Source organism: Carettochelys insculpta, chromosome 21 (genome assembly GCF_033958435.1).
Source record: "Carettochelys insculpta isolate YL-2023 chromosome 21, ASM3395843v1, whole genome shotgun sequence".
NCBI lineage: Eukaryota > Metazoa > Chordata > Testudines > Carettochelyidae > Carettochelys > Carettochelys insculpta.
Window position 1 is genome coordinate 23,023,935 of NC_134157.1, and position 472,520 is coordinate 23,496,454.

The 472,520-nt window shown below is 49.8% G+C and overlaps 4 protein-coding genes, 1 long non-coding RNA gene and 1 pseudogene across 9 annotated transcripts; 4 read left to right on the forward strand and 2 right to left on the reverse strand.

Moving 5' to 3' along the window:
- Positions 1-7,252: 7,252 nt before the first annotated feature.
- LOC142024127 (uncharacterized) lies at positions 7,253-25,917 on the forward strand (annotated as a pseudogene).
- Positions 25,918-34,418: 8,501 nt separating this feature from the next.
- ADGRD2 (adhesion G protein-coupled receptor D2) lies at positions 34,419-95,036 on the forward strand. 5 transcript variants are annotated; one of them, XM_075015624.1, is made up of 26 exons: positions 34,419-34,551; positions 38,107-38,201; positions 38,802-38,865; positions 39,672-39,908; positions 40,821-41,477; positions 42,227-42,325; positions 43,543-43,628; positions 44,157-44,435; positions 46,307-46,418; positions 48,823-48,957; positions 50,988-51,102; positions 53,323-53,428; positions 53,759-53,814; positions 55,913-56,039; positions 56,137-56,240; positions 56,943-57,045; positions 58,082-58,235; positions 59,246-59,379; positions 60,371-60,486; positions 63,407-63,527; positions 78,502-78,543; positions 78,768-78,821; positions 79,719-79,863; positions 80,413-80,471; positions 84,447-84,477; positions 90,963-95,036. In XM_075015624.1, exons 2-26 carry the CDS (start codon positions 38,154-38,156, stop codon positions 90,968-90,970), a joined length of 3,192 nt encoding a protein of 1,063 aa, XP_074871725.1. In that variant the 5' UTR covers positions 34,419-34,551; positions 38,107-38,153; the 3' UTR covers positions 90,971-95,036. The 5 variants fall into 5 exon arrangements, with proteins under 5 accessions (XP_074871725.1, XP_074871729.1, XP_074871730.1 ...); XM_075015625.1 differs by having other exon boundaries at positions 34,539-34,551; positions 38,127-38,201; XM_075015626.1 differs by lacking the exon at positions 34,419-34,551 and adding an exon at positions 36,360-36,472 and having other exon boundaries at positions 38,127-38,201.
- Positions 95,037-98,178: 3,142 nt separating this feature from the next.
- On the reverse strand, positions 98,179-153,444 carry NR5A1 (nuclear receptor subfamily 5 group A member 1). The gene is made up of 7 exons (XM_075015338.1): positions 153,371-153,444; positions 147,737-147,851; positions 145,946-146,087; positions 139,362-140,002; positions 115,779-115,898; positions 112,618-112,765; positions 98,179-98,890 (listed from the first exon to the last, which is right to left on the reverse strand). Exons 2-7 carry the CDS (start codon positions 147,836-147,838, stop codon positions 98,643-98,645), a joined length of 1,401 nt encoding a protein of 466 aa, XP_074871439.1. The 5' UTR covers positions 147,839-147,851; positions 153,371-153,444; the 3' UTR covers positions 98,179-98,642.
- A 30,126-nt stretch (positions 153,445-183,570) lies between these two features.
- Positions 183,571-381,158, reverse strand: NR6A1 (nuclear receptor subfamily 6 group A member 1). Its single transcript, XM_075015862.1, has 9 exons — positions 381,080-381,158; positions 216,611-216,841; positions 203,964-204,019; positions 199,730-199,887; positions 198,263-198,487; positions 197,255-197,509; positions 189,437-189,558; positions 185,293-185,445; positions 183,571-184,219 (listed from the first exon to the last, which is right to left on the reverse strand). Exons 1-9 carry the CDS (start codon positions 381,156-381,158, stop codon positions 184,131-184,133), a joined length of 1,368 nt encoding a protein of 455 aa, XP_074871963.1. The 3' UTR covers positions 183,571-184,130.
- On the forward strand, positions 296,412-329,999 carry LOC142023866 (uncharacterized). Its single transcript, XR_012648327.1, has 3 exons — positions 296,412-296,440; positions 329,135-329,191; positions 329,936-329,999. It is a non-coding gene; the product is annotated as an uncharacterized LOC142023866 (long non-coding RNA).
- An 11,508-nt stretch (positions 381,159-392,666) lies between the features above and the next one.
- On the forward strand, positions 392,667-423,521 carry OLFML2A (olfactomedin like 2A). Its single transcript, XM_075015263.1, has 8 exons — positions 392,667-392,855; positions 411,311-411,574; positions 413,024-413,131; positions 414,218-414,403; positions 414,937-415,201; positions 416,368-416,622; positions 417,253-417,438; positions 419,637-423,521. The coding sequence occupies exons 1-8, from the start codon at positions 392,787-392,789 to the stop codon at positions 420,236-420,238; spliced, it is 1,935 nt and encodes a 644-aa protein (XP_074871364.1). The 5' UTR covers positions 392,667-392,786; the 3' UTR covers positions 420,239-423,521.
- The last annotated feature ends 48,999 nt before the right edge of the window (positions 423,522-472,520 follow it).

Here is a 472,520-nt window from a genome sequence, read left to right on the forward strand (position 1 = left end):
CCTCCTGTGCCCAGCGATGTGCACCTGGACGAGGCAGAGCGGCGTGACCCAGGACAGCTTTTCACCAGGAATGGTCCTGTGATTTGTAAACTGGTTGGTTAGTTTTCCTCCTCTTTAATATTTTTCACAAATATCCCAGTAAAGACGTGCAAGAATATACAGGAACAGTCATCTACTGCACAAGTACAAGTTTTGTTTTGTAATAATGTCTATCTCCACCTCCTCTGGATTCTAGGAATTATGTTAATCTACTAAGGAAACAATTGGCTCCTGAGGCTTCCAGTCAAAATGTCTTGGCTATGCCTACACTAGCACAAATCTTCAAAATGGCCATGCATCAGCAGATAGGAATAGGGGGATTTCAAAGATGGGGCTGTCTGGATGAGCCACGTGGCAGTGAAACACGGTAATTTCGAAGAGCTGCTGCTGGCAGCATGCTAATGATGTGCTGAATATGCATTTCAGCACCTCATTAGTGATCATTGAAATGGCCATTTGCATGGCCATTTTGAAGATTTGTGCTAGAGTAGACATGGCCCTTATGTTTTAAGGAGTAAATGGTCTTTATGAAATGTGCTTAGATGAGTCCAGATCGAGACCGACAAGTACATTTGAGAAAATCTCAGTCTGTTCGTGGAATATGGGAGAGGAGGGAGGAAAGGTGAAAATCATCAAATACATATTTCATCCTGAAATTCCCTAGCTCCAAAAACAAAACATCAAAACCCCACCATTACAGTAATAAGACATGATGTCAGCGGAGATATATGCCTGAAGATAGGTGTGGTATGCTATAGACTAGCCTCATTAAAATCAATGGAATTGGTTTAAGAAGTAATTAAGTACCTGCATATGTGTTGGTGGGATAGGGCCCTAACTTGCTGAAATTGCAAACCTTACCACAGAACCTAGCCCTTTTGAATTGGGAGCAGGAGGAGCTGTGAAAGATCATAGGTTATCTCTGAGTAGCCAGTGCATTCTGCTCTAAATAGCTGGAGAGCTGAAGGTTTCAGAATGAGATATATCCCAAAGCAAAGGGTTAGCCATCATCAGGTAAGTGGTGTTAATTGTGAGGAAACCAAAATAAAGAGACAAAAGGAGGATGGTTCTGGAGATACACCAACAAGAAAAGACAAAGTGTTTAGCAATCATGGGTGTGCATCGTTAATCTGGTTTATTTGACTCTACCTTCAAAACTGTTCAGTTTCATGCCTCATCCTGCTATCTCCTGCTTCTCATCTTCCACTGATCCTGTTTTTCATCCACTGTCACTGCCTCTTGCTTTCCTAAAGACTTAGGGTTGCCAGGATTCCCCACTACAAGTCCTGCATTTATGTAAAAATGTCCTGCTAGATATTTTTGCCTAAATGGGAGACATGGAAATTGTCATGAAAATTGCCCCCTGACTGGGGTTCCCACAGCTGAGGCCGCCGACAATGGTTGGTGCACAGCTGCTCCCAGATGCTGGGCTGCACTGCAGGGACCCCTGCCTCCCCAGCCGAGCTCAACACCAAGCTAGCTCCCAGCGACAGGGCTGCGAGGTTCCGCCTGCTTGCCAGCCGGGGATCCCACAGCTGATGCTGCCACCAGGGCTCGGTGCCACAGCTGACTCCCTGCTGTGGGGCTGCAGTTTCCCCCACACCTCCACCCTGTTTTTTGGCAATGTTACGCAGGACAGACAGCCCTGGCTGGATCCCGTGGGTGGAGCTGCCTGTCCCTCATGAGTTTTCCAAAAATGTGGCAACCCTATAAAGACTAAACAGCCGGAGCTCTGGCCTCAGCAGCCACCAGTTGCCATTCCCAGGGTCGGGAGGAAAACAACTGTGTCTGTGCTGTAAAATCTGATAAATTTATGAATGGGAGCAGTACTTTTTTCTAGAAAAAACGGTGCCAGAACTCAAGTCTGATTCCTCGTAGGGGTTAGGGTATTCAGTTTTATTAAAAATAATTCAAAATGATGGTCTTAAAACACTTCTTTGGTGGAAGGTGATCCAGTGGAACCATACATCCCACACTGACATGTAAAAAACACCTAAAATATTCGACTATTTAAAGTTAAAAGGGGAAAAAGGCAATGTCAGGGGGTTGAATCTCTGCCCCAGCACCTCCTGCTGAGCTGTCTGGGAATCAGCTCTAGTGACCGCCTGACTCAGGGATCCCTCTACTGGCAGCATCCCACCACTGTCACTTCTGTTCCTCTCCCTGTCCAGACCCACACTGGTCTCAATCCATGGCCCACCATAGTGGGTTGCGTGGAATAGAGGGGCAGGAGTAGTAGGTTCAAAACTAATAAAAGGAAATTTTTCTTCACGCAGCGCACAGTCAACCTGTGGAACTCCTTGCCCGAGGAGGCTGTGAAGGCCAGGACTCTATTAGGGTTTAAAAAAGAGCTTGATAAATTTTTGCAGGTTAGGTCCATAAATGGCTATTAGCCAGGGATAAAGTATGGTGCCCCAGCCTTCATAACAAGGGCAAGAGATGGATGGCAGGAGATAAATCACTTGATCATTGTCTTCTGTTCTCCTTCTCTGGGGCACCTGGCATTGGCCACCGTCGGCAGATGGGATGCTGGGCTTGATGGACCTTTGGTCTGACCCAGTATGGCCATTCTTATGTTCTTATGTTCTTATAGGAGTAGGGAGCAGATTGTTGTGGGAAAGGCAGGTCTGGGGTACCGGAGGCAGGCGCTGGCCAGGAGACTTACCTGGGCAACGCACAGCCAGCAGCCCAGCAGGTTTCCTAGGCAGGTTCCCTGACTGCCTGGCCATGGGAGGGGCCAAGTGCTCTCTGAATAGCCATAAGCTGGAGTCCTGAGCCATGGATGGAGGTGCCCTGTGGTGCTAAAATAACAATAAAAAGGTGTCCGAATGTCATTCTGCCAGAAAAAAAGCGCTGAATGAGAGTATATGACGGCGTTGCCAGCAATAGCAGAGGACTGGATGACCAAGTAGGTCCCTTCCAGCTCTATGTCCCAGCTCCCTATTTATACAGAAGGGCAGGTGGGATCTGTACAATCATAAAATCCTCTCCCATGTTAAAAAAAATCATGAAAAGGCACAGGTAAAGCCAAGAGAGAAAGCTGAAATTGTAAAGACAAACAAATGGTCAGAGGGGGCTATGGAGGTTTTTCTAGGGACAGTCAGTTTAACCTCTAAAATGAGAGCAAACAGCATAGGTACATGAAAACCACTGAGAAGAGTAAAATTGATTTGTGTTAGACCCTGATCCTCCAAATACTTGCATGCAGACTGGCAATAGTCTAATTGAAGTCAATGTAACTACTCAGTGCATTAATTTAAGCAAGTCTTTGCAAAATAAAGGCTTAAAACGTCTAGCAAATTAACTTGTATCCTCATGATTACTCACCTCATGCTGCTTCAACCAATCACCAGCTGTTGAATTTTTGATACTGTTGTTGGTTTGGGAGAGAGGAACTGGGGTTATTAATCCAGATGGAATATATCAAGCTAAATAGCCTCAAGAGGCCTTTTGAAGAGGAAAGACAGTAGAGCAGTGTGTGTGACTAGAGCAATGTATCTAAAATAATGTCCCTACTTGTTTAGTTTACGTAGTTGCTGTCGCTGTACTTTTTTTTTTCTTTTTCTTTTTCTTTTTTTTACTGAAGGTACTAGGTGTTAGCAGTAAGAGATGGGAAACAATGGAATGTTCAGAATGTTTAGTGGGTGTAGATTGACTGTGGATTTTTCCTGTTACAGTTTTTATTGTCTTGTCCTATAGCCTGCTAACATTTTTTAAAAATTCAATAAAATCAACTAAGTATTTGGGAGAAATACCACCTGGCAATGAGAACTGACTACAAGACTAAGGCCGTGTCTACATTTACCCAGAAGATTGACCCACTCAGGGTTGATCTTTTGGGGTTTGATTTTGCACGTCTAGTAGGGACACACAAAATCAACCTGTCAGGGGTCAGCAGTTGATCCTTGTACAGCTCCCTATTGTGAGAAGTAAGGGAGGTCAATGGGAAAAAACATCCCGTTGACCTTCCTCAGGGAGAATTGCATATCTGCCTCATAAAGGAGGAGGAGCAGCAGGAAATGGTCTGAAAATTGTGTTTGTGATTTACCTAACAGAGTGCTTTTCAGTTTTGTTCAGACATTACTGATGTCTTGAAAGGCTTTAAATGGAAGATATTCCTTATACTGTGTACATTATTTGCGTAATACTCTGAGCCAGAACCTCCTGATTCCAACTTTTCTTTCAATGTTTCCACCTCAGTTTTCCTCATCTGTGAAACAGGAATATTTCGGCTCCAAGATGTGCTGTGAAGATTAATTGGTTGTTATGTGTACAGAACTTTGAAGAAGGGAGAAGTCATAAATGCTAAATGTGTTTAATGTGAAGGCTCTGAAAAATTGACTTCAGTAAGCAAACATAAAAAATCAGACAATGCAAACTAGACCAAACAGCAGAGTAAATAGGCTATAAAGCAAAAAATAGCCTAAGTGCTATTTTGAAATGCATTCTTGTGTGTAGCTGTGTTATTTCAAAATATGCTATTTTGGAATACCTGTGTCAAAATACCTTATTTCAAAATAACTGTAGTGTAGCTGTAGCCTTAGAATCAAGGGTTTATATAGCAGGGAGGGGTCGAAGGAAGGAGGAAGAAAACACAAAGGGGTGGGGTGGCTATCAGTCACTAGTAGGACCAGCAGCACTACCTAATACGTTTGTTAGTCTTTAAGGTGCTACGGGAGTTTGTTAATAGTATAATGTGATTTAGGGGCATTTCTTTTCAATAATGGTCCGGAGCTTGTTTTTCCATCTGGTTATTGCCCTGCTGCATTGGGGCTGCGTAACAGAGCTGTTCTCTGCAGTTACTACACGTTGAACAGCATTCGCTGTTGATGGGCTTGGCATTGGTAGCTGCACTTGTACTTAAGACTAGCTGAAAATGTGTGCTGTAACCTCAACTGTTACTGTAAAACTCTACATTTGCAACAAATGCCCTCTCATACTTCCTATTCTTGCATCAATAGTTGCCAGCTTTTCTCCCTCCCTTCTGTCTTGCCCAAGAGGGTGAATTAAGAGTTTTTTGTTTAGCTTTCAACAACTATTACTCTTCTTTTGACTATACTTGGCATACTTACCAAATAAATGGCTTTTAAGCTAGGAAGTATTTAGAGCTCTGTACTGTTGAATGTTTACATATGAATCTCCATCTGAATGTAGCTGTGCAAGTGAGGCTCTTAACATTTAATGAGGCACTTTATGTTGTCTTACCTATTCAAAGTAGCAGCAGTATAGCTTCTGCAGACCACTGAAGAGAAAATGGTGCATCCTTCACAAATAATGACAGAGAGATAGCTGTGCTAGTCTGTATTCTACTAAAAAAAAACCAAAACCAAAAATTAAAAAGGCAGACATGTAGCACTTTAAAGACTAGCAAAATAGTTTATTAAGTGATAAGCTTTTGTGGGACAGACCCATACCAGAACAGACTCCATATATAAAGCACAGAGGTCCAAAAATTGTTATCAAGGTTGGGAAATCAGAAGAGCAGAGGGATGGCGGCAGGGTTGGGGGGGAAGTTAAGAGTTAATAAAACATCAGTGTAAAAGAGTCCTTATAATGGGTCAGGTAATTGCTGTCCCTGTTCAAACCACATGTTAATGTGTCAAATTTGAAGATAAATGACAGTTCTGAGCATTCATTCTGTAGGCGGTTGTTAAAAGTCCCTTTTTAGTACAACACAGACTTTCAGATCTTTAACAGAATGGCCCACTCCATTACAGTGCTGGCTGACAGCTTTGAGTATTTGGAGTTTTTTGATGTCTGTTCTATGTCCATTCATTCTTTGTTGAAGAGTGTTTGCAGTCTGTCCTAGGTACATGTTGTGTTGGCACACGACGGCATATATGATGTTAGTTGAGGAACAGGAGAATGTGACTGTGATTCTGTAATTAACGTGGTTAGGTCCATTGATAGTATCTCCAAAATAGTTATGTGGACAAAGTTGGCAATGGGGTTTGTTGCAAGGAAAAGTTCCAGTATTAGTATTACTGTGGGATAGCCTGTGGTTGCTAGTGAGAATCCTCATAAGGTTGGGAGGTTGTCTGTAGGAAAGAACAGGCCTGTCACCTAGGGCCTTCTGGAGTGTGGCATCCTGATTGAGGATAGGTTGTAGGTCTTTAATGATGTGTTGCAGTGGTTTGAGCTGGGGGCTGTAGGTAATGACCAGTGGTGTTCTGTTGTTGGCTTTTTTGGCCCTATCTTGGAGTAGTTGGTTTCTGGGTATTCATCTGGCCCTGTTGATTTGTTTTTTACTTCTCTCAGTAGGTAATACTTCACAAATATGGTAGTAGCCTTCTTGACGTCAGAGAGAATTGTCACTTTCTGGTACTCAGGACTTACTCTCCTGCACTCTTCCTGAAGTGGGAAGGTGGTTTGAGACCCACACGTTCCTTTCAAACAGATGAGAGTGGTGGATGAGAGAGAAGGAAAGGAAACGTAAGCTTGATCTGACTTTCCTAGAAAATGAGATCCATTCCACAAGGTTTGGATTGGGTGTGGTTTGAAGCTACTATAATAGATTTGATTAAAGGAAAACACTGTCTCTGTGTTGTTGAGAGAGAGGCTTGTTGAATGTGTGAACAGACACATTGAAGCCTATAATATCTCTAATGACTAGAGAGAAGTCTGGATCAAGAATGATTCACTAGAATTGTTTCATGAAATAAGTTTATTTACAAACCTATAGATGGGAGTGACAATTTCTCTCTTTTTAGTAGGAAATTTAAGTATAAATCTTGACTGTCAGTCCAGGCCATTACTGAAGTTTGCTTACTTGGTGTGTGTCCAGAGGAGGGGTTTCAAACGAATGGCCCTGGGCTTGACTGTGGCATGCAGAGTATAGCCTGTAATTGGATGAGCAGATTTTCACTGAGTGGGTACAAATAACCCAAGTATTTCCTCCAGCGACAGGCTTTGAGCACCTGCTGACTGACCTTCTAGTCCTGTAGGAATTTAACTTCTAATGTGAATCTGGAGTTCAGAACAAATCATTGATTCCCCAAGAAATCTATTAAAGGTGACAGAAGGACCAGCAAAAGGGATTGAAGAGGGAATGCATTAGTCTATGTTATGAAGCTAGAGGCACACTTGAACCCTAGGGGATACAGACCCTGGCATTGTTTTAATCTGAAACTATAGGAAATATCTGCATGACCTAACTAGTTAGGGGCAAGAGGATGTACAAAAGCTTATTCTGCCTCTCCTGCTAGATGAAGAAATGCAGAATCTGGATTCTAGTCAAGGTTCTGCCAGTGTCTGTGTGTTGCCTTACGACGACGGTGGGCAACCACCAATAGTGGGTGGGCTGCATGAGTGGCCCTCCTTTACCTCAGGGGGCCACAGTAGCACGCAGGTCACTTAGATTCCACCTGTGGCCTCATGGACTCTGCATTCCTCCACATGCCTCTCCTGCAGTGGGCAACAAAGTCCTGCACTCACCTGCCTCTCCCCCTCCCTCCCAGCACTTTCAGAGCACATGGATCACCTAATCTGTGGTAACAGAGAGGCAGCCGTGTTAGTCTGTGTCCCAGCAGAACAAAACAGCGGTCCTATAGCACGTGAAAGACTAACACAATGATTTATTAGGTGATGAGCTGTCGTGGGGCAGACCCACTTCTTCCAGTCTGGAGATAGTGCTGTCCTGGAAGTGCTTTGTACTGTCTCCAGATCTGAAGAAGTGGGTCTGCCCCACGAGAGCTCGTCACCTAGTAAATTAGTTAGTTAGTCTTTAAAATGCCACAGGACTGCTGATCTGTGGTGTTCCAACTTGGGGGGGATGGGGAGCAGCAGGGACAGAGTAGGAATCAGGTGGTTTACAAGCCTGAAGGTTCTGGGAAGGAGGAGAAGGAGGCGGAGGCGTGGAGCTCTGGTGTGCCGGAGGTGCTGGGGGTAGGAGTTTGTGGGCTGTGGGTAGAGCTCTAGGGAGGCTACGTACAGCCCACAGGCCTCAAGTTGTCCAGCACTGTCTTAGAATGTGTTGTTCGCCTTCCCTGCCTGAGTTCCTGCGTATTTAAAAAAGAGAGTAATGCAGTTTTATCTCACTTCAGGGTTGTGGGACACAACTGCCCTTGTGAAACACCTTGAGGGCTTTGAATGGTAGTAAAAGTCATACTTCAGTTAGACCAATACAAAAACCCTGTCAATGGCTCAGCATGGTTTTTGCCATAGTGAAAATGCAATCCTACTAATAGAGTAAAAATAATCATTCTCCTCCTCTTTCTCCTCTCCCAAAACCAGGAAAAAGGAGGGGGAAATCCATTTCAGCCATAGATCTTAACCCTTCGTGCATAAATCTCAGCTCTTGATTCACCTTCTCATGTCCCTAAACCCTGAAATTAAGAAAGTACTTTAGCAGAATGGTGAGAACAACAACATACTTCAGTATTTCAGCCCACTATCTCCAGGTCATTTTCATGGAGGAGCAAGATACAGTTGCAAATGATGTGCTTTTGAAAGCTCACTCAGATGAGAGTCAAAATGCTGCTCTTAGACACTTTTTGTCTGACTCTACCATAGTCGTCTTTTTTTAAAAAAAAAAAAAAAAGCCTAAATTCAGTAATGCTTTGTGAGTTTTTGAAAGGTTCATTTTATCTGAAAGGCTCATTCACTGCTTTTTGTGAAGAGTATTACAAAAGATCCCTGGGTTATAAATATTCTCCTAGGAGCTGAGTGTGTTATCTAGACAATGGTCTCCAGGCCATATTCTTGGAGGAGCAAATACACAGTTATAAGTGAAGTCTGCATGCCATGGCAGGGTAAAGGCTGGTCCATAAGGACTATAATGAATTCTCTAGTCTATCTACTCTTCCTACCCACTAGTTGATAAAAGGAATGAAGCTATCTGTGTAGGCTTTGGGAAAGGACTATGTGGAGATCTGGCATGTAAAGATTTTTCAGAACTGCCCAAGCATCTAAATCTCGTTGACACCAACAAGAATTTGAGAGCTCAAATCTCACTGAAGTACTTTCTAATACTTGCACACTGGAGCTTGTCAATAAACCTGTTTGTGAGGGGTGGTTATGGAGGGAGAACTTTTTTAGAGGAAAAAAAATGATTATTCACCTCCTGACGCTGTGCCTGTGATCAGTAGAAAATAGCTGCCATCTCATGGCTCTGAACTGGAAAACAAAAACTGCTCCTTCACCCCTAGTCAGTAGTCTTTGTTAAACTGCACAGCTGCCAGGGTCACAGATAGCTTCCTAGTGTGCTGTGACTCTTCCTCTCGTATGACAGAATTGAGAAAATGAGCAGCTTCTCAACTGAAGTGTAAAAGAGGTCTACTCCAGACTCTTTCCCCAACAGAACGTCATTCTACTCTAGTTCTGTCTCTAGAATGCAATAATGGTCCAGTAATTACAAATGCTGAAATGAGCAGCTTTGGTTCGAATCCTGAAGATATGATGCCTTTTACACCAGAAGTGAGCCAAACTTTTACGGACTCCCCTGAGCAATATTCAAATCACAGACTGCCCAAGAATGAATGCAACATCTCGTGTGTCTGAACGAAGCTGGCATATCTCTTAATCTCTCTCCTGTTTATCATGTTTTTCAAGAGAGAGCATCAGTGTGTTTTTAGATGAAAATGTGCATGCACAAATGGAGTGGGTGCACAAAGCTGTCACACAATTTCTGCTCTGCTCTCCTGACCAAGTAAACAGGAGAAAACTATTTCTATTAAAGTGCCTGTTTCAGAGAGGTGCAGCTTCCAAACCAGTATGTCTGATGAGCCTTCTCTGATGAAACCAGAAACTAGCAAACATATCAGGTGCTCTTCTGGTCAGATGTGCACACGCTGGCAAAGACTAATTTACCCCTCCGCTGGATTCTTGGTTCCTCTCCTGTCAACAGTGATTAAGTAATTGAGACATTAGGCAGCAAAACTGCGACATGTCCCAAATGCTCTGATGTTCCTAGAAAAGAAGTGGCTGACACTGCAAATGTAGAAAGCCCTGCATACTCCCATGGAACTCCTGTTAGGTAACTCCTGTGGATGGCCATGATGAGAACTTGGGGTTAACTGAGCTCTCTGCTGTGCATGCCATGCAGCTGCATTGCACTCACATCAATATGAAGCTTTCTTACTGGCCGTTTCTACGTATGCCACTTGTTCCAGGGGGGGATACCACATGCCCACTGCTGGAGGGGTTCCCCAGCAGGGTGGACCCAGTAAGGAGAGGGGGAGGATGGAGAAAGGGGCAGAGACACCCCTGTGCATGCCCATGAGTGTGCCTTTTCCCATTCCCCTGCAGGTCGTGAAGGCCGTCAACCACGTGCTGGTGCAGCGGCTGGTGCTCATCGAGGACCTGGACGCTCTTGTTGAGAACTTTGTGGAGCTCGGTTTCCCCCACTGCTTCAGGGCGATAGATGGGATACATATCCCCATAAGGGCCCCATACCACAGCAGTACCCAATACGTCAACTGCAAGGGGTACCACTCGATCGTGCTCCAGGTGGTGGTGGATGCCTGCGGGAGGTTCACGGACGTTTATGCTGGCTGGCTGAGCAGGGTGCTTGCTGCATGCACCCTGTGGAACTCCATCCTGTTTTGTGGGATGGAGGTCAGAACATTCGTGCCCCAGCAGGAGTGCATCGTTGGGGAGGTCGCCATGACCCTCTGCCTTGTGGGTGACCCAGTCTACACCCTCCAGCCCTGGTTGATGCGCCATATAGGGACCACCTCACACCCTCCAAGGAGCTGCTCAGTGCCCAGCTCACATGGGCCCAGTACCCGGTCAAGTGCTCATTCGGCCATCTGAAGGCGCGGTTCAGATGTCTCATCACATGCCTTGATGTGGAGGTGGAGGACATCCCTCAGGTCATGGCCACCTGCTGCACACTCCACAGCCTCGTTGAGGCATGTGAGGGGACCCTGCCCCAGGGCTGGATGGCAGAGCCAGCTCCCTGGTACCAGCAGCCTGCCACAGCCCCCGACAGGCGGCTCAACCACTATGGGGTCTGGATCTGCAAGGTGCTCCAGGAGGCATTCGCTCAGGAGGACTACTGACCCCCTCACCTACACACGCTGCCATGTGCTCACCCCATGCACCCTCACCGTCCCACCCTTCCCCACAATAATCAGGGACATGGGGGGGGCTGCAAAGTTTAAATATGTATTTAACTTACATCATGGAACAGTGGAAAACAATGTAAACAGCAACTAGGAAATAATAAAACTAACGTCTATTAACCTAAGACTGACAGACTATATACATGCGGGTAAGGGAGCAAGGGCATTTGAACTGGGACGGGGCCTGGGACAGGGATGTTGGGGGCCCAAGTCAAGGGACGAGGTGGAGGGCCACAAGCCCTGGTGCCCACGAGTGGCACTCCTGTACGCCCCAAGTGTGCGGTCCCCTGCAGGGTGCTGATGGGGCCGGGAGCACTGGCAGGTATGGCTGGTCCACAGCTGACTCGGACTCAGTGGAAGGGTAGAAGGGGATGGGTTGCAGGTCGGGGGACCCTCTGTGGTGTCCACCGTGGCCACCAGCCAAGCCACAAGATCCTTCAGGGCGGCCGTGGACAGGCCTGGGGGCAATAGGCCAGCCAGGGCCTTGGGGTCATAGGCTGGGAGGGCGTGAGCAGCAGGAGGGCATGGGGGCAGCAGGCGGGGCCTCAGAGGGGCTATGGGGGGAGCTGCAGGAGTAGCTGGGGGCTGGTGCACCAGGGCCCAACGCACCATGCAGCGCATCCCCACCACCTCCCTCCATGTGTCCCACCTCCAGTTCAGCTCGGCCTCACTGAGGGCTAGCCGCCTTTCTTCCAGGGCCTTCTGGTGGCAGACGGCTGCAGAATAGGCTGCGGCCTCATCCTCGCAGGCCCAGTACCTGGTCCAATGCACCCATGGCCACCGTGCCGTGGGGGCTGGGGCCAGCCCAGGCCCAGCTAGTGGGCTGCTAGGTCCTCCAGCCTGGATGGGGTTGGCAGGCCCCGGGTTCCTTGTCCAGCTCCCCCAGTCCTCAGATGGTGCCACTGTAAGAGAGAGGGTGGGGGTCAGTGCCACATCCAGACCCTGGGGATGGTGCCAGGGCGGGGGCGCTGTTCGGAGTGGCCCACCCCGGCAATGGGCTTGCAGGCTGGGAGGCTCAGCCTTGGGGTAGTCCCTGACTAGGGAGCCGGTTGGCTGGGCGCAGCTCTGCCGCTTGAGGGGCCTTCAGCACGCTTAAGGGGCTCTTCACGAGGGAGGGAGCCAGATGTCGCCCACAGGCGTGGGTGCGCCCTGGGCCCCGATGGGGCAGGCCATCAGGGATTGGAGCCTGGCACTTGGGCCTGGGTGTGCCCCACCCCCCTGGGGCTTTGCCATGGCACGCATTTGCCCGAGGTAGCCTTGAACAGGTCGGGTGATGCCCGAGTGGAGGGGGCCTAGCTGCTGGTGGCAGAGGGTAGCTCAATGACCAAGGAACCATCTGAGGACTCCCCACTGGACAGGGCGTCCACAGTGGCAGGGCCCTCCTCTCCCTCTAGTGCGGCAGGGGGCTTGGGTGCAGCCATCTCCGTGGTGATGCATTGTCCACTGCCAGGAGGTCCTGCAGCTCCCTGTGGAAGGGGCATTTGGCTTGGGCATGGCCAGATCTGTGGGTGCTCTCCTGGGCCCGCATGTACCCCCGCTGTGGCTCCTGCACCTTGCATCACACTTGCTTGGGGTATGGGAGGGGTGGCCATGGGCAGCCAGGCCCTGTGCAAGGAACGTGAAGGCAGGGGCATTCCTCCAGTGCCCACTGGTGTCGTGGAGGACCTCCTCATCACACCAGAGCCCCAGGAGGTCCTGGAGCTCTGGCTCAGTCCATGAGGGGGCCCTCCGGTTGGGAGCCTGGTTAGGGTCCTGGCTGCCCTCGTGTGTGTTCCCAGGGGTCCCCTGGGTGGTGCGGGGTGCTGGCCTGCTGGCCATCTCTCCAGGTCAGGGCTTGGTAGGCAATGCAGGTCTCAGGGGAATGTGTCTGGCAGCCCTGCACATGCTGTCTGTCTCACACTCCCAGCTTCCTGCCACGGGGTATCTGGGTCCTTGCAGCTTTAAAGTCTCAGGACCGGAAGACCACAGAGCCCCGCTGGGGTCACCTAGAGAGTCTCTGCTCTCTGGTAGGCCACCGCCATGGCAGTCCTCTTCTTCCAGAAGAAGCGGTCCATGAGCATCTACACACGCTTTCTTCCAGAAGAATCTTCCAGAAGCAGGTGCTCTTCCTGGTTCTGCAGCAGTGTATGGAAGGTGGAAGATGAGGCACCTCTTCCAGATTCCTTCTGGGAGAGCTCCTTCTATGTGCAAATGCTCCACAGATCTTCTGCAAGAAGGCGTCGGTCTTCTGCAAGGTCCTGCGTGTGTAGAAGCAGCCACTGAGTCTGCTGTTAAGGTCCTCTTGAAAAGAAACTTTCCAGTTAATTCTAAGTAAAACAGCTAACTGTAAGATAAGAATAATCTTTGATTACAAATAGCAAAACTGAGGCACCTTGGTGGTGTGATTTGACCAAGACCATGCAAGAAGTTGGTGGTACCTTTGAGACTAGAGTTCAAGAGGTCCAGGGCCATGATCTCTGGCTTAATCAGTAAACAATCCTGAAAAGACTTCTTGCAGCACAATTATTGCAGGTCCTGCTGGTGCGGGAGTATGTCGCCCTCAGAAAGCAGAGAAAGCAACCTCCTGTCTGGCCAGCTGTGCAGTGTTCAGCATGACTGTGTCCAGACAGCCTAGGACTGGCTTATTTAAATCAAGATATAACTCCTATACATGCCCTTCAGGAGAAGTGAAGGAAATGGCTTGCTTTAGGGAGTGGAAAACTTTGGGAAATATGCTGATGTTGCAAGGCAGCATGATTCTTATGGGGTGGTGGGGGATGAAAGGAAACCTGAGATTTAAGTTTGGTACAACCTAACCACTGAGTCTGCATCTCATAGCTGTTTTTCCAACCTTGCAGTCCTGGGTACCCAGTGTTTTCGTAGCTAAGGTCTGTTAGTCGGCTGGTAAAATCCAGCAGGCTGCACCTCACTGGGTCCTCCTTTTCTAATACAGGAGCTACTGCGTGTTTCTCATGTCTGGCTGATGCCTACTGGAAGCTGTGCTCTTTACAGGTTATGCCTCTGTATTCCAGATCAGGGCTACCCCGTTGTGGGAGTCTGAGCCTGCACTCTAACACCTGGTGTGTGTTGCTGTGTCATCTCATTCAGCTAATATCCTGGCCCATGCTGGTATGTAGTAGAGAAAGAACATCCTGCTGCCAGATGCTCTCTTTTAGTCTAACACAGTTGTTTTTCTCTTCTCTTGATAAAGTTAAAATAAACAGTCTCTGAGGTGAATTAGAGGCATCAAAATTGGATTGGCATCCAAACTCTGGAGCAGTTGGTGGTTGGGAGTCTGGGGAAAAGGAAACAGCAGACTTTAGCTAGAGGGGACAACAGTTTTATTTCCCTCATGGTCTTTGACAACGAAGCAGATGTCCTACAATTATTATTTTACCTTCTAGTAATATAGTGCCTCTTCCCTATCCTCCCAGGTATGTGGTTGGCTCTTTTGCAGATGTGCAGGTAGGTCTGCTCTAGTTCTAAACTCTGATGTATCACTAGCTCCATCTACTGCTTTCTTCTTCTCTGCGGCTTTACTTCTGCAAGTGGCTCATTGGCATCTAAACCACCAATTTCTACTTCTCTCAAATCACCTTTATAGCTGGAAATAAGTGTGTGGACACTAAATATGACAGGAATGAGCCTGCTGTCCTTAGTCAAACCTCCTTTTCCTTCTCACATTATTGTTCAGTGAACCCCATGCCAGCTGTCTCTCACATGTAAGAAGTGATGCCCATTGGAGATGGAAATCCAAAATACTAAGAGCTAATTCAGGCTGGAGAAATATGTGGGGGGTGGGCATTTGTTGCTTAATGGCAAGTCCTAAGATCAAATCTGTTTAAATGATAATAGAGTAGGTTTCTGCCTTGAAGAGCTTAGAACAGAACTACAACAAAGCAGATCGAGTGACTTGGGGGTGGGTAGGGAGGAACTGAGATATGGGGGGAGCAAACGAAGCACAAGGTGAACTGATTGTCTCAAGGCTATGAACCAGCTGTGTGCCAGACCTAAGCGTAGAACCTACATCTCCAGACCATCTAGTGTTCTGGACCATGCTATATCTGAGTGGAATGGGAACAGTTTTCCTCAGGGTAGTGGGAGAGGAAGTGGCGGATGGGCATATATAGGCAAAACGCGGGGGGGTATATTTCTAAAAAGGAGGTTGTGGTCATGCAGTATTTCTGAAGGTCACCGAACAAGTCTGATAAGACTAGATTAGCTAGGAAGTATTGCCAAATGCTCTTCAAGTGCTGGCTTGGAATGTGAGGCCAAGCACGGTCCATCAGTGTGGTGTGAACAGACATTGATGTACAGCAAAACTCAGCTGCCTTTCCACAATGCTCTCTGCTTTGCAAGGAGGCTGAAGTAGGACCAGTAAAAGGTATTCTCTCCTAGTCTGAATTTTATGGCATACTCAAGGCCTAATGGAATGAGCATGCTTGATCTTGTCTGCGTCTATTTCAGCTCTTGATTTTAAGCTGAATGATCTACACTTGTCTCTCCTCCTAATCCCAGAGATTCTGTTCTAATGTTCACCATGCTGTCTCTTGTGTGCTGGAAATGGACATTTGTTTTGGGCCAAATAGCCGATGCTCTGCAGTTGCCCCTATCTAACAACAGAGCCCTACCAGCTGAGCTCCTGCCTGGCTGAAGCTATAAAATAGACTATCACATGTTCTGTCAAGGCAGCATCAGTGTGCTGCAGTATAAACAATGCCCTAGATTCACCATCCATTTATTCCATCAACTGTGCTGGCAAACAAGACTTAAGACTTCTTTATTGGAAGAAAGAGATTCACTAATGAATTGTATTTCCAGGTCAACTATCTTCAAAGCCTGTAAGAAAAAAATGTCTAAGCCAAGCGTCTTGTTTCCCCTTTCCTTCACTGTTTCCACAGTTCATCTGATTAATACTCTTAACTGACCATGGAAATCAATTAACCTGCTCCACGCTGAGAGTGACATCCCCAAGAAAAGGAACAAAATTACCCCTTTCTCCAGTCCGGCTGCAAATGTGATGGGGGTGCAGGGCAGGGGGGAATTGAGGAGACTATAAAATAGTTAAGCTGATCAAAATTGAGAGAGCAAACTTTGTGAAAAACAAAGTCTGAGCCAAAGAACTGCACATGGCACTGCCAGGCCACCCAGCTCAGATGTGCAGGGCACATTAGGAGCTGTCTGAATGCAGAATTCTAGGGACAAGGGGATATCCTAGTTAAGCAGTGAGAGAGAAGCTTAGGGCCCAGCTATCCTGGAGAGCATTTGCATCAGAACTGACTTGCTGCCAAAGGTATGGAAGACCAGAGTTTGTAATGGGTATTTGAAAAGGCAGAGAAATAAGTGGCTCCCCTTATCTCATGCCTACCAAAGCAATCAGGTGTTATCTTGAACTGCTTACTAGACTAAAAAAGGCTGCAAACCCGCTACCCTGGAAGGGCACTTCAGCACTATTGGTTAATGTGTACAGTTACGAGTTTCTATCAGCAAGTGCAGTCTCTTAGTAATCTGGCACGGCCAGGCAAGGGAAGAGCATCACAGAACAGCAGACATGCAGTCTCGTTCCATGGACCTGCTGTGTGTCTCCCCGCTGTGGTGTCCCAGTGCCTATCCATAGTGCACAGAGCAGCTGACATCTGTCTTGTGGCTCATTCTTTCACTTGTCTTCTCTCTAATGGCACAACTGTGCACAGCATGGTGACATGCTCTAAGGTCTGTCTCTCAATCAGAGAAGGCAGGAAATGTGTGCACGCCATGGTTGAAAACAGAAGGTGTGGCCTGAGAAGATAGTAATCCCCCTTCACTTCTGGGGAAATCATTCCTTGCTACAGGACTGGCTTCTGGAAAAGCTGTCTCCTTCACAGATTAGCTTTACCCTTTCCCATTTGTCTGCAGAGCGTCAGCCATGGCCCTTGTGCAGGGGCTCAGGCCATTGAGCATGGTGGAGAGCAGTCAGGGAGGAGCTGTGAGCAGGACAGCCTGGAAACTAATTGCTGCTTCTTATTTAAACTTGACTGGAACTTGGAAACAAGCAGCAAGCCACAGCAGCCACTGATACGAATGAGAGAAGCCCTCACACTCATTCTGTGTTCAACCTGGTTGTTACTCAGACTAAGGCAAATATTTCTATTCCCTCTGTCTGGTGAGTCAGGCTGGGTCTGGGATTGTTCGGACACTGTCCCTTGAGTTTCCCTCTACTTGGATTTCATGCCTATGTGTTACTATTTGGAGCTATTAAAGTGACTGGTCCAACATAGAGACTGTGTTGCCTAGCCATGCAATGAAGTAGCCCTGTCCACTGTGATCTGAAGACTGGAGGCAGGGAAGATGCTGTATGTTCATACACTGCGTAAATCTAATCTCTTACGCAGCCTTGCCGAAGGAGCACCTGGAGGGAGAAGCACAAGACCACGTGGTGGTGAGTCACATGAATTTGGTAGACCTCTCAGGAAGTGAGTATTGCAATCTGCAGTGGGCTGAGGGTGTAGATTGGGTGATGCTTCTCACTTTGGGTTGGGAAAGGAGGGGCATTGTTTAAATCCAAATGCAAAACCTTCAACTGAGTGGGCCTGGAGTCTGACACTGGCACCGAGCAGTAGCAAGCTTGAAGGAACGATTTGACCTAGAATGGAGATCTGGCTCCGTGCTGGCACAGAGACCACGGGAGGGAGGTGGGGCGGGTGGCCAGGGGAAGCTTCTGTCCAGCTCTTGACTGCTCGTTGCTCCTCCAGAGTCTTCCAAGCAGAACTTGTGCTGCTCGCCCCCACTAGTGCCTCTTGCCTACTCCGCTGAGGCTGCAGGTGAGGCTTTCGTTCATGAGGATCTTTGTAAGTGGGACATTTGTAACTCAGGGGGTGTCTAACAACCTTGTAGCTTGATGGGCCTAATTTTAAAGGGATTGTTTGCACAGTTGTGGTTCAGAGTCTTGATGAACTTCTCTGGTCAAAGTAAGAGGTACAAAAGTTAATCCTAAACTTCTAGGCATTTTAACCTCAAAGGCTATTGCAGGAACTTGTATTCCGTATGGCACCATCCCTTTAATCAAGGGAGGGTTGGAGAGCATTGGAGAATGGGTGTATTTGCAAACTGGATCTGGTTGCCATTTACCTAGTGAATCCTGGTCACTCTGGTAATTTGTCTCGTAAATCTGTTTTGAGGCTTCTGAAGGAGAGCCTTGGTGGTAACGCTGAGACAGTCAGGAGAGCCACCATCAGCCCAAACACTTCACATGTTGAGGAAACCTTGAGCATGCTGTGCTATGCCAGTCAAGGCCACAGCATCATTAATGGGGCACGGCATTGAGGATTCCAGTGCAGTACTGACTAATGGTATGATTTTGAGATGCGTGTCTTGGCAGATTGTGGGTCTCAGATTGACACTGACAATGGAGCAAAATGAAAGGTGGCAAGTTACACCAGCACCTTGAGGTGCCAAGCCCTTAAGTTAGAGAGGAAAACTCCCTGAAGCTGAGAGTAGCTGTCTTGTACCTCTTCTGTAACGAAACTAAGACTAATACTGTGGCTAGCTGCTTTTTCTCTCATATGTAATATTTGCCTGAGGAATTTTCTATACAAGGGTATTTAAACATTGACCTAGTTCACCGGAGTAGATGCGGGGGGGGGGGGGGGGGAGTTTACTAAAGAAGATACAAGGTGATGTGCATTGTCCAAAAACAATGAATTTGCTGTGGTTGTCCCTGAACCTCTCAAGTGTCTGTACTATGAATACTCCAGCGAACACGCTCTCTGGAGGAGCATTCTGTTAGCTAGCCAGTAACTGCTGTAGAATGGTCCACAGTGAGTTTGTATTCGGACTGCAGCCAGGCAAAGAGATCAGCAGAGTAGGAGACTATATGGTGTAATTCTCTTCTATCCAAAACTGCTCTAATTTCAAAACTCTCACATTCCCCACAAACCGCTAATGAGCTGCAGGCAAAAACCTTAATCAGAATAACTCAGATAATTTTGTACATATTGGTTCCATATGTCCACAGATGGATACAGTCAAGAACAAATCAAGGCAAAAAACTAATCAAGTAAAGTCTTAGGGTTAGCCATGTTAGTCTGTACCTGTAAAAAGAACAAAGAGTCCTGTAGCAGGTTTATTAAGGCATACATTTTCATTGGTATAACTCAGTTTATCCGATGGACTGGAGTGGAAATTGAAAGGCAGGTAGATATGTAAGAACATTACTACAAAAGAAAGACATTACTATTAAATGTGGCCATTCAATGTAGCTGATAGGGAGAAGTGTTTTTTTTCTTTTCGAAGTAATTTTCTGATTATCTATCTGCCTTTGTATTTCTACCCCAGTCCCTCTGATGAAGTGAGTTTTACATACAAAAGATTATGTCTTAATACATCTGTCAGTGTCTAAGGTGCTACAGGACTCCTCGTTTTTAATCAAGTAAGTTTTCCTGGTTTTGAGATCTCCCTTTTCAGAGATGTTTCCTGTGTCCTAGCTGCCAAAGCTGTCATTTCAGAAATTTAACTAGTAGAGTTGACTTGAACTTTAAAAAAGTGTTTTCAGTCTCCTTAAGAGCTGGAAGCTGAGAGCTGCCCAGCAGTGCAGGCAAGGTGCTGATGTGCTGAGATATGAAGGTAGTCTCCAAGAAATCCAATACCTGACATAACAGCTTGCTGAACAGTAACAAGAACTGGCAGAATTGCAGAAGTGAGAAATCTCTCTCCCCACATGTAGGGAGCAAGGTTTTGGTGGGCCCAGTGGTTCTGCACCATTAAATCTTCTAGCATGCTAGAAATGCTTCAGAGCTTACTCTTCTGGTCTTCTACAATTGAAGCGCTCTGTTTTCTAATATTGCAATGCTCATATCTTTGGGGTATGATCCACATGTCATTCATCTAGGACTAAGGCCCAGATTTTTGGTTTCCTGTTCATTAATGTTGTCAACCTGTAGCGTACGAAAGTTAGTGATGAAGCTGTTGAATTGATACAATGGTAAGGACGAAGACCTGTCGTGGGTCGTGGCAGGAGAAGCTGGCTTTAGCAGAACAACATGAGATGGAAGAGGCGCAAGCACTGTAGATATGGGGACGGATGCATATATTCCACACAAGCAGAGTGAGGGGAGACTCTCCGAAGCAGCAGAAGCTGATGACCTCTGTATAAATGTGGGGAGAAGACTGATACAGGTGAGGCCAGAGCCAGCTTGCAGCAGCAGGAGAAGATCTTGGTGTGTAACTTGCACTGTGGGAAGCAAAGCAAGTCCTGAGAACTACCAGCAAGAGTGGATGGAGTGGGAATATCAAACTTGCAATACTGAACATGGTGTTCAGCTGGATGGTCTGACTGGGAAGGGTGGGTTTTCGTACCAGCCTATTGCAGAACAATTCCAGCAAGCGTTCTGGCAGCAGAAATGGCACAACATCTGGCAAGGCAACTTGTTGCCATAACATTAGCTTTCAACAGAGGCTGCTATTCCATTGGGTGTGTCTATGGCTAGGAGCACAACACAGTGTACACTTTAAAGACTAACAAAATAATTTATTAGGTGATGAGTTCGTCACCTAATAAATTATTTTGTTAGTCTTTAAAGTGCTCCTGGACTGCTTTTTGTTTTGATAGTATATAGGCTAGCAGGGCTAACTATCTCTCTGTTACTATTCAACACAGTATACAGCCTTCGACATTCAATGCACTTCTTTTGTACTGTGTTGGAGGGGTGGCCGTGTTAGTCTGGATCTGTAACAGCAACAAAGGGTCCTGTGGCACCTTATAGACTAACAGAAAAGTTTTGAGCATGAGCCATGCTCAAAACTTTTCTGTTAGTCTGTAAGGTGCCACAGGACCCTTGGTTGCTGTTTCTTTTGTACTGTATTTGAGAACAATGGTGCCATCTAGTGACCTGTCCAGTTTTTGACATCAGTCTACAGAAACTGTTGCCTGGTAGCAAGGACTGTCTGAAATTTAGGAGGACAGGAATTCCGTTTCTCAGGTCCCTTTTTCTAATTCAGACTGCCCTAACTGAGAGAAGGGAGCACTGAGTTCTTGTTTGTTAGCCATAATCCCCTAGCTGCTCACAACTGAAAAACTGCTGTATCTGCTGCCTCTAAGATAGAAAGCCAGAGTGTGCTTTAGAGTTGACAACCGTCTGCCAAACCTGGTACATCTGAACGAAGATCCACAGCTCTCAGGGATGCTTCTCCACATCCTCAAATGGGTCAACCTGGAGTGGGGAGATCGTCCAGAGGCTGAGCATGACAGCCAGCTGAGAGGCATGCTCTTTCGGAGCCTCATGGGTAAATCTTCATAGAATCTATACCCATTTAAAAATCTCCCAGAGGGGAGATCTCCCTGAGTGCCAAGCAGGGCCTCTAGCCAGAGTCTAAACTGCTAAATTCCCCCCCAAACTCCGGAACGTGGGCTCTCTTCCCAAAGGACGCTAGCATCTCAGTCGCATGCTGGCTGCTGGAGCCATGGCAGTGCTCTGTGCTTGTGGCAGACAAAAGCACTGGACTATAGCTGGGTTCTAGTTTGAAAAGTGAAGCTTTTACACTTGTCCTAACTCAGCAGGTCTTGCTCCTGTGGGTAGTCTGACCTTGCTGCTGATGCCAGGGACTATCGTTATTCACCTGGCAGAGCCATCACAGCTGTGAAAGAGATGGATCCTCTGAACTGGGCATCAGAGCAGCCTGTGGAGCTCCCCTGCCTCAGACCACGATTTGAAGTGGTTTGGGTGGTAGCTGTATAACTGTAATGGCTGAGTGTAGCTCTCAGAGCCCTTACTGAGGAGGAGAGATGCCCATTTGATGCTGTGGTCCCAGGCTGAGTTTCCAGTGACGACTGGTAGGAAAATGTTCCTTATTTGTAAACACTTGATGGAGGGACTGAGTCCATGGTGAGAGAATGCCGTGGTGCCACTTGCAGTAGCATTTCAGAACAGAGCTGCGTTTTTCCTTATGGATATGTCCACTTCCCTTTTCCTCTTGGGGTTGGTTTTGAAACCAGAGACAGACCTCTACCCTTATTGTATCCTCCCAAAGACTAGTGAGGTTTCTTCCAAGCTTACCTGCTGTGTTAATCTGAAGGACTCATGATCTTACTCTGCAAAAAGCTGCACTCTGGGTCATGTAGAACTTGGGCCTCACTCTGCTGCTTTTTCTGTTTTCTTCCTCTCAGTGTCATCAGCAGTGTGCGAGGAGTCCTCTCCCAGATGCCAAGACCTTTGTGAATGGAAAACTGGTTGAAGCAGTCACCCTGCACCAGGTATGGATCATAGCCTACTGTTCAGTGTTGATAAATGCAAAGTAAGGCACATTGGAAAACAATCCCACCTACCATACAAAATGATGTGGTCTAAAGTAGTTGTTTGAGATCTTTGAGTATTGAAGTGATTGTGGATAGTTCCTAAAAACATTGAGAAAATGTGCAGGGGTAGTCAAACAAGCTAATAATGGTAGGAACCATGTGGAAAGGGATAGATAAAACAGAATATATAATTCCTCTATCAATCTGATATACCCCCACCTTTAACATTATGTGCAATTCTGCTTGAGCCCATCTTGAAAAAGATTCTAGAATTCTCAAAGGTGCAGAGAAGAGGAATGAAAATGGTCAGAGGTATGGAACAGTAAGTGCATGAAGAGAGGTTTAAAAAAGGCTGGTCAGCTTAGAAAAGAGACAATTAAAGGGTTGGGGAGACCTTTAAATCATAAATAGGATGGGAAAGGCAAAAATGTAATTGAGTTAAAAAAATTAGATCAGTTCCTGGAGGCTAAGGTCCATCCATGGTTATCCAAGATAGGCAGGCAGGGTGGGTAGACAGCCTTCCCAGGCCTCTGGGGAAGGTGCACCCAGAGGGGATGGGGGCAGTTAGCCATCAGTGCTGCCTGGAGCATGCCACATCCCTTACTCTCCAGCCAGCCCTTAGTACTGCAGAGAACACCCTGTGTGGCACTCTGGCAGTGATTTAAAGGGCCTGGAGCTCTGGCCGCAGCAGCTGCAGCCGGGAGCCCTAGGCCCTTTGGAATCTCCAGGCCCTGGGGCAACTGCCCCCTCTGCGCCCCCCACCCCCCCCAGTTGTGTTGTGGTCAGGATTGCAACCGCATGCTCCTGGTGTCTCTAAACTGCCAGTTGCCAGAAGTGAAGATTGGATGACAGGACGGATCACTTGAAACTGATCTGTTCTTCTTGCTCTCCACGAAGCCTTTGGTACTGGCCACTATCAGAGACAAGACACTGGGCTAGCTGGACAGTGGCTCTGACGCAGTGTGGCCATCCTTGTGTTCCTATGTATAAAAAATAGCTAACATCCCATTCCCCATGATTTTGTGTAAAGTATATGTGAAGTAGACAGGGAGGTAACCTGCAGAATGACTCTTACCCTCTGAAAACCATAGCTGCTGGTGGTGATCTTCACAAGCCTTGAAAAGAGAGAGTGCTCAGACATATCTACATTGTATCTATAGGGTTTGTGTGCTAGGCCAACCCACTTTGACAGTGAATACCTGGCTGTGTGTGAATCTCTATTGTAAAATCATCTCTGTGACCCTGAAGTTCACTCCATCTTTTTTCAAGGACAGCCTTATTAAACAGGAGGAAAAAGCTTCTGAAAAGCAAAAACTGGTTAATTGTGATTTCTGACAAATTGTAATTTAGTCTCTTGTAGGTAGCAGTACTGTTGAAGGAGCAGTTCCCTTAAACAGGCTTGTTCTGGGACTTGGGGTTGGGGCTGGAAATGTCTCCTGTAACTTTAACTTCAAAATGTGAGGATAAAACCTGTTGTGATATTTAAGGCAGAACTTCAGTGTGTGAAGTTAATAACTCCAGTTCCTGGATAAACTGGAATGAGAGTGTGGGGATGGTGCTCCTCTTTGAGATCACTGCTTTGATACCTTGTGACTCTCCTATTTATCCTTGTTAGGGGGACAGAGTGATTCTTGGTGGGAACCACTATTTCAGAGTCAATCATCCAATGGAGGTCAAGAATGGGCGCTGTGTCTCTTTGATGCCAGCAGGGGGAGCTGATGGGCTGAAGGACTTTGAATGTGCTCAAAATGAGCTAGTTGAAGCTCAGAAGCAAAGGTGGATGTGTTCTGTGACCTTCCCTAATATCTGCTTTGAGCAGAAGTGTTTGATCTGCAATCATAGGAGCTCTGGAAACTGCAGCCATAGGCAGTTTGTTCAGTATATTAACTTGCCTGGCAGCCTTGGAAAATGCCCCAGGTGTTCTAGGGTTAAAACATTTTACAAGCAATTTAAACACTTCCAGATCTGTGTTTTAAAAGCTTTATCTGCAGAGGATACTGTGCTTGCTGTATAATTAAGGGGCAATGCTGGGCTTCACAGAACACTGCCCATAAACGTGAATGATCACGTTATCCAATGCGGTCTGCTAATTAGGCTTTGCGTGTTAATCTGTGCACGTCAGGGTAAGGCAATAAGGGAAACATCCCGCAGTTGGCGAGTGAGGAGGAGTGGTGTAAAATAGCTAAATGACTACTATAATCTGGTCGCTTTCACAAGCACAAGATTTGCTTCAAAATACAACTGCCGTTCATTGCGGCAGGTTCTGCCTTGACTGTCGCTCTTAGACTGTGTCAGACACCACTGCTCACTCATCAGTATGGAGGGCTAAATGAATATTTCAACATAGTAGTGTACCATAAGACTTAACTAGAAACTCTGCTTGAACTTCCTCTTCTGCTAGAGCAGGGTTACTGAAAATGCAGCCTGCATAGCCAAGTCAGGCTGAGCAATGGAAACTTGAAGACGTGTGAGACTCAGAAGAGCTTCTGGTCTCAGAGGAGCATAGAAAACTGGGCCATCACGCTATCAAGCGCATTTCTAGAGGTTAGTCCTTGTAGGTTGAGAACCACTGGTTTAGACTGAGCTACTGTTGTGGGCTGTGTCCAGTTCTATCTGGGTTGACCTGAGGATATTGTATGCACCACAGCTCCATGCTGATTGGGCTGCATGGAGAACGATGGATCTAAACTGAACCAGTAGCTATCAGTTCTTGGGACTACACCTGAACTCTCTCCTCCCCTCCCCTTCCTGACAGAGTGAGTGGAGAACTGTGAGGTATTGTGGGGCACATACAGGACATCTCTGGAGGCTATTGATTTTGATTTAAAGACATGGCACTTCCACGCTACCCTTCATTCAGAATTTTATATTCTACCTGAACGCCATACCCATCAGGTTATGACAATATTATATTGATATTATATTGATTTTAGTGCTCCATAAATTGAGCTAATGGAATTTACAGGGAAGACAGGCATTTGGTAAAATCAGAGGGAACCTATGGTCAACGCATGTTGATCCCAAGTGAGGACACACCAAATCCCATTATACACTGGATGTTGCATGTAACTTTTCCCCACCTTATTTTCACTGGATTTGACTAGGTCCTCTGAAGATGGACTTCCATGTCCCTGGTGCCGTGAAGTTAACCTGCTGTTCCCTCTGCAAAACACGTGGCTTTCTAGGTTCCCTTTGTGTGTAACTCTGCTCATGGGCAGAGTTTGGGGTCTTCTGTAATGATGGAAAGTCCCATTCCCTGACCTGAGGAAGCAGTAAGATAGTTACAGGCTGTGAGCACTTCTGCAGTCACTCTTACTCTGCTTCTAGAATTGAAATAGAGGTGGTGGAAACAGACTGCAGGCAAAAAAGAAAGTGATGGAAGTGCTTCAGACGGCCAAGGAGATGGCTCAGCAGGAGCTGTTGACTCAGAAGGATCACATCAAACAACTGGATGGAGAGCTGGTAGGTTGGTTGTTTTTGGGAGCACCTCAACGTTTCAAAACAACAGCAAGAAATCCACACGCACCCCCAGCTGTTCAAACTGCGTCAATGAGCAACAGCCCATGACATCAGGCACATTGTTAATTGTTGTGCCTGAAGCCAGTGTGTCACAGGAGTCACTTTTACTTCAGCCTACATTTATCCAAGGGAAGGAGACTCAGAATTAAATGTCTAATCTGACCTCAGCACCTCTGAAGTCAGACTTCCCTAGAGTTCAGATTTCTGACCCACCTGAAAACACGTAACAAGGGTCCCGCCCCGCCCTGCCCACCACCACCTACCCTCGCTTTTATTGCAGGAAGTTGAAGTTCCATCCTCTTTGCTCTAGGTAGGTTTGGGTAGGAAGCAAGGCATTAAAGAAGCAGCCTTGCAAGGTATACAGTGTACAGCCTAGCCACTTGCATGAACAGCACCATGGGAGCCCACGAGGCGAAGAGGCAATGTGCATTGGTGAGGTGGAGTGCCGTGCTCTATAGTGAGGACCAAACAGAGGATTGGCAGATATTTGGGGGGAGGGGATGGTTTTAGTTCACATGTTTCTCTGCCTCAGGAAGAAGACACAAACAAGAATCTCTAGAGTACAAGGAAGGCTGCTGCAGAAGCACTGTGGCCTGCCCTGTGTCAGGTCACTAAGTAAGAGGTGCTGCTTTCCCTGGTGCAATAGGACATGCCCTGAAGTAGTTCTGTAAGGCAGAGCGTGTCTTTGTCCATATGTCACTGTTCTTGGAGGTGTCCCAGATGCTGCTGCTACTGCAGGGCCAATGGCTTTGCTTAAAAAAAGACTTTAATTTAAAAACTCTGAAACAAAGTTCATCAGTGCTCCTTTTTGTGCACATAACTGTTGGCAGATGTGACTTCACAATGTCAGCAGGTGCTATGGAGTGAAATTACATTGAGGTAAATCTACAAACGTGTCATCCTACATGTCTTCCTACTCCTTTCCGTTGTCCTGCTTCATCCTCTAAATTAGCAGTTATTCCTGTCTAGACACCCCTTCATGTCACCTCTCACAGAGCCCTCTACGTGTCCAGGTTTTCCCTTAGTTTGGAGCACAAAGACCAATTACTAAAGCTTCCCTTCTGTAGCACTGCGAGAAAATAAAATTTTAGAATTAATTGGCTTTCAAAACATTCTCCGTTGATGTAACGCTACTCCTGCTCAGGTGCCAAAGGCCTCCAGACTAAGGCCTGGTCTACACTAGAGGTCAGAGTCAATCCCAGATACACAATTCTAGCCACATCATTTGCGTAGCTAGATCAACGTATCAGGATTGACTTTCTTCTCTGGTGTAGATAAGGGACATCGGCGCTAGCCCGAAGATCCCTAACTCTACATGTCAGTGTGAAGTACCTGGTCAACAGCTGAGCCCACAGAGATTGATTTTGCCGCGTCTTCACACATGCAGCAAAACTGATCCCCAGTGGATTCATCGCAGTGCACCGACCCGCCTGTAAGTATAGACAGACCCTCAGCCAAGAGTTCCCTCTGGTGCAGTGGTCACACACGGGGTAGGGTAGAAATCTCTCCCCCACAAAAAGGTTCCGAAAAATCTCATCTCTTCTTCTCCTCAGTCCTGATAGGTTGATCTAGCTATGCAAATGATGTGGCTAGAATTGCATATCTGGAATTGACTTTGATCCCTAGCGTAGACCAGGCCTCAGTCTGGAGACCTGCTTGCCTTTGGCACCTGCTCAGCCTGCAGCATATCCTGTGGTATATCCTGATAGGCCAGAAGGAATAAGCCGCAGAATCCACGGCTCCAGGGGCAGAAATGAGGACAGCATATGTGGGGCTGGAATCAAGGGCTAATACATAAAGTCTGCTGTAGCTAAACCAGCTTTTAGCATGGCATTGCCAGGGGTGGTCTGAAAACCACCCACTGATGGTAGTTGGTGGATAGGGCGGACCAGGTCTCAGTTACCCAACACCCCTCTGCCAAATACCTTGAGGCTAGTGGATGCTGCTTTCACAGCATCTCTTAAAGGGGCCCAAGCTGCAAAACTGGGGACAGGCTTGAAACCCTGTTAAGGTGCCAAGAGTTCTCAGCTCTGGGCTGTATCAGGGTCTGTCTAGATCTTGCACTGGGAGGCCTAGACTAGAAATGTGCGTGTTGACGTCCAGTTTAAGCAGCCGTTCCTAACTCTGCTAAACTCAACAGCCATCTAGACAGGGCTGTGGGCGACTGGCTAAGCCGGCTAACTCCTTTTAGTAAAAACTGCTGAGGGCACATGGGGGGAGAAGAGACAGGAGTGTGTGAGGGGGATTTGGTCTGCATGGCATGAACATGCCAGGAAGAGGGGCCTCTGCAGATAAAACCAAACGGCCCATCAGAGTGCTGGGCGGTTGGTAGACAGGAGTAGTCAGTAGCTTGAGAGCAATTGAATAAAGAGAATAATGGGCACAGTTCCTATTTTTTTCCACTAAAAGTTCCTAGGTTACTCCGATTTGTTGTATTCTATAGCACTCAATGGAAGCCTTGCCCAAGCTCCCTTGAAAAGCACTGTAATATTAGCAGCTGGTGTCCTACTGCGCAGCTACACAATTGAGTCTGTTCCCACAGACAATATGCCTGTCACTGGAAACCATAAAACTGGCAATTAATGGAAGAGTTTCTGTGTTGAGCTTTCAGTCCAGACAATGCGAAGGGTCTGGAAGAGCGAGATTAAGCCTGGCACGTCTACGGGAGCTTGTTAAACAGTCTCGGCAAGGTTTGTTTTAGGCAGTCCAAAAAAAAAAAAGGACAAAGTTGAGTCTTCAAATGAGCCAAGGATGTGAGATAGCGTTGGAATAGAACCAACAATATGGAGTCTGAACCTGGGCGGGGAAGGAACATCTCCCTCAAGTCAGCAGTACCAGAGCAGCCGGCTAGATGCAGCATGGCCTGTTCAAATATACATCAAGCAGGATTTACATCAAGCGTGCCTGTTGGCTACAGTTCCTCCGACTCCTACCCTCAGCCAGTGTCTTGATACAACCTGCATCAATGCTTAATGTAGAAAATGTTTCTTTCATGCTCCACAAGTATTAAGGGGTGACTGCTCTGCATTTAGAGTCTGTGTGTGTGTGTTTAATTACACAACACAACAGCTTTACACATGTAAATGCCTGGGGAAAAGTCGTGGAACGAGAAACACTCTGCAGATAGCACACGGAATTAGCATTTGCACAAGTTGTTGGTTTAAAATGTGCTGTGTGTGGATGGATGAACCTCAGCGTGGAGCAGCCCTGCTGCATTCCACCCCCTCCCTTCTGCCCAAAAGCACCAAACTTCCCATTGCCGCTTCTGGGCACTCAGTTCACCCCACTCCTAGGAAGAACTTCACAGAGCAAATAGCACTCAGAGTGTGACTTGACAGTTAACAAATGGCCGTTGGAGGGGGAGCACTTCCACTGTCAAGTGTCTCACTAAAGCAGCCTTCCTGACAGCCACACTGGGACATCATTAGCCTTAGTGGCATGTCTGAGGCAATGTCTATACTAGATGCAGAAAGGCAACTGCAGAGATGCAATTTCAGCTACCCCAGTTACATAGCTAAAATTGATCTATCTGTGCTCGGCTCACTTGTGTCTTTACAGGGCAAGGTCGACAGGAGAGCTTCTCCCTTCCACCATCCTTACTCCACATCTTGTGAGGGGCACAGGGGTTGACTGCAGCCCCCGAGAGCTCAATTTTGCACATCCAAACTGGATGTGAGAAATCAGACTCCAGAAGATCAACCCCGAGCTCCACTGCCCCAGGCTGAGGCTGGGTCTACGCTGGCCATGGAAGATGGAACATTTAGGTTTGATCTTCCCGGATGCCATTTCACGCATGTCAGTGTTGACCCCGGAACTCCTTGTGAGCCGCAAGGATCAAGGAATGCCGACAGCAGGAGCGCTATGCAGTGAGGACAGGGACAAACATGGACGGCTGCAAAATTGATGTGTGGTATGCAATTGGCGTACCTAAAATTGCGTAGCAGCTGTCGGTATTCAAGGTAAGTGTAGACCCAGCCTGAGTCAGTCTGAGGTCAGGGTGCTCAATTTAAAAACTGGGGGTGGCGGCCAGCTCTAGTTCCTGTTTCTGGGCTCACCCAGACCAATGGGATTCTGTCACCGCCTGCTTGTTACTGTGCTACCATGGTTCAACGCGCTGTGCTTGGGCCCAACTAGCCACTACCAACACTGCTACATGCAGCAGGTCCCACCCTGACTTCCATTCGCCTGATTGCTACTTACAGGGTGACCTCCAGATTCCTTCTGCTCCTGAAGCTCCCTCCCCACCCAGCTGTCTCCCTGTGCCCCTGGCTGACAGACTCTGGGACTGGGTTGCCATCACACAGGAGTGTCAGCCTGCTGTGGGGCATGCAATGTGTTCAGCAAAGAAACAGCTTAGTTAGTAGAAAAAGGGGAAGTGTGAGGAGAAGCAAACACAGAAACCAGACACTGAAAAATAGCAGGGAGATGAAAACGGGGGATTTCTGTTGGCTAAACTCCATTTCCTGCTCCTCTGAATACCTCTGGCACAGGCCCTCTGCCTGAGGGCAATGCAGTGCTTCAGATGGTGCCTGGCCTAGTGCTCGCCTTCAGTTGCTGCATAGCCATCCCTAAACCCCTTCCCTCTCAGCAGGCCTTGCTGGGGGTTTTGTTTGGTTGGCTTTTTACTCAGGTAATTTATGGTCCACAGGGCAGGAGGGGGGTTCTGAGAGTGGGGGTTTCTTTTCAATTGTTGCAGTATTTTCCCCATTAACTTTAATAAACCATTGTCTCTTCCTGGCTGGACACCACTAGGTGCTTGGAGGGGTTTCATGTAAACCCCTGGTTTGGAACATGCCCAGCTAGGTCCCTACCCAGACTGAGGCGATGCTGCAGTCTGCCTGTAGTTGAGTTACAATTTTCTGCCCATACCTATGTTCCCACGCTCAGCCCCGCAGCCGGTGTCCCTGTCTCCTGCGCAAAGTTCAGGACGCTTCAGGCTTCCATTAGAGCTGCCTTTGCCACACTGAGGCACAACACCATTGCTGGCCATCCGCTGCCTGGGTTGCCTCCTGCGTGTCTGTGGGTGAAGGGAGACCCTGCAGCTCTCCCCTGGGGGCAGTGCCCCTTAGAGGGCTGCCGGGGCTCAGGGCTACTAGCAGTTTGTCTCTAGCACCGCTGTGGGTACCTGTGGCCTGGGTCTCACTTACATCAGCCGCTGGTTGCCCAGGTCCAGGCCCAGCCCCCGGCTTTCCAGCGTACCCTTCCCAGGGCCTGAGGAGCGATGCACCCAGCCCCCGTGCAAAGGGTCAGCTGCGTCGGGCTCAGGGGCGCCGGGCCGGGGGCTCAGCTCTGGCTGCGGCTGGTGGCCGGCCGGAGGGGGAAGTTACGGAGCAGGAGGGACGCGCACCCCGGCAGCCCCCGGTTCGGCTGAGCTGCCCGCCCCGTTTGCGCCCTCCGGCCCCGCCGCCCCTTGCGGCCGAGGCGGGGGAAGCGGGCGAGACTCTAAGGCGGCAGCTGCTCCCGCCGCCCGCGAGAACCGCTCGGAGGAAGCCGGGCGCCCGGGGCGGTGGGATGGTGAGCTCCGGCCGCGGCTGCTCCCCGCGCACGGCGCGTTGCCGTTGTCCCGGGAGCGCCCGCGGTGAGGCCCCGCTGGCGGCGTGGAGCTGGGGCGGGGAACTCGCGGGAGCGGCCAGAAGCGCCGCTGCTGCGGGGTGAAGGGGGGCCGGTTGCGGGCCGCTGAGCTCCCCTGCCGCTCGCTGAGCCGCGTGGCGAGCCGGCGCCCTGCGCCGGGCCGGCCGGTTCTGTTCCGGCCGTGCCCGCGAGCGGCGGGAGCTCTGCGCAGGGCCCGGCGCCTCCCGAGGCTGACCCAGGAGCCGCTCCCCAAAGGGCCCCGTGTGCCCCGCCGAACCGGCCGCTTGGACGCGCCGCAGAGTCACTTGCGCCCGTCTGCGACGCCCCGCAACGGGCCTCGGCGTCCCCAGGCCCCCCGCGGGGGAGAGGAACTGCTCGTCTCCTCCGGCGGGCCCCGCCGCGCGCAGCCGGTTCTTGCGGGAGCTGCGGCCGAGGGCTCCGCTGTTCCGGTGCATCCCCGAAACGAGCACCGCCCAGAGACCCGCTTCCTCCGGTGCGTGCGTGGAGCCTCCGGGGGCAGCTCTGCCTACGCCGGCCCGGGAGCCGGAGCCGGGCAAGAGGAAGGCCAGAGCCGGGGAGGTCAATCCCGCCAGCCAGGATGCGCCCGAGCTGCGCCCCAGGGTCCACCCGCTGCCTGTCCCTCTGCCGCTGACCCAAGGGCTGGGAAGCCTCCCGCCGCAGGCTGGCCTGGCCCACTCAGCAGGAGACCTGCAGGTTTATCAGCCCAGAGGCAGCGCTGTACAGTCAGTGCAGCCGGCAGAGACAGCCAGTCCGATCCATGCTGGGGAGAGAAGGCCCCGAGGGGCGCCCCAGCTGGGGCCTTCCCCCTCCTTTGCCTCGCTCCCAGCCCAGCCCAACTGCTTCCCAACTCCCAGTTCCAGTTCAGACCCCTCAGGCTCCACCTCCCCCTTTGTCTGCAGCCCAGAGGTGTCGCCTGGTCACCTCGGTGACCCTCGGCAGGAGCCCCCCAGGTAGCCCCCACTCCCTCACACACCGGGAGGCTTCCCAGCCCTTGGGTCAGCGGCAGAGGGACAGGCAGGGGGTGGACCCTGGGGCGCAGCTCGGGCGCATCCTGCCTGGCTGGATTGACCTCCCCGGCTCTGGCCTTCCTCTTGCCCGGCTCCGGCTCCCGGGCCGGCGTAGGCAGAGCTGCCCTCGGAGGCTCCACGCACGCACCGGAGGAAGCGGGTCTCTGGGCGGTGCCCGTTTCGGGGATGCACCGGAACAGCGGAGCCCTCGGCCGCAGCTCCCGCAAGAGCCGGCTGCGCGCGGCAGGGGCCCGCCGGGAGGCGGCCGGGCTGGTGTGCCCGAGAGCCGCTGCAGGAGACCAGCAGGCCCCGCGGCCCCTCTCCCAACGGCCTTGGTCCTAACAGCCAACAGCTGCCGCGCAGCGTCCCAGGGACTCTTGTGACAGCGGCACGGAGCAGCAGCTGCCCTGGGACAAGGCTCCCCTTGGACTTAGCGCGACCTGACCGCTGTGTGCCCGGGGGTCCCCGGCTTGCGCCTCTTCCCAGGCCTGCCCGGCCGCGCGGGCGGGGGACGCCTGCTCCCAGCTGGTGCCTGGATCCCCGCGGGGCGGGCGCGCTCACAGGGCAGGGATGGGGCATCTCTGAGGACCCCCAATCGGGGCTGCCTGGAAGCCGAGCCACCCGGGAGCGATTCAAAGGGGCCCTGCTGGTGAGCGGAGCAGCCCGGTGCCCAAGGGCGGCAGCGCCTGTCCCCACTGGCTGGGCAGGAACGTGTATTCCGCGCGTGGGTGGGGGAGTTCTGGCCCCCGGCTCCCGTGGGCGGTGACTGGGCTGCAATAAGGGCGCTCTCCGCACTCCCCAGGCGAGGGGGCAGCCGGTGTGAACTGCCGCAGCCTGGCCCGTAGGGCCCCCCCCGCCCGCTCGCGTCACCCGTGCAATGGGGCCCGGGCCGGCAGCAGCGACGCGCCGGGCGCAGACACAGCAGAGGGCTCCCTACAGCCGCAGAGTCTTTCCAGCCCACCGGGGGCAGAGCAGCGCCGGGCGCCCGCCCTCAGCGCAGCCTGGCTGCCTCCGCCGCTGACAGTGGAGGGAGACGCTTCTGGCACCTGGAGCCCAGCCCCTGCCCGCTCGGCAGCTCCGGGCCCGTCCCTCTTTCAGCCCGTTTGCCCAGCCCCCGAAAGGGCCCCTCGGAGGACGGAGCTCACAGCCCCGGGTGCAGCAGGCCCCGACCCCAAGCACTGAGCGCCCCCCTGCTGCGCCTCCAGCTGCGGCCCCTGACTCAAAGCCGGCCGGGGTCGGAGGGGTTGCCCGCCAGCTCAGCCCCAGCCGGTGCGCTGCTCGGCCTGTCCCCCCCACTCCGTCCCGCGGGGCTTTGCCTCCCCAGCACAGCCCAAGGCCTCCCATCGCCCCCGCCGCCGCGGGGCGGGACGGGAAGCTCCGCAGCGCGCCGGGGAAAAGGGCCGGAGCTCCGCGCTTGCTCCGGGAATAGGCCCATTGCGCGGCTCGGGAAAGGGGAGGCTCGATCACTTGCCTCGGGCGTCCCACTTCCCCGGGCCGCGCTCCTCACCCAGCGCCTCCAGGAGGGGGCCAAGCCCGGCGGCGGGACCGAGCCCCTCGCACGCCCACGGCCGAGTTCCCCGCGCGGCTCCAGCTCGGCCCCGCGCTCTGGGCGCGCCTGCCGGGCCGGGGGTTGCCGGCTGCCCCGCCTCCCGCGGGCGCTGAGCGGCTCCGGGCAGCCCTCACTCGGGCTCGGGCCCCGGCCCCGGCCCGGCCGCTCCGCCTGGGGCAGGGAGCCCAGCGGGGGGCTGGCCGCGGCCCCGCGCTCCGGATGGAGACCGGCGGCCAAGCCCCTGGCCGGTGACTCAGCGGCCGCCCGGCTCCATTCTTTGGCGGGGGATTTATTGCGCGCCCGGAACAAAGGCGCTTGCCGGTGGCCGGGGCTGAGTCAAGCGCTCCCGCGCGGGAGGAGGCGAAGCGGCGCGGCCCATTAATCACGGGAGGGGAGGGGAGGGGACCCAGGCCCGCCGGCCTTAAAACCCGGCCCCTGGGCCGGGCCGCCCTGGGAACGTGGCCGCGGTCCTCGCGAGGGCCCTGCCCGGGAGCCGCCCCGGCGCTGCGCTCCCCGCTCCTCCTCGGCGGGCAGGTGGGTGCCGGCTCCCTCAGCGCGCCTGGCCCGGCGCGTCCGCCCCGCGCTAGTGGAGACGCTGCCCGGCGGCGAAGGGCGCGTGGGGCCCTGGGCGGGCGCCGGGCGGCTCCAGCGGGGTGGGAGGGGCGCGGACCGGCCGGGCTGCCGGGGGCGGCGAGGGCAGGGCCGCAGGGACGCGCGGGCTGCGCCGGGACTCGCCGCTCCGGAGCCTGCCGGGGCGCGGCTACCCTGGGGAGGCCGGAGCCGCTCTGGCCCAGGGGCTGTCGGCAGCGGGCCCCGCGTGGAAGCGCTGCCCGGGCCAGCGGGCTGCAGAGCTTCGTCCACCCCGGGCGGAGCCAGAGGCGCCAGCGCAGCGCAGCGCAGCGCAGCGGGGCCGGGCCGGGCCGGGCCGGGCCGGGGAGCGAGCAGCTCGGGTGAAGTGTCTCGGGGCGGGGGGCAGCGGCGTGGTTCCGCGAGCAGCCGGGCTCGGGCTCCGCACGCCGGCGCCACGGGCCCAGCCGGGCGGCCAAACCCGCCAGCGCCCCCGAGAGGCGGGCCTGCAAACCTCGGCCCCGCTGCGGGTTCAGGCCCGGGGCCGCCCCCCGACGCCGGTGCTGGGCCCCGGGGGAGACGGGCCTGCCGCCGCCGGCCCGGAGGAGCAGCGCGGGCGGGGAAATCAGAGGCCTTTGCCGCTTGTTTTGCGGGGGGGTGCGAAGCCCCTGCCCGCAGTGCGCTCCGGGTGAGTCTGAGGTCAGCCAGTGGCTGGCGGAGGGGTGCAGAGCCCAGCTGGCTTGTCCAACCTCCCGCAGCTCTTCTGCCGGCCTCTGTTCTCAGCCCTGTACCCGCTGCAGCCCCCGGGAGACCTTGCCGGGAGCTCAGTGTCTCAGCACCACCGCAGGGGCTAGGCCTTTGTGCCTTGTTGCGTGGCCGGCTCCTTGTGGGCCAGGTGGTACCTTCTCCCTGGGCCACGCTGTGAGGGGAGAGGTCGCAGGGCGCCAGCAGGCGCTGAGTGTGGCAGGGTGTGCAGGGACATGTTGAGCCCGGAGGGAGAAGGAGCCAGGCTGTGACTCTGGGGCAGGGCAGGCAGGGTAGAGGAGAACCGGTACTGCAGGGTGGAGAGAGAATAATTGGTCTTTCTTACAGCCTGGCGGAGAGAACAGATTCTGTAACCCTCCTGCTCCTCAAAGGGCGCGGGCTGGGAAGCACCAGGTTTCACGCTGCTTTGGGCCTGCAGCAGGAATTCCTCTGGGACCAGCCACGTTTTATCACAGGAGGGCGGTTTGAGAGGAGGCTAGTGCTCAGAGCTGGCAACCCACAGTCTGGGTTTCATTCCTGGCTCTGCCCTGTCTACCTGCCCATGGGGTTGGTTTTCGTTCCACCCATCACCACAGCAGCTGGGTGTCTGCCACAGGCATTTGCTGCACACCGGGAGGTCAGTCGCAGACTTGATGGAGTCTCTGGGGTAGGGAGGAATGTTTTCACTCTTTCCCTTCCAAAGGACAAGGAGCTTCCTCTTGAATCAGGTTTTTAAATGTTCCAATCTGTCTTTGCGGCTGATCCGAGTTCCACTGGAGCTCTGTTATCTGGCACCCAGTTACCAGAAAGCTTGATTCACCGGCATTTGGGATATCCCCCAAGGCAGGTCTGCAGGCTAGTGACTGGGGCAGATCTGCTGCCCAGCAGGTTATGCCCTTGCACATTCTGCTCTATACTTTTCTGCGAAAGCAGCAGAAGACAAGTAAGGGACCTGAAATAAGGGATTTACTCAAACAAGCAGCTTCCAGGCCCTGCCACAGGGTTGTCACAGATTCAGCCCAATCTCCGTCTACATCTGCAATGAGAATTGAGCTAGGTAATGATGCCTTGTGGCCCTGCAAGATCCTGAAGTGCTGTTGGAATCATCAAAGAAACATTAAATTCTGCTCAGTCTAATTTAGAGGTAAGGGTATATTTAGTGATCTGGCCACACACCATGTGCTGCTCATCATGTTATGTAGTGTGATAAAGTAACCTCCGGCATACAGTAGAAGTATCAGAGGGGTCATCCTGTTAGTTTGTACCAGCCAAAACAACGAGATGTCCTGTGGCACTTTATAGTCTAACAGAAGTCTTGGAGCATAAGCTTTCATGGGCAAAGAGTCACTTTATCGCATGCCTCAGATGAAGCAGATCTTTGCCCATGAAAGCTGATGCTCCAAAAATCTGTTAGTCTATAAGGTGCCACAGGGCTTCTTGTTTCTGCTGTATAGAAAATTTTACCTATATACATCTAATGCTTCAGGAGCTCAGCCACTCTGCAGTGCAGTGTTACTGGATCAGTGAGTGTCCACAGGCTACTTCATACTTCTTGTGATTGTACTCTGATTCTTTGAAAGTTGGCATTCGATTGGCAAGGTACCACTCTCTGTTCAGCAGAATATTCAGCTAACCAGCACCTCCACTCCTCCAACATGTGAAATAGCAGAGCTTTTACTGCACTATAAAACTAAAGCAAAGCTTCACTGGTCTAATGCTTAGATACTTAGATTTCCATTGTATCTGTTTGCTCTGCCATAGGAGACACAGGTGATATTTGCAAGCTGCTTGGATATCATGCTCATTATAGATGGTCCCATTGCTACATGGTCATCTCTGTTCCCTCTTCTGTGCAGTCCCATGACTCTCAATGTCTTTGGCCTTTCCCATTTGGGGCATGTTGAATGTGTTCCTTTGTTTGTCTTCCCATCATTTAGCCTTCAGTCAATGCTTTTTTCCTTCTTTTTTGGGGGCAGGAGGGGGCCTCCTCTGGCCAGCTAACACACATCTGTTTCCTTCACACCTGCCCCTGCTCTGTCAGCCCCACATAGTCACCAAAATGGTTTATTTTAAATTCTGACTGCCAAATGGATCAACATGTCCTCTTCGGGCAATCTCCTTCACTCGAGCTCACTGCTGTCGAAAATTCCACATGGTATGGTTTTCATAGGACCCTGAGTGCCAAGGATTGGCCAGGGAGAAATACATTGCACATGCAGGACTATCACACTGGTTAGGGATTAAAAGCAGTGGACAGGAAGGGCTCCTGGCTTCTCTCCTCCAAGCTGTAATGCTGATTTACTGTGTGTCTGTAAGCGAGTCCCTTAAGCTGCATCTCAGTTTATCCACCTGTAAAGTGTAAGGGTTGTATCAGTTTGCAAGGGTTAGTCCCTATGCTAGATCTTACCTGAAAGAGATGCCTTTGTCTAGCTAGCACTCCTAGATGGAAATGCTGTCAAAGAGCTTGTTTGACACTGATCAGAAACATATTTTTATGCATCTGACTTGATTAGGTTAAAAGTGTGTAAGGAGGGTTCACCCCCTGTCCACCTCCCCAACCCCCCGGCTGGTGAGCTAATGATACAACTTCTGCAGAGCTGTTGGCTTGCGGTATCTCATTTGCAACAGGCACAAAGTTACTTTGGCGAGGAGGCTATTTAGGATGGATATTTTCTGTTGCGCCTCTTCCCCACATCCCTTCACTTCTGCACTGCAAGACTTGCTGAAGCCCCGGTCACTCTGAAAGCTGCACAGCTGCAATACATCATTACCCAGCAGTGCTTTGTTCATTCTGGCAGAAAGGGAGCAATTTCCAACCCGGTGACATGGCCTGGCAACACTCAAGACCCAAGTATTGGTTCCTCAGCTTTGTGGTGAGTTTTACAAGGATTGTATTGCTTTGAGCAGCTGGCTAATTTGAATTTTAAAACAGCCAGGAATTGTCCAAGACATTTCCCTAGCAGCCACTGTGTTGGCACAAGAGGTCTGAGTCATAGGTGAGGTCATGCTTATTGACACTGGGATAACTCTCTCCTAAAATAAAAGGAATAAACCCTTGTGCATCTTTTCTGATCATCCAAAGTATTTAGTCATTGACTTGATAACAGCACAATCCAAAGGTGATGGTTGCTACTGGCTCGCTCTTGCAGGTTCCATCTTCTAGTCTTTCACCAAGAGGGAGGGACTTCAATAATAGTGCTTTGCTTCTAGAACCTCAGCAATGGATATTGGGATGTTTCTAGTTTACTGATCATCCCAGGCAGCTGTGCAGAGGGGAGTGTCTTACTATGGAACGTTTATTTTCAGAGGTTGTTTTTTTTTATACGTATGTAACAAGGAAAAGTTGCTAGTATAGTGTGGTGTGAGCAGAGTCACCAAACGCCCTGGGCTTAAGTGGGGAACTAAGCAGTAAACATGCCCTTTTCGTTCAGTACCTAAACCTGGTTCCCACAGTGCGGTGTTATATCTTGCAGATTGGTAGCCTGTCCAGAACACTCTTAGATTTTGCAGCCCTTGCTGAGAATCACACTGCAAAAGGTAAGAGTCCTAATCAGCACCCGAGTCTTTTTGTAAGAGCCGTGTTCAGCGCAGAGATTCTGTGAAGACTTGTTTGGGATTGTAAGAGCCAATGCCATTGCCACCATCATCTTATAGAGCTGTAAACTGCCACCAGCCTTTGCTGGACCCAGATGCAAAGCTGAGTCTTTGTCAGCTAGCTACCAGGATGGCAGGTGAAAGTCAGGTGAGGGCCGTCTGGCAGCTGATTCTCATGTCTGTGGGGCATTTGGCGGGGGGGGGACAATGGGGGAGCAACTTTGTGGGTGCAAATTGCCACTTGTAAATAGGGAAAGTGGGGTGAGCTGAAGAAAGGGGCCCACGCCCTGTCCTTACACTAGAGTGAATAAGTCTTTAAGGTACCGGCTGCAGGTGTGCAGCAGTGTGTTTGGTTTTGCCCCGATGTTGCCACGGTTTAGGGTGTTTCACGTGGCTCAGTACAGCTCTCAGCTGTGTCTTAGGCCCAAGGCAATTGGCTAGCGTCTGTCCGCGGTTGCTGACATCCCTTTACACTGTGCAGGGATGTGAGATTCAACTTCTGACTCTCTGAGGGCTGCATAAACCCTGTGCTTGTACATGAATGCCTGCTCCGCTGCAGGAGGCTGACCCCGGGTGGCACAAGTGGGTCTGTGCATATCGTTAACATGAATGAGGCTGTTTGTAAGATGTGAATGGGCAGGAAGTAAGGAAACCGCCCTGATGCTTTCTGCAAAGGGCAGCATCCTATTGGCTGGTGTGCTGCATGGGGAAGCACCCGATCCGATCCAGTGTGCACGTCTGCCTTTCAGATGTTGGTGCTGCCCCAGCCACCATCACAACCTCGGAAGATGTTTATGAGCTTGTGCCTGGCCCCTTGGACTGGTGGCGTGCGAACAGACACTGTGAGCAACGCTTTGCACAGCTGCCCTTGGAGGCCAGGGCACGTGAACTGGCTTCCACCAGCAGACTGCTGCGCACCCACCATGCGCAAAGCTTGGTCTGGTTAGGCGAGAGGGAGGCATTCCTGCGAAAACCCAAACAGAGACGTGAGTATCAGGCCGGTGTGGGGGCAGCCAGGCTGGCCAGCCAGGGCCAGAGAAACCCCTTAATGCCCAGAGCGGGAGGCGTTTACAAAGTGATGGGCCTGGCTATTGCGAGGGGACAGCTGGGAAAAGTATTTTTGTGATTTGTATCATGGTAGGGCTGAGACACCCTAGCATGGACCAGAACCGCGTTGCCTGAGGTGCTGTGCAGACATGGAGCTTACAATCAAAGGACAAGACAAGACACAACAGATGGGGTACAAGGAAGCAATGAGAGAGTATTGGTCACCCAGCCAGGCAATGGCACTGCCTCTAGAGATGCCTCACCAGTAGCTAGGTTTTTGTTGGTATCCTGGCAATGCAGAGTTTCAATGAGGGGTCTTACACGTGGGGGTGACATGCACTACTTCTCCACGTACCACTCCGGCATCAAGGCAGGATGGGTTTGCTGGATATCACCAGGAGCACATCTGCAGAAACAATCATATAAGTAGCACGACCAGGGCGCAGGTTGTAGCAATCCAGCATTGGGTAGTCACGTGACATGGCTGGGCTGAGCATAGGTTGGGTGTTCAGGGAGGTCTTCTCTAGGCTCTGCTTCGAGAAGACTAGCCATGGGCAGAGAGCAGTTTGTTATTTAACCCTCCTGGCTGCTGGAAATGTCACTATCCAGAAGCGGAAATTGCGGAAAAGCTCCGACACGTAATTCCCCTTCCCTCTCCAGGTATCACTGTTGCAAGACTCGTGCCCATAGAAGTAGCCGAGAACTCTCAAATGAGTATTTATGATATTGTTGTGTACTGGGATCCAGGGTGCCGATGGGTTGTGGGGATGAAATAAAAGAGATGGCTGTATCCCAGAGGGGTCCAGGGTCCGGCTCTGTCTTGGCTAAAGTTTTGAATGTTCCTTTTCCAGGAACCCACACGGCACCAATCCTGGTGTTTGGCAACAAAACAGACACTAAGTACGTGAAGGTGCTGGCTGACTTCCCCATGATGCCTGCTGTCACTGCCTGTGCCCGCGTCCAGTGGGACAACAAGACCCAGGAGATTTCCACCATCTTCTCCTATGCCGTCCCTGCATTCATTAACGAGTTCCAGCTGCGTGGCTTTGCTGGCGAGGAAGGGTTTGTGCGCTTTGCCATCATTGTGCACGGGCACCATTCCCCATACCTGCCAGCGTTCCGCAGCGACGGGCAGTGGCATCACCTCTGTGTCACCTGGCGGCAGCAGAACGGGACATGGGCCGTCTATGCTGACGGGAAGAAGAAGGCCTCGGCTGCTGGACTGTGTGCCACGGGGCCACAGCTTGTCTGCCAGGCTATCTACGATCACGGCACTTTTATTATTGGGCAGGACCAGGATTCCCTTGGAGGTACCTTCAAGGAGAAAGAGTCATTCAGCGGGAACATCACTGACCTGAATGTGTGGCGGAGAGAGCTTAGCTCAGAGCAGATTGAGAGAGTCCGGTCGTGCTATCCGATAGAACACGAGCTTATCTTCAGGTGGGACAGCTTCATCCTGCAGATTGAGCCCACTGTGCAAAAAGTGACAGCTCAGTTCCTCTGCCCAGGTAAGACCCAGTCACGGCACTGAGTCCCAGCTTCCCACTCAGCTTCTGAGCAGGAGGTCAGCAAAAGGCAGCACCTTTCTGCCCAGGCAGGTCTACCCACGTCAACAGGGCTACGGGGGGGTGTCAGCATCACCCCAGGAAGAGAGGCTGAATAGCGGGGAAGTATTTGGAGGGGGGTGTATCTTTGGGAGCGGGGGAGGATTTATTACGGTGAGGGTCACCATCCAGACAAGACTAAAGACGAGGTTCCTGTTCCTTTGTGACCGTTAAGGATTCCATGGCACTTTCTGCCATGAACTAGGGATGTGGGCAAATTCCCACCTCCCTCTCTCGGTTTCTGTCTAGTTTCTGCTGGAGAAGATAGTCTACATGTGCTCCATGGTTAGCAGTTGATTAGTGTTGTTGGACCCCATATATCATGTTCATAGTGCTTCTGGAACGTCCTGATGAAAAGCACTGCTGAGCACCACAATTTACCTCAGCTGGCTTGGCCATTCCTAGGCGAAACAGGAGCTCCAGCCCTGGCACTTTACTCCTTGCCATGTCTCGGGGCTGGGTGTGGAACGGTGCAGGTTATCCGAGAAACTATGCTAGGCAGCAGCACAAAGAGGGCATGCTCTGGGCGGTGCACGTGAGAACAGAGGGAGCAAGAGGTGATTTTCACCAAAGTTTGTGGATCATTTGTGACAATATCTGGTGAACAGCAAAGGTCTCATGGCCTTTTGGGCCTTCTGCTTGTGTCTGCCCAGGGCCTGTTGAGGAATGCAGAGTTCTCGAAGTTGGCAGCGGTGGAGTCGGTTACACTTCATGTTTGCGTTCCTTGCCTTTCGTCTGCCACTACAAAAAGGGTACAGCTAGTGTGGTTTGTTATTTCCACTGTAGTACCTCCCGGGGACCTGGCTGGGACTGGTGATTGGGCCCCACACAGATACCCAGGCAGACATGGTCTCTGCCCTGAAAAGTTTCCAGTCTAATCTGCAACAATCTCCTTAACATCTTCAAGTTTCTAAATTAAATAAATGTCCAAATGTGCTGTAGAGCCCTGCAGATCCCCTGATCTCCACTTTATAGCCGTGGTTATCCCGTTGGGTGGATGTGGGTGCAGATATTCGTGAACATTTTTGTGGATAAGGATGCAGATACAGACTTTGTATCTAGAACACTGCAACTGAAGGGCAGGGATGTGTGTTGAATCAGCTAGGTGAGTGCCTTGGTCTGGCCTAAGCCTTGGCCATATAGCTATGAGCCTGGTTTGACAAGCCCTGCCCACCTGTTAAAAGATAGAGCTCGATACAGGTGGTTTTTATGAGACTCCACGTTGGTAGCTATTAAGAACTGAAATCACAGGGTGGCAGCCAAGGCCCCTTTTTGGGGGGGAGGGGTAGCTCAGTGGTTTGAGCATTGGCCTGCTAAACCTGGGCTTGTGAGTTCAGTTGTTGAGGAGGCCATTTAGGGATGGGGGTAAACAGATGTCTGGGATGGTGCTTGGTCCTGCCAAGAAAGCAGGGGACTCAACTAGATGACCTCCTAAGGTGCCCTCCAGTTCTAGCAGACATGTATCTCCAATCATTACGTTGTTGTCGTCGTCGTCATCATCATCATCATCATCATCATCATCATCATCATCATCATCATAAATTTGTAGCAATCTGCTTTATAATCACAGATCATTTTTGCAGATGGAGATGTGAATGCCTCATTGCAGCCTGGGTGACTGCAAAGCAGAGCAGCTCCTGCCTGCTGCTCTTACAGATTGATTGATTGTTGTTCACACACTCCATTGCATGATTTATGCGTCTTGTCTCCTTACAGTGACAGCACAGTAGGCTGCTGCATCTCTGGCCCTGTTGGGTGGGGAGATGGGCTAAGCTGCTGAAATGTCGGCTCTTGGGGGTCTCCCCGTGGGTATCTTGTTCTAAAGGTAAAAGACACAAATTACCTCCTTGCTTTGTCCTGACTGGCCTCTCAGCACCTCAGTGAATGCCCAGGAGCTGCTGTCCAGGCACTCGAAAATGGAGCTTCACTGGGGACTGCGGCAGCTCTTGTGTCTTGGTCTCATTCGCAGACGTGTATTTGCTGCTGAAGAAAACCCAGTCAGCTTCCAGCTCGCCGCTGATCAGCCGGGTTAATGCCCTGGCCAACGCCACCGTGGTGAGTGAGCGAGAGCCCAGACCCCTAGGCCCTTTCGCTCTCTTTCCTCCCAGCCCAAAACTGTGGGTGCCGGGCCCCTCTACTACTGCGCTCCCACAGTGGCAGGAACCTCACAAATAGCCCCGCCCCCACCTCTCCATCTGTCTTAGAAAATATCTGCAGCAGCTGGCCGAACGCAGCCCATTTCACAGCCCCGGAGGTGGCTGATGTGGTGGCCTTGTTGCTGTGAGCTGGGGAGCCCTGTGCACAGGAGTGAGTCCTGCCCTCGCTTGTGTGCTGGGTTCAGCAAATGTCCAGATACGCCATGTGGGTGCTCAGGGGCAGCTCCCCCTTCCCACTGCACGTGGTGCATTTTGCTCTAGTCACCAATTGCAAGTTAATAGCTTATGAGGGTCTGGCCAGGCAGCCTCCTTGTGTAGTGCAAGGTGTGCCCAGAGCATCCCCCAGAGCCCTGCACAACTCCCCATGTGATCAAAGGTCTTTGGGCAGAGGAAGGGTCTGCTCCAGTGACAGGCTTTTCCTTGGCAGATTCCTGAGAATGTTTTCCTGGGTGACGTTAGAGACATGAGCATCCCTGTGGCTGCCAGTGTTCTCCAGGCTCTGGTGATGGCCCTGCCGGAGGTGGGGACCCCAGTGGAGCCAGCTGACCTGCTGGGCGTGGTCCAGTTTCTAAAGCAAGTTTCAGACATTGAAGTCCAGGATCAGGAGCAGCTGGAGATGCTGGAGCTGCTGAGCCGGTATTACATGGAAGTGACTGAACGGATCCTGGAGGAGCAAGATACTGACAAGTGGTTGGAAATCAGCCAGGTGAAATAGCCTTGTGATGTACAGGTGAACCCATCTGTCAGCAGCACCTTGCCCTGCTCTGTCGCTATGGCAGGGTTGGTTTGAGCCCCGGCTGACTACTGCCGTTCCTTGATTCCCTGGGTCACAGTGATCCAATGGCTAACAGGGGCAGTGTTTGGGCCTGGCTGGCCCGGGAAGAGTGGCTTTCTGTAGAGCTCGTGGGCACGCTTGGGCTCCTGCAAACAGCCTTCCTGGCAATGTCGCGGTGCTCACAGCCCAGGCCCGAGCTGGGGCCTGGGATGGCACAGACAGCGAAGAGGTGAGGCTGGTAGCGGCTGGGATGGAGCAGTCTCAGGGGGAATTAACTTTTGCCAGGACACTGTTTGGCTCCAGACCTACATGAACATTTTGGGGATCCTGTAATTTCCGAATCGTCTCGCTCTGCCCTAGAGTAGCACTAGATCAGGAATTGCTGGGCCTCCAGGAGCAACCGGCCAATCAACACAGTGGGTCTCTGCTCGCTCGAGTAACAACTCCCCCCCCCCGCTTGTCTGCTGCTGTCTGTTGTTAATTCTCCCAGCTGCCTCTCTCCCTGAAATCCCCCCTCAGCTTCTGTCCTGTTCAAGCCAGCTTCCCTGACACCCTGTCAGCCCTGTCAGGGGCCAGTTTCCTATGGAGCTAACCCCCCCCACGCCCCCAGCCCACATTACGCTGTGCCTGGCAGGGATCACGTGCAAGTGTTTAAAAAGTCCACTTGTAATGTTTACCGATGCGATGCCAAGAAAACATCTGTTTCCAGACCCCAGACTGTTCAACACACTGGAGAGGCTTGTGTGAGAATTTTTCTTCATGTCACCCCTAGCGGGGGCCTTCCCTGTAGGATGCTGGGATTGCTTTTATCTTCTCCTCACATGCTGGCCCTTTCTGGGTATTGTAATGACCTGACCCCTCCTGCATGTATGCAGAATAGCTACTGTTGTGGCCAGCCTGCTGCAGAGTGAACCAGCCACCTGCAGAAACGACAGCTTGAGTCTTTCAGCTTGAGCTCTGCGGCTGGGGTACCCGCGGTGACCAGGGTTCATATGTACAGCATTACTGGCTCCTGGCAAATTCTCAGCTGCATCCTAACCCCACAGCTTCTGCCGGCGATTCTGCTTTTGCTTGAGTGGCAGTGACCTCTGGGGGAGCTCTGATTTCAGGAGCACCCCCGGCCTGCAGCGCTGTCGCTCTTGTGATAAACACAGGATGGGCCAAGTGCTCAGCCGCTCTTGGGATCAGGCTGGGAATTTGTAACTCTCCATATAACGGCTCAGTTTCTTGCTGGCAGCTCTTTCCTTTTGGGTAGGTTTCAAGCAACAGGGATGTGTTCTGCAGCATTACCAGCCTCCAAGGTTCAAAAAGCAGGAGTCAAGCCCCCAGAGGTATGAGAGATAACCATCATGTTGCTTGCTTTTTGAGCGAGTAGGCTTCACGTTTTCAAGCTTTTCTCTGCTGCCAGTGGGGCAAGGGCCTGATTTTAGAAAAAGGGGAAAGAACAAAGAAAACTGACTCCTGACCCGGGGCTTTGAAAAAGAGTTGTCAGCACTGGTTTGGACATGCACTGACTGAGATAAGGCGAAGGGAAGACCAGGACTTTAACAGCGTTCAGAAAAGAGCTTGATGCATTCATGGAGGTTAGGTCCATCTGTGGCTCTTAGCCAGGACAGGTAGGAATGGTGTCACTGGCCTGTTTGTCAGAGGTGGGAAATAAGCGACAGGAGAGGGATCAGTCAATGACTGCCTGCTCTGTTCACTCCCTCTGAGGCAGCTGGCACTGGCCACTGTTGGAAGACAGGATGCTGGGCTAGATGGGCCTCTGGTCTGACCCAGTGTGGCTGTTTTTATGCTCTTAGATTATCAGGGGGCCTATGACCCTGGTGGAGAACCTGGACAGAATGGCTTCAAACCTAGACCAGCTTCTGAGTGCAGAGAGGACAAAGATAACAATCCAGCACAGGACCATTGGTGAGTGAGCAAGCGAGGCTCTGGGTGCTGTGAAAGTGGGAGCTCCTTGCACTTGACAGGGGCAAGGGCAGGGTGATATACAGATAATTGGAGATACCCATTTCCTAGAACTGGAAGGGACCTTGAGAGGTCATCTAGTCCAGTCCTCTGTCCCCTTGGCAGGACCAAGCACCATCCCTGGCATCTATTTGCCCCAATCCCTAAATGGCCTCCTCAAGGACTGAGCTCACAACCCTGGGTTTAGTAGGCTAATGCCCAAACCACTGAGCTATCCCTCCCCAAGTCTGCCCTAGGCTGGTGGTTGGGCAGGGCATGTGTGTGACTCCTGCTGGGGGCTGCTAACTAGCAAGTTCCTAGTCCAGCGCTTTGAAGACGAAAATGGTGCAACAGGGCTAGTGTCCTGGTGGGGGGATTGGGTGGTCTCTTCCCACCCACAAGCAGCACCCAAGGAGTGTGGCTGCTCTGGGGCAACGGGAGACGGGCTCAGGAAATAAGTGTGGAAAGAAGCCTTGCAAGCCTCTTTGTCCTGTGTCTGGGAGAAAAGGGAAACATGTATCAGCAGCTCCAGCAGTAGCGGGGAAACTTCCCTGTGTCCCTCTCCAGGTAGAAACTTGGGCCATGGAGGCCCTGCCTGCGCCATTACAGGGAACAGGCCTGCCTCTGCTGACTCCTGTGAGTTCTCAGGCCACTGCTATACGACAATGAATCATCATGGCCAATGATTGCAGCTGCGTCTGCTGATCTGGGGTGTTCTGCTTTGTGGGCACTAGGCAGGGTGGGCCGGCCTGTCAGAGGTGCGGGGAGCTCCTTGGACAGCCTGGCCCCGGCAGCTGACCCTGGGCACTTGGCAGCCTCTTTTGGAAGTTGGTGGTAGAGAGTTAATTTGCTGTTTTAAAGGCTGGGAGGGGGTGGCTGGAGCAAGGCTGTGGCTGTATTTCTTTCCTTCCCAATCCCTCAGTGTCACACTGTGATTTCACTTCAAACTGTGATCCAGGGCGCGACACGAGGAGAACCCTTTCCACGCAGCAGCACTGAGGGATGCTCCAGTCAGAGCAACTCTCCCCTAGGTCTCCACATGGGGGCGATGGGCCCACGTACATGGTGCCTCCCACCTGCAAGCTCAGTTCTCACAATAGCCGAACAAGACTTAGCCCAGGCCCCAGGACATGGGCACTGGCAGGAGAAGGCGAGGGGCGAGGCAGCACCTTTGTCTGGGCAAACAGATGGGTTGGGTGGGGCTTTGTTGGAGGCGGCATATGTGGCTCTGTAAAACACTCAAATGGTTTGGTGGGCTGGGGTGTCAGGGCAGGAGGGGACAGCAGAAGGAAGGGCTCACACAGACACTCCACTGCATCCTAGATGCAGGACACCTGTAGTAGGTCAGTTTGAGCTGTTCCTTCCACCCCCATGCTCAGACCCCCACAAAACAGAAGTGCACCAGCCCCTGCCCCCCAGCTATCTCTTGTCCTGGCCTTGGCTCAGTTTGCAGGTCTCAGCGCTCCTGCCCTTTCCTTTGGCCAGTGGTGTCCCTGAAGGACCTTACCTGGAGGCTGGCTCTGGGGGGAACTTCCCCAACAGGCTTTTATATGGTCCTCTCCTTGGCCCTCCGGGTACTGAGGGGGCAGAGTGCTGTGCTCCGATTGGCTAGAAGGGCCTCGGATGAAACTGAAAACACTCGGCTCTGTTGTGCTCCACACATGGATCTTGTAGGACACTAGTTCACATGGCCCAGTTGTGCTTCTGCTTTGACTTTGTTGGAAAGAAGTGCATGCGTGTGTGTGTGCATGCGTGTAAAACCCCATTGGAAAGAAGTGTGTGCGCATGTGTGCGTGCATGCGTGTAAAACCCCATTGAAAGAAGTGCATGTGTACATGCATGTGCGTAAAACCCCATTGGAAAGAAGTGTGTGTGTGCATGTGTGTAAAAAAAACCCCACTGGAAAGAAGTGTGTGCATGCATGTAAAACGCCATTGGAAAGAAGTGCGTGCATGTGTGCATGCGTGTAAAATGCCATTGGAAAGAAGTGCATGCATGCGTGTAAAACCCCATTGGAAAGAAGCGCATGTGTGCGTGCATGCATGTGTGCATGCGTGTAAAAACCCCATTGGAAAGAAGTGCGTGTGTGCATGCGTGCAAAACCCATTGGGAAAAAAGTGCATGTGTGTGTGCGTGCGTGTAAAACCCCATGCCATAGATATGCCTTTCTCAGCCTATCCCCTTGGCTCATTCTACGGAAGTGAAGGTGGGCAGCAGTGCATCGGATGAGCACTTGGGGGCCACTAAGCCTGCATGGGGCTGGCTGATTTCCGGGGGAATCGGGTGTCTCTCTCGATATTCAGCTCTCTGCATTTTGTGTAGCAGCTGTGGAGGAAACACTGACCTGGATTGTTTCCCACTGGCCCAGGAATTGAAGTCAGGAAGCTGGAGCTGAGCAGGCAGGAGTCCAGCAGCGATGTGTATCTCATCCAAAGCCAGGACGCAGCCGGGCCTGACCTCATAGAAATTCCCCCGGAAGAAGTAGAAAGACTGAAAGCCAAAGGTAGGGTCACGGCCGTGTCCTGCATCCCAGAGGGCCCCTCCCTGACTCTGCTCAGAGCAGGGAGCTTTGTGCAGCAAATAACAGGTGTGGGGGCGATGCTCAGACTGAGAGATTCAGTCCAAATTCTGTGTGGAAAGGGCCGTACAGAGGCTGTTCTTGGTGACTGAGAAATGGGTCTCCATGAACAGAGGCTGCAGCAGGGCCTGCACACACCCCGCCCGAGTTCCTCCACCCAGACCAGGAGAGACCAGCCTTGTCTCCTGGCCGTTTTACTGCTGGGCTTCTCACTGCTGCAATGGACAGCCTGGAGGCTTCCCGTTGCCTGGCATGGCTGTGTGACTGGGAGTACAGCAAACCCTCGCTCTAATGGACCTGTGATACCAGACATCAGTTATAGTGGACATCTGCTAGCGCCCCCCGGCCCTCAAGAAAGTAGAATACCGTACAGTGCTGAGGAAGACTCCCCAGAGCCACCACCAGGTCCTCCAGTGACTCAGACCACCACAGCCACAGGGTCCCTGGTTGGGGCTGGGACCGCCACAGCCTCAGGGTCCCTGGCCTCATTGCCACCTCCTAAGCCAGCCAGTCCCCCGACACATACTCGGCATTGAGTGCCGGAGATGGTGCTTCAGGCGCAGTTGTCTCTCATGCAGCAGTTGCTGATGGGAAATGGAGGCAGTGTTACCCGCTCAGACACTCTAGGGGCACCTCCACAGCTCCTGGGACTGGATCAAGGCAGGCCAGGGGCCAGCCCGTGGGCTGTAGATCCCCATCTCTGCTCTGGCTCTTAACAATTACCAAGCAGAAGAGAGATGCTGAGCGTACAGGGCTGTGCTCACCAGTCCTGGCCAGGCAGGCGAACTTTCCCTGTCGGCCAGGCAAAGGCAGTCTTGTCTGGATTCTGGTTGCGGCATGTTATGGAGGTGCAGGAGATTTTCAGCAGCTCTGATTGTAGGCTGTGTCTCTGAGCAAGTTCTTCTTCCAGGTCTTTCCTTCTTATTCTTTATGTTCATTCACTGCTGCACTCCTTCCCGGACCCCGGTTTATAGAGTGAAACTTGAGTCTTGCAGAGCTGTACCGTCCCCAACTATTTCACTAACATTTTACTAACCCATCTTAACAAAATTCTCCAGCCAATCCTACTCCAGAACTTCAGGTGATCAAACCCTAGCAAAATTCTGTCACACACCCATACAATTGAAAGACCGGACTGAGCACCTGCAAACAAACAGTAGGGAAGTGGGGACCATCCTGATAAAACAGTGAAGAAACAAGGACCCCACAACCACAGCTCTGGATAAGAGGTTTCTGGCCAGACAGAACACTGTCAAGCCAGGCTTACAGGAACCACATAAAGAGCTGTTTCCGTCTCTGCCGATGGTGGGGGCCATTAGGGCAGGGTCTCCTTAATAGTCGGACGTCATAGTGTTTTAATTCAATCTAGATGGCATGTGAGGATGGGATTTCCTACAGCTGAACTAACAGCTGCTGCTTTTTTAATCTGGCTGCCAGCAAAGGCTTTAGGCCTTCCCATATGGCTAGAGGGACAGGAGGACGGACCCTTACAGAAGCAGGGAGCCGTTCTGGGCAAGGGTTTCTCAGTGACATCACAAGGCAAGCTGAGGCATGGCCTGTTGTTGTGGGCACCCATCACAGTGGTGTCTGAGCTGCTCAGTCATTACCAGCTTCCTCCTTGCCTTAGCCCAGTGGGGGTGGGACGTGCTGTGTACAGATGAGGACTCAGTTACTGTTACTGAGCTGTAATTCAGCCAGTGCCTCAAAGTTCTAGGCTTGTTTGAAACTAGCCCTCAAAGAGCATCACCAGGGGGCGAACTAAGGGGGTGCAGCCTTGTTTGTCGGCTGAGGTCCCCCAGGCAATGAGCCAAGTGAGGTTCTGTGAGCTCTGACCCTGTGGGGAGGTCACACCACGCGAGAGTGCTGGTGCTTACAACAGCCAAGTGCCAGTGGTGGGGCCCCAGGGAACCTAGTGGGGGCCTTTTCGCATATCCCACTCCATTGTCTCTGTTCAGGTCTCCGCAGAGTCACTGCGATCAACACGTGGTACAGTTACTCCTCCCTGCCGCGCTCCCTCACAGGGGGCAGCACCGTGTTCCAGGACGTGGCCGCATCTGATGGTGGGCGGAAGTGAGTGCATGTTTGTCTGGGGGCTGCACGATCCCTCTGCTCACCCACAGGCAAAGAGGGATGAGCCTGGCAGACCTGGCCAGGCTCTGGGGCTCTGTGGCAGTGCACAGGGTCTTCTCTGACTGCCGCAGCGCCGTGCAGCCAGTGTCTCTGCACAGAAAATGCCTCCCACATCTAGGGATAGACTCTGGTCCCGGGCTACATGGCCTTGCACTGAAAAGGGGAGAGGGACAGCCCATGCTATGGTGGGTGGCAGCGACAACCCTGACGAGGGACCCTGGGGATGGCCTCTCCTGGGCAGAGCTGCCTGTGCACGAGGCCCACTGCAGGAAGATGTGGACGAGCCTGCAGAGAACTGCTCTCACAGGGTTGGTTTCCGGGCACCCAGGAAGAACTGGCCCAGCCTTCACCTCTGTTCGATGGCGGAGTGTTCAGGAGAGCTCCCCAGCAGTGCAGGTACAAGAGAGGCACCAGGCTGGAAAGCAGCTTAGGCAAAGCACCAGCAGTCTCGGGCTGTAGCCAGTGTGTGACCGGATGTTTTCCTGAGAGGGCTTGGAGCACTAGGTGGGGCCAGCAGCTTGTCACCTCCAACAGGGAAGCTGCTAGTGCTGCCTGCCTGCCTGGCACTGTTTAACCTGCACTGCTCCATCACGCAGGACGACTTAACCTGAAGCTCCATTTACATCAGCCACGGCTGCCTGGTTTTTACTGGCCTGCTAAGCAGGGTTCCTGCTAATTTTTAACACCTGTGGGCAGAATAAATTTTGTTATGTGCACTAAGTCATGTGCCAGCATGCACCACTAACAGAAACACAGGCTGTCCATTGTGGGTGCTCTGTTACCCAGCTTGGCAGCACCTGAATCTCTCCTGAGCCACTGCCCAAGTGCTCAGCTTACCGGGAACAGTGCTGCTAACCCCAGTATGTTCTGTCCTAATGATCCCCGTAGCTTGCATCTGAACAGCTGTGGCAGCAGCCAAGGGCACATGGCTCTGTCCCTCCAGCCCCTGACATGAGCCAGGAGGAGCCACTGCTTGATAGACAGAGACCTTGCCTGAGCTTCCCTTGCGGGCTGCCAGCCCAGCTGTCTCACATCACCTGGGTGTAAGTGACATATGGTACATGCTGGACTTGGTATCTTTGGGGTTAAGAGTTCAGAATGGTCTTATCCTAAGCAAGATGTAGCCTGGAGTTAGGATCCACTATTAATATGAGCAAGAGAAGCATCTCCAAGTACAGTGTCAGCAGCTGGGGCAAGTCATCTTCCCCCGGGACAGCATGTGTTTGGGTCCAGTATGGAGAGGTGATGCCTTCTTGTGAGCTTTGCCTGGGGCACAGTGGTGACAGGACACATGGGCTACATCTACACGTGAACCCTACATCGAAGTAGCCTATTTCGATGTGGCGACATCGAAATAGGCTATTTCAATGAATAACGTCTACACGTCCTCCAGGGCTGGCAACGTCGATGTTCAACATCAATGTTGCGCAGCACATCGAAATAGGCCCTGCGAGGGAACGTCTACACGCCAAAGTAGCACACATTGAAATAAGGGTGCCAGGCACAGCTGCAGACAGGGTCACAGGGCGGACTCAACAGCAAGTCGCTCCCTTAAAGGGCCCCTCCCAGACACACTTTCACTAAACAGCACAAGATACACAGAGCCGACAACTAGTTGCAGACCCTGTGCATGCAGCATGGATCCCCAGCTGCAGCAGCAGCAGCCAGAAGCCCTGGCCTACGGGCTGCTGCACACGGTGACCATAGAGCCCCGAAAGGGCTGGAGAGAGAGCGTCTCTCAACCCCCCAGCTGATGGCCGCCATGGAGGACCCCACTATTTCAATGTTGCGGGACGCGGATCGTCTACACGTTCGTATACACGTTGAACGTCGAAGTAGGGCGCTATTCCCATCCCTTCATGGGGTTAGCGACTTCGACGTCTCGCTGCCTAACGTCGATTTCAACTTTGAAATAGCACCCAACACGTGTAGCCGTGACGGGCGCTATTTTGAAGTTGGCGCCGCTACTTCGAAATAGCGTGCACGTGTAGACGTGGCTATGGCCAGCTAAGCCACTGGCTCCCGAGTTCCAGCAGCGAGGTCCCCTCTTGTTATTGGACTGCAGATACTTGTTTCCTCGTCAGGGTTCTCCACAAAGCTTTTATTCACCAGCTTAAGAAATGACCCTGTCGTACATGACGGTCTGCTGTCTGTCCCCAGGTACCTCAGCACACAGGTGGGCTCCTCCGTTATTTCATCGGCTCTCCGCAGCGACTACCAGGAGATCAGCATTTCCGTACGCTATCGCCTGAAGCACCACACCCAGGTACTCCGCCCAGGGCAGTGCGCCTCCTCTGCCGAGGATGGAGTAAAGGAGGGCAAACGAGCACAGTGCAGAGGCCTTGCCCAGAGACGGGCCTGCCCCGAGGCTGGAGAGACAGTGAAAGGCTGAGCCGAGACGACTGCCTCCCAGGACTCAAATTCCCTTTGAATTTAGTGTCGCAGGTTTGTCTCTGACTCAGCTCAGCTCCAAGTCAGCTTCTGAGACTGAGTACAGTGAGGAGTCCTGCGCAAGGGACAGGCCTGGGTTAGCACAGTGGCCAAGTTAAAGTGCAGCCTCAAGTGTCTGATCACCTCGTCTTATCTCCGCCTGCAGGGCTGGCCTGACAAGCTGGTGGAACCGATCTGCGCCTTCTGGAACTTCAGCATCAGGTGCCTTTGTACTTCAAACTTGCCGTTTCTGAGCATTGCGTTCCCTGCTCCAGATAACCCCGGGCCGCTCTGCGTCTCCCAAGAGAGCTGGATATAAGTGGGCAAAAGCTGTCCTGACTTGCAAAGAAACTATGCCGGCCCGGTGCTAGCACCACTTTTGGACGGCTGCTCTCTCCTCACTGCTTAGATGGGCTGTGAGAGCTCCCCCACATTTAGATGTGTTGGGATTCCCTCTGAACCCTTGGTCTTCACACTTTTCAGGGGTCTAGAACTGGAACTCTCCTGGGTCACATTGTCTGGTTTGGGTGTTTCCTAAACACTCAGCAACAAACCCTCCGAGCTCCTCCCCACTTACTCCTGCTGTCAGGATGTCAGTAACTGCTGTTGTGTCCCGTTTAAAGATGGAGAAGCTGAGGCGCAGCATCTAATTGGTTTGGGCCAAGGGCCATAGCTGGGTCTGGTTGTTCTTGGCTCCCCATCCCACTCATGGGTTAAGGGAGGGCCCAGGCTTCTCGAGTCATTTAGGGAGTGCTGGAATTGGTATCTTTGGGTTTAAGAGTTCAGGGTGGTCTGATCCTAAGCAAGATTCAAGCACACGTCTGGAGTCACCAAAAAATGCGGTCACTGGCTTTTATAACTAACCTCGATTTGAGAACATCCAGGGTTTGGTGCACCCAGCCTCCTCCACGCTCTAAAGCCAGAAGCTGTCTGGCTTGCTCAAGAAACCTCGCTAGCCCGCATGGTGCTTAGTCCTGTGAGCTGAGTGCGCTCCACACATTTCTCATCATCTGGTGCTGTACAGAACATGCTCCCCAGCATCTGGCCTAGCTCAGAAGAGCCCTCCAACCCCCTGCTGCCTTTGCAAGTCAGGGGTGCAGTGAAGATCAAGACATGACTCTGAGAGCAAATGCATGGGTGAAAGAAGCCTTAGCTAACTCCTCTGCCTCATCAGAAATCCCAGGTCCAAACCTGCTGCAGAGGCGCTCTCTCCTGGTATCATTTCCTTGGAAAAGTTATTCACAAGCAAGTGACCTTTCATGAAGCATGAGTGGCTGAAACATAAAACTCTGGTTAATTACAGCTCCTGCTTGTGACGAAGAATGACCAGGAGGAGAGTTATAGCCCAGCAGGAATGCAGAGTGCAGACACTTCATACATACTGTTTGGCAGGGGCACGTGTAATTTTACTGTATGTCACTGGGGTGAGAGCAGTGAGACAATGAAGTTTCATGGATCTGTGATTAGATCAGTTGAGTGCACAACACTGCTCCCCAAGGCACGTTCCCTTCCCAAGCACAACATGTTGCAGCTGATGCACAGAACTGATTCTGTTGATGTTGATGGGAGATTTGCCTTTGCCTTGGGAGCAGGGGCAGACCTTCAAAAATGTGATGCTACCTATGGAGGAGCACAAATCTGACAAGTTGTGGCTACAGCTCTCGAGTCTGTGGCTTCACTAGCCATACAGAGCATACAGGAGAGCTGTGTGGCTCAGGCCCCATCTGAAGCAGGGGCATAGGACTTGTCTAGGAAAATTGTGACTGAGATGGGTTAGTTTCTTAAGCAGAAACATGTCCTGGCTGTAAATGTGTCAGGGGGTTGAGGCTGCCCTCATCTCCTCTCAGTGACGTCCTGCTTAGATGCACACAACGTGCAAACGCTTCTATGTACTGTTTGGCAGGGGGTTGTGTATTTTACAGTGCATCACTGAGGTGGTGGCGGCACAAGGGCAATGAAGTGGTATGATCTGTAAGTAAGTCTCATGAATTCACAACACCACTCCCACACTTTCCCACTGCACATGAGATGCCAAGTCCTGTCTAAGATCAGGTTAGTTAATACATATTCAAACGCAGCCTATTTTTCTCATCTGAACACAGCCTGTCATCATCTCTGATGAATCTCAGCAGTATCCTGGCTGGTAGGGTCTTGTATTGTCAAAAAAACATGTCTTGAGACACCTTCTCAATGCCCCATCACTCCTCAACCCCATTCTTCTTTCTCTGGAAGTGTGAATTTCTCTTGTAAGCTTTGAATTTCCTTTGGGACAACTGATAATTTCCATGTACTTTTTATTCTCTCTCTTGCTCCATGTTAGCCCAGACACGGGGGGAATGTGGTCCACTCTAGGCTGCTCAATCATCATGTCTCACGTGGGATCCACATCCTGTTTCTGCAACCACACCACCAACTTTGCAGTGCTGTTGCAGGTGTATGAAGTGCAGGTAAATAAACAGTCTCACACCACACAGGCATTCATGTCTGAACATGGGGATGGTCCCAGAGCTACCAACAGGACCTATCTGAAATGTTTTGGAACAGAGGAGCTCGGGGGAGGAGCTGACTCTGAAGACCCTGACGTTTATTGGATGTGGAGTTTCTTTCTGTGCCCTGATGGTTACATTCATTTTATTCCTGGCAGTTGGGTAAGAAGAATCTACATATTTGTAGCATTTATTACAACTTGCATCTGTGTTGGGGGGAGGGATGATATTTAATGCCTTTAGTTGAGATGGTGCATCAGATACTGTTAGACAGCTGTAGCCATTTCATTCCAGTGCTTGGCTTGTTTGTTTGTTTGTTTTTTTTCAAATGGGGCTAGTCCGGAAGCACGGAGCCATCCACACAGGAGGGTGGCTCCCAAGAGCTGGGTGCACCTAATGTCTGCTTGTCGTGGTTGTCTCGGGGGGCTGAGGGCTGCGCACACAGGTGGTGTGAAGTGGCTCATGAATGCGAGGCTACTGAAGTCCATTGTTTAACATGTGACTGTAGAAAGATGATGGCTGCAATTGCTGGGAAAGGACAAACCATTTCCCTGGCCTGTCGTGGAGACAGATCGGTGAGATTTATATGAAATAAAACCTTGGTGGCCCTGACTGAGCCCCTCTCACTAACCTGGCCAGTGGGCACTAACGCCCTGAGTGGCAGAGTAGCAGGGGATTGCAAGGGCAGCAAGCATTTGCCTTCTTTTCACTAATGCTTTCCCCGCTCTGTGAGGAGCAGCAGGGGAGCCTAAGGGGACTCCACCTGGTCTCTGACAAGTGGATAGTAAGAAAAGTGTGCGCCACTCCCACCGCTTGCTGCCGTGCTCTGTAACGATCACGGGCTTCCCATTTCCCCTTCCTCAGTGTTCCGAAGAGTGAACGAACCACTGTGCACAAGAATCTGGTCTTTGCCTTAGCTGCAGCTGAAGCTCTGCTCATGTTTAGTGAACTGGCCAAAACCAACCAGGTAAGAGGGCTAGGAAGCAGCCTGTCACCGGGACAGATTCTGCCAGACTTCTTCTTTGCTGGGACATGGTGGCGAGACAAGAGTGCAGTCTAGCTCGTTAATGGTTGTATGTTCAGGAATAAACAGGATCGTGCTGCCCTGGGGAACCTGCTTTGCCCCATGTGTCCGAAGAGTTCCTTTCCCAGTCCTGGTGGTGTAGTTATTTTTAACCCAGAAAATCCTGCAGAAAGGGTCTGCCATGTCAAGTGGCATAAAATACCAGCCTTAGTGATCTCTCTCACACACACACACACACACACACACACACACACACACACACACACACACACACACACACACACACACACACACACACAGATTAGTCTTTAAAGTGCTACTTGACTGCTTTTTTGTTTTGATAGTATATAGACACACACACAGAGTGAACTCCTGGGGATTACAGTGGTATTTGCAGGAGAGATTTCCAAAGAGAATCCAGATGCTGTAAGAAGTGGTGCTGAGTCCCTCCCCGGAATGTGCTGGACCAATATTCTGGCACTGGGGAGTGCTGGGCTCACTCTAAGCTCCCTTGGCATCTTTTTCTTCATCTGGCTTCTTGGATCTAGTCTCCTGGGCAGTTACACCACGAAGAAACTTGGCCTGTCCTTGGTACCTAAATCGCCCCAGTACTGTCAGTGAGCTACAGCATTCTCCTTCCCTTCTGTTACACGGCGTTCCTGTGAGCTGCTCAGGAGCCCACCTTTGACCTAAGAGCTGGTCGCATTTCCATGGTGGGTGGAGTGGCCCTGGGGGGTATGTTTTATAACTCAGCTTGTCAGGCAACATGGGTGCAGGGTGCTCTGTCACTTTCATCTGGGGCAAAGCAAGTGCAAGTCACAGCCTGGGTGTCCTTGTTTTATCATTGTATGAAATCCTCATGGTATCATTGGTGTTTAACAGGCAAATATTCTGCAGCATGTTCAGGAATGTTCCTCACCCTGCACTCTGCAGAGGCTGCCTCTGCTGCACGGGCTGGCTAAACTCTCTCTTCCCTCAGGCGCTGTGCTTTGCTGTCACGGCTTTCCTCCACCTCTTCTTCATGGCAGCCTTTTCCTGGATGTTGGTAGAAGGGCTTCTTCTGTGGAGCAAAGTGGTTGCTGTCAACATGAGTGAAGACAGAAGAATGAAGTTTTACTACGTGACTGGCTGGGGTAAAAGGAAACCCATCTGTGGCTACCTCTCATGAGCACAGTGCAGCAATTTCGCTTTAATTAAAAGTCCTTGTGGAAAACGTTTCTGCATAATTGACAGCAAAGTCACACGTTTGACAAGAGCGTGCATTGACCTGAGAGGGAGCAGATTACTGAGGACATGCCTGAGCCACAGATTCTCTCTGACGTTTACATGTCAGCTCGTGGAAGCTGGAATTTTAGCTGCAAGTGGCTCGTATATTTTGTAACCCTTTGTTTTATTGACACAACATGTTTGCAGAGGAAGACTCTGCTAGCTCATTGCTGTCAGAGTGTGTCACAGTTTTGTGAACAGTGGGGATGGTTCCAGAAACCTGAAAACAGTTCTGGCTGGAAAGACATGCATTTATCTGAATGAATGGCTGGATCAGAGCCATGAGATTAGGGGACTCTCTTGGAGTTCAGGTAAAAGTGCCAAGGGTTCATGTGGCTATGCTGAGACTAAAGCCACGCTACCACTCAGTCAATCTTCCAAGGTTTTGTTTCACGCATGTGCAAAACGGTGCTTTGTGGGATCGCAGTCAGCCCCAGAACACCTCGTGAGCGGTGAGGAATAAGGAAGGTTCACGGGAGAAATGCTCCCATCATCCTTCTTCTACGTAGACAGCTGTTGCAGTTGACCACTGATAAGTCGATTTTAGCTATGCAATGGTGTAGCTAAAATTGCATATCAGTGGTCAACTGCTATGTCTAGTATAGCCATCGCCTGGGAGGCAGACACTGGTAGTGCACTGGATACTGGACAACTCAGTAAAATAGTTGGCTATGTTTGTTCCTGATTGCACTGCTTGTTAGGAGTAAGTTGCTCACGGGTCAAATTCCCAGCTAGTGTACCTGAGTGGAGTGTCACTGAGCATCAGTGTGATTACCCTGATTTAGGCCAGCTGGGGATCTGGCTCGCTATGCTTAAATCAGCTCAGCAACCAGTGGCAGATTTGATGTTTGCTGATGAGGGTTTTTCTGTTTTTCAGGCTTGCCAGTCATTATCGTTGCTGTGACTCTGGCAACTTCGTTTAACAAGTATGTGGCAGACAAGCACTGCTGGCTGAACGTTCAGACCGACATCATCTGGGCGTTTGTTGGGCCAGTTCTCTTTGTTCTGACGGTAAGTGCCAAACCCTTCTGGGTAATTCCAGACAGAAGCAAATTCTACATTTTGGTTTAGGAATGCAGCGTTGAGCGTTGTCAGCCAGAGCCAAAGGGATCAATGATCCTGTACAAAGAGCTTTTCTAATCCAGGAAAATGGTGGCCTGTACAGCATCTGAGATTTATTCCCATTGTGGTGCGAGTATTTCCATGGACATGGTGTGAATTTCTCCCCAGAGCTCTGCAAATGACTAAAGCAATGTTTGCAGTTGTGCGGGAAGTACCGTGCAGTTACATAGGCAGGCGCTCTATTGTATCTGGCGGAAGTCCTACCAGCTAATACCTCAGCAGAAGACACTAGTTACATTACAAAGAGAGCTTGAGAAGTAGAGGCCAGGATGCTGGACTTGATGGGCCAGAGGTTCAATTCAGCATGGCAGAACCTCTGTCCTTTTAACAGGCTGCTGAGGGTGTGGGAGGGAAAGGGGGCGGTTGTTCTAGCCCAGCATTTCAGAGGGACCTGGAGCACTAGTTGTCAGTGCCGCCACTTTGGCAGCAGTCAGAGCTCTGGGCCCCTTTGAAGTGCCAGAGCCCTGCTGTCCTGGCTGCATGCAGCTGGAGGGGGCTGGGCAGCACTGCAGTCTAACTGCCCTTGACCCTACCCTTTCCATGGCACTGTCCCAGGCCCACCTCACCCTGGGGCTCATGGTGGTTCTTGGTGCTGCTGCTTTGTAATGGCACCACGCTCGCAAAACGACAAAGCAACGGTAGCGGAAGATGAAAAGTTTGAAGACATCTGATAACAGACCTGTTGTGCTGGGCTCTGTGCAGAAGCCACTGCAGATATCACACTTGTGCCAATACATCCGAGCTGTTTCCTCAAGAATCTCCCAGGCTGGTTGTTCTGCGAGGAATCCCCAGCAGGGCCCCATGCCCCGACTTACTGCTCATTTACAATTCAGAAGCCTGTTCTGGGGCCCCCAGCCAGCAGCTCTGTTCTCACTCGCAGGTAAATACCTTTGTGCTGGTCCGGGTGGTGATGGTCACAGTGTCCAGTGCACGGCGGAGGTCAAAGATGCTGACCCCGAGCAGCAGCCTGGAGAAGCAGATTGCAATCCAGATCTGGTAAGTCGGGAGCGGCCCATGGCTGCATGGGGCTGTGTGAGGAGATCATTGGGCTTGGATAGAACCCTGTCCCTGAAGGGTCTGGTGCTGGGCCACATGCTGTGAGTAATGGTGACTTCTACAGGCGGGACTGCGAGTCAGGGTTTTCTCCTCCAGAGGGATTATGCCGTATTGACGAGGCAGCGCTCCTGCACTCAGCAATCCCTGCTCTGGTGAATGGGGTACAGGGAAGTCAGACCAAAACAGGTGCCTACACTTGACCTTCTAAAGCCACATTTAGGGTTCTAAATCAGTGACTCAGAGGTGGGGAGCACCTGCTGTTGCCATTGAAACCAAGAGGTAAGAACATAAGAGTGGCCATTTGGGACACAGCAAGAGTCCATCCAGCCCAGTATCCTGCCTACCAGTAGTGGCAGTGCCAGATGCTTCAGAGGGAATGAAAAGCACAGGACAATTATTGAGCTATCCATCCCCTGTTGTCCACTCCCAGCTTCTGGCAATCACAGGGACACCCACAACGTGGGACTGAGTCTGACTGTCTTGGGTAACAGCTGTTGACAGACCTACATATTCATCTAGATGTTTTTTAACTCACTTGTGCTTTTGATCTTCCCAACACCCCTGGGAATGAGCCCCAGAAGCTGGCTGCACAACGTGTGAAGAAGTACTCCCTGACGTTTGTTTTAACCGTGCTGTGTGTTGTGTGGCCCCTAGTCTCGTGTTACGAGAAGGTGTAAATAACACTTCCAAACTCGCTCTCCCCGTGTCCAGCGGGGCCAACAGTCTGGCCAGGCTCCAGGGCCAGGTCAGAGAGAGAGACTCCGCACTCCTGGAAGGGCCGGGGTTGGGGCAGCCAGCTCACCGTGCTACTTGGAGCACACCACGCTGCCCCCTCCAGCCAACCCTCAGAGCTGCCCCAGCGCACCATGCAGGGCTCCTGTGGCTCCTATGGCAATTTAAAGGGATGGGGCAACTGCCCCCGTGTCTCTGGTGTGGCAGGCCTTCCACACCATTCATTTTACTGTGCTTTATGGTTTGCCTGCTAGAATCACAGAGGACTCCTGCGCTGGATCATAAGTGGCTGATTTTAACAGTTCAATTCTAATGAATACCAGTGCTCGTGCTAGCAGAACTGAGCCCAGTGTTCCATAAGCCACTTCTTCTCCCCAGGCTGGCTCAGCTGATGGAACATAAAGCTGTCACCCAACCGTACACCAGGCAGTCGTGATGTCTCTGTCCAGGCTGTCCTGAGGACATCGGACATCCAATTTTATGGGATTCGGGCATCTTACTTGAGTACCTTTGACTGTCTCAGTGTGTCTATTTCTTTGGGGCTTAAAGATTTCTCATCCCTGAGGATTAGCAGCTGAAAATTTTCCCTGCCAGATTCTAGCCCTTTGGTTGGTCCAGTTTGGAGTCTTGAAGTCACGTCTCTCAGGCAGCATTTGAATTCACACCTGTGTAATGGAGTTAGGTTTGGAAAGAGCTGTTATTTTGCTGGCATTTACCCTGAAAACAAAGTCCCTTCCAGCTCTTTGAGACTTCATGGCTTTCAGCCAGATTTCTGTGATGTCTTGTTTAGCTGATGAATGAAACTCAAAAGCGTTAAGGTTCATTTTGGTACCCGAAAATGAGGAAGGAGTGAAACCAGCCTGTCTTTGCCCTTGCAAACTCCTCTGGGTTTTCTCCTGGGTACCCTGTCCTATATGTGTCAGCTCTCAGGAGTACAAAATGTCCCTGGGCACAGTTAGCAGCCACGGTAGTTCTGCTCTGAGGTGTGTGCACTGCACAAACCCTATGGAAGCAGTTTTTGAACAGCAGGGAAAATGGCGCTGCAGTTAGGAGAAAAATGGACTGAGCTTTGGGAGATCTGGGTTCTATTTAGCTCTTCCACAGTCCACCTGAGCAATCTTGGGCAAGATGGCTGTCTTGCTCTCTGCCTCAGCTTCCCCAGATGGTAAGTGGGGATAATACAAGGCATTGTTAAGGTAGAGTTGGAGCTTTTCAAAGGCTGTAGCAAAGGGTAGGCTTTGGTTTGGGTGACATGCCTGGGGAAGGATCTGGAACATGGATTTCAGTGATCAGTTAATCCAAAGAGCTTTTGAAAAGTGCTGTTCAGGCCAGGAGTTTATCGCTCCTTATGAATCATTGTTGTTGTTTGCTGGCGCCAGTCATCACTGAGAGACACACATTGTTCCTCCCATTGCATAAATAAATTTGACTACATTTACAGAAGCCCAGAGATAGGCTGGTGCTGGAGGGCAGGGTGACACACAAGCGAGTACAACAAACTCAGTGGGGGCAGGGGGAGCTTGGCTGCTTTCTCTCATCTCATGCTATCAGAGCTCCCCTACAGCTGACTTGTAACTATAAATAGGGAGCAGGCCTGGCTGAGGGGGTTGGGAGATAAAACATGCAGCATTTTTTCTTCTGGCTTCCTGGGGTGGCTGCATTCTGTTCCCTAAGGTAATGTATTTTGCAACCACCTCCACCTGGCACCTCCCTCAGTGAACTGGGAGAGTCTTGTCTAAACATCAGACCATCAGCCAAATGGCTCCCCACGTGAAGGGTCTATCCAGGGCTGATGTTTCTCGTGTTCCCTGTAACCTCACAAAGACCCAGCAGGACAAGGACAAGCCCCTCTAGCCATGCCCTGAACTGAAGGCAAGGAGAGGGTGAGGCTGGATGGTGCAAAGGGCTTTGCTCCCTTCTGTCTCCACTGGCAGGTTGCTCCTCCTGCCATGGACCTGAGAGCAGAGTGACCCCAGGGTGCAAAGTGGGATGGAGATGGCGGATGACTGCTGCTAACAGGGAGGGCAGGGACAGGACTGGCAGGGCCTCTGCCTCACCCACTCATCTACAGTTCCCCCCGTTAGGTTTGCTATGAGCCCAACTCACCTTCAGTTTCTTTTTCTAACAGGGCCACTGCCAAGCCCATCTTGGTGTTGCTACCAGTGCTAGGCCTGACCTGGGTGTGTGGGGTCCTGGTTCATCTCAGCATCATCTGGGCTCACATCTTCATTGTGCTGAACTCCCTCCAGGTAAGTCCTCATCCTGGTGGTTGGGAAACTTGGAGCACCAGAGTTTTCAGCAACAGCCCCTGTTCCCTTCCGCTGAAGCTGACTAGCATCTGTCAGACTCTAGTGCTAGTGACCAGCATCTGATGAAGTGAGTCTGTGCTCACAAAAGCTCATGCTCAAAACTTTTCTGTTAGCCTATAAGGTGCCACAGGACCCTTTGTTGCTAGTGCTAATGAGGTGCTGAATGAACTGTCTGACCTCCTGGGTCCCATCTGACTGGCACGCTGTGGGAGAGGGGGCGTGAGATAGCACCATGGGAAATGGACTCTCTCCACGCAGAAGAGCCTAAGGAACTTAGTCCCATGATAAGTAAGACTGAAACTCTCAGTAGGAACCCTTGGGCTGACGTCCCAGCGCAGCACACCACAGCACCCAGCTGCGAAGGAATCTCCCTTCCTGCGTGCAGACAGGAACACACCAATGTCCCGAGGTTCCTTGGCTCAGCGGATGGGGATTAAAACTAAAGGTGGTATTTGACATAAATTCCCTCTGCAGCACCTTTGCGCGAGGAATACCTGAATGGGATTCAGAGCTCTGGTGTGTGTGCGCGTCTGCTTCATGCTGCCGCAAATTCCGAACAGCTCTTAGGCTGTTGTCCTGTTCACAGGGGCATGGGGACTAGCAAGTGCAATGAGCAGCATATTTCCTGCAGCTGGCAGCACCACAACCAGCCTCCCAGCTGCCCACTGGCTGATGCAATGCCTTTTGCTTCCTACTAACTCACCTGTCTCACCCAGGTGTGAGAGATGGTCTCAGCCAAATAGGATGAAGTTCGATAAGACCAAATGCAAAGTGCTCCACTTAGGGAGGAACAATCAGTTTCACACATACAAAATGAGAAGGGACTCCCTAGGAAGGAGCACTGCGGAAAGGGGTCTAGGGGTCAGAGTGGACCGCCAGCTAAGTATGAGTCAACACTGTGACACTGTTGCATAAAAAGCAAACACGATTCTGGGATGCCTGAACAGGAGTGTTTAGTTTGGAAAAGAAAAGGCCGAGAGGGGACAGACAGCAGCTTTCAAGTACTTAAAAGGGTGTTACGAGGAAGGGGGAGAAAAATGATTCTCCTTAGCCTATGATAATAGGACAAGGAGCAATGGGCTTAAATTTCAGCAAGGGAGATTTAGGTTGGACATTAGGAAAAACTTCCTAGCGGTTAGGGTGGTCAAACACTGGACTAAATTGCCTGGGGTGGTTGTAGAATCTCTGTCGTTGGCGATATTTACGAACAGGTTGGACAAATAGGGATGATATAGGTGATGCTTGGTCCTGCTGTGAGGGCAGGGGACTGGACTTGATGACCTCTCGAGGTCCCTGCCAGTTCTAGTGTTCTATGATACTGCGGTGGTTGTTCATCAGCTATTTGATAGATCCATAAGCTTAAGACCATGCAAACAGTCCTGCTGAGTCAGGCCAGTGTTTTGTGTAGCCCAGTATCCTACAGCGTGAATTAAATGAAAGTATTTCGGATCCTCTATCCAGGTAATTTTGGGGCTTCCATTGCCATGGAATCAGAGCCTCTCACCCTATGAACTGTGCTGTCGTTCCCACTGGAAGTGTGAGTGACCAAGGCACAGAGAGACTTGTCATGACTGTCAGGCCGGGCGCTGCTAGGCATCTACTCTTCCAGCCAAAGTCTCCCATTGCCAGACTGGTTGGATTGCCATGCTAGAGAGACAGTGCACAGGGAATTCTTCAGCCTGGGGTAGCTAGCTAGTCTCCAGAATGGGCCCAGTGGGCTTTTACCCTGCATCGTTAAGTCGCATCTTGTTTGCAATAAGAAGTCCTGTGGCACCTTATAGACTAAGACTTTTTGGAGCATAAGCTTTCCTGGGCAAAGTCCTGCTTCGTCAGAGGCGTGAGTCACGCATCTGACAACGCGGATCTTTGCCCAGAAAAGCTTATGCTCCAAAAAATCTTAGTCTGTAAGGTGCCACAGGACTACTTCTTGTTTTTGAAGATACAGACTATCTCAGCTACCTCTCTGATACTTGCTTGTAATGTGACACTGTTCTAATGGCTGGAGGCATTTCTCACTCCTATAAAACCAATGGGCTTTTCAAAGCTACATTCAGCATCTGAGGAACCTAAGTAAATAGTAAGGAGGTGTGAAATACAGCCCTGGGCAGTGTGTTTATTTAGCACTCCCTGCAGCCTTCTCCCTGAATCTCTGGGCTGACTGACCAGTGTCATAGCTTTGCCATCTAAATCTTGTTTCTCATAATTAGGTTTCCTGCCATTAAATCATGGCTTTGGAATGATGCTTCTAAATTTATATCCTCATAAAATAGCTCATCTCAGCTTTGTTTTGGTCATTTGCCAGAGAATTTACTACTGGGTAACGTTCCACGTTAATGAAGCTTTGAGGCAGACATTCAAATTGCAGCTCTGCATCCATGAGACAAGGCGCACTCCTCCACACACACACACCAGCAGGGAGCTCTGAGCTCCAACCCTGCCAGCAAGAAAAGAGCTTGTCAGGGATGGTCCACATGCAGCCCTCTAAGATATCTGGCCTTGCACATCCCTGCCTGCTGTCTCGTAAACAGGCATTATGCCTGGGCAGCTCACATTCCGGGTTATGAACAATCAAGCACATTTCTGGACTAAAACTCTTCATCCTCCAAACCTGAATCGTGAAAGGCCCTGCAGGTGATCCTCCAGATTTCCTCACTTTGTCCAAGTGGAGCTGCCTTAGTAACTCCTGAGGAATACAAGGGCTGTGCCTGTTTTGCATAACATGGAGCAGCAGAGAGACATTGTGGTCTAGAGGCTGAGGTACTGTGCCAGGACTCAGGAGAGCTGGGATTCACTGTTTTCTTGCCTCGTGATCTTGTGTAAGTCACGTCTCCTGCATGTGCTGCCGCCTTCCCTCTCGCACACGTCTGTAGGCTCCGCAAGGCAGGGCCCATCTCCCGAGATGGGTTTTTACTCTGCCTCTGAACAATGGGCCTGCAACTTTGCCAGCAGCTCCGAGGTTCCACCCTAACTCAAATAGCCCATCTCAGCAGCCGCCCTCTGTAGTCTGGAAGTGCAGCTTGTGGCCCACAGGGTTTCCAGCTTTCCCAGCTGTATGGACAGCAATGGCAAAGGCCTGGATTCATAGCAATGGCATCCAGTCAATCTGGTTGGGAAAGTTGACAGCCCTACTTGTGGCAATGGCTGCTCTGAGTGAAGTGCTATATTGTGGAACCATAGTGTCTAAGGCATTAGGTGTGGGAGGCCCTGGGTCAAATGTGGTCTGGCGACCACAGGGACTGACTCTGTCCTGTGTTTGTACAGCAGTTAGGGAAATGGTGTCCTGGTACAAGACCAGAGCTTCCAGATGCTACCGCAGTACAGGTAACAAAAAACAATAGTCATTGTTATTTTAATATTATTATTATGCATCTGGGGAAGTGGGTCTTTGCCCACGAAAGTTTATGCTCCAAAATATCAGTTAGTCTAGAAGGTGCCACAGGACTTTTTGTTGTAAATAACAACAGTAATCGTCAACTCCTAGGAAAGCACACAACCACATCATAAGCTGTGTCTGAAAGCAATCTTTAACTTTTGGTTCTTGGGATCACAAGTTTGTTGGCTTCCTTAATGTAAGGCCACTCCTAGCCCCCTTTTGGGAAAGAGCATATACCAAGTCCTGTTAGAAATGTAACAGGCAGCAGCTTTCTGCTATCCTGGATGCCATCCAGCTGGGAAACAGCAATTCACACAAGCCCCGCATCAAAGCGGATCCCTAGATGGTGAGCAGAGTAAAGTCACAGAATACACAGCAAGCTTGCAGTGTGTCTCAAGGTGTCAGTCACAGTGTGCAAAAGCCTAACTCAGTCCGAAGAGAGAGGAGCTGTAGATGGAGCTAGAGAAGCACTGAAACAGCTGATGGAGGTACTGGCTGGGGAGAAGACTGTGTGGAAGGACAAAAGGTGGAATTCTTTATTAAGAGCCTGCAACTGTGAAGTGGTATTCAATGATGAGGCCCCTCCCCAAAGAGAAGACAGGATCTTTAGCCTGGGGAGCTTGCAAATTGAACTCCTAATACAAAACTCTCTAAAGTCACTGGACAATTCCCACTGATTTTAATGGGCTTTCCTCAGGCCCCAAGGCTTCTAGTTCTGGAAGATATTTGAGCAGGTGCCTAATTCTGCTGAGTACACTGGGCTGAAGTGCTGAGCAGAATAGTGATTCTTACTGAAATCTGAGCCAAAATCAAACTGGATGCAGGGGCAGATACAGAGCCCACTAAAATGGGTAAAAAGATTCCCATTGACTTCAGTGCATATTGAACCAGCTCTGTAATGGGTGCAGCAAGGAGGGGAAACAATAGTTACAAATAATTGAACATTTTTAGAATATGTTAGTGAATAAAAAAATCAGTAAAACCCCTCCTTTCAGGTTCCGTGACCTGAAATGAACCATTTGGTTCCAACTGTGAGTGGTTTAATGTTGACTCTTAATAAAAATAAAAGGAAATTTCTAAATGGAAAGTCAACTTGAATGAAAAAAATCACAATGTTGCATTCAGAAAATATCCAAACAAAAAGTTCTGATTTGTTTAAAAGGATTTGTCGAGGGGCAATTTTGCTGAAACAGTTCAGCAAAGTTGACACAAATGGGTGAAATGTTTTGGTTTCGGTTTCACAGAATCTGCCTTTTTCACCAAAACAAGCTTGGATGAAAAATGCCTTTCCCTGCCCCCACCAGCTCTGACAACAACAATGAGCTGGCCCCAGCTGTCAGTTCCCACTCTTCTGTGCTGTGCATTCATGCAGGCCCTTGGCACTCTCCACAAATGCTCTGTGATGACGCCAAAATCACAGCCGAGAGAGCAGCCTGGCTGACTCGGGTACTGGGCAGCCCAAATCTGGCTGACAGGGATTCATAGGCTTTTGGGGCCTGTTTTATTTTGCCTGCTTTGCAGTAGAAAACTATCCCCAGGGGATCTTTGCGCGTGGGGTGGGAGAGCCCCATGGCCCCGGACTCTGGCACGTTTGGCAAGTTTCCCTTTAATAAGGACTTTGCGTGCTCAATGGCTGAAATGAAGCCGTTAGTGCCACGTGCACAAGATGGATAGTTGCTTGAATGAATTTTCTGCCTGTTGTTGGAGCTTGCCCAGCTGTGAGGTGCTGCTGACGCACATCCGTTTGCTGTCAGATGGTGAAGGCCCAAGGCCAGCCAGAGGCCACTTCTCCATGTTTCTGCTATTAAGGATGTCAGAGGGTTGACAGGAGGCCTGCCGGCAGTAATTAAATGTAGTGTCAATGCTTCGTGCCTCCTTGCAGCCTCACTGCTGGAAGGACGTAGCTCAGAGAGGTGCACAGAGAACAGCACCGGTGCTCTTTAGATCCATGTGTTATTTAAGAATAAAACCAACCTATTTCCCAACTGGGACAAAGCCCTTTGGAATGGTGGGAATTAAAGGGCGTGGTCTCTGTGTAAACAAAGGCAGAGAGGCAGAGTCCCATGTCTGGTCCCATGCTGAGCCCCTGCATCGGGCTGTCTTTCCCAGCTGTGCGCACTTACTACTTCCAACGCCCTGCCCTTGGGCGGCACTATGGAAGACCTTGTGGTAATTTTCTGCTCATTCCTGGGTGCTAGCATGGAGAACTGGGGCTTATCGGGGAGTCTCGTGTTACCCAGCCTGCCTCCCCCAGCCTTGTTCTGTGGAGAGCCCTTCCACTCTGCTTTCTCCAGGTTCTCTGTGGCATCTCTGTGGCCCAGGGGGTGAGGGTTCCGTTCTCGGGTGCTCCATTGGCTCACATGGAAGTGGACTGGTCCAAGAGCCCTCAGGACTTCCCTCCTCTTTATCCCCAGGACCTGCAGTACCAGCTCCCTCTTTCTGTGCTGCTGATGTGCCTCAGCCCTGCCTGGAAGAGGTCACTTCTCCCACCGAAAGTGGAGTTTGCTTTCCACAGCCCATTGAACCGTCTTTCTCGGGTGATGCCAGAAAGAAGGCTGCCTCACCATGGCTGGTATGAGAAGGACCCCAAGAGCCAGCCTGCCATCCTCCACCCTCTTACCACACGAGCAGCTGTGCTGTAGTCCCTTCTTACGAGCCACAGTTCGGGCACCATTTTCATGTGGTGGCGGAGAGTTCAGGGATGAAAAGGCCAATCCCCAGCATTTTTAAATGCTGCCTTCACGATGACATGCTTCGTGAGAGTTGATCTATCGAGAATCCCATTAAACTCCACCACCAAGGTGAGATAGGATCTGAGTGCTGTACTGAATGGTGTTTGAAGGGGCAAGATTCCTATTAGTTCAGCACTATCTTTCTCTCTCCAGCCTCCATTCAAGCTGCTGTTTCTTTTTCTTTCTGTCTTTTGTCTTCTTAAAAATAAATCTTTGTAATCATTTTGTCGTAAATCACAGTAGAGGCGCCCTCACTCACAGTGCAGTCAACCAGTGGGGGTGGGGGAGTTTAGACCATGGATATATTGTCTTCATTTGCCTTTCTCCCCTTTGCCAAGTAAGGTCATTCTAATTAGAAGGCTACCCAGGAGGAGGAGTTGGGATCCTGACCAGAAGGCTCCACAGTAAAGGGAAAGCAGAGATAATAGCATCACTTTTTTCCATCTCTCTGCTGCTTGGCCTATTGAAAAAGATTTCTTCAGCAGCTCACCTTTGACTTGCATTTAAAGCAGGCTTGTTTATTCATGCAGCAGCGTGGTAGCAGACAACTTCTTGTTGCTGTTGACTTGTGTTCTGTTTGTCTGCGGAAATTCACATCTGTCTTCAAGGTTAGTCCTCATGTCAACGCCAAATTCAACTAAGCATTGTCCTAACCAGGCAGCAGCAGAAGAAAATGAGCTGCTGAAGAGCAGTAGTACATGCAGCTGCTAATTGCTGCCCCTTAGCTAGTTGCGGAGAAGATCAAAGGACTGTCAGAAAGGGCTTGCGTGCTCACTCTTGGTTTCCAAAATGGTAAGACAGTAGGTGCCTTGCTAGGTGCTGAACATTGGGTGAAAGTGACTCGCTGTCAGATAAGGTGGCATCTTTCCTTTTTATTGAGCCTTGGCGATAGAAAGGGTAGTCTTGTGGTTGGTCCAGGCCTGGGAGTCATGAGATGTGACTTCCATTGACATTACTATCCCAGACTCCCTGTGTGATGCAGAATAGTTTCTTTCCCTTTCTATGCCTCGTTTTTCCCATCTGTAAAGTAGGGTTAATCATAATACTTCCCTAGGGGTGGAGGGAGTGAGATTAACTTCACTGATGTTAACTACTTTTGAGATGCTTGATAATCTCTAAATGTGCTTGTAGTGGACTTCACACAGAGATGTCCCTGAACATAACCATAATTCACCTAGGCTGGAGAGCTCATGCTGCCAACATTAAAACACCCTTGGCATTTCCAAAAAGTAGAGATGACATATTTTGAGTTAGGAAATTGTTGCATCCAACAGTGGAGAATTCCACTCTGGCCCTCATCTTGACAGAAGAAGAGGAACTGATCACAGAACTAGAAATTAATAGTCACTTAGGTGCAAGTGATCCTGACTTGATCACATTTATAATGTTCAAAACGATTAAAGTCCAGACCAGTGACTGATATATTTGTTGCTTTAAAAAGCCAGTTTCACAAAGCTGAAAACAATTATGAGCTTTATTTATTGTTTACTCAGGAACCGAGGGGCTGCCTGGGTTCACACCATTACATACTCAGTAAATTAAAGTGTTTCATTTCACATGCTTGTGAATGAGAAGTGCTGCTTTGCTCCAGGTCTGATTCAGTTCCCAGTTCACCATTGACTTCAATGGGCCCCAGCTCCAGGCCTTATGGAATAAGCCAGAGGCTGCACCCTTGCAAACATATTTTAAATGTTGGTGATGTTCTTTTCAGACAGCGCTGGCAAGACATAGAGCGCAGACCAGACCCATTGTGTGCTCTGTCACAACTCGAGAGACTGAGAATTAACACAGCTCCTGCACCCTGGAGAGATGCAGGAGGCTGACATCTTGACAGGGAAGCCTTCCTGGCTATTTGGACAGAGTCCAATTCCTTTGGGGATATAAGGGACTCAGAGAGAGCTGTCTTCATTGGGAGACAAAGGAACCAATCCACTGAGCTGTGTGTTGAGTCTTAACCGAGGGTCTGGTCTGGGGAGCCAGGCTGGACAAAGAATGATTGGTGACAATCAGCCAGAGCAAAGTCTGTAGCTTGGCAAATTGGGCCCGAGCCCTTAGAAAGCATATTTATTTGTTTATAGCCCATTCTGCCTTTCGTCCCTTCCACTTGGGATCACTTAATCCAGGTCTTTTTGTTAATTAACCAATTTCACTTTTCATCAGAGAAGCCAGTGCTATATTTGAGCTGAAGGGATTGTTGACACCAGTAGAAGTGATAAGCAGTGTCTCTGTCCATCTAAAGTATATAACCCCATTATTTCTCTGCACTTTCCAGGGGAGCGCTGGGTGCTTCAGAGAAGCAGGTTTGGGGTAAATTCAGGCCTCAGCATGTGTGTTGATGTCATCTTGTGACTAGTAACCAAAAGTGGTGGAGACTGGGGTGGGGCTGTTTTGTTGTAGGTGGGCTGCTGGGGCCTGAATTCTGACTCCGGGCTGTGCCGTGTGCACATGCTTAGGGCTTGGCTGCTGGCTGTCAGTGTCCAGGGTGTGTATGTAACTCACCCCGGGTACAGGAGAGGTGGCGACACAGCCTTTCACTGGTCTGGGTTGCACCTCAGACCCTGTATTTCTCAGTGGGTCAATGATAGGATCCAGAGCCGTCTCCCTCTAGGGCTCTGGTTCCAGACTGAACTCGCACACAATGATGGGGACCAGTTACAGAGCCTTTCACCTCTAGCCAGGATCTCTCATGCCTCGGCGGGGGAGAGTGAGCAATAGAGCTTTGCACCCGTGGGTGACTCGCTGGTAGCTGGTGAGAGCAGCTGTCTGTCTGAAGACTGCTGCTGATGCTGGATCTGCTGACAGTAACTGGTGGACCCGGTAGGCCAGCAGCTCAGCCCGGGCGTTCATCTTCTATGCTTAGTGACATGGGATGATGAGAATTCATTCCAGGACAGAGGAGACGTGAGAGTCAATCACACTCTCGTGTTCTACAGGAAGTTCTAACTAGACAGGCAGATAGAGCAGTGGTGAGGGAAGAGGGTTGCTGGCAGCTAGAGGTAGAAACTAGAGCCAGGCAAAAAGTTTTATGCAAATCACTTTTTCACTTCAGACCGACCTGAAATTGTGTTTTTAAGATCTGGAGCAACATCCGTGAACTGTTTGGCCAAATATCCAGAGACAAAGTCTGAAATGCTGGAACGCTTCCTTTGGGTCTTTGCAAAACAAATTTGCATGTTGGAAAGAGGTTGAATTTAAGAATTTTGCTAAGTTTTATTTCTTTCTTTAAATTTAAAAAACCTCAGAAACTAAATGTTTGGCTCAGACTGCAGCTAACTTTTTTTCTTTTACTTTTTCATTCCTCTGGATTTTTTTAATTGGTTTGGGTCAACCTGAGGAAAACTTTTAAAAATGCTCTGGTCCAACTACCAAATAAGTATCAGATAAGTTATAGCTAAAATCTCCTGTAGCAAGCTGACTGCTCCCAATCTACCCTGGTTGTCTACCCAAGGGTCCTTGCTAAACAGTGTGTCTAGGCAAAGATGTGCAGAGTCTCTGGCCTCTCACGAATTACAGGCCACTTTCCGAACAGCCCACATTCTTAGCTCATCTCTTCCCTCTCCCCTTGCCCCACCCCCAATGTTCTGCAGAATTTATCGCTCAAGACTCACTCCTTTGCTCAGTGCCTCATAAGGCCGACCAAATTCAGGTGTGAGCTGGACTTGCTGTGGTCCTGGGAGGCTGTGCTGATGCTGGAGTCCCCTCTCTGTTCTGTGGAGGGAGGAGAGAGTCTCTGAAGCTAGTTCTTTGCTACAAGCCCCTCGTGGGAGGGATAGAGGGCAGTTCTCCTGCTTGTGCATCCTTTGCACTCACTCTCTAGCGGCTGCTTCCCCAGTAACATTAGAAATCCTCCCAGAGTCCCAGGGTGGCCAATCTAGTGGCCAAACTAATCCCATTTGTAAAGAAGCTGGGGGTGATCATCCTGCCCCCAGAAGAGGGAGCCTGGACTGAGGCTTGGCAGCATGTGCTGATGGAATTGGGCTTTCTGGCTGCACTGCTGTCACATCCTGCTTAGCTGGGTTACTGTGGGGACGCTGGTTCTGGGCCAAGACCCGCAGTGTCTAGTTTCTGGCTTTGCCTCTTTGGCCGCCTGGCCGGGCTGTCGAGCCAAGTGCTGTATTGCCTTTCTAGGCCAGAGAGACTGCCCCGTGGGATGCTGTTTTCCTCTTCATGAGTCTTGTGCGGAGACACCTAAATTCCGTGTTTCACCAATTTACTTTCTCTGCGTCCCACATGGTAGGCTGTCTTCTTGTCTAGCTCTGCTTTACACTTTGTGTTTTACAGACCCTGCCTTTTTAAAACAGTACAGTAGAGCTTTGGGATTCTGGTGCTTGATTGCCCGCTGTCTGTGGCTGTAACTTCCTGGCTAGCGCTGGGTGTGTTACCAGGCTTAACAATTACAAACCCGCATCCTGCGGGGGGTGGGGGCGGTGTTTGCTGTCATAATAATCCTCTGATTAGAGTAGCTGACTCTGAGCGACCCTATCCCCTCTCTTCCTGAGAAGGATAATCACACTTAGCACTTATAGGGGGACTTTTCAGAAGTGCTCACCTTGCTCCACCAATGCTCACCTGTGAGTCAATGGGACCATAGTTAGACAGGTGAAGAATGCTCTTGAAAGTCCCATTCATAGTAGGACGTGTGTCGCCTGTGAAGTTCTGGAGTGAAATCCTGGCTCAATCACAGTCTGTGCCATTGGTTTCACTGGGGCCAGGATTTCACCCAAGTGTTCTGCGAAGATGGGCAAGCATCACTATTCCCATTTTACATATGGAGAAACTGAGGCATAGAAAGTGGCGGCCATGGTCACATTCAGGTCAGTGGGCAAACTGGGAATAGAGGTCAGCTCCCCTAACTCTCATTGTCCTAACATGGCTCACTGTGACTCACTCTCCTCTGAAGCTTGAGACTTTAGTGACTGTTTTCTCACTAGTGAGTATTTCTGTTGCAGTTATGCATGGCAGGGGCAGGGGCAGAGCCCCATTATGCTAGGTGCTGCATACACCTATCATGAAAAGGCAGATCTGTTGGGACGTTGCTTTGAGTATCTGGTGTCCTCTTGGGCTGGATTTGTGATTTATTTTGTGCCAGTTTAACTCTGTTTCATTGTTGAGTCACATTCCATCTCTCTGCAGCTGGGCTGCCTTTATCCTGGGTTCGCCTCCCCCCCCCCGGCCGCCCAGTTCTGTACATGAGTGCTTCAAGGAAGACCTGCCTTGGCAGCCACACCAGAAATCTGCTCTGTAGGAGTGACCAGCTTCGCTGTTTGAAGGACAGGTCATGGCACCGTGCCAGGGTACTACTGCTGGGCTTGCCAAGAGTTTTCAGATGAAGAGGCAGACTCACTGAAGACAAGATGAATTACTTTTCTTGCTGCAGCTGATTTATCTAGCTGTGATAAGAAACACCCTGAAGATACAACATAAATCTGGTGGGCCAGATAGGACTGCCTCTAAGGGCAAACTTTTTTACTTAAAGCTGTAATTAGTCTGTGGCGCACAGCCCCGTTTTGACCCCTAGATGGTGCTTTTTCTAGGCCAGTCTTGTCACAGAGCTAGTTGTGCATTTCACAGGTGGCTGGGGATGAAGTTTCCGAAGGGCGCTCGCTCTGTATTTGGCTGGCTGGGCTTGTGACATCCGGCAGCGGGGATTCAGCCATGCACCTCTGACCCTTAATACCTCAGCTGCTAACGCAGCTGCGTTATGCGAAGCTGTGTACTCCTCACTGCCTGGTGAGCTGGGTCATGTCTAGAGGATAGCAGAGGCCACCCCTGAGCAGGCATAGCTTTTGAGGAAGTGGGATCAATGCATCTGATGAAGCGGGTCTTTGCCCACAAAAGTTTATGATCCAAAATATCTGTTAGTCTACAAGGTGCCACAGGACTTCTTGTTGTTTTTGAAGGTACAGACGAACTCAGCTCCCCCTCTGATACTTGCGTCTAAGCTGTGAGTGCTCAGTACCACTCAGCTGCCATGGCCCATCACAAACAGGTGCATCACACTGAAAAGGAAAAAGCCCTGCCACCTCACTGTCCTCTGCCCTTGCAAAGGCTGGGGAAAGGCTGCAGGCGTTGGTGCTAGCCTCATGCCAAATTGGAGGATCGGGCCAAAAGAAATCTGATGAGGTTCAACAAGGAGAAAAGTGCAAAGTCCTGCACTTGGGACGGAGGAATCCCAAGCACCACCATAGGCTGGGGAACAAACGGCTAAGCAGCTCTTCTGCAGCAAAGGACCGGGGGATTACAGTGGATGAGAAGATGGATATGAGTCAGTGCACCTTTGTTGCCAAGAAGGCTAATGACAAATTAGGTTGCATTAGTTGGTGCATTGCCAGCAGATGAAGGGGAGTATCGGAGGGGTAGCCGTGTTAGTCTGGATCTGTAACAGCAACGAAGGGTCCTGTGGCACCTTATAGACTAACAGAAAAGTTTTGAGCATGAGCTTTCGTGAGCACAGACTCACTTCATCAGATGCATCTGATGAAGTGAGTGTGTGCTCACGAAAGCTCATGCTCAAAACTTTTCTGTTAGTCTGTAAGGTGCCACAGGACCCTTCGTTGCTGTTACAGATCAAGGGAAGTGATTCTTCCCTCTCTTTGACACTGGTGAGTCTGGAGTATTGTGTCCAGATTTGGAGTCCCCGCTACAGAAAGGATTTGGATAAATTGGAGAGAGTCTAGCTGAGGCCAATGAAAATTTTTAGGGACCTGGGGCAAATGAGGAACAGCTGAGGAAACTGGGCTTATTTAGTCTGCAGAAGAGAAGAGTGAGGGGGGATTTGACTGCAGACTGCATCTGCCTGAAGGAGGGCTCTAAAGAGGATGGAGACAGGCTGTTTGCAGTGGTGGCAGATGACAAACAAGGAGAAATGGTCCCAAATTGCACTGGGAGAGGTCTAAGTTGGATATGAGGAAAAATTATTTCACTAGGAGGGTGGTTCACCTACCTGGGGAGTATTATGGGCAGAGACAGAGGAACAGACAAGGGTATCAATGCCAGGATAGGGAAAGCAACAGCTGCATCCAAGACTCTTCGGCCCATATGGAGTTCACAAATAATCTCTTCAACCCAAATGTGAAGAATGTGCTCTTGTATTGATGCAAGACCTGGAGTTCTAAGAAGTCTACAAATCACAAGCTACAGACATTTAAACACAGATTCCTGAGGTACATCCTTCACATCAAATGGCAAGACTTCCTCACAAACAAGGAGCTTTGGAACAGAGCAGGACAAGAGCCATTCGACATCCACATCAAGAGAAGAAAATGGGGCTGGTTAGGCCACACCCTCAGAAAATCATCATGCAGCATAGTCTGTCAAGCTCTCCAATTGAACCCAAAAGGAAAATGCAAAAGAGGAGGACCTCAGAGAACATGGAGAAGATCTATTGAGACTGAAGGACAACACCTGGGGTACTCCTGGAGTCAGCTAGAAGTTTTGTCCAGGGACAGAGTGAAGTGGAGGAGACTTGTAGATTACCTATGCTCCACCGGAAGTACAAGGGCTTAAGCCAAGTTCAGTCAAGGAGGGTGGTGAAGCCCTGGAATGAATTGTCTAAGGAGGGGGCTGAATCTCCATCCTTAGAAGGTTTTAAGACCAGGCTTGCCAAAGCCCTGACTGGAATGATTTAGTTGTGGTTGGGCCTGCTTTGGGCAGGGGGTTGGCCCCGATGACCTCCTGAGGTCTCTTCCAGCCCTAGGCTTCTATGATTCTATGGCTACTTGGGTTACCAGGAAGGGATGTGTAATTTCGAGAAGGTTTTTTCCATTCTCCACTGAATGAAGTGGGGGATCCCTGGTGGAGTTAGTGTGTCAAAGGGAGCCATTGCTCTTCAGCTGTATCCCAGAGCCACAGAAGAGCTGGTAGGCGCATAAGGTGCTAGGTGCACATTTGGTGACCTGCTAGAAGTTGTACCTACATCCCTGCAAAACTGAGTTTGGCTGGCTGCTGCAATAGCAGTGAAAAGAAGGGAAGGGGGAATTAAAAGTATTTTTCTCTATTTAAATGCTCGTGACTGAAGCCATCTGAGCTCTGTCTATTATTGCTATGGATCACATTTATTAACATAGTACTTAGGGGCCACCAAGAGCAGGCCCCCTTGTGCTAGGTAATATGCATAAACACAGAAGCAGCCAGTGTCCGTACAGCTTCGTTCCATATCGTGAGTCTGTGTCCATAGTTCTTGTGACATGTTAAAAGAAGTGGATTCCAGGGACACAGGGGGTCTGAAGCCTGAGAGAGGACCCGTGTCAAAACCAGAGCAGTGAATTTGGGCTGGAATCAGTTTGGAGCCCCAGTTGGCTGTGAGCAGAGCTCAGTATTAGCCTGGAGAGGAGCTCTAACAGAAAGTCTGAGCGCTGTGATTTCTCTGTCTCTCTGGTGCTCCTATGTTCCAGGGACATCGCAAGGAACAGTAAGAGGCATTGCACCTGTGCCAGGTGCCGTCCATGCACATGATAGCAGACAGTGTCCACAGGGCATTGCTCCACATTGTGAGTCTGTTTGGTAGCTTTTTTCCCCTTCTTGAGGATGATGCATTAGAAAGGAGATTCCGGAGCAAAGGGCAACGCTGCGCCTTTCTCCTGCAGCGCTGCGGTTGAACTGCAAACACTATTAATGGGGCTGTCTGCTGCGTGCTGCCCCGTGCAACTTGGCAGAGCCAGACAGCTGCAGGAGACCTAGTGGAGGTGCCAAAGCAGTGGCATCGGCATCAGCCAAAGATCAAGACCCTACTTACCTCGTCTCGCAAAATAGTAATGGTTAGGCAGCCTGTTGCAGGCAGATGACGTTTTGTGTTTTCTCTCCTTTTCAGGGCTTGTACATATTCCTGGTCTATGCAATCTATAACAGTGAGGTAAGAGGAAGCTCTCACTGGGTTTGGGTCCCTCTTCAGAACAGTCGTGTGTACTAGAAATGAAACTGGCCACCAAAATCTTAGCAGATACCAAAGTTAATATTCTTTCCCGGTCCTTTGCTTCCAGGACAGCTGTTGCTTTTGCCCCCTTGACTTGGTTGGAGGTTGCTCTTGTTCTGTCCGTGCCTCACGGGCTCTGTCTCATGACCTCGCTCCTCTTTCAGGTGAGGCATGCCATACAGAGGATGAAGGAGAAGAAGAAAGCTCTCTCGTTCACTGTAAGTCTGAAACAGAGATGCTGCTCTGGTTTCATTCAACACAAGTCACTTACAGATGCTGTTTTTCCTTTTGTTTTTTAGTACAATGGATTTCTGGAAAACCCAGTTTGTGCCCCTCCCCCAGACCTGCAGTACATAATCTAGTGAGCTTCTCTCACTATGGACAGTGATTGTCAACCCCTCTCTGCAAGCCTCATGTCCTCCGGGGCACGTTGGTTTCTTCTCAGCTGGCCAAACCTTCTCAGCCCTCCCCAGTCTCTCCAGGCAGTTCAGTCTGAATACCCTCAGACTCTAAAGAAGGGCCCGGGCACTGGTATTTCCAATCATGCTTCAACTGTAGAGTGTGGTTTGCTAAGGTGGGCGTGGAGCAATTTTTGATCCACAAAACAGAGCAGCTTGTGTGACATGACTGACTCTATGGCCAGGCAAGAGGCCTCTCTCCTTGCTCTGATTTATGAGACTTTGAGCTTTAAAACACAGGGTTATCACATCCCCTTGGTCCCCTTTAAACCCAGGTTTGTAGGCAAAATCTCTGTTCTGTGCTACGGACGGGCTCTCGCTGCTCTCCCAGACACACGTAGGAGGACAAAACTTGGCCCTGGGGATGTCCTTTGAATGGACCTGGCATCTTCAGGGACATGGAGTTGGGGGACATCATTTTCCTCCTGAACAGCACCAGGGAGGGTAGAGGAGACAGGCCCCTGGTTCAGCAGTGGGAGCAGTTGCTGTAGACCACTGGCCTGGAGAATCCTCACCGACGGAAGAGTACTCTGACTGGCAAGGAGGTGGTAGTTAAGGGAACAGCTTTGGCTGAAAGGAAGCATGATGTCAAAATCCTTGAAAGGCTGATGTGTTGCAGAGTCCTGAGAGTTCTGTCCAGCTTCTCTGTCATTGCAGAACTGTTCCCATCCAATCAACTATCTGTCCAGTCCAAGAAATACAGCCTCCTGGGAGACTGGGAAGCTGAGTCCCTCGGTGCCTGAGAATGCCATGTCCAGCCCTGGGCAGAAAGATCCCCCACTGAAGAACATCACCAACAAAGGTAAAGATCCCTCTCTGGGACCTTAGCTTCATATTCAAGTTGCCAGTTGACTTCAGTGGAATCAGTCCCTACAGTGTATGTGGCTCACCTGAGCATTCGGGGTGTGCAGCTATGGGGGTTCCTCAGTTCACAAGACATAGCACCTGAGCCATTTTGCCATCCAGGAAAGAAGAGGTCTTCATCCCAGTGCCCGAAGGGGAAAAAGGGTAAGAGTCACAGCAGCAAGTTGTTCCTGCAAGTAGGTGCCCAAAGCTTCTGCCCTGCTTATCTGCCCCTGCAGCTGGCAGAGAAGCATGTTGGTACTTTAAAATTGATTTACATGGTGGGGTTGGGAGGAAAAGAGCAGGAAATTGGTGTTAAAATACAGACAGAAATATTATTATGCTCAGACCAATGGGCAGCTCTGAAAACTAACTTGCAGTTCCTCAGACAGCCTGGCTGGGCCCTGTGCTCCCGTGGGGATTCTTTAGGGGGATAGCACCCTTTCACGGGGCGCACATTTCTCTTCTCCAGGCATATCCATGTTTACTGTCTCACTTCACACTTTAGGAAACTTTGGTGCCAGGATTCCTATGGGGATTTCATCAATGATGTCACCCGAGAGACCGGTATGTAAAGCCTTGAGTTACTGTCCACCTTTCACATGCGGAATAGGTCCACGGATGGGTTATAGCACAGGGCTAGGACTCGGGACTCCTGTGGTCTGTTCCCAGCTCTGTCACAGATGTTCTGTCATATCCTAGGTGAGTCCTTAGTTCTTGGTGGCTCTGCTGCCCCTTGGGTAAGTTGGGGTTCATCCTGGTCACCTCTCTCATGGGCCATCGCAGGGCAGTGCAGCAAGTGTGACAAGCAATAAAGGCCTGAAATTATGACATGACAATGCAGCCTGTTAGACTGAACGGTCTCTTGCCAGGAAGTTCGCCAGGGAAAGGAGAAGCCCCAGGGTTCAGGGCATCTAACCTGGGCTGGACAAAAGGCCCTACCAACAACCAGGATGGGTCAGAGCCACAGCAAACAGCCTGATGTCCTCATGCCAAGGGTTCCCAGCTCAGCCCTAGGAGGGCTCAGCAGGCCAGGGTGACCTGTGAACTCATATGTGGGGAAGGGAGGGGGGTCTCACTTCCTGCTGCAAACCGGCCCATGTAGCCCTTTTACAACTATCGCCCTCCGTCATGGAGAAATGCCAGCTCTACCCCCTTCATGCTGGTTTCTCTTGTGAGCAGTCCATGCCCCTGCTGCCTGTGCGAAGGGTACAGAGCCTCAGTCTGTCCCTGCCCTTGTAAGGTGATGAGTAGAAAAGAGAAGTAATTGTCTGTGTTTGGGGGGCTCTTGGCCAGAAAGGGCTCCTGTGCTGTTAGACCCCTTTGTGCTGACTTCTGTTCTGCAGACGGGAGGAAGGTTGGTTTGACCCACAGAGATGGAGGAGTCTCTCTCTGCTGCCTGTTGATGCCTAGTTTTGTTGGTAACATTTGCGGTCTCTCTTCTCCATGCTGTATCAGATGGGACTCCGCTCCCAGGCCTATTTATAACAAGGAGTCCTGTGGCACCTTAAAAACCAACACATTTATTTGGGCATAAACTTTTGTGAGCCAGAGCCCACTTCATCAGCTGCATCTGATATGTCCAAGCTCATGCCCAAATAAATGCACTAACTTTTAAGGTGCCACAGGACTCCTTGTTTTTGCTGAAACTGAGTAACACGGCCACACCTCTGAAATTTACAGCCAGAGTCTCCAAAAAAGCACAAATGGAACTGAGTGGCGGAAAGCCAGGGCAGACATGAGATCCGGGGTGTACAAGCCTACCAAACATGAAGCAAGTTAGGAAAAGGCTTGTTGTATACCTCAGTGTCACAGTTTGAGTCTCTACACACTGAGTATTGTTCCGCTGGCCCATTTCCTCCCACAAGCAGTGACTAATCTTCTGCAAAGTTCAGCAAGGCATGCTGTAAAGTGAAGGGAATTTAAATGTGACCACACTGACACCATTTCCATTCCTACCACTGACGTGATTGTGCAATGTTCCGGGTGTTTGACATAGAAAAAGTACACTGTATATTCCTTGGGAAGAAAACTAATGCTACTTACATGGGAGGAATTTACCAAAGGATCTTGATATACACCACAAATTCTCCTTCTCTGTCTCCTGTATTGCTTTGGAAGTGCTGCCTCCTTATCTTTCAGATAACATTCTGTTCTATTTCAAGGCAACTTAGTAAAATCAGTATTTATTGTCGCTCATGGTTTATTTTTGTTTAATGTGGCTATTCTTCCTGGTGATAAATACCTGGCAGGTTTTCCAATAGGCGCTTTTCTGACCTAGGCAGGTGCTGGCTCTGTAATTTAGAACCATTGCTAAGCTACTTGGCACAAAAGATGAAACATGGGCTAAAGAGATTAACCAGGAGGCTTGAGTTTTCTAATGCACTGGGCATTAAGCGAGAAGCCTGTAGATCTCCTAAATGCCAAGGCCACAGCACTTCCTAGCTGGTGGACTAGAAGCAAAGATCAAATTAGTTTGATTCCAGACTGAGGTCACCCAGAGCTTCTCCTTTTGTTTGTTACTTAAATATTTTTATTTCCAATGCTTTATCTTCCTTCTCTAAACAATGCAAATTCAAGAGCAATCCAAATGCAAAACTCACGGGGAACCAAGGAGCCATTGCAGGAGAGAACACGGCTGAGCCAGGTTTCTTTTAAAATTCGTTTGTCTTCACAAGTGAATTTTTGCAACTCTTCCATGTTCTCTGTGAACGTTGGAGTCCCACAAGTGAATGCTCAGAAAAAGTGAATTTGGAAGCTTCCTTATTTGTTTCAACTGAGTTCTAAATGTAAGCTTTGTGTGCCATAATATGGGCAGTCTGTGCCCTGCGTGTTACTGCAGCTTGCAAGGTAGCCAGAGCCTCCTGTGGTAGTGAGTTACATAAGTCGCTGGCATTGTTTCAGCTCCCTGCCTGAACCCCTTATGTAAGTCCTGGCCTGAGCAGTGAATTCAGAACTTTGTCATTGAATAGAGCTTCATGCTGGTCAAGAGGCCATTTTTTAACAGAAAACCTGACCGCACTGAAAATGGTGAAGTGCTGTGTTCTGTTGGGGAAAGGCACCAGAGAGCTCTTTGCTGCATGTCCTCGGCAGCTTATTTGTGACTTTTTTTTAAAAAAGTTCAGAGCAGGGGATTTGGCAGCACCCCGTGTGTTGAACCCCTCATGGCACTAGCTCTTTGTGCCCTGTTGCATGGGTTCTGCAAATGCGGCAGTTGAAAGGTGTTCACCACTGTCCACAGTGATGCAGCTGAATGGGGCTGCCTGCAGTGGTCCCCGCTGGAAGGAGAATTGATGGAGTTGTGCTGGGAGAACAGGAGAACCTAGCATGAGGCCAGAACTAAAAAGCAGTCCCAGTAGCTCTTTAAAGACGAACAAAATAATTTATTAGGTGATGAGCTTTCATGGGACAGACCCACTTCACCCCCTAATAAATTATTCTGTTCGTCTTTAAAGCGCTACTGGACTGCTTTTTGGTTTTGATAGTATATAGACTAGCATGGCTTTCTCTCTTACTATTCAAGAGACCAGAACTGTTTTCCTTCAGGTGAGACCTCGCTGGCCTCCTGTGTCAGACAAAAGTAGCAGGACATTAGAATGGAAATTCTTTGCACCCTGGCACCGTGGCTTAGGGGACAGAAACAGCTGTGCCATCCCATCTCCTCCTGGGCCACTTTTCGCATGCCTGGTATGATGTTGGGTCCCAGAAGCTTTCTGTCTCTGGGAACCATGTGTTGCAGGAATCCCAGCTCCCTTGCCATGTAACTGTAGATTAGCTTCACTTTTTGACGAGGATGGGTCATTGGCGTGGCCTTCAGCCCCACTTCCACCACTGGCTTCTGCCTACGTCCAGTCCTCGTCCTCTGACCTGTCCCGTGTGGGAGGCTCTAGGCTCCCAGCAGTAGAGCAGATGCTGGCAGGTCACTGGTGTGCACGGTGCTAGAGAGCAGTACAATATGACTCAGTCTACGACTCAGAGTGCGAGCGGAGCCTCATGGGCCGCCGCGCAGGAGGGTGGGTCGGAGTGTACGGCCAGGCAGCTAGTCTCACAACAGTGGGCTTTTCTCCGAAGGCCCAGCAGAGGGCAGCTCTCCTTACAAGGAGTGATGGGGGCCCCAGGCTCCGTTCAGGGAGGTGAAAGCTGGAACAGCTGTCTTAGGCCAGCCAGGAGCCCGTCGGACTGTTCTGTATACCAGCATGGTGCCCAGTCCAGTACGTTGGCCCAAGCCCCCTTTCAGCAGAGTGCCCTGCCAGGGCAGGACTTGCGCGCCACAGGCCCTCCTTTGGGGCGCTCCCCCTAAGAACGCACGCTGGGCTCTGGGGAGAACACCCAGTGGGTGAGTTCACCAAAGCTCTGTGACCACGAGGGCCAGGGCACACCCCCTAGTGTGGTGCTGCAGGGAGCTATGGAGGCGAGTGCACTTATCACAAAGCACCTCAGGGCTGCACTGGTGGCAGGTGGATGTGGGGGATGTGGCTCCTTTGGGCCTGAAGTTCCCTCCCTGAGCAAACCTCAATTAACAAGCGTTCTTCCCTCTTTCAGGCTGTGGAGCTGACAGCATTCAAATCCTCAGGTAACTTCTCCCTCCCTCATTTCCTCTTCTCTTTCTGTGCTGGGATACACTGGCCTGCTGAGCCTGTTACAAATCCCATTGCATCCCCGGCTTCTGTGCCAGTGCGGGCTGGCTGCAGACGGGGCATCGGGCTCCTAATTCTGGTTGTAATTTCAAAGTCCGACACTTTGTCTGGATGGCGACGTTCAAACAAGCTCAGCGCAGCTGTTTCTGGGGTGGGGAGGGGCAGGGCTTTTTTCTTTCATTTGAAGATCTTGTCCATGTGGTTTAAATTTGAAAAATGTCTGCTAGGGAGAGTCCTGCAGAGGCAGGTTTGGAGCCAGGTGCACCCAAGAACTTGCTCTCCCTCCCTTTCCTCCGTGCTCCCAAGAGCTTCAGGAGCAGTACGCTTTCATTCTGCCGATTTTTAGCCGTCTTCCTTCCTGTGAAGTGTTTCCACCCTCTAGGGGCTCCTGTTCCCTCCTCTGCCACTGACTCTCCTTGGTCTTAGTCACACCCTGCCTTGTTTCCCCTTCCATGTATCAGCCCCACCCTGCCCCACAGACATATTGTGAGGAGAAAGATGGTGGCTGAGGGTATGGAAGGAGCATTGACAGTGAGTGAATGCTTCCCTCTCCAGAGACCTGGCTCTCTAAAGAGAGGCATTGTGCCTGTCAGCAGAGCTCTGCTCCTCTGAGGTGCCTCCCGCTGGCCTGGGCAGCCCATCACTCACTGCAGGTTTGCAGGAGTGCCAGGGTACAGCCGAAGGAATCTGCTCACAGTCGCAGCTCCAAGCAGGCGGTGCGGCGTGTGTTCTGCCTGGTATGGGGCAGCCCTTCGCTGGGCAACTGCTGAAGGCAGAGGCCGTGCTTCGAAGTTCCTGTTGCTGTGCCTGGAAGCTGGCCCCGCAGTTCCCAGGCCGCCCACTCTCTGCGTGGTCAGAAATCAGGCAAGAGACTTGAACCAGTTTCCTGCAGTATCTTCAGGTGTCTGTGTCCCCAGACTGGGCAAGGCAAGGCAAGCCCCGCCTGCCTCCCGACTGCGTGGCTGACCTGGCTGCTGGTGCCAAAGCCCTTTGTCAGCTTGGTGAGAGGAGGGTCCGTCAAGTCACCGGCTGAGAGCAGCAGGAGCCAGATTCCTGCCTCGGGCTGGCAAGAGCCTGCGTGGCTTGAGCTCCCGAAGCCAGAACCAGGACTGTCGAAAGCAAGGAAGGCTGCAAAGCAGTGCAAGTTCTCTGCAGCTCAGCCCGGATGAGTGGGGAAAGCTTGGGGCGCCTCCCGAGCCAAAGGGGGTCTGTTCCCAGGAGGGAAGTGAGGTGCAGTGGGTGAAGAGGCACACGTGGGTCTAGGCTAGACACTGCAGGTGATTGACCCTGTGACCCAAATGTGCCTTATTCTCTCCTCAGCCTCAGGGTCTGCCTGGGGGCAGTGCCAGCTGCAGGCGACAAACAGCCGACATGCACGAGGTCATTGCGGAGGTTCCACCAGCCGCAAGGAAGTAGAGGGCAGACCAGGGAATTTGCTGGGCTGGAGGAGGGGGCTTAGGACCTGGGGGCTTCCTCCCAAGGCCCAGACAACTGGCACCCCGGAATCGCAAAGGCAGAGAGCATTTCCTCATCCGGCCTGTGCCTGCCCAGAAAGGCTGCGCTGCCCATTGAATGGCTGTTCTGCAGCTGAGAGGTGTGCTGCTGGGATCGAATCAGCAACGCACCGAGCACGAGTGCCATGTCGTTCTCGTCACTGGTGACCACACAGGAGGAGCCTGGCCTGATTGGGGGGCCTGGTGCTGCCCTCCAGGAGCAGAAGCCCAAAGCAGTTTGCACACCTGGGGAAGTTGAAGCTGCTGGCACCCCAGGAGGGAAGTCAGGGTTCTTCCCCCGTCCTCCAGCTGGGCTGATAGACTGAGACATTCATAAATTCCAAGGCTGGAGGGGGCCCTTGTGATCACTGTCTGACATAAGCCAGCGAACTGCCCTCAGAGTCTCCCTCCAGCAGACTGTGGAGGCGGATGTCCCATCTGGATTTCAGAGTGGTCTGTGATGGAGAACATACTGCACCCTTGATACACAAGGCCAACGTTATTGGTTAAGTGACTTGCCCAAGGCAATACAAACAGTGTCAGAGCTGTGCTGGGAAGCCAGGCCCTAGCCCCAGGCTGTTGCCTAGATGGTTAGCAATGCTTCCTGAATCAGAGACCATAGCTGCACACATCTGAAGAAGTGAGTTAACTCACGAAAGCTCATGCTCTAAACTTTTCTGTTAGTCTATAAGGTGCCACAGGACCCTTCGTTGCTCTACAGCTAACACTGACATTTCTGTGCGCTGATGGCAGAAACCCAGAACCTGGCAGGTTTTTTTGGCTCTAACAGCTAAGGCAATCAGTGGAGCTGGGCCAGAGTCCAGCCTGTGAATATTGCTTACCTGAGCCTAAGGAGAGCCTCAGCCTTGTTGTGCTGGGATTTCCGTGTGACCAAGACATCCTGTTCTGTTGGGCGTGGGAGAGAACTCCCCGCCCCCCCGCCTGATGCGTTAGCAGGCCCAGCTAACACACACCTCTGGCTGCTCAGCTGCCTGAGGCCGTCTGAAGCCAGCAGTGAGACAGAAGAAGGGCTTTGTGCCGCCACTGCCATGGAGTAAAATAAACATTCCCCTTCTGGTTTAAACAGTCCGTGGACACAAAAGCCACTGCATGTTGTACTTTGTGGCCTAAGATCATTTGTGTCCCTTTCTGTCTCTCAGTCAAACCCCATTTGGTTCACACACTGGCTGGTGACAGGCCCCACTGGGTGATATTGTCTGGTGGGGCCTGTTCAGTGCGGTACTGTTCTTACCCCTCGAAGGAAGCTTGAACAGGGAACCTGACAGATTCTGTTAAGAAACAGCTCAGGGCTTTCTGCCTGGTCCTGCTGAGAACTGCTAAGACTAAATGCTGCAGGACATCAGCGCCTGCTGGCGATAGTAGTAGGTCAGGAGTATATAAATGACTGCATGGATGGATTGTCTTTTTGCCTGGATGGCTGAGGAAGGGGTTCTGGGCTGCAGCTGGGTAGGATTCCCGCTGCCAGCTGTAAAAGCTGGTCTGGGGTGTGACTTATATTAGCAGGAGACGCTGGCAGCTGTTGGGCTCTGGCCAGTGATTTCTCTCCAGGAGGAGAATGTTGTACAGGACATGTTGAATCTCTATTTTTTTAAGCATCATGTAGAAATCTGGCAGGTTTCCTGGACAGAGCAGCAGGCTGAAATCATAATGCGTTCACCTGAAGAAGGTGGTAAAACACAAACCTTAAAGCTTGCCAGAATGCAACAGGCATAGGGCACTTGCTGCCCAAAAGCTTCCCCTTGGCTCCATTGGGGCACCTTTGCTTCGCTTCCTGCCCTAGCTAATCCCAAAGCTTCTCCTCCCTGTGCCACGTTTGCTTGGTGACACTCAGGAAAAAATTCAGCGCATCAGCTGAAGGGGTGACCTCCATGTGCATACGTTAAATCTGGATAAAGCCCCGCTGGATGCTTTAACTCCCATTTCCACCTGGGGAGGGGTGCTGGACCTTAGCTCAGATGGCCCTGCCCAGCTCTGCAATTCTCCAAGGCCTCAATGAGGAGCCTCCCTCCTCCCTCCCAGCCCAAGGAGCTTCTTCCACCCCTCCCCCATCACTACATCCAGCTGGACTGTTAGCAGGGGAGCAGCGCTGTGAAGCACTGGGCACCCAGTCAAGAGCGTCAGCCACCCAAGACGTCCAGTAATGCCCTGGCTCACTGCTGCTTGGTCAAGCCCAGAGCCGCTCACACCGCTCCCAGGTCCGTGGCCTGGTCAGCAAAGGGTAACGTCCTGCTGTGGGTAATGTCTGGGGCTGGCTGACTTAGGCCAAGTGAGGCAAGAGGCTGTACTGAGCAGGGCAGTGCTGGAGCCAGCGGCAGCAGCGGTTGCATTTCAGCCTAGACTCGGCCTGGGGCAGGTCGGTACCCAACGGGAGCATTCCTGCTCAGAGCGGGGTGTGTGTGTGTGTGTGTGTGTGTAGATATATATAGATATATATATAAAAGGAACAGGTTCTCAGCCAGACTGTGAGCTAAGCAAGGAAGCTAATAACACTTTAGACCTCAATTAGCAATGGGCAAAACAACAAAAAGCCAAACAAGCCTGTTCTTAGTGGTGTCGGGTGGCAGAACAAGGAGTAATGGTCAGAAGTTGAAGAGGGAGAGGTGTAGGTTAGATATTAGGAAAAACTTCTTCATCAGGAGGGTGGTGAAGCATTGGAATGTGTTGCCTAGAGAGGTGGTGGATTCTCCATCCCTAGAGGTTTTTAAGTCCCGGCTGGACAAGGTCCTGGCTGGGATGACTTAGTGGGGGTTGATCCTGCTTGAAGCAGGGCGATGGACTAGATGAGCTCCTGAGGTCCCTTCCAGCCCCGTGATTCTGTGACTAGCGCACACGTTTGAGCTCAGTGGCTTCGGTTTGGAATGTTGTATTTGACAGTTTGTGTTCACCTGCCAGGGCTGAAAGCAGAACTATTTTTAAAAAGGTTTTCTGGGTCAGTGTAGTTTTGCTTGCCCAGTTATTAAGAGACCAACTCATTTTTGGTATGTGCTTATTCTTAAGAGGCGAATGCTGCAATGCAAACAGTGCTAAACAGCTTCCGTGCAGACTGTGCTCATGAGGCCTAAGGCTGTTTGTTTGTGTGTTTGAAAATTTCCACCAGCTGTACTGATGATTAGCCACCTGAGGGTAGCACCTCCAAGACTTCCTGGGAGAGCCAGGCCCTGCCCACAGGACTCTCAAACTAATGGGACAAGAGAGGAGAAAGACAGTGCCATTAGCCTGCTTTGCAGAAGGGGACCCAACAACCAAAACAATTACTGCCTTGCCTGAACAGCCACAGGCAATCAGTGCCAGCTCCAGGGACTGGAACCAGCACTTCCAAGCAGTGGATCAGGACTTTCCACACAAAGGAACTTGCCCCTCAACCCCCACCTCTCTATTGCTGCCTTCTCGTTAGTCATGCATGGTATCACCGTCAAAGCCCCATGCGCTTTGGGAGCCACCTAGTTTGCTTCTTTAGATCAGCTGTGTGAAAGTGTTCAAAGCTCCAGCTCAGCATAATAGAATGACCATGGAAATACAATGGCCAACTTTTACAGGAGGTTTGGAAGCTGGATTATTGCAGAACACGAAGAGCTAAACAATCTCTTAATTTCTAGGGGGCCTCAGCTGTCAGCTACAGAATGTCAGTCCCACCAGGCTCTTGACCTGCCGCCTCCCTCCCCCACACCTCTACCTGATATTAAGGCACCTCCTATTCCCCTGCTAAGACAGAGTTCATGCTGAGAGGCCATATTTTCCCAGTAATGAGCGCCTGCCCAGCTGTACCTTCTACTGAATAGGCCATGCAGATTCACTGCAGCCCATTACGTAGGGAGGGGTGAGCTGGGCGGTTCACAGATTTGTGCAAACAATAAGCAGTGTCATTCTTGTCTTGCAAACAAGAGCTCCAAGAGGGCTCTGCATCCTCCATCTCCTCAAGTGATGGCTTCATTGTTTCCGCATGATAATTTCATTATCCCCTTTGAATACATTGTGTTTGTTGCTAAGCCACACATAGCAACAAGTGGCTTCTTGTCTCCGTGACCTAGGCCTTCTGTGATCAATATTAAGCAGCGCTACCCAATCACAATAGCACATGCACTAGCTTTTCTTTACAAAAATCAGCCCCGAGTACTGTGCGGTATCGAAAGCTGACTGGCCGACTGCTGGGCAGGCAACTGGCCAGTGAGAATGAAAACTGACTACTACAGCCGCCAGAACTGCTGCAGGGCTCAGCCAGCCTGGCCTGGCGCTGTGTCTGACACCTGGTGCTGTAGACGGGGGTACAAGAGGGCCCATGCTGGCCTGTGATGCTGTCATTCCTGGGGACTTGGTGGGCACAAGGGTTTGTAGCTGCCATCAGGCAACAACCATCATTGCCAGTGTGAGTGCAGCTCTTTCCAGGCCTGTAAGGGTGTGAGCCTCTTCCCGCAAACCCTGCAAGCGCGGGCGGGCTGTGCTCCCCTGGGCAGCGAGTTTCCCAGGTGATTTGCTGTGGTGGCCTTAGGACCTCACTGTCGTGCCCCTTTGTTACGTGAGCAGGTAAATAACAACAGCCCAACTGGCTTCCTGGAAATGGTAGTTTAGAACCCTCTGTTTTAGCGTCCCTAGAAACACCCAGCCTGGGACTCGAGCTGGTGCGGGGAGAAGGTGGGGTGGGATAGCAGTGGCTGAGCCCGCCGGAGCACGGGCAGCGCAGTGCCATGTGAGCCTAGGTCCCTGGAGCTGACCGCGTTGGGTTTTCAGTGGCACAGTCATTCTAATAAAGGGTAAATGGAGCCAGTGGGGCAGGGGGGGTGGTGGTGGTGGTGCCCCTATATGAGATCAGCCCAAGCCCTGTCTCAGGCAGAGGGCCAAGCACAGCCAGGCTCAGCTGAGAGGCAGAGGCTCTTTGTACACGGGCTGATGCATTCTCCCCTTGCTTGTAGGGCTCTGAGAGGAGCTGCTCCAGCTGCCGCCCGGCCCTGCCGCCCCCAGGGCTCTCCCAACAGAAGACGGGACTGTCGGAACGGGGCGCGAGGCCCAGCTGCGGTGTCCCCTCAGGAGCCACAACGTCCACCCCCAAACTGCTGAACTTGTCTATTTTCACGCCCAGCCCGTGCAGGAGCGCTCCAGCTGGGGCAGTGCTGACCTGCTCTGGGACGCAGGGCAGAATGAGGTGCAGCTGCCTAGAACAGTGTCCTGTGTCCCCCACTGGCAAGACCCAGGCTCTGCTGGTACTGCTTTCCCTGGGGCGCTTATGGCTAGAGACACAGGTACTCCGAATGCTGCACTGCTCATGCAGCTAGTGCCTGAGCGCAGCCTGGGAAAAGGCAGCACACAAAGGAGCCTTTGCCATGCTCCAGCCCCTGCTCATTCTGCCTTCCCTCCAATGAGCGGCCGGCCGTCAGGCTCGCAATAACCAGCTTTCCAGAGGTGCTGCTGTCACCCAGCCGACTTGCCGGGCTTGCTGCAGGAGTTGCTGGGTGAGCGCCTCCGGCCTGTGCTTTGCAAAATGCTCACCCTGGTCCTACCCCGGCCTAGGCAGCTGCAAGGGACCTGTCCACTTAGGGCAGCCCCAGCTCAACACTGGCTCCCCTCTCCATGGCTGTGGCCCTCCTGCAGGAGGGCAGTGGGTGGGATTTAATAGTGCACTTCTGCGTATTACCCAGCTTGGGCTGGTGGGCCAGCCCAGCCCCAGACGGCAGCTGCTGGAATCACAGCGCTCACTGATGTTTGAGCCAAACAGCTGCATTGATGCCTTGGGGGGTGGGTCTTCCGGAGCCAGTCCCTCTTTGCTATAATTGCAGGTGGCTTTTGCACACCCCACTCCCTGTGTGGACAACCCTCTTTTGCCAGCAGCTACGGGCCCAAGCGGATGCCTGCCCCTTACACCACCCCCCAACTGCCCGCCTGCCCAAAACCTGTATTAGCGGAGGAAGGTTAGTGGAAGTGGGTGAATGTGCTCAGCAAGACCCACGCCCCTGGCTGCAGAGGTTTGTAGGCTGTTGGGAACAAGCCAGTTCCTGTCCTGCTCTCCCAGAATAGAAGCCAGGGCTTTGTAGCTGGAAAAACAACCACCCAACCCCGTGCACACTTTGTGGCTGCTCGTACTGCTGGCCTCCATGAACGGCAAGGTGCATGCGCAGCAGGCCTGGCCAAGACATTGGTAATCCCTCTTCGCTGCCTACCACTGCCACCAACAAAGCCGGCTGCTGCAGGCCTGGGCACCTGCAGTGCTGCCTTTGCGCTGTTTGCAGGGGGCGTGAGACGGCAGTGGGGCTGGGGAGCCAGCATGCAGAGCCAGCCAGCACCTGGGATGGGGGGTGGGAGGGGTGGCATTTAAACCAGCTAATGCTAACCCCGCTGTATGCTACTGTACTGCTCCTCCATGAACTCTGCTCATTCCTGCCGCACTGGTGCTTGGCTGCTGCCCAGTGCAGCACGGGTCAGCGGCAGAGCGTGAGCCTGGCAGCAGTGGGGTGCTGCTCTTCCGGCCTAGGTGTAGCGCAATGTGTGGTATCGGGTCTGCTGAGTAGCCTCGCTGCGTAAATGCTGTTTAAAGCCATGGGCCTCGGTGTGGTAGCTTTGTTCAGCCTCGTGTCTACAGGGCCCTTTTCCATGTGTGAAATGGACATGGGTTAATGCCAGGCTAAGCAAAGGTGCTGTAAGCTGTGGCTGGCCCATTTGCAGAGCTAAATGTGACTGTCATTCCCAGCCAGCCCCCGAAGCAGCTGTTGCCCACCTGGTCACTGGCTGGCTTTCCACACTAGCCCCCAGCTGAGAGGCTGCTTGTTAACATTAGTAAAGCACTGTTAGAACTACCACTGCTTTGACCAGCGCTGTAATTAGGCCAGCGAGTCAGGGCAGGCTCAGGCACAGTGGACTAGCCTGGCCCAAAGGCCAGCAGAGCCATAGGCCCAACTTTTCATAGCTTTTTCAAAGGTGCCAAACTGCCCTACTCAGGGCTTCTGCTCAGCTTCACAAGCACTGCATGGAGCCCACACACGGCTGGGGGGGATGCTGCAGGGCTGGCTGGGTAACGGCTGCCTCCTTACCAGCAAACAGTGCTCAGTGGTAGTCTGGCCTCAGCAAGGCGTGGTAAGCATGCGCTTTGGTGCAGGCCCACCTCAGGGCCACAAGCCAATAGAGGAAAGTGTTCGGCTGGGACCTGACCAAGCCCAGTACTGTGTGATGGCCCTGTGGGCACTTCCTGCTAGCCCCTCAGTGGCAGCTGTATTCCCCGGGGCAGCACTACAGCCGTACTAGTAACTACAGTGCTGCTGGCTGCGCATCCTGGCGAGTGCTGAGTGTTCGCCTGAGACAGGCTTCAGCCCAATGCATTGGAGCAGTATCAGCAGGCACCACGTCACCAGTGCTGCTAATGGTGCTACTGCCAGGGCTTGCACATGGCAGCTGCTTGCAAGAGCTGTGTAGCACTGCACCATGCATGGGTGACGTTGGTGAGCGATGGTGCAGTGACTTGGGGAGGCTGTTCTGGGCACACTGCTCCCCTTGTGCAGCCTGTTCCAGGGCCTGGAAATGCTCCTGTTTAATTACACTCCACTGCATGACGACGCAGCCCAGCTTTTGATGGCAGACCCGTGGCAATGCTGCACGCACCCCAGTTGGACAGTGCCAGCACCTGGGTGCGCATGCATGTTGCTCAGCCCCTCCTGCAGGGGTTGAGCGCTACGCCAGGTTTACACTAAGGGCCTGTGAGCGAGCTGGGTTTTGCTGCTCCTCAGCTGCACCTTTGCTCCCCAGGGAGAGTCGGTGTTAAAAAGCCCGTAGCGGTGGATGCCAAAGGCTTTTGCTTGTGTGACGCGCCACGTCAAGTGGTGAAGCCCCACGTTAACTACCGCCCTGAAGCCCTGCTGCTCTCCGAGTCACTTGGAAAAGCCACTCTGAGCCTAAGGCAGGAAGAGCCGCAGAAGTGCCCATGAATAGCGGTGAAGCTAATTCAACCCATGAGACCTATTCCCCACACGTACCAGTGTCACAGGCTGCCTGCTGATGAAGAGGGTTACAGCAAGCAATGCCTAGTGGCACCACGGGCTGGCATGATCTGCAGCAGAGCAACCAGCTTTAATGTGCGGCTCCCTCACAAGTTTCCCACCCCCACCCCCGGTCATCTGGGACCCCTGCAGCTCCTTGGACTCAATTCACCCTTCAGCTCTGATTTTTTCTTTTTGCCCATGGATACCAGCTACACTACAGTGCAGAGGCACCCAGTAAGTATCTTTAGTGCTGTGCAGTGGTTAGCGGCAGCTGCCCTTAGTTGGAAAGGGCTGTGCTCCTCCGAGGAGAGCTGCAGTGAAACAAGGCGTGGGAGCAGCAGCAGCCGCCCAGCAAACAGGAGTTAGACACACTCAAAAGAGCAGACCCTGTATTTTTTCAGTGACTTGCAAAATTTATTACAATGATTTGATCCTGACAAGACTATTGCTAACACACGCCTGTCAGAGCCAGCATGGAAAGGTGGGGGTGGGGGGGGGGGGGTGCAGGCGGGCGAGAGATACGTAAGGACACTTCTCATTTGTCCGAAAATAAAAACCTCTTTTCACGGCCAAACCGTATGCCCCAGCGTCTTGAAGCCACAAAGCACAAAGTGAACCTGACCCACAGAGTGGGAGAGGAAAAGGCATCAACATGGCAAAAATGCAGAAACAAACACTCATTTGCAGCTAATAAGCGTCCAGCAAATGAGTGACTTATCGGCACAAGAGTTGGCCAAGAAGGTATGCAGCAGCCTGCGGAAGTGCCCGGCTCTGGGAGAAGCCACATGGCCCTGGGCATGACAGGCCACTTGCCACAAGACCCAAGCACCTGGGCTGGCAAACCCACCTGTTGCAAAGGGCGGTCCTTGGCCAGTCGGCTGTTCTGCAGTGCCTGGCAACTCCAGACCAGGGAGTGCAGGAATGTCATTTAAGCCAGGCCTGGGGACAGGGCAGGGCTCAGGTAGCAGACAAGGATGGCTGAGGGACAGTAAACCAAGGGGGCAGCAAGACAAATGCAGCTGCTGGTTTTATCTTCAGCTGCTACCTAGCAAAGGGGTTGGGGGGGGGGGGGCAGTGCTCACAGGGGCTCGTTGGCTCATCTCGTCAGCGGCTGGCGTGTCCCTGGGCGGGAGAACACTATTACCTGCCGCTCAGAATGGTGCTGCCATCCACTGCTGCTGCTCACACCCGGGGCAGAGCGCTGCTCATCAACCGCGCAGCAGGCTGGGGTGTTTGCACCTCACCGGGGGGGGGGGGGGGGGGGTGGTGGGGGGGGGTGGTCTCCTGTCCCCTGCCAGCTGGAGGCAGCAGGCCAAAGGAGCATGGTGTAGGAACACTGCTCACGACCCCACAGCAGTTGGCAGGCGCATGGCCTGCCTGCAAGGTACCTGTGGCCCGTTTGCACGCTGGCCTTTCAGGCACCGAGCCCCTGCAGCGGTGCATGAGGTGGTCTCCCTGCCCAGCTGCACGCGCGCGCGCGCGCACACACGCACACACACACACACACCACCACCACCACCACCACCACCCCCCCAGCCTGGGGCTTTGTGCCAGCTGGTCTACTCATCCAGCAGGATGAGGCGCCGCACTCTGATTTCCTGCTCCACCAGCAGGGGGCACTAGCTCAAAACTGGACGGAAAACATGGCGGACGGGACGGGATGGGGGCGGGGGGGGGGCGGCGCTATGCTTTGGCGCAGTTGTACAGTGCAGGGCCCTGACCAGCACAGAACAAACAGCAAAGGTGCCAAAGGAACCGACTGCTCCACCAGGGCTCGGGGTGGCGGGGGGGTGATTGGCACTAGGCTGCCACCCAGGTCTCCCCCGGCACCATCTCTGGCACACCCTGAGGGCAGCCAGGGATCGGGCCTGCTCAGAGCTGCCATTGGATGTGGGGAGAAAAGCCCTGCAGTGGTTGCTGGTGGCGCGGCGCAGCTGGCCCCTGCCCGTGCCTGGCCTCATGCAGCGAGCTCAGGAGCCTGTGCTTCCTGGGCAACTGCAGCCTCAGGGGCTTTGGTCCTGGGATTTCCGGCAGAGCACTAGGTTGCTGTGCCAGTTTGCGCACAACCAGCCACAAATGGCTGTGCCATGTGTACCACCCAGCCGCCAGGAGCTCTGTGAGAGGCACCCGCTGCTAGGGGAGGAGGCCATCCTGCCCTGCAGGGCTCTGGGGTTAAACCCAGCTGCTTTCAGCCAGTCGTCCACCACAGTGCTGCTAGCAGGGGGTGCTGGCCTACGCCAGAGGAGGGCACGGCCCCCGGCTGTGACCGTGCCCGCAGGGTGAAGGGGAAGGGCACCTGCCGCTGGGACCCTTCACAATGGGTGAGCTGGGGCTGGAGGTGGGAGACAAACTTCACCGGGGCACAGGCTCAGCCGAGAGATGGGGCCAGAGCTCGGTAGAGTCCGGCGCTTCCCTGCTGAAATGCCAGGGGCAGCCTCTGTCCCGCTTCAGTGGCATGACCTGAGCCCTGGCCTGGAGCCACCCTGAATGGGCTCTGGTGTGCCTGGCCACAGCCTGTCCATGGGCAGGGGCCGCCCAGAGCCACAAGGCCAGGCACCGAACACACGAAGCACAGCTTTAAACCCTGGGCTGGCGCCCCACTCCCCTCCTGCTGCAGGCAGGCCCTTCCTCAGCACTCATCCATGTAATGGCGGCCCTGCTCTGTACCTACCAAACCGGACTACGCAGTGCTCCAGCCTGTCAGTAATGTGCGCGGCCCTGCCCACACCGCTGGCCTGGGCAGCTCAGCACCAGGGCAGACCCAGCAGCCCTGCTTGGCATGAGGCCTGGGCCGTGCCCCCAGCCCACGTCCACGCCTGTGCTTCGCCCCGCCCGGGGGGCTGGTGCCTCAGGAGGGCCATGCATGGGCCCAGGAACAGCCTCTCGCCTGTCAGCTGGCTTTGCTGTTCCCAATTCCTGCCCAAAGCAATGGGGCAGGTTGGGCACCAACATTCCTGGCTTGGGGCCCAAGTCCAGCAACATTTGGGGCCAGGTCTCGCCTCCAGTTCTGTCCACCCTGGCCCCCAGTGCCTCTCACAGCCCCACTGCGGGGACAGTGGAGGACACGTAGGGGGACCAGGGCTGGGGGGGGGGGCACACAGGGTGAGTGCATGGGGGGGGCAGGTGCAGAGAGCCCCCTGCCCCAGGAGCTGCTGCCATAGGGTGTGCCCCAGGTAACTGCACAGCCCTCCCAAGCCCAGCCAGAGCCAAAAACCCACACACACAGATGCCAGCTTGGCCCCTGCACCCCCTCATGCCCTCCTGCAGCCAAACACCCACCCGGAGCCTGAACCTGCAACCCCTGCCCTAGCCCTGAGCCTGTATCCTGCCCAATCCAGCCCTGAGCCTGCACCCCAGCTCCCTCCCTTCCAGACCTTGCACCCCGCTCAGGCCAGCCCCCGACCTGCACCCCATCTCCCTCCATCCCACACGTTGCACCATGCTTAGTTCAGCCCTGAGCCTGCACCCCAGCTCCCTCCCTCCCAGAGCCTGCACCCAGCTCAATCTAATCCCCTCCCCCCCAACATAAAGCCCGCACCCCTATGCTCAAACGCCTGTCCAGTGCCCTGAGCCAGGCTGGGGAGGGCGTTTCTGGGGTGGGGAGTCTGGGCACCACCAAAATTCCTGCAAACCACCACCCCTGACTGCAGGAGTCCATCAGCCCAGACACCCCATCCCACAGGCAAACTGGCATGGCCTGGCCTGCCCACAGGCAGTGTCCCCCCCAGAGGGCTGGGAACAGGACCCAGGCAGGAAGGGGCTGTGAGTTCTCTCTAACAACCTAGGAGGACAGTGAGCGTTCCCAGACAGTGTGTCACCAAAGCTCTGCTAAGCAACCCCCCGCCGCGGCTGGTAATGATACCTGTCTCCTGACCCAAATTGGGACCTTCTGAGGCTTCCTGGGCTCTGGGGCACAACCCCCCCACACTCCCTGGGACACAGGACAGGAGCAGGAGCTAATGGCTGGAGCCATGCACATAAGGGGTCACATTTCCCCAGTCCACGTCCATGCTCCAGCATCACTGTTTTGCAAACTCTTCCACAAGGCAAGCGCCCTGCCCAGCCCCGCAGCCCCTCCACTTGCCCTCAACAGGCTTCACCTCCAGGAGGTGAGACCAGCCACTGAGCATCAGTGGGAGCAGCCCTGGCCTCTCAGAAGGGCAAACCAGCAGGGTGCCACGACCTTTATCTTCTTCCTTTGCAAATGGGCCCTGAGCTACCTTGGGGGCCAGGGCCAGGTCACAGCAGAGAGCTGCTGGGGAAAACAAGTCCAAAGGACCATAAATAAGTGAAAAGCCATTTCTAAGGTTTAATCCGCCACACCCTTGCATTTATGGCAAGCCAAACTGGGCTATGTAGAAAGGGGAAGCCCAATGCCCCCCACAGGGCGGTCCGCAGAGAACAGCTCGTGTTTGTCTTAGAGCGGTTAAACCATAGGTACTGTCTATTAAAATAGATCATCTGAACCGCCCAACAGTAATGGATAAACAGCATCACCGGGTGAGGCAGCGATGGCCCGGCCGTGCTGCTAGGCCAGCCCTCTCAGCTGCCTTCAGCCTCCTGGCGGCCTCCGGCAGGAACCGTCCCCAAGAAGCGCTGTCGCGAGTCTTTGGGCAGGACGTGCCACGCTCAAGTCCGCTTGGCGTGCAGCATTTCAATGAGCAGGTTGTTGCAGGGCACTTCCCCACTCAGGTGCTTGTGGTAGAGGTACTCCTCGGCCTGCACGCTGAGGGAGTGGATCTCAGCCAGCCGCAGCAGCAGCTGACGGAACTTGTCCGCGCAGTGCGGGTAGTGGCAGACAGTGTACTCCAGCAGTGCGGCGTTGGCTTTCTCCTGAGCGTCCTTCGCCAGGCTGTGGTTTTCCAAACACTTCACATCTGCAACAGGGAAACAGGAAGCAGTGCCTGGTGAACCGGCCCAGGCCATCGGGAGGGAGGCACAATGCTCCCCGCCGTGCGTCACAAAGAACTCCCAGGCCTGGGGGGCAGCACGCCTTCCAAGGGAGCCACTGCGCCTCGTGGTGGAGAGGTACAAGCCATAAGCCATCGGGAGGCACAATGCTCCCCGACAAGTGACAGGAACGAGTCCCATGGCTGGGGGCGTGGCACGCCTTCCAAGGGAGCCACTGCGCCTCGTGGTGGAGAGGTACAAGCCATAAGCCATCGGGAGGCACAATGCTCCCCGACAAGTGACAGGAACGAGTCCCATGGCTGGGGGCGTGGCACGCCCTCCAAGGGAGATGCCTGTGCCTTGTGGGTGCTGCAGGAAGTTGCCCATTAGTGGTGTTTTTCTCACTCTAAAGTAAGGGGAAATGAGGTCACCTGAGCGTGGCTGCTTCTCGCACGGAAAAGCGCAGCATGGCAGGGCCTGAAGACCAGCGATCCTTGCACCCTTCTGCTCTGCCCAGAATCACCACCCTGGCAATGGTGGGATGGTGACTGTGGGACACCACCTCAGCTGATCCCTGCTGGCTGCTCTAACGGAAGCTGGTTGAATCCACTATAGGTTGCACCTCTGAAGTCTGGCACTCTCTGGGCCAGTAATGTCTGTGGTCCAGCAAGGGCACTGGGGCTGGGTAACCATGGCTGGGGCTGGGACGTGACAGCCAGAACCGGGGAGCCCAAGGCCCACAACGGGGAAGCTGGCAGCCTGTGGCTAGTGAGCCAGGAAGCTGGTGGTGAAGACCACAAGCCACGTCCAGGACTGGGGAGCTGTGGGTGGTGGCAGGGAAGTTTTGGGGGCTGATGGGTTGGAGAGGGCCCACAGTTGGGAGGCAAGCCTGGGAGCAGGGCCAGAGGCCAGCGGGGGGCACTGACCTCCTCAGGTCCTGCAAAAGCTCTGGTCCAGAACTGCTCAGGCCCCAAGGTGTGAGGCAGAGCACTTCTGAGGCAGAGACTTCCAAACCCTAACGGCCCTGCAGGTGGGAAATAAAGCCCCACTGCACTGCAAGCTCCCACCAAACCCTGCAGGTGGGAAATAAAGCCCCTCTGCACTGCAAGCTCCCATCAAACCCTGCAGGTGGGAAATAAAGCCCCTCTGCACTGCAAGCTCCCATCAAACCCTGCAGGTGGGAAATAAAGCCCCACTGCACTGCAAGCTCCCACCAAACCCTGCAGGTGGGAAATAAAGCCCCTCTGCACTGCAAGCTCCCATCAAACCCTGCAGGTGGGAAATAAAGCCCCTCTGCACTGCAAGCTCCCATCAAACCCTGCAGGTGGGAAATAAAGCCCCTCTGCACTGCAAGCTCCCATCAAACCCTGCAGGTGGGAAATAAAGCCCCTCTGCACTACAAGCTCCCATCAAACCCTGCAGGTGAGGCTGTAGAGGAGGCATTCCAGGAAGAGCTTTGGTTGCTGTTGGGAAGGTCCAGGTTGAACATTAAGAAAAACTTTTTCCCTAGGAGGGTGGTGGGGCATTGGAATGGTCTATCCAGGGAAGCAGAGGAGTCTCCATCCCTGGAGGTGTTTAAGTCTCGCCTTGACAAAGCCCTGGCTGGGCTGATCTGATGGGTTTAGTCCTGCCTAGGGCAGGGGGCTGGACTTGATGGCTTTTTTAGGTCTCTTCCAGCTCTATTGTTCTATGATTCTTATGGCCCAGCCCACAGGCACTATTGGGGGGGGAGTGGGAGTGCATGCTGGCCACACGCCAGGGAACAGAACAGGATGGCAAATGTTCATCAAAGAGCCCATTCAAAGAGAACCGAAGCGGGACTGGCTCGGCTGCTTTTATGCCTGTTCTTTCCCCTGCTGAAGCACTTTGTGATGGAGGGAAGCGACTCACACTGCCACACAGGACCTGCCCTGGGCCAGGGTTTGCTGTTCACTGACCCAGCAGGCCCTGGCGTGAAAGGAGAGTGTGCAGAGGAGGAGGAGGGGGGCACCGAACCATGAAAACAGGCACGTCCCAGCAGGGCAGGATAGCCTAGTCCAAAGCAGGGAGAATGTGAGCCACTGACGGTGAAACCATTCAGCTTAATGGGCAGACCGGGGTAACTGAGAGAGAGGAGGGGTGTGTGTGTTGGGGGTGGGGGGGGAGTGAGAGAGAGAGAGGAAGTTCTGAGAGCCACAGACTCGGGGACCAGGAGCACGGAGGCTGCAGATCTAGAAAATGAAATTGCTCCTGTTCTAAGGGATGGGAAAAACCCGCCCAGGAACCTGCCCCTTGTTAGCACAAAGGGGAGCAGCCAGGTGACCTTATGGGCCTTTTCCTGCCTCCTTCCTATGAGCAGAGATGTGGCGGACACTGCAGAGCCCCGGGGTACAGCCAGGCTCCAGGCAACAGGGACTCTGCAACGTCCAGCGCTGCTGAATGGGTTAACGTCTGCTGTGCCCACCTCCATCTCACGCCACCACCACCAGCCTTGCAGGCCTTGGACCTGGGCGCGTGGCCACTTCCGAACGGCTATGAAAAGATCGGCTTAATTCCCTGCTAACCCCTGGTGTGCTCGACGTGACAACAGAGCTCAGCAGACATAGTAACCCTGAGCCTTTGTGCCTCGCCAGTGTCTAAACAATTCTCCGGTGACACCGCTGTTGCCTTGAACCAGCCGTACTGGCAGGCAAGGAGAGCACGCTCTGGTGCAGAGCCACCACCTCACGCTGGAGAGACAGCACCTCGCACACTCAGCCGCATGAGCTGCTGCAGACTGGCCCATCAGCTGCAAACCTCTCCGTGGGTTTGACAGCAACCAGCCCAGGCCACTGCCCTGCTAACCACACCTGGTAGACAATATGTCACACACTCATCTCTGCACACGAGGGGAGAAACACAAACACACACTGACTTCATTCAGTCCCTTCACCGTTCCCCGTTCACTCAGGTACGGACCAGCCGCCAGAGACCCCTCTGCTTCACGCTCAGCCGTGCTCTCCTGCACTGGGCCATCCTGCACCAGTCAGGCCCAGCTGTGGGGAGCCTGGTGAGCACGTGCTGAGGCCAGGACCACCATCCGGGGCATGAGGCCAAGCGCCTGCCCACCAACTAGTGGCACGCTGACAAAACCCAAGTGAGCTGCCCACCTGTCATCAGGCAACTGCTACAGTTGGCTCTGCGGGAAGGGGTGGGCTGTCTCGAGCTCAGCGAGGCGTGCAGCTCAACGCCCTGGCCTGCACTCCCATAGCACGGCCGAGGCTACGCTCATCAGCACCGTGCGTGAGCGATGCTGTCAGAGTGCTCACACGGCCATGTTCTGCCGATTGGAGACAGCTGTCCCATCACCCTAATAAAACGGCCTCACTGAACAGTGGGAGCTGGCAAGAGACGCCCTCCCTGCATGCTGTGCCCACTACCACCTACTCCGGCAAAACTTCTGTCCCTCAAGGGGGTGCTTTTTCACACCCCTGAGCAACAAAGGGGCAGCTTAGCCGTGGCCTTAGTCCTTCCAGCCAGCCCAGGGCTGTCCTATAAGGTGTTTTACTAGAACTCTTCCCTGCGGGCAGCAGGCTGCTATCACAGCCCTTGAAAATACAGACTGTTGGAGTTTGCCATTTGTGTTCAGCTAATTTCGTCTTTTCCCTCTTTGCAAATCCATGCAGCATCCGGGCTGCAAAGGCGCTGGTAAAACGGCACTAGACAAACTCCACGTTCTTAGACTACTCAGGAATTACCCAGTGCTCAGACCTTGGACCTGCTTACAGGCGATCAGGTGAGAAATGTGTTTGGCCGATGGACTGAAGAGGATCAGCTGCCCTTGGTGGACTGCAGCCACGCCAGCGGATACGTTAGGTCTGCCATGTGCAAGTAACCAGGAGACGGATGGGCCTCAACAACCGGCCAACCCACACAGGTTCAAGTTCAGATCAGACACTGCAGCTCAAACCTGAATACTGTGAAGCGGCAGAATTGGGTCCCGGTTTGGTACATGGGCTTTGGAGTGTCTGGGCCCAGAGGGCTCCCCCAGCGCAGTACAGACACTATTAGATCTTAGTCTGATACAGACTCAGCCATTCCCTGGCAGGGAGCTAAGTGCCCTCACGAGAGATCACCTCCAACGTCCGTAACACAAAGGACGCCGTAGGGGAAACTGATCAAGGAACGGACTGAACAACACTACGCAGGGCAAAGATTAGGGCATGAATTGCACCTGAGCTCATCCTCCGGATGGCAGCAGGGTTTTACACCAAGGCTGAACTTGGCAGAGAAGCAGAATAAGGGACTGTTCCACCCACAGGGATTAAGGGAGATGAGACGTGGTGATGGGAGACAAAGCCCCTTGGGACGTGGGGAGAGAAGCACAATTCACCAGGGTGTCATTCTGAGGTGAACAAGCTACTGAGCTTCCTCCTGGACTCTGCCTCCAACAAGCAAAATAAAACAAAGTCTGAGTAGACAGTGGCTGATAAGGGGCAGGTCAGGGAGTACTCGGAAAAGTTAAATATATCCAGCTCAGCAGGCCAGCCGGATAAGCACCCCAAGGCTTTTTGAGAATGAGCTCATGGAGTCACTGGATGCTATTACTAGAAGGGATGGAGAGCCAGGCCCAGGGGCTCTTTGTGCGGATGCCTATTTGAGTGAGGGTCCCTGGGACTGGCCCCTCTGCGAGGGACAGGAGCGCAACAGGTACGATGTAGCCACCCAGCGGTTCTCAACCCCCTGGGTCGGACCCACAGTGGTGGGTCTGCATGTGCATCACTAGTAGAAACAACCGCGGGAGGTTCTGTGCTAATTGTCTGGGCGGCATTCGAATCTGTTCCAGGCGGCTGTACAAGCGCACAGCTTACAGGGAATGCTGGCCAGGACTCTGTTTTCATGGGCTCGCCAGGGCTGGCATTAGTAAATGGGGTCCCAGGGCCAACTCCTGAGCTGTCAGTGCTAAGGGGCCAGGGCTCAGTTACAGACCCCCACGTGGAGCTGAAACCCTTGGAGCTTTGGCTGACCAACCTGGGCGGCAGGGCTTGGGCAGGCCCAGGCTCTGGTCCCCGATCCTGGGGCCATGTAGTAATGTTTGTTGTCAGAAGGGGGTAGGGCACAGGGGAACCCCTGAGCTCACACTTGATACAGCGTCTCACCCATGATCACTGCACCCGTGTTCCCAGCTGGGTTTGCTACGAGCCATTACCTGGAGTTAAAATTGGCCGGTGGACCCCCAGCAGAGCAGTGTCCCAGGCTGCTCCACCTTGCAATGGCCACAGCTCCCACAGGCCATTGGGAAGGTTTAAACGTCAGTAAATACCTCTACACCGTCTGGAGACAGGGAACCCAGCCTCAGTAGGTAACTGACATTTGGCCCCAGTTCATCAAAGCAGCCAAGCAGGTGCTTAAGGCTCAAAGGTCAGCAGGTGTTCGCGTGCTTTGCAGAACTGGGGCCCAAACTGAAGAGTGGCAACCTGTTTTTGGTAAGTCTCTGTCATGGAGCCCTAGTAGGCTCTGGAGCAGGCCTGTAAGGGCAGTGGCAGGACAGAAGCCCCACTGCTCAGCGCAGATGAATGAAGCCCACAGGCCTATGCCCTGGGGAACAATCCTGAACTGGCCAAGGGCTGGAAGAGGTGATGATCTAATGAAGGACCTTTTCATCTCCCAGTTCTCGACCTGTTGCTTTGTACTGTGCAGCCCGGTCACCTGCGCTCCTGCACACCTCAGCCTTGATCAGCTCAGAATTCCTTCTTCGCTCCCATGGCACATTTGTTCCGAGCGCGCCTGTCTCTTACATTAGAACATGTGTCTAGGGAACCTCTTTATCTGCATGAGGTTATTGTGAGTGTCATTTTTTTTTTTTAAAAAAGTAGTTATATTGATAAATGTCAAACCTATCCCCTGAGTTGGCTCAACAATAGCTAGTTCTACTTGATGAACTCACCTGGTTCTCAGAAAGACCCTATTCACTGGTTAATTGAATATTTGAATAATCTTTTCATTCCTGCAATGAATAAAGAATGTTGTCCAAATAACATTGACTCACTTCATTTAGAGACACTGCAGCGGTTGCAAAGACTCTGTCCTGTGACAAAGCAGCCCATCACACATACAGATATGCCTGGGATTATTTCTATGCCCTCAAGTGTTCTTCCTATTCACAGCTCCTTTTGTTTGGGAGAAGCTGCTGATAAATTGCAAACGCTTAAGGGAATGTGGGCTATAAAAGCCTCTCTTCCTCCCCTCCCCGCGAGTTGCTGCTTCATGAACGTAAGTCATGAAATCGAATGATAGGTCAATCCATTAAGGCTCTATTAAGCCCTTCTGTACAACAAAGCTAACCTGTGCTGTCCTCATAAATATTGCTATTTTGAGAAGCCCTAATTTTAATTAAACCTCTTTACCTGCTCAGGAGAGAAATCTATTTAGAACTCAAATGGCAGCCTCTTGTGTCTGTGGTGCTGGCTTTGATTGTGCTGTGGCAGAGTGGTAAATGTGGAAATTCTCTTGTTAAAGGCAATTACATCCTTCACATAATATGCAATCCTGGTCTCTACAGCTGAGCCTGCGAAGGGCAAATTATACACACAAAATGATGGGGTCTAAATTAGCTATTACCACTCAAGAAAGAGATCTCAGAGTCATCTTGCAGAGTTCTCCGAAAACATCTGCTCAGCATGCAGCGGCAGTCAAAAACGCTAACAGAATGTTAGGAACAATTAGGAAAGGGATAGGAGAATATACCAGAAAATAGCCTAATGCCACTATATAAATCCATGGTCTGCCCACACCTCAAATAGTGCGTACACTTCTCATCAGCCCCTCTCCAAAGAGATACATTGGCATTGGAACTGGTGCAGAGAGGGGCAACAAGAATGGTTAAGGACAGAGGAGAGCTTCCTTCTGAGGAGCCATTAAAAAGACTAGGACTGTTCAGTTGAGAAAATGGACAACTAAGGTGGTGTGGGGGCAGTATCCACGAGGTCTATAAAATCACTAATGCCATGGAGAAAGTGAATAGGGAAGTGTTGTTTACCCCTTCCCATGACACAAGAATTAGGGGTCGCCCAGTGAAATTCATAGGCAGCAGATTGGAAAAGAAGTATTCCTTCATACACAATGCGCAGACAACCTGTGGAAGATGTTGCCAGGGTACATGGTGAATGCCAAGCCTACAGAAGAGTTAAACAAAAGAATAAGTTGAGTTCCTGGAGGCTAGGCCCACGTCCACCAATGGCTGCTGGCCAAGCAGGTCAGTGTCCCTAGACTGTTGACTGCAAGAAGCTGAGACTGGAAGACGGGTTGGATCACCTGATAATTGGGTGGTTTGATTTAGTCTCTCTGAAGCTCCTGGCACTGGCCTGTGTTGGAAGATGGGAAACTGCCCTGAGAGGTACCAGGGGGGTGGGTCACCGTGTTAGTCTGTGTCCGCAAAAACAACGAGAAGTCCCGTGGCACCTAACAGGTATGTTGGAGCATAAGCTTTCTTGGGCAAAGACCCGTTTCATCAGATGCAACGTACCAGTGCTCTGCCAGGTACTGCTACCCTCCAAGATAAGGTGTGAGGATGCTCCTGTCGGGAATCTGCTATGGGCACAACCCATGTAGTAAGGTGGACCCAGGGCTATACCACCACAACATCTGCTCCCACTGAGGTGGGAGGAAGATTGGGGTCTCCCCCAAAAGCCTATCCCAGCTCCCACTGGCTCTGCTATCCCCAGCCACCAGCCCTTTTATTTTCCAAGCTGGGCTCTGTTTGGGTCACTCCCTTATCACTGTTTAAACAGCAGATTATCATATTTAATGTTCTTGTACTTTAAAACAGCCTTTTCCAAAGGAAACAATGGACAGAGAAGGTTACCAACGGGCTCTTGGGGCCAGGAGCGGCTCCTTCTCATTGGCTTTGGGCTCAGGCCTGCATCACACACAGCCACTCAGAAGCAGGGAAGCTGCCTCATGCCTCCCATCCCTCCCCTGCGGGATCTGGGACTATGTGTCTGACCACGGGCCGTTCACGAGCAGAGCCCAGCCACACCAAGATGGGACACACCGGACCCAGTGTAAATCAGCCGTATGTGCAGGGGTGTGGCCCGCTCAACAGCCCAGTTAAATACGAAACACCCAGATGTTAAAAAAGAATTCTCTAATTTTTATCAGGTTTCACAAATCCCCATGACTCAGGCCAGAACGCAGGAGTGGTACCAATTAGCCCTGCTTGTGTCATGCTCACTGATCTCTAAAGCGGTCTTCCTCTTGCTACAGCTAATCGTACACTTTTCACTATCAGTTACATCCAGGCAACCCTCAGGTGCACCCTCCTGCCCAGCACACACACCAGTGGAGTTGCCCAGGACAAAAGTGAGCCCATTGTCTCTGACTGCAGATGAAACATGGCTTTATGGGGTATTGTGGCTCATCCTCTGTCATGTCTCGCGCTGAGTAAAATTAGTTGATGGGCAAAGCAAACAGACCTTTTAAATACGCACAGCTCAAGTCCCTAACTGGATCAGCCCTCAGGCACTGTGCACCAAAAAGCTGCCCATGATACCTTGCAGACATGGGAATTTGCTCGTGTTAAATGCACAGCTGGAGAACTGTGCATGGCATTAAGTCCTGCAAGCACCAGGGACATGACCCAGTCCTCCAAGGTAACATCACACATGGGCTATAAATGCTAGGGCTGATTTCCAAAGGGCCTCTGAGACAGCTTGGAAATGGCACTGGTGGTGAGGGCCTAACTCCAATAGATTGGGAATGTGTGCAAGGTGTCATGAAAATTAATGGTGCACAGCGCACACCTTCTGCCACAAGGCATTCCAATATTGCCAATCCTGAGCGTGCAAAGATCACGGCCGGGGTCAATGCGCCCTCCATTTTTTTAATACCCGCAGGCAGAATAAATGTTGTTCTGTGCACCAAGGTGTGAGGAAGTGCACCACCAGTACAAACACAGGCTGCCAGCTGTGGGCACGCTGCTGATCAGCTGGGCAGCACCTGAGTCGCTCTTGGGGGGCTGCCCGTGTGCTTAGCTCACAGGTACCTTTGGTGGGGTCCCCACAATTAAGAGATGAGCTTCAAAAATCACAACTGTTTTTTAAAGAACTAGTATATGTGGAAGGTCTTTTTATTTTCTTTCTGGCTGTAGAGGCTTTAAAGTGCAGCCAGGCCCTGGCTTTAAGCTCTTCTCCATAGCGCTGAGCACTAGGAGCTGAGACGTTCCCATAAGCACTCACTTGGCTCCTGGAGCCGGAGCTTTAAGAAACGCCACCTCTTGTGAGGCTTGTGATCAAAACACAAGAGCTGGCAACTACCAGAGGGGTAACTAGTCCAGCCACAACAGACTGGGCATTCGAGAACTCACGGCTCTGCGGCGAGTGGGAGTGTAAGTGCCAGGAGGCACAACAGCCAGGCAGGTGCTCAGCTGCTCCCTCTGCCTGGGGAACCGGCATAGCAAGGCCATTGTCAGACACCTGCAGGGTCACCAGCAGCCCTGCAGCAGGGCTGGCTCCTGTAAGTGCCCGCTGCTCTAGTAACTGCTTGATGGCTGGGCCTCGAAAGAGGGATGGGGAGGCCCACACACCAGCCAAAGGGCAGGCAAGGGCTGTGGCCAGGCCCCCAGAAAATGCTGGGCAAAGCAGAGAGTGACTTCTCCCAGCCCTGCCCCATGCAGCCAGTGGCTGCTGGGGATATTTTGTCTAGGTGAGAAGTAAATATGTGAGTTAGGCTGGGTTACTTCTACTGTAGGCTCCAGGACGGTGGCTGTATCATGAGAAACCAGCACTTCCCTGCCTTGCATTCCTCTGACGCACATCCAGCCAGATAGGGCCAGGCCCTGCGCGAGGCTCTGTCAACACAGCTGTTTTGTACAGGCCCTATCAGCCAGCGTGTTTTGCTGCCCGCCGTAGAGGGCTGGCCACCAAAACAGGCCCGTTTTCTGCGAGGTGGGGAACAAGCCTGCCCCAGCCGCTGCGTGCGGCCCGGCTCTCTCCTCACGCCAGGATGTGATCAGCCGGGGGAGAAACGGACATCCTGGGAAATGCTCTGAGTGAAAGAAAAATATTTTGACTTTAAAAAATTCGCTGCTGAGCTGCAAGCCAAGGGAGGCGGAGGGGCAGCCGACTCAGCTGGTCACCGGGCCTGCTCAGCACCTTCCGGGATGGGGCAAGGAGCCGCCACAGGCATGGCTGTGATAATATCTTCTCGGGCTCCCCCTAGCTCCCCAGGTACTCTCGGAAGGGCGCCCCTTCTGGGCTGCTGTATTCACTAGAGCTGGGGCATGGCCCAGCCTCCTTCACCCAGCAGCTCTGCTGTACAACACGACAACATTTCCACTTGTGACTATTCTTTGCTGCCATGCAGAGCCCCATTGAAATGCATGGTCTTGCTTCCACGCGTAAAGTCACTCACATGCCTAAGCCAGGCAGGGAGAACTGTGAATAACTCTAGTCCGCAAAGCCAGCTCCTTATCCCCATCCAACTGTCTCCCTTTGACCTCACCTCCGCTGCACTGCGGCAGCCGCTTGTCACACAGGCTGTACCCAACAGATTGTTGCCATGTTTTTCACCTCTGTGCTGAGCCCCTCTGCTACCTTTCATTTCATACTGCAGGGACTATCTAGGTAGCAGATGCCTGTATACAGCTCCTAGCGCAATGAGGCCTGAGCCCTGCCTGGGGTGCCTAGTGGAGACTGCAACCCAAATAAATAGCACAGAGGCTCCAGCTGGTGAGAGGGGCACTGGGCAGAGCCGAACCAGTCCCCAGTCCCTAACTAACTCATACCACAATTCCCTGCCCCCATGCTGCTGCGGCTATCTGCCTGGCTGCTGTTCAGCGCAGGCGGTGCATGATCACATGTCCCTTGGGGTGTGCGATGCCCTGAACAGCACTAAGCCCTGCAAAAGACAAAGTGGGGTGAGCCCCTGGGAACCCACGATGCTGCAAATAAGCCCAGGACCGCAGGCAGAGGCACAAAGAGGGGTGCCTTTGATGAGCGTTCCTGCCCGTTGGGGGTCTGGTGATAAGCCACCTGACAAAGGGTTTGGCCCAGTTTGCTTTGGGTGCTTTGGCCGTTGCCAGCTCAGCAGGTTTATTTTCAGCATATTTGTCTCTGGCGCTCCCTGTAGACTCTACATCATAATCACCACTCTCCCCTCCCACAGACTGCAGATAATGGCAGGCTACGTCATTGCTGGGGGCAGCTCAGCCTAGGGCTGGCCAGAGCTGCCCTTCAGCTGCTGCCACCTGGGAGAGGCTTTGAAGGGGGCAGAGTACAGTGGGGATGTGCCCCACACAAGCTGCACCCAGCAGGCTCTTGGGTAGCTAGGCAAAAGGACACTGTGACCCAGGTTCTGTGCTGCTGCTCCAATCTGTAGTGCCCCCATTAGCCCACCCCGTCGCCTGCTGAGCAGCCTGCAGGAGCCAGCGGGAAGCAGCACTGCCCACAGACCCATTTTGTCCCATCCTCCCCCTCAGGAGCCAGTGCTGTGGGCCAGAGAAGCCAGTGGCTCTTTGTGCAGCGAAAGCCAGAGGTGTGAGCAGGAGCCCCCGCGACAGACAGCACCACAGGAAAGGCTCATCCACTGCACACCTCTGGCTGCTACCGCAGACCCTCTCAAACAAGGACGTATCGCTTGGCTCCCAGCATGGCGCCATCCCTCCCCTGTGGCATCCTCTCCTTCACCTCTGTGCCCATCACCATGGCCTCTGGCGGCATCACACCTATCCACCTCTGAGCGCCCTGGGCCCTGTCACACCGGTGCTCAGTCAACATCCATGTTCCCTTGTATGTTTTCCATCCATGTGTGGAGTAGATTTTTTACGTGCACAAAGGCCTGTCAAATGTGCACCCTCAGAAGAAACAAAACACCCGTGATGGGCGCTCTGCTAACCCGCCGGGCAGCACTGGCATCTCTCCTGAGCGTTTGCACAAGCGCACCCCTGAGCGGGAGCCCTGGCCAACACCTCGAGCTGCACTTTAGAGAGTGCCTGGAGGCAGCACAGTGCAGGCTCTGGCAGGCCATAGTCAAGTGCCCGCTAGCACCCGCTGGCCCAGCAGAGACCCTGGCAGATCTCAGCCCTCATGGGGATGATGCCCAGACAGCTGGTCTCCGCCAGCCTCCAGGACTTCACTGCTTCTGACTCTGAACGCTCAGAAGTGAACAGGAGCCAGGGAATTGCTCCAAGCAGCTCACCCCAAAGCAGCTCTTAATCCCAGGGCACATGCCAGGAGGAGCAGAGGGGGCTCATGGCTCTAGAAAACAGGCTTCCACCACCTAGCTCCAGCATACGGCAGGAGCAGCAGGCCCCAGCTGCGCGTCTCTCCTGACCTGGGGCGCCTAAGTGGCATGGAGACCTTCTAGTCCACCAAGTCACCTCCACAGCATGTGGCACAGAGCAGCTCTGTGCAGGGAGACAGACGCGCCAGCTCTGCTGAGCACTAGTGTAGTGGAGGTGGCCCAGGCAGTGGCTTGGGCTGGCCACGGGTTTGACAGGCTTGGGGTCAGCTCCTTCCTACAAGGAGTGCTAGTCCACGTCCGTCTACCTGCCCTGAGATGCACACTCCTGGCGCAGTGCAGATAGCCAGGTGGGGGCTGGGGCGGGCTGTTTCACCAAGCTGAGATCCTCTGCTGGGGAAGATTAGATCCCTCAGAATTACAGAACACTAGGACGGGAAGGAACCTGGAGAGGTCATTGATCCCAGGCCCCTGCCCCCACCGCAGGACCAAGTACCATCCGGACCACCCTTGACAGGTGTTTGTCTAACCAGCTCTCAAACAGCTCCAGGGATGATGATTCCACAACCTCCCCTGGCAATTTATTCCAGTGCTTAACCACTCTGGCAGGCAAGACATTTTTCCTAATGTCCAAACTAAACCTCACTTGCTGCAAGGTAAGCCCGTTGCTTCTTGTCCTATTATCAGAGGCTAAGAAGAATGATTTTCCTCCCTCCTCCTCGTAACACCCTTTTAGGTACTTGAAAGCTGCTGTCTGTCCCCTCTCAGGCTTTTCTTTTCCAAACTAAACAAGCCCAGTTCTTTCGTCTTCCCTCAGAGCTCAGCTTTTCCAGACCTTTCACCATTTTAGTTGCTCTTCTCTGGACCCTCTCCAGTTTCCCCACATCTTTCCTAAAATGTGGTGCCCAGAACTGGACACAGTTCTCCAGCTGAGGCTAAATCAGTGCAGAGCAGAGCAGACAAATGACTTCTCAAGTCTTGCTCACATGTCACACCCCGCTGCCTGCGTTGCTCCTGTGTGTAGCTCCCCCAAATCTCTGCTCCCAAGTACCGGTGCAGAGAACTCTTACTTAGCACCCGTCCCACCACAGCCCAAGATCGCTGGCTCTTTTCAGGGAGGATTGCAACAAGGAGGCATGTGTGTGCCTGTCACGTTAACCCATGTCACTGGAGGGATCACCCGGAGGGTGAAAGGCTTCCAGGGGCCACACTGCACTGGAAAGGCAGCCAGCTGAAAACCGGGTCACATTTGCCCTGCTGTGAAATGGGCAGAACCGTACTCCCCACGCCTCCCTCCTTGGCTCTTCAGGGCAGGGGTCTGTCTTTTACTGACTCTTCCCCGTGGGCCTGGCACAATGGGGCTGGATCGGGCCAGGTCTCTGTGCTTCTGTGCCACAGGTAAGTAACCGCTCAGAGCAGCACTCCCTGCTCACACCAAGGGGAGCCCAGCCGCTGGCTTTGCGCCCAGCCCAGCCCAGCCCAGCCCAGCCAGCAGCACTCAGCCCCAGCGGGCACTTACCCAAACTGAAGAGTATCAGGAACTTCAAACACACAAACTCTTGTCTATCCACCTGGAGCGAATGCAAGTGCAGGACCAGCTCCTGTGCCCTCAGGACCAGGTTGTTCAGGATGGACCCTGCTTGAGCTGTGATCGTCGCCATGTCCACCTGAAAGCACAGGACGGGAGCGGGGCTCAGCGGCCGGGAGCGTCACATGCTGCGAGGGCCTGGGCACAGTGTACACCCCCGGCGGGGGCGGGGGAAGCAGATCCCACAGTGTCCCTCCCCCGCCTCTGGGGACTGCCAGAGCTGCTCGTTGAAATGCCCCCTCTTACTCCTCGCCCTGGGGAAGGCAAATGGATAACTCCCCCGGGGGCTGGAGCCGGACTGGGAAAGGCGCCTTCGGCGAGAGTCCCCCTGCAGTGCAAGGCCTGGGCGTGGCCCAGCGGGTGCAGGCAGGACTGCAGGCATGGCGTGGCCCCACGCTAGCCCTCTGCACCGGGGATGAACACCCTGCAGTGACGTAGGTATCAGTACTTGCAGCCAGGCGGCCTCGCGGTGCTCCCCACCTCCGCCAGGAGCTGCTTGGAGGGACTGAGAACATCCCATCTGTCTGGCTGGATTATCCCGGGGGATGACAGTGGAGGGAGGGGCCCACACGACACCCTGGCTACCCAGCCTACAGCTCCTGGGCAGCGTGCGGCACGCATCAGCCAGAGGGGCTGGAACGGGCAGCAGTGGGGGCGGCCGGCTTGAAGAGGTGTCCAGCACACCGCCCGGCTCTGCAGCATGTAAATGGCTCTCAGTGCCCCCACCCCACCCAGGCGATGGATGTCCCTGACTCCCAGGAGGGCAGAATGCCAGCGCTGGCCTGTGCCTCCAACACGAGGGGACAGTGCAGCAGAACCGCCCGGTCAGGGTGGAAACAGCCCTTGTAGCCCCCAGGGGCTCCATGCTGCACACAGACAGGCCTGGGAGAGACTAACCGGGGGCAGGGCCTGAGACCACCCCGGGAAGAGAGCCCTCTTCTGCCTTGTCCTTTGTCTGCACTGGCAGATACAGAGGCAGCCGCGCAGCACCATGGCCGAGCTGCCCAGGGAGTAGCTGGCAGGGCAGGCTGGGAGACCACTGTTCCCATGGTCCCTGCAACACCTACTTGCTACCAGAGCCGCTCTGTTCTCACACCCGCTCTCTGTAAATACAGACGGGACTGTTGATTTTAATTGTGAGAAACGGCTTGCTCCAAACCTGGGACTTCTGCCCTGGCTGCGGCTGGAAGGCAGGACGCGCCGGCCGCCTGTGCACTGGGGGTGGCTTGGGTCTATCTCCAGATCATTATTGCTCCCCTTGTGCAAAAACAATTCCGGAACCCAGGAAAACAAACAGCAGGCATCTGCTTGGGTCAGCCACAGTTCACACCGGGGGCGGGCCGGGAGGGCCTACGCCAGAGGGAAAGTAAGACAAAAGTCACCCATTTTCCCGCCTTTGGGCTCTACATTGCTGGGACTGCTGAAACGATGGAGCTGGGACTTGGGTCACATGGGCTCCCATCCTGGAATCCCCCCTCCAAACAAGCTCCAGCATTCAAACCAAAGCAGCCCAAGTGGCTCAGGTCTCACACAGCAGCCCTGCAAAGGTGCTGGGCTGCCAGTGGCTGCCCTACAAAACCAGTTGGCCCAAAGGCTGCAGAGCCGCTTTGTGGCCAGGCCACATTGACCCTGTCCATCATTTTGCAACGCTGCTCACTCGTTCGGAGTGTGCGGCTGTGTGGCTGGTGAGCCGGGGGGTCAGAAGGCTGGGGGAGGTTCTGGGGTGAAGAATCGAAGTAACTTCCCATGGGACCTTTGAACTGGTCCAAGGTTCACCCAAAACTGAGCCCTACCCCCCGTGTCTCTAACCACAGAGAACTTGTCAGGGACTCTGGGTGTACAGTAATTTTGGGAGTAGTGACAAGCGATCCTGATGTCTAGCAGGGATTCGCCCTCACAGCCCGGCCCTCACCCCCACGGGCAGGAAGTTCAAAAAGAAATACTCAGCTGCAAAGAAAACGATCCCAGCCAGTTAATGATGACTGGTTCGGGCCCACTGAGCCCCAGAGACACTCCTGCAGCAGCCAGGCCGGCAACTGAGGGGCTTAGCACCAGCTGCTGGCTCCAGGGGACTCATCCCCCCATGCCAGTGGCAGGTTTCGGTGTTGGGAATTATAATTTACATGGTGGGGGAGATGCAGAGAGGGAGGGATGGAGGACTGGGCAAGCAGGGTATCTGCGTCCTCTGGGGGAAGCAAACAACATTCTTCTCTCCTCCGGCAAGTACAGAGTTCTCTTGGGGTTTGACGTACCCGTTAGGCCTGCTAGGAAAGGGTATTGGGAGGCTTGGAGTCAATTCCTGGTTGTTCTCCCTCCTAATGACCCTGAGCAAGTCCCTTTGTCTTGCTGTGCCCAGAGACCCTCTGTAAAATCAGGCTAAAATAGCTCCTCTAGTTGGAAAGGGGGAGATCTTTGGGGCAGGGACTGACTCTTGACTGCGTGACTGTGTGATCCCCAGGGCAGTGGGGCCCAGGACTGGGCTGGTGCCTGGACCACAACACACCCAAGAACAATGTCTGTATTTATCTCTTGCTGCCTCTGATCCTAGAGAGATGCTACCAGACCACAACTAGGACAAGGAAACAGGTGTAATACCAAGAGATCAGCTGGCCGGCACATGGTGCCTGTCACGTGCTTTACTTCTGGACTGCAAATGCTGGTTTTGACTGGGCAAGGAGACATTGGAGTTTCTCCTTTCACTGGGTAGAAACAAAAATGGTGACTGGGACTAAACAATAAGTGGGGGACGTTCTCCTTTGCAGAAATATGGCCTGTTTGCAAAGCCTGACATAAGCAGGAGACCCTGCCTGGCGCAGCAGCACAATTGCAAATCAGGTAGGAAGTGGTCCCCATATCGTCCAGCTCTGGGTAGTACCCCAAACCCCTGAGGCCTATGAGGGGCACGTGCTCCTGGCCTATTTCACTCCTGGGTCCATCACGCCATCCTCAGCAGCAATGCAGCCGGGTCCCTCTTCACTGCAAGTCCCCACCCTTTCATGCTGTTGAACCACAGAGCATCACAAAGGCTAAAGTGGAAAGGTGTTTTCTGCTGAACCACTGAGAGCTTTGTCCACTGAAGACAAGGACGTTACCTCCTGGCCGGTGACAAGCAGCAGGCTGTGCTCCTTCCCATGTTGCACCTGCCTGTAGATGTGGTCAAACACCAGCAGCTCACCCCAGCAGTTCTGCAGCAGTTTCATCTGATCGCCAACCTGAAACACAGGTGCAAACACAGCCTTTAAAGTCTGCTCACTAGCTAGCGCCGGCCACACGCTGCGCAGAGGAAGGTTGGACCTGGATGCAGAGCTGTCAACAGTTGAAGTAGTGGATAGTTTTGGAACGAGGGCACCCCCCCGACACCCCGCACGCAGTGTTTCTGCCGAGAAGCCAGCAGCAGAGTTCCCTCTGCTCTCTGACATACCCTTACCCTCACACCTGCAGCCCTTCCCGTCAGTGCCCATTACTGCATCGCCACAGGAGCGTGACCAAACCCCATCCTGGTTCCTGTCATCAGCGACAGGTGGAATTCACACCATCAGCTGCAAAAGCCCCTGTGGGAATCAACGTCAGGTTTGGTGAGGGCCTTGGGGCGCTTCCCAGCGCTCACCCTGCGGCCGCAATGGTGCCAAAGGAGTGCGCCATTCAGAATCAGGGCCACGCGTGTCCAGTGATCCCCAGCAAAGCAGAGCGGAGCAGTCGGTCAACTTCCCGTAAGTACTGCGCTGATCGCATCGTACACATCGTGTACAATGGTGCTAACAGAGACCACCTCTCCCACCTCCCCCTGCACAGGGTGAAACGGCACTGAGGCAGCCCATGCGCACTTCTATAGCTTCAAACGCACACCTCAGCTGCGTCTGCGCTTACACACCCACCATTACACATACGCCTTTGAGCTTTCCAGCCGTGCTGAGTTATGGTGCACACTGGGGAGATGGGGGCCTATGGGTGTGCTTGTGGGCTGGTGTGGAGGCCCAGGATGGCACACACACTGAAGGACCAGAAAGTCTTTTACATTTGCCAGCTGGAAGAAGGAAATGCAAAGCAAGTCGAGTGGAGAAGTGAACAGCAGCTGTCAGAAGTCAGGCCACAAGTAATCAGCACAGAAAGGCAGGCTGGGCCAGCAGACAGGGGGCTGGACTGTGACGTGGCAGTGCTGGTTCAGTCACCTGAGCTCCTTCTTCCTCGAAGGATGAAGGAATTAAGAGCTGTCCCAGAGTGCAGAGAGCTAAGAGTAAAAGGCAGCAGTTCGGCCCAGCAGAGTTAGGAAAACCAGAGCAGTCTGGTCACTATGATCCCCATGCACTGAAGTGACAATTAACAGCAGAGTGCAAGGCCCTGGCTCAGCACGGCCTCGCTGCAAAGAAAACCAGAGAGCTGCACCACTGAGTCTAACCCGACTTATTCAGCAGAGCGCAACAAGAGGCCATCTGCCAGCAGGCCACGCTGGTCAGTCACGCACAGCTGGGTCAGCTTGGTAAGCGGAAGCACTGTGATGGCACATCCTACTTTGGCTGGGAATAATTCCTCCTAACCCTTTACTTCAACAACCTCACCCGTGACACCACCACATTCTGCTGGGTTAATGCACGTCGGGGGCAAGGTTTGTACCTGGTCATCTGAGAGCGTATGTGGAGAGAAGCAGCATTCAGCTAGTGGCCCATGGCCTTCCTGTCTCTCCAGAACAGCCCATCCATGGAGCACAAGCAGAGCCAAAGAATTAAAAACCCACCTTTGTGTCTCCCCAGAGACTGAGGGTGTCTCCAGAAAGGCAGAAACTTCCCTCTGCCACAGGAGTTCATTGCAGATAGCAAAGCCCCTGATGTGTCACTGGGGGAGGGAGCAGGGTGCTGTCTGATTTGGTGCATGCGGTCTAGCCCAGCATGCCCTGTGGCGTATCACTATGGACGTGCTGGTTGCCAATGCACAGACATGGATTTAGCCTGGGGTCCCCCCATGCACCTGTTTTGTGGTCACTCTCCTGGTGAAAGCTGGCCCTTTGCAGAGGAGGCCTGTGGGATTTTGGGGGCACCCAGGCCTCCTCTGCAAAAGGATCAAGGGCTCAGGCTGCATCATCTATCTGCAGAGAGGGAATTTTACCACCTGGCAAGGGCTGTGTCTACACATGCCCCAAACTTCGAAATGGCCATGCAAATGGCCATTTTGAAGTTTACTAATGAAGCGCTGAAATGCATATTCAGCGCTTCATTAGCATGCGGGCGGCAGCGGCGCTTCGAAATTGACGAGCCTTGCCGCCGCGCGGCGCGTCCAGACGGGGCTCCTTTTCGAAAGGGCCATGAGCTCATGGGAATAAGGGGACTTCGAAGAAGGTGGCATCCTTTCGAAAAGGAGCCCCGTCTGGACGCGCCGCGCGGCGGCAAGGCTCGTCAATTTCGAAGCGCCGCTGCCGCCCGCATGCTAATGAAGCGCTGAATATGCATTTCAGCGCTTCATTAGTAAACTTCGAAATGGCCATTTGCATGGCCATTTCGAAGTTTGGGGCACGTGTAGACGTAGCCAAGGAGTGCTGGTGTAACTGCCCGCAGGGGGGCTCCAACCTAGGACCTTGGTTGCTCTGCAAAGGCACTGCTACAGCTTGAGACAAAGGCCAGCTGGCACTCAGCCTAGGCTGTAGAGGACACTTATTCTTTTCCTGTGACGTGGTCTAGGTACCACTCCATGGGACAGTTACTCATGCAGAGGTGTGTGGGTTACACTGGCAGACCTGGGCAGGGACTGACACTGACACAAAGCCAAAGTAGAGCACATGATCACCCACATTCACCTCTGCCCGTTGCACCCACCCTCAGGGAACAGAAACTCTTGAGCTTTTCACAGCCCTCCTGCTGGCTGGGCACATTCATCAGAACCCTCCAGGGGACCTTGACAATCCGCAGCGCCAGGCTTGGAAGCTGGGACCTGGGTGTGGACAGTCACCTAATAGGAAAAGGCTAACACTGGTAAGCAACACGTCCAGTGAAATGCTCCACTCCAGCCAAGGCTCCTGCGCTCTATTCTCAATGCTGGCAGCATAACTTGACAAGCTACACGGCAGGCGACAAGCCACATAAGCGCTGCTTGCCTCAGTTTCCCCATTTGGGCATTGCAGAGTATCTAGTAATACTGCTTTCCCCATCGCAAGAGGCTGCGAGGCTTAATGACCGTTTATCACAATAGGGATTAGCCACTCCCTATGGGGCAGCGCCGTAAGAGTGCACAGTGACTGCATTCTACCTGCAATCCACAGAGGGGTGTCTCTTTTGTATGCAGCCTGGCTAACATGGCTTGCAGGGCCTGCCTGCTCCCCTGAGCCTGCAGTGCCCCAAGCGCATCGCCAGTGCACCACGAACACTCGGGATACAACCCTGGGAGCTCTTCAGCCAGATGGCGCTGCAAGGTGCCAAGTGGTACGGATGTCACATTGTGCCCAGCAAGCAGAGACCCACCTGGGACTGTGGTGTAACGCAAGCAGCACACTGTGCTCCCCACTTCTCGCCCCCTAGCTTTGGGGCAAGTCAACTTGTTTCATTCGCACTCTTATCAGTGCTGCTTTTCCTCCGTATGGCAAGAATCCCACCCAGCCCGTACTGAATCTTTCACAAAAGCACTCTTGGCTGCAGGGAGCGAGAGAATGCGCCTCTGGCTTCACACAAAGGCCTTGTGTCTCCAGGGATGGTGCTTTGGCTACTTTTTAAATGAAAGAATACAGTGTCCATCCTTCCCTCACCCAGGCATGTGGGTGGAGACGGCCTGGTGTGCGGAGCATCACTCCTGAAGCAGATGTTAACTCCCTGACTCCCGGCCTCGAGCACAGGCTTCGGGCAGGGTTGGGGGGCCCAGCACTCATGCAACCCTCCCTTTCTGTGGGTTTGAACTGCATGTGCGTCCCTCACCAGCCACAGACTCCGCAAGGCAATGGCACCGCTCGGGTGGGCTGAACAGTAGTTTCAATCCCAGCTGTGCTGCAGGATCAAACTGTTCTCCCCATGTCACTCAGCTGTGAACCTCGGTGGCTGGGGCTTCGCTCAGGGACGTCCCCATTATGGATACAGGGGTTAGAGCCACACAGAGAGATCGCTCCATAAAACCTGCGACAAAGCAATGCCCACTAACACCAAAAGGACTCTTCATGGATGGCCATTCATAAAACACACCTGGTCAGGCCTTGCTTGCAGAGATCACAATCCCATACATGTTCTTCTAAAAGTTAAGCAGAGAGTTTTCTTATTTAATGCCAATGCTTTTCACATCAAGCACTTTATCAAGGACCTAACACGCTCTAGCTGGAGAGAACATATTTTCCATTTTAAAAAGCAAGCTGCTAACCTGTTCACACAACACAGTAACAGACATTCCAAGACCTGGCTAGTGCCCCAGCTGCAGCGTCAACAAGAAAAGGCCTTTATGATTAAATAAGGTTTTCTTTTGGCATGATCGGAGCACTCCATAAAAATCCACTGACTGTGATAAATGCTCTTTGGAAGAGGGGGCCAGGAGACGATGCAGAAGCCATTGCAGCTCGCACCACATAACAAATGACCAGAGACTGGGTGTTGCTATTAAAAGGCACAAATTGTTTAAAGGTCTAGGCAACATGGTAACCTAATGCAGTAACTTGTCACTACTTAAGGCTGAGGTTCAAAGCATCTATCGTGAACAATACAAATCCCTGAGAAGTTCTTCATGCTTCCTGAGGACAGCATGAAAGTTAAAAGCCTTGAGCAGTACTCAGCTGTGCAAGGCCACGGCAGGGACTCTAAGTAAGACGTCTAACAATTAATCGTGTTCCTTTAAGCCCATCTACCAACCTCGGGAATTGTTGCTGAAGTGCCCTGCGCAGCACTCTGCACGTTCCTGAGCATTATGCTGCAAGGAAGCTGCATTCTTCTGCAGGATGTGAAGTGAAGATAGAAAATGCATTAGAGACACTGTGGGGCCTCCCAGTGGGGCAGTGGCGCTGGCTTCCTCCTTCAGGGCCATTCAACAATCACTAAAGAGCTCTGGGGGGCTCAGTGACATGGGCTCACACTTTCAGCGAGAGCCGCAGGCGCCCACAGCTCTGGGGACACACAACAGCGATTCCACACCCCAGGAACTGCTCCAGAAAGTCCTGCCCAGCATTTCCATGGGATTCAGCCCCACACAGTGCTGCTATTCTGGGGAGGTGTGCAGCGCCCAAGGGGCAGAGGCTGGTGTGCGGCGCCCAAGGGGCAGACATGCAGCTCTCTCCTCACACCAAAAGAAAAGCTCCACAGCGCTGAGTTGCCTTCCCCACGCTCCACCCTCCCATCCTCCTCCTGTCCAGCCCAGCCTGGCTTTGCTCCTACTTCTGCTGTGGCTCTGACATGCTCCCTCTCCCGAACGTGCCGCCCACCCACCTCCCTTCACACAAGGCAAACGTAACCGAGTGCATGGGGCGGTGTGTGCAGCCCGGGAGCCTATCCTGCTTGATGCAGGGGTGGGTGGGACTAGCTGACCCATGCGCGGCTGTTGACAGACCTCTCTGTGCTCCTCCGGTGCAGGAGGGCTCACCTCAGACGTGCCGCAAGCCAAGAGGACTGAATCCCAGCCTGGCTCCATGCTGGCGCTGCACACAGCCAGGGCAGGCTCAGGAATGCTTCAGTGCACCGAGCCCTGGCAGAAGCCTGGGAAGACGAGGTTTCAATCCCAGCTTTCCTGCAGACTCTGTGTGTTGCTGGGCAGAGCTCCCGGTGCCTCAGTTCCCCCTCTGGATACCAGCCCCCACACCAGGCTGGTAGATACTGAAGCAACGGGGCCATAGACATGCCTGAGGCAGCTCAGAGCTCGGCCATCAGCAGCCTACAAACCAGTGGCTAAATCCTGCCGCCTCACTCAGCCTTTCCTGTGGTGCTTTGGCTCTGGAAGGACCTGAGCCCAAACACGGCAGCAAGGCAGCAGTGAATCTGGAGCAAAAAGCTCTAGCACACCTGGCTGGACACTCCACACCTGTGGTGGGGTGTCACTTTGCTTTTCTCCTTGAAGAAGCAAGAGGCAGAGCTGTAACAAGGGCAGGACAAGCCAGCCCTCACCCCTGGAGCAGCATAATCAGGGCACAGGCTCGGTAAGTTGCAGGGTCCTCCCCTTCCCTCCAGACTGCCTGTGCTGGCTCCCACCCCAGCCCAGGCAGGCAGCCTCTGGGACCTAAGGCATTCTCCCTCTCTCCCATGCTGTGGGGCTCTGCCCCTGCTCCAGGAGGGGATGGGGACCAGACTTCCCGGTCCCACACTGCCTTGTGCATTGGGCCACCCCAGCCCCTCCGTAACTAGGTGTCTGCTCTGACAGGGGACATAAGATTGCTGGAGCCGCTCTAAAGCTCACAACTTTACGATGAAACAGTGAGAAGTCCTGTGGCACCTTCTAGACTAGCAGATTTATTGGAGCAGCTCATGCATCTGATGAAGTGGGTCTTCGCCCACAAAAGCTCCTCCTCCAATAAAGCTGTTAGTCTAGAAGGTGCCACAGGACTTCTCGTTGCTTTTGCAGATACAGACTAACTTCGCTACCCCTCTGCTATGTTATGAGGAGTTTGCTGCACTAAAGGCGTGTAAAGGAACTGTACGGTAACTATTAGAATTATTTTGCCCTTCACTATATGCTCCTTTAGTTCCATTATCATTTGTTAAGAATCACATTTTATTTATTGATTGTTATTGGTTTAATTATCTATGTCAATAATATTAGGAACACATTTTACGATCTCTTTTTGTGATATTACCAGTGCTTTCTTTGTGCGTGCGTGCGTGTGCCGGTGCTTGGGGGCGCTGAGTACTGGCACCTCAACGGCCCCAGCCCTGGCACTGGCTGGGGATGGAGCGGGGTGGAGCTGACTGATGTCTTTTTTTTACAAAAACAGCCCTGCACGTGACTGGCCAGTTCAGCTTTGCTGGGGGTTTTCTCAGAGTATGAATTAGCGAACCAGAGCGGTTTGTGAATTTGGAGGTACGGGGCCCAGAAATAGTATTTTGCTGCAGACCCAGACTCCCTGGTTCGGGCTCTGGCAGCAGATTCCCAGCCCCGGAGGAAGAAATCTGCTCAGGAGCTGTGGGGGCTCCACCCGCGGGCCGGGGAGCCCGAAAGGGCAGAATGCGTTCCCCACCACACGCTCCAGCGGCACAATGGCAGGAAGGGTGCAGGTGTCAGGAGAGGGGCTGGGGCGCAGCTGCTCCACTTGGGATTGTATCAGATGAACCAAGTGACATGCACCAGAGGACAAGGCTGAGTCAAGGGATCGGTCTTCAGCACAACACCCACCCTTTCACAGCTCCTGCCTCACGGGCCTTGGAACCTGCCTGATTTTCCAGGGCCACCTTGGTCCCTTCTCCACCCGGCAGTGGTCACAGCAAAGGGTAGCAGTGACCAGCTAAAGCCCAGCCCAGCCCAGCCCAGCTAGAAACCAGGAGCCAGAAAGGAGGCTGCTATGTACTTGTCCTGCAGGGAACGGCTGCCTGCAGAGGTGTGGACTCCTCTGCAGGGAGTGTGGGCAGGGCTGCCAGCTGGGTGCTGCTGCAGAACACATTCCAACCTTAAACCCACCGCTGGGTCCAGCATTACATTTCAAATCCACAAAATGTCGCCGGCACCAGCATCCCGCTGACCTGTGACGCCTCTTTTCGTTTCTCACCGCAGCTCAAGGTCTCCGTGGGAAGCGCTGCACTGGGCACAAAGCACAGCAGAGACAATGGCACACACAGCTTGTGCTGCGAGCGCTGACCAAGCCGCCCTCCACAGCGTTGCTGTGCTGGGGCTCAGCCAAAGTGCTTGCCAGGGCTCCTGTTAACTTTTATCACCCTTGGGTGGAATAAATTTTGTTACATGCATCAAAGCATGTGCGAACACACACTGACTAGTGTGCGTGACTGTGGGCACCCTGGTAATCAGCTGGGGGGCAGCACCTGAGCCTCCCCTGGGCAGCCGCCCAAGCGCTCAGCATTCAGGGTACCCTGATGCTCGCAGAACCACTCTGGGAAGCCTTCAACAACCCAGCCAAGGGACAAGAGCAGAACTTCTGTCCCAGGGCACCCCTTTGTCCTGCCAGGGCACAGCCAGGTGCCAGGAAGCTCCCCTCTGCGCCAAACTACCAGCTAGTTATCCAAGTCTGGTCGCTGCGTTAATTTTCACTCCTTCCCCAGGGACTCGGACCTTTCATCCAACAAAGGGCCATGGTCAGTTTCATTTCGGTGACAGCCCTGGAGGTCCTGATGGGAAAACTGCTCAGTAATGGAGAATTCTGGCCCCCTGCATGTGGCTGGCTTCTCCGGAAGGTGAAACACAAAGGGCTGACAGCTGTCTCTCACTTAGCAGTGGATGACTTCAAGGCACAATCTAAGGGATTCTAGCCATGTGCTTTATCATCCCACTCTGCTAACCAACATCACCAACTGTACTTGGTGGAAAGCAAGAGTGCCTTTATTCATTTGTATGAGTCGACTTTCCCTGGATGTTAGAAAAGCCACCTGGCTGGCTAGACAAAATAAATAATTGTTCTAACACCGCTTGATACATCCGTCATGCAGCTATAGAGTCCCAGCACTCGCTAGCATGCTGGTTAAGGGTTAAGAGTTCTTATGTCCATTTCACAGCTGGGGACAGTGAGGCACAGAAAGATGAGCGGTTACACAACTAGAGAGGGGCAGAGCCAGGTGTCCTAATTCCAACTCACTAAGCCTATTTGGGTCCTTTATTGCTCTCAGGAGGGGAAGGTGACTCCTGTTCACAGGTGACAGAACTACGCCTGTCCCCTCCTGGAGAACGCCACAAGCACAGGACCCAGCCTTGGGAGCAGCCTCAACTGAGCGGCCAAGGAATGAACAGTGGCTGGAAGATGAACTCCACCCTGCTCCTTGGAAATGGTCCCTGCCCAGGGTCCTGGGCTGCAGCCCCTAACACTCCCTGTTCCTGGCCAGCCCTGCCAAGGATGGGCTCTAACCACTGCTGATCCACCCACCCTTCCTGCCCAGCAGCAGCTGCTGGGAAGCTCTGTCCCTGCCCTGCCCTCACCTGGAGGCTCCGCCCCAGGAATCGTGGCCAATGGGAACTGTGGGGGTGGTGCCTGCAGGCTATCACAGGGCAGCGTGGAGCTGCCAGTGCCATCCTCACACCAAACAGAAGCTGCCCTAAGTAAGCGGCATGCATCCTAACCCGCAACCCAGCCCAGAGCCCCCCACACCCTCTCTGTACACCTAAGTCCTCCTAGAGCTCACATCCAGCCCTGAGCCCCCCAGAGCCTGTGCCCACCTCTCTGACCCAGCCCTCAGCACCCTTCTGTGCTCTAAGGCCCTAACTCCCCCCCAGACCCAGACCCCTCCTGCTCCCTGACTCCTTCCAGACCCTGCTCCCCATGCCGGCTCCCAGTCTCCAAACCCCTTGGCCCCAGCCAGGAGCCCTCCTGCACCCAAAACCCCTCACCCCCGGAGCCCACATCCCTCCTGTGGCCCTCACCCAGTCCTGCACCATCCCCCTCTCTCCATTCCCAGACTCCCCCCGCACCTCGAACCCCTCACCCCCACAGCCCACATCCCCCCATGGGGCTCTCACCCTGGCCAGCACTATCCCCCCTGCCTCCATTCCCAGACTCCTCCCGCACCCTGAACCCCTCACTCCCACAGCCCACAGCCCCGCAGAACGCTCACCCTGTCCTGCACCGTCCCCCACTCTCCATCCCCAGACCCCTCCCACACCCTGAACCCCTCACCCCCAGAGCCCGCATCCCCCCCGGGGCGCTCACCATGGCCAGCACCATCCCCCTCTCTCCATCCCCAGACTCCCCACACACACCAAACCCCTCACCTCCAGAGCCCGTATCCCCCCAGGGCCCTCACCCTGTCCCGCACCATTCCCCCACCTCCATCCCCAGACTCCCCATGCACAACGAACCCCACACCCCCAGAGCCCACATCCCCCCAGGGCCCTCACCCTGGCCAGCATCATCCCCCTCTCTCCGTTCCCAGACTCCTGCTGCACCTCAAACCCCTCAACCCCCGTGTTCCCACACAATCTAAAAGCCCAGAGGCCCCCGAGGGGGAGTCAGGCAGACGAGCCAGGCACACATGCTCTCTGCCCGCACCAGACTGGCTCTGCCATAAGCTGAGTTCAGGCCCCAGAACTGTCAACACCTGTGAGGAGCACCAGAGTCCCCCCAGAGCTCACATTCCCCTTGTGAGCAGTCCCAGGCCCCAGTACCTGTCCTGGACACTAGACAGGACAGAACTTGCCCTGGCCAGCTAGACGGAAATCTCAGGCCCTTGGCAGCCTGAGTCTCTGACGTGCTGATGGGGCACACGGGCTGTGGTTTCCCGGCTGGGTGGGCACGTTTCCACTGCAGACTGAATTGAGATGCACATTTTGGCCCTCCAAGTGGAACAGGGTTATTACTGGCTTCAGAAGTCCCAGCGCATTGCAGTCCCCCTCCCCTTCCAATGACAGGTCAGCCACCAGCTGATGCTTATTCTGCCCCCCTGTGTCCTGGGGTGGGGCGGCTAACAGACAACCCACGCTTCCAAGCCGGGAGCTGCAGTGGCTGGGCAGCGGAGGAGGTTAAGTAAGTGCAGATTAATCAAGATGGCCACAGCGAAGCATAAAGTGACATCACCCTGCAGTGCCCGTGCCCCACAGATTCCACTGTCCCTTACAGCCGCCCAGGGTGTGGGAGCAGGGCCCTGCCCAGCCGCAGCAGGGCGGTATCACTGGAGAAACAACACACGCTGCTTGGCCAGCCTTCGGCTGCTTTGTGCTGGGGAAGCAGATGGAGCTATTGAGGGTGGTGCTATGGGAAGGCAAAGTGGCCTCTTACTGTTAGAATGGGCCAAAAAGGGGTTTGGTGCCAGCTGATTTTTAGGACTCTTTAGGGCAGCGGTTCCTAGCCTTTGCCATAACACAGCACACTCCAATGAGACAGACAAGTCCCCAGCACACCTGCTGTTCCCAGCTGCTCATAAATGTCACATTTACTTACACTTACTAGAGTTACGCGGTGCATGCAACGAGCTGAACAAGGATCAAACGGGATGCTGAGTAATCGAGTAACTGTTCGGCTGCTCGCAGGGTGGGGAGATGGGTCCCGAGAGCAGGCGCCCTTCCTGCCAGCCCCATGGAGGCAGAAAGCAGCATTTACACTGCAGCTCAGCTTCACCAGGCTCCCTGTCCCTTTGCCACAGCTCCCTGGGGGAAGCAGCATTTCAGCTGCCCCCCAGCACACACAGGCTCCTGCAGGGTCGGCGTTTCCCCTTGCAAGGGCTCTGCAAAGAACCACGGCGGGGGAATTTCATGACGCACTTCTGCAGTTCTCATGGCACTGCCACAGCACACCAGCCGATAACCACTCATTTGGGGCGGTGGTGTTGGTGCAAATGTCACGCAGAAATTCGTTTGACGTGTTCGCCCGTTCTCTCTCCCCTGCCCCTTCTCTTCCAGCAGCCACAGGGGGAAGGGACGAAAGGGAGAAACATATGAAAACCAGAAAAAATATCTGGGATATTTTGTTTGTGTTTCATCAAAAAAGGGAAATCATGGAATTTACGCAGCCTTTATGCATTTTTACTTAGGGAAAGGCTGGATTCAATGAAACCGTGGTTTTGAAAGAAAATCCCTCCGGCAGTAATGAGGCAGCTGGTGGCACTCATGGGCCAGACCCAGGATTAACGCACAGACGTTACCTTAATTCTGATGGTGCATTGCGGTGTTAGTGCCCATGAGCAACACGCTGCTCAGGGAGCTGGGGAGAGGCTCTCTTCTGACCAAGGGGCAAGCAAGGGTGGGTGTGCCCAGAATCGCTGCTGGCTCTGGCTCCTCAGACAGAATTTGTTGAACTAGTTGCCGGGAAGGCAGAGATGGCGGTAACCATTACAAGGGGCAATCACTGGGGGCACGGCAGACATGTCACCTTGCCAACTGAGAAGTGAGCAAGTGGGTTCACATGTGAACACCAACTGACAAATCGAGCTCTGCACTAGCAGGAGGCGTTAACGGACTGATAGGGCTCCCTGCCCACTGACCAAACAGGTCAAGTACCACGGGCAACTAGCACCTTCCATGAAACTGGACCTGGAGCAGACCAACTGGACGTAACTGGACCTGGAGCAGACCAACCATGTTGAGTTAGCAAAGGGAACAGGACCAGCCCAGCCACCCCCAGTTCTGGACCAACATCACAGAAAGCACGGCCCACTCACAAGCCTGCTGAGCTCTGCCACACAGTGGTCAAGTCCCCAAAGGTGCACTGGCCACACGCCCTCCCACAGCTCTGAAGGCCCCATACCTCCCTCCAACAGGGGCTCCCCAAAGGAGAACAGCACCCCCACCCCCAAGGTGCTAGTGACCGCCACAGCACAGCTGGGTGAGCCTTCGTCTCCCCAAATGAGCAAAGGCTCGGCCTCTCAGTACTCGTGTTTGCTCCTCCCAGTGAGCTGCTGCGAGCCAGATGGGGTGGGGGAGCCTGGCTCGTGACCGGCCCGCGGAAGAGGAGTGAGCCCCAAGGCGTGTGACGCCAGCCGTTACCACAGCATCCGCGACCAGGTTTCCCAGAAGCCAGAAATGCTTTGGCCGATCGTCAGCAGCTGGGGTCAAGATGACCCGCGCATTAAAGTCGAAGCATCTACAAATAGCTCATGAGAACGAAGGAGGAAACCCATCCCAAAGGCACTTGCTGTGCACAACCCCCAGGCCTCGGCCCCCAGAAAGGAGCTGCTCACCAGCTTTTAACTCCTCCCTGATGGCTAAGGGCTGTGACCTGCCCCGGGAGGAAACAACTGCCCTTTCCTGGGCTGCAAAGTGAGACAGCGCAGGTCCCCTCCGAAGGGGAGTAGGAGGAGGGGGTCAGAATCCTTCCCCCAGCACCCAGCTCCCTCCATGTCCCCAGGGAGTCATGTTTGGGGCTACAGAGTCAATGACCTTAGCTACTCCCTCTCACTGTGCCAATGGGCAGAGCTCTGCCTCCTCCCTCCCTGCAGCATCCCAGGAGCGCTGGAGGAGTTGCATGGGGTGGGTGTGGGACCAGCCCCTCCTCGCAGCGTTTCCCAGGCACAGCAGCGATCTGGCCATTGCCCCCTGCAGTAGCCGACAGGCTGGCGGCACAGCAAGGAAACCCCAAGAGGGCCCTGGCAGTAGCGTGCTGCAGGTCAGTGTCAAAGCCCTGCCATTGTCCTGGGAGTCAGACCTGGGCTAGTACCCGCTCAGGAGCACCCCAGGCCCTGGGCCCAGCCAAACCCAGGGCAGGAGATAATTCAACACCAGCTTTAGCAGAGGGCCCTGAGAGCGCTAGATAGGGAGATCCAGACTTCTGACTACAGAACAGCTGGAGAACCCGTCCATTGCAGCATTGTGTGTCCCTGGTCACCCACCCCAGCCTTCCTAGGCAAAGCTCCCAGAAAGTCCAGCTTCTTTAAGGGTCCCCCAGCATCTCTGCACCCTCTACAAAAGGTAAGCGTAGCTCCCAGCCCGAAGCAAGGGACCTGTGGGGAGCAGAGCCTGGGGACTGTTTCTGTAAGATGCCACATTGTTTTCTCAAACCTCAGCAAGTGGGAAAGCACCTGCCAGAGATGCTCTGTGCCCCTCCTCCTCCAGGGTGTGGCTGCAACTCCCGCTTCTCCCAGCCCCTCTGCTCCTCTGCACCTCTTCCTTTTCCACAAACACAAGGGCTGGGGCCTCCACCCGAGGTCTCCCTTCAGGCAGGCCAGAGCCCAGGGCTCTGCAGTCACTGCTGCTGGGTCTGGGAGGCCCTCCCTGTAACACAGGGAACTCAGGGTTTGCAGAGACTTGGCCCCAGCCACTGCATGGCCTAGAGCTTGGAGAAGGTTCGCTCTGGACCTAGACCCTCGAACTGCACTGTGGGACCTCCCGGAGACTAAGGAACCAGCCAGCTGTGAGCAGAGTCCACACTTTCCTCGGGGCTGCACCAGGGCATCTGCCCCTCTCCTGGCTGCGGCCAGCCTCCCCCAGACGCCACATTTCAGCAAGGCCTTGAGGTGCTCAGCTAAAGCCAGTGCAATGTGTGTGACCTTCCAGGCCCCTCACCTTATGTGAAAGGTCACTTCTCCCCGCTGCCTGGCCATCCATTACCCATACGGGGAGGTATAAAAAATTACATCTGAAAGGACAAAGTTGCCGGAGCCTCAGGACCCAGGAAAATAGATTTCACTGCCCTGCCCATATTTTTCTTCTGACGAGAAGGTGTCGCAAATCTTCGCTTGAATCTTGACACATCTCATCTCGCCTCAGTTAAAGTTTGTATTTATGGGCGGCAGTGCTGACCTCCCCACCCCGGTGCTCTCGCCCTCGCTGCCGGCTCCCCCGGCGGCCCTCTATAAACGACCTGGCCCCCAAATCCCCCTTTGTCGAGCAGCATTATTAGTCTTGCATCCGAAGGCCAGGGGAGTCCGTAATTCTCTGTCTGCTGACATGGGATGAACCTGGCAGCATCACTCTCCCCAGCAGATTGGCAGGCAGCCCTCGTTTGTCAGGGGCAGACTGACAGAATTACTGGCCCTTAAATGAAACGATATATCTGGGACGTTAAATCTGCTTTCAGTCTGACTGCGCCGGGCCTCCAGGTGGACGTGGCGTGTGAACTGATGGCCAGGCTATTAGTCCAGCTCCAATAACACAACTACCGCACCTGGGGAGGGTCCCCCAGCGCCTCCCTCCCCCCAGGGCTGAGCTGGGTTCCAGGGGAGACAAGTAGCCAGACCTGTCAGCCCAGTACAGAAAATAATTGCCCTCCCCCCAGTGCTTTGCAGGCTCAGCATGGTCCAAGGCCCCTCCAGCCCCACATCAGTCTGCCCATGCGAGCCTGGCTCTTGGGCCCCCGCCTGCCAGGGTGTTCCACCAGCTTCAGGCCACAGCCCACAAGCTGCCTTTCTACATGCAGGTGTGGGACAGGCGGCTGAGCCCAGTGCTCCCCAGTCCAGCAGAACAGGGTTCCCTTCAACCTGCCCACACCCCGCCACAGGTGGGGGCTGGAGAAGGAGGGGCCACTTCAGCTTTGGACTCAAGGCAGGTGTGTTTGGGCCTTGGGCTGAGCTTAGGCCTTGAACCTGGAACCCTAAGGCCAAGTAAACTCAGCTTGGGTCAACCAAAGAGGCCTGGCCTGGCTTCGGTCAGACACATTAGCCAGGCCAGGGCCTGCTGGAAGCCCAGGCTGCCCACCAAGCGTGAACATTCACACCAGCTGCCTCACTACAGCCTCCCCCCAGCCCCGGTTCTCACACCCAGCCACTCCCTACGCACCCCGTGCTAGTAACACCAACAGCCGCTTCGACAAGAAGCAACAAGGACTCAGTCTGTATCTTGCCCCACGTGGCAGCCCCATAACTGCCCCACAAAAGGGTCTGCAGTTGGACCAACTGCCCTTCACACAGTGCACAGTCAACCTGTGGAACTCCCTGCTGGAGGACATTGTGAAGTCCACAACTATCCCAGGGTCTGAAGCGGAACTAGGTAAATTCATGGAGGTGGGGCCACCGCTGGTCATTAGCTGGGCTGGGCAGGATAGTGGGCCTGACCCCTGTCTGCCAGAAGCTGGGAGTGGCTCACTTGATGGTTTTCTGTTCCGCCCATCCCTCTGGGACACCTGGCATTGGTCACTGTCGAAGGCAGGATACAGAGCTGGCTGGACCTGTGTCTGACCCAGTCTGCCTGTTCTCATGTTCCCTGCAATGGCAGTCTCAGCCAGGCAGTGTTGCTGCTGAGCAGCCCTTTAGTTCTGCGCATGCTGCTCACCACCCTTCTTTATACACACCCCTGAGCCAGCGCAAGAGAGGCCCAGAGCTCGGTGCTCAGCTCCCTCTGGGCCCAGCAGCTCTACAAAAGGCTCCAGTGATATTCCTGTATTTGTCTTGTCCCAGCCCCAGCCGGTTCCTCTGTGACCTCTGGTTCTTCCTGGCATCCACGCAAAGCATCTCAGGGCTTCCTGAAGTCTGGCAGGGCCACCAGATCAGGGTGCCAATTTGCTTTGGACAAACGGAAGGGGAGCCGGTGTGGAAGGAAGACAGACAGGCAGCCCCGAGAGGGGTCCCCTTTGTGACTAGCAATCACCTGGCTCCTGGCCAGGGCTGGTGTTTAGACAGGAGCAGCTGCACTCAGAGCTCAGCACTGCCCCTCTCTCCCAGGGAGCATAGGGGTTAACAAGTGCTCCCCAGCCACCTTCATCTGGCAACTGCAAACAAGTCTCTGGTCTCTGGAAACAAGCCCGCCCAGTCCCCAGCTAGCAGGGCCAGTAGCTGCTGGGGAAGCAGCCATGTCCCTCTGCTGGCAGCAGGACCACATTCAACGCAGGTGACTTTTACCAGCTGTCCCCAGGGCAGTGAAGAACACAAGAATGGCCACATGGCATCAGCCCAGGGGCCATCTAGACTAGGATCCTGCCTTCCGAGACCTGCACCGGGAGCCTCCAGCAGATAGCTGCCCTGGAAGTGCCTCTCGGCACCCCAGGAGCGGGCCAGAGCTTTGGCTCATGCTGGGAGGACCATGGAGTAGCTTCAGCAGCAGCTGGTCCCGCCCTGAGTGGAGGAGGTGGGTGCCCAAAGTCTCTCAGAAAAGTATTTTCCAACTAAATAGAGCAATGGCCCTGGGAGTTGACCTCAGCTCTGCCCCCCGCAGGGCCCACACACCAGCCCCACTCCCAACCCTGAAAGTCCAGCTCCACGCTGCACCAAGTGACCCCGACTGTCCCGGGCCCAGCGCTGGGCTCCTCTGCTGTCCCTCACAGAGCAGGCGAGGAGCAGCTGGTTCCAAGCCAGAGGCTCCTGGCCGAGGAAGACTCACACAGCCGGGTCGCTGGGACGGGTGTCTGCCGCCCTCTTCTGAGACCTCTGGGCGGGACAGGCAAGGCTGAGGGACCACAGGGGCCCGGCCTTCCTCCCAGCTGGGCAGGGGAGCCCCAGCTGCCGCATGCAGCTCAGGAAGCACAAGGGAGCTCTGGGTGCCCACAGACTGGTGTGATGGCTTCACAGAGCCAGACCCAGAAGGAATAGTGAGTAGAGTGTACGTGCCCCTACCTGGAGCAGCCTCAGCACCTGCTGTCCCCACGGCCCCTCACTGGGAGTCACCGCGGCCCTACCCAGGAGGGCAAAACACAGTCACCGGTTCGATATGCAGCACGTCTTCCTCGGCCCCAGAATCACTCCCTCCTTTGGCTCAGAGCCACAGGCCTGCGGGGCTCGGCCTGCCACGCTGGAGCGGCCAATGCTACACCCCGCTGGCCCAGGCCAGCCCCAGCTGGGGAAGCTCAGTGGACAGGAGCTGAGGGGACCAGGCACCCGAGCGAGCCCTCCTGCAGCAGGCAGGGCTGTCCTCACTGTGCAAGGAGGGGCCTGGAGGGGAAGCATCTCCCATGAGCCTGGCCAAGCATGAGGTGGGCACCTGGGCAGGTTAGCACTAGTGTAGGGCTCAGATTCGCTGACTAGCTACCCCCTCTTCTGAGTTTTCTGACACAGGCTCTTCTGCAAGGGCCTAGAAACAGCCAAGAAAAAGTGCCTTCCCCTGCCCCGGGTGCAATACAGCACCTCCCTCTTCACACCCAAAGCCACACCAGGTCCCAGGACAGGACCCGGCCCCAGACGCAGCCTTGGCATTCCCATAGCCCTGACCCCTGCCCACTGGCTCCCATGCTACCTGAGTCATTCCACTCCCCAGGGTTCGCGGCCCAGGAGAGAGTCAGGGGCTGCCCAGCTGATGAGCAGAGCTGCTCACAGCCCCCCGCAGCATGTTCCACCTGGAGTGCACCTGCCTTGGTGCACACAAAATTTATTCTGCCCAAGGATGGAAGAGGGACCCTGCCACTCCCCCACCACTCTCGGGGGGCCACCAGAGAGAGCTGACTTCCTCCCAACCTCCTCCTGCCTGCCACACCCTGGAGGGAGCCGAGAACAGCAGCTGCCTAGAAGCCTAACAGCATGGGGCCCAAGCCCTCGGAGGCCTTCTCCGCCACAGACTCCCCGTGCAACCCTGAGCAAGTCACTTAGCCTTGCCATGCCTCCGTTCCCCACCTATACAATGGCATCCGGGGGACAGGAAGGGCTTTGAAGATAAAGCCTTTCAGGGGCTGAGAGGCGCTCAGAGGCCATGGACACAGGAGCCCTTTAAGCCTCTCTGCTGGATGTCACCCACCCTTGCTCCCCAGAGCTACTGCACAAAAAAGGAGCAGCAGGGGATGCTTGAAAAGGCTCCACTCTTGGCTTTCCCCACATCTGGGGCAGCCGCCTAGCAGGGCGCTTGGGAGACTAGCAGGGCTGGCACATCCCACAGGGTTATGCCCCTTTCCAGGCCTCCTCTGCAGGTTGGCTTTGAAACCTGCCCAGTGAGAGGTGAGGGGAAGGTCGGCACGCTGCACGCTGCCATGGTGCCACTTCCGGGGCGGGAACCAGCTCCTGAACCCAGTGCTGAGAGGTCGCAGCAGCCGCTGGCAGGAAAGCTCCCACGGGACTACGGACACTGGCTGGGAACAGGGCTGACCAGCCTTAGCCAAGGCAACTCGCCCTCCTCCTGAGTCCCGGAACTCCCCATTACAGGACTTAACTTCCCTTTTAGCCATGCCAGGGGCCCAGAGTCACACCGGGAAGTGAGTGCTTGTGGACGTTCCTCTCCCACCGGCATGATCCATTGGCTCTGTGGGCCATGGGGGGGGTGGAGAAACCAGCCTGGGGACTGCTGGGCCATCTGGCTGCCATGGGAAAAGCAGGCACAGAAAGAGCCACCCCACGCCAGTGTGAGGTGAGAGCGAGGGGCAGGCTGGGCACAGGGGCACAGCACCGCAGCAGCCGGCACAGTGGGCTCTGGCCCAGGGCGGGGTCCCTACCATTGCTGTGACACAAACCAGTAATAACCCCTGCAGCCCGGCCTGTGGGCAGCTCTGCTCTGGGGCACGGCTCCATGCTGGGGAGCAGGGTCCAGGCACCCCGCCCCAGGGGAGGAGGCAGCTTTAGGTGACCTGGTTTGCTGCAAAAGCCAATCCAGCACCCAGCACACGCAACAGCCACCTCCCTGGTTTGGTCTAGGGGCTGTGGTGCCCCCAGGGTCCATGACCAACTCACAGCTGCGGGCAAACCTCACTCCCAGCAACCGCTGTGCATGGAGCTGTGGTGTGGGTGGGGAGGGGAGACAGAATTATGTAGACACACAGCTCCTGCTCCAGGGGAATAGAAATCTGACCCCCTGTTCCCACCAACTCACCTTCATCTGGAGTGCAACACACAGGGGCAGGGCCAGAAATAGCCCCACTTCCTTCTACTTCAAGAGGAAGCAACATTCTTCCCTCCCTACCTAAAGCACTGTGTGGTCAGGCTGTTCATTGCCACAGGGCTGCCAGATTCCACTCCAGAGGTTGCTGCATTTCCTTCCCACGCACCTCAGTCTCTCTATATGGCTTCCTCCTTGTTGGCCTTCTGTTCACTAGCAGTCACAAGCATCGGCTGGAAGTGAACTCAGGAAAGCCGCTGACTAAAACACTTCACCAATGGGTCTTTCCTGAGCCACACAAACCCAATACTGCCGGGAAACCAGCCCAAGCCACAGAGGGCCAAGAGGTCTCTGGCCCCCAGCTGCCAGCCTCCTGATGGCTGAAAGCTCGGCCACAGCAAACACAAAACCAGCAAATCAGGGTCCAGGTGGTGCTGTCCTTGCAGGGGTTTCACTGGGATGTGCTGGGGTGACAGCCACTTCTGTAGCCGGTGCCCCAGGTGCAGCCTCTTGCAGTGCAAGGCACTAACTCAGCCAAAGGGCCTGGGCTCGCCCCCCTCCTCTCACCCGTCTGGAAGGGTGGAAACTCTGCTGCCAGCCTGTTGTACGCTGACCTTTGGGAGTGGGCAGTGCCAGTGATCTCCAGGGAGCTACACCCACCACAGGCCTGACTCACTAACCGAGGGCCCTGCTAGTGGCAGCCGTGTCCTGGGAGCGATCAGGTGGGGTTTAAATCACTGCCCTCCCCTGGCGTTACTGGCACGGGCGCTCGGGAGCGAGGGGCCAGGTGAGTGACCCACGGCTGCCTCCAGGGAGTGCTGTCCCTTGCTGCCCTGGTGCGGAGCGGGACCTTTGCTTACCAGGCAGCATGATACCCGCAGCCCTGACAAGGTGAAGCCCCAGCACTGCCCTTGTGCAGCAGGTATCGCTCTGGGGGAAGGGGTGGCTGGATTTGTGTTCCCATGGAACAAAGCCACATCTGACAATAGCACTACAAGGCTACCCAGCAAGGCGTCCGCTAGCTGAAGCCTCTGTTTACAATCTCTCCTGCCAAACAATCGCCCCTTCCCAGAACACTGATACGATTGAAAGGAACAAAACCCGTGGCCACAATGCAGCTTCCTGGCACTGGGCTGGGCTGGGCAGGGCGGGGTTATTTGAGGCCGGGACGCACGCTGCCATGCTCTGGAGGCCAGGAGGGGCCGGTGTGCGAGAGACACCTTCTGAGCAGGCAGGGAGAGGCGCAGAGCCGCAGGCAGGCTGCAGCCACTCTGGAGATGGCTGCCCCCAGTGAAGCCGCTCTGTAAGCTCCTGGGGACACCGTGCAGGGAGCCGCTCTGGAGCTGGCTGCCTTTCCCTTCCAGGGCAGCTCAGGCCCAGGGCCCAGCCTCCAAGCTGTGCCACGATGGGGGCCCGGGCTGCCTGGGAGCTAAGTCCAGCTCTCCGGTTCCCCTGCCCACTCCAGCAGTTCACTTTCCCAATGGCTTGTGACGCGCCCTGCCCGGCCCGCCCCCGCCACCAACCCTCATTTGGTCATCCATGCTCTCCTGGTGCAAGAATCTGCGTCCCCCAACTCAGGCCTTGGACGGCTTCTCGGAGGAGCTGGGCAAAGAGGGTCAGAGCGAAAGAGACTCTCCCTGAACACATGTGCAAGGACTTTGAGCTGGGCCTGAAGAAATCAGCTCCATCAGGGATGTGCCTTAGGCCTGCTGCCTTGGGAGAGCTACAGAAAACAGCCCGTCCAAGGCTTGCTGCTGTCAACGTTAAGGAGCCCCCCTGCTCCTCAATTCCTGGCAGACAGGCAGGTCAGAGCAGCGCCCGCAACAGAGCCAGCTCTTCAAAGGCCAAACTGACTCCTACAGGAGCCTCACCCACCTTGGCAGCTTCACACCAGGCATAAATCTGACCCAATCCCAGCACAGCCCTCTGGGGCTGACACCCCCCACCACACCCCTACTTCAAACACAGCATGGTGGTGAGGGGGGAGAGACCATCCTGCACAGAATAAATAATGCGATACTTCCTGTAGGTCCTACAGAAACAAATGCATGGCCACATGCAGTCAGGCCAAAGGACACACATACGCTGCTTGGCTTATGCTTATGCTTAACAACAGAGAACGGCCACAATGGATCAGAGCAAAGGTCCATCCTGCCCAGTGTCCTGTCTTCTGCCAGTGGCCAATGCCAGGTGCCCAGAGGAGTGAGCACAACAGACACTCAAATGCTCCGCCCCCTGCCGCTCATTGCCAGCTTCTGACAAACTGAGGCTAGGGCCACCTTCCCTGCCCATCCAGCTAATAGCTACTGACGGACCTGCCTTCCATCAACCCCTCTAGCTCCTTCTGGAACCCCTGTACAGCCCTGGCGAGCTCCGCCCAGGCTGACTGCACGCTGCATGCAGAAACACGTCCTTCCATTCGTTTCAAACAACGCCTCCTTATCCGCACTCCCCAGGCCAGCCACGATTTTACAGTCCTCTGGCGCAGCCCCCCGAGCCGCTGTTCTTCCACGCCGAAAGCGCCAGCCACTAACCGCTCCTCACAGGGCTGCCGCGGAAGGGACAGGAGAGGACTTGAAAGGAAAACACAGTAACCTGCCCGAGGACCAGACCCCTCCCCACTGCCATGCGTGAAGGAGGTTCCGGAGGGCAGGGCTGGAAGGCAGAACAGGGTGGGAGAGTTCTGGGGGTCTACAAGGACGCTGTCTGCTTCCCCCTTCAGAGAACTGCAGCTGGAGCAGCCTGGCCCAAGTGATCTGGGTGCAGCTCCAGCTGGGGCTTGTTCAGGGACTGTCCATGGCTGACTTGGCTCCTGAACCTCTGAGCTACATCCTGCACATGCCACACTGGGCTCCACAGCAGCTGGGAGCCCTGCAGGGAGGCACCCACCCCCAGTGGGCGTTGTGGGGCAGCAAACTGCCCTGTATCACCCTGGTCTCCATGAGCCCAGCAGGAGCTGCCATTCCAAGGGCAGGAGACATGCCCTGCCCACCTGTGGTGAAGTGGCGGGGCGGTGGGGGGAGGAATTTTACCCCCCAACTTACGTTGCATCTGTTTCCTACTGTCCTGCAGAGACCCAAGGTGTGTGCCTCAGTTTCCCCAGGAGCAGCATCAGTGCAGAGCAGTGATGGGAATCTGTGTGGTGCCTTCTCACACATAGGCAATGGGGCTCCATGGCCATTTGTAACCTAGGCAACCAGGTGACACCCTTCTTCCCTGGGAAGCCAGTCAAAGGCAGGAGGAGGGGCCTGGCCGGTTGAAGTGGAAGTGGGCTGTGGAGTGAGGCAAGGCAGACCGGTCTGGCTGGAGAGGGAGGAAGGAGGCCAGGGCCTGGCTCGGGGACTCCCTCTGGGCCCCTCCCCACGCTGGATGGTACTGACGGCTGCTGGTCCCTGTGCTGACAAGTCTGTTCTAGGCCGCTTCCCTGTCGCCTGAGAACCCGTCTGCTCTCCTGCCGAGCAAGAGTCACGTCTGCCTGTGGGTGCGGGGCAGGGCCTGGGGACCCCACACACCAGAACAGCGCAGTGGGCCACTCAGCCAGGGCCCACTTGTGCGGGAAGGCACTCAGCAGGGCCTGGCGTCCTGGCCTGACCCCCCAGGCTGTTGAGAGTCCAGGCAGATGCCGCTGGTGCAGAGGAGTCCCCAGGCCGGTGACCCTGCCCTGCAGGCTGAGGGGAGACGTGTCTCAACGACAATCCCCATCACACTCGCGGCATCCCCAGGCACCTGCTCTGCTCGTCACCAGGCAGCAGGAGCCCAGCCCTCTGTCCAAGGAGACAGGCTGAGTGGTTGCCTCTTCTCCCTGTGCACCAGCCCTGCTCCTGCTGGCACCTGCGCAGCAGCACCAAGCGCATGGAGGGCAGGAACCCAGAGAACTGGGCAGCAGTGCCCCCCCAGTCTGCTGGTGCACACTCCAGGTAGGGTCCCTGGGGCACAGGCAGCTCTCTGGCAGGGCCTGGGCTGAGGCCCATTAAACTCATTTCAGACAGGTCAGCATGCAGCCAGCAGGAGGGGTCAGACCTGGGGAGCCGGGGGTTCCCATTTCGCAGTGCCCATGCTTGGAGTCCTGTCCCCTACCCAGCGAGAGGCTGCCTGGGTGACCTAGTGCTGAGCCCATGGGCTCCTGGCCATGCCACACAGCAGCTGGACTGGGGCGGCTTTGTCGTTCTCACACTGCTGTCTCCCCTCTCCAGCCCTCCCCAGGCCCAGCTTGGGGCCTGGGCATCTGTGTGTTCCCAGGAGTGCGTGGGCGGCTGCTGGCCAGCGGCTGAGGAGGCAGCTCCTTGTGGAAGTCAGCTACAGGGTGGATTCCTCCCAGGCCAGGGACACATCAGGCGCACTGCTCACTTACACCCTTTATTGCAGTCCCCTCTGTGCCAGGCACGTGTCAGCCACTCTGTCTGTCCCATCCCCTCAGGTCCCCTCTTGGAAGGCACCTCCGGGCCCCTCCCTCCAGCGACCGGGGAGCCAGCCAGCCAGCCACCTACCTCCAGCTCCTTGAAGTAGATGCAGCTCCGTGCCCACTCCACGATGGAGAAGAGGGTCTGGTCGGCCATCTTGCACATGAGGCCAAAGGTGCTGAGTTTCTCGTGCCGTCCTTTGCCCTGCTCCTGTTGCAGACAAGCCAGGATCCGTGCCTTGACCTGGGGCTCGTCGGGCTCCAGCTGCAGCAGCTTGAGAATGAGCTCGGGGATGTCAGGCGGGGAGCTGCTGGGATAGGCATCTGGATACACGTAGCTGGCCACAGGCTCGTGGGGACTTGTGTAGTGGTCGGGGTACTCGGACTTGATGGCGCGGTTGGGAAAGGAGGGGTAGTGGTAGCCAGACAGTGCCCCGTGGCTCGGCATGGCCATGCCCAAGGACGGCGTCCCGTAGGGGCTTCTGTCATAGTCAACTGGAGTCATGGCGGCCGGGTTGGGCGGCAGGCTCTTGGACATGGAGTGGATGCCGTGGATGGAGGAGGACAGGTTGTAGTCACTTTGCACTGGGGACACAATCTGAGGCACCGTCTCCAGCTTAAAGCCATTGGCACGTATCAGAGCTTTCTTCTGCTGCTTCAAAGCGCGGTCTCGCTTGTACATGGGGCCGAATTTATTTCTGCCACCTCGCATCCGGTCCGCTCGCACGGCTGTGGACAGAGAGAAAGCACGCCTTTGGCATTCAGCTGAGCCCGAGGACTCCCTCTCTTCCTGAAAGGCCATGGAAAATACCCTGGGCTCTCTACAGAGGGCAAGGGGGACAGGAGACGGGAGAGAAGCAGGGAAAGGCTGGACCAAGCCCAGATACCCTCTTTGTGAAACAAGGACTCTTGGCCAGCAACAGCTCCAACATGGGAAGTATCAGAGGGGTAGCATGTTAGTCTGTCTGCAAAAACAACAAGAAGTCCTGTGGCACCTTATAGACGAACAGATACTTTGGAGCATAAGCTTTCGTAGGCAAAGACCCACTTCACCAAATATGCATCTGACAAAGCGGGTCTTTGCCCATGAAAGCTTATGCTCCAAAGTATCTGTTCGTCTATAAGGTGCCAAAGGACTTCTTGTTGTTTTTGTCCATCGCAGGAGTAACGGATGGCTGCCTCGGGACACAGGGCGTGGTGCAGAGTGTCTCTTGGGGACTGTTATGCACCTCTCAGCAGCCAGTAGGGGGTGCTGTCCTAGTGCCCTGGAACATCAGGTCAAGGACGTACCCCCTTCCTGAGTGTCCTTGTCCTCCGTGACTGTGCTGCTCCTCACTGGGGTCTACATAAGTGGAACAGACCTGCCCTCCGAAAGGCACAGCCCCAGCTGCAAGGCCACCTTCAGCTACTTCTCACACTGGTCCTCGCGAGCCATCAAACCCAAGAGCTTCACATGCAGAAAACCCTATCTCAGCAGCACTGCCTAGTCTCCCTGCTGCACCACCAGCCTTGCAAGACAGGTGCCTCCCTTAGCGCCCCAGCCCTGCAGTCAGCTGAGTGTGTGCAACTGGCATCTTTCATTTTAAGAGAAGGCAAAGCAAACTACGTTTCCAGTGCTCAGACTAGCAGGGAAAAGCTTGTCAGGGTGAAGGCAGGAGACAAACAACACCCGAGTGCCTGTTTTTTTAAAGTCTTGGGATTTTGAAGTGTAACCTCCTGATTTTCTGGTGCACAGCTTGTGATTGTTAACGGACAGGGAATCTATTGGGGGATGTCGTTGATTTGGACCCCATTGTCTCTCCTTCCGCTCAGTCCCTTCCACCATGACCATGGCATGCAGGACATGTGGTCAGGGGAGCGCCCCAAAACACATCTGCACTTGGTGCAAACCAGACTTGCCCCATTGACTTCAGTGGGACTCGAGTGAGTTACACCACCTGTGGGTCTCGCCCGCCCTCTGTATTCATAAAAGTGGTTAAAAGAAAGACTCTGCCCAACAGGCTTCTCCCACTGAGCTGCCAAGTAGAACCTCTCTCCTTTCACAGAGACGGATGTTCTCTCTGTACCCTACCAGGAACACCAGAATGTGTCACCGCTCTAGGAAACAGGTGCTTCTTTGCAACACAAGACCATTCACCTCTCTCTGAGGTGGTTCTCAAGAGCATTTGTGCTTTAAAAAAAAAAAACAAAAAAAACACACACTTGGAAGAGCCTCAACTAGCTGAAAGCTCCGTGCTGGAGATGTGCGCAGCTGGACGTGCAAAAGGAGAGGCGGCTGGTGAACCCACTGCTTGAGAAGCCAGGGGAAGATGTGCACAAAAGGGGAAAGCAACAAGCTTTGCCACCCCACGCTGAGTGGGGAGCTCAAGTGTTGTGGTTCAGCTGTTATTTCTGAGAAAGGCTTCTCACTAACCTTCCCTTTCCTTGCAGCCTCAGAAACCCGCTGCAGCAACCTTTGATGTGCAGCAGAACACAGCGCTGGCCCAGGGTCTCAGCCACAGGCTGGAGACATGGGAGGGACTCAAAGCCAGCTGTGAGGCAGGGGATGTTTGCCAAGACTTTCCTTGAAGGGGCACTCCATGGCGAATCCCACTGTCTCCTCCCTCATTCCTTCCTGCCGACATGGAAACAGCCTGCAGTGGACGGGGGGGACCTGGCTAAGGGGATACAGGACACTTCCCTTTCTGCCACTGTTTGAGAGCCCCTCCCAACGGCTGGGCACTAGATTACATGGCTGCCTCGGGCCAGTCCCTCACAGAGAGCCCATAAAAGCCACCTCCACGGTCAGCTCCCTTGGTGGGCAGCCTCCACAGAAAAGCCACACACTGAACGAGCCAGACACCAGACTCCACTTCCCCCCTTTGCCTTTGGCCACACTACAATGGTTTGTACCTACATCCAGAGCTTACAAGGGCATCAGAGCCCCAGTGCAAAGGGAGAGGCCAAGGCAGGTTTCCATGCCCACTGGAGTCCCCTCGTCATGTGCACCTGTACCACTGCTAGAGAACAGCTTGTGAAGACACATCCATAGAAACGCTCCTGCACCACAGGCTGTGGGGTACGCGAGGGAGATCTCCACAGCGCCTCATGGGCTGGAGCTGTTCTGTAGAATAAATGGAGGCACTAGGGCCGCAGGGGGCATCTTTCATGAGCAGGAGAGGAGCACACCCTTCCCTTCTTTACAAGCAGAACCCGAAGAGAGAAGAGCGCTTACGTTCGCGTGTGCTCCCCTGGCCGCTCACCTGCGCTCACAGGCACCTTGGTGTTGGCTGCATCCCAGCTGGGTTATTGTGCGGCCACAAACACAAGGTTCCGATCACAGGTGGGAACCTGGGAGCTGGGGCAGGGGGAGAGGTTAGAAAAGCAAAGATCCCGTGTTCGTTCGCCTGCCTTCAGTAACAAGATGAAACAGGAGGCACGGGTTTCTCCAAAGACGGAGAGCCAAATGGAGGGAGCCTGCAATTCCCAACTTGTGGGCGTCCCACACCCAGTCCGAGCTGACATCTTTGGGGCTGTGGGGGAACGAACACACATGCCAACCCCATTTACACACCCTCGCTCACTCGCTCGCATGTGCACATGGCAACCGAAAAAGATCAGCCCTCGCTTAAGTGCGCTCTGCTGTGAGCGAAGACTCAGTGATGCTGCAAGGAACGGCGCTGTGGGCACTCCTGTATTTCATTCTAATCCCACCCCCGACTTTCCCCAGGGTATCTACGAAGTGGGGCAGCAGCATGCACACCTCCCAAGCAAGGACATCTGAGTATGGGCAGAATTAGACACCGTGCGTTCATTCAGCTCCATTCTAGACAGAAGCACCTTCCCTGCCGCTCCGCTCCAGGGGAGTACAGGAGCCAGCTCGGCCAGGCTACTAACACTGGACTCCGGGCGGAGCACGCCTGACAGAGCAAGGTTACCGGCCAGGTTCCTGCCTGCAGCTCCTCCCCCACATGCCCACTGTGCTCTTAAGATCTGCCTCGAATCACCCTTTGTGTTGTTAAAATTCCCCCTGGATTTGCATAGCCCATACAACAGGCCCTCTCTGTCCCATCTCCCACTCCCAGCCCAGCACTGGCCTATCCTCCAGCCCTGCACATAATCACACTGAGACCTTCTCCCCGGTCTCTGCATCCCACTTGCCCCTGGCCTGCACCATGCAGCATCTCTGCCCCTCGGCTGCACGTCCAGTTCTGCAGCGCATTGGGGTTTCTGTGCCCAGTGCTCCCCAGGAGGAGCCTGCCTACCGTTGTGTTGGGCTGTCTCTCTAGAGCAGGAAGCTGTGCCGTGATGAGCACAAAACAGCTGCACTCTGTGAATGCCAAGCAGCGCCAGAATCAGCCCCCAGCTCTCTCGGGGCCACACTGCCAGGCTCCCAGGGGAGCTGTCTGGTTCTTCTGAGATACGCTGATGAAATGGTGCTGTTCGCATAGCCCAGACCTCGCAGTGGCCTCGCCTCGTGAGTCTCACTAGAGGCCTCTGTCTGCACCCCGCCTGCCTCCTAAATCAGAGATTTCAGGCTTGCATTTGTCCCACCGAGCGGAAGGGTCTCTTCCGACGCATCACCCCCATGCTCTGCCCAGGAAACACGAATCACTAAGAAAGCCGGGAGCTCCAGTTTCACTGCCCAAGGCAGACAGTCGAGTTGGGAGGTCATTTAACTCTGGTGATCCCTGGTGGATAAGCAGCTGCAGAGTTCCACCCCGCCGCGCAGAAGGAGGGGAAAGGCAGCATTGAAGGGACAGGCAGCAAATACTCTGGCTTTGCCTCCCAGCCACGCACACACCCCCAGGCCCCCACGTTCAGCCCTGCTGCAAGCCAGAGGAGCAGGCACAGTCAGAGGAGCGCAGCTCCACTGCCAGCTGGGAACTGGGCTCTGATTTCAGTATCTCTCTCACCCATTCACAGGAACAGAGCGCGAGTTGCCATCCCCAGGGCCAGCAGCCACGCTCTGCCTGCAGCCTGCTCCAGTGCCCGGCTGCTCTCAGTGACAGGCCGGAATGCTGGTACGCTATGCCTCACCCGGGGCCCCTGGGTGGTACTTCCTTTGTAACGATAGTGGTGCCGGAGCTCAGGCCATTTCTCACTGGCGCAGCAAGCCCTGAGGTGCTGGAGCTACAAACTGCCAAGCCCAGAGACGCCAGAGCTCAGCCCCTGCAAGCCCTGGCCCAAATTGAGCCCTGCCTCAGGGAATCCAGACCATTGGCTCAGGCACTGTTTGCAAACCATCGTCCGGCAACGATGCTCTTTTAAAAACGCCACTCAGCGCCACGCCCTAACGCGGGCTGCCCAGGGCGGGAGAGCGCCTGGGCCGCTCGGCGCCGCGCCCTAAGGCGGGCTCCCCGGGGCAGGAGAGCGCCTGGGCTGCCTTGGCAATTAAATGTTCTGTCCTGCTCTTAACTCTTCCGCCCCAAAAGCCTTCTGCCTCCTTCCTGATTGGGAACGGGACGAGCTTCTATTCTGGGACAAGCAGTACTTTGTGGTCAACCCCCACTTTGCCCCTAGCCCCACGCGAATGGAGCCCCAAGTTCCCCCGCCCTGCCAAGGCAAGAGAGAGCCACTGGCCCCAGCCCCACCTGCCCAGGGCTTTTGATTTGCTCTAAGATGTAACTTTTCTTTTTTTCCATTTTTTCTTGCCTGCTGTTTATAATTGTTTTTTCCTGCTCCTGAGTCCAGCGCGCGCAGTGAGGCTGTGCAACATCCGCGCTCAGTGCCGTGTAAAACAGTCACACAGGACACCCAGCCAGCCGATTCTGCCATCAACCACACCAGCAGAAATCAAGCCTGACATCAGTCAAACAACCCCCTGCAAAACTGGCGCGAAAGCCCCTGTGCTGCTCGGGGAGAACGAGGAATTCCCACTACAGCGAATGGGGCAAAAGAAAAGTCATATTCTCACTGTTGCCTCTGGCCATTTTCTCCTGATTCTCACCCTGCATGGTGTTTCCCCAATGCCTCACCTCCGGGAGCGGTGCAGAGAGCAGGGCACGGGGGTTGCATTGGAAAACACACACACACAAACAAACAAGCCCTCCAGAACATTCTCAAGCCGTTCCACCCGCGAAGCAAGTCCTGGAGGCGTGACTCCCTCGTGCTGATAACCCAGGAGGCAAATCAGAAGAGCCCCCCGCCTGCCGCCTTTTACAACAATCCCTGTTTTGGGAGGGGCCCCAGTTCAGGGTTTTGAACGCTGCGGGGTTGGCTCTGCTTTGCATCCGGGAGACTGAGGAAAGAAAACAGGCAGCCCTGAACAGAGAGGTTACTTGGACCGCCACTGCTACAATGAGAGCCAAGGCCTGCTGCTAGTCACCATTTAATGCCCAGCCCAGCGGTGCCAGGCCATCTCGTACCCTAACAAAACGGTACCCCGGAAGCTACAGAGCCACTGACCAAACCCAAATCGCATTTCATTAAAAAGAAATTAACTGAAATTTGAGCACAAGGAAGGAATCGTTCCTTCTGCCCTAAGCAGCTGCCCTAGCCGGCCTGGGGCCCGATCCTGTGCACCCTCAAGTCCCAGTGAGCCCAATGGGGGATGCAGACACATCCCAGGACCAGGTCCAGCCTAGGCACCTCTTCCCCCAGCACGCACACCCAGACACCCGCCCGCTGACCGCGCTGCGCCTCCCCGGAGCACACAGCACTCAGTGGCCGGCGGCAGACAGGGCCTCTTACCTTCGAGTCTCATCCCCACGGTCAGGCACTTCTGGAAGCGGCAGTAGGGGCACCTCTTCCGCTGGGTTTTGTCGATTTTGCAGTTCTGGCTTTCGGTGCAGGTGTAGTGCTTGTTGTTTTGCACCGTCCTCTTGAAAAAGCCCTGGCGGCAATAAGAGGAGGCGGGAATGCCGGGTATGAACAGGCCGGCGCGGTGTGCCCTGCAGCCGGGGGAGGCAAGGCCCTGCGCGGGGCTGCTGCGAGCACAGCTGAGCGTTGCTGGCCTGGAAAATTTCCTTCCAGACCCGCCAGCCTCGGCACAGAGGAGCCCGGGGCCTCGGCCGAGCAGCAAGAAAAACGGCTCGCAGGCGACCTGCTCCATGTTGGAGTTGGCGACTTATATCGCCTGGCCCCGTGCTCCGGGTGGGGGGTCACCTAAGGAACCGCGCAAGCGATTCCCGGCCCTGGGCTGGAGCGCGCTCAGCCGAAAAGCCAACAGCCCCTGGCAGAGCCGCAGCCGCTCCGCACCCCCACCCCGGGCTGCCAGGACGCGCCGCCAGCTGGGCCGCTCCGCCTTCCCCTGGCGGCTCCGGTGCCCCGGACCGAGCGCCCCCGCCCGCAGCCGGGTCACGGCGGCCTTGGGGGCTGGACCCCGCGCCCGCCAGGAAAGCCTTTGGTGTCTCGTGTGCTGTGCGCGGGGGCCCGATGCGCGCCGCGCCCTAGGCCAGGGGTCCCCAGCGGCCGGGACTCCCCGGCTCCCACGGGCCTGCGGCCGCGCCGCCGCTGCACCCCGGCAGATGTGGTTCTTACCCAGCGTGGGGAGCGCAGCTGGCTCCCGCTGACGGGCGCTATGTCCGCACCGCGCCTCGCCGCGCCCGGCAGGGCCGGAGCAGGAGCCCAGGGGGCCAGGCCCCTGGCGGCCTCCGCCTCAGCCACCGCTCCGAGGCCAGGCGGGGACTCCGGCGCTGGGAGGGGAGCGTCCCGCCAGGCCGGCGAGTGCCCGCGGCCGGGGCCCCGCGTCCCGCAGCGCTGCGCCTCTGCGCCGGGCCCGGAGCGGGCAGCGCAAACCGCAGCGCGTCCTCCGCAGGCGGCGCCCGGCCCGACGCCCCGGCCGGTTCGTTGCAGGGGCCCGATCCCCGAGGGGCGGCAGCGAGCCCGGGCCCCGGACCGCTCCGGGCGCCTGATCTCGTTTGCTACGAGCGCGGCGGGAGGCCCGCGAGCCCCTCTCCGAAGCGCCCTTGGCACGGGGACCGCCCGGCCTGGGGAGCCCACAGCCGCCCGCGGGCCGAAGGAGGAGCCGACCGCAGCCGAGCGACCTGAGCGCCGACAAAGCCCGACTGCGGGCCGGGCCGGGCCCGTCGGGGCGGGGCTGAGGTCACAGGCCGGCCGGGAGCGCAGCGGGGTCGGTTCCCGGAGGGCGCGGGGTCCAGCCCCCAAGGCCGCCGTGACCGGCTGCGGGCGGGGGCGCTCGGTCCGGGGCACCGGAGCCGCCAGGGGAAGGCGGAGCGGCCCAGCTGCAGGTCGCGGCCGAGCGCACGGCCGGGGCCGTCTCCAGCCTCGAGGGCAGCCTGGGCTTTCCAGCGCCCGGCCCAGCGGAGGGGCAGCCGCGCCCCCGGCCCGTAACTCCGGCGCGGCCGCAGCTCGCAGGCAGGCGCAGCTCAGAGCGCACAGCCCCGGGCAGCGGCAGCGGCAGCGGCGCCCAACGAGTTCCCGGCCTGGCGGCCCCGCCCGGCCTCCCGCCAACGAAACCCGCGGGCCCGGCCCGGGCGCTCCGCTGCTGGCCTGGAAGGGGCGCCCGGGCGCAGCTCCTACCTTGCAGCTCTCGCAGGTGAGCAGCCCGTAGTGGTACCCGGAGACCTTGTCCCCGCAGACCGGACACAGCTCGTCCAGGTCCTCATCGTAGCTATAGTCCATCGTCCGGCGGCCGCTGCGGAGCGAGAGCGGGTCAGAGCCGGGAGCCCTGCAGCCCGGCCCGCCCGGCGGGGAGCGGAGCGCAGCGCAGCGAGCGGAGCGGAGCGCGGCAGGTAGGCGGTGGGCGCTGCGGGCGGAGCCCTTTATAGCGCCCGCGGCTGCACCTCCAGCTCGGTGCGGGGAGTGACCAGCCCCCACGGGCGGCGGGGGCGCAGCCGGGAGCGAGGGCGAGGGCGAGGGCGGGGGCGGGGAGCGGGCCGGCACTCGGGTGCCACCCTCGGCTCTGGCGCTCAGGGCCGGGCCCTCCTCGCCTGCCCGGGTGCTGGGCGCTGCCGGGCCCGGGGCCCGAGGGGTCCGGCTGCGCCCATCCGGCTCAGGGAGGCGCGGGACGGCCCAGGCCGGTCCCGGCTTCGTCCCTCCAGGCAGCTGCTTCCAGGGGCCAGGCTACTGGGCACGTCGGGGCTGAGCCAGTCCGTGGAGGCCGCGCAGGGTTGAGCTCCGACGGCACCGCGGGCGGCGGGATCCCTCGGCCACCCCCGGCACTCGGGGCCGCAGCTGCCCGAGGCGCCGGCCGGAGGGAAGGGGCTCGGACAGCGCCGCGGCGGGCGGGCAGAGAGCTCGGGCTGGGCCCAGGGCGCAGTGGCGGTGCCGAGCGGTGGCTGCCCGGGGGCCTCCCCCCGTTGCCCCGGCCCTACCGCATGGACCGGCACCGCCGCACCCGGCTCCAGGGACCTGCGCGGGGGCCGGGCGCTGCTGCTGCTGCCCCCGGCCCGGGGCTGAGCCCCGCGGATCCTGCTGTGCGGGCAGCAGCGCTCGACCTAGCCCGGGCTCGCCGGCTGCGGCGGCTTTGCACCGCGGGGCCCCCGGTTTCCCGGGCCGCAGGCAGCTGCTCCTGCTCCGGCTCCAGCCGCCGCTGCACCGCGAGCCCCAGCAGCGGCCGGGCGGGCCCCCCGGCGGAGGGGTCAGCGCTGCCCCGAGCCCCGCTGCTTTATTGGGGGCGGGGGAGCGAGACCAGTCCTGCTGCGGGCTCCTAATGGACCGGCCCCGCAGCTGCCCCCCCGGCTCAGCTACGGCTCCTCACTGGCTCCGGCGGCAGGGACCGGGGAGTAGCTTTTTCCAGCCGGCCCCGGCCGCTTTCCCGCCGGGAGCCCCCAGCCCCGACGGCAGGCGGGCTCCGAGCAGGCGGCGGGCAGGGGTCGAGCCGGGCTTTGCTAAACTCCACCCGGCCACAACCGTCCCCTGCGCCTTGGACAGCTGCGGCCCCCCGGCTGTGGGAGCGCGGGGCAGAGTTAAGGTGACGGGGTCAGAGTCGGCTTCCCGGCCGGGCGCTCCCAGGTTCAGCCCCCGCCGCCCCCGGGGCAGGTTTAACCCAGCGCCCCAGCCCCCACGTCCCTGCCGGGCGCACTGACCCGGGCGGGCAGGGGGAGCACCGTGCGCCCGGCCGGGGGGCGCTGGAGCTCCGCCCGAGCCGCTCTCCGAGGGGCTGTACGGGAGCGGGGGGCGCCCTCCGGGGAGCAGCGCAGCGCCCGGCCCGGCCCGGCCCGCCAGACGGCAGGAACCCAAAGCGGCGGCGCCGCAGACGTGCGCAGCCCGAGCGCAGGCCGGGCCGTCGGGCGCTGAGCACCGGCCACTGCCCCGGCGGAATCCGGCCCTGGCTCCCGCGCTCGGGAAGCCGCCAGCGGGCGGGCCGGGCCCGGGAGAGCGGCGGGAGGGACACGGCCCGTGCGCCGCTCCGGCTCCAGACCAGCGGCCGCTGCCCCGGGCCCGGCGTGACCCCGAGGCGCCGCCCCGCCCCGGGGAGCTGCCCGAGCGCAGGCTGCAGGCCCGGGCCCTGGCGCTGCCGCGGAGCCCAGCGGAGCGTCCCCCGCCCCGCCCGGGGCCGTGCTTCGGGGGAGGGGCGCTCCGGGCCGGGGCCAGCGCAGCCTGCGGGGGAAACGGCCCCGACTGGGAGCAGCGCCCCCGGCTGGCTCCCGCGCGCAGTGCGCCTGGCGGGGCGGAGCGCTGGGCCCAGCGCCTGGCGGCCGAGGCCGGAGCGAAGGGGGCCCGAGGCCGCTCCGCGCTGCTCAGGCCTCAGCGCCAACGGGGGAACCAGCGGGTGCTCTTGGGTGCCCTGGGTGCCAATCCAATGGGCAGAGGGGGAGCCGCTCCCCCCTGCAACGCCGGGCACAGGCACAGCTGGGGGCTGAGCTGGGGAATGGGGGAGCCGCTCCCCCTGCAACCCCGGGCACAGGCACAGCTGGGGGCTGAGCTGGGGAATGGGGGAGCCGCTCCCCCTGCAACCCCGGGCACAGGCACAGCTGGGGGCTGAGCTGGGGAATGGGGGAGCCGCTCCCCCTGCAACCCCGGGCACAGGCACAGCTGGGGGCTGAGCTGGGCAGTGGGGGAGCCGCTCCCCCCTGCAACCCCGGGCACAGGCACAGCTGGGGGCTGAGCTGGGTAATGGGGGAGCCGCTCCCCCTGCAATCCCGGGCACAGGCACAGCTGGGGGCTGAGCTGGGTAATGGGGGAGCCGCTCCCCCTGCAACCCCGGGCACAGGCACAGCTGGGGGCTGAGCTGGGTAATGGGGGAGCCGCTCCCCCTGCAACCCCGGGCACAGGCACAGCTGGGGGCTGAGCTGGGCAGCGGGGGAGCCGCTCCCCCCTGCAACCCCGGGCACAGGCACAGCTGGGGGCTGAGCTGGGTAATGGGGGAGCCGCTCCCCCTGCAACCCCGGGCACAGGCACAGCTGGGGGCTGAGCTGGGTAATGGGGGAGCCGCTCCCCCTGCAACCCCGGGCACAGGCACAGCTGGGGGCTGAGCTGGGCAGCGGGGGAGCCGCTCCCCCCTGCAACGCCGGGCACAGGCACAGCTGGGGGCTGAGCTGGGTAATGGGGGAGCCGCTCCCCCTGCAACCCCGGGCACAGGCACAGCTGGGGGCTGAGCTGGGGAATGGGGGAGCCGCTCCCCCTGCAACCCCGGGCACAGGCACAGCTGGGGGCTGAGCTGGGCAGTGGGGGAGCCGCTCCCCCCTGCAACCCCGGGCACAGGCACAGCTGGGGGCTGAGCTGGGCAGTGGGGGAGCCGCTCCCCCCTGCAACCCCGGGCACAGGCACAGCTGGGGGCTGAGCTGGGTAATGGGGGAGCCGCTCCCCCTGCAACCCCGGGCACAGGCACAGCTGGGGGCTGAGCTGGGTAATGGGGGAGCCGCTCCCCCTGCAACCCCGGGCACAGGCACAGCTGGGGGCTGAGCTGGGCAGCGGGGGAGCCGCTCCCCCCTGCAACGCCGGGCACAGGCACAGCTGGGGGCTGAGCTGGGTAATGGGGGAGCCGCTCCCCCTGCAACCCCGGGCACAGGCACAGCTGGGGGCTGAGCTGGGGAATGGGGGAGCCGCTCCCCCTGCAACCCCGGGCACAGGCACAGCTGGGGGCTGAGCTGGGCAGTGGGGGAGCCGCTCCCCCCTGCAACCCCGGGCACAGGCACAGCTGGGGGCTGAGCTGGGTAATGGGGGAGCCGCTCCCCCCTGTAACCCCGGGCACAGGCACAGCTGGGGGCTGAGCTGGGTAATGGGGGAGCCGCTCCCCCCTGCAACCCCGGGCACAGGCACAGCTGGGGGCTGAGCTGGACAGTGGGGGAGCCGCTCCCCCCTGTAACCCTGGGCACAGACACAGCTGGGGGCTGAGCTGGGTCATGGGGGAGCCGCTCCCCTGCCTGTAACCGCAGAGCATGGACACAGCTGGGGGCTGAGCTGTAACCCCTGGGCACAGGCAAGCAGAGGTAGGAGCAGGGCCATGGGGACTGTGACTTTATGGGCTGAGCTTCCCAGACACAGATCCTGGGCAGGGGGGCCGAGCTACTCCTGCTGGGCCCAGCCCCAACACACAGCAGCTGTGTGTTACAGCTCTGTGGAGTGTGCCTGCAGCCCCTGCCTGGTGAGTGGGCCCTGCCATTGCTCAGCTGGCCTTGTCCTGTTGGGCGCCTGGGCCCAGTGGGTGCAGGCCTGAGGGCAGGTGAAGGGCTAACTCTAACCTCTCCTCCCCTTCTCCTGCCTCGGAGGCGATTTGTACTGCCCTCCCGACCTCCCCCAGGGGTGACAGCGCTGAGGCAGCAGCAGGACTCTGCCCCACCCCAGCAATCACACCCACACAGTGCCAGGTCTGAAACCAATTCAGTTCTTTGCCCCTAGCTCCCAGAGGGGCTGTCCCAGAACCTCACTCCTCAGAGTCAGAAACGGCGCTGACCATCCTGTAAACCTGGGGCACCAAGGAAACCGAGGCAGCCGGGCTGCCCAGCACCTCCAGGCCCCGTACACCTGTTCACCTCCAGCCCAAACTCAGGGCCAGATGAGCTGCATTGGGTCTTGTGCCAATCCGGCCATTCAGCATCAAGAGTTCCTCATCACCCTGCGGGGTGTTTACAGAGCGCAGTCAGCTCTGCTCTCAGCTGTCCGTCTGCTGCCCTCTTCTCATCTCCTCCTCCCCATCACCCCCCTCAGCAGCCAGGCAGCTCTTCTCTGCCCCTGCCCTTCTGCCTGCTGGCCACACAGCCAGCAGCCTTTCCCCTCACCCATTAACTCCTCTGCTGGCCTCCCCCCAATGGCTGCATAGCCCCCTCTGAGCCTGCAGGCACAGCCCTGGGGGCGCCTTCTCTGGGGCGGAAGTGCCATGGTTATTAAGGGGAGGCTGTAGCCTGCCTGGTGAATTTCCATGCTGGTGTGTGTGGGGAGGAGCCAAACCTCATCCTCGCCCATTCTCGGGGGTTCAGCTAGGGAAGTGCTAATAATGAGGCCAGTCATCCTGGGGTCCCCCAGAGGTGATTGCTGCATGTTTACAGCCTTTCTGGCAGGGGCTTGCCCTCGTCAGGTGGGAGGGAGGCCAGCCGGAGGTGTGGAGAGCCTGCGGGCAGAGCTGCCCAGGTGGGTAGCCTGGCCACAATCCCCCGCCCCACACACGTGGTGTTCTGGGTCCCCCGAAAGTTTGGGAAGCAAGTAGAGGTCAGACCCCAGTGCTGGCTGGAGCTGGCGTGGTCCCCACACCCGGCCTGCACGCAGAGCCCAGCAGCTGTCCTGGGCCCACTACTCCAAGGGCCCTGGGGCTGAGGCAGCACCAGTTCTTAACCAAGAGGGGATGACTAGAGGGGACACATGAGAAGTGTCTGCACTAAGGGGAAGTAGCAAAGTGGGTGCTGCACAAGGCCCAAGCCATCCCAGCTCCACCCTGTGAGCCCTGGGCCATGCGCGGGTGGGAAGGCACAACAGCAGCTTTTATTCCAAATGGAAACAAAGAGGGAGACCTACAACTGGGGCCTCCCTTCCCCAGCACCACTGGAGCCTACGACTCAGCCCAGGCAGCAGCCGCCCATCCCTGGCCAGGAGCAATGCCCAAGCAGAGGGCAGCCTGGGAGCCGTGTTGCACTCAGAGTTCTGCAGTCTGGGCCAGCACCAAGAGGAAGCAGCTCAGCCTGTTTCAGCCCCAGACCAGAGCCAAGACCGTGCTGGGCGATTTTAAACATACAAGAATTGCAATGACCTTGATTATCCCGGCTGCGAAATACTCACTCGGAAGGCAGCTCAGCTGGGTGGGCAGGCGGATGAGCTGGCGCTCTCGTTAGCACCTCCAAAGTGAAACTCCAAACCGGGGAGCCTTGGCTTTAATAGTTCCGATGGACTGTCCTACGCGGCAGGGCGGGGGCTGAGTTACAGGCCCGCTAGCTGTTGCGTGGGTATTTAAACATGCACACGCACATAGGATGCCCAGCCAATCTCCTCCCCGCTGGGGGCTAGGCTCGGGGAAGACAGGGCCAAACGAGTTGGCTCATTGGCTTCCGTGGCCACGTGACCGCGCTAAAAAATAATGAAGACACAACCCCCTGCTCATAAACTAGCCATAGAAAGTGACAGGGTGGAGATAAGTGGGACCTTTGCCATAGATAAAGCAAGAGGGAGCACAGACGTACAAAGGGAGGGCCGGGATGGACCAACTAGCCAGGGAGGAGAAGGAGCTCATTAAAGCCCAAGGGAGGAGGCAGATTTACAGCCCGCCTCGAGCAGGGGGTTGGGCTTTTCGGCCCCTCTCCTGTCCCAATACCCACCCCCACCCTCTTTCCATGCAGGCCAGGCACAACTCTGGGACCACTGGGAAGAGACTCCTGGCTTCCCATCAGCCAGTGCCTGTTAGTGGAGTAGAAACCTGTGACTGGGGTGGGGCAGGTTTGCCACTAGGCACCCTGAGGCCAAGCCAGTCTGCAGGGTGGGATTCAGTGGCTTCACAGTTCATCATCTGAGGTCATAAGAGTGGCCAAACTGAGCCACGTAACCCAGCATCACATCTCCCAACAGTGGCTGGTGCCACGTGCCCCAGAGGGAATGAAAAGAACAGGACAATTATGGAGTGATCCATCTCCTGTTATCTACTCCCAGCTTCTCCACATTGTAAGACTAGCCTGAGCTTGGGACTGTGACTTGACCATCCTGGCTAAGAGCCATCAGTGGACCTCTCCTCCATGAACTGAGCTTATTCTTTTTTTGAGCCAGTTATATTCTTGGCCTTCACAATTTCCTGTGGCAAGGTGTTCCACAGGTTGACTGGGCCTTGTATGCAGCATTATTTCCTTCTGTTTGTTTTCAACCTGCTGCCTATTAAGTTCATTGGGTGACATTCCTCTTCCCCAGTTCTTGTGTTGGGTGAAGAGGTAAATAACATTTCCCTATTCACTTTTTTCTCATCATTAGTGATTTTATAGACCTCTAGCAGATTCCCCAAGTAATCATCTGGTTTCTCAGACAAGCAGGCAGCCTTTCTCATTCTGTGCGCCTGGGAGTTGGTCCATAACCTAAATTCTCTATTTTTTCCGGTTCTAATTTTTTTTAGATGGGGGCAACCAGCCCTACATGCAGTGTTCAAGGCACAGGCATGCCCTGACTTTAGGTAGAGGCAATAGGATTACCTTCTGTCTTAATTCTCTATCCCTGTCCTTATGGCTCGTAACATATTGTTAGCTTCTCTGACCCCTACCGCACACTGAGCAGATGTTTTCAGAGAACTCTCCACTGTGACACCAAGCTCTCATGCTTGAGCAGTAACAGTTACGTTAGAGGGCAAGTTGGGATTTGCTTTTCCAACATGCATTATTTTATGCACACTGAATTTCATCTGCCATTTTATTGATCCCTCGGTCACCCAGTTTAGTGAGCCCTCTTTGCAGTGAGACAGGCCTTAACAAGCTGGAGTATTTGGGACCATCTGCACACTTTGCCACCTCTCTGTTTACCCCTTTTCCCAGACCATTTATGACTGTTGACCAGCAGCGGTCTCAGGGCAGAGCTGATATGGACCCTCTGACTTACCCCTTTCCACTGTGAAATCTGGCTGTGTACTCCTTCCCTTCGCTTCTTATCTTTTGACCAGTTCCTGATCCTTCCCTCTGGTTTCCTGGTAGCTAGCTTTGCAGGGACCTTGTCACAGGCTTACCAATACTCTTTGCATGGACTCACCCATGTCCTCAGGGTGCTGACCCTCTCAAAGGGCTCTAAGGGACCTGGGAGGCAGGATTGACCTGCATAAGTGCCATGGTGACTTTTCCCCAGCACGAAGCCAGGCTGCAGCAGCCATCCCCGCAAAGCCTGTGGGGCCTACATGCACTGAGCTGGTGGAGCTCAGGTCACGGGGAGGGAGTGGTTCTTAGGTAACTGGACTCTGCAGTTCAGCCAAGAAGCATGCAGAGCTGTAGTTTCTCTCCCCTGAATCCAGCCACGCCAGTCCTACGGCATGCTGGGGAGATGGCACCAGGAGAAAGCTTGCCAGGACACTCTGGGCACATGGCAGCACCAGCAGAGAGGACGCAGCCTCCCAGCCCTACAGGATGGCCCCATTTCCTATTCACACCAGGCCTGAAGGTGGCTGAAGTGGGCAGCTTCTCCTGGCTCCCACCGACAGCTATTAATAGCTCTGTTTGTGCAGAGCAGGGGAGAAGTCCAGGGCAGGCAGCAGTGTGGATTTACAGAAATAAGCATTTCCCCTTTTATTCTCATGCGCAGTTCCCCCAATGAGAGACAGAGCAGCACCAGCTTCCGGACCAACTCTTTTTACTCAGCAGCTCTCTCCCCCCTCTGCGGAATGGCTTGCCTTCCCCGTCAGACACAGGGGCAAGCGCCAACATCCCTGGCCTACCCACCGCCAGCACCGCCCCGAGCTATTTTATTGTAACTCGTTGCTCAATGTCCAATTACTCCACATGAAACAGGCTCAGCTACTGAGCCCCTCGGTTGCTAACACCTACTGCGAAGCACGTACAGAGCCATGCACATGAAATACTTACTTGAAGCACATTTTAATGGAAGTTGTTATTTTTTAACGTTAGGGTGAAATTTGCCCTTGCAGTGTTTGCAACTCAGCGAAGCCCTTTGCTGGTGCATGAACACGGCGCATCCACGTCCAGGTGCATGCCCAGTCCTGCAAGTCTGAGGTGGGCAGAAAACATTTGCTCAAAGAAAACGTTTGTTAAAGTAATACAGAGAAGGCGGCGACTGGAAATGAACCCGGTCGCTCTGCATGGCGCTTGCTCGGGGACTTCTCGGCCTGCCCCTGCCGCAGGCTGCAGGGAAACCAGCACTCAGCGGCCGAAGGGACGCGCGCAAACGCCGGTGTGGGGCCAGGAAGCCTGCTTGGCCCAGCCCTACAGGAGCAGATCAGGGCACCGGGGCCCCCTGGGCAGCGGGGACGGGGAGCGAGGGCTGGCCTGGGAGCCGCAGCGACCCCGGGGCTGAGAACGGGAGCGCCCGGCAAGCCCAGCGGGGGGCGGGCTCCACCCGCCAGCTGTCACTCACACGCCGCGCGGCGTTCCCCACGACTGCCCCCTGCCGGGGGGGCGGGGGATAAGCGCCATCAGCCGCCGCGCCCGGGGTCGCTCCCCCGCACCAGCTCGGCCGGGCTCGCTGCTGACCGGGCCGCTGCGGGCGGGTTTCCTCGCACGCACGTGCGGGTGTTGCAGCGCGGCGCGCACGACCCAGGCCCTGCAACGTCCTCCGCCCCCAGCACAGGACGGGGCCGACGCTGCAGCACCGAGCGCACCAGGAACCGCTGCTGGCGTCCCGCGGCGCGGACGTAGCGGCTGAGTCCTAACCCGCCGCCCGGGGCCGGTCAGCGGCCGCCCCGCGGATTGGCTAAGCGCCGCGGCCTGCGCTTCCCCAGGCGGTCACATCCGCGCGTGCCGCGGCGCACGTAACAAAATTTATTCTGCCCGGGCGTGGACAAAATGAGGGAATCCCTGTTCTGACCTCCGGCCCCGGGTCTCACTCGCGGGTCCCGGCCACGCCAGAAGGCTGCAGCATCCGCCCCTCCAACTCCAGGGTGGCAGGGGGCTGCCTGGGCCAGAGCAGAAAGGAGCAAGAGGAGAGAGGCGTTCACACTGCTGCTAGAAAGGCAGGCCAAGGGCCGGGGCTGGAGTGTCAGAGGGGGCAGCGTAGCAGAGGCAGATTAGCCATAAGTCATAGCTCGGAGGCCTTAAGGGTGCAGCGGGCCGCTCTTGCGAGCAGTCAACAGCAATTTGGTCGCCGCATCATTCAAAATAAGGTTTCTCCTGCTACTGGGCGTCTTCTCCATTGCAAAGGGGGCCGCTTGCAGGCCCGAAGAGGAAATTAGCCAACAAAAGCAGTTTACACAGCGAGCATGGGACCCACCATTGTGTAAACAGCACAGAGCTAAGCCCACCATCACCAGTTCCCAAGTCCCATATTGCACAACACTGGGGGGTTTCGGATGAAGCCCCAGTTCCTGGAGGCAAGTGATCCTATAAGCCTCAGTTTTCATTTTTATGTCTCTAAATCCTCCTGTTAGTGCAGAACAGCTCAGAGTGGGACCTGAATGTGCCCAACAGCTGAGAAACCAGACCTGAAAGCCAAACCTACAATTATTTTTTCAAGCTCATGATATTTTAACCATCAGTTGATGCATGAATGGGAAATGTCTGGGGTTGGTGATACAGGTGCCCTGGGGCAGCTGGGAGTGTGGACAGTGGCTCAGCCTGGTCCGAGGAGGGCAGGACAATAGCTGGGAAATTAGGGCTGCATGGGGAGGGCAGGGATGAGGAGGAATGAGGACGGATGAAAGCTCAGCACCTATAGAATGCTTTTCCTCTTTAGACCTCCACACTCTTTCCCCAAGGGGGTTGGGTAGCATCCTCCCATTTTACAGGTGCAGAAAACTGAGTCAGGGCTGCTGCATGATGAAGACCATGCTAGTGACTCCTGGCACCTCACTAAGAGATGGAGGCATATTCAGAAATAGCACCAGGGCCTGGAAAAGCTGCCCCTGGGCCTAGGAAAACAGTCCTCAGCTGCCCGGCTTCAGGATACAAGAGATCAGAACCTTCAGTGCTGCACGTAAGACCCTGAATAGTCCAACTCCTGACTACTTGTGGATTGCTTCAATCTTACCCCCTCTGGTCCCCCAGGCAGACCTTGCTCCATTCCTGGACTCTGCCCAAGGCTGGCTCAGGTCAGGGAGCCCAGCTACCGAGCTCCTTCCCTGTGGCCACTGAGCTCTGCTGCACTGGCAAGGCAGAAGAATCCAGCTGTGGTTCCTGCCAGGGGCCTCACCTAGCTCTCGGCAGGCAAATGGAGTGCAGGGAGGGGTCCCCGTCATTTCTGCTGTGGGAGAAGCTGGCCTTCCCAGTCCCCTGGCTCTGATCACAACCCCCAAGAGCTACAGTTTGGCAAACAGCCAGCTGCAAGCACTGCCCTCGTGGGACTCTGGGGTTGTCATCTTCCACTGCTAGCTCCTCGGGGCAGGGCTCCATCAGCCTCTCACAGCACTGCCAGACTGACCATGCCTCCAGCACTCAGCCCCCAAGCAGAGTCCTGCCTAGCCAGACCCCCCAGCCCTGGGTGCACGAGACACCGAGAGGCTGCCCTGGCTCACGCCCGGCTCTGCAGGCCTGCTTGTTTTTCCCTAGTGTACAGCTGAAGCACAGAGCCAGCTAACGAAAACACAGCTTGGAGAGAAGAGCCAGGGTCTGGAAAGGCAGCTTCCGCCTCGATCCCAAGCAATTATCAGCCAAATGCCAGATGTTCCAATGCAATGCCAATGTCATGGAAAATAAATCTCTGGCAGGTTCAAGGTCTTGGCCAGGCTGGGTATACAACCACTCAGCTGCTCTGCACAGCACACAGGCAGGGCCGGCTCCTTCGCCGAGTGTCCACTTCCTCCCGCCGGGCATTGTCCCCCCGACCACACACTGCTCGTGTGCTATTTTTGCAGCTAGGGGTTTGCCGGGGTAAATGCGTCCTCGCTGGCCTTGGGCACTTGCCTGAGAAAAGCTCTTGCCAAGGACTTGGCCTGGCTTCCAGAATCAGCAAGTAGCCCCGGGATCATGCTGAGTTCAGGGCACTGCACCCATCCTGCGATCTCTGCAGGTCTCCCACGTGCAGCCAGGTGGGGCCGGCTGTCTCAGGACCAGCTGTCTGAGGACCCGCAGAGAGGGCCCAGCACTCACTGGGAGCGGCCCTGGATCTGAAGCACTCAGCAGGAGGTGCTCTCCTCTGGCGCTGGTCTGGGACCCTGGGCCCCAGGGTGCGCCTGGACTCCTCCCCAGCATCAGGCTCACGCGTGCTGCTTGTGGGGACGTGGACAGAGCAGCCTCCAGCCCCAGTCCCAGGAACAAATTGCTCCAAGTGGTGGGCCGCACAGAACAGAAGACAATGGCTCTGGGTTCCTGTCTCTGGGCTGGTGTCAGCTGTGGAGGACAAACCCCGGTGCATTGAATACACAGCCATGGGGCCAGAGCCACAGCAAGCACCCCACAGCCTGCGTTCAAGCCTCCTCGCTCAAACGCTGGGCTAGTCACCTCTCTGGCCAGGGGCCTGGCCCTAGACCCAGCCACTAGCCCTTGGCCATTTGCAGCCACAAGGCCCTTGCAGGCTAGAGCAGCCCCAGCCCCATCTCCTTGCTAGGAGCCCCTCACTAACTGTCTGAGCACCTGGACAAGCTGCTGCCCCGGGAGATGCCTCCTTTGCAAGTGGAGCCCAGCAATGCAGCCTGCCGTCCCCACCCCAGCTCCACACTTAGCCACCTCCGCAGGCCAGGCAGTTGTCAAACAGGAGCCCAGGAAAAGCAAGCCTGAGCCAGCTCCGTTCCCACTAGCCCTTGGAAGGCAGGGGGGCCAAGGAGGGGGAGCCCAGGCCAAGGCCATGGTGCTGGCGGGGGTGGGTTGGGTGGCAGTGACTCTGGAAGGTGACCCCTCCCTACCCAGAGGGGAGCATGTTACCAGGTGGTACAGGCCAGCAGCTGGCCTCAGCTCCACTCTAGCCCTATGGCCCTGGCAGGGAGGCTGCTTGGCTCCAGCTCAGTGGCAGCCTAGGAGGGGGACAGGCCCACTGCAGAGGCAAGCTGGAGGAGCCCTTAGGGCACTGCCTGCGTGACGCTGGCTACGTCCTCTGGGCTCTCTCTGGCTTCGCTCCCTGGCGAGCCGCCTGCCCTGCCACATGGGGGGCATGCCAGTACCCTCGGAGGTGCTCAGCCACCTGCCAAAGGAGACCTGTCCTCCTGCCTGAGGGCCACAGAGACAGACTCCAGCCAGCTCCGGGGCCCCACACCGCACAGGTGCAGCTTTAGGGTGCAGGCTCCCGGAGAACCCAGCCTTTGGCTCCGGCACTACCCCCACTGGCCTCGCTTCTCCCCTGGGCTGTGAGCAGCCTGGGCCCCGCTGGGCCCTGCTTCCAACCCGGGTGTACCTCCGCGGTGATCCCAACACGGGGTGCTCAGCCCTGCCTGCGGGGCTGGGAACAGGGGGCCGAGAGCCCGGGGAGATCACGTCCCCGCAGTCAGCCAGCAGCAGGGCAGGGCTGGCTGGAAGCCGCCTCCTCGCTGGTGCGTAGCCGTAGTGCTAAGCAAAGCGCACCCCCCTCTCCGCCTTTATCTGCATCTCCCGGTGCTCCGCGGCAGGGCCAGGCCCCTCCCTCCGCCACGTTCCCGGGGCGTGCCTGGGGCAGGTGTGGCCCGCGCTGCCGCGCGCCTGTTATCTCTGGCTCCACCGTCAGCCCCCCAAGTCCCTGACTCCTGGGCCTGCCGCCGGCCGCGCACGCGCCGCAGTAACTCCGCTGATAGCCTCCACGTGCCCTAACCTTGCTCCTCGCATTCCTCCGCGGCCGCCCCGGCCTTCCGCCCCCGGCCCGCGCCCGCAGCTGCTGGTGGTCTTCGCTCCCCCCCCCGGGGTCGCCGACCCAGCAGGCAGCTGTAACTGGGACTTGGCTGCAGCCTCCCCGCGTGCGTCCTCTTGGCAGTTGCCAGCAGCGGGGAGCGGTGCGGGGTCGAACGGAGCCTTTGTTTACTACGCCTGCTGCTGCGCCGCCTCCAAGGACAAAGCGCTTCACGGGCACCGGGTGCTGAGGCTGCTGGAGGGCTCGGGCTGCGCCGAGACGGGCCCGCGCGTTGCAGTTCAGCCTCTCGGCGGACCGAGCAGGAGCCCTGAGCCGCGGCTGTCCCAGCTCAGTGCGACACCTGCTGCGCCGGGCTGAGCCGCAGAGTCCCGCAGCTCCCCAGCACGGGGCGCGGCCTTGGGGGGCGCACCGGGCAGGCCCCGCCGCGCAGGAGCCACGTGCCTCGGGGAAGCCCAGCCCAGCACACAGTAGTGCTCGCTGCCCGGGGAGGCTTCACGTGCCAGGCACGTCCTGCAGCCAGGGGCTGCCCCGGGCAGCTTGCAGAGTAACCCCCAGCCAGGGCAGCGCAAGGGAGGCGGCTGAACCGAGGCCCGCGCAGTGCCAGGCTCTGAGACAGGCGCCTTCCACCACGCCGGGCTGTCCCACAACCCGTCACCCAGTGAGTCGCGCTGTAAGTCGGGCTGCTGCCGCGCAGCTTTCCTACGGGGGGACGCAGACAGACAGGCCGACCTCCCAGCGCGCAGCTGGCCGCGCCCGTCACTCTGCAGAAGCCCGAGAAGCGGCTGTCATGTCTTCCTGGGCCCTGCCACAACAGGGGCTCATTTGCCTCCTCCGGCTCCGGGAGCCGCCGCCAGGGAGGCGGTTGAAAGCAAGGGCCCATCGGAATCACTGGCGGAACAAAACGCGTGCGCCCTGGGCGCCCGACGCTGGGGGGTGGTTGCTGGAGGTGCTACTGAACGATGGGCCCGAACAGGAAGGGAAATGTTTTCCTGCCACTGCACACGAGGGGGCCAGGCAGCGCGGCTCTGCCCCGGCGGACCGGACCAGTCACTGCCCCTCGTGTGCTGATCACCCCTCCCCGGGCAGGTGCCAGGCGAGGCAAAGGGAGAGGGGGTGCCAGAGGCCATTGCCTTGTGTGCACCTGTCGGCCTGCGGCTGCTCGGGGATCCCTGGCACTGAGCCCTGCCGGGCGGGATAGACCCACCCTTCCCAGGCACCTTTCTGAGATTACAAGCTGTCCGAGCCAGGCTTGTCCAGCTCATCCCACTAGGACAGAGCAACCCCCGCGTGGAGGGGGAATGCCACAGGTCCCCTGCTACTTGGGGGCCAGGCAGTGTCTTCTCTAATTTTACTTCACCTGGGGCAGAATAAATTTTGTTCTGTGCACCAAGGCATGTGTGGATGTGCACCACCCATAGAAACACACTGCTGGCTGTGGGTGCTCTGCTAACCAGGTGGGCAGCACATGACTCTCTCCTGAGCAGCCACCCAAGTGCTCAGCTTACAGGGAGCCCTGGGGGCCGGGAGGGAGATGTTTGATTCTTCATTCAGGTTTCTCTCTCCACTTAGAATGCACTGGGCAGCTGGGGAGAGGCTGGGGCTCAGCGTGGGGTCAAGGGCAACATCTGATGCTGTCCCTAGGGCTGGGTAAGTCAGGGCCAGGCCGGGCTGGGCCACGGAGGGAGCTTTCACCATCTCTCACTGTTGGTTCCCCGTGACTCTCAACCGCCGCCCAGGGCTTCGATATTTTCACCACCACCCTTTGGGAAAAGCCTTCCCTGCGCAAAGGCCCTGCCAGCCCCTCCGTAGCTTCCGCCCCACTCCCCCAGAGCTGCGAGTGCATGGAGGAGGAGCTGGGCCCTGGAGACAGCCCTCAGTTCCCAGGGCAGTTGCCCGGGAAGGAGCTGGGAGACCCCACCAGTCTGGAGATGCTGCAGCTGCTTCCAAGGCTCTGCAGCCCCGAGATCTGCCTGGAGCTTGCCGGGCAGCCGATGCCTCCTGCAAGCACACTCTGCTGATGATTTGCTCCCTTAGAAGCAGGCCCAGGGTTCCAGCCGCCTCCGCTGCCACAGTAGCAGCGGCCACGGCTGAGAGGCTTGCTCCCCATTGGTCCTCTCTTGGTGGGCCTGTCTCACTGCTAGCGGGATGCTGGGAACCAGTTTGCAGCAGTGATTAGCATCCAGTGCAAAGGGGCAGGCTTCATCTTCCCCCCCACCCCCACTAACATAACCATCTTAGCTTCTGCCCCACAGCTATCACAGGGAACTGCATGGCCAGAGCATCAGGAGCTTTCTGCCTCCCAGTCATGGGTCACACCAGGCCCGGGTTGGAACCAGGCTCCTGCTAACCATCTCGATCCGCAGGGAGATCAGTGTTCTGTGCACCAAGGCGTGTGGGGTTGTGCACCTCCCCCAGGAACACGGGCTGCTGGCTGGGAGGGCTGCGACCCAGCAGGGTGGCATTTGAACCTCTCCTGGGTGGCTGCCTAGTGCTCAGCTGACAAGAAACAGTGGCTGGGAGCCAACCGCCTGGGACCATGGTGGTCTGTGCAAGATCAGCCAAGTTCCTCAAGGGCCTCAACACTGTGACCTGCCAGCCACAGGGGAGAGATGCAGGGTAAAGGGGTCACCTGGGCTGAGCCTGCCCTGGCCAGGGGGAACGAGGCTCCTGGTTGCATGGCGGGTTGTGTTAAGCATTGTGATGCACCGTGTTACTTACAGCCATGTCCTGCATTGCTCCATGTGGTGTGTGAACACAGTTAGGTCTCTAGAGTAGGGACCAGTTCCTGGCCTTTGCCCATCCAGCCTTTACATGGTCTAGGTGTCCAACACCAAAATGTCCCCCCCAGGGACTTCCAAAGGGATGCCCAGTCTGCCTCCCACCAGCTCAGACATCTACCCAGCTCAGTGCCTGCTCCCCAGAGCATTTCACACAGCAATGGGTGTACCAACTCCCCAGCCAGCCACTGGCCTCCATGCAGGGAGGGAGCCACACAGCTGAGCCAGACACAGACAATAAAGGCTGGCCAGCTACCAACTTGCCTTGGACCCAAGCTTGCGCCCAGGGCAGCCAGGACACCCCCTTCACCGTGGGGCATGACTGAGTCTAACCTCAACGTGCCTGCCAGGTGGAGGCTGGCTCTCGAGGGGCAGCACAGGACGGGGTGCGCACCCTCCAAGAGGGACTGCTGGAAGGAAGGAAGGCAGGCAGCCCAGCCTTGGAAGCTACTCGGGGGGGCCAAAGAGCAGGGCTATAACAGAGCAGCCTGACAGCCCCAGCGCCGAGGCCTTGGGCCTTATAATGGATGTTCCACGCAGTGTTGACACTGGTGAGCCACCAAAGAGCAGGTTCACACGCCTGACGTGAGTGACAGCATGATTTGTTCCTGCTGGCTCTGAATTCGGTGCCCTGCTGGCCTTCGGTGATAACCTATCACACTGTGCGCACAACGCCTCGGCCTCTAGCGCCAGCCCGAGCGCCAGGCTGAAGGGCCAGCCACGCGCAGAGCCAAACACAGTGGTTAGGAGAGCTGAGTGAAAACCGAATCGTGCCCATCTCGGCTGCTGGCTTCCAAGGAGCCCTTCCGTGCCTGCTCCTAACGAACACAGGGCAGCTGCCAGCAGTCCAGCGCCTACCCTCAGCACCCTCCCTCCCAGCTGAACCAAGGGTCATTAGCGGCCCGCCAAAAGTCGACCCTCCCTAACACCGAGCGCCAGTGCCTCGGGGGAGGGGTTGGATCTGCAGCGGCAGCATGTTGTCGACCAAGGGGGGCTCTTGGGAAGATGAGAAATGCTGCAGCGCCTGGTAGAATCAACACGTTGGAAACAGGCGGGAAAAGGACAAGTTAAGTGGCGGCTGTGGCTGGGAAGGGAACGCACATGAGCCTCTGCAGCAAGCACAGAGCGGCAGAGTGTGGTAGTTTCTAGAGTCCCAAAGGCCGGGCCAGTGGTGCAAGGTGGGGAGAAGCTGTCATGTACCAGCCATGCCCAGCCCTGGAGCCCCAGCCAGGTTAGGTACCGATGCCTGGAGAGGCTCATAGCAGAGCATGGGCCAGTGTGCGCCCCCCTCTTGAACACCCTGAGCTCAGAGGAGGGCCATGAAGGTGTCCCACTGGCACTAACAAGTTACAGACCACACTAAGGCGGCTGATTTCACCACCCGTCCCAGCCCCAGAACCCCTGGGCCCCAGGCACTGAGCTCTCAACCTTTCCAACTTCCCCCACTCCCAGAACCGCCTGGGGCAGCCATTCTCCAAACCTGCTCCACCTCTTCTGCTGCTGCCGGGGAACCTCAGTGCCCCATTCTTTAAGCCAGCGTGAGCTGCTCACATGGCCGGCCAGCCTGGGCCTGCCTGCCCTGAGCTGGGAGAGGAGCAGCGGAATTACAGCCTCCCCTGGTCTCCAAGCCTCCAGCGGCCACTTCACTCCTCGACAGGCTCACGAAGGGGGGAGGGACTTCCACCCCCTCCAGGCCACAGCTGCAGATAGAAGAGCCACCTCCTGAACAGAACCACCCTCTGGGAAGCGTGATGGGGCCTGTCACCAACACCCAGCAGCACAGCCTCTGTGCCCCACCCTGATGGGGCAGGGCCTGGCCCCGGGCAGAAGGGGGGACCAGACCCTACAGCCCGTGCCCAGCTGTAAGCGTGCCAGCCAGCGAGCTTCGGCTACACCGCACGCCTTTAGCCACACGGGCCCATCACTCGACGTCAGCGCAATGCAAACGCTGCCTGCCGACAGGCAGGGCAGGGGTCGGCCTGCGGATGGGAGAGTGAGCCTGCCACCACAGCGCTGGTTACATCAGCCCTTTCCATGGCAAAACTTCTGTCGGGGAGGGGGTTAAACACCCTGAAAGGAAAACATTTGGCACAGTCAATTGGCAGCATAGCCAAAGCCCGGATCAGGCCAGCCTGCAGCTCCTGAGCTTCCCTACTACAGGGGACCGAATGCCCCAGGTGCCGGCCCATAGCTGCCCCCTTGGGGTACTTGCCTGGCCCCAGGAGATGCTCATGTTCTGTAGAGGCTCAGTTTTGATGTCTGTTCTGCAGTGGGTCTGCCCAAGTGAAGAGCGCCTGAGACTGCAACCCACAGAGGTTGGTTCCTCCAACCCGTTCGTCTCACTGGGTGCCCACACAAAGGCTGACTCCCCCACTGAACGACAAGGGAGGAGGCTTGCAAAGGAGATGGAGGACAGTGAGGTTGGGGTGGTAGAAGCACCATGGACAGAAAGAGCTGTCCCAAAAGCAGGGGGTTCTCGGAGTGAGTGACACTGTAGGTGGCAGGGCCAGGGCTGAGCGGAGGTTAAGCTCATCTGAAAAGCCAGCTTCGACTTCCATGGGACTCTCTACTGCAGAGCCCAGTTACCCCTGGGATCTGGCCTGCTGCAGCAAATGAGAGCCACTCGAAAGGTCCCTCCCCAAGTGTGGGTCTGGCCTGGCCCTGGTGAGCTGCACTGTATCTACTGAGGGCAGACCACAGGGAGGCCTGCCAGGTGAGCGGGAGGCTGCTGGCAGAGCCACGCCAGGGAAAGAGCCAAAGTCTCTCAGCTCCTGGCTCAGGCTCCAAGGTGGGTTTCTGTCCTTAAAAAGGGCTGTTCTTCCCCCCAGCTCTAGAGCAAAACAGGACAAGCCAGAACAGGAAGCCTTTGCTGCCAGTAGCCCTCCCAGCAGCCTGACTGCAGAAGGGGACAGCTGCAGCAGGGCAGAGTGACAGACCCTGGGCAGACTCCGAGGGGGCTGTGCATGCAGAGGGCAGGGAAGCTGAGTTAGAGGGCAGTGGCACTCACCACAGAAGCCACACCCAGGCCAGATGGCAGGGCCATGAGCAGCTGCCCCCTCCCTACAAGGTAATCTCAGCACCATCCTGCTGCAAATTAGGGCCCCAGAGATCTGTCTGTAGCCATTGCCCAGGAAAGCTCTCCCAGTCAGCCAGGCCAGAAGCAACTGCAGGCAAAATTCCCAACCCGACGCCAGACTCCAGGGAGTTTTTCCTAGTGTCAAGCCAAGGTGTCCCCTTGCTCAAGGCCAACTCCTGTTCTGCAGCGCTCCCTCCTGTGCTGCTCAGGGAACATGCCCTGCATACTGGTCAGGTCAAAGAGACAAGGCCTGACTCCCCAGCAATGCTTGGCAGATGTGCCAGGCCCTGCCTGGGTTTGGATACAGGGCAACTACTGACATACAGTGTACAGAAATGCACCCCTGTGCCACATCTATTGCATAACCACCAACTACAGCTTGTAACCCATCATTAAATCAGCTTGGGGCCAAATGGCAGGAGGATAGATAATGGGGTGACAATTTTTAAAAAGGGTTCCCAGGGTACCCCCAGTAATTGCCGGCTGATTTCTAAAGAACAAAATTGTGAGACCTGAATATGATTTGTTGTTAGAGAGTCAATGTGGTTTTTGTAAAGGGAAATCACACTTCACCAGTCTACTAGAGTTCTTCAAGGGGACCAATAAGCATGTGGACAAGTGGGATGCAGTGAATAGAGTGTAGTTAGATTCAGAAAGCCTGTGACAAGGGCCCTCACCAAAGGCTTTTAAGCAATGGAAGTTGTCACGGGCTGAGAGGGAAGGTCCTTTCATGGACTGGTAACACAAAGGGTAGGAATAAATGGCCAGTTCTCAGAATGGAGAGAGGTCAGTAGTGGTGTCACCCAGGGGTCTGTACTGTGACCAGTCCTATTTAACATTCATGAATGATCTGGAAAAAGAAGTAAACCGTGAAATTTGCCAGTGATGTGAAACTACTCAAGATAGTCCCAAGCACACTGCAAAGAGCTACAAAGGGATTTTTCAAAGTTGGGTGTCTGGAAATGTAAATGTTGATAAATGCCAAGTAATGCACATTGGAAGACAATCCCAGCTATACATATAAAATGATGGGGTCTAAATCAGCTGTTACCACTCAAGAGAGAGAGATCTTGGAGTTACTGTGGATAGTTCTGACAACATCCACTCAATGTGAAGCAGCAGTAAAAAAGCAAACAATGTTGGGAATCATTAAGGGAATAGATAATAAGACAAAAGATATATTGCTTCTGTATGAATCCATGTTAAGTCCACGTCCCAAATACAACATGCAGATATGGTTGCCCCATCTCAAAAACAATGCATTGCAACTGGGAAAGGTTCTGAAAAGGGCAACAAAAATGCTTAGGGGCATGGAAGAGGTGCCATACGAGGAGAGCTTAATAAGCCTGGGACTTTTCAGCTTGGAAAAGATGACCAAGAAGGATACGATAGAGGTCTATAAAATCATGACTGGTGTGGACAGAGTGAATAAGAAAGTTATTTACTCCTCCTCCTCCCATAAGAGCTAGGGGTCACCCAATCAAACTAAGGGGCTGCAGGTTTCAAAAACAAACAAAAGGAAGAATTTATTCGCATAATACACAGTCGGGCAGCCAGTCTGAACTCTTTGCCAGAGGACATTGTGAAGGCCAAGTATCAGAGGGTCACCATGTTAGTCTGTGTCTGCAAGAATGAGAAGTCCTGTGGCACCTTATAGACTAAGATTTATTGGAGCAGACGCTTTCATGGGCAAAGACCTGCTTTGTGATGTGCATGTGTTATGCATGTGATATGTATGTGTTATGCATGCGATATGTGATGTGCATGTCATGCAGCCGAGGAAGCAGGTCTTTGCCCACGACAGCTTATGCTGCAAAAAATCTCTTAGTCTATAAGAGGCCACAGGCCTTCTCGTTGTTTTTGTGAAGGCCAAGAATATACAAGGGTTCAGAAATGAACCGGATAAATTAATGGAAGATGGGTCCTTCAAAGGCCATTAGCCAGACTGGGCAGGGCTGGTGTCCCTCACCTCTGTCTGCCAGAGCTGGATCACTGGATGATGTTCTGTACACTTCCTCTGCAGCCCCTGGCACTGGCCACTGATGGACAGCAGATACTGGACTAGATGGATCCTTAGTCGGGCCCAGTCTGGCCATGCGGATGTTCTGTTCTTATCTCCGCCATGGCCAGGCCCAGCTGTCGGATGGCGCGGGCCATGCAAATCAGGCACACTCCCACCCCTAGTATCACACTCTTCGTTCTCCTTTCCACTGACTCCCCATAGCAGTCACCAGAGAGGCTTGACATGAGCCCTTCCAATGAGTGGGGTGGGACTAGAGACACGAATGCCCCCAGGTGCCCCACAGGGGCCAGCCACACTGGCAGAATCCCCTGCAGCTGAGAAGGGGCCATCTCATACGAGTCTCCCATGGGCGCAGATCTCTCCAAGCAGTTGCTCCCACAGGGACCCGGGGGCCAAGGGCACCAGCACAGCTAGTGATCAGCTGTCAGCAGCTAATGCTACATCGCACATGCTCTCAGCACGGGCACAGCGCCAGGCAGCTCAGGCCAGGAACGGGAGGTGGGCGATGAGCAGGGCTGGCTGGGGCCTGTCTCTAAGCGACTCCCTTAGCAGGAGCTCTGCTGAGACCCATGTGGGCACCTGGAGCCAATGTTGCCATTTGAAGCTAGCCATGCATGCTGGGGAGTAGGAAAACAGAAAAAGGGGAGCAGGAGGGGCTGCTGCAATGGCAAAGTATTTCATGTGGCTCCCGTTGCTAAGGGAACGGTTTCTGTGATACCACCAGCCACATCCGGCTCCCTGGCATTCCTGTACTCGGAGTCAAGAGCAGGCTCCTGCATCGGGTAAGGAATCAAACCCAGCCAGGCGGGAGCCAGCCCAGAGCACAGCAGCAGCTGCAGCACCTGCAAGCTGGACACATGGGTGGACCAGGGATGGTGGAACACTGGACCAGACACAGGAGCCCATATACTTCCCAGTGAGCAGCAGGGCGGGGACAGGGTACTAGGCCAAACCCTTGGAATGGCTTCCCCCAGGGCTGGCTGCAGGGAGAGGCTGAGAAAGCCATCCCGGCAGGCCAGGGTGATCCACCAGAGAGCCCCTGGGGAGTGGCTGAAGCACAGGGCAGGGGTTTAAGGGCTCTCTTCCTGACTCAGCCACCGACTATCTGACTTTAGCAAGTTGCAGCAGCTCTCCCTTCTGGGCCACTGGGGCTAGTGACACAGGGTGGGTCTACACAAGAGCTTTTAGCAGCACACCTGTGTCTGCCCAGCCCTGCTGCTAAAGTCAATGCATGTGAGTGCTGCTTGCTGGTGCTTTCACTGACAAAATATTTCCACCCCCAATGGGTGGGTTTCACTTTGTAAAGCAGGGCTCCCACAGGGACTTGCTGTGGCAAAGCTGCGTCATTGGAGGGGGAGGGGTGTGCGTTTTAAGCACCCACAAATAACAAAAGCGTCGTCGAGTAAGTGTGAATGCACAGATACAACTTGATGCACTGCACTGGAGCACCCCATGCTGAACTGGCACAGCAGAGCACATGAAGGAAGCCCAGAATGCATCAGAGCTACCCCAGGGGCTGCATGGTGCTCCTTTGTACATGTAGAAACATAAGAAGTTAGAACAGTCCCTAGGAAAGCTCACAGGTAGCTCTCTTGAGAGCCTTCAGATCAAGAAGCTGAAAATATTTGGCCCCCCGGACGGTCCTTTCCTTCTCCACCAGCCTGTGTTCACCATTGTCTCCGAAGACAACATGGACTCAGAGAACAGCCCTAAGCTGGCAGATACTGGAATGGGGTGTGAATGATAGCCAGTGGGAGCCAAGATGCGTAAGCTCCTTCCAACCACCAGTCCAACCTGGTGCACCACCAGAGCCGGACTGCAGGTGTAGCTGAGTAGTCCTCTGATTTCATACTCTGGCACATTTCCTGCTGCCACCAAGAGATTTACTGAACACAAAGGGCTCCAGGTGCCATGTGCTAAGTCAAGTCCGTCCAGCGGCCCAGGCTCTTACACTTTGGAGTTCTGTGCGTAGGTCCTCAGCTCAGCAACAAGTTCTCCCCTCCCTCCAACCTTCCAAATCCAGGTGGATTCCCCAAGTGGAGCAGAACCTGGCAGGAGCTATCAGTCCCAGGATGAAGGGAATCCTGAGCAGAGACTGGAGTCGCCCAGGGTACATGCACACTGCAGCACGTGCAACCCTATGGGAATAGCCTCAGAGCTCAGCGTGGCGGACTCAGGGTCCCCAAAGAGGGCTGAACATAGCAGTGTGGACATTCCCACTTGGGGTGAAGCCCAGGCTCCGAGACCCTCTGCTGCTCCTGGGATCAGACTGGAACGAACTGCCAAAAGCCTCATATCTCTTCCCTGTCTCTCCAAAGCACCTTGCTGGTGGGGAGTTGGGTTTTCGTTCCCTACAGTGCATCAGCTGTTAACCCAGGAGAAGGAAGGAGAAAGACAGGAACACGGCTGCTCCAGCTGAGAGATGAATTTTAAAACACTGAATAGCTGGCCCAGAAAAGTCTTGGGACAGAACTGGAGCAAGGTTGCCTTTCAGCTCTAGGTTTCCCAAAGTCCAACCGCTCTCGTTGCTACACAGGGCTCAGCTGGAGACAAAGTAATACACTAACCAGACTCAACCCCCAAGTAGCTGTGCAGAGGCAGCTTTTGGAGCACTTCCAATGCAGGCTACAGCCTCCTCTCCCCTTTTGAGATGGAGAAACAGTCCACATAAGGCAAAGGACTCACCCAGGCCAAAAGTGAGGCTGGACCCCTGGTTTCCTTATCCCCAGTCTGAAACAGTCCCCAGGACCATAACTCCTGCTGCACACCACATGCCTGATGCATCAATTTACTCTTTGCCAAAACAGCAGCGGCCTCCAGACGGGACGGGACTTCCAGGGCAGAGTTCACATATTCTCCACTGCCATGGACTGGCCATTATGAGAAATATCCCCCTGCAGTGACAACCTCCCCATACAGGAAACGTGTTCAGAACTAAACCCCCAGTACAACGAGGCGACCAACTGCCATCTTCGTCAATCTGGTGATTCACAGGCAACGCAGGAGAGGAGCAAGCAGCACCTATCAGCATGTGGGGGAGCAGCTGCTCATTTGGGGAGCACTGCTACCTTTACATGGCTCACAATGCCATTGTGACAGTTCCGTTGTTTACCACTGAATGGAGCCTAATGTACGCACTGCAATATTTATAGAAACCAACACACAAAACCCCTCTTAGTCTTTTAGCACTTGTCTGCCTCAGTGACATGAAAGATCTTTAATTGATTTCTGCAGCTTCTCGCCAAAGCACATTGGTCAAGGTTTTTTGGTGTTTGCTCGCTGGGATTTTATTTCTTGCTTTGCAGCAGCAATTACAGCAAAAGCCTCCTCTTGCTGGTTTTAAGAATCTCTTTTCATCACACCTGACAATGGGGACCGATTGCCTATTTAAACTCTTGCATGTTCAGAACACCTCACAATGAAAACACACAAATCTGTCATCTGTGAGCCTGTGCAGAGATGACAAAGGAAGTCATAACAAGCTGCAATAATTACAATGCAGAAGATTCCATTTAGGTGTGGAAAAGTTGCTTTCTTGGAATCTGCTCTGTACCCCGGCTCAGCAGGCAAAAGTGAATTCAGACAATGACATGGCCTTCTGCATTCATTCTGCAGCAGAAGGCCAGAGAGGCCACTAGGATTTGCAGTCTCCTGTTACTGGCCTGAGAGGTGCGAACCTGCTCCTCCCCATCCCAGTTACTCACTCTTCCCAAGGCTTCCACAAATCCCAGAGCAAGAGTTACTGTCATGCTCCCCTTTCAACAGAATTCAGTCTCCAGCTGGCCCCTCCCTCAGGGTTTGCTGTGCCATGGGGCCATTCAGACAGCAGGCTCCTTGGGGCAGGGGACAGCCATTTGTGTGCTGACTCCTGGGACTGCTCTTCCCCGGCCCAGTGAGATTGCAGACTCCTGCATTACCCTAGGGTGACCTTATTGAACTAAGTATCTTTGGGATCCCTTGGACCAAAGGAAGAACCATGTCTTATCATGGGCTTATATGTAACCTCTTGTGGGAGGAGATGTGACAAATGAGACACCAAGGGTTCAGGGTTCAAAGGACTAAACAATGCACCAGGCAAGAATGGCCTCTTGGGACCAAGTGTGGTAAGTGGTTTTCCTGTGGACTCTCTAGGGGGTGGTGAGTGTGAATTCCCCAGTTCTGGTGATGCCCAGATCAAGCCCCAACAGGGGGGCCCTGGTCTGCTGATCACCTGGTACATGAGGCCAAGATCAATGGCCCAAGCTAGATAAAGTAAAAACAGAAATACTCGGGGCTGTTCTAGCTCTGAATTTGGGACCATCATGAACTTGTAACCAGTTGTAGGTTTTGAAGGATTGCTGTGTACGGTAGCTCCAAGCTGCAGCTGGCCTCTGGCGAGCCCTTTAGCACATGAGTAGTTTCTTTTATTGCTTTTAATGTTTTCTCTGTAATGCTGTCACTTTAAAGAACAAATGTGCTTGCTTAGGAAGAGCTGGGTGGTAACTGTAGGCAAACACTGCTGTGACAACCTGTGGAGGTAAAACAATATGCAGCTGCCGGGGACTGGAAACCTCTTGGTGGGGAAAGACTCTGCCAGCAGATGGTGCCCTGAGGGGCTCACAAAGGGCTACACAGGTGCAGCTGCCTTGAACCATGAACAACATGGACATTTCAATGACTGGCTCGTCACAAGTTGGAAAGAGGCGCAGGACAGATGCTCAGCATCACATACTTGCAAAGTGAATTGTGTCCGAGTCCAGAGTTTGGCCTTGTTTCCAAGACAGAGAAGGCGACAAGAACAGGCTGGGGAAGGTAAGTGAAAGGAAACACCAGACTCCCAACCTGCAGAACAATTCACATTTATTAGTTCAAACAGCTAACACTTGCTAAACATGCGTTTAACACTTATTGGTCACATTTCCACAGGTAGTCAAGTCACAGAACAGAGCAGAGACAGGTCAGACATGATCAACCTGCACATCAGCCCCCAGTGGGTGAGGGGCAGGCCCCATGGCACAAGCAGGACACACCAGGAGAAACATTCATTTGGTCATAATGTAGTGACAAGAAACAGCTCCTGAGATGGGATGCGTGACCAGCCCCCAAGGTGCGGCTGGGATCTCTGTGGGAGAAGGCAGGGCCAGCCATGCCAACCTGTCTATGCTCCAGCTCCGAGCATGTTAAACATAACAGCTAAACACTCACTATTAGTTATGTTGAGGTGACATCCTGCTTCCCTGATTTATGCAAGGGATCATGGGAAAAATTAATTGTTTTGCTGGGCTTGACTGAACAAGAACACCTTACCTATAGCGCCTCTCCTGCTATGGCCCATGCCCAATGTGAGGGGACGGCACACTGACTACAGACAGGCCACATGGAACAGGTGGAACAAAGAGCCCATGCAGCGGGGCAGTTTCTGGACTGATTTTCTTAAGCTGTAAATATGTCTGCCATGGAACAAACGCACAAGGACTCTGAGGAAATCTCTGGCTACCAACGTTAACGTACATGTCAAGCAACTCTTCATGGCCCATTGTGCAATTCTGTTCTATGGCTTTGTCCATCTCAGAGAGACAGCCCTGTTAGTCTGTATCCACAAAAGCAACCAGGAGCCCTGGTGCACAGATTTATTTGGGCAAGAGGTTTCATGGGCAAAACTCACTTTGTCAGATGCAACTGCATTCCAGCCCAAATACATTGGTTAGTCTGTAAGGTGCCAAGGGACTCCTCAGACAGCCAAATTCAAATTGGTCAGTGAAATCTGCATTTGGCATCCTTAATGCTCCTGCTTGGTGCATTCACCAAACCAAACCAGAGGGAGGTGCTCTGCACAACTGCAAACTTGGAGAGGCCTGGGAACTTCCTGGAGGAAAGTGCAGAGCTTTGGTTTTCTTGGTCTCTGGCTTTCCGGGGCTGTGTGATTTGCACCTGTGCAGCCAGCTGCTGTGTGAAGACGGGGGAAAGCTCCATGGGTACAAATGGGCTCTTAGAGTGACTGTGCTAGTGTCCTATGGGCTTGCCCTGGTGCAATGTGCGGCATGGCTGACTGACACCTGGAGACATCCTGAAGGTGGTCATGACGTAAGTGAAACCCACTCTAGTTCCAGGAGAACTTGAGCAGCTGGGAAGGTGTCTGCACCATGGTGATGCTTGGAGTTGCAGTTCTGATCAACAGAATCACAAAATGTCACCCAAACATTCCAATGCTGCTGTTGAAGGAGCAATAGTCCAATGCAGTTTACATCAAAACAGCAATAAATCCCAAGACATTTACACTCCACATTTTTCATCAGAAACAGGTGAACAGCTAGAGGAGCATGTTTTGTTTTTCACACAATCCCTTTGAGATGATAAACAGGATGTCACAACAAAAGAGGTAGTTTTGTTATGGAAATTGAATCAATAATGTTATCAACGATTACAAGACATTTTATAAAATGAAAGAAAACAATGAATCACAAAAGGCTTTGCTGAGGCCGAGCATCATGTGGTTTGATGGCATTTCTTCCACCCAACCACGTTGCTTCTTTCATGCCCTTGTCAGAGGTCAGTGCACAGTCAGGCTTTCTCCTCTGAAGGGGGCAAAAACACCTAGAGGAGACTAACTTCTCTGAGCATGGCCAGGTCAAGCTCAGGCTTGAGATTCTGGCAAACCAGGCTGCTGTGACACCAGCCCACTAGCCCTGGGGACAGCTGCTGCTGATTCTGTAATTCCTCCACTGTCCCGTGGCCTATCTATATGGACCCTTAGAGCACAGTGTGCAATCTATGGGGCACACACGCGTTGCACAGTTTGCGTATAGACCCAGCTGCCGTGCTCTAAAAGTAGCCTTGTGTACTTTAATCTATTGATGTTTCAACCATGAGTAGGTCAACGGGCACTAGGGGCTTTTCAATGCCCAGCAGGCTGCTATGCTGTAGACATAAATCCCAGCTGGTAGCGCACAAAGCATCCACATTGGCAAGCCCCGAGATAACCTGTGGTGATAACACGGCTAAAGCTGGTTTCGCTCCGTGCACTTCTCAACCACTGAATGCACCGGAGCTCCAGCCAGGCTGCAATGCGCAGGCCGTATTCTGCACAGCTTTCATGCTGTTTGTTTACGAAGAGCACTTTGCAGCCACCATGGAGTCAGCGTTTGTACTCTTCCGTATTGCTTACATTTATTAAATGGTGGTGGTGAATGGGGAAAGCACAAGCTGTCTGCCAAGTGCTTGGAAGAGGGAAATGTTACAGAAGTGCCCATTGTAACTTGCAGCTTTGGGACCTCTGCGTTCATCCAGCATAGGCCTGCAGGAGCTCTCTGAGCACCAGGGGGCTTTTCTAAGAATGGGAGTAGGTGGTCACAAAAGGGATGCCCACCTGTCACGGCAGAGTGTGCTGCGGGATGGCTTGGGGAGGGCAGGGCATTTCCTCCTTTTGTTAAGTTTACTGAAGCTCTAATGGAGGCAGGGGATTATTCCAGGATCCCACCAGGCCACTCCAGGATTTGCCCTGCAGATTGCAACTCTGCTGGAGATTTTCTCCTGTGAACACATGGGTGTTCTCACCCCAGTTTGCCCGGCCAGACTGACAACACGAAGGATTACAACCCAGGCAGTCATAGTGCCTGACTTGATGCACCCCAGGCTGTTGTCATAGAGATCTGAAATAGCATAGAACAGGCAATATGGATTCAAAAGACTGTTCTTTGGTGTCACTGACTGTACACAAGCCACTGATGTAAGCACTCCCCACAAATAAAGCCAGATTTTGCTCCCCAAAGCCAGACATGGAGGTGCATTCTCAGATTGCAATGGGCTTCCAAACAGGCCATGAAAGAAGCTACTGTTGCAACATCAAGATGAGGGTTTCTCTGGGTCACACTTAAATACATATCCCTGAGCTTCTGTGCACGTCGCAAGCAACGCACTGAAACCCCAAAGAAACGCCAGAACTTGACACCGACATATTTTGTGTTGTCGCCTTTGATTTACACAGCATCTAAAACTTACATATTAGCTTCATACTTAAACTACTTCCCCACGTTTCCCCCCTTCTCCTGCCTTGGATGTGGCAGAGATGATTGCCGCTTCTTATCCTGAGAAACACAGAAATAACATCATCACACACCGCGCGTCTTAGCTTCAAACCAAAGCCAAGGAAGAAGAAGAAATGAGCCAATGGTGAGAGCACACTCCCAGGAGGGATTTCTGCCGTTTTCCTTTTAAAAGTGTTAAAGATAAAAAGAAATTCAAGTTTTTAAGAAAAGCTTGGTTTGAAGGACTGGACTTTTGAACCCAATGGGCAGAAAGGAATTCTTCACTTGTTTGGGCTGAAGTCTGAAGAGTTCATTCACACCAGCACAGAGATCCTGTACTGCAGCACCAGAATAGGGAGCAAGGGCCATACAGGAAGGACAACCGGTAAGACTCAAAGTGGTCCTGCTTGGGAGATGGAGAAAGCACCTTGGCTGTGAACATGCCAGTTCTCAGGCTCAGCCCTGTATGTCGCCGGAGTCCCCCCAGTGTGCAGGAACACTCATTCGCCAGGACGTAGGAACAGAGCAGGCAGTTAGCCCACCCCAGCCTTTGGCTGCTTCTAGAGTTGAACCTCCCTGAAGTGTTACAGCTCCTCCAACCTCCTGTACTCAATTCTGGAGCCACAGGCTCCAACGCTGGAGCTCCCAAACCAGGGTGAGTGCTGAGCATCCACTGGGCTGCACCTCTGCCAGTGCCTCCTGCTCACTGGCCGGCCCTCCGATCAGCAACTGCCCCTCCCTCCCAGCACCCACTGCCTGCTATGGATCAGCTGTGCTGCAGTCGCAGGAGGTGCTGGGGAGAAGAGGGGAGGAATGAGGATGCAGAGGGGCAATGGGAGAAAGGGTGGAGCCAGAGGTTAGAACAGAAACTTGGCACCTCTCTGATGGTGTTCTCACCATTGGGTTCCAACTAGAAGCAAAAGCATTAGAAGAGGCTCTCCTCTGGCTGGCTTGGAAGTGGAACTGAATTGTTGAACAGCTGCTCATGTCAGGGGTCAAGAGCAATTTTGTACGTTAAGGAAGAGCCAATAAAAATGCAAACAGACAAACCTGACACACTTGGGCCACTTTCATTTCTGGGATGAGGGAATCCAGCCCTCAGTATGTTAACTGGTGTATACACACAGCAACACCCTGAACACTGAGCTCCAGGAGCTGCATCTGGTAAAGACAATTTGATCAGTAACTTTTCAAAATGTGTGGTCTGCTCTTTGGTCTTTAGCCCTATCTAGCTGTGGGTAAGAGCTCAGTACCTGAGCCCAGGGAGATGGGACAGCTACAAGCATCCGTTTACAGGACTGTCTAAAGGCTTTGAGAGCGAGAGGAAAAGGACTAAAGCAGCCAAGATACTAATCGCCAACGAGCGGTAAGTGTGCATGCAGAATTCAGGTACATACATAATAAAGACTTTGGCTTCTTCCCAACACTTGGTGTCTACTGGGTGTTAACACATAGCTCGTACATTCAGGTGGCTGGGCAGAGCTCAGGAAGTGCCATTACCCCCTTCACACGATGTGCACTGTCGGGGCTGCACTGACAACTTGCCCTCACATACAACGCTTTGTAATGGCCCAGGGAAGGCTCTTGTCCCTCCTCCACAGGCAACTGAATCCTGCGCTTTGTCATCTGCACCACAGCCTGAGAAATTAGACTTTCTGATGCATAGATACTCCTGATTATCAGTGATGCTAAAGGAATGTTTAGTGTCACATGGACAGACAAAGAATTGCAGGTATCACACATGGTTGTCAGCACAGACAACACATTGGAGGTGGGGGTGTCACATATCCCCTCTCCCATGACCCTGAGTTACATCTCGGCTTGCACTGAACTCACAAGGACTGAGCATGCTCAATAAACATGGCGGAAGCTGCTGCCTTCACTTGCCCCTCACTATTGATAGGCATAGCTTGTCTCTGGTTGTAAGCTTGTGTCCTTGTATTAGTGCTGCCGAGCATGAACCTGACAGGTCCCTCTCTCGGTGAGAGCCCAGAGTTCACGACTGTTTGTGAAGAAAACAATTTATAGATATAACTGGGTAAAGGTTCTTGTTGACATGACACACTTGGCCTTGGCAAGTTATATTCCCTTCTAGTTTCTGGTTCCCACAGAGGATAAGAGCCTACTACTGCTGCTAATGCTAATGGAGTTTACTCTTTCAGCTCAAGTGGTAGACAGCTGTGCTTCTGTGGAGGGATGGGCAAACGTTTTGGCCTGAGGGCCATATCAGGGTATGGAAACTTTATAGAGGGACACAAATATCAACAAAAATGGGGTTGTGGAAAGGGTGCAAGGTCCAGCAGGGGGTACAGGGTCTGGGGTGGGGGCCTGAGATGAGTTCAGGGTATGAGAGGGAGCTCCGGGCTGGGGGCTGGAGCATGTCTGGGGAAGTATAGGCTCTGGGGTGGGGCTGGGATGAGGATCTCAGAGGATGAAGGGGGATCAGGGCTGGGCCAGATACTTTGAGGACTCTGGGAGTGCAGACTCTGGCATGTGGAGGAGGGCTCTGGAAGTGGAGGAGAGGGCTCTGGGCTGGGACCACAGGAGCAGAGGGATCAGGGCTGAGGAAGGGAATTGGGGAACAGGGGCAGGGGACTCAGGCTTGCCCCCTTCCATCCAACTCCTACATGGAGGTACAGCCAGGCTGCTCTGCACACTACCCTCCCACATTTGGAGGAGCCACCCCTGCAGCTCCCATTGGCTGCAGCTGCCAGCCAATGGGGAACTATGGAGGCAGTGCTCGGGGTGGAGGCAGTCTACAGAGCCTCTGGCTGCCCCTACACACTGCTGCTGGCCAGAAGAGGCACATGCCACTGCCACATGGAGCCGCTCCACACATGGAGCAGGGAAGCCCAGACACCACTCCCCAGCCAGAGCTGGCAGGCTGAATTAGCGTGCCTAACATGCCAGATGTGGCCCATGGGCTATAGTTTGCCCCTCTGGTATATGGCTTTATTCACAGTCCTGAGGGTCACAGGAAAGATTCCAATGGATTACAGCCAGCGTTTAATCAGGCCTTTGGTGCCAGGCCATTGTTTTTTGAGCCCAAGACCTTCAGCATAGAAAGCAGTGGCCTTACCACTTTTGCTAACACCACTCACTGGTTGCAGTTCTTTCTTGGCAATGCCATAGTGCAAGAAGATACTTAAAACCTAGAGCAGATTACAGCTTTCAATTAGCCACTCGTCACACCCAGACAGAGTCCTGCTCTGAATAGGTGAGCCAACACACTTCCAATTTATACCTCAAATCTCTGTGTGGATTGGAATGAACTCTTCAGATTTACATTTGCACAAACACTACAAAGGAAAGGATGGGGACAATGGAGTTATTTTTCAAACCAGAAATAAAAATTGACTTGTCTTGGCAGAAATTTACACCAAAAATAATTATTGTTGATTGAGTCTTTTGTGAACAGAGGGCAGATAAGCAACAGCAGATACTAAAGATCATGAACATCCCCACCCCCAGTAGCTTCAGGCAGAAATAAAATATGGTTCCCTGTAAACAGAATGCTTTGTGAAGACTGAGACACATTTCCAACTTTTGCAGGATGTCCTTCAAACCAAATTTACAAATACATCTAGTGACTGACCTAATGTCTCTACGTTTCTAGCTACATTCCTATCTTTTCATCATAATACCTGAGTTTGCAAAGCAACACATTCACTTTACCCTGTTTAAAAACACAAGTCACTGCAGGACTTGGTGCACAACACATTAAGGACTGTCCAGCGGAGTTGGCTCTGGTTCGGTATGTTAGTCTTGTTCTTGCTTAAGAATTTAGCACAGCATTTCTGGTGTGATACAAGGGGGTTTGTTAACAGATACTGCTGCCAATCAACATTTATAAAAATGGCTTACACAGTTGCAAATAGCACTTCCCCCCATCATCAAGCTTACTAAACCTTTGCTTGCACCGCCTTTTCCAAGGGAATCCATTAATTTTGGACAAAATACAAAACAGATGTTTTTGTCAGGTATTTGGCAAAAACAATCTTCCTAATTTTAGCATAGAGCTCTTCTAATTAAAACAACCCCTATTCATCAATAATTTATTGTCTAATAACTGTGGAGTAAGATTACTTCTGTGAAGTTAAACTCTTCCTGAAATATGTAAGCAAGCCAGAAAATAACCCGTAATAAAAGTATCATGTGGAATTATTTGATAATATAATTAAAGCAGGCAATACTTCCTAACTTAGAAACAAAGATACATTAAAATTTTCCCATGTACACTTGAGGTATATACTGTATGCAGAAGGCTTTCCTGAGAAATATGTGCTTGTCTCATTTTACAAACAGAAAGCAAGTGACGTTCAAGGAACTAATTTTGGGTTCAAAAAGTGATATAAAACTGGACTTCTGCTGATCCCAGCAGCTGTTACCCGTAACATCTTATTTTAGGAAAGTGTATATCAGTCACTAGTAGACTACCTAGAGCAAGGGAAATAATTGAGTGGGAAGATTCACAAAGTGAAATTAAAGGGAGCAGAACCGCCTTTGGCCTACATGGTTAGTCAACAGTTTGTCTCAGGCGAGATGCTTTTGGATGGAACGGCCTTCATCTCTTGCAGAAGACAGGAACCATCTGCACTTACTGTACATGGGAATTGTTGACTAACCTAGAGATGTGCCAAGCTCACAAGTTCCAATGACTAAGGTTGCTATCACATTACTCTGTAGGTAGGGCTTGGGTGTCAACTGAACACACACTTCTGCATGTCACCCAATTCATTCCACCCAGCAGCACATGGTACAGTACATCAGTGGAGAGCAGGTGCTTAATCACAAGAAAAGGATGCTTCTTCTGACCACATATGTTCTTTGTGCCATATGTTGCAATGTGTTACCACTGGACAGAAAATGGCCAGGATGTAAGGATGGCCTCTCCCCTCAGAAGGGCAGAAGTTTTCTGAAGAACTCAAGGTAGTTCAAAAATAGCAGGGTGCTTAACAGTCAAAAGGGTCACAATCAGCCTAATATAACCACGCAAAACAGATTCACAACTAAGGATCCTGGGAGCAAACTCAGCAAACGCAACATGGCTGCCTATTAGAATGAGTGAGATTTCATAAGGGCATTCACAATGGAAAGAGGGAAAGAAACACTTTCCCAGCTAGCAGTCACTGCAGGAAGCCATGGAGAACACTGAGCGTTAATGAACAGTAAATGTATTACTCAAACAGCTGCACAGCAGCAATTAGAGTATTTCAGATGCAATGCAAGTACTGGCATTATTGGGTGGAACAGCTACATTCTGGGAGATTCAGAACAAGGCAATGTACAAGAATTGTACTAAAAGTCAGATTTTCCTACTGCACTCTCCTCCAAGCAGTAAAGGATACACCCAGGACCTGGTTAATACCAACATGTTCTCCAAGGCCCAACGGGCACCAAATAGCAGAGGATATGGAAATCACTTACCAGAAGTCATCCTTATTTTCTCCATAGGTGGGATAGAAGCTGCTTCATTTGAAGTTTTCACTGGTGTGAACTGCTTGTAACTACTGTAACAGGAAATCCTCTTCACTGTGATAATGTAAAAAACTAGGCCAGATCTAGCCAGGGAGAACATAAATTCAGTGCCCTGACTTCCTCAAAGGCCTTTCCAGTTTGTGATTCAAAGAGCTGGGATTTGGTGAATAACTATTTGGTAAATTATTTGCAGTCTGCCTAGTTTATTTCTGCCTCCCTGTTCGAAGTCTGTTATGAAATACGTAAGAGCAATTCCAGTTTGGTAGGAGAGTCCCAAGGGAATAAGAATGTCAGTTGGAGACAGAGAACAATTCTGCATTGCCAAGGGAATAGGAATATGGGCTGAGGGTCTCTCTCAGCCTTGGAATTCTGCAATTCTCTTTTGATGATTTCAGAGGAACCCAATTTACTTCATAAAGAGCTGCATCTGAAAACTTAAGAAGCTTTTTTTTGGTCAACTAGCTAAAAGGTGTTTCTTCCTTTGGTACCAGAGATGCTCCATTTTAAAGTCCCTAGATTACTGGCTTCCATTTTGAATAAACAAGGAACACTCCACCACTGATTGGTAGCTGGTCATGTAAGCACTAGCTATTGGCAGGAAAAAGGTGGTAAACAATGATTGACAGATCATAAAATGGAGGTAAATAATGGTTAAATGGAATGACAGATGCGTCTGTTAGCCAAGTCGGCTATAAAAGTCAGCAGCAGCTGAGCAGTGAGCTGAGGAGGCAGCCGCAGAAGCATCAAGCAATGGGAGAAGAGGAGAAGGATGCAGCAGAGGAGTGGGAGAGAGAGGAAACAGGAAGAGACACTGAAGTCAGCTGAGTCAGTTTGTCAGAGTAGCATAGTACAATGCTTGTATGTGAGGGGGTAGTAATACAGATGTATGCCTGTGTGAACTGGAAAAAGGATTTGTGTGTGTAAAACCTAATGACATTGGAAAATGGCCATCAGCTGCCTATGACAGACAGACCATCTGAAATGGGAGCACCCACTTGATCAGTTCAAGCTATAATGTGGATTGAGGTGCTCTTAAACTTGTTATAATGGATTTGTGTTTAGATTTTACCACGTTAAGAAATAGTTCAATAAACGCTGCCTTGTTTGGAATGCTGCTTGTGTCGATATCAGAAGGATGTCTCTGTGTTGTCCACATATTCCCCTAGCCACCCTGCAGACCTAGACCCTAATGAGAATAGATTGATTATAACAAGTAAGTCAGGATCGCTATTCCGGGGGACCCACGCTCCATATGTGGGGTAACACCTTCTTCCACTCTTATCTTTTTTGAAGCTTGGCACTTCCCTAATGCCCACTCCTTTAACGGTCCAGAACTTGGGATGCTACTCGCTCTCCCAGTGGAGTGAGGCAGTTTGCTCTCTAGGCAAACACTGTGGATATAAATCATGGAAAGATCAGTATGTGAACAGTATCTTCTCCTTGAGGTAGTCAGTCATATCAGCCCCAAGCTCCCAAAATACAAAAGAACTAATCCTAACAAACACTGTAACATTAAACATCTTCACATTCTGTAAACTGCAAGAGAATGCATCTGCTGCATTCATACAGAACCATGTGCACTGTGTTGAAGATCATACATTCAACTCTGTCGTGAAATAAATATATAGGAAAAGAGTTTTAAAAACAACAAACAAAAGATTCTTGCTACAACGGCAGGGCCACCCACCACCCTGTCTCAGCAGCACCCTACTGCCTTGATCATGTTTTTTTTCTCCCACTTTCTTCATGTGAGCCAGCTCCCCACCTGAAGCACCAGAGTAAGGCATGGGTTCGGGGCAATGAAGGCTCACTCTTTGCTCACACTTGTCTTGCAGGAATGCAGAACAGCTTTAAAAAGGAGGGGCAGCTGCTCCAGAGGAACATTCACCATTTTTCCTGTCGAGAAAGAATAAGAATTAGCTGCCATTGCTAAGCCAGATTTCAGAAATGCTCATCTCCAAGTTGGTGACACTGGAGATGGTTTCACCTTGAACCTTTAGAGAAACAGTATATTACCCACTTCCCTCATTGGACATTTGATATTCCTCTGGATACAACAGGATGCGTTACATAGCAAAACAGAAGCTAAGCGAGTTGGTCCAGACAGATGAAAAGGATTTCCCCATAATGAGGGGACATTTATAGAAGATGGGAAAGACTACATGCCACCTCTAAAATTTCCCCCATCAATCAGTGAACCGATTGCGTGGGATATGTCCACCTGCTCCCACTGGACAATCCTGCTTGGTACGACAGAGGAAAGTGACACACAAACCTTGAACACAGCACACCCCAGGGAAGGACATTTAGTTCCAATCCCAAATATTCTGTGCCTGTTATTTTACCATTTAGGTACAAATGTTCTCAGGAAGAGCCAGGAATAACTCCTCAAGAGCCCATCTCTGATGCACTGAGATGGGAATTTCACATGCAGATTTCAGTAACCCAAATTCTGGGGAAGTTCAGATCTGGGGACCTCATTCAATTTGTCTAGGCTTTTATGTTGTGGCCTTCAACATCATACATATGTCATCTGTAGTGCAGAGCTCCTCCCTGGGAGGCCTATACTGCCTACAGATCTCTCTCCAGCAGAGACAACACTTCAAAGTTGTGTCTGAAATCAGGACCCTCAAGAGGTTTTGATCAAGATATTGAGGAGAACCCTTAACTGGGGAAACAAGAACATGCCCTCTTACTCCAACCTAGCAACAGGAGTTTAGCACTATTTGTAAACACAGATGTCACTGGACCAATTTACAAGCAGAGAGTTTTATTACACTGGGTGAAGCGAGGTGTGGGGGTTGTTATCCTGGTGAGGAAAAGCTCAAATAGAGAAGGTCCCACACTGGCACTGCTGTCCAGCCAAGTAGGTAGGAGTTTAATTATTATGAAAAAGAAAAACGTTTCTTTTAAAGGTGATTTAATGATTCAACACAGGGTCCAGCTGGAAGACAAGATCAAAAAGTTACCTGCAATGTATCGTATCTCCGGCAAACACATCATTAGATCTGGAAAACGGTTTGGCTGATGTGGGTACTTGTATTCCGTAAAATCCTGGCACACATACCAATACCGTTTATTCAACTGCTCCAATTGGGATGTATTGGTCAGGCCCCTAATGTCTGAGTGAAAACACAATTAAGTGACTGGGAGCAGCTGTAACACTAGCACAAAACCAGACTCACATTTATGTTCATCACTATTCAAGTCAGCAACTGTAAAATGGGAGGGCAAGTGTTTATAAAACTCAGTCCAACATCATCTATCTAAATTTTACTACACTGCTAGAGGCTTCAGGTGTATAGTCACCGCAGCATTAACACCCTCCTCCTCTTCTTTCTCCAGGACATACTGAATGCATATCACCTACAGAGACATGTCAGATTAGATGTGTGGGTACAAGATCTTCCTTTCCTAAGAGACATGGATGAGAACAGGTAATATCCTAAGCTGATCCTGCTCAGAGATCATGAAGCTTTCAGAGAATAATAGCTCAAGCAACAAGAACTCATTCTATAAATATATTAGAAGCAAGAGGAACACCAAGGACAGGGTAGGTCCACCACTCAGTGAGGAGGTAGAAACAATAATTAGGAAACTTGGAAGTGGCAGAGATGCTTAAATGACTTCTTTGTTTCGGTCTTCACCGAGCAGACTAATGCAGAAATGCCTAACAATGCATGCTAGTGGTAAGAGGGTATGTTTACAGGATAAAATACATATAGAACAAGTTAAAAATTACTTAGAAAAATTAGATGTCTTTAAGTCACCAGGGCTGGATGAAATGCATCCTAGAATACTGAAGGAGCTGAGAGAGGAGGTTTCTGAGCCTTTAGCTATCATCTTTGAAAAGTCCTGGAAGTTGGGAGATATTACAGAAGACTGGAAAAGGGAAAACATAGTGCCCATCTATAAAAAAGGCAAAAAAACAACCCAGGAAACTACAGACTAGTCAGTTTAACTTCTGTGCGGGGAAAGATAATGGAGTAAACAATTAAGGAATTCATCTGCAAACATCTGGAAGAAAATAAGGTGATAAGTAACAGCCAGCATGGATTTGAAAAGAACAAATCATGCCAGACCAATCTGATAACTTCTTTTGACAGGAGAACAAGCCTTGTGAATAAGGGAGAAGTGGTGGATGCGGTATACCAAGACTTCAGTAAGGCGATTGACATGGTCTCGCATGACCTTCTTATCAATAAATTAAGCAAATACAACTTAGATGGGGCCACTATAAGGTGGGTACATAACTGGCTAGATGAACATTGTCAGAGAGTAGTTATTAATGGTTTGCAGTCTAGCTGAAAGGGCTTAACAAGTGGGGTTCCATGGGGATCTGTTTTGGGACCAGTTCTATTCAATATCTTCATCAACAATTTAGATATTGGCATAGAGAGTACGCTTATTAAGTCTGCAGATACCACCAAGCTGGGAGGGGTTGCAACTGTTTTGAAGGATAGGCTCATAATTCAGAATGATCTGGACAAACTGGAAGAACGGTCAGAGGTAAACAGGATGAAGTTTAATACGGACAAATGCAAAGTACTTCACTTAGGAAGGAACAATCAGCTTCATACATATAGAATGGGAAGTGACTGTCTAGGAAGGAGTACTGTGGAAAGGGACTTAGGGGTCATAGTGGACAACAAGCTAAATACAAGTCAACAGTGTGATGCTGTTGCCAAAAAAGCAAACATGATTCTGGGATGTATTAACAGGAGTGTGGTGAACAAGACATGCAAAGTCATTCTTCCGCTCTATTTAGTGCTCCTTAGGTCCCAATTGGAGTATTGTGTTCAGTTCCGGGCACCACATTTCAAGCAAGATGTGGAGAAACTGGAGAAGGTCCAGAGAAAAGCAACAAGAATGATTAAAGGTCTAGAGAACATGAGCTATGAGGAAAGACTGAATGAACTGGACTTGTTTAGTTCAGAAAAGAGAAGACAGAGGGTACATGATAGTGGTTTCCAAGTACCTTAAAGAGGGTTACGAAGAAGAGGGAAAAAAACTGTGCTCCTCCTTGGCATCTGAGAACAGGACAAGAAGAAATGGGCTTAAACTGCAGAAAGGGAGGTTTAGACTAGACATTAGGAAAAACCTTCTAACTAACTGTCAGGGTTGTTAAACACTGGAATAAGTTACCTAGGGAGGTTGTGGAATCTCCATCGCTGGGAGATATTTAAGAGCTGGTTAGATAGCTAACAGTCAGGGAGGGCCTAGATGGTGTTTGGTCCTGCCAAGAGGGCAGGGAACTGGACTCAATGAACTCTTGAGGTCCCTCTCAGTTCTATGAACCCTACATCTCTACTCTCTTTTTTATAAAGCAGTGATATGTCAAGGCTGTTAGTCTTGATACAGGGTGCAACATAAGATTTTCCAGAGAGAGAAGAATATTGATTCCATTTACATCATCTCAGCTCTCTGGGAAATGTTCAAGGCAGTAATTCAGGGTGTTCTCTGTTTAGAAACTATGCCTTATGAGCTTTATACAGTTTCCAAGCTCTTACTCATATCTCAAGCAACATACCCAAAAGAAAAAAACAGAGATTTCAATACTAACAAAAGAACATGGAAAGGGACTTTCCCCGTATTTCAGCATGATCAATGACATTTATATACTACTTGATGTTATGGGAAGGGATCCAAAAAATTAAGAATAGGCAAAATGTGCAATTCTTCTGAGGCTCAATATAGTTCTTCAGAAATACTGTACAAGGGAAGGAGAATGTATTTGCTGTCCAAAAGCTGACCTTTAAAATAATTTTCAGGTATTCCACATAAAAAAATTGCAAACTCCAACTAAAAATAAAGGAAGACAGGAAGTTAATGCAAATACATTTTGGGAAACAATGGAGACAGCTAAAGGAGTCCATCATCCAGTGTCAGGAAACTGGTCAGGGAAGCAAACCGGAATCTGTGCCTAGGGCGCACACTGAAGTGTCAGCACAAAGCACTTGGTGTAACCTGGGGGAGGAGGGAGAGCAGAACATTTCCTTGTGGTACAGAAGACTCCTGGCAGTATTTACTCATTGAACTGCTTTTGAAATTTACCTACTTGGTTAGTGCCATCAATAGTGTCTTTCATTTATGCACAAGCAATACTGGGCACAACCGGCTGTGTAATAGCACGCACACATTACGACTGGCAGGGGACTCACACCATGGTGTCAGACTGAGGAAACTGACCCTTCCAATCCCTATCAGCATGATGAAGAATCCAGAAAACAGAACCCATGATAGTAGCCAACACTTAGAGCACAAAGGCTTACAGAGCTCTACTTAAACAAGGAAAATTGATGCAGATTGATTGTCTTGACTGCCCCTATTAAAGAGGCTGGACCAGTGACACTCAGACTGAGGCATGTGAGATGCAAGTAGCTCTTCAATATATCTCCTGCAGCTCTTTGCAGGACATGAGATGCAAACACTGATTTAATTATTAACCCACTTTAAGCTATTAACCAATCAAGTTACTTTTACTATGTTATTAACCAATTGCAGTTGATAAACTACCTGGCCCAGCATTTTGCTGGGAGAATAAAATTGAATGCTACACACAGAGAATGAAGTCACACTACTGAGGCTTGTTTGGGACCTGTTGGTCATTCATTTGGGTCCTGAACCTCTGAGATCTGAGTGTCATTAGCCTAGACCCTTCCACCATGAGCAGCAATATTTTCTGATGACACACAGTTGTGCATGGTGAAAAGTTTGCCAGAACAGCCAGTAGGTAATCAGTCATTCAGGCCTTATCTGGGAAGATTTCATCAGTCACTCTGCTCTGTTCTCATTCTGCTGCTGGTAAAGTAGGTATGTATTTAAAGTGACGCACATACTGTCCTTGGTGTCTATGATTAAAGGTATTAAAAATTGATTAAGTAAGTGAGCCTTCTCCCTCTACAATTGCTTCATTTAGGTGTCTGGAATAACATACTGCATATGGCTCTAACTGCGCAAAGGCAAAACCTTTTAATGCTCAGGCGGATCCATTTCAGTTTGGGGTTAGGGCTCCTTTCCTGTCTCCCCATCATCTCAAGGAAGCAAAGACAGACTAGCTTATTGACTAGTCATTTTCTCGAGTGGGGCTGATCCCCTCCTTCTGCCACTCACCTTGATTTAGGAAGTTGATGGCTTTCATACACGCGTACTCCTCATTGCTGACCTTCAGCTGGTTAAATTTGCGGTAGAGGTAGATCAGCCGTTCCATCACCTCCATTCCCTCTTCACTGAATCTGAAAGAAAGGGAGACAGACGCACACATCAGTGTACACAGAGAAGAGGCCCTTTGCCATTGACAGTAAGGAGCTTAGTGACTTACTAAAACTCTGTGGTGTTTAAAAGTCCTTAATGACTTGCATTATAATTCAGAGACCCGGATGCTTCAGGTCTGTGGGCACTAGTCATAAGCAGCAAAACTGGTAACTTGGTGATTCAGAATAGCATATTTGCCAGTCACATCAGACCTTTCAGGAAACTTGGGGATTTCACAGATGCACAAGGGTACATGTATATATTATACATATATCTAGACTGATATCCAGATAGATAGATCAATCGATCAATATATTGCTTCTGGACTTGTGGCACATGGTCCTGGTATAAGGCTGCTCTGGCTGGGAGAAACAGGCACTAAATTCCTGGCTCTGCCAATGATTTCATGTATGGCCCTGGTCAAGCTACTAAGCCTCTCCATGCTCCATTTTCCCCACATGAAAATGAAGATAATGCTCCCACCCCCGCACTCCCATGTTGTTATGAAGCTTAATTCACTAGTTTGTGAAATGGGATGATCCTTAGACAGAAAGCTCTAGAGCTGTGCGAAGAGTTAATATTATCTACTGAGTAATAGTTACACTGTATTTTATGACCCACTAACTGTGCAAGTCCATCTAGGAAATTTGGTGAAACCTGTCTGAATTCCAGCCATATCAAAAGCTATTCACTGTTACAGGGTGTTCGCCATTAAATGCGCACGTAGGGCAAAGGAAGGGTTTACAGCAGGGACAGAAAAATCTTAAAAAGTTTGAGTGATTCCCTTCAGTTCAGCTTTCTCAGACGCGTCTCTTTAGAAATCAGCCTCACACTCTGACATGAATACAGCCCCTGCTGTCCAGACTCAAGCTGGCCCTGCCAGGTTTAGTATACGCCAAGTATCTGATGATTGGCCCTAGGCCTTCACTCTGGATTCAGGGCACCCACTTGTAACATTACACAGCACTGTTGCTTCAGACTTTATACTGGGGGGTGGAGGGGGCAGAAATCACACCTTCCTCCTCCACTCCCCCCGTTCTCTCACTCTCCCCCCACCTCAGCTCCAGCCCTCTTTTAGCTCCCATGAGCCCCCCCCAGCTTGCACCTGGCTCTTAGCCATACAGCGCTGTGGGAAAAGGGTGCTAGGATGTTTCGCTTGAGACTGTCACCCAGTAACATGATGTGGTCATGTCCCAGCTATGGGCGATACAGAAGTGATCTCTGCCACATCTGGACATGGGGACTCCTCCCCACTTCCACCAGTGGGGCCGTGCTCTCCCTTGGCACAATGCAACAGCACACGGAGGGCAGACGAGTGAGCAGGTGCTGATAAGTAAAGCTCCAGGGGTGAACCCTAGACTAGCAGGTGAGCAGAAGATTACATGCAAATGTGGGAGCCTGATGCAAGACACACAGAATAGCCAAGCAGCTTTAGAGTCAGGAGGAGGAGCAAAATGAACTCCTTCCAGTAAAGAAGCCACAAGGTACAGCTGACTTGCTGACAACCAGCTGCAAATCTCACTTGCCCAATGAACTCGCTTTGGGGAGGGAGATGTAATAGTTTGGGAAGGGCTCCCAACAGTCCAGTGATTTCAGTCTTTTAATAGCTAATGGGAATGCTGGGGCTGTAGTGAAGAGACCCGGCTCCTGTAAGAGCCCCGTATTTCTGCAGGAGCTGTCTGAGAGGACCTCTGCTTGCAGCTCACTGGATAAGTGGACCGTAGATAAAAAGACATTCATAAGCATCTATGTGACGGCATAGAGCATATATTTCAGAGACTTCTCCCAGGGCCCATGGCCAGGAGCCATTCCTACTACATGTGGTTTAAAGCAATAAAGTCTACTTTGAAAGAAATAGCCCATAGCATAAATCATCAGCAGTGAGACAGTAGTACTCAGGAAAGCTTCAGCTGTGTGTTCTGGAATTATACAATACAAAGTCGGAGCACAGCCAGACAGCCATGTCTGAACAAAACAGAACAAAAATAAAACTCTGCTCACTGAATATCATCTTATTTTGGCATGTGTATTTGTTTACTTGGAAGTTATTTGCAAAATGCATGGTGGAGTTTGGCCTCAGAGAATAGAAAACAAGCTGTTTGAACTACAGGTCAGTTCTTCGGGGAAGTAATATTGTAAGTGATGAAAGCCTTGTCGGCCAATCTAAAGTTATACAAATTTCTTGCTCTCAACTTGACATTAAAAAGCCTGCAGGTGCAAGACTGCAAAGCATAAGAAGTTAATGAGCACAAAGACCACTCACAGCCCTCAACTGAGTCTAATTGTTTTTTGAGCATGCACATTTTTACTAACCACTCGTCACTTCCATAAATCCAGGAGAGCTCTTCTCTCATCCCTACAATGGAACGGGCTTGGTTTTCTGTGCCATACATTCCTCCCTTTTCCTAACAAAGCCGTTCTGTTTTGCACAGCCCTATTCCTTCTCAAGCACTTACTCCTCCACATACTGTCTGCCTCACAGCTTTTACACCAGTCTCATTCCTGCCTACGTATCATCAGGACTAACAGTAAAAAGTTTAAGCAGCCATGCGTTTCATTTGATTTAAAAAAAAAAACAAAAAACTAGACTTTACAGCTATAAGCATTAACAGCCAGAAAATGGACCATTTTTGTCAACAGTTTAAATTTGAACTGATTAAAAGACATGAAAGAGCTGATTTATTTCTTTTGAATCTACCTAAATGCTGGCAGTCATGGTGCTAATCAGGAACATAAATAAATTACAAGCTTCTAAGTGCATGAGTATCTTTGGTCAGCGTATTGTTTTAAACTGGCTAACAGACAAAATGAGTCTCAAATTGGAACAGCCATTCCTGAATCATTACGGTGAATGGCATTACCATGACGAGAGCCAACGGATCAAACAAAAGCCTCCGTTACACCCAGCTAATCCCAGTGAACTCACTGGGGTTACATGGATGTGTATGAGGGGAGAATGCAGACGTTTCAATGATGAATGGTCTTTAAAATTAAAGAGATCAACAAGCGCTTGCGAAGAGATAGCCGCTGGTGTCTCCGGACAGCCTGATTTTGGACCACGGAAGGAAAGTTGGTTGACAGAAGTGATCATTACAAAGCCAACACTAAGTGTAAAGGTCACAGACACGTAGCCATAGTCTGCATCTTCACAAGCCAGTCTTTAAAGTGCTACAGGAATCCTTCTTCGTTTTGTGACTGCAAAAGGCACTACAAGCAGCACATGCTCATTAGAGCAACGCTGAGCTGGCCAGTGGCTAATGCAGGATTCCAGCTTGCCATCAAACTTGTGAAATCCCAGGAGCCAATAAAAGGCTGATTAGGAGGAAGAAACACCATAAATTGTATTAAACAGTACAGATCAAAAATGAGAAGGTAAGACAGCTTTGAGGAGAGAGAAAATGTTTTTAAGAAACCTCACACATTATTAGAGAGCCTGGGACAAGCCAGCAAGGGACATTTGGCTCCCACACAAGACAGGAAGACAGGCAAACACTGGCGCGGACAGCACTGCTAAGATTTTCACTCTGACACAACCACTTAGTAGTATTACTGCCGCCCTGCTACACGCCAATACTTAAACTAGTGGTAACATGCCCAGAAAAAGAGGCCTGCCTGAAGGATGGGCACTTGCACACGTAGGTCTTTCAGCTGTGCACTGCACACATTTCATTGTCCTCCCAAGTGGCCTGTTAAAGCCACATTCTCATTTTTCCTGCTAAGGTCAATTAATGGTTCTTTAAATGCTGAATCAGTGAATGAGACCAAAGGAATTATTCCGCTGTCAAAGCCCATCTATTATTCCAGTCCTTGGATAAACACACAGATCTGCTCTAAGGCATCCTCGAGACTGGCAGGTGAGAAATGGCCAGGGTCGGAAGCATTAAGACGACTCCTTCACTATCTCACTTTCATTTTGGGTCTGCCTCATATTTTATACATGTCAACTTTTGGGACCTCAGGAAGGACAGCTTGAACATAAGCAAATCCACACATAGTGGCAAGTGCTTGGCTCTCGCAGACACACTCCTCACTGAAGCTGCACTCACTCCATTTCTAATGTCTTTATAAGATCAGTGATTACTTCCACAGCGACACAGATTTACCATCCAGCAACAACCCTGGCACAACCATCAGCTCCACCAAGGGCAGAGCTGGAGTAGGTCATATTAACAGGGAGGCTGGGCAGCCAGTAAAGTAAATCCTCCAAGTATCTTGTCACAATGCTGTCAGTCTGTCTGCTATCCAAACAAGGATCAGTCTGAGACTTGGACTGAAGAAGAAAGAAAACTGACCAAGATGATGAATTAAAGGCAGGTCATCACTTGGAGCATCAGATAGTGCAGTTTCCTCTGCAATGTCAGCTAAGTTGCAACACCATTAAATTTATGTAATCAAAAACAATGAAATAGCAATTAATAACGTAATATTGTGGAAACAAGGTCACTAGCTGTGTGATCAAGTTCTTCTTTCTGTTTCTAATTGGGAAGCTTTGTGAACCAGTTTTTGTCACTATATAAATATTGTAAAATAACCCATGAGGTACAAAATGTTTCTTTGAGCCTGGGTAATTCCTCTCATAAAGGGGCTCTCCTCTCAATCCTCGGGTGGAGAAAGGAAGAATTTCTATTGGAAAACTGGCCTTGACATGAGGTTATCACTCTACTTTTCTGCAGAATGCTGGGAAAAGTCTGTATTGTTCAAGGGGGATCACTAGTAGTGAAACGGAGCCACGCTGGCAACACGAGAACTGCGGGTACAGCAGCCCACTTTCATAACAGAGTCATTTTCTGCTATGTGCAGGGATTACACCTAATTTGTGTCCCACCCCTTCCCACTCACAGCACAGTTCCTGAATGTGCCACATAGTCAGACCCAGTGCACCAGTCAAGGCCACAGGAGCAGGTGTGTGTTGGTAGAGGGGGTTAAAACATTCACACTGTGTCTACACTTACAAAAAAACTTCAAAACGGCCATGCTAATGGCCAAATTGAAGAATACTAATGAGGCGCTGAAATGAATATTCATTGCCTCATTAGCATGCTGCCGGCCACAGCACTTTCAAAGTGCTGCAGTTCGCTTGTGTACAGCTCATTGACACGGGGGTCCTTTTCGAAAGGCCATGGCCATTTCCAAGTTTTTTTAAGTGTAGATGTAGCCTCAGAATTGGATCATTTTCACCCCATCATTATGTTTTATGTTCATTAATTTCTTTGAGACTTAATGTTAACCAATTAATGAACCAATTAATAAAAACCAATCATTTTAAATAAGGCACCTAAACATCTCAGGGACTTAAGCCTAGGGAAATTTCAGAAGAATGCTTAAGAAATCTGCAGTAATCTATTGGAACAGTGGAGAGCAAACTTCTGTGAACGACATATGCTCAGAGGGATGTAAAGAAAACAAAACCTGCTGTTTCACTGAGAAAAAAAACTGAAGTCACGGGATCCCTCAGATGGATAAATCTCACAGGACTTGCCCTTTTTTTCCTATCTTGGATTTCAAATTGAGAATTATTTGGGGCATGTGTCCACAGATTGAGCACTGATGTAAGTAAATTAGCTTAGAAACACTGTGCAGACTAGCTCTAGATAAGTCATCTTAAAACCAGGGTGGTGAACCTTTTTTGGGTCGGTGGCTACTTACCACAGTGAAAAAAAAATCACTTGGGGGCCACATAAAAGTGAGAAGAGTCACAAAAACACAATACCAAATCCACTCTCACTTACGTGGCTCCTGAGTCGTCCCCTGGAACTCCAGCCCCATGGGTGGGAAGTGGGGGAAGGATTAAGAAGTGGGGACAGGTTCAGGGCTCTCCCCAAGACAGATTAACTCTTCTGGGGGCCCAGGGTGGGACCAAAAATGGGGGGATTCAGGGTTCAGTGTGCAGGAGGTAGCTGCCAGGGGGCAGGTATGGGGTCTGGGCAGGAGGGAGGGTGCAGGAGTGGGCTGGGGGATGAGCGTTTGGACTCTAGATGGGAGGGGGGTTTCAGGAACAGTTTGGGGGGGTGCTTACCTGGCACAGCTCATGCATCACTCCCAGGCACGACCCCCCACAGCTCTGATTGGCCACAATTGTTGGGGAGAGCTTTCAGGCAGCATTGTGCTACCTACCTTTCCCCCAGCCAGGGAGGGGCGGCAGTGGCGGTGGCAGTGCCGGCAAGCAGAGCTGCTCCCTGCCCCTCTCAGCCAGAGCCCATGGGCTGAATCTGGGCCTGGCTTCCCTGACTGCAGCCCACAAAGCTTGGGGCGCCACACGCCCACCACGCTGTGGGCTGAATACTGCGGAATGGAGCCCAAGACTCATGGGCTAGATCCAGGCAAGCTACAGACTGGATCTGGACTGTGGGCCAGGGGTTCCCCTCCCTGCCTTGAAGGAACACACAAGTTTAAAATCTACATTATTATTTCTCTAACATGTTAAAGGCACACACAGGACTTAAAGCTTTCAGTTAAAAAGAACTGCATTTTTGTAAAAATTAAAAGATTTTTTGAACATTTCCCTGGAGCACTGTGCACCCCAAACACTATAACCCTGTGGCAAGCATATGGGCCAGGATTTTCAGAAGTACTGATCAAGTTGACCGAATAGTTTTTGAATTTTGAGGAAAAACTATGGAAAAAAAGTTTCAATTAAATTTTCATTTTCCCCAATTTTTGACCAGCCTAGTGACTACTTTGAGTGCATAACGTGAGACACTTTGGGCACTCAAAACAAAGTGAAATGGATGAGTTTAATTTCACAGGCTCAAAGTGAAATGAAAGTGCAAACAGCACAAGTGGCGCTGTAGATTATGAGATTCCAAGAGTAGCACATGTGCGAGGAACACCAATAAGGCAAATTTCACACATCCAGGCTCTGATTTTCAGAAGTGCTGATGCCAGTGTATTTCCAGTTGAAACCCCTGAGGATGGTGGGGGCTCAGCCCCCTGAAAACAGCCTATATGTGACTCTCAGAAGAGTCCTTTAACACCATTCATATCCCCATTCATAATTCCAACTCAAACTCAGGCTTTGTGGGATTTGTCTGCTAAACTGCAACTTTTTTCGCCTCTAGCTCCCACTTATGCCTACCACCCTTGAGATCAGTGCTGAAATGGCATGGCTCAGCATGGAGCCTACTGAGAGACAGAAGGTCAACCTGTGCACAAGGGTTTCTGGAAGGAAAGGGCCCTTTCTACTGCAGCTTTGAATAATCTCCCAACCCGCCAAACATGTTTTAAATGGCTTTGAGAGGCTGGAAGGGCCTAAGGGCAGTGTAGGGCCTGGGGCTGCACACCCTTCAGAAGTATAAAGGGAGCATCCCATACCCAGATGGGGCCAGGGGTGTGGCAGACATCACTCCCAAGGCAACGCTTTAGTAGCGGATCCGGAGACAGTTCCACACAACCAACCTCACATAAGGGTCGTGAGATGAGCAGGAGGGGAAGGCACCCTCCCTTTGCCACATGCTCACCCCCACCCCAAGGCCTATCTTCTCTCAGACAACGATCAGTTAGATATAAAAGATTTCACAGTGATTTACTAGGGTATAGGAGAAATGCCATCTGAGAGATGTGCCCTTGGATGAGAAGTGAGTCAGTGGCAGAGTCAGGAACACACCACCCTTCATTCCAAGACCTCCCCCATTGCCAGATACCACTTTGACCCACAGAAGATATAACCCACCACCTCACCTGTGCAGCTCATCGTCAGAGGGAGAGTACTTGGAGGTTACATCAGCAAGGTCACCAAAGATCTGTTTACTGTAAACAGTCAGTGAGGACAGCAGAATCAACTCCTGCCAAGTGGAGCTTAGCAGGCAAGTATAGTCCTTGATTGAGAGTTCACAGAAGAACGGCAGCTTCTTAATCCAGGCAATCTGCCTGAAAAGCAACTCATCTGCCAGGCGACACAACAATGCAAACAGCTCTGCCTGAGTCACTCTATACCTGCAGGCACAGTTAATATAAGAACATAAAAATGGATTAAAAACCAGCACCTGGATAACAAGATAACATCTGTGTGAGTCCTGATCCCTGGTGACCACAGTGTCACCCGGTGGTGAGAACAGAGACCGATTGCTGGTGTTTGTTTCTGAGCCCACAAATAGCAAGCAACAGCACAGTAAGAAAGCAACCATCCTACACCTATACTTTTTCCCCCAGACAAGATCGTCATCCATGAAGATTTTGACTGAATCCAACCACAGAGCTGCTCATGCTACCAGCCGCTCAGCTCTCAGGAACCCTTCTCCAGGCCTGCATATCAGACTGAACCTGGCGTGGTGGAGGGGCAGGAAGCAGCAGCTGCTTGTTAATCTAAGGAAGCTAAGGTTGTATTCCATACATATACAACATGTTACACAAAAGCAGAGAAGTGATTTCATTTGTGCAACAGATCCTCTCAGCCTTCAGGCATTAGCACTACAGTTTCAGGTCTAGCCCTTGGGGGACCATCCTTTGGCTACTGCCTTCATAATCAGGTATTGTTTATTTCATCATTTACATATGTGCGAAATTAAGAGCTATGTAAATAGTGTTATGAATTTAAACATTCAGGTGGTGTTCCCACAATAGCACCAGTTACGCACATCCCATATACTGTACACACAGAGGTACACACATAGAGATTGTAGCACAAATACGGACATTACAGTGGAGCGGCTCAGGGCAGCCTCAGTCCACCAGAACACGAGCACTTACCCATCCTCAATAAGCATTGGAGTGCCAAGTGGTTCCAGGTCCTCAGCTGACACCAACTGATTGATCAGACTGTGTGACTGGGGATCTAGACTTCGGGTCTGAGGGGGCATCAGAGCTGAGTGGGCAGAATAGTTAAAAAGGTGCGGTAGGTACTGATAGTGCGTGGACACTGGAGTCCCAATATACTGATCCCTGAGTGCAGTGAATCCATTCAGCTCCACAGACCTACTGAAAAGGGGAAAATTTATTTAATATACTGGACAAACACCATCTAGTTCACACCCATCTTTCATCCAGCTCAGGAAGAGAAGGAAATAAGAATGCTGCTGGAAAAGAAAGGGGTGAAAAATACTTCTGTTAAATACAGTGGTGAAAGCAGTCAGGAGCATGCGACCATCTCTGCACCATCTCCAGCCTGACCTCCACATCTGTTCCACTGACTGCAACTGTCTAGAAACTCGGCTGCTCAGAAAGCATTCTTTGACTGGAATACACAGCCAAGCTCTGTGCTAAGCATGTCCATCCCTGCTTACTGAAGAGCTCAGAATGTAGGATAAAAGGTTTATCAAACCTATCAATAAAAATACATTCATTTACATTTTTAAAACAACTGATACTGGAAGTGAGGTGGGTTTGGTTTGACATTTAAACCTTCTTTCCAGTGTTTGCAATCAATGTACGGAAGCACTATATTAGTGGACGTGAATCTAAGCGTAACAAATTACAGGTTGAACCTCTCTAGACTGGCACACTCTTATCCCGCAACATCCATAAACTGCCATGATTTTAGTTAGCTGGATGTTAGCTTCCCATGGATGCGGCCAAGTTTCCTGGGGTTCCATAAAGTTTGTTTACAGTCACCAGTCCTGGCTCTCAGCATTCTGTGCTGTTACTTAGCTCTAGTTTACCCCTAAATGTCTTCTAAGAGCCCCATAATCAGTGGAAGTGTGGGTAATGCTACTAGACAATATTGACCTGCTGTAGTCCAGCATATTTTTTTGTTTGGCACTGGTCAGGTTCCGAGGGTGCCAAACTGGAGAAATTCAACCTGCATAAGATAATTTGAAAAATCAAATAAGCTGACTTATTTTCAACATATAAACAAAATGAAATGGAAGAATGTAAACAGACAGCATTAACAGTGAACAGAAAATTATATATAAAATATAATTATATATAAAATGTTCAGGGTTTATCATCTAAAGTGGTATTAAAACAGATTAAGACCTTAAACCCAACATTTCTTTATCATTTTTTCATGAAAATTTTACTCTCGGATCACACTGGACTGGTCAAAAACAGTGAATCTGTCTCTAGCTAAAAAGTGTTTGCAAAGATCAACATGTGCAAGATGTGTTTGAGTTACACAGGCAAAAGGATGATGTTCACTTCCAGCCCAAAATGCAGCATGCAGGGAAATACAAGCAGAGTACATTCATTTGGAATTCTTTCAATAGAAACTCCCACCTTGAAGACGGGGTAGAAACAGGTGATGGCTGGTTGCTCTCAGAAACTCCATTCCCAGGAGAACTATGGTCACTGTCTCCATTGTTACTCCAAGAGATGTTTGCCTCCCCCTCAAATTCTTGTCCAGACATAATTCTTTCAATCTCTTCCTCTGATATCTTTTGGATAAAAATTGTTACATTTAGTGATAAATGTAACCCAGCCAAGTACAAAATAAGTAAGGCTGAGTTGCACATAGCGTTGGAGCTGTTCTGCTAGTTGAGCATGGAAAAATTAGTAAAACCTAGAATTTCTGGGAGAGGTCTTTTATATGGCGTGGATATTAAAATATACTTAAAATCTTCCCTGCTTTTCTTATTGCTTTCCTATTTTTTTACTAATAAGATACTTGATTTTAAATAAGGATTACATAGTCACAGGACTGCTGAGAGTTCTAGCAGTACCAGACAAGTGCAGTCAACATGCTTCTTAGGGCAGGATGATGGTACGAATGGGAGTTAGAGCAGAAAGAGGAAGTTACTGACCTTATAGTAACTGGAAGTACTTTACCCATCTCTGTGTGCCATATGCCAGGAACTAGAGAATTTCGAAAGCAGTACTCACCCTGTGACTCTGACAGATGAGAAAGCACAGGGCAGACCAACCACTTCTTTCACCTCCACTGCAAATCAGAGAAAATCCAAAGCAAAGGGGAGCGAGGGGAGGGAATCCAGAATGGGACCACACATCTAGAAGAAGCTCGAGTTCCTATAAGGTAAGTACTTGACTTTTTTTCTCATGCTAGTCTCTGTATGTATCCCCTTGCAAGCAACTGGAACTCAACCAGGAGGAGAACTGTACGTGACCAATGGCAGAGTCATACACAGGACAGCTGTTCCAAAGGGTGAAACCAGTGGCGGAGTTCTGGTGGATACCGTCAAGCAAACGCATGGCCTGAACTCCACGTCGCTGCCTAATAAATATTAAGCAGAGGGACTTCAAAGTGACACCAGAGATGTTGCTTGTGCTCTTACCCCAGGAGGGGGAAGATTAGACGGATGATACAGCAAAATACAGCCCAAGAGCTCTTTTGAGAGGATAAAGCTTGACCCTTTCTCCTATGGCATTTCTTGATTGTGTCCTTTCTTGTCAGGTAAAAGGCTAAGGCTTGCTGACTGTACAGGAATGGTGCTTTTCCTCTAACCATGGGTAAGGCTTTGAGAAGAACACAGGCAGGGCCATCCCTAGTTAGGGCACAGGGAAATCCCCTCTGCCACCCGCTGTCCTCTACATCCCCATCCTGCCCTCCTGCACCCCTCCAAGCAACGCACGCAGGGGATTACGGAGCCTGGTGCAGCAGCGGCCTGAGAGCCAACTCACCATGCAGGAGACAGGAACCGGAGTGGCCTAGCAGCCTGCACCACCACTTTCCCAGCCCCCGGTACCTTGCTTCTCTGCAGTGCTGGGAAATGGAATGTCCTGGGTTGGGCTGCTAAGAACCTGCACACAACAGAGTGGGGTGGGCTGCTGGGCTTCTGCAGCTCCCCCCATCTGCATCGGGTATGTGGGGGTGAGAACTCCTGCTGCTCCCTCTGTACCATGCCCCATAATCTCCTGGGTCCCTCTCATCCATAGGACAGTTTGGGTGGCCACTGCAGGGTCTCCAAAAGCTCAGAGCCTGGCAAAGCCACCCCAATTCATCCTATGGATGGGATGGCTCTGAGCACAGGTGAACAGATACACTGCTTAAGGTGAAACACAGACTACTCTGGGAATGAATTTGGATCTAAACATAATGAAACCTCATCCTTATGAAATACTGAAAAAGGAGGACCTGCCATCAATACTCTAAGCTCATCGACCCTCCTGACTGAGGTGATGGCTACCAGGAATGCAACCTTCTGAACAGGAGAGACATGGAGCAAGAACCTGACGGTTCCAAAGAAAGCTTAGTGCAGGGAATAAGGTGCAAGCTCCAGAGAGCAGGAGGCTTTTTTTTTTTTTTTTAAAAAAAAAAAAAAAAAAAAAAAACAAACCAAAAAAACCCAAACAAACATTGTGCTTGACTAGCAGATTCCAGAAAGGACCAGAGGGAATATAAGGCTTAAGTAGCCCTGTGAAGGAGGATGGTAAGCACTAGCCGCTGGCGAGCTGACTGGTAACAAACTGAAGTGCAAACCTGCTGTCTTCAAGGAAAAAGTATAGCCCAAAATTAAGGGACTAACTGTGGCTCCTGGAGAAATAGGGCTGAACCACCCAGAGAGAAAAATATTTCTCCTCAGCTAGATAAGGTTTTCTTGGGGAATCCTCCTGACCAGTTGGAAAGACTTTCTGTACAGCTTCAGAACATGCCTGCTCCAAGGACGAGGCCAAGCCAAAAAACAGGCTCAGAGATAAAAGCAGCCAGAGGTTGGCTGCCATTCCCTGCCTAAACGGCATCTTCACTATCAAATGAGGTGGCGACTTTGCTCTCTCCAGCCTTTCCCAATGACTATCAGCACTTCCAGGAACTCATCTGCAAAATTGCAGGTTCCTCCTGAGATGGATGGGGAGCCTCCACACAAGATCCTGGACATCTCTCAGTCCGCCAGCTCTGGTAGAATAGAGCTGCTGGTTAATAAAACTCAGTGTTCAGGAAGGGGTGGTGATCCCCATGTCACAGAGACTAAACACAAAAACTGACAAATAAAAACTCACATACAAAAGTGATTTAGTGAGATCTCAACATATTTTCACAGCTAATGAAGACTGCAGAAGCTCCAAAAACAGGAGATTTCAATCTAGGCTGGGCAGTAATGACAAGGAATCAGAGAAGCAATTGGTCTGTCCTGGCCCTTATCACCTCAGTGGGAGGCACAAAATGAGCCAGGATGCTTGTGCAGATCAATGGACACTACCAGAGCCATCCTGTCCATTGGAAGGTTTGGGGCAGCCTTCCAATGGGGCACACTTTAAGGGGCGGAGCAAGGACAGGAAGAAGTGGGTCAGGGAAGGATCTGGGGAGGAGCAGGGAGGTGGCCTAAGCCTCACAGCAACCTAGGGACAGCCATGGACACTACTTTCCAAATCCTCCAGCTTCAGGCACGTGCAGACCCACAGCTTAATGCTGCCAGTGCTAGCACCCAAAGAGCAATTACCAGACCCGAAACATTTGCTCCCTCACAGCCCACAGCATTTCCCTAAAGATACATGCAGCAGTTAAATCAGAGAGGCGAACTCATCTCCAGCAGCAAAATTTGCAATGAATGATCGAGATGCAGCAGAAGCAGCAGCTGGTTTGTGATCAGTATTATTTAGATCTTTCCCTTCTTTTCCTGGTACATAGATCATGTTTCCTTTCCCACCCATCCATTCCAGGTTTGTGATGGAGTGAGCGGAGATTTTCATAGATGCACAGACCTGGACAGTGTCATGTAAAGGTTTTTTCTGTATCTGTTTTATTAAAATAAATAGTATTTTAAGGCTACTTTTCGGGCTGCAGGCTGGAAAATGGCGTTTCTCACTTGTTCAGCAGAAGCTACTGTACCAAATTCCCTAGCATTTTGCAAGACATCTCCAGACATGCTGCCCCATCAATCAGAAGACGTTTATTGGGTGCCCCACTTGCAACAAGCCAAGAAATTGTGGTATGGACACTGCAAGATTTACTGGGAGATTTGTGAGGATTGAAGTGCTTGTCCCAACTTACAAAAGATAGCTGGTTTCCTACTGATTGACCAAGGAGTTCAGAGATTGCCATTTTATCCATGTAGCCAACTGAGAATCTGTAACCCACTGGGGCCATGCCATGGCTCTCTGCGGCCAGGCAAGATAGCAGCTTTATTTACAAATCTGCTGCCTAAACGGGATGCGTCCGTAATGACTGGAAACTGGTTGGAAGACTGCCACTGAATTAATGCAGGCCTAAATCCTTGGTCTGGATGCTTTCACATAGAGTCTAGAGATGCTAAGTAACCTCTCTAGGTTCTAAAGAGCATGTTCAAGGCAGCCCTGAAACACCGGCAGATCCACCTGACTCCTCCCCTTCTTGGGACAAGCTGTCCATGACTCTGCCTCATACAGCAGTTGGGGCAGCAGAAACAATGCTGAGGGAGGCTCTGAGCGTGTGCAGCCTCCTGGCAGGATAGTGACCAGTTCAGTGTCCCCCATGATGGTGCCTTTGTGCAAACGAGTGCTGGGGGCATGTTATTAAAGGCCAATGAGCAGTACAGAAGCTGAAGATCACTGTATGAGGGGAAAGCGGAAGTACACTCACCTGGACAGGTCCAATACTTTTGTTCCTGCCTCCCGGCATTCCATCTTCTCTGATTGCTGAAAGGAAAGAGCCAAATACTGCTTAGGAACAGCACCATTCACTGGCACTCTGCAACTGCACAGAGAACACATGGCCAGCATAAAATTGCCTACTGTCTACAGAGACATTGAATCTTGGCTTCATTTTGTTAAATGAGACAGCTCAGATAGATTTCCCCATGGGGAAGGGAGATGCTGTGGGCACACAGTGATTTCCACTTGCAGTAGGAACCACAGTAACACTTACTTGGATGACAGAGGCAATCAGAGATTTAAGTAATATTTATAGAGCCACTGCAGACACTCAGGTGAAAGATGAAGTACAAATGAAAAGTTGTATATGATCATCAACCCCCTGAAAACTCAGGAAATGGTCAAGAAAAACCCCTGCTGTTCCACTAGTGATTACTGGTGCAAGGGGCAATGTTCCCCACTGCTGGGAGAGTACCCTCTTATTAGCACTGGATTGTATCACCCCCATGCTGTGCTGCACAACCAATAGCCAACACCTCTCTGGATTAAGCCAGGGCCCAGCAGAGTGTTAAGTGAGTCTCTCTAGCCTTCAGGCTGTCAACAGCATCAAAGACAAGAGGCTTCGGTCCCTGCGACTGCACAGGGTCAGGTCTCCTCGTGCCACCCCAGTGCAGGGAAAGGACACGCTCCACGAGTTTCTGTAGGTGAAATCACATCTGACTACTTGAGCAGTTTGGTCCCAGACGGAGAAAGCCCCTATCAAAGGCTTCTAAGTAGCGAGGCTGCATTTCTTAATGTCCCACAGACAATTTCTAGAAAGTCTCAATTATGTTACATTTAGAGCTACTGTTCTACCTCCATTTGGCACAGTTCCTGTTTCCCCCCAATCCATGCTCCTCTCTGATTAGGAAATCCGACATGGGGACAAGTCCATTGTGCCCAAGGATTTCAGCTGCTCCTGCTGCTTATCCTGCCATCTGAAGCCCCTCTGCAGTTTGGGAGGTTTTGATCCTTTACTGCCATCCAGCAAGGAGGTTCCAGGAATGCCTTGATTCTTGTAGATAAATTCTGGGTCACCAAAGAATGTCACATGAGGTCTCTAGTGAAACCCAGGGACATGCTGGATTTTAGTATCATACTGAAATTTATGTACTGACATTGCAAGACATTACAGAGAGACAAAAAACATGTTTAGAGCCCATACGAAGGTCTGACTCCCCAGCAGAGATGAAAAAACAGACAAGATGTGTTTATTCACGTCTCTCTGCTGGGATACAAACCAGCCATTATAAGCTAACAGTCACTTACATACAAAGTCAATGGAGAGATGTGAAATCAATAGGGAAGCAACACGGGAAAAACTGTGTGTGGTTACCCTGTCGGCAGCTTATGAACTTTGGAGAGTACAAGATGACAAAGAAGAGGCACCTCACACATGTAGGATGCAAACAGGCAGTGTGTTTACATTCTTGAAAATGAGATCTCAGCCAGTTTTAGTTAAAAACTGCGTGATATTTTTGGGGTAAGAGAAACCCCTTTTCAGGCAGGAGGCTAGACTGTTAGTTAACTCTCACCTTCAGAAAGCATTCTATGATCGTTTTATATGTAACTACCATTTGTTCCCAATAAATACACTCTTGTTCTCATTATAAACATACCTCAGTGCTGTGATATGAAGCAAGGTCCTTATACTAAATGAACACATAACCAGGTGCATATACCACCGGTGTGGTTTGGAGATGTGGAACGGGGGCAGGAGAATTTGTTCCCCAAACAGCAAGCCTTGCGCAAGCACAGAATTTTACCCCCCGCAACTGTGATATAGTTTTTTCTGTTGGCCCAGCACTATGCAGTCATTGGTTAGGGAGAGAATGTCCAGGGATTTGTTGTACTTTAAGAAGAGAAAAATCTTACATAGAGTTCGACATTCAAATTTTGTCTGCTTCATCTGGAAAGCCCTCAGTGGTCTTATTCTGTCTTCTTTTAAAGTTCCTGGGAAGCACTCAAATTCAAATGATAAATCACCTCTATGATCACAGGACTGTTCCCAGGCTGCAGCTGTTTCAGTCTCAGATCTTTCAATGCATGTGTCAGCTCACAGCCAGATAATTATGGAGCTTTGGTGGCTGCTCTGTCTGACAGTGTTTTGCATGAATTTCAGCTGGTGCAGAAACTGACTGCCAGGTTTACATGCCCTGAACAGTCTTCCTTCATTTTCAAACCTTTGCATTTGTTCTTGGTTCAAACAAGAGCTGCCAGATGAAGACCCTGTGATCCTCTGTACTCATTGATACTAATGAAATATCTGAAGAGATTCTGCATGCCTGGTAGAAGCAGCAGAAATTTTTGCAGTTCAGCACCCCTATTTTGGGTGTCATTATGCAGTAGTAGTTACCAGGTGCTCTGCCTGCCTCAAGATTTTTGACCCTGGTTGGAAACATTTATTTAGCACATTTTGAAATGGGATTTTTAAGAGAAGATTGTTGTTACCCTTTGTGAAGTGCTCCTAGTTCACAACTAGCCTAAACCCGTAGAAATGATGTTTGGTGGCATTCCTATGCTGGGGACAGTTCTGTTAACCTGTGTAATACTACTTCCATGCTTTGTGTGCTATGGAAGGCCTGGTGCTAAAACAGGCTGCTCTCCAAGCATTCCTGCACTGACTGTCCTGGTGAACAGGCAGACTGTCAAAGGCTTGTCAGGAGAGAAATGGCAAGTTGAACTTCCTGTAAACTGAATCCTGAGGGGCCTGACTGGCAACCCTACAACATACACATTTCAACAGGGTTATGAAATACATCTGTGGTCCAATCATGCTATAACTTTGGTATCTACATGGGGTTAAAAAAAGATGACCAACTTTTTCCTGCCCGCCCCCTCTCCCACCACCACATTACACAGCTGAGCCAATAATTATCTTTAAAAATGGTAATCTGATAGGTTACACAGGCCTTGTTGGAAATAACTCCAATTTTAATTTACTTCTATATTTTCAACACACAACCGAAAAGCAATCCAGCCTGAACTACTGTAAACAGCTATGAACAATGCTGTTACCAGCCACCCTCCTTTTCACCATTCTAAGATAACATCTGGTTTTCATCCCCAGAAAGAGGCCTGGCTCTTCGACTCTGCTCTTAAAACAGATTAATTCAGGGAGTTTCCCAGAAGAAAGGAAAACTAGTTTGTATTTCATGCTGGTATGCCTGAGCAATGCCCAGGAGATGTCGCTGTTTCCTTCCAAATGAGCAGTAGCTAAAGCCTTGAAATATGGAGACTTACCATTGAGAATAAAACCCTGAATGGCATGGATCAGCAATGATGCTGAATATAATGCCACAACCGGAAAACCTGCTTTCACAGTAACTAGCAACCCTGCTCAGAACCTAAGCAGTGGAAAGGGCATCTAAACAGAAGGCAAAGCGATCACAAGGGTGGCAGCTGCAAGGCTAGGAAAAAAGAAAAATCCAGTAATTAAGCTGGAGTAAGAAAAGGAGTCATGAAGGGAATGGAGTAAGTACATGCAATAACACAGGGAGCCACATGGGCTCTGATCCAAGCACTCTGCGTTCTAGCACACACTAAGGACCTTTACTACAAGTCACACTGCGCAGGGACTGTTTTTAGAGGATTTCTGAGCTAGTAAAAAACCCACAAATTCTTACGATAAAATATTTTCAACTAAAAATCCTTTGAACACTAAGTATACATTAGATAATTTATAACATAGGCAAATGCTTCCTAATGGCCATTAATCTTTTAATCTCCAATGCCTAACATGGAAAGCTCATCAGCCCAGCCGCACCTTGGGCATCCCCTGTGTACAAAGGCAGATTCAGGGATTCCCAGAATTTACTGGCACTCACTAAAAACCGTGACTCAATCTCCCATTGCATGGCAGAGACTTGGAATGACGTGAGCAAAGAGAATGGGGAGCTAACAGGAATGAGGCCTGGACCACTTCACAGTAATCCCCCTCCAGCTGCTCAAGGAGCAGCAGCAGGTCAATAAAAAACAGATGATTGCATGGTTTTGATGATATCTTTTACAACTGCTTAGGGAAGGTGGTGTGTTTCTGATGTGGCAAGAGCTTCTTGCTGACAGACTCAGCATTACACATCTAGGAGATGGTGGGAGGCAAGGAACACTGCCCAGGAGAGGAAACTGGCCATTCCTCCAACCCTGGAGAGTTCTGGTCATCAGAACTTAACTCTCCTAGTTAAAATTTAGCCAGGACTAACACTTGCTCTGACTAAGCAAAATACCCTGGGATCTGTTATGAGCACAAATGGTCAGGGCACCATGTTTGTCACCTCATCTCAAAGACCATTTTACTGAAATAGGGGATTCACTGTCAAACAGTGTTTGTGGAGCTCTGGGTATAGTGATTGTGTAGCATATTGCTTAAGAACACCTAAGAATGAATGTGGTGAGTGGCTTTTACATCGGGGTAACAAAATGTCTTAGGAGAACAAAATCGCTGGGTTTTAAAGAAATGACATTTCAGCTTCTGAATCCAGGAAGCAGCCTCTCTCACAATGACTGCTCACTTGCCTTCTGGAGCCTAATACCCTCTGCGCATATCAAAGGAGTGAGCCTGAACAATCACTATATTACAGCTTCACCCAGTTCTACTCAATTTCCTGTTTGTTGTTGCTAAATTAAAAAAAGCAAGACTCTAACTTTAAAACACAGGAGGCCACATTGCCTAGATTTCATTGGTCAAAATGCTAATGTGCCAGGGAACACGAATGCATACTGAAATTAAACTAAGAAGGTTAGTTTTTAAAATAAGTTCTTTATTCCAGGGAAGAGTAAAAAGAATTCTTTTCAAGATGAAATAGGGTTTCAGAGGCTATTTAACCACATCAAAAACTTCTTTACAAGAGCACTTCTCTGTTTAAGCCAAAAGCCAGTATTATATGTGCCCTACATTACAAAAACTGTGTGGCCAGTTAACCACAAACCTGTCAGCCCATTTTGCTAGCCCTGATCAAAGTGACAACCATATTATCCAATGCTGCCCAGCATTTTAGAACAGTTGCTTTTGTCAGTGTTCAGCTGAAAGGAAATATAACAATGATGTACCTTAGATATTTTCTGAGGTTTAATGTCTAAGGTGAATATTCCATTATAAAACTGTTGCCCAGAACTTCTCTCCCTCCACTCGCTGTATAAAGAAAGGTTACTCCCCGTAGTAACGGTGGTTCTTCGAGATGTGTCCCCGTGGGTGCTCCACATTAGGTGTCGGGCTTGCCCGGCGCCACAGATTGGATCTTCCAAGCAGTTTCTGCCGGACCGCGCATGCGTCGGTGTGCGCCGCTCCCTTGCGCGCTCCTGGCCCCGTGCGCGCTCCGGTCCCCGCCAGTTCCTTGACCAACCGCCTCGGATGCTCCTGCAAAACACTAAACAGAGATCCGAAGCGGGGAGGATGGGCGGGTGGTGGAGCACCCACGGGGACACATCTCGAAGAACCACCGTTACTACGGTGAGTAACTTCTCTTTCTTCTTCGAGTGTCCCCGTGGGTGCTCCACAATAGGTGACTACCCAGCAGTAACCCAAAATAGGAGGCGGGTAATCGGATCATGTGCAGCTTGTCCCCGAGAGGACCGCTGTCGAGAGACGGGTATCCTCTTGGAATATCCTGTGAAGGGCATAATGTTTGGCGAAGGTGTCACAGGATGACCAGGTCGCCGCTCTGCAAATGTCTTTTAGCGCAACGCCCTTGAAAAAGGCTGTTGATGCCGCCACCGCCCTAGTGGAATGAGCCCTGGGCGTGGCCAGTAAAGGAGTCTTTTTGAACTCGTAGCACATTTTTATGCAGGATACAATGTGCTTCGAGATTCTCTGCGAAGAGAGACCTTCTCCTTTCGATTTGGGAGCGAGAGAGACTAGGAGTCTATCCGTCTTCCGGAAGGACTTGGTCCTGTCTATATAAAAGGCTAGCGCCCTCCTCACATCCAGGAGGTGTAGGCGCGCCTCTTTGTTAGAGTTATGAGGCTTTGGATAAAACGAGGGTAAAACAATAGGTTCGTTAATGTGAAACTCAGAAGAAACTTTAGGAACAAAGGCTGGATGCAGCCATATGGTTACCACCTCCTTGGAAAAAACAGTGCAGGGTGGCGTTGCCATAACTGCCGCAAGCTCGCTCACCCTGCGAGCTGACGTGATTGCGAGAAGAAAGGTCGTCTTTATCATAAGGAGGCGGAGGGAAACCGTGGCCAAAGGCTCGAACGGTGGTCCCATTAGCACATTAAGCACCAGGTCCAAGTTCCACGAAGGTGGAAGCGGTTTTCGAGGGGGGTATAGGTTTACCAACCCTTTGAGGAACCAGGTAACCATGGGATGGGCGAACACTGTGTGCCCTTCCTCTTCGAGTCTGAACACCGAAATGGCGGCAAGGTGGACCTTTAACGAGGATAGTGAGAGTCCTCCTCTCTTGAGGTCCAGTAAATACTCTAATATTACAGGTATAGGCACCAAAAGGGGGGCTAGCTGTTTGGTAGAACACCATGCCGTGAAGCGAGTCCATTTCTGCTTGTAGGTCTTCCTGGTGGAAGTCCTCCTGCTACTTTCTAGGACTTGTTGCACTTCCTCCGTACATGTGCTCTCTAGGGAGCTGAGCCATGGATTAACCACGCTTGTAGTCGTAGGCCTTGGGGGTGCGGATGCACTATGGACCCCTGGGCTTGCGTGAGCAGATCCAGCGCCACCGGAAGGGGCATCGGTGGACGGTCCAACGTGCACAGGAGTAGGGGGAACCATTGCTGTCGATCCCATGTTGGGACTATCAGGATCATTCGGGCTCCTTCTCTCCTGGCTTTCTGCAAGACTTTGTGGATCAGCACTGTGGGAGGAAAAGCGTAAAGCAGGGGGCCCCTCCAGGAGATCGCGAATGCGTCCTCCAGGGACCCCCGTCCCAGTCCTGCCCTGGAGCAGAATCATGGGCACTTCTTGTTGTGTTGAATGGCAAACAGGTCGATCTGGGGAAAGCCCCATGCGTGAAAAATCGGTCATAGCAGATCGGGACGGATCTGCCACTCGTGCGTGAGTGCAAAACGCCTGCTCAGCTGGTCTGCCTTCACATTGTGAGCGCCTGGTAAGTACGAGGCTTTCAAGATTATATTGTTGGCGATGCACCAGTTCCATAACCAGACTGCTTCCGCACATAAGGCACGGGACCGAGCTCCTCCTTGCCGATTTATATAAAACATGGTGGAGGTATTGTCTGTACTGATCCCAACGACTTTGCCTTGTATATGGTCTCGAAAGTGTCTGCAGGCGTTGAACACTGCTGTGAGCTCCAGTATATTTATGTGCAGTGACTGCTCCGTGGAGGACCACAGCCCTCGAGTCACCTCTTCGCCCATGTGTGCTCCCCACCCTATAAGGGAGGCATCTGTAGTAAGAAAAACCGATATTTGTGGTTGGTGGAAGGGCACCCCTGTTAGCAAGTTCTTGGGGTTTACCCACCATTGCAGGGATTTGCGCACCTCTGCTGTGGGCGACACCACCCTGTGAACGGTGTGTGCTGCCGGTTTGTGTACGCTCGCCAGCCAGTGCTGCATGCTGCGCATGTGTAACCTGGCGTTCTGTACTACGAACGTCGCCGCTGCCATGTGGCCCAGCAGCTGTAAGCATGTCAGGACCGGCACCGTAGGGCTGAAAGTGATGACTTGCACGAGGGAGCCGATGGCCCGAAAGCGAGTCTCTGGTAGATACACTCTCGCTGTAATAGAATTTATGCGTGCCCCTATGAACTCTATGTCCTGGGTGGGGTCTATCTTTGATTTTGCTAGATTGATAACCAGGCCGAGCGAAGAGAACGTGCCTGCTGTGACGCGTATCATGCGTAGTACCTCCTCCTTCGAGGCCCCTTTGAGTAGGCAGTCGTCCAGATACGGGAATATAAATACCCCCTGTCTGTGCAGGTAGGCTGACACCACTGCCAAGGTCTTGGTGAAGACTCTGGGGGCCGAGGAGAGGCCAAACGGTAGGACCTTGTATTGAAAATGTTCTTTGCCTACCATGAACCGGAGGAATCGCCGGTGAGCCAGATGGATAGTTATGTGAAAATACGTGTCTTGTAAGTTGAGGGCTGCGAACCAATCTCCATTGTCCAGTGCCGTAAGGATGGAGGCGATTGTGATCATCCGAAAGCGTTGCTTGCGCAGGTACCGGTTGAGGCCTCGAAGATCTAAGATGGGCCTCCAGCCTCCTGTCTTTTTCTCCGTGAGGAAGTACCTCGAGTAGAACCCTTTCCCTTGCAGTTGCTCCGGCACTCTTTCCACTGCCCCTATGAGCATGAGATGGTCTACCTCCTGCTTGAGCCTCGCTACGTGGGAGGCCTCCTGGAGGTGGGGCCTGGGTGGAGGTCATGGCGGTGGGAGCGACTGGAAGGGGATCACGTACCCCGTGGCTATGATCTCCAGCACCCATTTGTCTGTGGTGATCCTTTGCCACTGGTCGTAGAATGGTCGGAGGCGACGGTGGAATAACAGCTTCGGATGACCTTGTGCGATGGTAGTGATGGCGCAGCCCTGGATCTGTGTGTCAAACTTGTGGCCTTTGTCCCTGCCCCGAGGACGCATGGCTCTGTTGGGAACGTCGCCTGGGAGTTCTGTACTGCTGGTGCTGTTGATGTCGCCCTTGCTCGTAACCCCTGTGGTACTGGGGACACTGTTGCTGGTACTGGTACCGTCTTTGTTGAGGGTAGTACTTTTTCTTTCTGTATGGAGGGGTGTAAATCCCCAGGGTCCTAAGTGTGGCTCTTGAATCTTTACTGGAATGAAGGACCGAGTCAGTTGATTCAGCAAACAGCTTCTGCGAGTCAAAGGGAAGATCGACTATCTTTGCCTGCAGATCCCTCGGTATACCCGAAGTCTGGAGCCAGGACTCCCTCCGCATCAGCACTGCCGTAGCTGTGGAACGTGCTGCTGTGTCCGCAACATCCAGGGCGATCTGAACTCCCGTCCTCGAGGCCGCGTAGCCTTCTTGCACAATGGCTTTGAGCACCGGTTTCTTGTCCTCTGGAAGCGAGTCCATGAGGGAGTTTAACCTAGTGTAGTTGTCGAAATTATGGTTCGCTAGATGCGCTGCGTAAATTTGCCATTCGCAACAGTAGAGTGGAGGAGGAGTAGACCTTTCTGCCGAACAGCTCTAGCTTCTTGGCATCTTTGTCTGTTCCCCGTCTTGAATTGAGATGTCTTTGATCTTTGTTGCGACGACTCCACCACCAAGGAATTTGGTTGTGGGTGGCTGAACAGGAACTCCATGCCCCTCGCCGGCACGAAGTATTTCTTATCCGCTCTCTTGTGGACAGGCGGAATAGTCACAGGGGTCTGCCATATCATGGTGGCGGACTCGAAGATTGCTTCATCAAGCGGTATTGCTATTTTGGAGGAGGCCAGAGGTCTCAGATTTTTGAGGAGCTTATGGTGTTTCTCTTGCACCTCTGCTGTCTGGATGCCTTGCATGAAGGCCACCCTCTTAAACAGCTCTTAAAACTGTTTGAGATCGTCTGGAGGATGGACGTCCCACGGGGCCGTAGCCTCATCCGGGGAGGAGAGCGAGGAACCACTAGGGTACGCCTCTCTGGACCCTTCCGGTTCCTGTTGGCGATGATACAACCGCTCGCTGGAAGCTTGCAAGGGAAAATCTCGAGGTTGCATAACCAGTTCCCCCTGAGATACTTGAGTCTCTGTCCCCGTTCGCGATTGCCCTCGGGGATACGGGACCGTCTGTGGGGATCTTTCCCTGGTAGATTGCCGGTGGCGTCTATGCCCCGCGTGATAGGGGCAACCATGGCAGCATGGGCACTGTTCTTGGGAAGGTGACCTAGACCACTCCCTTGGTGCATACCCTCTGCGTCTGGGGGAGCGAGATCATCGAGAGACCTGGGACACTGGAGAGAGTGATTTGTGATAGTACTCCAGAGGCTCAAACCCCAGGAAGGGTGAAGGTGGTCCCAGCCAGGGCGAGGCTGGTTGTAAAAATGGAGACGGAGGCTCCGGGGGACCCCTGCCTTCTAGTTGGAGTCTGCAGCATGAGCGGAGGGCTGAGAGGAAGCAACTCTGCAGCCCTGTCTGGAGAGGGGCTGCGGTGCCTTGTTTTGTGTGCAGCCTTCCCCCTCCCTTGAGGGGGTAGCTCCGCCCCCTGATGTGTAGGGGATCTCAGCCCTGTCTGCGCCGTGCTCGGCACGCTTATGGGCGGTGCCGCACAGGTGGTGTCCTCCGGTGCCCGCAGGCTGCGTGCCTGCGCGCTCTGCACCGCCGGTTCCCCGGGGGTCGATGCCGCTGCTTGCGGTGCCGCCGATACCGGTGCTTGTTTAGCCGCCGCCCTGCCTGCGGTGCGGGGCAGCTGTTTGATTATCGGAGGCTGAGCCGCCTCCACGTAGCTCTCCATGCCACGGCCGATCAGCTGTTGCTGCGGCTGGGGGCTGTGCGCTCCTCCCGTCCCGCTCGCTGTTGCTGCCGGCAGGGATCGGGCTGGGGAGACTTTCCTCCATTTTTGCGCTGATGGGGTGAGGGAGGCGGCTTTCCTTTTGTGGGCCCCGGAGGGTCCCTCCTGCTGCGGCCGCTCCGGCACGTCTGGCTGGAGGGCCTTGTTGAAGAGCAGCATTTTAAGCCGCATCTCCCTGTCCTTCCTTGCTCTGGCTGTTAATTTTGCACAGAAGGAGCATTTCTGCGTGACATGGGACTCCCCCAGGCACCTTATGCAGTGACTGTGCCCATCAGACGCTGGCATTGCCCCTCGGCAAGACTCACATTTCTTGAATCCTGAAGAGGACATTGTTGGTGAGTCTTTCAGTTGTTAATGGGGTACTTAGCACCTTCTCTGTGCTGTTTTCCCCTTCTCCGATAGCCTGCCGCGGCAGGAGGGCTAATGGCCATAGGCTCCTGGCCTCCGGTGCTCCGCTTGTTACTAGGACTGGACTGAATGCCGTCCCGCTTGTTGTTTCTTTTTTTTTTGAAAATAACTGGCTAACTTAACAGTAGCCTAAGAACTTGAAAGCTTTAAAGAAAACAGGTAAAACCACTGAATACGCTAAATTGGCCATAGCCTAGTAGGATTCCGTCTGCAGTCGACGGCGGTTAAGAGGAACTGGCGTGGACCGGATCGCGCACGTGGCCAGGAGTGCGCAAGGGAGCGGAGCGCGCCGGCGCATGTGCCGTCCGGCAGAAACTGCTTGGAAGATCCAATCTGCGGCGCCGGGCGAGCCCGACACCTAATGTGGAGCACCCACGGGGACACTCAAAGAAGAATGTCAGTTTTTGGGCTAATTTCTGTGGCCACACCACAATTATTTTAACAGCTGTAGGGTACAACTGCAGTAAAATACCACAGCAGCTAAAACAAATAGATTCTCTCCACGGTAGTAAAGAACTAATCACCAAACCAAAGAAGCAGGTAACGTGACAGGTTTTCAGACTAATCGGTGTGCTCCACACTGTAGCTATATGAGGAGATTATCCAATAGAGCTCCAACTGCTTTGCACCTCCCTCAGTGGTGAAACCACCCTTGGCAGGAGAGAGGCAGACTATTCACAAACTATGACACAAGTTTTCAGTGTAAAAGGGTAAAAACGGGGGTGGGGGTCATGCAGGAATAGTGGGAATATGATTAGAGAATGCTCTAACTATATATCCTGTGGTTAAAAAGTTAAGCACTCCTGATATTTGTGAAATCTGTTACTGTTCCTTACATTCAAGGCCTTCCTGTAGTCCCTAAGGATTTCTGAAGGGTTATTAAAGCAGTTTCAGCACGGAGGATATTCCAGCAAATGGCAGTCGTAGTAAAAGTCCCTTCCCCTACCCTTTCCACACCCATTTGTCTTTGTTAGCATGTCAAGTTTTGTTACGTTTTAAAAATCCAGCTTAATGGAAGTCAGTTGTCTAATGGTAGTAATGGAGGCCCAAACACGGGTTCCTTTACTACAGCATCAACGTGCAGTGCGTATGTCAAACGTGAAATAACATGCAGGGCAGGTGCTGCACTGTAATCCTCACTGAGTAACTGATCATGGTCAACAATCCTAACACCCATTTGTAAAATGGCATCAGCTCTCTTTCCTCTCCCCACACTGCAACTCTCCAGCATTAGGCCAGAACCCTTCTGGAGCAAGCACACACAGGCCTTGTCTATACTTCTCTCCTCCCAAATGTTTAAGGCAAAAAATGAGTACTCTGTTCCACAGAAACCATAAGGACATTTAAGCAGGGAGGAAGTCCATTGCCTGAGCTGGATGAGCCTTCCCCTACATAATACAGGGCTGACACCCTGTGGCTCCAAAGCCACATGCAGCTCTTTAAGGAGTCATTTGCGGCTCCGGATGCTGCTGCCGCCGCTGACTCCTCCTGGGGCTCCCGGCCTTGCTGCCACCGAACCAGTGGAACTAAATTTAATTGGTTTAACAGCCGGCAGGGTGGTGGGAGGGAGCAGAAAGAGGTCTTCATTTTGAACTGACTGCTTAAAGAAAAGCCAAAGGTTCTGTTCTGAAGATATTTAAAAAAACCATAAAAGTCTTCCTATCCTCTCCCAGAGAGTGGTGACTTTTGTCACACAGAGGAACGGGCTAGAACGTCCTGTCCAGTGCGTGTACTTTAAACAGTTAAAGAAGCACAGTTCTCTTTACCTTTCCTATTCATCCCCATCTGGAGGCACTTGAGCAGCCTGCAGTACTGGCATCTGTTGCGCTGCTTGCGTGACATGACACAGTTCTTGTCTCGACTGCATCTGTAAACCCGCTTGTTGCAAATGCTCCTCTTGAAAAACCCTTTACAGCCTTCACAGGAGATGATACCGTAGTGCAGACCTGTAGCTCTGTCTCCACAGATGAGGCAGGTTCGCTGATCAACCCGGTCATCTGGAAGAGAAACACTCTGTCATTAGCCCATGGCATGACTAAAAAGAGAAAGAGATGATCTGAAACCTTCCTTCCCGAGTCAGATGCCTGCGCCGCCTTCTTTGCCCTCCTCTTGCCTAACACAATGAAAATTAGGTCACCGTAAGCCAACCAAGTAGAGTCTCCAGAAGCTCATAGCACACACGCAAACAGCATCCCCTTGACAGCATGAAGGCAGCCCTTCACATCAATGAGATGGCTACAGGGCCCGGATGAAGCTTTGCAGGGGAAGACATCCCAGCTCAACCTCAGAAGCGGCCTCGTTTAAAATTCAATATTCTAGGAGGAGATTTTAGCTGAAGTATGATGACACTGAAGACCTTTTAGAAAACAGAAATGATGGGCAGCTAGTGGGTCAAAAATCAGAGCAACAGAATGTCCTAAGGCAGCCATGGCAGTATTCATAACATTACTGACCCCTTAAGAAGGTGCAGTTAGATTAGCTAGATTTAAATCATGGAAAGGAAGGAAAGGACAGTCTTCCACTGGAAACTGAAGTATCACAAGAATCTGAGGTGGGAGAGCCAAGCCTGCTTTTTGAAAACCATCAAATCAAGCAAAAGAAAGTCACAATACAAGAGAAAAATAAAGCAAAGAGACAATACCTGCTCTTTGATACTCTCTCTTCCATACACCATACACAGATACTGGGCTACCAGCCTTAGCCTTGCCTTCTGCTACTTAAATGACCAAAAGCTGGTCAAGAGAAACGGCATCACATTTATATCATTAGAATCCAGCACCATGATAACACCATAGTAGACAGATAGTGGCCTCAGTAATAGAGACAAAGGAGTTGAGATGAGCAGCAAAGGTTTAACAACTGCACTAATATTGTCTCCACCCACACCACAACAATCCAAGTGCCAGACTCCTCATCAGTTTCATTCTCCATGGGGCAACAGAACAACAGATGAGAAAAGATTCTTTACCAAGCCCCTAATACTGGGGTTTCTCCTTCCACTCCAGGTCTGAAATCTTCAGTAACATGTTGCATCTAGACTTTCCAAGGGTGCCATTTGCAACCATAACAAAGCATTTCAGCTCAACTTACATTTCAGAGGAGACCAAGAGGAGGAATTCTAATATGATCTCATGATATAGAGGAAGTAATACAGAGTCTAAAATGCCTTTAAAAACCCCACAGAAGTGCCCCAGTCACACAGTAAGGTAATTTAACAACAACCACAACAACGGACAATACATATGTAGGGGGGCTGTTGACCCCTTACTGAAACTTAGTGGGTTTTTTTTTTGGTTGGCCCTCTCCCCGTTCCAAAAATAAAGGACAAGGGCCAATGGGATTTCAAGACCCTGAGACTGACAGTCCCCAGGAGCAATGGAGAGAAGCCAAAGCTCAGACCAGCAGCCTGAATAACAGGTCAGGCAGGCCAATGAGAGAGTCTGGAGCATTGGGTCCCATCCTACACATGACTGGGAGCTGCTTGGCCAGCAAGGCTGAGCTAAGGAGGGAATGGACCAGAGCTACAGCAGCCTGAGCCAGACAGAAGCAGAGGAGCAGCCCAGGGAGCTGATCTGGGAGCCAAGCAGCAGCCGTCATAAAGCAGAGTAGAGCTGGGGCTGCAGCAGTCCACATCCCGTGCACAGAGAAGCCACCAGCCAAGTTTTGCAGACTGGACTTAGAGGGGGGCCATAATTATGGCTGTACCGAATTCACTGACCATTTTAGTCAATTTCACAGTCACAGGATTTTTAAAAACTCTCAGTTTCATGATTTCAGCTCTTTACACCTGCGGTTTCACAATGCTGTACTTGTAGGCTCCTGACCCAAAAACGAGTCATGACGGGGTTACAAGGGAGCTGCAGTACTACTACGCTTTTGTGCTGCTGCTGCCGCCGCCGCCTTCAGAGCTGAGCAGCTAGAGAGTGGGGCTGCTGGCCAGGAGCCCACCTCTGAGGGCAGAGATACCAGCAGCAGCAGCAGCAGCAGCACAGAAATAAGGAGGGCACAGTATAGTACTGCTACCCTTACATCTGTGGTGCTGCCTGCCCAACTGGGCCCTCAGTCAGCAGCCACCTCTCTCCAATCACCCGGCACTGAAGGCAGAGCAGAAGTAGGAGTCGCAATACCACAGTCCCCACACCCCAATGATCATTGTGCCCTTGCAACTCCTTTGAGAAATGCTGCGCCCCCCTCCCTGCACCACCACCCTGTGAAATTTGTACAGCAGAGGGCAAAAGCACACAAGAGACCAGATTTCACAGTCACAAGGTGCTTTTCATGGCTGTGAATTTGGTAGGGCCTTAATCATAACCCCAGTGGGAGGGCTGATGCTGGGGGAAAGGACTCTGCCACCTAGAGCCTGAGGAAATACAGCCACCACCAGATGAAGGGTCTGACCTGCAGCATCCTTGCAGCACAGCCAGAGCCCAGGTAGCACACCTGGTACGTGAGGAATAGACTATGAATTTCCCTTGTCCCATAGATAGCTAGTTTTGGGTTCCCCCAGGCCCACAGAGTGGTCTTACTCGGGGCCTTTCGGGGTCGGGGGGAGGAAGGGGTGCCAGTATTCAGCTAGCTCCCCATCCCCTTCCCCTACCCAGTGCCATGGCTGGGGCTGCTGAGGTGCCAATACTCAGTATCTGCAAGTACCAGCACAAAAAAAAAGTGCTGGGCTTCCTTGTTTCCTTATTTTTATTAGGATTGCTGTTTAATAAATTATATTGCCTTTGAACTATCGCCAATGATCACTGGGTCAGAGAAGAATCCAGAGTGGAGAGAGTATCCTGGCACAGCAACGCCCTACCTCTTACCCTAGGTGACTATGACAAGCTTAGGTGTCAGCCTCCCCCCCTCCCCACCAGGAATCCTGGGCCCAGCCTTGTCAGGTTACAAGGACACTGCTGCATAGGAGAGTGTGAAGGGAGTCCCCAAGGTCAGGCAGGCCTCTAGGTGAAGGGAGTGGGAACAAAGACTGTTGTCCTTAAGTTCATTCAGAACAACCACACAGTGTCAGACCAAAGGTTCATCTAGCTCAAAATCCTGTCTTCGGACAGCGGCCAACACCAGATGCCCCAGAGGGAGTGAACTGTCCAGGTAGCCACTGTGTGATCCCTCTCCTGTCACCCATTTCTAGCCTCTGTCAGAGGCTAGGGACACCATTCCTACCCATCTTGGCTAATAGCCATTGAAGGACCTAACTTCCATAAATTTATCTAGCTCTTTTTGAACGCTGTTGAAGTCCTGGTCTTCACAACATCCTCTGGCAAGGAGTTCCACAGGCCGACTGTGCGCTGCATGAAGAAAAACCTCATTTGTTAGCTTTAAATCTGCTAACCACTAATTTCATTTGGTGACCCCTAGTTCTCATGTTATGGGAAACAAATCTCTCTCTCATTTACTTCTTCCATAGGTGTCATGATTTCATAGACCTCTCTCATAACCCCCCTTAATCTCCTCTTTTCTAAGTTGAAAAGTCCCAGTCTTTTTAACAGTTCCTCATATGGCACCCATTCCAAACCCCTAATCATTTTTGTTGTCCTTTTCTGAACCTTTTCCAAAGCCAATATATCTTTGAGGTGAGGCGACCACCATCTGTACACAATATTCAACATGTGCGTGTACCACGGATTTCTAGCCAATTTTGCCAGGGTACTGTATAAACCAGGAAAGTTCCCTACAATAGTGGGGCAATTCCCTCACCTACACAAGGGCTTGCCAAATTAATTTTTGTTTGGATTCTGGAAAGCACGTTTTAATCTTAATATGTCACAAAAGTGCAATTTTTCTTGATTCAACCTGCAAAAGCATAGCAAAACAAAACAAACACCAAGCTTCAGTGTCCAATTGAGAGACTTCATGGCTTCCCATGACCTCCTTTCATGTGTGTACCTGTAGTTAATAAAGAACAGAGTTGAGATCAAAGGCTTCAGTGACATATTTCTTTACTAACGTGGTACATGGATATTGTGTAACCACAAAGATCCATTATTTATTTCCAAATTTAGCTTGGTTTTCATTTAAACATTCTGCTCAATATCTGGTATTAAAAGTAAATACGTGCCACAAATTAGGAAAATGCTACACCTGTCCAAACTTGGGGGAAAGCAAAAAGTTTACAAGAGATTAGTCCTGGCTATGATGGCAAAGGATTTCAAATTGTTATGTAGACTTAAGGCACATCACTGGGAAGTATTAGCACATGAATTTAAATACTATACTGTGTCTTTTACTTAACCTATAGCACCATAACTCAGAGAGGGGGGCAAGTAGCACTACCTCCTTGGGGGCGGAGAGGGAAATGCAATGAAGCAGAGACTGAATGCAAACAGCAGTACTAATTACTGTGCACCAGGAAACCAGCATATGCAGAACCATGCCTGGGGTGGAGTGGGGAGTTTGGCAAGCATGACAGGCTTGCTTCAGTGCTCAGGTTTCCACACAGCAGAAATAAATCAGCATGAATCAGCTGGAGGTGGCTGGCAGAAGACAAATTGGACTTTCACATGGAAAGCTTTGCTCCAAGTCAAATGACATGATCAGAGAGTGAAAGCAGAGAAAATTTGGCGAACAGATACACATTGATCTCTCTGCTATACACACACATGCTGTACCCATTCGTGTTTATTCCAGCAGGTGTGAGACACAGGCAGAAAGATGTGGTTGTGTCTCTATTTTACCCCAGGAGTATCAGTAAAAGCTTTGGTGCACAGCGCTCTCTCTCTCTCTCTCTCTCTCTCTCTCTCTCTCCCTCTCCCAGCAACAGGAGCTGTCACATTAGATTTGCAATCTGAAGATGCTAATATTCTCACTGAGACAGAATAGGGCTGATGCACGGCTCAGGAACGATCACAGTGGGCACACAGTAACTTTCATAGAGAGAGATGTCAAACTGGAAGGAAAATAAGGTAAATGATGGCTAAAGCAACTGACTTTGTTAACCCAGATCTATTCTCATTATCCTGTATCTCCACAACTAGACCTAAATCTTGCTTCACAAAGTCGGTGTACTTAAAATAATTCTATCAACTTGTACCTAAAGCTTTTTTCTGCAGAAGGTCCTTACCAGGGCCAAATATGCTTTAACTCTTTTCACCCTATGCAAATCATATACGTTTTTAACCATTTATTTTTTTTTTAATACACAAAACTGAATTTAAAAAAGAAGCTATTGAAGTATCTTTCAAGGGGAAGTAAAGTCTTCAAGTATGTTTAAACTGTTACTGTTTTCAAATTATAATTTAATTCACATCAACTTTGAGTTGAGCAAGTGTAAAATAGTCAAAAAACCAACCTCTTAATGGAATTGGAGAAAGAGTCTCCTGTGAGGAGCCTGTTTTTCACAAAAAAGTCCCAATTTCTTCTATTGTACTGTTAAGACCCTGAAAGCAAAGACTGAAATGGGGGTAACTCAACTGGAATGGAAAACTGGTGCAAATGAAATTTGTTTTCTAAACAGTGTTTACAGTGACTAAAGAAACATTACTCACTGTTTCGCTGTACCTAAAGCAAACAAGCACGTTTCAGTGACCGCACTTCCACTTCAGAAAGAGCAAAAGAGTGAAAAATGAGGACACATTCACACCCTCTCTCTCAATGAGCTATGTTCTAGCATGACTATGTGCATTTTTAAATGTTTCCCACCAGGAACACAATGTCGTGCAGCATGGGTTTAGTTCTATTTCTTCTTGACAACCAGCTAACGTTATTCACAGGAGATGAAGCATCTAAAGCTTGCTTACATATAAAGTCTACCACCATCCAAAGTAATTGTCCATTATGTTTCTGATCCTCATCAGGTGGATACTGCCAGTACTTCCTGTGCCAAATGTTAATCACTAAGGAAAAAAAGGTCACATGAATTTAGTCTGGTATTTTTTAAAAAATTCCCAGTGTCTACTCATTTGAATAAACTAGTAGCAAGAAATAAGTTTTCATCCGCAAAGTCTTCCTGCTTCCCTTACCATGTTACATATTGCAGGAAAATCTTTGCTCTGCAAACCCCTTACTTAAATTTAATAAGTGAATGGAAAAGTTGCTTTAACCTGGGATTTACAGGAGTCAAACTGGGATAGACTGCAAATGATTCTTCCCCCCCCCCATAACATACTTGAGACTGGCAGTGACAAATGTGGCCTTGTCGGTTGGCTTGAAAATAATGATCTTGTAAGAGCTTAGACTGTGGAATTCAGCATGTTTGATACTCATTTCCAGTGACGGTTCCATTATCCAACATATTGGGAAACTGGGGGTCCAGTTAACCCAACTGACAGTTATACTTTGCCAATCAAATACCAATTTTCAAAGAATTAGAACACAGTCAAATGACTGGTGTATAAAGTAGCACGGACACACCGACAAACCAAGAGCAGTACTGTACTCCAGAGGGGATGATTTCTTGAAGCATTTGTGTGTACCCAAGGTAAAGTTTTCTGTACAACAGGCTTAGTGTAAATGTCAACAGGCAGACTCAAATCTGAAACCTCTGGAGCTTGGTACATGACCTCTACAGTTTGACTGAGCAGCCAGCTGTCTCTCGGCTGAGGCTAGAGAGAGACCCAGGCTGCATCTATGCTACCCAGTAAATTCAAATTTATGGCAGTTAGCTCGATACTCCCATGTTACTCTTCACCGCACATACCATTACCTAAATTTAGAGAGCACTAATATTGACATCGTAATATCGTTGGTATCTGCTGCGTGTAGCGTCAAGCTCGAATTCAGAAGTTTAAGGCCAGTGTGGAGGTGCCATGTCTTAAAATCAAATTGATTAGCCTCCAGAAGCGTCCCATATATAACCCACAGTGCCCCGCTCTGGCCGCTGCTCTCCAGGTGCACAGGAATAAGGTAACAGGAAGACTGTGAATTTCAAGTTGGGACCAGGAAGCCCATGGCTGTGGGCTCATGTTTGTATGAGAGGCTGAGAAATGTCTCTCTTTTCTAGCTATTAGCACTGTGAGCACATCTGCCCATTACAAACAGCCCAGCATGGAGTTCGCGGCTCTGTCTCTACACTTGGTATGTTCTTCTGAGCTGCCCAGTTCCAGACGCTGCCCCGCCGCACCGCATGGCAGCAAGGCTGTTTTGGGTGTCATGCTTGCATAACAAGCCGAGAACCTTCTCAGCGCTTTACATTTGTGTGCTGCGCCCACCTCTGCCCCCTCCCCTTCTGCTCCACAGGTGCCATGCAACCAGGGCCTTTCCCGTGCTCAGCTACATCACAAGGGTAGCCCCTGACCCAACAAAAGGACATGCCTGCTGCTCGGTGCTGACTATGCTGTCTGGCAGCACCATGTCCCGGCTTGCGCGTGGTTAGGGCTCCCAGAGTGGGAAAGAATTTCACGGGCTTGCGGCCGCCTGCTGGGATTACCTCAACTGTCCTCCCACCAAAAATATTTGTGGTGCTTTCTGGCGCTGGGAGGAAGTCTCCCTGGCAGCTAACATATTTCAGGGGGGACTACTTCAACTGGCCCACCACTGAAACCCCTCAATGCCCCAACAAGAACACGGGGGGAGGGTTTGCTGCTGACAATGGGAAGTCTCCCCCAGCAGCTAAGATATTTGAGGGCTTGCTGCTGCTGGGGAGGAGCATGGGGGAGTCTCCCCCAGCGGCTAAGATTTTCAGGGGCAGCTCTGCAACCACAGACCACAGCCCCCACCACCAAAAATATTTTCAGGGACTTGCCACCCATTGCAGACACCTGCTGCTTTTTGTAAAATCTTTGATATTTCATTTATAAAACCTTTTCCCTAAATCTTTCCTATTCTCTTTCTTCATGCTTTGACCCTCCAAAAACACAGGGGACAGTGGTGGAGGGTCAGTGGAGATCCCTGTTTCCCTTATAAGTTCAGTGTGTAAGATTTCATTGCCATCCCCATGTTGCAATGTCTGTCGCGTAGAGGAAGACAAATTTTTTTTCCTAGTCTTTTCTATTCTCTTTCTTCTAACTTTGCACCCTTCATGCAGGGAAGAGTGGGTGGAGGGCCAGCTGGGAACAGACTGTTCACAGAAGCTGTAATAATGAACTGGGAAGCCAAACATCCTCCCCTCAGCAATTATCTTTTTTCAACAACTTTACTAATCAACCTCTCTTAAAGCTTTTCCTTGTCCCTGTATTATTTTCAGGCATTCGGTGCAATCATGGGAGCGGGGACGGTCAGTGGATGGCCAGATGAGCGCACACACACTTGCTGATTTTTTATGAAGTCCTTGATAATTCAGTTACAAAAGAAAGGTACCTGTTAACTTTGCCATCTTTGTTGATGCCCTCCTTTTCCTTCCATCTGACTAGAAAAATGGATGTTTGCTTAACCTGGGAGGGGAATGAGGACAATGCAGTGTGGGAAGATGATGTCAAAGACCACGGAACATGCCCAGAATTCCACAGGGATGAGGGAACCCATGGAATAGGTTCCCACAATGCATTGCTGCAATAGTCACTGTTTGCCAGTTGAGTGTGGCAGCAATAAATCGACTTTGTGAGGAGCATGTGGGGGAGGTGAGGACAGTCAAATCGAATTTATAAATTCCATTTACAGTTACAAAATCGCTGTTAATAAATTTGATTATCTCATTATGCAGATGCAGCCTCAGTCTTTCTACAGTTTGTCTAAGTACCACTACAGGTGACTGCGAACCACACCCAGTAGGCGTGTGGATTACATACTTCCTCTAGCTGAGCAAGTGTGGCCCAAGCTTCAGAGATGCATTTGAAACCCCGGACAAGCCCCACTTGCAGCCCTGCCTGGCAGACACCAACCTAGGAGCTCTCTCAGCACACGAGCCTCTACAGCGTGAGCTAAAAGCCAGTTGGGCCGCTGCTAAGGCTGTAGAGGAGACTCAGTCTCTCTCTAAGTGGTCTAGGTGCCATTCCATGAGACAGTAAACCACACTCAGTAGCTGTGCAGGTAACATTAGGACACTACATATTACTATGGGCGGCGCATGGTGTACATCCAGATAACTAAAAATACATTTAACACAAATGAGACTGAACAGAATTTCATCTTCTATGATTCAGAAGGCACAGCAGGACATTGCAGTGCTACCAGGCCATCATTACCAACATCATGTAGAATGCACAGGAAATTGGGCTGAACCTCTGATAATCCTGTGACATGCCCTGGAAGCTGCTTTTTTGAATAAATCCCTTACTTCAGGCCCCTTACTTATCTTCTTCATCTTTTGCATAAAAGTATAGTGCAGAATGTGCAAGTGCATAACCTGCTGGGCAATAGACTAGCCACAGTTACCAGAGTGAAGACTTATCTTGGGAAACATCTGAAATACGGCTAATTCAACTTCCTGGTTAACTGAATGCTGGATAACAGAGCTTTTACCGTACCACACTTTTTTCCCCATGATTTCAGCAAAGGGGCCATCAGTCTCAGCTGGACACCCAGAACTCTAAGTAGTTCAGAAAGTAGCTAAGTTGCTTCCAGCTGCTGTAATTCAGCACCTTCAGTAGGGGCAGAATTCAGCAGCTTTCCACCACACGCACCTGACTGCAACTGCCTCAGGCTAGTTTTCTGAGTTTGCTCCTTGCAAGATTCCACCCTCTCTCCACTGGGACTAGCTCACTCCACTCCTTCTGCCTTCAAGTGGCCTAGAGGTGTTCCACATGGACTCACTGCATCCCATGCTCCTCGGCTGTGGAAGTTGATTCTTTTTATTCAGAATACACAGGGCTACAATATCAGGATAGTATTTCAAGGATCACTGAAAAGACGCTTGTTTGATTTAATTCCTTTTTCACAACAGATTCCAAGATTAGAAGGGACCATCACGATCGTCTCATCTGACCTCCTGTGCAACACAGGCCAGAGAATTTCTCCAAAATAATTCCTTGTAGAAAAACATGCCATCTTGATTTTAAAATTGCCAGTAATGGAGAATTCACCACCACCCTTGGTAAACGTTCCAATGGTTATTGCTTTCGCTGTTAAATATGTAATATTTATTTCCAGTTTGAATTTGTCTAGCTTCATATTCCAGATATTGGACTCTGTGAGCTCTGTTTCTGCTAGAGCCCGCTATTAAGTATTGTTCCTCATGTAGACACACAGAAGGTAATCAAATCATAAGCTGGTGCCTTTTAAATGTAATTACAGGTTGAACCTCTAGTCTGGCACTCTCTCATCTGGCAATATCCATAATCTGGCACGACTTGTTAGCTGGATGACCACTTATCATGGGTGTGGCCAAATTTCCCATGGTCCCATAAAGTTTGTTGACAGTCACCAGTCCTGACTCTGTGTTCTGTGCTGTTATTTCGCTGTAATTTACCCCTAAACATCTTCTAAAAGCCCAGTAAGCAGTGGGAGTTCTGGTAATGTGCGAGACAATATTGACCTCTCATGTTCCAGCAAATTCTCTCGTTCAGCACCAGTCAGGCTCCAAGGGTGCCAAACTAGAGAGGTTCAACCTGTAGTAAAATAACCATTTAATACTTAATGTGCGCCATGTGACTAAAAGCCAGAACATGCTTTTCAGAGCAATTTCCACCTGGAGAACACTTGGAAATTGTTGAGTATTTGTGGAGTGACTGGGGCCCTCAATTCCAAGTGTAAGACAGTTGAGAGAAAGTTGGTGGCTCGGCAGTTACGGACAAATAGGAGTGTCACATTGACAAGCCATAAGCTATTAGCAGAGATGGTAGTGATGCCTACAGGTAAGACCGCCTAGCACTCTTTTGTATATTAGTGCTTATTCATTTAACCAACTTTTTGGGCTGAAATTTTCCATGCTTGATCTTTGTCAAAACAAGCTATTTTTCACTAGCCCTGTAATCAGGAACAGATGAACCATTCTGGTTGAAGTCAGAGCTCTCATTATCCTTGACAGTTTCTTTGAAGAGCTCTAGCTACCCCCAGGGTTTGAAAGAGAAATTTGAAATGAGTTGGGAAGATAGCTCCCAAGTCAGAGAAGTGCCTTCAGTTTTTCCCATGGAAACCCACCCAAATTTGACCAAGCCACAAGCCTCTAGAAACGGCTATTTGCAGATGCTCCATGTATTTTGTTAGAGGCTCACTGCCAGCACCCAGGAACGTTCCATTAAGTAGGTTCCCATCTTGCACCATGGAGTTCTGTGACACAAGAAAGGCATTAAGCCTGCTCTGAGGCAGGGGAGTAGAATTCTAGATGGTAAAGTCAAGCAAGAGCACTAGCAGAAACCACAGTTGGGCTCCTTTGTGCAGGGGAAGGAGGCAGGGCTGAGTGCCAAGCAAACGTTCAGATTAGGAAGAGACAAGAAAGGTTGTCCATGCAACCTTAATCCAGCCCCCTTCTGCGTATGCACTATGGTTTGGTTCAGAAGGACTAGATTTTTGCTAAATATTGCTCAACACTGACTTCACAACACCGAAAAGGCAGGGAGGCCAACGGGTGCAAGGGGTTCACTCTGTGCTCCCAGAAGAGGTGAAGCCAGCCCTCAATGCTGCCCAGACTTTGCCACAAACACCCCCCCGCTTCCAGCAGCCTGCCTTTAGTTGTACCTAGGCCTCCCACAGGAATTTAAAGGGCACTGGGCTTCAAATACACACTGTTCTACAAGACCGGGGGGCTCAGGTGCAAAGGGATTTAACTATCTCTACCACTGTAATGTCAGTTGCAGCCAGAGACCCCAGACCCTTTTGAATGGCCAGGCCTGGGGCAGTTGTCTCCCTCCCCCCCAACATACAGGTGTGAAAGATCTCAGCCTTGAGCTTGAGGGATGCTGATAAGGATGTACACACAAAGCGAGAAGAAATATTTCTGTTGACAATAACTGAAATTCACAAGTGGGCAAGGTGAGAAATACTGCTTCAGAGCTTAGTGTTTGATTTAAGGGTATTTGCTTTGGATATTCTGACATGTCATGTTGACAATTTCTTCTCTATCTTTTTGAATCTTAACATCTACTGTCATGAGTTAGTCTGACCCCATCCCCATAATTTTGAGAGCCTATGGAATCCCTGTACCAGAGGTCCAGCTCATGAAGAGTTTTTATACCAACTTCACATGCAGCGTGAGACTGTCTTTTGAAGTCAAGACTGGGGTCAGACAGGGATGTGTCAGGTCTGCACTACTCAATATGGTGGTCAATCTCGGTGATGTGGAGAACAGCAGCAGATGCATCAATATCAGATGGACACCTTTTTCCACAGTGGAAGACCCTGACTTTGCAGACGACCTTGCTGAGGACCTTGTATTTCTTTCCCACGCCCATCACCATGTGCAGGAAGAGACACAACCCTTATGCACCTTCGGACACCAGGGTGGACTAAGAGCTAGCCAAAAACACACCAGAGTATGACTCTCAACATAGACTCATGAGCACCAATAAAGATAGGTGATGCAGACTTACCTGGCACAGAGAGCTTTACAGACTTAGGCAGCATCATCCACCATGATGGAGGCACCAAGAATGACATCCAGAGCAGAATAAGCAAGGCCAGAAATGTCCTCAGAAGTATGAACAGTGTCTGGAGCGCTATCCAGTACAGTGTCCACACCAAGCTTAAGCTGCACCAGAGCTGTGTCATATCAACACTACTATATGGCTCAGAGTGCTGGCGGATGACAGTGTGTGACCGTGCCAGGCTCTCATCCTTTCACACCACCAGCCTTTGCAAGATGTCTTCAGTTGAATGATGCAAAGAAATCCTCAACCATGACCTGCTCCTATGATACCACCAGGAGAATATGACCACTATCATCGCGAGAAGACGCTGGGGATGGATAGGGCACATGATGAGAAGACAGGCAGATGCCACTGTATAGACAACACTTCACTGGATGCCTCAAGGATGACTGAAACATGAGAGGCCCAAGACAACGTAGCAGTGCACTTTTGAGGCAGACATGAAGAGGACGAGCTACAACTGGGACACACTGGAGAAAATGGCCAAAGACAGAACTGGAGGACCTTTGCTTCTGCCCTATGTGCCAGCGGGCGTAACAGGCTTTAACTAATAAACTAACATCCCCACAATTCCTCAAGTAAGAAAATATCAGTAAAAAATATTATCTATTAAAATTATACAAAATAAAAGCCCAATTCAGCCAAGTCTATTTAAGATCAAGCCTTTAGTAAGGTGATCAGATACATGCTGTTCTACAAGACAGAGGGACTCAGGTGCAAAGGAACACTCTTAGAAACACTGGACTGAACTCTGGGTAGCCAGAGTTCCATACCTGGCTCTACCGAATATTTCCCAGATAATGTTAGCAATGATCCTATCACATACACACACAGGGGTTAATGCAAATCGTGACTTTTCAACCTTAAGTCTTTTAACAGAGTTTTGAAATGCAATATATACATAGCTACATAATTAAAATCAGGTTAAGGTACTGAGCAGTATTTACAGTAGGGTCTCAACATTTGTGAGGGTTTCACATTCAGAACCCTCACAAACGCTGATTTTTGCAAATATGGGGTGGGGGCTTGGAGTCCCGGGGAAGCAGTGGCCACCAGCGCTCCTGGCCCCAGGGAAGCGGCAGCTGCTAGCACTCCCTGCTGGAGCCCTGGAAAACAGTGACCTGAAGAAGCCACTCACAAATAACTGAATTCACGAACATCAAGTTCATGAATGTGGGGACCTCACTGTATTTATAATGTGGCAGCACTTAAGCTAAGATCTAGGACTCCAGTGGCTCACATGCTGTACAAACACAGAACAGAAAGGCAGTGCCTCCTCCAAAACACTTACAATTTAAGCAGAGATAGTCAGCAGGTGTGGGAACCAGGACCCCAGGCATCCAAGGAGAGGTTACTGTTTTTCTTAGGGGGGAAAGGGAAGGGGAAACAGGCCTTGGTGCCACTTTTTTATCTTCCCTGCTCAAGCTGGAAGATGAAGCCAGGGAACAGTGCTGCTAGAGCCACTGCCAGCCCCCAACCTCTGAAAGAAGACAGCAAGCCTGGAAGTGGAGCAACTTGAAGGTTATTACTCCTTTAAGAGCAACAAGGAGTCCTGTGGCACCTTATCAACTAACAGATATTTTGGAGCATAAGCTTTCATGGGCAAAGACCTGTTTCATCAGATGCATGTGGGGAGGGGGGTCAGAGGAGTATTTAAAGTATTGTCTCTTTAAATACTCCTCTGAACCCACCCTCCCATGCATCTGATGAAGTGGGCCTTTGCCCACGAAAGCTTATGCTCCAAAATATCTGTTAGTTGATAAGGTACCACAGAACTTCTTGTTGTTCTCAAAGATACAGACTAACAAGGCTACCTCTCTGATACTCCTTTAATGTGTGTCAAGAAGGAGGGGCAGCAGAAGCCATGTGGCCGAGGTAGGATGATTCTATTTCAGCAGAACCAGAGGTGCCCACAAGCCACTGCAGTTTTCAAGATAGCATCAGAACAGCTTAGAGCCAATACTCATTCTTCTATGAGATAGTCAGGCTCATGCAGGTGGATGAATAAGTTGGTGGGTAAGGATCCATGGAGGAAGTGGGAGGAAGGGGAAGGGTGAGAGGTGGGGCAGAGAAATGAAAATAAAGGAGAGAAGCAGAGAACAAAAGATGGTGAAGAAAGGTTGAGAAGATAGAGAGAGCAGGAGAAGGAAAGGAGGGAATGGCATGCACTCAAAATAATGCAGAGCAACAACTCAGCCTGATGCATGCTAAGAGAATTGCACAGGGGAGTCAGGAAGGGTGGAGAAAACGCATCAAATGAGAGAAAAACTTTGTAAAGACTTAACTGTGTACTCCACTTACTGTCAATCAACCACATGAACTCCCATGCCTTTAAATTGCGAAGATGTGGCTTTGGGGACATGGTATCAAGGGGATTTTTCTTCTGCACTAGTGGTTTTTGTTCTTGGATGAGTTATTAAACACAGTTTTTAAGCACCACCTAAGACATGTGGGAAATGGTCAAATCACCCTTGTCCATGGGTCCTAACTTCCCGTCACCATCCCTGAGAGATCGCTACTGAACCCTGATCACCAAGACCACAGTATAAGAGTCTAAGGCAGTATCATCACACCACTGACCTACCTTTATTTTACAACACTCTTGACTCTTAGAGGATTTGGAATCTTTTTACCACAGAGTAACAGTCTGCGCAAAGTTACAAACAGAAAAAATGGTCCACATCAGCCAGAGAATACACTTAATTCACATTGAAGTAGGTGAAATTTGAGGACTGATCACAGTAAGTTAATTCAGTTGCTTGACACTCTAATGGAACAGATTTTTGTAAGATACAACATAATTGTAAGAAAGGGCAACACAGGACTGGAAGCGAAGGACTAAGAGCCTGGCAGTGCTCGAAGACCTCAGTAAGAAGAGAGGCAAGGCACAAAACAGATTTTTGAAACTATGAAAATACTGTTAAGAACAGAAAGTCTCAGACACTGCTTTAAAATAGGCTCTTTCTTTAGCCGTTTATTTTATTTGGAGTAGTTCAGTTTTTATAAACACCACATAACTAAATTTGTCAGGAAGACAGAGGCATGCACTGCTTGCTAGGGCACCAATAAACTTCACCACACAGTAAGTAAAATATATTTATGCTTATAATAAAAAAGGAATGACTCTCACTCCTAGAAAACTGAGATAAATCTATATTTTCCATCAAGGAAACAGGCAGCTACCATAAGAAACATAAAATGGAGCTGATGGTTTTTATTTACAGTAAACACTAAAATAGACCGTTATCTACTAGTATGTGATTTGTAACAGAGACTAGGGAAGCTTTAGCCATATCAGAACAAGGTTCACCTGACCTGCTTCTACTAAGTGTCTGCCAACAATGTGTTCTGCTGTGGTGCTTTTTTGTAATTTACCCTCTTTTTCTATTAAAACCCCATTTTCCAGTTTCTCTATCAGTAAATTAAATTTACTCTCAGATTAAATCTGACCATACCAGCTCACTCATCTATTGGTATCCAAATTGTCTTTCTTCTGTTCTACATGTGTAGACTGCATCTTGTCATGGGGCTGTGCAAACCATGTTCCTCAGCCTTGGAATCTGCTTCTTTTTATCCTGAACAAACAAAGCTATGGTATCACGGTCATAACTTAAGGTTCAACTTTAAAGCTGCTTGTTTGATTAGCTTTCTAAAAAGGTTATCTAGACACTAACTTGCATTTTTAGCAATTGAATGTTGACAGCACAATGTGTCACCCACATTTTCCCATGTTTTGTGATTAGATCCAGGGAGAGTTGAAGCAGAGCGCTTTTTTGTTTTTACCATTCTTTCAAAAGAAATAACTGATTCTATCAGCTATAGAACAGCAGCAGCAGCAATGATGATGATGAGGTATTGGATATGGACATGCCAGTGTTCTCTGAAACACTAGAGGCTAGACGCTGGGGTGCAGGTTAACTGCACAGAGCAAAGGTCAGGGTTAGCGTGCACAGCTGCTTTAAAAAAAAAAACCCACACCTTTGCAGTCCTCTGAGCCTGCTGCTGCTCTGTGCAGGGCCAGTGCCCCTGCATCATGTTAAGGCAGTATGAGGATGGCTCTGGTTTAAACTCTGCTGCTTAGAGGCATAAGTGGTTGAAAACTCCCACCAGACTGAGCGTGGTGCAGAGGTATTCTTTCCTAGTCCCCATTCCTCCAGTCACAAGGGGAGGCCAAAACTTTGCTGGATCTGGCCCTTGGGCATGGATTGTTGAAGATGAGATGCATCAAGCAGCAGCAGCAACAAAGTCGCGGTTTTATTTGGATGCTGATAGGTAGTCTCGTGGCAGTACAATGATGCTTGAAATGGCATATTATTGAAGACGCTGAAGGCAAGCATCACAGAGAATGCCTGTTCAAATCATAACTACCTCAACACACAGGTAAAAACAATACTCACCTTGTAGTTACCCTGCACAGATGGCAATGGAAACATCTGCATCCCAGAAGGAAAAAGGTGATGTGAGGCACCCAATTCCAGCAGTTACCACATGAATGTGATTGAGCAAAACACTAGGGATACCATGGCATGTGGGTCTCACCATATTTCATAACATCTCACAGGAGATGCAGTCTGAAGCTTAACCCCATTGTACAAGAATGGAGCTCCATCCCTTCTTGCTTTAAGGTACTTTTATGTGTGGTCAGTCTCTTAATACTGTCTGTATACGCTGAAACCGGGCAACAAGGGATGGACCACTTGACTGACCGTTCTCTTCACTCTCTCAGGAGCACCCAGCTTTGGCCACTGCTAGAAGACAAGACATTGGGCTAGGTGGACCTTTAATCTGACTCATTATGGCTGTTCTTAAGTTCACACTGAAATCAAATCGTGCACATGCACGTTTTGTGAGAGGGCAGAGAGGAGTTTTGGTGAACGTGGCCAACTCTAGGCCTCAGGAGTTGAGAGAAGACCTTATAAAAGGCTAAGAGATCAGTCCCAGCGTTCACTATATAGTCTTGTACTTTTTGATTTGACACAAAGCGAAGTCTAGATCTCCCTAGAGTTGCTGAAGTAGATTCTCTGAGTCTATGTAAAACCAGAGCAGAGCGTCTCATGCCCCATTCCATAACATGCACCACAGACTCCTTGTGAAAGTTATTATTACACCTGCAAACAGAAGAATTCAGAGGTGGGAAGGAGACATGAGTTAGTCATGGCAGCACAGACTTCAATCACAAAGCTTTTGTACATGCCAAGAAAAACTAGATCACACCATTAAAACACTTAGAATCAAAAGTAAATTGGTTTTCAGTTATACCGGAAGAGTAAAATACCTAACGTAGGTTTACAGTTCACAGTTCTAGATTTCCTTGCACTTAGGCTTTGCTTTCTCACTTTTTTCTAAAGTCACTGCTGCCCTCTAGGCAAGTCTCCATTGCTGTGATTTTACTGCAACTGTTACAAATCTATACAAATAAAGGAGTAGATAATGGAACCACCAACACCTTTAACTTAAGCAGCGCTCATGGGTCTCAATCACCCCAACAAGAGTTGCATTTTTACAAGACAGGCAACTGTAGACATGCTCTTAGAGATGACAGCTGAAGGAATGCTGGTGCAGATCACAGACAACACTCCTAATCTAGTTGAGCATCTTGCTTAAGAGAGGCTACTAAACATGACTTTGTAGTCATGAATTGCATAATCACTGCTTTAGTTATCTGATAAACAGGGAAGGGGATTAACATTGGATAGAAAAGGGTCCTCTGTCTGTGGGGTGTAGCTCAACCTTTGCTTACTCCACCCCACCCCCATCGCCACCACCATAAATCCTTAGCTGACGGTGAGATCCCATGGTTACAATGAATAGCTGCATTCTGCAGGCCTTCTTTCCCTAGTGAGAATGCCAGTAGGCATGCACGAGCTGCTAGGAGGCAAGGTGACGGCACGATCAAGGATCTATAAAACTGTTGGTTAGTGCACATTGTAAAAAAAGGAGCCACAAATTGACACCATCCTGGCGAACTAGAACACCAGTGCATGGTGCCACAATTTGTAGCATTTTCATAAAAGATTACAGTAGACTCATTAGGCTCTCTCATCACACAGGCTGCAAACAAATGACTAAGGATTTAAATGAGGGCTCATTTCCAGTCTCATCTTTTTTGTTGCTGTCATTGAAAGAATGGGGCTGTCACCTAGTGAGTGAAGGAAGTGTGGATGATTAAAGCAACCAAGAATCAGGATCCTTCCCTAGGAATAAACCTGGTAGGGTGGAAATGGATAGCAGTGAGATAGTGTGAATGACCCCATTGCCACAATAGCCTCAGTATGCATACCCGATTGCATTAGATGTTATGTAATTGATTACATTTCCAGAATCAAACCCCGTATGTGCACAGTGCATGCATTGCTTCCGCAAACAATGGGTATGCAGAAACCTCGAAAGGCCCAAGTAACATCAACCATCTAAAAGGAACTATTACTCTGAAACCAAATTGACAGTTGAAAAGCCAGTTAAATACCTCTGAAATCCAGCAGTACTTTGATGGTTTAAAAAATCCTGCAGAAACTCTCCCTGGCCTCTAGATTAGCATTTCTTAACCTTTCTGAAGCCATGGAACACTAAACAATAACTTTTTTTAATGCACAACACCTATGAAAATTTTCTTCAAAAAATTGTTTCCAGACCAAAAGCAAAAAAACAAACAAACAAAAAGCAACATATAAAGCAAAAACAAAATTTAATCAGGTAGCATAGAAATGAAGTAGTAATATTGTATCTGGTTTTAACAGAAAATATGTACTGTCCGTGTAGTCTTCCAAACACTCGTGACACACCTGTGAGTTGTTCACGGAACACCAGTGTTCCGCGGAACATAGTTTAAGAAACACTGCTCTAGACAATCCACTGAGGCCCATGGGTTTGCTGATTCCTGACCTTTGCTATTTTTTACCCTAATTAACGCAAGATTCTTGTATAAGTGAACATAGGGATGACCGTGGTAGGGTTAGCAATGACCTTTAAATTTACCATTGCTTTCCAGTTATAGGACTGCTTCAAACTATCCCCTCAACCTTGAAATCTGAACAGATAATTTCAGAACACATAAAAGGTTATCATAACTTTTGGAAGAAATACAAGTCACTTCTCTTAATACTGTTTGCTTTACAAAGATTGAGAGCCCTTCAGTTGCATAAAGCTGTGTGAGATGTAGCCCTGATAAAAATATTAATTGTACTTTTGTATTTGGGGAGACGAGAGAAATTAGGAAGCATTCTTCTGTTCAATTTTTGTCAAGTGTTTTATGCTTAACGAACTCATAGGAGATGCTCTAGCTTTGTTCTCCAGGCTATTGTAAGGGCTGCAAAGTCAAACAGTTGCTGCTGCAACAAAAGCACTCACAAAAATCTCAACCTCATCTTGAACCCTGAAGATTTTTATGGTTACTCCCTCACTAAAGCCTTCCCCCTAAAGCACATTAAAGGGCTCATTGTTTTCAGAGGTCATGGTAGGTTTCATACCAAATTTTAATACATTAAAAATTCTACAGGGATATGTTGGTACTTTACAGAGATGTTATGTAAGCCGGTGTGAGAAAGCAGAAGATACCTCAACTTGCTCAGCTTTTTATGATGCAAAAAAGTGTTACTCAAGTAGTATGTGTGTGTAAGGAAATCATACAACACGTGAATGGCATTATGAAACAGGTACAAAATGTGAGGGGGGCTTGTAAATTACATGTTCATCTATAAACAAGTACACCTTGTTTTATATAACTCATGACCTGTTATTATTCAAAACATGAATACAAGTAGCATATGGGCTAAAAGAATATGGATAGCTAATTCCCCTCCCCCCCCCCCAACATGTTGTCACCACCACATCATTCCAGGGGAAAAATCTTGGAAAAAATCTTGATGCTGTTATTATCCAAGCATAATTTAAGAGCAAACAAAACTATCTTCCAATTTTCATATAATGAGTTTTCTTTGGAAATTTACTTCTGTGTTTGTAGTCTGGTTACAAAAACTTCTCACAACTCACTAGAAAGCATTTAGCCTCAAAATTAAAACCAGATTCTACACAATTCCCTCATATTACCAGTGACAATTAGTGCTTCACAGGGTAGCAGGCACTCTCGGAGCAAGGGAAAGAACTGACCCTCCTCCCTATAGATCCAAAGCAAGGAAGTGAGAATGATGCATTTTACTGTATTGAAAGAGGGAAAACACACCAAGTAACCAGTTTCAAGTCATCTAGTTTACACAGTACAGTTTACTTGAAATTCAATTTTTATAACTATGCAGTCTTGTAGCGATAACGTTTGGAGACGACACCTTAAAGTCACAACTTATAAATAAATTTAGCACGTTAACTATATATTTTCTCTCCTACTGATTTAAACACATCTCAGAATAGTGCACCCTCAAGTATTTGTTTAACTATGTTTAAATTTCAAGAGCAGCTGTTTGGGGGAAGAGATCTCACACATGTGTTACTTAAATCTTAGCAAAATCTTACTCCCTTCACACCATCAGTGATGTCAAACACCAACAAGGTCTCAAGGTCCCTTCCCCCCCCCCATCCCCTTTTGCTTGTCTTCACAAATACTTTATTTAGGCTGCAAAGAATTATATTTTACAGGCAAAGCTCACTATCAGGAAAAATGGTATTCATAGATTGAAAATTTATAGGATTAGAATATTTCCCTTCCCATAACTGTGAGCTGTTGTATTGTTCAAGTAAGAATACATAGCTTTAATTACATTCACACAAGCTTAAGGTTTTTTTTTTTAATTTGTTTAAAAAAAAAATCAATAAACATTGCCTTTTCTACTAATTTTTTTTTTACTCTTTCTGAGAAAGGTGCAGAATGTGAAGAATGCATCTATCTTAAAATGGTGCACAATGGACCAAGGACGCTCTCTTACGCTCTGTTATTGATCTTTACAGATGCTGGAAATTCCCAACCCCCCATTCTGAAGGATAGCTTAAGAAATAAGACTTCCTGCCTAGCGACTGACAGGGCTGAAAGACCAGATTGTGTTGCTCTATGGATCAGGCCTGCTATAGTGAAAGCCTGAATAGAATTAACCCTCTGTGAACTAAAACAAAAACATTTGTATGCCCAGCTGTGATAGAGGTTAGTTTAACCGGACAGGGCACCTAAAGTCTTTAAAAAAATAATGAGGTTACAATCTAATACTCTTCACAGTATAAAAGTGTTCTTCTTACTATCTTACTAAAGTTTAGAAGTTTTAGTCTTCATTTCGGAGCCATCAGTTAAAATACTTAAAACCATAAAAGGAAAATAACATTTTGCTATCACAGCAAGTACATACTAATTTTGTTATTTTTCTCCCATTATTAGAAAATCACTGAAATCAAAAATGATCTCCCTGTCACAGTGCCTTTTTTTCCCTGAGAGGCAAAACTATACCCTCTGATCATATGCTATCAAAAGTAAAGAGAACAAAGGAACCTTTCCTTCCCCCCACCCCTTTTTTTTTTTTTTTTTTAAATTAAAGGGCAGGTAGGGTACTTGATAAACAACACATTTCTCTTCCATGCTCAGCAATTGTTCACCATCAGCAGATCAAACACTAATCTACAAGATTCAGTTTCTTAAAAGCTGGTGCTCATTACCTGCATTACACACAAATAGGAAAATGATTTCTCTCTGTTTCTTTTCATCTGACTTATCAATAATCTTTAGCAGCGAATTCTGCAAGTTCTAAACTACTGTAAACAATTCACCTGCAAAGTGAAAAGAACATTCAGAACAGGAAGTAGTACACTGTTCCAAAACACAATCCATAAGAATTCTACAGATCTCCATGGACTCAAACCTCACATATCTTAGACTTAAAGATATCTTTAACAATCGACTCTAGACAAATAAAATTATAACACTGAGCAAAGCCAAACACTGTATGAAGAGCTTTGAACAAATTAGAACCCATAAGGATTCTCCTGCAGTTTGCCAAAATGACACAAACATGTGCTTCACTCTGACTCTAAAGCTGTATTTTGAAGATGTTACAAGATTAACAAAATTCCAAGTAACACAAAACATTTACACTGCTGAGTTCTTTAATTAGATTTACTATCTGGACAATTTCTCACTACTGATAACATCATTTAACTTTTTACATGAACACTCAGTGGCAACTCAATAGCAGGTTATGTTTAGGATTAAAATTTGGCAAGCTACATTTCTTTAGGTTTAGAAATTCTGAAACAGTGAAACAAAAAAACTGACAGAGACTCATGGAAAACATTTCTTGTGAATTCAGTCTGTTACCTAAAACAGTAATTTGCAAGAATGATACAAAATTGAAAAATGAAAAGACTAAAACCAGAAGAACTTCCGCCACAGCGATTTTTAAAAACTTATACACTACTCTAATAAGCAGTAGGTTTTCTTAAAGTAAGACTAAAGCTATTTAAGGAGAATAATCTGTGGAGACACTGTCAATGGTTCTAAACATAGAAAAAGATGCAAAATACCTGTGAACTAGTATTAGTCCCATGAGAGATTAAATTTATCAGAGTCCACATGACCCTATCAATAATTAACAATACTAAATAAAGCTTTTCCAGATGGTCAACCGGATTAGGAATTTAAAATATAAACAAATTAAGTCAAAGAACAAATAGAATACATTAAAAATTAAGTAAACTGCCTTGACTGAACATTTAAGACTAGCATATAAAACATAGGAGCATTCCATCTATACTTTTTTAAAAGTGTGGGCTTTTTGTCTTTAAGTAAGACAAACTCTCTGCAACAAACCCGGTTGTCTTCAAACTGCACACAAAAAGCAATTCCATGCTCTAACTCTCCTCCCCTTGAGGCTACTGTTTGCTATAAACCCTCATAGTATTTTCCCAACACTGAAAATCGTGCTCCCAAAGTTACAAACCAACTTTTTCACCTTCCCATGTATCCATTTCATGCTTCTCCAAGTTTTCTGGGCAGTTCTGTAGCAGCCATGAAGAAATATATTACAAAACAGTCAACAGCCTGATGTTGAAACCACACGATCCTTATTGCCAATTTCTCTCTAAGCTTTCCATACAACAGTCATCCTCACAGGTCAGTTTACAAGCTGGTCATGTGATTAGAAAGTTCAAGCCCTAAGGTCACAACTTGCATGGACTCCGTTTATTACCAAAGGTTATCTAAGTGGAACTGATAGCCTTATTTTCTTCAGTTAACAATGCCGCCTCACACATATCACTGAAAACTGGTAGGGTAACATTAGCTCAAAACACCCCTTTGCCCTGACATCTTGGAGAGGGAACATGTGATCTAATATCTAATTAAAAAGCCATCATTAAGTGACAACTCCAAAGCATCTCCCACATTTACAGAAATATTCTATTTTATTACATCATATTCTGACTGATGCAGCCCAAAAAGCCTCGCAGGAATTGCATTTATTAAGGAATGAAACACTCTACAGAAATCATTCCATCTGTTGGTGTGATGAGGACAATAACAAGTCTTTCCAAGAGAGGAAAAAATGTAATTATTGGCCTATTTAATTCAAAAGATTCTCTTGTCCCTGAAAGCTCCACACAACTGGGATAAAATAATCAGGCTCTCAGAAAATACTCCTAACAAATAACGATGTGCAAAAGGCAACTGTTAAAATAAAATGCACGTTAGAAACGTCAACCCACTGAAAAGCAAACCCAAGCGCCATACATTACCTTCCATAAAGTGAGAATCTTGCTTCATCCGCTCCCCCTCCCCACTCCACTGGCCCAGCAGCGTTTAAGAAAGCATCATGGCACTGCCTTCCTGATTAGGAAGCCCTGTCAACAATGCAACAGAGAGCAGCCCACCTCCCAGCCATTGCTCTGGAGAAACCCAGGCAGCTAGGAGCTTTATGCTAATGACTGTGATGTCACAGATCAGAGCCTTTTAACATTCAGTTAACAACTGGAAATCCAACAGTGCTTCTGAAAGCCCAACCCCATGTCAGGAGATGGAGGGTCCAATTCAGATCATCGTCTGGTTAGGCAGCCCCTTTCCCTCCCCAAAACTTTGAAACATTCCACACCAGCAGCACCCTCATTGCAGGGTGGGAGAATGATTTATCACGAGGTGGCCATGTGATTGGATGGCAAATATTTGCTGAAACCCATCACTGGTGATTCTCCCCGACCAATGGGGCCAGGAGCTCCAGCTCCAGCTCATCTTACCGTACTGGGCTCTGCAGCTCAGAAACAAAACAAGAAATGGTGGGAGCGTGGAAGGAAAGCTGCACACATAGCCACAAATAACTTCTACCACTGCCCCTTTGTGCACAGTGAATTCTTCGATTAAGTGAAATCTGAATTAAGGTTTTATAAATGACATGCTGAATGAGGAAAATTATTAGATATACAAAAATGCAAAAGCCAAATAGCTTGAAAACTCATCTATCCATTCGCTTCATTTGGAGCTAGGCAAGCCGTTAAAACTTAATATCCATTCACAAAAGCTACTTTCCTCGTGTATTAATCTTTGTGAATTCTCTATGGAAGGTGGATTATTTTGTGAGCTGTCAAGAAGCACCTTTGAGACGAAAAGGTTTCAAAGATTATGGACAGGTCTAAACTACCTTTTCTTGAACTGATATTTATTGATAGGTTTAGGAAATTGTCTTCATTACCAGCAGGAAACACAAACTAACTCTTGTGGGGGAAAAAAAAACAAAAAAAACAAACTTTCCTTAACTTGAAATAACAAATTGTACAATTATGATTGTTTATTTTTTTACCTTTTTTTAAAAACACTTTCTAGACTAGTACTAAAATGTTGTTCCATTTCTGTACCTGCATCTTTAAAAGACAGATTTTTGTTTATAGTCTTGAAATGCAGCCACCTCTGTGGTGGAGCAAATTAGTTAACCAGGGAACAGCTGCTTTTTTCTTTAAACCATTGTATACTGGCTGGAGCATAGGCCATCTACAAGCCTCCTCCACTTCACTCCGTGTCCCAACAAAACTTCTAGTTGATCCCAGGAGTACGCCAGTATAGCATGCTGTAAACACTGGGAGGACAAAGTTTTGGCTAATGAGCCTAGGGTGAATTCTGACATGCCTCAGAAACATATCCTTCTGGTGGTCTGATGTCTCTTCTGAAAGAGCCACAGCCCTGGAATCATAGAACCACAGATGTGGAAGGAATCTTAACAGGTCATGCAAATCAGTTCCCCACATTCATGACAGACCAAGTACCATCTAAACCATCCCTGAGAGGTTTTTGGAGATTTTTAAGAGCAGATTAAACAATAGTGATTCTACAACCGCCCTAGGCACCTTATTCCAGTGCTTAACCACCCCACAGTTAGGAAGTTTTTCCTCATGTCCTACCTAAGCCCATTGCCTCTTGGCCTATCATCATAGATCAAGAGAACAACAAATATTTCTCCCTCCTCCTGGTAAGTACCTTTTAGGTACTGGAAAGCTGTTAATTTCCCCTCTCAGGTTTCTCTTTTGTTGCTCTTCTCCGGGCTTTTTCCAGTACGTCTGTATCTTTCCTAACGTGTGGCGTCCAGAACTGGACACAAGTCTCCAGCTGAGGCCTAATCACTGCAGAACAGAGAGGTGTCTTGCTCACATCACTCCTATTAATGCATTCCGGAATAATTTATTTTACTGCAATGAGGCCACACTATTGACTTGTGTTTCGCTAGTGGACCATTACAACTCCGACACTGCTTTCCGCAGTACTCCTTCCTAGGTAGTCCTTTCCCATTTTGTATTGTGCAACCAACTGTGCATTCCTAAGAGGAATATAGAATACATCTGGTACCATCAGGACCCGATCGGTGCTGAACCATGGGCGGTCAATATTTTCTAGCAGTTTCACCAACATTTCCATTGCTTACCGGGCTCTTAGAAGACATTTAGGGATAAATTACAGCTCAGTAACAGCACAGAACACAGCCTGGACTGAGGGCTGTAAGCAAAGTTTATGGAACAGTGGGAAAACTTAGCCACACCCATGACAAGTGGACATCTAGCTAATTAAAATCATGCCAGACCACAAATGTTGCTGGACCAGAGTGTGTCAGACCTGCATTTTGCACTTGTCCTTATTGAACTTCATTCCAGCTACCTCAAAACATTTCTCCAATTTGTGCAGATCATTTTGAATTTTAATCTCATCCTCCAAATCACTTGTGACCCCTTCAAGCTTTGTACCATCCACAAACTTTACGAGTATACTCTCTAAACGATTGATGAAGATATTGAGGAGAACTGGGCTCTGAACTGATCCCTTTGGGAAACCATTTGTTATGTGCTTCCACTAAACCATTTTGAACTACTCTCTGGGAACACTTATCCATCCACCTTATAGTAGCTCCATCCAAATTGTACATTACAAGTTTGTTAATGACAATGTCACGCCTGACAGTATCAAATTACTAAGGTCTAGATACACCACATCTACTGCTTCCCTCTCATCCGCAAAGAAGCTTAGTATCCAAGTATCCAGCTCAAAAACAATTAGAAGTTCTGCGGCACCTTAGAGACTAACAGATTTTTTTGGAGCATAAGCTTTCGTGGGCAAAGACCCTCTTCGTCAGATGCACGCCACATGACCTCTCATCGTTTCTGCAGATACAGACTAACACAGCTACCCCCGATACATATTCAGCTCATCTGCTTAAAAGGCACAAATACATTATGCAATTTCAGTCTGGCTATTCCAAACTCAACTTAACTCTAAGAGACACCTCCAAAACTGAGGAACACGTTTTTATTTTTTTGAGGGTAGAGTACAAAGACCACAACACTGAGTACTTTACATGTGTCTAAAAAAATGTCTAGATTGGCAATGTGTATCTATCTAGTCCAGCATCCTGGTTCCAACAGTAGACAGTACCAGATGTTTCAAAGGCAGGCTGAAGAAATAGAGTAATCCCTTGATTTATGCGGAGGTTGAATCCTGGGCAGCCTACCTGTAAATCAAATTTTGTGTAAATTGGGGGAGGCAGCGAGTACCAGGGAGTAGTGGGGGGGCAGCTACACGGTCCCCAGCTGCTCCCAGCTGGTGTGGGGGACACAGTTGCTTTCACCGTGGTGTCTGAGAAATCGCTCAGAAACCACGGGGAGCCAGGCGCAGAGAGCTGCTTGCGGTGCCAGTTCTCCCGCCTGGAAGAACTGGTGCTGCAAGCAGCTGTCTTACAGGGACTGCAGCCTGACAGGAGAAGTTTTTCCTCACTCCTGTCAGGGTCGGTAGCCTGACTCGTGGCTGCCATCCTCAACAGGAGTGGCTGCTGCCTGAGAGGAGCAGGAAACTGCTCCTGTCAGGGGTGGGAGTCATGTTAACCTGAGACTCGCAACTTGATTGCACGTACCTCAAGGGTTTACTGTACCACTATAGGCAGATATGGGATCACATGCTCCTCAGAGTCTCACCCTAATTCCTCATGGGTAGAAATAGATTTCAACCCTACCACATGACGTTTTAGAGCCTTTCCATCATGATTTGCGATTCCAGGTATTTTCCTTCACAGAAAGTCCAACTCATCTTTAAATCTTGCTGAACTTTTGGCCTTTGTCACAGGATCTTTCTGAGGCTAGGAGTTCCTCTGGCTAAAATGTGCATAGTGTTCACATACATTCTTTTATTACTTCTGAATTTCCTGCTTTCCTAAGAAGAGACATTCCCTTCCCATTCAACCCTCTGTGTACCACTCATTATTTTATGCATATTTCATACGTCTCCTCATTCCGCTGACTAACCTGAAGACTGAGAGCGGACAAGGTATGCAGGAAATACCCTAATTTCATATTGAATAGGAAGCTGTTAGTAATTAGTGCTCAGAAGGACATTCACCACCGATACCATGAAGGAGAGCAGCCTGAAGGTCATTGATCTCATTCCCTTGTAATTATTTTAGCACTCACTTTTTCAATCAAAGTAACAATTCATTTTGAGGTAGCCATATCAATTAAAATCAATCAAAATCAAGTTAAAGTTTTTAATCCACAGATGTAATTGAATTAAAATGGTATTTTCAGGTGAGGTGCCTTAGAAGAGCTGTTAAGAATTAAGATTAAGAAGAAAACATGGAACAGAGGCAGAGTTGATTCTAGACCGATTGGTCCAAGTACAAAAACCTATCAATATGCATATTTCAGAGTTGGAGAGTTTGCAAAAAATGTGTTTAGCAGCTCTTTGAAATCCATTACAGTCCCTTATGTAAAATATATTTAAAATGCTTAGCTCTTTGTCTGATGTCAAACAATCCACATGCAAGTTACTATGAAACAGTGATACCTATTAAAATGGATCCAAAAGGCCAGGGGCAATATCCATTTTTACACTCTCGCTTTTAATTTTTATCAGCTTCTGGTATAACCCCACAGTCAAAATAAGCTATTTAGAAACAAAGCAGCTCCCCTCTTTTAGGATTATAGTAGCCCCATTGAACAGGTCTCTAACTCCACCCTCCCTCATCATTTCATAATCCTTCACAGTGCTAATGAAGATTTATTCATTTTCATAACAATGTGACACACTGTTATGCAGCCTAGTCTGAGGCACAAACATCTTTGTGGAATGAATGGAGTCAAAGTGGTAGAGTACAATACCAAGGACATTTGAATATTTAAGGGAACTTGAAATGTGAATTGGTTCCACACAGTTTAACTTGCTTTTTAAAAAACAGGAGGAGGTTTAGCTCAGGCCAGACAAGATGCTGAAATGCTTTGTTTACAGCTACCAAACAATATGGTAAAAAAATGTCAGGCCCTTGACTTTGCTTTTATAATGTTTCTTGGTACTGAGTCATTTCAACTGAGTCTTACTTGACAGAATACTAGGAATTTGTATGGAAAGTTACGAGTTTGAAAAATGAAGGGTTACAGTCAGTCAATTAATTCTGTAAAGTGTGTAGTAAATGCTTCAAAAATTGAATAAAACCAATATAAATAGCTACTTTTTCAAACAGAATTGAGGCAACAGATTGGCAAAGTGTAAAATTACAAAAATATGGAGAAGAGGAGCAGTACATGCATTACAAAGAAACAAGTGTGGGACCACATACACTTGAACGAAAAAGGCCATAATCCAATCCATGACCATAGCTATTCTTGTCTGCATATGATCAGAGTGACATGCCAGTGAAGCATTACATGTTGCTTTCTTTGGATCAGACCCTACAGCAACTTTTGTGGGCCTGAAGGAGAGCAAGTTACTTTCAAATCTAAAAAGCTCACTAAGCTGGCGAGCACATGATAAGCTACTTTCTTTTCAAAGAACCACATCCAGTAACCATCTAACGTTTCTGCTAGAGATTCAATGAGGAGTTTTAACCCAATCTACAACGTGCATGAGTGCCTTACTGCACTGAAGTATTTACAATTCATTCAGAGTTTGCAAGTCCACAGAAATTGCTTCAGGTACCTGGATTCTGAGAAGCTGGCATTTATGTTAATAAGGAAGCTACAGCTTTCATTTGACAATGGAAGACTTTCAGTTTCAATTAATATACGTTGTGTTCATTTTCCACCTACAACTCTGTCCCCCATTTTTTAATGCATACAGTTCTTTGTTTTAATTATGGATAATGAAAAAACTGTTTACTGAAACTTGGAAAGATCTATAAACAATGTTAACTATACATCAGTTTTGTAACTTTTTACTTCCCAATACATTGAGAATTAGATCTAGTCCACATGAATGCAAATCAGTGATCTACGTTATGTAACTTCAGCTACATGAAAAAATGGACTGACTTTTGATTGAAGTCCCTAGTGAATAATGTAACTGAGGTTCCATAACTTAAATCTAACTATCACGGTATCTTCTCTACAATAAATTCATGGCAGATATTCTCCTGTCAACTCCACCTATACTTCTCATTCTGTAGGAGTACCAGAGCTGATGGAAAAACATGCAGTCGATTTATTGTGTCGATACTAGATACAATAAATCAACCCCCTTTGACCCATCCCTGCTCATCAATATGGTAGCTAGTGTAGACATGCCTTTAAATTAATTAACTTAGCAAAAACAAACCCATTGGATGTACATGAAGTTAAGAGTCTTCCTTTGTACTAGTCCACTATGTAATTGTGCAAAACGGGTGAATTCAAGCCATATCCACTTTTCATATTTGTGTGGGAATTGAATTCTCTAGCCTCATTGATTTAATGGGGTGCAATTAGGGTTTCATTGCTGCTGGTCTGACCATGGAAAAGTAGTCTCTCTCTACAGAAAGAAGGTTAATGCAGAGGTGAGATTGAGCACTGTTGGGAAAAGTTACCTTTAGAAGAAAGGAAGAAAACTAATTAAAGTTTAGTAGTGAGATGTATATGGTTTTACTGCCTCAGTGAGTAAGTACAAGAAATGAGACATACAAGGATTGCATTGCTATCAACAGGTGATCCAGTTCTTCTTCAAATCTGAGGTAAAAGGTCTTGCATGTCATGACTTCAGTCTAAAACAAATTTTTTAGAGACTTATTTCTGAAATATAGCATTCTGGCTCTCTAATTAGAGAAAGTAATAGACAACTTATATAGTAGTTTAAGGTAATACTAGGACACATTCTGAAGTCTTGAGCTGATCTTTATTGCCAACTAAATAAAAAAGCACATGAATGCAGATTACTCCATTTTTCCAGCTAAGTGGAGTCATTAAGCACCCAAGATGAAATTGGAGTCATACATTTCTCAGATATGAATTTAAGCATTTTAGTTTTTGTAACATGGCCTAACTGGAGTACCTAAACAAATTCTAATGGAATAAAAAAAGCACTAACATTCCATCCTGAAGGAGCACATGACAAACAAACAGATGTAGAAACACACACAAATCACTTCATCCACAATTGATATGTAGCAGCTCTTGAGTGAAATATAAGGAACATGTCATAAGGCAGGAAGCAAAGAATCTCTTTGCATTTGATGCTGCTAAGGGATGTCTGTTAATTTCCATCACATTGCTGAACAGAAACCTGGAAGAGTTACTTTGAGGTCTATTGAGTAACTAATGTATCTGAGCACAACCATCCCGATTAGACTTGGTCTGCTGCGGTTGCTGATATTTTTACTGCTGGTCTATTATTAATTTAGCCCCGGAAAATTTCTCCCAAATAGCCAACTACATAAGTAAAACCAGCACTGGTTAGTGTCTAGAGCAGAGCAGCAGTTTCAGCACTTCCAAGAACTGTCCCCTGGATTCCAACTTCAATCAAAAGTCAAACCAAGGGAGACAAAGGCTGCTGCCCTGAGAGATGAGACCTTCACTAAATAAAAAGGCAAATCCTGGAAGGGCACCAAACAGGAGCGTTCACTCGCTCACTCGGCTGCTTGACATAACAAAAGGCGTGGGATCGGTGCCCAACGAAGTGACACTCATTATGAAAAGCACACAGCTTGTGGGGGAGGGAAAGGAAACCGCAATTAGAGCCATCTGGAATGCTTACAAGGACATCCACTTAAGCATTGGGACAGTTGTTTCATCCCAAGAACGAGTCTCTCGGAAACACCAACAAATAGGATCCAATCCCAGCAAATGTTCATTGATTTCACTTAGGTAAACTCGTGACCAAAAAAAACTTACTTGACAGTCCTCCGCCAAGCTATGTTCTTCAGACATTTGTACAAATGGCTCATAGATGGGAATCCGGCAGGACATATTTCAGGTTTTATTTATCTAACAGATCTGAAAGATCTAAAGAGATATATGGAGTAACCATTAATCCAGGTGTTCAGTCAGGACTTTCAGGTTACAACCCTTACTGAAAGGGGAGAAAATAAAGCACTGAAGAAAAGAACTTAAACTCATTTCAGAGTTTAACTAACAGGCAGAGTAACAGACCAACAGCACCGTCAGCTCACTAATCCAGATTAGTTTACTAGTCCTGGTCTCTCTGCCAGGGCAGCAAGAATCCAGACTGCTTGTGGATTGAGAATGCCCATCCAGGGGCTGCAACTGAACGAGAGAAGTGAGCCCCTCAGGTGCAGGAAGGAGCAGCACATCTGAACACATTTCTGCAGAAACCTATGTGTAATAATACACGTTCTAGCTACCACACATTGGCTAGCTCAGCTTCACTATCAATAGGCAAGGAGGAAGCAGAACAGAGAAAAATCTTTAACAGGCTATTGGGAGGTGCAGGCAGGGCCATCAGCTTTTTCTGAGACCAAGGGAAAAGGAAAAAACAGAGATACAGTACCTAGGAATGAAAAACAAAACATACAAAACAATGGCATTTGCCATAAGGTTGATGCCACAACTCAGTCTTAAGGCACATGTTTCCTTTACAGATCGCATCTCCCATGGATTAAAACCTGGGAACTTCCACTCACTTTGTGACCTTGGTGAAATACCCTTTTCCCCGAGAATGTCGTGAGAATTAGTTACAATAAAAGTTTACGTATTGTGGAGTGACTGGCAATGTAATTTAGTATACCCTGTGCTGGTTTTCAGGACACAAAGCAGGCCACGTTTTTCCTAGAGACCAGGAGCACATTTAGATTGGTCTATACTTCCACTGAAATAATGGGGTATTTGCAAACAGAACATTTGTGCAAATTCTACTGTATTTGCCTTGTGATGATTCCACTCTCTAGGGCAACAGTAATACCATAATCAGTTAGTAGCGCCCACACAAATGAGAGATACAAGCATGGTTCACAGGCACTAAGTGAGCCAGCCCAGGGTTTGTGTTTACCTGTAAATGAGCAGAGAGTCACAAGCTAAATGTATCATGAGAACACAGAGAATATTCCATACACAATAAGGAAGAGTTTATGGGTAGTTTATGAATTTTAAATGCAGCATATGAAACCAGGCTGTATGGGGCATTCTTGACAGACAGCAAGTCAATACTGTTAACAGTCTACCACAGGAAGTGCCTCAGAATTTACATGTAAAACAGTGATTCAATTAATTGATGGGGAGACAGACAAGGGAAACAGGCCCCACACAAACTGCCTGAAAACAGAGTCTGATCAGCCCTTTCCTCACCACTTATTACATTCCAGTTTCTTCACTGGGCAGCAGTTTAGTACCTAATCCAGAGCCCTGGGCAGGTGATGCAGGGGGAGGTGAACGTGGTCACAGACGTACATGTAAGCAACAGTACACTGTACATATCACAATTGCCTGTATGTGAGCTAATTAAGAATCAAGCCCTCTCCAAAGGGCTTCACCTGCTTGAATGGACAGAACAGAAGGGATGAGCTCAAGGAATGTGTGACCTGAGGGGGAAATTTATTGGAAGAGATCAACAGTGCCTCCCATGCAGCTCCAGCATCACTAGGAAGAGATGAATATGCACACTGCATTAAAAAGTGCATGACTGACGCTTATAGTCTTCAGGATTTACAGTTAATTAAAAAAGTGTGATCTGCTGTGAGGAGCACCTAGCCTGGTCTACGGCACTGGGCTGTCTCAAAGCCAGGAAGATGGGATGTCAAATGAAAACAAGTTACTGGCCAGGAAGCACTGCCTACGATGAACAAATGCATATGTGGGAGGGGGAAGAGGTTCCACTGAAATGAGATGTATCACTGTTGGAGTGAACTTCTGGGTAATTAGGATTTAAACTCATTCTGAATTGGGCCCATGCAATGTGTCATACTTCCCATGAGAACACCTAGTATCATTTCTGGGCTTGGCCAAATTCAGAGGTTTCACTGGGTTCCCGAGTACACTAGGTTTTCAGTATACTGAATCTGTCATTCAGATTCAGACAATTCATCAGTAGAGGGCAGCATCCTACAGACTGGCAGGGACCCCACTACCAAACCACACAGGAAGAATGGATGAGAGCAAATCAGGTTGCTACCCTGCGGGACTGCAAAGATGACTAATGTAATGAAGCGGAACACTGAAGGCAGATGTAGATCCTGCAGAATGCAGTTAGTCATAATTAATTTAAAAAGTGATCAAAACAATGAAATATCAGACAAGAGATGGCATTAGCTCCTCCAGTCAGTACTAGCAGTTTGCACTCATGAATGATGAATATGCAATACAAATAATGAATTAAACCTCAGCAATGCCAAGGGAAAGAAACTTCTTTTTCACACTGAACAAAGACTCAAAAGGTGAATTACTTGCTCAGGTGCACAGTTCATGGCACAGCAGTAAATGTCTCCAGATTTCTAGTCCTCTGTTCCACTGACTAAACCAGTAAATGCGATGATTACAATTTCCCTATACATAACTTATTTGTTATTTTTAAATACATTTTCTTATGGTGGAAGATGATAACCTTTGTGACAAAGTCCCTTGTCAGCCTCTGTGGGTCCCTGTGCTTCCTGGGAGATCTGTGCTGCCTCAGAGACTCACGGAGGCCCCCCCTTTTGCCCAGGCCCTTCCAAAGGCAGGGGTCTCCGCTTAGCAAGCCATCCTCATCATAGACTGGACCAGTACGGGGAGAATACCACCAGTCCCCTTGCAGGCCCACGCCTGCTCTAGTAAAGTGATCCCTCAGGGGAAGGGTGGGGGGAGTCCAGACCCACCCTCTACCCTGGATTCTGACCCAGGGTCCCTATGAGAACAAGAGGCAACCAGCAGGACCTCTACCCTTGCCCCAAAGTAGTAGCCTCACCCTGGGCCACTTTGCCCACCACTTCCTCGTGCTACCTTTTCGCTCTGCTCCTGTTCCTCTGGTGCACTTCCCGAAACCTTCCCCCCTGCTACCAGATGGGGAGCCTTTTATAGGGAGCACAGGGCCCATCTGACCAATGAAGGTCTGGGCCTAGACAGGCAACAGAAATGCATTGGCCCACCACCCAGTACACTGTCCTTCTAGAAGGCTCCGAAAGCTTCCAGGTAAGGGTCTACCACCGGGTTTACCACACCTTGGAGAACCAAGTTCCCTATCCACATAACAGCTACACTCCTGTAGCAGTAGCAGAGAGCAGTCAGAAAACTTCTCTGCCTCCTGCTGGTGTACCATAAAAACAGAGGGATGTTTACTGAAAACTAACGATGGAAGCAGAAGTGTGCCAAGGGTTGGCTGCCCTGCTGCTACCGGTAAGAGACAGGCTGAAAATCCACATCACTGGTTAAGTGGGCCTGAATACCTTAGCCCATTGACCAAGCTGGTGAAGCCTCTGAAGTACCCTAAGGCTACGTCTACACGTGCACCCAACTTCGAAATAGCTTATTTCGATGTTGCGACATCGAAATAGACTATTTCGATGAATAACGTCTACACGTCCTCCAGGGCTGGCAACATCGATGTTCAACTTCGACGTTGCTCAGCCCAACATCGAAATAGGCACAGCGAGGGAACATCTACACGGCAAAGTAGCACACATCGAAATAAGGGAGCCAGGCACAGCTGCAGACAGGGTCACGGGGCGGACTCAACAGCAAGTCGCTCCCTTAAAGGGCCCCTCCCAGACACACTTTCATTAAACAGTGCAAGATACACAGAGCCAACAACTAGTTGCAGACCCTGTATATGCAGCACGGACCCCCAGCTGCAGCAGCAGCAGCCAGAAGCCCTGGGCTAAGGGCTGCTGCCCACGGTGACCACAGAGCCCCACAAGGGCTGGAGAGAGAGTATCTCTCAACCCCCCAGCTGATGGCCGCCATGGAGGACCCCGCTATTTCGATGTTGCGGGACGCGGATCGTCTACACGTCCCTACTTCGATGTTGAACGTCGAAGTAGGGCGCTATTCCCATCCGCTCATGGGGTTAGCGACTTCGACATCTCGCCGCCTAACGTCGATTTCAACTTCGAAATAGCGCCCAACACGTGTAGACGTGACGGGCGCTATTTCGAAGTTACTGCCGCTACTTCGAAGTAGTGTGCACGTGTAGACGCAGCCTAAGAGTCCAAGAATTTAAAGACCTCCTGCAGAGGAGAGGAAGTGCCAGTTATTATGCTTGGGGGTACTGAGCAAATGAGTTTTAGCTGTTATTGAGGCTGAATTAGGCACCAAAGTTGGAACTACCATAGGTACAGGCAAAGTAACTTCACTGGGGCAGTCCTGTATTGAGAAGACAGAGGTCTTTGGCTGCCCAGTAAGTCTTCCATAGAGTGCAACAGACATGCTGCTTTTTGAGCTATTGGCATCCCTACTGGGTTGACGGCACCAGACGAATCAGTCGCAGAAGCTTTGGCACTGGGGTGAAGTACCAGATGATCTGTGGAAAAACAGAAAAAAAAAATCTAAAGCATAGGCTACAGCACCTGAAAGGGTGCTAGAAAAGACAGTTAAATTTTCTGGAACTGGTGGTCTTTGAGATGTGTTTCTCATGTCCATTCCATGGCCGACCAACCTTCCTTCCCCACGGTCGGAGTCTCCAGCAGGAAGGAACTGAGGCTGGAGGGGGACAGCGGTGCCCCTCATACCATAGCATTTACATGCCACTCCAGAGGGTACCAGAGAATCTATGACTACCAGTGATGGGAAAAACTTCTGGCACCAGTGTATGCGGGGTGAGCGTGCATCCTAATATGGAATGGACACAAGCAATACATCTTAAAGAACATCAGTTATGGAAAAAGGTAATTGCCTTTTCTTTTCCAAGTGCTTGCTCATGTCCATTACATGTTAGATGATTCCACGCATTACCAATGGAGGCAGGTAGGTGTTCACCAATGCGTAGACGCCAACACTGCTCTGACGAACAGTGTCATCTCTGGATTCCTGAGTGAGGAAATAATATGCCATGAACGGCTGCGTCTACACTAGCAAGTACATTCGAAATTGAGGTCGGAAGACAGCCCTCTTTCAAAATAACCTGCAGAGCGTCTACACATGCTCTGCAACAGCAACAAAGGGTTCTGTGGCACTTATAGACTAACACAAGAGTTTTGAGCACGAGCTTTCGTGAGCATAGACTCACTTCATCAGATGCTGGTCTTGGAAATCTGCAGGGCCAGGTATAAATAAGCCAGAGCAAGGGTGGGGATAACAAGGTTAGCTCAGTCAGCAAGGGTGAGGCTTACTACCAGCAGTTGATCTGGAGGTGTGAACACCAAGGGAGGGGAAGCTGCTTTTGTATTTAGCCAGCCATTCACAGTCTTTGTTTAAGCCTGAGCTGAGGGCGTCGAATTTGCAGATGAATTGTAGCTCAGAAGTTTCTCTTTGGAGTCTGGTCCTGAAATTTCTTTGCTGTAGGATAGCTACTTTTAAGTCTGCTACTGTGTGTCCTGGGAGATTGAAGTGCTCTCCTACGGATTTTTGTATATTGCCATTTCTGATATCTGATTTGTGTGCATTTATTCTTTTACGTAGAGACTGTCCACTTGTCTGATGTATATAGCAGAGGGGCATTGCTGGCACATGATGGCATAAATTATATTGGTAGATGTGCAGCTGAATGAACCCACGATGGTGTGGCTGATCTGGTTAGGTCCTGTAATGGTGTTGCTGGTGTAGATACGTGGACAGAGCTGGCAACGAGGTTTGTTGCATGGATGGGTCCCTGAGTTAGAGTGACTGTGGTGTGGTGTATAGTTGCTGGTTAGGATTTGCTTCAGGTTGGCAGGCTGTCTGTGGGCAAGAACTGGTCTGCCTCCCAAGGCCTGTGAAAGTTGGGCATCATTGTCCAGGATGGGTTGTAAATCCCTGATGATGCGCTGTAGAGGTTTTAGCTGAGGACTGTAGGTGATGGCTAGTGGTGTTCTGTTGGTTTCTCTCCGGGGCTTGTCCTGTAGTAAGAGGCTTCGTGGCACATTCCTGGCTCTGTTGAGCTGTTTTTTCACTTCCTCAGGCGGGTATTGCAGTTTCAAGAGTGCTTGGTAGAGATCCTGTAGGTGTTTGTCTCTGTCGGAGGGGTTGGAGCAAATGCGGTTATATCTTAGTGCTTGGCTGTAGACAATGGAGCGTGTGGTGTGTCTGGGATGGAAGCTGGAGGCATGAAGGTAGGCGTACTACTACACATGCTCTGCAATCCTTCGAAAGAAACACTGAAAGGATGGGGGAGTTCTGTCGAAGTTGGTCCTCCGTTCCCGCAGCGTGAAGAGGAGCCCACAGACTCTCCACAGACGGCTATCTTGAAAGAGGGAATCTGCCATGGCGGTGATCAGCTGGCAGACAGCACTGCCACTCCCAGCAAGAGGTGAGCTCTATGGCCCCACCATCCGGTTGCGTTTAAAGACGCAGGCTCCCACGAGCCTCAAGCAGGAAGCTGAGAGTGTGCAGGCAGCAGGGAGCCCACGCTGCTCTCCAGCCCGAGGCTCCCAGCCAGTCACCTGGACCCCTGCCCACCCCCGGGGCCCTCCAAGGATAGAGGGAGTCCTCCCATGAAATGAGCCATGCCCCGAAGCACTGGGCGCCCTCCTGGACAGAGGCGGAGTTCCAGGACCTCCTCTCCCTATGCGAGCATAAGGAGGTCTTCCAACAAATGGGGGGCCGGTGCTGCAATGCCGTGGCATTTGAGCAGCTGATCGGCCAGGGCCACCCCATCTGCATCCCTGACCACGTCTGATCAAAAGTGAAAGAACTCCGGCGGGGTACTGCAGGGCCTGCTCCCACAAGCTACCCCTACTACAAGGATCTCCACCGCCTCCGGGGGCTGAAGGAGGCTGGACCCCCAGTCATTGTGGTGGACACAGCCATGGACAACACTGAGCCGGAGACGGCGACAGAGGGCGAGGAGCACCCAGGACTGGCAGCCAGCAGCAGGTGCCCACAGACAGCACAGTGACCCAGCCCCACCAGCAATGATGAGGGCTCAAGCGAGGGGACCTTTGTCATCAACATCCCGTCTGGGCCATCCAACCAGACCCCATCTGCCCGACCTCCCGGAGGGACCCACAGGTAGGTGGCATGCATGCCAGCTGCCCCGGGGCCTGCGGACAGGGCATCAGATCTGGCCTGGGTTGGCTGCAGGCATTCCACATGGCTGCCAGCCCTAGAGCATGTGGACCCTAGATGACTACGCTCCTTGGGCCCCAGGGACCAATGCATGGCACTCAGCACCACACGGACAGGACAGCACCATGGGCCGGGGGGGCATGGGGAGAGCTCGTGCCCTGGGCTTCAATGTGGGACACACAGGGACCCCTTGATGATGGGGGTAGGCAGGGACACAGGGTCCTGCACTTGGGACTAACAGCCCATCCCCCACCTCCTCTCTCCACAGTTCCTGCTGCCAGCAACCAGCTCAGCCCCACCACCAAGGGGGAACAGCTAGACCCAGTGTGGACACTGCATGGGGCCGCCGCTGGCAGGGTGGAGAGGAGGCAAGGGGCGCTGCCCACACTGCTGCCCTGCTGTGGGAGGGGCTTGCCATGGAGCGGCACGTGTGGACTGGGCTGGGGCAAGCCTAGATGCCTTGACCCAGGCCATGGTGGGCCCTTGCAAGCTGCTCCCACCCCCGCATCACCCAGCTGCCCTCCCGCCTCCCCCCTCTAAGCTCCTCCCACACCCTGGTCCCACGGTCAGCCTCCCCCCCAAAACTCCCCTCTCCCACCCCACCCCCTACAGTGACCCCCCCCCCCCCATAAGCCCAAATTTGCTGCCCTGGTCCCGACCCAGCTGGCCCATATGTTGCTGGCCAGGACGAAGCTGCACCCCCTACCCCCAGCTCCCCCTGTGCAAACCCCAGGGAGCCTGCAGGGGCCATGCCCCAGCTGTGCCCCTACCTCCCCATGCCACTGGCCCCAGCCCAGCCCAGCCCAGCCCAGGCACAACCCGGGGGGGTGCGGGGACTGGTGATGCAAGGGAATTGGGGCCCAGGATCCTGGCCCACAAGTAGAGCCCCTTGCCCCTACCCTCAGCCCTCCCGGGGCTCAAACGGCACCTGCCCGGGGCCACGATGCCCCTGTTTGCATCCCCCCCTATATAGGCAAAGACCGCTGTCAAGTGGCAATAGAAGTGTTTATTACATGGTCCAACCTGAGTCCCCTGCGCATGTGCGGACGTAGTGGTGAGGTGTGCGCACACCGCAGAGGCTACTGGGGTTCCCACTTGAAGGCCTGGCGCAGGGCCTCCCATACCTGCACCCTGTCCTGCTGGGCCTGGCTGCATGGGACAGCAGGGGGTTGCTCATAGCCACGCCCTGCCTTGATGGCCCACTCCTGCATGAATGGCTCATGCGTTGCCTCCACCTAGTTGTGCAGGGCACAGCAGGCCTGAACCAGCACTGGAACGCTGGAAAGGCCCACCTCCAGCCTGGCAAGGAGGCATCAGAAGCGCCCCTTCAAGCAGCCAAATGCCCACTGAACTGTGTTGTGGGCCCAGTTCAGCCACTCATTAAAAACATTCTGGATACATTGTGTGTCCTGTGTATGGCCTCATCAGCCAGGCCAGCAGGGGGTAGGCCGCATCTGCCACAAGGCAGGGTGGCATTGTGGTGAGCCCAACAGGGAGCTCCTGCCTGGGGCTGAAGGTTCCCTTGGCCAGGAGGCAGCCCAGCCCCAAGTTGTGGAACAACCTTGTATTGTGGGTGTGGCCAGAGCAGCCCACACAGATGTCCTGGAAGTGACCACTGGCGTCAATGAGCACCTGCAGGACCAGAGCGGTAGCCCTCGTGGTTTAGGTAGGCCCCAGGGCCCGGATGGCGATGTGTGTGTCAGCTAGGGCCCCAAAGCAGTTCGGGAAGCCCAACTCCTCGAATCCACAGATGGCATCGCCCAGGTCCCTGACACAGATCAGCTGCTGCAGGAGGACCCTGTTGATGGCCTGGATGATCTGCAGGGTGTGGGAGGGGGAACGCATTCATGAGCGTGAGGCAGGGTGCAGTGTGCCCACCCGTCCTCATCCCTGTCTCCGCCCCTCTCCCCTGCAGGGCAGGCCTCCCTGGGGCCCCCATCCCAGTCGCTCACCATGTCCCATGCTGGGGAGCCCCCGACTCCCGGCCCCTGCATGCGTTAGGGACATAACCTGGGCATGGTTTCTCTCATCGAGGATGGCCCCAGCAGTAGCCCTGCCCACCCTGAACTGGTGGCTGAGGGATGGGTGACTGTCCGGAGTGGCCAGCTTCCAGAGGGCGATGGCTACCCTTTTCTGGAGCGGGAGCGCTGGCCTCAGGCAGGTGTGTCAGTGCTGTAGGGCTGAGACGAGCCAGTGGCACAGCTCCAGGAATATCCCCTTGGTCATCCTGAAGTTCTGTAGCCACCGATCGTCGCCCCAGTCCTCCAGCACCAGTCAGTCCCACAAATCACTGCTTGTGGGGGAGCCCCACACACAGTGGGTGACCCGGGGCACCAGGTGGGGATGTCATGCCCTGAAGATGGCTTCCAGGGGGGTGGCTAGTAGGGTGGCCACCCAGAGCTGCTGGTGCACACTGGCCAGGACCACAGCTAGTGCACCGGCCGTGGCCTCGGGGGGCGGGGGAGGAGCTGCTTGGGGTCCATGGGGGCCCAGGATGCCGCCTCTGCTCTCCATCAGTCTGCATGCCTGGGGACAGGTAGCTGGCCCTCAGTGTGTGAAGGCGGAGACTTGGGGGGGTCCTTTAAAGGGATGGTGGGCAGCCACCTCGGAAGGGCTCATCCGCCATGCAACCCTGCCCACAGCGCTTCCTGCCCGTGTACTTTCGAAAGAGTTCCCTGAGGCTTGTGCACACACTCTTTTGAAAGTGCACTTGGAGCCTTTCGAAAGGCCAGGTCAAACCTTCAGTCTCCATTTGCCTGTGTGGACACTCCCCTTTGAAAGGCCGTCTTTTGACGTTCAGTTTCGAAAGCATCCTTTCGAAAGGGAGCTGTAGTGTAGACACAGCTAACATGTGGACAGAGGATCACGTCATGACTCTATAGATGTCCTGGATGAGGATGCATGCCAGGAAGGCTGCCAAAGATGTCTCTGCTCTAGCTGAAGGGGCTCTAATGACCCAAGGCAGACCTGTATGCAAAGAGTGATCCAGCTGGAAATCTTCTCCAAGGAAAGAGGAAGGTCCTTCATTCTGTCTGCCGGTGTGATGAAAAGCTGAACTGATTTACAGAATGGCTTGGAATGTTCTAGGTAAAGCCCTTTAGACTTCCAGCATGTGAAGATACTTCTCTTCACTAGTCTTGGGCAGCTCGGACAGAACACTTGGAGGAGTATACCCTAATTCACATCTTGGCAACAAGGCTGGGTGTGTGGGGGGTGGGGGTCATCACAGATGGACCTTGTCCTAATAAAAGGACTTGTACAGCAGTTCTGAGCTAAAGGCCTTGATCTCAGACTTGCACTTTGCCTGACAAGTGAGGCAGAAAGACCAAGCAGACTGCTCTGAGTTCTTTGACATTTACTTGTAGTGCCATCTCCTCCAGGACTATATACTTGGTCTCCAGACCCCCAAGGTGTGCACCCCAGCTGAGGTCCCAGGCATCTGACAGTTGATCCGAGTGGGGGAGAGGGTTGTTCAAGGGAACTCCCTCCAGGGCTTCCTCCAACTTGTCCCACCACTGCAAGAAGGTAAGTACTGCCAAGGGAATCAATCTTTTCCAGGTGACTGCTGAAGTGGGAACAGGGCAAGACCAGCCACTGCTGCAGGGGCTGCATGTGCAGACTGGCATGGTGTACAACTTCTGTGCACTCTGCCATGTATCCTAGATGATGCAGACAAACCTGGCCATTGTCAGGGGAAATGCAGACATCACTCCAATGGTCTGTTAAAGCTCAAAATCTGTCCAGAAGCAGGAATGCTCTCACACAGGTTGAGCCAAGCATTCCATCCTTTGTACTAGAACTAAGGTGGACTTTTTGTTGTTAACTAGTAGCCCCAAGGAACAGCACTTAACTTGCAGAACCACCACATCTTGCAGGACCGGAGCCTTGCGGCTGCACTTGACCAACCAGTTGTTGAGGTACAGGTACACCTAGATGCCCCAGCACGTGAGGTAAGGCGCCATCACTACCTTGCATGTGGTAAATACCCTTGGTGCCACAGACATGCCAAATGGAAGTCTTGCTCCTCTACCTGCCACAGTCCTCCAGGCTGCCCTGTGCCTCCCTTTTCCACTGCAGGGGCCTGTACTGAGGGAATTGTTGGGGCTGGGGCAGTATGGTGTACTTCTGGTAAGCTGTACAAGCTAGCAATGGTTTACTGGTATCTCACAGTCGACTGCACTGCCCTTCTTGCACTGCTGAACAGGAGGCGATGGAGGCCTTGTAGAACTTGAGCTCTTTTAGTATTTGTTAAATCTTCCAGGTCCAGAACGAGGTGCAGACCCTCCCTCGGCCTTTGGCATTAAAAAGGCATCCGGAAGAGAATCTCCATTTCCCCTATGTGAGAGGAACCTCCTCTCTTGCACCTAGCTGCTGCAGCCCCTGACCCTCTTGCATGAGGGGACACTCTCACGAGAAGGGTCCCAGGAGAAGGACCAGGTAGATCTCCACAGAGATCTGAGTGGCTGAGACTAGCATCAGTGATGCCAATCAAGCAAGTGGTCTATGAGCAGTACCAAGGCATCAGAGACATAAGGGGTGGTTTTGATGCTCCTGCCAAGGGGCAAGAGTGTCTGCAGGTTTGCATCAGGTTACAGGCAAATGGCACCTGGAGCTCTACTTATGGAGCCCAAACTCCAGGGACCAGTGAGGGCTTCGCTGAACCCGCCTCCTGATTTCCAAGACATGGTGGCTCTTTGCAGGCAAAGGCTGGTGAGACATCCCTTCGAAAGGGAAGCAGAGTCACTAGGGTGGGGACACTTCAGCATCCCAAGGTGAGTTTGCCCTTGGACCAGGGCACCATCTGAGCTGGTGCAGGTGGCATCAGTAGGGTCAGAATTTCTTGCACTGCCTGCAGGGCAGGAGTCAACCAGACCTCTATGCCACAGAGACCCTCTTCACTGTCCGGTGTGGCAGGCCTGGGCTGGGCTAGGCTGCTCGACATGAGCTGGGACCAGACTCCCAGGCAGAGGTATTGAGACACATTACAGGCCTTAGCTCTCCTCCTGCCCTCTCCTTTCCCTTACAGGACGCATGAGATCTTCCTCACATGGACACCTTGGCTTTCTGGTCAGAGCTAGGGAAGGGGGCTAGACGTCAGCTGACAGCCCTGGGTGGGATGATGCGCAGCAATGCTGAGTCACACCGCTTCTCCAGCCCCAGGGTTACGACTGACTCCAGTGGACATGTCTGGAGATGGGCATCCTTTTCAACTCTGGGGTTTGAAAGACTTACAAATTCAACATGTGTCATTTGTGTGCCCCTCCTCCAGACACCTCAAGCAAGTATTGCATGGATCACTAATTAACACAGGATGCTCGCACAGATCACAGGTCAAACCCTGTCCCCTAGGGAGAGTCCCATTAGGGACTAACTGACAAAACCAAATACTAACATGCTAAGGAAAACTATCAAACCATTTTACTAGGCAAAGCTCGTTGATGCAGAATGAGGGAACTAGGCCACCTGAAACTGCAAACACTGCACCAGCATCGCTGGCAGCAAGAAGGAACTCATGGTGGGGGCAGGCAGTGGCACCCTTCCACAAGGCCATGGAGACACCACTGCCAGTCCCCTATAGATAATGCTGAGGAGAAAGCTTCCGGCAGCAATGCACCTGAGAGCACACACCTCTAAAATGGAATGACATCAGCAAGCACTCAATGCAAGACAGGACCACTGTTTTGATCTCAAGTTATCCCCAGTTTCTGAGGCGTAGGAGGGTTTATGGACCTTAGAATTTGCAAAGCCTAAAGATAACCTCATTCCCCCGCCCATCTTTCCCCTGCAATTTTACCAGATGAGTTTTTCACCACTGAGACATGAGCAGCACAAAGTCTAGAAACAGATGGAGAAATTCTTGATAGAGGGCCCAAAATTTTCTGCCCTAGGCAACTCAGAATAATTGGGATGCACTGGTTGGGTTCTTTTAGAGACTGATTTTATATAATGTTAGCTGGCCTTTTGTTAATCTACAGGCAGCATGGTTTTGAGCAAGCTCCCGGCTGCATGGTGGAGTACAGCAGAGCTAAGCACCCACCTCACATGCCAGTGGAAAAAAAATCGGCTCACATGCATTCTTGGAACCCGTGCCAGGGGTTGCTGACCTGTTGTAGAATGTTACCTGGTGGCCCAGTTTATTTTCACAAGAATGGGACTGGAAAATACAAAAGACCATGATGATCATTCGGCTTGTGCTGATATGAATGGAGATTTTCCACTGCTTCCTGATGATGGCTCTGGTTCTAACCCAGCATATATTAGAGAAGGAACACCATTCCCTATAAGGTAATAGTAGAGGAACTCAGTCAGGACACCTGGTTTCTAATTTCAATTCTGCCATACAATTCTCAGTTTGAGCACTGGCAAATGACCACCTCATCATGCATCAGTTTAGCCTTTTGTAAGATATGAATAATTCTACCTCTCAAGTTGTTGTGGAGCTTAATTGCAATGGTAACATCTTCCGAGATCCACGGAGAAAAAAGTTTGTTAAAAATGCAGAGCATAATTAATAATGGAAAAAGTGAGATTAGACAGTAGGAAAGGGAGCTATCAGAATTAAAAAAAACACAGTGTGGTAATCTCTCTATCAAGAGAGAAATGCAGAAATAGTTTAGACAGGTGTCTTATGAGATTACAGCAGCAGAAGAGCCAAGGAGGGAGGGAGTGAACTAGACAACAGAATCCAAGAAGTCACTACCAACCCTGTTTGTGAACATGACTCTCAAAAGAGAAGCAAGAGATCTTTAATCTAAAAGGTGTCACCTACCTGGTGTTATAGCTTTAGATCTCACTCCCTGTGACACATGCTCCCTTTGACCCCATCTCTCTCTCCTCCAACATGGCCTGGGGCACTGATTATCCTAAGAATTGTGGAGTTTGCTCCTCTCATGAACTCGTAAGTCTTTTCTTGTGGCACCACACCGACTTGCCAAAAGCAGTGTGATGTCATAGAGGAGGACAATACCAGAGAAAATAGAGGACCACAGCCGGAGTAGTAGGTGCTAATTTTATGCTACTTTAAAATGTGACAAGGGACTGGAATTCAGCACATTTGTCCCAGGACTGGGAGAGTGGAAGGTAGTTTGTCACCTTTGCACCCTCCTTCCCTGATCTCCAAACTTATGCTGTCCACACTTTGGATATAGCAAGAATCTAGGACTTAAACAATAAACCTTCTGCTGCTTCCCTTTCGTCAAATTTGGGATTAGTCACTGTTTAGCCAAATAAAACATTTTCTCAGTTTTCCCAAATTCTACAACAGAATATGATGGCAACAGCCTCTTTCCCTATCCATGGGTCACCCTGAGCAGACAACATGATGCCCCAAATTAAGATGTACATCACAGCAAATAAAACAGTTAATTTTACCAGAACAATTTTAGTGAAATACATTTCTTCTTGTTTCTTTCTGTGGAATTGTAGAGAGAAAATTGTTCAAATGCATATTAATACACAACAAGATCGCAACTGAAATAGGGACATTACAGTGTTTTCATCAAAAAGGAAAACAAATATACCCTCCTTAAGACAATTCATTTTTCAAAGAAGCCACACAAACATTTCTTTCAGGAGTAATCAAATTATGTTAAATCAAATCTCATAATTAATATCATGCCATTGGTCAGCTCCCATTTGTTTTCTCTGCACCCTCATTTTTGCTCCAGATCTGTCACATTACATTAACACCTTTCCTACTCACTGCCTACAGAAATAACAGCCTTTGACGTGCCTGCACAATCCATTTGTCCTGCTCTAATTACTTTTTGACATAGCTTATTTTTCCTCTTAGGTTGCCTCTCTGACCTCTGTATATTAGAAATATCCAAATCACGCTTTAAATCCTAACATCTATTTTGTTTATGATGCCAAAGAAGGCACTAGCATTTTGGAGAGCAAACATTTATTTCAATGTTAATGGAATATTACCTATGGGGGAAGCAACCACATATTTTTAGGATTTATAATGCACTGCCGTTAATGTCGGTGCTCTCAAGACCAAACAAGGTTTTCAGGGTTATGTCCCCAAACTGTAACTTACTAACCAAAGCTGGGTAGCTCAAAGAGAAACTGGGCTCATATGTCTGCGTTACTTGAGAATTTCCTCTTAATCTCAGTGCTACACTTGCTAGTTGTCAGAAAAAAAACAACCAATTTTGGGGGAAAAGGAAAAAAAATGCATTTTTACAGGAAAACAAAGTGGAAAAGGCACTTTTACTGGCACTGAATTGGAATATGAATTGTGTCTTCTGTTTGGTCAAGGGGTATTTTTAAAAAGAAAATTTAGATTAGCATTCCATTTTGCAAAGCTGCATAAGACTGCTTAGGAGTTGCAGCACAAAAGTGTCCTGGTATTTCAGTGACAACTTAAAAAGTGGATTCCCTCAGCTCAAAAGCCCCCTACTTTGGTTATTCTGAAGTTGGACTTAACCAAAATGTTAAAATACTACTTAATCTGTCACAGTCTTCAGACACTTGGAGAATGGCATTAATCCACTTTGGGGCTTCCGCTGCTCCATGTATTTTTCTGATCAAAAATTGAAGAAAACAGCAGAATGAAACAAGTACAAGAACTGGTTATTAGGTCAATGAAATTCAGTTTTAACTATATCAAAGCATGACAAACAGAACTGGTAAATGATAACAGGAGAGTTATCCTAGAACAGAAAGGATGACAGCAGATTATTTAACACATCCCTGGTAATTAATTTGTGTAATGCCACTATTTCTGCATTTTTTAATGTTTAAAAATATGACTACATTCCTCTAGCAGAATAGCAAAACAGATCCAAAAAGGGGGTATAAAATTAGCCACAATCTCTTGGTAATTAAAAACAAATAGTTTAGCTAACAACCTGAGAGAATCTGATCCACCCCTTTCCTTTACCAGGCCCATCCGCATACTTAGAACTGTATTTACAGCTGCAGTAAAAACGGTGTATAAATCCCATTTGGTCTGCATGTGACCAAGAACAGGCACGTGGGTCAGGTTACACCAGGATATAAAATGTTTTTATGCAATCATGTTTAAAACTGGTTTGCTCTTTTAAAACAATTCCATGGCCAATTTTGCCAAACCCAAAGTGCCATCACTAAGTTCCAACACTAATAAAGCGATGGACATGGTCAGTCCTGGAAGATACATTTATGACAATGCATCTCTGCAATGCATCCACTCACTTTTCAATTCAGGCAACTCAGTCTCAAAACTGCATGTTCGTTGTACATAAGTGGCCAAATACACTTTCCACACAACAACTCTCTCAAGTGTGACAAATGCGCATTTTATTAGGATGTTCGAAGACAGAAAACCATATGGATAACCACCATGAGCCCCAGGGGAAGGGGCATAGGGGGATTGGCACCACACCCCGGAAGGGTGGGGCACCTGGTAGGAAGGGCAGGGCCATAGGCAGTCAGCCCTTAGTACTGGCCAGACCACAGCCCCCCCTGCGCACACAGCCCTCAGAGCCACATGGAGTGTGTGGTACTACAACGTCAATTCAAAGGGTCAGGGAGCAGCTTTGAATTCCTGGGTTCCGGAGCAGCTGCCTGCTTTGCTCCCACCCCCAATGGGATCAGCCCGCAAAGGGATCAGAAATAGGGCTTAGCCTTTTATAGAATAACTTACAAGGGTTGTGGTGGGTTCTTCAAGATTAAATGATTTTTCTGAAAGATATTGCTCTAGGAGTTGTTTAGAGGAAGTTGTATAGCCTGTGTTACACATCAAGTCAGATTAGACAATCACAATGGTCCCCTCTGCTTCTGGAACCAATTCATCTCCGAATTACAATCTGATCAAAAATTCTTAAATACAAAACAAGAAGTCACAACACTCGTTTCCAAAAACCATTCCTATAGTTTCTCTCACCTTTCACGTCCATAGATTTTAACACACTGCATGCATTTTAGGGAAGGGAGTCAATCTAATGATAAAAAATGCCAGATTCACGGCCTTGAGTCCTGAACCTCTTCACAAGTATTGGCAGTGAAAGTTTCTCCTACAAGTTGGACATAGTAAGCAGCCTCCAACTTATCCTGGAGAACACTCCTGTACCCCACCAACACCCAAGAGACACAGAAGCATCTTAAGCCTTGAGACTGTTATCCACCGCACCAATTAAAATAAAAATTTTGAGCTGTGGATACACGTGTCCCTTAGTGAAGTGAACTGAGACCAAAGCATACTCATGTCATATGTGAGGAGGAAATGAAGTCTCCTGCAGAGGTTTCCAGAGCCATTGCAGCCTGTGAAAGGCTTAGGTGGTTACTACAGATGGAACTGGCAGGGTCACCCAGGTTTAATGTTGCTCAACCTTTTCCAAATTAAGATCTTGTTTTCAGTTGCTGATAATGTCACCAAGCTTTAACCATTTGGTCTGATGTCTTCATGCCAGGTTTGCGGCCCACTCTGACTTTGGAAAATTGTAGCAGTTTGGTTGAGTACAAGTTTACGGAAAAACAGTGCTTTGCTCATGTTAAAAATTCTTGCAGACATTTCATTAAACTCTACAACAGGAGTCAGCAACCCTTGGCATGGGTGCCAAGAATGGAACATGAGCCAATTTTCACTGGCTTGTGAGGTCGGAGCTCAGTCCTCCATTCCTTCTCCCCAAGGCAGGTGGGAGCTTGCTCAAAGCCATGCCACCTGTGGATTAACAAAAGACCAGCTGATGCTACCAATCACCACCTAAATGGTAAAGCTCTGCCTCTTTATTTATTTATTAATGAAGCTTTTTGTAAATAGGACTACAGTAAACCCTTGAGTTATGTGGGGGTTGTGTTCCCGCAACCCAGGCATAATTCAAATTTTCACACAAGTTGGTAGTGGTCATGGCGGGAGGGCGGGGGTGTTGGGATAGGAACCAGGCTGCAGCTTGGGCTTGCAGGAGCTGGGAAACTGACCAGCCCACCAGGACTGGTCAGTTTCCTGGCTCCCAGAGTGGCAGGGAGCAGGACTGGGAAACTGGCTCAGGGCTGGTGAGTTTCTCAAGACCAACAAGCAGCAGGGAGACAGAAATCAAGTGGCAGGCTGGTACCCATCCCCCTGTTGCTTGCGGGACCCAGGAAACGGTTTCCTGGCTGCTTCAGTTTTCTGGCTGATTCTCCTTGCTTTCCCTCAGCCACAGGGCTGTCAGCCTGACAGTGGCACTGCTCGGGGAAGACATGGAAAAGGGGCTCTTAGCCTGACTAGCTGCCCGCAGGCTGATGGCTGTAGAGCAGCTTCAAGATGTGCTTAACTCGCGTTAAAGCAAGTTACATGCAAGTTGAAGCCATGTCTTTCCTGGGTTTACTGTATTAGTGACTTTAAAAAGTATCAGCAGCACTCAGACCATACACAGAGGTCAAAAGATCAAATTTTGGCCCTCCACCTCAGAAAGGTTGCTGACCCTGTGCTAGAACATCTGTGCTTGGCAGCAAGGACTTGAAATTTGGCATTTAGGTTATCATGAAAATCCACCCAAATTTGACCCAGTTATGAGTTTCTGAAAATCTTGATTTGTACATGCTTAGTAAAGATTTGTTAGCAGCTAGATTGTCTGATGGGCCAGTCTGTACTGAACACGCAGCAGTCCAGTGCTGCAGGGGCTGATCAGAACCTTCCCCACCTTTGCTGCTCTCAGCTGGAGTCCAAAGAAACAAAAGCAGGGAGAAGGTCTTTCCTGTTATCAATGCTTCCTGTGCTGGTGTCCAGGCAGTATGGAGGAAGCGACCTGATTTCAGCCCAAATGGCTGAAGTTTGGCAGTATGGGAAGAAGTGAAAACAGGGTCTCCTAATGGGAAGAGCTGGGCAATTTTTTACTGAACATATTATACGGTTCCCACTATCCTAACACAGAATTTCAATCTTTGAACATATTTACCCTCATACCATCACCATGACACAGTGAAGCACTATTATCCCAGTTTTAGAGATGGAAATATGAGGCACGGGGAGTCTAAGACCCAGCTCTGCAAAGTAACTCAGGCTCTGCTGTACTCACCGCCTCACTGATTTAGAAGAGTAAAACCTATTTTCAGAAGGGACCTATGATAAGAATCAAGTGCCTATCAAGTAGTGATGGGATTTAGACCCAACTCCATAAATCCATTTTTCAAAGGAGGTTTAGGCTCCTACAGGGGTGAGGCATTGAATCACTTAGCACAGTCAAAATTGCATTCAAGAAACTTAGAATGTGACCAATTTTTTTAGTTCTGCAATGTACAACCTTGTAATTGTACCTACAGGGCCCTTGGTTTTCAGTTTTAATTTTTTCTGGAAGTTTATCAGCATTTATTACAACTATAACAACAACAGGTACAAAAAGTGAAAAAATTATTTTTCTGACAAATATTGGTGATTATGTCAGTGAACAGAAAGATGGGGGGTGGTGTTCAATAGAGTAATGCTTTGAATTCCATTCAATGTGTTTTGCTACCGAATTAAAATAGAACTCAAAATGCCAGCTCTGAATTTAAGAAAATCTCTCTCTCATCTCCAAATAAAACTTTTCATTTGAACAAACAGCTTACTATTGTAGACTTAGATCTATTAGGTTAGGAAAGGGGCACATGGGGGTGGGGCGAGAGATTCATTAGTACACTCAGATGTGCACACACATCAGAGCTTGTGTGTATGACTGTTTCTTGTGTGCATCTTCTAGACTAAAACAGCTGTAATTCAACATTCAGTTTTGCATATACTGATTTATGTATTATTGTAATATATAACAGGCAATATACTATATTTTCCTATAAAAACAAGTTTTAACTATATATTTTATGACCGAAAAGTGGTGAGGTGGGGGGAATTTGGAACTTTGAATTCTTTGGTTTTAAACAAAGTATATTTCCATAAAATCATCTTTAACACAAAATGAAGGAGCTTACTTGTCTGCTATATGATAATGGCATATCATTAGTTTCTTCTATTGGCATTGAACTTGCATGCACATATACAGAGAATACAAGTTTCCATTCAGTAGGAGTTCTGTTGGATTTGTCCATACACGCATATGAAAACTAAGTGGCACTTCATTTGATATACAGGGGCATGGAAAACATTACTCATGCTGGTGCATGTGGAAAGAGCAGAATTCTAACAGATACACACAGTATTGTATGGAGCATATTACTGCTGTCTAGTGAATTGTTTAAATGCGACAATTTTTCATTTTTTAAATTTAGTAAATTACATATAAAAGGGCTACACAAACATTATAACAACTCATGTGTGGAAAAAAGTAATCACCTAAGCAACCTTAATTCTGCTTCATTGTTTGCATGCATCACAATACAATGTACATGTTAACCTACCATTTTTTCCCAAAAGGGCTTTTGCTTTGTTCAGCAGGTATATTTGATAGTGATTGAAAAAGAATTATGTAGTCAACAAGGCTGGGAAATAGCAGACCTGAGGCTTCATTCAATGTGTACCATCCACCCACACTACAAATATAAAATAAATATGAAGCACGTGCCTCATTTACTGACTACTACACAACTTTTGCACTAAATGAGGCAGGGATCTTGTGGCATGTAATTTAGGATCATGTAACTAAAGACTACTGCAATGCATACTAAAAAAAGGAGAGAGCCGAGTTCAAGATGCTGACTTGGAGGTGGGGGTGAAGCTTTTGAATCTCTTCCAAGAAGGGGTTTGTTTTTTTTGTTTTGTTTTTAATATACAGAATTACACAAATATGAGGGACTAAGAGAGGCTCTCGCATTATCAGATAATGTAATGCGAATACCTGTAAATCCTACTTTTGCACACTTAAGCTGCCACAAAAATATAGGTTTTTCAGTTTTTAGAACATGCACAAAATTCTAAGAGCGTGATCTTCATTCCTTTCTTTGAAAAGTCTGGCTCTACATTTTACTTTACTTCCAAAGAAAGCACTATAACACTGAAGGGGACAAAAACAAAGTCAACTAAAACACACCAAGAGTGACCATAAATTTAACATAGCTATGATTTTAGTGTGCAGCCTTACAAGAGTCTCTCTTGTAGATGCTTCTAATTTGCACACTCGAAAATCTTGAGGAACTTTTAGCATCTCAATATTGTAGAGGTCACCTCCTGTTCCCAACCTCGTAGCCTGTACATATTTCATCCCAAAATAGATGTTTACCCTCCTCCATCTTTTGTATTCCATCACAACAGTCCTGCTTCTCTCTCTTGACCAAATATGATAGACTCAGACTTACTATAACATCTGAAGCCAGAATGCACCTTTGGGCAGGCAGCAGGAGGACAACGAACCCATCTGTAAATGTTCTACTTTTAAAATGCACTTTCAGAAAGCTCTTGAATCCCTGTTTGCAGCTCAACAGTTTGAAATACAGCTGCACTGACAGTGTGATGCTGAGCAGAGCAGCATGGACAGATGGAGTTTTACGTGCCAGATGATGATGGGGGAGGGCAGATTTACTCCGGGAGATCAGTAAATGTAAATGCACTACTTTGCTAGCTTCACAAATGTACTCTTTGCTGAAATCACTATTGGGACTGTAGAATGATTTATTGCTTAACTTGATTATATAAAAATTACAAAGTGAAGGCAAATTTTTTTATCTAGTTTTCATTATAAACTTGAATTTCTAAGACGATCAGAGATGAGAAGTATCTACACCAGAATCTGTAGTCAGGATTACAGAAAGAGTACTGTTTTCTGATATCGTTAAGTTAGACTCGAATTTTATACCTCAGTGAAATGACAGCATTTCCATTGTCATGAATGGTGAGGAGAAAGTGACTATTGGAAAGTTATTTACTTGTTCCCATAATATAAGAACTAGAGGACACCAAATGAAATTAATGGGTAGTAGGTTCAAAACTAACAAAATAAAATTTTTCTTCACACAGCACACAGTCAACCTGTGGAACTCCTTGCCAAAGGAGGCTGTGAAGGCCAGCACTCTAACAGAGTTTAAAAAAGAGCTTGATACATTTTTGGAGGTTAGGTCCATAAATGGCTATTAGCCAAGGGTAAAGTATGGTACCCCTAGCCTTTAGTCAAAGGCTGGAGACAGATGGCAGGAGACAAATCACTTGATCATTGTCTTCGGTTCACCTCCTCTGGGGAACCTGGCACTGGCCACTGTCGGCAGACAGGATACTGGGCTGGATGGACCTTTGGTCTGACTCAGTATGGCCATTCTTACGTTCTTGTCAGAGCACTGTTCCAGTGCTGATTCTGTAGAAAGACTGTCACCTGCAATTAACAGAATTGACCTATTTAATAATTTTATAGGGAAGACAGTTGGGGAAAATTAGTATAAAATAATGCTCATGGTTAAAAGCACATCTAGACATTAACCTTTTGCCGTCACCATGAGATCGGTTATTGGTTCTTTTCTGAAGTTCAGTGCTGGCACTAAACAAAACCAAATGGCTCAGTGTTCAAAATGCTTGTCACCATCATTTGGATCCTCTTGGTCAGTAAATTTACTTGCAGAACAACAACAGTTGTAGGAATAGTGTGAATGCAGGGTCAACGTAAAGCAGTTTCATTATCTGAATTTGTGCTTTTCTAACTGAAAGTCCTCCAAAGCTTATTTTATATACTACATCCTGCTTCCCTGAACTCCGCACTACTGTAGTGTTCTGCACTTCCTATTGAATATTAAGAAGCTCAATGATTCATCCCCAGAGGTAGTTATAACAATTTTTATTTAACGTTTTTATATCAGTCATGCCGATGGCCATCATTAGGATACTTTCACTTTAGATGTACAATCCCATGGCAGACAAAACCAGCTCCCCCAAGATGATTACAATTTAAGATTTCAAATGTGGTGGAGAACATACAGTTTTATACATAAATATGATTTTAAATCAATTATCCTGAAAATGCTACTTAACCTAGGCATCATTAATAAGCTGATTTACTTTAGGAGTCATAGCAGAAGTGGGTTTTCTTGAACATTTATTGCAGGAGAGCGTTGGCCTTCCCAATCAGTTCAGTGCATTCCAAATTGACCAGATTAATTACTTGCATTGGTGCTTGAAACTTACTGGAGCCAGGTCTGGCAGATCACAAGAACAATAAAATCTCGTCTGTAGTCTTTCTAAAACGCTTACAACCAGTCAGAGTGCTGAAGTCTAAAAACCAAAACAAGAACTTTCAGATGATGTGCACAAAAGGCAGAGGTACTCAGACCTTATTCTGCTAAAGCTCATATGAGTATTCCTATTCACTTTCAAAAGGAGCACGGAGAGCTTGGCAGCCTCTTGAATAATTAGGCTCCAAGCCTTTAAAAAGTTTTAAATTAGAATCATAGAATACTAATACCAGAAGAAACCCTGATAGATCCTCCAGTCTTGTCCCCTGCACTCAAGGCAGAACGAAGCACCATCTAACCATTCCTGGCAGGTGTTTGTCTAATCTGCTCTGAAAAATTGCCAATCATGGAGATTCAACAACTGCACAAACACAATTTATTTCAGGGTTTAATCACTATGAGAATCACTAAGTTCTTCCTACTATCCAACCTAAACTTCCCTTGCTTCAATTTAAGCCCATTGCTTCTTGTGTTATGATTAGACATTGAGGAGAATCATTTTTCTCCCTCTTCCTTTTTGGATCCTGAAAAGCCATCATGTCCCCTTTCAGTCATTTTTTTTCCAGACTAAAATCCAGTTCTTTCAATCTTCCTTCACAGGTCATGTTTTCTAGACCTTAACTTTTGTTGCTGTTCTATGGACCTTTTCCAATTTGTCCACCTTTCTTGAACTGTGGTGCCCAGAATTGAACAACACTCCAGTTGAGGCCTAATCAGTGCAGCGCAGTGGGAAAGAACCATCTCATGTTTTGCTTACAATCCTCCCTTTAATACATTCCAGAATGTTTTCCCCCCGCAACAGTGTCACACTTAACTCAGATTCAGCTTGTGGTCCAACATAATCCGTAGATCAGTCTCCACAGCACTCCTTCTAAGATTGTCGTTTCCTATTTTGTACGTGTGGAAACTGACTGTGCACTCCTAAACAGAGTACTCAGCATTTGTCCTCACTGAATATCATCCTATTTACCTTGGACCATGTGTCCAGTCTTTCCAAACCATTCTGAATTTTAATTCCATCCTCCAAAGCACTTGCAACTCCTCCCAGATTGGTAACACCCAGAAACTTTATAAGTGCATTCTTGACGTCATTATCTAAATCACTGATGAAAATATTGAAAAAACTGGTTCCAAAACTGACCCTTCAGAATCACACTCATTATGCCTTTCCAGCATGACTGTGAACTACTGACAACCACTGGGAATGATAATCCACACAGTTGTGCATTCACTTTACAGTAATTCCATCTAGGTTGTATTTCCACAGTTCTTTCATGAGAAGGTCATGAAAGACTATCAAATGCCTTACTAAAGTCTAAATATACCATCTCTACCACTTGCCCAATTCCACAAAACTTGTTGTTCTACAAAAGAAAGCTATCAGGTTGGTCTGACATGATTTTCCCTAACAAGTCCATGCTGTTACACACCCCATACATGTCTGCACACAGATACCTTAATTATTTGCTCCATTATCCTTCTGGGTACAAAAGTTAAGCTGATTGGTCTGTAATACCCAGGGATGTCCTCAATTTCCTTTTTCATAGACAGGCACTGTATTTGCTCTCTTCCAAACTTCTGGAATCTCTCCTGTCTTCCATGACTTTTCACAGATATTAGCGAATGACTCATCTCCTCAGTCAGCTCCTGGAGTATTCTAGGATGCATTTTGTCAAGCCCTGGACACTTGAAGGTATCTAACTTGCCTAATTTTTAATTTAATTTCCCTACTTTAGCCTCTAAATATACCCATTTTCACTGGTATTCATCACCACCAACCTTTCTGGTAAAAACTGAAACAAAGATTACATTAAGCACTTCTGCCATTTCCACACTGTTTCCCTTCCCCTCTGCCCTATTCATTGAGTAATGGGCCTATCCTGTTCTTGGGTCTCTTGGAATATATTTGGAGACTTTTTTTTTTTTATTACCCTTTGTGTCTAGCTCATTTGCCCCCATTTTGTGCTTTGGCCTTTCTAATTTTGCCCCACATGCTTGTTCTTTATTTTCCTCTTTTGAAAATTTGACTTAATTTCCACTTTTTGTAGCACTCCTTTCTGATCATCAGATAAATCAAGATCTATTTTACACAAAGTTGGCCTCTTGCCATACTGCCCATCTTTCCTATGCAGCAGAAATTCATCAACACCTTGAATTGCACATGGAAGGGAACAGGAAGCCAAGGCAAAGATTTAAGTATGGGATATGAGCAGAGAGGTAGGGTTGCAAACTTTTAAATTACACAAAACTGACCACTATTGCCCTACCCCTTTGCAGCTACATCCCCTGCTTGCTTCATTCCCCTCCATTACTGGCTCCCCCTTACCCTCCACTTCTGCCAGGCTAGGGCAGGATGTTGGGACATGGGAGTGGGTTGAGGGGTCTGACTAGGGGTTGGAGTGTGTGTGCAGGTGTGGGCTCTAGGAAGGACTGCAACTGCGGGAAGGGGACTACCGCTGAGATATGGGGTTGGGGTCCCTGGTGGCACTTAGTGCATCTCCCAGGAATCAGCCACCAGGTGACTGCAGCCTCTAGGGACAGTGACTCTCCTCACACTGCCATCTCATATGCAGGAAGCTGCTCCCACTGGTTCTCAAATATTGTACTTACCAGAAATTATAATTCACAGAAAAGTACATTTGGTTCTAGTAAATCCTTGTTAAAAATGGCAGTGGGCACAGATTCACTAGTGAAAGATGTAAATGTAAAATTGTACCTAATGTCAATTTAGTGGCAATGACAAATGGCACAAATTCAGAATCCGTAATGAATACAGTTTAAAACACAACCTCAATAGCTGTGAAATATGAAGCAGCAAGCTTTAGGTGCTAGATTCTAGAAGACAAAATCTTTGGTTAACATCTCTGGAAACAAGAGGTATTTCTAGCCAGTAGAGGGCTCCCCTATTTTTCCATTATAAGAATGAAATATTTAAATGTTGGTATTATTTATATTCCATGCAAAAATCTGACACACCAGTACCTGCCCCAAGAAACTTACATAGTTGGTTTAAATATTAGCCAGGTGAGGGATAAATACATTTATACTAAATTCCATGTGCATGTACAATTTTATGCAGCTTACACTTTTAGTAAGTGCTGCAAAGAAAGTCTACATTGTAAGTAGACATTTTTGTACATATTGTACGTATCAAATTAGCATACATTATTAGAGGAATCACTTTTTCTTTTAATCACTAGCCTCTCTTAATAGCTCCAACTACTTTCTTCTTATATAGGAACACATCAAACACACACGTCATACAACATGCATCCTTTAGCAAGGGACTTCACCGCCACCTTTGAAAAACTAACACGGCTACCTCTCTGTTAGTATTTGAAATAGGAGTAATTTTAATCTAATAAATCTTCATCTCTGGTTAGGCCTCAGCTGGAGCATTGTGTCCAGTTCTGGGCACCGCAGTTCAAAAAAGATGTGGAGAAACTAGGGAGAGTCCAGAGAAGAGCGACAAGAATGATTAAGGGTCTAGAGAATGTGACCTATGAAAAAAGGTTGAAAGAACTGGGCTTGTTTAGTTTGGAAAAGAGAAGATTGAGAGGAGACACGATAGCGGTTTTCAGGTATCTAAAAGGGAGTCATAAGGAGGAAGGACAAAACTTCTTCTTGGCTTCTGAAGATAGAACAAGAGGCAATGGGCTTAAACTGCAGCATGGGAGGTTTAGGTTGGATATTAGGAAAAGTTTGTAACTGTCAGGGCGGTCAAACAGTGGAATAAATTGCCAAGGGAGGTTGTGGAATCTCCATGGCTGGAGATATTTAAGAACAGGTTAGATAGATGTCTATCAGGGATGGTTTAGATAGTACTTGGTCCTGCCATTGGGGCAGGGGCTGGACTCGATGGCCTCTCGAGGTCCCTTTCAGTCCTAGTGTTCTATGATTCTATGATATTTCCACATGATATTTAAGCTACGGCTAGTGTCAACTTCAGTTCTGCTCTGACTATCCGTATTATTGCAGTCATAGAATTACAGAACACTAGAACTGGAAAGGACTGCAAGAGGTCGTCGAGTCCAAGTCCCTGCCCTCTTGGCAGGACAAAACACCATCTAGACCATCTGCAACAGGTGTCTGTCTAACCTGCTCTTAAATATCTCCAGCAAAGGAGATTCCACAACCTCCCTAGGTAACTTATTCCAGTGTTTAACCACCCTAACAGTTAGAAAGTTTTCCTTATGTCTAATCTAAACCCCCCTTGCTTCAGTTTAAGCCCATTGCTCCTTTTCCTGTCCTTGGAGGCCAACGAGGAAAACAATTTTTATCCCTCTTCCCTGTAACACTCTTTGAGGTATTTGAAAATCGCTATTATGTCCCCTCTTTAAGTCTTATTTTCTAAACTAAAGAAGCCCAGTTCTTTCAGTCTTCCCTAACAGCTCATATTCTCTAGACCTTTACTCATTCTTGTTGGTCTTCTCTGGACCTTCTCCAATTTCTCCACATCTTGCTTGAAATGTGGTGCCCAGAATGGGACACAATACTCCAACTGAGGCCCTGATGAGCACTGAGTAAAGGCGAAGAATGACTCTTGTGTCTTGCTCTCAACACTCTTGTTAATACATCCCAGAATCATGTTTGCTTTTTTGCAACAGCATCACCCTGTTGACTCGTATTTAGCTTGTTGTCCACTATGACCCCTAAGTCCCTTTCTGCAGTGCTCCTTCCTAGACAGTCGCTTCCCATTCTATATGTATGAAGCTGATTGTTCCTTCCTAAGTGGAGTACTTGGTATTTGTCCTTATTAAACTTCACCCTGTTTACTTCAGATCATTCCTTCAGTTTGTCCAGATCATTCTGAATTATGAGCTTATCGTTCAAAGCAGTTGCAACCCCTCCCAGCTTGCTATCATCTGCAAAATTAATAAGCGTACTCTCTATGCCAATATCTAAATCGCTGACAAAGATATTGAATAGAACTGGTCCCAAAACAGATCCCTGCAGAACACCACTTGTTATGCCTTTCCAGCTAGACTATAAACCATTAATAACTACTCTGATAATGTTCACCCAGCTAGTTATGCACCCATCTTAGAGTAGCCCCATTTAAGTTGTATTTGCTTAGTTTATTGATAAGATCATGCGAGACCGTGTTGTACGCCTTACTAAAGTCTATGTGTACCACACCCACCACTTCTGCCTTATCCACAAGACTTGTTATCCTGTCAAAATAAGTTATCAGATTGATCTGGCATGACTTGTTCATTTCAAATCCATTCTGGCTGTTACTTATCACCTTATTTTCTTCCAGATGTTTGCAGATGAATTCATTAATTATTTGCACCATTATCTTTCCCCACAAAGGAGTTAAACTGACTGGTCTGTAGTTTCCTGGGTTGTTCTTTTTTCCCTTTTTATAGATGGGCACTATGTTTGCCCTTTTCCAGTCTTCTGCAATATCTCCCGACTTCCAGGACTTTTCAAAGATGATAGCTAAAGGCTCAGAAACCTCCTCTACCAGCTCCTTCAGTATTCTAGGATATATTTCATCTGGCCCTGATGACTTGCAGGCATCTACTTTTTCTAATTAATTTTTAACTTGTTCTTTTTGTATTTTAGCCTCTAAACCTACCCCCTTCCCACTAGCGTGAATTATGTTAGGCATTTCTGCATCGCCCTTCGTGGCGAAGACCAAAACAAAGAAGGCAGAGATGCTTAATGACATTTCCAAGTTTCCTGCTATTGTTTCTCCCTGCTCACTGAGTAATGGGCCTACCCTGTCCTGGGTCTTCCTCTTGCTTCTGATATATCCCACCTCCTTTGTTGCCAACCCAGGCTTATGAGAAGTCCATCTCAAACTCTGGTAACTCCATTAGCTCAATGTCTGTCTGAATATTGGAAACCATATAGGGATCATCAACTTACCTGACCTGAAACTCAAAAAATTCACAGAACAAAGATGTCCAGGTCTCTTTTAAGACACTTCTATTTAAATATTCTCAATGACATTGTTTTAATAAATTTAATTGAGTGAGACCAATGTAATATAAGCTGTATTTGCATAGTTTCAAATATTTTAATACTGCTTTCCCTGCTAGGATCCTAGGTAACGGATGCAAAATTCAGTAGTATAAACCCTGAAAATATGAGTGAAGACCTGAAAACACATTTGAAGGCATTAGCATTCAGATTTCACAGTGTAACTACTGTTTCAAATGTGTATGTGTCCCAATCCTTACCAACTAGAAGTCAGAAGGTAACACGTTCCTCCTTATTTCCATACACTTGTATTGTCTTTCATCTGTTGATTTAAAATGGTTTAAACACCCTTATTAGATAAACAAGAGATACACAGAGACCACTTCATGCCCCCCAAAAAAGTAATCTCCTCCTGGGGATGGAGCAAGACCATTCCTTAAAGAGGAGCAATACTCATCAAGAATCCCACAGCTCTCAGAAAATGGAGACATGATTAAGGCAAAGGAATTTTGTTACAAACCCAAATTTTAGTTAGGACACCAGGTCTGCCACTCTTACTCTTACAAAAAGAGCCAAGAAAGGTTAACAACCACAATCAATCAAGACACTGATCATAGTTTTCAGCCCAAGAGACAGATCTGTAAACCTTGCTGGAGCACTGATTCAAGCTCAGCCAGAGGTAAGAGTGCCACCTACTGAACCACCAACACTAGGTATTGCTGCACCAGAATGTTCCTTCCAAGTCTCCTCCCTGAGCCATCCTGACACTGCCTAGCTTACAGTGAAATCTGAGCAGAATATATAGAGCCCATGGTTTAACAGGCATATGTCCTCATAAATCAGCAATATAGGGCTTCAAAGGATCACAAAAGAACCCTGAACCTGGACTCCTTGATTAACGTGAACGAGAGGAAGGGGAAAGAGGGGAAGCAGTCACTTTCAACAGTGTCTATGAAGAAAAGTACCAGAGACATAGCCGTGTTAGCCTGTATTCTATCAAAACAAAACAGCAGTCATGTAGCACTTGAAAGACTAACAAAATAATTCATTAGGTGATGAGCTTTCGTGGGACAGACCCACTTCTTCAGATCTGACTGCTTTTTTGTTTTCATATGAAGAAAAGGGCAAATGTTCTTTAATACACCCTGCAGTAGGAGCTGCAGGTGCTGCTGCTAAGCTTGGTCCTTGCTAGGAGATTAAGTCAAATTTCAGGGCCTATGTTCAATTTTATAAACTGTCTACCCCCAGCGCTCAACAGGTCAATTCTGAGGGACTCGAACATTGCCTTTTGGAATGCTGGTGTGTTGTGTCCCCCGCTCCCGGCCGCAGTACCCTGAAAGATCCAGTTTGCAAAGTCGAACTACACAAGTGGAGACTGCAGCATCACTAAAGATTGATTTTATTAGCCTATAAACTATACCCCAATGCCCCTTGAGGTGCCATTTCAGGTCATCGCTCCACCCTTGGTGTTCTCCAGGTGTGCAGGAGGCAGGAAACAGGAACCTCAGCATTTTGAATTCATTTCTTTATGATCAGCATTGCGATCACATCTAGCCACTTCAGAGAGCCCTAGTACGGAGCCATCAGGAGAGCCAATGTTTCAGTTAAGCTGGTGGGCTAGACACCACCCATCCCATGCCACCCACCACACCACCTGGCAGCTAAGCTATGGGGGTAGTGCTTGTAGGAGAGGCCGAGAAACTTCTGTGCTGTGATTCAAGTTTGTCCAGGCCCCCTCCTCCACAGGCGCCATGCAGTCAGGGGTCTGGCCTCCCCCCACCACACCACTTGCCAGCAGTGCAGTGGGGAGCATGCTTTCCAGGCAGCAGCACGCTTTCCAGGCAGCAGCACGTACTGGCCTGCGTGGGGTGAAGGCTCACCCAGCAGAAAATATTTTCAGGGGCTGTTGCCGGGGGAAGGCCCCGCATGGCACAGGTACTGGGGGGCTGGCTGGCCCCTGTAAGGCAACATGCTGGGGGGGGGGCTCCCCTAGTAGGGCCACACACCTATATTCTGGTGACTGTACCATGCTAACATGTGCCTGTGGGGGGCTGGTCCCAGCTGCATCTATTTTCTGGGGTGCCCCTTCCCCCCACCTAGGCACACCACTACTGCACTCTTCCTTCCCAAAGCACGTGACTCGGGGGAGCTGCACAGTCTCAGCAGCGGCCAGTTTGCTGCATTTTTACATAAGAACATAAGAATGGCCATACTGGGTCAGACCAAAGGTCCATCCAGCCCAGCATCCCATCTGCCGACGGTGGCCAATGCCAGGTGCCCCAGAGAAGGAGAACAGAAGACAATGATCAAGTGATTTATCTCCTGCCATCCATCTCCTGCCCTTGTTCTGAAGGCTAGGGCACCATACTTTATCCCTGGCTAATAGCCATTTATGGACCTGACCTGCAAAAATTTATCAAGCTCTTTTTTAAACCCTAATAGAGTCCTGGCCTTCACAGCCGCCTCGGGCAAGGAGTTCCACAGGTTGACTGTGCGCTGTGTGAAGAAAAATTTCCTTTTATTAGTTTTGAACCTACTACCCATCAATTTCATTTGGTGTCCCCTAGTTCTTGTATTATGGGAAAAGGTAAATAATTTTTCTATATTCACTTTCTCCACACCATTCATGATTTTATATACCTCTATCATATCGCCCCTCAATCGCCTCTTTTCCAAACTGAAAAGTCCCAGTCTCTCTAGCCTCTCCCCATATGGGACCCTTTCCAAGCCCCTAATCATCTTAGTCACCCTTTTCTGAACCTTTTCTAATGCCAATATATCTTTTTTGAGGTGAGGAGACCACATCTGCACGCAGTACTCAAGATGTGGGCGTACCATAGTTCTATATAAGGGAAGTATGATATCTTTTGTCTTATTATCGATCCCTTTTTTAATAATTCCTAACATCCTATTTGCCTTACTAACTGCCGCTGCACACTGCGTGGATGTCTTCAGAGAACTATCCACTATAACTCCAAGATCCCTTTCCTGATCTGTCGTAGCTAAATTTGACCCCATCATGTAGTACGTGTAATTTGGGTTATTTTTTCCAACATGCATTACCTTACACTTACCCACATTAAATTTCATTTGCCATTTTGCTGCCCAATCACTCAGTTTGCTGAGATCTTTTTGTAGTTCTTCACAATCCGTTTTGGTTTTGACTGTCCTGAACAACTTGGTGTCATCTGCAAACTTTGCCACCTCACTGCTTACCTCATTTTCTAGATCATTGATGAACAAGTTAAACAGGATCGGTCCCAGGACTGACCCCTGGGGAACACCACTAGTTACCCTCCTCCATTGTGAAAATTTACCATTTATTCCCACCCTTTGTTTTCTGTCTTTTAACCAATTCCCGATCCATGAAAGGATCTTTCCTCCTATCCCATGACTGCCTAATTTACATAAAAGCCTTTGGTGTGGGACCGTGTCAAAGGCTTTCTGGAAATCTAGGTATATTATGTCCACTGGGTGCCCCTTGTCCGCATGTTTATTAACCCCTTCAAAGAATTCTAATAGATTAGTTAGACACGACTTCCCTCTGCAGAAACCATGCTGACTTTTGCCCAACAATTCGTGCTCTTCTACGTGCCTTGCAATTTTATTCTTTACTAGTGTTTCTACTAATTTGCCTGGTACTGATGTTAAACTTATCGGTCTATAATTGCCAGGGTCTCCTCTAGAGCCTTTTTTAAATATTGGCGTTATATTGGCCGTCTTCCAGTCATTTGGTACCAAAGTGGATTTAAAGGGGAAAACAGCTCCCTGATGTGCTGTGCTGCCTCATGACAGGTGTTCTTTCACCAGGGAAAACTGAGGTACCTGTTAACATGGCAGTCAGCCGGAAAGCAGATGTCCTAATACGTGGGACTGACAACACGCTCAAGGGTTTCACTTTCCTCAACTTTTCTATTTCCTACACTTTGCCAGGCTGCTGTGCCTCAGGTAGATTATATACCAATATACTGGCACAAATAGCCGGCACTGACGGTGTCAAAATGTTCTGATTCAGGGGCAGGCTCTGGAAAAATGGCCCTTTGTTTTCAGCGGTGGGGTAGTGAGGGCCATGCACTCTAGGATGATGACATCACATACGAACAACCACTTATGGGGCATGTTTTCCACATAACATACTGGCAAAATAACCCAAAATGCAACGAGGCTACAGGAACTGTGGGACCGATGCCCACAATGCACTGCTGCAATAGTCAAACTTAGGCAGTGCAGCAGGGACACATTAAGTTGATTTTTTGATCAGGTGTGGGCACAACTTCGACTTTATAAAATTTACTGGCATAATGTCAGCTTTAATAAATGTGACTTTTTTCCCCCCTAATGGAGGCACAGCCTATGAAGGGTCCTATGTACTATGTGATTAGGACCGCCAAGATTATCACATCAGAAAGCTAACCATTTTTATAAGCCTAAGCTCTGGTCTGTAACAAAGCAACTAATTTTAAAAAGGATAAAGAAAAAATAAATGATATAGCAAGCTACTTACGGGCTTTTGGTTGTGATTCATATTGTAGAACAGCACACAAAGCCTTAGAGTAGTTGAAGAATGCAAATAAAAAAACCCTAGAAACCTAAATCCCTGCCTGAAAATGCATAAATAGCTACAGTTTGAACAGTGGACAAGGGGCAACACATGGACCTTAAGATACTTGTGCCTCAAAGAAAAGCAGTGATTAGCATAAATTGCAGCTACTGTCCTGCACGACACCACTGATGAGAGAAATTAAGCAGCCTTCTCAAAATAAAAAACACTATGTCCATAGCTAGCAGCAAGGAAACAGTAAAAGTTTGACAACTACCCAAAGACTACACCTCTTTTATTAAGAATTCATTTTTTAACCTGTATTTGGTTTTGCCACAAGTACTTGTAGACTGCTGCGCTATACACAATGCTCCAACTGCCCAGTTGAGGTGAGGTGCTTTACAGAAATTACGTCTTAACTTCTTTCCTCTGCAAATTTCACTCAGTAAGGGGCCTTCATGGTATTTCCAGAACTTCCTCACTGCAGCTGAGCTAAACATCTGTAGCTCTTCTAGAGGCTCTACCCCTGGATTGAGCACCTTCTGGCTCCCACAGGGTAAGCACTATACACTTCACAGTATAAAAACCCATCTCAAAGAGTTTACATTCCAAGAGACAAGACAGCAAAGGGGTGGGAAAAAAAAATCAAAGGCCCAGAAAGGTGAAGTGACTTACCCAAGGTCACACAGCAGTTCATTTACAGAGCGGGAAACAATCTAGTGCCATCGCCACAAGATCATGATGGCTGTTTTCTATTTAGATCAATTTTCTTATGATACATCTTTTCATGTCCTAATTCTAAATCTCTCCAGCTTCAACAATTCAGGCAAAGTACCAATATTTGTGCAAGATGACAGACCTATGGGAATCAGTATTTTAGATAGATATTTTATGGACACATGGACCAGATTAACAGTAGTCTCTCCCACAGCCCCTGACTGAGAGTATAGCCAGAAACACATGATGTCATAACAAGAGTCTGGGTAAAAAGATCCATGGAATTATCCTTAAAATAATGGAGGGGTGGGGGGTTATTCACTGAAGATTATCAAAACTCCCGAGAGATAAATAGCACTTATCTACATTTTTGTAGACCAGTAAAATGACACATGCACGTGGCTGAGACAAGGAACCATCTTAACTCCATGTCCCTAGCATTCGCCAGAGAAGCTGCAGCACAATCTGCAAAAGGAGAAATCTACTTAAGAGATTCTCTCTTCCTAACCAGCCAATGATTGAAAGCCACCTCATCAACAGGAATGTTGTATAAGGCTGTTTGTAGGACTCCAGGAACTGTATATGGGTTCAATTAACTACAGATATTCCTCTTGGGACTATGTCAAGGTGCCCCAATCACTGGATGGGTTCATTTTGATTATGCTTTGTATAATCCTAGACAAAAAAAACTCTCCAACAAGGCTCTAATGAGACAGTCTCACCAGGAGGCTCTGCACATGTGGTAAATCAGGGTTTCCTTCACAGAAGAGGGCTGGCAGATCAACAATATGGTTTACTTGTCTTATTTCCAACAGTTAAGGAAAGCGAGGGCGGAGATGGTAGATATTAAGACACTCAGAGGCCGTGCTTTGCCATTCTACTTAAAATGGGAAGTATTCCGACACCATGAGTCTGACTATGCTGCAACTAGCACCCCCCACCCAACCACAGTAGAGATGTGCGCTACCTTCGTTTCAGCTCGCACACAGAAACAGTAGTGAGGCTATGGGGGCATAGAGAGCAGGTTAGACTAGCCACCCGAACTCAGACCTGGAGTTTTCCAGGCTGGGATCTGAGCAGCTGGTTGTAGCTGCCGTCTACTGCTAATGCCACATTATTCTTCCTCACATGCTAGCTTGAGTGGCAGGATTAACATGAGCCTGTCTGCCCAGGCTTGGAGACATGCTGCCAGATGCAGTGTAGACGCACCCTATGACAACGGGAGGAGAATGGGTCGGGAAAAAAGGTCAGTCGTTTTAGTGTTCTGACCAAACCATGAGTGCATCTTTGCAATGGCTTCAAAATGGCAAACAAAACACAAAAACATACAGGTTGGTCTAAAGAGGAGAGTTGATTTTGAAGCTCCAAGATGGGAAACTGTTGTTTAAAGACACAGATGTCCAGCCAAACTCAGCCAAAATACTCAAATCACCAGTGAGGGAGGCAAGTATCATCCTCCTCTAGAGCAGAAAAGTATGCAAACCCAAGACTACAGTGGCAATCAATGGTACAGCTCTACTGAGAGCCCAGGAGTGCTGACTTTTGATCCCATCCTAATCAGTAAACTTGCCCAAAATTGCATCCCATAAGAATCACTGCACTTCGTTTTGTCCACACTGCTAAATCAACAGCTGTATTAAAAATTCATCCAGTCCATTCATGCAGACACACTGCTCCAACGATTGTTGGATTACTTTTAGTTTTGTTGGGTATGTGAAAATGGCAGCTTGTTGCCTGGAATAAACAGCTCTGCCCCAGTTTTTCTCTGGAGGCTGACCAGGTCTGGGCATGGGAAGCACAGCTGCACAACACTGATGAACCTCACACAGGGTGAAACACATGACTGTTCGTACTGTCTCCGCGTCAGCGCAGCAGATGTACAGAAGTACCCTTCCATGGGCAACCTTCAGCACTGCCAGCTGAAAGTCAATCAGCTTCAGTAACATTGTGCTAATTCCAGAAACTCTCCCACAGTACAGTATGCTATGGTTTAGCCCAAGGGACTCTTCGGAATGAGACGTGCTGCAGAAAACGTCAAATCATCTTAACAGAAACACAAGAATTAGATTTGAAACACAAATAACCAGTCCCAACTCCCTGGGATTTTGAGTTCAAGTGTGAAATGTGAGCTACTTATGCTCCCAGATTTTCAAGGCTGCTAACTTTTAATACACTTGCATTAATTATGTCAGTGAAAGACTTACAGTCCTGAACTGAGAGTTAATATTACACATCTTGAAAAGAAAGCCACTAAGAGGAATATGAAAAGTCCGCCTTGCAAGCAGAAAGTAGATTTCTCCATATATTCATTTATACATCTTTATGAAGCGCTCTGGTGAGTTTACAACACGTAGACTACAGTAAATTAACAGCAACATGCTCCCCAATGCGTATTGTAAATAGTGTATTATGCACAGATTTGCTAATCCAGTATGTCCACTCAGCTCTGCTAAGTAGAGATGTGGGAAAGGGAAAATTCCATGACAGACTGTTAGCTACCATCAACACTTCTAGAAAGCTTCTACTGCAGCTTCAGGAATTTATACTTGTTCTACAGTCTAGTGAATAAAACTCATCTCAACCAATTCCGCACTGTTATGGAGCCACTAGACAAAGGCAGCACCAGAATTAAAACACATCTACATATACAGCATTCTGTTAAAGCAAAAGTCAGATTATGTAGTATTGGGAGTATACACGTAACTTTATGAAACAAATCAGAGGCATCCTTCGGGCAGTGACCTTAACTGACTACAACAACGACACCACCTTGGACTTGAGCTGTCACCTCAGGTATAAATCCTGTCTATACATATTACATTTCACTGTATCATAGCAGTAAAACCTTCCTTCTGCTCTTTAATAGGAAAGAGCAGAGTTTCCTTGTCCCTACACTTTAATATGTACCACCAGATAAAATATAGCTTAGCATACTTTAAATAGAGCATTGTCATCTACTTATTAAATTGCCAAGAACTATTTTGTGCATATATTATTTCAAAGACCAATGAGCTGCTTCTATTCACAATGGCAATGCCATGGAGTATACAGTGACAGTCTAACATGGCGTCCTGCTGAGATCCAAGAATAGCAATGCCTTAAAAGGCAGTGATGTTAAGATCACAAGAAAAAAAATTAGGGCACAGCTGTGGAGTTCTGTGGGCTAAAACATAGACTCAATATGTCACAGATAATTAAATCAGAAAATTGCATGTGATTTTTGGTCTCTTTTGTAACTAAACTGCAGAGTACTGAATTTATACTTATGTCATGCCTTGCAATTGCTTTGCTCATACAAAAGGCACACCCCAGATCCTGGGATTGATACCCAATTGGTTTTTGTTGTTGTTTTTCCTAAAAACAAATGAGTGATCAATCTGGGGAAATTACATGCCATCAGCCACTCTAAAATCATCCTTTCAAATCATATACAATGTCCAGTTCAAAACCGATGAAAGAAGTTTATGCCAGTTCTAAAATCCAATTCTAAGAACTGGAGAAATGGGTCAGCTGATCGCAAAGCAATGAATAGTTTATTTCTTTATGCACAGAATTATCAGCATACCTGTGATTTGAGAGACCCTGGATGTACAGCAAAGATTTTCTTCAAGGACTAAATTGAAAGCAAAGCTTAGGACTTAAGCCATTTTCTTACTTTCAACCCAGCCAAAGAACCAAATGCTACTTTTATCTCAGGCATTATGTAATTATAAAAAAAATTCAATCCCTTTAATTAGAGAGATGGAATGGTGGGGATGCCAGGTACACTCCAGAAAAATAGGATTTCTCAACTCCAGATCCATAAGGAAGACAAACAAGGAGATGGGATAAAAATGTTTTGGTAATCAGGTGGAAATATTGTGACCATGCTGGAGAGGGACAAAAGCTTAAATCTATTGGTCAAGAAAAGATATAGAAGTGCTGAAGCCACAGATCCATAAGCACACATGCAGTTTTTAAATATCTTTTTACTGCAATTAAAACTAATCAAGAAAAAGCCACCCTGATGTCAGGGGAAAATATTTGTTTTCATGAGATCTATGTGTTACTTTGAGACTCAAGCAAATCCACACTTAAGTTCCTCATATGATTCAGAGTGCAATCCTTTAAAGTAAATTGGGGTCTTCAAGTCCCCTAGAATTAGATTTGAAAAGAAGGCTCACCACAGTTCTACTTTATCATCATCCATCTGCAGGTCCTTGTGACCTTCCAGGTTCATCAGGTTTTCAGTGATATTTCCCTTTTAGTTAAATTTGCACTGGTTTAGCCGCTCAGGAAGCAGAGCTGAGTTCTGTGACCCACTTTCCCATTGTCCTACTAGGACCTCTGTCACTATGCAGAAATACAAATATAGCTTTGCAGCACACAGGGTTTTCCACTTCCTTCCGCTTCATCTGGAAGTAGGAGTGTAATAGATTTAGCGCTGCACAGCCCAGGCAATACATGCATAATGAGTACAAGCGATAAAAAGTAAGGAAATGAAGGATTTATTTTCTTACTATCATTTGTAGGGTAGACTCATTTAGTTAGAGTGCCTTAAAAGCTACTAAATGATGCATGATATGAATCTTAGCAGATACTTCAGAGACATCTTGCTGTTTATTTCTGGGTAATGCTCATTTAAGAAATTTTGCTTCTCCCTCCATCTACCTTGGGCATTTCTAATGCACCCAACAGACATTTTACATAGGCACCAAGTAGAAGATTAAGATTCAATTAGTTCATAAATTATTATTCTTTTATTAATCAGATCAGTCACCATAAGCATTTTGTGCGGAAGAACCTGTAAGGCCCTCCCATCTTAAATCTAGTGCCCACGGTTAGTCTATTTGCTATTCATTCAGCTGCACTTAAAGGGGTAGTGACAACTGTGGATTTGAAGGTAGTTCTGGCATTGCCTGAAGTACCAGGCTTGGGTGAAATGTTTACTTGTTCACCTTCTGGAATTTTGTGCCGATAAAATAAAAAAGGCTGAAAATCTATTCAGTGGGAAATTCACAAACAGAGGATTATGACCACAGCTGAAGAATAAATCAGCAGGAGCAGATGGAACTCTTCAGAAACAATGCTTCTATTTTAATGCAAATTTCCTTAGTAGTTTAAAAAAAAAAAACAGTTACATATCATGAGAATGTTCTCTAAATGGAAGGTTTTAGAATGTTGTCTCCAAAGGCTCTGCAGCTCCTTAGAATGACCATATTACAGTCTCTGCAATTCCAATCACTTAGCTATAACCAGGACAGGGCAAAAACACACACAAACTAACAAAACAAAAGGCAGTCAAGTAGCACTTTAAAGACTAGCAAAATAATTTATTAGGTGAGCTTTCGTGGGACAGACCCACTTCTTCAGACCATAAAAAGCTCACCTAATAAATTATTTTGTCAGTCTTTAAAGTGCTACTTGACTGCTTTTTGTTTTGATAGTGTATAGACTAGCACAGCTCCCTCTCTGTTTCTATTCAACATACAAACTAAGTTTGCCTATCCACATTCGGTTCTGTAACAAGGTGACCAATAGAGAGTGAAACAGTTAAGTTTTATTCTTGATAATGGTTAAAATGTGTTCATCAGAACCAAATTTTCATGTCCTTTAAGACTGCTTCACTCCTGAAACACTGTGATTCTTTATCCACCTGATGACTACAGAAGATGATGGCCACCGAAACAAATCAGCAGAGTATTAAACTACAGTTTTCCTCCCTTTTCAAGAGATGTTTTCCTGATGACAGAAACATGGACAAGTCTTTCATGCTGAATTGTGAAAAGGGAGCCAGCTGATTGCTACCAATAAAGGCAAGATAGTGGAGGAATGAATACAGTGTTGCACCAAGAGGTCCTGACTTCGAATTCTGGCTTTTCCATGCCAGCCTGTATGGCTTTTGGCAAACGACTTCATTTTGTCTCAGGTTTCCTATAAGTTAATAAAAACTAATCTACCACTAATGTCCATACAGTGATTCTGAACATATAAAGTGCTATATAAATGTTAAGTATCATCATTAGTTCTGTATTTAAAAAATAATTGAGAAGATTGATGAATGAGGCCAGTGTAATTCCACATGCAAAGACTAAGGGTTCACAGAAGACTGAAAAACACGTGGAGGGAAAAGCCAAGCATAAACCACCAACGTGTATTATTCATCACCGCACACAAACTGTCCAGTTAGTCTCAAAATTTCTGGAGTTAAATACTCTCCAGCGAAAGTTTAACTGAAAAACACTCACGGTTCCATTTGCTCCCAAATACAAATGTGTGCTCCTGCCATTAGGGGAGCTATGCATGCGGGCTGCGGGGGAGAGCATGCCACTTATTGACAGACAGATCACAGCAAAGAAGCCCTTTGATTATAGGCAAAACAACTGCCTCGTTTCAACTACCACCCTTTCTAAACTGCTTGACATTCTAGAGTGACAGCCTCTCTTCTCCAGAGTTTTGCACTAATGAATTATTCTTTTAAAGAGATTTAGATTTCTGATTTAGGGGTGCAAAAATTTCTAACTCTCTCAGTTTCCACTGGTTTATGTGCATGATAATGGAAACAGAATGTAACTAGCCAAGGGTCACACAGCAGGTCAGTGGCAAAGCTGAAAACACAACCTAGATCCTCTAACTCCTAGTTTCTTGTCTTGGTCACTACACTGCACTGCCTCCTTTATGGGTTCTAGCCTCACTCTAGGTACATGGGTTAGGGAAAAAGACTGGTCAAATACAAGCACAGCAGTCTGGAGAGAGAGAGAAAGTTTTCATTCTGTACTCATGCAGGACACGGCCTCAGACACCAGAAAACATGTCAGGGTGAGGCAATTTTGGCATGAACAGGCATCGTTTGTTTTCAGAGTTTTGTGCAGTTTGAATGAAACCTGGACAAGCTGTCCATGGGGATGTCACATGGAGCTTTATCTGAGGGCACCTGTATCAACAGACCACCCTCTGAAACCACTACCTGTATTGTCAATACTAGGGATGATGCTGCGTCCCAAGTAATAGACCCTTTCTTATTTGCCCGAACGCTAGCTAACGCATTCAGGGTTCACCCACAAGTAATACAAACGCCCAGCTGCTTGAATATCAGAGACCATCTTGCCCCCTTTCTGCTGACATCGAAGAATCACCAGGGGGCAGCAGAAGTAAAGCCATATGCTTACAAGAATGAAGGTGCATCCTATGTTGACATGGGTATGTCCTTCTCCAGTTAACATTGTCAGCAAGCTCTCTTTGCATCTGTGTAGATAACTGTTACCCTAAGCAAGGCTTCACAAGCAGCAGACAAGTGCGTTACCTAAATCCCACTCCTGTATCTGCTGAGCTTTGGTGATTAACAGCTTAATCAGTCCTCTGGGCCCATCACTGCTACTGATACATGAATTCCTCCAAAGTTACAGAAATACTATCCAACCTGTATGTCTCCCTACAGCTCATTAAGACTGGAAGCAGTGAGTGCATTCAGTCTTGAGAAGACAGTAGACGGCCTTCCCTCTAGGTCACCCCCAAAGCCAGACCTATCATTAGGCTGTCTTTTTGATCTGGCTAATCTTTTTCTGTAGTCTGTGCAGGAGGGTGAAGGGAAAGTTGTGATCTCTTCTGAACACATCATGAAGTGCAGGATCTTCACCAGTCATTGCAATGTTGAAGACCTGGCTTTTGGGGGCGGGGGGGAACCCTATCCAGACCAGTCACTCCTGTTAAGATCCTCTATGGCCCAAGATGCTGATTCATGCAACTGAACTTTCCAGAATCAGCGTCAGAAGATTCTCAGCTGAGGAGACCTTCCTATGGAACTCACTGGCCACGACTATTCCATCATAATACATTTAGCTCATATCAGAGAACAGTATAAGTATTCCCCCACTTTAGGCTGGTTTTTGTTACTAATCTAGAGCAGAATTTCCTGACTACCTTTAAACTTGTCTTTTAAAACAGAAGATGATCTGATGTTATGGGGGGCAACAACAGATATGGAGACCGGAATCACCAAAAAGAAAAAAAAACACATTCCTGCTGATTCTACTTATCAGAGGGCTATTTCCTCACATTTGAAATTTGTTTCAATTGTGAAGTTCCCCAGAGGACTTGGTGTTCCAAAGATTAAAATGTCTTTGAGATTATTCTGTTTAACGGACCAAAAATTGTGGCTGCGGCAGGAAGCACTAATTGTTAGCTAATGTGGGTCTTCTGATGTACAAATTACAGAGATGCCAAAATGTAGCAGCTGAACCCTATTCTAACATTTGGCCTCCTCTAAGTTAATTTACATAGTGTGAATAGCAACTATTCCTCGGCTAGGTTTTTCAATAAAATTGATCCTATTTCACCATTTGCTACGTAAGTCACAAGAACAAAGTGCTAATGAAATGGGCACAGAGGCATCTATCATTAAGAGACTTCATTACTTGGAAAGTATATACAGGGTGTGGAAAGTATAGGTTTAGCCTCTGAAATCCAGGGAACTCTGGTCTGGCCACATCTGCAATCTGGCAAGACCATGGATGTTACCATATCAGAGAGAGTTTTTTTTTTTCCTGCCCACAATATGATGTCAGTCTTCCTTGGACACAAGTGTCATGCCAAGGCGTTTAAGTTAGAGAAGGCATTCCACCTCCAAAGAGCAATGGAATGATACAAAATCTGTAGTGCAACATCTGTTATCTGCTGGAAGCAAGATGTTTACATAGTTCCAAGTGGAAGACCATGAGGAAACCCGTCATGTTTAACCTCTTTTACTTTTCTACTGTCTCCTTTCATTTTGATTGTCTTCAACCATCTTTGCATTAACGTGCGTTAAGCACAACTCAAAATCCCACAGGGCTGTGCATCCCCAGCTCATCATGCCCGCAGGGCCATGCTGCCCTGATTCAACTCCACCCTTCCTTCCCCCCCTGCAGTCCTAAACCAACCCAGGCATAACACCTCTGTCCCCCACCCACAGCCACAAACCACTGGCAGGCTTAACCCTCCCCAATCCCAGGATTTACCTTTCAAAAGGAGCTCCAGGTGCTCCTGCTGCTTCCCCCACTGCAGAATGTGTGTTCCACCAGGAAAAAAATCTGCTCCCTGACTTATGCAAAATTAGAGTTACGCAAGGGTGTGTAGGAATGCAACCCTTGCATAACTCGAGGGACTACTGTACAGGAAGAACACAGGCTTGTTCTTCATTATCGGTTAGAGAATGAGACTGGGACCAAGGATTCACTTCTGCAATGAAATTTCTGCATAGGTATGTCACTTAAAACTTAAAGCCTCCATCAGAGAGAAACCAGATTTAACCTAGCTTATTTATCAATAAACTGAGTCACTTGGAAGGTTAAGTAATATTCGTACATGCTTTGAAATCTACAGATGAACATGTATGTAAATACAAATTATTATAGGATATCTGGCATCAATGTGTTATCTCGCACAGCTTTCCAAAAACTTCACTGCATAGGATAGAAAAGGAAGCACTAGTTCTAAGCAGCAGGAAAGGGAACTTTAAGAATGGGTTAAATCTTAAACAGAATATAAATGTATAAAAAGCCAGTGCACATTTTTCATGAGCAGCTACTGGCTTTTGGTGTGGGGAGCTAGTATGCCAGTGCAGTTTCTAAATTATTTCTGGTCAATAGCAAGAACTAGTGAATGGGGAGCCAGCATCTCCCCACCATCAATTTTGAGCCCTGGTTCAAACTCTGGCTTAGAATATGGAATTTAAGTGATGAGTTACCCAACATGTCATCTCCTTTACCGGAAAAGCCAAAGGAATATGTGGTTGAAGAGAAGTCCCTGTGGAAACAGGATAAAATCTTTTACATATCTGGTACAGCCACATATAAAAAGCAGTGCTCTTGTCTGTTAATATCATGGTTATTATTGTTGGTGAGGTCTTAAAACCACTTCCGTAAAATACCATCAAAATGAAAGGGAACAGCAGAAAAAGGAGAGAGGTTAAACATGACAGGTTTCCTCATGCTCCTCCACCTGGAACTATGTAAACATCTGCTTGCTTTCAACAGATAACAGATGGTGCACTACAGATTTTATACCACTCCATGGCTCTTTGGAGATGGAATGACTTCTCTAACTTAAACACCTTGGCATGACACTTGTGTCCAAGGGAGACTGACGTCATATTGTGGGCAGTGGGGTAGGGAGAAAAAAAAAAGGCAGTCAGGCTGTGTTATTTGCATGTCCCACTCACATTCATGTTCCTTACCTCTATCAGAGTAAAGAATGGAAAAAGGAGAACAATTCACTGACTCTCATTCTTCCCACCCTGCTAGTGTCGTAGTGCTGCATTCACATTGGAAATATCCAAGTCTGGTTTGGGAAGTCATGATTCTGAGTGATATACTGCTCAGAGCTTTGAATAGGATCTGTAGCTATCAGATTTTCCATTTTTAAAGGGACAGTCCCATATTTAAGCCCTTCTGCAGGTGTCCCATCTTTTTCTGGAAAATGGGCAAATTGTCCTGTATTTTCTGTCCCTTCCCTCTCAGTCACAGCAAGCCCTGCTGCTGCCTGGATCCTTGCTCGCCAGCCCCCTGCCCAACAGCAGTAAATGGGGAGCGATTATGAGGGTGAGTGTGCATGGCCAGTGGTGAGGCATGCGGGACTGGCTGCTTCCCCTGCTGGAGCATCAGCACAGCCCCGCAGCGTACCCCATCAGCCAGCAGGGCCTCACCACCCTGTCTTGTTCCCAGAGTTACGTTTCCGTTCTGCTGCCTGCTCATCAGTCCTTCCCCCCACACCATCCTCTCTCTGCTTTTCCCCTTCACCACTCCTGACTCACTCATAGCCCCATGGCTCTTCCATATCTCCCCAACGGGGAGCATCCCACAACCACCACTGCAGAAAGGCACCCCTGGCTGGAGTACTGAGCTCAGCAGCAGCCTGTGAGAGAGGCTCCTTACTTCCTCCATTGCCTTTGGTTGGGCCGGGCTCTAATATCCTCTTCACTCCTACCCCCAGGCACAATGGGTCTGCTGTCACCATGCACCCTCCTCTGCTCATCTCCATGGCCACTGAAAATCCTGCTATACAGTTTCCTGGGCACCGGTGCACAATCCCCTAGGATTTAAGAATATGGGTTATGCTGGTGGCCAGCAGCAGCCTGGAGGAGATGTTAGCTGATTTTCAACAGTAGGTGGGCAGAAGGGGATGATCTATGTAAAAGACAAGGCCATATCATCCCTTCTCCACTCCTCCTTCCCTGCAGTCAGACATAGCTCCCATCCCTTCCCTCCCACTCAGTACTGAAAAGCTGCTGCTGGCCACCTTCTGGTGTGAACTCTGGCAGTACCCTGAATGCCCCCCCACCCCAATCTGTTGCCTTGGAAGTCATGGTGCCAGATACTGGAAGCCACACCAGGCATGGAGGGCTGAAATCATCCCCCTATGAGAAAAGGGGGAGGGGTCAATGTGTGTGGGGGGGAGGGCATGACCAACCTCTTCCCCATGTGAGCCCTAAAACTTTAAAGAAAAAAGTTAAAGAAGAATCCCACTACACAGTGTCTCTTTTTAACAGGTGCTTAGAGTGATGTTCAATGCGTATGTTTGTACTGCATATTTCTGACTGATTGCCACTGAACTTGCTTGACTATAAATAATTTTACCAGGTGTCCTGTATTCAGCATATGGGAATATGGTCACCCTAGTTATTCTAACACAGACATTCAGATTACAGACCAGAGTTTGGGGGAAACTGAGATGGCAGCAACTTAAAGTTTCATTTACCTGTAGGGACACAGATGAGGAATAATTCCATTATTGAAATTTATCTGCCCACTAGGTTGGGCTCATTTGAAACCATACTTAAAAGAACTTTATGTCTGATACGTAAGGAAGAAGGCATTCACCTGCCTTTTGCACATTCTGGTACAGGTGGCATTTCTAACAAGGACTTGTAAGGAAAGAAATGGAAAGTTGCCTAGATACTAAATATCCTTACAAGAAATATTTTCTTGAAAGCAGTAGAGTGTGATTACTCCAACAATAAGTAGACAAAATACTTGATTTTACAGGAGCCCAGAGAAAGATATATGTTGGAACTCTTTTAAATATGAAATTGACTCATTAAGTAAATGAGATCTACTTTTATGTGCCAAACAAAAATGTTGCAACCAACACTGTAGTATCATGACCTAGTTTCCCAGTGGCCCAGAAAGACTTGAAATAAATCCTGGGTCCACCAGTTTAGACAAGCTGATAAGAGCAAAGCCTGACTGTCTTGCATGATTAAAGACAGTCACAGCTCACTGGGGACTAAGCTTTCTAGGCACCCTCGTGGCATCACTCTACGTGACTTGACATCAAAATAAGGGTGAAAACCCCACTCAAGGAAAAAAAATTAAAGACAAAGATTTCAGGAATTTTAAAAATATGCTGATCATAAATGAAGCCATTCTCAGAAGATTATCAGATTTACTTCTCTGAATCAACAACGTTAAAATCCTGCAGTATGTTTTCTCATGCCAACAGGAAATATTCACTTCAGGATATTTTACTCACTTATACCATTATGAACATATATAAAATAGATGCCTGTGGAAACGGTTGCTTTAATTCATTTGGTTTCACAGGAGCACCTTTGACAAATGCAAAGACAATGAATAGATCAGTGTTCTTTTAAAGCTCCTAGTTCATGGTATTGCAACAGAAGTCTACCGAGAGGAAGACAGGTGTTTGGTCTCAGATAGGACCAGCAACACTACATAAAACAGACAACTTTAAAGCACTTCACTATAACTGAAGGCAACTAGACACCCAAACAGCCATTCCTGAATTACAGCCTTTGAATGGTAGGGGCTTCACATTTCAATGATCAGGGTACGGCCCAATCAGGAGACAAACCCCTGCACTGCCAAGGATCAGCAAATAGGCTGTGTCCCAGCCCTGCACATGACTAAATTTGCTTCTGTCCATCATCTGGGTCATATATAGTTCAATTCAAGTAGAGCAGACAGGGCTGCAAGGAAATCTGGAGCAGTTCAATACCTCGTCTAGGCTGCTTTTGTGCCTCTCATATTTAATGACAAACTCATGGCTACATTTCTTTCTCAGAACAGAGCATCGTGCTGGCTGGGAGTGCTGTTTCTACTCTAAAAATATATTTTGAGCTATAGAGAAGTTGCTCTCTTGCCTGCACCAGCTACAACTTTTTTTGGACAAAGATCCAACTACAAAAAGTCTAACCTAACAGTTTGGGACCACTCTGTTTCTTTCACTAGGTAAGATTTTTAATCCTTTTTTAACTATTCTTTTAGACGATACCTGTTAGAAATATTGTAGAGAACTTGTGAATAGCTTGTGTATTGAAACAGTCAGTGAATTTTTTCCAGTCTCATTTCTGCACGTGTTCCTTTGTTCTCGGAACAGAAGCTTTTTATATACATCTCATAATATAGCACAGCTGGAGATAGTTATGAAATCAGTGAATGCACAATGTACACAAAGGTTTTCCTGACACTCACTGCTTTAGAAAAATAGGAGGAAATTCAAAAAAGAAAAACTTAAAGAATTCTGTAGAGTTGGAAGTTTATATTCTGGTTAAATCTTTATGTAACCAAACACTTCTGTAGCCTGGAGGGATAGTGGAGGCAAATATAGACACAGAGGAACTGAGCCAGACATGGACAAAGGCATGAGCCAAAACCAGACAGTCCAGGTCGCTCAATAGGCCAGCAGTGGACGAGACAGGTCAGCCAGCTGCTGTGTGGAAAAAAAAAAAAAAAATTATGTGTGAGGTGCTCATGCGTGCAATCGTGACTTGCTTTTCAAAATGCCAGCCATTTTCCCCAGCTGTGCTTTGTGCAGTCTGAAGGAATGCTACACTAAAAACCAATCCTCTGCCAAAGCTACATGAATTTTAAACAACAGTAATTGGAAAAACAGGGAGGAAAGGATGTGAAGAATTTTAGTGAGCTGGAATGTGTTGAGTGACAGGAAATGCCCCAAGCCTTCCCCCCTTCCAGTCGCGCCTGCTTTTGTCTAACTCTCATAATCCCCATACTACTGCTTACAAAGCTGTCTGAGTTTAAGACAAAAAGAAACATAAAAGAGCCCTCTTTCATACTACCTGTGATACAACAGGCGCAGAACAGCACAGTCGATCTAATCAGTACTAACACTCCAGACTTTCCCTTTTGCCTGAAGAAAAGATAATAGTATTCTATAATCCATTAGCAACAGTTGTTATGAATTTTATTTCTGAAATATTTCTCAGAACAAGTGGCAAAAAATGCAAGAGAACCTACAAGATTTCTGTCACTGCTTGATTACGCTCTTATAACCATTCATTCATTTGAACAGGGATTTTGTTTAAAGTGCTCAGATTAATTTTATTTTGAGTTGCTTTTATTGTTCTTGAAACACTTGTAGAAACCACTATATACGTGACTATTATTGTAAGATAATATATCAAGTGGAGCTCTGCTAGCAGTTTTCACTATGTCATGAAATGTTTCCTGAAATGATCTTTAGCTCATTTTAAATATACTTCTTGTGCAAAGTAACTAATTTTTAACACTGACATGGTTAATTGATCACTTGTGAACACTGTCCATTAAGGTATCTTTATTGATTCAGTTTGAACTGTGAACTCAAATGCTTCTCTCAACCTTTTCATATCAGTCTGAAAGACTGAAATCAAGATTTGATTTCTGTTTGTTTCAAATTCGTATTTTAACCGATCTAAGAATATTATTTCACCCTCTTCTTCTCATCGGAAAACTAAGTCTATATATTTAAATAATCAACATGTTTAAAAGATCAAGAGGAGGACTAAAAGCGTACTTAAAAACATTTCCACCTTCTGCATCTAAAGATTGCAGCTGTGAACCTGTAAGTTAGTTAAGCTTTCATAGCCTGGTTTGTAGCCTTCATGCCGAGCAGAGGTTATTCACATGGCTGTTCGAGAAAGTCCATTCATATATCTGACTACCTGGATTTGAATAGAAACCAGACAGCAATTCTTTAGTTCCAGCCACTATTCGACCCACTGGACAATAGAGATTTGTTAGCACACAGGCACAAGCTACAGGACACAAAGCTTAAAGCAGCAGAGAGATGGGGGCTTCAGTGAACAGGAAATTACTGCTTTTGATGCACTATTGGCAGGTCTGCTACTACAAAAAAGCAACATAACTATGCCATGTTTAAGAGCTACTGCTGCCATTTTAAACCACTAGAATATCATAAAATTTTTTAGAGTCACAGTATATAAAATCAAAGTCCATATGGTCACTTTCCAACTACGAAAAGTTCAGTGGACAGAAATAGAGCATGACTGGAAAAGCATGATATGGGCAAGGATTTTAATTTAATCCCAAAATAGGTTAGAGAGATTTAAAAAGACATACAAACCAAAAAGTCATTTATATCATCATGAATTCTCCACTGGTCTGGCTGGTGACTATTACGAACATTTGTCTCATTACAACAGATCTGATTTCATCAGTATCTGAAGTGGCTAGGCAGCTAATAAACTTTCCACAAAGTGTAAAATTCTTCTATGCCAATTATATAAAGGGACATTTATGAGTTATTTCAGCTTGGCAAGTACCAAAACAAGCCAACACCAATCCTTAGACTTAGGAAAAGCTTCATCAGGTCCCACTACCCTCTACCACCAAACCCTTCAGAAGTAGCTCCACAAGGGAAGCGTGAGCCACACTCACCTCTGAACCAGTGAGCTGAGTATAAAGACCCACAGGCATATAAACAGAATTTATTCTACTAAAAGCCTGCCCACAGCTCGTGTCACATCATCTGAGCACCAGAAGCAATTCCAATCTTTACCTCTATGACAAAGGAAGGTTGGGGGGTCTGGAGTAGAAGAGAAAATGGTTATGACTTGCTAATCCAACATCTCTGCAACACTTCAAAAGTCACTATAACTTTCAGCCATTTGACATTAATGGAATTTACCCTCAAATTTACTATAAAGAGTGGGTACAGCATAGATAGTTTTTTTTTCCTGCATGTTCGTGTATGCGATCAACACTATCTATGCTGTACCCACTTTTTAGTGTTGATCACATATACAAACATGCAGAAGAAAAACTATCACTTGAAATACAGCATGGAAAGCTGTTAACATCTTCGGATCAAGAGAACAGCTACCTAAAACAAACATGTAATACAGTATACTGTGACAGTGAAATTTATGCCGTAGTTATAAAGTGTACTGAAGTAAGGGAGTATTACTATTTTTAATATACAAAATTAAGTCTCTTGCATTTTTTATTCTACATACAGTAGCTAACAGCAATATGATCCATCAAAGTCCACACACCCAGAGAAAAAAACTAAGCTAGATAAGGAGAAAATTTAAGATTGGGTGCACTGGCTTCATTTTACTCTTTTTTCAAAAAGTCTCCTGGATGGACCTGCTGGATATTTGTGCAAGTATGCATGCCATATGCAAGCCAAGTGAACACTGTACTTATTGCAGGGATCCACTGAAAAGTATAAAAACAAACAAGAATGGATGGCAAAAAATGCCTCAAAATTATCTTTGAATATAGAAAGTGAATCACTAATGTTTAAAATAGTATTGGTTGGTTTAATGCAAAAACCCTTAAGTCTGAGGGATAAGTCATTAATTATAGCTACTATTTTACTGCATCAGTTATACAGGTATATGGATGTAAATTTTTTCATGGACACACAAGTTGAATCCTGCAAAAAGGAGAAATTTAAACTGGAATATCAGCTAAGCAAATTGAATAATGAAAAACAGACCCATGTAGGCTAGCAAAAAGGCAGTTCTCCTTCCTTGCAGAGGTGAGGTACCATATGGCCACTAAGAACAATGGATTGACAATTTGAAGTTTTCCTTTTTTCCCCACCCACCAGTTCTCAATACTGTAAACTGAATCCAACAAGCCTGAAATTCCTTAGAATAGGTACTTTGCCATGTTGTTTTCCAAACTGATTTCTCCTGACTTCACGGAGGACAAGCCACACTCCTTTACTTCTACATGAAATAGCTCCATTTCCAAAACATGCAGAAATAACCCAGTAATTTCACTAATTTCTTACTACCTACTGTCAGAATTCACTGACAGGCAATCTTTTATCGGAGCAACTTCATCTGACAAGAGAGACAAGCTTCTGAGTTTACACAGAGCTCTTTATGTCTTCAGCTGGGGCTCTGCAACCTGGGGAAGGGAATGGGTTTCAGAGCCCGAGCTCCAGCCTGAACACTGACTTGTACCCTGCTGTTTTGAGTGCCAAAGCATGAGTCCCTCACGCCTGTGCTATAGATCCTTTTAAAATTTAGCATATACATAACCTGTGTTTCCAAATGTGTGCCTGAGCATCCACACTACATTGTAAACCTCTATTTACAGTTGTCGGACTTGGGTCAAACAGCTATGCAAACTTGTCCATATTACATTGTGTGGACTTCTGAGTTCAGTCTGCAGCTTGACCTATGTCACAGCAACCTGAGTCACAGGAGATCTCAAGCTCTGGCCAACTCACCACTAGCGGGGTCCAAAGACCTGAGCCCTGAATGTCTTGCTGAGTCAGACAAGTGTGTGTCTGGTTGGATGGGTGAGCTTGGGCTCAAAGTTGAGTCAATGTCTGGTCTTGCGTACAGGGCAGACATACTCTTAAGCCAGGACTAGTCTAGGAGGCAAAAAAAAAATCAATTTTTTATATGCAGATCCAGGTATGAGAATTACATAGCTGGAGTCTACTTATCTAAGATTGATTTTTCCTACTGTCCACACAGCAGGAGGTCAATGGGAAAAAATCTCTCCAGTCAACTTTCCTTACTCCTAACAAGGGTCAGGAGTACTGGCTCTGATGCAAGCGCCCTTTACGTTTGAGTTAGTGCATCCCTACGGGGCATGCTAAATCAAACTCCAGAAGAGTGACTGGAGCAGGGTTGAGCTTCCCTGTTGTGAAGTTACACCCTGAGTGTCTGGCTTTGCAAAAGCATTGAGTCTGGTCAGCCAGGCTGAAGTGAAATCAAATCTTGCCTAACTTAACAGAAATTCTGCATTTTCACAAAGGGCACTTCTGTTTAAAAATATTGATATGCCTGACTCATGATGCAACTTGTGTGTGCACATGCACACATGTATGTATAATAAATGGACAGCCACAGCAGGTGAGTTTTTAACAAGCTATTTTCTATTTAATTCACAGTTTGAGCTTTAGGGTTCTCTGAAAAGAGTGTGAAATACAGATCTTTAGTCTGACAACAGGTGAAGAGATTGGTATGCAAGATTTATTCCAAAGAAATCTATTCTAGCTATAAAATCTGATAGTTTTCCACAGGTTTTTTTTTTCCTTGTAAAGATTCAACCACCACGTGGCTTTAGGTTTTTCTGTTCACTGAATATCAAGGTCAATTAGGAATGATGTCTGGCTCGTACTCTGAGCAGATTAGACAGTTGCATCAAAAATTAGGACCATGTATAGGTCATCTGTTACTGTGACCTAGATTTTTGTAGAATCTGTTCTATTTGCTTTATTGAAAACACTGTACTCAGTTCACTTTCCCTTAGCAAACCTTTTCCACTAAGAAAAAAAATGGCTTTGGTTAATTAAAGACCTCACTTCCTACTAACATACAAAGCAGACCCAGGTAGACAGTCTTGTGTTTGTCATCCATTTAAAATAACTATGTTCCAAAGATTTATGCACTGTAATGTAAAACATTTGTTCCATATCGCAAGAGCTATGCATATTGAAATACGTAATAGCTTAACTGCTGCTTTATTTGCCCTGTTTAATACATTTCTTCTGTCGAATCCAATGAAAGGATGCATTATAGTTGCAACTGTGCTTAGCAAACAAAATGTCTGTAAGATATTTAAGAGTAAAGTTTAGCTTCCAGTCTTACATGTGCATCATTTTGTGGGAAACGATCAGACATCTTGGCAGTCATGCTGAAGGAAGAGCTTGATCAGAGAACAGTACAGATGAGCTGAAAGGGACACTGGCCATCATTCTGTGCTGCCATGTTTCAGTTTTATTACAAATGAAAACAGATGGTCTTGTTTGAACTTGTGAGTTTCTTTGCTTTATATATCTTGATGCAGATAAAGAAGTATATTCACTTGCATTTAGTGGGCTGCCATTTTGGAGCCACATAATAAATTTCCATTTGCAAGTGTTTAATAAGAAGGCTCCCCTGTAATTGGAAAATCATTAATGAACTTCAGTTCACAGGAAGCAATCCCATGTATACCCTTTATACTCAAAAGCTGTGCCACAAATATGTCAGAAAAATAGGTGACTAAATATGTAGAAAGGTTCTAATAAAGCCGATCTTTTTCATGAAGACAAAATCAACAGCAGGAGGAAAAGGTGTTGAATCAATTCAGAATTAGCAGCAGCAGCATGCTCACTTTTACTATTTAAAGCATTTAAAAACCCAGTATAAAAAGCCTTACTATCTGCAACTGCTATAGAAAGTACATTGTAATGGGATGACCAGGGCTCAAAATGCATCTAAAATCATTCTGATCTGACGTTTTTGGCCATCTAACGGAATGTCAAGATGCGTAAAAGCAAGAGACTCACACTGTAGGTTGAGCCTTTCTAACCCAGTACTCTCTCATCTGGCAAAATCCATAGTCTGACATAATTTTAGTTAGCCAGATGGCGAAGTTTCCCATGGTCTCATAAAATTTGTTTACAGACACCAGTCCTGGCTGTCAGTGTTCTGATGCAGTGGGTCTTACCCTTGATATCTCATTACCTACTAAATAAAACTGTTAGTCTTTAAGGTGCTACAAGATTGCCTCCCCCCGCCACAAGTGTTCTGTGCTGTTATTTACCTCTCCTTTATCCCAGTACATCTTCTAAAAGCACAGTATGCAGTGGAAGTGTTGGTAATGCTGCTAGACAATATTGACCTTCGGTGGTTCAGGCAAATTCTCCTATTCGGCACTGTCAGGTCCCAAGGGTGCCAGACTAGAGAGGTGCAACCTGTACTGCAGAACAAGCCATTCAAGTGAGGAAAAAAACATAAAAAGCCAAAAAATTATTTCCATGTTAATAATCCCTGTATGTTACTGTTGAAAAGTTTAATGATTCATTATCAATACTTACTAAACTATAAATGTGTCAAGAACTTGAGAATGGCCATACTGGGTCAGACCAAAAGTCCATCCAGCCCAGTATTCTGTCTGCCAACAGTGGCCAGTGCCAGGTACCCCAGAGGGAGTAGACCGAACATGTAACCATCAAGCAATCTCTCTCCTGACAAACAGAGGCTATGGACGCCATTCCCACCCATCCTGGCTAATTACCATTAATGGACCTAACCTCCATGAGTTTATCTAGCTCCTTTTTAAACTCTGTGATAGCCCCAGCCTTCACAGCCTCCTGTAGCAAGAAGTTACACAGGTTGACTGTGCACTGTGTGAAGATCTACCTTTTATTTGTTTTAAACCTGCTGCCCGTTAATTTCATTTGGTGTCCCCTAGTTCTTATATTATGGGAACAAGCAAATAACTTTTCCTTATTCACCTTCTGTACGCCCCTCATGATTTTATGTACCTCTATCATTCCAATTTTATAAACCTCTTTCATTCTCTTTATATGAATTTTGCACTACTTTCATTTTCAAACCTTTCTGTGCAGTTGTCAGTTCCTCAATACTATTTCAGAATTATAAGGAAAGCAAAACAGAAAACACAAAGGTAACTGGACACAGTAGTTGGACCCAATACACACCCACACGCACACCATGCATATATTTTCTCTCCCTGCTAACATGTCATGCTCACCTACACCCATTTAATGTATGATTCAGCAAAGAAAAATATCCTGCTTACAAGGGCTTCATACCAATATGCAGCCAATATTTATAGATGCATACATTTACAAATGGAAATCAAATATTTACAAGGGAGAACATCTCTTCCTTCTCACAGGATAACAGCTTACAATCACATTGCCATCAGATGCAATTTGTATGGCTTTATGTGCTCAAATCCTGTCTAATGGCAACAAGATGTTTCGCCTTTACAAAAACTTAATGGAATTATTCACAGAAATACAGATGGCGTTCAATAGGTGAATAGCATTTAGATTATGGGAAAAGATTGCCAGAAATACCACATTTTCAATATATTTACTCAGAAATGCCATGGTAATAATCTGCCAGCTATTGTCTAGTATGTCTTTATATGTAACACCACATAACATACTTAAGGCCTGTGTAACTAAGTGATGCATTTGCTACTGCAGCTCTGGTAGTACAGTCCTATGTGTGCTCTCTTTGCTTCTTTATTTCCCCTCAGAATGTTTGGAACGGCAAGTATCTTGGAGTACATAAAGTAAAAAAAGTGTTCCATTTTGCATGATGAAAAAGGTGTCTGCATGATTCAGAAACGTAGTCTGCGTAAACTATGCAAGAATCACGAAAAACCAGCAGACCCCAAAAAAAAATATTAGCCCACAAGACTGTTCGCTACAAGAAATTCTCTAAGGCTATTTTCCTGCAATCTAAACCTTGAAGGCACTCTAAGTTATTCATTTCACAATTACAATAAGTTTAAAACATCCTAATTCATTTTTCTTCTATAATTTCACATATGTCTTTGTCGTCAATAGGGAAGCCAGATAACTTGGAATCCATGTCATTCTGAATACTCTAAAATGCTGATTGCTTGGTACTATAGTTTTTCCATCAGTGCTGATGCTTACAGCCAGTTTAAAGAAACAGCCCTCAGTTTTGTTACAGTGCCACCTCTTTATACTACTCCAGAGACAGAACAAGTCACTAGGGAATATATCCCAACACAAGGCAGCAGACAGCAAAGAACTGACAAGGTCTCTATATCTGCCCACTGTAACAATGCTCAGTGTAGTGGACATCCCTGAGAATGTGGCCAGAGTGCTATTGCATTCTGGATACTCTTGATTGTAAAAGCTATATCTTAGGGGTTGTTGCATCTAAGGCTACGTCTACACTAGCCCCAAACTTCGAAATGGCCACGCAAATGGCCATTTTGAAGTTTACTAATGAAGCACTGAAATGCATATTCAGCGCTTCATTAGCATGTGGGCGGCTGCGGCACTTCGAAATTGACACGGCTCGCCACCGCACGGCTCATCCCAATGGGGCTCCTTTTCGAAAGGACCCCACCTACTTCGAAGTCCCCTTATTCCCATCTGCTCATAGGAATAAGGGGACTTCGAAGTAGGCAGGGTCCTTTCAAAAAGGAGCCCTGGCGGGACGAGCCATGTAAATTTTGAAGTGCCGCGGCCGCCCGCATGCCAATGAAGCGCTGAATATGCATTTCAGCGCTTCATTAGTAAACTTCAAAATGGCCATTTGCGTGGCCATTTCAAAGTTTAGAGCTAGTGTAGACACGGCCAAACAGTGTTTAAGACCAGCTCCGATGATGAAATAGTGTTAGGGTTGAGAACAGAAAAGTGCAAAAGCAGTTTCAAGTTAGTTTTTCCCCCACTCTTCCCCATTTCCTTTTTGAGCAGATCTCACATGGCCCGATGTTCTTGTATACAAGAAGTTTATGATATGGAATATATAATTTTAATATAAAGGTCTCCTCTTAATCACATTACCACAGCTGATAGATGGAAATCACAGAAATGCAGGGGCATAAGGGGACTCAAGAAGACATTAAGTCCACAACACCCTGAACTAAGACAGGACCAAGCAAACTTAGATCACCTCTGACAAGTCCAACCTGTTCTTAAAGCCTCCAATGATGGAGGTTCCACAAACTCCCATGGAAGCCAATTCCAGAGCTTTAGTATCATAACAGTTTTTCCTAATACCTAAACTAAAACTCCTCTGGTGAATATTAAGCATCATTACTGCTTGTCCTGCCTTCAGTGGACATGACGAAAAATTGATGCACATCCTCTTTATACAGCTGTTAACATTTGAAAACTCTTATTTGACCTTTCCTCAATTTTCTTTTCACAAGACTGCATATGCCCAATTTTTTAACCTTTCCTAATAGGTCAGGCTGGCTAAAGTTACGACCATCTTTGTTGCTCTCCTCTGGAAATCCTCCTGTTTGCCCACATCTTTCCTAGAACATGTTGCCTACATGCTGAGACCTCCCAGCACCGAGTAGAGCGGCACAATCACCTCACTTGTCTTACGTACAACATTCCTGTTTACTACACCCCAGAAATACGAGCCTTTTTTGCAGCTGCATCACACTGTTGACTCGTTCAATGTGTGAACTACTGAGACCCCAGATCCTTTTCTGGAGTACTACCACCTGCCAGTTATACTTCATTTTGTAGTTGTAAGTTATTCTACTTAGAAAGGAAAAGTCAAATGTACATTTACCTTTATTGAATTTCTTGTTAAATTCAGCCCAATTCTCCAACTTGTCAAGGTTATTTTTAATTCTCATCTTGTGTCCCAGCATGCTTACAAAACTCTCCAGATTGATTTTAGCTCAGTTTGCGAGCAAAACTCTAATATCTATTCTGAGAACAGTCTTTCAACCAACTGTGCACTCACCTTTTGGAAACTTCATGAGACTGTACTACATTAATTGAGAAGAAAGAGTGTATTTTGTATGACCATACATTTGTTAGTGACCAAGAGTCTGGATACCAGAACCCGCATCTAACATGGAAACAAAACACAGGTTCATAGAAACAGAATTCTAAGTGGCTTCATAAGAATATACTGTAGAGATTTTACATTTCTTCCTTTCATTTATATGTAAATACAACAAATTTGATTAAAACATGGCTCAAGCATACTGTTTTCACTAATGAAGACATGAATCTATAAACAATCCATCCTATCAGTGTAATGCATCCAATAGCTGCTACTAGAAATTGGGGTTTTCCCCTAGCATTTTAAAGTTTGGTTCTAATTTATCCAGAATTTCTCCCCCAGCTCTCCATCCCAACTTTAACAATTCAGTCCCATCACTAAGATAGTTGAATTTATCAACACTCACCTGCTGTAGTAACCAAACCATTATTTTATATACGTACAGTTCACAGGAAATAATATTCTCTGTCTCAGATAAAAGAAACAAATTTTAAAATTAATCTTTACGTTTGATAGGAATATGCATATGATTTTGTACCCTGATCCTTTAGTCGTGTTTTTCTATCCATTGGTAACAGGACAAATTATATTGTTTTCTTTTGAGCATTTTGCACTTAATTTCCTCCCCCTGCTTTTTATTTCCGAATCCGTGCATGTTTTTCTGTATGCAGATATAGTCTGTAATTGAGAAGTTCTCTAAAAATTAAACATGATATTGCAGTTTCAGTGCATGGAATGTGCACTTTTACTACAACATATACATTAATACCTCATTAAGTAATTGGGAGCAGTGCATGAGTCCCGACAGCAGAAACATCTTCCAAAAGTCTAACACCCTTTTAACAGTAAGACAGGTAGCCATGTTAGCCTGTACTCCAGCAAAACAAAGCAGCAGAAACGTACCACCTTAAAGACTAATACTGTGATTTATTTGGCAATCAGCTTTCATGGGACAGAAGAAGTGGGTCTGTCCCACAAAAGATCACCACCGAATAAATCATTTTATTAGCCTTTAAAGTGCTACATTTCTGCTGCACCATTTTAACAGTAGAAGAACCTTCCTACAGAATAGGTCACCGTATGTATTAGAAAACACTCTCTAAATCTCATGTTATTTATGCAAGCACTTCTGGTTGCCAGATCTTTAACATGCAGCACCAGGAAACTACACAGAACTCTTAACTAAGATTCTGTTTCTTGATTTAAAAAACATTAACCATGCACTGCCCATGCCTGGAGAATATGAAAGCTACAACCATGAATTGACTATCAATGGTATTTTCAACCTAGTTGAAAGCAAGAAAGTCAGTCAACTGGGTGAGGGGAGGTTGGAATGTGTACCCAGAAATACAATCCCCTCAGACCTTGTGTAACTCTGATTTAGAAAAAAAATATTAATTTCTCTGTGACTCCCAACTAAAGGAGACTATTAAAGTAGAAGGCTGCCTTTATACTTTTCATATTTTTGCAAAACCATTCCGATTACTGACCATTGTATTCATGCTTTACAAAAAAAAAATCTTACAGCAGTGAGGGCATAAATTTCTTTTAGCCATAATTTGGAAACATTTCTTTAAAACTCTGTTAAAAATAGATATACCTGACCTATTAAGCATTTTAACTGACTGATGTAAGCACGTGTGTCATGCAAACAACTACATCCTACACTGGGGTGGGCAAAATATGTCCTGCAGGCTGGATTCAGCTGCCAAGCAACTGGATCTGGCCCACAACCTGGCAGCAGCTTCAGGCAGGCTCCCTGCCTTCATGCCCCTCACATTGATGACAGGAGTCAGCTGTGGGGGCCATGTGTTCTCTGCATGCCAGGGGAGGACTTCATGCACTGTCCCCACCCCCAGCATAATCTTGCAGCTCCCAAAACTGGCCAATGGGAGCTGCCCAGCTAGGCAGTGTGGGAAGTAGCCTCCAGACAGGAGTGTGCAGAGAACACTTGGCCCCACAGCGGGATGCTCTGAAGAGCACACAGGGGTGGGGAAGGCAGGGAGCCCGCCTGAGGGTCTGCTGGGCTGCCTCAATACTGGAGCCTGCCTCTAGCACCCCAGCCTACCCTCCCCACAACCCTCTGCTCCCCTATCCTGTACCCCTACAACCCAGGTAGCAACTCAAACCCTCTGCACTCTGCTCCTGCACCCTTACCCACTTCCAGACCCTGTACCCAATCTCTTGCCCCAGGTCAAAACCCAAACCCCTGTACCCCAGTCCCCTACTGCAAGCTCCCTTCTGCACCCAACCACCCTCCTAGACCCCACACCTCCTTCATTAATATCGTAGAAAAGCACAGCCTTTGACCACTTCCCACATTCTTGGAGTGGCCGTTGTAATACAAGCTTTTAATCATCTCTAGTGATAAAGTGTGTCTAGAACAAAGAGAAAACATGCAAGATAAAAAAAATTAAGCAAGTTACTAGGGGAAATTAAACAGTGAGTGCCCCCCCACAAAGTTACTTGAGGTAATTAAAGAATTGGCCTAGATAAATTCCACGTAGAAACAAGGAATAAGTACAACGAAATGAAGAAAAGGTTGTCACACTGGGAGACCCAGCCATGGGGCGAATGATTACATTTGCAAGTGTAGGGAAAACTGCACATTGCAGCTATACATCTGTTGACTATAACTTAAAGCTACAAAAGAGAACTATCATGTAAGACAGGCTGAATTCCCAGTGCGCTTTCCCCTTTTCCATTCGCAAAGCCGTATCTTAGTGACAAATTTTTAAAAAAAAGTTATCCATTATGGATACTCCACCACCTCCACTCAAGGAATATTAGGGTCTTAACCCTCATTTCTAGAAGAGAAAATTTCACAGAAAAGAGCCAAGAGTGACACTGTTAAGTGAGACAGGCCAGGTGGCCACTGCCAAATTGGAAAAATCTGGATGGCTGCCTGAAAACTTTTCACTTGTTGGGGTGAACTGTTTTAGTTCTTTGCCTTAATGATCTACTGTAGGGCACATCATCACTGTATTTAAGTAGATCCTAAAATAGAGCCCTAATAAATGGCAATATACTTCATGTGCTAGTCTCTCTGTATGCTTGTACCCTTCCTTTGTGATGCACAAATCCAAATTTAGATCTTTTCCTAACCAGGTGAACAGAAGTTTTAACATTTGGAAAGCTATGAAATTAGGGTTACAAGACTGTGTGGGGTCAAAAATAGGGACACTGCATTGTATTCAGAGAATAAATCTTATATGCCAAAGAACCACAGGAGTCACTATCAATACCATTGGGGCAAACTGTTAAAGTGGTCCCTCCTTGTGGAACATTCTTTGGTCACCCAGGAAGCAAAACTTAATCTGAGTCATATCCAACTGGGACAACTGATACCTTAACTTATTAGCCTGGTCATATGAGGCTTCACAGGGAGTGTGTGATGAACTCTCCTATGTCTACTTCTCTGATGCTAGTGATTGGCATTTTCAAAAGTGACAGGCGATGCTGAAAATCCCATCTATGGTGTGATAATCTGCTAGTCCTACAGTGTTACACTTGAGTGTTTAGATAAGGATGTAAATGTACAACAACGATTAGATTTAAATTGCACCTGTAAGCCCAACCCTAGTGAGATGTCCTGTCACCAGCAAATAAAACCCCTTTTTTACAAGGCATCTGAGCTTTCTTCTCGAGCTAGGACTTATGTTTGGAAATGTATTTCAGAACCAAAACAAAACATCTGGAATTTCTCATGCAATTGCTTTATGAATTATTTTTTTCAAAAATCATTTGAGTTTCTAGGCATATTTATAACAATAAAAAAATCTAACTCCACTTCATAAAGTGCAGTCTATGGGCAGGCATGTTATCTCTGAAAATCTTAAATAAATAGGGTTTGGAATATACCCCAAACGTCAATAATAGAGGCATGAATTCCAGAGATTGGAATGGGGGAGAAAAGAATAGAGCCGTCTGATAACGGAGCCCATAATATAGCCTTGAGTGCAAATCCTGGGACTGAAAGTGATTCCATTTGATCCAGCTATTGGGTTGGTGTAAATAGAAGGAAGTTTCCTTCCTTCACAAGAAGACCCTATAGTCTAATTCTGATCAAGTTCTGCACAATGTGACCATCTCCAGGTTAAGACCTCCTGGAGTGACCAGGTTGCTTGGCATGCTTCAATCTTCAAAGCTCTATAGGGGAGGAAAAATAACGTAATCTTCATAACTATCAGGGAGACATGCAGGGATGATCCTTTCCCCACTTCTATAAATGAAGAAACTGAAGCAAAAAAGAAAAACGTGGTTCATGTAAGGTCACAGGTGATATTTGATGTTAGGACAAGAGCTCTAGCATGGCCATAGGCATAAGGACTGCATTCCTAGCAAGCATTTATCTATTGCATGCCATTGTTAAATTCTGACTTGTATTGTGTTCACTTATTAAAAAGGATGGAGCATTGTTTTAATTATTAACCATGTGCTACCAGCATGCCTGGCACACTAAAGAATAAAAGTCTTCCCATGTAAGAATTTAAAATAAGGGACTGAGTCTCCTCCCCGTCCTAAAGGCACTTTTAGTTTTAGATATTTGGACGTAGAAAAGAGACCACATGAAATATTTTAGAAGACTTGTTTATTTGTGGACAAAAGAGGTTGACTGGAGAAGTAAGCTTTATATGTTTCTTCCCTCAATTGTTATGAGTCAGTTGCAAAAGTGATTTTTTGGTAAGAAAAGATACAACCAGTTCCACTATTCACACTAATTCCTCTTGCAGCAAAGATTTAGAATAGGAATGCTGGTAATTTCTTCTCCAGTGTGTAGTATGTTGAGTGTGGCATTTATAGCTTTAAATCAGTAGCAGTACAGTTTTACTTTGAGGAACAGGATTTGACTGATGGAGGTTTCAACTGCCCCGTTACATTTGAGAACATGTGACCCAGAAGTGTACCTCAACAACTAATATACATCACTAGGGAAAATAAACTAGTACTAGGCACATAAGTGTGCATAAGGTAAATCATTCCACTTCAGGTTTAATTAAATAAGTTATTCTTACAATAATCCTTTTATTTGTCCCAACCCCAACCCTGTGAAATATGCAATTGTAGTATGTTACTTAAAGGAGAAAAAAAAATGTTAAACTGTAAGCTCTGGCAGGCAGATGGTGCTGAAATTAAACACTGTGGAACCTTGGCAGCTGCACTATGCACTCTTATAAATTCTCACATCATTACTCTGGTGGGAACCTTGTACAGAATTGGCACGTGGCCTGTGCTGCGTAGTTAGGGATTTCTTGCTTTTTAAGGTGACCAGAAAAGTCTCACTCTGTGAAGCTGGAAACAAGCATTGCTGCTCACTCCACTGCCCATTTTGAACAAGTCTCGTGTCTTGTTCACAACACACCTGTTAATGCATCCTAGAATCATGTTTGCTTTTTTTGCAACAGCATCACACTGTTGACTCATATTTAGCTTGTGGTCCACTATAACCCCTAGGATCCCTTTCTGCTGTACTCATTCCTAGGCAGTCCTTTCCCATTCTGTGTGTGTGACACTCATTGTTCCTTCCTAAGTGGAGCACTTTGCATTTGTCCTTATTAAATTTCATCCTGTTTACCTCAGACCATTTCTCCAGTTTATCCAGATCCTTTTGAATTATGACCTTATCCTTCAAAGAAGTTGCAACCCCTCCCAGCTTGGTATCATCTGCAAACTTAGTAAGTGTACTTTCTATGTCAATATCTAAATTGTTAATGAAGATATTGAACAGAACCTGTCGTAAAACAGACCCCTGCTGAACCCCACTAGTTATACTTTTCCAGCAGGATTGAAAACCATTAATAACTACTCTCTGGGTACAGTTATCCAGCCAGTTGTTCACCCACCTTATAGTAGCCCCATCTAAGTTGTATTTGCGTAGTTTAATGTTAAGTATATTATGTGAGACCGTGTCAAATGCTTTACTGAAGTCTAGGTATACCACATCCACCGCTTCTCCCTTATCCACAAGGCTCGTTATTCTATCAAAGAAAGCTATTAGATTGGTTTGATGATCTGTTTTTAACAAAACCATGCTGGCTGTTCCCTATCACCTTACCACCTTCCAATTGCTTGCAGATGATTTCTTTAATGACCTGCTCCATTATCTTTCCTGGCACAGAGGTTAAGCTGACTGGCCTGTAGTTTCCTGGGTTATTCTTATTCCCCTTTTTATAAATGGGTACTATATTTGGCCTTTTCCAGTCTTCTGGAATCTCTCCCGTCTCCCATGATTTCCCAAAAATGATTGCTAAAGGCTCAGATACCTCTTCTATCAGCTCCTTGAGGATTCTAGGAGGCATTTCATCAGGCCCTGGTGATTTGCAGACATCTAATTTTTCTAAGTAAATTTTAATTTGTTCTTTTCTTATTTCAACTTCTAAACCTACCCCTTTTTCACTAGCATTCTCTGTGTCAGGCATTCCTTCAGATTTCTCAGTGAAGACCGAAACAAAGAAATCATTAAACATCTCTGCCATTTCCAAATTCCCTGTTACTGTTTCTCCCTCCTCACTGACCAATGGCCCTACCCTCTCCTTAGTCTTCCTCTTGTTACCAATGTATTTGTAAAAAGCCTTCTTGTTTCCCTTTATGCTTGTAGCTAGTTTGAGTTCATTTTGTGCCTTAGCCTTTCTAATCTTACTGCTGCATGCTCGTGTTGTTTGCCTATATTCATCCTTTGTAATTTGTCCTAGTTTCCATTTCTTATACGATTCCTTTTTTATTTTGAGATCATGCAATACCTCCTGGTTAAGCCAAGGCAGTCTTTTGCCATGTTTTCTATCTTTCCTACGCAGCGGGATAGCTTGCTTTTGGGCCCTTAATAAAGTCCCTTTGAAAAACTGCCAACTCTCCTCAGCTGTTTTTCCCCTCAGTTTAGCTTCTCATGGGACCTTACCTCCCAGCTGTCTGAGTTTACCAAAATCTGCCTTCCTGAAATCCATTATCTCTATTGTACTGTTTTCCCTTCTACCCTTCCTTAGAATTGTGAACTCTATGATTTCATGATCACTTTCACCCAAGCATCCTTCCACTTTCAAATTCTCAATCATTTCCTCCCTATTTGTTAAAAATAAATCTAGAACAGCTTCCCCCCCGGTAGCTTTTTCAACCTTTTGGAATAAAAAGTTGTCTGCAATGCAATCCAAGAATTTATTGGACAGTCTGTCCCCTGCTGTATTAGTTTCCCAACATATACCTGGATAGTTGAAGTCTCCCATCACCACCAAATTCTGGGCCCTGGATGATTTTGTTAGCTGTTTAAAGAAAGCCTCATCCACCTCTTCCACCTGGCTGGGGGGCCTGTAGTAGACACCTAGTAGGACCTCATCCTTGTTTTTGACTCCTCTGAGTCTAACCCAGAGACTTTCAACCCGTCCATCTCCTATGTCCATCTCCACCTCTGTCCAGGAGTGTACATTTTTAATATACAAGGCAACACCTCCTCCCTTCTTTCCCTGTCTGTCCTTCCTAAGCAGGCTGTACCCTTCAATAACAACATTCCAATCATGAGTATTATCCCACCAAGTTTCTGTGATGCCAACGATATCATAGTTATATTCATTTATTAGTACTTCCAATTCTTCTTGTTTATTTCCCATACTTCTTGCATTTGCATATAGGCATCTCAGACATTGATTTGGTCTTGCCTCCCACTTTTGCCCTGGCCCTCTTTTGACTCTCCCAGTGTAGCCCATACTCCCTCCCATTTCAAGTTCATCTCCCAGGTATCCATGCTCTCCACTTACCTGCAGGCTTTGCTCCCCTGCCCCCGTCAAACCTAGTTTAAAGCCCTCCTCACTAGGTTAGCCAGCCTGTGTCCGAATATGGTCTTCCCCCTCCTGGAAAGGTGAACGCCATCTCTGCCTAGCAGTCCTTCCCGGAAAAGGATCCCGCGGTCAAAGAAACCAAAGCCTTCCTGGCGTCACCATCTATGCAGCCAAGCATTCACCTCTACGATACACCTGTCTCTGCGTGGGCCCCTACCTCTGACAGGCAGGATTGAAGAGAATACCACCTGCGCCCCAAACCCCCTGACCCATGCCCCCACATCCCTGAAGTCACTCTTGACCTGCTCAGCATCACACCTCGCAGTATCATTAAGTGCCCACATGGATGAGAAGCATGGGATAGTAGTCAGCGGGCCAGATAATCCTTGACAATGCCTGTGTAATGTCTCAGATGCGGGCCCCCAGCAGGCAGCACACCTCCCAATAGGAAATGTCAGGGCGACAGATGGGCACCTCCGTCCCCCTCAGAAGAGAGTCCCCAACCACCACTATTCTACGTTTCCTTCTTGCAGGGCTGGCAGTAGACTTCCCAGCCCTAGGGGTATGAGGCTTCTCCTCTTCCGTACGGGATAATTCTTGGTCTCCTGTATCGAGTACAGCATAACGATTTTCCAGTACCATGGTGGGAGGGTTCTGAGCAGGGGTAGGACACAGCCTGCTGCGAGAAGTAACCAGCTGCCAGTGTCCACCCTGGTCCACCTCCTCCAGTGGTTTATCAGCCGTCCTGTGCACTGGGACAGTTACCTCGGCAGTCTCCACCTGAATACTATCCAGGAACTGCTCATGGACTCGGATACTCCTCAACCTGGCCACCTCCTCCTGTAGCTCCCCCACCTGCCACCTGAGAGATTCCACCAGCAGGCACCTTCCACACTGAATATTCCCCTCAGCCTGGGTATCAGTAAGTGGGAATGGCAAGCCACAGTCCTTGCAGAACCACACCAGGATCTGGGTAGAAACATCCATGGTCAGGCAGCCTGTCTGGCTACAGGCACAAGTGGAGGAGACAGCAGTAGTACTGGCACAGGTGTTGCGGGTCTTCCTAACCATTATAGTCCTCTCTGTCACACTCCCTCCCAAACTCCCTCTTAAACTCCCCTGTCTGCAGCTCCCTGTCCGCCCCGCTGTACTCTGCGCTGGTTAGGCCTCAGCTGGAGTAGTGTGTCCTGTTCTGGGCACCGCAGTTCAGGAAGGATGTGGAGAAATTGGAGAGGGTCCAGAGGAGAGCAACGAGAATGATCAAAGGTCTAGAGAACATGACCTATGAAGAAAGGCTGAAAAAATTGGGCTTGTTTAGTTTGGAAAAGAGAAGATGGAGGGGGGGACATAATAGCAGTTTTCAGGTATCTAAAAGGGTGTCATAAGGCAGAGGGAGGGAACTTGTTCTTCCTTGCCTCTGAGGATAGAACAAGAGGCAATGGACTTAAATTGCAGCAGGGGAGGTTCAGGTTGGACATTAGGAAAAAGTTCCTAACTGTCAGGGTGATCAAACACTGGAATGAATTGCCAAGGGAGGTGGTAGAATCTCCATCACTGGAGATATTTAAGAAGAGGTTATATAGATGGCTTTCAGGGATGGTCTAGAAAGTGCTTGGTCCTGCCATGAGGTCAGGGGGCTGGACTCAATGGCCTCTCGAGATCCCTTCCAGTCCTACTCTTCTATGATATTCTCATTTGTTAGCCATAAATTATGATGAAACAATAAAAGGCCTATTCTGAAAAATCTAAAATTTCTTTAAAGATTTAATTTGCTTTTTCAAAAAATAGCCTTGTAGAGGGGGAAAACAATTTTTATGTTGTTTTTGATTTTATATACAGTTTGCTTAATGGATTACAACTTTGAAAACTCAAGACAAAAAAATATGCTTAGCCTCATTTCCACAAAGGGAACATTAATATTGATATTTGACGTGATATACCTCCCTAGTAGTTCAAGTGTACAACTGCTACCAAAACTCAGCATTGCTACTATATACAAACTACATGAATAGATTTGTAGTGTCAAATCATCATGTCCCTATACTGAGATAAACTTTGCATTTTCCTCATGCTACTGAAACAAACCTTTCTTTAAGCATTAGAAGTTTGTGATGAATCAAAACATTTTACCTGCCAAAACCCACGTTCAAGGTTTGTTTCTCCAGCAAAGTAGATGATATCAACAGCAAAACAGAAGAGCTGCGTTCTTTCACTGCACTTTAGGCAAGGTCACCAATTAAGAAGGAAAGAGAACTTGACTCTTAGAAGCTAGAGTGAATACACGAACTGATCTTAGCTATTTGATTTCAAAGCATATTTACTGTAATCCTGAAGACTTGACATAAATGCTTTGCTCTCCATTTGCGATTTTAGGTTTTAGGAATTGCATTTGGTTTTTTAAATATAAAAAAGTCAACTGCAAAGCAGATGAAAGACTTTTTACCTCTCTCTTGTCAAACAAGAAAAGTACAGTGTTAGTTTCAAGCATGAGTACTTTTGGCCACATTCTTGGTGATTCAGGGAACCCAGATTCCTAGGTTGTAAGGCCAGAAAGGAATATTGTGATCATCTTGTCTGACTTCCTGCTTAACAGAGCAAAGGGCATCTCCAAATTACAAATCTGATTGAATCAGCATCTTTTCTTTTGCCCCTCTTCCTTTTTTTAAATTACCTTGACTCTAAAATTTTTAGTGCTGGAAAACTTATTACAATCCTTAACAACTTGGTCCAATGATGAATTATATTCAGTGTGTGTGAATAATTGCTGAATTTAGCTTCCCTCACTTTCCAGCCACTATATTGTCTTATGCCTTTATCAGTCAAGGACTACCATATGAGTCTTCCCCTCTGTTGGTACTTGCAGACTGAGCCAGGCACCCTTTCTCTTGGTTAAGCTAAATTCACTAGTCTCATTGAGTCTTTCAACACAATGCATGTGGTTTGAAAACAGTCACTCTGCTGGCTCTTCTCTGAACTCTCAAATTTTTCAGCATCTTCTGCACATGCAGACAGTAGAACTGAAGACAATATTCTAATAGTGGGTGCGCAAGTGCAAATGCAGAAGTAAAACAACCTCTTTACTCCCATTTATATATGCAAGGATACAATTGGCTCTTTTGGTCACAACATTCCACTGGGCGCTTTTGTTAGATAATTTATCCACCATTGCTCCTTCTCCCCCGCCCTGCGCCAGCAAGTCTTCTTCAGAGTCACTGCTTACAAAGACAGTGTTCCCCACCCTGTAAGTACAGTCTTCATTCTTTTTCCCTAGACACGTGACAACGTTTGGTCTCCTTAACCTGTCCTCTTAACTATTTACTGTTCTCCCAATCTTTGGGCTAGCCAACTTCATTGTTAACGTTACATTTTCTTCCAAGTAATCAACAACAATTGAATAAGGGCCAAGAAACAATCCCAGTAGAAACACAGTGATTCCCCATGTACAGTTACATTGAGAAGTATCAGTTAGCCAGTTATTAATTCCTTTGAATGTGTGACATTGTTTTTGTATTGTTCTACTTTCTTAAATCGAGCTGTTTGCACTCCTGAGTAAAATGTATTACAAAAATCTAAGCACATTACATCAATGCTGTTTTTAATCAAACAAATTTATAGTTTCAAAAATTGACAAACTATTGTCCATGAAAGAATGCCAAATCAATGTGAGTTATTAAGACCCATATCAATTACTGTATTAGTTTGTCTTGGATTGATGTCAGACAGTCAGGCTTATGATTATGTAGGTCATCTAATTCAGTGTTTTTTAAAACTTTTTTTTGTGGGAAATTTCTTCAAAAAAAAAAAAAAAAAAAATTTGTCAGGCCAAAGGAAAAAAAAAAAAGCAACAGCAACATATATGGAGAAAACATTGTACCATGCTTTAACAGAAAATATAGACCATCAGTGTATGATTTTAGAACAGCATCAGATACTTGTAGCATACCTGCACGTTGTTCACATAACTCCAATGTTCCCCAGAACATCATTTTAGAAACTCTGTTCTAATTTACTTTTATAAATATTGGCACATCAGCTTGTTTAGACCCTGCTGGAACTTTCACAGTGTTCAGATACTTACCAGAAATGAACATTAATAGTCCAGAGTGTCACCTCTTCTAAAACTCTTGGATGCAATTCATCTGTACAAGCAAACTTGGGTGCCAGAGCAATGGCTCTCAACATGAGTAATTATCCTGCATTCTGAACAGATGTGTACACCATGCTAAAGTGCATGCTGCCATAGATTCACTGCTTTGGTACCTGAGCTAGAGTACAGCTAGCTGAGGTGTACCTACACACTCTGCAACTACATCAAGATGGCAGCACAGACACGTTAACTAGGAACTGCTGTTTAACTCAGGAGGCTGTCACTTTTGGCATAGAAAATCTGATGTAACATCATTCTGTTTTCCCACAATACAAAAAGATGTATTGATGCAATGCCTGTACATGCACGTGCAATGCCGAGGATAAACATTTTGCTAATTACAGTTAGCATAGGAAAGAGAGACTTTTATAGATTAGGACAGGTAAAGTTACTTGTAGGTCAGTCTCAAAACAGGATAAACATTTACTTTCACACTCATCTGAGCTGAGTTCCACATGTTTGGATTACACATTTCCTCAAATGGGAAAAAGCAGACAATACAAGCTGCCTGCAAAAAAAGGTAGAGGAAGGGAACTGGGAATTCATTTTAGCCTTACATTCCAAGGAAAATGCACAACTATTGCTTGAATTTGGCTTGAAGCTTGTCAGTTTGAACATACTTCTAATTTTATGTACTTATTTAAGAAGAATCCAACTGATTCAAATCCAACTGATTACTTATGCTCCTGTGAATATGCTCATTTCTACCACCTGTCTGTTTTTTAAGAATTTCAAAACCCTTTCATTTAAGCACTACTCCTGTTGCATTACTTGCTGCTGGCCTGCACCCAGGAAAGACAGTCAATGAGCCTTTTTTGGCACAGACAGAAATAAGTTATTTCTCTGCAGACCACAGACAAAATACATACAAACTGCCAATTTTCACAATGCTGCACAGGATAGCTATGAAGGGCTCGCCCAACCCACACCTCTCCCAGGCTGCCTACTATCTGTTAAGTGCATCACTGCACGATATAGTCTTAAAATAGCTACTTGTCATAAGTAACAGAGAGGGAGCCGTGTTGGTCTGTATACTATCAAAACAAAAAAAGCAGTCAAGTAGCACTTTAAAGACTAACGCAATAATTTATTAGGTGAGCTGTCGTGGGACAGACCCACTTCTTCAGACCATAGTCATACCAGACTAGACTACATATTATGACATATGTCATGAGACTCCACAAGAGAACAGTGCAATCAGTGAGGCCAAGATCTCAACAGTATTCTGGTGCGTAATATTGAAATAACTGGGAGACGGGTGCTTAAATATGTTTGAGTATCTGGGCATCAGTGTCTTGTTTTCATAAAGAACAAGAATGCCCATGAAATTGTTTTACGAGGAGGTCAGCCATTCAAGAGGCTTGAAATTTCAAACAAGTCAGCCTTTCTAATTGTGCAAAAAGGATAGCTTCCCCCTTCATCTCCCCACTTCATCTAAAGTAGAAGCAGAATGACTTCATTTAAAGTTCAGAACTAGGAATCAGGAAATTCATGTTTTATTTTGACATTGATTCATTGGGTGGCCTTGTGGCAAATCAAGCTTCATGCCAATTTTTTTTTTGGGGGGTGGGCAGCTTTCAAAAACTTCTAGGTTGGAAAACAAAAAAGGTTTTGTTTACCTGAACAGCAAAGTAGTAGCGAATCTGTTAAAGGGCTGGCTGCATTTTGGAATCCCAGAATAAGGTTTAGGGTTATAATATTATTTCACAGAAAAAGATGACACCCAGGCTATTAATGCACGTCCAAAAGCAACAACAAACAAAAACAAAAAATCTCTTTCCAGGAGAATCCTCACAGTTCTCCTGAATTTTGATCTTAACTCATGATACTAGTAGGCTCCTAGTCAACTTCGACACTTCCAGCAAATCATTTGCTTAGATGAAGTTTCAGACCAATGCATCTTAAAAGAAAATCACTCAGAAGTCAAGCGTCAGAGTTAACTTTTTAGTACTTATGTAAGCATAGCATTTTCTCAAAAGATATCTTTCACTTTCAAGGAATTATGCAGTTATCACTAAAGGAGAAGTGTAATCATTTGGCTCTGGCATGATCTGTCTTTTCCCATGTAACATAGGCTTGCAGATTTAAAAAATACTGTTTTGTTGTATATCTTATCTGCAGAGAGGTCTCCTGAACTCTTATTGCACTGTAAGAAACATTTACAAATCTAGCATCTACTGTCATCTTCCTCTTAATCACTAAGAAAGAGTGTATATCTAATGTGTATTTCTTAATCTTCATAAAATATTTCAGTCACAAAATCATAGGACTGCAATGGACCTGAAGAGCTCATCTAGTCCAGTCCCTGCACCCATGGCAAGATTAAGTATTGTCTAGAGCATCTCTGGCAGGTGTTTATCTAATCTACTGTAAAGTATCCAATGATGGAGATTCCCCAACCTCCACAGGCAACTTATTCCAGTGCTAACCACCTGACAGTTAGAAAGTGTTTCCTGATGTCCAACCTAAACCATCCTTGTTGCTATTTAAGCCCATTGTTTCATGTTCTAGCCTCAGAGGTCAAGTGGAACAATTTTTCCTCCCTCCTTCTTGGAAGAATCTTGTTTACTTGAATCCCAACAGTTAGAGCAAAAGAACACCAGGTAGCAAGTCAAAGTGCTTCACACAACAGGTGTGATCCTGTAACTGGATCTAGCCTTGCAAGAGAAGTTTATTTAGTGCCAATAAATGTCTTACATGGCCATGTTACTTTTAGCATACTTATACCACCTCTTTTGTTTTTTTAAAAACTTATTTGCTTCACAGCTGAGACTTCTTTCAAGTAAGAATAGCATATGCCAAAGTTTACTAGTATACACACACACATAGTATATAGCATGTTTGTGCATTACAGAAGATTAGTAGGAAACAAGAACTAGAGCATATATTTTTACTCAATTTCTTCAAACATGTCAGAGGCATTTTGACAACTCATTTTCAGGATGAGGCTCAAAAAGCAAATCTGTTATTCAACCTTAAAAAATCCTGCAGAATTTAACATCTCATTTTTTAAACCAATTAGAAAACTAAAACAAAAAATGTTGGGTAGGTGAGTTTACTGCTATGCCATATAACTCCCTCTGGCTATTTTTGAATCAAACTCCACAAATCTATTCATCTTCTGTGACAGGCGTATTTTTGCTACTCATTGCCTGAAAAGAAAGACTTACAATGTGAGTGTCTTCTGAACCTTAACTGTGCCACAGTACCACAATACACTCTGGCCCGTGCTGATTCCACAAAAGCAAAAATCAAATTTATCAAGCTTATATTACTAAGCCTAGGGCTCCACTGTACCCTGTCTTCAAAACAACATAAAATTGCACAACCTGTGTAAGTTATTTTGAGGTAACTTATTTCAAAACTTGGTACTGGCCACACAGCACCAAGATTCACAATAAGTGTCTATTTAAAATTTCCTGCTGTCCCTCTCACAACAAGGAGTAGTGGGAACAAAATACCACACTCAAAAACCCCCTGCTATTTTGAGGGCAGCGTTTGGCTGTGGGGTTTCTGTTTCAGGATACCCAAATAGAAAAGTCAGTGTAACCACAGCCTAAAGTTTAACACAAACTAAGCTACTACTTCTCCTTAATCCTTATACTCCGAGTGGAGCATAGGTCATTTTACAAGTCTTCTCAATTCCACTCTGTCTAGGGACAAAACTAGCTGACTCCAGGAGTACCCCAGGTGTTGTCCTTCAATCTCAGTAGACCTTCTCCACGTTGTCTGAGGTCTTCCTCTTTTGCATCATCCTTGTGGGTTCCATGTGAGAGCTTGAACTGTGCTGGATGATGGTTTTCTGAGGATGTGGCCTGCCATCCCCACTTTCTTCTCTTAATTTCAGTGTCAATTGGTTCATGTCTTGCTCTGTTCTAAAGCTCTTCATTTGTGAGGAAATCTTTCCATTTGATGTGAAAGATGTACCTCAGGTATCTGTTTCTGGATGTCTGTAGCTTGTGACTTGACTTTTTAGGACGCCAAGTCTTGCATCTATACAAGAGCCCACTTTTCACATGTGTTGAAGATCTGAAGTTTTGTTTTCACAGGTATTATTTGTGAACTCCACATGGGATTGAGAGTCTTGGATGCAGCCATTGCTTTCCCTATCCTGGCACTGATACCCTTGTCTGTTCCTCCATCTCTGCCCATAATACTCCCCAAGTAGATGACCTGCTCCACATCTTCAAGGTCATCCCCTCCCAGTGTGATGGTGAACTGATTGATCCTCATTGTCTTTCCCTCGTTAATGCTCAGTCCAGTCATTGTGGCAGTTTTGTCTAGTATTGTGACCTTTTCTTCCATGTTCCCTCCTTTCATACTGACATCAGCAGCAAAATCAATGCCCTCTGACAGTTTGAAAAAAAGTGTCCACTGAATGACCCATTGATGACCAACTGTTCTCCTACTCATAATACAGTCCATTGTGATCAAGAACAGGGAAGGTGACAATTGGCACTCGTCACATTCCTAAGCGTATGCTGAAGGATTCTGTCACGACATTGTGAACAGCTTGGCATGTCAAGGGTTCGTACACTGAACAGATCAGGTTAATAATTTTGGATGGGAAGCCATGATGTTGCAGCAGTTTCCACAAAGTGGCTCTATCAATGATGTCAAAGGCTTTTTCAAAAATACTATGAAGGTTATATACGGGGGAGTTCCAATCAAGTGACTGTTCTGTGATTATTCCGATAGCTGCTATTTGGTTGGTACAAGATCTCTTGCTTCAGAAGCCAGCCTGCACTTCCCTGAGCTATCTATCGATGTCTGTCTTCATTCTCTCCAAAAGAATCCTATTGAGAATCCTATTTTGCTGGGACAGACAGACAGACAGACAGTAACGTGATGCCCGCCCCTCCAGTTCTTCCATCCCTTCAGGTCGCCTTTCTTTGGAAGCTCCATCAGGTAGCCATGTTCCCAATCTTGAGGGATCTCTTCAGTGTCCCAAATAGACTGTATATTATGTTGACTGACATCTCACTACCTGCCTTGATGGCTTCTGTGGGGATGTTGTCTGGACTGGGTGCTTTTGCACTTTTCAGATGGGCAATGGCTTTTCTGATTTCTTCTTTTCTATGTCTGCTGCTGTTAATTGGAAGACATATAAGTGCAGGTGGTAACTCGTGAGGTTCCATGTGGGCTGAACAGTTCAGTAGCTCTTCAAAGTGTTCCTTCCATCTACTGAGATGCTCACTTGGGTTCATTAGCACATGCCCCCCCTTATCCTGCACTGGCTGATCACCGTACACCGTGACCCAGCTAGCTTCCATGTGATGTTATAGAGCTCATTCAAGTTTCTCTGTCCTGCAGCTTGTTCAGCTTGGTGTACAAGGTGTTCCACAAACTTCTTCTTGTCTTGTTTTACAGACTTTTTAACATCTTTGGCAGTTTCTGAATAAATTCTCTGAACTTACACCTGGGCTGCTCCTTTTTTCCCCTGATGCTGACTGCTGCTCTTCTGCCCTTTTGTTCCTTCACTTATCTCAGAGTTTCTGCTGTGATCCATTCTTTGTGACGCCTTGTCCTCTTTCCCAGTGTTTTATCGCAGGTTTCTTTCCAGGCTGTTTTGGTGTGTTCCCAAATTAGTTCCACAGTAGCATCTTTTGGGATGAGGTTAGTCAGAAATGCGTATCTGTTGGACAGCTCTACTTGGAAATCAGCTCTTGTCTATAAATCCTTCAGTTGTTCCCTGTTAAATCTCAATCCCGGCTTGGTCACTATTGTGGTGTACTTCTTGAGCTTGAACTTGAGTTTCATAGTAACCATATGGTAGTCTGAACCTACATCTGGCTCCTCTTTCAGCACAGACGTCCTGCATCCATCTTCTGAAAGAACTGCTGATACAGATGTGATCAATCTGGTTTCCTGATTGGAGGTCTGGTGAAACCCAAGTGATTTTATGGATTCTTTTGTGTGGAAAAAACCCTCCACCTACCACCAATCCACTGAAGGAACAAAAGTCGCTTAACTGCTTTTCATTGTCATTCATGTTGCCTAGCCCTTCTTCCCCCATGCCTATTCTCTGCCTGTATTTATGCTTCTGAGTTTTGCATTGAAGTCACCCATCAAAGTCAACATATCCTCCTCTGCTTTCTGGTTCACCACACTATATAGTTTCTCTTAGAAGTCTGTTTTACATTCTTTAGCTGCTTCATGGGTTGTTGTATAACATTGCACAATCAGTATGTTCCACACTTAGGTGTAGAATCTGGCTGTGATTATGCGTGATGATGCGACTGGCTTTTCCACTAAAGCACCAGATGCCTCTGTTGATAACCTCAAACCCATGCCTTCTGTGCGTGGTGCGCCCTCTTCTTCATGTCTTGAGTTCATGAGGTTTTCACCTGTTGCCAGCCGTGGCTGCCCAGATTGTCCCCATCTTGTCTCACACAAGCCCAAAACTGCAAGCTTGTATTGTTTCATCTCCACTGCAGTCTGTGCTGTCTTCCCCTCTTGATACATAGTCCAAACATTCCACATACCAAACTGAGTGATTGACTTGGGTGAGAGAATCATCTGCAGGGCAGCTTCCTTTTGGCTTTCCCTACTATGCTTCATACGCAATCCAAACAGATTGCCAACACCTCCCAAGACTTGTGTAGTGGTAGGGTTCTTCGTAGATGTTTCTGTAACTTGTGTGTGTGTGTGTGTGTGTGTGTGTGTGTGTGTGTGTGTGTGTGTGTGTGTGTGTGTGTGTGTGTTTTACCAATATTGTTGTTAATCCTAAACCAACCCCTTTTACACTGGGGAGAGGCAATCCAAATTTATCTGGTCTCTACCCTTTTGACATGTCCAGCTTGGATGATCCTTCGAGGAGCTGTAGCTCCCACTGGCATAGCTCTCCAGGTCTTTGAGACACACAAGCCACCTCACCACAACATTTTTCTCAAGTTAACACACTTGAGGAAAAAACGCACAAGTCTCAGATTATAATGCTTTCCCAAGAGTCAAATTTTATTTAAAAATAGGAGGTTAATAATATAATAGATTCTCGAAAGCTGCATTCCTCTATAGTAGTTTGCTACAAAGCTCATATGTACAGATTAGAACATATTAAATAGCACTTTAACAGATATAGTCCAAAAACCTTTCCTGTTGAAGAGCTGAGATTAATAAAAAAAAATCACGTCCTGCATGGGTGGCCTAGGTGCATTTGATCCAAGAAGCGGGAAACTAATCTATACTGTTTTTTCTTCTTAGATTCACAAATGAACTCCAAAGACAGCCCTTGGGCTTCTGAAAACCATTGTGCACATGCTGAGAGAAATAAACTGCTCAATGGTCCTAGAAGTTAAAGATCATTTCAAATTACACCTTTAATAAAATTTGGAAGCTAAATATTCCCTTCACTCTGAAATCAGTATCTCTCTCTGCCCAAAAACAATTTCATAAAGAGTTCCCAAATAAGATTTTTAAGATTGAAGATTGTCATTAACTACATTTTTACGTATAAAATTTCTAACCTTAACAGCTTTAAATAAAAATTAAATTTAGTTAAGATGCATAGATGAAGCATTTAAAAATCCATATGGAAACAAAGCTATTTCTTTGATGCAGGCTCCTTTTTCCTACAGTACCTCTCAGGTAAGCTTACTTTCATTTGTATTTGGTAACTGAATGCTTCCCTAAACCAGAATGTTATGTAAATAAAAATAAGTTCACTTTGGTAGCCTCACTGCTAAATACTGTAAATTCATTAGAATTTTGTAAAAGGTCTTCATAGGCCAGGATCATTTGGAATCAAAAACTAATAGCACAAAGCTGCCGACTAATAGCAAATGTCTACAAATATATACAACAATCTGCTGAGTAAGCTGCTGCAATCGGGAACAGCTTAGCATCTTATACTGCATGCAGTTAAGGTTCCTGAAGTACAACTGTCATAAGAACCTGCTACAAAAGAAAAACAATTTTCAAAGCTGGACATAGCCCTACTTTATTGTGGTGGCTATGTCAACTAGACGATGACTGATACAGAGTACGTTTAAGCCATTTTTTCTTCTGGAAACAGCTGTAAAAGAATGACAATGTTGGCTGGTGGAACCACACAAATCTGCTCTCCACTACAGAGCAGTTTATCCAGAATAGTCCCAACAAAAGAATGCTCTACTTTTAAACAAGCCATCAGACAACTGGCTGAAGACTGGGTTTTTTAAATTTTACTTTCAAACAGTGAATAAGGGCACAGAAAGGATTACTGCTGGTGGAATGCACAACTGCAGTATTTTTCACAGTGGATACAACATGCATTTTATACATACACGAGTAGCTTGAGTGTTTTTTAAAATACGAACTTCGGGAACCATCTCAATATTAGTTGATTACTGCACCCTCATCAGGACTGTTCTTCTAGTATAAATAATGGGGTGCCTGTTGTGACAGACAATATCAGGGTACCAAACATGAATGACTATCACACAAATGACATACCCTTAGAAATACCCCCAAAAAGGATGGAAAAAAAAAATCAGACATATCCCTTTACCCAGAGTTCTATGTTCCCTGCCTTGAATAACCAGTGTTTCCCAAGCATGTGCATGTATTTTGGGGAATATATTTAATTAACCCCACCTCTCTGTAGATGCTACTGCACTGAGACCATCTGCCAAAATTCCCAATGTGCCTTAAGTCAGCCATAAGGCCCTTGTTTCAATAGTAATCACCCTTCATTCTTCCATGCTATTATATTGTGTTACCTTTCAAACAAGTTAAAAATAAAAAAGGAGACGGTGTTCATTAAATGCAAACTGTAAGACTATGCAAAAATGCATCCAGTTACATATCAACTGAGCCAGCAGACTGAGGGTCTCCTGTCTACTGCAGCCTTCATCTGCCTTCACAGACATTGTAGCATTACTCTTGCTATCCTCTGCTTGTTCTGCCATTGAGGACTTTTAGGATGGTTCTTTGCCCCCTTGACCTTGCCATCATGGATGACCCTGCTGGGAGTACAAAAGACTCCCTACGGCATTGCTCTGGGGTTCATTGGAACACACGAGCCCACTCACCACGACAAGGTGATGATCTGGACTCACAAATAGGAGTGAGAGTGACAGGAAGGCGTCCTACTCGTTATTCAGCGACTGCCGAGAGAGGAGCCAGCAGATTGCCAGCTTTGGCTTTCATGTAAAGATAAGAGATTCTCAAAAGGGCACGAGGGAAGCAGTTGCACTATTAACTCGGCATTCTGTGCAGACATCGTTGCCCAACCTTAGAGGATGTCACTAATGTATGAGAAAATTATACAACCCTGGAACCAGTGCATCACTCCCATCACCTGTGCTCATCTAACCTTCACCTTTCCACCCCCTCCTGTGCTGTCTACTAATGCAGGTGAACAAAGATGCTCACATAGAAAGGCTCAGACAGCAGTTTTCCATTCCAAACTTGTCTTTACTGTCCCCTAGGATATTAGCTCCATGAAGAAAGCACAGATAATACCAAAAAGCCACCCACAAAGAAGCCCCCAACTGCAGCAAAGGAATACAGGGAAGACAAGCCACAAATGGAATCTATAAGTACAGGGGGGAAAACCAGAGCAAAAGGGAAACAAAAAAAGACCAAATTTCAAAAAAACCCAACCAGATGGAGAAAAGAACAGATCTGTGATAAGACAGTGGTGTGAAACAATATCGAGTTTAAAGTACTTAAGGGTCTGGAAACTACTGGCAGAATAGGAAGAGAAAAGGGGTGTCTACACCAACACAGAATAAAGAAATTCTATCTAAAACAGTCACATCATGCTCATCCCCGTGGTATTCAAATATGCCCTAGGAAATAAATAAAGCTGCTGTGCTGCTTCATGTTCTTCCCATCCCACTCCACCACCATCCGAGTTGCAGGATTTCGGTTGTTTCTGCATTTTCTAAATACGTGGTGATCTGGGGGAAATGACAGATTTTACAACATTTGTTCTAAATAAATATTCACAACATACGATAATTGCAAAGATTAGTGCATTTCCTTTGTCACTATGAACCCTTATCCTTATTGCTAACAGTTCCAATATTTGCAATGAGTAGAGTTTTTGTGATGATTTTGATCTCCAACTATATTTGCCAAAACTTAAGTCCAGCTCAGAGGACTTTTAATTTTATCCTTTGAGAAAGAATCAAACATAGGTTGCTAAAATGTACAGTAAATACCACTGAAATTCTGAGCCTCAACATTACAGGAGGTTACAGGGAGGAGAGGTGAGGAGATGACATAGTGACCAGAAGAGCTTGCATACAGGAAAGAGGACAAAGGAGTAAAGTTACTTTAACAGTACAGTTAAACCAATCAGAAATTGCATGTGAAGGTTGACATTCCATCTTGAGTTTCTTTGAGCTCTGCTCCCTTAGTTTATGCTGCACATAGCTCCCATCATACATAACTGATGGTTAAGGGCACCACGTAAGTGGTTCTGTAGCACCAGCTTCATTAATACTTCAAATGTCTAGTGTTGGTTGCTGTTTACTGAAACCATTTGCTCTCTTTCCACCAGAATCCCCTCTCCAAATGATGGCTACAGATCAGCCCAAAAGGATGAGAATCATTAACGGTAACAGATTTTCAGACTGTTTATGTATCTCTGTTGAAGTCTGGTGTAAAATGCTGTGTATAATATGCTGAAAAAATTATGTACAATTCTTGAATACTCCACACCATACTCTGGAAACAAGGCTGTCACTGGAGTTTAGAAAAGCAGACCTTATTCAATCATAAGAAAATGAAAAGGTTTCAAATACTTTGTTATCCAAAATACTCACTAAATCAGTCTAACCTTCCAGATGTCGTCTATTCACAAAGGATATTCAGGTAAAATCTTTTTAAAAAAACAGTCACTGGGGCCACCAAATATACAAGGTACAAGTTTTAAAGTTTCTAATATCCTCATTTGACTATTAACATTTGCATCTGTGCTTTGTAGTCACAGCACGGTTGAGTGCAAAGAAAGCAACTTATTTCTTCAAAAGCCAAAGCCTTGTCTACTACCCTGGGATCAGCATCACTATAATATTGCACACAACAATTTAAGGAACTTGCAGAGATCACTTCCAGCTGGTTTGCATAATTAGGAAGATGGACAAATGAGAATGTAGGGAGAATTTAAACAAAGCCTTATGAAGCCAAAAGCTGACCGAAAATTTATTTAAATCTAAATCATGACTGTTCTGGGTGGACTTTTTCACATGTTCATCCTAAAACTTAAAGGGTTAGCAATAAGTTGGGGTGGAGAGTGGGGGGGGGGGGCGGGGCGTGCAGAATCCCAGTAATACTCAAACTTTTTCCCCCTCCTTTTCAGGTTGTTTACTTTTGGTGGGGTTTCCAAAAGCCTGCAGTATTGGCTCAACTCTGTTTCCACCAGAGTCAATGGTAAGACATCCATTAATTCCTGCTTTCACTGAAGTCAAAGTCTAGCATTCTGCCCTTCTGGAAAATCCCACCATGTGTTTCATCAATGGCTAGCAGCTCTTCCTCTCTCTCTCTCTCATGTTAGTATGGGCACAGTGCTCAGATAGAGCTCTAAGAGTTCAACTGCCCACTTCCTTAGCACCTACAAAAACATCTTTAATCAGTAACAGAAGCCACAAAAACTGAAACCTAAAGAGGTAACAGGTAACAGGCAAATACACAGAAAAAGGGAGGCATAGGTTAGACAGGCTTGTCATTTCCAAACACCAGTGGGAGAACAGAAAAGCCTCACAAGTGCATAAAGAATTTATGAAATGCTACTTTGAGTGTCTTTTTAACTGGAGTAAAGAGGAACTATTGCAGTGGTAAGTTCTGCTTCTCACCATTATTAAGCAACTGTGGAGGCAGAGTGATCATTTTTCCCTTCCCTCTGCCATCTCATGTATTTGTAGTAGAGAGTATAGATAAACTACAACTGATACTGATGTGTTCTGAAGAGCTCTCAGTTCAGTCCTCCACAGCTACTAGTGTGTTTTAAAAGCATCAGAACAAAAAATGTTCTCCAAAAAAAGACTTAAAACAGGGGGGCATGTATGGACTCTTTCAATGAAAATACAGAAAAGAGTCAGCTCACCCATCCACCCCATCGTGAAACTGGTTTATAGATTTGTTTTTTTAAATGAATGAACTTTAATAAGGAAACCTAAAATACATTAAGTTCTTTCCTTTTTAAATATTTAGACTTCTTAATTGGATAAGAAAGGAGACTTGTTTACTGTACAGTTACAAATTGGAACATTCAGAGCCATTCTAAGCAGTATCCAAAGTCATCTTTGTATATGAAGAACAGCCGTTTTATATGCCTGTGACTCATTAGCCCTTAGCTACACAGCTCCATTTCATAATTGGAATACTGTATTTAAGATCTTGCAACAAAGAATGCAGAGCCCTCATCAGTATTTCCACTGCTGGCCCAGGGAAACCAGATGTATGGAAACTATGTAGTGTGTATGTATGTGTGTAGCAGCCTTCCGATAGCTTCAGCGAACATTCAACGCTGTCGGTGAGTTTGAAAATAAGAAAAAACCATCGACCGTTGATTGTACCTTGAGGTTTATCACAGACACGTTGCCAAATGGAAAACTTGAGCCTTCAAATATTACATTGGTTGTTAACAGGTGATGATTTTTACATTGTGAACAAAGGCTAACTGAGATCCTGAATGCTCCCTCCTCCCCAAACACAGCCCATTAGGAGTGCCTGTGTATTTTTTTTTTTAAAGGAGGTCTTCAGTTTTCAACATTCAAGAGTAACAATTCCTAATTTCTTTTTAGCAAACTAAGATTTCAACCAAAGAAAGCCTGAGTGGAAAATTTTACATGTAGCCAATATAGAAGCAGTAATGTGTCCACAACTGAATAGTAAAATTTGGAACAAAATTTGACAATGTGCTCATAGCAATGTGATGTGAACTAGTTCAGAATGCAAACCTACTTCTCAGCTGAGCAGGCAACTTGAGCTATGCTGCAAAGGCCTTGGAATGTCATTTAATTTGCTCTTGTGAACCTACTTCTCCTAATCCTCACCAACTGCTCACCAGGAGTATTACCCAGGAATACTGAATTCCATATTACTAAACCCAGCTGTTCCCCTACATCACATTGTCAAAGGACAATTGGGCGGGGAAGAAACCTTAACTCCTTTCATAGAATAGTTAAACGTAAATTCATATCAGTAAACTACCAGAAACAGGGCATCCTGTCCAGACCTGCTTGGAATATCAGATATAATGTTGTGCTCACAAAGTGCTTTAGAGAAGAGAAAGATAGGTGGAGGGTAGTTTTTGCACCAGTTATGGAATCCAAAAGAGATTACTTCGATTAAAAATTAATTGTTATACCATCAACCTTAAAATAAATGCAGTGTGCTTAGCCTTGCAGGCTCTGTCCTACCGGACTTCGCAAATGGAAAGCCAACAAAAATTAAAATAGTTTTTTTTTTTACTGCCCCTTCCCTTCTTTGCAAACAAAACCGTTAAAACTGAAACAGGCCAGGAATTATGGAGCAAATTCTAAAGGATGTTTGTATTTGCTTCTGAATATTCTAAATCTGTGTAAATTGCTGCTCCAGAGGTAGCCAATATGCAGAATTCTCACCAAAAAGTGAACCATTATTTTTAGCAGCCATGAAGTTTCAGGCTCTCATGGCATTAAGACAGCTCCATATTCTTTCTACCTTTAAGTATGAAGTCTCTGAAAATGTATTTTACACCAAAATTCTGGTAGAGACAGAAGCCCAAATTTGTCAGCAAAAGCATTATGTGCCTTTCCTAAGTAAGCCTTTTAACACTTCCATGAGTAAACTTAGGCATCATCACACTCTTTTCCAAAAGCACATTAGTCATTCCTCTTTAATTTGTTTAGAAATATAGTTAACTGACCTACAGCTGACAATTAAGGGCAGAGCTACACATAAAGAGGATGATAGTGTACTAGTGTCAGAGGAAGTGTGATTTTCATGAGATTTCTACATTATCTACTCTGGGGATTTTGCCAGTTCTATCACCACAAGAAGTGCTTTTGCCATTATAGCTCAGGGGAATGGGAACAAGCTATGCCAACACAAGCACTTTTGCCAGTATACAATGTGTCTACATCAGGAAAGTTGCTCAATAGCTATACTAGCAAGCATATCTAATACAGACTAGACCCAAATGCATCTTTAGCTGGGCAGAAGCTGGGACTTCTGAAATGATTAGATTGAAAAGTGAAACTGTGAACTTTTACAGAGTAGATGGCATATACAAATACATTTGTGATCACCCCAGACTTTTTAGTAGTCAGAAAACGAAGAGACAATTGGTGGAATTTTAAAAAACCCTCATAGTCCTTACAAGCTCAGATTTCATTTAAAGTCAAGTGGATTCAAGCACCGGAATTACTCAGGGGGGTTTTTGAAGTCCCACCTTATGTTCTTACATGCAACAGACCAAATACTTAAAAGTACATGCCTGATTTTCAAACCTTATGAGAATTCAAAGGCAGATGCTTGGAACAGTCAATAAAAATGGTTGTGAAAAACTATTTTTCTGTTATCCACACAAAGATACATTACTCCATTTTGTACTAACTTTAGAATTAGTCTATTGTTCTATCTTCTCCAGCTACACGTACTGTACACACGGTACCAAGGTAATAAGATCTCTGCTGGAATAACATGCATGTTTCCTGAGAGACTGAAGAGAAGATAAGTGAGATAACGTTTCTTATTGGACCTGTTCTTTTGGTGGGAAGAGACAAGCCTTCTAGCTCCCTAGAACTACGGTTACCACCTCTGATTGAAGCTATTCTTCTTCCCTCTCAACATGACAAATGTCTTTCCCCACCTCAAATAACCTATTAAAATCTCCAGGATTGATTTCAAACAGCCACTAGAAGAATGATGCTGACGCAGGCCAATCACGGAGGATTGGCAATCCTATGCACAACTCCTCTTCAGGTCTGGAGAAGGTACCAGTGTTTGCAGTAAATACAAGTTGGGACAGTACTGATGTGTTATGAAGTACTCTGTGTTGGGGGGGCGGGGAAGAGGACTGGACTGGACATGAAGAAAAATGCTACTGGCACAGCTTAAGCATCTAATGGCTGCACTCAACATTCATTGCTGTCGGTGGGTTTTAGTTTGTATCAACTCACTGATCAATGAATGCAAACTGCGGACCAGATAGCTAAGAGACTGAAAATTCAATCAAGTGTTTTGTGCCAAGAAAAGATGGCTCATATTTTCTGTTCACTAAGGGCTACAGTTTGGATTAGTGCAGGAGTGGCCAAATTTATTGAACCTACAATCCATGCACAAAAATCCTAATAAGTTCCAAGAGCTGCAAAAGATTTACAACCTGCCCCACGAGGCAGCGCCTGTTGAGTTGGGGGGCTTTTACCCCAATGCTCCAGCTCAGCTAAAGAAAGCCCCTAGGCACCACTCCATGCAAGGAAGAAGTCTTCAGTCCCAAGCTCCCGCAGAGCAGAAACTCCAAGATCTCCCTACCCAGTCTTTTAGATGGAAAATGAGGGTACATGGGGAGGGAGTGGGCTCTGTGAGCCACATGTTAACTGTAAGAGCTGCACAGGGCTCAGGAGTCAGTTTGGCCACAGCTGGATTACTGTATTTTTAAAGCTGTGTTTAGTGTAACTGTCAAGGATGGATCATGATTCCTGGTTCTACCACTGGCTCACTGAGCATCATCAAGATAAGCCACTTAGGCTCCTCTGTTTCTCTGCATGATATTAATCACTAAGTCACTACATGGATACAAAACTGGCATCTGTATTGGCAAAAATAATCCAGAGATGTGCACATTTAAAGGGTTCTAGATATGAAATCAACAGTATTGCCATTGTTACCTCTGTGCTGCCTTCAGAACAGAATCAGCGGATAGTGGCAGCTGGTGGCTAGGCACCCAGCTCAGAAGGCAGCACCCCACGAGCAGCAGTGCAGAAATAAAGGTGGTAATATACCTTGCCACCATTACTGCTGCTTGTGCTGAATGAAGTGCTCTAGAATAGCGGTCAGCAACCAAAATAGCAAAAAGCCTTTTTTATTTGGTCAAAACTCATTAATTTGAGAGCCTTAATAAGAAATATCAAACCATATTTTTGTAATCCTTATTTTTAAGAACAGCACACACAAAAAGATTTGTAATGTGATACATGTTTACTGCAGGACATTCATACTTTTTATATATGTTCTGTTTTTTGACAATTTCATGTGTGTTTGTACTACTATTTTCCTGACTTGCACACCCGAGCCCACTTTAATTATGCCAATTTTACTTATGTTTAATTTCAGTTCTTCCATAAAATGTGTGCTACAGTACACAGAAGGAACGCTGCAAGCTTCTTTTTCCTTTCCAAAATCAAGACTTTATTAGCAACATGATCAAAATATGGATACAGTAACATACCCCACAATACACTGCACATATTAAGGGGGAGTTATCCAACATTTCATGATCACGTATTATTTGCTATTTAAATATGAGTTGCTCTTTGTTGGCTTTTAGATGTTCACCATTTATCAAAAATAATCAGGAGCGTCTCTCTTTTTACTTGCAATTATAGCTTCAGGAGCTGTAAGGTCCTTAAAGAACTTCATGCAGCTCTGGAGCCAGAGGTTGTAGACCCTTATTCTAGGAGAACACAGAATCTACTTCTGAAAGCTTCTAAGGTGTGCCACTGTAGCCATCTAATAAACAGAGGCTTGGCAGCCTTTTTTTATTTTTTAAATGTATGAAAGATTTTGCAGGCTAAAGATTTTTCTGCATTGGTATTTTGCATTAAATGTTTTAAGGGTTGTCTTGAACAAGAGTATGCCAGAGATGGGAACAATTTGTTATGTTTCATTGGTTTGGGGGATGGGTAATTGTATTTATTTTAAATGATCTTTTGCAAGTGGGCAGAAGAGTCTGGAAAACAATTCTTGTACTTATGTTTGTTTTGAGGAAATCAAGGTGTGTTAACTCTTAGTACAGCTTTGCTCTCCTGAGAGGTGTGAGACTGCTCTTCCCCCATACAACCTTATCCTCCAAAAATACTGAAACCAGGATGACAACCTTGGAAGATTAAAAGATCAGAATGCATGTTTGACAAGAAATTAAAGGGATGCTTAGTCAAGGCATTTAATATAAGATTTAGGTCCCAAGAGGGTGAACTCATTGGTGGAGAGATGAAAAATCAAGACAGCTCCAAGAAACTATGTCTGCCTAAGACAACAACCCTGCAGTCATCCATGAGCTGGAAATATCTACTGGTTTTATTTTAGAGTGTCTTCAATTTTGGCCATACTAAGGCTTTATTATAAGAACTCCAAACAAGAGGTGTTCCCTTGCCATCATGAGATTCATCTATACAAATGACTTCACATTATGCCTCATCTACAGACCTGACCCTTGAACATGCTCTGTTTACAAAATGGCCCTTGAATGTGCTCTGTTTACAAAATACTCTCTCAGGAATGAAGACAAAGCAAACAGCTAAATGTCCTATTAAAACTGACACCTCTAATATGCTGTAGCTAGATTAATTACTCTGAGTTTATATACAGAATTTGATCCTTGAGAATAGATTCTACTCCATGCCACGTTGCCTCCTCAATTGGTGCAAGAGAACCAGGATCTCTGGATTAGTCCAGGTTACTCCAATTCATTTCTGCCTTTTTTCTTTTATTTAACTGCCCTGGAGAATGTCATGAACAAAACAAACATCAGTCTTTTTGTCATGAGAGAACATGCATAATCATAGCTACAGCCTATCTCCATCTGGAAAAAAGCTTTCCCTTCTTTTGCTGAAGGCAATTTCTGTGATTCCCAAGAGGAAAGGATAAGGAGATGAACAATGAAGAACCTGAACTTCTGCTTAAAGACCCTGCAATGTACATTCCACCTCCCTTTGCTTACCTAACCACCTTCTACGAAGCTTATTACCCACTTATTTTTAATGTTTGAGAAAACAAGACACCCATAGTATGATCTCATAAAATTTAAGCTCCACCTCCTCCAACATTGTCTGCCACCAGAGCCACCACTGCAGGCTGGGTTATGTACCCTGGAGAACATTGATGAGGCACAGAATTCAAACAGTTGAAGCAAACTGAACACGTGACAGATAGGTCTTGCCATGTCTGACTTGAAGTCTAGATCTTGCTTATGGATGCAAAAACTTAGATCTTGAACTTTGTCTCAGCACAAGCAAACTTGCATACTAGAGAACTTACATTGCGATACCGGTCAAACCTGGAACCTCTCACAGTCAGACTTGGCGGGGCAAGACACATTCTGTGTGTGCACACAGACAGTGTCAGATCTTCAGCATCAAGCAATCTGACTGAGAAAATTCAGGTCTTCCTTCAATTGCTTTTTACATATAAAAGCAGCATTGGGTGTTTCAGCCATGCCTCCAGAATGAACAGAAATACTAAGCACACTGTGTTCTCAAGCTGTCATCCACATGCAAAGGAGTGTTTGCCGTGGACCCCTGCAGACACCACTCCTGAGGCTGCCCCAGAGATTTGTGAATTCACAAAACTGAGTCAGGTCTGGGCACTTCACTACACAGTGCCTGGAGTGACACCATCCACCCTGCTCATTCTGGCTGATGCATCTGTTCTCAGTGGACTCCCCATGTTTCATGACAATATGGTTGAGGATGTGGGTGCCTTTTCATGTTGATTAAGACCACTATGATATCTTGCAACACTTTCACAGGTACATCTTGGCTTACCAGAGCTGTTAGCTTTCAGGACGTAACTGATTACATTGTGACCTTCAACACAATATCAACTGATACAGGTCTACTTCTCCAGAACATCTGAATGAAACGGTTTGCTGCGTGGGCTCAAATTCCAAGAAATAATGGTTCGATGCTAACAAGAAAGGGTGTCAAATCTCCGGCTTTCAACCCTGTGTGCACTCTACTCTCACAGGGTTCCCTCCAGGTCCTGCACAGGGTAGAAGGAGAGCACATTCCATGTCCTAAGATATCAGCTGACGAGACCCCACAAACTGCTGTGCTATAGAAATAAATAAGATGTGAAAGGCTCACACTTGTGATGATCATCTTTAAGTAGGCTCCTTGAACTTTATAGACATTTCCTAAGCTCCTGCTCAAGGGAAAGATAAGGGAAGCCTTCACACAGAGCACACATATTGCTCCACTGAATACCATAACAAACAGGGTAATGTTACATTTCCAATGCCTTGACTACAGTCAACAAGACAATAAGAGCTGACTAACTCATGGAAGAAGGTAGGAAAGAGTTCAGAAATTATGGACCAGCTATCTTATCAGAAGAGATGTCTCTAGGAAGCTTGCCACAGAGCTCCTAAGGCTAAGCAACAGCCCAGCAATTCGTGGAATCTAAATGGCCAAACAATAATATGAATATTCCTTTCTTGGTTTTGTTTTCATGCTGATCTTAGCAGAAGGTCTCAAACCTTCTTGCAGATGCTGGTGACTCTATGGTATTGCTTGGCGTTCACAAGTGCAGACACTTTCAGCCTGGCTTTATTGGAAAGTGTCACGTGGTAAAAGGCTTTGCCAACCTGCCAGTGTAAACGGTGCATAATAATTTACAGCTGTTCATATTACCATTTTATTTGCTAGAACATGAATGACCATCTTGAAATGGACTGGCATTCCCATTGTGCTTACTTATAAATAGTTTTCTATCAAGGATAGCTAGTTTACAGATGGATGTTTTACAGGATTAGAACTAGGTGAAATCTAGTCCCCTAGTAACATATTAGTAAAGGATGGGCACTTGTCTTATCTACAATCTGTTAAGTCTGCTTGAACCTGAAGGTCCTGCAACCTTATAGAATCATTTGTCTAAACATGGATGAGAAGACTTTCACAATCCCTCTCCACACCCCTCTAAAGAATCCTGGCCATTCTGTCCTTTCAGATCTTAAAACACAAGTCAAAACATAGTCCTATTCCATACCCACAAAACCCCCCTGAAATGGCCTGTTTCTCAGGCAACAGAAGGGAAGGCTCTGCTCTTTTTAAAAGGCACATACTGTCGTTACCTTTGGCTGGAACTTTTCTAATGCAAAATACTTCAAGGGGGGCAAGAGACCAGAAAGTACAGCTGGATTGCTTTAAAGATCTTTTTTCAAAGGCTTGTACCAGAATTTAGAATCTTTAGCTCTGAACTAGCAAATACTTATACATGAATATCCTCATTGAACTCAATGGGACTGCTCCAGTGTGAAGATAAGCACAGATGGAACGGTGCAGAAGTGGAACTCTAAAGGGCTTTCTTTCCCCAGGGCTTGGGCACTGAAGGGCCCTGCTCATTCAGTGCAACTACAGGTTGAACCCCTCTAGTCCAGCACCCTCAGGACCTGACTGGTGCCAAAAGAGCGAATTTGGCAGACCACGGGAAGTCAATATTGTCCAGCAGCATTACCAACACTTGCACTGAAAGCCATTTAAGCAAGCAACTGCACATATGTTTCTGAAAGTTAGGCAGCAGAAGCATATCTTAAATACTCAAGCCACCAAAAATACTTATAGATAAAATATTCTCCACAGCTACATCACTATGTGAAAACTTCTTCAGAGATTCGAATGATCTCAAGGGTGCAGCCAGGTTCAACCTCTCTACACAGTGAGGGCAAGGAGACAGAGTGTCTATGGACTTTGCACCTCTGAGTTTAGCTGGTTGCCCCTGAACCTTATTTGAACATCATCTTCTAAATAAACTTCCAGTTAATTGTTTACCTATTTTGAGAATTCCATGCAGAGTTTCCAACAAATTAAATACACTGCCTTAAAGCAGGAGAAATCTTTGCCGCCTCTGTTTAGAATTCGTTGTTTAGAATTAGTTATTTAAAATTTGCATGTACAAACTCCTGTCTCTGATAAGGACCTACTGCCACCTAGTGGAATACTTACATTATCCTCAGATATAGTAATTACCACTAGATGGAGACTAAAAATAAGCCATTCCTAGTAAAGTAATGGATTTTCAAAAGTGCTAAAGCTAAGATTTCCAAAGTAGCAGATTGAGCACCAACTTTCTTCAGCTCCTTGACTTGGAGACTGTCTGTACAGAAGACCTTGTGTAAGGATTTTGCTGATATAGTTAAGCCAGCAAATACTAATCAAAGGGTAGATACAGTTATAGTGGCATAGCAGTATTTTGGTCCAGACCAAGTTAACACTACACTACGTTTTTTTCTTTTTTCCAGCACAGCTGTGTCAGTTTTTAAAAAATGAACATAACTGCCATGGCTATGGTGGCAAAACTTAGTACTGAGCAGACTTAGAGCATTTTTCTTGGGGGTGGGAGGAGAGGCAGGGGGGAGAATAAGACTTCTTTCTGAAAATGGAATGCCCTGCTCCTTAAAAATGAACAATTTTTATACTGCAAAACTTTTACACTGAAGTACTGTTTCATTTCATGGGCAACCACCAAACAAAAAATGGAAGTTGCCAATGACAAAGTGCAGCTTGATCATATGGGGTAAAAGACAGACAGTTACTTACTGCCCACAGAATTCAAAGTAGTACAGGAGAGGAGGAACCCATCTGTTCAACATCTGTAGCTAATAATAAAATAAATGGTTTAGGCACTTGAATTTTTTTTAAATTAGAAACTGCAATCTCTAATTTTGAATGTTAAAATAAATTCATGTTAACATGCATATAATTATCCCTCCCTTCCCTTTTTTCATCACTGGACATTTGCATCTAATTTTAATAGTGCTATATATGAGAAAAATTCTAAAATAAATTTTCTCCCTCTAAACCCCCCTAAAATTCCAAATTATTGAAATATTACACAAGCATATGCTGCCAAGTTGCATATGCATGCATGCATGGCATAAAATACCATAACATTAACTTTGACTATGTCTAGATTGCCAAGAATGGTCGGCAAAAGATACATGCAAATTCATTGTGCAATTTGCATATCTTTTGCCTACAGTTCTGTCAGGAGAGGCTTTTCTGAAACTGGTCTGTCCACATGGGCCAAATGTTGGAAAAAACCCTCTGTTGATATATCCCTTCTTCCTCATGGAATGAGGCGTACAGGGATGACGACACAAATGTTCCTGACCAGCAGATCTGTTCCAACAGGTCTACAATCTGGACACACACACAGTCAACAAAATTTCAGTCGACAGAAGCCTGCAGTCTAGACGTAGCCTTTATTATTTCCACACTTTTGAGTGCTTTTTTATGCAACCTGAGCATTCTCAGAATACAGCTTTTTGGATGGAATTTCCTAGAAGTCAGTTTTATTTTTTCGTTTTAAAAAAAATTTAGGCTACATCTACTCTTACTGGAACATTGATGCAGTTGTCATCGATCTTCCAGGGTTTGATTTAGTGTGCCTAGTTAGGCTGCACTAAATCAAGCCACCAGGGCTCCACTGGTAGCCCTGTTACTCCTCACAAGAAGTAAGGGAAGTAGACCGGATACTTTCTCCCATCTACCTCTTGCTATGGGGACAACTCAAATCCATTTCTGATAGCTAGAGCTGCGCATCTTTAATCAATTTTTCTTTATAGCATAGACCTAGCCCAAGTCACTTTCACGTGAAAGGGGAGCATCACAAGACTGCAAGGACTGGGGTTCAATTAAAACCCTAAGTATTACAAGATTTGCATAAATTCTGAGAAATGACAAAACTACTAAAACTCCTGCTTCTGTGAATTTCAGGAAGTCCTTAGGAATTAAGTTTGCCCTTCTGAAAACTTGAGTTGTACAGAGCAGTCTTAAACCTTACAAAATGTAGCAGCCCACCCTACCCATTTCACCCCCTCTGTATGCGACACCTGCCTGCACAATATTAACTGTACACTTCGAATTAACTGAAAAAAAGTAAAAATGGGTTTACTACACATTCAGCACAGTCATAGGCAAACCAAATGTTGCCAATATAAACCAATCAATTGTGGCTATTTCACTGCGAGCTTAATTTCATACAGTAAAAAGTGCTGCTGGGGTAGATGCATTCAAAGAAAACCAAACAATTCTCTTGCATGGAGAGAAGTGTTTTACTCTCTTTACTGATAAGATACAACTGAACCAGTTTTACTCACAGTTTAAAAAAACAACAACCACAAAATGGAAAAAAAAAAACCCAACAAAAACAAAAAACTTGCCTTTGGGTGAGACCAAAACTGGAGAATTTCAGCAAGTTATGAGCCTGTGGAAACAGGTTGGGTGAAAACCGTTCTGCCACTGTAAGTGCTACAGCAGCCAATACCACTCTCCCTAGAAAAATCCCCACACTACCATGTGGGGACACTAGCACTCCAGTCAGAATTTTTATTTAAAATCAATTTTATTTTTTGTTCCATACCCTAGAAGAGGACTGCTATCTACCATACCCAAACGCGCTATTGTTTGCAGATCTGCTTGTTAAAACATTCATTTCTCTAGCCAGACAGCAGGCATTAGAAAACCATCACACAACCATCTCCACAAACAACTGTTTTCACCTGTTTGCAAAGAATTCCTAAACTCCAGGCTCCCTCAGCTTTAAATTCTCCATATTTACCTCTGAAATGAATCACTACCAGAAACAGAAGAAAGGGTCAAGATGATGAGATCGAAACAGGGTCTGGAGGCCCTTCAAAAGGATCCTTATCAGAAGAGAGATGCCCTTAAGAACACTGCACAATGCAGCTCACCCCCACCCCCGTCCCATTTGATTAGCAGCTACACCAGAAGCACTCTCCCTCCGGCACAAGGAAGCTGTGTGCTTGAAACAGATAGAGAAGAATATTATGCCATTGGGAAGAATATTATGCAATTGGGAGAGGAAGCTAGACTCACTTCTTTCACTATGTTAGAAAAGCGAACCCAAAGAGATGAGTCTAACCCCAACCAGGACCCCTAACTTTGGCATAATTCACATCTAGAAAGACCAATCTGCCAGAAATAGGCTCAGTTGTGATCATAGATCAGATAAAGCCTGCTGCTCTCATTTTAGAAATCACTATCCATACGCTGTAAAAACAAACGACCAGAATTCTCTGACACTGTCATCCTCTTCCACACCAACCAGTAATATGTCCTGTATTTTACCTTTCATTATAGTCTGGATATACAGTTTTGTGACTCTGCTTTTGCAAGTTTTTCATTTGAATTTGTCCCTTGTTCAAATCCTTATGATCTCCCAAAGGCAGCAAGCAAGAGACTCTTAAGATTATCAGTTTTCTTGCTAATAGATTATGTTCCCATATCTACTCTTTAGAGCAAAAGCAATGCAGCCACATACAACTCTACAGTCCTAAACCACAGACCACACTCCTGGCAACATGCCTTCATAGCACCATACCAGGCCCTGCTTCTGGCCAACTCCTTCCTGCATTTTATCTTTCTGTTTTTCCAATTTATTTCATGGTGGACTTCTAAGCAACTGAAGATAGACAGCACTGCTGCTCCCTGTGGGTGCTTACACACGTCTGAAAGAAAAACGTGTCCGAGTGCTACACAATGAGGTACACTACAGCAACAAATAAATGCTTAAGCATTTACTACAGACCATTCGTGCAGGAAACAGTAGATGTGCACTGTGGGCAGAACATGGTAGATATGCTGCCCATCAGCCCTACACCTATCCAGGATGTTAGACTCATACCTCCACTTTGTCTTAGTACATGATATGACACTAATGACAACATATTATATGAAGCAGCAGTCACAGACCAAAAACAGATTAGTGGGAACATAAGATGATCAAAGGGATCCTACCGTACCTTTTGTTGCCCAGATCTGGCATTTCTTGCACCAACATTGGTCAGCGCATTCGCCTTATAAACCCAAGATTGTGAGTTCAATCCTTGAAGGGGCCTTTCAAGGACGAGGGGCAGGTTAGATTTAAAAAAAAAAAAAGTCTGTCAGGGATGGTGATAGGTCCTGCTATGAGTGCAGGGGACTGGACTCAACATCTCAAGGTCCCTTCCAGTTGTATGCTATTTTGTTATATTGCTTTGTAATATTGCACTTTCAGTCTCCATGATCACATGGTCATGTTATGTAGCATATTTTAACACGTCAGCTATATAGTTTATATTAAACGTTTTCTATTTTGTCCCCCGCCTTCTCAGCATTAGTGCATTTTCAAATGATTAGCTACACCTTTTCCTTCTTGTTACCTATAAACTAATTTAATAAATACAAATTTATGCCAGATGACAAAATACTTTCATCTCAAACCATCTACTATTACAGTTGAAATGAAGCATACTTTAACAAATGATTTACTTAGTGATGAGCTGTGTGTCTGTCCCACAAAAGCTCATCATTAAATAAATCATTGTTAGTCTTTAAAGTGCTACATTTCTGCTGTTTTGTTTTGTTGAGTACAGACTAACATGGCTACCTCTGTTACTATTACAGTTGTTTGTATATCTTCATGTACTGCATAACTGTAACATGAAAAACTAAGCACAACTGTAAAAGTGAGTTAATTTGCTGAATTCAGATGTTGGAAAGGTAAGAGCACGCTACTTCGATTTAAATTGGCATGGGGACAATGTGTTTAGCTTTCAAAAAGGTTAAAGTGATGGGTCACCAGATGGCCATCTGTAAGTTACCTGCTGCTGTTTGCAAGAGGAGGGGGTCAGCTGCCCTCTGAGTCAGTCAGATGGCAGAGAACAGTCTCAGTTAGAAGTGGTCAGTAACACGAGGGAAATGACATCTGACTAACTGAATCACTTAAAGCAGAAAGCTACACCTACAAACATCTGGAATAATTTATCGCATTTCATTATACAATGTGAAAGCTTACTTGACTAAACTACATCCCTAACAAGACAAATGAAGTGAGGTCTTCATTTCTTTTAAGATCTTTATTTTAAATATTCAAGTCAAGTTTTACATCTTATTTTGTTTAATGCCACAATGGCACTGCTCTCAAACTTCAAATGTAACTTTAAATAATTATTGCAATAATTATGACTTACTTATTGTAGATTTCCTGGAACACCAAGGCTAAAAGGTACTATGCACACTCTTGTTCCATCTAACAAATTTAAGGATACGCAGTGACCACATAATTGCTACAAATACTTTATACATACTAATACAACAAATGGTGATGAAATAGACTTGCTCAGCAACTGGATTACATGACAAACTTTTATATACAAAAAATTTGCAGGTTTGCTATATAAACATATTAAATTCAAAATTTTAATAGTTAGAGCAAAATCTCATGTTTGTATCATTAGCAAAGCAATGTTTAGAGCACAGATTCCTCATGTTGCATATTAACCAAAATATACACTTAAAAGTTTCAGATTCAATTATTTTATTCTGCTCTACTATTAACAAGCATAAATTATACTCCACCTTGAGGAGCCTTGGATTTTAACACACATCGTTTGTACGAAGCTAACAAAAACGGACACCAAACTCCCATTTTCAACACAAAGCTTGTAAATATACAACATAGCTAGTTCTTCCTCCCCTTTTCTACTCCTGTAATTCATTACCTGCAACATGTTTCATTTGTAATAAGCAGGGGTGGGAGAGAGAAAACGGGGATTTACAGAGTTAAAATTTTGGAAACAGGTTTGTGCTAAATGACAAAAAGGACAGAAGTCTGCTTGACTGTGAAGAACAGCTGTTGCCAAACCAACTACTTACCCTTTGACCTTTTCTCTGGCCAATAAGTGAACAGTGCCAATTGTTTTCTTGCATTATATACTATTTACAAGCCCAAGTGGCATGAAATAATTTAGCTTATGGAGCTGATGACCTTTATTACGCTGCCTCCTATTTGCTGAACTGAAATCAGAGCACAGAACTGCCTTGAAGCCACAGGGTTGCTTTAAGCATTTCTCACTTTACAGCCTAATTGGGTGCCATAACATAAATGAATTATTTCTCCTGTTTTAAGCAACAATACAACCTATTGTTAACTGCTAGATTCCAGCTTCCCTTGTCTTAGGCCAAGCCTTGTTCTTCAAGTTTTAGAGCTGTATAGTAAACACAATGAAGAAAAGCTTGGTGAGCATTGCAGGATTTGAGCCAACTGGTAACACTAGAAAAAGAGGTTATGCTATTTTGAACTTCTCTTGACCTTTGATGACCTTTGTCCCCGCTTATGCTAATCGAATGGATATATGGAGGCTACTCATAGAAATGAACTTAGCCTGAACCTGTGACATAGCATTGGACTCCGAAGATCTCAGCTTTGTGAGTCTTAGTAACACTGCATAAGGGCATCATGAGCATAGAAAGGCTATGGTAGCTAGAACACTCCACTCCCAGCAGCTTTTGGGCATTTCCACAGGAGCAAACAAAACAGCCTGAGAGTTCAGTAAGTTACACAATTCCTCCTCCCCCTACTGCAGACAAAGGGTTGCCCAGAATGTTGAAAACTGACACAGATCTCACACCTACATCGGTATTGAGGCTCTGGCTTGGCAAAGAGACTCCCACACACCATCACTGGAATCTTAAGGATTGACAGCATCAGTAAGGCTGTTAAAATGAGGACCCTTCTGGAATATATAAGGTAAACAAATATCTAAATAGAAACATTCCAACCTTATACAGTGCTAAAGGGAATTTATGCAACCATGTAGCAGTCCCAGGGTACTTCAAGACTGAATAGGGTGACCGTATCTCCCTGCCGCAAATACGGGACATGGAGATATGTGGTGGGGGGCAAGTCCTCCCAGCTCCTCCAGAGAAGTGGACTTGGGGGGAAGTGACTCCTGCCAGCAGCTGTGCCTGCGTAGCTGCTGGTGGAAAAGGTCAGTGGGGGAGAGCCCAAATAGTTGACAATTAGTCCCTTTTAAAAATAGTACGGGATGGATAGTCACCTGAAGACCCACATTAAGGCATCAGAACCCCCAAACAAAAGTTGATTGACGTTCCTGAAACACCTCCAAATTACAGCTATTTTAGTCTAGTGAGGACAGATCAGTTACATATAATTCACTACCCACAGATTAACTCATCGAACATGGATGGACCTCTTACTCCATACACATCATGGTGGGATATGCAGTCTTGCCTGATGATTATAAAAAAATATGCTATTTTGGGTTATTTTTCACTACATAGTAAACTTTTTGCATTACCTTCCACTATAGCATGAGATCTCACAGTCAGCCTTTATTTCCATTTATGAACATAATGGAAAGGAAAGGAAACTAATCCACAACAGTGTGGCAAAACCCCATAACGGGCATAGAAGTACATGTCTACATGTGTTCTGGTAATTATGTTTTGCATTGGAATGCAAATGAGACACAACCTGAAGTGTAACTTGCTTCTGTGGAGCTTGGTACAGATGCTATAGAGTGGATTTTCAGAAGCGTGCAACATCCCACTGAGAACATTGTGTAGCCTTAACACTTAAACACTTCGATCACTTTGCTGTCTAAGTTGGAGTAGTTGGGAAGGCAGCTTTTTTGAACGTTTGGCCCACACGTGCAAGTACTATGTTATGCTTCAGTCATCACTCGATATAGCAAAGCAGAGTTAAAGTAAATAATTTGAGTTAAATTACAGCAACGAAGGGTCCTGTGGCACCTTATAGACTAACAGAAAAGTTTTGAGCATGAGCTTTCGTGAGCACAGACTCACTTCATCAGATGCACATCTGATGAAGTGAGTCTGTGCTCACGAAAGCTCATGCTCAAAACTCTTCTGTTAGTCTATAAGGTGCCACAGGACCCTTCGTTGCTGTTACAGATCCAGACTAACACAGCTACCCCTCCGATACTTGAGTTAAATTAGTAATGCTGTATCTAAGCACCCTATAATTAAGTAGCTGTGTATTCCACATTTCTGCAGAACATGCTACATTTGTTTTCTGGAATCAAAGCTCTCATTTAAAAAAATTAAGCCACCAGCCATTATGGTTGTTACAAGAACTTGCCTGTGTCCTCCATAGTGTAAATCAATGCAAAATTCTGTCATTTATCACTACAGGCAATGTGAAATAATCACTGAGAGGTGCACTGTGCATTCAGCTACAGAGAGAAGTCTGAACCCCAATTATGATAATTCAAATCTGAACAGTTTCCTCTGTACATTGCAGGCAAAACTACTAATCTTCCCCAGAGATAATTGTATGTTGCTGCAAGTGGCAGGTAATATACTGACATGTGAAGCAGTTCCCCAGATTTCTCCGGAATATTTGTATCATGGCCCATTAAGTGACTACTATTACGTTATGTTGATACAGGTTCAACTTCTCTAATCCTCAACTCTCTGCATTTGGCAACACCCATGGTCTGACAGGACGATATATGCTGCCGGACCCAGAGAGCCCTGGCAGCTGGTCATGTGGGCAGGGCACAGCTGGTGGCTGGGAGCTGGCCTGAACTGGGAGTGGAGTCTGGCCGCAGAGCCTGGAGGCCAGCAGCAGAAGGGCCAGCACTGAACTCCCCTGGTCCAGAACAAGTCAGGTGCCACAGATGCCATACCTGATAAGTCCAACCAGTAGTAAGTCTTACCAGATGACTTCCTGTAGAAATCAGTTAAGTATTTCATGGCAAGGAAATGATGAAACAGGTTGTTTTTGTATCCATTGATTGTGAATATGTGGACTTAAATATAGTGAAGTATCGCAGGACAGGAAATAGATACGTAAGGTTCAGTCTCTCCATACAGAGTTTAGGCAGAAAGGACCATTAGGTCTGACTTCTCCCTCCTATGTAACAGGCCATTACAGCTTTTTCAGTTACCCTTGTATTGAGTCCAAGTACTTGTGTATCTTCCCAGAAGGCATCCAGTCTTGATCTGAGGACATCAAGAAATGGAAAAACCACTGCTTCCCTCAGTAGTTTGCTTCAATGGTTAACCAACCACACTGTTAAACTGTGCCTTGCTTCTAATCCGCACTTGTGGTGTTAAAATTAACGTCTAGCCACTGCCTTCTACGTATATTGAAAGGAAAGAGTTCCAACACCCCATGCTAGGAACACAGGGGACTGGACTCAACGACCTCCTGAGGCCCCTTCCAGCCATACGATTCTATGGTTCTATGAATAGATTTGGAAAAATACCCTAAAATCTTTGAAATCAATTAGCCTTGAAACTATTACAAAATACTCATTTGTAAAGCACTTAATTCAAACAATGCCGACAGCTCCCATGGGCTCCAGGATAAGGTGGGAGGGGAGCCTTGCTCTGTGTTCTCAGAAGGGGCGGGCCAGGCCCAGAGCCCACCTCCATCCCTCATCTCCCCCCTCCGCCACCTCCCATCAGCAGGCCTGCCTACTTCCACCACTGCACTAAATAGACTTTTCATGAAGAACTTAAGCCAAAATTAGAGCAGCAGCCACATTTAGCTATTCAAGAATAGGTGCAAAACCAAATTAAGGGCTCTTTGGTGATCTAGTAATAGTATAGTATGATGCTATGCAGATCTTACTAATAGTTAGATCACAACTAAGACCAGCGTTACCACCTGCTATGACTGCAGGGAACTGGACTAGAAGACACTGAGGTCATTTTCAGTCTACAAATATGATTCTATGACATGAGAACAAGACTAAAAGCACAAGTAGAGCATATCCAGCCCTTACGGCAATTAATGGAGCTAACATACTCCACCTCTGAAGGAATCAAAATGTCTCACTGATTCAACAGTACAATGAAGCCATGCTGTAGAATGGTACTGGCACACTCTGATAGGAGACATCACCAATGAGAGGGAGGGAAGCCATTAGAAAAGACACTCTGGAAGACCACCTTTTAAGCAAGAGACAGCTATTGCCAATGGAGAGCAAGGAGACACTTCATGGAGTTTAAGGACTTTAATATAATCTGCATCCCATCAACAACACTAAAGTTGTGCTTCTGCACTAATCCTTTTCTGGAGTGGAACAAGAATATGGACATCTCATACTTACTGGGAGGTGGATCATGTTCTGTGGAAGGCTCTCGACAAAATCCTACAAGGGGAATAAAATAAAGTATTAGCACTGAATGTTAAACGACAAAAACAAAACATTGATACATCTTACTTACTGCTACCCTGAAAAGGCTGAATAGTTCACCACTGCACTGAAATATTAGACTGGTACAGCCACCTCCCACACCACGCACATAGTGCCATGTATGGAAATCCAGAACATTTCCATCTACTCAAGATGCTTCTCCACATGAAAATTCTTTTTCAACTGAACTGCTACATCCTGAGAGGCAGATGGGGAATTACAAGCTCAAGTTACTATTTATCCCCACTCCCAGACAATAAATATATTAAATTGAGAGAGTGAGAGATTGCATGAGCATGTACTTCCAGTAGAATTTTACATGATTAATTTTTTCTGTGAATTTTCCCCGTAAGTGACTAAATTATGTAACAGACTATTTTTAATCCATCTCATCTTAGCCTCCTCTTAATTTACCGGCTACATCTATACTACATTCCCCTTTCGGGGATGAATGCAAATGAGGGAGATCAAAAATGCAAATGAAGCACTGATTTATAGATCTTGCACTTTATTTGCATAATCTCCCATGATCATGTTTCCAGAAGAGACTTTTCCAAAAGCAGAAACAGCCATGTAGACAGGGTTCCTTCAGGGGGGTAAAAAAGTTTTTTGAAAGAACCCTTCTTTCTGAAACAAAATAGGAAGAAAAGTTCTTTGGAAAACATTTCCCCCCCCCCAAACAAAGCCCATCTACATGGCTGATTTTGCTTTTGGAAAAGTGTCTTCCAGAAATGATTGTGTGAGGTTATGCAAATGAGGCAAAAGATTTGTAAATCAGCACCTCATTTGCATTTATCTCCTTTGTTTGTATTCCTCCTCTGAAAGGGGAACATAGTGTAGACACAGCCAACTTGCCCTAGAATTTGAACACTAATGTCTTCCAGCAATGACAACATGTCAAAAGAAATAAGAGCAATGCCACTAAGCCTTGTTTAAATCACATGGGAAGTCATAAGAATGTCTCATAAAATACTTATATTCCACCTTTTAATCTCCATTCCAATATCACCACTTTATTTCCTTGGATAACTTTAAAAATAACAAGATTCATACTGCACAATGAAAAACTTACAGTAAGATACAATACAAATTTAGTCTCCATGATAACATCTAGCTACACCTAGCTCTTTCATAGGAGCCCTTGGATGTCAAGGTTGTTCGCTTTTCCAAAAATTCTAATATTTTACTAAGTTCCAAACAAGCCAGTCAATGTGCTAAAGGCCATGCTCACTGAAAAATTCTAAATAATTTGGGATAAAAACTCAATATTTTGTAACCAAAATATTTCAATAGTGCTAATGTATTCCCAGCATCAAAGCCACCGAATTAATTTATTGGAGATTGGTGACACCATTTATCTGCTATATGGACTCCCTGAGGCAAACCAGATACTCTTCTATAGGTATATCACTGGAACCCTTCCTACTTTATTGTTTGCCTTCCTAATACAAGTCTTTTGGGCTCCTATTGTTAGAGGGTGAAGCTTACAATTAGAATTCAGCTACCCTGGTTTGGGGATTGTGTGACAGACAAGGAGAAGTGTCAAGGGAAATTCAGTTGTCACCACCTACCTCTCTGCCTACTTTCCACCATGTTTGCAAATAGTATTAGCTCCTGCCGTGTGCAATTCCAAAAGCATTTTGTCTTTGTGGTTCATTCCATCCACATCTGCCTCCTCCTATTATCTCATGTTTGTAGGATGCCATCTCTGTCATTAGCTTTTATTTTAGATTGGGTGACGTCATTCTAAAACAGTCTTTTGATGACAGACCTCTTGAAATCATTCAAAGCAGAAGTAAAAGCATCATGTTTTAAACTCTTCCCTCCCCCCGCCCCCGTTGTATTGGTTAATCATCCCCCCACCACACCCCACCCACACACAAACCAAACCAATTTGATATAAATTTTCAAATACCTTTTTAAACTGCCATTAAAAAACGCAGGTGGAAAGTTTCACAGTAAATTTAGTGCACCCTGCTACTCTGATTTATGTTTTTTGTTAGCGACTTTTTCACATCAAGTCTCAAAAGATTTTTCTAATGTAGTTTTCAAGCTTGAGGGTTTTTTTTTGTTTGTTTTTTTTTAAAAAGTTCACAATTTTATAATATTGATATGATTCTTACAGCAAAGTGTTGCTAAAATAAGTCTTTCTATAATTCACTCACTATAGCGGAATTACCTATAAGACAGGATGACATTTGAATACATATAGAAATGCTAACATTCAAACGTTTTTTGAGAAACGGACTAAAAATACAATTCTTGCAACTTAACAGTCATGATATAATGCACAAGTCCAAGAGGGTTATTTCTTTGTACTTGCCTAACTCACACAAGTGAGCAACGGGATTATACCACTGAGAATAGAACCCCTTTTGTACACAGGTATAATTTGCCTAGGGCACAGTCCATTTCAAAATACATCTGCTTAATCTGGGTAGTCAGCTGAAACATATGACTAAGGAAACATGCTTTACAATATAGTTTTCTGTCAACACAAGAAGAATGTGCTTACATAACATACTGTCACTTATTTCTTATGAAAGACATCCACAGAATCCAGTGAACTCCAAAAGTTAAAAAGGCCCTGTTAGTTCTGCATTGACCATACTGTAATTCTCTGTAAGCCCACCTTGGGAGTTCCTGCACCTTTATATCCTGGCAAATTCAATTTAGCCATCATTCACTGAGGGTTCAGAACTGATGCTCCAGCCATCTCCCCCAACTCTACCCTGACATCTGGAGCACTTCTGATCCAACACACACTGAACAACAGCTTCCATTCAACAGTTACACACCAGTGAACAAGAGCATATGCTTCTAATGGGAAGTCTGAGAATAGCCCTGAACCAGAGAACACTCTTGGACAAAGGCCCACATAAAAATGGATTGTCATTAAGTCTATAAGGTCTTTTTAAAATCACCATTTGTGATGGGCGATGCCCCCTGAGTAGCCAGTGAATCCCAGTAGGAGCATGAAATAGGAGTATTACAGAACAGCAGTGTCCTCAAAAAAGCAAAGGAGGCAGATTAACAAAAAGCAGGGAATATTTATTTGTATTATTCATGTAAGATGCTGGTTTGCAAAGAATGTAAAGGAAGCATAAAACAGAACTCATTAAAAATCTAGAAAAAAGCCAACCAGTCTAAATACACAGACTATTTTGAAATAAACCAGCAGAACGCACACACCCCATCAAAAAAAGTGGCCAACATACAGTTGATACCAAGAATCAAAAAAAAAAAAAAAAAGAGAGAGTAAGAGGCAAACCAAATGGAAAAAATCCTCCTCCTTCCCCAAAATAAAGTGTTCAGAAGTAATCTAGCTAAAATAAAAATAAACAACCTTTCCAGCATGCATTAATGGGACTCTGGTGCACCTACAGCTCTCTGCATGGAAGGGGTCTTGACCCCAGTTCAGATCTTATTGAACCTAGAAGTAGCACAGAGAATTAAGGCTATGTCTTCACTACTCTACACCACTATTTGTAGCATATTAAGCTGAAGACCTTAGTACAAGTTTGTCTAGCCATATGTCAAGGTTTGCTCCCACCCGCAATTCAGAAATACCCTGAGTAAGACAAGCAACTGTAACTACTAAACAAAAACAGGAACTGCCACGCACCCACACTAATAAGTTATAATGGGCTTCAGTACTACTTCTCAACTCCCCAAAACATACTCCTGACACACTGCAAGATGCACAGCTTGCACCTGGTGGGCATTAGATTCCACTGCTGCCATCAGAAGAACAAAGCAGTTCCATTATGCTACTAACTTGTGATATGCCCAAAAGAAGAAATCTGATACAAAGCAGACATATCCTGACTCCTCAAGTAAAAGCCCCCTCTGATAGGGTGGGAAATGAGCATCAGGAAAACTATTTTAGACATTAGCCTGTAACACCCCTCAGCACCAGGTAAAACACATTACCCTGAATAATATCACAAGCTACTCTGTAGCATGGAAAAATTGGAGAGATTCTTACAGAACTAGTGACAAATTTTCCTCTCAAAAGAGGGAAGAATTTCACCAAGAAGTGATAAGAGTCACTACTAAACAGATTGCCACAGAGGAGCCCAGTGCTTTAGAAACTCATTAGCGGGGGAACAAAACAAGGGAATCAGTTTCTCTCCTCCTGCTGTTCTCATACCTTATCAATAGGCTCCCCTCCAAGTATTAATAGGTTAACCCTCACCCTGCCACTCCAAATGTTCCCCTGTATTGCCACAACATAGAACAAAGAGATGTTGAAATATGAACTGAAAACCCCGTAATTCGATTGCTTTTTTAATCAAACAAATTTATAATTTACCTTCATCCATTTTGAATGCAAGATGCTCTGGGTTATTGGGCTATCAGAAATAAATGTGTGTTCACCAATCCTCCCAATTTCCTTGTTAGTTATTCAGGCCTACAGCACTGTACCCATCTCATTGTTTTGGGCAAAAGAAGTGCATTGTATGGCAACAGAGACATACCACATCTTTAACCTTTCACCCTAAAGGCTTTCAGTCAGAAACAGAAGAACTTAAATCATACATATGAAATAATCCCAGGGAGAGTTTTGTTGTTTTGTTTGAAAGATTATAAAAACCTGGCAAGGAATCCTAAAGCAGCAATCCAACATGATGAATGAAAGATAAATGATTTATTAGAAACAACAATTATGTTCAGCTTTTATCTATCCTGGAAATGAAACTATAGAATATGCTCATATCAGAAATCAACGTGACCAGCAGGAAATTTAAGGAAATTTGCCTCTGCTGCTAAGCAAAAGACAGTCTGTTGCTAAACATCCCAAATCCACATTAGAGAAGATTTCTCAGACACCATCACTCTTCACCTGAAAAAGAGTGAAGAACTGCAGGTAAAAATATAGGGTAATCTATGATTTTTCTTCATTTATTGACGATAGAAATTTCACCTAGTGTGCAGGTTCCAATCTTTTCACTAGTGTGGACCCCCAATCAGCCCCCAACCCCCTTTTGTGGGCCCCCATCAAAGCCAATTCTAGCCGCTACGTTCACTTCATTAAATTAAAAAAGGAAAGCACAACAGATTTTTGAACATCAACAACACTTTTGGAAGATATTTACTTTAAAAATAACAGATTGTAATTTTGTAATTTATTTAAACTTACTTTCTGTGATCATTTTTATTTCCTCACAGACACCCAACAATACTTTCAATGACCCCTGGACCAAGTTGGGAACCAGTGAAGTTTGGATTGCAAAGCACTTCATCATCTTAATGAATTAAGCCTCAACACCACACAGTACAGTGAATTAAACATTTTAAAGAGAAACTGAGGCATGGAAATATCTACAGTCACTCATTCAGTCTGACATAACTTAAAACTGAGTTCCCATCTTCTGGTTCCCACTCAGGTGCAACAGTCACAAAACTATCTTCCCTCCCATTTGGGTGGCGGGGGGAAGATAGTAGGAATGAGACCCTAAAATCTGAAATGCAAAATCCTTTCCCTAGGTACACAGAACAAACCTTCACATGCATAAACAAGTCTAGACCAATGATCATCTTCACAACTGGACAAGAAATCTCACTCAAACTTTATGTAGTTTTATATAACACAATGGAACACATGCATGTCATTTTAAGGAATATTTCAAATATTGGGATCCCAGTGTTTATTTGGCAAGTCTCAAATACTTATGATTCTATTTAAAAAAATCTGCGCATGTGCAAGTATCAAAAATAAATACTAAAGGTATAATTTCTAACTCAATGTCTCCTTGTAAGTATGTGAGCGTGTACCCTCTCTCTCACCCGCTCCCTCACACATGGTACTTCCTGAAGGAACCATCTTGAGCTGGTATTGGTGATGCTTTGATTGTTCCTTTTACACTCCCTGCACACACATGGTATGGAAACCCTTATTAAGTCAGCACTCAGTACTACCATTAAGATATTTCCTCTTCATGAAGCTGCAGCATTCATTTGAAAACTGATCTACAGGTCAATCACTCAGTCTTCCAACCAGATAGCAACTGAAGTAAATGGGCATGCTCATTAACTGCAACTTATAGCCAGAATACATAATCAATAATTGTATTTCTGGTTGGGAATGAACCACTCTTAATTTAATCAATTACAAATCAGTGGAAACATGCCCATTGAATTTAACAGTTCTGGATCACATCCATACATCATCATCATATTTGAAAGGCCAAAATTGGCTTCATAATATAAAAGTGGTGGACAACTCCAAGAGCTTTAACAGTTTCAAGCAGCGGTTTACCTTCAAATCATTTTATTTACTTTAGCTTATAGAACACTATGGAGTAACAATGGGTAAATTTTGTCTGTGGTTATCCTCTGCACTCAACATTGTAAGAGGACAGGGAGAGCGTTATTCCACAGTCCACATTTACTCTCCTTTTCTTCCTTCTGACAATTACCTCAAATGCTTCACTAGCCTTGCCTTGCAGTTCAAGAAAGGACCCATGCTCTCATGCAATTTCCTTTCCTAATCTGTTCCTTAAGAAAAGTCAGATTAATCACTCTAAGAGCAAAATGAGAAGACTTTCTTCCTACCAAACAACTCACTCCTTCACTCTTCATCACTGTCATGCTTCACAGATGGTCTGCGTTCCGCTTGGCCAACAATGTAGTTCTAAGACTTGTCATCTGAGCAGACACCCAACTGCTCCTCCTCCCTCAAAGAACTGCTCTGGTCAAAAATTGCGTCCATAACTAAGACATCTTTCCTTACTTACTCCCTCAAAAATAATTTGCCATACACACTTAAGAATTTGTAGCAGAATTTATTTAGCCTGGGTAAAGAAAATCTAACTTTGTGCTATGAAAATGATGAATACTGTAAAAGAATGATCTGTACAAAAAAATATCTTAAGAGGCACAATAGTAGAGACAGTCCTTTGAACATACTTGGAAACATGCATGCCTTTATTTAAAATATTCTTGCTATGAGAAAACTTTAGTCATGAATGGGATTCAGAATGAAACGCAGATTGATTTATCTATGCCATGTTTTAATTTAACAGCTTATAAGATTTATTTTAATTAACCTTACTTTGTAAACGTTTCACAAAGGAACACTCCGTTTGTCAGTCTATTTACCCCAACTACTCAAAATCTGTATCCAACTTAACTCTCCTCTTTAATAAAATAAGTTGGCCATACCTGGCCCTGAAGTCCCTCAATTTAAGCACCATGCTCACACTGCACAGCTTGTTTCATTCACTTAATTTACTTAATTTTCATTCATCTCAGGACTGAATCTAGAATTGGAACAAGTCAAGACGGAGAACTAAGTAAAGTGTGTGGAGAAACAGGCCATCAGGTTCTAGACTCTCTCTCCATACTGGGGGCTTTGTCTATACAGAAATAAGGAGATTTCGAAGAGTGCGGGGTCCTTTCAAAAAAGAACCCGTGTAGATGAGCCATGCACAATCAAAAGTGGCACTTTCACAGTACCACAACCATCATTATGCTAATGAGACGCAGCATATTCACTGCAGCACCTCATTAGCATATCCCGAAGTGTCTCATTAGCATTCCACTTTTGAAGCGGGGGGCGGGGGGGCGGGAAACTAGTGTAGACATAGCCGGGGAGGGGGAAAAAGGATGTAACCTTTCACATGGAAAATGTTGGTGAAAAATATTCCTCTTTAAAATCACCATCCATATTTTGTGTTGTGTCAGCACATATTTCCATTGTCCCGTAAGAGCAGCGCATATAATAAAACAGAACACTAATTTAGTCAGTTACTGTGACTAAAAAAATTAATCAAGGATAATAAACAGAATTAAACTGTCTTTGCACTTGAGATGACATCTGTTTCAGAAATTGCTCGAGCAGGAAGATAATCTAACTTTTACAACATCATCTAATGAAGAGCCACAGGAAAGTTTCTGATGCACTGACAATTGTTCTAACAAATGCTGCATCAGGAGGTACATGTAGCATTAACCCCATTAAGCACACTGGTTACACGATTTAGAGCATTTTAATAAGTGCTGTGACTTACACGAGGAGAGACCTTGCCTTATTTTTTTTAAAACAAAACTCATCTGAAAACTGCTACATTAAAGCAGGAGCATGTTATGTCTTAAGTACAAAATCCTTGTTTCAGAGGCCCAAGCTAGAATTCAGGAGCAACCCAACAGCATCTATACACGGACAAAAATGTTTAATAAGGAATCAGTCAAGTGGGACAGCAAGCTTTTATGGAAGGACCAATTACAGTTCAACAGTTACAGGAAAGATTAAATTTGCATCTAAAATAGCAATCAGCCACTTTATATACCAACTCCCACCCTAAAATTACAGCTCTTATGGAGTACAAAATGATTTTGCAGGGAATTCACAAGTTTCATTATATATACAGCTCACTGAAATATCATGCATGGGCTACATCTGAAGCAGAAGGGTGTGTGGTGCCGCTTATTTTAGGATCATTGGTTATCTTTTGCTCCTAATCTTCATAAATTAAAATCGTTCAACAGGCACAAGAATAAATTTCATAAGCAATTACACTCTTTCAAAACGGCTGCCATCTTCTGTTGTTCTCAGTAGAAGTGATACCACAAGCTACATGTATGAAAGATTTTCTCTCTCAAACAAGCCACCACTTTATTACTCGCAATAAGACTGAATCCAAGACCCACTCAGGGAAGATGCAGCCTTGTGCTACCACTGGGAAAAAATGAAATATGTAATCTAATCTAAACTGGGGTTACAAGCACTAATCATAGTTGAAAGTGAATGTCAATGTTGTTGAAGTCCCTTAATGTGTTTCCACACTTTTCCTATGTCTGCCTTTAACCTTAAACCTGAATTCCCTGTGTTTGTAATGCTTGATTTTAAGATAAAAAACAAGCATGCAATGTTTTTATCCTTAACCTGTTGATCTATACTCATTTTTAACTACTATTTAAGGTAGGTTTTGTCTGGGAATAGTTAAAGATGGAGGGATAATTTGCCATTTTTTTAGATAATCTACATTGTTTTCCATGGAGCTATCACCACATACTTTGAAGGACAGTTTTCAAGTGAGGATGTGCTTGCTAGATATTTAATGTTTCTATACCTGTTATACGGAGGATAGTACGGGCCATTTTTATTTTGAGTCAACAATAAGGTGTCTAAGATCAAGAGATGCACATTTAATGGATTTCCCCACCTAGTGGGTTACAGTAACATTCAGTATAGGCTTTTGTAAAACTTAAAACTGCCTGCTAGTTGGAAAAAAAAACTTTTTAAAGAACATTTTTGTTCACCCCCATACACAAGACAACGTTCTGATTTAGATCCTCAGCACTAACAGAATCCTAAAAAGTACGACTGCTTCAGAGACCAAAAACCATCTCCTTGCTGTGGACAGCAGGCGATATTTATTCCCATCATAATTTGAAGTGAAGGTGCTATCAGAATCATTGCCAAACCCTGTCACCCCAAAACAAATTCAGATTTTTGCAGAATACAAAATTTCATTTATAAAATAAAAATAGGTTTTGAGTGTTTTGGGCAGCAAAGAACCTTCAGGATGTGAACTTGACATAATGAGAGCAGAGCAGTTATCCTTTTGAGCCCTCCTCAGACTCTCACTTCTCCACAAGTAGTGCTGAGCATCACACAAAGTGCATATTCTGCCCTGCTGTCAGTTCAAGTCTCCCACTGTCACCTGGCTCAGTGCTTTTGGTGAAAGGTGGCTCTGTTGCAGTACGCTATGGAATTCATAATCCCTCCACTATTATCCTGTCATTTGACATTATAGTAATGGGCCCATTCAAAATACTTATGTATACTGTAGTAGCATACAAAAACTTCAAGCATGGACCAGAACCCTAGGGTGCTAACTGCTGTAGATATAGAAGACAAAAAGATGATCCTTATCCTTGCCAGTAAGCTTATGATCTAAAAGCTTCTCTATACACAAAAATTGCACCAGCAAATATAATGAGTAACTAAAACAGGTATAATTTGTATGTAGACTCTCATTGACATCAGTTTTATTGGGTTTCATTTCTGTCTACATTTACCACAGTAAACTAGTCCAATAACAGTCCACGCACAGGTTGTTCTATTTAACATTAGTATAAAACTACATCACTAGTCAAACTGACACAACTATGCAGATAAGGCTGAAGTAACCTAGATAAACAACAAACTTTCTTTTTTCCTATTCCACGGCCTACAACCCTTTCATGAGATGCTCTTGTCCTCTTCATGACTTCTACTCTTCCATCTGTTGTTCTAATTTCAAATCCCGCTAGTAATACAGCATTTACCCTTTGCCATGAAATCAAGCAAAAAAACAAAAAGGCCCTTCACAAGAAGATTTCATCCTGGAACCCACAAGAGAAGAAGCAATTCTTCATTTACCCTTAAGTGGAGCACAGGACCTGATCCAAGCAGTGCACGTAGCTGGACTGCTTGGTAATAGTAACCATGAATATAATAAAATGCAACATCCCAGTGACACGAACATCACAGCAATCCAATACTGCAGCATTTAATTTCAGAAAGGGGAACTACACAAAAATGAGAAGTTAAAGAAAACTTAAGTGCAGCGCCAAAAGTGGAACACCTGCAAGCTGCACGAAAGCTTTCTAAAGATACCATGAGAGGCTCATCTTAAATGTGTACCCCAAATTTAAAACAAAAACAAAGAAGTGCTAGTGTGGCAAAACAGCAAAATAAAGCAGCAGTGAGAGGCAAAAAAAGTTAAAAAAAGCAAAGGTTAAATTCTCGTGAGAAAAAGTGAAAGGAGCACGAACTCTAGCAAATGAAGTGTAAAAACAGAATTAGGAAGGCCAAAAAAGAAAGAATGAGGAACAGCTAATCAAGGGTCATGAAACTAATGGTAATTTTTTTTAAGTGCATATGAAACAGGAAGCTTCTTAAACAACCAGTTGGGCCACTGGATGATCGAGATGCTAAAGAAACACTAAAGGATAAGGCCATTGCAGAGAAATTGAATTGACTCTTGACATTGATCTTCACAGCTGAGGGTACGAGGGATTTTCCCTACATGAACCCTTCTTTTTACATGAAAAATCTGAGGAACTGTCCTAGATTAAGGTGTTGGAAGAGGACATTTTGAAATAAACTGATAAACAGTAATAAGTCACCAGGACCAGATGGATATTCACCCAAGAGTTCTGAAGAAATTCAAATGTGAAACTGCAGAACTAACTGTACTCTGTAACATATCACTTAAATAAGGTTCTGTATCAAATGATTAGAAGAATGCAAATGTGGTGCCAAGTTTTAAAAAAATGGCTCCAGAGGTGATACTGACAATTACAAGCCAGCAAACCTGACTTCAGTATTGGGCAAACAGGTTGAAACTACAGTAAAATTATTTTGTCAGATGTACATAACTTGTTGGGAGAGAGTCAACATGGTTTTTGTAAAGGGAAATCATGCCTCGCCACTCTACTAGAATTCTTTGAAAGGGGTCAACAAGCACATGAACAAGGGGGAATCAGTGGATATAATGTACTTGTGTTTTCAGAAAGTCTTTGACAAAGTTCCTCAACAAAGGTTCTTAAGCAAAGTAAGATGCCATGGGACAAGACAGAAGGTCTTCTCATGGACCGAGAACTGGTTAAAAAGATAGCGAAAAAGGTAAGACGAAATGGTCAGTTTTCAGAATGGAGAGAAGTAAATAGTGATGCCCCCAAGATGTTTGTTCTAGAACCATAGATAGACGTTTGTCCTATTAAACACTCATGAACAAACTGGAAAAATGGGTAAACAGTGAGGCATCAAAATCTGCATGCTGGGGAGAGGCCACCAAGTGAGATGACCGGACCACCAAATTTGGGGGGAGCCCAGTGGACAAAGTGTGTAACCCTTCCCATCCTCCCAGACCCAGGCTACACCAACTAAGTCTACTACAGGTTGAACCTCTCTCAGCCACCACCTTCAGGACCTGACCAATGCTGGATGAGAGAATGTGCCAGACCACAGGAGGTCAATGTTTTCTAGCACTTTACCGACACTTCCACTGCTTAGTGGACTCTTAGAAGACATTTGGGGGAAAACAACAGCACAGAACACAGAGAGCCAGGACTGCTGGCTGTAAACAGATAGTATGGGACCACAGGAAACTTGGCCACACCCATGACATCCAGCTAAATAAAATAATGCAAGATGACATGTTCCCAGATGAGAATGTTCGAAAATAGAGAGAGATTCAACCTGTAGTTATGTTAACTTTGGAACCCAAATTAGTTTTCATGTTTTCTGCAAGAGTCTGCACTTTCATAGTCACCATACACAGTAACCAAAAAAAACAGAAGTGAAATATAACTGGCCAACAACCTTCATCCATTTTTTGTGTGGACTACCCTTGCTCCCCACCATACTTAGCACCTAACACTCATTGAGAGTGCAACTTTAGCAGATGAATTTTGTTGGCCCATCTTCTGTAGATAAGACTGCAAAATCAGCACACAGGAATAAGAATTTTATAGTTAGTTCTTAGCAAAAACCGTATGCAAGTTAGACAAAGTCTGACCCACTCTGAAGATGCCACATGACTTGGGTTTCTTACTTCACCTTCTTCCAAGTGCTATAGTATCCATCTTGTCCCACGACACAAATACAGATGTTGCTCGTCTTAGTGAAGTTAGACAGCTCTTGCACTCCAGAACCGGTGTCCAGTACGCTGTCCATTCACCACACATGGTGAACTGGACACCAAGGTGTGGCAAAGTGGCTCATTACAGCCGCACACGTGGTGCACCCTCCATGCACGTGCCCCACCACTTTGTGAGGCAAGCACATAGCAGCGGTGGAGGTGGCTCCTCCTGCAGCTCGCTCGGGGCTGCATGACCGTTCACATGGGGCAGTTCAGGCATCTCACTTGAGGCAAATGGCACAGCTCGGGGCTGGGTGACTCTGGTGAGTCACTGGCAGTTTGCACAGGGAGGAACAGGATGCCTGGTGTGGGGGAAGAGCACCCGGCTTAAGGAGCAGCAGGTGTGTGATCATTATTGAATTTCTTTCTGACACTACTCTAGAAGAAACAGCCCATTGCTATGTAGATTATTGACTTCGCTCCTTCCTTCGACTTGAGTAGGGCAGTCAGAAAGCTTCCTACTCAGACTGAGGCCTACATACTACAGTTTCCCCTCTACATATTGGTCTCTGCTGCATTGTACTGTAAAGACTGCTGCATCAAGATAAGCATTTTGGGAACAAGCTCCTACCTGATGGCATTACTGTTACACAGCCTTGATAAATACTACCAATCAAACCTCTAGTATCTGTGACTGTTCAGCTTTACTTTTAAGTGTGATATGTTATCACACTGCCATGAACTGTGTTCTCACAAAAAGTCTCTGATGCACTTTTTTTTCCAAAATTCACCATCCAACTAATCTCTAATCAATAAGATTGTTAAAAAAAAGTAAACTGTAAACTGGAACAACAACTCTTAACTACACAAGATAACTTCAGAAAAAGGCATTAGGAGACAGGGGCGAGAAAGTTGTTTTTTTTTTTTTTTTGTTTTTTTTTTTAAAAAAGGGTCTGACTTCTGCAGGTGAAAAATACAAGCTTGATGAAGCTCTTCGTTAAGAGACCGAAGTTTCTATTACCAAGGTTCAGCAACAGAGGGCTAACAAGTTGTTTTCTTGCAATTTACATCATCATGTAGCTTGCACTGGTTCTAAGCCAGAGAGGGAAAGAAACAGATTTTGCCAAAACATATTTGTCAAGGCTTTTTGATTCTCACACACACTTCTAAAATATTAAAGGAGTCGCTTCTCCCAAAGGGCAATAGCACAGAAAACAGTCTCAATTCAATTCTTGTACAAAAAGGGCTTTCCTTGCAGTCTGTGAACAATTTTAAGGGTATCTTCATTTTTCATCTTCCATATTAGCCTTATAAGTTGCAGAGAAGAAATATCTATTTAATTAATATTCCATACTTACCACTGATTTGTATCATTTAACTCAGAAGAGCTGTGATTTTTGCTATGTGCAAAAGAGTTATTCTCCTATTTGTACATTAACTTACCTGGGAGCCTTTATCCTATGAAGTTTACTGATAAAACAACAACAAGAACAATGAAGAGCGTTAAAATCTATAGGTTTTGAAGTTGGTAAATTTCAAGAAAAATTAATTATCACTGTTAACATTCGGATGATCTTCTGTCACACAAGACCCATAACTACTCAAAGAGTCTATTACATAGAATTAGAAGCTGTCTCCGTTGAAAAAGAGAACCATGCCATCCCACTTCCTTTCAAGTTGCAGACAAAAAGGCTGTGTCTACACAGGCACAAAATCTTCGAAATAGCCATATTTCGAAGATTACTAATGAGGCGCTGAATTGAATATTCAGCGCCTCATTAGCATTAGGATGCTTCCAGCTGCGATGCTTCGAAACTATTCAGTGATCAGGATAAGGGGATTTCAAAAGGTGCGGGGTCCTTTTGAAAAGGACTCCCATGTAGCCGTGCCAAGCCATGCGCTTTTGAAGCGCCATGGCCAGAAGCGTCCTAATGCTAATGAGTCGCTGAATATTAAATTCAGCGCCTCATTAGTAATCTTCAAAATGGCCATTAGCATGGCTATTTCAAAGATTTGTGCCCATGTAGACACACCCAAAATGAGACATTGCACCACAACAATTAAGGCAATATGAATCAAATACTGCCTCATCTCTTTCCTTTCTATATAGTAAAAAACACTATTACTATGAAATAACCTTGATGGAGTCGTGACTGTAAAAGGAAAAGTGTAGTCTTGCTATTTCAACACCCAGCCTACATTCTGACTCAGTAGAAAAGTAGGCAAGATTATTAGAATTAAACTAGTTTTGGATGGAGAAAAAAAATCTATTGTAGACAGTCATGATCTCTAAAGAATTTTAGTCACCCATTTTTCTTCAATCACTTGGATTTTTTTTTATATAAAATAAGAGAGATTAGATACATCTAAGTCAACCCATCTTAAATAGCATCTTTGAAATATATTTCAGACCATCTTTTTGGAACAAAAAATGATGAGCAGGTTGGAATGGGATAGTTTCAAATTATAGGAAAGGATCAGCAAGTGAAAGTATTACTAGAAAATGGGAATAGATCAAATTTATAGCCATATCTTTTATGAGACAACAGTCAGTGATCCTAACTCAAGCAAAGCAAGCCACCAGCAAAGTATAGCTCTGCTCCTTGAAATCAATCTCAGTCATATGACAACACGTTCTTCCTGTAAATACAGCTACTATGCACAACTGAAGCTTTTTTGATTGGCAAGTTAATATTCAGCTCAAGTGCACGTTAATTCAAATCATAAATAGAGGAACTTCTGCAAAACCAGAAAAAAAATTCCTTGTACTGAAATTCTACAAACTGGCTGCAGAAGTCCAAGTATTGAAAATGCCACAGATGAGAGTTGTCGATGGCCTAAAATCATATCCACACCACATCATGGGGCGAAACAGCCATGTTAAAAAGGCAGTGAGAGAGAAAAGGGCAGCTTTTAAAAAGTGGAAGTCAAATCCTAGTGAGGAAAATAGAAAGGAACATAAACACTCCCAAATTAAGTGTCATAATGTAATAAGAAAAGCCAAAAAAGATTTTGAGGAACAGCTAGCCAAAAATTCAAAAAAACGATAGTAAAATGTTTTTTAAATACATTAGAAGCAGGAAGCCTGCTAAAAAAGCAGTGGGGCCCTTGGACAATAAAGATATAAAAGGAGCGATCAAGGAAGACAGTGGCATTGCGGAGCGATTAAATGATTTCTTTGCTTCAGTCTTCACGGCTGAGGATGTTACAGAGGTTCCTAAATCTGAGCCAGCCTTTTTAGGTGACAAATCTGAGGAACTCACTCAGATTGAAGTGACATTAGAGGAGGTTTTGGACTTAATTGATAAGCTGAATAGTAACAAATCTCCAGGACCAGACGGTATTCACCCAAGGGTTCTGAAAGAACTCAAATGTGAAATTGCGGAGTTATTAACAGTGGTTTGTAACCTATCCTTTAAATCCACTTTGGTACCAAATGACTGGAAGACGGCCAATATAACGCCAATATTTAAAAAAGGCTCTAGAGGAGACCCTGGCAATTATAGACCGATAAGTTTAACATCAGTACCAGGCAAATTAGCAGAAACAATAGTAAAGAATAAAATTGCAAGGCACGTAGAAGAGCACGAATTGTTGGGCAAAAGTCAGCATGGTTTCTGCAGAGGGAAGTCGTGTCTAACTAATCTATTAGAATTCTTTGAAGGGGTTAATAAACATGCGGACAAGGGGCACCTAGTGGACATAATATACCTAGATTTCCAGAAAGCCTTTGACACGGTCCCACACCAAAGGCTTTTATGTAAATTAGGTGGTCATGGGATAGGAGGAAAGATCCTTTCATGGATCGGGAATTGGTTAAAAGACAGAAAACAAAGGGCGGGAATAAATGGTAAATTTTCACAATGGAGGAGGGTAACTAGTGGTGTTCCCCAGGGGTCAGTCCTGGGACCGATCCTGTTCAACTTGTTCATCAATGATCTAGAAAATGAGGTAAGCAGTGAGGTGGCAAAGTTTGCAGATGACACCAAGTTGTTCAGGACAGTCAAAACCAAAAGGGATTGTGAAGAACTACAAAAAGATCTCAGCAAACTGAGTGATTGGGCAGCAAAATGGCAAATGAAATTTAATGTGGGTAAGTGTAAGGTAATGCATGTTGGAAAAAATAACCCAAATTACACGTACTACATGATGGGGTCAAATTTAGCTACGACAGATCAGGAAAGGGATCTTGGAGTTATAGTGGATAGTTCTCTGAAGACATCCACGCAGTGTGCAGCAGCAGTTAGTAAAGCAAATAGGATGTTAGGAATTATTAAAAAAGGGATCGATAATAAGACAAAAGATATCATACTTCCCCTATATAAAACTATGGTACGCCCACATCTTGAGTACTGCGTGCAGATGTGGTCTCCTCACCTCAAAAAAGATATATTGGCATTAGAAAAGGTTCAGAAAAGGGTAACTAAGATGATTAGGGGCTTGGAACGGGTCCCATATGGGGAGAGGCTAGAGAGACTGGGACTTTTCAGTTTGGAAAAGGCGATTGAGGGGCGATATGATAAGAGATATATAAAATCATGAATGGTGTGGAGAAAGTGAATATAGAAAAATTATTTACCTTTTCCCATAATACAAGAACTAGGGGACACCAAATGAAATTGATGGGTAGTAGGTTCAAAACTAATAAAAGGAAATTTTTCTTCACACAGCGCACAGTCAACCTGTGGAACTCCTTGCCCGAGGAGGCTGTGAAGGCCAGGACTCTATTAGGGTTTAAAAAAGAGCTTGATAAATTTTTGCAGGTTAGGTCCATAAATGGCTATTAGCCAGGGATAAAGTATGGTGCCCTAGCCTTCAGAACAAGGGCAGGAGATGAATCACTTGATCATTGTCTTCTGTTCTCCTTCTCTGGGGCACCTGGCATTGGCCACCGTCAGCAGATGGGATGCTGGGCTGGATGGACCTTTGGTCTGACCCAGTATGGCCATTCTTATGTTCTTATGAAATACAAAACAATACCAGAGTAGCATAGAAAGTTAGAGCAATTACTGCTGAAGAGCACAGAATTATACCAGAGAATGTTAGATACAAGGAACAAGTCTCTAGCATCCATTAATCATGGACTAGGAAATACAAGTATACCCAAAGTAAATTTGTAATGTAAAAACAAGGGCCAAGATGCTTCATTCTTCACACCACTATCAAAAATGAAGTCTTTCCTAGTTACTGTACCAACTGGGACCTTTAAAGATTAACTTTAATGTTTTATCTAATGTATCATCCTGCAGCACAGCAACTTGGAAAAAAGTTACCCAGACTGCTGCTTACTTGGTGGCCTTTGATATGGCAGACTATATGTTCAAATTACAAAAATAATGATCAAGAGTAGAAACTAGCAGCATTTTGTTAATTGCACGTTAACATAAGTTGATGGAAGAGAAATGGGTTTGACACATTGCTCCTACCATCTCAAATTATCCCAGATACAAAACTCTTGCTGTATTAAGTAACTACCTATGGAATCCAGGCAAAAGCAAGAAAAATTACTTGCTCAACCACTAATTTATATTAGAGGAAAGATCTGCAATACCTAACTAAAGGATTTCAGAGAACAAGTTCCACTGAATTTTGAAGAACTTGTGCTCCAAAATATTTGAAAAGCTGAGTTTTATTGAAGGGAAATGTTAATCAGGACCCTGAGCAATGCCCTACCAACCATTTTGCTTTTCCCTCACATCCCCAGCTTCCCCCTAGATACCACAGATATGACAGGAGTGATTTTGGTATGGCTTTTACTAGCTCTGCGCTATGATATATTAACCATGAAATACAAGTTCAATTGTCTACGTCCAATCCATAGTTTCATAACTGCAATCTCAAGACATGTTATACATTTAGAACTAGTGTTCCTGCATGTGCACATATACCGAGAATAGTCTTATCATTCATATACTCAAAATCCATCTGAACCATTTACCTGGACATATATACATTTAATATACATCTATTACACTGTGCTTCTAGATCATCTTTCAGTCTTTTATTGTTTTTATGATGCTGCAGGGCAAGAGTTATCACACCTCTATTTTGAGGACCCTAGTTATCACAGAGACAATTTCAAAATTCTTACTCATTAAAAAGATAATTGTTCAAAGCTCAACCTGAACATTGAAATGTGGGATCCAAAAAAAAATATTAAACAGCAGTAAAGCTCCCTAACAATTTGCTTCCGTTTCATACTAAACTGGAAAAAAAAAAAAATCAGCTTCTGCAAATAAACATTCCAAAGTATAGAAGAAAGCCACTGACCTGGGACAGTTAGTTTTCAAAATAACAGTATTCTCGGGTCTGGTCTATGCTGGAAATTAACTCAGCTTAACTACGGCACTCAAGGGTGTGAAACCCACACCCTTGAGTGATATTATTAAGTGGACCATACTCCAAAAGCAAAGCCAGCTGGAGGTTGACAGAAGGCCTAGCTACCTTCACTCAGGAAAACAGATTACTTGTATGACAGGAGAACCTCTCCCTTCAGTGTAGGTAGTACACACCAAAACAATGCAGTTGTGACGCTACAGCATTTCAAACACAGACAATTCTTTAGTGTTACCCATCTTCCTACAAGTGTGTACATTCTCCTGAAATACTCAACTATCACAGTAGTTTTGTTAAGTAGAAAAAAGGAGTTCAAGATAAGAACCTAGTCAGTCTGGTTGGTTACACCCTGAACGCAAACCTACATTTATAAATAAGAAATAATATGGTTTTTAAAAAGGGAAATTATTTCCAATCAGGTAAAACTGGAACAATGAATTTTACAGTCTGTGATTCTGAATTCTGCACATATTCCATTCTGCTTTAGTCATTTTAAAATAAAGTACTGACTGGGCAACCATTCTGTGCTGCCCTTTTGTGCTACAGTGGCATTTCTGATCTTCAGTGTTCACCCAAGGCTACCACTTGATGTTTTAGCAAACAATGCAGTACAAAATTCTACCTAACCTCTGCTGTAATGAACAGAAGCCATAAATTTACTTCAAGACAGCTTTTAAGGTTTGATTAGGTTCATGGTCATTTCAAGGCTTTTAATTTCTAACTATGATTTGGGATTTGCTTTCAGCATTTTCAAAGAAAAAGAACAGCTGGCTTGCTCACTTATTAAATATCTTAAACATCTGCAGTGGCAAAATCCAAGTATAGTCATTTGAATAGGAATGAAGAATTAGAGCTTTTAGCTATTGTTCATTTTTACATATCTGACTAAAACATTGTCAATTACATGTATACACATTGTACTTAGGATTATCGACTTGAGAGCTCTCAATGTGTAAAACATTATCTTAGACTGCAGCCTGAAAATCTGCCAGGACTCTGCAGTTCAGTCTATTAGCACACAGTAGTTTTTAATTAAGCTTTCCTCTTACAATTATGTATTGCTAACATAAAACTCTTATTGAAATGCTGTTGAGAAAATACCCTTTGAGAGCATTTAATGTCTTTTGTACTACAGGAACACACTCCTCTCGAACAAAGTGGGATATATGTGACCATGCCCTTGGAGGTTTTAAAATACTGAACAAAAGTCAGCCCCGTATGTTATGTACTAGGCAAATGCATTTATTAGCCTGCTTCAGTTGGCAGCAACAAAAACAAATATCTTTTCCACAAACACAGCACAGTGGCTTTTTTGGTTTTTTCAAGCCCAGCAGCTAACTTAGAAGCTTGAGGTCTCTCCTCTTTTCTGGTCTGTCAGACACAATCTCCTATGCCTACCACTCACTCCTTGACACTAAACCATGGGAGAAAGGGCAGCCTCACAGCAGCCCATGTGTGCTGCTCTCCCAGCTAGCAGTAAGGCTCTGCTGGTCACTATTGCAAGCGTGGGAGACCTGGTAGGAGGAAGAAAAAGAGAGGGACAAAAGGCACCTACACACACCAACTTCAACTATTTCATTTGCCTCACCAGGCCACCCGCCATCAGATGAAATACCTGCTATTTTCCTGAATACTTAGTGCTCCGACCTGGGCAGAGGCCTTTTCAAAGTGGCTGTTACATTTCTTTTAACAAGAGTACTCAAGAGTGATGTTGTGGGGGAGACAAGTTATAATAAAAGGTGCCAACACATCATTCTGAGTAGCCAAACTGTCCACTTAGTGTAGTGCTACTCTTTAACTCTAAGAAACCTTCAAGCATAGAATACTGAATCCTTAGCTATGTGCCTGTACATGAAGAAAACCCTTATCTCCACAGACAACTGAAGTTTTGCCCTAGTCTCTGCCACCATTTAAACTCACTCAGTGTGAACAGGTGTAACACCATAAACATCTGAATTAGGACCAGGGGCCTCAAGGGATTTTTTTCGGCAAAGAAAACTCTGAACAACACTCCATGCAGAGACTCCAGAAACTCTTCTTCCAACCAACAAATTTCAAGTAAATAACTAGGCAGTTATTTCTAGCAGTAAATACCAGTGTCACATTCCTGTCGTTCTGTTTTTATTGTAGATATTTGTATGAGGACAAAATTACAAGCCACTTGCTTGTTAAAACTTGCAGCATCTTATCTGAACTCTTTTTCAGTAACCTCTCACCTGCTCCTAGCAACTTATTGCACAATAACACATACTGCACATAGACAGTGACTGACTAGTTATAATTTTGTATCCATGATGAATAGCTTTTTATTTAAAAAAACTAGATTTATAGACTACATTTTAGCTATCATCAGGGGACAGAAGTGTCAAGGCATGCAATTCTGGACTATTGTTGACAACATATTGAGAGAGATAAGCAAATTGTTCATAAATCAAAAGAACACCCACTGCATAGTGTTGAAACAGGAGTAGAAAATCCTCCATTCTCTTATGGCAAAAAAGCACATGCATATTGAAGGTCAGATTCAATAAAAACAAAATTGACAAGACGAAATACAAGGCAAAAAAAAACAAAAAAATCCAAATACTTTGCATTGCAGAAAAGAGCAAATGTAACACACACAAGCAAAAACAAAAGTATAGTGAGAATAAATTCAGGATCAAACTAATACCTGTCATAAAGCTGTCGAAGTTCTTAAAAGTTTTATGCATGGAATACTACCTTTCTGACTCACTATCAATATGACATCATCATTTTTGGTAAGACAAGTGATTGCAATTTCCTACATTACATGATTGATCATGCTCAACACACTAAAAGGCCAATTGGTTTCCTGGTGCCAGGAAAATGATTGATGAATATTTCAAGACGTGGGCCCTCTTCCTGCCGGGCCATCCCTTTTACTTGCCAGCAAATAGACCTAAAGTGTTCCCCCCTACCCCTGTTAGGCAGTTCTCTTTGATACATGCAGGGATTTGAATTTACACATTGTGCATCTTAAAGTTTATTTCCTTAGGATATGGAGAGCTCAATATAAAGAAATTGCACAAGGCAGAATGAGGAGAAAATCCTCACACCAAGCTAAAGTTTTATGGTGACAAATAACATGGTAGATACCAGGAAAATAAGAAAATTAAAAAGGACTTCAAACTTCATAAGTCATGGAGCAACACTGAGATATAAAGTGTGGTTATCCAGATCCTTAACACAGCAGACACATCACCATTCGTGCAGATGCAGGATAGAAATCACATTCAGTGCTCAATCTATAACTAAAAGGCAAGGTCAAACAATTCAACCCCAGATTGCAACTTAACATTTGTACTTAATTGCAAAACATCTAATTTTTCTACATATTCTTTATAAAGAAAAGTCAAAAGACATACCACTAGAGAATTTATGCCAATTCTCTTTACTCACTTCCCACTAACTCATCTGTTAAAATATACCAAATAGATGTCCACGGATATACCAGCCTCAATTTCCCCCATGCTCCAGCTCTATGAAACACTGACCACTGGCATTAATCAAGTACATTAAAAGTTTATTATGAAATGCACTCCGAAGTAACCTCAGCAAGAGAGGGCATGTTATATTCCAGTTTGACGAGCATACAATTCGTTCTACATTTCCAGGGGCAAAGGAATTACTATACTGTGCCTCAGAGATACCTTCCTTATCTGCATACAGAATCAAAGTCATCAGCATAGGCATGCCAATGAGTTTTGTGAATTTGCTAGAAATCAGTGAGTTCACCCAGTCCTCAAACTTTCAAGGAAAGGTCCCTGTTAAAACAAATATGATCAGAGCCTATGAGCATTACCCTGCAATCACAGAATACTAACTTTCAATGAATCCAAGAAAAAAGTTTTAACTACTTCTTGGCCAAGTGCAGAAAAACTGACTTCAGAAAAGTAGACTAACTAGTCTGTCAATAAAATAGTTCATTACACACACACAAAGGATCACAATCTTAGGTCTCTACCACCGGACGCATCAACTAGTGCAGGAGAATTGTTCCATGCTGTTTTTAGGTCTTAGTTGCTCTCTGTGTGGATAAGTCTAATGCACCAAAGGACAGTGGTTCTCAACAAAGTGTCCGGGGCCCCCTTGGGAACCATGAGCATGTTTCAGGGAATCAACCAAGCAGGGCCAGCTTGAGACTCACTGGGGCCAGGGTAAAAAGCTTAAGTCACACTGTACGAGATTGAAGACCAGGACTGAGCCCCACCACCCGGGACCAAAGCTTGAGAAATGGAGTTCTGTGTGGAGCCCCTATGGCATAGGGCCCCAGGCAACTGCTTTGGTTGCCACCTCCAAATATCAGCCCTGGCTTTTACGTGCAAAAAATTAAAAAAAAAAAAGCCTTACTGTGGCAGAGGTGCAGCACACAGTTTTTCTTTTTCTTTTTTTTCTTTTGGTGGGGGGCGGGGCAGAGAGCCTCATAGAAAAAAGGTTGAGAACCCCAGCCTTAAGGCACTAAGGATTTCCATCAGCTCTAACTATTCAACAGGTGTGGTACAAGAGTTTATGACCTAATGATGATATATAGAAGGAAGAAGTGCCCTCCCCCATTCCCTAGAAAAAAATAAAGGAAGATCCTTACTTGGTTCTTTTCTTTTTTTCCTGAAAGAGAATTTGAACACCAAAATTCCAGGTGGTTTTTTTGGTAATAACCCTATTCTCCAGAAAGCTGAAGCCCGTGGTCAACACATACAAAGAGTATTTTGATTATGTGTAAAAGGACTTGAACCAAATACTGATGCCAGGGACTCTACAACTAAATTTTGGTTAAGACACTGTCATCACATGCAAAATTTTAGGCTGATATTGTAACTGTTCATAGTTCGCTACTTTACTGTGGAATGACTTGTAGCAGTGGCTGTGCAGAATAATCTCTAATTCCTTAACCACAGAGTAACAGACTTACATTTAACACCTTATTCTCAGTACAAAAATTTATTCTCAGAAATGGTAAACTGAAGTATTTTCAGCGCAGTCTGCAAACTAAGTTTCTTATTAGTTTTGAAATATTAATATTTTCAGTGAAACAATTACAGTCACAGCAAGAAGTTATATTTTATCTGATAAAGTGTTTTAAACCTGCAAGCTTATGCCCAAATAAATGTGTTGGGCTTTAAGTTCTTATTTTAAAACAGAGTTAATAAAAACACTAATATATATGAAAATGAAGGTGCATCAACTATGTGAGAAGGAATGGAAATATATTTACCACCTACTACAGAACCAAGAAGCTAACATATTCTCAATTTTGAATGTATAAATTTGTATTTAATCTAAAAAATTTCCTTGATTTTCAAAGGCTCCCAATTGTAATTCTATCCTATGTGTTAACAAGTGTTGTTACAACTGAGAATTATCACATTTGAAGTACAAAATGAGGCTCTTTTGTAGGGAATTTAACAGTGTTAAACATCACAGACGTCCTTTAACACCACGGGCAGAGATATATGTAATAACGTATGGTGCACATTTCAGTTTGTTCTCAGTAAAAGTCTGCAACAACAGTTGCAGCAGTTCTCTCCTAAATATTCATTTAAAAATTAAGACTAGGTAATAACTGTAAGAAATTCTTATCTACTCACACATCAGACTTCTCTCTCCCAAACCTCTCTAGGCACCCTTTCTGTTTCAAACTAATACGGTATTACAATGATATGACTGGAAGAATAGAGAGTCAGAGTTTGGAATACAGGTTCTGCTAACTGGACCACCCTTTTTTTTAAATCTTTCCAACAGTCTTCAGTCTGAGACTTGCTATTCACACCACCTTCTATTTTAATTTATGACAGGTAAAAAGGATGTTTAAGGATCAGCCAGTAAATCAAGATTAAAGCAAATAATTACCTTTAGGACAATCTGCCTGATTATTTGGCAAATACAGTTAGAAAGTTAAAACTATTCATACTCTTAGATAAATGCTAAGAGAGGAAACATCATAAAACTATAAATGTTTTAGCATTTTCATAAAAATCTCAGCACAATACCAAACTACAATTGCTCTGGAGTGCAATGCAACAGCCATTGGAAGACCTGACGGCCAAACTACATAATTACTTAAGATAACTACTGAAGACTACCTTATCCAACTGATGCAACAATTCAGGGAGACAGAATCCTATTACTCCCAATCGAAATAAATCCAGACCCCAGAGTTTCACATTTCTGGAAGTCACCACCATACTCCTAAGAGCCACAAATGATCAGGGGCTTGCTTTAACATTTCAAGGGAAAAAACAAGGGGTCATATAAATTTCAGTAACACTGTAGAAGGCATGTTTTAAAACAAATCAAAATTCATCCATTTCAATATACATAACCATTAATGTCCAAAAATCCCCAATTAAATGTGCAGCAATATCTGCATGAATAAGATATAATTATAAATGAGTTTGCAAGATGAAGCCACACCAGTAAATTAAGAAATCAGGAATCAAAGCAGGCATTAAGGGTTATTCTCAGTCTAAGTTTACACTTAAATCCTTAACCACATAAATGCGAAATATCCCTACAATGTGCAGCAGAGCCAAATGATGTTCTGCTGCAAATCAGAAACATAAAAACTGGAGTTAGATCACTATGCTTCTTATAGGTATATTACTCAAGGACAATGCATTACTTTCTGTAAAAGTCATTCAATACTACATCAAATGAAGATACCCATGGACAAGAGAATCTGTATTTGGAATCTCTCTCTGTGCCATGTATTTCACAGAAACACAGTTTAGTGCTTTTAACTACTTTTAATTTTCTGCAATATTATTCAAGTTAACCAACTAAAATGCAAATGTGGAGATATAGTTTTGAACAACAAAATTAGTAAGAGTGATACTCAGCAAACTCAACTCCAAATATATGAAAAAATGTCAGCCCACCCACCAAAAAAATTCATGAGATTGGTATACACCATAATAAATTCTGAATTCCTGAACATTTGTGGGGAACCCTCAGCATATATTCAACTTTTCACTGTCCCATGAAGGTTAGAACATTATAGCCTTAGCTCGAAGAGCAACAGCTTTCAAAAATACAAATACCACAAGAAGTACAATAAAGTTGTGAACTAAAGAAAGGCTGCCATTTAAAACACTAAATGCAAACTCACTGGGACTTAGCAAAAATATCTACAATTTTTAAAAAAATTATGCTGAGTATTTTTTCAATTTTGGAGCTATTACACCTGCCAGGTGATCAATCAGCAGTGCATAAGGAATGTCTCACAATAACCTAAATACAATCTCAGCCTCCAGAACACAAATATATACTACTACTGCCATCTGTGGCTTCTGCTCAAGCAACTTCTCTGGTTCAATATACAGGGGACATCATTGTGATTAGGTCCCAAAGGCTTGCCAATTCCAGGATATATTTGCAAGATCTTTTAAAATACTCTGTATACACACTACCAGATAAACCTACTAAGATAAGGACACCACAACAGCTCATCCCAAGTCAGAAATAAAAGTTTACTTTTTACACATTCTTGTTTCTAAAACATGTTCCAAGAGGAAGGAGGTCTAAAAACGGTCAACCTAGGGTGCGCATCTCTCTACAAAATGAACACTGATGCCAAGGAGAAACGTATCATTTCAGCAACTAACAGGCCACCATTGCTATAGAAATAAATAGTTGGGATTTTTCAAAGGTGTCTAGAGGAGTTAGATGTTTAGTTCATATTCAATTTCACCAGACTTAAGGCATCCCACCTTTTCTAAGATTCTGAAAGTTAAAGTTTATTTCCAAAACAACTCTATGGTCAATGAGATATATTGTTCATTTCAAACAACAGAAGAAATTTATAGAGTGGGGAAATTAAAGCTGCTGATTCTACCTAACCAGTCAGCAGCATGCTTTTCTTTGACAAGCATCACTGGCAGTCCTTTCTTTATTAAAAGCCTCTGACATTCTTCCATTTGGATAAATGAAAATATTAACACTGAAGACCAGCCTGACTGGGGTTTTCTCCCAACTAATTTCTCTACTCAATTAACTTTCCAAAGTGATAACCACTGTAGCTTAAGGGCTCAAAAGGAGGATCAAAAGGCTAGTTTAATACAGCTAGAGGGAAAGAATGCATTTTGGCTCCCCAGCAACCATCTGATGAAACCCTGAGCCAGTCTTTTATGTAAATGACTGTTAATTAGAATTACCAGATTACACCGTTAAAGACTTTATTTAAATAATCAGTTTATCAACAGGATAAACTCTGTTCTCATTCTTGGGGAATGCTGTTGCAAATGAGTTTCTGGTTTATATCATGGAGACAAACTCATATGGTTAAGGCATTTAATAACCATTTAGAAATGTACATTGTGCACCAAATTAAAACGTTTTATGAGTAATCCATAAATGCATTCTGAAGATGAAGTTACTTCCCAATCATCAAGAAAGTATTATAACAAAGTTTTCCATCCTTTTTGCATCACCTTGCAACTTTGAAACACTTCATAGGATATCCGCAACCTTAAGTTTTGCAGACTACACTGTTGCATTTTCAGATATCCCTGGCATTATACCTCTGCTGAACATACACCGCTGCTTTCATTTATTACTATCTTAGTTCATAGAAGACATTTAATCATCTTCTTGAGTACAGTATTTTAAAAAGAAAATCGGATGTTTAACTTCAGTCCCCCCAGAAAATACTAACCTACTTTTAGCCATTTGGAGTGAAGATCCATCAACTACATGAAACAACTCGCCCAGATCCAGACAATCATCTCTCTCTCCAAATGCAAGCTCTGTGCCTTAAATATTGAGGCTGTTCTGGTATGGCTATGGTCTGAAGAAATGGGTCTGTCCCACGAAAGCTCACCTAATAAATTATTTTGTTAGTTTTTAAAGTGCTACTTCACTGCTTTTTTGTTTTAACATTTCTTATGTTCTTGTATCAAATTATGAGTGTTCATCATTTTCTAATAATCAGCAGTAACTTACATATTTCTCATACCATTCCCAGCTTCCATTCCGGTGTTCTGGTTTTGGGTCTGCTTTCTCAAAAAGAGAGCCACCCACATTCAAGAAGCAAATGTATCTGGTTAAACTAACATAGTAACTTTTGTTTATTCAGAGACATAGAAGACAGAAAATCGCCACTGTACAATTCACCAACTTAATTTTTTTAAACTTCAAAGAAAAGCAGTAGAGCAAGTAAATTAAGCTCTTACTACATGTCAACAAATTTGTCTGTGTTTACTGAATGTTTTCTCTCAGATGCAGAATAGTCAATAGCTAAGAATCTGCAGAAAGAATGTCTTGGTGTATATGAAATGAAGTTTCCAGGAATGTTATAGATCTAAAAAAAATAAGTTCTCTCTGAAAATGCTGCACACACACTTGCTAGTCTCCATTCTCCCTATGATAAGCTTCATTCAAATTAAAAAAAAGAAAATTTGTCTGCCAACAAATGCGTTGAATTTTTGTTTTATTCAAAATTTGACAGATTTCTAATACATCTGTTTTAGAACAACAATGAAGTAGTAAAGGTCTTTAGAGCTCTTATCCACACTACAACAGATAGTGTTCAAAAAACATTTCAAAGTAGTTTTTAAAATAAATTTCAGCTAGCATTTTTTCCATTGTCATTTTGCATAATGCTTATCACAAACTGTTTTCACTACATTATGCACTGTCCTCACTGAGAACCAATGTTAACAGAAAACTTTTTAAATGATTTTCAGAAGTCATCTTTCAACAATCTTCTTCAAAGAGTTCAGAAGGAATTAATTCCACAATATAATAATACCTTAAACAAATTTTCTAAAATTATACATTTTAATCATACAAGGTTGTGGTCAAAGCCCTATATGACTGTTTAACTATATAAGACAACTTATGTTCTGGCACTTAAACAATTTGTGAAGAGAACTGAATTTTACCTATGTTACCTCACTCAATTTTACAATATCAAGAACATGTTCCCTAAATGGTAAGAGAGAAAAAAAAATCACCATATATCTGAAGTCTTGGAATATGCAAAATATTATTTTAAAAATTGTACCTTTAATTGCTTAACTGAAATCATCTAATGGCACATCCATATGCTAACAAAGTTTTACTCAAGAAAAATTTTCATCCATTTAAGCAAGTTTTATAGGTCACCACAATACTGAATTACATGAAGAACTTATTTCTTTCAACATGCTAAAGCCACCAATCATGTAATCCTATTTAACTATTCTCACTATTTCACCCATTATTAGACAATGCAACTGTAAATTTCTGTAAAAAGCCTGTTTTTTGTAGAAAATGCAACAAAATAATCAAAATATTGAATCTCAAGGAATTCATCAAGTTAAGAGTGATACCTGTCTTAATTAGTAAATATAATATTCAAATTTTCAATATTTTAGTATTGTTTACTGATATTTTTCAGTTTACAAAGTGACAAGTCAATAATCTCCTCTTCCCACCCCATTCTAAATTTAGAAGACTGAAGGTCAAACAATGCCTCAAATATTATGCCAGCATTTCACATTTTATTGCAAGAGGAAAAAGTAACAGATTATTACATCATCCATTCAAAATACTTCGTAACTGCAGCTATAGCTGGTGAGCCTACCATACTAGAGAACTACACTTAACATAAGCAATTCTGATCCTTAAATAAAACAATTAAACTATGTGCACAAAAATTTGTTCATAGGAAGAACATTTTGAACACTGTTGTGCTATTGAGCATGCATAGAAAGTAACAGACATTACTCAAAACAGAATCAAAATGTTAATTCTAACTAAGAGAAATGGGAAGATATTAAAAGTATTTGAAACAATCCAATATTTCCTTAAGAGAAAATTTGTTTTTAGGCAGCTTTAAAGAAAGGGTACTCTTTAAAACTACCCAGTGGGGTTTTAAATAAACTGTTACAGTAATGCAGGTAACAAAAATTAGAGAAAAATAACCTTGTTAACATTTTTTTCTTTATACACTTTACTGCACTGGGTGTCTGGATAGTATCAATTGTTTCCTCTCTACAGTCAGCTTCTCTTGTTTTTGTGAGTCCTTCACAAACACAGGGAAAATGTAGTTTTAAAAAAAAATAATGTTACTGTGAATCATAAAAATTGACAGGGGAATTCACGTGTAGATATGGTACATGCTACTTTTTACTCTTTTTTTTTTTTAAACTGAGCAAATTTCAAGTTTAAGTAGTTGGAATATTTTTAACAAGTCTTTCCTGAAAACATTATGTTGGAAATTGAACAATGTGCAAAACTGTGCCTTTGAAAGCACTAATAAGAACAGCAGTCAGAAAATGCATCCAATATGATCAAAAGAACAAGTGCATGACATATCAATGCAGAAAATTTTGCACCAGGCAAACTACAGCATATACAGAGATACAGTAGAACATAAGGCTAGCAAAAACTCTTCTAATCCCTCTAAAACAGGCACAACAATTTTCCAGAGAGCTTTGCCTACAGCAGAACTGTGGAATATTTCAGTGTTTGTAAAATTGTTTCCCTCTTTTGCATTTTTACATTAATATACATTACATTCCTACACCTTAAGTATGGTTTTAGAACAGCTGCATTAAAACAGCTGATTTAGTTTTGGAAGAAATATATTGATATTCCTCTTCATCATGAAAGAAAGTCAGTAAACTTTATCCACAATACTACATGTCACCTTCTCTTTACTTTAGGCACTTACAACATTCCAGGACCTTTACTGATTTTGGTTAGGTAACCAAGTTATCTTTAAAGAGGTCACTAAGATTAGTGTTTCTTGTTAAACTCCAGTTTAAGTTGTATTACAACCTGACAGTGATCATAAACCTCTGTGTAAAAGGAAACTCATTGCAAAATAACCCACAAGGAATTTTGCCATGCAAGAACTAAGCACATGTGCGGAAAGAGACCACAATTTTTGCATTTGTTACTACAGTTTCTTTGTCAAGTTTCACATAACAATATAAGGTTGCATTTGTATGCAGTTTATTGATTCACGGTTTAACAAGAGAGGACACCACTGAACTCTACAGTTATAAAATATTCAAATACTATTTACACACGAGATTGATCACTGACATCTCAAGCTGGCTTCTGAGCAGGGGAGGAAGTGGCCGAAGGAAGCATTCAAAGGGAACTGGGAATGTGGCTGGGAGTCAGAAATTCCCATTATTGGTGCTCTTTAAACCCCAGCCCGGAGAGAGGGGCACAAAGGCACGGGGAGCTGATGCAACTGACAGAACCAGCCGTGCTCGGCGGGGCGGCCCCAGACCGCCGGAAACCAGGCGAGCCCTCGCCCCAAGTCCTCGCCACCCCAAGCCCTTGCACCCAGGCGAGCCCACCCCCCGCACCAAGACCTCCCTCCGCGAGCCCCCCCCACGTCCCAGGCGCCCCCACACACCAAGCCCCACCCCCCAAGCCCTTGCACCCAGGCGCGCCCCCAAGGCTGCTGCCCCCCGGGCCGGCTCGGTCCCGCCCCGGCGCCCCGCGGCACGGGCCCCCCCCGCCCTCGCCAAGTTCAGAAGTTCAAGCCCCGCCCCGCAGCAAAGGCTGCAGAGCCAGAACCCCCCGCGAGCCCAGCCCCAGCCCCAGCCCCAGCCCCAGCCCGCTCGCGGCCGCCCCGACACCCGGGACCCGGCCGGGGGGCTCGGCGACCCCTCACCGTTGCGGGGCGATCCCTTGCCCCCGGCGGCGGCGGCGGCGCGCGGCTCAGGCTGCTCGCCGGGCTGCTCCAGCTCCATGGCGGAGGCCGCGGCTCGGGCGCGGCGGGCTCTCAGGGGCCCCGGCGGCCGCGCTCCCCCATCGCTCCCTCCGGGGCGCTCCTGTCAGCCAGCCCGGCAGCCGCACGCAGCGCTGACTGGGGAGCCTGGCGGCGGAGCCCCGCCCCCCTCACGCACAGCTACGCTGCCCCGGGGCACGCCGGGAACTGTAGTCCGCAGGCCCGGCACGGACAGCACCATCGGCGGACGAGGGGAGAGAGGAAGACCAGACCCTATGGCTCCCGGAAGCTGCTCCTTGCTCCAGCCCCGCTCGGGCCACGAGTGAACACGAGAGACTGGCTGTATCCCTAAGGGCCGCAGGGACGGCCCCATCCGGGACACTAGCAGGGTCTTTTGTTGCCGTGGGTCTCACAGACCTCCCCCATGCTTGGAAGCAATGGACTGGTCCAAGATTTCATCCGTATCACGGGGGCTCCCCCACGGGCACCGGCCCTGGCCGCGGGAGGGGCTCTCCATCGGCTGCGGCGGCCGGGCCCCGTGGGAGGTGGGTGCCTCGCTCGGGGTCGGCAACCAAACCAGCGAGAAGGGCCATTTTTAGCACGTCCGTAAAAGCTCAGCTCCAGAGCCGCCGCGCGAGTGCGAGGCGGCCGGCGGTGAATAAGGGCGCAGCACCGTTTGTGATGCCCGTGGCGGAGCGGCGCACACCGTGATTTGCAATGGGATACGGCCCCTGCAGACGTTCACAAGCTTCTGACGTGTTCTGTTTCCGCACGGTTTAGGCGCGCGTTTGCACCGCTCTCCTCCTGGCTTTCATTCCCAGCCTTCTCTCCCGCTCTGGGGCGCCAGGGGAAGTTGTCCAACCTTCCAGCTCACCTGTGGTTTGTTGTGTAGACAGGAGGTTTGTTGTGTTCTTTACACTTCTCCAGTGTAGCGTCAGGAGCCACAAAGAAGTCCTTACACAGCTGCAGGTTGCAGACCCCTGGGCTAACGCAGTGGAAGAATCCATCTGTAGACGTAGCATTGTCTACACCAGGGCAGTCCTCACAGCCGGGAGAGCTGGGGAGGAAGGTTCGTATTCTGGTGTAGATCAGGCTTTAGTCTTGAAGCACACTTATTAACTAGTAGTATTAGTAGTCGTATAACAGCCATCTCTGATGGGTCCACTGTGCTAATCATCATTGTACTCTTAATAAAATAACAGAGCTTGCCACAAGGAATCATATCCCATTTGCACCAGTGTTCAGAGTCCACAGGACAGCCCAGAACCAGGTATCCTACCCATTCCTACCCACGCCCCCAACAACCAAATGTACGGGGACCATTGGCCAATGTTCCCCCTAATCTTTTCCATCCATGGGCAGATGATTTCCAGCCATGTGCAGAATAATTTTTATGTGCACTGAGGAATGTGCAAATGTGGACCACCAGCAGAAACATAGAACTTAGCACTGAGCCATTTACTAATCAGCTGAGCAGCATTTGAATTTCTCCTGAGCGGCTGCATGGGTACCCAGCTTACAGGGAACACTGACCCTTCCCCTTTCTCTTGGCACTGGGGCTATCCAACCAAACCCACTCCTGGAGTTTTAGTATGAAGCCAACAGCAATGGGAAATCAGGACCCTCAGACTGACAAGCCCCAGTAATAAGGAAAAGAGGCCAATGACCAGGTCAACCTGACTGGCAGGACAGGCAGTCTAATGAGCCTGTCAGGAGGCTGAAGAGTGTGTGGGCTGGGGGGATGGTTTCTGTCCTCCCTGTGCAATGGAATCACCTGGGTCACACAGAGTGAGGCTGAGCAGAGAGCAGGAGAATGAGCTGAGCTGTGGAGCAGAGCTGCACGGGTCAGAGGGAACCAGAGAAGTAATCCAGAGAGCAGGTCCATGCTGGAAGCAGAGCTAAAGAAACAGGCCAGAGAGCAGATCTGTGCTGGTAGCAGAACTACAGCAACCAGAGCCAAAGGGGCCAAAGAAGCAGCACTGGGGGCTGGAGACAGAGTAGCACTAGTTCTGAGGCAGAGTGGACCTGGGGCTGGAGCAGTCGGGAGCCAGCTGCACTGAGCAGCTGGGAGAACAAGGGGGGCCCTTGGCAGGGGGCCTAGTGCCGGAGGACACCCCCAGCAAGAAGGCCTTGCAGTTCAGAGATGGGGGGGCCATAAGGCCTTGCAGTTCAGACACAGAGCGGGGCCATAACGCCTACAGGGTGACTAACACTGTGAAGAAAGACCCTGGCACCTAGAGCCTGAAGACAGGTGGCCACTACCAGAGCAAGTGTCTGACCAGCCCAATTCCTGCAGCACAGGCAGGGCCTGAGAAGGGGGCTTGGGACATGTAAGGAACAGATTGTGAACTGCCCTGACATTCCAGAGACTGCTGTTTCTGATGTCCCCTGCCACAGAGTGGGGTGGGGTGTGTTCTTTAACCCTCCCATTTTTCCTTATTCTTTTTTAACTTGATCGCTATTTAATAAACTGCGTTTGCTTTGAACAGTATGGGGTTGAGCCACCTAGGAGCCCTTAGTCCAGCCTTGTTGGGATTACTAGTACTCTGCTACCCAGGAGAGTGGAAGGGGAGCTCTCAAGGTCAGGGATTTGGAGCAGGGACTCAGATCCCTTCATGATCCCATTCGCCCAGGGTCAAGCAGAAACCAGGAAAGTTCCCATCAATAGCAGGATCAATCCCCTGTTTATACATGCACCTCCAGATAATCTATCATTCCTCCCTTTTAGTTGCTCTCACTTGCCTTCCCTGTCCTAGCACATGGGCCTAGTCAAAGGACTGGGGTTCCATGGATAATGGACTATAAGGCTAGTGCAGATACAGGGCAGAATGATGCATGATGTGTCCAGCTGTGGGATCTCTTACTTTTATTCTGTGGCTCCCATATAGTCCATGATCCTTCTTCCACGCTGCATCCATTACGTGGTCTGGCATCCTTATCTCCCTGACTCTGTCAAATCTTCTTGTGCTTGGTTCTACCTCCTGGAATGACATGATCAAGCCTAGTCCCTGTGATTGATCATTCTGCTTGGAAATTGGCCATCCTAACCCATTTTACCTTCACCCTGATGACATGTACACAGACTACCTGCAAAAAGAGTCAGTCTCCATTACACTTGAGTTGCCTTTGCATGTTAGTTAGATTGTAATAGGGCAGGAGATTCTTGTATTCAAGATGCTTATCACAGTACAGCATGTTGCATTGTGCTATGGGATCTGGAAATTGAAAGAGACAGAGTTGTTTACATTGTGGTTCATAAATTTTCAGCATGGAAGCCCAAGGATGAACTCAGATTAATCTACTCTGTCACCTCTTTTGTGAAGCTTTCTTTGGAGAAGCGAAACCCCTCCTACCATTCCAACCAGCAACTTCCACTAGTAACTAAGTGGATGCATAGAGCAATCCATTAGGCAGTGTGTGCTGATGGGTATAGATTGCTGTCTGGCTATGTCTCTAAATATGAGAACTCACAGTCAGAGGAAAGAAAGGAGGGGAGGGGTGTAAAGGAGAGAGGGGGCTGTTATGTGGACTCAAAATTAGCTGAAACAGCATAAATTTCACAGTCTATTTTAGATGTTTACCCAACACTTATCACAATGGTATTAGATGTGATACAAAATTAAGAAGTACCCTTTTCCTCTGGGTTTTGGTAATGATGAATAGCAATGTATGCAGAGGAGATGCATGCCAAATGCAGTGGTCCTCAGTCACTTCACCACTGTAGGCCATACGTGCAAGAAGTAGGAGTGCAGGAGGTACTGCAGCATCCCGCAGATCTTGTGATCCTAACCAGGATCCCAGCTGCCCAGGGTCCCACTATCATTCAGACCCCCCAGCCAATAGCTCCAGGGGTTGCAGCTGCCAGCCCAACTGTGGGCCTGGCTGGCATCACTGTTGGCCGAGGGTCCCAGCTGCTGGGGCTCTGCTACTACCCATGGTCCCGGCAGGTCTGCTGCAGGGCCTGGGGCTCCAACGGCTGACCCACACCTGGAGCTCTGCATCTGCTTCCAGATGTGGCCCCAGCCTGGGGTAGTGAAGGGTGTGGCTGGAATAAGCAGGACGGGGTACAGGTCAGCACCCCTACCCTAAAGATTGTTCACATGCCACTGTTGTGGGCCACATCCAAAACCAGCTGCATGGCCCTGAGAATGTCATACGGGCTGCAGTTCTGTGCTGACTGGGTCAGAGGTCCAGTGTGATACCACCACATAGATTTATGTTAATCTTAATTAAAATCTTCCTTACTGACATAGGAGAGGAGGGTAAATAGCATGGTAGTGCATTGCATTTAGGATAATACGCAGGAAATGTTCTTAACCTTGGTGAGACAGAAAACTAGAAAAAGGCAAAGTCAGAAATGACACTAATATGTTCAGGGACAGACCATGCCAAACTAGGATCCAGTAGTAGAGGGAAATACTTGGAAAACAGTGGGGACCCATCCTATAAATGTCTACACAGGGTGATTTAAATGGGATTACTTGTGTTCCTGAAATTAAAAATGTGCGTAAGTATTGGCAGAATAGGGGCCTAACAATGAAAGAGACAGTGAGATGGAGCTGGCAAATTCATTACACACTTGCAAGGCCTGAAAAAGCCATTTGCATCACAGCACACACCAGGGAGGCAAGAGTCTATTTCTACTGGGCACTAGTAAAGCCAGGGACAGATTTAGGGGCAGGCAACCCTGCTTTGGGAAGGGGACCCTGGGTTCAGGGCGCTGCTCTTGTTGTTAGACTCCATAGAAGAGAAAATAGAACGTTTGCAGTGAAATGTTTCAAGTATTCCATGGGAGAGTCATTTTTCACGAATCTTCTAGAATGTTCTGGACCATTATAGCCCCTCGTGGAACCTTCCAGACTTTCTGAGAACTACCTTTTCCTTGAACCTCCTAGAATGCTCTCAGCCATGCCTCCAAGGGACAGGGCACTGCCAGTCAGTTTGTGAGACAGAACAACAAACTGAAGGGAAGCGGGAGTCCAGCTGTGGTGATATAGTGAACCTTATTTTATTGTGTAATTGTGCAAGTATATGTGTATTTTAGGATTTGAAGAGTGTAAGTAGTATCTAGTAAAGGGCCTATTTAATGAGACTCCAGAGGTATGTGTCAAACCCCTATCAACATAACAATATACAAGAAATACTGGTACTGCTTTTGTTGTTCTTAACACATAATGTTGAATGGCTTTCCAAGACTAAAACAATGAGAAGCCCTGTGGCATCTTATAGACTAATAGATTTATTGGAGCATAAGCTGTTGTGGGAAAAGACCCATTTCATCGGATACGTGCATTTTCTAAGACTGTGGCTTATAGATTTTGCTTTCCCTAATACTGTATGTTTTCCCCCATAGAGAATAAAATATGCCCTGAGGAAGACTCCAGCAGTTCAAGCATAAGAAGAACCACCAGCATTAGTCAGCCAAATGTGAGTGCACAGTTCAGTTTCTTGATGTTAGTACATTTCAGTCATTCTTAAAATTAAAAAACTTCTGTAAGCTTAGAGGAAACAAGTAAAGGAATAGATACAGATTTACAGAGCCGAGCATGTAAATTTCTAGTCTTAGTCTAGAGTGCTAAATACATGCAAATTGTGCACTGAAGTCATGAGATGGGCTACAAATGCAATAAAAATAAGTGTTCAAACATTTAACAAATGGTGGTCAGGGAGATGCTCCTCATCTGGGATGCCATGTGGTCTACGCCCAGTCCCGAGTGAGACTGCCTGTCAATGAGGCACTCACTGCTGGGCGCTTGCATAGCAGGAGGGTACAAACAAATGGAAGAGAATGCAGAAAGAAGCTAAACAAATGAGTAAAAGGGTGAGGGAAGAACTGATAAGGAATGACTAAAAGGAACAAATATGGAAAAGTTTGCAAAGAGTGAAAAAGATGAGGCCGGAGTAGCAAACAACTTCAGAACACTGTCAACTAAGTAGCAAGACCCCCATCTTATTATCAGTGAGATCTATCAGGCTGTGGCGTGCTTTTCCAAGCATACAGCAACGAAGGGTCCTGTGGCACCTTATTTTCTGTTATTCTATAAGGTGCCACAGGACCCTTCGTTGCTGTTACAGATCCAAACTAACACGGCTACCCCTCCAATACTTTCCAAGCATAATGGAGACTCCTCCAGTGCATCTGTGATTAAACACCCGACTGGATAATATAGAGCAGGGAACAATCCTGCAGTGGTTGAAGGGGATGACTTAGCATCATTTTATCCCTTTTTTTTTGTGGTCCTGTCCTTTGATTTTTCAGTTCTTGACTGTTCTGCACAAAAACCACTAGATGGCACGCACACTCCCCGTTAGAACAGACAGGGTTGGTGTTGCCAGATCTAAAACCACTGCAAACTCTGGTACAGCTAGAGAAGCAATCCAGCCTGTTCTTTAAAAAGCTGTAGCTGGCAGAAGCACTCCCTTCCTTTGGCACAAGATCCTCCATGGGCCCCTGTCATTTGCAGAACAGCACATACCAATCCAGTACGACCTGTCTTCAGACAGTGGCCAGCACCAGACACATCACGGGGAATGAGCAGAACTGGGCAATTTCTGCTCAGTCAGTCCCAGCTCTGACCAGTTGGAGGTTTAAGGACACCTGGAGCATGGGGTTAGTCTCTGGTCACCGTGGCTGATATCCACTGACAGACCTATTCTCCGGCAACTTAAATAATTCCTTTTTGAGTCCAGTTATGCTTTCAGCCCTCACCACAGCCCCTGAATGTTACCTCCAGCAGGTATTAAATTACCAGGTGTCCCCATCGCCAGCCAGGTGTCCCTGCCTTCTCTGTGGAAGGAGATTGCTCATCCCGATCCTTGTGGCAGTCTCCTAAAGCTATTATAGATTTGAGTTTGTCAGTGCGGCTGTCTGTTTGTTCAAGAACCCCTCTTAAACAGTAAGAACTAGGACCACCAAATTCCGTAGACAGCTTCCTCTCTTCATAACTTAAAGCAAGGTCAGGGTTTAGCTGGGGAAGGGAAACAGGATGTGCCTGGCATGGTATTGCTTCTTAGAAAACTGCACAGACAAGAAAGAGACTTGCCACACAAGTTGAAGGGGGTGGTGGAAGTGTGTCCCCCTGGGACTGGCCCACACCATTCGGGAGGGCAAGGTGGGGCTGCAGCTCTCCCCCCGATTCATACCAGGATGTTGCTGGCTGTTCCCCTTTGGCATGGAGTCAGGGAAAAGTGCAGAGTTTGCTGCATTCCTCACTCTGGCTGGGGAGTGCAGGGGGCAGACATGCACCCCACCCCAGCTGTGCCTGCTGGAGCTGCAGTGACTATGGGGGGGCTCTTATGACCCAGCCCCAAGCTGCTACGGTGAGAGGGCTGGGGTAGTCACCTCTCCCCAGGGCAGCCACATACTGAACCCCTCCTCCCTAGCCCTAGCCAAGGGCAGTCATTTAAATGAAGAAAAACAAAAATGAACTGAGTTAAGGACCTGGCAATGCCAGTTAAATCTGGAAGTAAATATATGCACAAATCTTATGTTTAGAAAGCGGTTTTCATCCCAAAGGATTTCATATGCTACAGAAGGCAGGCATCACCTGACCAACTACTGAAATGCATCCACCCTGGGCAGGGAACACAGCATCTGCTTGAGAGTCACAAAGCCGCGCAGTACAACAGCGCAGCACAAATGAATAATGTATTCAACTGAAATGACACCGTAATGTCAGGTGGCAGAAAGCTCGTGCACCAAAATGGACTTGGATCCTGACTTCGGGATGCCAAGCCCCTTCTCTGAGGAGAGGCACCAACCTTAATCACCCTTCTTGTGCAATGGCCCCCCTGGAAAGGGCAAGAAGGATGAGAAGGGTCTTTCTGGGACCCGGGTGAGGAGATGAGCCCCTCGGCAAAGAAGAAGGGGAAGGATCCCTGGGAAGCCCTGAAGTGTGTCACGAATTTTATTTTTCTGCAAAATAATGTAAGAAAAATCCCACTCCCAAAGGTACTTTACTGTAAAAAGTGGCAGTGGATCCTTTCTTGTACTCAGCTCTTCATGCTCTATTGTGTTATAAAATTGTGAGGGGAGGGGGACAATTCTGCTTTTGCTTGTACAACAAATACATAGAGAACTCAGTCTCTTATGGTACTTTCTTGGCTAAAATGCAGAGCAAGTTGAAATGTACAGGGCCAGTAGCAGCTAGCCTGCATGAACCCACACAATAAATTGTTAAATTAGAAGAGGGCTCACTGGTGATTTTAGCTAGATTTTTCCAAATTGCTACTTTTAAGCAAGCCACTTAAAATACAATCAAAGCAGATGACTTTACATTAGCATTGCATGTGAACATCTCAAAGGGGGTTTCTAGAATTAAAGAGTAAGTGACTGCTCTTTGTTCTTCTTTTAGCCATGCACATTTTTAATAGTAAAATGTATATGTCTAATTGCCAAGTTAAATACAATTGACAAATGTGTCCCTTCCCGTTCTGGGAAGCAGATGGTTCCTAATATACCCATGGTGTCCAACATGCTGGCCACTAGCCACATGCGGCTATTTAGTCTGTTGAGTGTGGCTAGTTGGCTTGAACAAAAAATACATTTTCAGAAAAATGTGGGTAGTTCACTGTAGCTGTAGCCACTGTAATGGCAACTGCTTCAGAACTAGTTGGGTGTCACAGTAATATAGCGTCAATGTTTTCTCTGGAGGTCACACCAGAAAAGGGCACAACAAAATGCATATGGAAGCCTCCTTTCAATTTCAGCCTGATTTTCATGATCACATCTTCAACTGCCCCATTACTAAACACAGGATCTTTTAAAAGGAAGAACCAGTGGTTTCTCTGTTATACCCACATGCCATTCTGGAACAGAAAAAACATATAAGCAATGTTACTGGAGCTGGTCAAAAAAATAGAGGAGTTTTTGCAAAACAAATGGGTGGGAGGGGGTGTTAATTTGTCATTCATTGAAACTGTGTATTGAAAGGTTCAGCTTAAAATGGTTTTGGTTTTTCCAATTTCCTCTTCTTTTTTCATTCTCTATTTTCCACAAAGAAGGAAGACGGGAAAATGATGGACATGAGAAAAAAAATTCAAATGTTATTGTCGGGTTTTAATTGTAAAACAAATCGCTTTTAATTTACCTCCCCTAAAAAATTCAGTTCTGAAAAATGGTCAGTTTTTTTACCCCGTTGCCTCCAAAAATATTTAAAAAATTGCCAAACCAAATGATTACAGATGCAAAGTACAAACAAATGAAGGAGTCACTAGATGGCAGTCTAAATCTTTTAGACTAGTCATCTACCCATTTTACCTAAAACCACAAATTACTTGTAATGAGCAAAGCTGACTATAATTAATTAAAGTGCTGCATGCCCCCTCTACCATGCAATTAATGGGGATGTTAATAAAACTAAACCTACTGCCAATCATTTCAGCACCCTGCCGGTCAAGTGGTAGAGTTAAGCAAAATACAGCTTGAATCTCTTTCCTCCAGGAACATCTGTGATCCGACATGATTTTAGTCAGCTGGACGACCACTCACCACGGGTGTGACCAAGCTTACCATGGTCTCATAAGGTTAGTTTACAGCCACTAGCCCTGCTCTCAGTGTTCTGTGCTGTTATTTAGCTGTAATTTACCCCAAATGTCTTCTAAGAGCCCAACAAATGAAAGTAGCAGAAATGTAGTACTTTAAAGACTAACAAAATGGTTTATTCAGTGATGAGCTTTGGTGGGACAGACCCACTTCATCACATCAATTTCATGTACTGGAAATGAAACTGATCTGAAGAAGTGGATCTGTCCCATGAAAGCTCATCACTGAATAAATCATTTTGTTAAAGTGCTACATTTCTGCTGCTTTGGTTTGTTGTAGTACAGACTAACATGGCTACCTCGCTGTTGCTATTCTAAGAGTCCAGTAAGCATTGGAAGTGTTGGTAATGCTGTCAGATCATATTGACCTTCTGTGGTCTGGCAAATTCTCTCATTTGGCACCCGTCAGGTCTGGGATTGCTGGACTAGAGAGGTCCAAGCTGTATGATTAGTCTATTAGTTTGTACATTGCTGTTAAGCACTGTCAATACTGGTTGTCTGCAATGAGGAAAAATGGGAATAGTTGAGCTGTCATGGCAAAAACGCAGATGCCCCAGTATTGGTGAAATAAAGAAGCCAGACTCAATGTGTTGCAATAAATATTAAGTTGTTTTTCATGAAACAAAATACATTGCCCAGTACCAGCCAATGAACAGTTTAAAGCCTCATTTCAGCATGGTACTTATGCAGATGTCTAACTTCAAATCTGACTACATATATGCTCCAAGTTACACACCTGTTTAAGTAGTAGAAAGAGTCAGGGCTATAGACTTTTTTAAAAACTACCTGGGGTTGCAAAAAGCCACATTTGTGACAATTCTTCACAGAGCTGTGGTCAGAAACAACGTGTCAGTTGGTGTGAAAAAGCCCCTCTGTCTTGTTCCCTACAAGGGGTGGGGGTGAAGGGGACACTGACCTAGTGGCTGGGGGCAGATGGTGCAGGGAATATGAGGGGCACAAGGTGCGGGGAATACTGAGGATATAGAATACAGGAGACATATGGGGCGGAGGACACAGGGGCTCTGGGGACTTGGGGCACAGAGCACACGGGGGGGGCAGAGGACACAGGGACCCTGGGGACATGGGGCACAGAGCACATGGGGGGGCGGAGGACACAGGGGCCCTGGGGACATGGGGCACAGAGCACACGGGGGGGGACGGAGGACACAGGGACCCTGGGGACATGGGGCACAGAGCACACGGGGGGGCCGGGGACCCAGGGGCTCTGGGGACATGGGGCACAGAGCACACGGGGGGGCCGGGGACCCAGGGGCCCGGGGGACATGGGGCACAGAGCACACGGGGGGGGGGGGCGGAGGACACAGGGGCCCTGGGGCACAGAGCACACGGGGGGGGCGGAGGACACAGGGACCCTGGGGACATGGGGCACAGAGCACACGGGGGGGGCAGAGGACACAGGGACCCTGGGGACATGGGGCACAGAGCACACGGGGGGGGCAGAGGACACAGGGACCCTGGGGACATGGGGCACAGAGCACACGGGGGGCGGAGGACACAGGGACCCTGGGGACATGGGGCACAGAGCACACGGGGGAGCGGGGGGCTCTGGGGACATGGGGCACAGAGCACACGGGGGGGCCGGGGACCCAGGGGCCCGGGGGACATGTGGCACAGAGCACACGGGGGGGGGCGGAGGACACAGGGGCCCTGGGGACATGTGGCACAGAGCACACGGGGGGGCCGGGGACCCAGGGGCCCGGGGGACATGGGGCACAGAGCACACGGGGGGGGGGCGGAGGACACAGGGACCCTGGGGACATGGGGCACAGAGCACACGGGGGGGCCGGGGACCCGGGGGCCCGGGGGACATGGGGCACAGAGCACACGGGGCACTGGCCGGGCTGGGGGTGCCGAGGGCACAGGCTGCAGAGGGGGCGGGTCCCGCCCGGAGCCCGGAGCCGGGGCGGGGCTGGGCTGGCGGGGAGCCCGGCAGGGCTGTCACTCGTGGCTCCTCCCCTCGCCACCCCAGTGGAGCTTCCAGGAAAGGGCCGGCGCCGGGGCCGGGCGGCGCAGAGCCCACAAGGCGGCCGAGAGCGACGGGCTGCTGCGGCCGGGCCGCCCCCTCCTCCCCGGGCAGTGCCGGGCCATGGGGCCGCTCGGGCCGGCCGTGCTGCGCCTCTGCCTGCTCGCCGCCGCCGCGCGGGCCGCCAGCCAGGTAAGGCCGGGCCGGGGCGCTCCCGCGGGCCGGGCTGCGGCAGCTCCGGGCAGGTGGCGCCGGGGCCCGTCGGGCTGCAGGCGGCGATCGCGCGGGCGGGCCCGGGGCGGCCTTTCTCGCCGGAGCGAAGGCGCAGGGGGGCGTTGTCCCCCGCCCGGGGGCCGGGACTCCCGCGGGGTCCGCTCCGGGCCCTGCCCCCGAGCCGGGCACGTGGCGCTCCCCGCCGCGCCTGCGGAGCCGGGGTGTGGGGCAGCCCGCCGAGGGCGCCTGCCCCGAGGCCAGCTCCACCCCGAGCCCCGGCCATGCGCACGGCTTGGCGGCCCGGGCTCCCGAGGGGTCACCGGGGGCCTTGCCGAGGCTGGAGCGAGCGGCTGCGGTTTGGGCTACTGGCGCCACCTTGTGCGTAACCGCAGGGGCCCGGCGCTGCCCCGGGACGCGCTGCAGGCCAGCCTGGGCCTGGCACACAATGCCCCCGAGCCCTGAATCGGGCAGGCCCCTTGCTTTGTGCATGGCCCTGTGCTGTGATGTGCCCGTGCCCGTGCCCGGCCAGCCGCACTCAGCTTGTGCCGTGGGTTTCATCCATGTGCTCCTGCGTGGTAGCACCTGGTGCCCGTCACACCCGTGGGCCTGGCCCCGCTTGTCCTGTGTCTGCGCAGTGCCACAGGTGTACATCACAGACTGGCAAGCAGGGGAACAGCACCCGGTACCCGGCACAGCACTGCCGGAGCAGAAGAGTGCACGGGCCCCATGGGCCACGGATCAGCACAGGGCACAGCCTGAGTGCCAGGCAGTGCCCGAACACGTCTGTGCCCGTTGTTTTCATCCGTAAGGCCACAGGTGTGCCCCTGCAGTCAGGATCTGCTTTTCAGCCCATTGTCGAATCCCAGCCCTCTCCCACCCAGCAGAGCATTGCATGGCTACCCCCACGCAGCTGCAGGAGTGAGTGGGTGAAGAACCCCAGGGAATCAGTGCTAATGTGGCGACAGGAAGGAGAGGGGCTGTGGGAACCATGCCTGTCACTGCACCTCCCTGCTTTCCTCCTCCGCCACATTTGCTTAGATTGCTGGAGGAAAGACCTTCCCTTGCCCCTGGCGCTGGTGCAGGGCCGTGGTGCTCAGGGGAGCCTCCCAAGTGCTGCTGGTCCCCTGGGCACTGTCTCACACTGCACTCTAACTCCAAATCCCTGTTGTTGGCGGTGAGATGAGCATTGGCCAAGAGCACAGCAGGACAAACACCGCTAGGTTCTGGGGCCCCCGGTGCTTGCAAGGCTAGGATTTAGACATGCTTGGTTCTCACTCCAGCAGGCTGATAGGTAGTGGGTCTGCCGCTGGCTCGACTGCCCAGAGTTGCACTTGGAGGCAGTCTGCATTTGTCCTGCCCTGGCTTTGTGCTGAGCCCTGCGCCAGCCCAGCACACCTTCTTTGTGTTAGGTGTGTGGCAGCCCCTGCTTCCCCTGCTCAGAGAGCAGCTGTGGGGCATGAACATCCTCTCTATACAGCTTAAGGGGGTTTGGTGCCTCTAACCCTCCATCCACTCGAGTGCAGGGCACGAATTTCTGGCTGCCTGGTGCCAGAGAATCACGGGTAAGCTCAGAACAGGCAGCCATTTGCACAGACCTGTTCTGCTGGCTCCCTGAGTGAGGCTGGCCCAGTCAGTCAGAAAGAACAGATGCCAGTCTTGTGCTTTAGCCTGAGGACATGAATTGTGCTGGGAAGGAAGCCAGTAGGCTTAGCCCTGGCTGGGAGGAAGAACCTTGTATCATGTCTTAGGACCAGTTTGTGGCTCAGTCATGAGCGGCTGGTAGGTCTGCATTTGCAAATATAAATTCTGGAGCTGTCCAGCTGTCCTTAGAAGTGTGAGACTCAGACATGGCCTTTCAGGGGGAAAGACAGTGGATCCCTGATTTTGGCTTCTCAGAACCCCTCTTCTTCTGAACAAGTAACCTTGTGGAGATGAACGGTCTGCTTTGGTGTGAGTGAAACCTGACAGAGTAAAAAGCTGACTGGTCCACCCCCACATCAAGCCAAGGCCGGGAGGAATGATTGTAAAATAACACTCCTTGCTCACACAGTTTTCCAAAGGGGGGAAAGAGGGAAATGTTGGGAGCTGCTTAAACAAAGTGTGCCTGGAATGGAACAGCAAGAAAATAATCCTGCTATCAAACCAGGCCCTCGGCTGGGTGTGCAGAATGGCCAGGGGAACTCTTTGTTGCAGTGATTTGGTCCTAATCTTACTGACCTCAGCACAAGGGTGAGTGAAAGGAGTGTGTGCAAGGGGGGGAGCGTCCAGATGTCACCTCATGGCGGAAGGTGGCGTTCAGTACCAAAGAGAGTGAGAATCCCAACACATAATGGCTGCTTGTCTGTCAGTTGTGTTTGTGGCTGACTGGAGGTTTGGGTCCTCTGTTGGGGTCTGCCAAGCTGGGAAAAAGGCTGAGGAGCTGATTGTGAGTTGTCAGGATGGGGTCATGTGTTGGGTTGGAAAGTACCAGGACCCCTCCGGAGTTGGGGTCTGCAGTTGTAAGTTCTGTTATTATACGCTTTTCCTGACAAACAAACTAGCACGGTCCTGTGTCCTGGGGGAGAGCAGGGCAGACAGTACTGGAGATGGGAAGGCTCTGTGCTGAGAGGAACCAGGTGTGAATGTGAGGCACACTCTTCTCTGGCTCTCCAGTGCCATGTCCCCCTCATGGAGCTGGCCTGTACGCTGACACTGCTCCAGGAGGGGGCTGTAACAACTGTGCCACAAGCAGCCGAGTGAAGCAGCATGGTCATTACGGCAATGACTGAATGCTGGCACTGCTGGGAATTACAAAAGCCAAGACCTTCCCAGTACAATGAATGTCATTAAGCTGAAGCCCAGCAAGTCCTGGCTTCTGTTACTTTGGAAGTGCCTGGAGCAGCCACACTTGCAGCATGGGTTTGCAGGGGTTGTTTAAGCAGAACAGGGACTTCGGATAAGATTTCCAGAGAGCCTGCCTGCACTAGCTAAGTGTGCACCTTCCTGCCAGAGGCACCTTTGAAGATCCCACCTTGCTGCTCACTACGCGTCTCGGTTGCTTTCTCAGAGCATTAACTGAGTTGAAAACTGAAGCCCAGGGAATATTCTTCTCATCTTAACAGGCGTCAGTCATTGGCCAGCCACACAGGAGAGGGGTTAGGATTTACATATCAGCGCTGCCCAAGTGCCACAGCATCTCAAGGGGAACAGCCTGCCCCCCTCGTGCAAGATGGGGATGGGTGCGGGGCAGTGTACACACTGCTCTGCCTGTCTTGCACTCACGTGTGTGGGCTTGTGGAGTATTATGTTGGCTAGCCAGCACCGTGGTAGCTGGGTGGGGTCCCTTACTGATGTTTCACCGACAGCCAGGGTGTAGTCAAGGCTTCCGGAGTAAATTTAGTTGTCCAAGCTGCCTTCCTGGGTAGCGCATTCTCTGAGGCATAAGTGAGGATGGCAGGTGTCAAGGCAGAGGAGTTTTCCAGATTCCTCTGCAGGAATCCTGTCAGGCGCCTGACATGGCTGCACCTAGCAGATTCTCTTCTTCTGGTAACATTTGGCTTCTCTAGACCCAGCAGCACAGAAAAGGGAGTCTTCTCCCAGGTAGGCAGAATGAGTGAGTGTAGGTGGGGGCAGTGTCTGGCCCCTCGTACACTGGTGAAAAAAGGCCTGAGCTTTCCATATGCTCTGCAGCCCAGGGGAACGGCTGGACGCCACCTTGCAAACTGCAGAGACGCTGCTGCCTGTGTTAGCCTCTCGCCTAGTCCCTGGCAGGCCAGGATAGTATGGCACTGAACAGTTTGTGCCAAGGTTGCCTACAAATGCTGGGCAGGAGTTGGAAGTGGAAGAAGAGGATGACCTGATTTCCACCATAGGATGAGAGCAGCCTTCCACCAGCCCACAGCTGCACAGGATGGGAGTACAGCTGCTTGTCTTTGTGCTCAAGGAGTGTCAACACAGCGCAGCTCATTCCTTCCGGGCAGTCCCCTGGCTGTGGAATAGAAGAAGCTGGGGCGGAGGGGAGGGGTTCATTCCGAAGGCTGCCTCTCAAAATAATGGCATCTCCTCAAAGTGCGTGCTGCAGACCGATGCCAGAAGGCTGCAGAAGTGAATGTCCCTCGGCCAGTGCACTACAATCCTCCAGGAGAAAGGGGAGAAGCTGAATGCAGTGGAGTGAGGGGCATCTGCTCTTCTGTGGAAGCAGGAACTGCAGGTACTTGGAGCAAGGATTGACAAAGTAAAGAGGGAGCAGAGAAAGGATGCCTAGTCCACTGGTTAGTTGGATCCACTTCCAGCTGCATTAGTTTTATGTTTACACAGGGTGAGAGAATTTATATATTTACTCAACACAAATCAGACTTAACCCCTTCCTGCCACCCCTCACATCCAGAGGGAACAGGATGAAGCATTATTCTTACCCGTGTCTCGTGTGATACCGCTGTTACTGTTGGAGCAGTTCCATTCAGCAGTAGGCAAACTGCAAAGATGTATTTAGGGGGAAAATGGAGCAGTAGTGAAATGTGGAGGATCAAAAGTAAGAGAACTTCTCAACGCTGAGCTTAATTGGACACTGTCCTGTCTGCAAACCCTTTGACTACCTGGAGACCTTCCCCACTGCCCCTTCTCCATGGCTGTGCGGCAAGAGGCACTGCAGAGGGTTTTTTTTTGTTTTTGTTTTATTCCACTCAGCTACATTGTCTGCTGACTTTTCCTCAGCAAATAATACAATCAACCAAGCAACAACCCAACCTGTGGGGGACAGAGCTGAGCTCCTTCTCCCTCTTCACAGGCAGTTTGAACAGCTTGACTTTGCAGTTGTTCTGTGGTCCCATGACAGGCACCTGCCCCAGGGCACACTTCCTCCCGCCTTGTGCTTCAGTGTGAATCTAAGCCTTTCTTTCTGTCCACAAGGGGCACAAAATCCACCTTGGAATTCCATTGCCACCCCGGGGAGAGAGCTGGCTAAGAATGTCTGCAGCACTGCAGGACACCTTAGTCCGGGGGTGATCAAACTTTTTGCATTGGGGGGGAGTCACATGCCAATTTTTTACATGTTCTCAGGGTCCAAACACAAAATAGCCCCAAACCTGGCCCCGACAGCCGCAGGTTCAACCCCTCTCAGCCCCGCCCCCGGATTAACCTGCCTATGATGGCGAGCTCCGTGCACTGCCACTGCTCCCTCTGCTCTCCTTCGCCATGGTGGCCACTTCCGCCTCCTCAGCGCAGCTGCACAGCTCCCCCCAGCTCTCCTCTTGCTGCCCCACACCTGCAGGGTGCATGGTGCCCTGCCCTGCCGTGATGAAATAATGGAACTAAATTTACTTGGTTTAATGGCCAGATGCCTCCCGCCGCCCTGCTGGCCATTAAACCAATTCAGTTTAGTTCCATTATTTCAGTATGGCAGGGCAGGGAACTGGACAAGGAGGCAGCAGCGGCAGCAGCATCTGAAGCTGTAAATGGCTCCTCAAAGTGCCACTTGTGGCTCTGGAGCTGCAGGTTGCCAACACCGTGTCCCACACTCACTTTGGCTGGCTTGGGTAAAATGGCACCGCTGCTGGCTTCACGGGCCAGGTGCAAAGGCTCTGTGGGCTGGATTCTGGCCAGTGGGCCACATGTTGGCCACCTCTGCTTTAGTCTTTCCCACTAACCAGCCAAGTCATTTAGAGTAAGTGGTGTGGGAAAGTGTTCTAGAGTCATAGAACACTAGAACTGGAAAGGACCTTGGCAGGTCAATCAAGACCAGTCCTCTGGCCTCATGGCAGGACCAAGCACTGTCTAGATCATCCCTGCCAGGTGTTTGTCTAACCTGCTCTTACATATCTCCAGTGATGGAGATTCCTCAGCCTGCCCACAGAGTTTATTCCAGTGCTTAGCTATCCTGACAGTTAGGAAATTTTTCATAATGTGCAGTCTAAATCTCTCATGCTGCAATGTAAGCCTATTGCTTATTGTCCTATCCTCAGAGGTTAAGAAGAATAATTTTTCTCCCTCTTCCTTGTAACACCCACTTAGGTACTTGAAAGCTGTTGTCATGCCCCTGCTCAGCCTTTGCTTTTCCAAACTAAACAAACCCAGTTCTTTCATCTTCCCTCATAGGCCAGGTTTCTAGACCTTTAATAATGTTTGTTGCTTTCTTGTGGACCTTCTCCAGTTTCTCTGCCTTTTTCCTGAAAAGAGGCACCCAGAACCAGACACAGGACTCTAGGTGAGGCCTAATCAGTACAGAGTAGAGCAGAAGAATGACTTATTTTGTCTTGCTCACAGCAGTCCTGTTATTGCATCCCAAAATGATGCATGTGGGGTTTTTGCAACAGTGTCACTTGCTACCTGGCTCAGTTATTTTCCCTCGGATGTGCTGCTTGCGGGGATGAAGTGTGGGGGGTATATGAGGGGTCACATGCACCCCCAGTGCTCCTCCCCTGACATTCACTTCATGTGGTGAGTGCAGGGGCAATCCTACTGCTCCCCCAGAGCAGCACAGGCCAAGAGCAGTGTGAGTTAGAGTCTTGCTCCGGCTCAAGTTGCCTGTGGCCTCCAGACTGCCCCCACAGTCACCAGAAGCCATGCGGCACATCCAGAAGAAGAGGTGGGGGAAGGGGCAGTGCAGGAGTGAAGCAAGGGGGGGGCGGAGCCTGGGGCAAAATGGGGGCACATGGTGGATGCCTCCCCTGGACTCCGCTCACCAGTCGCCAGTGGCTGGCTGTATTGGACATCATCAGGCTGCGGCTGCTTGCTGGAGGAACCACTTGGGCCCCGCTGCAGCACTGCGTTCGTTGCTGATAAAAGTTGGGCCAAATATATAATTCTTGCAGTTGAGTTTAGCTCCCATGGCTTCAGCAGAAGTGTCACCTGCCTATGTCAGGGCCCTTCAGGGGCAGTGACCTGTCTGTGTGTTACCAGGGAGAGGAGACCTTAGGTGTGACAAGCTGAACCCAGGAGGTTTGAGGGTCTGGGCCCAGCCCCTCCTCAAGCCCCCGGTGCAGCCCTCCAGACACCTCTGAGGGGAGGCATGCATGCCTGGGTGGGAGGAGGACACTGCCACAGAACGACCTTTGTGGAATAAACTTCAGAGGGTGGGAGCTTTTTAAGGCTTCCTTGTTTATAGGGAGGCCTTGTTGTATAAAGAGCCACCCTGGTTCCTGTTTAAGGAAGCTGTGCAAGAGGCAGATCCTTGGTTCATCTTACGCTGCTCTGCAGAGGAGAGCGGAATGCTGCGGGTCCCTGCCCACAGGATGGGTAAAGGGTGAGAGCTCAGCCAGAGGCACCCCTTGCAATCCCGCTTCTCTTTGCCTGAAGTGCTGCCAGCCAAAGCTACAGGGCCCAGCGGGCTCAACTCTGTCTCTGGGTGAGGGGAACTGCTGAACTGCCCATTGCCTGGGCTGGGGGTTTGCAGAGGAAGAGGCAGGGGAGGAGCAGGGCCAGTGCTCCCAAAACTGCATTTTACACCTGCGGGATCTGCTGCAAATTTGGCACGGCCCTCAGGCTCCTGCAAGTGGCCCTTGTCTCTCTCAGCCAGAGAGCGCCTGGGGGACCTGATCAAGGGAGCAGTCTGCTAAGATACAGATTAAAAAGCCCTAGAGTGGGTGGCTGTGGCTGGCTGTCCACTACAGACAGCTTCTGGCAATGTTCTGTTGGGCAGAGGCATCTCTGATATACTGTCTTTAGTGTGGGGAGGCCCTTTTCTCAGCTGCGTCCTCTGGTACTGTTGTAACGCAAGTAATAACTCCCTGGCTAAACACGTCCCCTGGGCAGAGGGGCCAGCAGAGAGCCTGTGCCCCACTTAGGGCCCACGGAAGGGTGAGACTGCTCTGGCTTTCTGTCTGGGGTGAGTTTCACCCTGGAAGAACAAGGAGCTGTAGTAGTAAACAAGGGCAGCCCAGCCGGCCCCAGCAGCAGGAGCGGGAAGCAGAGAGCAGCTGCTTGATTTCTCCACTGAGAGTGGGTGGCTTTAGCACAGGAAGCTGGAGTCATTCCTCTTTGGAGGTGCTAATGAGGCACTGCATCCATCCTGACAAGGGGCAGGAGCCCAGGCAGATGCTCCAGGGCTTTGTGGTTGCACTTGGTTAGTTTCAGCTCTGGGTGTCCTGGGAAATGTGGGTTCTCAGCAGGAAAACCTGGAGTACCCCATTGGTCAGCCCTGAACGGTAGAGCTGGGACTCCTCTGCATGAGCAAACTGATGCACGTCTGTGAAGCCCCCGTGTGCGCTGATGGGCAGTGTTCAGTAAAGTAAAAACAAATCCCCTCAGAGAGTGGAAGGAGCAGGGGCCTGTGGTGCCAGGAAGGAGGAAATGGCCCTCTGAGGGAACATGAGTCGTCATGGCTGTTGTGTAAACAGTTCCCATTGCCATGGGGAGTGCAGAGGGCCATGTGTAAGGAAAATGTTGGAACCTGGAGAACTTGTGTTTGTGTAAAAGAATCCCATTGACCAGCTGCGTAATCTGTTCCCCACCTCCCCCCGCCATTGTCCTCTCCCTGCTTCACAGCTTATTAGGTCTTGTTAAAACGTACAGCTCTCCTGTCAGCCTGATGGATTCATTCTCTCCAGGGCCGTGTCCCCACTCGCCTCCCCTTGCTGGGGTTTCCAGATGAAAAGGGGTAGGATTTTTGAAGTGCAAAACACAGGAAACCTTTTGCTTCCTTTTAATGAATGAAAGTGCCTGACACTGCAGTTTACTAGCGACTGTGGGAACCTTGGAGATGTTTTCTGGGAGCTCCAGCCGGGCAGAGGAACGTAATCCCTTGGTTCCAATTTCTCGACCAGGATGATCTCAGTGATAGCATATGAGATTGCCATGGGAATAGGGAAGGTTTTCATGTATGAGTCATGGCAAGAAGGCCAATGCCTAATTAAGTGGCTGAGCCCTGCTCTGGCTGTTTTAAAGAGTCCTGCCTGGGGATAGGCTGGCATAGTTCCAGTGAGTCTGTGGTTTGTATATTGCTCATGATCTGCCTCTGTCAGCGCATCACCTGCTGCTGGTGGGCCCAAAAATCCAGAGAACTTCCAAACACCTGTTGCCTGCCTGCCTGCCTGCCTGCCTGGAGGGCAGATATTCACAAGGGAGTGAGAGGTCTGACAGAAGGGTGATCTTGGGATGAAGGACCTACATTAGGACTTGAGACCCCAGTTCAGTTCCCAGCTCTGCCACAGACTCCCCATGAGACCCTGGGCAAGACATTTAATCTGTGCCTCAGTTTCCCATCAGTGAACGGGGGTGATAATGCACTGCCACCCTGTGTCTCTCTAGTCTCTATAGACTCTGAGTGCTTCAGAGCAGGTCCTGTGTGGCCGTACAGTTCCTCACTCGATGGGGCCCAGAGCTCAGCTGAAGTCTCTAAATGCTACGGGCCCCGTGGTGATACTCAATGTCTTGGAAAGGGCTCTTAGTACCATCCACTCATATACCCCTTTGAATTCCTGTCCCCAGGGTGAGTTTGGGTCTCACTGTCGGCAGGACCCTCCCTCCCTGTGTTGAACACTGGGGACAGGCTTTCTTCTTTCCGCAGCCAGGCAGTAACTCTGGAGGGGAGAGATGGGGTTTGGCTCCCTTAGGAGCCAGGCCCTGGGTTAAAGCACCCTCGTCAAACAGCCAGTGCAGGAGTCAGGTCGGGCGGCTTTCCAAGCAACCCCCAGGGCCTCAGCTGGTCACCCCTGTGCTTGTCCACCAGGGTGAGCCGCCGGGGGCGTCTCTCCTGAATGAAGGGACTGTGGTGCTGGACACATGACATCTGGAGGCTGTAGTCATGTGCAGCGAGGGACAATGGAGCCACATGCGATGGGCTCCCTGTTGTGGCAGCGGCGTCTCCAGCCCTGTGTCCTGGCTTTCATGCTCCATCAGTTTAAATCATTGAAGCAAACCGAGCGCTGGGCGTGACGCCCTGGAGCCGTGTCACACAATGGGAGACTGAGGGCAGCAGCCCTGTGGCGCTGTCTGGCAGCTGCGATGCCTCTGGGGCTTGTGTGTGAAAAGTCGCAAACCCTCGCTGGGCCGTGTCCTGGCGGAGGCAGGCAGCCTCCTCCGGCGCCGCCCCGGCTGAGACCCTGCCGCACTGACTGACCCTGCTGCGGGCAAGGTGCTGGTAGGCCGGTGTGCTCAGCGCCCAGGCACTCCAGTATCCAGCTGTGTTTGCCCTTGGGTGTGGCCCACCGAGGGAGGCGTCACTTCGGGCACCTTATGACACCCTGTGCCCTGCGGGAAGAGGAGGAGGAGAAGTAGCCATAGGTGGACACCGGGCGCAGCAGCAGAACACGCTGGCCTTGCGGTGCTCCCCTGCAGAGCCTGTGCCAGCCATTATCCCCACTGCCGTGGGGCGCTGGACCAAGCAGGGGCTCTCGGCACATTCGCCAAGCAGGGGGGTTGGCAGTCGCATGGGCAGTGGGGTCGCTTTGAAGGCATGCAGCCGAGGAGAGAGGTGGGTGGCCAAAGAGCCAGGACCAGGTCCCAAGGAAGGTGGAGCATGGCTGAGTTCTCCCTTGGACTAACGCCGTTGGCTTGTGTGTCATCAGTCTGCGAACGGACTGGGCACAGCATGACGAACCCTCTGGGCCGCCCTCTGCTTTGTCTGTCAAGTTGTGACATTTCACATGCAACGGGTTTCAAAGTCTGGCAGACTCGGGGCCTCATCCCCGTCCAAGTCTCCCTCACTGCCACCCGTTGCTCCTCAGCTTAGTCTTCCAGCCCCATGTCCTCTCCCCTCCTCCAGGCAGGGGGTTTTACTCATTTACAGCACTGGAGAGACCAGTCCCAGAATACTGCGTCCACTTCTCACGCTCGCATTTGGAACCTTCCCCCAGCCGGGGCACTGTCGCAGCCCCCTAAGGTCTCCGACTCTCCTTCCTGCTCCTCCCTTCTCCTTTGCTCTTCCCAGCACTGCTTTGGCTCCTGTCTCTGTACGATTTTCAAGCAGATGCATTCCTGTGTTAGCACATTTGGCTCCCATCTTGCTGGTGAGTGCCCTGCACCGCAGCCCAGCGCACTAGACACTGTCAACGTGAAAGGCCCCAGCTGGGGGGTCTGTGCAGCCAGGCTCAGCCCAGCCCGTTTCCGTTAATCCCCAGTGGCTTTAAACAAAGTTTGCACAGGCGTATCTGCACCTTTTTGAGTGGGGTGTGCAAAGCGGGGGTGGGCTGGGGAGGTTTTGAAATGTCCTAAGGGGAGCAGAGCACAATTGGCTGCTGGGTCTCAGATTCATCTACCTAATTAAAAATGGTGGACTCTGTTGCGGGTTTTATGGCTGTGTATTCACAGTTCGATGCCGATGAATAAAGTTTTTACATTCTACAGACTTACTGTCTTACACGGGCTCACGGGGCTTTTTTTTTTCTTTCTTCATATGAACACATCTGAAATTCACTTCAGTTTGTATTCCATCAGACAGTTTGGGGGAAGAGGGGGGGTATTCTAATTGCCGGGACAAGACGTGGGACCCGCCATAAAAAGTTTGCATACACCCGATCTAGAGCACACGCATCCACACTCCAACAGACAGCCCTGCAGACTCACACAACTGCACGCACATAGCTCTGCGCACATGCACAGCTCCACTCACAGCCCTGCACACACAAGTATTTGCTGACCGAGGCCCGCGCAGACAGACCCAGGGCCTTGCTCAAACACCAGCCTTAACCTCCCCCCACTGAAGTGCACATCCCCCACAGATGCCATCAGCTGGACCTTGTGATCTTTTCTAAGAACGTAGTACATGTTGAAGCTGACAACTCTTTACCCTCTGCCCTGAGTCTCTCTGAGGCGGTGCTGACAGACGCTCTGCGGTACCATTCAGTGGCATGACAAGGGTATGAAGATAGCAAGAGCTGGTAGAAGAGGAGCCTGCTCCTGGCTGGGCGGGGGGTTGGGCTTGGCATGCGGCGGACTGAGATAATTTTCCTTTCTGCTGAGCAGTGCAGATCACAAGGGCTCTTGCTCTGGCACTACCTCCACAAGCTTTGTCCAGTAGATTAGGATCAGACTGGAAGACAAGGGCTTGCAACTGGGCAGCACGCACATTCCAGCTGCTTACAGAGGGGTTGAGCTCTCTGCTGCGGGCGAGACTTAAAGTTAGTTTGTGAGACTTGGCAGGAAGTGGCCGAGTGAGTAATATGCTGCAGTTCTTCATCTCTCTGCTAGAAAGGGCAGTGGGCTCTGGGCCCGGCTGTGACATTGGGGTCATACATTCTCATTTTGCCCACCCCAGTAAGAGGTCTAACCTCTGCCCCAGCTGTCCGCCAAGAGTCATTCTCCCTGCAGGTGGGCCAGACTGGAGATGTTGGGGTGAGCCAGGGCAGTCCTCCCCACCACAGAAATGTCAGACTGGAGGGGACCTGGAGGCAGGGCCGCGTAAACCCAGAGCATCCCTGACAGGGTTTGTCCAGCCAGGTTTTAGAAACCTCCCATGATGGGGATTCCACAGTCTCCCTCAGAACCCTAGGGTTAGAGCGTTTTTCCTAATATCGAACCTCATCCCCCTTACCATGCATTAAGCCCGTTGCTTCTTGCCCTGTGTTGAGTAGGCATGGAGAACAGCTGATCACTGTCCTGGTTAGTACAGCCCTTCCCGTATTTGGAGACTGTTTTCAGGTCCCCGCTCAGTTTCTTTTTTTTCTCAAGACTAAATGCATCCAGTTTTTCAAGCTGTTTGGTGTGTTATCTAAAGGCAAAGGGCTCCCTCCAGCCCGGGTGCAAGCCCCTGAGATGCATGGCTGCATCTGGCCCAATGAGCATGACTGTCAGGCAAAGGACGCGCTCTGAGCAGCTGGTACGCAGACATCTGTCGCAGAGGAAGCTGCAGCAGACAGCCTTTGACTCCCCTGTGTGTGTTACTGCTGGCTGACAGCAGCAGTGACTCTTTCCCTTGGAAAGCAAGGGTGGTCCTGGGTTGGCAGGAGCCAGGAAGTGAAGGTCCTACTCCCAGTTCTGCACCAGCCTTGCTCAGGAGTTGGAAGGCCAGAGAGAAGCAAACCAGTCACCTCCGTGAACTGATAGTAAAATTCTCCTTGTGGTTTATGGACTGCCCCTCCCTGCCCCCACTGCCTCCCTTTGGGCTGGGGACAGCATGTGACGTTTGGCTGGGGATGTTGGACATGGTGCAGCTCAAATCTGCTGTTGGGAGTTGGGGGAGAATTAACGGCTGGATAGACAGACTGCTCTCTGGTGGGCTGCTGCTAACCTCCCACCAGGCACAGGCATTTTGAGCTGCCGTGGGATGTAGCTGGGACCTAGATCTTGTGCTGGCTATAGGCAGCCTTCATGAACAGCTGAGCCATTGACCTTAGCCTCTGCTTTGGGGCCCGTGTTTGTGGGGTCCTGCCTGGCCACCCCTCTGTCTGAGGGCAGCAGATACCAAAGCGTCGCAAAGACCATCCAGTCAGAGCTGGGCTTTGAATGCTTGTGAGTGATTTGCCTGCGGTTTTTCCCTGGTTCCTCCATTCCGAGTGGCCCTTCCCTGACAGTGCTGTGTGGAGTTACAAGTTGTTGAGTCTGCAGTTTCCTGTCTGGAGTGGCTTAGACAGGACTGACCCTGTTTGGTGACTTTTCTCTCCCATGCTGGCATTTTTGCTTTCCTTGTGGCCTTGGTACTTCTCTGGATAGTCCCAGAGGGCAGCTCAGTCACTGCCAGCTCCAGATTCTGCTTTCTTCTGAACCCCAAGTAATTCCAGGCCCTGTTCTGGCACTGGAATTATTCCCATGACTCCGGAGAGAAGATGTGCACAGCTGTTTCCAATCCCCCGGCAGCGCTGCTCCACTGAAGCCCATCAGCAGAGAGGTCCCTGCATGGAACAGTGTCAGCTCAGCACTCCCAGAGTCTTTCACCTTTTAGCTCTGGCCTGTTCACTTCAGTTGATTGGGGAAGTGTCAGGAAATGCAGTGTTGTTTAAAGGCCATGTGAGGCCTGGTTCCCAGGTCCTGGCAAATGCAGGTCACCAGGGGATTTGGAGGGGGTCAGTCCAGTGAGCTTTTCCAAGGTCAGTAAACAACCCCAGCAATTACTGAGCCCAGCTCATGTGTTGGTTTAAAGAGATGGATCATGCTCCGGCTGCTGTATGACTTTGCTGTTGATTTCAGTATGAGTCAAGAGGCTTGTTACATACATAACTGGTGAAAAATGTCCTGGGTTGTGTAGTGTGAGGTGTGGCCAGTGGCTTGGGGAAACCTAACAAGGGCAGGGGGAAAACACTCCCCGGCTGGGTGCAAGAAGAGTAGCTGTAATTGACTCAGCTCCGTTATTAAGGGGAAGAGCTCTGGATTCCCACAGCAGTTTCAGAACCAACTGGGAAAGGAATTCCATCCCCTCCCCTCAAAATGCACGCACACGCACACGCACACACCCTCTGCTCCTCTCGGGGAAACAGTCTGTCACTCGCTCTCTGGTAACTAGGCCACAATTGCCATAAAGAAAAATGAGGAAGGTTGAGGGCGTGGAAACTTCTGTACACTCCCTAACTCCTCTCCCCTCAAACACATGGCCAGGTCTGCTGCTGCAGCCGTAATGGCTCAGCTCCGCCGGCTTCCCTGGAGCTACAGCTGTTTCCACCAGCTGAGAACCTGTTCATGGCCGGGGAGGTCCCGCTGTCCATGAGAACACAATGGGATGAGGCTGTTCTCTGGCCTGGCCTGCGATTTGCTCATTCCCAGCTCTGGCATTTGCCTTGCTGCCATCCCAGAGCTGAGTGTGAACTGCAGTGATATGGAGGAGTGCCGAAGGGTTATAGCCCCCTCAGGTCACACCTGCTCGTCCTCCCGGCACTGGACTCTGAGATTTCTCAAGCCGCCTTCGCTCTGGTATCTCCTGCCACTGAACAGTGTTCTCTGTAAACATGGCAGCCTTGACCTGTGCCCCGGGAGCAAAGGTGAGGTGCAGCAGCAGCCCCCAGACCGTTGTCTGCTCCTAGTGGGTTCTGGGTTAGCAGGTGCTATAGAGACACAAGGGGATGTCATTGCCCAGGGTCTGAGCTGCAGCTCAGACTCTCTTTACTCCCACTTTCCTGCAGGTAGCTGGCTTTAGGAAAGGGTCAGTCTAGATGTATCACCTGTTAAGTACCAGAACTAAGTTGTGTGTCTTCCACATTCCTCACCCGCTTGTTGTTTGCTTGAGAATGGAGGCTCCAGAGGCTCCCAATGGGGCACCTCTCTGGGTAGCGTGCCGAGGCTGTTGGCTGTCAGACCTCTGGCCTTCCCTTGGTGGCAGCCTTGCCCCTAGCTGCCAGTCATTGAGAGGCTCGTGAGCACACGGGTCGGAAGGCAGTCATGCAGGGCATGGGGCCTCATCAGCCACACTCCAGCTTTTCCCAGTGACTGGCTGGGAAGAGCGACTCAGATGACCCACAGGAGGCGGAACAAACTGCTGCTCTCACTGGCTAGTGATGCTGGCAGAGGAGGTGGAGCTGGTGGTTTCATTTTAAAGCATTCAGTGCACCAGGGCCATGTTTAAAGTCTTCTTCTGCTCAAGCCAGTGCTCCAGAAAAATGGCTTGTCAGTGCCCCATGCTTATCCCCATCAGCGGCCTCTCAGCTGCCGACAGGTATTCCCAGCTGCTGCCGGCTGTGTTGGGTGAGCTAACTGCTGTGCTGCACACCATGGGCCCAGCCGGGCAGGCGGCAGGTGGCAGGGAGCTGGCACACCCGAGGCAGAGCAGAATCCAAGGCCTTTTCCAGCTATTGCCCATGTTTTCAGAAAAGCTCAGCAGGCGGCAGGTCGCACTGGGGGCCGGGGAGGATGTCTCTACCTTCAAACTGAGCCCAGTGGGGCTTGTGGGGGACTGAGTGCTTTTGCAGTAGAGACAAGTATCAGAGCGGTAGCCATGTTAGTCTGTATCCACAGAAACAACAAGAAAACGTGTGGCACCTTATAGCCTCACAGCTTCGTTGGCAGGAGCTTTGGTGGGCAAAGACCGGCTGCAAGATATTCACGTCTTGTATCTGACAAAGCCGGTCTTTGCCCACCAAAGCTTCTGCCAATGAATCTGTGAGTCTGTAAGGTGCCGCCGGACTTCTCGTCGATTTTGCACTGGAGAAAAGTCAAATGTGGCGCACTGGAACCACTGGAGCGACGCTACTCTGGGAGGAGGGATGATTGAGAAACTGTGCAACTCTCAGAGCCAGCAAAGGGCCCTTCCCTGGCAGAGCCTGTGATAGGACTTCCTAATCTCATGGGGTCCCAGGGGCCCAGGCCTGGTCAGCAAAACTGGCGTCCTGGCATGATTTAGGCTAGGCCAACTAAGAGCTTAAGGGCTGTGGCTCAGGGCTGTACAAATCATACAGAATGAGACAGGCGCATAGATGCATTGCTTCGCCCAACACTGAAATGCAGCCACCTCTGGGGTGAAGCCTAGAAGCTGTCAGGCAGCACGCAGCACTACACAACAGGTTGGGACTAGAAGGAGTGAGGAATATTGTTTGCAATTGAAATAGCTGGGAGGAAATTAGAGAGAGAGGATGTAATAACTGAAATTGGAAGTTCAGCCCAGAAGTGCTCGGAGGCCATCACTGAACAGAATCAGTCGGGACCTGGGCTGGAAGCAGTGTGATCGTCACTGGTATTGTGAAGCTGTTTGTTCTCAAGGAGGAGCTGATTTCCATCCTAGAGGTGGTTGCATTTTAATGGGGAATAAAAGGTCTCGTGTGTGTGGTTTGTAACGGTCTAAGTCTGTAAAGGGCTTGGGACCCATGTGACACGCAAGGTGCTGTGGAAACAGAAGCCCACGATACTGATCTATGGGAGGGCGGGCACGTTCTGCCCAGGATGCCAAGCTAGCTAAAGCCTGGAGCAGGCCAGCCAAAGCTTCGCAGAAGTAGGTCCAATCAATGCTAAGCATCACCTGCCCCCACAGCCACAGGGGCTGGTGCTGTGTGGCTTTAACAGCTGTGACCAGGGAACTGGGACGCTGGGGAAGGTGGGTTTCCCTCTCAGGGTCAGAGGTGTTGTCAGCCAGGCTAGGCAGTGGGAGGGCGACACCCTGGTAGATCCAGGGCATCAGAGGAGATGAGAGTCCCTTGCTTTAAATCGGTGTGTGGGAATCGTATCTCCACGACAACCGCGCACACTCCTGGAACAGGCGGCGAGGCGAGACGCCTGCTGGCCTGGGGGTGAGGGAGGAGCAGCCGCAGCTGCAGCCGGGCCCCATCCCCCCAGCTCACGAAAGACTGGTGCCCAAAGCAAGGCCGTCAGAGCCCTCCACGTGGCGAGGGCCACCCTCTGGCTGTGGCTGCAGGGTAAGGACAGTCTGCCCACCTCTGTGCAGCCCAGCTCAGCCACGGTGGAGAGACACGGGCAGGCCCTGGCGAGGGGGCATTGGCCTCTCGTTCGGAAGGAGGTGGACACTGGTGCACCAGTAGGTGCAGCGCTCACACTGCTGGGGTCCCGGAGGCCCCATTCCCACCCGCCTGGGGCACAGGGGCTGTTTCGTGCAGGCTCCTTCCTGGGACGTGACATGGAGCACGAGGGTTCTTCCCCTTTCTCAAGCCCCTGGCGCGCTCCAGGCCCAGCATTTGAAACACTCCCTGCTGAGGGGTAGGAGAGGGAACTGCCTGCTGGCTCCTTGCTCACAGCCTCCCAGGGACTTATGTGCCGGTCTCATGGGCTGGAGCGCCGGGCAGGGACTCCCGGTTGGTGTCACGTGCAGCCGAGCGGTAAATGGGTAAAGCCAGCTTGCGCCTTCGCTCCGAGGAGCCGCTGCCCTGACCAAGGCAGCTGTCGCTGGCTGAGCAGGCATCAGACACCTCCCTTGGCCCTTCTCCTGAACAGCTGAGTCTGGGGGTTCAGGTGGAGCCTAAGGGACTTAGGTACCCAGATTGGGAGTTGGGCCGCTTTGAAAAGCCTTGTTCCTCCCACCCAGCCAGTCACCCTGGGATCTGTTGGCAGGGAGTGGGGAAGAGGAGGAAGATCACCCTGCTGGAGGACCGGGGGGAGCCCAGGAGGGCATCAGCCGGAGTAGGAGCAGTTCAAGCGTCTTTGCTCTGCATTAACAACTACAAGGCCGAGGGCTGGCTGAGGCCAGAGTAGCGGCTATGCTCCGCGGGGGCCAGGCCAGGCATTCCCGTGGAACCCCTGCTCCACCCAGAGAAGCCAAGGGGAAGGAGGCTGTCTGCCTGGAGTCAGCCTGGGCCAATGGGGAAGGAGTCACTGTGGTACCAGGGTCTGGCCCCGGCGATGCTGGAGCTGGTGGTCCTAGCACTGTTGCAGCAGGAGCTTCGGCCCTTCATTCACGCTCGTTGGCTGGGGCCTTTAGGGCACACGCTGGCGCACCAGAGAGCAGAGACTTTCCAGGGGGATTCCCAGCTCAGGGTCAGGAAGGGTACTCAGGCAGCTCTTGGGTGGAAGATGAACCCCCAAAGTGTTGGGTGCCAGCAGGAATTGCTTCCTGACCCTCTTCCCCAGTGTCCTGCCTGCACCCCAGAGCCTCCAGTGTGACCACAAGGGGCCATGTCCCACTGTCTTCATGTGCCTGCTTCTTGCCGGCCCAGGTGTTTGGTGACATGGACCAGGTGCGGATGACGTCCGAGGGCTCCGACTGCCGCTGCAAGTGCATCCTGCGGCCGCTCAGCAAGGACGCCTGCAGCCGCATTAGGGCTGGCAGCCTGCGGGTGGAGGACTTCTACACGGTGGAGACGGTGAGCTCAGGGGCAGACTGCAAGTGCTCCTGCACGGCCCCGCCCTCCTCTCTCAACCCCTGCGAGAGCGAGTGGAAGATGGAGAAGCTGAAGAAGCAGGCGCCTGAGCTCTTCAAGGTACCTGGCCTTAGGCAGGTCTTGCTCCCCAGCCCCTGCTGCAGCCCCCTCCCCAGCAGCAGCAGGAGGAGCTTCCCACTCTGGCCTGGGCCTTAGAATGCTGCGGTGGGCCCTGGATGCTTGGACCCCTGGCGAGGCAGCAGCTGCAGCCCCTGCCTTGCACTGTGCGTGTTTACCCGTGGGGAGCCCAGCTCCAGAGCCTCGCCGCGCCCAGGTCGGGAAAGACCGTTTCGTAAAGGGCGGAAACCCGGAGGCTGACTCCCAGCCCCAGCCAGGCCCCCCATGGGCGCGCAGCAGCCATGGCTGCACAAAGGGCTCTTCATGGGCCAGCCCCACTGGGACAAATGTCAGAAGGGCAGGGCCAGGCAATATGACATCAGTGCGGGGGAGAAGGGGGAGCGCCCACAGCTGGCAGTGACTCCACAGGCCAGGAATCCCAGCTCCCCAGAGACCAGACAGCAGGTTCTCCTAGCAGCGCCGGCTCCCTGACAAGAGCCAATCTGTGCTGGGGCCTGCAGGCTCTCCCAGGAGGCTGCGCCTCTGTTCTCCCTTGTGCGTGAGAGACCAGGCAGGGTCGGGAGCTTCTGGTAGCTAAAGGTCACCGGTTCACAATAGGCCCTGTGTGCCCCACTCGCTCCCTCCACACAGCTGTGCCCGTGGCCAGCTCGACCCTCAGAGCTGGGGAAGGGCTGGCCAGAGAGGAGCACGGGCTGCCCTGCACCCTGTGGGCGAGGCCTGGCAGACCAAGGCTAAGGTGGGTGCAGGCAGTGGGCATCTGTTGCCAGCAGTGACAAGAGGGTCACTCGCTGATGGCATGGGCCACCTAGACAGTGCCCGGGCGCAACCCCAGCCCATGGGTACGTTTCACCTCCAATGAGTCCAGCTTGGAGCCCTGCTTCCAGCAAGCTGGGGCACTGGGGACTGGTCGGAGATGGAGACAGAAAATAGCCCGTGGGAACTGTGCCTGTCGTGTCCCCTCCCTCCATCATTCCGCTCCTTCCTTAACTCTGCCTCGGTTCTGTGACCACCGGGTGGGAGTGGGGGCACAACCCTTCCCCGGACGGGTGTGTGCATGAGCAGGTGGGAGTACCAAGAGAGCGTGCAAAAGGATTATTGTTAGGGAGGAATCCCAGATGATATGGCAGCTGGGCCTCATTTTCATACCCCGGGTTCTCCTTCTATGCTGCACCTCAGCCTCACAAACCTGCCGCCTACCTCTTGTGCACCTAGAGCACCCTGTGCTGGGACCATAGCAGTCGCATGGGGCTCCCAGCACTGGGTCCTATGGCACTATGGGCTATTCTGCCCCCCCAACCCCATGATTTTGGTCTGCAGGAAGCCACCTGATAACACTGACATTTCCTGCATTTCGGGGTCCCTGTTTACTGCAGCCCCTGTTGCTACCTGTTGCTCCGACCAGGAGTCAGCTTCAGGGTTTTTCCTTCCCAGCTGCAGTCTGTGGTTGACCTGCTGGAGGGGACGCTGTACAGCATGGATCTGATGAAGGTCCATTCGTACATCAACAAGGTGGTCTCCCAGATGAACACTCTGGAGGAGGTAAGAGCACCCACTGTGCACTGCAGCCAGACAAGCAAAGGCAACAGCCAACACCTTTTCCTGCTGCGAGTCACCACGCAGCCAAGGAGTACAGAGACTGCCAGGTAGCAGGAAACCAGCTCTGATAGCTTCCTTCCTCCATGTCCTCCAGCTGCGGATGGAAACAGCCATCCACCCAGGCCACCTGAGCCACTGGAAGAGTTAACCCTCTTCTTGCCATTGTCAGGGCAGGGGACAGCCAGCCAGGTGTCCCTGTTTCAATGAGCTGGTGGCGACGGGCCCCGGCGATTTAGCTGTGCAGGCCCCTGGCCAGAGGGTGGGTGGTGGGATGATATCAAAGGTAGGAATGTACCTCAGCAAACGGGGATGAATCTGACCCTGGAGGACTGGCCCCTGCCCAGCACAGGAGCCTTGGTCCCTGTGGTGGTTTGGAGACCGTGTTTTCCAGGGCAGCGAAGTACTGCGGGAGTCTGGCCCTCTTCACCCACCAGACTGAGCCAGGGCTGGTCACTCTGTTCCTGTGGCTGGGGCATCCCTGCTCTAACCTCCCTGCGCTAAGGGGCTCTTCACAAACGCAGGGGGAATGTGGGTCCTGCCCCAGAGCTCACAGTCAGCCTGGTACAGAGTGGCGGTGGGGGTGGCACGTGGGTAACTGTCCAGGTGGGGGTTGGGCTCTGCCTGCTGGATTACGCAGGCTGGGGATTATGGGTGTTGGTGGAAGCGACTGGGAGCAGGAGAAAGGAGTCCCCTAGCTGGAGCCCTTCCAGCTGCTGCAGAGGTGAAGCTTTCTGAGTCAGCGCCACGAGTTAGTGGCATTGGCTCCCTCTCCCCGCTGGGGAGCAGCTGTTTGCACTGGGCTCTGGGACACAAGCCGGGCCCTACTTCCCAATCCAGCCCATTCCCGGCCCCCTGCCAGCGCTGGGAACAGATCCCAGGACTCCTGGCTCCTGGCCCCCCCGCCCAGCCAGTGGGCAGTGTTGTCAGCCCAGGAAGTGGGATAGGTTTCCTCTTTCCACCATGCCCGGATGCTGGACACCCCATCAGGTCTCAGCTACGCATGCCCTGTTCCCCCGTCCCCTGCCTCAGACCATCAAGGCCAACCTGAGCCGGGAGAATGACTTCATGAAGGAGAGCGTCGTGCGCCTCACCAACCAAATGAAGCACTACGAGAACTACTCCGACATCATGGTCAGCATCAAGAAAGAGATCTCCAACCTGGGCTACCAGCTGCTGCAGAAGGATGCTGCTGCCATCCTCGAGAGCAAGGCCCAGGTACCTGCCTCCCCCCTCTCTGCACACATGCCCAGCAGCAGCAGCCTGCTCCCTTCCATTGGGCTGCCCTTCGGCAGTGGCCAGCGAGCCGAGGGGCTGCCCGCAGCGGAGCGCAGGCTGGAGGAGGTGCTGCTCATTGGAGCCAGGCTGTTTGTGGCATGGCCTGGCGGTGGCACCTGCCCTGAATGCTCTTTGGAGTGAGTCAGGGCCCCCAAGCCTGGACGTGGGCCAAGCACAGTCAAGTGAAGTGAGCCTGTTGCATTCTCTGGTCTCCTTCCCATTGTAGCGGCCTTGGGCACTGCTGTCCTGCAGGTGCCTTCGTTCTATTCGCAGTTCATCTCACGCCCATCTTCGTGGCGTCAGGCACCCTGGCTTGGCGCAGTGTGTGGCTCCTGTTGGCTGCGCTGCCTGGAGCCCCTCTCTTTGCAGCCGCTGGACCGTGCTCCCAAGCTGTGACCCTCCCCACTGGCCCAGTGCAAGAGCCTGCCTTGCTGCTGCCCCCAACTGCCTCTGAGCCTGGCCCTGTCTCTTAGGACACAGCCGGAGGCAAAGGCAAGGAGGCGAGCAGGTACTCCAGCACCCGCAGGAGCCTGGGGGACAAGGCAGCGGTGAGAACCCCCAAGGAGAAGCTGCCAAAACCGGAGAAGCCCAAGAAAGAGAGTGTGAGGGTCAGGCTGGGCGCACCACAGCCCACCCACAAGCCCAGACCTGCCGAGCACCAGCAGACAGTCATCCGGGGCATCACCTACTACAAGGCTGCCAAGCCAGAGGAGGCTGAGGGCCTGGCCAGCAACCGGGGTGAGTGTCCAGGCCCAGAGTGGGATGGGGCTGAGAGGACGGTGCTGTCTGCTGGCGGGGAAGTCAGGCGGTGCAGTGTGTCTGCGAGGCCCTGCTAACCTCAGACCCTTCCCAACCAGGGACATCCTCAGAGCCACCTGTATGGTCCCCCGCTCCACCCTGCCCACCTGCCCCGCTTGGCCAGACATTCAGTGCTCCTCTCTGGGGACTGGCCTCAAGGTCTCGACTTAGGGCACCAGGGGAAAGGGAATTCCAGCCTTCGGGCTAACCACAAAACCAGCTCAGCACCTGAGATGGGCCTGGGACAGCAGGGGCTCAGGGGCACCGGGTGGGGAGCAGGTGTGTAAGTGTGTAACCCAGGGCTGGGATAGCAGGGGCTGAGGAGCACCAGAGACGGGGAGGGAGGGGGTGTGTGTGTGTGTGTGTGTGTGTGTGTGTGTGTGTGTGTGTGTGTGGCCGGCCCAGGGCTATGGTAACATCCAGGGGGGCTTCAAGACAAAGTCAAATTGCAGCAGAAAAGCCGTGAGGCGTGACCCTGGGATGTTTTCTTGCCTCCAGCCTCTGTGTGAATCTTCCCTGGGCTCTGATCCTGTCCCCGCCCTCGGCGCCCACCTGTTCTCTCTGTTACTGCACACGCCGTGGGTGGAGTGAGGGGTTTCCAAGGGGAGCAGCCGCCTTTTGTGCAGAGCTGTCAGGTGTGGTGGGGCCTAGCCTGTCTCTGAGCCCCACCCCCCCCGGTGTTCTCATGCGGGGCACCAGAATTGATGTGACTGAGGAGGTAGAAAAGGGGGTGCGCGTGGTGGATGGCAGCAGAAATCCAGCCTGGGGAGCACGGGCCCTGCATCCCGGTTCACCCTGTGGGACGAAGGCAGTAGGGCACAGGGAGGTGCACCTTACAGATTTAGGGGCGCAGTGGGACTCGGTGTCTCAGCTCCTTGGCTGGGGGGGACGAGGACTCCTGTGGCGGGGATGGCCTGGGATGGGCTAGGGAGGGAGTCAGGTGCTCAGCACAGGACAGGAAGTGGGGGTTGGGCTGGGCGGGAGGTGAGGGGAGGACAGCAGAGACAGACCCCCCACAGCCCTGTCTGCCACCCAGCACAGCCCCGTGCCGGCCAGCACCCAGCCGAGGGAGGGGGCGGCAGTAAGCGCTGCGCTTCTCTCCTCAGAAAGCCCCGTGAAGGCGACTTCTCAGGTGGACCAGCCAGAGGAGAGGAGCCCTGAGGCCTTTGCTGCTGTGGAGGCCCAGGGGAGAATCAGCGAGGAGGCAGGGAGCACCCCTGCCAGCTCCACCCCCGCCAGCTCCACCCGGCCCCCGAGCACCACCCGGGCCCCCAGCAGCACGACCCAAAGCCCACCAGTCACCATCTTCTCCATGGGGCACAATGCCCAGGGCACTGAAGGGCTGGAGGCACCTAACCAAGGTGGGCTGGGGGCAGCGCTCCCTGCAAGCTGAGCATGCGGGTGGCACCCAGGAGAGATTAGCAGAGCGCCCAGAGCTGGCAGCCTGTTTTTGTACGGGGGGTGCACATCTGCACAGGCCTTGGTGCACAGAACAAAATGTATTCGGCCAGTGGGTGTCAAAAATTACAGGGAACGTTGGCTGGGGGCACCTCACCCATCCCTGTGGGGTCAATGGGGCCAGGCCCAAACTGCAGCTGGGGGACTTGTTCTGTGGACGTGCAACAATCGGCACAGAGCTGCGTGGGCCCTGGTGCCAAGGCTGAAGTGTGGGTCCCTCCGAGGCAGGGCTGAGGGCTGGGTAGGGAAGCCGCCCAGGGTGCACTTGTCTGTGGGTAAAGGGGCTCAGTCCCTGGGGTGGCCAGGTGACATGAAGTCCAGTCACACGGTGAGGAGAAGGCAGCAGGTGTTTTGAACCTCTGTCTGTGGCTTTGAAGCCGGCAGGCAGGGTAAAGGTGAGGGAGCCTCTCCCAGGGTGGGGAAAGGCCTCCCGGGCAGGTGGGGCTGCGTGGCTGCTCTGAGCGAGGGCTGGTGAGCTGGCCTGGCCTTGTCCCGTGGAAGTCAGCCGCGAGCGCCTTTTGTTGGCCTGGCAGTGAAAGAAGTGCAGTGCGAGGGCACCATCGAGTCTGTGGAGCCGCCGGTGCAGCACCACAGCTATGGGCGTAACGAGGGGGCGTGGATGAAGGACCCTGCAGCCAGAGACGACAGAATCTACATCACCAATTACTACTATGGGAACAACCTGCTGGAGTTCAGGAGCCTCGACAACTTCAAGCAAGGTGAGGGGCTCTGGGGGCAGGGCCTCCCCCACACTCAGCCTGGGGGTGTGCAGGGAATGTCTTGCTAGCCTCGCCTCCTTGCCTGCCAGCAGGGCCTGGCGAGTGGGGTGCGAGCCCTGCCGCTTGAGACCGTGCCCGGCCCGTCAGTGAGCTGGGGGAGGGAATAGTCTGTAGGGGTCGAGCAGGACTCCGGGATTTGCACCATGCGGTTTGGTTCATAGAACCTGTCACTCCTGCATTCTTGGGGTGGTGCCCAGGGCGCCCCCCTGCCAAGTTCAGGGCCCTGCTGTGCTAGGTGCTGCACGCCCCATTGTGAGAGGCAGCCCCTGCCCCACGGGCCTCACAGCAAGAGAAGAGGGGTGGGAGGGAGGGCAGGCAAGGCTACAGAGTGGGCAAAGGACTTGTGCACGGTCATCCAGCAGGCTGGGACAGGGCTGCGATTAGAGCGCCTGGTTCCCAGACCACTGCACCAGCCACTAGACGCACTGGTGCTCAATGGGTCACATGGTGCTCTTTCTGTCTCCTGATTGGACGACTCTAAGTACGACTAGTATGAAAATGCGACCTCGGTCTCCCAAGCGTCCTTGCATGGGTGACGGCATGTGGCATCCCCTGAGAGCCCCAGGACAAGGGCAGCTGCAGGGAAGTGTCTCAAAGGGAGCTGGGGTGAGTGGCAGTGAATTCTGGTAGCACCTCTCGGGAGCCATCTGCTAATGACTGACTCTTCCTCACCCCCGGCGGGAAGTTAACTGGGAAATTCTGGGCTGGGCTGGGCTGGGTGCTGGGTGCTGCTGGGCGGCAGGCAGCTCTCCTCGCGCCCTGGCCTGGGGTAGGGCTTGGCCATAACACACACACAGAGCCAAGTGCACATCTGGGAAGCGTTAGCTGCGCCCAACATATCGGATTCCTCCTCCTACTGACGGTGCCTGGATGGCTGCCACCTGCCAGACCCGCATCCCCAGAGCTGCGCCTGCCTGGCCAGGAGGATGCAGGAAGGCTGTTCCCATGCTGCTGAAGGAAGCTGATCAGGGCAATGGGCCCACCCGTGCCGCGAGCTGCACAGGGAGGCCAGAGCGGCTGGGGGCCGTACACCCGGCCTGCCCGCACGTTGAAAGGCGAGGAGAAGGGGCCGGGCCTTTACCCGCACCTGTGAGCCTGGAGCAGCGCCGGTGTAAATGGCGAGTCCTGGCACCTGCACAGGGAGTTGTACAAGTTCACTTGGCTGGGGAGAATGGCCCAGGATTGAGGCCCAATGTGCAGGGAAATGGGGCCTGATTTCCAGAGGCTTGAACCAGAGACACCCGTTGTGGGCTGCAGTGGGATCCATACAAAAGGGGCTCCAGCTGAGCCTGGCCCCAGTCCCAGACTAATCCTGCAGCTTTCACAGCTCCCAACTCAGCTCCTGAAGAGACCTGGGTGTGGCTCTGTGTCTCCCTGTGACCCTTCAGGTGACTCCGGCGCTGTTATCCAACTCCCACCCCCACGTCTTGAGGCTTCTCTGAGCCCAGCCTCCAGACCCAGCCGTTCAGCCAGCATGGCTGTGGCCCCGGATGAGAAACACCAACAGACCTGAGCGTTCGCTGACCCTGGCCAAGGCTGGAGTTGGTAGCGAGAGGGCTCTCGCCCATTAGGCCCATGGGAATTGCCATCCTGGGTCAGAACAGGCAGCGCCTGGAGCACCTGTCCAAGGGTGGGAGGGCTGAGTCTGCCTGTAGCAGGACTTGCTGCCTGTATCCGCGTTGCACAGCTCACAAACCCTGAGCTCCACAAGGCTTGAAGAGAACCTGCGGGAGTCCCTTTCTGGGGTGAGTGCCACTTGGCAGGTGGGGACTGTGTGCTAGAACGTGGCTGGCAGGCTCCCGGGCTTTGGTTTCTGGAGTGTTGTGGTGAGGACAGTGAAAGCAGATTGTTCCCTACAACCCTTTTCTAGTCACTCTTTGCTGAGCAGCAGTACCTAGTCCTGTCATCAGTCCTACCCCTTTGCTGCCTCCCTGCCCAGCCCAGGCAGTGCCGGTGCCCTCAGAAGCAGGTAGACATGCGAGTGCAGGTCGTAGCAGCCAGCTGGCTGTGCAGAGTGGGTGTGCAGAAAAGAGGGGCTGGGGGATGCAGGGCAGGAGATGTGGCCTGTGGGTGTAGAGGGTCCAGGCCTGGCTCAGATGCCCAGTCTGTGCATTAAAGAGCTTTTGCTTTCACCACAGGCCGCTGGAGCAACCTGTACAAGCTCCCTTACAACTGGATTGGGACTGGCCATGTGGTCTACCAGGGGGCCTTTTACTACAACCGCGCCTTCACCAAGAACATCATCAAGTATGACCTGAAGCAGCGCTTTGTGGCTGCCTGGGCCCTGCTGCACGCTGTGGTGTATGAGGACATCACGCCCTGGAAGTGGAGGGGGCACTCGGACATCGACTTCGCGGTGGACGAGAGTGGGCTGTGGGTCACCTACCCGGCGGTGGACTATGACGGCTCCCAGCTGGAGGTGATTGTTCTGAGCAAGCTAGACCCCGGTGACCTCTCCATGAAGAGGGAGACCACTTGGAAGACAAGCCTCAAGCGCAACTCCTACGGGAACTGCTTCATCGTCTGTGGCATCCTGTACGCCGTGGACGTGTACAGCCAGAAGGAGGGGCAGATCTCCTATGCCTACGACACCCACACGGACACTGAAGCCAGCCTCAAGCTGCCCTTCCTCAATGAGTACTCCTTCACCACGCAGGTCGACTACAACCCCAAGGAGAAAGTCCTCTACGCCTGGGACAATGGCCACCAGGTGACCTACAGGCTGCATTTTGTGGTCTGAGCAGTGGGCCCTGCCGCTTGGCCAGTGGCCCGCTATCGTCAAGCACTTTTGTCTGTGTCCCAAAGGACCAGGCACATCTGTGTCCCTCACACCACTTGGGTTGCAAACAAATCCACAATCGCACGCACCCATTGCCACAGACCTCAAACAGCCTTCGGGAGTCCGTAACCGCTGAGAAAACAGGCGGCCTGGCCTGGTGCTCCCCGGTTTGGCCAGGATCAGTGCCTTGCAGAAGACCTCTGTGCTGCCGCAGCCCCCAATCCACCCAGCCAGAGGATTGACCTTAGCCGTTCTCCCTGGATCCCCCGGAGTTAGGGCTCTCACACCAGCCTTTTGCTCAGCATCTCAGACTCAGCTTCCCACCTTTCTTCTCTGAGTCGAGTGCTCAAGTATCTGTCGTGCCAGTAGAACAAATTCACGTGGTGGAGGGAGGTGACAGGGCCGTCGTTTCCCTGTATTGCAGCCCTACTTTGGGACGGGGAAGAATTCCGTACAGAGGCAGTGCAGTAGTACAGTAGGTCATTCAGGCCCCACAGGGCACTGGATCCCTTCTCCTCCACCACCGTCTGGTGACTTTAAGCCCTTTTCATTCAACACTCAGCGCGTTTCTGCCTCCGAGCTCCATTACTGAAATCTACCCCAGCACATGTCAAAATCACTTGTCTCCCATAAGCAAACCGAGGTGACCAGGGGCTGTAAGTCCTGGGGCTGACATCAGGGACGAGGAACTTTGCTGGCAACTTGGTGCCCATGAATTTTCCGGCTGGTCCATATAAGGTGAGCTCTTATTTAAATTAGCAGCCTCCTAGGTTTGATCCCTGCTTTGCATTGACTCCTGTAAATAGGGACATCCCTTGTAGCCCGTCCAGAGCTGTAGCTTGTGCCAGATTTGGGAGAGTTGTCACGTCCGTCCTTCCCCACACTGGCCCACTGCATGGGCACTCGTGTGTAAGTCTGGAAGGCTGTCTGAGTGCCCAGCAGGAGGGAGGGAGGGGTTTGCACTGCGGCTGCCACCCTAGGGGGTTGGACACTTTGGGTTGCTAGCACGAGTTAGCTTCCTTTCCTGTGTGCCCCTTTTGGCTGCCAGTCGCTTTGTGATGTTCACAGGGGAACAGCACCTGCTACCCCCCTCCAGGCAGACATGCTGATGCCAGAGTGTCTCGGTGACTTGGGCACCTTGCCCACATGCAGAGGACCTGCCCTGGAGCCAGAGTGGGGCCTGCTATGCCACAGGACACTGACTTGTGTCCCACTGTCCCCCACCCGCTTACAGGCCCTGTGTCTTGGTTCCTGTTCCCTGGCGCCTGTCTGAGAAGCGCTAGGTCCATGGTCCCCCCAGCTGCGGGGGGGTAACTGCCTGCAGTAACGCCCTGCGAGCAGAGGAAAAGACACAGCAGGGAATTAGATGGATTCTGCTGAAGAATCTTCTCAAAGCTGGAGACTAGTTCAAGGCAGCTGGCCCAGAACGCCACTCAGCGGGCAGGTTGGCAGCACCCTCCACCGATGAAACTTCCCAGAACATGATACCAGCAGTGCTGCCTGGCCCCGGCCCAGGCCCTGGGAAGAGCCCTGTGCTACCCTCATAGGTCCCCTGGTCTTTCCTGGGTCTTGCACAGCAGTGCACTGCCTGCCCCTTTGGCCACAGCCCAGCCAGGACGCCCCGGCCAAGCAGCAGGAACGCAGCCTGTCTGGGGCGCTGCAGTGCAGAATAAAACAGCAGGAAGAAGCAAGCGACACCACCTGCCCCGCCAGGTCCCTGGCCCTGGCAAGCACTGTGTGTCCAGCTGCTCCCCAGCGGCTGGGCATCCATGGGCTGAGCCTGGCTCTGACGGGGCCGTCCCCACACTCAGGCGAGCTGAGCAGACATTACTGCCCTGTCTGATAGCCCCGTGCAGGCACGAGAGGCCGGCCCACTCTGTACCGTAAACCCAGGGGCCCATGCAGCCTGGCAGACTGTCCAGAGTGGCCAGGACTGTCTGAGAGGTCCCATGCGCAGGCCCGGGCTCCCCAGAGGGCTCTGGCCAGCTTTGAATTGGGAACCAGGTGCTACCTTTCTCCTCGCTCTGGGGGGGACTACAAAGCCAGTGTGTGTGGGGAGAGGGCCAGGCGGCGGCCCCGACTCTCAGCCCCTGAAGCCGGATTAGCCTGCGCCACAGATGGCTTTGATCTTGCCTGGGGCTGGCCTGTTGCTAATGGAGCTTAGCAGAGAAACGCCTTTCCCGAGGGGCAGGGTCGCCGCCCTTCACAGTGTGGATCATGGGCTGTTTGCCTTTCTGGGCTGTGCTTTGTAATGTCTCTCGCAGCCGTGCCAGACACGCCAGGGTGGGCGGGGGAGCGTCGCCAGGCACTCCGACAAGCCCTGCTAAGCTCACCCAGCCCCAGCCCCAACCCCAGCCCATCCGGGTGCAGTGGGAGGCTGTCAGGTCTCCATCCGTTCCCTCTGGCAGCTCTTGTCAGCCACACGCTTTCCCTGAGGGCATGGGGGGCGGGGGCTGTGGGCGGGCGGCTCGTACCTCACGCCCTGGGGAGGCCACAGGGAGGCATCAGGTTGACAGATGTTGGTTGCATAGGGAGGCTGCCCAGCGCTGAGGGTGGGGACACAACTGAGCTCTCTCATGCTGAGCACCAGAGGGGGGTTGACCTTCACCATCCCAGGATGCACAGCACCCATTCCAGGGCCCACTTGCACCTCTCAAAGGGGGGCGGTTTCCTCGTAGCTCCTCCAACCTGGGCTGTGCCTGGAGTCCCACCACGAGCACATTGGGACTACTGTCAAAATGCATCTCCTTTGAGGTCCCAGCTTCCCTGACATACGAGTGCCTTAGTGTGCCACTGACTGGCGCTGCCATCCTGCCAGTCAGCGTTCCCCGAATGCCCCCAGAGCAGGGCTCTGCAGCAAAGTCTTTACTCAGCTTACTTAGTCCCAGCAGAAGCAGCAACCATCCGCTATGAGTTTAGAAGATGTGACCAAGATGTCGCTGCTTCCTGCAGCTTCTGAGCTCACCACAGACGTGCCTGCAGGGCAGCAGCACAGACCCTGCTCCCCTGAGCTGGCAGGCGGAGGCTGGCTGAGTGCACCAGCCAGTGGTGCTGTGAGTTAAACCCACATAGGCTGAGAGCACCTAGAGAAAGAGCATGGATGGAAGTGGCAGGTTGACTGTGCTGGCGGACTCCAGCCACGGAGGGAGGGTTCTGTGGCTAGCCCTGGGGAGCACTTGGCTAGATTTCGCCTTGGCTGTAGGAGTGAACACTATTAAAAAATAACCGGCTGAACCCCACCCCACCACCGTTTCTCTCTGTCATTTCATCAGGGAGCTCTGGCCAGGGGACCTGACCCACTGCACTGCTGGCCTGGCCGTGCCAAAGACAAGCCTTGCAGCTGAACAACGGGCAGTGGCTTGGGTTCTCTGAGCACGGATCTCATCTGCAGGGGAGCCCCAGGGCGCAGCTACATTCTGCCCTTGGAGAGCTGAGCAGCCCCATGCCCTCAGGACCCCCGTGCTGCCGCGCCCCCCTCCCTCCCAGCCGGGCCCTGCTGTCAGCATGCTGACTTGGGCCCCACAAACTCTTTGGCCACACCTGGTCCCGTGTCGCCTACCGTAGCCCCGGGCAGGGCCCATACCTCAATGCAGCAGCCACGGAGGTCTCTCTGGACTTCTACTTAGCTCACATGCCTTGTGCTCATTCCCAGACTGGGCCAGCAGCCCTTGGGATGAATCACCAGCTCTTTACACGAGGTCCTTGATTCCTTCCCCACGGGGGGGCAGGGCTGGTTACTGCAGCGACTCCCCATCCCCATCATAAATGGGAAACCTCCCTGTGAAATAAATCAGGGAACACACCAGCTGTGGGTTAGCAGCACCCCGCCTGCCATCACGTTTCCCTGCAGAGGGACCTTGCTATGTCTGCGCCTGGCCTGGCTGTAGGAGGTGGCTGAGCTGTCAGTGGGACCACAGAGGGACCACGGAGCCATGCATGTGCTGCAGGCTGGGTTACACACAGCTCAGGGCTTGAGCCCAGGGGATAGGAGCTGGTTTGGCCAAGCGGTTTGTGGAGCCTGTGTGAATGCATGAGACCTGGCTCCCAGGGCCATATTCCCGCCTGCCACTGGGACCTGCCCCAAAGAATACTTGCTGTCCCTGTTCCTGCCTGGCCTGCTGCATGTTGCTGACAGACTTGTACAGTCCTTCAGCCTCAGGGATGCCACCCCAACCCTGCAATGGCCCTGGCCTGGTTCCCCTGGCCTGCTCACAGGTCTCACCGGGCGTTGGGTAGGGCCTGCACTGGCCCTGTGGGGCTCCCAAAGAAGCCCTCCACAGAGCCCTCCAGGCAGCTAGCTCCTGCCCAACTCACTCGACAGCTGGGTTCGCGGCCGGTGGGCGTTTGGTGGTGATGCAATGCACTTTGACGGCATGGCTGTGGGGCCCCTGACTGGATACCCCTGGACAGTTAGAGTGACGTAACTAGGAGGCTGTAAGTTAACCTGGTGCACTGAAGGTGCTGGAAGACAGCTGCTCCGTCTCCAGCTGTAACTGTAAGTGGGACGCGCGCTGAGTGGGGCTGTTTCCTGGGGGAGCTCACAGGGAGCCAGTCTGGATCCTACACTAGGTCACAGCTCTCTCAGTGACCTCATCCCCAGCCACATCCGTGGGGGACTCCCGAGCAGGCGCAGGTGGGTTATTTTCCCCTGCATTTGGCATGGGTGCAAGCCCTGCTGGACGCTGTGCTGGCCCCACACGGCCAGGCCAGTGACTCACTGGCGAGGGGCCAGCAGTGATTATAGCGTTAGCAAGCAATTCTGGAGCAGCATCTGGGGCGGGGTGATGGGAGCACCTGCGCAGGAACCGATCTGTAGTGCTGGCCCCTCAGGCTAGCGGCCCAGGGCTAACGCCCCGATGGCTGGAAGTGACCCTCAGCCCAACTGCAGCAGGCGCATGCCTCTTCACACCCCACAAACAGCTCAGACGCCCGTGGGGCACTCGCTGTGCCAGGTATTGGAGTTCCCACCACCCACGGCCCCTGGCTATGAACAATTTCCCAGCCCCCTCTGCAGGACCTGTAGGAGCAAAGGGCTCCCTTCCGCGAGGCCTCTGTGAGCCAGCTCAGCCTTGCCCCTTCTGCCCCAGCATTTCCTTTCTGTGCCCAGCCTATTGCAGGGTGAGTGCCCACCACAGTGCCAGCCTGGAGCCACTTCAGCACCAAGGCTAAGGGCAGGAAGCTACTGGGCTGGTGCGCAGCCCCACTCCCGTTTCCTCCCTTCAGCCTCATCCTGCCAGGGCCCAAGCCCCCTGAAAGGTGTGGCACACCCTCAACTCCCACATGCTGAGGAGGCACTCAGCGCCTTGCAGGACTGGGCCCTTGGGCTGCTTGCATTGCCCTGGTGGGTGGGAATGTCCCATGCCAGCTCACACACGCCAAGGAGCAGCAGGAAATGACTCCTGTCTTGCCAGAGAGGCGAGCGGCTGATACAGGGTGAGGGACGGTCTGGCTGGGGCTTCGCCCGTCCCTGACTGCAGGGCTGCAGGAGGGTCTCACCCTGCCCAGAGAGGTGTCTGGTGAGGGAGGCGGGATAGCGCCATTGGAGGGGAATTGGGGGAGGGGCATCCCCAGGAACTGTGGCCCCCTGCCCCTCACCCCCCACAGCAATACCTGCATGAGCTGGGGGCCAGCTCTGCACCACCAGGGTCATTCCAGCCTGTCCAGAGACCGCCCAGATCTCACCTAGAGGCTACAAGAGCCAGGCCCTGCTCACTGCCCCGCTCGGGTCAAGCACTGCCCTGCCCTGCCCAGGGGTGGGGTGAGCTACACAACAGACTCTGTCTGGGCACTGGAGCTAGTTCGCCCTCTGCACCCTGTGGCCAGCCCACGCCTGGTGGGCTGTGCAGCATTTGTCCATCGCCTGGCCCCAAGCATCCCTGAGCTCGGGGGGGTGGGGGCAGTGGCTCCAGATTCAAACGTGATGCCTGCGCCCCGCTCCAGTTAAACCCCTGGAGAGCAGCCCTGCCGGCGGGTCACTGCACAGGGCTTGGTGCCAAGCAGCGAGCGCCTTCCTCTGCTTTCCCATGCCTGCCATCCCTGCGGCACCAGCTGGTCTCCTGCGCAAAACCTCTGCAGCAGTGGGAGCCGCAGGAGCAGGGCAGAGAGCAGGCAAGCCCTGGGACAGCAAGGGGCTGTGTAACTTTCCCAGGGCACTGCTCTGGGGCAGCTGTGTACAGCAGAGGCCTTGTTGTTCTGCCTGAAGGCAGGCAAGGCTCTGCTGCAGGGCACGCGGTGCCCGGGGGAGGCTCCTTTGTGCCTTGCACAATCAAACTTCTCAATGAGACGCGAACCGTCAGACGTGGTTGTCACCCCCTGAGAAAGGTTCTGCTCTCTGGGGAATGCAGCTCCCACAGGCCTGCTGGGACAGGAGGCGGCAGCAGGGGCCAGGTGCCAGCACTGGGAGAGTCTGTCATGAGCCTGTTCCTGCATGTGTGAATGAGGGCCTGTCCTGGCCGACGCACAGCCCAGCCAGCAGGCGATGCACAGCGCACACAAAGGTGAGACCTGGATCGGTCAGTGCCCAGCTGCTGACTGCTGGGGAGCAGGCGTGGAGGCAGCAGCTTTGTCCCGTTCCATTACATCAATCGTGTGGGCTCTGCTGGCTTTGTTTGGGGGAACCCCCCCCCCCCAGCCTAACAGAACTGCACCTTCAGTCTCAATGTGCCAGCTGGAGTCTGGTCACCGGGAATTCCCACTCAGACTGGAAGCAGCCTTTTCTCAACCTGCCACAGGCAGGCTCAGCCAGCCGCTGGAGCCCTGGAACAGCTGAAAAGCGGGCTGCAGTCGTGGCCTGACATCTAAATGCTCCATGTGCAGCAGTGCGTGTCAGGTGCAGGACCCGTCCAGTGCCAGAGGGGCTGTGGAGCCAGCTTCATGTCTCCTCTCTCAGCATCCCTGAAAAGGAAGAGTTTTGCCTTTTCCAGAGCTGATTTGCAGCCTGAGGAGGAACAGCTGGGACTGCAACGTCATTTCGAGGGAACCTCATCTTGGGATAATCTGGAGATAGAAAAGAGACCAGGGCCCTGGCTGATCCCTTTCTACCTTTGTGTGTGTGTGTGTGTGTGCGCGCGTGTGCATGCACAAGTGTGTGTTTGTGTGTGTCCATTAGCACCCTGTGTTGGCTCAGAAGGCAGCTGCAGCATTGCAGACGCACATGGCAGGAGCAGAGCAATGCTAAGCAAAGGGGAGGAGAGGCTGGATCACGCGAATTGGGGGTGGGGATGACCAGGCCAAGAAGAGCAGGAGTGTTACCCAGTTTTTCCCACTGCAGGTGAGCCTGAGTGCTAGAAATGTGACTAAAACAGCCCCAGGCCTGCCACGTGGCCAGGCGCCGGAGCACTGTCCCTTCATGAGGGCACAGCCGGGACGTCCAGAGAGCACCCCAAGTCTTTCTCCAGCAATTTGTTTTCCAGCACAATACGCAGAACTGGCTGAAAGACAAAGGGCCCTGTCCACACCTGCTCTGGATCCCCACTCCGCCTGGGGCCTGGGCAGCCCTGTGCTAGGCCCTCTGATGGATGGCAGGACAGGCAGCTTTGCCATCATGTGGGGGGAGGCCACTGAGCAGGCATGAAGCCCAGCTCTGAACAACACCTGTGAGGCAAAGGCTCTTGCAGCTCAAGTGGTGGAGGCCTGTGCCTCAGCGGAGAAAGGCCCTGACTGGTTGGCTGGTGTCCAGGTACATACCAGACCTGACATGTTGGACAATTGGCAATCTCCGTAACATGCAGGTGTGATGGGGTTCAGGGTCCCCAGGCTGCAGGCTGGCCTGACTCACTCGGCAGGAGACCTGCGGGTTTATCAGCCCAGAGGCAGCGCTGTACAGTCAGTGCAGCCGGCAGAGACAGCCAGTCCGATCCATGCTGGGGAGAGGAGGCCCCGAGGGGCGCCCCAGCTGGGGCCTTCCCCCTCCTTTGTCTCTCTCCCAGCCCAGCCCAACTGCTTATAGTGACTCAGAAAGTTCCCATCACGATTTAAACCATGTGTTAATGTCACTATAGGGGCTCGTCTGCATACTTGGCTCAATCTAATTCTTGACCTTCCCCCGCCCCACCCCTCCACTCTCTGATTTGATCACCTTGATTATCTTTTTCTGATTTGTCCTCCTCGCTTACTGTTTTTGGTTCTCTGTGCCTTAAATATTGAGTCTGTTCTGGTCTGGCTATGGTCTGAAGAAGTGGGTCTGTCCCACGAAAGCTCACCTAATAAACCATTTTGCTAGTCTTTAAAGTGCTGCTTGACTGCTTTTTGTTTTGATAGCGTATAGACTAGCGCGGCTCCCTCTCTGTTTACAGAAAAATAAGAGTCAATATTAAGAAACAAACAAATACGTAGGCAGAGTACTTTATTTACCAACAGCAATAGTATTGTACACTCAGACTGAGACTGTACTTGCTGGATTGTTTGTATTTACTTTCCCCAGGCTGTGCTGATGGAAAACGTAACTAAAATTTACTTCTGGGGAAAGCGCTGGTTCTTTGGGAGTTTCGGAGACAGAGTGTGGGCTACGACAGGGTTTACTGTGTATTCTGAAAGCCCTTTCACTACACTCTTGCCTGAGATTATCCTCCACAGATCACTTCACGGTGGCCGGACATTTTTCCAGCACACACACACATTATTTGCAAGACCAGGAGAACGTCAGCCATGAGCTATCGTTCCCCAGCAATGTCAGCACCTCTCACATGGGGCTCCATTGCTTGGAAGCCCACCTGCACTCAAAGAATGAAGGCAGGCCGTGGGATCAGAGCTGAGCCTGCTTTTGCTCCCTTGAGAACAGGAGACAGTGTGTCCCAGTAGGTAGTGCACCAGGCTTGAAGCCCGGAGAGCAGGTTCCTATTCCGAGCTGTCTGTGACATGGGGGGGATTCCAGGGTTTCCCTTGCTCTCTCTGTAACACAAGATCCTTTCCGGCATTTGTAAAGTACGTGGAGCTCTCCAGCTGAGCGAAGCTGAGCCTCCCAGCTTGCAGATGGAGGTTTTGTGCCATCCTTCCATACTGAGCAGCTGACAAGACCTGCGCAGTGTCCGGTCAGCAAGGGAAGGCACCGTGGTGCACAGCAGCCGGCCGAGTCAATGGTTCGACTCCTGGCATGGGCCCTTGAGGAGGAGAAAGGGGGCTGCTCTCTTTCTCCCCAGGCTGGGTCCACGCCAGGGTTTCATCTCAATATCCCCGACTGAGCCTTGCCTAAACAATACATATTTCAGATTTTTTTCAGCACTAAACCAAACTCTGAGCCCGGCTTGAATTCCAGGCCTGTGTTGTTCTTCAGCAGGGGCTGGCGTTTTGCACTGCCTTGCTGGGATGAATCCAGCCCCAGAATTAGGGTTAGGGACATCCTTCACTGCTTTCTCCAGAGGAATACATCGGATGTGAGGTAAGGCCTGGGCTGAGCTCCTGCTGTCTCTGTGTGATTCCCCAGGCCTTGCTCTGGTGGGGTCCCGGGCAGCCGGCCCAGCACAATGAACATCTGGCTGAAGGGCTCTGGAGGGCTGAGCTGCGGCAGCCTGGCACAGGAAGGAAATGCCAACTGGTGCGGAGGAGCTGGTCTACCCATTACCTGAGTGTCGCACTGTGGCACACAGCACCCTGGGCAGGGAATGGCACCGTCCCAGAGAAAAGCCCTTTGCAGCAATGTGACCTGTATGCAGGAATTCCCTGGAGAGTCCCAGCCGGGAATGATCTCATCAGCCTGTAGGTGGGCTCCTGGGACAGGATGGGGCCCAGGATCTTTCCTCTGATGCCCCAGAGACAGCAAATAGGCTCAGAGGGGCAGCCCTGTTAGGGCTACACAGAGACAGTCGTGAATCACGCACCCCACCTCTCGGGAGGGACAGGGCAGTGCTCCCCCAGGGCCCGACTCGCTCCTCTGCCCCTCGGGTAGACCAGGCTCCATGGAGCTGCCCTGCTGCGTGCCACTGGGAACCAGGGCTGGGCCTGGTGTGCACGGCTTGCTTTCCCGCCCCGGCCTCAGACCCGCCTGGAGCGCTGGCTCCAGCTCTCCGTACTCCCTGTGCACGCTGCACCCGCTGCCTGAGGTCCCAGAGAGAGCAGCACAGCTGCCACAGGATATCCCTCAACGGGGTGTGGTGCCTCCTGGCCAGGGGAACAAACAGCTGCAGCACCGGGCAGGCCGACTGTTTGCTCCAGCTGGTTCAGACAGTATGCCCAGGTCCACCCCCCAGTCCTTCACCCGCTCCCCTCCACTCTCGCTTGCAGCATAAGGTGACACCCCCCCCAGGCTCTTATTTCTTGGAGGGATTGTTCACCTGCCCCCTCGGACCATCCGCTTCCAACGGCTGCCAGGCCAACCCCGTGGCGTGAGGCTGGATCCCAGGAGTGGCTCCTTACAGCTACAAACTCAAAAATGCAGCACAAGACCCACGGGGACCTTTTGAGCTTTGGCACAGCCCTGTGCCCTCTGGGGTCCCTAGCACATGACTGGGGTGATGGGCTGGATACACTTGGGTGACACCCACTGCTCATCCACCGCAGCCTGGCACTGCACATCTCCACAGCTGCCCTGGCTGCTAGAGGGTGACTATCGCTGCTTCAGGGCAAGTATCTCTGCCATGTTATATTGCCCCAGGCTGAGATGTGCAGATCCCCGGGCTGAAGGTAAACAGCTTCACCTCACCCACACCAAAGAACTAGTGCTCAGAGCACTTTTCCAGCTCCCTGGCTCTCCAGCAGCGCAGTGCGTAATGCTCTCCAAACTTCCCCACACAGCACGCTGCAGGCTCCAGCTCCCCAGCCAGCCTTTGTTTGCTCATGGTGTATTACTCTGAGAAATAACTCCTAGGGGCAGATTAAATTACTAATGCACTCCCAGCATGTGCAGCCTGAGCACAAGTCAAGCGCCCAGGGGGACACCCGTTAAAGCTGGAATAGCAAAGCCCACATGCAGAGCCACAGACATCCAAAACCCCATTTGTGCCGAGTTCACAGCTGGGGAATAGGAGCCGCTGTGGAAGGGGTGCTGTTCTGCTGACACTTGCAGAACCCAGAGATTGGGACAAACGAGTTATCCCATGCACCTCCCAACCAGAGGCCTGGAAGACAGAGGCCCAGACTCCATGGCTCGCTCAGCATGGTGGTTTAATTGCTTGCTCCCTCTGAACATGTTTCCCCAGCTTGGAGTAGCAGCCCTGATTGACAGCCGCTGGTGAGACCAATTAATGAAAGGGTCCCACACTTGGATGCAGTGTGGGAAGGAGCTGGACCAGGGCCATATTTTTGGAGTGGGCTTTCGGTGACTTCAGACATTGCAGTCTCCAGACAGATGTAACTTCCAAAGTGACAGTCCTGCGTGGCTCTGTTTGGTCTACTCCACCGATGCCAGCTGCCTCCACTCTCGTGTTGTAGACATCTGAGAGCCGGGGCTGTGGCTGGCGCTGTCTCCTTCAGCGTCTGTCATCAGCGCACAGCTCCGTGCATATGACCTCTGTGAATAGCACCTGCCTGGCCCAACCCATTTATGCACCTACAAGCCCGGAGCATCCAGCCACCTGTGAGCTGATCCCAAGCTCTGGGCTCCTTCAGAGTCCATGTTCCCTGACCACTGGGAGCAAAGGGGGATAGCCGCCTGTGACACAGTGAGGGCTGGGTGAGCAGCAAATCCCCAGCTGGTAAAGCTGCTCCATGCTGCTGGGGAAGGGTGGTGACTGGAACTCGGGGCGGGGGGTGTCTCTGCAGCCCTGGGACCAGCTGTTTGGCTGCTGGGGAGAAGTGGGGAGAGCTCGGTATGAAAACCAGCCTAGCCATGCCTAGCAGAGCTGAGTCAAGCCGTGTGCCATGTGGGCAGAACTCCTCTGGCAGGTGTTTATATGGATCTGTCACTGGGGATTACATGGCAAAGACCACACTCACTGACACTCCCTCACCCCAACACTCGAGCCTCCAGAAAACTCATTTTCCACTAAAGGGAGAGCTGCTTGCCCACCCCCAACTCACCCAGTGCTTGGGGACAGCCAGCTTTTAGCCTTCTTGGGGGGGCAGGCACAGAGCGTCCTGGCCTAGCCCCACCTCACACACCTCCTTAGCAACAGGCAGACTCAAGCAAAAGCAGCTTCTGTGAAGTGAGGTGTGCACCAGGTTCCATGGGGCACCCTACCCCAAACACAGGCCTTCAGGCAGGTCCTACAGCACCTACCGCACGGGGGGCTGCTCCCTGCCTGCCTCCCTCCCTTAGAACAGCCAGGGTAATAACCCACAGGTTGGCCCAGGGAATAGCTCAATGGGTGGAAGCAGATAACTGAGCCACACAGCCACAGCCTGCTCATCCGGAGCTCAGACAGGCCTGGAGCTGACCAAAATCTCATCATTGGCACATGCTAAGGAAAAAAGTCTCTTTGACCCACACACAGGCTTTTGGCAGAAAATTCAGCTAGAAACAAAAAATAAAAAAGAAATCCGGAAAAACGTTTGCTGTGGAGAAAGAGGTTTTGGTAAAACCTGTGCGTGGTCGGAAACCGAACCCTCGTGTATTTCCTTGTTGGTTTTCATCTGAAAACCAAGGAAATATAGTAGGAAATTTCTTTTAAAAACGTCCCTAATAAATTCTTGTAAAAACCAAATGTCACATTTTAACCAGCGCTTGCCAGGAGTCACGCAGACAAGGCAAATGAAAACAGTTTACACACTTGCTCCGAAAATGTCCAAACACAAAGAGAAATCCAGGCCAGGCAGCCAGGCCAGAGGAAGCAGCACTCAGGGCAGGGCCTAGCCTCCTCCAGTGCTCTGTGGCCCCTTAACTTGTGTGTTCCTAATTCTCCAGCTCAAGTCCTTCCTGTAACTAAAGTTTCCTTTCCCGTTCTGCTGTGTCGTTCAGACGCTCACAAGCTGGAGCTCCAGCATGGAAATGTTCATGCAAGTCTACGAAGTGACCAAGTCAAACCAAACCCTGCAGGACACGTGGCCTTCAAGAGGCACTGCCGATATTCCGGCCTGAGGCAGTCACAAAGCACCTGCCTTGCGCGGGGTGGTCATAGCCCCCGACACTCCAGACGTTCTCCCTGTGAGAGTGGATGCTACCCCCCTGCTCAGCTAGGCAGTGACAGGAGCTGGTCACGTCCCCTCTTTGGCCTGGGCTTCCCCGACTCCGGGGGACGGAACGAGTCAGTGAAATTATGGAAGCCTTTTAAAATGCTCAGGATGCAGGTCCAGTGTAAAACCCTTCTGGGCTCTGAGCTCTTTGACTCCTTATCTTCAGCAAGAGACTTCACACCCCGTACCATGGACATCCACGAGCACGAGGAATCTCCCCAGCGATGTGCTGGCAGCTCGTAGGAGGGGTCCCTGCAGGTCCTTATTCAATGCCTCAGTGCTCTGCCCCAGCCGACAGGGGGTTTCTAACAGGTCCCTCATTTCACTGGGGGTGAATTCGCATCTCCCAGACCTCAAAAGCAAGAAGCCACTTGCCTGTAGAAAGCCACAGGGCTACAGACCCAATAGTCTCAAAGCAGTTACTGTCCGGGAGTAAGGGCCATGCAATGGAAAGGGGACTGGGCCTTTCCTGCTGAATGGGCCTTTGCTCTCCCAGTGCAGGAGACCTGCCCCCAGCAGTGCACTCTCCCAGACAGTGGGAGGAATGATGCACAGCTTCTGACCTGTGTGTGAGGGCTGGGTGACCATATCTCCCTGGCCAAATATGGGACATGGGGAATGACCCCCATCCTGGCCAGAACGGGACAGATGGTCACCTTATCTGGGGTGCTAGGAACAGGGCTGCCGCCCCTCCAGCAACGCTCCTGGTTTCTCTGAGCTGTGAGTGGCAGCCCACCCCACCACACAGGTCAAGCTCTGGGCTGCCCCAGCTGGGGAAAGCCGGGCGGCTCCGGCTACAGCCCCATTGCAGCCATGGTTCAAAACCCTCCCCCGCCCCCCGCTCAACCTCCTCACAGCTGCGGCTGTGGCTTCAGCCCGCCCCCCCCCCGCGCCCCCGGCTCCTGCTCCAACCTCCACACCCTGGCTCAACCCCCACCAGCCCTGGCTCCTGTGGCCCCTCTCCAACCGCCCCCCTACCCTGTCCTCCTGCTCCAACCTCTGCTCAGCCCCCTGCAGCTCCCACTCCAACTCTGGCCACCCAGGTCCCAGATCCAACCCCACTGAAGCCCTGGTTCACCCCACGGTCCGCAGCTTCCACTCCGACCCCTGCAGCCCCAGCTCAACTCCAGCCCCCTGGAGCTCCCAGCTCCCCCAGGTGGGGGAAGCTGGTGAACCCTGTGAAATACAGGGCAATTAGCCCCTTTTGCAAAATAAATTGGGATGCCAGAATGGCGCCTGAAATACGGGGCTGTCCCGCCCACCACGGGACGCATGGTCAGCCCAGGTAAGGGGGGGCCGCTGCCGACCCAGCTTTCTGTCCAGCACCGACATCCCTGAGGCGCAGCAGACCCTGTGAGGCGAGGCTGGGGCATCCTCTGGGCCAGCTCTTCACCCTGCACGAACTCACCTCAGCCTTCCATCTTGGCTCCCTGCAGTGGCTGCTGTCCCGCAGAGGAGGATACTAGGCTGGGGCCCAGGGTCCCTTGGCCTGTCAGCCTTGCAGTGGGGCACCAGTTGGTGTGGTGTCCTTCCCTGACTAACCTTCCCACCCATATTAGCAGCTTCCCCACCATGTGGTGAAGGGCAGCAGCCCCCCTAAAATGGCTTTCCAGCTTTCCCTTTGTAAACGGCCGTGTGTCTGGGAAGAAGGTGACCCCGAGCTCTTGGTTCTGGCTTTGCTTGGCTTTGCCTTACTGCAGACATGATAGCTGTCACCTTCCGGGAGACGCCCCTGCCAAGCAAGGGTTTAAATCCCTAACACGCTCAGAATCCTGCAGCCACTGAGCTGTAAACAAATGTATGTGGCCAGGCAGCAGCCATCTGGGCTGAGTCTGCAGCTCAGCTATGAGCACAAATCAGTGAGGCCTTCTGGTGGGCCGTTAGTCTAAGTTGCCTTCGCCCTGTAGAACCAAGAGAGGTTTGTGACTAATTGCAGTAAGTCCCAAGATGAATGACGTGGGACTGTCAGGAGCCTTCATGGGCAGGTAAGACATAAGCTGACAGCCACCAGTCTCATCAGCTCTCCAGGGACTGGAATGGCACAAGCTCCCAGGACACTTGGCACATGCCAGCTGCACTGGGAATGATGGTCACAGTTGTTGACCCTTTCCTGTCTTGTGGTCACTGTGTAAATGCAATGTTGCTGTGCGGGGCCAGGCTGACTGGATGAGGCACTGGTGGCTGGTCCCATCTCACTCTCCTGCTGGCTGCCCCACCCCGGTGGCTCTGTCTTGCAACTGGGGACGGGAGTTCAGTCTCTCAGGACAGCCTGGTCCTTGGCCTTTCTCCTGGGATCTCTGCGGAGGTCTCTGCCCTGGTCCCAAGCAATGTTCCCACTAATCTTTTCCAACCATGTGTGGAATAATTTTATGTGCACCAGGGCATGTGTGAATGTGTACCACCAATAGACGCACAGCCCAAGCTGTGGGTGCTCTGCTAATCAGCTGGGCAGCATCTGAATCTCTCCTGAGTGGTTGCACAAGCGCACGGCTTACAGGGAGGACTGGCCCTCAGCTTGTGATTTGCACCAGCCCCTGGTGAGTTATGCCCAGCTCCTCAGGAGTGATCACATTTTGCTGGTGAATTTGTTTCTCTTTCTCAATAATCGAGGAACGTTTGTGATGCCTAAGTAGCAGGAAAAGCCACCACAGGCAATTATGGAGCATGCTGGGAAAAGGGAGCTGAGCACCAGCTATTGCCCACAGACAATGCTTCAGCCCTAAACCAGGCAGGAGCAGACAAAACCCAGCCTGCTGAGGACTCAAAGCCTTAACTCAGGAATGTCCCTGAGCCAAGATTAAGCCCAATACCATGTTACCAGGTCCTGAATGCCCGATCGCCCACCACCGGGAGCAATGAGGGCATTAGAGATGAAAGCAGAACCAATGAAGCAGCTAGTTTGTTTTCAGTTGAGTTTTCTTTCCTGTCAGCAGGTTAGAGTCATAACAGACGTGTAGTTATTCCCTTCTTTCACTCAAAGCTCTCACAAGCCACAGGATCTGGGGAGTAGCGTGAAAAAACCGGAAAACTGGAAGCTCTGGGTATCAATGGGAAGGACAATCTTTGTTTGTGCTTGTGTGGGCCGGGTCTGGGCAAACTGGGTAGGGAATTCACAGAGGGCTGTGAGAAAATTCCTTGGCTGGAACTCTGCACCATCCCCACTAGCAATTTGCTCCTAGAAATGGGACAGAGAGCCAGAAGTCCAGGGTTGTTCAGAGCAGAGAATGGAGACAATTGACCCATCTCTCGTTACCAAACATAAAAACTTCCTGGCATGCCTAAGAGGTACGCAAGCAGCTGATCCTGTTTGCTAGTGGCCTCATGAGCTAGGTCAGTGTCTTGTTACTTGGCTGATGGGGCTTAGGACAGGGTAAGATGTCAGCATGTCTCCTATGTGCTGGTGTGGGCAGCAAACGGAGTTGTCACTCACACAGCATTTGCCACAAGAAATGTTGCCCCCACTGGAAATCTCAGGCTTTCTTCTCAGCCCAGCAGCACACCTGCTTGGACATCACATTACAGAGCAAGCGTAAGAGGCACTTCGAGACTGAGTGTGCCAGGCCAGTATGGAGAGAGAAGAGGATATCTAGGAGGTGAGGGTAAGAGAAATGGAATAATTTTCCATCTCTGAGACAGACCAATTACCAAGGCTATGGGAGAGCTTCCAGGCAGCTGGGAAGTGGGGCCTGTATGGGGAACTGAACAATCTTTCCCTCCACCTGCAGGCAAGAGAAAGGGAGAAGATTCTCTTGGATCTCAAAGCCTCCTCAGGGCTTTGAAGTGTGGAGCCAAGTGCCAGGCACCTTCTTCCTGTTAAACCTTCACCAAAGTGGGTTTATTCCGCTCTAAAGATCGAGTCCCAAACCCGGGCAGAGCAGGGAGTCCAGCGTGAGAAAGGAACCGCCTGGAGGGGTGGGGACGCATAGAGCTGGGAGTCTGGGAGAAAAGCTGCACAGGGCTTGAAGGCCGTGGCCCCTCAGGGTGATTGCAGAGGCGCCTGCGTGGGAAAGCACTGCTACCAGCGACCCACGGACAGAGCCGGGGGGATCAGAACCTCCTCAAGGAGCTGCTTAGATGGACTAGTTTGGGCTGAGAATTGCATGGGGACTCCCCAGCTCTGCCTGTCTGTTCAGGGGGAGCTAGTCCTGCACTGTCCCCCCAAGCTTTATCCATAAACGGTGTGTAACACAACCCACACAGCAGCGACAGACATGCTGGGTGCAGTCTCCAGTCCCAAGCATCCCAGAACAAGCAAACTCTGACCCTTCCCACGTCTATTTCCATCTTCTGCTGCTTCCATTTGATCTGCATGCCATTCAAACCACAAACTGCCTGAACAACTGCTTTGCGTGGCTGCCTCTTGGGGCCATTTCAGAGCTAACTCAGCATTACTCAGTGCAGTGCTGGGAAACAAACGACCACCGGCAACAGCTGAGGAGGGCTGCATCGGGGGTAGCAAATGCATTTGCTAGGCCTCTTTCTCATTCCTCGTGCTGCCTGGCCTTCAAAGAGAGACACTTTCCTTCCTGTTTTACCCTTCCTGGCTCCCATCACCTACTCCTCCTCCTGATCCTCCGCGCCCAGAGCACTTCCCCAACCTCCCAGGGGATGAGGGGATGAGGTCAAGACGGAGATGGGAGACGCTCCTCAACAGTGAGCTCGGTTACACAACAGCAGCAATCATTCTAATGCCAGCTCTTCTGTACTGCGTTGGTCAGTACCCGCCAACCCCAGCAGTTCAGGGCTGGCTGGCTCCACAAGGCATCAGAAGACCAGCGAGCTGCTCCCTGAGAACCTGGGCAAGCAAAGCTCATCTACAAGGCTAAATTCACGAGCGTGTTTACGTCTGAACATTTGTAAGTGTTAGAGCTTGGACAGCTGTGACAAAGTCGGGGGCTGTGTGTGAACATTTTATCCCCCTGCTTAGGTTGCATCTGTTTCCTACTGTCCTGTAGTAACCCAAAGTGTGTGCCTCAGTTTCCCCAGGAACAGCATCAGTGCATAGTGGTGGTGGGGAGTTTTGGTGTGATGACTTCTCACACGTAGGCAGTGGTCCTCCCTGCTCTTTGTAACATACAACACCAGGTGGCACCTTTCTTCCCCATGAAACAGGACAAAGGCAGGAGGAGGGACTGGGCTGGGCTGGTTTGAATTGGAATTGGGCTGTTGAGTGGGGTAGTCTCATCTGGCTGGAGAGGGAGGAGGGAGGCCAGGCTATGGCTTGGGGACCCCCTCTGGGCCCCTCTCCCCAGGATGGATGGTACTGACAACTTCCACTTTCTGTGCTAAGTCTGTTCTACGCTGCGCCCCTGGTGCCTAATAAACCTTCTCCTCTCCTGGCTTCACATCTGTCTGTGGGTGGGGGGCAGGGCGTGCTGATCCCCCTCACTCTGTGACATCAGGCCTTGGAGAATGAACCATGGGGAACATTCCTGCACTGGCTGGGTGGAAGCAGAGATCGCCTCTCTTCCAGGTGCAAATGTAGCTGAGCCTATGAAATCTGGAGCTCTGACATCATGCTCCCCCACGGCCCACATGCACAGACATCAAAACGTTTTTAACTTCAACCCTGTGATCCTTCAAGATGTCGTTTGAGAGCAACACCCTGGCCCTGGCCCTGTGCCCTGGTGGACAGTGCATGCTGCAAACAGGGCTTGACTCTGCTCACAGGCCAGAGGTGAGCGATGGGGTGTTCATAAGAAGGGAGTTCTGACCCCTAGGAAGACACACAAACTGGGAGAAATGCACCCCAAATACTGATCTCATACACTGGAGACCAGTCTGGCCCACCAATGCACCTGGAAAAGGCACTCCCCCAAGAGAGCACCCACCCAGTATGTGCCCATGTGGAGCCTGCTATTGTCAAATGTCTCCATCCCATACCTGAGCCGTCCCTGTGAGGCACAGCACTATCCTTTGCCTAGCCCACCAGGCTGGGATTTGTCGCCTCTGCTCTGTGTCGCATGGAGGAGGCTGTCACAGGAACTGGGTGTGGGTCCCTGGGGGCACAGTGGAGCTGTCTTTGTGCAGGGCTAGGGTGCAAGGCCCTTTGCAGCTTGCATTGTCTCGGGGGTTTTGCTGCTGGGACAGGGCAATGCTGCTGAATGCACAATAAAGAGCCGCTGCAGCAGGAGAGGTTGCTTCAGGGTGTGGGGCACAGGAAAGCCAGCCCTATTCACTGGCACCTCTCCTTTGCACACTGAGAAGCCGCTGAATGCCCGGCAGCAGTTATTTTGGCTCCCTGATTGACAAAATGCCACCGACAACCAAAAACAAAGGGGCTTTTGTTCCCCCTGTTCGATTACTGTGCAGGGCCTGTGAGCTTCCAAGCCCCCACCACTTCAGAGAGCTTTCCCCACCTAAAGTCATCCTGATCCCTCCTTCTCCACTATTATATGGCCGGGAATTACACCCAACCACTTGGAGCCCTGGAAATGCCTTTAAGAGACTGCTCCGATGCGCCGCACCCAAGGACCTTGATCGAACTTCGCCTGAGGCCTGGGGCCGAGCTGCCGCTGCACCATGGGCCATCCCCTTCTCGTTTGTTTTCCCCAGAGACGCTGCGTTCCGCACTCTGGGTGGTCGTTCACAGCGCTGCCAGACACAGGTTTGCTGGCGGCAGGACTGGCAGATGCCACAGTCCTGACAAATCTGTGCAGCAGGAACATAAAATCTGGCAGAAAAGAGATGGGCAGCTGGAAGGGGTGGGAATGCCCTGTGGTCAGCTCTGGCTTGCCCTATGGACCTTGCGTCCATGCCAGGCGGCCTGGCCTGGCCCACCAGGACTGCTGTGTGGGGCCCAAGGTTGCAGCTCTCTGGCATTACATGAGGTTCTGTGGGGTTTGTGCCCATTCCTGTCCCCTGCGCTTGGGGCTCCCAAAATGCTGTTCATGCCTCGTGGGGGTGCGCTTGTGCGGATCTTGGCACAGCCAGGCTGTGACCAGAGCTGTGTCAGAGCAGCCCAGCCCCTGCCCTGCCAGGGTGTCCATGGGCCATATAGACGCTGCAACGCCCTGAAAAGGGTGACACCCTGCCACTCTCCTGGCCACGGCAGTTGTTACCATCTCCCCTTTCTCTCTCTGGGACCTACCTTCCCTCCTGTTCTTTTCCATCACATTCCCTCTCTGTTTCCCCTGCTTGCTTTGCCCCGGTCGGCCCAGGCCCTGTCACCAAGGCTGTGTGCAGCCAGGGGCTGGGCTCAAGCCGTGGCCGTCTGGGCTCTGGCTGGCTGAGTGGAGCACCGTGGGGGCAGAGGAGCTGTACACATGAGCTGCTCCTCTGGCCAGACGCACAAGAGGCAGCACGGGGAGGTGGGGACTCTGAGGCAGCTGTGGTCGGCCATGGGGGGGGAGTTGGGGGGAACAGTTCCAGGCTGTGAAGCTTTCCCCCACCGAGAGCTGGTGTGAGCCCACCTCCCCTGCACTGGCACTGACAGGTGAAGATCACTGCGAGATTGAGTGAAGGGCTCAGCCGCACCTGCAGCAGCAAAGGATGTGCCAGCAGGAGCCTTCTGGTCCAAAGACAGCTCCCGGCCCGGCTCTCCAGCACTCTCTGCCTGGAGCCCGGTGGCAGACGGCTGGGGATGTGCCATCAGACAGGGCAACGGTGGGTGGGGCCAAGAGACCTGAGAACAGCCTGGGTGAAGAGCTAAGGGTAGAGACAGGCGCTGTGGGGCTTTTTCTCTGGCATGGCAATGAGCAAGGCCTGTGCTTGGATGGGGCATCGCCGTCGGCTCCAGGGAGCTCTGGCACAAGGAGCTGCCTGTTGTTCTGCTGTGCAGACACACGCACACTCAGCCCTGGGAATCTCTCTCTCTCTCTCTCTCTCTCTGTCTCACACACACACACAGCCCAGAGAATCACACACACACCCAGCCCCAGGAATCACACACACTCAGAGCCCTGGGAATCACACACACACACACACACACACACACACACACACACACAGAGCCCAGAGAATCACACACACACCGAGCCCTGGGAATCCCCCCCCCCCCACACACAGCCCAGGGAACCAGGACTGCCCTTCCTGGGGGTTGTGACTGGGAAGCGAAGGGAGGCAGCCCCAGGCCCAGGGCGTGGGACGATCGCCAGCCCTGCTGGACAGCCTGCAGCCCCCGTGAGGCGACCCACTGGAGCACACACTGCCTCTTGGCCCCAGGGGAGAAGTCAGACACCCTTCAGCCTCCTGGGGAGGAGGAGCAGAACGCTCCAAGCTGCCGGCTGCCCTCAGCTGGGACATTTGAGCTGACACTAGATGGGAGCAGATGGGAGTGGGGCAGGCCACCTCTGCCAGGGGCAGCTGCTCAGATCTACCCCACCCCCAGGCCAGGTTTGCTGTCTTCTCAGCACAAAGGGAGCCTCTCTGGTTCCCCAGCTGGGAAGAGGCAGGTGGGTGGGGAGGATGCACCCCCTGCCCCCAGACAGTTGCTCCCACGGGCTGCCTGGCGAGTGGCCAGCATGGAGCATTTGGGCTCCGTCCCTGGGAGAGGGCCCCTCGCTAGCCCAGCTGCCCCTCAGCAGAGAGACTGTGGATCTAGCCTGCTTCCTGCAGCTCAGAGCTCCCACCAGCTGCAGGGCCTGGCCTGTGGCCAGCTGCAGGACAGGCGCCCTTCCCAGGGCTGTCAGCCCAACACTTCCCACCCCACAGCAAAGGCCACTTCCACGTGGAGCAGAGCGCGCCCTGCACCCACAGCAAGAGCCAGACCAGGATCAGGCTCCCAAAGGGGCTCGGACAGGCCACCCCACCTCTGCTGGTTCCTCTCACTCTCGGCTCTCCCACGGGTGTCCTGCTTCAGTGGCTCTGCCTGTGAGCCATGCCTCTGCGAGGGGGTCCCTGCCCCAGCCGGCTGCCTGGGGGCTTGTCCTAGCCTTCTCCTCATTCCCTGGGCCTCCCTGCTGGGCTGGTCCCGCAGGGCTGTGCAACAGGAGCAGGCACAGCCAGGAATCGCCACTCATTTTGTTGAAGGGGAGGAAAGAGACTGATCCCAAGCCCACTGGCTTCCAGCCAGGCTGGTCTATTGGTGAAGCAGCCGTCTCCTCCCCCATATGCTTCCCCTGCCATTGCCTGCGGCTGTGCTGTTTGTGTGAGGTGATCCCCCTGGGCCGGAAGCCATGCGGCCTCCTTGCTGGCCCAGCTCAGGCTGATTCCATCCGCGTGCCCTTGTCTCACCTGGCTGCCTGGTGGTGGCTGGTTGGGTGGGAGATGCCATCAGGGTCAGCATGATCCCTGCCTGGGCCCTTTCCCTGCACCCTGTAAGTGTAACACACAGGCAGCGCCCCCCAGGAGAGATTCAGGTGCTCCCAGCTGGATAGCAGAGCGCTCACAGCCAGCAGCCTGTGTTTCTATGGGTGGTGCACAACCTCACAGGCCTCGGTGCACAGAACAAAATTTATTCTACCACCAATGGAAAAGTTAGCTGGAACCCTGGCCACAACCTGCAGCATCCAGGGTGAGACTGTGCCCTGCCGAGCTCCTGCTCACCCCTGCCAAAGTGCGGGGCTGGGTGGAGCAGCAAGGGGGCTCAAGCAACTCATGCAGGCCCATGACGGGAATAAAAGCCAGGCTCAGGTTCCACTATGCTGAGAAGCAGAGCTGGCAGCTGGACCCAGCTGGGATGCACATAGCTCCCCACCCCTTTGCCAGGCTCAGCAGGACCTACAGGGAGGGCCGAGGCCTGGTGCGTTTGGCCACTGCCACAGCGTGGGGTGACTGTGAACTCCCCTGCGCTGCCCCCAACCTGAGTGCAGCTCTGTGCCAACAAGGGTGGGACGTCTGCAGCTTGTTGAGCTGACGGATAGAAAATGCAGCTCTGGTGGGATCTGGGAGTGAGTGAGGCTGGATGGGGCTCTGCAGTGTATTGGCATCTAAAACCTAGGTACTTTCACAATTGATTGGCCGTTCGTGCCAGCCACTGCTCTGCCAGGGATGCAGTCCCAGTCCCCAGTGCCAGCTCTGGTACCCAGACAGCACTGCTCTGATCCATGGGAAGCAGCCAGCTGAAGGGGTGTCAGGATGAACCCTGGCTCACGCAGAGCGCCTCATCAGAAGACTTTGATGCCCCCACGTTTGCAGAGCCCACCAGCTCAGAGAGGTGTGGCCTGAGGCCAGGGATGGACTCAGAGAACCTCAGGGTTCCAGCCCCAGCACTGACTTGCTGTATACAGTTGGGAAGACGACTTTCCCCACTGCGTGCCTCAGTTTACCAACTGCCCCACGGAGTAGGCAATAACTTCAGCCTGCCGTCGGACGGGTGACAAATGAGCACCGTGTCTCTGCAAGGGCTCAGCTCTACAACCACTCTACCCTTTCTTCCAACACTGAATCCCACTACAGCAGCTTGCTCTGTGCTTCTCCCCAGGGCAGACTCTGGAGGAAGGGCTGGTGTCATGAGCTTCAGAGCCATGCAATCCGACCCCTGCCTGCAGTGGGGTGTAACTGGAGCCAGAGCCTTCTGGGGGTGAGGGGGCCTTGTCCGAGCCTTGTTGTCTGCTACAGATGTTCTCAGGGGCCAGCCGAGCTGGCTGGAAAGTCCTGGTTTCTGCTCTGCAGCAGGAGTTGCTGCATTGGTTCAGTTCAACCACTTCCTTTCTCTACTCCCACTCTCGGTCTCTGAAGGGAGAAGCTCATGCAAAACGCTCGGGCGCCTCACATACCACGCAAAGCACTTGGAGATGTGGAAACGGACCACCTGGGAGACAGAGGGCGTGAAAGCCCCTGGCTACTCTCCCAGCACTAAGAATCTCAGTACTGGTTCCAGAGCAGTAGGACATCTTTGCTGCTGCTAATGCATTCGAGACGCTGCACACAACTCGCAGCCTGGAGGAGGGAGGCCATGGTGGCTTTCAGCCATCTTTGCACCCTGTGTGCTGGCCCTGAGCTGTTCCGTGGCCCCTGGAGTAGGAGATGCCTGGCAGCACAGCGCAGCCAGGAATCTGCAGAGGGCTGGGCTGTGTCCCTACCCCAGCCCACCCCGCCCCCATCTAGCACAGCGCAGACACTAGGCCTTGCAGGGGCTCCTGCTGCCGCCTTTGTCCACAGCTCCCAAGCCAGGGGAATGGCTCAGCAGAGGGGGCGTTTCAGGGCCCTGTATGCCATGGCAAGGAGGATCTCATTCCTGGGGTCTAAATAGGAGCATCCCAAAACGGAAGCACCCCAGCGGAGAGGCTGCTGCTGGTGAACATTTTGCCATCGCCTCTCTCCTGGCCCAGCACAGCTCAGGCAGCCTGGCCAGGGCTGCAGGGACAGGCTTGTCAGCCCTTGGGCACTGAGATGTGTCTAGAACTCCAAAGGCTGGGCAGGAGATTAGCCACATCCTGTCTGATGAGCACAGCCCTGACTTTCCTCTGCGCAGGACGGCAGCAGCCAAGACAAACTGTCACATCCTCTGGGTAGCCAGGGTGATGGCAGTGCAGAGAGGCCCTGGCCAAGCCTGGCCCGGCAGGCAGGGGACCGATTACTCTCAAAGAGGGAGACTTGATCCAGATCGGAGCAGCGTGAGGCTGGAGTTTGGGCTCAGCACCAGTGTCTGCCCTCACCCCACCCCACAGGCCTGGGAACAGCCCACAGAAGCCCCGGGCCCAGCACGCCAGGCTCTGCTCTGCTGTGCTCCGGGCTTGGCCCGAGGAGAATGGCTGGGAGGCAGGATGTGTGCTGAGGTGTGAGCGAGCTCAGGGTGCAACACTAGTGAGCCCTTCCCAGGTGGGGGTGCAGCCCCGCGAGGCAGCGACAGCAGCAGGCTTTTCCTGCCCTCCTCCCTTGGACCAAGCTGCGCTGCCCGGGGGGCCAGCAGAATGTGGGCAGCCTGGCCAGGGCTTGTTTGCCCACATCTGGCAGCACAGCCAGGCTCAGCTCAGAGGCTGGATCCCCAGCGGGAGACCACATGAAGCCCTTTGGGCACAGCAGGGAAGGAGAGGTTCAGCCTGGGCCTGCTCGCTGCCAGCGCGTCTCCGCACAGCCGAGGCCTCGGTCCCAGCTTGTCACGGGGAAGCGGTTGTGGAACAGCGAATCAGTCCCGTGAAACCCACACGCAGCCGCTGGGGCACCGCAGGGACTGGCAGGATCCCAGCCCACGGGGTCTGAGCGCATCAGCCTCCAGCAGAGCCAGCCTCACTTGGGGCATCCAAGGGGGCTTGAGGAGGAAGGTCATGTGGGAGCCAGCTCTGCCTTACTACCAAGGCCTCTGCCAATCCTTGAGCTTGTTGACAAAGGTGTGGGTTTGGCCTCCCCACCAGGAGACATGGGAATGGAAAAGGTCTCAGTGTGTGTCCTGCTGCTCAGGCAGGACAAACAGGTACTTTGCCCGTGTGGGGAACATGTTTCCAGGTGCATCCAGCAGCGGCCGTCACATTACTCTTGTTCTCCCTCCCTCTCTCGCCCCTTGTTTATTCCTCTCCCCGGGGCCTGTACTGGTGCCTCCTGAAATATGCAGGACTCAAGCCAGACCCTCTGCCAGTTCCCTGCTGGTTAACCTCGGCCTGCCCGCTGCTTCTGCCGACAGCAATTCTTACTGCTCGCGAGGCGCCTGGCTGGCCTCCCGGTTCTGCGAACAGCGAGAATGTCAGCTGGTGTCCAACAGCACCTCAGGGCCCTGCAAGGCCTCCCAGCAGGCTCTTCCAAGGGGTATAGGCCAGTCACCATGGAGCGTGTGCGTGTCCACCCTGGCCCATGTGATTCACCGGCTATTTGGTGGAGGGGTTTATTGGCACCTCCAGACGCTCGGTGCATTGTGCGCTGTCTGAATCTAAGCCCCACGCCCCAGGGCTGAGTCTGGAGGCCAACAGTGGAATTGCTTGGCCTCCTTCCCCACTGCCCCTGTATGGAACAGCTCCGTTGGGACTAGGCTGGGCACAGGCTGCTAGAAGCAAAGTCCACCCAGTGTTCCCTGATGCCAGCAAGATGATTGGTCTCTTCTAAGACCTCAGGGCACAGCAGGGCGTGTGCCTGACAGATTTCAGGACAGCTTCTCTCTCTGTTGCTGGTAACAACCCGCCCAGCTCTACTGGGCCAAAGGAGCATCTTGTCTTGCTCAGCCTACTGCAGCCCCTGCAGTCTTGCGCCTCCACTGCACTTGAGGAAGAGCAAACCCTTCCCCGGAACACAGCCTGCCTGTGCCGCCGAGGGCTGGCTTAGACCTGGGCAGCTTCCCACCAGCTCCATGGGGGTTTCCAGCTCCATTTCTTTGCTCTCTCTCGATCTCTGGCTTTATTCGAGCTCTTGCTGGCTGGTGGGTTTGACAAACATGGTGCAGCTCTTTGAAAAGCAAATAACTCAGTGCCAGCAAACGAAGAGCCTGGGCAGCTTGGCCTCTGGGATGGAGCCTGGGGAGCTGAGCTGCTCCAGGGAAGCTTGCTACAGTCGAGAGTTACCCTGGGAATGACAACCGGAGAAGCGACAAGGGGCTCCCTTGATGTGACTGGTCCTGGTCCTTGAGCTCTTGCTTGTTCCTGAAATGGCTGCCGCCTAGCTGCCCCCTGACACGAGCTGTGCAGGCAAGGGCCTAGCACTGACAGGAAATCAACAGTCTGGGGCTGACTCTTCTATAACCAGGGTGGGTTCCGTATACCACAAGCCAGGTAAATTCCAGCTCCCCCCGGCCGGTCCCAGGCCAGGTAAATTCCAGCGCCTCCCGGCCGGTCCCAGACCAGGAGAATTCCAGCTCCCCCCAGACGGTCCCAGGCCAGGAGAATTCCAGCTCCCCCCAGCCGGTCCCAGGCCAGGTAAATTCCAGCTCCCCCTGGCCAGTCCCAGGCCAGGTAAATTCCAGCTCCCCCCTGGCCGGTCCCAGGCCAGGAGAATTCCAGCTCCCCCTGGCCAGTCCCAGGCCAGGTAAATTCCAGCTCCCCCCTGGCTGGTCCCAGGCCAGGAGAATTCCAGCTCCCCCTGGCCAGTCCCAGGCCAGGTAAATTCCAGCTCCCCCCTGGCCGGTCCCAGGCCAGGAGAATTCCAGCTCCCCCCGGCCAGTCCCAGGCCAGGTAAATTCCAGCTCCCCCCCGGCCGGTCCCAGGCCAGGAGAATTCCAGCTCCCCCCGGCTGGTCCCAGGCCAGGAGAATTCCAGCTCCCCCCAGCCCGTCCCCGGCAAAACTCCTGCGCTCTCGTCTTCCCCAGGGAAAGGCCTCTCAGCAGTGACTCCTGGGGCAGTGGCTGTTTGGATGTGAGCATATGCTCACCACAAACTGACCCATGCCCCTGAATTCATTGCACAGCCGGGCCCCTGGGAGGGGCGGTGGGATAGGGAATGGCTCCCAACGGCCTGCATGCCCTGCTCCTGCCCACCTCTCCCAGTGCCACACGTGGGTGCTCTCGGGGCTGGGACAGCGCAGGGGCTCCAAGGTTTCCCTGTGGCCGCCGCTCCTGTCAATTCAGGGGAAATGGCTCTTTTGTGTCATGGATTAAGCAGCAGCTGGAACCCCAGAGAGGGCTCAGGATGCGGAAACGGACCAACAAAAACAGTTGCTGGTGGGGCGAGCAGCAGGTGCTTCCTGCTCAGTATGTGCCCTACGTGCCCTGCGGTCCAGGCTGGAGCTCGGCATCCGGGCAGCCAGGGAGACAGCCGAGGAAACCTTCACCCTCCCAGAGCCGCAGTGGCAGAGACGAGCAAGCGGTGCCTGGCCAGCCTCTGCTGCGCCTCTCTGTAGGCGGGGTCCTCCCAGGCAGCCACGCAGGGCTGAGCACGAGACTGGAGCTGGTTCCAGGGCCCTGTGCTGCACAGACCTCCCAGCCTGGTCCTGGAGCAGTGGTGGTGCCAGCGTAGCTGAGCACCTCCATTGCTCCCTGCGAAGGGAGCGGGGCCGCTGCCTGCAGTCAACTGGGCAGCCCTCACTCAGGTTGGCGCTCCCAGCCTGCAGGGAGGGTTCCCCCTGGGCGATGGCCGGGCTGTGCCTGTAGCTGTGGAGGAAAGGGGGATGGGGCAGGGCAGGGCAGCAGACCCTGTTCCTCTCTCCTTTCGCATGTGCCTTCACGATGCTCACAGGCAGACTTGGGCATGAGGGCCCGAAGGGCTGAGCTGTCAGCAACCATCTCTCTCCAGGAGCTGTAGCTGATCCTGCTGGTCCCTTGGGCCCAAGCCAGAGAGTGCCTTGGAGAGAAGGACCAAGTCCTACCCGCAGGAAGTCGAAGTGGAGCAGCCAAGGACTGACTGGGCCTTGGAGCCTGAACTGTCCATCCCTCACCTCCACAGCCCACGTGCCTCCTTGCACGGCAGACGGGGCACACGGGATGAGTGTGGTGCAGGCAGGGTTCCCTCTAATTTTTTACATCAATGTGCAGAATAATTTTGTTATGTGCATGACACATGTGTGGATGTGCACCAATTGAAATGCATGCTGCAGGCCTGGGTACTGCCGGCGCTCTGTTAACCCGCTGGGTGGCATTTGAATCACTCTGCGGTGGCTCAGATTAGAGAGAACACTGGGTGTGGAGGATGCTTGCCTTGCTGCTTGCTCAGCTGCACCCAAGCTCAGGATAAGCAGAAGGTTTTAGTCACCATCTCTGTGCTCTTCTCAAAGGTTCTGGCATGCACTAATAGTACCATTCCTGGGGGGGTGAGGACACATCTGAAGCTGATGCCTAAGCCACGAGTCCAGCCATCCCCACCGTAACAAACACAGGCAGTGGTTTTTTCCTGGTAGCACCATTGAGTGATCTCACTTGCAGGTTATCAGCTGCTCCCAGGAGATCTGCAGAAAGCAGACAGCCCCAGCATAGAGGGGGCCCAGCCCATATCTGGAGCTCTGAGACACAAAGAGCAAATACTAATAATATTGGTGCATTTGACAGCAGCATATTATGGGACTGGGAGTGGCGTCCTGGTGAGGAGAAGGACTTATTGAGGTCCCACACAGCTTACTGTTAACTCTGGCCAGGTAAAGTGTTGACTGACTAGATTTTTGTCCTCTTCTGTGGGGAGAAGCTCTCTGGGCTGGATGTTCTGAGCTCAGACACATATGACAAAGATTTGGAGAAAGCGAGGTGGGGGGTGCTGGTGGAAAGGGATAATCGTAGCCTGACTGGGGTTTGTTGCTCACCAGCTGTCAGCCTTTGGTGGGAGGCGGGGGCGGTTGGTGCTGCTCTGTGTGTTAATGGCTCTCAGAGAGGCCAGTGTATCAGCAGGAGGCTGAGGTTGGTGGTGTCAGCCTGCCAGGGGTAAATTCCAAAGCAAGTGTTCAGCCTCTGGAATGGGATCAAATGTTTGCAGCAGATAGAGCCCGACGAGTGAGTTCAAGGACGAAATCCTCAGCCCCAGGGGCCGGGCAATCTCTCACAACACTGCACACCAAATCCCCACTAATGAGAAAGCTCCCGCCAAGAAGCAATGGCTTCGCTAGGAGTCTGGATGGGAACCTCAAGCATTTTAACCTTTCTGCTTTGTTCAGCTCCGCTCCCCCGCCCAGAGACTCAGCCATGGAGCTGAACGCATGGAGACGGGTAAGTTCTGGGCAGGGGAAGTGCTGCCAAGGCCAGGCCCTTCCTCCACCCTGCCCCGCCCAAGGGGGCCTTCCTTTATCCCCCAGTGCTGGCACGTGGAGGTCATGTGCACCCACTTCCCGGGGGCACTGAGCTGTCGGTCAGTTTGCCATTGGCTGCCACAGGAGAGCTTGCTTTCAGAGCGACCTCAGCAGAGTGGGGCCTTGGGCACTGGCCTAGAGCGGACGCCTCTCCAAGAAGGTGGCTCTACTGCCATGAGGGTGTGTCACTTGGCAAGAGCAGAGCTGGGCCCATCAGTGCCACTGCTCAGAGCTAAAGGTGTACCATGGCCCCCTTGTGATACGGTGACCTTTCCTGGAAGCTGGTGAGCGCTCACTGCATGATTTCTATGCTACAGACGCGCAGTGTGCCCAGGCGGCGGGGCTGTAAGTACCCAGCTGAAGGGGCCATCGGTGGTTATGAGCCGTTCCTTCGTCTGCTGGATTGTACAACCATTCACTGAACACCTCAGGGTCATTTCTTAGCCCTGTGACAGGTTAGAAGTGTGCCCTCACCGAAGGGTGGGAGCAGTCACAGCAGCTGCCTCCAGAGTAGGCTGTTATCCTCTGCGTGCCTCTCCCGGGGCGTAGGAGGGACCTGCTCTGACTCCTGCTCCATCGCTCCCTCTGCCCTGCCCACAGCCCTCCTGCGCTCTGGGGCAGACACCGCAGGTGCTGACAGTGGGGGTAGTGACTGTGGCTGCCGCAAGCCCCTCTCCCCACAGCCCTCCAACCTCAGCACTGTGGCACTGCAAACCCAGCAGGAAGTGGGTGGGGCGGCTGCCCAGAGCACAGGTACAGGCCATGGCCACTGGGAAGAGGTGATATCCCCAGACTGGGCGTTCTTCTTTGGAGCCTCTTGCTCCAGCACCTGCTGGGAAACATCAGGGAGGAATTGTTGCCTTTGTTCTCATGTTAGAGGCTTAACCACAAAAGCCTGAGTGGAGCTAAGGCAGAGCACAGGGCGATCCTCGTTGGGGCCACAGGCCAGGAGAGCCCTTCCAGCTGCAGTCAGAGGCCGGGAAGGGACCGATGGTGCCCAGCATCTGTGCTACTCAGGGGCTCAGCTCAATGTCCAGAGAAACCTTCCCTCAGCCTGCGGGGTCCTCTGGGCAAGTGTCATGGAGTGTGGGGGTCACCGGACCCTGTCCCCCCATCCACAGGCTGAAGTGACTCTCCTTCAGCAGGTTTATTAGGCAACAGGGGCACAGCATAGGACACACTTGTCAGCACAGAAACCAGAAGCATCAGTACAATCCAGCCTGGGGAGAGGGGTCCAGTGGGGGGTCCCCAAGCCACAGCCCTGGCCTCCTTCCTCCCTCTCCAGCCAGACAAGACTGCCCTGCCCTCATCTGCCCAGTTCCAGTTCAAACCGGCCTGTCCCCTGCTCCCTCCCTTGTCCTGGTTCCCGAGGAAGAAAGACGTTACCTGGTTGCCTAGGTTGCAAAGAGCCTGGCAGGCCACTGCCTACGTGTGAGAAACCACCACACCAAAACTCCCATCACCACTATGCACCGATGCTGTGCTGAGGGAAACTGAGGCACACACCTTGGGTTGCTAGGGGACAGTAGAAAACACAAAACATAAGCAGGGGAATGAAAAATAAAAACACAAGAACATGTGTTGTGTGGCTGTGATTAGTAACAGGGGCCAGCGTCCGCCTGCCCCGTACAGCGCTGTCATGGCTCTCTCCAGCAGGGGCCCTGGCTGGGATATCACATCTCTTCACGTGCATCGGCTCTGCCTACCCCTGTCCTGCAACAGCCCTGCCTGCCCCAGCTCGCCTCGAGCTGCGGGTTCTTCACACCCCAAATGCTTCAGACAGTTGATTTCGGCTGGTGCTTTGGGAAGTCTCTGCCCCACACCAGGCTCCTGATGGCCTGAGGCTACCACCTGCGTTTCCTGCTCCTTCTCCTCTAAACCCTGCCCGTGGGCATGTACCAGGCGCCAGCCTCCGCCCAGCCAGTGCCCTCTACCCCCTGCCCTGGAGAAGCAGGGCAGGCAAGGAGAGGGGCTGCTGCATGTACGAGTGAAGGAAGGTTCTGGACTAACACGTTCCTTGCCCCCTGCATGTGTGCCACATGGCCAGCCCCTGGCCATGCACGGGGCAATGCACCGCCCCAGGGAAGGGCTGCGGGATGTGCCTGGTCCCAGGCCCCCAGCACTGCAGCACAAAGGGTGGGCTTGCTCCCTGCCTGCCGAGCAGCACCTGGCAACCCTCAGACATTGCTGGGAGCCCTGCTCCCTTGCTGGGGTTGCCCCTGCCCACCACAGCTACGCCACCTCCTCTGAAGGGGAATCTTGCTGTCTCCGTCCCACACAGGGCACCATTGTTCTCTGCACTAATGTTATACTTAAAGCAGAGCTAATCGTGTCCCCAGGGGCTGGCAGGAACTGGGCAGCCCTTGCTTGGGATCTGGGGCAGAGGCGTCTGTTGGGAAATGAAAGCAGGCTCCAGAAAAATGTGACTAGGCAAACCGCAGGCCCCTCGGCCTGGCAGGCCCAGGCCTGGTCTCAGGATGGCTGACAGGGAGCAGTGGAGTTGGTGGGGCTGGTGGGGAGAGGAACGCGGTGAACATTTCATCAGTGCAGCCATCGCTGTGTTAGTGCAGCTCACCACCCCATGGTGTGGGGGAACTGGAGGGACAGAGATCTGTGGGCTGGATGTGCCGTTCCTCTGGGGGCCTCTCTGGCACGGGCCCAGGGACACCATTCAGAAGCCTGCTCCCCGTCAGTCAGAGCTCTCTGCAAAGCCCCAGGACTCTGCCTGTTAGGGTGGGGAGGAGGGCTGGGTGGGGGAGTCTAACGGACGGGCACCAAGTCACTGCCCAGCTTGCCAATCGCTGGAACTACTCAAGTGTCTGTCCCTGGCGCTGTCCAGCAGACGTGCTGCAAAGCAGCCTGGAAGGAGTAAGCTGCCATCTCCAGTCCTCAGACTAAGCCTCAAGGACAGCAAGGTGCTCAGCGCTCCTCTGCAGCCTCACATCTTGGTGACTTTGTCTGCCTTGTTTGCTGGGATAACTCAGGTGGGGAAACGGTGCCTGTAGCCATCTCCAGAAAAGCGAAGGAGGCAGAGACACCATGCACCAGCAATGCTCCTGCTAGATTTTCCCATCATCCCTGTGCAGAATAAGTGTTGTTATGTGTACCAGCAGTAGAAACACCTGTGTGCTAATCAGCAGGGCAGCATTTGGATCCCTTCTGGGTGGCCGCCCACGCGTTCAGTTGACAGAGATCGCTGTGCACCCGTGCGTATTTCTGCGGAGAATCACCATCCTCTCTCCCTGCGCACGGCGCTGACACACTTCATGGCAATAGCCAGCAGGGTGCTGTGTCATCAGGACTCAGAAGGGCTCCGGAGCCCTGTCCAGGAATATGGCTCTGGGACTTCTTGCTCTCGATCCCTCCTGCTCTCTGCCCAGGGGAAGGCTGAGCCTTCACTTCCAGCAGCATTCAATCCCAGAGAGGCAACGGAAGTACGGGGAGGGGGATCTGGCAACGGGATTTTGACTGAAAGCTGCCAGGCTCTGGTAGCACCTCAGATGAGACCATTCAGAAGGAAGCAGGGACAGAAACCTCTTCCTGGATTGGTGCTATCGGATTGCAAACTGCCAGGTGCCCACCTCTTCCACCACAATGGACAGCAGCCGAGAGGCTTGGCAGGACTAGGCCCATGCTTAATGGTCGGGGGTGTGTCACTCTGGTTCTGAGTCTGGAATTCCACTGAGCAAGACCCTGAGGCTGGGCCCCTTTCACGGGGCAGAAGGGAGGGACGTGAGGGGGAGGGCGTATTTGACGGGGCAGAAGGGAGTGACATGAGGGGCAGGGCGCGTTTGACGGGGCAGAAGGGAGCGACGTGAGGGGCAGGGCGCGTTTGACGGGGCAGAAGGGAACGACGTGAGTGGGAGGGCGCGTTTGACGGGGCAGAAGGGAACGACGTGAGGGGCAGGGCGCGTTTGACGGGGCAGAAGGGAGCGACGTGAGGGGCAGGGCGCGTTTGACGGGGCAGAAGGGAGGGACGTGAGGGGCAGGGCGCGTTTGACGGGGCAGAAGGGAGGGACGTGAGGGGGAGGGCGTGTTTGACAGGGTAGAAGGGAGCGACGTGAGGGGCAGGGCGTGTTTGACGGGGCAGAAGGGAGCGACATGAGGGGCAGGGCGCGTTTGACGGGGCAGAAGGGAACGACGTGAGTGGGAGGGCGCGTTTGACAGGGCAGAAGGGAGCAACGTGAGGGGGAGGGCGCGTTTGACGGGGCAGAAGGGAACGACGTGAGTGGGAGGGCGCGTTTAACAGGGCAGAAGGGAGCGACGTGAGGGGGAGGGTGCGTTTGACGGGGCAGAAGGGAGCGACGTGAGGGGCAGGGCGCGTTTGACGGGGCAGAAGGGAGCGACGTGAGGGGCAGGGCGCGTTTGACGGGGCAGAAGGGAGCGACGTGAGGGGCAGGGCTGGGCTCACGGCCTCTTTCCTGTGAAAACACCTCAGGATCTGCAATGAGCACAGTGGTCAGGAGTCACCTGAAGTTCATTTTGAAAGACAAGTGGTGCTCAGTGGGCTCCAGTAGCCCCATTAGCTGTTTCCTGATTAGCTGAGGAATGTCCTTCACTGCCACTGCCACTGCCAGATCCGTAGCCGCCGCGCTGCCTGGACAAGGCCCTGCATGTGGAGAGTTCAGCCTTGCACAGGCTGCTCCCACCCCACTTGCCAGGCGGCAGAGGGGCCCCTGCCCTTCCTGTTTCCATTCAGCAATAGGAACCCACTAAGGCGAGCTCCACCCTGTCCCCCACTCACAGCCTGAGGCCCAGAGACCCCACCTCCTGGTGAGTTTGGCCGTTGGGATGCTGCAGCCAGCCTGTGCAGGTGAGTCCCGAGTGACTGCAGCCTGTGCCCCAAGCGACAGCCCGAAGGCCTTGCTGCTGTCAAGCCGCATGAGCAGAGGTCCCGGAGAAGGGCAGGAGGGTCCGGCTGTGCCCCGTGTTCTGTAGCTGTTGCAATCCAGGCCTGCGGCCCAGCAAGCCACGGGCAGGCCAATCCCCCGCAGAACAAAGCTCATTTCTGGAAGCCCAAGCGAGAGATGACAACCAGGATCAGCCTGAAGCCGTTGTCAGCTTTTGCTCCCTGTCTGAGTAACAGTTTGGCTTTGACTTGAGGGCCTGATGTGCCAGGCTGGGCAGGGAGCCCTGGAAAGCACCTGCTCAAAGGTTTTCCTATCAGAGGGGGTGTGCCCTGCGGAGAGCCAGCCACGCTGCTGCTTGAGCACTGACACTTCCACACTCTGAACCCAACCTCCTCCTGGGCAGAGCAAAGCCAGGCGGTGCTGCAGGCTGAAGCCCCATGTCGGCTGGACAGCCAGCTGCTCCCTGCTTTCCCAGATGATATTTTCCATCACACTGGTCAGCTCAGCCACATACAGGCAGGGACGCAATAGCCACAAAAGGTGGTGCTCCCCCACTCCCCTGGTTGGTATCTGCCCTGAGCTGCTTCCGGCATGATTCAGCCAGGGGAGATCTGCCCTGTCTCCAGGCACAGGACATGAGTGCACGGACAGACGGGGATCCTGGGCTCCCAGGCTGCGCGAGAAGAGACCAGGGTGCAAATGAAGAAGCTGCTGCAGACACGTGGGGTCTCTGCCCAGGAACTTGGGGAGATTAGCTCAGTGCCCCAAGCAGAGCAAGTTCTGCAAACTCTAGTCAGACTGTTTGCTTATGGGCGCATCTGAGAATGGATCTGGAAAATATCAGACCCTCCATGTTCCATTCTTGTTACCAGCTTAATGGGGGAACTAATGAGCGGCCCTGCAAATTGCAGCCTGTGTGGGACATGTCATGCAAAGCCGAGGGGAAAAGGCTATCTGGGAAACCAGCAATGTGCGCCCCAGTGGGTACAGCTGCCATGTTATTAAAGCCCCCTTCTCACTCCCCGGGCTCTTTGCCAGACACCCTCCCCAACACCCTGTTCAGTGCTGGGGAGAGAGGTTAGCCTGATAGCCACGGAGGCACAAAGCCTGTCTGCTCCCAGCACACCCAGGCATCCCACGCACAGCACAGAGGTTAGGGTGCTCCTGCTTAGAGCACTTTAAGGAGCCCCATCCTCACCGGCCTCCCAGCTCCAGGGATCTGGCTGAGAGTTGGTATTGTCCATACTGGGGGTGGGGAAGGAAGGCACAGAGGGGCTTGCGCATGGTCACAGGGCATGCCACTGACTTGCAGGAGAGGCACTGGCACTCAGGTGTTCCTCTCGGCAGCCTCTGCTCCCACCAACGCCACCTGGGGTGGGGGAGATGCTGCACACACATAAAGCTGGAGGCACCCACGTCTCAAGGAGCCTGTCAGACTGACGAGGATGATGCAAACCATCAAGGAGAGAGGTACCTGGTGGGCCCACGTCTCCCACAGAGTTCACTCTGCCCAGATGGCTCCAGGCTGGGGGAAGCTGCAGGTGGCCTGGCAGTGGGCGGGCAAAGCAGCGAACAGCAGGGCTCCAGGAAAGAATGAAAGTTGCCCTCAGATTAACTGAGGAGGCTGCAGCTGAGCTAACAAATGGTGCTAGCCCAGGCTGCTCAGAAACACAAAGTGCTCCGCATCTCTCCTTCCTCCACCTCTGAACAGCGGCTACCACCATCTCCCCAGCTCTCCGCTCCCACACGCTGATGGGACCAGCCGGGATGAGCCAGGCAACGGCTAGCCGAGCTCCCCACGCTGTTCTGGGCTGTCACACTCCCCTGTGAGAGGGGCACAGCTCTGTGCACAGGGGCACCCCACTGTCCTCCCCTCAGCGCTCACTGGGGAGGGCTAGGCCCAGCCCAACAGCGCCAAGCTGAAGACAAGGCCATGCCAACGGGTGTGGAGTGTGTTCTAAGCCCATCCACCCCCGATGGAAAGGAAGGATCTTTCCCCAGGACTGGCTCAGCTTCTGCCTCCTCCTGTCACTGGTTAATGGGAGCGGAGGCATCTCCAGAGAGCACCTGAGGAGGTGGTGTTCTGCTGTAGCAATGTAAACAGAGAAACTCCTGGAGGATGGTGCTGGATTGGGATCTGTCCCCAGCTTGGAACTGCTCCATCACAGGATGCTGTGGGTTAGGGCTGCTTTGCTGTGTTGTTCTGGGATGCCTGGGCACAGCTGTTAGGGACTGCCTCTGCTGAGACAATTCTGAGGGCTGTGTGTCCCCATCTTTGCTCTCCAGACCCCTTCACCCCTGACCCACCCAAGGAAACGTGCTGGCCTAGGCCAAGCTGTTCCCTGGCTTGGAGACCCAAGGAGGACAGAAGTCACAGCTGGAAACTTCAGGGGCTTGCCTTGAAACATAACCCGAGATTTGACTTGCAGGCTCACCAAGGTCTGCCTAGGGATCTGCTGGTCAGCATGCTGGTCAGCCCTTCTGGAGCTGGGGCAGGGCGTGCTGCACCATGGCCATGCTCTGCACTTTCAAAGGCCAAGTGACCCTCTCCTCTTTCAAGCCCCGGACAGGGGGAGCCGCTCACTCCCTTTCCAGAGCACTGCACAGCACAGGGATCCCCACAGTGATGGCAACGGCTCACCAAGCAGCGCTTCCCCTGGCAGGGCCCTTCCATTTGGCATTACGCACCCCAGGGAATTCAGACACAGAAGAGTGAGTTAAAAAAGTGTTCAGCAGGATGCAAAATTTCTCCAGCTCTTGCCACTGTACTCTGCAAGGTGCAAGGCACTCCACCTACTGACTCCTGCCTGGCCCAGCACCAGGGGAGATAACAAGGTGAGAACAGGCACCTGGGGCTCGTTCATGTTATACAGCAACAGGTGGTAGCAACAGGGATTGAACCAGGGACTGCTGATTTCAGGAACATACCTGCCTCCTGCTTGAGCTGTTAGTCAGAGAGCTCATCAGCCTCAGTCTGCGTCCTGCCCATTGCTCGGTGGGGACAGAGCACTGCGCCCCGTGGGCCCTTTTCCCTGCTCTGTGAAGGGATACTTGGGAAAGTGACCAGGCCTCAAACCCAGCCTGGGCACCAAGGCTGAAGGGGACCAGCCACCATTACCGACTGCATGTCACTTCCACGAGGGACCAACAGAGACCAGGGATCTCATGTCCTGTGGCTTGTAGGGAGCATCTGCACCGGCTGGGGCAGCTTTGTCCAGCTGCATGTTGAAAGGTGGTTGTATGAAGTGGATGGGGGAGGGGCTGCAAAGACGCCACGGGGACTCTTCAATTCATAGCCGCAAACAGAAATAGGGCACAAAGCATTTGGCTTCTGTACGGGCCAGGACACAACTCGGGGCCTGGGCCGAGCCCTGCACCGACTGGATGGCAGCAGCATCCTTTGGCTCAGAGAAGGTGAGATGGGTTCAGTGTAGACGGGTTCCTGAAGAAGTGCAGGAGCTGCACATTTACCTGCTGGGGCACCAAGGCATCTGTGATGCGTACCACCAACAGAAGCACAGGCCGCTGGCTGTGGGCGCTCTGCTAATTCAGCTGGGTGGCATTTGAATCTCGCCTGGGTGGCTGCCGAGTGCTCAGCTCACAGGGAACTCTGGCTTCTCATGACTTTGCTGTTGACTTTGCCCAAAGATCTCAAGGTATATTGCAAACCTTCACCCAGCCCCACTGCACGCCTGTGTTATTACCCTGACTGCCAGAGGGAAGTTGAGTGACTTGCCTAGAGTTTAACAACAAACCAATGACAGGAAGGGAATACTTACAGACATCTCCTAACCATTGGGCCCCTCACCTGCCCCAGTGTTAGAAGAGAGGGTTTCCCCCAGCACCTTGAATGTGCAGCTGTTCATTAAGCACTTCCTAGTCCGAGGGGAATTGGCTAAATCACTCAGCAGCTCGTGTATAACATGACCCAAGGCCGTGTGCTGCACAGATGGCGGGAGCTGCAGACCAGGCAGAATAGTAAGTGACAGAACACTGATTTTATTCATGGCACCAGCAGGACTCAAATGATGCACGGGATAAATCCGCCCCCAGCAATCTGCTTTACAAGCCCTTCGAACAAAATGAGCCATTCACGGAAGTGACCGCGCTGCTGCCCTCAGCAGACGGGTGACTCGATGGGTGCATGGCAAGCAAGATCTGACATTTATCCTTCACAGGGCTGTGCACTTTAACAGCACAGCGGTCTGTTGTCTGGGAGGCAGATTAGATGCTAGTTACATGCCCTCCTACACTGACACTTTCCCCCTTGCCCACACTTGGAGCAGTCAGCAATAAGGCTGAGAGTAACTCACACCGAGCAGTGAGCGGATTTCTCACATGGGGTCATGTATTAGCAGGTTGGCTAGAAGGAGGAGGAGGGACCAGGCACAGTGAATCCTGTATTGTCTACAGGATGGGCTGGAGCATAACTGACCAGATGAAAGGGGCTCTGTCTAGGGAGAGGCTGGAGGACCATTGCTCCACGGCGCCCTGATCCCACGTGGGGTGGAATGGGCTGTTAGGTGCTTTAGGCTGTGAGTTATTTATTGGGGTATTCAGGCCAGGGGCCGTGGACAACAGAGTGCGCAGATGAAGCATTGGGAGCATTGGGACTCTGGCTCTTTGGTTGGCACACACTGTCCTTTCTTCACCACAGGGAAGATAATTGCTAGATCTCTGTCAGCAATCAGCACTGTCGGGTGGGGTCGGGCAGCTGGCCATGCAGAAACCCACAGTGTGGCAGAGAGAGGGAGCTGTCAGCAAGGCCGTGGGGGCCTCCCAGGGCCATCTGGAAACGTGTGGGAGGAAACAGCTTCCAGTTGGCCTCTTGCAGAGGATTTGGCTTCTCTCTAGAGATGCAGCTGAGGGTCAGAGGACCAGGCTGGGCACCTCCAGCCTCTCCCATGCAGGGAAGCACCCTTAGACTTTTTGTGCTTTTATTTACCCACACGCGTGTTTAACACTTTGCATCTATATGTTGGATGGCAAAGTCAGCAGCAACATGCAACAGCAAATGGGACCATATTAGTGCTGCCTCAGGAGCATTGCATCACAACGTTCTGAACACAAGTCTGTGGTCACACTGTGGCTGGAGCTGACCCTGGAGAACACAGCACACAGTTCACTGCTCCAGCTTATGTCCAGCAATTACTAGGAACAGTATTTGGCTCTTCTGCTGCCCCTGCTAGCAGTGTGTACGCACTGGAAGGAGTTAATCCTCACAGCCAGAGCGGAGTAGCGCTCTCCTTCCCCACAGGCACTGCCCTTCTCCCTCACAAGGGCCAGCCCACTTTGCTCAACACCTCTTGACACCCAAGCTAGCTGCAGGCTGAGGACCAGGGCAGGCTAGTCCCTGGGACTGGCTAGCAAAAGGCTGAATTGTGGACCTGAGGATGGTGACCCCTGCACTGAGCACAGACAGGGCAGTACAGGCTGCAGCAGATGAAAGGGCCTCTCTGCTAGGAGACAGTGGAGGACCATTGTCCCATAACTTCCTGCCTCAGCCTCATTGCTAGTGCTGAGAGACAGAGGCTCTGGGGGAGCTCACGGGAACAAATCCACATCACACCCTCTTCTGTAGAGCGTGGGCTCAAGGGGTCCCATGCAGGGTCAGGAAGAGCAAGTTCAAATGGCAGAACCTCAGCTGAGCTAGTCTTGATCGAAGGAACTCAAATTCTGAGCAGCTCTCCCCTCTCCCCATCATGAGGCAAATGCCCAGAATGAGGGATGGCTGAAGGGTCACAGCACAGCGAATGTGCAGAGTTGTGGTTCATTTCTTTAACAAATGCAAACTCAGCTGCATGGGTCAGAAGTCAAGCCGAAGCTGCAGCGAAAGGCAGGTGCAATTCTGACTCTCCCCACTCATTCCTGCACAGCCTGGGTGTGGGGAGGGGGTAGAGAGAGTCCAGCTGAAGTTCTGTTGTGGTGACTGTCCCAAACGGCCTGCAGTTGGAGCTGTCAGCCTGCCAGCCTCTTAATGATTCCTAATATGATCACTCTGGAAATAGTTTATTTGTTGAAGTTGTGTTTCCTGCAGGGAATCTGCTTCAATGCTGTGGAACATCTCCAGTTACTGTAGAAAAATAATCAGCTTCATGCTCAGGACCTCTGCCGTTAGCAAACCTTCAGGCAATTCTGGACCCCCGTCTGCAATCTGCCCACAAGATTAACAACAGGCTCAGAGTGTCTGCCCATGCAGCACAGAGAAGCTCCCCCTTTGTAGGGAAGGTTCTCTGTTCACTCTCAATTTATCTACCTTCAGCAAGATGGTTATTGGGCTATGCCAGTCATCTGCAAGTGTCTGCAAGGGGAAGGGGAAAATATTTAGCCTGCTACAGTTGAAGGTAAGTAGTAATAACAGGATGAAAATAAGCAAAGGATAAATGAAGGATGAGTTTTTAGCCATTTCCCAACACTGCAATTTGCTAGACTTCTGTGGGAAGTGGCACAAGTCTGCTTCCTGCTTAGAGTGCTGCTTGTGAAACTCTAAAATGCTTTGGCCAAGGGCTCAGTCCTTAATGACTTATGAGGGGGAAAGATGTCCCAACCCCTAACTAGGCATCAGGACTCTCAGGGTCTCTCCCCTGCTTTGCTGTAGACCTATTGACAAGTCCCCCCACCTCTGACTAGTGAGGTAAGGACAGTACTGTCCTACCCTCTGAGGGGGTTGGGAGGTCTATGCTACTTGTAAAGCTCTGTGAGATTGTCTTGCTGAAGGGGGAACAGACATGCTTGGCATGGGGAGCACATTGCTAAAGTACCAGCCCAAATGCTGGCTGCACGTTTTGACCTTGATTCTCAGTGAAGTTTCTTTGATTAGTGACTGAACTTCTAAGATCTACCTCCCAGGGTTTCAATTCCTTTCCCAGACTGGGTTTTTGGCTGGAAAAAAACAGAGGGTTTCAGAACGACCTGTTGTACATCTCACCCAGAACAAGGTAAAGATGTAGCCCTGAATACACCTGCTCCAAATCAAGAGCTTGCGTTACTACAATTCTGGCTAGAAGGATGAAATCAAATTAGCTTCAGCTGCAAGTTACAGAATATTTGAGGCGGCAGTGCTCTCTGGTGCCTTCTCCTTAAACTGCAGTGCATGGAGCTTCTGTTGCAATTCTTTACAGACCTACTTGTAGAGCCAGGTGTTTTACTGCAGTCACTCACAGCCCATCACACTTGTGAAGCAACTGATTCAGGTCTGCAGTGAAATGCTTATGGCTCTCTATAGGCCTGCACCGTTGTGATGCCTAATGCCTGGGGGATCTAGGAGCCTCCTGGAGGCTAGAGAAGGGAGATATGGAGAATCTGCAGATAGGTGGGGCTGACAGAGGAAAAACCCCCCAAATGGCTAGAATGAGCTGCCTAGGTCTCTCTGCATATCAGCTGTACTGTCTCAAACCCTTTTATCTTCCACCCTCACTGACTGACAATACTACCTTCCTCCTAGCCCCTGGCTAACAGCTCCATGCCAAACTTTTTTCACCCAGAAAATAACAACCCAATATTGTCGTCCTATGGACTATGCACTTACTAAAACACCACACACCATTCACTAACAAGCCCACCCTCAGCCTGACCGGCTTTTTAAGGGACTTGTTCAGGCCTCCTACTCCCAGGTGAAGAAAATTGGCATAGTCACTTGACAGGTGGGTGATGTGGTTAAACTGATCCATACCTGGCTATAGCAGAGGTCTCTAGCAAGGCAAGAGAGGGTTGGATTTTTGGGGTGGGGGGAAGAACAGCATGGGAAAGGTTGGTTGTAGCACTGTTAGCCTTAGCCCCAAAGGGAACAAGGAGGAAATAGTGATGTTATTTATTTAAGCAGCTTTGGTGGGTGAGAGAGAGACTTGCTTTTGAGCTCTTGCAGAGCTCTCCTTTGGAATGGGGTGAAAAGGGACCACTTGGAGAAGCTGAGTGGAAGTTGTCATTGAGCCTGTGGGACTTCAGGCCTTAATGGTAGAACCCCATTGGAATTATCTTCCATTGACCATGGAGAAGGAGGGTTGTGGGATCCTGGTACCCATGTGAATGGGTGGGGTGGGGCGGAGTGGGGCTGCGGTGGGTGGGGGGGACTTGAGGTAAAGGAGAAAATGGATTTGCTGGAGCAGATGAATAAATTGTACTCTAAATCAAAATTTCCCCTTCCCTGTACATTTGTGGAATACCCTGGCCTAAGCTGGAGTTCTTACAAGGCCCTCAGGGAACTGGGGGGTAGTGTGCATTCAGGGCCATGTTGGGGTACCCAGAAATGGCTCCCTGCTTTGAATAGCATTATCTCATCTTATAGAAGGGGAAGTTGAGGAGCAGTGGGGAAAAAGTTACCTGGCTATGACCACACACTAAGCTCTTGGTGAGGCCAATGTGCTAGTGCTGTACTCAATCCAGTAAACTAGGCACCAGCCATGGATTTCGGAGTGCTTCACAGCCCGACAGTAAAATGGGGGTGATTTTGCCATTGATTTGAACAAGGCCAGATCCAGAACCCAGTCACTACAGCAAAAGTGCACAGGACTAATATGATCAATCTGATTCACTCTCAGCTGCCTGGGAATGGGCAGTATGTTGGTCCACTTGATTCTGGAAACAGCAGTCAGGCAGAATTACTCCAAGAATGAAGATGTGTTTGTGTGTTGGTCTGACCAATGTTCAGCCAGTTGTTGTCTGTATAACTACATTCTCCAACTGACAGCTTTCTGTGGGAATCAAAACCATAAAGGTGTTTTTCTAAAACGAGTAGGGAAGGTAACCTGGAGTGTCGTATCTTCCAGCCAGCTTGTAGAGGAATGCAAACTTGCTCTCCTGTAACCATAGACAGCCAGGCTGCTTCTGTACACAGCAACAAGGGAACCTTTCCCAAACATGACCTGCCCCATCAGCTCTGGGCCTTCTGGAAGAGCTGAGCAGGCTCCCACCAAGCCAGCCAGCTCTGCCAGTCCAGGCTGAGATGTGGGGAAATCTCAGAACATTCTGTAGTCACGCATATAACCTCATTTGTAAGGTACAAAGGTGAGGCAAGGCCTGAGTAGCTATAGTGCTTACAGATCTGTGTGTCTCAGAAGAACTGATGCTGTGCTGAGAACCAGCCATGCAAGAGGGACCTTATCAGATGGAGGGTTTCTACACACCTCAGCTGAAGGTCATATTGAAATCATCTCAGAGCACTTATACTGCTGCTTTAAAGCACCTTAATTTTTAATTCAGAGATGTTACTGTGGCCACATATAGTCAGTGAGTAATGTGGGTTGGGAACGAGAACTTCTCCAGGCTGCATCTCCATGAGAGGTGCTGGTGGCCAGGGACCGCACTAGAGTTAAACAGGCTGTACTGGGCTGTTCCTGGCCTACTTTCATTCTGGTTTGCTTGTTTATGCTAATCTGAGCGAATGTAACACAGAGAGGTAGGGGCCCTTTGCGGTCAAGCTCTTCTGTGGTTGTGAGGAACTGAGGGGAGGACAAGACTGTGGCCAGAGACACCTTGGGAAGGTCTGTGATTCTCCATGTAGCCAGCCAGCTCCCCATGGTTCTTTGGAGCTAGGACTGTTCTTATTCAGCTGGTGCAGAGTCACTCTGAGATTTACAGTCAAATGCAGTTGTGTAAACCTCAGTTTGTTTAATTTGGTAATAAATCTCACTGTGACTATAACATACCTTAGTCAATTAGCAGAGTGCTGTCTTGGACCTGAGAGACACTGACAGGGACTAACAGGCCGTCTGCTCTGATTTCTGTGACAATGTAAGGAGAAGAGGCCAGGACCACAGATTAAATTGTTCAGTGTCAATGTCCCGTCTTCCAATATCGCCCTGCTTCTCGGACAGCTACTGCAGTTGCCTACAGGCCAAAACCACTAACCCGCTCCTGCCCGCTCTCCACTTCTTACTGCAGAGCTCTCTGGGGAGAGCCTCTCTACCTCCTGGGCAGACCCCAATGGTGCCCCAGCTCCCTCTCTCCCACTGGACACTGTCCTTCCCAGGCCTCTGTCTCTGCACTGTGAAACATTCAAGGAAATAGAGTAACTGTATTTCTCCAGATCCAATGCCTATGCTCTTTTTCCCAGATGGCTTGGATGACAGCAGACTTCCCCTGGAGCTCCAGAACTGGAGAGCTGCTCTGTGAAGTCAACTGCCAGGCAGGTATTGTGTGTGCCAGCACATCTCTGCAACATGGAGGCAGCAGGCTAGTTCTTGAGTGTCAGCATGCTGCCTCTGGCACTGGCTCCATCTGTATCCCTCAGGGTCTAGCCATACTACGTTACAATGTTAGCGTCACGTGTATCCTGTGGAACCTCACCCTCTTTCCAGCACAGGCACAGTAGCTCATGCAGGGGTTCCAGGAGTGTGTCCGTGGCACATTTGATTACCTCTGGTGATATACCATCCTGACCAGGGGCCTTTCCTGCTGCAATGCTGTCGATGGCTCTCTTCAGTTCATCCACAGTCGGTTCTTGATCCAGTTCATCCATTACTGGTAGGAGCTCAACGGCATCGAGGGCTGCGTCAACCACAACATTCTCGCGTGAGTACAGCTCAGAGTAGTGCTCAACCCAGCGCTCCATCTGTTTGGCTTTGTCAGCGATGACTTCACCAGATTTGGATTTCAGAGGTGCCATCTTGTTCTGGATGGGTCCTAATGCCTTCTTCATACCCTCGTACATTCCTCTGAGATTACCAAAGTCGGCACAGGTCTGGATGCTGCTGCATAGCTGGAGCCAGTGGTTGTTGGCACAGCGCCTGGCTGTCTGCTGTACTGTTCTTCTGGCCTCTCTCTAAGCGCTTGCTGGGTACTCTGGCTCGGTGAGCGTTTGTACTCCAGGAGTGCAGCGCGCTGCTTTTCAATGACTGGAATCATCTCATCGGAGTTAGCTTTGAACCAGTCGTTCGTGTTTCTAGCTCTTCTTCCAAACACTGACAAGGCCGTGCTGTAAACTGTATCCCTCAGATGTTGCCATTTGGATGTCGCATCAGCGCCCCCAGGGCCACTGCGCAGATTTTCCTGGAGGGTCTCTCTGAACTTTTCAGCTTTCTCTGAGTTTGCCGTCTTTCTGGCGTCAATGCGGGGCCTTCCAGCAGGTTTAGAGCAGTACAGCTTCTTGGGTCTCAGCTTGAGCTTGGAGCAAACTAGCGCGTGATCTGTATCACAGTCAGCACTATGATAGCTGCGTGTCAGAAGGATGTTTTTGAGGTTATTATGCCTAGTGATGACCACGTCTAGTTGATGCCAGTGCTTCGAGCGCGGGTGTCTCCACGACACTCTGTGCTGTGGCTTCGTTCGGAAGAATGTGTTTGTGATGCACAGATTGTGTTACGCGCACAGTTCAAGGAGACGCTGTCCATTGTCATTCATTTTTCCCACACCGAAGTGTCCTAAGCAGGAAGGCCATGAGGCCCAATCAGCTCCAACTCTTGCATTGAAGTCACCCAAGATGTACAGTTGTTCACGAGCAGGTATTTGCGCTACAGCAGCACTAAGCACGTCATAGAACTTGTCTTTTACTTCTGGTGTGGCGTACAGGGTTGGGGCACAAGCGCTGATCAGGTGGACAGGACCGGCGCAGGTTTGAAGCGTGATCCCAAGAAGTCTTTCTGATCCGCCCATCACTAAATCCACCATTTGTAGAAGGGTGTTTCTGACAGCAAAGCCAACACCATGCTCTCTGCGTTCTTCTTGGGCTTTACCGTGCCAGAAAAAGGTGTAGTCCTTTTCCTTTAGGGATCCCGAATCTGCGAGTCGCGTCTCTTGCAGTGCAGCGATATCAACTCTGAGCCTCTTCAGTTCCTCGTTGATGACAGCAGTCTTGCGGGTGTCACTGATGGCCTGAAGATCTTCAGTCAAGCTGGTCAGCATGATCCGCACATTCCAGCAAGCAAGCTTGAATTGTTGATGTTTCTCATTTCTTGCTGATTTTCTTATTGGTTTGCCTGGTGCCCAAATTTCAGTCACTTGTCAGGTTCAGGAATCTTAAGCCTCACACACCCAGCGAGGCAGGTGAACTGTGGCGGGACAGTACCCTATTGGCTGGGGGCTGCCCAGCTTGAGGCGGGGGGTGACTGTCCAGTGAGATGTGAGGATCCCTCCCACCGTCAAAGGCAACCCCTGGCGCTCGTTCTCTACGCCAATTGAGCAAGAGCTTATAACCGGTAACTGTTGCCTCCCGTGTTGATGCAACGCTGTTCAGCGATGCCGGAGTACCTCTCCGGGCGCAAGCCTGGGCATTTGTTATGGAGACTCTGGGCTGCCCAGACACCAGTGTCCCCCTCTCGGCTTTACTGATATAGTCTAAAGGAGAGGATCACCTCCACATCTGGTACCAGCTCAGCTGCAGGAGTTGCCGGGACAGTGCCAGAAGTTGACACCGAACCGCCTTCGCACTCCACTCCGGATTTTCTGTCAGGGTTTACTCCCTTAGCCTCTCTCCTTCCCAGGATAACCCACAAGGCAGTGGGGTGTGGAGAATGTGGTTAAGGATCCTACTGCTTCATACCTCCCTGTCACCACGTCACCATAGCTCCCTGTGGAGCCACGCCTTCGGATCTTCAACAGAGGGCATCTTGCTGCACACAAGATCTGATGGGAACCTGTTTAACCTTGCAAGGCTGAAAGCGAAGTCTAAGGTGCGAGAAGTCCTCACCAGAGACATGCTGTTCGCAGACGATGCTGCTGTAGTGTGTCACACAGAAGACCAGCTTCAAAAAGTGCTGGATCGGTTCTCCAAAGCGTGCAAGGACTTTGGGCTTACCATCAGTCTGAAGAAGACGAACGTACTCGGTCAGGATGTTGCTGAATCCCCATCAATGAGCATTGACAACTATACGTTAGAGGTCGTCCACGAGTTCATTTACCTCGGGTCCACCATCACTGACACCCTGTCGTTGGACACTGAGCTAAATAGGAGGATCGGAAAAGCGTCCACAACTCTGTCCAGACTCAGCAAGAGTGTGGAATAACAACAAGCTGTACACTCACACCAAAATGCAAGTCTACAGAGCCTGCATCCTCAGCACCCTCCTTTATGGCAGCGAGACTTGGACCCTGTATGCCCGCCAGGAAAAGAGGCTGAATGTCTTCCACTTGCGCTGCCTCAGGCACATCCTTGGAATATCATGGAAGGACAGAGTTACCAACACCACCGTCCTCGAGCAAGCTGGAATCCCAACCATGCACACCCTCCTCAGGCAGTGTCGACTCCGCTGGCTTGGCCACGTCCACAGGATGAACGATGGAAGGATTCCAAAAGACATCCTGTATGGTGAGCTAGCCTCTGGCAAAAGACCTCCCGGACGCCCCCAGCTGCGTTACAAAGATGTCTGCAAGAGAGACCTCAGAGAGGTAGACATCGAGCTGGGAAGAACTAGCAGACGACCGCAGCAGATGGAGGCAGGGGTTACACAAGGGCCTTCAGAAGGGCGAGTTGAAGATCAGACAGCTGGCAGAGGAGAAGCAAGCGCACAGAAAGCACAATAAGGACTTGCCAGACACCCACTACATCTGCAAGAGATGCAGCAAGGACTGTCACTCTCGTGTGGGTCTTTATAGTCACAATAGACGCTGTAAATGAAGTCCTCAATTGAAACTTTAAAGGGCGCGATCCATAGTCTATGCAGACTGAAGGATGCCTACTACTACTACTACTAGCCATACTAAGACCATTAATGGTGCTCAGAGGGGTTATATTGGTGAATTGCACTGTACCCCACCCCCCAATACCCACGTACAAAGTGGAGATTAGTATTACAGGGTTGCCAAGCGATTGGCTATGCCACAGAGGTATGTCTCGTACAGAATCCAGGCTAAGCGAAAGGAAACTACTAACACTATAATGACCAATGCTGGAGGGGAGTCAGTTGGAGCTAGTGTCTGGGGATACTGGTCTATTCAAGCTATGCCTCATCTTAGCCGCGTCTACATGTGCATGCCGCTTCAAATAGCGCCCGTCACGGCTACACGTGTTGGGCGCTATTTCGAAGTTAACATCGACGTTAGGCAGTGAGACGTCGAAGTCGCTAACCCCATGAGGGGATGGGAATAGCGCCCTACTTTGACGTTCAACGTCGAAGTAGGGAACGTGTAGCCGTTGCGCGTCCCGCAACATCGAAATTGCGGGGTCCTCCATGGCGGCCATCAGCTGAGGGGTTGAGAGACGCTCTCTCCAGCCCCTGAGCTCGATGGTGGCTGCGTGGAGTGGCCCCTTAAAGCTCCCCGCCCCCTCCCTTCCTGTGCAGGAAGCTGAGAGAACGTGCAGGCGGCAGCCCAGACACGCGGCCAGCCTGCACGTCTCTGAGCACCACAGACACGCACCCCAGCTGCGATGGCCTCACGGCAGCCCCCCAGAGGACCCCCCTCAAGGGGAGCCAGGGCTCACAGCCCAGCAGCCAGGCTGGGAAGCAGCAGCGGGGCCCCTCCTGGATGGAGGCCGAGCTGCGGGACCTGCTGGGGCTCTGGAGCAAGGAGGTGCTCCAGGTAATGGGGAGCAAGAGGTGGAACGCGGAAGCGTTTGCTCGACTGGCCGAGGGCCTGGCGTCACCCTGCCCGCACTCTGGATCATGTCCGGAGTAAAGTGAAGGAGCTGCGGCAGGGTTACTCCCGGGCCCTGGATGCAGCCGGCCGATCTGGGGCCGCCCCCGTCACTTGACCCTTTCACAGGGAGCTCAGGGACATCCTGGGCCCCCAGCACACCTCCTCCCCTCCGGCCACTCTTGATACCTCGGCCGAGGAGCCCCAGCAGGCCCTGGAAGCGGAGTTTGCCCCAGAGGCAAGCCCCGCACCCTGGGGGCCCCCTCAGGAGCCCACCCCGGGGGCACTGGAGGAGGAGGAGGAAGAGGGGGAGTCCTCCTCCAGCGACACCGGCCTCCAGATCATCCTGCCATCTAGGAGCTCCAGCCGGGCGTCCGCCCCCCGGGTGTCCCCCGACCGTGGGAGTGGACCGTCGGGTATGTACCTCCCCGGTGCACACCCCCGGGGTTGAGGGGCGGGGGTAATAGATATGACCATGGCCCCAAGGACAGCAGTGGCATGTCCCTCAGAAGAGTGCGTCAGCCCCTGCCCCGCCGCCACCACGACAGTGCCATGCCCCATCCCCGGGGCTGGGGGGAGCGGAACCTCTAGGGTCCCCCGGGGGGAGGGGGTGGGACACCCAGCAGCAGCAGCAGCAGCAGCAGCATGTGATGGAGTGGGGGGAGTGCAAATGCGAGACTCAGGCTACATATGAGAAACAAGAAGCAGAATAGCTCCCAGTGGCTAAGGATGATCTTGGGGCTACAACTGGCAGGTTACACCTCTGCCCTGATCAAAGAGGAGGGAGGAGCTGAGCTGGGTTTGAATCGGGGGCGGCAGTTAGAGGCTAGGGGAAGGGAGAGCTAGAAGGCAGCCAGCCGGACGAGGGGGAAGCTACACCCCAGAGGGGCACCCCGGGGCTCCTCTCCCCAGGACGGGTTGGAAGGACTGTCTCTGACTGCTGTAGTGTCGCTTCTGTGAGAAACTGGGCATCTGTTGCCTAATAAACCTCCTGTTGTACCTGCTGAGTGAGAGTCACTCCTGCCAGCGGATGGGGTGCAGTGCAGGGGGACCCCTGAACCCCATCACAGCAGCATCTCCCGGGGATGGGGAACCTGCAGCAGAGGGGTGGGGGGACAAGGGGCATGGCTCGGGGCCCACACTAACGGCTGTCTCCACTCTTCTTCCCCCCCTCCTGTGTTCTGCAGCTGCACCATCGGAAGGACCGGAAAGCACCGGCGAGGCGTCAGTGGTCCTGGACAGCCCTCCGGGGCCATCACTCCAAGCTAGCCCCTTGGTGGAGGACCGACCAGCCCCATGGTGGGGAAGACGGCGGACCCAGCACCAGCAGCTGACGGCGACGGACCCCCAGCTGCTGGCCCTCCACTGTCGGCAGCTGGAGGTCACCGAGCAGCGGCTGCGGGTGGAGGAACGCCAACTCCAGCTGCAGGAGCGGGCGCTGGCCTGGCGCCAGGAGGCATGGGGGGCCTACATGCGGACCCTCAACTGTATCGCGGACTCCGTGGCCCCCCATGCCGCGCTGGCCGCCGCAGCGCCTGCCCTGCCTGCTCCAGCCACTACTCCACCCGCTGCGCTGTCCGCCGTCGCACCGCCACCGGCCACCGAGGGCCATTCCGCCGAGGGGGACCTGGGGCCAACTGACACTCGCCGGCCGTGTCTCCCGGTCCGCCCGGCCCCCAGCCAGGGCTGCGGCCGAGGCGGGGATCCCGGCCGCCCACTCCCAGCACTGGACTTTAGGGGTGTGGGGCCCAGGATGTGCCCCCCCCTTTGCATATATTCCCCCCATTTTTAAGTTAGTTTGTTGTAAACAGTTTGTATATTTGACCCGTTAACAATGCTGATCCTTCCCCCTCATGTACATAGTTTTCCCCTTCCTTGTCTTCCCCTTTCATGTTATCCCTATTTTTATAATGTATATATATTTATAAGTTATTTTCCCTCTACATAGTTAGTTAGTCTTGTTGATAATAATAATAAGAGTTCTAAAGATATCTGAGTTGACAAAAAACTGTCTGCTTTTATTTTTACAAGAAAAGTGGGGGGGGGGGCTCTTGGGTGCTCTGTGGTGTGGGCGTAGGGGCAGGGAGTGTTGTGGAGGATGGGGGGGCAGTGGGGGGCCTGCCAGCGTTCACCCCGCGGCTTCATTGAACTGGGCCCGCAGGGCCTCCTGGACCCGGGTCCCTTCTAGGTCCATGTGGCGACTGGGGGCAGCGGGTGGCTGCACATCGGCCCTGCCGGCCTCCACAGCCCAGCCCAGAAAGAAGGCCTCCCCCTTGCTCTGCACCAGGTTGTGGAGGGCGCTGCACGTGCCCACAATCTGGGAGATGTTGGTGGGGCCCGCATCAAGGCGGGTGAGGAGACACCTCCAGCGCCCTTTGAGGCGGCCAAATGTGCGCTCCACCACCTGGCGCGCGTGGTTCAGGCGCATGTTGAAGCGCTCCTGGCTGGCAGACAGATGGCCCCTGTAAGGGTGCATGAGCCAGGGCCGGAGTGGGTATGCCGCATCTGCGATGATGCAGAGGGGCATGGTGGTGTCCCCCACAGCGATCTCCCACTGGGGGATGTAGGTCCCCGCCTCCAGCCAGCGGCACAGGCCTGAGTTCCGGAATACCCGGGCGTCATGGGTGCTGCCAGGCCAGCCCACATAAATGTCGAGGAAACAGCCCCGGCTGTTCACCAAGGCTTAGAAGACCACTGAGTGGTAGCCCTTCCTCTTTAGGTAGCGTCCTCCACTGTGCTCCGGGGTGTGGATGGGGATGTGAGTCCCATTCAGAGCCCCGAAGCAATTGGCGAAGCCCAGGGTAGCAAAGCCCGCGATGGCGACATCCTGGTCCCCAAGCCTCACGAGCCTGTGGAGGAGCAGGGCATTGATGGCGCAGACAACCTGCAGGGGAAGGACATGGGAAAGCACCAATGAGGGGTGTGTAGGGTGTGTGTGGCCCTCCCCTCCCCTCCCCTCCCGACAGGGCTGCCTCCCCCTCCCCCCGTGGGTCCTTTTACCTCCATGAGGACAGCCCCGACGGTGGCCTTGCCGACGCCAAACTGCTGGCCCATGGATCAGTAGCTGTCTGGAGTGGCCAGCTTCCAGACAGCAATGCCGACCCGTTTCTCAACACTGAGGGCACGCCGCATGGCGGTGTCCTGGTGCCTCAGTGCAGGTGTGAGCCACTGGCATAGCTCCAGAAATGTCTGCCGGTTCATCCGAAAGTTCTGGAGCCAGCGGTCATCGTCCCACTCTCTGAGCACCAGCTGCTCCCACCAGTCGGTGCTGGTGGGGTAGCTCCACAGCCGGCGGTGTGTGTGGCCGGGTGGGGGGGGGGGGTGCGCGGGGTGCT

Bases quoted from the DNA above. Each gene is read 5' to 3' on its own strand.
- ADGRD2 (XM_075015624.1), top strand. From the start codon at position 38,154: ATGGCCTGGCAACACTCAAGACCCAAGTATTGGTTCCTCAGCTTTGTG. The intron at 44,436-46,306 runs GTGAAATAGCCT...TTATGCTCTTAG, and splicing joins AGTGGTTGGAAATCAGCCAG to ATTATCAGGGGGCCTATGAC. The intron at 51,103-53,322 runs GTGAGTGCATGT...GTCTGTCCCCAG, and splicing joins GCATCTGATGGTGGGCGGAA to GTACCTCAGCACACAGGTGG.
- NR5A1 (XM_075015338.1), bottom strand. From the start codon at position 147,838: ATGGACTATAGCTACGATGAGGACCTGGACGAGCTGTGTCCGGTCTGC. The intron at 140,003-145,945 runs GTAAGAGGCCCT...CTCTGTCCACAG, and splicing joins CGTGGGGATGAGACTCGAAG to CCGTGCGAGCGGACCGGATG. The intron at 98,891-112,617 runs GTAAGTGCCCGC...TCCCTGTTGCAG, and splicing joins CCTGATACTCTTCAGTTTGG to ATGTGAAGTGTTTGGAAAAC.
- NR6A1 (XM_075015862.1), bottom strand. From the start codon at position 381,158: ATGGAGCTGGAGCAGCCCGGCGAGCAGCCTGAGCCGCGCGCCGCCGCC. The intron at 185,446-189,436 runs GTGAGTGGCAGA...GTTTTCACTCAG, and splicing joins CATCAACTTCCTAAATCAAG to ACATTAGGGGCCTGACCAAT. The intron at 184,220-185,292 runs GTAACTTTTTGA...CTTTCTCGACAG, and splicing joins GGAGATACGATACATTGCAG to GAAAAATGGTGAATGTTCCT.
- OLFML2A (XM_075015263.1), top strand. From the start codon at position 392,787: ATGGGGCCGCTCGGGCCGGCCGTGCTGCGCCTCTGCCTGCTCGCCGCC. The intron at 392,856-411,310 runs GTAAGGCCGGGC...TTGCCGGCCCAG, and splicing joins CCGCGCGGGCCGCCAGCCAG to GTGTTTGGTGACATGGACCA. The intron at 413,132-414,217 runs GTAAGAGCACCC...CCCCTGCCTCAG, and splicing joins AGATGAACACTCTGGAGGAG to ACCATCAAGGCCAACCTGAG.